This window comes from Cuculus canorus, chromosome 11, assembly GCF_017976375.1.
Source record: "Cuculus canorus isolate bCucCan1 chromosome 11, bCucCan1.pri, whole genome shotgun sequence".
NCBI classification, from domain to species: domain Eukaryota; kingdom Metazoa; phylum Chordata; class Aves; order Cuculiformes; family Cuculidae; genus Cuculus; species Cuculus canorus.
Genome location: NC_071411.1, coordinates 18076251 through 18512782, shown reverse-complemented (window position 1 = coordinate 18512782; position 436532 = coordinate 18076251). Strand labels below are relative to the sequence as shown.

The 436532-nt window shown below is 42.6% G+C and overlaps 1 protein-coding gene across 2 annotated transcripts; it reads left to right on the top strand.

The window, feature by feature from the left end:
* Positions 1-427: 427 nt before the first annotated feature.
* On the top strand, positions 428-417181 carry PTPRG (protein tyrosine phosphatase receptor type G). 2 transcript variants are annotated; one of them, XM_054076618.1, is made up of 29 exons: positions 428-582; positions 93396-93500; positions 223183-223362; positions 228243-228391; positions 273483-273578; positions 299069-299135; positions 311612-311769; positions 316443-316635; positions 330261-330445; positions 332462-332570; positions 334228-334277; positions 336640-337435; positions 346038-346170; positions 373274-373365; positions 386184-386275; positions 396211-396307; positions 397980-398062; positions 398289-398423; positions 398602-398736; positions 399139-399311; positions 400359-400494; positions 400838-400984; positions 402793-402886; positions 404166-404242; positions 404670-404798; positions 407014-407160; positions 407947-408089; positions 411198-411333; positions 412165-417181. In XM_054076618.1, the coding sequence occupies exons 1-29, from the start codon at positions 498-500 to the stop codon at positions 412309-412311; spliced, it is 4269 nt and encodes a 1422-aa protein (XP_053932593.1). In that variant the 5' UTR covers positions 428-497; the 3' UTR covers positions 412312-417181. The 2 variants fall into 2 exon arrangements, with proteins under 2 accessions (XP_053932593.1, XP_053932594.1); XM_054076619.1 differs by lacking the exon at positions 428-582 and adding an exon at positions 46758-46818.
* The last annotated feature ends 19351 nt before the right edge of the window (positions 417182-436532 follow it).

The window sequence follows — 436532 nt, the reverse complement described above, 5'->3', positions numbered from 1 at the left end:
CCGCAGAGCCGAGCCGAGCCGAGCTGATCTGAACCGAGCCGAGCTGACCTCCGCCGTGCAGAGCCGAGCCGAGCTGATCTGAACCGAGCCGAGCTGACCTCCGCCGTGCAGAGCCGAGCCGAGCCGAGCTGATCTGAACCGAGCCGAGCTGACCTCCGCCGTGCAGAGCCGAGCTCCCCCGCTCAGCGCCGTGCAGAGCCCCGCTGAGCTCGCCGTGCCGAGCCGCGCCGCGCCGCGCCGTGCAGAGCTGAACCGAGCCGTCTCTTTCGTCTCCTGCCCCGCTCGCGGGATTCCCCCGCATTGAGGAGGCGAGCGGGAGCCCCCGCTTTCTCCCGCAGGAAGAGGGGTGCGGGGAGAAACTTATTTTCAACAAGTTTTTTGAGGTTTTGGTTGGTTTTTTTTTTTTCCTTTTCCTTTTTTTTTTTTTTTAAAATTTTTTTTTTTCCGGTGCGTTAATTATTTTAGTCCCTCTCCCCTTTCGATGTGCGGCTTTGGACATGCGGAGGCTACTGCAACCGTGTTGGTGGATCTTTTTCTTGAAAATCACCAGCTCCGTGCTCCATGACGTGGTGTGCTTCCCCGGTGAGTGAGCGGCGCGGGTCCCGAACCTCCGCCACGCGGCACCGCCACCCCCGCCGGGACCCCCGGCAAGCCCGGCTGCGGGGCTCGGAGACCCCCTTCTCCGCGGGTGTGTGTGTGTGTGTGTGTGTGTGCAAAGTGGTGCCCCTTTCTCCCTTCGGGGCGCTGCGGGGCTGGGTGCCCCCCTTCTCTCCATGGGGCGCTGCGGGGCTGGGTGCCCCCCGTCTTCCCGCTGCGGGGCTGGGAGACATCTCCCGTTTCTTCCTGCGGGGCACTGCGGGGCTCGGAACCCCCCCTTTTCCAGGCGCGCTGCAGGGCTGCGTGGCCCCCCTAATTCTGGGGGGAGCCTTCTTTCTCTCTGCAAGGCTCGGAGTCCCCCCTAATTCCCGGGGTACTGCGGGGTTGCTTCCCTCCTTTCTCTCGCCTTCTCCCCGCGAGGCTCGGAGCCCCCTCTTTCTCCCTGCGGGAAGCTGCGGGGCCGGGTGCCCCCCTAATTGCCGGGGCTCTGCGGGGCCGGGTGCCCTCCGCACCCCCCGGGGCTCTGCGCGGTGCCCGCTCGCTGCGGCGCTGTCGGTGCTGCCCGTGGACTCCCTCCGTGCCGTGTCTCCGCTCCCGCAGCCCCGCGGCGACCCCCGCAGCCCCCGTCCGACCCTTCAGCCGTGCGCGGGTCCCGCTGACCTTGGCGGGGCTGCGGGCGGGGGGCGCCCGCCCTGCCTTCTACCCCCCCTTCGTGCCCGTGGCTCGTGTCTGTTTGCGGGGACCCCGGGAGACCCCCGCCCGCCCGCCGGGGGCGCTGCCGCCCGCAGCCCCGGGAGCGCGGGGGCTCGGGGGTCCCGGAAACCTCCACCGCAGCCCCTGGAGCCCAGCAGGCTCGGGATCCCCCGTCCCTTCAGCCCCTGCTGCCCTCCGAGCTCGGGGGTCCCGTTCCCCTCTGCCCCACAGCCCAGCCCCATTAACCCTGCGGGCTCGGGGGTCCCCGTCCCGCCAGCCCCCTTTAGCACGGCGGGATCTGCCCCCCCCTACCACCCCCAGCCCCTTCTAACGCCTTTATCCCGGCGGGATCTCCCCCCCGCCCTCATCCCCTTTATCCCGGCGGGCTCTGTACCCCCCCAGCCCCTTTTAGCCCCTTTATCTTAGTATCCCAGCGGGCTCTGTGCCCCCCCAGCCCCTTTTAGCCCCTTTATCCCAGTATCCCAGCGGGCTCTATGCCCCTCCAGCCCCTTTTAGCCCCTTTATCCCAGTATCCCAGCGGGCTCTATGCCCCTCCAGCCCCTTTTAGCCCCTTTATCCCAGTATCCCAGCGGGCTCTATGCCCCCCCCCCAGCCCCTTTTAGCCCCTTTATCCCAGTATCCCAGCGGGCTCTATGCCCCCCCCCAGCCCCTTTTAGCCCCTTTATCCCAGTATCCCAGCGGGCTCTATGCCCCCCCAGCCCCTTATAGCCCCTTTATCCCAGTATCCCAGCGGGCTCTATGCCCCCCCCAGCCCCTTTTAGCCCCTTTATCCCAGTATCCCAGCGGGCTCTATGCCCCCCCAGCCCCTTTTAGCCCCTTTATCCCAGTATCCCAGCGGGCTCTATGCCCCCCCCAGCCCCTTTTAGCCCCTTTATCCCAGTATCCCAGCGGGCTCTATGCCCCCCCCAGCCCCTTTTAGCCCCTTTATCCCAGTATCCCAGCGGGCTCTATGCCCCCCCAGCCCCTTTTAGCCCCTTTATCCCAGTATCCCAGCGGGCTCTATGCCCCCCCAGCCCCTTTTAGCCCCTTTATCCCAGTATCCCAGCGGGCTCTATGCCCCCCCAGCCCCTTTTAGCCCCTTTATCCCAGTATCCCAGCGGGCTCTATGCCCCCCCAGCCCCTTATAGCCCCTTTATCCCGGCAGGCTCTGTCCCCCCCGCCCCGGTGGGTTTCATCCCCCCCTGCCCGCGGGTGGGACTCGCCTCCCGCATCCTCCCATCCCTCCCGAGGGTCCCGCACACCCGGCCCTTGGCTGTGTGCGGGTGTGACAAGAAGGCAGCAAATTCTGGAAGCTTTATAGGAACTTCCACTTCTGATTCTTTTTTTCTCCTCCCTCCCCGTTTTGTTTTTTTTCCTAAAATTCACTTTTTCTCTAACCCTAGCCAGGGAGATAAGCAGAAAGACGCGTCACATCCCTCTCTCCCGGCCGCTTCTTGCATGGTAAAATGATTTGAAGCAAAAAGAAAAGAAGTTGGAGAGAGGGTTATTGCCTCTGCAGCTCTTGAAGAAACATTTATCTTCTTTGTATTGATTTCTTCTCAATTTCAGCCCTGGGAGTGAAGCCTTTCTCCCTCGTTCTGATATATATTGTACAGTAATTACATCGGGAAGGCAGGCACTGGGAATGCTCCCGGAAAACAAGCTGTGATGGAGGTTTGATACGACGGTAATGTCCGAGTTACTGATTTAGATGAGCAGTGTTTGAACCAGACGGTGTTTGCATTATGGCTCAGACAGAAAGGCGAATGCGAGCGGAGAGCGGCGGATCTGTGGGGGTTTGCCGTGTGTAGGTGAACTCTGCAGTGCTGGAAGCTGTAATCCAGCTGTGTAATACTTGGGAATGGTTCAGGGCTCTTCATTGCTAGAGATCTGCTTGGAGAGCAAACTGTTTTCCAGAAGGGCTTTTGTGTGTTTAGTTTTGGTACCGAGTAACCACGTTAGTGCCTCACTGGCTCTTCTCCGCCTTCTGCTGGGAAGCGTGTGTGCCAGGGCTGGGAACTGACTGCACCCGGGGCTGAGGCTGAGCCCAGGAGGCTGCAGGGAGGGTCTCGGGGACTATAACAGGACACTGGTGCTGACAGCATCCAATGGCAAACCATCGGAATTCGTGTTGGCGGGGAATCCCGGACAGATGTTAACCGTTTAGTATCTACCATAGAGGTCTCGGTACCTTCTCATAGCGTTTTCCAGAGAGGATTAGGGAATTAAGGCATCCGTTATTTTATGTGTTAAGTTAGAAGCATCTCTCTCCCCTCTGCTTCATATTGAGCTCTCTTTAAATGGAAGAGACATCCCTATTTGTTTTCTGCCCTGCAAATCACTTTACTGTGTGAAGAAACATAAAGGCTATTTTTTTCTTTGTTCAGGAACAATAAACGAACCATGTAGAAAATAAGTCTTCATAGTATTCCTTTGTTAGGAGGATTGTAATAGCTTTTCACTGTATAAGTAGAGATTTTTGTAGCTATTCCTTTGGTTGCAATAAGATGAAGGAGTCATTCTTGCACAAAAATAAGTGGGGAAAGTTTTGCTCTTTCTGAAGTGTTAACTTCAGTGCATTTCTCTGTAGGCTTGTCACCCGTAATTGCATTGCTTAATAAATCAAAGCAGGACAAGGTAAGAGAGGTTGTTTCCATGGGGTCTGTTTGGGCATTAATCTAAATTCACAGTACCAAAAATCAGTAAGACGTAACTATTAACATTACTGCGATATCCATACTAGGTAGTTCCCCAGTGCTTTGCCAAGACAGGATAAGTATTTTTTTGTAAAGGAGGAAGTGCATATTTGTGTGGTCCTTAGCTATTGCTGTGATAATTCTGACATCCAAGGAGTGACAATTGTTACCGTTTTCTTAGGTCAGATGCCTAAATGGAAGTAATTTTCTTAAATCTAGATTGACTCTGGTAATGGATCAAAATGTTGCTGACCTGGTAACTGCTTGTAAATGGGTTTTGGATTTTGAGTCTTTGTAGATCTGAGTTGAGAGGTAATTTTGCATGTAACTATCTTCTGCTTGGGGGAAAAATATGCGAGCAGCTTTTCCTGGTGAATTAATCAAATGCTACTTCAAGTATTTTAGATGTGTGGAGAAGACCGGCTCTTTTATTAAAGATTTTACAGAGGAAGGTGTGTTGTGCACGTAGAGAAATACAAAACGTACAGGAGAGGGCCCTCCAAGACTTTATTTAGTCCTGTGGCTTTTATGAAGATGACACTTCTTACATTTTAATTATCTCTTATTTTCTGTGCCTTTTTAAAAATATGCTTGGCGTTATAGAAAGTTGCTAATGGAGTCCTTGCAGATAAAGAGCGTCGGGTGAGCCTCCTAGGTCTGTAAAAGCCGAGCTTGCCAGTGTGCTTCTAGGAGGGAAACTCCTGGAAGAGCTTTGCTGTCTGTTGGCAGGTTTGTTGGATCTGGTTCTTGGTTAACACAGCCAGGACAAAGGTTTCCAAAGTCTTCAAGTAGTCACAGAAGCTGTTGGCACCAGCAGCCAGAGTTAGAGGAGTCCTAATCCGGAGAGGGAGGAAGCGGCGTTATGGGAGGGAGTGATTTTGGTATATTCAGAAAATAAGGGAACGCACTTTACGGGTAACTGGAATTCCCTCAGTCAAACTGGGGTGTTTGCAGTCTGTGAAGCCTGTATTCAGGCTGGGGACGTTGCTCTGCTGGGGAGAGTGAGGGTTTCTGCCCGGGTGTATAAATTAGGATTTCTGTTTCTTCTCTCTCATCTCTCTCCTCTCCCTTTTGTCTAGGAAGTGGGGATGAAAGGGCATTTTGGTCTTGTTCAGAAAATGGATGTCTTAGTCAAAGCAGGGAGGAACTTCTGTGAGTCCAGCACAGAGGTGTCACATCGCTCACCTGTCCCTCCCACATCAGGAAGCTCTGCTAAACACGTCAGTCCTGCCTGGTACCACGAAAGTCACTGAAAACACCTACTGATTCCATAGGGTTCTGGTTCGCTCCCAGTTCCTGGGTCTTTGCAGGGCCAAGCATTCTCTGATGTTCTGTGTGCTCGGTTGAAGCTGTGCTGTTATCAAGTTGTGCAAGTTTAATCATTGGGGTTTGTTTCCAATTACAGACAAGACTGATAACAGTGAGGACCCTATCCGTCTTATGATCAGTGCTCAAGGACTGACATCCTCAGAGTTTTTCTGAAATAAAATGTTATTAATGTTGACTTTAATTTCAATGTTCAAGTTTCATGGTTAAATTAAAGAAATTACTTCAAACTGTTAATCTCAAGTGTCCTTGGAAAAAATGCTAATCATTTGGTTGCTGCTTTTTAGCAGCCAAATGAACATGTGGTACGATGCGCTCTGAAGCCTAAGGGTATAGTAATAATGCTGTACTTTAGCTAATATAGAACTTTAATCTGAGATATTACGAAAAAATTAGACTAATTTCTGTTTGCCTAAGTTACTCTGCTTCCGTTTTTAAAGACCAGAGTTGCTTCTGTGTGTTGACAAAATTGTAATTATTTATATTTACATGCCATGCTACTTAAAGATTAATTCTAAACAGCAATTTTCAAGTATTTTAGGAAGCAGAATTGCATGTGATGAATGTTCTTAAAAGATACGGAGTCATCTGAGGGTGCAGATATGCTCCAAATGGGTTAATTTATGGTTTTATATATCCCTTTTTGGGGACTGCTTGCTGCTTTAGGCACCTAAATATCTTTACAATTTTTTCCTTTCTTCATGAGATAACTCTGGTCAATGTTTCTTCCAAGTGAAAATTGTGGGCCTGAATCTTCTTGTACCGTTTGATGAGAATGAGACTTCATCGATGGCCAGAGTCGCTCCCAGGCAGACTCGGCCTGTATCAGCTTTGTAGAGACATGCAGAGGTTGGAGCAAAGCAGAGATGGAAGATGTGAATTAATGTGCACTCTCACGCTAAGCAGAGGAGCCTGGGGTGTGGCCAACTGGAAGTGCCCAACTGGAGAATAACATTTGGTGAAAGCAGGTAGTTTTTACATTTGTGTGTCAATAAACTTTTAGAGGAAAAAAAAAATCATACAAAAATGATCTTTGGTTGCTGGTAATTTTTCCATTACTCAATATTTTGCGGTAGTGCTGCTGATGGTGGTGTCAGTGTTGTAGGTTGCAGATGCCCATCAACGTTGCTGGCCCCAGGGCAAGGCAAACTGGTGTCTTGGAATGCTGCTAGCACTTAGTACACCTCTCTGCAGTGATCCTGCCCTGCTTCTGTGGGGACAGGACAGGTGAATTCTTGGATGAATCGGGGCTACATTGGTCCTGTCTTCAAATGCTTGCCTTTTGATGTACAGTCATCTTGTTGAGGCCCAGCTGCCAGGATGCAGTGGGTTCCTGGTTTATGCCACACTGGTAGCCTCGGCAGAGGCTCTTCCCACCCAGGAGGTGAACAGATGAACGAGGGTGCTGATTGCAAGCACAGCAGTGAAGACACTGCGGCGTGGCATGGGTATTGCCGAGCTTATCTCGGATTGCTCGCAGCGTAATGGGAGGCCAAAGGAAAGAGTTGTGGTGGATAAACTCCCCAGCTGACTGGAGGAGGAGGGAAGACACAGGGTAGTAAGGAAATGAAGTTTGTGCAATCACTGTAAGATATGTTTTTATTACACTAAATGGGCTCACCTTAAAGCAATTTGAATTAGTTTTCAAGTGAACTATGGTTAGAGTAAAATCGGTTACTACATGGCCTTGTTTTTTTTAATGTGGTTTTCTTACGCATCTCTGAGTTTGCTTGGGAGTTGGAATATTAGCGGTCTTAATTATCAAGTCATTTGAATAATGATAAACCATTTTCTAGAACTTAAAACTTGACCGTGCTCTGCACCTGCCTGCAGTACTGACACATAAAATCTCAGTTGGCGTGGGTGTTGCAGTTTTTCTGTGCATAAATGCTGCAGTGATGCCTGAATGTGTTTATCCTGTGTCAGTGCTTGTTTGAGGGACTTTGCCTTCACACCATGCAGGCCTTTCTACGGAAAATCTAGGTGCTTTGATACTTGGGTGCTTAGCTTAGGAAAACTGCTTTGAAAAATCCATTTCTCTGCTTGCAGGTATGTAATGAACGAGACCTTGAGACCTTGAGAGCTGCGTTGGTATTTAGGAGCAAAATGTGGGATGTTATTTGGTCTTGTGGCAGCCGTCCTGTTCTCTTTTTTTTTTTTGAAATAAAATGTGCCTGTCTGCTTGACAGAATGCTGTTAAAGTTCTTCTGTTGGGAGTCAGTTTATTCTGCTGACAGTAAAGGAAAGCTGTCTGCGAACTCCCCACAGGCAAAGCGGACGGGCAGTTGTTCAGTTTTCCCACGCTTCACTCTTTCCATCTTCTGTCCTTGCACGAGGCTGGTAAGAGACATGTAAAATGCTATAATACATGCTTTAATCAAAGCAGTGCTTTGCCCTTTCTGTACTCCTGTAAAAGCATCTACAGTCTGGATTGTTGTTTTTTAGCAGTTTGAAGTGCTAGGCTGGGGTTCCAGGGCTGGTTTTTAGGCTGCCTGAGGAGCAGCGTTAGTTTTCCCAGCGTGGAAGGGAACTTCACTGGAACAAGTGGTGACACTCAATGAGCAGATTATGAAGGTGAAATCCCATGTGCCAGTGGATTGGATAAACCATTATTCTACTGAAGAGGTAAATAGAAGCAATTCTGTGCTGGCCATTGCTGATCCTAAACAGGAAGCAAGTTACTTTTTGGGCCTCGATCCGTTTCTTTAAATCGAGGATGTCTGTGAAGTAACCCCTGCACCGGTGCCTGCGTTTGGGTTGGCTTTGTGTGCCTAGCAATGCTCTCCTGATAAATCTTATTTCTTTCTTTTTCTTTTTTCTTTCTTTTTTTCCTTTCCTTTTCTGAATTTTAAAATAACTCCTTTTTTATCTTATGAGGTAGTGAAGTTGGTGATGGACATCTCAAAATAAAGAAGTCTTGGCTAAGAGTTTTTGAGAGCAAGTTTAGTGATTTTCTTTTTTTGGTGGATGTATGCTTCTGTAAGCCTCAGCATGAGACTGTGTCCTTGTACCCCCTCCTTCCCTGAAACTCCAAGTAGAGACAATAAAAATACCTGGGAGCTTTCAAATAATCAAGTACAGGTCTACATTGCTCTCACAAGTGAGTTTAGGGATTAAATTTTCGATAGACTCTCATTGGTATTTTAATTCCTAAGGTACTTTCAGACTTCTGGAGATTGTGGTATAGATTTACTGCAGTCAAAGCAGAAATGAAGCTTTGTGCAGCGTGACCAACTCTTAGACGTTGCATCTGCATGGTAGGTAGGCAGGCAGAACCAGTCAAATGTTTCTTCTTGTTGACCTCCATGCTACATGTAACTAATGTGCTTATTATTCTGACTGCAGTAGCTCGTCTATTCTGTATTTAAATCCATGCTTAAAACACAACTAAAATTTGCCTGTTGACAGCAGTTGCATCATATTTTAATTGGTGAGAATTGCTAATGGAGTGTTCAGGTTCTAAAATTAGTTGTTTATTTTTCCTTTCTTCTTTGCCCAAGGGTTTTGCATCAGATTATATGGCTTCTGTATAACTGTTTGCGCTCCAAAGCAACACCTTTGTGCAGTTTTAGCTATTTAAGTAGGTTAAAAGTATGGGTTCGGTGACAGCAGTTTCAGAAACTGTGACTTTTAAAATTGTTTCTTACTACATTGTTTATGCATTGTAAAGTGCTTCTCTTCTGTTTACTGCCTATTAATTCATTGTTAGCTTTGTAAACCTGGGGTGCAAAATGTGCAAGCTTCTAAATGTTTTATCTTGGCACAACCGCAGGTCCTCAGCTGCTGAGAGTTGTCACAGCACGACTGATGCTGCGGTCGCTGTGGCAGCTTTCGTCAGGCGAGGATTTGCACCGTAACCCTCATCGTGGTGTTATTTTGAAGAACGACTGTGTTTTCAATATTTCTGTAGGCTGGCTTTGTGTCTGAGGCGCACGTTTGCGATACCATCTTTATGCTTCGTTCTTCCTTTACTGTGTGGTGAAATGTGGATCCACCTCTGTGGTTCTGCTGGCTGTGAAGCAGAGGTGTCCCTCCCTTCTGTTAAAACTCTGGCTTTGTCTTGTGTATCAGTGCTTGGAATCGTTCTGTTGGGTTCTACCTCTCTCTCTGACCAAAGCTGTGGCTGTTGCAAAGGAATTTGTGAGATTTTTTTTGTCAACAGCTGTATTTGTAGGTTGGTTTTTTTTTTAAATCTATTATTTGTTTGATGCCATTTTTGATGTGATACTCTTTTCTGAGAACAAAGTAGTTGCCAACATGAATAAACCACAAAAAAAGTAGTGGGTTGAATTATTCACTGTAGCCATGTTTGAACAGCCAATATATGAACACTTTAACAGCATCTTGTATCTGTTTCACTTTCCTGCTAGTTTAAAGAGTTCTCTGATAGTTTGTTACCGTGAAAGTACTTACATATTACAATAAACCCCCTCACTATATCCTGATTAACTCAGTGACCTGAACTGCACAAGCTTTTTTTTTATCAGATTTTATCCAGTCCTTGAATATTTTTTTGCCTTTTCTCCTATGTCTTTCAACTTATTTTTAGAACGGTGCACACCAGAACCAAACACTGCTCTTGCTCATATCACATATGTACGATGCTAATGCCCTTTCTGTTTGTCCAAGGATTCTCATGGCCTATTTTTCTGCCACAGCAAGAAAGCTCATGTTGATTGTTTGCCTGGTATGACTTCTAGATCATTACTGGAGTCAGTGCTGAACAAAACAGTCTGCTGTTCTGTGGATGTGGCCTGGTTCACTAATTCTTAGAGCTTTTAGCATCATTAAAATAAACTCTTTGGCTGGAACTCCTTTTTTTTAACGTGACTTGTAGCTATAATGGCAATTCTAGTAACAGAAGGAAAGGCAGCTCTCTTTGCATTAAGTCCTCTGCAGTTTTAGTGCCTTAGATACGTCTTTAGGTGTGGTTTTGTTTGTTTCCTTCCGTAGCCCTAGAGTATTTAAGGGAGTAGCAGTCAATGCATCCCATAGTAGTCCAGGTGCCTGCTGTTGGACTTATCTGAAATGAGTATCTTGGGATTTGGCTTCTGTTAAGCATTGTAAACTGAAAGCTTCATGTAGCTCCGGAACATGACCGTAGCCTTTACATGGTAATGCTGATGTGGCTGGCAGTTCACTGGAAGCTTGGAGTTGGTTTATGATTTGGATGTAATACCAAGGAGGCAATAGATTTCTTAGGAATGTGTGTTTTCTCTATCTATTCCCTCATCCTGTTACCGTTACTCATGCTGCTCTTGCTAGAAAGTGTTTCTTGTACTGTCCTCATTTTCTCCTGCTGTGGGATACAGGCTAGGGGTCTGAATACTGAAGGAATTGGAAGATTTCAGATCAGCTCTGTTACTGTCACCCCGTTTCCATTACGGTGGCTTCCCGTGGTTGCTTTTAGCCTTCCACCTCTATTTTGATTGTTTTGGCCAAAGTTGTACCATGCACCAAATGAGGAAACCCAGTCTCTTGTGCTCCAGCTAATGCTGTCCTGTCTGGGAAGGGGCTGCTGCCTGGGAAGGTAGCTGAGAAGGTAGAGAGATTGACTAGAGAAGGAGTCCAGTCTTCCAAATCTGGGAGCCTTTACCAGAAGCCATTGAGAAGACCTGATCCATACCTATCATCTTATATTGGATGAAATTCTGGCATGCTGAAAGGACCATAAACTTAATCGTGCTTGATGGATACTTGTACTTCTCCTGTGCTTCAGGAGGACGGAGCGCAGGATGAGCCAGACAGGCCCTGGCAGTGTGTGCAGCCTGGAGAGCTGGTATTCTGCCAGGAAGGTTTTAATTAGCTTTTAAAACGATGGGCTAGATGGCCTTCACAAGAAGTCCCTTCCAGCATTGTGCTGTGCTGCGCATAACCTCACCGTGCACCTGAACCACTTGGCTGTCTGCTCCGAGTCCGTGCTTGCCCTCAGACTGGAGGAGTGAAGCATGTCTGCGGCTGCGGTGGCCTCAGAGACTCGTGGTCCAGGAGCCTCCGCTGTGCATGGAAGGGGAGCGTGGTGGCCGCTGTTATTACTCGCTAGAGCGTGAAGCCTGCGAGTGGTGGCAATACAACTGTATTTCAATTTGTAACCTGGCCTTCTGTATCCAGACTGGACTGTGCCTATTCTAGTGCACATGTGCATCACGTGCTGATAATATTTAACATTTAATTGCTTCCCTTGATTTTATTTGTAAATTAGAATCTAGAGGATCTGTTAGGGAAAAAAAAAAACCAGTAGAGCTTAATTGGACAACATTTTAGCGTAACTGAAAAAAAAAAACCATGTAGCTTTCTAGCTTTTGGAGCTGAGACAGATGCAAACTTACTCATTGATCCATACATATGATAGAACATTTTAACTACTGTCTAAACCGGAGGTCATCTCTATGCTAGATTGCTTAAGAATCTGTCTATCTTATCACATCTTGTACTCATTTATAGTTGCTTCCATTTCTGGCTTTGTTTGAGAGACAGCTAACGTTTCAACCTAAATTAAAATCAATAAGAAGCAATTTCGTTTGTTTTTTAACTACTAGAGCAGGCTTTTTTTTTTCTTTTTTTTTTTTTTTTAAGTAAACCTCTGTGTGTTCAACTAACTCACTTGGTTCATTCCATCAAGGTAATTGCTAGACCTCATTAATTCCTAATTTTTGCGTATGTAGGAATGGGTTTATTTTCCAATGTACCTAACAAAATGTCAAATATGATTTTAAAATAAGCATTTATTTTAAGTCATCACTGAGAAATAAATGTTGTAAGGAATACTTGGCGGTTAAAAGCAGTTAAGTAACATTTTGAGAGGAAGTATATGCTTGGGAGCTGCAGTGAATGCTCTTGACCCAGGAGTCCTGCACTGGCAGGGTAGCACAGGCTTTCCCTGGCACGTTTGGGCAATGTTCTGCAGGGATGGCTTCCAGTGGAAAAAGTGAACTCTGGGTCTCTATGCCTTCAGTCCTTGGCATGGGTATATCTACATCACACCAATTCATGTAAGAAGCTGTTGTCATGTTGTCAGCTGGCTTTTAGCACACAGCCAGCAGATTGCCAGCAATAACAATTAACCTGGGTCAAATTCAACATGGAATTCAGACTGAAGCAATATTGGTGCTTTCTAGAGAAGGCAGTGGTGAACCATAAAGTAATATTGGAGTAAATACCTGAAGGCAATGCTCTGATGAGGTGTCTGAAGAGGATGTATTGCTGCTCTGGCGAGTTGGTCACAGGATGCAGGAAATTGTCCTCTTCAGTTTGCAGGCTGCCCAAATGGACAGAGATTGACATGTTACTGTGCAGTGGTTGCCCTCTGTCTTTTGTAATGATTATGAAGATTCAGTTTTCCCTGACAAGTCGTCCTGTCCCTGGTGCAGTTATCCAGCTGGAAGAAATAGTTTGTGTCTTAAGAAACAGCATTTCCAGGAAGGGTGGAACAGACACTGTGGTGGGCACCTGGCTTTTGTGTGGAAGCTTTTGTTGAAGTGTTTGCTCTACCCCCTCTTCTGGGGGAAGTTTGACATCTTGCAGTGTTGGTCCAGTGCATGCCTAAGCGTTTGTCATCTTCTGCATCTTATCCTAAACTGTGCAAGGGACTAAACTTTAGTCCCTGGAAAAGTGAATGCCAGTATTTTTCTCAGGTGGTTCTGTGGGTTGCTATGATCTTGCACAGTGCTTCTTGTACTTTCAGAAGTGTTAAAGAATTCCTGGAATTCTTTATTCTGAATACAAGAACCTTTTGGAAGGTCTGAATCTCGTTTCCTGTTTAAGTTTCCTTTGAAGATCCTGAGTGTTATGAAATACCTGTTACTTTAATCTCTTGGGTTCAGCTTTCTCTCGCCTGTTCTTTTGCTTCCACTCGCTTTGATTCCAATGTGTTAATGAATCAAGGATGAGGGCAGACCGAGGGCAAAAAGAGGCAGATCTGGCTACCCTGGTAATCAAAGCAAGAGTCTATTCCCTTAAGTAAATTGCCAAAGCAGTGTTTTGTAGGAACAAAACATGATTAGTAACTAGATGACACTGATGAATAGCACATTTCCTTCATCCGTGAAGGCAACTTAAGAGTTGTGCATGAATTTCTTGAATTTGATCTCAAACCAGCAAACTACTTTTTAACTAATCACTTAAAACCACACAGGAATTTCTTTATGTGCCAAGAACCGAGCTGTGTTTAAAAATTCTATGAGCAGACCTGGTACACAGCGTCCCAGGAACGTAAGGTAGAAGTTCATCTATATGCCTGTGACACCTCTCATGAGTGGATCCCAAGCTGTAGTTCAGTGCAAGGAGCAATACGTTACAGCAAAGATTCCCTGTCAAAAAGGTAATTGATACCTCTTGTCAAACACTGTCTGCATGTAGTAGTTTCTCTATTTCATGTTATTAAGCAGTGTGACCTCTTCCAACAATTAGCTTTCAAGGTGAAAACCAACTTAGGAAGAAATGAACTTTTTGTTTTCATTAGCCCTGAGGAGTCTTACAGTATCACAGTAGTCTTGGTCACACATCCACGCTTTACAGTTATGAATGCTATCTTGATCAATGACTCTTAATTTCTGTAATTTGAGATTGCATTTCTCTGTTTGTTTCTGTATTTGGGAGACATCGCCGGGCATTCTGGCTGCAGACTGTGTCTGCAGAGCCAGATGAAGCTTGCAAGATGCATGCTGTAAACGGCTAACAAGTCTAGCTTGTCTCATTTGCGCTCTATTAGTAACAAGTTCACTTGCTAAATAATTCTGTTCTGATCCTCCATTTTTAATTTACCTGGCAGCTGGGCTTTGTGTTGAACTGAGGGTATGAGCACCCCCTGCAGTAAGGCAGTGCTTTCTTTCTTCGCAAAACCAGATGTTTCTGAACTGCTTAGAGTTTGATTTGCCTTTTTGCTTCTATTCGTAAAATAGAAGCCATCCTAGAGCTTGTTACATTTGGTTGCATTCCTTGGAAATAACGTTGAAGCACGTGGGCCTTACTGAATGAAATCTTTCTTGATGAGCTGGGAATAAAATACATCGTTTTGGTGAACACTGTTTCTGTTAGCACTGACTGTCTGGGCCATGCAATACTGAGCAAAATAAAGAATCAAAGCAAGCAGCGCTGTCCTGTCTGCCCTGGAAAGCTGATGGATTGTTCAGTGCTTCCCTCAGTGCCTTTCAGAGAATTCTGCTGTGATCGATACAAGGAGCATCGACAAAAAATGAACCCTTCTGCTCGCTCTTGTGCTTGCAAGAAGAGTGAAGAAAGCTTGATTTGTTTTTCTGCTTAAGCCCTCGCTGTCCTCACGTATGTGCTGTGTGAGAGGCCTGCTTACCTGTTTGGATGTTGTTGTGTGACTCTGCTGTCCTGCCGTCCAGGAGGACACTTCAGTGGTGCCAAGCTGCTTGTGAAAGAGCTCATGCTGTGGTTTGGGATCTATCAAAAAAAAAGAGCTCCGGAGATCTTTCAGCTGGTCTGTAGGGATAATACTCTGTTACTGTCTTATGTATTCGCAGCCTCTCTCAGAAATGGCTTAGACTGGAGAACTGTCTGTTGCTCAGGACTATCAGTATCTTTAGAAAGCTGCTTTAACATTGCTTTGCTCTGTCATCTGGACTGTCTTCCACTGATTAATTGTTCCCATGGTCACTGCCCTTCGCAATTATTCTGGTAGTCTTTGCCATGGGGATTCCTGAGCCGTTCTTGCTGCAGAACCAAAATCCAGCAAGAGGTGCAGTGCTGCCTTACCGGGGACTGTACTGTCTTTGCTGTAGGTGTTGTCTGTCACCTGCACAAGTGCTCCCATTTGGACTGGGAGCTCCTTTCTTTGCCCCATCCCCGTCCGGTTCAGCTGGGCCCTTACGCTCATGCAGCGTTTGCTCTCCATGCCTTACGTAGGCTTCAATCGGGGATTGCTGCTGCCTGAATATAGAAGCTGAGGCTTGCTGTGCCAGTCGTCATCTTGTTGCTGAGTGGCTGGAGCAGTCTTCCAGACATTGGGACCTGATTTCTGAGCTATTTTATACTTCCCCTGTACCAGTAAGGAGGATGCTCTGATAGTATCAGTCTTCTGGTCTGTGTGGTCTGTTGAGCGCTTCGGAGGTGCTATTTTGCATTCAGGTTGCTGCGTGTTGCTATATATATCTATATATGTTTATGTATGAATAGTACTGCTTTTAAAACCTGGCATAATAATAATAATAATAATAATGAAGCTTAGGAGTTATATGCCTGAATAGATTTCTTCCATTAGCAAAGCAGTTAGTGGGTGGATGAGAAGGAATATTCAGCAGATGTTGTAGTAGTAGAGTAGAACTGACTTCACGTTGGGGGATTCATAATGTGTGTCTGAACCCATGCTTATAGACAAAACTGCGAAATGAGGGGTTTTTTTGAAGAATAGTCTTACTCAGAGAACAGATGAGGCTGCTTTATAGAGTAGGAAGGTTGTTTGGTAGGTGATGCTGAAGTCAGATGGCCTTGTAATTCCTTTGGCTGCAGTGTGTTTAGCTAATGTTTTTTTTGTAGGCTCTGAAGTCAGAGCTCTATGTAGGCGTACAAAAACTGATAGCGCCTGTTAATTTTGCACGAAGTTGAAGTGATGTGGAAAAAGGCTACATTACAGAGTAATGGGTAATTAGTTGTACAGGACTTCGGTTTTGGTCTGGAAAAAAACCCAGCCCATTCAGTTCAGTGGAGATTTCCACCTTGAGTGTGATGGCAGGACGTCATATGAAATCTGATTAGCGAGTGATTTATTGCAATGCTGACAAGAAAAAAAACTGTCTACTACAGGGTACACTGATGGAGGACAATGATACTTCATTGCTGTTTCTTCCCTGAAAAGCTACAGGGGCATTGATGTTTCACTGTTTTCAAGTTGCTTCATCAGTTGGACAATTTCAAGTTGCTTCAGTTGGACAATTTGTGTCATGGAGGAGAAACGCAGGGAGATTGCTTGTTTTCAAACCCTAATGCCTATAGACACATTTTTTCTATGAGTAAAACCAGTGAAGAAGCAGCTATTTGTACACTTGTGTTTACAGTCACGTTGCTCCCTTCACCTGTCTATGATCCGTTTTACCAACTATGTATGTTCTTCAGTGTTTCAAGAAAAAGACCGAAAAAGCAATAGAAACTGTGGCAACTGAGTTGGTGTAAAATACATATTGGTGTTCTAAAAATCAGTTTAATTTTAGCACATATTTTAACATAAACTTCAGCTATATTTTGATTTGCCACTTCTTCCCCAGTTCAGCTGTTTTCCATTTCATGCCAGGAGTATTTGTGGAGCCCATAATTCTCACCATGCAACACCTAAGAGTTCCGCAAGTGACAATTATAAGGACATTGCTTGGTGTAATATACCAGATCATAGATGATTTGCTCAAGGCATAAAATAATTGAAGGGATCTGATGATAAATTTTTTGGGGGGAGAACCCCAAACCTGATTCTGGAGGACTGTTTATTCTAGAATTTTAAACTCGATAGCTTCTAGTGTCCTGGTTTCAACCTTACTGTGAAGAAGTGTAGGCGCTTGAAGAGCTACGGGGTATGTTGCCCCTCGAGACCTCAGTGTCTCCTGATGTTCCTGTATCCCTGAGAAGGGCAGCAATGGACTGGGCTGCAGCCTCTTTTGAAATGATGAAGCTGGACAAACATACTAAAAATACCTTCTTAAGTTGGCTTGTGTGTAACCAGCGCTTCTCAGATGACAGTTTGCATCTTCATCACTTCCAGGATGTTGAACCAGGTTGAACTGCTTTTGTTACTGGAGTCGGATCCGACAGGTACAGAAAAGCTGAATCTGATACCCGGTCTTCCTTGCAATGAGGCCAGTATGAACGCATTGCAGCCGAGACTGGCAAACTGAACTCCTTTGTTCTTAGTCCGAAGTCGCTCCTGATTGAGATGCATTTAAATTTAATTAGACTTGAACAATTTGGACTGTGCTCATCACAATATATTGTGGATTAGATTGTTTAGGTCAGAGGACCTCATTCCTAGCTGTGTGAATATGGCTTGAGGGTTCTGGTTTGGTTAATGGAGGAGCTTGGATAACTGCAGATGTGTGTGTGGCTGTGGCTGTAGTTTCTCCCTGGTGCTGGCGAGGTTATTGATGGTGCTTTCAAGACTTGCTGCCCGAGGACAAGTAGGTGCATGCCCAGGCACATGCAGTCAAGGCTGACTGAACCAGCTTGCTGAAGCCAGGATGGCTTCTCTCACTGTTGTGGCAAAGGAGAAGGTGGGCTCCTCTGCTGCAGTTTGTTGGGCTCAGCTGAACTGAGGCATCAAATGGCAAGATTTCCTCCTGCTGTAAGCCCTGCGGAGACAAAGAGCGAGAGAGCACCCAGGGTACTGGACCTCTGTGTGTATTGGGAGAGAGGAGTGCCTTTCTGGTGGGGAACTCAGAGTCTTGGTGCATTGCCATGCCATCAGCAAAGTCAGGCTGCCCGTCAGCCTTCTTGGCCTGGGAATTATACATACAGGTATCGACCTAGCTGATTTCTCTCCTTGGGATCCAAGGCAAGGAGAAGTGTATGTTGCATAGCAATAGACTGATACATTTGAATGAATCCAAGATGCTTATGAGGATTCTAACTCTGTGGGCACTGTTTATCGGTCTAGGAGACATCCTTAAGGGTCCTCATGTCTGACAGTGCTGAGTGTACCTTGACAAAGAGGGAGAGATGGTGTACATTGCCCAGACAAACTGTTTTTTTCCTTTAATGGCTTTACCTTTTGGATGCTCCTGTTTATCAGACTACTCTATACTATAGAAAGTAGCAACCTTTCCTCAGTGTTACCTGAGTGTCTCTGGCCTAGAGGTCATTACAGCTGCACCCTCACCCTTTCAGCTTCTGTAAGGCTGTTTTCAGGATAAATCTGGTTTGCTCTGGAGCTTTGTCATCATGAAGTCGGTGTTGATACTGAGCTGGTGGAATTTTTCAAAGAGGACAAATAGCAGTAGTCTCTCCATTTCTCTTTAATTAGACAGCTCTCTCTGAGAGAGGCTAGGAGCTGGTAATCTGATTTGCAGTGGCTGAGACAGATCAAAAATGATACATCCACTAATTACCGAACAGTTTCTGAAAAAGCAGTTCTTTTTGGTGTGTAAAATGAATTGGCTCTGGGTGATGATATTGGTATGCTGCTGATCATGCAACAAGCGTCTTTGCAAGCCTCAGTTTTCATTTAAAAAGGCATCATTGTCTGTAAAATATTTGGGCATTCATACTCCCCCTGGGTTGATCAACTATTTGAAATGAATTATCTCAGAGTGCTGTCACAATTAAAGAACAGTGTGCTCAGGTGGAAGGGTTTGTCTGTTTCAGAGATTGGAGAGATATGCTCCATGAAAATGAACATCCTCCCAAGGTTAAATTATATATTTAAAGCTCCTCCAATTACGATGTTGGATAGCGGATTTTTTTTTTTTTTTTGTAATGTGTATAAGAGTTAGCAGAGGACAAATGACATAATTGGAGGGGGAGAGAGAGACTTTATACGTGCTCGCTTCTAAGAAAGCGAGAGGGATAGGCAAAAGACAATGCCAGGGACCTGCCTTGAGATATCTTAGTCCTTTCTGGTCGCCTTAATCTCAAGCAGTCTTTGCAGGCTGGGAAGGAATGAGGACAAGAATTAGTATTTGTATAAAAGCTTACCATGACTGCTCCCAGGTGTGTCGTGTGGGGCTAGATGCCATCTGCCTTTTGGAATGAAAAAGTACAAAAAGCAGCCCTCATGATGGGATATATAAATAGTCGTCTTTTTGCGCTCACATAGCACAGAAAAACGTATTAGCTGGTGAGTGGAATTGACATATTCCTTTGTGCACAAGTTATAGCAACTTAAATGAGAATTACACTCATAGCAAGAGAATGCACTCTGTTTAAATTAGATAAGGAGATTATGACAGGAAAAGATCATCGAATAAAGGGGTTTTTAAACTAGCCAGTGAAATAAATGTATGCCTTCAAACTTTGTCTTGCCAGAATTTATTAATAAAACGCAATGAGTTTTTTGGAATACAATGAAGACCTCTTCCTTTGAAGGTTACAGTGTAATTTGTGTAATTGTGTTTGTGCAATTTGACTTCAAGATATGTCCTTGTAATTTGGTAAACTGCAGATCTTGCTCTGATATATTGCATTTTTCTCGTGCCTCATATTGACACATCTAATTGCCTCATAAGTATATACTCAGTTTAAAGCCATTGCACTGCCCTCTGGACCTTGAGAAATTCACTTTCTGTTCTGTAATGATAATCTCTGTATGGATCTTATCTGTGAAGCAGCTGGCCACCTTTGCCTGCCTCCTTACTAAGTATAGACACCTAATTGCTGTTCTGCACGGCCTCATGTTGCAGTCAAACAGCTGAAGAAGACTTAGTGTGATACCTGAGTTTTTTAGTGTGATGCCTGAATTTTTCCCAGCTGCAGGATGCCCTCTTTTGGCAGGGAAGCCAGGCCCCAGCGGTCACAGGCAGCCTTGTTGGGAGCTGGTTGATCCTCACTGAGAACATCCCCTGGATGTGTACGTGTATGGCACCATTTCAGCTGGTCCTTTAGTGGAAGTGAGTTTCCTGCTGGAATGGGAGAGAAGAGTAGCTTTGGGCAGGGCAGTGGTTGGTGTTGGTAGGATGTGTATGTAGTTATGAATATATTAGTCTAATGGCACCCTTTTAGTAAATGGGGTTTAGACTCAAAGTGTTTTCTCAGTACAGAAGGGGTGCTGGAACATCTAGACGGATTTGGGAAAAAGTTACTGTTTTAGTGATGCTTTGCTGAACTCCTTTGAAATCAACAGAAAATCATGGAATCACAGAATCATAGCATGGTTTGGGCTGGAAGGGACCTTCGTCCAGTTCCAACCCCTGTACCATGTGCTGAGACACCTTCTGCTCGATGACATTGCTGAAAGCTTCATCCTACCTGGCCTTGAACACCTCCAGGGATGGGGCATCCACGACTTCTCTGGGCAACCTGTTCCTCTTTCACCACTCTCATGGTATGGGGGCAAGTGATTTATATTCTAAGGCTTCTTGCTTTGTGTTGAGTTTATTTACCTAGAGAATTTGGGATGTGATTGCTCTTGGCTGATGACGCAAGGCGAAACTTTAAATCTGGGTTGGAAGCTCAGAACACTGCAGAGGGTGGTAAAAACAAACTAAGTAATAGAGACCTGTGGGAGGGTTGACGGCAGAGTAGCGTTGAGGAATGGAGTTGTTGGAACTCTAGATGTAGGGGAAGCTGATTTGAAGATGGGTTTTTTTTTTTTGTGTTGCAGAAATTTCTCCATTGGCTTTACATAGTAGGGCCTGAGGAAATGTAAAGTGTCTTTAAATCTTAAATATGCACAGATACCTCTTCACGTATATATTGATTCTTAAATGAATGGTGTGAGACTTGAAAAGAAGTTGCACCATTTACAACTTATTTCTATGTCCTTGGATTGAAATATTATGTATAGAGTTCAGAGCAGAAGACGTTGAGTGAAGTTATACAAGCTTAATAAAAATAAACCTACACATGACTTTGCATAAAAGGGGGGAAAAATCAAAGGACTCACAAATTTGCATAGATAACATTTGAATTGTTAATTCATATTGCACTTCATTGCAAGGATGTAATTTTTAATTAAGAATAAAATCTGGTAGATATTTTAAATGGGAAATGATTATAATTGCAGATGGAAATTGAGGTAATGAGAACTGGTTTAATTAATTGTTAGAACTTAACATTTTTCTTTTTTTGTTGTTTTTTTTTTTTTGTGGGTTTTTTTTTTTAATAAGCTTGTGGTCTGCGGACATGATGTTGTGTAGATGTGTATATTTAAACATTCCATGATTAAGGCATGAAATGTCGTCAGCAAACACTATTTCGGTCCAAGTTGTATCAGTTACGTGAAAGGGTCTGTACATCTGTAGTTTGAACATCTTTGGTAGACAGACTTCGCCGTTTCCAGGATTGATGTGAAATTGCATTGTAGAAACTCTAATCTCCAAATGTCCTTTTTAATCCGTTTGCCTTTCACTGTGGGTTTTGCAGGTGGTGGAGATACGTCACTGGAGAAAAGTGACGTTTTGTTTGTACCAAACAACTCCTGCCTTTGAAGTTCTCCGTTGATGGATATGACAGTACCTTACTGACCAGAATTTTACTCTGCAGGGTTTTGTTGATCTGTCGTGCTCTGGCTGTGGTTAACCGACTCGGCCATTTGGGAAGCTGTGGCCAGCTCTTCATACAGCTGAGAAGGAAGCAAGGAGAACCTGGGGTGTTCAGCTCCTATCATCAAAAACCCTGCATGGGACTGGGAGCGTTCCTGTTGCTCCACAGAGCAGCCCATCCAGCAAAAGTCCGTCACGGAAGAAGGTGGTGACTCTGGAGGAAAAGAAACCCCTTCTGTTCAGAAGCAGCCCTGCTATCTTGCTGTGCCCTGAGGGTATTTTGGACACAGGCTGCTCCGGGCAGTGCTGGATGCTGCTGCAGTTGGAGAAGGTCCTTTGGGGTTTATGGGGCAGCAGTGGGGTGGCACACACTGTTCAATATGCACCTTTTTGGTCTTGTTACAAATTTCTCAAGGTCTCTTAAGGCTTACAACCAGGTGTTTAGGGAAATGCAGCATGAAAGCCTACACAACAAACCATTTCCTAGTCAGATAGCTGTGACACTTGAGGTAAAGAAAAATATTTGTGTGGAAACCTTACGATAGAGGGTACTTCTGCCATTTGAAAGCTTGGTAAACCTATTTACCAAGCTTAGAGCTTTGCGTCCAGAAATGATTTTGAAGTGAACAAAATTAGTGTTGCCACTTATGTTAAGAACCATGTATGAAGTCTCTGTCATCTCTGGTTGCACAGGGACTTGGAGAGAAGTACAATTAGCACTAATTGGAGATGCGTCTGAATCATCTGTCTGTTGGTGTGGGAGCGGACCCTTGAAGTGATTGGCAGGAGCTACCTGCCTGCCCCAGTTCCCTCAAGAGCTGTGCTGTTGCATCGCAGGCATCTCAAATGAAATGAGTGTTTGCCAGAAGCCACCAGCGAGCACGCCTGAATTATCCACGCAGGACAAATGCAGAAATTCAGAGCGGGTTGCACAGTGTGCTGGATTCTCATAGCTGTAATAAAGATGCACTATATTTTTTTTTTCAGAGAAGTCTAGCGTTTTGATTCCTGCAGATTTCATTGCTCTGTGATGCTCTGTAAAATGGGTGGAGAAGAAAGCTTGGCATACCAAAGAGTTGTCTAACCTTTTCAATGTGTGTGTGGGGTTTTTTGTTTTGGATTTTTGCCTTGTCACTTGGAAGGCAGCGCTTCACCTGAAAGCCAGCTTGCGTTACCCATGTTGGTCATGAAAAAAAAATTTGCCAAGGTAAATAGAAACTATATATGCAGAAAGACACATTTCTGCTTGGTTTTGTTGCTGCTGGGAAAATAAAATAGAAACCTGAAAAGTAAACTAATATTCAGTAAAATGATAAAAGAATTTAGTTGAATGACAACGTAGTGTTTTTTTTCCTGTGAAGTACGCAACCAGAGATATGAAGTATGGTAATGTCGCTAGGGTAATATACAGTTGATAGCAGTGCATTCATTTGCATTTCTTCCCCTTACCTTGTGTTTCTTTTTTTCCCTGAAGCACATGTGTTGGGAATTGAAAATGCAGTTTGCCTATTACACACTGGCAGTAATCTTTCAGTTTTTTTAATGTAAAAAATGAGGCCACAAACATGAGCAGCCACTGATGTATGGGGCTATTGATGGGAATTGAATTTGCAAAGGGAAAATGGGATTTGGTTGTAGTCTGAAATGATAATGATGTAGCCCAAATGGATTTGTAATGGTCATTTATTCATTTTTTTTCCTGTGATTTTGTGGTTTGACAAAACATATTTATGCAGGTGACTATGAAAGTAGCATAGGTTCACTCTGAGTGGGAGTTAATAGCTAATGGCAAATAATAAGTATGCAAAGTCTGAGCTTGAGCCTGTTCCCACAGACTTCATTAGGTGAGGGAAAGGATGCTGAGGTTTATTTTCCTAGGAAGGGGAAAAGAGGGCCAGGGCAGTACCTCTTTGAGATTTAAAAAGAATAAACAGAAAATGTACCTTGACATGAATTCTTAAAAATGTATGGATTTTTATTATCAACCTAGAGAATGTTTTATGCAGCACAACAAATATGAGATGCTTTGCGTACTGTCTACATAAACAAAGACTTTGCCCTGAAGAGTTTCCAGTCTAACTGTGGTCCAACCACCATGTGTTGCATTGTGGTGCCGTGTCAGATGCTTATGTTCCGGTGAGCTGTCGCTGTACCTGCATGACGGTCACTGCAGTCGGAATGTGTAATCTGGGCTGCTGGGGATCTAGAGCTGTTCCGTCTGTCCTGCGTGTGCTTCCATCTGCCTTGTGCTAACTTCCACGTGGGGCTGAGTGCAGTGGAGCTCTATCACCCCTCCTGTGAGGGTGAGGGGAGGATGCCATCCTGGTGCTCACGGGGTCAGGTCAAGCTGGTGGTGACAGGAAAATGGTAATTTAACCATCTAGATAGATTTTCTTCCTTTGTTTTCTTCTTGTTTTTATTTCTTTTTAACATTTCTTTTTTTTTGGACTAGCAAACGTCACGTTTGTAAACTGCCTTCCTTTTAACTGTAATCCTGTTAAACGCCATATAATTTAAAAGTATGAATAGGAGTAATTACAGAGTATAGGAAGAAAACTTCTAGTTTTATAAATATACCCCTTATTATGAATTTTTCCATTTAAAATCAATACGGCCGGTGGTGCAGATGCAAAGGCTGAAACGTGCCTGTGTAGAGGAACCTGCTCTCAAGCTGTCGAAGACAAGAAGGGAGCATTTGGAGAAGCGGTGCCGGTTTACCTGTTGTTAACATTGCCTGTTTCCCGCATGCCCACAGCGCTGCAAGGTGCGGTTGGAAGCAGCCTTTGGTCGATGCAGCACTGTGGTAGTGCCAGCCATGGAACTCCAGCTGCTCCGGCCACAGCCCTCACTGCTCTTAGGTTGGGATATTTAAGCATTCCGTGGATGGTCCTGCTGCAGAAAGGCTGTGAGCATCATAAGTCTGTTTATTTTAATTGGCTTTGCTGTCCTGATAAGCTCCAGGCAGAACGAGCAAGGCAGCTCAGAGGACAGTGGTGAGGTTTCTTTGTTTAAATACAGGCACTTGGGAACTGCTGGTTTCTTTTATAACCGCACGAGGTGAACATGGGCTGGTCTCCCCTGCCATCCCGCCCGTGGCACCGCTGGGACAGAGGTTGTTCCCTGCCTCTACAGCACGTGGCATGCTGCAGACCCTGTCAGAGCTTGCAGTGCTAGAAACAGCATTCCAGGGCGGCACTGTCACCCCCTTCCCTTGGGAAGGCTGGCAGTTCCTCTCCTGCTCCGTTGTTCTGGTCTGTTTTGTGCACAGATACAGAAAAAGCTGCAAGCACCAAGACATGCCTGCTGGTCCCCTTGGGTCCAGGAGAACTGCCCTGCATTTGCCCCTGTGCGAGTGCTTAAAGGACTGGTGCTGGAAGAATCAAGAGTCCAAGGATGCTATTTTCACTATAAAATTGTTAAACATTTCCCCTTGAAATTTTCAAGTGTTAAAGTAAAACTAGATTTGCCAGTGGTTACTTTGAGCTGCTGCACCATTTTACTCTCTTGGGTGGGTTCTAATGGAGTATATATTCTGTGAGAGATTTAATCGTATTTTTTTGTCCAGTTAGGATTGGCTGCTAAACAAGCACATTCTTCCTTGTCGTACAGTAGTTGATGTTTGTGAAGCAGTGGTCTAGAACCATCTGGACTGTGATGTAAGTAGCACTTCTAACGAACATAATCTTGGGGGGAAGCGAACTCCTAAAAAGTAAAATGGAAGTTTCACCCTTGTGCAATGAATGTTGGAAGGGTCAAGTGCCAGCAGCTCTAAAGCTGGTCTGACACGTGGTTCATGGCCATCTCCTCAGGAGTTGGCAGAGCTACAGCCACGAGGGCTCACAGTAACACAAGCCTACAGATCGCCTATGTGACAGTTTGGCTTTGTGCTCAAGACACAGCCAAATCATGGATGGAACAGTTAAGTTGCTGACCGCTGGACCACAAGCTCTTAGCTTATGTAGGAAAGGCTTGTACTTGATGATTTTCAGTTGCAGAATCTGTGCCTGCCCAGCTAGGGGTGTTATGCTGCAGCCATCAGTACCCTTGGTTTAATGCTGTATTCCTTCTACATTAGCTTAACAGCCCATTTTCACCTCTTGGCTTTAACTCAGGAACATACTTAAACATGAACTTCACTCTTGAATCTAAGTGTGCTATTGAATTAGAGCCAAAATGCTGAAAGTGAGAAGTTTCTCACTAAACAAGTAAATTATTGTTCTTTGACATTTTCTTGCAAAAACTATAAGTAACTTATTTCTGAAGCTGTGTAGGTGATTGGACTTCTTGATTGCACTTTCTATGCTGGAAAAATCCCTATCTGTTGCTATAATAATTTGCTGCATGTGCACCTCAAATGCCCTTCTGCACACTGCAAAGCAAAGACAATTGATGTGTCATTGCAACCAAATTTGCTCAGACAGAACTCGTGTGATGTCTCTGTTTTGTTCTGAGGTGGGTTGTGTTCTGTCTCCTGTGATTCAGTAGAGGTTTGCCCTACTGCAGCTCCGTTATAAAATGTTTTAGCGATGCTGTATTAATAAGGTGGAATTCTCAAGTGTAAACCAACAATGTTCTGGTTGATCAGGGGAAGTGTTTTTTATAGCGTGTCTATGTATATGCAGACATTTGTTACAGATACTTTTCTTCAATGGCTCAAGGTTCAGTTATTTTACTGGAAGTAGCAAGTATTTTTTGTCTTTCCCTTACTTAGCACCCGCATAAAACATTATGCTCATGAAACATTTATGGTAGCAATCCATTAACAGGAAGACAAAGGTTTGCCTCTAAAGAGGATCTCCAAAATGTCTTGTTGAAATGAAACCTGTTCTCCAGCTGTTTTGTATGCATTATTGCTGCCTCTTACTGAAAGTTTAAAAGGTCCGTGTGATGTAATGCAATGATACCTTTGTGTGCAAAGCTGCTTGGAAGCAATCTGAGTCAACAGGAAAGCAATATCTTCTTAAAGCTTGTGACTTATATTAGTTTGTGATCTCAGGTATGAAGGAGATAAAAAGGGCAAAGGTTTACTGTAGATTCTCTTGAAGGCGTGTAGAGTTCTTGAAGTAGTAATAAATGGCAGATTAAAATTGATCTTGGTGAGACTTCCAATGTTAACCAGTGTTATGGAAGTAAACGACTTCAGCTTTTTGTCTGCTTCATCAAAAGGATCATGTTCTATTGTGCTGTCAAGAAACTGCTTTACCTGGAAATACCAGCTACGCAAAGAGCCTTTCTGGAGTATCTCTAGAATACTAAGCTTAAAACTACAATGAATGATTGGATGCCTGTTTGTGTATAAATACACACTCATCATTGTAATGGAAGAGATAATGTTCTTGAAGACAAGATTAAGGATTCAGAGGAGCATTAAAAGCAGAACTATTATTTTGAAGTGAAGGGGAGATGAGGATTTAGTATTAAAATGTTGAAATAATAATTAACGTTGCTAGGAAATGGTAGAAGAAAAACTATCTGGTGTAGATGAGTAGTTTTGAAACTACGGGTCGCCATGAATTGCTTCCTCAAGGTGATGGGATCGCTTCGTGTGTTGTTCCCGTGATGATTCTGCTGGCTTGGGTGCTTTTCGGTGGAAGAAGGAAATGTGTCTATATTTGCTCTTTTACTGTGGAGGGCAACTGACTTGACAGCTGCTAGGTGAACGTGATGATAGGCCTAAAATAAGCAGCTGTTTGAAGACAGAGCCTGCAAACAGAGCCTCGATCAAACTTACCATCAGCCAAAATAAGTGTATTTCTGCTGGAGTCAGGGAGGTGTGCCTGTTTTCACCACTTAAGAAACTGGCAGGTGATTGCTTTTGATGCCCAGGTGTGAACTGTACCGGGTGCCTGGCCATGCGGGGAAACTGGGGGACATTCTTGGTTTTCTCTGCTGCTGAAATACCACTTTTTTTCACCATAGGCTTCCATGAACCCATGCACATTAAAATAGTTACATGGAGAAAGGATATTAAGAAATAAACATGGAGGATTTTTAGAAACATTTTTTTCTGTTTATTTTGGTTTTAATTTCTTATGGATGCATGAACCATAGGAGATGGTCAAATAGTCATGCCTGGCACTATTATTACCTCAAGATACGTTTCCAACACTTTTGTCCTTCACAGAAACACTCAAAGATTTAAACTTATTGTCCTGACAATTGCTCAGAGAACCCCGAATGAAAGTTCTTTTGTAAGAGCTATGATGTATTAAGTCAGTTATGTGTTTTGCTAGGCTCTATACTTTCCAGAGAAAAAAATCACAATTTTCTGAGTTCCCAAGTGCTTAAAATGTCCAAAATCTGATAGAGAAGTGATTCGTTTTCTAGTGAGGGTTGAAGCTTAGTATATTATCTTCCATGGATGACTAAAGCTGTTCTATTTTTGTTCTGCCACACTAGTGTTAAATTCATGAAATGCAAATCTGAAGTGTATGTACTGTGCATATTTGCCCTAACCCTGGAAAGGAATAGAAGTTTATTACTAAGCACAGAACCATTTTTCAAGGTGTTGGTTTACATTCCTTTTGCTTACTAATGAACTATGGAAATTGCTTACTAATGAGCTATAGAAATGGAGATTCTGCCTTCTCCCAAGTATGAAAGTGTTCTCTATGTAGTAAGTAAAATGCCTTGTTAGAGGTTGTGGAGAATACATCTGTTTCAGAATACATCTTTTATGTTCTGTGGGGCCAAAGCTTCACCAGCTCCCAACTTTGCTGTTGCTGCCTACAGTTTTCTTCTAATAGTTCTGAAAATAAACATTTGTTTTTCATCAGTGCATAAATCTGCAGCACTTGATTAAGCAGATTCCAGCATATAGAAATAATAAGCCGAGAGATACAGCATCAGGACTGAACTTTGGGGATTTAGGTTTGCTTGGAAATTCTACATATCAAAACATCCAGTGCTGTATATTGATCCTTGTGTGCTGTACAGTGTTCAAGAAGGTGCTGAGGTGCTCTAGTGTCTTTTTTTTCAGTGCTTGAGCACAAAAACTAGGGAGATGGGATCTGTGAAATCTCTAGAAGGAGGAGGCAGAATGCATTTTTTTCCCAGCCATTTGCAAATCTGCTGGAGATAGAGAAGACCTTGGAAAAGAATTTAAGTAATAGCACTTCCAGTTCTGTATATGAATTTCAAGTCTCATGACCCTGAAGCCAGTAAGTTTATATGCAAATAAAACATTAACCTGAGTTAGAGATGTTGTGTGTGTGTTCATATACATACATTCATCAGTAATAAGCAAAGGCTTTAGAAAGGTTGTTATTTCTATTCTTAAAAAGAGTCATGAAGAATTTACTGATTGCGAAGAAAATAAATGTAAACTGAAATAGCTGGAGGCCATTTAAAAATGCTTTGTTGTACACCCTTGAAACAGCAAGGTTCTCTTTGGAGAAAAAATAACATATGTTTGGGAAATGAAAGTCCTGGTTAGAGGGACTAGAAAGTACAAATAATAAAAAAGGGAAACATGCAGGGAAAGAAATATAAACAAGGCAGTGAGAGTAAAAGTGGCTGATAGAGGAAGGTAAGTGTCAATGAAGAGTTATTGGTCAATTGATCTGTGTTTAACGAGTAGGATTTTTTTTGAATGAAGTAAGACAAACCCAGAGATGAAATTTTATGAATAAGGATGGTACATTTTGCCAATATTTGCTTCTGTAGATGGTGCTACGTGAAGGTGTGTCTTGTAGTAAGAGGGAAGCCAGATGCTGTGTTCCCATATAGCAAGAATAATTACTAAACTTTTCTCCAGTAAGTAAAGAGAATGTTAAATGATCACTATTAACATTTTTAAGATAGCAGTTTACCTCCCCAAAAATAGTAAAGACTGCTGGTACGTTCTAAGACACCAAGAAGCATGAGGGGATTAGAGAACAACCATTGTTTTCAGGTAGCTAAAATATGGAGTAACCAGGAATAAGTGTGTTGGCGTGAGATCAGTTCCAGGAAAAAACAAAACAAAATGAAAAGTGGATGTGGGAAGCGATGAATAGCGTGAATAAAAGATAGCAGTGTAATTCATGCTGACCATTACTGGTTTATGGGAACCAGTCAGGCTTTCTGCAGTGGAGCTCTGAGTTTAACTGAAAGATGATGATGTACACTTTGATTTCTGTAAGGCATTTGGTTTAGTTCCACGTGACAGCTTAACTTGAAGAGGAAGATGGAGTGGAAGGGGAGCAAGAGCTAAAATTGGGCAAATTCGGTCTTGAAATAAAGCAAAACCACTTTAGTCTGTGTATCCCTACTGGCTTGTAACTGAGTTTGGGTGCTGGCCCAGCAGCATTCTGCTGCAGTGTTGCTGTCATAGTAGGATTACATTCTTTCTCTAGAAATGGCAATTAACAGATGCTTTTTTCCCCCCCTCCTTAGATGAGTAGAAAGAGCTAGTGCCACAGGAAGCAATGTCCGATGTGAATACCATCGGTTTGTTTGTTTTGCCAGTGTAATACTGTCAAAGCTTTATTGAATGAGCTGACTTCAAGCTGTTGATATAGTTCAGACCTTGGCAGCTTTCTAATCTCCTTGAAGCTTTAGTGTTTGATTGCATTCGTTTGCCCTGCAAATAGTCAACTGTGTAAGTTCCCTTAAAGCAAGAATTTATCGAAAGCCTGTGTTTTTAATGGACAAGGGTCACAGGAGTGCAGAGACTTTGTAACGTTCACATGAGCTCTTTTTTTGAATATGAACTGAAAACTTGACCTCTGCTTCCTGAAACCTGTCAAACCGTGTGGTCACGAGAATAGTTGGACACTTCGCTTTAATTATTTAATGGTATGTGGAATCACTGTCTGCCTTCTTGTTGGCAGGTTACTGCTGTTGTTTTATGTGGATATTGTACGGTAGTTCCCTGTCTGCTCTATATACATAGAACAACAGCTTTTGTCATTATTGGAGGAGGAGTGATAAGATACATGAAGTGGTTTTGTCTATTTATTTTATTTCGTTATGGTTGGTTGAATTTTATTGTGATTTTCATGTTATTATCAGTATCTTCGCAGATTTTGGTAGAGTAATGGGTTCAGGGAAATATATGCATGTATTCTGTTCCTCATTGATTACCTGTTTGCGTTCAAATACATGATAGCCCACGTACTATGTGACTACTGCAGCTGAGGTTCTGTAAATACTTTCATTCTAAATGACCCCTCGTAGGGCATTATATCTTCCTTTGGGTACCAACTTGACAAATCTGTGCTTAGTGTAGAATAACACTGGTGAGAATTTGAGTAAAAATCCATTGGCTGCTTTTTGAAACTGTAGAAAAAGTGTATGTTTTAAGAACTGCAAACTTTACATGTTTTTTCTCATGAATACGTAAGCTGCTTAGTGGGTTCTTTATTTAAAAAATTAAGAAAGCTGCTTTAGAGGAGGGAGGAAATGGTTGGAAGGACTTTTTTTCTACTTAATGGGAAATTATTTAAGCATGAGTGTTTGTCCTCCCTTTCCTACCCACAGTTCCTTCTGTGGGAGTTGTTATTTTTAACTGCTGTTGTTCTGGAGGTAGTGGGTGAGCACTGCTCTCTTGAAAGCTTTCTGTTCTTGAACCCGTGGCGATAGTAGCAGTCTATAACCAGAAAATAAAGCGATCATTCAGTCCTCTGCCTATGCCTTGGGTAACAAGAAAACAATGAAAACCAACCAACCAAACCCCTGTAGATGCTGATTGTCCAGAAGTCTTCAGGTTGATCTGATCAGCACAGACTCCAGTAGTCGTTACTGCAAGTTTACGGGTTTGTGTCTCGAAGCTTTGAGATGGATGGATGACGATCTGCCTGCAGTGTTTGTCAACCCTTTGCTGCTCTTACTAGTGCTGGCTATTTACTCTTAGCTCTGTGTGAAGTCTTCTGTGTTGTGTTGGCACAAGTGTTCTCCATGTCAGGGTAGTGATTGGATTGTAGGAGGAAACCCCCAAACTTCCAGAAACGCATCCTTTTTTGGATGAGTCTGCTTCTATCTGATGTGTTGTACAGCTGTTGAAACTGCTGTGCTAAAATAGTGGGGAAATTAACCACTGGAAAGTCATGGGAGGATGTCTACTGCCAAAAGTCTAAATGCATCTGTAGTTGTTTTTTATTCAGCTGTAGTAGGTCATAAAAGCTGCTGATCAATAGTACAAGCAGGTGATTAGCAGTTTGAGTTCTGAATGTTTCTTTTAATTTAGTTGATGCAGTGTGCTGAAATTTGAAGGATGCAGTAAAAGGCCGGTGATGGAATGAGTGGGGGAAGGAAAGAAGAATTTGGAGTGGTTTTGTGAACTGAAGGTAAAGCCAAGGGCTCCTGAGTTGTCAAATTGGAACTTCCTACATGTTTGAGAGCCAAAAAAAAAAAACACCTGGTTACTCAGGATCATTGGATGAGCCAAGATCACTCTGTGCCATTGAAGCAAACGTTCAGTGTTCGAAGAGAACAGTTCACTGCATCGGATTGTGCAGAGGAACTGTTTTCCCATTGATAACGTTTTCATCAAATGCTGAGGCTTTAAGTGCCTCCTTCATGCTGCCTGATAGCACATAGCGCCTTTAGAAATTTCTTCAAGCAATATGTAAGTGTGTCAAAATTCAACTGATAAGGTCATAAAACTAATTGAAAAGAAGCAGAAACGTGAGGTCTGTCAAGGCTGAGCTTTCTGAAATGCAGCATGACTTGAAACAGGATTGGAGTGCTCTGCTATTTGGTATGTGCCGGTATAAAACCCATGGGTAGGTTAGGGTTTGGTGGTGTGTTCTTCAATGCTCCTGTGCCACTTGCATGCTGATTTTGGAATAAATCTTTTGAAGATCTATCGTTTGATAATTCAGCTAAAGACCATAGTAGCATGCAAATATAGCAGGCTAAAAAAATCTCTTTTGTCCAAGTTGCTTTGCTGTGCCACTTGAACATTTTAATCTGCAGCCTTAAAATAGCTTTCAAACACAGCTTTCTGAATGGAATATATAAATAAATGCACTCTTCCTTTCCCATAGAGGCAGGAAGGGTGTTCATGGGTTTAACTGTTTCACAACCCTTCCTCAGATGAGTTACTACACAATGCTTCTCCCTGCCCTCAGCCCCCTACCACATTTGAAACACTAATTCCTTGGTGGGACCTGTGGTTGTATCCTGATAGGATTCAAGACTTATTTAAAAATTCATTGGTTTTACCCACGTAGGAGTTCATATCAACACTAGGAGTTGGAAATGGCAGGTACAGAATGCAGAGAGCCCCGAGGAGAGTTGTGGATATTAACCTAGTTCAGAACTGCTGTCCTGCCCTTCCCTCAGCCAGCCCCTCGTGAGGGATACCTGCAGGTCCTCCGCTGCACGGCTTCTGTTCTCTCACTGCTTCCTCAGGATACAAATCTACTGGAGTGAATTGGTTTCAGAACATGTGAATTTCTACTGCTTAAAAATAAACTAAGCAAACAGGAAACACTTATTTTCGTTTTGCAACTCCGATTTATTTGGTAACTTTCTCCTTTCTTCCTTTCTCTCTTCTTACTGAATGTTCAAGGTTTGTTATTATAGATAATTTAAATTCCTTTCTCTCCTAATAATCTCTTACTGGCACATACAGGATAAGTCACATATATGGCTTGGCCGGATTATTACATTGACAAAGCACCAGAATAAACAGCAATGTGTTGTGAGTAGAATTAGCTGGTGTTTAACCTCCTTTTTAATTTATTCGGGTTCTATAACCCAGCTTGGCTCTAGTAAAAGCAGCCCGGTTGGTTGCTTCAGATCATTCTGTGGCATGCAAACTGATTACCCTAACCTGTCAAGATGAGTGCTGGGTGTAACTGGGAGAGCCTAAAGCCAGAATATTTTCAGGATTTTCTTGGCAGATGTCCAGGAAGAACCCACTCAGTAATCTGTAAATGTGTAATCCTTTTAATGCATCAACTTTGTTACAACGCATTAGTGTCAAATGTTAAGTGTAATATTTTAGTCTGTGAAGCATATTGTTGAACAAAAATTAAGCTGGAAGTTCAAAGTGATAGTGGGGGGAAAAAAAAACAGTGAAACCTTTTAGAGATGAATCTGGATCAGCTTCATTAGGTGTTCTCCACCATCATCCAAACGCTGCTGGCATTACATTTGCACAGGCTTACAGTGCAGGTGTTTGACCTTGAACTTAATGATGGCTGCAGGGGACCTCATCTGGTTTGAACTAACTGAAGATGAGACGTCGCCATCTAAGTTACTGCATTGGATTTTCTTGTTAATCTGTTAATCCATATTTGCAGTGTATCCTGATGTATTTCTAGTGAAAAATCGACCAGTTTATGGAGGTGATTGTTGCTAAAGGCTATGGTTAAAGGAATGTTCCTTTCCAGTGCGGCACAAGGAAGCTTGTGGAATTCAAGCTGTTATGAAACTTCTGAACTGTATACTTCCAGCTTTGTGTGTTTTTTGGAAGGTAGAGAGGAAGTTCTTCTAGTCTGCAGACCTTTCCTTCCTCTGTAATTTTAAACTCATTTCCTCCTCTTTTCTTCGTGAACAATTTAAGGTGCAGCACTTTTTTTGTTCAGGTTACAGGGTGGGGTGGGAGCCTGTGGTAAGCATTGATGCAAACCTGGTGCAGCCAGGGGCCACAGCCACCTGCGTACTCATTGTTCTGTATTTCTGTGATAGTCGGTTTGTTTTACCCTTTTGTTGTTTGACTTGGTAGTACCCAGCCTGAATCTGGGCTGGATTACTGACAGGGTTCCCAAGCTTTATGCGGGTTGAGGATAACTGTCCCCACCAGGACAGCCTCCCAGCAGGCAAGTTAGTCAGTGTCCTGATGGGCACAGAATCTTTAAAACCAAAAGGAATTGATACAATTCAAAGCTTTCTTGGATTAAAGCAGCACATTGGATTGAGCCTCTTCATCCTTAATACTACATCCCCTGGCTCTGGCCAGACGCTAAATCTGCAGCTTGCTCCAACTGCCTTATGCAGATACTGAACCATCCCAGCCTCTTCTTTTAAATTTATCAGTGCTTTGACATTAAATATTTCAAGTGGGTTTTGTTGAATAGAGTGTAGCTTTTTTTTTTGTGTGTGTGTTCTTCTTAAAGGTTACTTCTGGTTAGAACAAAATCGAAGGTTGGGAGTTCTTAGCAGATGTTATGATTAAATGTGACTGGTTGTAGGCTCCTTCCTCCCCCAGCTCCCAAATGTAACATTTGGGATGATGAATAGCAGAATTTCTAAGTGATGCTGGTAGCTCTAATTGTTCGGATTTTCGGGTATGTGTATCTGCATCTGAATAAATTCTTCTAGGAGCAAAAGCTGCGCTGCAAAACAGATGGTTCTTATCTGGTTTTCCTGTGTCGGGAAGCCCCCTTCATGTGGGATCACCCTGATAATTGTGAGTGTGTGGTTTGACACGGGACTTCAGTAGCCTCAACTGGAGATATATCACATAAAGGACTCGATGTGTGTTATGTCTTTTCTAATGTCTGGTGGACAAATTTTATATGCTTACACATTTCAGATGGATTTGGTTCTTTATAAGTGCAGGAACTAAGTGTTACTAAATCTTACCTCCAAAACAGTTCTCCTTATTTCTTTTTCTTCTTACAGTGAAATTGCCTGCTATCAGGCTAGTGTTGACCCAGTCGTCTAATATGTGCTGGTTTTGCCTCTGGCTCTTCAGCTTTCGATTTGTAGGAGTATTGTTAAATGGAGCTCATGCTGTTCATTCAGTTTCTCTCATTGTGCAGTTTGTCAGTTCTGTGCGCGCTGCCCTCGTGTAAGGACCTTTCTCAGCTTACCCCGAGGGAGGGTGCGTGTTTTCCACAGATGCCTTTTGGGAATCGTGTTGGGATTGTCTAGCAGCGAAAGGCCAGGCGGAGGAGTCTCTCTCAATCAGTGCAGCAGAATTGAGAGTGCTGTTGTGGAGCACCTGGAGTACAAAGCCCTTGTTTTCACAGAGTTTTGTTATTCAGTGGCTGAATGGCAGCTCTGCTGCCAGCAGTGAAGGGATGCACCTTTAGCATCTGAGCCGACAGAGAAAGTGCCTCACCGGAGTTAGCTTTTCTGCATGAGCTGGGTAAAATAAGCCATATATGGTATTTAGAACACTTTCTGATGCCTGCTAATGACTTAATATCTTTTATTTGTGTTTTTATCGGTGAATACAATACTACTGTAGTGAATTCAAACAGTTGCTGTATTTCCATAGCAAAGAGCTGCCTGGGAACCGAGCAAAATCCCATCCTGCTTTAATTTTTCTTTCCTCACTCAAATGTTATCTGGATCGTGCCAGCACTGGAACAAGGGCAATGGAAGTGGGTTGTTGTGGTAGTGCTGGTATTGAGGAGTAAGTGTTCAACACCAGGAATTAGCTGCTGGAGGCGAATAGAGGAAGAGTAGCTAAGGACAGCCCAAAACCCAGCTGTTCCTCAGCTTGATGCTGACAGTATTTCAGGTTTCTACTAGTCCACAGTTCAGGAATGGGTATTTGAGGGACTGACTTCCAGTTTCTTTGTACCACGCTTCATAGATATTTCATGAAAGCCTGAGTTAGTCCACCACCTGCTAATAAATTTGATCATCGTCCGAGTAGAAAACCATGTCTAAAATCTGCAAGATATTGTGCAAAAATATCTTATTTCCTTCTCTGATATAATACTTTAGGTTTTAGTAGCAGTGCTGTGTAATGAGAATGAATTCAATGCCCCTGTGTCTGAGACCCAGAAATAAACTGCTTTAATATACTTTAAAAAGACTTCATGCACTTACACGCATGTGTACGGAAGCTTAAACAGAAAACTGGGTTGCTCTTCCAAGGAAAACCCACAATTCCAAATCCAAAATCTCAAAATTGAGTCAGACTCTGCCCTGTTAGACCTTTTAAGATTTGGTTTCAATGATAATTGCACTTCTTTCCTCATGTGATACGGGAGCCTACCAGTACCGTGCGAGCGTGGGGTTCTGAGTGGTATGAAGCGATCACAGCGGAGAGGGAGTTGTTTCTTCATGCGATCCCTGACCGCCTCCTGTCATACACGTCGGGGAGGTGAGCAGGACAACAAGTATAATTATTGTACCACCTCACACTTTTTTATTGGTTTTGTTTTATGTAGAACCAGCTCAAGATGTTTGCAGCCACTGCAATGAGTTTCTAACGCCAGCAGCGATTTCTTGGGTAATCTCTGTAAAGAAGAAACCTTTGGTTATGTTGAAGATACAGTACTACTCCCTCACAGTGAAAGGAATTGTTCGGGGCAGGAGTCCATTATTTCTGGACCGGCTTCATTTCAAGTTCATTGTTCACCTTTGAACTGCTGTTCATTGTCTGGTGGCTTTACAAAGAGGCAGCTAAGCCTCATTGAAACTTAAAAATCAATTAAAAAAAGAAAATCCTGCATCTCTATATATCCATTTGTGACCTCGAAGTGGAGGAGGCACACAAATGTCAGATTGATTCCATTTTCATCCTGGATAAATATTGATACTGAAGTATGTTTTACAAAGATCTGCTGAACTTCCTGGAAATAATATCTGCCTACAAGAGACTGTTAGTGCCCCGACCTAGCTGAAGTATATTAAAATATTATTAACATAGAAAAAAGTTAACTGGCTGAGTACAGTGGGTTCCAATGTCATTTCCTTGTCTGGAGGAGCACTGAGAAGGCTGCTAATGCGACTGAAGTCCTACTGCCGCTCCGGCTGTGGGTCTGACAGCCCCAGCCAAGCAGGATGTTTTCAGTTGTTGCACTGACAGTAGACTCAACAATTCACTGTCTCTGTTTATACAGCAATAGTCTATATTTAGTGATCTTGAATCCTGGTTAACAAACAGTAGTGTTTAAAAGAGAAAGGGGGGGAAAAAAAAAAAGCCCAAACAACCTCCGTGTTTGACAAATGCCATAGTCCCCATGGGCCTTGGTGACCTCTAGGATGGGGCAGGTGCTGCTGGAGCCCGGTCACACCTCCAGATCCCTCTGCTCTATCAGGCAGAGGTGAGGTAGCACCCAAAGGATCCTGAATTATAAAGCAGGGCTCCTATGATCATACTCTTATTTATCACTTAAGTATTTGTCTAGCTGCTAATTTTCATTGTTCTAGGAAAGCAGTATATCACGTTTAGTCATAAAGCATTTATTAGATGGAAAAATATGATACAGAGGAGCTTTTGTTATTGCCTTCTACGAATCCAGAATCTCATTTTTTTTTCTTGGTGCTTTGTTAAAAAGCTGTAAAAAATAAAAAGAGAATAGTCTGTACTGATAGACACGACTCTCCCGTGTGCTGCTGCACGTGCAGCCACAAAGCACGATGCCATTTTAGTGAGACAAACCCGTTCGATTCTTGGTAAAAACATGACCAGAACCTTTCCGTGTTAATGCTTCAGTGGGTGCTGCATAAAATGGTGCTGTTCTTTGGGATGCAAAGGACATGTGCTTCTGGGAACATCTGGCCGGCTGTTTAGAAGATGCAAGTGTTCTAAGAGTTTGAATGAGGTGTCCTTTTGGGTAAATCTGTACTCGTTATTTCTTTAATATTAATAGAATGAGATAATGCATGAAATCCTGGCTCCAGCACACTGGATGGCAGAAATCCCACTGATTTCAATATGCCTGGGCTTTTTCCTTCTGTGTCTTGGTTGCTATGACTTTTTTTTTATCCTATCGATGTTGCAGTGAAGTGTTCAAGGAAAGGAGAAGAGCAAAGAAACTCTATGTAATTTAAACTGTCAGTCGGCAATCACCCTGCGTAGCAGCTGAAGGAATGTGACACTCTGGTGGTCATACGCCTTGACGGTGAACCTGGACCCATGGAGACCTCTCCGAGAGTACACTTAATCAGTGTTCCTCTAGAGACTTCTGTCATTCTTGCTTGCCTCTTGCTTATGCCACTGTAAATTAGAAGTTGCTCTACTGAAGGTGAAGTATCTAAATCAGTGTTAAGTGAGAAGAGAATAAGGCTTCTGCCTCTTGATTTTAGATAAATGAAAATAACAAAACCTTATGCTTTTTTTTTTTTTTTTTTTTTTTTACGCAGTGCTTTGGAAAAGAACAGGTCTGGTAATTTGCATCTGAGAATAGACATTTTCCCGTTAAACTGGATGACAGGTTTAACTTCACGTCCCTCAGGCTACAAAGTACCATCAAAAGTTGAGGTCAAAGACCAGTGACATTTACTGGCATAGGGATTTTGGGGTTTGTTTGGGGGGTTTTGTTTTTGTTGCTCTACACTTTCTGCTGAACCTGTTAAAAAAAATAAATCTGGATTCAATCATCTTCAGGGTCATCTTCAGGAAAAGGCCATGTCAGTGAGCATCCTTACTCCACTGTTGGCTTTGTTAAACGTACTGCGAATGGGTGTTGACCTGCTGTCTCCTTTACTCCTTTAGACCTCTCTTTCCTTACCTCTGGGGAGCCTAACAAGAGTTTGTGACAACAGGATGTACGTAGAGGCTGTACTAATAACAAAATATGCTCAGTGTTTGGGGTTTTTTTTTGTGGTGGCTCCATGTGAAGTATCTGGCCACACCTAAGAATTACTGCTGGGGATACAAAGCTAAGTAGTTTGAAGTCTTTGGTTTCATCTGTTATGCCATTGAGTTAATGTACTCTTGGCTAGACCCGCTGGGCTTTCTACTGTTGTGCGATTTACAGAACTGCTTATCGCTGCGAGTAAATATAAGCTGGCTGAAAGAAGGAATAAATCTTATATTAACTTAGTGCTGTTAAAAATAATGCAAGGTGCAAAGATAATTTGACCTGTGATTTCTGTTGGAGCATAAATTCAGGAACCTGTACTGTCTGCTGCTTTGCTCTTTGCGTTAATGTCAGGACTTTGCACATCCAAGCTTCTAATCTTTGCTGTAAACTGTATTAAAATACCAGTACAAATGTTGAAAAAGAACTGTTTGCTTAAGAACGGTGATTCAGCAGTCGAAAGTTTCTGTCTGTGTGTGAGGAACATGGTGGCAGTCACTCGATGGTAGCACTTACTCTAATGATGCAGATAAATTGTGCTTGCTCTTCTCTCTGTATATACATTTATATTTCTTCCCTGCTGTGCACAATTTTAGCGCCTGATTTATCAACCTCAATTACAGGGGCAGAGCTTGATCTCTTTTCTTCCATCCCTTCTCTGTGCAGCCAGATGGGTGCATTGGCTGCCATATTTTTTAAAAACCAAAAACACTCCGCAGCCCATCTGGAATCTCGGTTGGCGTTGGCTAAAGCCAGCATCGAGCAGAGATTCCAGATAAGTGCCAGCAGCAACACATTTCTCACTTTCAAAAAAAAAAACCAAAAACCCACGTAATTTTCTTTCAGCTCTTGAGTTGAAACTTAAGATGGAATCAAAAACTGTGTTAATTCCAAAACCACAGAAGCAGCGCTGTGTTAATACAGATGCTTCCTGAAATATTCAAGGAGTGTTCTGCAAATGTGCTGAGAATCCTGCGTCTATTTGGACGCTGTGGTTACGCTGCACTTGAAAACTGGATTGCAGTATATGTCGGCTTTTCCTTTGCAGAGCTCATGTAGCCAACACCCACGTACCACTGAGCATGAACTTTGGTAGTACAGCCTTCCACAAGGGATATATTAGCCCACCATGGAATCGGTTTACAGTTTGGGTAGCTTTTCCCAGAGTAAAAATGATTATTTTCAAGTGAGATGGAGCATGTTTGAAGAAGCTGACCTTCCCATTTAGCTCTATATGCAAGTTGTTCAATGTGGAATTAGAAATCTTTCAGCTCCCCAAGTCACTGATAGCGCATACACAGATTTTTAAGTCGATATAATAAACAGTGTGTGCATGGGAAGTAAGAATGTAGGGGAAAAACAAAGACAACAAATCCCCCCGTTATCTTGTGTTTAGAGCAGATAGAAGTGTTTATTTTGGACTCTGCCTGTGTGAATGAGAAAAAAAAAATTCCACGTCCCAGATTTTTGATATTTTTTTACAGAGATAATATTTAGTTTTGGTAATTTACTGCAAAAAGACACGTTGCAAAAGTAGAGAACACTCCAGAATCTAGGTTTGATTTTTTTTCCCCCTGCACTTTTTACTCTTATTTTTAATATGAAGTAAAATGGGAAGCTTTATTTTGTGACTCAGTGGAGCAAAACTGACCCATCTGAGAGGGAACTCGGCCTAGCAGCAGAGGGAATGCAAGGAAATTCTGTCCCATCTAGAGCGCAGTTACTGCTGGAATTACTGCTATTACTGTAATTCTGCTTTTGGACCTCAATGGACTACCTCAGCATGATTTTGGGAGGAAAGAGATAGTAGGGCAATTTAGATTAGTAAACAGCTGTATCAGTGTGAATTCAGATTCTTTAGTATTTAGTAGTACCTTTAAAAAACAGTTTTTCTTCCTCTGAACTTAAACCTTTGCTTTTGGACACTAGTACTTATTTCAAAAACAGAAAAAATAACCCCAATATCATCAATAAAAAAATAACAAAAAGCCAAAGCAAACCAAACCCCAGCCCAAACTGGACAAACCCCCTACGCTAGAATGATGGTCTTCTTTCCTCCTTAAAACTTGATGCTTAATTCTGAGTTGTTCTAGCTTTATATGAATTTCTTCAACAAGGAGTTTAAATATGTATGTATATTTTGAGTACATTGCAAAGCCTTGTTATCACGTGCATGGGATTTTTAAGTTGTTTCCATTTTCATCCATGATATATTCAGAGGCTGTATGCTAACATGAAAGCCATAATGAAGTTAGCTTTATTTACATGCAAGTTACGGGTTATAAAATCCAAATTAATTCATACTGTTTTGCTGTATTAACTTCTTTACATCCTCCTTAGGATGCAAGAGTATTTTTGTTTCTTTAGACTGGAGATGTACTCCTGTCTTTCAGATGGTAGAGAATAGATGGCACTGGAGACAAGCGCTTAGTATGGCACAATGCTGAAACGAGTACTTTACACCTCTCTTATGTTAACAATTCTGATTTTTTAGGCAATGACATCCGTTATATCAACTCTGAGTTCGCCCCGGGCTGGCCTTTTACATACTTTTGATTGGAAATGCATGGATCTAGATGAAATGCAATAACCAGCACTTTGTAACTCGGTTCTGTAGACTGGACTGTGATATTTAGTGGAGTGGCTGATGAAGATGAACCAAGGAAGCCTTGCTCTGGCATAGGACTCACTGGCCTCAGACTGGGGAGCAGTGTGTCCTTGGCAGGCCAAGGAATATGCCTCTTATGAGTGCTCCTACCTTCTTTCCCATCCCCGTGCAAAGATAGCACAGTGCTTTTATCGAGTCCTTAAGAGAGGCACTGGTTAAGGGTGGAGGGCTTAGATTTTTCAATGGGAAGAGGAATTCGGTACACCTAGATGTTGTGGAAAGGCTTGGATCTTCTTGTTCGCAGTCACTGCGTGCTTTTCAAAGTGCTGTGCTTTGGTAGACTGGTGTGAGATGTGATCCTGAGAAGTTGTGGTGTCCTGTCATCTGTGAAATAGGCTGGGCTGCTGGGTCGCTTTGTAGTACAAGCGGTTGCTGCCTGGTTATTGCAAATGAAGTTAAGCTCGGAGGATTATGGGCTGAGCTTTTGGAAGTTGTCTGACTTGTGACTGAAGGGTGCCACTAACTCTAGGTGGTTCCTTAGGTACAAAGTTTTGTCATAATTGTCAATATTATAGTTTAAAAAGAGTACTACTAAATGAGATAAGCTGATATCTATTTACAGTTCAGATACTCCGTTTCATTTATTCTGTTAATGTTCTTTGTAGTCAGTCATTTGGAGTGGTATTTCTGTTTTGTACAGCAGTGGAGAAAGACCTTTGAAATTAGAGTGACATAACGACAAAGCCTGAGAACTGGCTGGGGCTGTGGGAGCACTAATAGTGCCAGAATCTTCCAACTTGGGTGCTGAATTTTCCAGGTTGTGTTTCTTTAAAACTTGAATGATTTTGAGCAGCCAGAAAATGCTAAAGCTTCAGCATAATGATGTGTGGGTGTGGTGTCAGGAACTGTTATTTCCCTTGAGAATATTTGTCATCCTTTGAATAAGATCAGAAATAGATTTGAGCGCTCACTACTATGAGTTTTTTCTTCTTAGTATTTATTTTATTCTTTTATTAGATGCTGTTCGTCTTATTGTTTCCTCCTCCTCCCAATAGCTCTTAGCCCTTCTGCATGTTTAGTCTCCAGCTTGTCCTGTCTGCCTTGTGGGTTATGACCTGTCTTGGCTGGGAACCAGCAACTCCCTGGAAGAGAAGTGGGGTGGTTTGTTGTTCTCCCACACCTTGCACAGCAGGGCTCTGAGCCTGCCAGTGCACTCTGAGGCGTTGCTCTAATGCAATGGTGAATATTCCTGCCTACTCTTCTGCTGTATTTCTCAGCTTCTAAAGATGATTTGAGCTTAAAAGAAAAGCAAATTAAAAAAAGTGCCTACCTAGAAACAGCTCCATACATTGAAAGTAGGAAATACCTCGCCCCCACGCTCCTTGCTGAGCACTGATCGAGCCAGCTCAGTTGAGAAACTTCCTGCAGAGCGATGCTGGAGTTCACGCTGGCTTCAGCATCCAGAGAGATGTGGAGGGGACAGCCTCAGCTGAGAGTTGGAAACCTTCCCATCACCTGGGCTCTCTGAGGTGCTGGTACCAGGGGAAGAATTTGGCTCCCAACTTCTTTTGGCTGGATGAAAAAAAGGAAAGGAGCTGCTCTCAGTTTTTATTTCAATCTGCTCTGGAAGGCTGGTCTTAAACCTGGTGTACACTGTTTACTCAGTGTTCTGGACACAGTTGCTGCACAAGCATAGCTATGCATATAGCAACTTTCAAAATGTGTTGGAGATAACGCCACAGGGCCAGCACCCCTGGCACAGGACCTAGAGGATACCCAGGTTTTTCTGGAGCTGCTTCTAGAGCCCTGGCAAGTTATCCTGGAGCATCTAGGATGGTGTGTGAATGAGAAACTGCGTAGTTTTGTGTGTTTTCTGCCCGCGCTAGACATGCAGCTTCTCGATCGTGTGCTGATGGAGACAGGCAATCTCTTCGTCTGTGTATTAGAATGAACCTGGCACAGCTTGGGTACCACATAAGCAAAATTGGATCTCATCATCCATAGCTCATTTTTATTAACTTTGGTACTGATATCAGCATTTCATAAATGAGAACAGCGTCTCGTGTCAAGCCAGCTTTCTTTTCTGCTGCTCAGTTAATGGAATCTGAGTGGCAACAGGCCACTAACTCAAGGCATAATTTGGGTAAATACTCCAGATTCGTTTTCCCCTGTTCAGGAAGTACTGTCAATATATACATGTTTTTACTGGCCTTTTCTGTTTACGTGGGCGCTTGTTTCTTGCCCATGGCAGGTTGCTCAAAGAACTTTCTCAAGTACCTATACTTGCAGTGTCTCTTTTAACTTTCTGTTTATTTGTTTCCTTTCTGTAACAGGGAAACAATATTTTTTTGTGCTTTAATTGTAGGGGGACTGTTGAAATGGGTCTGTCAGCTTAATTTTTTGCTGGTAGGGAGCTTGTTCTCTGCCAAAGTAGAATTCCTTTTTCTTACATATATATATCTCTTAGGAATTTTTTCAGTGTCCCCACGGAAGTTGGACTATGCAGTGGTTAACCATGTCCTATTTTTCTATGCAATTGCAACTTTGCAGCTTATCTACTATCTTGCAGCAGAGAGAGAGAGAAAGTGTGTATGTATTTGACTGTAGGAGCTTAAGAGGGCTGTGAGAAGCTATTTTGCATATCTGGAATTGGAATGATTCCTGTTGGAATGATTTCTTGCATTAGTAAGGTTCTTCACCTGTAGAAAACCAGGAGTGGTGGTGACAGCTGCCATCCTGTGTGGACAGGATAATGGGCCTTTGTTTAGAATTGTTTTCTGTTGTCTGCTCAATAATTCAGAGATGGAAGAACACTTCTAAGCCATGTTTATTTAAATGTAAAAGCTTGCAACAATCGATAGACACTTCAGCACAAGTCAGATCTGCAGTACCCAGCAGATGTAGCCATCTCCCAAGTAGCATAAGGATGCCTAATAAATAAACTCAAATCCCTGAGAAAATTCTGCTGTGTTTGAGGGGATGTGTGTTATCTCTTTTTATCAGCCTCTGAGCTGCTGTTGTTGTGCTCTCTACATGGGATTAGTAATAGCAGGATTAGTACAACATACTATAACTGGCAAAGGGGAGGGTGATGCCACGTTCTAAAGGTGCCTTATGGCTGCGGGAGGAAGGGCACTTTGGGTGTTCAGACATCAGCTGTTGGTGCTGTGGTTGGTGGGGGCATTTTTAGGGGACAGAGGGGACAGCTGTAGTCCGATGTTCTGTTGCTGTTGACGGTACCATCCATCTAATTTTGCTGGTTAAATGTGCTGTAATAAGAATCATGATAGGCTTATTTTAAATGGCCAAGTGTTTGGTCCTTGACACCCTTTTCTATGAGATGCTACAGTTTTCAGTTGCTACTTTTCCCAGTGATTTTGTGAGGGAAGAGGTTGTTCCTTAAGGCTTTGTTCTTGGCCTCTTTGCTCTTCATGTTGGTCTCCAGGTAATTTCCTCAGTTTGTAGGTGAATCAATAATAGCCGGGGCTATCATAGCTCCCTGCAGATGATTTGTCAGAGTGTCTCTGTGTCCTGTGCTAAGCTTCTGCTTTCCCATCTCTGCACTGACTTGTCAGCGTAAAATGCCTTATGGAGTCTTCTCAGAGCAAATAGTGGTACAGAAACTTCAGTATCAGTGAGGAGCACACCAGGTAGGGTATTCTGAATTTCCTCCATCTCTCCAGTTTATTTTCTTTTCCAAGCATTTCTCTGCTAACCTGTTCTGATTAATATATATTAAGTAAATCTGTCTTCTCAGTCATACTCATTACTCCCGTTGGTCCAGCCAAAACACTTTTAGTAACCTACTTGTCCTTGAAATTCCGTTCTTAGAAATCCCTTCTCATCTAGTTATTGCATCTGATGGATACTTTTTGTCAGTCTTGAAAGCTATACATAACTGTGTCCCTCTCCATTTAGCTTCGCTTGCTAGGCTTTCCAAGGTCTCCTGTCACTTCTGCTCTGCTACTTGCTTGTCAGATGTTTCGTGATCCATCTTTGTGCTGCCTTCTCTGTGGATCCCTATATGTTAATTTGTGACCTCCCTGCATTCATCTGAACAGGTCTCTACCCTGTCTGCTTTCTAAGTCTCTCTGGAAGACCTATGTGTACCGTGCTGCTCAGTGAACCGCGCTGACAGATGTACAAATTGCTGACTGTTCCCTGAATCAAGGTTCAGAAGAGTGTTTGGAAAATGCCTCACATCTATATTTGCTGGCAGCACCCGCAAAGCAATAATACTTGAAGTGGAAATCAGTCTGACTTCTTGGTACAACTTCTCCACTTGTAACTCCTGGCATGGACGGCTGAATCATGTTCGTCTAAATAGACAGTGCTGTGAACAGATGGTAAATAATTTACGAAAAGTGAAGCTATGAGCAGGCCTAAGATTGAACTTTGTGTCATATCTTTCTTACTGTCATAGATGTAGACTCGCAGCTCTGAATCACAGCAGACTATACTCCATTTATAAGATGAATTTTGAGTCATTTAAAAGTAAATGAGACAAAGCTGAATTTCTTGAATTAGGCTAATAACAGGCAGTAATCCCCCGGAATACAAGGCTGTGAAGAGACTGAAAAGCATTGCCAGAAATTCATCTTCTGCCTCTACCCAGAAGCCCTGGTCCAAAGTAATGCTGAAGCCACTTGTCGTTTTCACTTCAGCTGTTCCACTGACATGTTCAAACCCTGTACTAGGTGCTGTGTCAGAAAGTTTCTTGACGATTGAAGAAACAACATTAACTGTGAATTTGGGAAGGTAGTGCAGGAGGAATAAATTCAATATTTTAGAAGTAAGGGGCCATCCTGGTTGCTAGGTGCTTTGGGAATGTTCACCAACAGTGATACCTCTGTAAACTTAGAGTGACTTTCATCGTGATCCCCACTGTACAACACCACAGCAAGTGCTAGTATTTGAGAGAGAAATGCCGGGGTCTGCAGTCCCCGGGGAGGTTACAGACCTGTTCCTGGTTGTAATACGGGGCTGAAAGTACTACAGGATGTTATTCCTCAATTTATTGCAGTTAACTTTGTAGGCATGCTTTTGTTTATTTGTTGGTTCCCCCCTCCTCTCCGCTTTGCAGAACTGTGGTTCTCTCTAAACTGTTTTAGGGGAAACACAGAGTTTTAGCGCTGATTTGACGTCACGCTCCACTGTACAAAGCAGTAATTATCTTTCTGTCTTCCTGTGATTGCGTTGAAAGCAGAACCAAGTTAAAAATGAAGGGATGCTTTGACAGTCAGCGGTGTGCGTTTGCAAATCACCAGCTGAAGGCTGCATTGTCTCGATGCTGTATTTTCAGCATGCAGAACTGATTCCAGGAGACCAAAGAGGTACAGTATGTTTTCTCCTGTCTTTTTGATCAGTCCAGTCTTTCCAGATGTTTTACATCTTCCACAGCAGTTGGGGTATTGGCTGGGAGCAGCTGCCTGTTTGCTACCTGCAGCAGCTGCCTGCCAGAGGCCGTGTTGGCTGAGGACTTTTCATGTAAAAGCGAGTGTTATCACTGCTGAAGTCAGCAAGCTGAATATTGACTTTCATGGCTTGAATTAGCCACCCGTATTCGAAATAACTTCCTGTTCTAGAAGAAACTGTTATCGATCTTTGGAGGATTCAGCCACTGCTTTTCTCCTGATGTAGCCACTTTTTCCAGCTAAGATCTCGTTTTTGGCAGTGCCTGTGGATCTGTTGACAAGACTTAGGGGAACCATAGCTTGATGGAGTTGCTTGTAGCACAGCCCGCCCAGATTAGCCATACTGTGTGCCCACACCTGCGGCTGCCCAAAATAATTGCAGTTTTGCTGGCCTTTAGGTGTATCTGCAGTAGGGACTGTGTAACCCCCTGAACAAGTGCTTGCTTTCTTACACAGCCTCCAACACTCCAGAGGAGAGGTAGTTGGTAATGTTCACTAGAAGCAAACTCAGTCCAAATGGTATCTGAGATACTATAGTCAACTCTTAGCCCTAAGATGTAATACAGAAGGGAGTTTCATGGCAATTGATGTGTGAAAAGTCTTAGATTTGGTTGTGGATTATACACTTTTAAGATTCTTTTCTAAGTGTTCTTTGAACTTGCACCCTTTAATCAAAAACTTCAGTGGTAAGGCTGTTCTGCAGTAGTACATAACAGTGCTCCTCATTAGTCATGAAGACAGACTGGGATTTCAGTCAAACTGATGACCAGAAATTTTGTTTGGAATACTGAAGTAGTGATAATGTTGAAGTTTTACCCCAGCAATGGGTGGTTTTTTTTTTTTCTCCTTTCTAGTCAGCCTTGTGGCTAATGGTAGAACTTAGATGATGGTTCCTGCACAAAGAGAAAAAGAACGTAATTCTGCCAAATGAGAAGTTACATGATTCATTACAAGGACCCTTAATTTCCCTTATTAATTTTTTAGGAGTAATTTGTGAAATCTATTAAGCATGGTAGTCTTGCTGAAAACCGAGTGTGATCTCAAAATTACAAAAAATCTCAGAATTATTTTTGAGATGAGTGCTATCCTGAGCTGAAAATATGTTGCACTGCTGCAATCATTTCGTAGCTGGATTCACTCCATCACGCAAGCTCTTTATCTAAAATTGCTATAAGCCATAACATAAAGCTTTTTACTTGCACACATCTAATTGAGGGAATATTTATTTGGTGCATATTAAATTCAAACTGGCCTACTTCTGAAGGAATATTTATTACTTTAAATCTCAGTGCTTTGAAGAGAGAAGTTTTAGAACAACTCTTATTCATATGACAAAGTTAATTAGGAACTTGTATTTTAGTTCCTGTAATATTTGAAAGGGAGTAGTGTAGTGCTTGACAGATAGGTATAGTCAATCATGATTTGTTGACAAAATTAAAGTGTAAATGAAAATTTAACTTTTATTAGGCACATTTTGAAACAGTTTACAGGATACGTGTGGAACTTCATAGTCAAATCTGGTGTGTTAGAGCTTAGAGCTTATAATGCAGCAACGTCTATTCTGGCTTTTACAGCTTGATCATGCATTATGGATAGGTTGTAAAATGGGGACATGTTCCCTGCTCTTGGCTTGGGGAAGCAGTGTGGCTAGCAATCCCAGTGTCTTTTTATAAACTCATGTTTCTTATGCATATGGAACGACTTTAAGAACCACACTTTAAGAACTAAAGCTCTGTCTCAATATTTATTCAATGCAAACTAACCTGTTAGCTCTCACTGTAGCCATGAAGCTATGCTTGTGCTTTATGAGCAGAGGCTTTGCACAAGAGCCGTCTTCCAGTACAGTGTGCTCTGACACTTGTGATAAAGAGCAAACTGATGTGCTGGAATCAGCAGTGATGAGCAGCTCTTGTTGGGCTGAGGCAGTCATATCTGTGTGCAACACCTTTAAAAATAGGTGAGAGAAGTAATCCATTGGCCGTTAGCACGATACAGCAAAAGCTTTGATCTTGCACATCCTGTGTGCCTGTGTATTCACAGAATCACAGAATCACAAGGTTGGAAAGGACCCACTGGATCATCGAGTCCAACCACTCCTAGCACTCCCTAAACCATGTCCCTCAGCACTTCATCCACCCGTTCCTTAAACACCTCCAGGGAAGGCGACTCAACCACCTCCCTGGGCAGCTGTTCCAGTACCCAATGACTCTTACTGTGAAGAATTTTTTTTCTGATATCCAACCTGAACCTCCCCTGACGGAGCTTCAGGCCATTCCCCCTTGTCCTGTCCCCTGTCACTTGGGAGAAGAGCCCAGCTCCATCCTCTCCACAACCTCCTTTCAGGCAGTCGTAGAGAGTAATAAGGTCTCCCCTCAGCCTCCTCTTCTCCAGGCTAAACAACCCCAGCTCTCTCAGCCGCTCCTCGTAAGACTTGTTCTCCAGCCCCTCACCAGCTTCGTTGCTCTTCTCTGGACACACTCCAGAGCCTCAACATCCTTCTTGTGGTGAGGGGCCCAGAACTGAACACAGTATTCGAGGTGCGGTCTCACCAGTGCTGAGTACAGAGGGAGAATAACCTCCCTGGACCTGCTGGTGACCCCATTTCTGATACAAGCCAAGATGCCGTTGGCCTTCTTGGCCACCCAGGCACGCTGCTGGCTCATGTTCAGTCGGCTGTCAACCAGCACCCCCAGGTCCTTCTCTTCCCTGCAGCTCTCCAGCCATTCTTCCGCCAGTCTGTAGCGCTGCATAGGGTTGTTGTGCCCCAAGTGCAGGACCCGGCATTTGGCCTTGTTAAACCTCATGCCATTGGCCTCAGCCCAGCAGTCCAGCCTGTTCAGATCCCTTTGCAGAGCCTCCCTACCCTCCAGCAGATCCACACTTCCTCCCAGCTTAGTGTCATCTGCAAACTTGCTGACGGTGCACTCAATGCCTTCATCCAGGTCATTGATAAAGACATTGAACAGAGCTGGACCCAGTACTGAGCCCTGAGGAACCCCACTTGTAACTGGCCTCCAGCTGGAGTTAACTCCGTTGACCACCACTCTCTGGGCCATCCAACCAGTTTTCAACCCAGGAGAGTGTGCGCCTGTCCAGGCCAGAGGCTGACAGTTTCTGAAGCAGAATGCTGTGAGAAACTGTGTCAAAGGCTTTACCGAAGTCCAAGAAGACTACATCCACAGCCTTTCCCCCATCCAGTAGTTGAGTGATTTTGTCATAGAAGGTGATCAGGTTAGTTTGGCAAGATCTGCCTTTTGTAAACCCATGTTGACTGGGCCTGATCACCCGGTTCTCTTGCATGTGCTTCATGATAGCACTCAAGATTACCTGTTCCATGACTTTCCCTGGCACTGAGGTGAGACTGACAGGCCTGTAGTTCCCCGGATCCTCTCTGCAACCCTTCTTATATATGGGCACAACATCAGCCAGCCTCCAGTCCCATGGAACTTCCCCAGTCAGCCAGGACCTCTGGAAGATGATGGATAGGGGTTTGGAAAGGACATCCGCCAGCTCCTTCAATACTCTTGGGTGGATCCCGTCCGGCCCCATAGACTTGTGGGCGTCTGGCTGGGCAAGCAAGTCTCTAACCGCCTCCTCTTGGATCACGGGAGCCTCAATCTGCCCCTCTAACTCTTGGATTTGTAAACAGAAGGAACAACTTTCTTTGCTATTAAAGACTGAGGCGAAGAAGGCATTAAGTACCTCAGCCTTGTCCTTATCCCCTGTCACTGTTATTCCTTCTGCATCCACTAGAGACTGGATATTCTCCCTCGTCCTCCTTTTCCTGTTAATGTACTTGTAGAAAGACTTTTTGTTGTCTTTCACAGACTTAGCGAGTTTTATTTCTAGTTGGGCCTTGGCCCTCCTGATTTTTTCCCTGCACGATCTCACTTCGTCCCTGTAGTCCACCCAAGATGCCTGTCCTTTCCTCCAGAGCACATAGAGCTTCTTCTTCTTATTATTGACACATGTTGAGATCTCCCTGCTCCACCAAGCTGGCTTTTCCCCCCGCCGGCTCCTTTTCCGGAACACAGGGATGGTTTGCTCTTGAGCTGCTAGGATTTCATTTTTCAAGAGCGCCCAACCCTCGTGGGCTCCCTTGCCCTGAAGGACTGTTTCCCACGGGACTTTGCTAATCAACCTTCTGAACAGGCCAAAGTCTGCTCTCTCATTCGCGTTGCAATGAGCTATTTGTACCCAAGACAGGGTTATGCTTAGGACTTGGAGCTGTTTGCTCTACAACTGCAGCTCCCTGCCACCAAGCGAAGAGCTTCTAGTGTGCTAAATCCCATACAGTGTCCTCAGGGTGTTACACATTCATGGCGGGATGGCTTGGCTGAAGGTTTGGTGCAGCTCGTGTGAGGAGTTGTGTTTCAGAAAAAAAAAATTGTTAATATTTTCCCTAATCTATTAACTTATTTTGCTTGTATTGTCCCCAAGTCTAAAATACTTTGCTACTCTTGGAGTTCCTAAAGAAAAAAGTCTTTTCACAGAGCTCAGACTTCAGTATGAACACTGAAAGGATTCGACTTTCTCTAAGCGTGTATAGACATATATGTGCAAATGTATGTTTTTCAAAGATGACTCTCTTTGTACTTTGCATTTCTGTGACGTGTGCGTAACGTCCGAGATGCTGTGTGAAGTCCAAGCAAGTTACAGATAGACAGGATCAGCTAACAGCTTGAAACGGGATGTTATGTTTTTGAGTCCGCCCCAGGGTTGCTGAGCAAATAACAATACCCTCAACTCCTTTTGTTCAAAATTATATGAAAGCTATTTCATATTATATAAGAGTACAAAACCAAAGACGAATCTTGACCCACTTCTGAACTGACACAGGCCAAGGAGAAGAAAATGTCGGGATAGTATCTGCTTAGACCATCCAAAGTCTTGACCTTCTATCAGAGAGTTCTGAAGTACCTGGTAGAGGTGCACTTTATGTTCCGACTGCCTCTTAAATTATTAAGAGGTCATTAATATATGTTGGAAGTATTTGAAACTGATTTTAAATATAAATGCAACGATTCAAAATGTAATGGGAAATAAGACATGAAACCAAAGTGAAGGTTATAGTATATGAAAGGCATTTTGGGGAAGAAGGGGTACAACAGAAGCACCAGGAAAACTGCGCACATGTGAGAGTCTGTAGCAGTTTTTGTGCTGGACTCTGTATAGACTTTTTGTTCCTGGGATTTCCTATATATTATTCTTACTCTGGCTTCGTATTCTCAAATTGTACGGTGTAGTAGTGCAGCTTATAGGCTGCCAAAACACAGATTCCCATCTTGTGACCTACCATCAAGAATAATTTTCTAAAAAGGTAAATTTTCTACAAGCCGTATGTTTAGGGAGGTAGCCTATCACAGAGTAACTGGAAGGTGGATGCCATACAATGTTCTGCATCTTTAACTTCGTACTCATAGCAGAAATGGATCTGCTGGCGAAACTGATATCCCAACCACAAATTCAAGGTGCCATTGGCTTTTGGCTATCTATCATGTCATAGTTGAATTCAACCTCAGAATATTAAGGAAAAGGACCAGTAATGTGGCTCTGCGATCTCTGCAGGTGAAGGGAATAAGTGAAGGTAGCCAGAGAAATACTAGTGAATCTGCTTTAGCAGATCAGTAAGTGAATCAAGAATCACTCATGGAATTGTGCCAGTATCAGTGTTTTTGGTACAGGCTTTTGTATAGTTTGCTGGAAGAGAGGATGGATATTTCTTCTCTGAGTAAACATTGGCCATTATCTAGAAGGAAGCAAGCACAGGAAGAGTAGACCTACTGTGAAAATACAGAAATAACATCTGGTTGCCAGGCTTAAGCAAAAAAACCCCACTGATAGTCCTGAGAAAGTTAGAGACTTAAGATGCTGAATGCGTGGAGTTCACTGACCTTGTGCTTTAACTACTTATTAGCTTTAGCCCTATCAGTAGTTACAGCCTAGTGCGCTCCAGGTGCTCACTTTTAAGTAAATTGTCCTCAGCTCTTGTGGCATCCTGCCTGTTGAGGAGACTTGTTTTCACTTTGCCGGAACATTACCAGCTGTCTGTGTAACTGGGTCCTTAGAGTTCACTGCGAAGTCAAAAGTTTCATTAAAAAAAATAGCAAAAACACTTATTGTGGTAAACGTAAGTCACTGCTGGAGACAGCATGGGATGCAGAGACATAGCTGTGTTACTGGGGCGCTGTGAGATGTAACGTGACTGGGGATCTGAAGTCACTCCTGTGGGAACTGTTGAATATTCTGCCAACAGTGCCATATTGGTTTTCAGTCTGTTTTTTAACGTAGTGTCACTTGCACAGAAGTTCCTTCTCTACCAGGTTGTGGAAGGTATTTGAGGGGATAACACCTCATGATTTTAAGCTCTTTTTATTTTTTGCAGTAGCAGATCTGCTCAGGGCATTGTTCAGTCATCCTCTTCAGAAAAAGAGGAGATTAAAAAAGCCCAGTATGTGTCTTGCATCTCGTGGAGCAGCTCTGTTCCTCAAAATGACTTCAGTCAGGGACCCAGAGTGTGTTTTCAGGCAGATGGGAACTCGTGCTCTGCTTCAGGCAGCTGTGGACGCACTCGGCCTCTTGCAGGCGGCTGTGGTCCTGCAGTTAACGCAGCGGATCATTACGCAGGGCCAAAGACGGTAAAGCAGCTTTGGCGAACGTAACTGCACAGAGCCTGGTCCAGGCAAGCTTATGCCTGCCTGCAAAAGGCTGTGAACAACCTGTGGGGAAGAGCAGGCTTCCCTGCTGCTTCTTCATCTCCCTGTCTGAGAACGACCGCCTGTACCACGCGTTGGCGTGGTGGAACCCAGCACCAACACAGCAGATCTTCCCAGGACTGCACGCTTCTTGTTTGTGCAAAGAGAAGAAGAGCTCAGAAGGCTCCATACTGGTACCTCTTAAGATTCAGAGGTCGTCTGCTGTAGCAATAGTCAGGCTGTGAGATCTTGGCCCTCCTAGGAATATATGGTGCTCTAGAAATCTTGCCGTCTTCAGTGGGATTATTTGTGGTGTAAGGTAGTATGTAACACAAGGAAGGGACATCACAATCTGTCTCTCTAAATTAGCAATCTGTTACAAAGATCAAATTAAAATTAAGGTCAGCTTTCCATTCTCCCATGCACGTATTTGGCTGACATGCAAGTCAACAAGAGTTCTGTGTGCGATTCAAGATGCAATTTGGCCCTAAATTAATTTCATTAGTAAAACTGAAACTCAAACATGGTGTGAATGAGACATCTGTTAGTCTGCTGATTCATGTCTAAAGAGAAATGTCATAAGGATTTTTAGAATGCAGTGCTGCATCTGAGGCAGCTGCACTGACGTCGCGGATCAGTCTGTTTCAAATGAAGTCTTAAATAACAAACCCTTCTGTGATTCTTCTCATTGTGAATGTATGTCTTTGAAAATGCAGAAAATTAACGTGTGACAGTGCAAATGAGATAGGAATGCAATGGAAGAAGCATGGAAGCTTAGCATCAGTGCCAACCCATCAAGCTTAGGTAAATTTTCTGTCATGGTAACTTAACTCCCCTTAAATCTTCTTGGTGCTTTCCTTCTCCCTCCACCCCCATAAAGAGAAGGACTTTAGGTGTTAGAGCGGTAAAGAAATCATGTACATGGGAAATATTAGCTTTAAATGACAGCCTGTTACCCTCTTGTCTGAGCTGGCATTTCATCTGCACTTTTCATTTAGTTTCATTGGATTAACCACCATTTGCATTGATGCTTTTTTCTTGTTTGAAATGCATTTGCTCCTATTGAATTCTCACATAATCACAAACCTTCACTAATGGTGACAAAATGTTATTTATTTATGTTTATTTGGGTTTTTTTATTGGCTTTTATAGCATCTGTTTCCTTTGGCATATGAGCTTCCCTGCTACTAAAAGTAGGATTTTTGGAACATGAGCTGAATCTGCACTGGGATTGCACTTAGAACTCCCTGTAATGTTTTTTTGGTGGGAGCCTGGGTATGTGGGGTTGCAGGGTAGACAGCATGCCTCTTCCAGTCAGAAATAAGCAGTAGGAACACAAGAATGTCAGAGCAATATCAATCCTGTTTTCATGCAAATTTCCCAGGAGTAAGAGAGGCATATTGTAGATGACACATTAACAGCCTTGTCTGTAAATAGAATGTTTTTTCAAAGTCTTCCTTGGGGCACCCATGACTGTTCAATGCAACGTTAATGGATGCATCCTACTGATAGGATAACAAGAATTTGGAGACTGAGAGACTCAGCTTGCCTCCTGCCAGATTTTGCATGTCTTTGTTTTTCTTCTAAATACGTACCTGGATTTGAGGGCTTGCTGTCTCACAGCAAGGGAAAATCCACCCTCATGTCTGCAGTGCCAATCATCTGTCTTAGAGGAAAATCTGCTACTGTGTAAGTTTTGGAGATTGTGAGTAACCAGAGCAGTAGGTGCCGCTGCCCCCGGTGATGTGAGTCCAGGAGATGTATCCGCCAGCATCTGCAGCCCTGTGGGCATGTGGGGGGTCTTGTTAACATGGCTCTGATAATGGAAAGATAATAAAGCACTTGGATGTTAATTCAGGTCCTAGTACCAGCCAGGTTCTGTCCATGGGATCAGTTCTGCTTCCTCATGCAGAAGCCTCGTAGCTGCTTGCAAGTTCACGGGGCAGCGAACAGCTGCGCCACAAGCAGTGACGGAAGGGAAAAGTGAATGCAAAATACCATTTGACCTTACTTTGAAGAGTGAAGTGTTTTTCCTCTCTTTCTTGGTCCCCAAGGAAGTTGCCTTCCTCTCCCATATGGTTTGGTAAGTCAAATAATTTAGCTCTTTTTCAAAATATTTGACTATTTGAGTAGTCATCTTTGTCTTTCTCTTTGTTCTTTCTTTCTTTATGCCTCTTGTCAAAATCAGGAGTTCTGATGGGTGTCTCTTTTATTATTCAAGAGGACACTCTTTCATTTTGGGCACTAAAGCTCCCCCTGACACTCATCTCTTGGTCATTCCCTGATGTCATTGTGGCACCGTTATAGGGGTGATCTCTGATCAGTTTGTGGAAAGGCAATACCAAGTAGCATTTAGGCTTCAGCAGATTTCACTGGTTGTAATGATTTGGCACAATTTCCATCTGGGTCACGCGTGATTCCGAGGTGTTGCTATGTCAGAGGGACAGGAGATCGTTTCGTATTTTGATGGGTGTCTGGTTTTTTATTTACTTATTGGGATGAAGTCATCAACTTGTCTGGATGAAGGTGGTGTAAATTAGTGCATCCGTAGAAAACCTTGATTGCTACTGAAGTGTTCCAGGGACATGAAGTATTTCAAGCCTGCCATATGTGTCTTCTGCTCTTCTAGGTTAGGCCTTTTGTTACTTTCCTCTGAAGCTGTTCTACTCTTCTTTATTTAAATATTCATGTTAGCACACCTTGAACTTGAGTTCTTTCCTCTTTTGTTTTTTTTTTTCTCTTGCCTCTGGCAGATTCTCTAAGTGCCGGGCAATTGAGCCTTTTTCTGACCCAATGAATATTCAAATATTTGCTGTGTATTAATTGAGGACAAGAGAGCAAACAAGAATAACTCCATAGGTTGGTGCTTGCTATAGTTTACTGGTAGCAAGGAAACAGAATGGTAGTAGTGCTCCAACACATGCTTTTACAAGTACTAGTTAGGCAGTGTGAGTAGCTTTAATGTGACTATCTGCCCTTGGAATATTCCGTAGCTCAGCAGTGTAAGAGCGCTTGGAAGGAGGCGATCCAGATCTGCCAGAAAGGAGGATTTAGTGTGCAAGTCGCCAGGTGAATGTTATAATTGCTTATTTAAATTTGAGTTAAGTTCATGCACCATTTCTGTTCCTTGAAATTGCATATTTGTCTCTTTAATTCTTGGACAGATGAGTAAGAGTGACTTCAGTGCTGGAAGGGGCCATTTTGGACCTCATCAGCTTAAGCTACAAGAGTCACCTGTACTTCTAAGGCCTTCCTTACTCCTACAGAAGCCTGGAAGAGCAGAGAAGTGCTGACGTAAAGACCTGTCAAAAGCAAATGCTCAAATAAGCTCTAAGCACTTCTTTTTAAGAACATGAAAATTAGAATGCACCCTGTATGATAACTTAAATTATATCGTTTAATTCATGACTTGGCATCTCTGGAAGAACCTGTACAGAGTCAAATGCCATTGTAGCCGTTAATGTCTTTGTCATAAATCCCTTTCTTTATGAAGTATAAGTAGTAAGAGGCAAATAAAAGAAACTAGATTGAAAAGGAGCGGCTGATCTTTTCCTGTTGTTTTATAATCTTAGCTGATGCAAGAGGAATAATTAATTAATGTTACTGCTTTATGCTCCAGTATGTTTAAATGTCAGTCTCTTGTCAAGCAAGCACTTCTGGCTAATACCAAGCTATTAACTTCAAGAGTGAACAAAAAGACTTCTGAGGAAAAACCAGTGGAGTGAAGTTTTTGTTTGTGTGGGATTTTGTTGTACTTGGTTCCTTTGTAAAGCCCTGAGATACCTGACAAAGCGAGTGCATGGCAGAGCACACTGCAGTAGGCTACGGGGCTTTCTGTCCTGGAAAACATCTTGGTTATATAAGAAAATTGCTTGTCTTTGTTGCCAACCATAATTATTCTTCAGTGAAAGACAGGGTAGTGTTTTCTAATGTTTTTCACTCTAGTCTTGGACTTTCAGGATTGAAACTTGTTATTTTACTGTCTATTAATTAGTCCTGTTAATAGGGGTGAATAGAGATGTTTCTCAGCAAATAAGCACTTACCTCCACGAACAAGCAAGTCTGGCAGTCATTTTGCCGGCGATGCTGCAGGAAACAATAAAACATACCAGTAAGCATATTACTCTTTCTGCATGCCCTTGAATCGAAATCAGTGGCTCAGACTCATCAATCACTGAAAGAAGATGCTGATACAATGCATGTATCTTCTGTTAGATCAAAAAGACACGAAGAAAACTTCTTCTGGAGACCATCTATTGATCTTGGATGAAACTTTTGCCAAGGTGGGGGTGGGAAAAGATGGGCACAACAAAAACCTTTCCCAGACAAAATCTCTTAATTCACTAGATTTGGTTAAGCTGGAAGAGAGGTCAGAGCTGGCAGGTTTTGAAACATTGTCTTTCAAAGTTTAACCAAGCATTTTCTTTTAAAGGTAACTACTCCCAACCCAAAGTAAACCTTGCCTTCAGCCAAAACCAGATTTCCAATGATGCACTTGTACGCAGCCCAAGCAGCTGTTCTTATAAAGCAGTGGGGATTTTGTCCTTCGTCTTATCCTCTGACCATCCTTCAGAAAACTAACCCACAACATTCATCGTATCTTACCACTTTAGCTCAATTGTTACGAACCAAGACTCTCCAATAAATAGTCAGTTGTATGTTGGTAACACGGTAGTTCAAAGGATAATCAGCAGGACCCTCAGTGGAAGCAGGAAGCATTGGATTTCTGTTTTCAGCACTTTTTCTGGATCTTTAGTAGAGTTGGTTGGCATTAATGAGTTTGTTAAAGGGAGCTTAGTCAAGATTTTTGAGCGTCTGTAAAGGTGGAGAAACTTAGATTCAGGTGCTAGAGCTTCTTCATTTGAATTAAAAAAGTGCAAAACTACTTTTTAACAAAAGTCTGAAGAATTTTTAGGTCAGTGCTTGTCAGAAATCTTGTTTGGCACAGAGTGCTAGTTGAGTGATAAGAACAGTTCGCTGAGGCTGCTTTTGAAAGCCCTCAGCACTCTGTTATACCACAGATGAGAATATTACAGAGATGGTTTTGAGGTATTGTATTAATATTCAGCAGTATATGACGAAATCTCACAAATCAATTGATAAAATGGCTCTGCAAATAAGAAAGCTTAACTTTCTTATCTCTGGTGAAAGCCTTGAAGCTGCTGGCTCAAATCCATGTCAGTGTGGGAATTGGGCTACAAAAGGTCTAGGGATACAGAGCAAGGATGGAGTATTTCACACTGCAGCTTGGTTTTGTCCTGGTTTTGTGTTAACGTTTGATAGTCTCGTTCATCAGCAGCCGCTTTCTAGAGCCAACAGTGAGTTCTGATGCTCCGTGCAGTACTGTTTTGAGAGGACTCCATCTAACAGGAGAAAGCATCTGTGTTTGCACGTTGTTCTGATGCTTTGGAGGTTGGTATGGAAAAAGTAGTTACTGAGAAGCTCGGTGCATCTGGAAGGTGAGGATTCAGCTTTGTTCAGGATCTTGCCTGGTACACAGACCTGGTGCCTCGGACCGAAGGCTTTGCCCATCCTGTGGCACAGACAGCTCAGAGCTGCTTCAGTTGCTAATTCATCCCTGAGCCGGCAGCTTTAGTGGGTTTGTGCCGCTGGTCGATAGTGCTCTTTGCTGCTGGGTAGAATTAGCCCAGAAAACCATGACACCGAGGGGGCTTTTTGAAGGGAATTTAAATGTAATGTTGAGTTTGACTAAGGCAAGCGTTCGCTGAAGTGTTTACAGAGCCTACACTCAGCAGATAGCCTTTGTACAGCTTACGGCTGATCCTCTCGCCAAACTGGGGGCAAAAAGCAGCAGCGCCTTTGTGCAGCAGGAGAGCATAGTTTATTACCCAGTAGGTGCAATTTAGAAAGATCTGAGGGAGTGATGACAGATGTGAGAAGAACTTCTGTCCAAGTAGGGTCAGTTTTATTTAGATACCCTGGTATACTTGTGTTTTGAAATGGCTTTTTGAGAATAGCAGTCTTAAAAGGAAGACCAAAGCTTAGCCAAACAATATGCTGTTTGATTTTTACATCAAACCATCAAGACAGGTTAATATTCACTCCAGGGAGAAAGACTGGCTGAATAAATATGTAGAAACTTAAAGATACTGAGGTTTTGAGTAATCAGTGTCCGGTGATATCTACTGAAATGTTATGGAACAACTCTGTAAATTTAGTCAGAGTGGAATTTAACCTGCACTGTAATAATGGAGCTGGGTATTTTTTGTTTTGTTTTTTTTTTTACAGAGGCTGTCACCTCTCACAGGTTTGTACCAGCGTTTGTTGAGCCTGGTGTGGGGTTTTTTTAATGGCCTATGAGATGGCTCTTCCAAATCCATCAGCTGAGGAATCTTAACCTCCAGCCAATATCGGCAAATGCTTTCAGCAAGTCCATCAAGTCTTTACCTTGTCCCCCACTTTGGTGATCTAAACTGAGCACTTACACGTCTGCATGATGAGCTCCTCTGTTCCTGCTTCCTTCTGGCATTGCCACCTGTTACCTGTCCTTTTAGAGGGAGGGCACCTGCTGGTCTCTGCAGCCATGCGAAGTTGAGCCTGGTGGATTTCTTGTCTTGCAAGATGGCTGTGAGCTTTGTTTTTTAAGAATGTATTTTATTCACTCATGAAATAACTAGTAGGAAGAAAACCGATGGAACAAAAACAAGTGGCAAAATGTTGAAAAAGTACTACTAGGAGAGAAAACCGGATAATTCTTCTGGGGTTTTCCTTGCCAATTTAATATTCCAATATAGACAGTTTTGCTTTTGTCCCCATAATGAGGAATACTTGGCAGCTGTATAACCAAGTGTTATTTTCTTAACAGTGTTTTTTTCTTTATTCGTTCATTTTAATGTAGGATTAGCCTGTTTGTTGTAGGGGTTTTGGGTTTTTTGTTATTGTTTGGTTTTTTTTCCTTTTTAATTCATACGCAAACCTAAGTTCGGTTGTGTGAGACTCTCTGGTTTAAAGAACCTTGCCCTCCTTTCTCAGCACATCTTTTGTAAGTACATCTTTGTTTGCTGCCTTATGTAGAGACAAGCTATTACTGTTGGGTTTGCCTCTCTCCTTTTGTCCATCCAGTTAGTGCTCCCGCGACTGCCTCACTGTCCATGTGAAGAAAGGCCTGGCATGTAAGCAGCCAGCTGTGTGCAGCACCAAGCGAAGCTTTCCTCTTTTTTGGTATAAGCTGCCAGTAGGGATTTGACACATTTCTATTCTCTCTGCACCCCCATATGTCCAAGTAATTTTCTACTGGTTCTGTGTTGAGTTTTATTTACCGCATGTTGCTGCTGCTGCTGCGTGTTTCTACATCATGGAGACAAGTTTGGGCCACCCTTGGAGCCAGAATTGTTGCTTGTTCTCGTGGGAAGTCCCCAGCGTGGTGTTTATGACACTCCACAACCCTTTTCCTGTCTGTTAATGCAGAACGATTCAGCGTAGATGAACAGGACAGAGGGACGTGTTCCAGGGTTTAATGACCTGCTGGAGTTTGACTCCTTTGTTCTGGTAGACCCAATTCCGGTGGTGTTTAGTGAGAAACCTGCAGTACTGCTTCCCTGGAAGCCCTGGTTCTGGAGACATGGGATTATACGAGAAGCATGTCTGGGTTTTTTATGTTTTGTTTGTGAGTTGTTTGCTTTCTAGTAGAAATAGATCCCTTGGTCCTTAGAGCTTTAATGAAAAGCTTAAAAAATGTCACCCAGTAAGGTTCAAAACCTGAAGGGGGACATTAAAAAGTCATTTATTATTTCTGTAGAAAGCCACACAACAAGGCAAAAAATCCTCTTGCCGCCTGTTTTATGCTGTGTTTGTGAAAGGTCTGGGCTGTAGTGTGCACTGGGAGGTAAGAGTGGAGCAGACCCTGCAGATTTGTATCCTCTTGTATTGCTCTGCCCCTTTTCCAAAGAGAAAAAAGAGGGGAAAAATAACAAAGAAGCCTTTGAGGAGAAGTGTTGTCAGGGGGAGTATTGTGCACATCTTAACAAACAGTTCCTCTGCAAACAGCTGCTGCACCTCTTTTTGTTTTTAAGGAGCTTTAAAATCATGAGTTAGATAGGGTGGAAGGCAGAATCTTTGCCTGTTTCTAGCAGAGAAATGAATATTTAGTCATGTAGAAGGGGTTTATGAAAGCAGATTCCCTTTACAAAGATGATTGTCACAGTAGCTTAAATTGTCTGCCAAGCATCATAATAGAGTTTTACTACTACAGGAAAACAAAAGCAAAAGATAAGCTTAACTCACTGCAACAAAAGAGAACAAAGGGGAAAGAACAGCAGAGTCTTATTGATGACAAGAGAGCACAGTAATTTCCATGCAAGTAACAGCTTGAAAGGGGCTCCTAAAGTATGGTTAATACATCAAACCCATTCAGAGGTGTTTCCCTTCTGGACTAGAGCTCAGAGGCTGCCAGCGAGCATGGGGGAATGGGTTTGTGAGCTCTGGAGCAAAGTCTCACTCTTGTTTTCCAAGGAGGGGCTCTGAAAGCAGCATCTGGGGCCACATGCCCATCCGGAAGACTTTTTGGGCTGAGAAGGAAAGAGATTCCTAAGTGGGAGGAATTGCTAAGTGATGCAGGCATGGCCCAAATCAATTTTTGACCACTTCATTTCTTGCCATCTGTGTTCCTCTGCTGGAAACTGGATCTGTTATCTAATCTTGCCCTTTCCCTGCTTTCAGTTGGTACTAAAGGCATGGCTTAAGCCAAAAGATGACACAATAGAAGGTGTCGAGGTATGGTATTAGAAACTGTCTTCCTTTCAAGAAGAAAGGAGATATTTGCCTTTGAGATGAGCAGTTACAAGATGCGAGTGCTGTCAGGAAGCCAGAGCTCACTACCAGCCTTAAAATGTCACACGGTTTCTGTTTAGTCCTTGCAGTCTCTGAGGCTTCCTATTTTTGTTTTCATTTCTTAAATTGTTTATAAATATTCATTATTGGATATGAAATGAATGAGTGAATATCAACCGGGTGAATAGTTCCTAGGACTGTAAGACTATTGGGGCATAGCAAGCTATCTCTGTTTCCAGAAATTCAGCCCTGATCCTGCATACACTTAAGACATTTAGGCTTCCTGTAGTGAATATTTGTCTAGACTTGAACACGGGACGTGAATCTGAGTGTTATGCTGAAGAATGGAAAGACTTGCCAGGACCTCGCAGAAGTGCTCACAGAAACGCCCTGTGAGCTGCACTTTCCCTATGAAAGTGGGAAAGCATATATTGTACAAAGCCTTAAAAGTAGCTTGACCACACAACTTTTCCTCTTAAAATATTGTGGTTTTGATGTTATGTTTTGTTGTTGCTTTATTTTTAAGTTTGCCATCTACACATAGAAAGAAATGACAAGCAGGATGACAAATGCGTGACTGAGGCCGGCACCGAGCTTTGCTGCCTGCACTGCCCCTCGGAGTCAGTTGTGATGCTGCTGGCGGGGGGATTGGATGGTTGAACCTCATGCTTAGACTCGTATAGTCAATTCATCTCTTCACTTGAAAAGGTGTCCCCGACATAGGCTGCAGAGGGGTGATAGCAAGCCTGCTGACACTGCCCTCCTCCACGGGCTGCACGAAGGGCTGAGATCAAGGGACTGCTCAGGAGCACCTCCATGCAGTGTGGCAGTGGGGTGAGCTGTGTGCCCCAGGCTGCTGTGGGAGGCTTCTGCGACCTGCCTTGCTTTGGCTCTTTGTCATCTGAATTTTCCTTGTAACTTGATAACCAGCTTATATCTGTGGCTTGCTAGCGCAAATGTATGTCAAGCCAATTAAATATTTTCTACAGTAGGATGATACCCTTTGCAGATGAAGGAGAAGCGGCTCTTACACATCTTGACTTTAATGTCTTGCTGTGGAACTACTGCTGGGTGTTGGATGCAAACCTGGATTGATAATGGTGATGAGAGTTTACTTAGCGGTGTTTCATTTTCAGAAATATATGGGATAAAGTACTGAGCGCACTTGGGAAAGGTCTGTCCTGGCACCAGTTGTCTTCAGCACTTCTGTTTTCCTAATGCTTTGGGTGATGCAGTAGGGAGTGTGCTTATTAAGCTTGCAGATGACGTGAAGCTGGGATGGGTTACGAGTACATCACATGAATAATCTTAAAAAAAATAAATGTTTATGTAATTCATTGAAGGCAAATGTAGGAAGAATCACTTGGATTTGTGCAGAAGGCTTGCAAAAAAAATCTGGAGCTGTGGTATGTCACAAGCTGAACATGAGTCAGCAATGCCATTGCTGTGAGAACATTTTTCACAGAAATCAGAACTCCTTGTTGTGAGAAACGCAGCAGTCACGTTGGCTGTGCTGCCTGCCAGTCACCAGGCATCATCCTTTTGCTTCGCGCTGTTCCTGAGACCCATGTTAAGTTGTTGGGGCTGGTTTGGGGCACTGAGCTTCAAGGGAAAAGGCGGGGTGACTGAATTGACCTGATTTAGGCTCCTTGCCCTGGAAAAGTTTGCCAGGAGGTGAAACAGCCTTCAAGAGAGAAATCTGTACTCTATCTTCCTGGTGCAAGAAGCTTAAATTTGATCAAGTTTGGGTACAAAGAGAAGTCAAATAGTAAGGCTGGAAAGATATCTGGGCTGGATAGTTGGAGCGTGCATGGAATCTGTTTGACACTCATTAACAAAAGGCAGGTGAGGTCTGTGAGGTTTATGGTGAGCTCGGTGCCTTTTGACTGTTTCCCATGAACTGCAGTTGATGGTAAAGCCTTGGGGAAGCGCTGCCTTTCTGTCAATGAAAGCTGCCCCTGAGTAGTGCTTGGTGAGTCTTGTGCCTCCGGACACGCGCTCACTGAGCCCACTCTCTTGGGAGGTCAAGGAGCGATGCTGTGAGTGCTGGGTAAACTGAGGTGAGGGGCATGTATTTTATTTATCTCTATCCATACTTTTGTCCAATCCCAATACAAACAGTTGTGTTGAAAGATTTTATAAAATACATTTGTCTGCTCCTGCCATGGCGCCCATCCGAGGATGTCACAGTGAGTGTGCACCTATGAGCTGGAGTACTGAGAAGGGTGTGCTCGTCTCTGTGTGATTTGAGAGACCTCTTGTGAACTCGTCATGTCTGGGATTGGTGTTGCAAAGGTGTCTAAGGGGACTCTTGTCCACTCCAAGGAAGCATGCCAAGAGGAGATGTGGGAGTTGATTACCTACCTGCTCAGGGCAGGGTTTGCTGCCTCTCGGATCTGGTGGCAGCACGTGTTCACTTCTGCTGCTTTCTCCTCATCAGCTGGGTTGGCACTGCTTGAGGCACTACTTTATAGCCCCACGTAGTGACCCGAGTCAATGAAGTGCCCTAAACTAGATGTAACCATCAAAGAAGCTGTTCCTTTGCCAAAGGCTCTTTTTGGCCTAAGTGTGGTTCCTCGCTTGAACCCACAGACAACTGTACCAGCCCAAGTGGATTTTTTTGAGCCAGGAGAAGAATGAATGGAATGGCAAGGCTTGCAGGATGTCTGAACTTTTACCTGTGCCTGAAAAAGCATGCCTCACTGCAGCCCAAAGGCTCCTACACCCGGAGCAAACGGCTCAAATACAACAGCTTTGGAAGCTGTTGACTACTCGTGCAGCCCAGGCTGGGTGTAGCATACAGGCAGACTGTCTGACGGGTAGGAAAAACATGTAATTGGTATGCTGTCACCGCTGTAAGCATTAAAGTATATGCTGTTATAGTCTTGAAGGAAGATATTTAAAGCCATCTAAACTTTAATGGAAACAAGTATTAAATTATTCTTGTAATGATAAGCATGAAAGTTTTCTATTTTATCTAGAAAAAGCCCTGTTCTTTATTAGACCTGGTAATCAGAAATGCACTAGTGTGTAACTGAATTTCTAAGGAATAATCTATAGATTTAGTAGCTTCTGTCTTCTTTCCCTATGTCCTTTATAAAAAATTCCCTGTCAGCGATGTATTTCCCACTGTGCGCTCACAGAGCACGCTACTGTCTTGCCATATGGTGGCTTTCCTCTAGCAATTAATAGGATTGTATGCAAAGGCCACGGAATCTTTGGGGACTGTATATTTGCTTGTGGTCTTGTCAGAACATGCAGCATTCTGATAGGCAATTTCTCACTTTGTGTCCACTGAATAACAAGTTGCCCAAAAGACAGTGTAGTAACATTATTGTGCGGAACTTAAACTGAGGAATTTGGATTATACGATTGGAAAAAACCCACACAAAACCAGAGTGGATATAACTTTCCAAGCTTCTTGGGTCATTTTCTAGAGCTAGATTTTATGGCTGGATGCACGTAATCAGTTTCTTGGCAAGTGTGTTTACAAGAACATTATTTACAGTCATTTTTCCCTCTGCATTATTTAAACATTAATATGGCCCCAAATAAGTAAACCTGAAGGAATCAACTAACATTGATAGACCTGTAGTAAGGGAAGGAGGAGAAAGATTATGGAATTAGTAGTCAAAAGTCTCTATTTAAAAAAGGGGAAAAGTGATTAAATAGGGGTGTCTTGATGTTGCTGAGCAGTGCTCCTTTACCCCCTTTACATGAGCACTGAAGCACTTGGAGAGTGCTTTAGATCATTTCCAAATGGTTTTTATTTCAGAGGTTGTAACTATAGGCACCATTTTAGAACAAATTTTGCCTGAATTCTCTCGCCTTTTTGCTGCCAGAGCCTACTTGCATGACATTTGAAAGTGGTTGCGCATGATTTCCCCTTCCTCGTAGCTCTCATGATGCATCGCGGCAGATGCGTTCTGCACCCAGAGACCCGCAGCGCTCAGGGCCTTGAGCTGCTCTGTGCTGGAGCATCACCTCTGCGGCATTTGCACCACTGCCATGCCCATGTCACAGGCATTTTCCTTTTTGTAGGGGTGTCTTGGAGGGCACTGTTAGGCTTAGCAAGCGTTTTGTGTTCTTGTGCCTGTGGAGCATGGGCTGCTCTTGAGGAAGGAGGAGTTTCGAGGGTGAAAATATGACTTGGTTGCTTTAATGGCAATGGAAGAGCCTGGGCCAGTTCCTGGATGTTGGGCATCTCTGAACAAGCCTCTCGCTTTAGAAATGTTTAGATTACACTTGTGACAGGTGGAGCGTGTCCCCTTCTGGTTACGTGACAGTCTAGTAAAAAAGGAGCTTTTCCCATGCATCTCTGAGATAATATTAAGGATATTTAATGGCTGTAAATTGAAGAGGGGCAGATTTAGACTGGACATAAGGAGGAAATTCTTCACCATGAGGGTGGTGAGGCCCTGGCCCAGGTTGCCCAGGGAAGCTGTGGCTGCCCCATCCCTGGAGGTGTTCAAGGCCAGGTTGGATGGGCCTTGGGCAGCCTGAGCCAGTGGGAGGTGTCCCTGCCCATGGCAGGGGGATTGGAACCAGATGGGCTTTAAGGTCCCTTCCAACTCAAACCATTCTATGATATCTTTTTTGGGTGGCATTTAGTCCTGCCAAAAGAAATGAGGTATGAAAAATATGCATTGCGTCTTCTGCACTGAAATCTTAACAGCACTGGGGACATGGTGGGTTAAGAAAACCGACACTGAGGAAGTCAGTAAGGTTTTCAGTGTACCAGTACCATGGTGACTTGAGGGCTTGCTTGCCTGCTGGGGAATTCAGGAGGCTGTTCAAACCTTGTTTTCTTTCAGTATATCAGGAAGGGGAGGCAGAGAGAGGATGATAGCAACTAATCCTCTTGTGATGCTGGAGATGATGATTTTGCTAAATCTGTTAAGTTTCTGTGGGTCTGCCTGGAAACTGGCTTAGGGCAAGGGATTACAGAGCTTGTAACAACTATTAGATGCAGAGCTGCAGTGGACTGCCACTGGGTCCTCGCCTTAGCTGCTTCTGAGGTCATGTCAGCACGTGTCTGCTCTGTGTGCATCCCTTGATTCCAGGATATCTCCTATGCACCTTGGGGAAAAGTTCTCCCTGCACCTCCAGCTTAACTTTGAAAGGTCAGTATCTGTATTTTTTTCTCTTCTCCCTGCTGCCCTCACTGTTTCACCCTGGCATGGAAATATGAGTATGTCACCCTCAGCCATGCCCCATGAACATCAGATAGTTTTGAGCAGATACGAAGGATGGCAGGTTCATTTCTGTCTACAAACCTGTTGAATCTACTTAGAAAATTTGGCCAGAGGTTTTAATACAGAAAATGTAGCTGTCATTCTGTTGTTGCTGTTAAAGATGCTTATATGATCTGACAGCGTTAATGAGTGAGTAACATCAGCTAAGTCTAAGATGCTATTGCACAGAAAGAGTCCGTTAAATTTCATGGCCATGGATGCATTTTGCCATTTTAGCTACCCTGATGAGGAAACCTTATTGTAGAGAAACCAAACAAACTTGGAACGATTGATCAGCTTGTGTCCCTTTCCCATTAGGTTGAGTGTCTTTCAGTAAAATGAACAGACTGCGCTTGGACTGGAAGTAATTGGAATGCTGCGGTGCTCCAAGAAAAGTTGATATGTTTATAAATGTATCTGCTACACAAATATTAAAGAGCGAATGACTGAATAGGAGCTGTACTAATAAAGTTTGGGCTTTTCTGTTTGGCCTGTGAGTAGGTGGGGAGATGTCAGCCCCCCTTCTGTAGTGGTTAATTACATTTCCCACATGACATTTCTCTCTCCTTGACATATCCCATCATTCGCATCAGTGATGATTGTCACCAGCCCCGCCGGCATCTCCTGTGCTTGTTTGAAAGATGAAGCCATTTGTTTAGGGAAAAAAAATCCCAGCGTTTTTTTACCGCTGTCCTAATTTTCTCGCCAACTTAGTTGAGATACTCTGTGAGGTTTTCATTCTCATAAACAAGTTTATTCTCCAGACAGGCTTTTCCCAGATGTCCCAGCCCTATTAGATACCTTGCTTTCCATGTGTTTGTTACCTGTGAGAGGAGTGTATTTGACATGGTATATTCCTAACTAGAAAAACATATTTATATTCCATACTTAATAGAATACGGCTGTTCTGTTTGTGCTGGTGCTGCTTTTTTCAAGTAGGCATTCTCTCCATGTCTAAGTGTCCAAACAGAAATATTCTGTGTACATAATGTATTAAAAAATGACACCAGCTTCTTGTCTTCTGGAGGACAAGGCAGCTTTTATCATTTTAAAGGCCTCTCAAGGAAATGAAACAATAGAATTGTACTGTTTTATTTATGTCACCAGTATCCCACTTAAATGATTTTATTCCAGAATAAGAATCCACATTGAGATAAGAGCAGCCCCAATAGCTATTCCAGGTGCTGTTCAAACAGAAATGAATGCAGTGCAGCTTCCTGGGAAGACGCTGACCTTCAGGTCTGGTGCAGCTTAGCCCTCCTGCTTAGTCTTCCTCCATGGAAAGTCTGGTAGGAATGGGATCAGTGCCAGGACTTAGAGAGTGCTGCCTACTTTCTGTGAATTCAACATGAATGTTGCTGAAAGCTGCCCAGATAAAGAGTCTCTGACTTTGTTTTTAATGAAAATAATTTTCGCTGTGATGTTGCCAAACTGTGCTGAAAAGTTGTTCCACCTTTACTTTGGCACGCGTCTGCCAACAGATGTCCAGTTTCTGCCTCTCTAATTGCCTTTTAAACTCTTCCCCAATAACTAACTCCTACCTTGTTAAATATTCCAGGAGATTTGAAGCTTCACTGTGATTTTACCTTGCTGCTCAGGGCTGAATCTGGCCAAGCAACAGAAAATTAGATTTAGATCTGGATAAAGGCTAATAGCAGGGGTGCTTGGACTCCTTACGACAGTGCACTCAGGTTTTGTGTGAGCTGAAAAAGAGGAAAGAAAATGATGCGGAATTATTTAGGTTGAGATAGCGGAGCAGTGGAAGGAGTGTCAGGGAGAGCTGGGAGGGAGGGCAGCGGGGTGGTGGGTACAGCGTGGGGCACTTGCACAGGAGGAATTAGACCTGTAGCTGAACCTGACTGCCGTCTGAATTAGCAGTAGTCTCGAGGGGACAGAAGACGTGGGCGTTGAGGTGAGCTGCCTGGTGCAACATGGTGGTGAATGCTTGATGGCAATTATTGATTCAGGTCTCAGAAAGCGGTGTATATATTGGATTTCAGAGGTGATGTGTGGGGCTGTCGGCGAGGAGCGGACAGTGTTGGCTCTCCCCCTGACAATGGATTCAGTCATAAGACCAGCAATTGCAAGGCATTAAGATTGAACGGATCTGATTGCCTGGGGCGATTAGCGTGGTGCTTTCCTAGAGGGTCTGTTGGGCTGAGCAGGGAAAAAAACTCTACTGCTTAAAGAAACAAAACAAAGCAGAACTTAAACTCATTCAAGTTTTGCCCTTCGCCAAAGACACTGCTGAACAGTATAATAAAGGAAGATGAGGGGATGTCATGTATTGTCATGTATGTATGAAAACATAAGATATATTTCTGTCTGGGTGGCAGAGGGGAATTTGGAAAGGTTGCTACTCTAGGAGGGTGGTAACAGATCGTGTCTCTTGGATAGGTAAACTGATACCAGGTGAGCTCCCAGCATGAGACTGAAGAACATGCTCCTGAAAAAGTCTGTCAACATTCTCTTGTACTGGAGTGTAAGATATGACATGCTGCATATCCGTCTTCACCTTTCTTATTCTTACCTAAATAGAGATGTTCCAAGAGCTTTTAGTCTGTCTGACCTCGGGCTTGGGTTCCCAAAGGGTCTGTGCCGCTAGTCAAAACCATGTTGGACCTATGGGGTTGTAAGTGGCTGATACTGTTTCAGGGTAGAATACTCCGAATGTGTTCTAAAAATGAATTATGGTTAATCTGGAACTTTGCAAGCAAGTACTGGGATAGCACTGCTGCCCTTGGCTGTAATATATCGGAGGCCTCAGGGACTCAAGATTTAGTTAATGAGCAGCTCTGTTGTTGCCCTCCCTCATTTCCTCAACTGGTATTGAATGCAAAATTTTCCAAGATTTTTGAAAAGAAGACTGCAAAGTCTGGGAGATGCAAAGCCAGAGGCGCCAGAGGTATGAAAGGAACCCCCAGTTGTGCTTGCAGTCTGTGTCATTTTACGTAATAAGAAGGCACAGCAGTGAAATATCATTCAGCTGTAACGCAATAAGCTTTAACTGAATTATAACAGTGGTTTGGGGGATTCTACTCTTATTGGTCTAAATCTGTGGGTTCAGTGGGGTTATTCTGATTCAAAACTCTGCAGTTTAGAAAAGCTGTGGGCCTCTATTTCTTTAAAGCTCTGCTTAGCAGAGCACTTAGGACAAAATCACGTTGTTGAAGTCAATGGCAAAGCTCCCACTTATTTTGACGGTGTCAGGTTTCATCCATATAAAATTGCCTAACATTATAGAATTCAGTCAGATGTAATCAAAATATAAATGCAAATTAGTATCATCCCATAATGTAGCAAATACAGGGGGAGTACCTTGCTGGTGATGGTGTGAAAGACACATCTGTGCATATTTTTAATGCACCTACACTGTGATGAACAGATTTAGATACTATGTCATTATGATCACAGGGGAGATACATTTGCACTGTCATTGACTGATTGCTTCTGCTTATTCCGTATTCTTTCATAGTAAGAAATCTAGAGATTATGATGGACAAGGCAGAAAAAATAATCTTGCTGGTTTCAGATTCTGGTGACCTTCTCCCCACTGCATGGATGGCAGATGCACCGCTGCGTGGTGAGAGGCAGTGGAGATTCGTGCTTGGAGAAACCGAGGGAGGGGAGACAAAGCACCTATCCATTATCAGGGCGTTACAGTGATGGTAAAATTGATGAGTGCTGATTAAATACTGCCTGTTTCAAAGCCCCGTGTAGATCTTATCAAATCAGTGTTATATTGGATAGTGTTTTGAGGTAATTTCTTAAAATATAGGAAATACTTCTCAGAAGCTTTTGAAAACCCAATCTGATTTTTCACCATGCTTTCCAGAGAAAAATTTCTCAGGACAACAAGAGTGCTGATGATGGGGTTTAGGTGATTTACCTGGCACAGTCAGTCAATTCACTGATTAAACTGTTCTAGAGCCTTTAAGATAATCATAAGTTAAAAAACAGAACTGCTATTTTAAAATTCAGCCTTTAAAAACATTGAGTGGGAAGACTACCTCTTCCAAGTTATCTGAGTCAGCCTGGGAACCTTTGTTAACCACCGTGATTCATTTCAGGGAATGCAGCTTGTGAATCGGAATGGGTCTAGAGTGTTGAAGAGGGGGAGAAGTATCCTAATTTATCTTCCAAGCAACAATTTTAAACCTGATATCCAGTTCTTTCCTCTCCTTCCTTGCTAATTTAATGGGACATAGCAGCAGATGTTAAGTATGAATAAGCCAGAAACAAGTTGGACAGTGATGAGAGAGTTTTGGAATGGTTGTGTGGAGTTGCCTGACTGTCAGGTGTGGTAAGGGAATGGGATTGGTGCATTTATTCAGTGTGACCCAGTAGGGTTAGGGGAGCACATGGGATCTGCAGGCAGGTCTGGGTAGAGTGGGCTATAGCTGTGAGGTCTGTTGTTTAGGAAGCTTTGATAAACAGCTCTCCATGAAGTTTCGGAGTCTGTGCGGCATTTCTGTCACCAAGTATTGTGGGAATGAGGAGAAGGCTCCTGCTGTTAAGGCAAATAAAAGCATATGTACAGTAAGTATTTCTGGTAGCGTGGTGAGCCTCCTCCCCATGGGTTCTGAATTAAAATTCCTTCATGAACGTGTACTGTGGTCAAAGGAGAAATGTCTGTCAGCCTTTGGAGAAAGAGCTAATATATCATGCTGATGCCTGTTAGAAGTGTGACATGAGATTCCTTTTATGCTCTATCACCGTGACTAGAGGTGTTCCCTGCCTTTGTAATGGTGGTTGGAAGCTAACCAGGAGATACGAGCTTATGTCTCATTTCTGTAATGTAAAACCTAAGTGCTACTCTGGGGCTTTTAATAGTTAACTGCCTCAGTGTCAACATACTTAGCTGCGGGGTTTCCCCTAGGTATTGTAAATTATCTTAATAATAAATTTAAAAGTATTTCATAGGAATGTACCTACACTGGCAGGATGGAGAGCAGGGAGGAGGAGGGAAAGGAAGGCAGTAGGTTTTTGCCTGGACTTCTAATAAAACTTGTATAATTGAATATGTACTAAATGAGAGCAGCCTCTTAACGAGAGCAGAGGAGCGGAATGACAATTGAGGCCATGCACTTGAAGCTTAAAGCCGGGAATGAGAGTGGTAAACATACCTGGTATTAGGTAGCCAGGTAACAGAAAGTTTAAGACTTAATAAAAATGAGTGATGTTCTTTCTTTGGGAACACAAAACAAAGAACAGTCTTGATTCCTGTAGCATTGTATCATGTCCTTTCTTTGTCCTTAATCAGCTGCAGCAGAGGCTTGGAGTTCAATACATATTGACTTAGAGCATATGCTGAAGTCTGAACTACTTGAGTTTCAAAACTTCGGTTGTCAGGAGCAGCATACAGATCTGCGTTAAGCTATCTGTCCTTTTAAAGCTACTTCTGCAGTGTAGTTGCCCTTCTAATTCTAACATATTAAACTTTGAGGTGTTTAAAAATCCATGCATCCCTGCCACTGAGCAGCTTGTGGGAAGAGCGAGCGGATAACTTATTGCAGAACTCTGCCTTTGGAACGGCATTGCCCACATCCATTAATCTCAGTAACGTTATATACACATAATATATTGATAAAATGTTAATGACCTAGCTTAATGCCAATAAAAGCAGGAAATGAGGGTGTAGGAGTTCAAAGTGTAGCACTCTGCCTTCAGTCTTTCTGGTTGGTTTATTTGTTTGCTTACAGATTATTTCTTTTAAATCCCCCCCGCATTGCACCAGCCTGTACGAAAAAGCAGACATTGTGCCCAGGTTGTAAACGAGCTATTCACACATCAGGGGATGAGAAATATCCTGAGACTGACCAGTGCATGAATCTTTCGATATTCTGATCTCCTTTGCCAATTTGTGCTGTTCTTTGGGCACCTTCTGTGCGCATTGCTTGTGGCACCACTGCTTCAGGCAGCAGCTGGTGCCTGCCCTGCTCCTGGGGGCAACCAGGGACTGAGTTACCTCCCAGCGCGCCGGTCGCTTAGTCCTTTATTTAAAAGGCAGCTGGTAGTGGAAGAGGTTTTCCACTGGGAGTAAGAGCACGCCAGGTTGAATGGTCTTATTTGGAGCCTCTCAGAATACCTATACTTATGAACAGTAAAAAACAACTGCAAACACCTCTAAATCGCTGAGCCCAACTTTGCTGCTGGTATCTACCCAGCACCGTGAAACCAATGGATTTCTGTAGCTGGAACTCCGAGAAAAATGCAGCTGGTTAAGATATTAAAGCTTCCAAGTATTTCAATTAAAACTTAAATGTGAACTCTGCAACGCATCAAATGGACAGAGGAGAAATAGAGCAACAAAAATCAATATAAAAAATAGTTCATGCTAATGACATTTAACAGTCCTGCCCTGCAGAGTGTTCTCAGTCAAGGAGGAGGCGAGTGTATTGGCTCTTGAAGTCTTACATAAAGTGTGAAATGAAGAATGTCTGCTGGAGGGCATCAATATAAATCTCCTAATATATTTTAAATTTTCCCCCTCCTAATTAAACCAAATGAAGCTTATGGTGATCCTCATGGGATATTTCATGAGAAGAGGGAAAAATGAACTGAATCTAGATTCTGCATGTGGAAGGTTAATTCTAATAAATCAGAAAGCAAAGATCTGGTAATGGGAAAGTATTTTCTGCACTCACCCAATTAAGTGTTAGAAGCTGGATAATGGAATAATTGTAGTTAGTCAATTGCTACAAAGTCATAATAGCTTGAGTACAACTAAGACTCCAAGGCAGTAAAATGCCGGTGGTAAAATAATAAAACCATTATTTCAATAATAATCTCCTGTTAATTAGAAGAAGGCAGTGCAGCATTTTTTTAGTACTAGACAAAAACAATTAGCATACTACTTAGTAACAACAATATCCTTATTATCTGAAGGACAAAATAGGCTTAATACAGCAGTGAAGCATTGAAACCATATGTCAACAAAAGAACACAGAGGAAAAATCACTTTGTCAATAGCCCAAGCCCCAGCACAAGCGATGGAAACTTCCACCTCCAAGGAAAGGAAAAGTTGGTTGTAGCAGATGTATGGTTGAGTTTAATATGAATGTGGTCTTTTCTCTGTGCCAAATGTTTATTTGTGTGGATTCATTCTTCACAAAATGTCTTGAGTCTGTTCTGATTATTCCTCCCTCTATTTTTCTTGGCAAGATTGAGACATGATATATCCCCACATGCCTGCCTGAGTACAAAGTAACTGAAAGTTAAGGCTAGAGGGATTATTTAAATGATGGTCTGACCACCTGCAAAGCACAGACCAGAGAATTCTGCCCCGCTACTCCGTGTTATCAGGCTGACATTTGGAACAGATATGTGTCGTTGATGCCTTAAGTTTCAGGACTACTTTACAGCATGGGGTAGTCGGTTTTCTGACCCCATCACTTCTTAATGATAGGGCAAAAAATTGCAGTATGTTTTCTTGCAGTTGCCCTGGTAGAGATCAGGAAGGCTGAGAACACATTTAGCATTCAAGCCTAGCCTCATCCTGCGGCTAAAGCAAGCTTTCCGCGGGGATGTGTGAACACGGTCTTTATACTGGCAGAGAACAGTCAAGAACAAAATGTTGATTTTTGTTCTTGTAATCTTTATCATTGTTTTTAAGAGGATCCACTGAATGTTATGGCATTTTCACTTGGGTTCTGTTGTCCCCCTGTGGGCTCTTGGGCATTCCTAACCTTTTCAGGGTCTGAGGTGGAGCTATCTCCTGCTCACCCTTCCTGCACAGTTGTGCAGGAGGACCATGAGGCACTCCTCCTCCAAAGGAAAACAGTAGGTTTTCTGTTAGTTCAAGTTCTCTGGCTTCACTGCCTCTGCTTTGCACTTAGTTTCAGGTGAATCTCAGATTGAGAGGCTGATCAGCTTGTTGTCTCATCTGCCTTTTGAAGTTTTTGGAAGAATTTGAAGCATGTGCTTCATTATGTCCAAGCCCTTGCAGGGTAGAATGGTTTGCAATGCATTTTGGTTTTTCCATTTTCTGCTGAATTCTGCTACTTGGTTATTCTGGAAAGGCTCAAAGGAAGGCTTTATGCTTGTGCTGCCTGCCCCTGCGCTCAGCAAAGACAGCAGCGAAGGTCCTGTGGGTGCTCAGAGGTGGGAGGTGCGCTTGGCGTCGCTGCCGAGGCACCCAACAAATGCTAACCACCACTTCTCGTTGCCAAACGCTGTAATACAGCCGTATCCTGGTAAAGGCAGCTGGGTGGACCTGGGCTGAGTCAGAAATGGTGACCTAAATGGGAAAAGCCTTGAAGAGTTGTGATGTAGACGAGGAATGGGGAAGGGAAACTGAGAACATGTAGATCTTCTAACTTACAACTGCTACTTGTCATGGAATAGATCGGGGCTTGGATATCTGTACGCTGGCTACGGTTCTTTTGAAAATTAGTTCTTTCTTGGAAATCTTGGTCTTTTTGCTTTCTGTGTACATTTTACAGAGAAATATGCATGTTTGCATACTAGCAGATTTGCTCATGAATATCGGTAGAAGAAAGGCAGAGGTTTTGGAGAAACTTGGCTATTCGGAGAAGTACCAGGCATTCCTGCATAGCTACCAGTATCTGAATTATAATATCTGCCGCGTTGCAATAATATTTTGCAATTTAAGCCCCAAGACATAAATTCAGCAACTGCAGCATAGTCAATAAACTAAAAAAATTGCTTGGTGTGGATAATTATGGCACTGATCTTGCATTACAGTTTAACCTACATGAAACCCTGCTGACTTGACAATGTTAGTTATTTCCTTTTCTTGTAATGCATGTTACACTGCTTTGGTACTGGCCAAAAAGTAAAGGGCAGTGGATCTGTTCCACTCTTGTCAATCCCCGTTTTACACTAGGGCTATGTGATAACCACCTACTAGTTTGTGTTTTGAAAAATCTAGGAGATGCACTGTAGGAGGAAGTGCTCTAAAAGCAGAACTTCGGTTTATTGGAATAGGACTCTCGCATTTTATTCCTTTTTAATATCATTTATGGTTTTGCTGTGATCTGTGCATCCCCCTCGGGTTCTGTCACTGGGGAGAACAGCTGACATTTGGTTAGGGAGCGTGGGGTACTGGAGAAGGTTAGGAAACTTCCCCACTCTGTCATGACAGTTTCCTGTTTAATCCAGATAAAATAAGAATCCTAATGAGATGTGTCCTGTGATTAATTTGTAGCATTTTGCCTCCTTTTAATTAAAACCTGCTGTCTGAGGAATCAGTAAGAGAGGGCAAAGCCTTGCATACAAGCAAAGCATTTGAAAGAATCAAAATATATACGCTAATTCCCACAAACCTCTCTGGAAGAAAGAGGCATCTCCCAAAGGCCCTTTACACGATGGGAAAGCTCTTATTTTCAGCAACATCCTAATGTCTGTGTGTTGCTTGAGATTTTCATGATGCTGTCAGCCGCTGCAGACATATGGCTCCAATTGATTTGTCCTGACAATAACAGTTACCAGCACTCATTTCTCCACACTCAGAATGAGGCACATCTGTTATAAATTTGTTGACTGTCAAGGACCAGTAAAGACCTCTCTGAAAAACATCCTTTTTTGTCTTGTATTCCCCATCCTCCCCACCCCCTCTTAAGTGTGGCTGTGGCTTGATGTCCGAGACCGCGGCTATTTAAAGGTCATCCCCATGGTATGGTGTATATCATGGGCATTGATTTTTATCCAGAATATATTGCTGTGACTAAATAATTCTTGAGCACGCTTGCTCATTTTATTCTGGGAATTCTCAGTTGTTCAGAAGAAGGCTTGAGAGCTGCTCTGGTTTCTACTCGCAGTCAGTCATTCTGCCTTTAGTCCCATTTCAGGCTATGGGTGATGATTTTAGTGTGTGTTTTTGCCTTTTTATGGCTAACATAGGTTTATTTTGAGTCTGGGCTAGAAGATTTGTGCAAGCTATAGTGGGCCCTTATAGAAGGAAAAAGGGCATCATATTTTACAATGGCTAACATACATAGAAGTGCTTCTGCTTGCAGGCAGGTGCGACACAAGCACGTGCAGCATAAGGTTGTCCCTCTGTCCCCGAAGCTCCCTTTGTTTCATGTGCATCTCCTCTCCGTTTCTTCTGCAGCGGAATATCTGGATGCACTTTCTGAACTAGTGCAGTCTTTGAAGTTCTGTCATCACCCTGTGCTTAACTTGGAAGGACAAATCTGTGCAACTGCCTGGATGGAATATTCCTGTGGCGTTCAGGTCTGATCCTGCGTTTTAGTCCTTGGCTGATAGCCATCAGGTGATACTGAGTAATGATTTCTCTTTCCCGCACCTCTTTTTCCAATGCTTAGCACCTTTGCGGAATGCTGTGGTATCTAACGCTGCACAGGACTATGCGAGAGCAGTTTTAGCCGGCTGTGATAGAAAACCTCCGTGACTGAGCGGGAGCAAGGAATTGAGGCTTTGCGCTCTGTGAGAGGTGTGAGCTGCGTGGAATACAGCGATGCCAGATCGTGCCGTACTGCTTTTGGTGTTCTGTGCTACTGACCAGGCAGTAGAGAGTAAAACGAACTCTGTGAGCTAGTAGCTCCCAGTCTGGAAGCTCCGATGCATTCCCGTTGCTCTCTTCCAGCAGAGTCGGAGCACACAAGTGTCTGACGGGCAGGGGAAGCTCACCTCGGCTGGCACTGCAGCAAGGCGTGTCTGCCTTCCAGGTGGAAGAGGGAGCAAGATGGACAGGCTGCAGGTATTCTGCTTCTCCTTTGACCAGCGTGCATCCTTTGAGGATGACTTGTGTTCCCTTGCTCTGCACCGCACCTGGTGTGAGGATGCCTGTAGTAACACCCTCTCATCCTCCACTTCAGCGGGAGGAACGTGCATCTTGGCTTAGGACCTTTGCCCTTAGATGATTCAAAGATGCAAGTTTTGCTTTATGGTGTGCGTGAGGCTTTGACGAAGTTTAGTTTTGCATTTTCTTTGAGTTTGCATAACACCAGTGAAGTTTCTTTTGTTGCTTCTCATTGAATAACTGGAGCTGGGATTCATAACGCTGCAAGGGAAATATTAATGTAAGAGAAAAATCCTTTTCCTCCACTTTAAATTAAATTTAAAATTAAGGAAGACATCTCTATTCCTCCCATGGTAATCTTTCTTTTGTTTTTAATACAATGTATTATAACATCATAAATATAAATGTAATCTTAATAAAAGACATGCAGCAAGTGATACTTTATTAGAAACTTTTTTAAAAGAATAATTTACCAAGTTGAAAAATTAATGCAGCTAACTGGAAATTACAGATTTTTACTAAGGCATAGTCATTTTTTAAAAAGCAAATTAAGGTAGACATATTTCAAAGAAGTCCGATTTCTGATAGCACCCAGTTTTTACTGGCATATTCTGGCACCACTATATATCTATTTTTAAAACAAGCTTTTAATTTAAAATTTATTCAAATATAAATGAAAAAAAATTAGAAGTTTGGGGTTTTCCTTCCTTTCCCCTCGTAACTGTAGTCTGTATTGTTTATAAGTGTGGAACAGAAACAAATTTATCTTTGAAAGTCTCTATTTGACTGTGACTTGACTTTTATACAGTACAAATAGAGTTACAGCAGCCCAAGGCCCTTGCCTGTGAATGACAGTATAACGCCTTCTCACTTATCTAATTCCAAGGGGCACGAGCGCAGAGCGTGCTCAGTCTCCGCCACGTTAGACCTTGGTGGCAATTAACAACTTGCAGCTCTTTCAAGGATTTCTTTCCTCCTGACTTGACATACTCCTTACTATGAGCTGAGGAGCACCTTTTTCCTTTCCTTACCCATACAGAAAATAACAAATAGTTATTGATTCCGTGGTGCTCAATGGGCTCTAATAAATGTACCCTTACGATAACATTTTGTAGGTGTTTCCTGATGACTCGGGGTCTGGCGTGCTTGCAGTTAACGCTGTTCTGCTGCAGCGGAGTGCCTAAACGTTGCAAACGCAGCCTCCTGCGCCCAGCTGGCGTTTGTTATTGGAATATTTAGACTTCCGTGAGTGGGTTAATGATAGGGAAGCTATTGGTGCTATTCGTGAAAGGTGCTCAGGGATAACTTTGGCACCCTGACCCCGAGCAGGATCCCAGCCTCTGCGATGTTTCCGTTGCTCTTTGGTTTGTCCCATGTTGGATGCTCTCCTCCCTGCCCTGTCTCCTGTCTGCTCCAGGAGTGCTTAGCTTTCATGTCACCTACCCTTCGACTGCGTTTGCCCAGGGTCAGAGCAGGCTGTTGTGTTCCTGTCCTGAGGCATTTTGGTTTTCCAGCTGCTGTGGGCAGTGCTGTTGTCCTGCTGGTCCAGCAGCTGTGCCACCAGCCAGACCTCTCTTGGAGTCGCTGCCCTTTGTCTGAGCACTGTGGTTTCTTTCTGCATGGTGTCTCTGAGAAACAGTCCTCCTCCATCCACCCTGAGCAGGGATTTGTCCGTGCCTCCCAGGGATTTGTCCCTGAGCAGTCAGAGTGATCTTTGCTGGTCTGGTGTCTGGTTAGGAAGCTGCTGGGCAGGCTGGTGTTCCAGCCTGTCTCTCCGAGTCTGGAACCTCTTCCTCCATGGCACTGACCTCCTTCCCGTTCCCTGTGGCTCAGCGTGTCCCACCCATGCCGAGTCCAGCTGAGGCTGCCTCTGGCCTCTTGCTGCTGCTCAGTTTTAAAGCCAGAGCCTCTGCGTCCCTATTCTGTGGCTTTGGGGGTTAAAATGAGGCTTGTTTGCTGGGATTTTTGTGGGTTGGGTGGTTGTGTTTTGGACTTCCAAAATCCTAGCAAGCCCTAGTATCCATCTTAATAGGATATTGGCTAGAGCCAGCTCTGCTGGAAGCTAAGCTTCTTGCTGCTTCTTGGTATTTCAGCAGATCTTCTTAAAGGAGCTTCTTATCTCGTGTTTACATCTTTTGCTTCTGCTCAGAGCAGTGCAGTAATAAGGGGTCTACGCTGTGGGTATTCTTGTATACGCTGTGTTAACATGGGTACTATCAGTTGCCATATGTGCTCTACATCAGTCTTTATTTTCCTGCACCTTTATATCCATCACACGCAGTAGATGATATTTTACCGATCATTGTTAACTTTTTAATAGCTATTTAAAGTCCTGTGCTCAAATCGGATTTGGTTGTCAGCTGGCAAGTAGCTTGAGTAGGTAGATGCCTCTTTGTAATATATCAGTTTGTTCATCAGAGAAAACTGCGATGTCAAGAGTCCTCTTCCCGGCTTCCTGAAATTTTGATGCATGTTTTCTGAAGAAGTCATGAAAGGATTTAAATCCAAAGCTGAAAAGCCTGACTGGAACTGATTGCTTTGAGCTTCTTGTTTACAACATATGAATTGGGGGTTAAAAAAAGAAAGACGACAACATGAGGTTTTCTTATGAGTAGTCTTACTTTTGATTTCCCTAGCAAAGACTGTGGTGTATGGAGAATGTAAAAAAGAATAACAATAAAAGCATATTCAATGGTGAACAACTTTTTGGAGGAAACTAATTTTTGATGGTCTGTGCAGTATTGATAGAAGCTCTTTGTAGTTGTAAGATTCAGCTTTGCAGATCCCTGTCGTGGGTAGGATGAATGCTGTCACGGAAGAAGCACTGATGTGCTGTCAATGTTTAATGCATTTGATATTTTAAAAGTAATTTCCTTATTATCGTGTATTTTTAAATTGTTTAGAGTGAGAAAGTGTATCTGTTGTGATATTATCTCCTTTGTGTGGCCGTAGTAGAACACAGGATATTGCCATGAAGAAATCTTTTAAGCATTGCATAAAAAATAAATCTGTTTTTTAAAAGATTTTTTTTAACATTGACACCAGATATACAGGAGATGGAATATTGTTACAGTTCACAGTAAAAGCATGAAAGAAGCATAAAATGTGGACTTAAAAACTGCCGAATGCATACACACACTCTGGAATTAGCTCATCTGGAGGGAGTTATTTTCTTGAGTAATTAAACTTTCTGTGGGTATTGAAGACCATTCTGGGGCTTCCTGAGTCAAGTGGGGATGAAGTACTAAGCTGTAATGTAATTAAATAGCCAAGCCACTCTGCTTGGAAAGTGAGAAACCCGCGGCAGTCAACAACTCTGCTTTCTGCAGGTGGGCTGAAATCTTGGTGAGGGTTCTTATGATCCTGCAGAAAACAATTACATTTGTCAGGCTGCGCTATACACTAGATCTGTCTTCCACAGCACAGTGCTTTTGTTGTGCTTTTGACTAATTTAAGTGCTTAGAACTGCAGGATAAGTAACACTGGACACTGAGGGATGTTGCAGAGTGGTTGAGGCTGGAATAGGGAAGGAGGGAGCTGCTGTGCCTGAGCCTTCCCAAGAAGATGCGCTCTGGGGAGGCGAATTCTTGGGCATTGGGTGCGCTGCTGTCTAGCGCTCTTCTACTCTTGCCGGAGCTGGGTTCTCTCTTGCTGGCCTGGCAATGTGCGACCTGTTTGAAGTGGTTGGGAAGGCTGTATGTCTGTCTGCTGCCGATCACTTATGCTATGGTGTCAGCCAGAGCCCATCTGCAGTGGGGCTCCGTCAAAGCATGTGTTGTTCACAGCACTTGTGTGCACTAAGCGTCTCCTCTCAACCTGCCCCTTGCTTAAGAGATGGTGTGCGTTTGAGCTCCCACTGTGCTCGCTGCAAGGTGAGAGTATCCCTTTGTTCCTTATGGAGCTCTTCATCTTCATCTCCTCCTCTTTCGCTCTTGTGCTGTGAGAGCACTTCTTATCTGAAGATCAACACTTCTGAGTGCTCTAAAATCTAACTCTTTATGAAGCTTGTTATGAAAATTGATGTATGAAACAAGAAGGTAGAGAGTGGAGTGGAGCGTTTGAGACCTGAGAGGATACAGGCATGAGCGCACCAAGGCGAGGCCAGTCAGGGCTGGGTAGCCTGTGCTTGGGCTGTCCAGCCAAGCAAAGAGTAAGGCACAAGGTTGGTGTTATAGATGCTTTGATTCATTCCACATGTCATATGTCATCATACTAGTCTTTCCCTCCCCCACACCAGGTCTTAGATTTTTGGTTAAAAATGAATTTCCTTTTTTTTTTTTTTTTGAGTAATAGGTCTCAAACAGCATGTGGCACTGCAGTGACAGTCTTGCCAAAGACTGTCTAAAACTGAGTTATTGCTTCCAGTCTCTCTGTGCATGTGCCCCAGGATAGCAATTGCCTTTTTCTGCAGTGGTATTGCAGCATGAACTTTCATCTAATTCATTATCCACCCTAATGCTCAAGTCTTTCTGCATTACTGCTTTCTAAACAGCAGTCTCTCACTTCATTCCTGCACTGATTATTATTTCTCCCCAACTGCATTGCCTTACATCTATCTTCAGTGGAATGTCTCACTTATATCAGCCCATTTTGCTGAGCTTGCCAGGCAGATGAATATTTTTGAGGCACTCTTGCTTGCTTCTCCTCCTCTTGGTTTAGTCTCATTTACATTTGCTGAATGTGGCATTAGCTTTGTCCTCCAGATGGTTAAGTTGGTTGTATAGGGAAGAACGGTGACCGTGTGCCTTCTCGGATGGTGCTGCATCCCATCGCTGTAGGGTTACAAAGTGTGTGCCGTTGCTGGTGATCTTTATCTGTTTATTTCATCTGAGCTCTGTTACTTTTTTTTTCTTATTCTTTCTACCAAAGGCCTTAGTGCTCAGCTCTTGGTATGAGGTTTTGTGTTGTGATCTTTGTTGCATTCTCTGGAGACAAATGACCAAGGAGGTATTTGTCTTGGACCCTAAACAGCACCAGACCCTCCTGCTTGGGGTGTTTCCAGAAAAAATCTTGCCTGTTTGAAAAATTAATGATGAGCTGTTAAGCAAAGATGGAAGTTTGATTCATTTTACAGATCAGCTCTGTAGTATTTATAGTGTCATTTCCCTTTGAAGAATGCAACTTACTTGGAAAGAAAGGAGAGAGTTCGCTAAATGGTAGGTCACGTTTTTGGGGCATATATCCCTGAATAACATCTTGTTCAGTCAGCACAAAAGGCCTCTATTTATCTAAGTTTCCACGTTGGATTTATATTTTGGGAAATAAATGTGGATGAAACCCTTTGCTACAAACTCTGTATGTAACACAAGCTGTCAGCATAAAAAAAAAAAGATGAAAAAAGCCCCCGTTTTATAGATCAGAAGCCAAATTAAATACATTTTTACACAAATAAAAATGAATGCTTGTTTGCTTGGTTCCACTCTGCTTTTAAGTTGGGTCCTAAAATAATTTTGGCAGATCTGGCTGGAATCGCCGTCGCATTGCTGAAGGCAGTAAATCTGGTTACCTGAGCACTGCTGGTCTTTTTCAGTGCAGAGTGATACAAATCTCAAGTTATTTCTGCTGGAGCCATGCGAGCGTGCTGGTTTATGCCCTTCTATCCTTCCTCCAGGAGACTGTGCAGTGGTAGATGGTGAGACCTGGCGGCACGCTGAGAGGAAGATATCTCACAGTGGGACTAGAGTATTTCTCCTTTTTTTTCTTAAATAGTTCCTTATTGAGCTTTCCACCTTCTGCATTAATTTGAGAGCCTGAACCAAATAACCAGGAAGAGATTGATGTGGCCTTACTTTATTTCCCACAGTCAATAAATTGTTAAATGGGCCAAAGGACACGGGTTAAAAAAATCCTTTTGTATAAAGAATGAGAGATTTTTATTAGCTGACAGATCCCCTGTCTCTGAAGACTTTATAATGGGGCAAGTTTGATCCCGTGCCACGCAGTGGGAGCAGCTCTGTTGGCTTCATAAAGTGCCTCGCCATTGTCCATGTGAATGAAATCAGCCCTGCAATTCCTGCTGAATGAAAGCTGGGCTGCCTGCGCCGTCGGTGTTAGAGGCAGGTGAGTTTTAGGGCTGCCTTGGCCCGAGGACTGCGTGCAGCATCGATGCCGAACTCTTCCCCAGGAGAGATGTGGTGTGTTCTGCAAAACCCATCTCCCTTGGGAACTCTGCATACGTTTCACAGCGAAGGCTCTGCTTTGTAGATCCAAGCTTCTCTTTACTGGTGTAGCACAAAGGTAGCTTTAATGAGATGATGACACGAGTAAATGAAGTTGCAGGTTACCTAAGGGGGAGCGTGACTGTGTCTGGCAAGGTGGGCAGAGCAGGTCTATGTCAAAACATCTGTGCTATGGTTATTTGAATAAGTCTAGTAAATACTTTTTTTTTTTTCCAAGATATTTCTTGCTATGGGACTTAAGGGAATCCATTTTGAAAAAATTACAAGACTAGTGCAACAAATGCTGGCAGTGGATACATGCAAATTATTTCCAGAGCAAGAGGAGGAACTGGTGATTTTGCATGAGTTTGTGTGATTTTGTGAGTATTGCTGGGTTTAGTGGAATGAAAATGGTGTGATTCTGCATTAAACAAGAAATTGAAGGTACAAAATAGTCCATTAAGGTCACAGTTACTTGCTGTTCAGTGGCTGCTCTTCTAAGACTGAGCATGCGGCAGCAGCTCATTATGTGGGAATTGGAAGTGAGAAAGGTGGTTCCAGCTGCCGTGTTTTCTGTTGTAAAACCCTTAAGGTTTAGTTACTTGCAGAAAGTGCAATAAAGCCCCCTTTTGCCGTTGTTAATTTATCGTACAAACACGTCTCCGTTACACATTTGTGTTTATGTGTTTCCTTGATAACCCACGCCATAAACAAAGAGGCCAGGGTGGCCCCTTCTCAGTGTGCCCGTGCTGATGGATTCACCTCCATCTGTACAAATATACTCTGCTGCCTCTGGATCCTGGCTTGTTCCAAGCTTGACTTCAGGCTTGCCCTTGGAGAAATAGTGCAAAGACGTTCGAGCTGGCTGTGTGAGCAGCCCTTTTGCCCTGAGACTGGGTTTTCTTTGCCTTGGCTTGCTCCAACCAGGCTATCCTCGATATCAGAGAGCCGAGTTTGTCTGTTTTCTCTAATATCCGCTGCGATTCTGTCAGCACCGGCTGAGAGAACATCAGCTTTCCTGTGGAGGTCAGCCTTGCTTGTGAACCTGTGCTCTGAAGTTTTATTTCTGTGTTTGCATCACACATTGCTATGAATAAAATTCAGAGGTGACGTGACCCCTCTGAAGTGCAGCACGGAGAGGCGATGAACAAGGATGAAGATTCCTCCTTTTAGGAAATGCAGATAATGATGGTTAACAGAAGTCTGAGGAACTGTGAAGGATGCACGAGAGCAAGAGTTTTCCAAGTTACAGAGTTTTTAGGTGCTCCCAATTATTTTTCTGCCTGACTGCCCTAATCAGAAGTGTCTAAAATAAGATGAGTTTTCAGGATGTAATGTACATTAGTTGTCTTTGAAGAATCTTGAATTCGATGCCTAGAAAACCAGTCTGTTTGAAACCTTTCTCTTAAAGGCGTTTTTTTTGGCATGCAGGGAAGTGTCAGGGAACCGTCCAGTGGTTTTACACTGGCTTTGGACAAGATGTGTCTGCAGTTCTCCATGATGGGGCGTGAGTGATTCCGAAGGTGGGGTCCTTAGGCCATTTCTGTGGCTGTTGCCATTGCATGCTGCCTGCAGTGTGAGACACTCCATCCTAGAGGAGGAGTGCTGTTGTTCAGGCAGTGTTTTCTCCTTGCATTTCTGCGTTTTCTCAGGGTAAAAGGCAACAAACTGGTTTTTTTTAATGACGTGTTGCTCACACACTGGTAGGTTTGAGCTCATGTACTACAGTCTGAGAGCCCTGAGAACCCAGGTGTGCTCCAAGTCCTCTGACAGAAGCTTTGCTGCAGGACGTCGTCCTCCTGGAAAGGGTGATATTGCAGTTGGGTTAATTTGTGTGGTTTTATCTTGAAATGGAAATTGTTGGCGCTGTTGGTTATCTGGCTGACTTGCTTATTCCTAGCAGAAGTGCTGCAGGTGATGCCAGTTAACATCAGTGGTCCAAATTCACCGGCTATGTCATATGTTGCACAACTGATGCCAACAGAGCGTAAGCTGTGAAAATGCAGAATGAAACCCTTTCTAATCATCCGGCAGCATCTGTCTGTTCCTGGCCTTCCAGGCTTCTTTTCCTGAGTCCCCTTAATGGGGCATCATTAATGCAACTTGAAGTTGCCTTACTGTCCTGCTAATGAGCTTTGCGCATTCTGCTTATGAAGCCAGGCAGGCTGAGGGAAGGCTCCGTGGGAACTCGTGACCGAGGAGACTGGTTTGCTTTTCTGTGGGAGGGTGTCTGCTCTTCTGGAGAGTGGCTGAGCGCACTGAGTGTTGCTGTGCACATGAGTGTCCTTGTTCTGGCATAAGTAGGAGACTTTCCTGTCACCCTTAAGCTCCATCCCTTGTAATGTAAGGAAACGACTGCACTGGAAATCTCTCTTCTGTTGTCTACAGCAGCACTACTGCTTTGGGACTTGCCTTGGAGTAAATACACAATTGCATTGTGCTTACCTCGCTGGCTTTGAACAGGTTACCAAGGGTTAATGCACCTAGTGGCTGGGGTATTCATATTTGGGATAAGGGCTTTTAATTCTGGTAGTTAATTCAATCCCCCCAGTCTGGCAGCGCGTTCCCTGGACTATTTTTCATCTTAAGATTGCAGCCTGCTGGTTCATTCTTGTAAAGACCTGCTGTGCTCTGCGTTTATGTTCTTCTTCTTCTTAGGTGATGTGATAACAACACAAATCCTATCAGACACGTGAGCAGCGGAGCAGGAATGGGGTGAAAAGTCCCGATGTCGTTCTTCGGTGTAGACCTGTGGATTGTGTTTGTACAGGAATTAAGGAGCTGCCTGTCTTCTGGGAAAGGGATATTCCTCTCTTGGCAGGTGGAGCATCCGGGTAGCTGTTATTTCATTTAGTCATGAGAAAGTTTAAGCTTTGTAACCCCCATATTTCATTAAGGGAATATTCATAGGAGAGTAGATTTTGTCTTTTATCTGATAATCAGAAGAAATCTCTGCAGTGTAATCAAAAGAAGACGCCTCATTCAGAGTATAATTCGTTGATGCTGTCTGACCACCATATGTTGTTTTAACTTCTGTCCTTCTTTGGCAAGATATAAAATAATCTGCAAAATATGGGAATCCATGGTTGAAGAGTCTGTTTAAAAGTAATGCACTATCAAAATGGATTAGCTGTGCCTGAAATATTTCTAGATTTATTTGCTGTCAAAGGGTGGTAAAATATTTAAGGCAAATAGCCTAGTTGTATTTAGGAAGTTGTCCGTGAAAGAGCCTAGAGAGATGAATTTAACCATTATTTATTTTAATTGTACAGAAATATTTTAATTGTTTAACGTATAAATTTATTTCCTTTCAGGTTTTTTTTTTCCTCTCTTTTTCCCTTCTGGCCCATTTGACAACATTTATTTTATGAAATTGCCCAGAAGCCTAAACTCTTTCCAGCAGAGCGTGTGTTACAGTGCATAGCATGGCAGTGAATTCAGCTTACCTGCATCTCTTCAGCACAGTCCAATTAAAACTACAGTAAATGCACCTAGAGAAAGATGCTGCTTTTTTCAACGAGGCTTTCTTGACGCTTTAGGCTTGCAGATGGCTGAGTGTCTTGGCTCACTGATCTCTTAAATGCCATTTAAGAGATGATACAAAAGCCCTTCAGGTAAAATTTTTGTGCCCTTTTACCCTTTTAAAATGGGTTGTTGGGCAGTCTTCAAGAAAATTGTGGTTTTCTTGTTTTTGACAAGTTTGAGTTTGAGACAGAACTGATTGCTGCATTCCTTGTGATTTAGTGCTTTTTTGCGACACGAGATTTTATTTCCCCCGCTCCCCAGACTTTAAGAGTTTTCTTAGTGTGGTGCTACTCCATATTCCAGTAGCTGAGTCTTGTCTGCAGAGGCTGGTTTGTTTTCCAGCAGAAGCATCAGGCTGAACTACATCAGGTGAGGAGTGTGCCCACATTGGGGACGAGGACTAAACCGATTCAGCTGCTCATGTAGTCCAGAGTGGCAAGTCACAGAATGACTGGGAGCTGAGCAGTGCCTGTAACTTTGTGCCATTTAATCAGAACAGCTGAAAACAGATCAGCGTGCAACCCTCATCTTCAGAGAAGCCTTAAAAGAATCCGAGTTTGGCACACAATCTAGTTAATCTACCATCATAACTAATGATTTCACCCTTCAGACATAAAGTTTCAACCTTAAAGGATTTTTCTTACACAGCTGATGGCTCGATACCTTTTAAACACTAATGCCGAGGGTATAATCTCTCTGAATAGTATAATAGCTTTATATTTAAGGTAGATTGGGGATAAAATTTTGTGTTTTCATGTGAACTATGAATATTGGTGAAGTATTCAGGCAGGAATTGCCTTATCATACCTTTGAGGGCACTTATCAAATAATTTTTATTGGAAAGTTAATACATTGAGACAGAGTGAATGGAAAGCTGATCAGAATGCTAAGGCATATCCCGGCATTGCATTGCCGTTGCTGTCTGCAGATAATGCGGCACGGGTTGATTCATTTAGCACATCATCTAAAATCATGTAGCGTTCAGTACCGATTAAAATTATATGAAATTGTGTGTAAGAGATTTCTCCATGTTAGCTCTGAAGGATCCTCTGTTCCTTGCACAAGGAGTTCTGGTGGGCACAGCACAACCCGACTGGCTGCAGGTGTTCCGCTTCGTGGACCCCAGCACTGCACCGGCAACCAGAGGAGTTGCTCAGGATTTAATTTCACGCTTGTGTATCTGAGTGTAAGATCGGTCCCCTGCTCTTTTAATCGTGTATCTGCAAGTCTCGAACCATACATTACGGCGTTCATTACTCCTCTGCCATCAGCACTGGTGTGATGTATCAAATGAAACCGTGCAGGGCAAGGGTTTCTGCTGTCCCTTCTCCTGCTCTCTGCCTGCGCCTGTATTCCACCTCACCCCTCTATACTGGCTGCACCATTGTGAGCCTTCCTGGTGCAAGTTCCTGCCCCTCCTATTGTCCCCGTTTCCGCTTCCCCACCTTTTCCAGGGTTCCCAGAAGAGAGCAGCCTCCCTGTGTTTGCTCCGTGCTGGTCCAGCCACCTAATCGCTGGCTGTGCTCCACCATCCAGTTTTGCAGGAGTAGAGCAGGAAACCAGTTGGCTGCTCTCTGTTCTTGAGCGGTTAACTGTCTCCCAGCTGAAAAAGACTCGTGGAAACCTGTGGCGATTGGTGTGAATATAACTTTACTTTTTTAAATGTTTTCTCCAAAGCTTGTTCTGATGTTAGAAACATGGGAGGATGTTAGTTGAGTTTGAGTCCCTTCTTTGCACATATAGCTTCTGAAACTCTGGAATTGGAGGTTTTCACAAGAATGAATAAATGTAGTCTTGTGGCTGGAGCTGAACAAAATACTTCAGCTATATGTATTTTCAGTGAAAAAAGTGGATTCAGCAACACTGAGATGCCTTTTAAATTTTTGTTGGTGGTGTGGAGTCGTTTTGGTAGAAAAGTACATCCCCAGCACCCCCAAAATACGGAAGAAGTAACGATTCTGCCTGAAACATAAGATAGTTGGATATATGGAGCACTTCCTTTTTTGAAATTACTTGAATTCTTTGGCTCTTCCAAACTTTTATCTGAAAGCCACTGTATGCTCTCTCCTGTACCTTGCTCCTCCTCAGGATGGGAGAGCCCGCTGACCCCAGTTGACCCTGGAGAACAAAAGCAGCATGACGTTGAGTCTGTGGTTTCCTGATGACTTTAGGAGTACAAGACATTGCCAACAGTAGCTGTTTGTTCCCACAGTGTTTTCTTGTAGTGTTTGTGTGCATCCATGCAGAAATCCATGGCTGTACAGGACCGGAGCCAGCCTAGGGAACATCGTGGTGGCGTGGCTTTTGATGGAGACAGACCATTACCTTTCCAGTTCACAGCATGGCCAGAGACCTTGACCTGCCATCGCTTTCCCAGGGTTTCTGCAGTTATCCAGTAAACATATATCTTCTCTAAATTGCTAATGACTGCTGAATTACTGCACCTTTGTAAAGGATCTATTGACATTCATGTTGGGCTGCCTAGCAGGGATGCAGGTTCTCTAGAACAGGATGTTCCAATTTGTTTCTTTTTCAGTCCTGCAGAAGATATTTAGTGGTGTAACCAGCAAGTTCCTTCCCACAATTCGCTTGACAAATACTTGAGCTCTCCTCTTGGTTTGTAACATCCTTTTCAGTGGATATAAGTTTGTGTACAGCATGGCTCTCACCATTTATAAGTATAGGTAAATGTACGAATCTATTAAGGCTTTATGCAGGAAACTAATAAAACTGCTTATTTTCACAAGAATGTCAGGTTTTTAATTGCGTAAATAAGATGCTGACTGAAGCAAATGTTCAATTTCACATTAAAGTTAGGCATTCATAAAGGCTTGGCTTTGCATAATTTAATTTTCTGCACAGAGGATACTGGAAATCACTGGTATGCTTCACAGCCGTGCAGGGGTTGCCGGCTGGCTTTCTGACTGTTCAGACTAGGAGTACAAAGGGTTTTACAACTTCTGATGTTTCGCACTGACTCTGAGCCTTTTTACCTTCAACAAATATGGACTATTTAGACATAGTTTCTTTATTCTGTTGGCGAGGTGCACATAAAGGCTCCCCGAGCAGGTACCTGCAGGAGTGCCTTAGTCCTCAGGGGAGCCAGGGTGAAATCTTCCTTCGGCCTGCAGCAATCAATTTTTCTGGGCAACAAAACCCCCGCAACGATTTGCCTCCTCTGTGCAGAGGATGCTCAGAGTAAAACTGCCGTCGTCTTTCATTTTGTAGTAAGGAGGGACTTGAGGTTTATTTCTCAGCATGTGTGATTTTTAAGTGAATAATCGGGCTGGTTTTTCTGACAGCTTGTTCAGCCATCCACCTGGGTTATTTCTGTGTTCTTTCTGATTTTCATGATCTTTGCTGAGGTTTGGGTTGGTTTTTTTTGCCAAGTATCCTTACCTGTTCTTTCCTGTTGAAATAAGTGCCTGTTGCTTCCCAACCAGGTACATACTTATTAGGGTAAATCAGAAGAGGAAAATAAGGTATGTGTTATAGTGTTGCCTACAAATCCTGGTAGCATGATGTGTTCCAGTGTTTCTAGTTCACAGCCTGGAGTGATTTAGCATTTAGGATGTTGCCAAGAAATCTGGAAAACTCATTCAAATCAGAGGCTCATAATAAATTGCACAATTAGTACCTTTGCTCACACAAGAGAAAATTTGGCAGGGGCAAACCTGTAATGCCTTTCCTGAGAGTACGTGACTTTTCCTACTGATACAAGATTCCAAAATCTGCAGAAATGAGTGATCCGTGTTGCAGAGTGAGGGCTGTAGAACTGTTTAGCATCCTGGTACCGGCACAGCCCTCAGGCGGCGGTACAAAGGGCTGTCACCCAGAAGTTTTTCTGTAGGGAAGGAAAGACACATTATGAGTTATTGGTCCTCAGTGTTCAGTCCAAGACCTGTTAGAGTCTTTGTTTCAACTGAGCTGTAATTAGCTTGGAAACAGAAGGGAATACAGGGCTTGATGACTGCATACAGGTAGCAGTGCTTTGCATGGCTTTCTAAGGTTTTAATTTGGGTTATTCAGCTAGTTTCCTGCTGGTCAAATAAGTGGTTTGGGATCAGTTGGACTTAAATTTCCACAGAGCCAGGCGGTGCATACTTGTTCTTCACATTCTGTGTCTGCAGATCTGAGGGCCTTTTATTTGTGTGTGTCTATTGTAGAAGGAAAGCTTTTGGCTGTGGTGCTCTGAGAAAGGCAGTTGAATTTATTAAAGACCTTTTATTGACATTTGTGAATTCACACACCTCCACTTTGGTTCAGTCCATGCGTAGAAACAATAAACAAAATTTGCACATAAAAAACCCAAACAACCCACTTCATCATGGGAGCTATGCGTTCCTTTACAGGGAAAGAAATATATTATTTGGGGTATAAAAGAAAAATCCTGGGATGTAATGTAGGATGCATTCTTTCCTTGTTTGGTTCATCGGGCACTGGCAGAGGCTGCCCAGGGAGGGGGTTGAGTCACCTTCCCTGGAGGTGTTTAAGGAATGGGTTGATGAAGTGCTTAGGGACATGGTTTAAGGGAGTGTTAGGAGTGGTTGGACTCGATGATCCAATGGGTCCTTTCCAACCTGGTGATTGTATGATTCTATGAATTTAATTCTTTCTGGCTTGTGAAGCTTTACAAGGATTTCTTCATTACTGGCCTCTCCTCTTCATGTCATAAGGAATTGGTACTGCAGACTGGATATTTGTCCGACATACGCAGCCTTCCTCTGGCTGAAAGGCAGTGCCTCATGTTGGCCTTACTCAAGTGAGTTGTGTGAGCCAAGATTACTCGAACTTTGCTCGTGTTGAGGCTGTTACCCAGTGCCTGTGGGCTCAGATCCACAGGCTGTACCTGCAGGAGATTCACTTGATCCCGAGTAACTGTGCTACATGGAAATTTCAGGTGTGGTTTAAAATAGATGCGTTTATGATAACTGGGATAACACTGCGCCAGCATGTTCCACGTCCTTGCTTCTGTGTTCTTTTAAGGATCTTGGTTATTTTTGTTGGGAATTACAATTATTAGTTTGGTAGTCACTAGCAAAACAAACTATCTCTTGCGTCTAGACAGAGGAGGTTTGGTCATATGTCATAGCTCATGTCTGTTTGCTTGCGTATATCAGAATTGCCTTATGGAAATGACTGGATTTAGGCAGGGATATGGCAGGTCAGAATAATGGCATCAGTGAGTCTGGTTTGTGAGGATCATCTTTGCATGGTGGGTTTTCATGGGTGAGGAACATGCCTATGAAATTTATTTTAAGCAGTGCCAAGTTCATAGTGTCTGCCTAGCAGAGATTTAAGCTTCACAGTGTAAACTCCAGGGAGTCAATACCCCTTTCCTAATGATTCCTGCTTCTTCTCTTCCCAGCTCTGACCGAAGGTTATGTTGGCTCTCTGCATGAAAACAGACATGGGAGTTCTGTGCAGATACGGAGGCGAAAGGCTTCAGGGGATCCTTACTGGGCATACTCGGGTGAGTTGGCTTCTTCAGAGGACTGAAATATCTCCAAAATAAAATTGTTTTCTTGCTTTTTTTGTTGCTACTGCACTCAGAAATAGTTAAAATTAGTTTTACGGTGTATCTTCTTCTACCTATTCCCCTGCAAACTCCCTCTACACACATTCTCCCTGTTCTTGTGTTAATGCTATTTACCTGCAGGGTTTCCATTATTTCTCTGCTTCTTTTCTCGGTCATCTTTTGCTTTCTTAACCCACCCTTAAGAAGGCACACTCCCACAAACTTCTCTTTACTCTCCCTCTCCAATCATTACATTCCCAAACTCAGCTTTGCTTACCCTGTCGAGCCTTCTAGGAAGACTTTAAGCTTCTATAGATACATCTAGATTAAAAAAACCCCACCCTATCAATTATACAGTGATTTCTTTGAATGCTTCTATTTTTAATAGCATATAGTGAGAACTATGAGACCTGTCAGGGCAGCGTTACACCAGGATGTGCGATGCTGAGAAGGTGGAATCTTGGGAGGGTATTAATTATTATTTGTCCCACTGCTCTTAAGTCTTACGGAAAACCTGATGTATCTGCACAGTTTTGAAATGCCACAAATCAAAACATATTTCAGAATGATGTCTTTGATGTATGGTTTGATGGTTGTTTCAGGTCTAGAAAATTCCGGGTCTGTTATTTGAAGTTGTTAAGAAAACAGCAAATTGAAACTGTGTTAATAGCTGTGTTGACTCTGTGGAAAAATGTCTAATATCTGGAAAGGTTTTATGAAGATTTCAAGCATCTTAATGAACTTCTGGAAGATCTGAGATGCGTTTCAAACATTTGGTTCTCATCCAAAAGGAATGTTGTGCAGGCCTAGTTTTAGCTGAAGGAAAAATATCACTTCCTAAGAAGTCTGAATACTGATACCAGATAAACAGGCAAATGTCAGCTTTTGACTGCCAACTCCTCTCTTTTGTACAGACCATAAGTTTTATTGGGAATGAATGATTGTAGGTAAGCTTAGAGGTTTTTACACAAAATAGCAGATATCACAAGTTTTCTCTATTAGATCTCAAATAGAAGCTATCTCATTTGCAAATGAGGTCACGCAAGTAGAAGAAATCTAAGCATTTGAGTAATGTAACAGAAATGGCCACTTTTTGTTATTTTTGCCACAAGATACACCTCTACCTTGCAGCTTAAAATAACTTTTTTAGATTTTAAGCCTTCAAAATCATAAAGAGCAGAAATAAGCAAACAGAGGAAAAATGTGTGTGTTGGAATGAATGTTCTGTTCCTGTCGGTTGCCTTGTGTAAATTATTACAAGTTGAGTGCCACTTGGCAGGTTTATTTTGTTTCTGTTACTGAAAAATGTATTCTGACTATTCATTGCAGGTAGTTAAATGAAAATAATTTTAAAAGATAAAGCACTAGTGGAATTATTCTGTTGTCGTATGAGTCAAAACTCTTTGTGTGAGTTACTTTAAAAAAGCCCAAAAGTCCTAGTTTAAAAAAAAAGGAGGGGGGAGGGGAAGGAACCCCCTCCCTCCACAACAGAACCCCCCAAAAATGCCCAAACAAACAAAGCAACAAACCCCCGCAAAGCCGCCACACATGTTTACGCATGGACAGTTTTCCTAATTCTATTTTTTGTGATGTTTCTTCCTTTATGAATAGTATCACTTGTTCAGCCCTCCAAAAAAAAAAGCTTTTACCACCCACAAATCCTTTTAGATCTATGTCAAAATAAAATGTGTAGTCCTGATGTGTAATTACACCTTACCTTTTGGGATTTTGCATCCTTTTGTCTATTGATAAATCTGCTTCCATGAGGAGAATAGCCAATCTGTTTTCCAGAGAATGGGTGGTGACACCTCAGCTGTCAATCACAAGCCATTCTACCTGAATTGTGCTGTCTAATTAGAACCTTTTTGTCACTATTGCTGATAAAAGGAGTAAATCAGGAGATGGAAATGGTTGAAATGATATATTTACCAGCACTTCCAAAGAAACCAGAAGCGGATATGATATCATTTTCTGATGCTTTTGTCAGGTTACTGTTTTAACAGAGTGAGTTGCAATGCCATTCCAGCGGAATGTGGTTTGGGACGAGGAATTTCAACTGCAGAACCTTGGTCTTTGCCAAAGGTTTTGTGATGTGAATAGAGGTGTGAGCACCAGGTGCCAGCATCTCCCCGAGAAAGGGAGGAAATTAAGATGAGCAATTCAATGGGAAAGGAGCCCGTGCTCTGTCAGAAATGGGATGTTTCTACAGGCTGCTGCTTTGCCACGGCTTTCATGATGTAGGAATTTCTCTCTCTTCCCTCACTTGGTTTCTTCCTGCTTCATGCAGGATTTTCAGCCAGTTCAGCCTTCCTTTTTGGATGTCTTTTGTCCGTATTTGCTCACTGAGGAGGTCAGAGGTAACGAAAATGCCTAGCTTCTCTGTTTAGGTTGAAGATGCGAATAAATGGTAGGTGGCAAAGCCCAGATGCCAGACAGATGTTTGTTTCTAGCTGAGCACAGCGAGGACGATGATCGTGTAATCTCTTTCTTTCTCCTTGCTTCCTCATTCCCCAGAATATTTCCCAGGAACCCTGGGCAAGGCTCGGCAAAGCAGTTTATGCGCTAACAATGTTTGGCCTGCGGGTAGAGTTTTGGACATGACTAGGAAGTTTACATCAAATGAGCCTACAGAGAGTGGAAACTCACTGTGCAGTAAGCAATTAGCCTGTGTCAATGGTTTCCAAGCTCTTTTGCAGACACTGTCTGGTAGGCTGCTTCCCTTCCCTGCCCTCAGATGGCTAGACCAGCTCCCCTCCGGTTAGTTGCACAACTTCTGCTGGCCCAGCCACAACAGTTATGGGCAAGAAAGAAAGTTATTCTAGACTGTGTGTTGGGGAATATGAAGTTTCTTCTAAGGGAGTTTGCCAGCTGGAGTAAATAAAACCAGGACAGCTTCTGCCGGCTTTCATGAGTGAGCTACGGCATTACCAGGTACCGCCAGGTAATATTGCTCCTCTCAGGCAGAAAAGTTCAGAGAGGGTACTTCAGTTATTGATCAGGAGTCAGACTACCTGAGGGTCTGTAACACTTGTATGAGGCCCCTGTGTACTGAAATGGCTTTGCAACAGGACCCTGTGAACTGCGGTGCCCTGTGCTCGTACTGCGTGGTGCCCTGGACGAAGCTCCGGAGCCTGCACTGCAGAGCTCTCCCTTCTCTGATTGTAAAGGAAAGGGGTTTTAAGCCTTATAAAATAAGCCTGTTGTCTACAGACGCAATTCTGACTATAACATTCCAGTTCAGATATAAAACTCGCAAAAATAAAGACTGGATAATTAAATGAAGAAGGCCCGTTTTAAATGGGCTCTGTCAAAAAGACAGAAGCAAATACAATCAGCCTTTCAGAAGAAACTTCATTAAGTCAGTGCTAGCAGCTCTTTAAACCAAATTCAGAAGTGAGCAAACACTGAAAACAGAAGACCAACTTGTCTTTAAATAGGAACTGCAAGACTGAATGAGATTTCCTGGATGCTCTTTTTAGGAGTTCTCAGGACGGTCAGACTGCATTTCTAGGGGGATTTCTCTGCTCATGTGTTTGTGTGTACTTTGGCAAAGTATTTACTCCATGATCGTGTCTTACGGTTTTCCTGAATTTCAGATAGCCACATTACTTGCACTGTAACAGGAATGTAGAATAGGAGCTGCACAGTCAAAGCAAGAAGTAGGCGTGGATCCAGAATGTGCTTCAGTGCAGTCTTATCTCTCCGCCTAATCTTTTCTGTTAGGTTGACCACTGAACGGACACATTAGAAATGATTTTTAGCACATCCTTATAATTGCCACAGAACTCGCTATGTTTCCAATACCCACAATAGTCACAGGTAGTAGCTCAGGTGCTTTGTCATCAGTGTGGAAATACTTTTGTAAATACATAACCTGTTTATAAAAAAGAAAAACCAACAACAACGAAGAAACCTAACCTTGGAAAGAAATCCTATAGAGAGATGCAATTGAAACATCTGCCAGATCCAGGGCTTTCCGACTGGCCTTCCCTTGTGTGATGTGTGCTGCTTCCCAGAGCATAATACTCCAGACATTTAAAGATGCCTCTGTGTCAAATGTTGTGTTTGTCGGTGCTGAGAACACTTTGCTGGTGGCCTGAGCAGACCCTGTTTTGCTTTTCAGTAGCCCAAAAAGCGGGTAGTGAGAGGGTCAGGGCTTCAAGAGATTACGGTATGAGATACTGACACAGAAGCTGGTGTCTTAAGTCGTAGTGGTTCTGAAGGGCCTACGCCTGCTCGTATCTGTTTTTTTCTGAAAAACTATTATGTAAAATTAGTGTGGTGAACATTGCATGCGATTGGGGAAAACCAGAAATGGCTGTGGGGAAATATTACTCCTTACTCTGTTACTGAAATCAGGAAACTCCTCTTGGAGTCTTCAGATATAAGACATGATATCTAATTATTCTCACTATTAAGAGGTATGATCAGTGGAGTGGGATGGGAGGCTGCCCTGGCCTGGGGCAGGATGGCGTGTGTTTTTGTTCCTGGAGTTTCCCGGTTGAGCTGTGATGCTGGTGGGGCCGGTGTACCCTGCGCTCTTGAGGGCTGTTTCTCCGAGCAGCCTCCCTGTTGCATGCTGACTCATTCAAGGAATACTCTCTTTTAAGTAATCAAAACCATTTGGGCTTCTTGGAGACCAAAAAAGCGGACTCTGGCCAAAGATGTGCGTGTGTTCTTTTCACTTGTTTATTTAGCTGTGGCTTTTGGAAAGAGAACCCTATGTAGAAAAAGCATAGGGTTGTTTTTTCTCTTTAATCTTACGGTGTATTCAAGGTGTCTCTTTCCTCTTTGTACCTTTGTTCTCTCGATTTCTGTGTGAAAATGTTAGCAGTACTTATGATCCTTCTGTTCTTTATGTATGTCCTTACTGATGTTTTTTTCTGTCTAAAATGTTGGCACCTTTCTCTCCAGCTTCCTGTGCGACTACCATGAACATTAGCAGAAGTTAATAGAAGAAAAATAGGCTTCACAAGAGGAGGGACGACCCTGTGAGTGGGGAAAAGTATCCATTAAGAATAGGAACTGTGGCCATGCTGTCATGCTAGTGGACACTATCAGTGTGTGAATGCTTTGTCCTATGACACTTGAGCAGTTATCACTGTCCTTTAAGATGCTATTATTTAAAGTATAACCGGTGCTGAATAGAAGAATTGAGTGTTCTTCTCAAAAGCAATTGCTGGCATTAAACCAGGAAAGATCAGTAAAGGTTATTTCCTGAAAGAATAGCAAATGGTGTTAACTGTGATGAAATGTAACTTGGTGAAGTCCTCTGTAAATGTGTGAATTTCTTTCTCTTTGCTTAGATTGTTCTCATTAAATAAGCTGCTAATGTGAATTGGACAGGAAAGAATCAGCACATAGTAAGGAAGGCATCAAGACTTATTGAACTGAGAGGTAACTAATGGCCTATTTGCCACGGTCAGTATTTCACGCTTTCTGTCCCTCAGAATAATAAATCTTGGTATTGACCACAGCTCTGGCATACCAGGTGCGCGGTTATCATTCCACTGTAAGCGGGCTTGTCTCCGTTAAATACAGGATGGTCAAAATGAGCAGGGTCTGGCTCTCTCCCTTCCTCACTCTTTTAAGCTGACTTTCTAAAGAGGAGCTAAGCTGAGAGAGCTGGGAAATGTATTCTCGTTAATATCTGATCTGATCAGTAAACTGAGCTGTGAACATTTTATCTGTGTTCATCAGAGATGAATGGTAGTCTTCAGTGAACCCTGCTGAAACCAGCTGTGATGCATTCCTTTCCATCTGCAATCTTATTAGAGTAACGGTGCTTACAGAAATCAGCACTACGCTCTTTCATAAGAGAAACATGAAAAAAAACAGAGCTTGAGAGTTTGCTGTTACTGTCTAAGCGTGAACCCTGTTTTTTCACGTGCACAGCTGAAGCAAGTGGTGTACTGCTGTGTGTTTTCTCAGCTAAACAGGAAATATCATCTATATATTTTGATTGTATTCTGACGGTACTGGGTCACGAGCCTGTGTGTCTAAGAGCGAGGCACTGCACCAGCGTGCGCGAGCCATGTCCTTCCTTTCAGCATCTGTATCAAAACGTGTACTTACTGAGAAGATGCCAAGGTTTTTAATCTTTCTTTAGCTATTCTGCCTTGTGCAGTAACAGATACAAAATCCATTCTTCGGTTTTCAGTACAAGAATGAAGAAATAAGTTTTCAAGTTCCTGTCTCTGAGAAGAGGATATATCTTCCTAACCATAAGCCAGTGTGCATAAGGAATTCGCGGTCATGTATTTCTGTTGGGTATTCATCATTATCAGCCCTCTAAGGAGAGCCAGCCTTGCCAGAAGCAGGCCAAGTAGTCTGTATCATTTTTACTAAGCCATATTGGTGGGGAACACAGCTCTGATTGAGAGTCATCATTTACTTTGTTTGTCTGTTGGCAAGTTTCTAAGTAATCTGTTAAGAAAACCTCAGATAGTAATTTACTTTCCACTTAGACACAGACATGATTTCTGTATTGAATACCATTAATACTGTTTTCTCTCTCTTTTTGCCACCTTTTCTTGTGTGCCACGCTTACAGTTTATTCCAAGTTCTGTCACAGTCAATCCTGGTATCCAGTCAGTTGCGAAATGGTCGACTGAATTTTTAAACGTTGGATGGACATAGTTATGGTTAAACTGCCTATTTTTTTTTTCTTTCTTTTGGCAAGGTTCTTTCTGGAAATTCATTGTTTTTCAAGACTTAGATATATTAAAGGAAATCTCTGATATTTGAACGCACTCTGAATTTTTTCTTTTCTGTGTTGGAGTAGGTAGGCCACTGGCACCTTGGAGGAGCTTCAGTGGGAGGTGCAGAGAACCAGGCATTCCCTTGGATTTCATTCTTTCATAAAGCTTTTGCCTATCACAGCTCAAAATATAAAATAACTGTAATAGATGCCAGATGACGCCTTCAGAGCTTCAGATACCATTGTTCCAATACGACATCAAAGTAGTTTTACTTTGACTGCTGTGGCTATCTATGCTGAAATGAGGAAGCACAAAGAGCTGCTTTTGCTGGGGAGGGGGGTGCCTCACTTCTTTTAACACATACTGTGCTTTTCGTTGCATTTTCTTTCAAGGTGAACACTGGGATATTTGTAGAAAACTTTTGGAATGACAACAACCTGTGCATTGGTTCATAAAACCAGAAGTATGGTGAAGAGCAACAAGTTTTCAGTTTAGCTGCTTTCTAGTCACTGAGGTAGGGAACTGTATAAAACATTTCAAGCCCTTCTTTAGACGTAACACTTATTTTAAACATACAAAAGAAAGATGGAGTATTTGGGTAGCAGCTGTGATACAAGCTCAGCAAATGGACTGCAGAATACACAGAAGTTTGGAGTCTTCTGTTGGCTTGAGGTTCTTGAATGATTGCAGTAATACGTGGAACTTCCAATCTTGATTTCATGTGTAACTGAACGCATACAGAAGAGTGACAATGGGGAAAAAGTATGTAATCGGCAAGGATGCTGCAGTGAGAAACAAAGCGAGTAGGGAAGCTCTGAATAGCCTTATAGTGTGTGGGTAAAAAAAGCAGCTTGGCACAAACATTATTGCAATAGTCCAAGCATGAAATAGTCATGGAATGAATCAGAGTTCTAGTTGCAGGATATAAGTAGGGCCTTTGTATGGAAAGGCCAAGCAAGGACTGTACTGCTCTTGATGCAGTAGATGTAGGGTTACGTCTATTATCTTTGCAATGTGAGATGGTGGCTTTGTGTCGTTCCAGTTACTGTTCAGAAGACAACCTTCTTTTCAGTATCTCTGCCCTGGGAATTGCCCCATCCCTCCCCTTTCCCAGAAAGTGTCTCCATCTTGCAAAATGTGGCATCAAAGACTTGTAGTTTTTAATCATTAGGATCCTTGACGGAGCAGCCCCTGCCTGCAGGAGGAGCACGGCTGCTGGGCTGGGTGCCCTTGAGAGGACGAGCAGAAGCAGCTGTGGTGGGCTGCTGGTGCGGCTTTCCCACCAGCACCAGAGCGGCAGGGGCTGCCACAGGTGGGTAGAGGGGCCATGCATTCCTTCTGTGTTGAACATCACATGCCTATAGGAGAAAGGCAGAATTAGGGAGTCTCATCCATGTCTGTTCGGAGGTGTCCTTTGGTACGGCAGTTGAGAAAGTTCTGACTCTTGTAATAGCGCTGAGATATTAGTGCTCACCTGGTGAAACTGAAGGACAGGGCAGTTGAAGGTATGCTTTTGATAGACCCCATTCAGCGTGCAGCAGAGTCGGAAACGCAGCCCAAGTGCCAGTGATGTGCATGTTTCTTAGGCCACACACCCAAACTGATCAGATGCTAATTGAAGGGATTTTGGTTGCCGTGGAGACTGCCTCTTCCTGGGGGAGACCTTGTTAGTAGCACAGGTGCTGTGGAGCTCCTGAGCTATCAGGAGGCCTTCGTGGAGCTGATCCAGCCACGGAGCTTAATTCTTCCTTCAGCAGCAAACTGAGCTTCTCCCTGTGCCGGCTCCTTTGTTGAAGCTCTTGCTCTGTTTGGTGCTTTCACATTTTTTCCAGTGGGGTTGGGACAATGCTGGGCTGGAGTGAGAAGACATTTTCTTCCTATTCATTACACTGAACATTTGACTCTATATTACAAAGTTTTTTATTAAAGACTGCGTGTGCCCAAAGAGTTGGGTGGGCACACTTTTAACCATCAAATTAAATAAATATGAAATCCTGCGATGGAGCGCGGAGCTGTGCATATAAATTACATCTTTAAACAGCACTTGAATGATTTTCTGGAAATGTTTTTAACTCTCCTCTGAACTCTTAAGGGTCATCTCTGAAGCCTTCCTATCTGAGGGAGGCTATTGGCACTGGAATGATTTATTGAAGAGGTATGTTCCTCTGCGGTGCAAAAGTAATGTCAAGCCTTACTGAGAACCTGAGTATCAAGCTTCTGTTTTGGAATAGCTGAGAAAGCAAGTGGGTTTAATTTGATGGAACCCTGAATCAATGTTTCCTAAGTACGTGTTCTCACATACTCTTAACATTGCCCAGTTGCGAGATCAGTGGGCTGTGGGGTGGCAGTGTTTTCAGGACAGTTCATGGGATGACATTTCATTCATGAAGAATTAGAAGCCCTGTGTCCCTGTTGTGGCGATGAAGACTGCAGCTTGAGCTGACATAGTAAGGGCTGATGGGCATTGCTCACTCAGAGGCCCTCAGGAGGGTGTGATACTGTTGAGATATACAAATGCTTAAAAAATTCTCAAGTGGACTGACCTGACCAGGAAGCAGCTCTTCCACCAAAGGAGTCTTTGTTGCCTTGACTATTAGGATTTCTTTCTCCATCTCAAAGAAAATCCTGCCTATTGTCTTCTGAACAGTACTGCCGAGTTTCACCTAAGCCAGTCTGTTCTCCCTGTGGCTGAAGTAAACCCTCTCTCCCCCTACATTTCTCTTTGAATGCAGTTTTACTTCTTGCCCGTTCACTCCACACTGTTAAAGGATTATTGGCTTGGGGGCCTGTACACAGATTCCCATCTATCCCAGCGTCGCTGCTCTAAGGTGAGGTCATGCTGTGATCACCACTGTAAAGACCAGGAGGGCACAGAGAGGCTGGGTACCGTGTCTCAGGTGACCCACGCCTGGCTGAGCAGAGGGCTGATCCGAGGGCTCTGAAGCTGGCCCGTGCTGCCTTTTTTTTAACTTGCTGTCATTAGAGCGTTCAGGGCAACGTCTAAGTTGTCCAGCTGCCAGAAGGCTCAGGAGGAGCTGTTTCACATGGGGGTTCTTTATTTCTGACTCTCTGCCAAGACTTTCTCAACTGTCTTAGTGTATAAATTTCCCCGGAAATGAACAAAAGAGGAAACATCCCTGCAATTGAATGCTTGACAGTAATCGGTATTGGCATGTGGACTGCAGTTTCTGCTGCTTTTCCTATGTGGAATTGTAAAACAAATGTCTGCTGTCTGCTTCCCAACTCACCCATAACGCTCACAGCTGGAACTGAGGTGACGAAGGTCCCTTAAATGTTGACCGCATGCTTTTGTGCTGGGCTGGATCCGGACCTCAAGAGAACTCCTTTGCTCTATTTCATATCATCTGGTCCTTGAGCACTGGGGTCAGTCCTGCAGAGCTCCTGTGTGAAGAAACCGGTGAGTGGATGCACTCAGAATGAAGAATTGAATGTTATGTGATTTGCTTTGTGTTTGTGTGAATATATTTTTCAACTACAGAAATACAATTTACCCTGAGGTAACGACAGCAGTGAAGTCACGGAGAGTTTAGATCACTTCATGTTCAGTTTTACATGCTGTCTCTTGCTCCCGAGGTGTGGTGCTGTGTCTGGGGCTGCTGGGCTCAGGCTGCTGCAGAAGCCTTCTCGCCCCTTGGGGTATGCAAAGCCATATCCGTGCCAGATGCTAGGCTGCTTCTAACCAGAGGTGACATGAACTTTTCAGATAGATTCCAACTTGGAAGCTTCTGTGGCACTTCAGAGCATGTTTTTAATTTATATTTCTGTTGCTGGAGACTTGAAATTGAGACGCTTATCTGCATGATACAGTATTATCGTATGTTGATCTCTGAGGAAGGGGATTTGCTGTGTGGAGATAAGTTTGTAGAGAGAACTGGGTGTGACTTTTGTAAGGAAGGCTTCTGTGTATGTAGTTCAGTTACTGTTTATATTGCATAAGGGTCTCTGGATGTCCGCAGGACTTAATTGCTCTCAGTGGAAGCACAGAAAAGTTACATCTACCTTAAATTTGTACAAGCTATCTAAGAGATGGCTTGGTGTGAATGCATGAATGGTTGAAGAAGGGTGTAATGAGGTGAGGGCTGTGAGCTGAAGAAGGTGCTGAAAGTCTTCCCTTTTTCTGCTTTAAAAAAAACCCCAGAACTGTAGCTCTGTGAGCAGCTAAGTGCTTCACGTTCCTGTGAAAAGTTTCCAGTGCCTAACAAGCTTTGGGCTTCTTTCATGGCCTTCAGTAGCGTTCCCTGCTATCCTTCCCTCGGTTGACGCTTGCACTCCACAAAACCAGTGGCTGTGCTGTGCCAGTGAGCTCACCTGCTGCGCTCAGCTGCGGTCAGGGATAGCCAGCGGGTTCAAAAGGGTGAGGAGGGGAGGGAACTGGTGGAACACATGCAATAGAAGGCTCAAATGCATAAGCCTGGTTCTATAGGAAACTGGGCAAATCCATTACGGGTCACTATTCAAAACTGCAGGCTCTCAGGGGCAGCTTTTCAAAGAATGTGCTGCTTAATGAAGTCCCTGCAATTTGAGCAGATGGGTTCTTGAAACTGGAGAATGTCTGGGTAGCTCAGGTGATGAAAACATTACTGACAATTGTGTCCTGTTGTGCTAAGTGAAGTATGACTATTCAGAGGAAACAGTCCAAGTTCCTTGCAGCCTTTCCATTGAGGCCATCCATGGTCTTATTCCTACGTGCCAATGAAGGAGGTCTGCACAGAAGCCCTTGGAAGAGCTCATGGTAGACAACCATCTGTTTGGCATTAACAGAAGATCTTAAATTAGGAAAGGTGGTTGTGGTGTGGTGCCTGGACATGTGATTCAACATTGCATCTTCTGATTTCGGTATGAACTGGGGTGTGGAGTACGGTAAACATTTTTCAGGTTTTTTTCCCCAAAGTACTATTGGAAACTGTAATAAAAAGTAACTGCTGGGAAAGTAGTTTTGCTGAGTTATGCTGGTTTTGAAAATGCATAATACTCCATAGGCTTTTAAGTGATACTGGGCATATTTAACATTCTTTGATGTTAATTTCCTGGCATACGGACATCTCAACTTATTAAAATAAATAAGTACTTTCAAATTTAATGAAATGATGGAGGAAATGGCCTTTTTTCACATTCACGTCCGCTTCGCTGGATAATTTAATGTTTTAAAATGTAAGTTCATATTAAAGTTTAAAATTCAAGTATTGGTTTTTGAAAATCTGTAATAAAAAGGTTTTGCTGTAGGAGAGATGTATGAATTAGTGCGCATGATAACACGATTAACAAAGTCTATCTGGTAATTTCTTCTTTATGGAACGCTGGCTGTAAATCCTTCCAGTGGAACCTACAGCAACGGTCTTGGTGGTACGGTCCTTGTGGTACTGATAACTGTTCCTTTCTTGGGGCATTCTCGGTAGCCTGTCAGCCTTGCCAATTCCTGGTATTCCAGAGTGAAGGTACATATGTGGAAAAGTCTCCTACTTCCTTCACCTTTTCTTTTTTCCCCACATTTTTCTGGTTTTTGGTGCTACCCTGTAGGCTCCTGGCGGCAGAGATGGCATTTGTTTATGTTGACCAGCAGTAAGATCTAAATATCTTCTTTAATACGAGATGTGTATGTTTGCTTCCAAGGCTTTTGCATGGAGCAGGAAGGATTCCTTTATAGCCTTAGGTGTTTACTGTGTTATTAGTAAGTATAGGAAATGCACTTTGGTCTTTTCTTCTGTGCTGAGGGAGGGTAAGAATTCCCTGGAGGATAAGTAATGCTCAATTTAATTGACTGGGTATAAATATTTGAGTCCTAAATATTTAATAGAAATCATTGTGTTTGAAGGTAGGGATGTGCAGATGATGGAAGTTTGCTCTGTGTCTTGCATTTCTTGAGAGACTGCGTATGTGCTGTATTGAAGCCAAGGATGGCTTTATTGCATTTCAAGGCAGACTGGAAACTGAAGAACTTATTTTCAGGGAGAAAAATGGCAAGGGACCCGAATGAAAAACCTACTCAGCTGAAGCAGAGGTGACAAAGTTCACTGTGATTATATTGATTTTAAATTACTGTGTAGAGCTGGGACTAGCCTGTGTCTAGTCCTGCTCATGATGAGAAGAAGAAAGGAAGAAGGCAAGAATAATACTCTTTCCTCTGCTTCCAGATATTTTGATACCAGTGTGATAAGCAACAGCCTTTCCCTCCTGACATTCTGGACATGCAAAGGCAAGGGCTTTCTGGCACCCTCAGTGGAGCTGAAAGAAAATAAGAGGCAGAGTGAGAAGGAAATGTTTTTTTTTCCTCGGCAGCAGCCTACCCCTGCGTGCCGGCTGCCTGAACCAGAGAAGCATGCAGTGCCCTGTTCGGTGGGTAACAGATGCCGGCAGTCTCTGCGTGCCTCGGCTCCTCCAGAGATGACATTAATAGGAAACAGAGCATGTCTGAGCTGGATGCGTTTTTGGTGAAAAGTACTACAATTGCCTATACAACAAATTATAACTAAGCTAGAATTAACAGCAATTAACAGCACCCATACTCATTTACTAGAAGTTTTACGGAGAAGTCATTACTGCTCAACTTTATGTAGTTTGCATTTGTTTCACTGTCAATGAGAAAATTATTCAGTCAGTAAGTGTTAATGTTTTATTTTAGACCAGTCCTATCTATTTTAGTATCTAGTGTGCCTTTTGGGAACAAGAACTGAGCAAATAAAGCTAATTGCGATAGAAAGTTGATACTGTAATGAAACTCTTAGTTGCTGCATGACTGAAAGAGCACAGAAAAATGTCTTGTACCTGCACTAAATCCAGCAAAGTTGTGATGGGAGATGTTGTGTTCCTTGTTTGGTGTGATGGAGAGAATGCCTGAGGCACTTGGGCAGGGAAGATGACTATTTCTGTTTCTTCCCTGTGGTTTTTCAGCAAGCTGACATAGTGTGCATGCCTGGGCCTATGCCAAGCAGAGATGCAGCCTCCAAGCGAGACTTTATTACTGGAGTCCGAGATGATTAATTTTGTACCAAATTGTATGGGCCTGATTAGCCCAGAACACAGCAATAATGCTCTTTTAAAGCCCTTTAGCGCATCCTTTGCTTCTTTTTCCAATGTGCTGCTTTGTAAGGAAAATATTTGTTTCTTACCTTTGAATCTTCAGGTAGAGTCTGAGCCATACAAATCACGCTGAGCTCACAGTGCCTTGTGCATTTGTTATGTTTAATTTTGACTTCATTGTGGGAATGCCTAAGACATCCTTTCCCTGTAGCACTTTTGTAAGGCAAGAGATTATTCCCTCCCCCATCGTTGTAAGGGGTGAAAGGATGCCATTATCTGTCTTGAGCCATCCAGAAGGCTGGGAAAGCTAAGACTAGAATTGAAATTGAGGTTTGTAGATGCGCTCCATCCCCTTCAAGGCGCAGGCTGCTTGTGTGTGTGGTAGCACACTCCTCTGATCCACCCAGGGTGGCGGGCGCTTTGTGTGTTTTCTAATCGGCAAGGCTTCGGCTGGCTGGAGCAGAACTGTTATTCTCTCCATGTAGTATTTATTGAAGCTGCTGAGCAGGCAGGAGGACGGTACCTCCCTGTTACTGTTGGATCTATGGAAGTGGGAAGAGTTGGGGTGGTTCTGTAGGCAGGGCAGCTCTGCTTCTGCATTCACAGCTCTCTTAGCTTTTTTATAAGACATTGCAATAGCTTTGGGGGTGAGGAGGTGTTGCGGATTTTTGTGTTTAATTTTAAGCTCCAAAATACTTCGTAGCTCTGTTGTAGAAGCAAGTTAGAATGATCTATCCATCTTTTGCAAATCCCTGAATTTTAATACCATTATCTAAAAGCATTTTTTAGGCTCTGCTTGGCCTCAGAAACCTTCTGTTTGTTAAATCACTTTTGAGGTTTCGCATAGTTCAAGTCTTTAAAAAATTAAACCCCACAATCTTCCTATTCTCCTTGGAAAAGCCTCGTGCCCTTATCAACATCTTCTGGCTTGTATGGGGGAAGCAAATACACCCCCTCATGCCAGTGGCCGCATACGGGCACAGCCTCTTGTTAATCTGTAGGTTCATGACTTCTGTGCCCCCTTGCAGAGGAGTGTTTGCATGAATAATTAATAGATAATGTGCTGCTGGCTGGGTTTTCTGTGCTGGGAGAGCAGGGGTGGTGTGAAGCAGGCAGCACCCATTGGGATGCCTGTGGAAGGAAGCACGTTTGCTTCCCTTGCTTTGGGAATCCTTCCCGGGTGGCCCATCAGAAGGCTCTTGCCCTCATCAGAGGTCTCGTATCCATGGGAGAGACAGGCCAGATATCTTGGCCTCCCAGGCCCCATGGATGGCTTTGGAGATGAGGATGCCCAGCAGTGTCAGCTGCGGTGAGCTCTGTTTCCTGGTCCCGCTGGCTCTGCTCTCTGCTTCCTTTCAGCTTGGGTCAGAGTTTGCCTAGAGGTGATGTGCTCAGGTCTCATTATTGGTTCTTGTCAGCCCTCGCTTTCCTTGCCACACGCATCTTTCTGCCTTGAACATCCATACCAAGGCAGGGATCTCCAGCCAGTTGCGCTCTCCAGTCTCTCCTGCAAATGCTTTTATGAATAATTGTGACCTTTCTCCCTAAGACTTGTTTTCATAGGAGGATGTTTTGCCGATTTTTCAGACACTAGACTCCTTTATCTTGATGTGAAGACATTGTCTCCATAAATGAAAGGCAAATTATTTTTAATCGATGAAACTATGAATGCCGTTCCTGAATGGTTTTAAAGCAAAGTACTGGAAACAGACCGACAGCGTCCTGCCCCTGCGAGGTGTTCCGTGACTGAGCTGCGTTCCTGGAGGCAGGCGGACAGGGACAGCTTACTTCTTAAAAGTTTCAAAAAGTCAGGGTTTGGCTCCCTGGAAGCTTATATTTTTGCAGCCACCTGTCCTAACTGCTTCCTGCTGTGATTTAAACCTGTGCAGCCTGCCGGTGCGCGCTGACGGTGATTGTTTTATGGTAGGCTGGGCTGTGGGACCACGGCAAGGTGTGCTCTGAGAGGCTTCCCTTTCCTCTGCTACGCGGAGGTGGGCAAACGCCCAAAATCCTAAGCTGAAACTCCGCATGGTTTGTTTGAAACTGTTTGACTGCAGACTTGAATGGCAGATGGATTGAACCATCAGGAACCGAGTCTGTCTTCATTTACAGAAAGGACAGATAAGGGAGGAAGCGTCTCCCACAGGCAACCCCTACGAGTGGAATTTTATTACATACAGACCTTCACGACAATCAGATGAGGATTTTGATTTATGAGATAACGGTTATTTTTAAAATGCTGAAGGGAGGATTCAGGAGAAGGTTACTGTTGGATTAATTGTTGTTGATAGAATTGACACAGATCTACTGTAACGCTGCCGCCATGGATGGAAGTCACCGAATAGACAGCCAGGGAAAGGGTGTTGGTTCAGTTTGACGCTCAGTTTCTCTTTCTTCTTGCTGTACAGGTGACTCCTGAACAAACCTGTGTGAATGTGAAACGAGGTTTAATGCTCTGATAAAGAATTCAATATTGAAGTTTTATATAGGAAAGGCATAAATGAATTTAAATGAAATTTCTCCTTTGAAAGTCAGTTTGTCTCCTAATATTCAGTGATGCCTGTTGTTTGGGTTTTTTTAACTGAATATGGATATTAAAGCCAAGACAACTGTTGGAAAAGAGGAATATGTATTCCACAGTGCTAAAATAAATTGAGAGTTTTGTCTTCAGTGGCTTAAGAAGATGCTTTCAAGACCTTATGGTATAAATAAATTCTGCAGGCTTAAAGCTTTTCTGCTTGTTTAATCCAAAATGATACCAGTATCTCCTACAGAAATTGATGATACAGAGAAACTGTAGGACTTCATTTTCAGAGAGATGAATTTGGATGAATAAATGCTATTGGAATGGAGAATTTAGGAGAAATCTTAATAGAAATCTCCAATTAGTTGAATGGCTGGTTATCTGTGACAAGACATAATATTTACTAGAAGCTGGAAGCTGCACGAGTGCTTAGAAAGAAAAAGGTAAAATAAGATTAAAGTTTGTGTACTGTGTATTGTAAAACGTGGGCAATCTTTATGGCTCATATAAGTTTTTCAGAAAATATTGAGTGAAAGGTATTAGTGGAGCGTAATATTATGAAAATGACTGTGTTTGGGTGCCTTGTTAAAATCTTTATCCAACAGTCATTTTATTGCACCTGACTTTAATTTGTTAAGCAAGGCTGGCGGAATTGGGATCTTCTATTTTTGTTCATAAAGACAGTTCTAGGAAAATAAGGAGGAAGAAAATCTGTCCCTTTCAGTGCATAAATAAAACCAAATTGAAACAGACCGGAAGCTGCGTGGTCAATGATATGAAGTGACCACTGAACTCCTCTCCTTATATACTTGAAGTCTTAAAAAAATAAATATTGAAATCCCATATGAAGTAATTCTATGAATATTACTAGTTCTATTCTTAGTCCTAGAGATGGCTTGAATCTTGCATTGATTAGTCATAGGCGTGAGGATCAGGTGAAGCGGCATTTGTAATTGCAGAGGGAATTCTATAGTGTTAAAATTTCCACGTGGCTGAAAATGTAAAAGTAAAACACAAGATAGCTCTTGAAACCAAGTGCTACATGTGAATTATAGAATTGTAGAATGGTTTGGATTGAAGGGACTGTGAAGCTCATCTAGTCCAATACCCCTGTGGTGAGCAGGGACGTTTTCAACTAGACCAGGTTGCTTAGAGCCCCATCCAACCTGACCTTGAACGTTTCCAGGGATGGGGTGTCCCCCACCTCTCTGGGCAACCTATACCAGTGTTTTACCACCTCAATGAAAAAAATTTCTTCCTAATATCTAGTCTAGACTTCTCCTCTTTTAGTTTAAAACCACTCCCTCTTGTCGTGTTGCTACATACAGGCCATGCTAAAAAGTTTTTCCCCATCTTTCTTATAAGCCCCCTTTCAGTATTAAGTGAAATACAGTTCTTTATTCATCACTGACAGTTTTCCAGGTAATCTGCCGAGCACTGTCAGTCCCTGAGCAGTGACATTTCCTCCTGTTCATGCTGTAGTGCAAGATTAATTTGGGGTTTCATCACCTCTTCTGGAACCAGTTATCTGCAGACAGAAGCACACACATGAGTGTAGCACGTCCTCCTGCTTTTGCATCTTGGGGTTTGTTTTTCAGCAGGAGGTGGAAACCTGTGGTGATTTCTGTTCTACAGTCTGGATGATATTTTCACCTGATGAAAATAGAGGACATCCAGACTTCTATAGTACTTTGGCTTGTCTGGGAACTGAAGCAGCAAAGGAGCGTATGACGCAAGTGAATGAAGTGCTGTATCATAGAATCACAGAATCACAAGGTTGGAAAGGACCCACTGGATCATCGAGTCCAACCATTCCTAACACTCCCTTAATCCATGTCCCTAAGCACTTCATCCACCCGTTCCTTAAACACCTCCAGGGGAGGTGACTCGACCCCCTCCCTGGGCAGCCTCTGCCAGTGCCGATGACTCTTTCCATGAAGAATTTTTTTCTGATATCCAGCCTGACCTTCCCCTGGCGGAGCTTCAGGCCATTCTCCCTGTCCTGTCCTCAGTCACTTGGGAGAAGAGCCCACCTCCCTCCTCTCCACAACCTCCTTTCAGGTAGTTGTCGAGAGCAATAGGGCTGTAGGGCTAGAGGTGTGAGATAAAGGGCCACTGGAGCAAAACTGGGGCGTGGAAGTAAACCAGAGCCGCATCTTCTTTTACCGTATTTGGCTTAATTCACCGCTGAATTGTGAATGTTCCTTCTTCACATGGCAGCTGGGAAGTGTCCTTGGGAGATGCTTCTGGCAAAGGCCTCAAGTGCCTGCTGTCTGTACCGTTGTGCACAAACCCAGACAGGGAGGGGAACAAGAGGAGATCATTTTTTATTATTTTCTTTTTTTTTTCCCTTGTCTGGAAGAGTTAGAGAAGAAAATGAGAGGCTGTTGACTTAGTGGCCAATGACTCATCATCACCTGCTGCTCCCACAAGAGCAGAACAGGGGACGAGTAGCTCCCCCAGCTACTCCTGACCTCAATCTGAATTCTTTTCAACCCCTGTTTGTGATGAAAATGCGAGAGTCTGGCATGAATGAATACTGATACAGATCTTTCTAAGCTCCCTTCTTGCTTCAAGCTCGGTGATAGTTAAGACAGGATTATAAAGAAGCAAGAAAATTCAGCTCAAAAGTCTTGAAATCAAAGCAGTTCGGTAAAACTAAGGTATTCTCAAACCTTTGTGCCAATTAACGCTGGGCTGTGACAGCAGTGTCTCTTTTACCTCATAAAAATTCTAACGTGCTTATTCGGGTGGGTGGATTTAAGTAGGGGAACCTATAAAACTTCCTTTTGATTAGCTTTCCCCAGGCATTACGTCAGATCAAGCAATGCTTGACAGTTGGATTTTTATCACTTCAAAGAAGAAAATATTTAGCATGATACAGAGATTAGATGCCCATGCTGATGCTGTTAACTGTGCTGAGGACACCTTTTTTTCAGCCAAATATATGTCTCGAGGGAGGTGTTTCTTGCTACAGAACAGAAGCATTTAAATTTGGAAAAATTTCTGCAGATTTTGATTCAAATCCTACTTACATGGAATAAATCGATGAGCTCAAATTTTGCAGATGCTTGAGCAATCATGAAATTGAATTCATATAAATAATTCTGTAAAACTATTTGTGTGAATTACACTGCATATATGTGCTTAATAATGTCAGGGCACTGGCATCCAACTGTGCATGAAATATATGAGAATACTGTTGTAATCCTCTTCAAGGTTGTTTAAAAATTATTGATTCAACCCAAGTGCCATCATTACTGATACAGTAGGTGTTTTTTTCAGTGGACATTTTCCATTTTAAAATTCAATTAAATACTGCCCGGCATAATTAATTTTTTATTGTATTCCTTCCAGGGAGAGAAATAATTGGCTGCTCTTCCAAAATGCAGTTGCTTCGAAGAAAAAAACAAATCAAATGACAATATTTTCCAACTACCTAGGATCCTCTGGGAGTAATGATGCTGCAACACACAGAGTTCACTCCATGTGCAGCTGAAATTTGGTCAGCCAGCTCCACAGTGAAATGAAACAACCATTTAACAACACTTAGGAACAGCACAAAACAGATCAGGACGTCAAGTGAAGAATATTAAACTTCACTAAAAGTTTTAGGTGGACAGAATGTCATTACTGAAATTGAAATTGTCAGGCTCCTGGGATTAATATCCCTGTACTTACAAAAATTGCTGTAACGTCAATGACCACAAGTAGTCATGACCTCAGTTCCATTCGGAGAGCTTTTAAAGGTCTCCTACTGACCTTAAAAACCCAATTTCCAGCATTTTAGATAAGCCTATTATTACAAACATAGGAACACGAAAGGATCCATACTGGAGCAAGGATTGGGTGCCATAGTTCAAGGTTACATTTCCAGCCAGTGGTTTGTGCTTGTGAATTTTCTATTAAATAGAAGTAGTGCTACCTGACTGCGGGCTTCGAATCCCCTCCATGTGCCGCTCCTTCGTGCGGCGCTCAGGCTGCTGGGGGAATCGGGATTTGCAGAGACAAGGAGCTGTTGCTATGGGGAAGTTGAACGCTGCCATTGCTTCACCCTTTTCTAGCAACCGTGGAGAAACGTGACTGTCTGGAGCAAATCCTTCCCGGGGTGTAACTCTGCTTGGCCATGCCAAGGTGCCTGGCAGATGGGGTACCGGGATAGCTGAAGAGGTGAGAGAGAAGGAGATGACTTGCTTTTCTCCTGCTGAAATCACAGTTAGCAAGTAACAAGGTGATTTGGAAATTCATGACTATCAGGGTGATTAGGCCATCGTATTTTTTTCCCAGGGTGTGTGTTTCTCCAGCAGTCTCCGGGCAGAGGTTCTCAAGAGAGTTCTCGGTTCCTAGAGAAAATGGTTGTGCACGTGAATCACTCTTGTAAAGGTCAGCCTGAGCGGGGTGCTGAATTGACATTTATGCCTTTCGGAATTTCCTCCCAGTTGCTGCTTTGCTTTGCATGAGGAACAAACTTACAGGGCACTAAATAGTTGCAGTTTATTGTTTCAGTTCCACGTCTGTCTTTCAGTTATAGCACCTGTTTGATACCTCTCTGGGCAGCACTTTTAGAACCAGCTGCTCTTGTGCTTCAAACTCAGATTTTCCTGGCAAAATTCTCCTTCAGTCTGACACTTCGCAAGCTTTTCCCAAGCCAGAGATGGATGAATGAATGCTGTTGGAAAGTCTGCGAAGATTCTTTAGCCTGCTATTTTCTGTGCTGTCTAAGAATTTAATCCAATAACCATTTCTAGTGGCTGTGTCAGGCTTTTGGATTAGACCCAAAGCATGCCAAAAAAAAGAAGAAAGTTTAGATGTTTGTGAGAAACATCTTTCTTTGGCAGCAGAACACTGCGGAGAAGTTTGGGTCTGTCCCACTCATTTCTTGTATTCCCTTGTGCTCAAGAGAGGTAAGCTGTGAAGGGAGGCCGTCACAAGGCTATTTGCTGGGTGTCTCATACCTGGCTGTCATTGTTTTCTGTGACTTTGAGGCTGGATGGAGGTTTTAGGCTTGCTGTCAACACATCCTACATCTGAATATAGAAACCGCAAGAAACGCGAATCTGCGTTACCTCATTCTGATGCCGCTTTATTGATCTATGTTGTGTTGAAAATATGAAATAAAGCAGGTGAAGAGCCTTATCCTGCATTAATCTGTGAGAGCTCTTCTTGTGAAAACATCTCCTTGGATATCCACCTTTGGACCATGCGCACTTTGGTGAAGAAGTTGGTGCCTGATCTGCTGCTTTTATTCGTGTACTCTTTACTTGCCCATTTACTTTCCCCCAGGCAAAGGATGACTTCTTCATTGAGGGCTGTTTTTCCTCAGTTATCAGAGCACAAAATAAAGCAGCTGTTTATACCAATTCCTTTCGTACTGTAAGGATCATTTAGCATGCAGGAAACCAAAAACTTCACATGCACCACGAGAAATCATGTGAGTCTAATGATGCCATTTAACAGACAGTGTTTTTCTTGGCATAAATTAAGACCCTTTAGAAAAAGGTCATAAAAATCAGAAGAAGCGGTCTTGTCTGAGGAAGACGCTGAAAAAGAGCGGACTGGATTAAGGAAGACAGTTTTGTAGTTTTAAGAGCTGATAAATCTTCAGCTGAGCAAGAAATTTACGTTGCTATACACTAAAGTTCAAGAATCGCTATTTTCTGTGTTGAGATGAAGGTCCTGTGCATATGGAAAGACATTAAGTAGAAGTGTTTATGTTTCAGCCTAGATTCCAGTAATGCTAGAGCATTGACTTTTGACTCTTTAGAGAAGACACTGCAGAGGAGACAGTGTCTCAATTAAAAGAGCCTTTCAGAAAAGGCTTAGGAAGAACTTGTATTTCTAATATAGACGTGGAAGATGTATGCTAAACACATTGATTAAAATGACCACCCACCTACACCTTACAGAGAAATCCCTCTCTTGAGTAGATGTTCTCTATTTTTAGAATTAAAATAGACTGACATTTCTATTGGTTTTGGTTCCCTTTTTCATTGGGCTGCCTAGGATTTAATTTCCCGTTGCTGTCATATGTGGTACCTTCCTTAGAAGGCAAGCCTGAAAATGTCTTTTCTTCTGCTGTTATTCAGAAAAAAGTCAGGCTGATTGACTGATTTGTTTTTAATAGTAGCATCCCAGAATCCCATGGCCTATCTGTCTTGCATCAATTAGCTCTCTGTTAACCAGGGGATGCTAGTAGTTTCACTATGTCTGCAGAACTTCTAAAAAGATAATTGTTAACCTAGATGCCAATAGGACGTTAGTGAAAACTTGTTTAGAGCTCAAAGGTTTCAGCAGTAATCGATTTGATAAAATAATGGCTTCTGTTCCCACGTGGCTATATTTCTGTCTTTCCAGGCACTGTTTGACTGGAGGGAAATGGTCGTCAGATCTATGGTCCTTAGTAGAAAGCTGATGAAAGCAGTTGTGGCGTGTTCGCTGTAACTTGCATCTTTGAATCCTTTTGATTCTGGAAGTGAAACAGCAGCAAAAATTTTGTGTTATTTTGTCAGTACTGCTCTGATGCTTGTCAGAGTGTTTTATGCCACACCTTCCTACCCAGTGCCTTGTATTTTCCCATGAAATTATTGGAGTTTTTTGATAGGCTTTCACTGTTTAAACTTCTAATGGATGTGGGTGCTGGTTGGCTTAAGCATGTTTAACAACCTGGCAAAAAAAAATCTAATTGGCATCTAAACGTTGGTGCGAATCTCCTGCGTAGCCTTTGAGGGATGTCTGTGTCCTGCTCTTACGAGACAGTACTACTCTACGATGCTCCCTGCACAGGGAGGAGAAGCCAAGGGGAGTGCAGCTGTATTTAAGTGCCCTATTGGCAAATCCCCTGTTACCAAGCAGTGATGCTGCTCCTTTCCTTTAACTCGTTGGCTGCTGATGGCAGTTGAATGTTTCCCTGCTGCTTCATTGCAAGCAGTTGGTACTGTCCTGATGGAGGTCTTGCATTGGTTAGGCTTTTTCATTTTAAATGCATGCATTGAATTTCAGAAAGCTAAAATAGCCGCTTCTAGAAAATGCCGGAAGGCCATATCAGTTTCTGTAAGAAAGAACTTCTTTGCCTTTTACTTTGACCTAGCAGAAAAGTAAGTATGTTTAGGCATATTACCAGGTTGGGAACTTGCTAGGAGATTTGGGGGCAGCAAAGAGAGGAAGGTGGCTTTTCTCAGTTCCCTCATCCTCTCTGTGTTTGTTGGTAACGTGTTGGGGAAAAGTTCCATTTAACCTTTCCCCTTTGCTTTCTCCTCAGGCTGTATTGTTCTGTTATCCGGGACTGACTCCTAGGAACACGACATACCCTCGCTTTAGATGTTTTTTAGTGAGGAGCACGGAGCGGGAATGGTGCCTAGATTTCTGTTCTGGGCAGAACAGCTGAGCTTCCTGATCCCCAGTGAGGTGTGGGGTAGGAAAAAAGAGTCACTCACTGGGCACTGCTGGCTACATGGTGTCAAGATGACCACAGGCTACAGAGCCCTTCCAGATTTTTAGTAACACAAACATATTTTTACAAATTCTACTAATATGTCATAGTTTGTTTTGACTCAACCATTGTCAGGAAAACTTACCATCATAGTGTTGATTTCTGTGATTTGATAAAGGTTAGTAGTTTGAAAATGCATTCAAAATTGGGTAGTTGAAGGTCAGAACCCTTTAGTGATAATTCAGCTAATGTAATATTCATACCTTGGTCTAAAGTAGTGCTGTATATCAATACGTTGTCCCAGCCTGCCACGATTATATAGGGTAGAAATGCATTTGTGCACTGACAGATATCAAAGGGAGAAAGAGCACGGTATTATGCAGACAGTGTACGGGAAAATTCAGGAGTGAGGCCCCTGAAAGAATTGATAGGTCATGAACCATTATTTTCTTCTGAGTAAAGCAAACTATATTGTTTAAGCATTAACCGCTGTCAATAATTGCCGCAGTAGAACTGCTTGGACCATCCTTCAGCTGGCTCTGTGCTCCGGATTAATGTCTCATTTTTTTTGAGAAGCACTGAAGTAGGAAGGGGGAAAATACCTGATTTGTTTCTAGTAAGCTTAGTTCTCAAATCAAGAATGTGTCTGAAAATTATCGCCCCCTCTCCAATAGGGATGGACCAAAACACACAATGCATGAGATACAGTACACTAACACCAAATTCTAGCGTAGCACAGGTCAGCAGACAATCTGTTCCAAATGTGAGATGCAAACATTCATGTGTGGATGATTTACAAGACAGAGGTCTGGTTTGTGCTGGCAAGGATGTCTTGGACACTGGTTCATTGGCTGGTATCTCTCCCTGTCTTCTCTGAGCTATGTTGCCTGGTTAGGGAAATGAAATTTCAAGTCAGCATTCAAATTCTTGATTATCCTTTGACATCGTGAAAGAACAGATGCGGTAAGATCTGTGAATTCTTATCCAATCAGTTAAATGAAAAGGCTGTTTCCCCTTGATTTTGAGAAAGGAGCATGCCTTGCCGGAAAGAGGTGTAAGATGAGACAGTAGGACAAGTTTGCATCCTATGAGTACTATAAAGAATGAGAAGGGGCTGCAGCTGTATGTGTAAACATTTACTTGGGGAAAACCACACAAAAGATAGCATTTATCTACAAACTCCAGTGAATTGCTCACCAAGCAAATTTAGCAGTTGAATAAACGCTCAACCTGTAGCTGGCTGGATGAACCTTCTGCATGCATTTACACTATCCTGCTCCAAAAAAGAGCTTTGTCCTTTGCTCTGTATCACAAGCAAAGGCCCAAACTGTAGAGTTGAAATCTCTTGAGAGCGGAACTGTAGTGATTAGCTGAGTTGCACGTGGTGGGGTCAGGATTTGGTATTCCCTTCTTGGTGTCCTTCTGTTATAAGGGCAAAAGGTGAGTTCGTGTGGATGGTGATTTATGGTTTGGGTTTGGGTTTTTTTAAATTAAAATCTTGGGAATTCGGCAGTGAGCTTGGGAGGTGTCTGTGTACCATTCCCACAGATATATTGCAAATCACATTGATGTGGTCATTGCCAGGCAAAAAATGTGACACCTCTCTGCTATCTTGACAATAAAGGGTAGTTTGTAAGAGCTAATCCACTGCTTGAATAGGAGATGAGTTATTTTTTCTGGCTTCCAAAAGAGCACCTTTTACGGGAACATATGGCAGAGGATCTTCTGCAAAGGAGGAGGAGCACTTAAATGTCGAATGATAGCTGGAAAAAAAGAAATTCTTAAAACTTGTTAGACAAATCAATTTATAAATACAAGTGTTCTTGCTCTGTTCCTGTTACCAGATTTCTCAAGAGTCAAGAAAATTAATCAAAAGTAAGCTTCCTTATGAGGATATCTAAATAGTTATTGATATTTTTTCCATGCGCTTTGTATTTTGCACAGTTTTGTAACTTATAAGCCTTTTTCACTCATTAAATGGGGGAAAACTCATTGTGGTATTTGACGGGTGGTTACAATGATAATCAAATGCCTGTCACTTGTAATTGTGCGGCAGTAAGTGAGGGGAGGAAGTCTTTACGCTCTCATGCCACTACTGAAACTGGTATAGAATTGCATTATTTGTATGAGTATGTTGAAAAAAATATTTCAATATCCTCTACTTTGTGTACAGGTAGAGTTGTGTTGGTGTTCTCCTTTAATAAAGGATACAGTCATCTACCTTAAAAACCAACATTTGAAATTATAATACTCTCTGGGAGTTTATCTTCTGTGTTTGTATAAACAGACCTCTCTTAAAAAAGTTATTTTCTTTACAGCAAAGACAGAATTAATATAAAAACAACAAATCTCTTCTTCTTAAAATGTCCTTTTCAGATTCTGGGGACCAGAGTAGAAGGAAGAAATGAGAAGCTTTGCCCCAGGCTCCTGGGTTTGCCATTCTAGCCTATCCATGACATAGATGCTTTTGCTTCAAGCCACGGCGAAGTTGTTTACGTGATTTTGGAGAGCTTGATGTTTTGGTTGCCTTGGTGGATGCCTAGTTGTAAGGTGTTGTCATCTTCCTGTTCATCCATTTGGTTTTAAGTACTTAACAGAAGTCTCTGGTGGGCTTAGGCAAGTTGAATCACTGAACACGTGAGGTTCATCATAGCCACGGTGCAGAAGAAAGATGGGTGCCAGTGGGTGGCAGCTGTGTGCCCTGTGACAGCAGGAGATGCTGGTTCCAGCCAAAGGGGTGGACGTTCACTGAAAGTAAGAAACCTTCACAATGAAGGAATTCCTCTTCCCACTTACTGTGAGGAATGATAGTTCAAGGTCCAGCCTCCGGTGGAATCTATCATATGTGGCTATGGTAGGTGGAGATCAGTAGTGTTCTATCTTTGACTTCTCTGTTTTCACTTTGTCTGTAAACAAAACTAACCTGTGATTGCAGCACAGGGAGAAAACTGATGAGGAGGCAGCAGTGGGCTGTTGGTATGTCCGGGCTGGTGTGCTTTCCCAACTCCTCTTAGACAGTCTGGCGAGGATCCCCAGCAGTGCTGGAGAATTGCTCTCAGCGGTAGGGGACTCGTGTCCCACCCATCATTGCAATCTTCCCGTCTTAGACACCATCCTCCTCACTCTAGTGAGGCTGAGTGTAAAGGTGGGGCAGCTGTGAACTCCTGCATGTTGACGTTGCGTATGAGACAGTAAAAACACCAAGTATGGTCGATGCTTTTTGTCTCTGCCATCAACACAGAGAGAAGAAAAATAGGCAACCCCCAAAATATCTTGTGAATGTCTTGTTGGCACTATTTAAAATGCGAGCATAGCAGTAGTAGGTAATACTTTAAGTTCTTAATGGATTTTTCAAAAAAGAGGTTTTGGAGGAGGGGTGTGGTTTTTTTTTGCAAATGCGAACTGAAAAGTCACTGCTGTATATGTATTTGAGAGACATGAGAGATAACTGATGATTTACTTTCACATACAGCTTTAATATTTTCTTTTTCCTTAAGTAAATAACACCTTGGTGAGCCATATTTAAGTGTGCCAACTTCTCCCTGGTAAGTAGATTGCAAAGGTGTTAATTACAGTGAGCAAACTAGTTATTAATGGTATTTTTACATCCTTGTCATCTATTGGTGGATAAAGGAGGAGGGGGGGTGAAGGGGTTTTTCATTTGTAATATGGATTCCTTTCTACCAGCAGAAGGATAGCAAGAACAGGGAGGATTTAAATTTTTTTCGGTAAGGGTTAAAAGAGCTGGCATTTGTGCATGGATGGCTGGTTGACAGAAGTTCTGAAGAGTTGCCTTTACTGCCTTTCAATTAAGTGATCCGTGAACTAAAGTGTCCCCAAGTAGGATATGACACAACAACCTGTGACTTACTCATTAAAGGCTCATATTAAGGCCTGTCTGGGAACTCTCCAAAGCCAGATCACCGAGACCGTGGACCGGAACAGTGCCTTTACAGCTCCGATGTTCCTTAATGGCCACGCTTCAATATCTGGCTCATGGGCAGAATATACAGCATCGCTCACCTGTGGGACCGTTCAAGACTGTTCTCAGAGACCCCTTAAGATGAAGATGACTGATGAAATGGGCTTAAAGCAGTTACTGTTCTTTGTGCCAGTCATCTTCATCAGGTGGCAGTAGAGTTGTGAGTTGATAGACATTATTGTAGCATAGTGATGCTATATACATAATTGTCTCCTGTCAGTGAAGGATGGCCAGCCTAAGAGGTGTCTGAAAGACCTATCCGTATGTTTGCTTCATGTTGCTGCTACATAAAACCTTGGTGTGCCTGTATCTTTAGTGCTCTGTGCAGGTCTGGTGTTTGCACCTCAAGAAAGGTATGGTACTAAAGTAAAAAATATAGATCTGTGAACAAGAATTAATGGGAATTGTCAGAGATGCACCTTTTGCTATTCCTGATCCAATACACTTGTCATGCGCTTCCTAAATAGCTCCTTCTGTTGCTACTGCTGGAGAGATAACAGTGGGCTGTCCCGGCATTGGTCTGAGCCACCAGAATTTCTCTATCCATACAATCCATTAAACAGTGTCATGTTGAGAAGAAAGCTGGTTCTGTCCCTGCTGAAACCAGGAAAGTGCTGGAAGCCAGTCACAGTAAAATTTGGCAAAAGAAGAAATGATAGGGAGTAACTTACGTTTGAACGTTGGGCTACTTTGATCGTAGAATCATAGAATTGGTTAGGTTGGAAAGACTGAAGATCTTTGAGGCCAACCCTTAACCTAGCACTGCCAACTTCACCACTGTACCATGTGTCTAAGGACCATGTCTATACCTTTTATTAACATCTCCAGGGATAGTGACTCCACTGCTTCCCTGGGCAGCCTGTTCCAATGATTCACAACTCTTTTTGTGAAGAAATCTTTTTTAATATCCAGTCTGAACCTCCCCTGGCACAACTTGAAGCCATTTCCTCTCATCCTATCACTTGTTACTTGGGAGAAGAGACCAGCACCAACCTTCTTCCAGCTGCATTTCAGGGAGCTGCAGAGAGCGATGAGGTCTCCCCTCAGCCTCCTCTTCTCCAGACTAAACAGCCCCAGTTTCCCCAGCTTCTCCTCATAACCGCTGTGCTCCAGCCCCTTCCCCAGCTTCGTTGCCCTTCTCTGGATGTGCTCCAGCCCCTCCATGTCTTTCTTGTACTGAGACCCGGATTGAACTGAACACCAGATCTGAGGTGTGGCCTCACCAGTGCAGAGTATGGGGGAACAATCGCTTCTCTGGTCCTGCTGGCCACACCATTGCTGAGACAAGCCAGGATACTATTGGATCGCGTTCAGCTGCTGTTGACCAGCATCCCCAGGTCCTTTTCTGCTGGGCAGCTTTCCAGCTGCTTTTCCCAAAGCCTGTGGCGCTGCATGGGGGTGTTGTGGGCCAAGTTCAGGACTTGGCCTTGATGGACCCTGTCCCTTTGGCCTTGGCCCATCAATCCAGCCTGTCCAGCTCCCTTTGCAGAGCCTCTCTGCCCTTAAGCAGATCAACACTCCGAGCCAACTTGGTGTTGTCTGCTAACTGGCTGAGAGCACAGTCGATCCCTCATCCAGCTCATTGATAAAGACATTGTCAATCAGTTGATCATCTATTTCATCTCGGTATTTTTGAAAATATATTGGTATGGTCACCAAATGCCTGGTAGCATCCCTTCATGCTGACAGAGCAGAGAATGCAGACTGAGTTTACTGTTGAGCCTTTTTCTGTGAAGAGATGTGACAATTTGAGTATAACCAGTTATTCAGCTCAGAACGAAGATACGTGGCACTGTCTTAATAGAAAATGTTTTTGTATACTGATCTGTTTTAAGGAATTCTATTGCAGAACGGAGAGATTAAATGGAATAGAGTATAGAGAGTGAGCTGGGGTGGAGGGTTGAGGGAAGGTGCTTGGGGTTTTGATTTTCTGTTTTTTTGGGGTTTTTTAGTTTTTGTAGGATAACAGCGTGGATTATAGCATTTATGTGTTAGCAGGAGCAAATATGATGCTTTACATGCACATGTAAGGCTGCATTCCCATCACACCTACGCTGTCGGTGTATGTATAAGGAAAATCCCTCCAAATAGGTTCGTATTTAAGAGCTCCTTAGGCCACAGTTAGGCACTAGGAGAGAAGTAACAGCAAAGCTAAAAGCTGTTGTCGCAGAGTACTGGGAGTCTTCAGCTTGTCTTGGACAAGGGTGAACTTGGCATGGACTGGGTGAACTCCTGGAGGAATAAGCTGTGTTTGGGACTGCAGTAGACACAGGCGGTGCTGCTCCTTAGGCTAAAGCCCTAAAAGGATATGGACATACCTATAAACTGTGAGGGCTGATGCTCATGCAGGCAGAAAGTCTGATAGATGGAAAATAATTTGGAGGTTTAAAATATGTATCGAAAGGGATTTGGAACACTGTGGTCCTTAGTCTTGATTTCCTGGATTGAATTAGAAACATAATGAAGATATATGTTGTAGTTCAGTGTTAGATGAAATTGTGTTGGTTCAGGATCAGTGTTAGACCACCAGTCGCTTCTCTTCACCTTTTTTTTTTTTCCTTCCTCCTAGTCCCACAGAATTTTCTGGCACTTTCTCAGCGTGTTGTCTTTTCTGCCCACTTTGAGCTTTTTCTGCTTTGAGTCTGTGTGGGTTAGGCCTGTAACGACTTTATTCCTCTGCTGCTTTTAATGTGTGGTCATTGGTTTTGAGCCCTGTTATTATCCTAAAGATAGTTATTCCTTCAATAGTTATTGTTCGGTTTTAGTTAGTTAGAGGTTGTTTAGCCTAGCTCTTGCTTAGAGGCTGGGGGTTAAACCTTTAGCTGGGTAAAATCAATGTAATCGATAGAGCACTGCTGATACACATCAGCACAGATGAGCCCCTGTGTAACATTAGCTCAGCAGAATCCTACTCGAATCTTTACTTTATTTCCCAGTTCAGCTTTTGGAAGGCATTTATGGTCACAAAACACTTGTTTTCTTTCTGCAGACCCTGTGGTTTTCAAAGGACGGAGCAAACAGAACTCAATTAAGAATGATAGCTTCCCATTAGGCATGTCAGAAATGTACCCTTTTTTTCTGTACAAACAAATTGAAGCTTGGAATATTTTAAAGAATTGCAATCTTTTCTCTGATGACTGAATACATTAGTTCACAAGTCCCATATTCCAGGCGTTAGCCATTTGCCATTTTGTGACGCTCTTTCAGACAACAATAGTAGCTGTTTATGTGGAGTATAATTAGGAAAATATCTGATGCCTTTTTGCCTTTGCCTTGGCAATAAATCCTGCATAGATGTGTGGGAACAAGGAGAGCCAGCAGTACTTGGCCAGCCAATTTCTCAGAACATCAACCAGCAAATGTTCCTTCTGCAATTGGTGTTCCACCAACCACAATTTAAACCCACTGCTTTAAATACCTGACCCAGCTGCCACTAAAGAGGCAGCAAGAAAGCTACGGTTTGAGCCCAGCGGTGGGAACTCTGTCTCCTTCCCTAACCTTTATATGTGCTGCCTCTGTGTGTCAAGAGACAGTAATACATCTTCCTAAAATAGATGGCTGCAGGATGTGCTGGTAAATTGGTTGCCTGACAAGATGAGCAAAATCTTCAAGAGCTCTGTGGTAACAAGCGGTGTCGTGCACCCTATCCCGGAGCGTGTGCATGAGCGGTTACAACTCTGGCAATTTTCAATGAATTTGAGAGATGTGTCTACTTTTTAAAATGTGCATTGTCTGCAGAGGAAGCTGTTAGGGTGGAAAGGGAGGATCTTTCAAAATATGACAGTAATTATGATTTGTTCTTGATGAAAAGCCCCTTCGCTAATGGGTGGATATCCCACATGGTTCCTATGCATGGCACACCCACTACCTGTCCCCATTTCAGATAGGAAAGGCTTAAAACAAAGGAAGGAAGAACGCTGATTGCCAGGAAATACCAATACAAAATAAAGGAACAGCGGATGAGAGTTAAGTTACAAATAAGCCTCTCTTTCTGACCTGAGCTGCGATGATTTGCGCGTCATAGTGCAGAATCAAGTCCTTCATCTACAGGTGCTGCTGTGGTGGTCTGGAGGGGAGTTCAGTGGGTTTCTTCTGGTAGATGTCATGTGCTAGATGAGGTGAACTTGGCATGAAGAAGTGAAAAAGCTAAGTTTGAGGGATGTAAAAAAATAAAGACATTATCATACTATGTATTTGGTTTGCCTCGGTAAACTCTTGTTTGCCCCTTGCTATATTCTCCAAAGTCCTTGCAATGAGCAGGGCCATTATTTTCCCAAAATACTCATGTCTTTCTGAGCACCTCCTGATACACTTTTCACACGCAGATGGAAATCTGGACAGGAAAATTGCATCTCCTTTACATGACCTCCCCTTCTGTCTCAGCTGGTCTGCTGTCAAGTTTCCACAACAATTTTTAGAAATACTGTATTTTCTCTTGTCTTTTTTTTCATGACCAATAATCAATCAAGGCCACGTGGTCCCAGTGAAGGAGCACAGTTACAACACTTACTTGATAGCTTAAGAAATTAGGATATGTTCATGAGTTAGGATTTATAAAGAGCAGCCAACTAATTCATGGCTCTACAAAACTCAGTGGAACGTTTCCTTGAATGTTCATAAGTGTTGTATTTGGTGGAGGCTGCTGGGAGCCCTTTCCCAGGTGGTCCCTGAAATCTGAATCCTTTGTGTATTTCAGGTAGTACCGTGTAAATAAGAATTCGGTGCTTAAATACCTTCATGGATGCAAGCCGGGGTCTTTTGCCATTTGGAACATCTTTATTTTGCTTTCTTCAACTCCTAGCTTTGGTTTTAAGTAGTGCTACACATTAAAGACATTTTTCAGCTTCAGAGAAACCATGCCATTTATTCTGAAAAACAGTATCCTAGTTTATATCTCAGACCAGTCTTTGAAGACACTCTTAGTTTAATCAATACCCTTAAGGAAATGAAAAGGAGGCTGCTCTCAGTAAATTCCAGAAAAAAAATCATTACCAACTCATGCACATAGGACAATATGAGAACATTCAGGATGATTAACAGTATAATGTATAATACCTGGCAGTTAGTGTAGATGTAGAGACTTGACATTAAGGAGTTTTATGTTGCAATTTTTAGGCAAAAAAAAAAAAAAAGAGTAAAAATATATAGTTTTTTAAAAAGTCTTACCTAAAGATAAATAGATTTGTATATTAAAAGAAACTCTTTAGACCTCTTTTTAGTGACTGAGCGTGCATTTCAGACCTGCCAAGCTTCCTCCTGCAGTTACACGTTCACTTGTTAATGACTTTGTCTTAATCAATACTTTCTCAAATGGAGATGCTCGGATATTCCAAGAGTCACCTTAAAAGACCTCTGGCAGATAAATAATTAAATGACCCGCTGGCTGCCTTCCTGCCTGCAAAGAACTTCTGGTAGAAACCTAATTGTTTGATTTCAAAAACCAAAACCTGCCAACCTCTTGAAAAAAAAGGCAGTTTTAGCTGTTTGAAGAATCTCATTGCTTATAACAGGTCATTGCAGTGATGGGCTGTTGAGTGAAAGGAGAGATACTTTTATTCTTTAAATATTGTAGCTTACGGAAGAGAAATGGAACGGAAGGGGGAAATGTTGAAAACTAGTACATAAAATCTCATCTCGTCAGGTTCCTAACTAGGAGCTCTACCCCGGAATTGCTCAAGTGTTTGTACAACCGTGCTGGTGTCAGGTGGGTTGGCAGCATTATGCATGTGCGTACCTGTTTGACAGGTAAGACACGTGAAATCTGAATCCGTTTGCTTTATTGCCCTGACATCAGCTTCAGTGGCAATAGTGTAGTCTAATTGTGTTTCTCCTGTACATCCTTCTGACCAGTGGATCTTCTGCTCTGACTATTCTGAACTTGCCAGAAATAGCTGGGTCATTGTGATAGGATGCGTGGTAAGCTTCACAAATGCACGTATTAATTTGATAATGAAACAAGTTAATATTTGTCATTGTTGCTTATTAGATCAATGTAATATCTATCTAGACAGAAGTCTGCATCTTTCAGAGGCAGCGCTCGAGGATGGCAGCTGCCAGCACAGAGGAGGGATGGAAACTGGGGTCTCAAACTCCTTATCTCCATGAAAAAGACCATTGCCAGAACTGCTCTGTTAGTAGCCTTCCCACATTCAGTATGTCCTGTCGTTTGTAAATCACAGCGGGCTTCAGCAGACGAGCTTAGTCACCCCAGAGAGTAGACTGGGAATTTCATTGCTATGTATATGACATTGAATATTAAGGTTGACTGTCAGATCATTTGGAAAATGTGGCGGCCGGTTCCTCAAGGAAGCAAGGTGTGCCAGTCCAACGTATTAGATTTTAGGCAACATCTGACACAACTTTTGACTTGAGAATTATGTGAATATATTTTCCTGCTGCTCTGAGACTGTTCTGAACACCAAAGGGCTGCGCTGTCACAGTCTGGATTGCAGGGACCTCCATAAGCTGGTGGAATCTCTTAACTCTCTGTAACTCGTGGTGATGGTCAGATGTTTAGTACCCTGCTGGTGACTTCCTTCCTGTGAAGGGTGCTTGTGAGGAGTCAGGTAATCAGCTGTGCTGGAATGAAAATAAGCCATGTTTAGGATTCGCTGGCGAGTGGTGGCTGTGTGTGGTGTGGCTGTGGAGCTGGGTGGCGTATAGTAATAAAAATAAAAAATAGTAATACCTGGGAATGAATAAAGGATTATGTCACTGTGAGGTTTGAGGTTAAGTGTGGTTGACGACAAACTTTTCTAAAGTTTATCAGGATTCTAAGATTGGGAGGAATTCATTCAACTCCTGTACTTTTTGTATTTTTTAATCACAGTTCATGTATTATAAGACAGTGTGTGGTCCTCTCTCTGACCTATCCTCTTTTCTATCCATCTCAAAAAAGGGGTGTGAGATTGCTTTCTCTGTTCAGCTGCCAAGTACTACGTTTCTCAAATAAACTGTAATTTTATTTAACTAGTCTAGACCTTGCTGTGGTTAGTTCCCTGCAGTTATCAGATGAGTGTCTTGGTTATAGCAGCTGAATATGTAACTTGATATTTATAAACTTACGGAGGTTGGAGAAGCCTGAAGTCCAGCCGTGCTCAAGATCTGCAGAATTCTCTGTTCAAGACGGCAGTTGTATCAGACTTTCCTTCTTCCCTAACTAAGAGTTCTACTTCAGATAGACCTGGCACTTGAAAAGGGAGAAGTTCCTTCATAGTCTCCTGTCCATTTGCCTGCAGCAGTTTTGTTCTGTGGAAGAGCTTGCAAGTCCTACAGTGAGGAGCTGCAGTAGGAAAGCTGCTGATAGGGATAGGTAAATAAATGTTCCTTTGTTCTGCTGCTTTTAACCAAGAGGAATGGTGTTCAATCTTTAAATCACAAAGGTTCACTTTGTATGAACTTGATCTTGAATCGTGCCATCTACATTGTGCAGCAAAGTCGTTGCTGTTCAATGAGGTTTGTGTATAAGTTGCATTCAGTGCACCCTCTAAAGCTTTCCAGAGCAGTACTTTGATTCCAAATTCAGCAAATAAAACTCAAAAGATGCCACAGAATATGCCTTAGTGAACTTCATACTTAAAGCTGATGTCAGATTTGTGTTTCACACTCTTTGAATCTGACATTTGAGCCTCATGAGCATGTTCGTTACTTGGTGGCTGCTCGTCATTGCTTGTAGGAGTAAATGTTCTCTGCCAGACCGTGGCCAAAGCACCAAACTTTGTCCCACTCGCCTCTGATGTGCCTGCAGGTGAATGTTTTCCCCTAAACCCTGCAATTCTGGCTTCAAAAGACGTGCAGTTTGAGGCTGTGAGGTAGCCAGGTGCAATCAGTGCTTCATACCCTAGAGGATGAGTAGTAGCAGAGGCACAGGTATGAGCCCTCACTGCTGCTTTAGGAATAGGTTCCTTATCTTTTCTTCTGAGACAATTCAGGTAGCACAACATTCTCCTGCCCTATCCTTAGATTCTTTATTCTCTTAGGTACTCATGGGAGTAGAGGAATCTTTGTAGACCTGATAATTCCCATAATAAATGTGAAATATGCCTGAAAACTCTCCCTCTTCCTTCTGTTATCTTGCCCATCTCTCCAGTGAGGCTGGAAGTGTTCAGATTCTGGGAGTTTCTCAGCCCTAATCCTTGAAGGGCCCAATCTTTTGGGAGGCTGCTATTAAAAAACACTCTGTTGAGAGGACAGAAGAAAATAATCCTCTTTTTTTTCTTTTCCTTTTGAGTTTTTCTCTATTTTTGGGTGATATTCCTTTAACTTCTCTGTGAAACCTGAAAGGATTGACTTTTATTTCTCCCACCGCATTCTCTGGCTGGAAGTCGATAGGATCCTCCCATAGCCACAAAACTTCAGAAGATGGCACATACATGCCAACTGCATTTCCAAAATGTGGTACAAAATACCATTTCCATTAGTTTCATTTGACTAATGAAACAAGCTTGAAGAGGGGTTAAGTCCTCACCTCTCTGAGGTGGTCAGCTCATGGCCACGACTGCTGTCTGTCTGTCATGCATTTGGACAAATGGTGGCCTTCGGGCAACGTCTCATTGGGAAGCACCACTGTGTAATACTCTTGGAGGAATCCTCCATGGATGCATCCCCAGGAGGGAGAGAGTTGGGAGTTCTGAGAGTATGAGCGCGCTAGCAGCCTGCTCTACTCCCTCCAGGGCTGTGAGGGGCCTGGGTGGACCTGATGTCATTGCATGTGCTCTGCTGGTTGGGATCATCTGCCTGTGTTGGGTGATGTGCTCATGGAAACAGTCAGAAGCACAGTTTGTGGCATGGAAGGAGAATTTAGGTCTATCAGGCTCCTGTTAATGTCATTTTCTGTTGCTTGTCCCCCTCACGGTATGTTCGGGGCATTTTGCCTCTTCCTAAGCAGCTTTTCCTCTTTCCTTGGAAGCCTTCCAGGAAAAAAAAAAATGCAAATAGAGCAGTGTGACGGAGTGCATGGGATCACTGATCAGTTTTATTCTGGAAATGCCATACACACACTCTCGACTCATCATGCTGTATCAAGAGCAGCCTGGCCAGCAGGTGGAGGGACGTGATTCTGTCCCTCTGCTCTCGTGAGACCCCACCTGGAGCACTGCATTCAGCTCTGGAGTCTTCAGCACAGGAAGGACATGGAGTTGTTAGAGTGAATCCAGAGGAGGCCACAAAGATGATGAGAGCTCTGGAGGTGCTGTATTGTACCTCCCGTATGAGGACTGGCTGAGAGAGTTGGGGTGGTTCAGCCTGGACAAGAGAAGAGGAGGCTCTGGGGAGACCTTAGAGCAGCCTCCCAGCACAGAAAGAGGCTCCAGGAAAGCTGGGAAAGGACTTTTGATCAGGGAGTGCAGGGAGAGGATGAGGGGGAAGGGTTTTCAGCTGAAAGAGGAGAGTTTTAGATGAGATATTAGGAAGAAATTTCTTACTGTGAGGGTGGTGAGGCCCTGGCCCAGGTTGCCCAGGGAAGTTGTGGCTGCCCCATCCCTGGAGGTGTTCAAGGCCAGGTTGGATGGGCCTTGGAGCAACCTGATCCAGTGGGAGGTGTCCCTGCCCATGGCAGGGGGTTGTAACTGGGTGAGCTTTGAGGTTGCTTCCAACCTAAGCTGTTCTATGATTCTATAATATATATTATAAAAAAAGATACTGTTTGTCTGCAAGGAGAAGAGGTTCTTCCTCCAGAAAATTAATTTTTAATTACTTATTCTTACTGAAAAAGCTGGTGTACAGTCGCAGATTTAATTAAAGCTATAGCAGGCTTTGTCAATCAAGGGAGGCAGAATTATACTTTGGCTACCTTCCAAGATGACAGAGGCTTAAAATAAAAAAACTAAAAGCCTTTTCCAAGGTGTGTTTACACAGCTCGAGCATTATTACAGGTCACATTTGTTTGTTTCGATTCTTTTTCTTGTGCCAGTAAGACAATATCATTGTACTGAAAATCAGACCTAAGAGTTTCTAGTCATCACTGGCTTGGATCTTTAGATCTCTCTCTGATGCTCTGTGTAGCTTTAATTAAGCATTAGGTCAGTCTTGGAGAGGAGAAAGCCTTTCATAAAGTAATATCTATGGAACAATATTATAATATTTCTTTCATTTCAGTAGAGATTGTATTTGTTCTCGGGGCAAGAGATGCGGCAACTCTGCAAGGAAGGATGTCTCTGGTTACTATGTTAATGGCGCTTTGTTTACCTGACCTTCCAATTAGTCCAATGTGGCTTCTTGCTTGTCTCCTGATTATCCGATCTCAGTAGGTTCAGCTGCTGCAAGTACAGAGGCAGTTTAAAACCAGACAAGCGAGCCCCTCAAAGTTGATTTCCTGCACCCACTCCCCCAGGCTGTAAAAGCAAATAAGATTTCAGCGTGCTGTTAATGAACGGTAACAGAGAGTTAGAATAATTGGTACCTTCCTGGCTGTGATTAGGTTTCAGAGGACTTACTTAACCACCACTGTTTCTTAAATATGAATTCTGATTAATAACAGAGACCTTTTCCCCCTCATCCTCTGTTATTGCCACTTTGCAGTTGCAGCACTTTGAAATTCCATAGTTCCTTTTATGCGCTGTCATGTCTGGAACAGTAATAATCTCAGTGGGAAGTTTTGAGCTGTACGTGGCAGCGTAACCCTTGATTTTTATTCTTTTATTATTTTCATTTCTTTATTTGCTTTTGCCTTTATGATAATGGATGACACTGGTGCTGTTTAAATCTGCTGCCGCTTGTTGTAAGAGATGCCGAGATAAAGGTTCTTGGTTACCTCTGGCACTAAACATGCTTTGACTGCTATGTAAACACATGGATGCTGTCAGTGATTTCATCGTACTCAGTGAGTCATTGTACATAAACTGATAATGTCACAAAAGTAACTTATGAAATAAACTTTATTTGGATTTTTTGCTTTGCTTGTTTTTTTTTGTTTGCTTGTTTTAGTTTTATGGAGGTCGTATAGCTCAGGAAAAGTGTTGGAGGTTTGACAGCAGTCTTGGACACTTGCAACGCGTTAATCCCACACTAGCTGCCATATTCCCTGCTCCTCTCGCTGTTAGACTTCGGTGCATGTCAATCTGCATTAACCGACTATTTTAGGAATCTCCAGCCATTCCCAGGCTGCAGCTAATTAAGAGCATTCCAGTGGTGGGAGTGCAGGAGGTCAGATGCTGTTTATGCGGTGCAGTTATGCGTCCAGCAGCCCTCCAGCTGCTGCTCAAATGTCTTGTGCTCTTCTGGAAATGTGCGTGAAGTGAGGGGAACGAAAGGCTCTATCGGTGAGCTTCAGCTGCCGTTTTATTCCTGGGACATCACGGAGCACTGGACAGAGCGAGGAGTGCCAACAGCCTGGGCTGCTCCTGAGATTTGGCAGTGCTCTGAAGGGCCAGAACTGGTTCTGCATCGTGGGGTTTTAGAATTAGGTTTGAGAGTGTTTGAGAAAAAGTGCAGTGTGGAAAATGGATGTTTCTGGGCTTTGTGTCAGCATAGTAAAAATTGCTGTAAAAAGAGCGAAGCGGCTGATTTTTCATACCTTTTGAACTTGCTAACAGGTTTTCATATGAATTTAAAAATTTCCCCACTGATGTCAGCAGCAGATATTTCAGAACTTACTAGGTCAGTTACAAGCAAGAAGTACTTACTTAATAATAAAGCATTAATATTTATGAGAATTGCATATTTATTCAGGGATCTCAAATCATATTACAGATTAAATGAATTACTGCATACAACACAGGCTGAGGTACGGAGAAGTTAAATCAAATGCAAGTCATCCAGGCTTGGAGGTGGTGCGGTTCTTCAGGGATTGCAATAATTCTACCCACATCCGGAGCGTTTGCAAGCGCTTTGTGGAATCGGGTGTATGAGTCACGGGAACTGAGCGCTGCCAGCCTGTCTCCCAGGCTGTGCCTTAACCAGACCTCACTTCGTCACCTTACTTCAGCTTCCCTCAGTGCTCCTTTGAACTTTGAGTAACCTCAAGCAGAAAGTCAGTTTGCCATTGTCAGTCCTCCCTATTCTACATCTCCAGTTGATCAAACGGCAAATTCTACTCCAGATGTAACCACGTTCCATTAGGAAGTTTTCATTTCTAAAAGGACTGGAAATGAAAGACTCACTCACCAAAATCATGTAGAGATGACTCAGATAGCAAACTTAAAATCTTTGGGCTTCTTTATATATATATATATATATATATATATATCTTTCTTTCTTTAAAGAAATCTGTGAACAAACTCCAGAAGGAGTATCAGGAATCTTGGGCTGGAAGGGGAGTGTGTGAGCCATTCAGGCTACCATTAGAAGCTGGTGCTGTGCCAGGTTGTGATCAGGCACTGTTCTACAGAGCGTAATTTATGTTGCTCCTAAAACAAACCCAACTCCACTAATGGCAAACAAAAAACCTTCTTTCTTCCAGATTTTGATTGTTAAATGAAAAGGGGGGTGGGAATAGACAAACCTAGTCCACTTAAATTTCATGGCATGCAGCTTCCTTGGAGGAAATTGCTTTCTGGTTTTGGGTGGCCCAGGGTTATTTTTTTTGTGTATGTCTCTGTTAACTTTTCCACAACACATTTGTATGGCTGCAACTGTGTCGTTAAGATCAGACTAATGACCCAGAACTGAAGTCCAGTGTATTACCTGTGCCTCACCTGTGCATTCTGGCCCTGATATTTGAAGCAGGTAAATGAACTCATCCTCAGCCACGTGTGAGTAACCAAGTGTTTGTGGTGATGATCCCCTGGAATTAAGGGGGCTGCTCATACACCTACCATCGAAGCGCATACTTGAGGGATTTCTCCGAATCAAGGAGCCAGACGAATCAGTCCTCCCAGCTTTGCTTATGTTGCAAAGTAAAAACTGAGCTAACAGAATCAATTAATTTAATTAGCATTTAGGTTTAGCAGTTTATTTTAAAGCAGAGCGTGGCTGAGCTGTTCAAGGTCTTGAAAATACAGATTTGTAAAACAAGTGCAAAAGCTTGGAAACTGTGCTAGAGTTGGAGTATGTTGAACTTGAGTATGAAATTAGTATCTTGGAGTTTATAAACATGCCTCTGGCTGTGTTGCCCAGTAATATCCTGAACAGCAATTGAACTGAGGTTTTCTAGAACAGTATTGTTTTGAGCAAGAGAACCCTCAGAAACTTCTATGGATGTTTCAGCTCCCCTCTTCTAACAAAGATTTGAAAACCAAGTGAATACGCTCACTAAATAAGGTTTTGTATGAAAGTATGTCTTAAAAAAAACCCAAAAAACGAAGAGGCCCATTATAAGGAATTTTAAGGAAGGCTCAGATTAAAGTATTTTTAAATTCTGAATAAGGAGCATCTCACTTCGTATGCATAGTGTTGGCATTGTTTTGATCCTTTGTACACATGTAATTTACTCCCACATAGAAGCCATTTACACTGCTCTTTGCCCTTTGGGAGTGGTTTAAAGGGACCTTAATGTAAATGAGAGCCCTGCTCTAAGGACTCCTTCGCCAGCCTGCTCCCTGCCTTGCCCTGCCTGAGGCATCCTGCAGTCCCTGTGGGTGCAGAGGGCGTGTGGATCCGACCCCTGCTGCTGAACCTCTTTTTTCCAAAAAAAAACTCTCAGAAGTGCATCTCATTCCTCTGTAAATTACTTTTTTAAGCAAATGAAAGGAGGTTTCTTTATAGCTTCCAAGGAATCTTTCCATGAACCAACCAGACAAGAATTACAAATCCAGGGAGATAACGCAGGTGAGAGGTCCTTAAAGATATTCTCCATTGTACGGTGCCATTGGAGCTAATGGTCCAGAAATTTGTCACTGTTAACTTATGTGGGAGAGTATCTTCCAAACCTTGGAAGTTTTTTGATTGTTAACTTGCCTGCAGCTTCCAGATATCAAGGAGATTTGATGGTTCCCCCTCCCTTTTTTTGTGTCCCTAAATCTGCAGCCAGGTCAAGCATTTTCTGGCCAGCCTGCCCCATGAAAATAATTTGGCCCCTGCACTTGTTGCTTTTCCACTGGTATTTTGAGAGCTTGTGCTTTTACTGCAGTACTACATTTGTCCCCAGAATGCCATGGTTTTGCTGTAGTTCGCAGTGGATGCAGAGCTGGGATCCTCAGTTGTGGGTCGGAACTAGTGAACAACACACTGCTATGACTGCCTGGAACTGGTGAGACTGTTGGATCTTTTTGCCTGGAAAAACAAAGCTTCCTAAAATTTAGTTCTTGAAGGAATCAGAGTTTCAATGAAAGAATTGTCAATGTACCAGTTAGATTTTTTTCTTTTCAGCCCCTGGGGGAGCTAGGGTTGGTTTTGGGTAGAAGCTAATGAGATTGTCACCATGACCCCTCCATTGAATACCGAATCAGTGGAGCTGCTCACAGCTTCTCCTCCTGCCTGTACGATTTGGCTCTTGAAAAGAGATGGCCGCATTGGCAACAGCTTCTCTTTTAGCCATATCCAGCCTTTTTCTTCTGACTTCCAGTTTATCCGGCTGGATGCTCTAGGGCAAGCGCCACGTGCTTCGTACAGGGAAGCGCGGAGAGGTGTTGGGGCTAAGGTTTTCGGTAAGAGGTGCCAAGCCCGTGGGATGATGAGGTGGGGTTTGCCTTCGGGCCCTGCAAAAGGCACTGGGAATGGTGAGCTGTGGGAGTACCTGGAGCATCTGGGCTGCGGCCCGGCCGGAGCTGCTACAGCAGAGGCTGCTCCCAATGCAGCCATCCCTTTTTGCAGGACAAATCATGTTGGAAAGCAAGACACAGCCCTGAAGGTCTGGTACTTCAAAGTTGGGTATTCTGATAGCTTCCTTCTTGGCAGAGAGGCCAGGCTGCAGGAGCTGAATATGGACCTGGATATCTCCAGGTTTGGGCAGGTGTTTCTATTCCTTTGGACCTACTCTGACACCACGCTTTGGAGGGAGAAGCAGAAGGAAACCCCAAAACAAAAAAAAAAATTGAAAGCCTTTCCATCAGTTACATGAAAAACATGTTCTTTGCTATGAAAAGGAAAAAAGTCATATGCCTGACCCAGCTGTGTACCCGAGTGTGTGTACACGCATCTGCGGAGATGCTCTGCGTGTAGTGTTTCGAACATGTATAGTCTGCATATAGATAGAATGTGTTATATAAGTTTTGTAATTGAATATTGTTATTTGAGGTTTAGTACCATTTCTAGAAAAGCATATACCTCAGAAAGTAATCAGCTCTCATTTTCTTTGTTAGGAATTTTTTTATAGAGCTTGCTTTGCCTTTAGCTGTAAAGCCTAAAATTTAAATTGCTGCAGGCTTCCTTGATTTCCATGGTTGAAATAAATGCTCTGTATCATTTTGCTATTCATGTCATTACTCCCAGTAATCACCACACTCATCCTAGCACACTGTGTAGTATGCTCAGCTGAATATCTCTGACTTTCAGGAGGCTTCGTCGCTGGCTGTTGTTTGTTTCTGGAGCTGCACAATGACATACTCTATTGGGCTAATTTGATAGTTCGCACTCCAGTTGCTGTGAGTTACGACCTGTGTTTTCTGTTTGCCATGTAAATGAAGAATTGAAACTTACAGGGAATCATTTGCTTCTCTGGTCTCTTCATCTGAATTTAGAGATTGTGATTAATGGTGCAAGTTTGGTGAAAATTCAAAACTTTCACCCTTTTCTCCTCCCTCCCTCCTTCCCTCTGTAAAAGTTAATTGCTGCTGCTGCATATTCAGCAGAGACCTGAGATGGAAATGCAGGAGAGTTAATTTCCTGCTGAATATTGGAGTGCATTGCTGCTTGGGCTCTCTTCCTGTGATCAGATCCATGCACTCAAGCGTTCATGTCCTTGCATTCATGCGGTGACCAGTTAATTTCCCTCGCACGCGTGGGGCTGGAGATGCTCCTCAGGAGCAGGGCAAATCGTCCTCGACCGAAACCAAACAGAAGTGCAGGGCTAAAAAGCCAGCGGAGATTGCATGATTATACTTGATGCTGCATTAAGTACAAGTGGTATTGTGAGATTGAACATTTGCAGCTAGATATATTGGTGAGAGAAAACAATTTGATCCTAAACACTTCTAAAAATCCTTCCGGATTTTTAATTTGATTTGGAAAAATTAGTTGCTCAGCTCCCCTATAACCCTGCATTGCTACAAAACACTCAAATGGTGGCACAAGCCGCAGGAACCCAGCAAGGCAGGGTGTTCAGGGAGCCCGTACAGCTCGCGGATGGGTAAAGGAGATGGGTGGGATTTCTGGGGAGTCTCCCTCTCTGTGGCCCGGCAGGGGAAGCGCACAGTGCACCGCAAAGCCTTCTGCTTACCGCGTGCTGCACAGAGGTTGATAACTAGAAAATACATTAACTTCTGTGGCAGTGATTTACTTCACAAAAAGGTCTCAAATAATTCCTATATTTTATTAGGAACACAATGTTTCTCAGTGTGATGAGACATCTTAGAGGATGGCTTTGGCAGTTGCTTATATTGTGAGAGCTCGGACAAACTGTCCATTCTCCGTGTCAGAATGACTCTCTGCACGTTGCCGTGCTTTCCAGGTTAGAACTGATATTAAAGCCTTTCACACTCCTAAAAAATGATGGTTTAGCAGATTGACCAGCAAGCGAAAACTGAAAAGGCATAACCTGCCCTTCTGGTCGTAGTGGCAGGGAAAAGAAACCTTGTGGAGGTTGTTTGCTTGCTTGGTGCAGTTTTTAAAGGAATCACTGAGAACTGTCATCCTCGGAGTTTCTTGACCAGGGGCTGGCTTACTAATTACTGTTCCTGTTACAGTCCTGAGATCTACATCATGACTGATGAGGGCAGTGAAAATAAAAGCAAATATGCCACTTGTTTCCTGTTTGTTTTGTAGTAGATGAGACAAATGCCTTTGTGCCCTGTTTACCATAACCAAACAAATGGTTTTAAAAATATATCTAAAAATAAAAATATATTAAAAATAGTGTGTAGATGCACACACATATATTCATACTTAGGTTTATGAGTTTAATCCATAGAGGAATGGGGGTCTTTATCAAGGAAGCCGATTTTAAATAATTATGTTAGAAGAGTAATACAGGGGAAGTCATGCACAGCTATGGAGCAGAAAGCCTCAGTGTGTTTTGTAGCTCTGTAATAGCTATTATTTATCACAAATGTGCCGTCTGTTTGTTCACACTGAGTAATGAATGACCTTTCTGTTTCTACAGCTAGATCTGTGCAGACTTCGGCTGATGGGGGTGTCGTGCAGTAGCTATTTATCATGCTTCACTTATACTGATCACTGGTTTAAGCTGCACCACCAGGGAAATATCTTGGACTTACATTATGGTTTAAAAAAAGGAGCTTTTATGGGGTTAACAGCTAAGAAAAGCAGCTATTTTCTGTCCCTGGCTGCTATAATTCAAAATTGACTTTGCTGGAATTTGAATCAAATTACTGCCAATATTGTCATAAGCAAATTTATCAGCCAAGCACTTGTTTACTGTGTCTTAGCAATGCAGGGCCTCTTTTGTTGTCTCTTTTTTTTGGTGATTCCTTTGTAAAGCTTCGATTTCTTACATTGATAAATGAGATCAAATATACGAATGAGAACGAGGTAGCTCAGAAGTAGTAATGCACATACGTTTTAGCACAGGAGAGGTATATGAAGGAGGCACAGTTGGAGCTCCTCATACTGCTCAGAAAGGAGTAATGTAAAGAACAAAAAATTTTGTGTTCAGGAGGGCAGGGTAGAGGTTCGAATAGGGTGGGAAATAAAGGGAACTGAATAGTTCTTAAGAACAATTAAGGTCTCCTATTTTTTTCTTGCAGATTGCACCAATTAGTTATGTTTTACTGGTGCAATCCCTGGATGTCAGAAGTCTGTCTTTTCCCTTACGGCATGTTAAAAAGCAAAATGCATTATTAATGCTTGAGATGGGACCTCTGGAACTGTGGTATAAAGCGTTAAATGACATTAATTTAGACAATAATACTATCATCACACTGTTTTACAAGCCAATAACCCAGCTCTTGTTCCCCCTAGTAGTTTATCTGAAGGAGGGAAGTGGATTATTGCCTTATAAAATAGGCACAGTGGTGTTGGTGTCGTTATGCTGCTGTTATTACAAGTCTTTCAGAACTACTAAACAAGAGAAGTAGCTGAACATAAGTAGAGAGAGATGGAAGACTGCAGCAGAGCAGCATTCACCCTGTGTCATGTAAGTGAACTGAAGACTGCAGAAACATTTCACGTGTGTGGAGGCGTGGATGGGAATATCTTCTCCGCTGTAAGAGCATGACCTAGGAGGCACTCGCACTTCTTTCAAGACAGACCATCGGATTGGAAAGATGGATGAGAGAAGTTTAGTCTTGAGAGAAGTTTAGTTTGCAGTTGCAGCAGCATGCGTGGGCCAGGCTGAGTTTGTGAAGGGTGAGGGCCAGTTATAGGGAAACTTTTTACGACCTCCCTGTTGGTCGAGGAGTATCATCAGCTTGTTCCTGGAAAGCCTTTGTTGTTGTAAATAACATTTACAGCCTTAGACCAGCAAATCAAGATTCTGCAGGGTGTTCCTGAAGGACATCGAGACCAGCAAGTTCAGTACTTGCAGTCGAGGTGATGCAGGGAGTCCTGGTTTTGGAGATGAAAAGGGAAGCTGGTAGGCTCTTATCCTCAGACCTTGCTCTGGAACTTGGGGAGCCAGGCTGATGCTGCGGGAGCTCCTGCCGCTGAAGAGATGAGGTGCGTGCTTCTTCAGCAGGAGGAATTCACTTTTCAAGGTACAAACCACTTCTCTGTTTTCTGGCAGACAAGCAGTATGTGGTTTGGCACAAAATACCTTGTAGCAGTGCTTTTCGCATGTGAAATTAATGGTCTCTGTGTTCATTTGATCTTGAACTCCTTTTTAGTAAAAAGCTTTCCAATAAAAACCTTTACAGTATTCAGCAAGATAAGTGGTAAGACAGCAGCATTCGATTATCTAACCTTCCCTGTTATTTGGAACACGGTCATGTCCCCTGACATTAGTTAATTACTCTGAAAATTACCTCGGTTATCCAAAACCTCAACTCTCCACGCACATCCTGTGTCACTGTGACATTCAGATACCCAAGGTTGTTCTATATTAGCATAAATATCTGACCAACTCCCAGGAACTAAACAGTCAGATTTTGGCTCTTACTTCATCTGTGTACATTTCTGCCAACCTCAACAAGTCTGCTGTTTTATATTCATTAGTTTAAACTGGTGATTTTTGAGTTATTCTTAAAGCCTTTCTGGGCTGCATATTGCAAAAACCCATAGTATTGTACTGTCTTCACCTCAATTTCTGTAACATCTACTACAGAGCCCTTTTTATTTGTCAAAAAAAAAACCCAATATTTTATTTTGCGTGCATTTAAAGATAAATTGTATTTCTGCTTCTGCTGCAAAAATATCCAGCAGAGCTGGTTCAAGACAGAGAAACTTCAATGTACTTGGTATTCTAAGTGTGTATCTTTTTATCTCTTAAGCATATCTTTAGATTTAGATAGTTTAGATTGGATGTTAAAAAAAAAATCTTTAGTGAAAGAGTGGTGAAGCATTGGGAGAGGTTCCCCAGGGCAGTGGTGGAGTCACCATCCCTGGAGGGGTTCACCTATGGTTTAGTAGACATGGTGGTGTTGGGCTGGTGGTTGGTTGATGATCTTAAAGGTCTTTTCCAACTTCAGCGATTCTGTGCTTCTATGATTTAATGTTTCCCTTATTTCTCCTTTGAGTAACTGTTACTTGGAATTAGTTTTTCTTGTTTTTCAGTAAACACATAGGATAATGTGACTAATCTCTATTTTCAGCATTTTGTATGTGTTTGTGTATTCACGAACACTACAAAAAAGTTAAATGGCATTATGGATTTGACGTTTCGGAGGCATTTCTCTTACTACGCCTTTCCCTCTACTCCTGAGTCAGAAGAAACGATCAATTAAAAAGAAGCAGGGATATTTCCTATTACTGGATTTTGTCTCGGGACAGTTGTATGTGTTGCAGTTTACTAAAACATTACTCGGGGTATGTGAGGTAGTTTGCATGAAGCAAAATACTCTGCTATGTATTTTATGTTTCACCAGAAATTACTCAAGAGAAAGTAGCATGCAAGATTTGTGGGAGAACACAAAGCATCGTATTGATATATCTGGGGCTGTGAGGGGATGGAGAGAGGATTTGCAGTGATACAGATTAAATATGTATTTTCAAATCTCTGCATGATCTGAGTGAAAGCTTTTTTTCTTTCCTCATAAGTGACTGCAACAGGAAAAATACTTATTTGCTAGAGGGGAGTCATGCTGCTGGTGGCTTGGTGTATTGGGGTGTTTTGGTTTTATTTATTCTGTTCTCTGCTCACACCCAAACCACTTGGAGTTAGAGGAGCCTCTTATTGTGAAGGTCACACCCTATGTGTGCAATTATGCTTTGAATAAATGCATCTTGATTGTTAAATGCGTCTTGATTGTTATTTTTCTCCTACTGGAATAAATAATGAACTGGTAATCTATAAATCTGTTGACTTAACAGCAGTTAATAAGTGTTTTATGTGGATGAACTGGGTTGTCCTACGAGCGATGCTTAAATATGTAACTCTAGAAGTGGTTTTGTTTCAAATGAATGAAAGGAAGCGGGGCTGCCATGTCCCTGCTTGTCTGGATTCTTTGTAGTGTCTCAGTAAAAGAACTGAATTCTCTGGAAAGATGCATGCCTTGAAAGAGGGGCAAGCATCTAATTAGGTTCAGAAATGTGCTTTCGTGTTCTTGATCGTAGTTATTTTAAAAATTGTTTGAAGTCAAGGGAGCTTGTAAATAAGTGAATGTACTGATACTTATACTGTAATTTGGGAAACAGGGCGGTGTTACCATCCATGTCAGAATACAGAGTATATGTGTACCACTGGATCTTGTCTCCAGAAAATTGTTCCCTGCTGACACGCTGCTCACTGCTGCATACCTCTGTCACCTTTCTTACAGCTGGATGTGCAGAGCGTGGAACTCACAGCTCTCGCTGCTCTGGCTTGTGGGCTGTTGCACGGATAGTTGCCCTACACGTGGAGATGGCAGCTGAAGGAGTGGCTGTCCCTTCAGCTCTCTTGGTAACTGCCAGTGGTGTCCTAGGGCTGGTAGAAGGGGATGGAACCCGTCCTTTGCTGCTCCATGGCTCGAGGGCTTTGGCTGGCAGCAATAGTGCATGTTTGTACTGACAAGCCAAGTCACGAACCACAGTACTGCAGCCTGGGCTCCTGTCCCATCTTGCCATTTCTTCTTACATCCAGCTAAGGGCCAGTGCAATAACGTCTTGAACCTTGCAGAAGGACAACGGTCTTGAGCACAGCTCTGTTTTGTGCATTGCAGTGATTGATAGCAAGAATGTTCTAGTCCCCTGCCTGCTGCAGAGCAAAGGACCTCCACCTCGCTCGTTCCAGAGCTGAGCTCACGAGTCTATTCGGTTGTTGCTTAACAGGAGGGCAGGACATGAACCATGTTGTGTTTTCAGCTGCTCCCGCTTGGTCTGTACAGTGAAAGCTGAGAAGGTGGTAGGGATTGGAAGTTATTTCGCAGAGCTATCAGAATAGATGAGGCACCAAGTGAATTCCTGCTGTGGTTCTCTGGGAAATATCAGTCATAAGCAGCTTAGTCTTGGTCATAGCACCATAGAATGGGATCTGTTACCATAGTAGAACCCAAAAGGATTGTCTTACCAAAAGCAATGAAAAAAGACAGTACCTGTCTTGTATCTGAGAGCAATGCGATGAAGCTTCTCTATAAGTATTCAAATAACAAAATATGATATTTTCTACCTAGTAGAACCACCATGGCAAAAGGTACTCTCCTAAGAGGGGTGATGTATTATGTTTTGAGTTTCTGTTTTTTCCCCCAAAAGCAACTATGTAATTTTTGAAACTATCTTTCTGGGTAGGTGGTTTCTGTTAATATCTTAATTGGAGTAAGTTTTTAAGTGATCAACAATGTTGTCAATAGCTAAAACATGCATGACTGAATAGGTAAAGTCCAGGAAGACAAGTTATATTCCCTCAGCCTCCATGTTTTTCTTTACATTGACTTCAGGACACCCACACACAAGCTTGCAGATGAGAAGCCGTTAGATGGGCTAATGGGGCATTGAACTAACCCGAGGCAATGTATGTAGGGAAGTGCTTCTCTCTTAACATCTTATTAGAACTCTCTCAAGTATAACAGGAGGCTAGAGGTAATTAAGCTAAAAATGCAAATAAACATGGTGTGATTATTTTTATGCCAAGTGACCAGCTAAAAATAAGTATGTGCTTGGCATACACTGTTTCCGTGGAGCAGGGTAAATGCAAGCTTGCTGCTTGTGGCAGGGTCATGGTCTCCTGCTGTGGCACAGATTAAAAGGTGAAGATTTGCAATATTTATCCTTTCAGCAAGTGCTTGGGGTCCAGTTGGAGGAAAGGGAAAAAGGTGGGTGATTCGGTGAGTTGTTGAAGTACTCTTCCCATGTCGGGCCACTAATTTACCTGCAGCAGAAGACAGACGGCCGTTCTCAATGCTGGCTTTGTGGGGACAGTAAAAATGAATGGATGGCTCAACTCCAGCTCTTAACAGAGCAACTTTCTCTAATTTTGCCTCTCTTGAAGACTGTATAGAGAAGAAATGTTTGGCAGAACACAGAGGATAAACTATTCTTCTGCCACAGGAAGTGACTGACTCTGAGGAGAGCGTGAGCATGTTGGTGCAACAGCTTGTATTGCAAGCCCAGCGTGAGTTGAGAGTGAAATCAACCCATCAGTTTTCACAGGCAATATAGCACTTTCTTGAAAGGCTTTTCTCATAGCCTCTGGTCCTCCATATTCCAGTGGAAGCTTTGCCACTGACATCCGTGGATATGAAGTTCAAGATTGTTCTTTTGAGTCATGCAGCAGCTGTTGATGGAGCTGAATGAATCTCACCTTGTGAGCCCCTTTTGGCAGTGACGGAACGCACCACGCATGTTCACGAGACCCATGTCTTCTCAGTGGGTCTCTAAGGGTTCCAGTGCAAAGCCAACGGTGGGCTAGATTCTTACTGCATCAGTTTTGAAGAGGAGCAGTCTTCCTGGTAACGTGGACATTTCCTGAGCATTTGAAAGATCTGTGCAATTTTTTCTGAACGCAAGCTTTCTCTCGAGCCTGCCGACTTGTGATTCGGGCAAGCTGTGTTTACATTAATTTTTGGTCTCTTGGGAGGTTTTCCATTCAGCCATTGACTAGCAGAAGTTCATGGTGGAAATTTGCTTGATGCTGAATGCCCTTTACTCCTGTTGTCTTTAAAATGACTTATGGGTATTAAGCTTCTCGCAGGATCGTGCACCATCATTTATTTTACACAACAGTCTGTTTTACATAATAAGATTTACAACATCAAAGACAGCAAGAATGTTCTTTTTAAGGAAGAAAGTGTGAACCCTTTACACGCTTAGGAAAAACATTCATATCCTGTATGTATTTTTCACATGCTGGAATGCCTGCTATTTAACAGTTCTAGGGATTTAAATGAAAGCTGACAACAGAAATATCTCAGACATACCTCTTTTGTAAATACCTTTAACTTCTTTTAGCTGCCTGTCTTCTGGCTTTGCCTTGTCACAATAAAAGCCAGAATGTTAGAACTACTTTGTTTACAGGATTTCCAGAATACTCCACATCATTTCTGTGCGTGGTGGAAACCCAAGAAAGATGCACGAGAGCACTGTCAAAAATGCACGGAGGAGGAGGTATCTGGCGCTGTGCTTTTTCCCTGTCAGTGAAGCAGTTGTATTCCTCTCGACTCAAATTCAGGCAGGACTGGACCCTCTGCTTTACAGCTTTTGCCTGAGGAAGGAGCTGTGGAGTACAAACCATGTTTCATTAATCTAATGGGTCCTGCTCAAAGGTCAGGGGCACCCCACGCCCCAGAGAGGTGTTTGGAGAGCGAGGGGGGAGCATCTGCTGTGTGTTGCCCTCATGAACGGAGACCTTGTCCAGTCCATTTGTTGCATGTTCTCTTGCATAGCAGTGCAGGGGAGGTTGGAACAGTACAAAGATGATTAAGATGCTTCCAGATGAAGTGATTAAATCCACATAGTGTTAGATCCTTTTCTTATTCCCACAAAGAGAGGTGACGTACAAAGGGTGGAAGAGGTGGACTTGTATCTTCTGTGGTCTGGGAGGTCAAGAAGGGCCCCAGCACAAAGCAGGTTGTTTAAAGATTCTTAGGTAGAATACATACCAGGAGTAATGGGTTGAAGTTCAGTGTAGAAGTCTGACCAGCTGTTTAAAGCAAATAATTTTCAATATATTGCTCTCCAAAAATTTTAGGCTTCCCATTCGTGGAGTCCTTGAAAGTCCTTTGCTGTTTCAGTGTCCTCTGTCATGCTTTTTATAACCTTGTGAATTGGGCTGGCTCTGCAACCTGAACAGACTTTCTGGCAGCTGCGGTATCCCAGAACTGTGCATTTGGGGACTTCATAGCAGAAAGAGATTCATGGCAAGCAAAATCTTTACTTTTTAATATTTCCTTAACATTTAGACCATTTCTGTGCAAGAAGCCACTTATTCTTGCTATGTCACACACATAGTCGCAGGGTTAACTAATTTCGCTGAGATCTAAAATGTGCCTTTAAATATACTCTAGAGAAGAATTTTGCCATAGCAGGAAATGAAGAAGATGAACTAATTGGTTGTCTTTGTCACCGGTTTTACAATTCAATTTTATGGTGCTGTGTCTTTATGAAATCATATGAAATGTATGAAATTGTCCTTGTTTGCAAGAATCTTTTTTGAAGTTTCGGAATTCTTATTTGCAAGCCATGTCTCAGCTATAAATACATCAGCAGATTAGAATTTCATTGCTGCGGTTTTTCATAACTGCTCCAAGCACAATCTTCATGCAAATGGAGTAATCCCTTTGCTTTGCAGTCTCTAGGTCAAAACTGGAGGAATGTTTGCAGGGGCCTGACTGCCTTTTTTAGCTGGCTGCTGTAGAAGAACAGACAGACAGTCATTGGAACAGCTCGTGACATATGTTTGGCAGCAAAAGTACCCCTGATTCCAAGTTCCAGATTATACTTCTCGGCTATGGCTGGCCCTCTTCCTGGGCACTCATTAGCTTTTCTTTTAGTCATTTTACACCCTATAGAGGTAGTCTGCTACTGCTGCTGAGATTTGTCTGTTATTTTTTTTATTGCAGAAGACCTCATCTCTCCTCTGTAGTGGTATGAATGTGTGTGTTGGCGTTTCCTTTGGGTGAAAGAGTAGATGCCAGAAAACATAGACATTTTTTTCTTAACGAAGAGGGAAGCGTGAACTGGGGAGAACAGTTCATAGTGCCTCCTGAGTCTTATCTTGCACCTTGTAGCCCTCACTTACGCATGCTTCTCATCTCCTTGTCTCAGATACCCGTGTACATGGTCCGATTCGTCTGTGCGCAAGCAGGAGGTTTTTCCAGGACCATGGGTGGTGGCCACTTCTCAGATTTAAGGTCATCTTCCATTCCTGGCTGCAGCACCCTGTGTTTCTGAAGGCAGCACTGGAATGATAAAAGCCACCTACAGCATTTCAAACAAGAGAATGAATAGCAACAAGAGAAACCTCAGAATGCAGAGAGGTGACTGGCTGGGGTAATTTAAAATAAAAAATAGCTCTTGTCTAGCAGCTCCTTTATAACACATAGTTACTGTCCAGAATATCTCAGGAAGCCATTTTATATTCTGCTAGCGTAAACCTAGATAGCAGTTTTATCTTTAAAGATTAGGAGTTATTTGGGAAAGTTTCATTTCATTGTTGTATTTAAAAAGGAGCGTTCCTGCTGCTTTGTCATGTAACTGTGCTTTATATTAATCTAATTACTTTAGTGAAGCCAAGTTAAACAAATATTAGTCAGACTGCGTGTTTAAGTCTACTTATGGTATCGAGATAAAAATCCAGTCATCCCATGTTATAAGCACTTCCCTTCTCTTCCCTTGACTCCCCCAAAAAAGGTTTAAGTTGTTTGGTTGTTTGTATTCTTTGAAGAATATGAAGCTTTTGCACTTCAGACAAGCCCATTTCCTTTTCTTAATGGGAAACGCTCCAAGCATTTCTTTTCGTACAGAACTAGAAAGATTATTTTTGCAGACTTCTGTTGAACAGTTTTGGACAACACCCTATAACAGGAAACCGTGGTTTCTCCTAAATTTCTTCAAGATGAAAATAGATGATGTTCCTGTTTTTAAATTACTAGCCACAATTAATGATTTGAGACTATGATAGTAATTTATAAGTTGTTTTACCCTTTTACCCTTTTTATATGAATGAGTTTAGTCCATTGTCCAACTTGAAGTTCATTATTGAACGTATGGTATTTGAACTTGGACATTTTCTGTTACAAAGAAGGACTAAGACAACCAACTCCTTACGTAAAAAACAGCATTCCTAAGAAGTGGGGCTGGGAGTAGTGTTTAGTCAGTGTGGAGAGTGATGGTTTTAAGCACAGATCAGAAAGAAGGTAAGAGCTTCAGTTAGAGGTGATAGTATGGGCCCTTAAGGAAAGAAATGATGGAATAAAAGGAACAAATATTCACGTGTTGCACAAAAACATTTTGAACTTTCTCTTGAGTCTTTTCCTTTTATATCTGCTGATGAGTGTAGGTCAAAAATATTTCAGGAATACAAGTTAAAACGTAACAGCAACTTAACAAACTAAATACAACCACAACTTTAGAAATTACCAAAGCATGTTTGTGCATGGAATCATTCGGTGTTGTCTGAGAAAGGATATAAACGCCTATCTAATATCTAAAAACTTTAGTTTTTATCTGAGAAGTCATTTTAAGTCCACATAATGCATACTGATACATACAGACTTCCAAGCAGTATTGCAACAGCAGACGACTTCATATTTCTTCTTGCTGTTCTGGGTGTTTAAGTCTGTGGGTGACTAGACGGGGACCAAGACTGAAACTTCATCTTTATTCAGTAGGATGACAAATAGTTTTGTGATGCCTTTTTTTCTTAGCTCATCCAGCAGTATAACATGGTTCAGCACTCGAGCCAACTTCCTCCTATCTGCCAAGTTTGGACGAGCAGTTTTAGTCAAAGTGGGTACCCTTGACGATGAAATGTGAGGTCAAGATTGCAGGACGTTCAGTGGATGATTTGAAGTGTTATTTTTTAAAATCTTCAGGATTGCAGAGTTAGAAGAAACTGTACAGTTTCATTAAAAATAGACTGTTGGCTATATCCAACAGGCTCAAGAAAGCCAGAAGCTTCACACTAAGAGCCAGTTCTGGGGGAAGTGGAGAGTAATTTGTTGAACTTTGCCTGCAGTATGTTCTTGGTTCATCGTATTCCACCAAAGACTCATCGAGGAGAGTTCCCGCTTTCTGTTAGTTTAAAAAAAAAAAAAAAAGGAAACACACACCCACCCCCCACTAAAATGTGTTATATGATTTTTACCTAAGTATATTTTGAAAAGCAGTGGGTTTTGGGTTTTTTTGCTGGTTTCTGGAGTTCCAGAGCCTGATGTAAACTTCTTTTTCCTTTTCTTCTTCTCTTATTTATTTGAACAATGAGTACAAAGGAGAAAGTAGTTTTCTGGAAGTAAATTTTCTCTGGCATTGGAAAGTATTTGATGGTTAAGTTAAAAATGAAAAATAAGGGGTTTGAATATGCGCTTGGTTGAGCTGCTGTGTTGGCTGAGCTCCTTCCCGGATGGCCAGACGTGTCTTGCTGCCATAGATTTACACTGTGGCATTTCTGCAGAAGGGGGAAGAAAAGACTATTTCTGAATGGGGATGGGAAAGGCTTTGAAACTGGGCAGCTGTTTTCACTTTGGTTTTTATATGCTTTCTAAAGTCATCATTCATTTCTTGCCGTCTTAAAGACAAAACCACTGAATAAAGGAGCAATACCTTATAGATCACCTCATATTTGCCCTTCCTTCTTCAGAGTTCCATGCTGCACTGGAGTTTTCCTCTTGCACGTTTGTAGAGCGTCTAGTCCATGGAAGCTCAGTGCTAATGGAGGTATATAGGCCACAGTATATTAATAATATTAATGCTATACTACCACATCTATTATGTTTTCCGAACTATGGAATTACCCTCTTAGCCAGCTAACTGACTAAAGTGCCTGCTTTCCTCTCTGCATTCCCTGCAAAAGTGAGACTCGTTTCACTGCTCACTAGCTCAGGAAGAGGGCTTTGAACATGAATTTCTTTTGCAATTGCCACAGTGGGACAGCGCTCACATACTAGCGTAATTTGCATGGCTGTCTGAGGACACTTCCGTGGTTTAAGCACTTCAGGAGCTACCAAAGCAATTTGTGCACTGGGCAGCCAAATGCATTCTTCCCTGCACCCTGCTGTCTAGCAGGTCTCCCAGCAAAACACCAATCCTATGTATTGCCTCGCTTTCCCCTCCACTATCTCCTCCCCAGCTACATTTGTTCTTTATGAAATCAGCTTTCTAGCCAGAGGTGCCTGCAGAGGTGACCTGTGTTCCTGAAGGAGCCTCCCTGCCCCACCACGGCTCCAGCGGCAGGGTGGCACCGGACGCCGTGCGCAAAGCGGGTAGGGAGAGACCGTTCGGTTCCCTCACCGTTGCAATTCATCTGATGTGCCTCGGGAGCTGTAAAACAGTGATGGTGATGATCTCGCACTCCTAATCAGGCAGCCTGACCCAGGAAAGAAACTCCTACCTGATTACAAGTGTCAACTTAGAAAAGCCCTTCTGTTTATTTGTTACTAAATACATAGTTTAATTGCCATTGTAAACTGGTTACGTGTCCTGATGGTGAAGTGCAGCTTATTTTTGAACTGAAACAAATTTTTATGAATAAAATCCTTCTTACAGCCTGTCTGCAGTGCTGTGGCTGAGCAGCTGGAGGGGAAAAAATGGACAATTTCCCATAAAGAGCTGCTCTGCCAGCAGTTCCTTTGATAGGAACCACGATACAGTGGGGCAGATGATAGTACAGATGCTTACACATTGATTTTTTTTTTTTTTGTTTGATAGGAAGAAAATAACAAGGACATTATAAGATTTACCAAAAAGAAAATAAACATTGAGGTAGCAATTGGTTTACGGGGAAATAGTGTCTTCTTATCACATGGAAAGTTGATATTTTATAACAATAGATGCCAAGCTAGTACTTAAAGCATGTATAATGTGATTTATACTCAGGGACCTCCTGACTGGTACTGTTTTAGGAAGAAAAGGCACGTGGTTTTGATATGTTAAAATTTGTCTTCAGCAGCAGAATGGTTTTTAATGCTATTGCCTTCCCCTCTCTGCACGATTCTCTCATTTCTCATTTCCCAAATTCCACAAGATCCAGCCATCTGGCTTTCTCATTGTATATTGTTAGTCTACCTTTCTCTAAGCACGAAGAGACAAAGAAATTCCATATTTAATCTTACATAATTACTCATTCCCTCTTCCGAGTCGGGTTTTAGTTTAGCTTCTGTTTCTGTACGTGTTCCTCGGTCCTGCCTGTGCTGTGTGAGCACCTGTGGATGGATGGATGGTCTCTGGCTCAGTGCGGAGGGGGCACTTGTGCTGTATGAGGTATCTTTTTTCCTTGTTGGCTACACTCTGGCGTTTTTAACCCTTTGTGCAGCAAGGAGGGAGATGCTTTTTTTTATTTCTATTCCTTGAGCGCGGGTTCAGCAGCAGCAGCTTGGCAGCCTTGGGGTGGGTCTTTGTGCAGAGCTGCTTGCTCATCACAGGAGCACTGGTCCCAGAAATTCTCCTGACTGAGAGATTTCCGTGTGAATCCCCTCTGCAGGGACAAAGCAATGACAGCAATTGCCCGCGCCAAAGGTGGTTCAACTCCTTCAGTCCCCTGTAGTGCAGGGGGCTGGATCGGGGGTGGTACAGCGCATAGGAGGGGCACAGCGATTTCTGTCTGTGCGTATCCGAGCTCTGTTCCACAGGAACTAGACAGACCTCTCTGGCCTCAAAGAAGTACAGGAGTCAAGGACTGGGACAAGTTAGCAAAATCCACTGACATTAATCCAAATTAACCTTTGAACACCTCACGTTTTTTGAATGCAGGTTTTAAAATGGCAGCAGACAGCGGTAAATGATCTTGTTTAATATCTCTGGGCTTCAGTGGATGTGAAACATTAGTATGAAGACTCCTTATTGTTATAATAAATATCTGGTTTAGCCTGATAAGAGGTGAGATGGTTCATAAAATGCTGGATGAGTAATCCTAAAGAATCTGTTTAATTGAATCTTCTTTCTTACAACATCACAGCCGTGGAAAATAGAGGCCTGGGGAATTGTGGTAAAATGCTGCTTTGGCATTTTCTCCGTGGCGGGCTGGGCTGGGGATGATCCTGCTTTGGGTCCCCGTGAAACCAATTGCAGGCAAGTTGCTCGTAACAACGGAGGCATTTTCATATAAACCTTGACTGTATGAAAATGTGCTTGTGTGGCTTGGGAGGCACACAGCTTAATTTCGTAGGTCAAATAAGGAAGCAAAGATGAATTAAACTGTGGTGTTTGAAGTAGCAGGAAATGTGTTTCTTAATGCCACCATTTTTCCTTTTCTTTTAGAAGCTCTACGTGTTATATTGCATAGGGGACACTTAACAGTTGTGTCTCTGAGTCCCTGTTGTTTACTGATGTGACCTTTTATATAGCTCTCAAAGGCTGTGGTTTTTTTTCCCCCCATGTAAAATGAAGCTTCAATTTAAATTTCCTCTACCGCTCGCATTGGCATGTCTTGCTTTTACACCAGCTGAACAAGTATTCCTGCCTCGAGTGAGTAATGTGCTGGAGCTCCGGTGTAGGAGAAGAGGCTCTAAAAAGGTTAGCATATGCGACTTTGAAATATCCATATTGCATACATGAGACCTTTGCTTTGGGTGACGAAAGAAAATAAAGGCACAAAAAAAGTTATTAGCTGTCACATCATTTATACAACCTAAGCACTTCAAAGCAACTAACGAGTAGTTAAGGGGATCATAAGTCTTATGCTTAAGTAGTAAATACCCCCATTATACTTGCCAAATAAAAAGAAATGCTTGTTTCTTCACATGTAGGTCTGAGTTCTGACCTATAGATTGCTGAGACTTCCTAGAAGTTACTCCTCGTTTTATGTCGTGATCTCATTATTTCCTGCCGTGCTGCAGCCTGCTCATCATCTGGGAAAAATCATGTCAAGTTGTCAAACGGACTAATTGGTTTAATATTTTGCAATTCTTCCACTTGAAACCTGATTCTTAGCCGGTGATAAAATCACTTTTGTTTTAAATGTTAGTGTCTTTGGCAGAGAGAAGCATTAGATACTTTGATAGGATTTTCAGAATCGCCCATGGGTTTTGGACGTTTAATTCCCATTAATTTCTGAGAGGTTCTTTGCTTCCCTCAGGACACTTTCAAAATCTCAGCCTTTGTAAACCTTCTGCTGATGGCTCGTTTTAAAATCTTTTCAATTTCAACTTAACGGCAAATCTGTTTCTCACTCAGTTCCTACAACTGTAGAAGGAACGGAGACTTTCCTTGGAGTTCTGTGCACAGGAGGCAGCCAAAACAAGCACAGATAGGATCACAGCGACGACTTTGCTGGGATCTTGACGCCTCTTAGGGAGGGAGCTGTGTTTGCTTTTGCAGCATTGTGGGCAGAGCACACATCCTCTTCTCTAAATGACCTGCTTCCCACCGGGAGTGACGGGAGCGAGGGAGAGGATTTGCAGGCACAGAAGGAACCTGGGACTCGTGAACCAGCGAGAGCGCCCATGGCTCCCACCGGCGTGCTCCCCGTGCAGCGTGCCACGCCGGAATGCTGGGTGGTGTTGCTAAAATATGGTGGTTAGGAACTGGGGTAGATCTCTTCCCCTTTGACTTGTTATGTTTCGTATCTTGGAGCATGAGCCTATGGTAGAAGGATGCTCGGCTGGAAGCTCTGAAGAGATTAGAGAAAGGCTGGTATTAGCTGCAAAGCCTTTCTTGTGGTTTTGTTCGGAAACATACAGCTTATGAAGCTTAGGAAATTCTGTGTTAAAACTAGTAAGTAAATTCAGAGGCAGACAATATGGCCTGTGAAATCTGGGCTGAGGGCTGTGAGAAAGCAGAATGTGTAAAACAATGAGGCTGGAAGCCGGCTGGGAAGCAGGAGCAGAGCTGTGCAGCCTTAGGCTAGCCCAGGAGTTGCGATACACGTGATGAAAGCAGCCTGGGCCAGGAGGGAAATTCTGCCTGAAAACTGCACTTCTGCCCTGAAATCATCAGCCTTCATCTCTGTGTTGCTGACATTTCTTGGCTCAACGATTTGACTTGTCAGTAGCGAAAGACAACGTGAGAAAAAACATTTTGCAATTCATGTTGTTCCTTTGCGTTCGTTCAAAATGGCTGCTGGGCAGGGAGAGAGTTTTTCCAGAGTTTGAGAAAGGGAACGCGGCACGGCGGCCCTGGGTCGTGCTGCGTACGTCAAGCCGCAGCGGTGATCCTCCCGGAGTTACTCTGGAATGCCTGAAGCTCCTGAATGGTTTCCTAAACAAGCCTTTTTCCTCAACACAAGGAAGGGTGGGGAGACAAAAAGCAACCTTTGAAGTGATCTTGTTAAACCAGGGGTTGCAAGAAATATGTCGCTGTTGATCAGAGACACCACTCTAAAAATAAAGGGCATCCAGTGTGCCGTCTTAATTTTTCTGACTTGCATTTGTCTGCTGTTAGTGAAGTCCCGTCTTTTGTCTTCAGAAGCACGGGAGAGATGTGCGACATAAAAGGAAGGATCTTGGGGCCACCAAGAGTCCCGTCGTTGTTGTTGTTTATACCAAAGTATTATGTTATGCTATTGGCAAAGTAATTTTCAGCTCCAAGTGAGACAAGATCAGTCACAGTGGTTTTCACAAGATTGATGTGAAGAGCTAGAGTGGTGCTAATTAATCAGAGATGGAGAGAGCGTGTGCCTGCATACTCAATTAGTGTAACATTTCCTAAATTGGAAAGGAGCTGTGCCGTACAGTAATACTATAGCAAAGCCTGAAGGGTGCAGAGATACAATTCATGATGCATTACTTGAACACTTGCACCCTGAGACACTATTAAATGTTGAGCCCAGAGTCATTTTCTATTGTAGGTGCTGCAGCGCTGGGAATCGCCAAAAATGCTTGAAAGGCAGCATTTCCTTTTATTTAGAAGATATTCTATAACTAAGCTCCTTAATTATATTTTTACTTAAACAGAAGGAGGAATGGGTGTTTGTTATAGTAAATCATCTTTGACAGAAACAATACTTAGTTACAGCTGCTTTTCACTGTTCTTTGAAATGCAGTTTCTTTTAAGAAAAGCTGCAGGTTGTGATAGCTGCTGTGACACTAGAAATAATAAGAAAATGGTAGTTCTGGGCTTGTTCCCGTGTTGCACATGGAAGCCTAAACATGAAACTGATCTCCACCTAAAAAAGGGCAGATGGTAGGATAGAATGCTTTCTCTACTTGATATCTAACAATTTCACTGTTAAACTTTGCTGTTTGTGCTTGTTTGTTGTTACGTTACAGCAAAGCTACTTTTTCTTGCCTATACGTAGAATAACCTGTAAGCCATTGTGATCTGACATAGCAGAAGATTTTTGTTAAGTCTTTGAAAATAAAGTGATTTAGGGGTATAGCAGCTTTAATTTTATCCAGATTTGTAGTTTACATCACGCACAGCTGTTGAGTAAACCTGCAGAATGAATTAGAAATGGATTAATGAAGCTCTAAGACAAATACATCAGAATATTTCAAAGAACTCTTGAGGAAGCTGTTTTATTTAATTTTAGTCATGTAATGGCTTTATACTCTGAGCAGAATAAAGTAAAACAATAGACCCAAATTCTAAATTGACAGCTAACATATAATTTTTTCCACAGGCTTTTGAAGTTTGCAAACCCATCTAATTATTTTCTGACTAGTGAAATTGGTTCATATGGTTTATGAGGGAAAGAAATCCTCCCTGACAAATACTGTCTGTGGCAGCTGGCCCAATACCTGCTATGCCATTCCAATGGCTATAAAACCAGAGATAACGGTCCAATTCCATTTGTAGTTATGCTGCTATAAATCTGGAATAAGTTCATTGGTCCGATTCCAGCATGAGAAACCTAAGTTAGTTTTCCTCTCCCAGTCTCTGTCATTTCAGACCATGTTCCATGCTATATAGCGTGGATGAAATGTGTCTAGTATCTTTGATGTCTTAAGTCAGAAATAGGTCACTGATGTTGGATTCTCCAAGGGAAAAATACTCAGTTCAGCAGCCAGATAGGGGAGGGGAGAGATGATAGCTTCTGATGGACTCGCTCAGTGTAAGAAACCCTCAAGCTTATTAGATGCCTTGTTCTTGTATCTGCCTGCTGGAGGAACCTAGGAACTAGTTGCTGTCTTAGTTCTTGGGTCATCGTTGTCATCCTAGGAGTACACGTTACTCCTGCAGCATGGCTGACATTCCAGGAGCTGCCTAGCAAACTCCAGAACATGCCAGCAGGTTTACTTCTCTTAATCATACTGCTATAGTTGAGCTGCTGCGAATCTCTTATTATTCAGAATAGCCTGCTTTTGACAGTTCAGCTGAAGTGTTACTAGCCGAGAATTTAATTTGGCAGAGGAAGACTACCTATATGGAGGGAGTGCTGGGCTCCCACTGATAGACACATTCTCGCTGTGTTGCTTGGTAGCTGTTTGCTTGGAGTTTGACCAGTGAAGCTGGCTAGAGATGGATTTATTCCTCCTTATTTGTGGTGTTTTCTTGCTTTACAATTAAAATTGTTCCTGTAAGAAGTTGAGAAGGGATCAGGAATGCTTAACAACAGCACAGGTACTTGGGAACCTGGATAGAACAGTGTGTGCAAGAAATAATTATCTTTGCCCCATGCTCCAGGCAGATGAATTATGCTCTTCACTTGGCCAAGCACAGGTCAAACTGAGCTTAGCCCACTCTTGAGAGAATTGAAAAGCCCATGCATGTAGTTAAATTATCATACCATTCTTTGGCTATTGAGCATGGCTGATCTGCCAAAGAGTGACCTCCTCTACACCCTGCAGAATCACCTGGAGAGGCATTTATATTTTTTTCTCACTGCAGTGACTTAAATGTGCTTAAAGTCTGTGTAAGTAAAAATAAACAAAAATCAAGTCAATAAAATACAATAAACAGTATACTTATTGCAGGTACGAACTGATAGTGCTGTACATGCATCCTGCAGTTTTACAGTGGAAGATGCTTCTTAGATAAAAATGGGATCTTTCACAATCCTGAATATATTTTTACCACTTTTGCGTGATTCCATAGTCTCACCAGAAAAAGCTCATTTTTTTCCTTTTGGACCATAATTTGTCTGTCTTTGTTCCTACTTTGTTGAGTGCTGTAATCAATCCAAATTATCTCCATTTCTCTGCATCAGATTTCAGAGGATGTTATCACGCCATACCCAAAAACATAGGGGTCACCAATTAAATAAAATATTGCACAGTGGGTAAACGTATTAGCAACCTTTATTCAGGGTATTTTTGCAAAGATAATCTGAGTTATTAACTAGCTGAGCAGGGACACGAGTTTTGTCATTAAATGCAGCTGACTGAAAATTGAGTTAAGTCTTCTAATTATATGGACAAACAGCCCTGGAAGCTGCTTCTGTTCAGGCCATTGTTCTCTGATCAAAAGGGGTTTGTTGTGGGGTTGTCTTATTTTATGAGGTGGGAAATGCGAGTTGTATGGAATGTGCTGCCTTAACATCATCTGTTAGGTGTTGATAAGATGTTTTCAAACTTCCAACAATATGGTGGTCCTATAGTAGGCTGTGATAATAGTATATTTGTTTTGCTTTGTATGGAAATCACGTATTTCTTGTCTTTTTGTTGCTGGTTTAGTTTTGGCCTTGCTGTTAGCTGTGCCATTCTGGCATTTTCAGTGCCTTGTGTGAAATGGGGTGATGTTTCACCAGTAGTAAAGGAGTAGATGATAACTTTCCATGAGGGCAACTCTTCAGGGAGAAAATGCCACAGGCCTTTGAATCTGTGAGAGAGGAATAAAAAGTAGCGCTCAGACACTGCAGTCTCACAAATGAAAAAGATGCAGAGTTGTGGACCCTTGATCTGAGCATTTGTGTTCCTGAGTTCTTACGTCACCTTTGCAAGAGCAGCTGTGTGGGGACTGTGCCGGCGGAACCGTCTGCTTGGTGTGGAGGAACTGGTGAAGAGTTTGCAGAGTTACTTCAGCTAATTCGATGCAGAACAGAGCTGAGTATCTCTTCCCAGCTCTTTTCAGTCCTAGCGAGTGTGTTCCTGTTGAGGACCATTTGTTTGTGAAGCCTTTGAGCTCCTAAGCCTCCTTACTAACCAGGAGCTCTGGGTTGTCCAACCCGGCCATGCCAGCAGGCTGCCTGGTGGGACCACTTGGGTCCTGAACCAGCGGCAGTGTCTGGGATTTCCTTTGTCCGTTTGCCAGCTGGTGAGGAGCTTGACTGAAAGGCATGAATTAAAATCTAAAGAGAGTCTTAATGCTGATGGAGACTGGCGTGGAGATTGGTAAGTGGACGGTAAGAAGTAAGACACAACTTCTACGGTTGCCCTCAGGCTGCTTCTGTTACTGGAAATAACACTTGGGGTGTTATTATTTTAACTTTCCAAATATTTATGAGCTGCAAAAAGCAATTCTTATGTCTGAAAGCATTTTCATTATAAGGCGTCTTATGTTCCTGCGCTAGGAAACAACCCGGTTGCTGCAACTTCACCTCATAGCGCAGACCCAGAGGACAGGAAGGAATCACGTCCGTCCACACCCTTTTTCAACAGCGTCCATGTGGTGTTCATCACTGATAAAGTGTATGCTGGGCCAGCTCTGTGCTTTAATTTCTGCCCTCTGTTTGCAAATAACATGATTGCGCATATTGAGTCATGTTCCACATACCTTATTGACAGTAACTTTTTATAACCTTGTACCCATGGCTGTGTTTAAGCAGTTTATCATTGGCTGTATTGCTACGAAATAAATTAAACACAGTTATTTATAACAAAATGGCTCTAAGTAAAGCTGTGAAGTGATTATGGTATTTTTAATAAGCAAAGGATTTGGAAACCACTGTGGTTTCCATTTTTGCAAGTGAATTAGTATAATTATGTATTTTAGGGACTAAAATAAAAAAACAAATTGCGAAGCATGTTTTTATTCTATTAATAAACTTGGCTAAAATGCTGATTCTTCAAATGCATTCTACTAGGTAGGAAGGGATGAGTTTAATAATAAGACAGCAGCCTTTTATCACCTCTGTACTTTGAAAGCATTGATTTAACTTTTTTCATTTATTTCCTGGGCAGTTTTTTGTTAGGTTTTTTAGGGGTTGGGGTTTTTTAGCTTTTTGGAATAGACAATTGAAGATCATGTTGAGAATATACCACATAGCTATAACCGTGCAAGTATAGTCCTGGTTTTGAACTGAATAAAAGTTTCTAAATTGATTGCCTTAAGCTACAGGTTATCCCTATTTATTCCTTGTAGCACAGAGTGCAGATCACGTCTACAGCATTTTAGACTTTTAGCTGTAGGATCTATAATTTGAAAATATTTTTCCCCATCTACTTAAATGAACATTTTTGCTTATGCATTTTATTTTGGAAAAGTATGATAGAGGAGTTTTTAACATGAGTCACTTGTCAAAGATGATGTTTTAGTGCTGTGTGAAGGTGTTTCACTGCAGGCATGCTTGCTAGGAGGTTCCTGCACCGGGACCTTGACCTTGAGCCTATTCTCTGCTCCCTGCCCTGGTTCTCGGATTGATAAAATGGATTCTCGCTTATCTCTGAAGTCCTCTAAGCTTGTCAGGGGGAAAGCGGTGGGTATTTTATGAGTGAAGTATGTCGGTATGTAAGGATATGACACATGGGAGGTGGTGTAGTGTCCACTGGAACTGGTGGAAGGCTTCCCTCCTAAACAGGCTGAATGGGAAGCTAAGACACGCAGTGGTCCGTGGGTGGGAGTTCAGCGTGGTACAGCGTGTGTGTATGCATCTGTACTGGCACTCTAATTGTGAACGTGTTTAAAATGGCTTTTTGTTTGAGCTATGATGTACAGAATGTTTCTAATAATTAGATTTTTATGACCTAACTAACCTTTTGATTAGTGTCTTAGCGTAAAGACTTGATATGTCCTTTTATAATTTTATATAGGAACAGTCAAATCCTGAAAGGATTCTGCATTGTGAGTTAAATCAGCCCTGATGGTCTCAATCTCATCAGTAATTAAAAAAAAAAAGTTAACTTTGCACTTGATTGAGATGTAAGGATGTTAGTAATTCAGCTTGTCCCTCTCTAGTAAAGTTTGGAGGTTTGGTTTACACCAGGGTTTTACAGTCATTCCAAGAAGCTGAATCTGACATCCATGGGGGTTTTTTAAAGTTTTTTTTTTTCCTTTGGATAAACTGATTTTGACGTGGGCATACAGGTGTCAAGGTCCACATAGGTCTGCCTGTGTTTACTCTCTGCCATGCAATATTCTGTGTAACGCTTATTTAAGGTTTTTGGGGCGTTGGCACCCTGAAGTAGATGGTTGCACTTGGTTTTGTGAACTGTAGAGAACCGCATCATTCCATAAGGATACCTATATCATCCAATTCATATAAATTCTAGGAGTACTGGAAGTGTTGCGTAGTCTGAGTCTCTGAGAAGGATAGGCATAAAAATATATCCAGTACTTTCAAAGCCAAGAAGTCCTTGCTAATGTTTGTCCTTTGCTTAAACCTAGTTTGTGTGTAGAGACTGACTTTGCAGTAGCTTGGTTAATTCCCCTTGGTGCTGGGTTAAGCTGATTTCTGCCCCAGCCACTCTGGGGTAGGATAAAACTGGATGTCTTCCAGGAGCTGTTGCTCAAGGAGCCTGTATGGCTGGCAAATCAATTCCTGCCCTATTGAAATTAAAAACAAATAAATAATTGCTACAGGATGATGGTGGATCCTAATATCAGTAATAAATTCATGGGAAATCATATTTATACTGAAACAGGGAGGCACCATGTATCTTTGGTGATTTATACACACAATCTGCCAAGTTACTGAGCTAATATTAATTTGTGGGAGACATCAACCTTGCTCTGCAAGATAATTTAGATTATTCTTCGTATGATTCCAGTGCATTCACATGAAGCTATGGCAACAATAAAAATATTAATAAAGGACTTAAAAATGGGAACGCTTGTGAGAAAGGAAACCCCCTATACATCCTTGAATAAATCTTATTCCTTCCATGCTGATTTATTTCTTAATTCTCACTCTATTCTAGTATATTTTCTATCCTTTTCTAGCCTGTGTTCATCACCATGGTATTTGAATACTTTCAGGTAGTCCATTAAAGTAGCATGTTCATCAGATCATTATACCCTGTCACCCAGAAGAGGATTAAATAGTGATATTGTATCTATTAATCTGAGAAACTGTGCTTCAATTACAGCAGACTGGAAAATGGATGAAGAGATGAGTTTTATTGGCGTATGGCTTTGATAGAATATGGGTGTTTTACTTAATTTGATATTTTTCTTAATGTATTTGTCTTTTTAAAAAAAATAAAATAATTTTTAAATCCACATATTCATCTAGGAGAATTGCTTGTCTCTTACTGGGTAGTTATCAAATGACATATAATAGTCATATAAAGACAAGCATGTTAGAACCTGTCTGTCTGTCCAAGGAGAAAAAATAAAACATTACTGTTTAGAAGCTACCGTGGAAGTAAGCAGCCAGTCTCCAAGGAAGGGGAGGGGAATAGAAAAATTACTGAAATGCATTTAGGTAAGAATACATCCGCCATAGAGGAAAACAAACCAGAAAATTGCCTCTCCTGGTAGTTAAAAGGAAGCAAATTCCACGTGGCGACACCTGGGATCGGAGGGGACACAAAGTTTAGCATCAGCCAAAGTTTATCATCAACCAAAGTTATGCTAAAATATTAAAGAGCTTGTTTAAACTATTCCCATGCAGCATTCACACTTCACTGCGAGTACGTGCGCAGGGACCTAGAAGACAGTGTGTTTGGATCCCATTAGCTCGCTGGAGCTAGATGGAAAAAAATCAGAAGTTATGTAAAGGTTTTCAAATGCAGATACTGCATCCTGGCAGGAAAAACAACTGTCGGGAATGGTGAGATGTAAGGGTTCTGTAAATTTTTAATTAACCACATTTGCTCCTTGTTTGAAATCTTTTGACTACATATTTGAGAGGAAAGTTTTCCGGAGTGTTCTTCTTTTGCAGTCTTTGCCTTTTTCACACATAGCAATGATTTTGTGAAACTAACCTGTTAAGATAGTCGTCTTCATCAAGTTATGCATTTTTCATTTATCTTTATTGTAAAGCAATCTTTTAAAACCTTGGAGGGGAGAAAGTAGCAGAACTTGTATATTCAGCTGAGGCAGTTTTGTGGGCAGCCTTTTCCAGGTGCTGTTAATAAGGTCATGATTATAACAGCAACCAAAGGGCTGAAATGGGCTTTCTGGCAGCAACTCTGCACCCGCTTGGATGTGGCTCTTCCAGCATTACAAAGGTACAGGTTTAACACAGGAGATTGTAGGATAATGCTGTCTCTGTTGTTGTGGATTCCTTTAGGATGGAGCCCCAGGTTGGCATGGAAAGCGGTACCACATCCAGGGTTCTGCTACCTGCATTCAGTCGGGCCCTCTTCTTTCCCAGCACTTTGGTCATCGGAAATTCAGCAACCGGGGAGTGAGCAGGAGGCAGTGTGAGGGAAAGTAAGCGTAAATATGAGATGTCCTTTGAGGATATCACAGTAGGGAAAATGCAGAGATCTCTTCCTGACTGCTTCTGAGTGTGTTTCTCATTACTGGAATGAGATTGAGTGAGCGTGTTTATGTGTCCCTGCTTTACAATAGAAACAAGTCTATTTAGAGAACAGAGCAAAGTGCAAGCTTAGGAAATGCATTCATTCGGTGTACCGCTGTATTAGCTGTTTCTTGACACTTGCAGTTTGTTTGTCTTCTGTTTTTGCTGAAACAATTAGCTCACTCACACTATTCTCTCTGAAAGTGCTGGTGATGAGCAGTTAATTATGAAATCACTTTATCACAGTTTCTTAAATGCAGCTTGTTGATTGACCAATGACAACATACTGATAATTACCTGTAACTCTTTCTGATTTATCTTGTTTTACAGTAAGCTGCATTTAATAATAGCAACCTTGCTTGCCTCCAACCCTCTAGAGACTTGCTTAAGTAATAATTAGTTGCAGATGCAGCTCATTTGTGCCCTGCCTCACACCCAGGCAGCCCCAGTGAGGTCGGGCCTTTCACATTGGTGCTTTCTGCCTTTAAGGAAAACAATATGTCATTAGAGAACAGAATATGGAAAAGAGTTACTGGAGGAGTTGTGTATGAATGCCCCAGCCAAGAACAAGGGCTTTGCCTCGCTCCTTCTGGAGAGGCTTCCTCAGGGGATCCCTGCTGGCTCAAGGTAATGGGATCTGCCTCCCTTCCCTGAGAGGATCACTTTTGGCTGAAAACTTGAGAAATTGCTTTCAAGCAGTATCACAACCTGAAGTGCCGATCAGGTGGCTTAATTTCTCAGGCTGATGTTTCTATGCACCTGTCTGTCTTCCACAAAAACCTTTGCATCTGCTGGCAAGGTTCCTAAGCGTGATGGGACGGGAGAAGAGGGGTTAGGAGTGTTAAATACATTGCAGTTTGGCGAGTTCATGAAAACGAAAGCCAGAGTAGAGAAACGTGGCTCCGTTACTGCCTCTTCCTGAAAGGAATGGTGCTGCAGGGACTGTGCTTTCAGCAGACATAGGTGAATCCCCTGGGGAAACAGCTGTTGCAATTGCCTTGACTCGGGGATGGGGAACCTTAAATCAGATTGCATGCACTGTTAGGTGCTGGCGAAGCTAACTGCAAGACACAAAATCCATTGGAAATCCCACTTCTATTTGGTTTTGCTACCCAGCTTCCTGCTGTGTGTGCAAGGGTCTGTTCCCATGAACACCTTCAGCTGAAATAGGGGTCTGATCATTGCTGTTCGCTTGCCTTTGGCCTCTCCTGGCCCTTTAGGGGACTCACAGGGTTTTATATTTCACAATCGAACCTCTTCTGGGTGAGCATTAGTGAAAAGGACATGGGAAATCATCCTCTGACAGATTTTACTCACGAAATTTCAGAAGTGCTTTTGCATGCGTGTGCCAAGTAAGGAAAGCTCCATATATTTGCATGCATTGTCTTTAGGGAGCAATAAAAAAAGACCACTTGGTTTTCTGGGAAAGAAAGGGGCATTGTCAGGGAAGATACTGGAAAAGTTAATTAGAATACTAAATGAGCAAATATTTTACTGTCATTACTTAAGCTTTCCTAGGAAAAGAGATAACTTAACATTAATTGCCTATCAGAGAAATAGTGGAGCATTATAACAAATGAGCGTGTGGGATAGAGGATGAACATTCAGATACAGGAGAAATAGGGCAAAACAAATAATATTAATAATCTGTGAATGTATATGTGTCAGGAGTAGCTGAAAAATGTTTTAAAAATTTAATTAATCTTGTATCTATGTGCATGCCCATGCCATTTTTTTATTGGATTAGTGGGGACATCTTTCAAAATTATGAAATACAAGCTGTATTCTCCAATACTGAGAGCTCTTATAATTGCCAGAAGTACAGTAAATGTCCCTATCATTCTCTGGGTTTAATCTCAGCATAATTAGCTCCTTGCACAATAGAGTGTTTAATTTGAATGGTTGCCAAGGCTCATTATGTTAGAGAAGTAGTTCCTGAGATCTCTGTTGTTAAAATTAGGATTCTTGTTTGAGAGAATTTTCACTGGAGGTGTCACAGGGTTCTTTTTGATATTCCAGTATGGATTCTAGGCAGGAAACTAAATATTTAAAGAGATACTGATGCATCTTTCTACCAGACAGTAGAAGTGGGACTTCACACCTTGCTCAGAAATGTATCTATAATCTACCCTATCTTCAGAGGAAACTGAGACAAAACCAGTGCGCAATTAGTACTGCCTTGAGAAAGGCAAGAGAATATTTTCTTAAAGAGTTGTGTGTATTTTGCTGGTGATAGTTGCAAAATAATTACTCTTCCTAATTTGGAGAATATGAACCCTCACAGAGAATAATATTGTGATTTATTTGAAATAATTAAATCCTTTCATCAAATATTTTCACTTATCAGTTTAATATGAATTCTTGACTTTTATCTCTGTTCTGCTTCTCAATTTAATATGAATTCTTGACTCTGTCTCCATTCTGCTTCTCTGAGTTTTTTTTCCTACTGCAGAAGACATTCCGATGCTTGTAGCTGGGAGTGGGACTACAGTGCTGACTGAAGGCAGTCGTGTTCCTTGTGTTACCTGGCAATTACCTGTGACTCATTCACATTGTCACCTAAATTAAATCAATGCTAGGCTGCATCATCTTGTTGGATCTCCTGTTTCTCCGTGTTCAGCTTGGAATGCTAACAGCGCTCCTTCATGTCACTTCTAGACTGTTTGAAACTAGATGTCAAAGGCTGTACCAAAAACATTTGAAAAATATCAAAAACCAACCTTCATTTTTGCAGAGTTTGATGCTGAATCTGTGCAGAACCGCATGCTGCTTCGCACCATCGGGACCTTGGCTGTGTTGCTCCTTGCTTAAGGTGCAAGGTAGCTACGTATACGAGCCGATGGGAAGGAAAAATGCCCTTCAAAAACCAGCCACTGATGTGTCTACGGACCCTATTATTTTTTATCTGAGTTTGAATGTTTTATTCCTTTCTGAAGTCTGATATTTTTTGATTTATAGAGCAGGTGGTGTGCGTTCCTTTATCATGTGCTTTGTGATGGTCTCGGGACAGTCAAAATTATATGATAAAAAACCAGTGAAGAATCAGACCCCTCAAGAAAAGAAACTTGCTGTGCTCATTGCTGTCAGTGCTGACATCTGAAATTCAAGGAAGCTGTACCAAATGTCTTTACATACACATCTTGTACTTCCTCATACTGACTCATGTTCCCTATCTCTTTAGATTTCGCAGTGCTTGCCCAAGACTAATGGCTATGGTTTCCACTTAAATTGCCTGAAGCAAACTGGAGGGTTAGTGCGGTGTCTGTCGCGGTTTATGCATACCTGAAATAAAGAGAAAAAAAAAAATTTCTGTGGATAACATTTCTTAAGATGTGGCACATTTGCTGCATGAGAGTCTCAGACGCTTCTCTTCTGTCGTTAGAATGCCCGTGTGGAAAAATCCCAGTTTGTTTCTTTTTTTTTAAGCAGCCTGGGAGAAGTGTACAGGCATCAGCTTAAAAAGTCCTGAATTTGCTTCCCAGCGCTCTGGTTTGGAGGAGGAAGAGCTGCTTCATCTCTGGTCTCCCTATGATACTTCTACTGTATTTTTTTAATATTACTAGCTGTAGTTAGAAGCTTACTGGTTTTAATAGGGCTCTGTGAGGCAAGAACTGTCTCATTTGTTTGTACAGGACACAATGGGACCCCGGGCTCAGCTGGACCTCTAACTTCTACCAGAATATCAACATAATTACTACTCGCTTCCCACTGCAGAAGGATGTGGAGGATGAATTATTTGTTTATTTAAAATAATCCTAAAGAGCTTAGATGGCAAAATTTGCATGAATTATACATTCCCTCAAAGTGACTCTTTACATTTTCTGTTTATTCCAGTGCAGGTGATGGAGCTGAGGATATTGGAATTTCTAATGTGTACTCCCATTGCACCTCAATTAAATGTGTCCCAGCTTCATCTTTGGAAAAGATGAAGCCACAGAGGTCAAACTAGAGTTCTGTTTAGCCCAGTGGTTTTTGTCTTTTGGTAACTGAACACAATGAGCTCCTGCTTAGGGACAGTCTGTGGTCGAGGCATTTCTTCAGCCAGACCTGGGATCTGCCTGATTGTTTTTAATAGCCTTTGTTTGGACTTTCTCCCAAGGATTTGTCTAATTGGCTTTTTGCACCATTTTAATGTTTTTGGCCTCTTCAGTGTCCCGTGACAATGTGTGCAGTAGGCAAAGGGAAGAAGCCCTTGTTTGTTTTAAACCTTCTGCCTCATGATTCCATCTGATGCTCTGGAGCTCTTGTGTTGGCACAAAGCGTGCACAGCAGCTCTGTTCATCCACTCCACACGATTTCTGATTTTTAAAGACTGCTAGTGTGTTACTTTCTCTCCACCCTGAATCATCTCTTTTTTGGGACCAGATATCGTCAAGGCCAGGTTAGATGGGATCTTGGGCAGCCTGATCCAGTGGGAGGTGTCCCTGCCCATCGCAGGGGTGTTGGAACTGGATGATCTTTAAAGTCCCTTCCAACCCAAAATATTTTATGATTCTATGATCTTTTTCTTTCTTTTTTCCTTTTTGAAACAGAAGCCGCTGCATACCTCTGCTTGTCCATCATGCCTTTCCTGATAAGCCTTGAGAAGGGTTTGTAAGATGGTTTGCAATGGTATTTCCCTCTTCTCTAATTCTTTCCTAGTAGCTCCTTGGGTTCTGTTTGCTTTCAGACCGCTGCGGAGCATGGTGGTGACACAAGAGAGAACTGCCAGCCTAAGTGATTACTTCGAATTCTTCCCTGAATATTAACAGCTAATTTCAAGTCCATCATTGTATATATAATTAGGGTTGATTCTGCATTGATTGTCATTGAATTTTGTCTGCTATTTATTGTGCAGTGTTGTGAGCTGTTTGTGCAACTCTTTGCAGTCATTTTTGGTGCGAGAGCCATTTGGCAATATCTGCTGATCACTAGACTTATTTATTTTTAAATTATCCACAGATAACTTTTAGTTTAACTGAGAAAACGGTTTTAAGATTTGAGTGTTTGTATTGAGTGGAAATCTCTTCAGTGTCAACTTCCTTTTGTGGAAAAAAAAAAAATGATAATATTTTACCACTCTTCATTTTCTACTTTTAACCAGGGTTGCATCAACCTAACATGCTTCACAAACATGTATTTATTTTGGTACAGTAGTGCTGCCTCACCCGGGGTATGCTTACTTTAGGTAAAAGTAGGTTGTGTTATGGCAAATTAAGTTAAGTGGGAACATGTTGGGGTCCATTCATCCTCATACTTTCTCTACCAGGATGTGTACCGGTTTAATGTGAACAGATTAGAATTTAATTTAAGTTGGTATCGTAATAAATGAGAAACCTTTACAGAGAGGAGCATATGTGGAGCTGACAGTAACATTTAATTCCGAGATCTTGGGGATGGGGGAGAGGAATCAATAAAATCTACTTTTAAATAAACTGAGACCTTAAGGCAGCTGTTCAGTGTATAAAGTTACTGCTCTGAATTTATATTCTCTAGATTTGCCTGAGTCACTGAATTCAGCTAAATATTTCAACATTTAATAAACCCCTCCCATATATTATTTTTTAAGGATCTCGGAAGGTGTCATTTAGAGAACTCTTTCTCCTCAACAGCTAATTAAGAGCAGTAAACTCTAGCAGCCATATTAAAAGTCAGGATAATGCTGGTCATCCTCTGTTGTTATTCAAAAAACAAATACAAATAATCAGTGACACGTGAATGCTTAAAATGTTCAGCTCTGCCTGCTTGCAGACTCTCGTTTAGCCAGTGAAGCAGACTGGATCTAGGAAGGCTGGGGAAGGAAATGAACGGTCCTCAGAGAAATCACAGAAGAAAATTGCAAAGTTAGAAATCTCTGCAGGTTGAGGAGCTGTGAAGAAGATACAGCCTTCATCCAAAGTGGGTACTTAAAACGGGGTATTGTCTCACAGTTTGTAGAAGTGAAAAACTTGAGTTTCCCTGCCTTGGTTCAGCTCAGTACACATGGTCCACTTTGCAGTTGTTAGAGAAGCAAAGGCCAAAGGTGAGGGGAAAAGAGCGTATAACTGCAAGAAGTGATTGTCCCATGGGACTTTCCACCTACAGTGGACATCCTGGTGAGGAAGCCCCATTTAAATGGGGAAGGAAATGTTTCTGTAGTTGGCCTGCATTTAGACAAATTTATAATGACCACCTGAAAGTTGTTGGGAAACATGGGAAGGTAAATGTGGTTCTGGGAGGAAATTATTGAAGGTGGGTTTGTAGGCTTTTTGCTCCACGTGTCAAGCATGGAAGTGCTGTGGAAATGGCTCCTTGTGGGAAAAATGTAGGTCTGGCTGCCTGCAGGCAAGTAAAAAATTGCAGGATCATGTGATAAATTGCACCTGTGCCACAAATGTCATTATATTATATGGCAGTAGGGCTTATTTGGGGTTATAGTATTTTATTTTTGATATTTCTTGTGTTATGCGAAGGTGCCTGCAGCACTGCAGAGGTAGGAAAGCCCCAAGGCATTGGTAGAGCTGTGCTTGCCAACACCAATTTTTTTTTTTTTTAAATGAATTGTGCGTGCCTTTTTTTAATTATTATTATTTTTGTAGAAGAAAAGACAGGGTTTAACGTGACCAAGAGATTCTAGCAGAAGAACAAAAGTGGGACATAGTTTGTGACTACTGATACAATCTTGTCTTTGCCTTTTGCTGGAGTTGTTCTTCAAACCAGTGCTGCAGCTGTTCTTCCAGTCCAGCCCAGCCAGACAACTGCGAAGTGTAATATTGATTAGACATAAAAGGGAGAGTATGGCCCATAGTTCTGCAGTTCTGGTAGATGAATCCTGCCGGTTTTAGTGCTAATGGCTAAATTATGACCTCAGCCCTGTCAGCCCGAATCTGGCCCTGCTGGAATCAATAATGCAGTTGGAGCTGAGCTATGTTTTGCCTTTCATCTCCACTAGGTCTGGGGGTTGACAAAAGAGAGAAGGAATTGGCGGTTTGCCTTGGACTACAGAGATGGCCAAAAGTATGAAAATACAATCTTGTTGTTCACTCACGCAAGCGTCTGCCACAGGCTACTGAATCTTATCACACTTGTTTTGCTTGTGCAATATTGTTTGAACTGCAGTGATTACTCAGCCACTCTTTTATTTTCATCCATATTTTATCAACTTCAGTCCCAGAGGGGGAGGGGAGTTATTTTATCCTTAATTAAGTGTAAATAAGTGATTGTTTGTTTCTTTTTTCTTGAGTTTTCTGGGCTTTTATTTGTTTATTTATATGCCTACTTTTGGTCTGTGCTGGAAAACTGATCTATGGAGGGAATGGCCTCGTTTAAATAAGTGAAAGCTTGATCAAAGCACGGATCGATACGCGCACACAGTTCCTGGGTGCTAAGTAAACTAATGAAGTGCAATGCGTACCCTGCCAATAAAAGGTAAAATATGGTTCCTATTTTCCTAATATTACTCTTGGAGCTTTGCAGCTGGAACTGAACTGCTACTTTTCTTGTAAATTGAGTTGTTAAGTGCTCGTGCCAAAATGACAGGAGGTTGTTTGAGAAGTTGGATGAATACAAGCCTTCCTTTGGCCAAATCACTAGGAGCCCAAGTTTAAGTGTATTGTGAGGCTGAAGAATGTATCTGTTATGTCCGCTGGGTAATGTGGACTGTGTTGGCCACGAGCCATGGAACTCCAAAAGGGATTACACGGGCTTGAGATTTATACAGGAACTGTAGTCTGCGGAGAGGTTGATGGAGAAGGTACAGCAGAAATTGGAGACCTCTTCACTGCTCTTTTCTGACACTTTTTAATCATTTCGTTTCCGGCAAAGAGATTGTGAATTCGTAAGGTTGCGGTCTTAGAGAAACATGGAAAGCAGCCGCAGACTGTCCTGTAAGAACTAATATGATATTAAATACAAAGCCTTTTTTTAGCCTTTTACTGATTATCCAAGATAATATTAAAATGGGGGAAAAAAAGTACCATTTACAAAGGCCTTTAAATTTTTATGCTCTGCTTAGTTATTCTCAAATTCTTCGGTGTCTTTTAGGGGTTTTGTTCTGTATCTGAAGTCCAGGAGATGACCCCCCTCTTGCCCTTGTCTGAATTTAGTGGATAAGCATGCTCACTTCTCACTAGAAGTAGTTCACTTACATGAAGATTTTGATCCTTGTTTTTTGCAGCCTCTCAATTCTGTAGAGTCAAGTGACTGCACAGGAGTGTCAGCTTTCATTTTTATTATGGAAGAAGTAATTTTCTGGCCTTCCGCTTGTAAATAAACTGCAGTGCACTTCTGAAATATATCCTTTGATGATCTCATTGATATATTTGTTCTTATTTTAGCTTTGATGAGAAGTCTGTATAGTTCTACAGGCATTAGACTATTGCTATAGTTGTGGTGAAAATGTAACAGTAATGCTTCAACATTTAAAAACGTTCATTTCTGCTTTTGAGAGTTTTCAGAAAAGTAACTGAAGGCTAACAAAAATGGCTTTCATTTTTTACTATTAATAATAGCTGGTGTGTGTAGATTCATGATATTTCATACTTGTAATGCTATGGCAGCTCATGGCTGATCCTTTGGGTCGCTGTGGGCTCCGAGTAGCAATCCTTTCAGCAGCTCTTGTGAGAGATGGTTCCTTTGTGCTGGCATGTAGTGATGGTGGAATGTGGCCAATTTTTCTTGTGGAATCATTGGGGAATTAGCTGCTTGGAGTATGTTTTAGGAGTTATGGTGTCCTGTGCGTTTTGCCAAGCAGCAAGGCGCTGTCAATAGATAGAATTGCTGCGCATGGAGAGAAGATTACTAACAATATTATCACCACTTGTTAAAAAAAGATTATCAATGACATAAATTTTTATTTTTGGTCTTCCTATGCGTCCAAAGCCTTAGCCCTGATGAAGGTTAAAACTGCCCAGTGACAGGTCTTTGGCATCTTAAGAGTTTGAAATAGCCAACTACAGTTGAGTGGAGCCAACTGCAGTTTGGCTAAATGTTACCGTATTAGCAGAAAAATATGGAGGTGCCTTTTTTCCCTAAGGATTTAGATACTCTTTCTAGTTCTGGGTTCTGTCTGCTGGCTTGGGAACGAGCCTAGATGACTGATATAGATGTTTCTCCTGGGCGGCTTAGGTGAGACTGGACCCCAGTTTGCTGTCTGCAAGACAAGGCTGAGGCACTTGCTGTTGGCCACGGAATACCTAAACTACAGCACTAACGTGACTGCGAGTAGCTGGCACTGCAACATGGCAGATGTTACCTTTGTGAACTATTTGTTGCTGTAATTTCTTTTACTTGAACATTTTTGTCCCTTAAATATAAACATTATTTTGCCTCTCTGGTCCAAACGGGTAATTTGGTATCTATCTATGTATTTGTATCAAAAAGATGATTGCATATGGTGATGTGATGAAAAAATAAGTTGTATTACACCATTTCCCAGGATGAGCGGATGTGTTCTGGGTAACGGCGAGCCTGAGTCATGAGTTCATGGTGGAGTCACATTGTTTGGGCGATGTAAGAATAGGACTGAGCAGAGTGGTAGCAGGGAGGCTGCAGGAATGGTTCTGTCCTGGCAGGCAGGTGAAGCAAATGGCATGGCAAGTCTTTTTTCTCTTACTGCTGTAAGACATCATATTGTTGAAATCGCATTTGTGTGTTTAAACTTAGTTTTTAAAGCATTGCATTTTCTTGACTTGTTTGTGAAACATTAATCTGTGCAAGCAGGTGTTGGAAAGTGTTTTGCGTAGTTGTCTGTCTGCTATCACTATGGTTATGAATGGAGAACTCAGCCCAAGTAAAAATGAAATTAATAACATGGACCGTGATTGCAGCATACATCACTCTTTGTGTACTAAATTGTTAAGTTATCCTGTGCTATTTATGTTACTGGGATATGCTGCTTCTTAACATATGTCAATTAAAATTTAGTACAATATTTTTTGTCCATTTGCTTTTATCTGTTTTACCTAAGTCAGCGCAATTTACTATTGTCCAACCCAAAAGCAGAAGTTATGACTTCGTTAAAAAAACTACAAAATAGATATTAATTTTATATTAATTTTTTTCTGGTTTGTTCATATGGAAACATTGTAGGACTTTATAATTTTGATGCGTTAAGTGGCCTTATGGGTTAATACTGGTTAATAACTGAACAGAAGGTGTAAGAGAGTAATTAAAAGTCAAATTTTATGTGTTCAAAAACTGTTTCCCAGTTTCCTAACAAAGGAATGTAGCAGATGTTTTTGCATTCAGACTTTTATCTTGATAGGTGACACATCATTATCAACAACTGTTGATTAAGAGCATTTAATGCCCTAGGGACACGATGTTGTAGAGGTGACAAAGCCTTTCATTGGAACACACTTAGATCTGTGTGTGTTTAAAATTTAAAAGATGTTATCTGAGTTATTAGGGCTCCCCCTTCCCCCCCCCTTTTATTTTTCTTTGCTTTTTTCTCCCCAGAAGAAGCATATGTATTCATTTGCATGAAATACCAGCGCTGGAAAATGTTACATAAAGTGATCTGCTCTTGGCAAGTTCGGTAAAATTAAATGTCCCATTTAACTTCCCACATCCAGCCTTTTATGTTTGCAAGTACATCATAACTTGGAAAATAATCAAAAGTTTGTCATAGTTTTGTTCCTTTTTGTAGTTGTAAGTAGTTTCTATAACTTTCTCTTGCTTTCAGATGTGAGTTGTCACATGTTGTATCAATTTTGATACCATGCAAAGCAATAACGATCAGTAGCTGGGTTTGTAAATCGAGCTACAGTGCGTGACCTTGCATTTTCTTGATGAAAGCCCAAAGCCTGGAAGATGTAGAGGGTATTTCAAGGGTTGGCTTCACTTTGGTAGAGCCTTTGCATGTTGCCTTGTTGTGGGAAAATCCCACACAGTACGTTTGTTACAGTTTAAGTTCTGGACTCTGTGGCCTTTGAGTCCTTTGTAAGGGCAGATCTGCAGTGGGTGTTGGGTTGTAGAGCAAGTTGGAAGGGGTAGCCCAGCAGTGCTTTGCGAGAAATACTGCAGCTCAGGGAATTCATTAGATTGGCTTCGATCATCTGCAGTTATTGAAGAAAAAAAGTGCATTTTATTTTAAAAGCTTCTTTTTAAAAAGCTGCTTTATAAAATTGCTGCTTTTTATGAAGCATTGGTTTGCTGTTACGCTGAGCTCCTCGTGTCTCCGTTATGTGTTTTTGCTTATATAAGGCATTTAAGAATGCAATGTATGAATTGGTTGCTACCTATAAATTCAAATAAATCCTCAGCTGAACTATTTAGGCGCAATAGACACAGACTTTCGGGGGAAGCGGGACTTCATTACATTCCTGAGTGCATTTAGATACATTCAAACAATGCTAAAAGTTTTGTTTATCTGACAAATGCTGGAATATCTTTGAGTCAAAGCAGCAATTAGGGCAAATAGACTGTGCAGATAAAGCTGTGAATCCTTGCAGATTCAGATAAAATCCACTTTTATCACCCTCTATACTGCTGTACAACTTTTTGACCTCATGCAGCTGGAAAATGATGCTGGAAGATGCTTTCTGCTATTGTGGCGCCCGTTCCCACACCCACTGGATATGGGATGTGGGAAACTGCAAACAGCCAGGGAAAAGCCAGGGAAGCACCGAGACGTGCCTGGGGACGATGTGTACCTGTGAGCTGCCATGGGACCCTGACATGCTGCTCGGCAGTGGCTGCAAAGAGGCTTTTGCAGGCAGGGATGTTTGGGAATGTTTTATGCGATGGATGCAAGCCTTTTAGCTGGGTGGCTTTGTTGGGATTCATAATGGAAGATAACCAGCTGAACAGCGATAAGACTGTCTGTGGTTTTTCTCTCCTTTCGATGCTGGAGTACAGGGTGCCGTGCGTGCTTATCTACCTAAGAAATCGGAGGGGACAAAACTTGGTAATAGCAGTATTGAATTAGTTTTGGGTGTGATTTGAGAAGCTGGTAGGAAATGGTTCTCTTGAAGGGCAAGAGCAGATGGGCAGTGAGGACAGGAGACGTTCCGTTTTTCACTCACCTAACACCTACAATTTCTAACCCCTTATAACCTTTGAGGTTGCCTCTCGTGGAGGCACTATACGGGTGAACCACCGCTCTATTCACACTGCAGATTTTCAGGTGAAATGGTAAAATCTGTGTTTTGGTTAAAAGCGAAGTGTATGTGCAGATGTATAGGATGTTCATGCAGTTGGCTGAGTCTGGAGGGCGTGAATGCAGATACCTGTGCTTATCTCACATGAGTGATTCAGCATCCAAACTGAAGTGAGTGCCCTTGTGCCCTATAGCCCTCGTGCCCTATAGCAGCAGTGACTGCAGCAGTGAAAGGGCGCTGCGGAGTGCTGTTTCTCATTCTGTAAAGTGAATATGAAATTCATCGTCTGGAGACATCAAGCTGATCTTCGCATCCTGCTAGAGTAACTCTCATTTCCCAATTTAGGAGAATGGGTCCTGCCCAGGCGTTTCACAGCAGCAGGATTTGTTGTGAATTCCCTGCCCGTAGCCCTGGAGAAATGGAGTGAAGGTTTGCTGAGGGGTGTGCAGGCACTGTCGTGGTGTGAGTGGACCGATAGTCTCTAGACCTTGCCCGGGCGCCCCTCTTGAAGATCCGCTGGCCAGCTGCATCTACTTATTTGTGCCTTAGTTGCCAAATGCTGCTCATGGGGTGATTGGCATGTCGCATTTGCCCAGAACAGACAGTTCTTTAATCCTGACCTAAGGGACTGTTGGAGTCCCTAATCAAGGGAAATTGCCTCTGCCTTAGTGGAGAGGGAGCTAAAAGCTTTTGGGTCTGGCATCATCTCACAGCACGGATTCTTCAGAAATCCTGCTTCAGCATCCCTTAATTGTGCCTTTAGACATTCCCCTGAAGTGCTTACCTGGAAGAGTTAAATTAATCACCGCAGCCCACTGCCGTAGCTGTTTCCCTGTTGTTTTTCTTGCGCTGTGAGATGATCAGCTGTCGGGCCAAGCTGGGCAGCTTGAAATCTGAAACCGTCTCTTGGCATTTTTTTTATTGCTTTGAAATGTTGGTGAACAGCATGTAGCATTACATGGTACCATACCCTTGGTGTTCTAAAAAGTGATAAACCCGTTAGGAGAAACGCCGGGCATTTGAACTTTCAAATGATGGTTTCTCAGAAACGTTAAGTGTGTTTGTATACTGGAAACCCATTTTTTTCACATGATAAACCTGACTGAAAGCTTTGGTTCACATACCTGTTTAACTGCAAGTCTTTATAAGCGGTGCGTCTTCATGTAAGTTTGAGTTAGAAATTATTTCAGATTTTAATTAAGTGGATTTTAACTGACCTAAAGGGCAAACATCTACTCCAAATGTTGGTAGAAGAAATAAACCTCCTCTTCTCTTTCCATAATTGAGAGATTATAGAAAGCAACAGTTGGAAATACATTTCTGAAATTCTCCTTTTATATCTCTATTTGTTCATTTTGGTCCCGTCTGTCACACTAAAACTCTGTGCATCGAATAGTAAATCAGCTGGCTCCATTAAATATTATTACTTCCTAAAAATATTGAATAGTCTTCTTTCACAGTTAAATATGAATGTTAAGAACTTGGCTATGAATTATTTACCTACTACTAAGAGCATTATATTAATATCTTTGAGGTTTTTTAAAAAAGTTGATTTTCATCTCAAACTCTAAATTTCTGCTTGATTTTTATTTTTTTTTTAAGTGAGCTGAATATCCACGTAGCTTCAGTGATGTGAAGTTAATGTCTTGTGCCTTTATAGTGAAATATTTTTGGAAGATCCTGCTTCCAGCAGGTAACGTTACTATACATTACAGCTACATTATTTACTAGTACTTACAGAAATGTTAAATTCTATAGGTGGTCTTGAGTAATTGAAGAATCAAAGGGATATGCCATGGTCCTATACTTTCTGCAAAAGCACTTAAATTTTATACGTGTTTCCATATATTTCTTTATAGCAGATCAAAGTCAGACTGTTCTCCTAGTAGTGCAAATAATATATTATTTTCTTTTTCCCAAATCAGAGCAGTTTTCCTATCTACCAGCTCCTACATTGCTCGCCTTGTGACACGGAGTGCATTTCCCAGAATCTAAACTCCTGTTCAGAAAATCCCAAATGTGGAAGGAAGGACTTCAGTACTGCAGCCTGCGTGAATCCTGTCCCCTACTTCCTTCATTCACATGATTCTTCCCATCGCTTTTCAATGCAGGTCTGTGCCTCCGGGTCCATGCGAGGCTGTGAGTGCTGTTCTTTTATGCATAAATTACATTTGGAGCTTTTTGGTTACCACAGTCCGTAGCAAGGACCACGGTGCAGTCGGATGAAATACGTACCTTCCTCTCCCTTTCCCGTCTTGCATTTTGTGATGTATGCTGGAGACTTGAAAGCTTACACCTCCTTTTAGAGCAGTCTTCCCAAACACTATGAGAAATGTGAGCCAAAGGAGGGAGCTCTTTAGGCCAAGTCTTGTATGAATATTCCTTTTCTGTATGTAGCACGGGCAGTCCAGTTCTAGTGCTTATGCCTCGAAGATGGAAGCTAGTAAATACTAAAGACTTATGAATTATAGGTGTCTTGGATGTGATTTTTGAGTTAATAAAGCATCAGTATTAATTTCTGTGTTCTTTTTAAGTGCGTACATGTATATTTATGCAGACAATTGGAGCTACGTTGGATGTCAGCTGTGCTGTTTATCTTACAGAGAGAGAGCCCTTTTCTGCCGTGTCTTTTTTACTAACACAGTTCAGCAATGAGCCCTAAGCATCGATCAGATCGAGCAAATAGGAATCAATTATGTTTTATGAGGTTAAATGGGCCATAATGAAAAGTCTGTTGATATAGCACATATATATTATAATTATTCTACCTAAAAATGAATGACGCCGATATAAAAATAATGTCAGCAATATCAGTTTGACCTGAATTCTAAACTCCTTTTGAGGTCACGCTGTTGTATCTGTTCATCTTGGAGAAGGAAAGCAGGGATGGGGTAGTCGTATGCTGTGCTCACACGGTCTGATTTGGAATGTTCATATTTATGCAGTGATTCATTAGAGAACTCTGAAGGAACTGCCCCAAGTTTTTGTAGTAAGGGCTCTGTGAGTTCTCCAAGGTTTCTATACTCAAGATGGTAATATGCAAAGAAAGCTCATCAGGAAATGTGCCAGATCATTTCATTGCTCTGCTAAGTAAGAGCTGCTCATTCTGTAATGGTTTCGATGCTTTGAATCCATTTCCTTTTGTCATCCGACAGTAACTTTACAGTTTCAGGTTTCTTGGGTAGCAGTAGCTTAATTTTAAAATATGTTGAGCTATTCTCCCTTTCACTCTTTTCAATTGGATTTATAGGTGATAGGAGCCTCTGGAAATAAGACACACGTTTGCCAAATTCCAGGTTCTTTCTGACCTGTAAGTCACACTAATGGCCACCAGGAACTGTGCACTTAGCAGAAGAGCAAACTAATTTGATTTCATACACTGTAAAAATGCAAACCAAGCAGAGCTGTAACGATAATAATGCAAAATGTAACAATAATATTCTGTTACACTAACCCTTCGACCCAGTGGCATTTAAATCTTAAATATTTATGTATTAATGTTCTTCGAGAGGTTTCCTTCAGTATTGGAAAGCAAAGATTCAGTGGAGGAATTTGGGGATGTTTTCATCTTAAGTGACGAGGAATATTTACTGCAGAATTTCGTGCTGCTTCTAACTACCTGCCAGCTAGTGATGATATGTAAGCGTTGATGCTGCTGTATTACTGTTTAATTTGGCTGATTTGGTTTTTTTTTAAATATTTAACTATAAAGCAAACAGGTACTTTAGGGTTTTTTTCTTGCTTCCTCTTTTTAATTAAAATTTAATTACAGATCCACATTCCACATTTTGTCATCTTTTAGCATTAGTTTTTCCCTTTACAAACTATAACCCGAAATTTCACACAAGGACAAAACAATTGCCCTTTTATTTCAGATTACTGATTTTTGTCGTTGTAATTGACTTGTATGTACTAAAAACCAGTGAAATTTGAAGGCACTGATGTTTATTTTTTCTCTTAGTCTTTATTGTTTTATGCACCATTCTGTTTTCATCCTTTTGTTCATATCCTTAACGTGAAATCAAGACTAAAAGCCTAAAGACAAATAAGCGTTTGTAATCATTCTTTTTCTCTGTTGAACAAGTCATCGTGGATCCGTACGGTCGTGAGTCATTTCAGAAGCTGGCAGACCGTGCAGTCAGAGTGACTTCTGCAGTGCAGAACATAATGGAGATTCTTAAGCAAAATGCATAAAGATGTGGGAGTCCCGTATTGGTCTGATTTTTCCTAGAATTGTGTTTAGCTAAGTCCTCGGTCACATTATCAGTTATTCAATAACTGCTGTTGATTAGCATTGTTTTTTTCAGTCGCTCTGACTCCATATGCTGCTACAGTTTCTCTTGGTTAGAGTTTTCTTAGCATCTGCATAATCATCTTGATGACAGGGATCCTTAGCACATTTGGTCCCCACCAGTCTGGACCAGAAGGGCTTCTTGGGAATCTGAGCAGGAACGCCTGAGGAACTGCCCAGGAAAGCCCTCTGCACTATCATTTTGTTACGTTACAGCCTTTGCAGTAACGCAAGGTGTGTTTAGGAGGCGGCAAAGGGGGCACTGTTTGCTTCACCCTTTGCCTCTGGTGAGATTGTAGGCACTGGCAGCTGATGTTTTTGAAGTCCACACCTTCACTCACCCTTTGGTAGCGTTTTGTGTGTCCCTGCTTGCGATTTACTTTGGGTAGGCTCCTCTTTGACCTGTTGCTGCTTGTATGCTCTTCCTTTTACTCCCTGCTCCTTACAGCCTGGCTTTGGTTATCCCAGAGCTGATTCGTGCACAGGCTGCCTAGTAATCGCCTACGCCACCAGAGGAGGGGGTGGCATCTTCTCCCAAGTGACAGGGGATGGGACAAGGGGGAATGGCCTCAAGCTGTGCCAGGGGAGGGATGGACTGGACATCAGGAAAAAAATGTTTCGTATAAAGGGTCATCGGGCACTGTCAGAGGCTGCCCAGCGACGGGGTAGAGTCCCCATCCCTGGAGGTGTTGAAAAGACGGGTAGACGAGGTGCTCAGACGTGGTTTAGTGGCAGGTAGGAATGCTTGGACTCGATGATCTAAGAGGTCTTTTTTAACCTGGTGATTCTATGATTCTGTGAAGCACTGCTCTTGCTTTGCTAGATTCTTGTGCTGATGCCTGGTGAACACTTTCTTTTGGAGACTTAATAAATCAATAAACAAATGAAAACCCCACGTAGCATACGGGGAGGAAGGTCACGGGGCAGCTTCTAACCAACGTTTTTTTGTTATTGCCTGCTGAATGTCCTGCTGGAATGGAATGCGTTGCATGCAAAAAAATGACTCTCCTCTAATAGTCTGATAATAAGCAGACTCTTAAGACGTAGCTTATTCATGTAGTGTAATAAGTTAATCTTGTTAGCATGAGCTTTATCTAGCTTCATAATTGCTGAATTTGGTGATTTCCTCTTGGATGCTCCTCTTCCTCCAGTTCTGTGTATAGGCTGCAATAACTTTCCCTGTGTGTAGGCTTGAGTCAAAAGATACCCATCAGTTACAGTCTCTTTCTGCACAGCGCAGAGCTGCAGAAGTATGTATGGGTAGTTTGGGGCTCTGGTCCTGAAATGGGCTGTTACTGGTCAGTTTTTGATGACACGAAAGATGAGTAATTAATTTCTTGTGGTATCGAGGTGACTTTATAGCTGAATGGTGTCATAAGTTTATGGTGTCATACGTTTATGGTGGTATCTTGCATCTGTCCTAGGATGCTGTGCGCATAGAGCAACCGTGGTGCTCCTCCAGGGGAAGAGGCTCCATGTGGCTTGGAGCCTTCCCTTCTGCCTGGACTGCAGCTGCTTTCAAGCCCCAGTTTGATGAGGTTTTTTTTTAAAGTTTAAGTAAAAAGCAGCAATGAAATTTTATTGAAAGCATTAGCTTTCTCTGCATTACTGCAGCAGAAAATAACTACGAAGAAGATCGGACCAGGCAGCCAGGCTATGATTTGCAGTCGCAATGCATGGCTTTTCATCTTCATTTTAAAAAGCTAGAGTGATCCATTAAAATGTATATTTTAATTTTATCAAGAGTGCTAGTCGCAATTAAAGAGCCACTGAAGGTCAGTAGTAAAAGGCTAGGAGGCGTGGGAGCAGACACCTGAGAACATCAAGATTATAGCTTCCTGCAGTAAAAATGTGGGCATTTGAAATGAGTGTAAATAAAAACTTATTCTTGTCAGACCTTTTTCAAGCTAGGATGTTCACTTGCTCCCTGGGGAGCTCATTATCTCTTGAGTGTGCTCATCTTTACATGGGCTTCTTTTTGACGTTGGGGATGTATCTTGGGCTGTTCACAGCTCCTTGCAGTGCTCAGCCGGTGTGTGAAGGGTTGTACGTAGAGTGTGCTGTACTCAATTTTGTCAGTCTTTTCCTACTCCTGCTAATCTGGAGAAACCTGTGGCTGTGACAACCTTCAGAAGGTGGTGAAGAGTGAGCTCCCAGCTGGGAACTATAATAACTGTTGTTGTGAGCATAGAATCATAGAATGATTTGGGTTGGAAGGGGCCTCAGAGGTCATCCAGTTCCAACATCCCTGTGATAGGCAGGGACATCTCCTATTGGATTAGGTTGCTCATAGCCTCATCCAAACTGGCCTTGAACACCTCCAGGGATGGGGCAACCACCACTGCTCTGGGCAACCTCTCCCAGTGTCTCACCAGTGAAGAATTTCTTCCTTATATCTGATGTAAATCTCTCTCAGTTTAAAGCCATAACCCTCTGTCCTATCACCATGTGCCCTTCTAACAAGTCTCTCTCCAGCTTCCTTTTAGACCCCTTTCAGGTGCTGGAAGGCTGCTGTAATGTCTCCCTGGAGCCTTCTCTTCTCCAGGCTTGACTACCCCAACTCTTTTACCCTGTCTTTATTGGAGAGGTGCTTCAGCTCTCTGATCGTCTTTGTGGCCTCCTCTGGATCTGCCCCAGTGCTCCCTGATCTTTTTATATTGGGCCTTGTTGGACTTCATGAGGACCCACCTCTCCAGCCTATCAGCATTCCTCTGGATGTCATTCTTTGCCTCGAGCTTGTCAGCTGCACCACACAGCTTGGTGTTGTCAGTAAACTTGCTGAGGGTGCACTTCATCCCACTGTCCGTGTCTACAACAAAGATGTCGAACGCCACCAGTCCCAATACCAACCCCTGTGGAATGCTACTCGTCACTGGTCTCCACTTTGATGTCAAGCCATTTACGGTAACTCTTTGAGTGCAACCATCCAGCCAATTCCTTATCCACCAAGTTGTCCATCCATCAAATCCAAGAGTCTCCAATTTAGAGAAAAGGATGCTGTGCAGTACAATGTCAGCTGCTTTGCACGAGCCTGGGTAGGTGATGTCAGTTACTCTTCCCTTACCACCAATGCTGTAACTCCATGAGGCCACCAAATTTGGCAAGTGTGATTTGCCCTTAGTAAAGCCATGTTGGCTGTCACCAATTGCCACCTTGCTTTCCATGTGCTTCAGCAGAGCTTCCAGAAAGATCTGCCCCGTGATCTTGCCAGGCATAGAGGTGAGACTGACTGGCCTGTAGTTCCCCAGGCCGTCTTTTTTTTTTTCTCTTTTTAAAACTGGGACTTATGTTTCCCTTATTCCAGTCAGTGGGATCTTCACTGGACTGCCATGACTTCTCAAATGATGGGTAATGGCTTAGCAGCTTCACCCACTAGTTCCCTCAGGGACCCACACATGCATCTCTTCGGGTCCTATGGCCTTGTACACCTTCAGGTGCCTTAGATGGCCTTGCACTTGACCTCCCCTAGAGTGGGTGGTTCTTTGTTCTCCCAGTCCCTTCTTTTGCTTTCTGTGACTTGGGTGGTGTGGCTTAAGCTTTTGACGGTGAAGACTGAGGCAAAAAAGTCACTGAGTACCTCGCCCTCTCCAGATCCTTGGCAACCAGGTCTCCTGTTTCTTTCCGATGAGGGCCCATGTTTTCCTTAGCCTTCCTTTTTATCACCAAGGTATCTATAGAGGCTTTTCTTGTTACCCTTGACGTCCCTGGCCAGATGTAATTCTATTTGGGCTTTAGCTTTCCTAACACTATGCCTGGCTGCTTGGATAATTGCTCGGTATTCCTCCCAGGCTACCTGCCCTTGCTTCCACTCTCTGTAGGCTTCCTTTTTTGTGTTAAACTTTGTCCAGGAGTTCCTTGTTCATCCATGCAGGTCCCCTGGTGTTTTTGCCTAAATTCTTCTTTGTTGGGGATGCATCATTCCTGAGCTTGGAGGAGGTGATCCTTGAATATTGACGAGCTTTTTGGGCCCCTCTTCCCTCTAGGGCTTTATCCTGTGGTCCCCTACCAAGCAGATCCCTGGAGTAGTGAGTTTGTTGCACGCCTTCCTCCCTGCTGTAAGGATCTTGAACTCCACCGTGTCATGGTCACTGCAGCCAAGGCTGCCCTTGATCTTCACATTCTCCACCAGCCCTTCCTTGTTGATGAGAACAAGGTCCAGCATAGAACCTCTCCTCATTGTCTCTTCTATCACTTGGAGAAGGAAGTTATCATCAATGCATTCCAGGAACCTCCTGGATTGCTTATGCCCTGCTGTCTTGTCCCTGTAACAGAATTCAGAGTGGCTAAAGTCCTCCATCATGAGCATCCCAGAAGAGAGAAGACAGGTGGGTTTTGTTTGTTTGTGTCTATTTCTGTGGGGAGGACCAAGCAGTGAAAGCATTTTTTTAATCTCCTCATTTTCTCCTTTAATTTTTCTCCAGCATTTAAAAAAGCGAACAGAAATGAATAGAAAGATGGCAGGCTGTCCTCAGGGGTGTTGTGCTGATGTCCCACTTTGGGGTCCTGCAGCTCCAGAGAAGCTTTGTTTGGAAAGATAATTGCTATTTCCAATAGTGGTTACATCTAGAGCAGTGAGGACCTGTAATATCTGTTCCGTCCCTGTGCTGTCCTACACAGCTTGCCCTTTGGAGAAGAGGCTTTTGTGTGATAAACGGCAATAATATTGATCTGCAGATAATCTACCCCCCCAAAGAAAGAAGAAAGCAGCAGTAGCAGTGTGTCATCTGCATTTCTTTTAAAAGACGAAACAATGATCTTGAACAAACAGGGCAGAAATGGAGAGGCCGCCTCCGCTTGGGTTTTGTTGCCCTCAGCGTTTCCAGTGAGAGAATTTCTTGATGATTGGTTTGAGAACCTGGAGAATTGTTCTGAAATCCCGATTAACACACGAGTTTTTCAAGCCTCTCCAGTGCTTTCAGCGTGAAAGGAATTGGCATTTGCAAGAGAAAGAATCATTGTTCAAATTGCGGTGTGAAATACCTTATTTATCTTATCATTTTCTCTGCCTTCCTGACGAAGGTGAATGCATGAAGCTTGCAGTCTTCGTTTTGCAGTGCACCCTGAGCTTTGTATGAAAAATGAACAGCTGAGGCTTTCTTTCCTTTTCAGATTTTGGTGATGGAAGAAATGCTCTTAATTCTGTAATTCTGTTATTGTTTTTAGGTAAAAGGAAACTAATTTTCCGGCAAGAAAACTGAACCTACTGGGAACCCATTAGAAAGTGCATAGGATGACACTGCCACTATTTTGATTTAGCATTATATACCCTAACATCTGCATCTAAGGGAACAATAGAGCAAGTCTTATTCAATGACATTGAACTGCAGCCAATTCTGTTTGCATTTACTGCCCCTAGCTGAATAGCAAAAAATAATTGCAGCCAATTCCTGAATTAATGTTCCTGTGCCTCTGCGGATTAGAAAATATGTGGGAAAATAAAATACAGTAAACTGCTCATCTACTGGAGTTAATTCTAATAAATCCAGAAGCCAAGAAGCAAAGTCAAGTTAGGGCAGAAATTTTTAATAAATATTTCTGTTCAGTAAATCAGATGATGTATTCATATTAGAGGCTGGTGATTAACTGCGTACCATCACACTGACAAGTAGGCATGATATTGGACAGGAGGTATTAAAATCCATCATTTTTATATCAGTGGGGACAGATAACTTGTATCCAAGAGTTCTGGCAGAGCTGAGGAGTTGATTTCCACTAAGGATGAGTGCTGCTAAATTGTTTTGAAGGAGATGCATACCCAGCTGAGAGGCAAGATGTGAGTCTACTCGTGCCTGTTCTGAGGCTCTTGTCTCTCCAGCTCTGTGGGACTGGAGGTCCTGCGTTTCAGGTTTAAAGACCAGGAATTAGGTGTAAAACAACATACCTTGTAAGTGCAGTAGTGCAGGCATTGTTCTTTGAGCCTGAGCTTTATGCAACTAAACTCAAGCCCTATAAAACTCTAAGGTCTCGGGGGAATTCTGGATGGCCTCCTGCAGTGGTTGTTCAGGAGAACGGTAGTGTTGCATTAAAATCTAGGAGTATGATTAATGAATTGTTTATTTTTTCCTTTCCATTTTGTGAATCATTAGTATAACCTGAAATGTTAAATCTGAAGAAAACCTTCTACTTCCTATTCCCTTCCTACCTAACGCAACAACAGTTTTTAATACATCTTACAGGGAAACTATTTGTTGAAAACCATTTTACACATAATTACTAAAAATAATTGCCTTTTGAACTGTGTGCTATGCGCAGGACTAAGCAGTAACATGAGTCCTTCATTTGCATTTGTGATTCATGCTGCTGTAATTGCACCAGAATAAAATATAAAGCTTTAAATGTCTATCTCTTCCTGTCCCTTAAATCTTTGCGAATAAATGTGACATTCTTACCCCAACGAGGAAGGTACAGTCTCAGTTGGTTAAATATTTTAAAGCTTGTGGTTAGATCAATATTTCACAACCCTTTGTAGTGTACATAGGATGTCACAGGTACTTAGTCTCGTTGAAAGCCGGCAATTAGAGTGATACGGACTTAAAGGTGTGTTCAGAAAAATCATCCTCTAATCAGGTGTGCAGGCTGACAGTGGTTGAGTTCTAGGTCAAAGCATTAGTTAATGCTTCGTGGCCGCGCTGCAGCTGTTGAAACAATATGAGTTTGGTTGGTGGAGACACGCCAAGTAAGACTTGCAGCTCCTTATTATGCTTCAGGAACTGTAGCTTTCAACGAGCCTCGTGCCCTGCAGTGACTCAGATCATTGCATTGCTATGTCATGCTGAATAATTCGCAGCATTTAGCACTTAAATTGGCTCATTGCAGACAATCCAATTAGAATAAAGTCTATTATCATTTTGGAACCTTGGGATGAAGTAGTGTCTAAGCGATGAGCATGCATGCGGCCGCCTGCACTCCCTGTAGCTTCTCTCCAGCCTTGCAGGTCTCGTGTGCTGTGCTGAGATGGTGCCCGATGCTCACAGATGGAAGCTCCCGCTCAGCCCTTGGTTGCGAGCTGCGTTTTCATCTGAAGGAGAACGAGGAAACCCACAGACTGGAGAGAGACTTGAGGTGCTTCAGCTTTTTGTCTGTTCACGTGTAGAACTTCCTAAGCGTTTTTCAGTCTGTGAGGCAGAGAAGTGCCAATAGCTGGCGCTGCCGTGTGAGCACTAGAGCTGGTGACATTCAGAGGGGCTCTGCTGAGCTGCGCTGTTTCCCATCCCAGCTTCAGAAAGCCATGCGCTCTGCTGTGAATTTTGCTCTTGACCTTTTGCTCAGACTCTGAAAATCATGGGCTAGGTTTGAAAGAGACGCAGCGAGGTATGTAGGCGAATTCACAAACCACCTGAATGATTTAGGCATCTAAATCCCAGGGACTTGTTGGAAATGGTGTCTGAGCTGCGGGGATGTACTGGAAATCCCAACTAGATGCGCGTCTACCGTTGGCTGTCTGTGGTGGGCCTATTGCTTCTCTCTGCTTTTTTAGGACATGAGCTTTTTGTTGCATTTTAGGTGACAAATTGAGTACAAGTGTTTTTATCCCTTCCCCCCAGCTTTTACCCAGCCATGTGTGTTCCTCCTGTGCCAGTTTTTGAGCTATACAATGAATTCACTGGGGAACTGTCCCAGGTTAAAAATCACTCTTTTGTTCAGCAAACTTCAGCAGATGACTTAGGTAACGCATTTGTATATTTTTGCTTGTATTTAGTAGGAAGAAGCGTAATAAGATGGATGAGAAAGCTATAATGTGAGCAGGTACCTACATTGGAGTGCTGTATGTAAGCTAAAACATGGACAAGAGAATAATAGATGAATATTACATTATAATATTAATATTGATTCTTAATGCTTAGATAAGTCTCTTGGCACTTGCTTCAGCAAGAGAGATAAGGGCCAACTCCATTAGCTGTGCTGAGATTTGGATCTGCTTACCTTTGGATTTCATCAAGTCAGGCACTTGCATCCCGAGCAGCCGTTGTGCTGGGTCTGACGCTGCTGGGCAGAGATGGGGCGTGAGGAGCTCGAAACAGAGCAGGGAGTTCGGCAGCGAGAGCGTTCTTCAAGCAGGGAGCTCAGATGTGTGTTCTGTGTATCGTTCATCTTGTTGAAGGGTTTTTCTTTACATACTGTAGATCCAACTGTGTGTCTAAACATACACGCGTGTAATAACATTTTCTCAACCCTGAAAAATGCAGACTGGGATGGATTTTTGTGCTGCTTTGTATTTAAGTATTTGCCTTGTTCCTTGGTGACGTTAAAGAAATTCTCCCCAGAATAACAGTAAGAACATTAATCTTCCTATCCAAGAAGGCATTTCACGCACAGGGTTTGGCATGCAGTAGCCACGTATTACTGAAGCCACTTGGATAATAAAATCCTTTTTATTTTTATAAAAAAAAAAAAGAAAGTCAAGTGTATGTATTTACTGGGTGACTTTTATACACTGTAACATATATATATTATATATTAATTAGAAAGGTGTCATCTACATGTTAGACTACCCCTGAACTTGTCTTTTAAGCAGCTCAAGATTTGTGACTGGAGGTATCTGTTTAATATGGACAAACTGATTTTGCTGCAGCAGTTGGACTGGTTTCGGTGCCCAGTCTCATGGTACCTGGGATTAAATGCTTTTGCTTTTAAGCCTTAACCAGCTAAGTGTAGATGAAACATGCCTCCTATCCTCTGTTGGCTCATCACTTGCAGAGGAGCATTCCCTTACATGCAAAAGCTTTTTTTATTCTGCAGGAAAAACTTTAAAATGTAATTACCTCAGAGTCTCAATTTTATGTTGCACCGGAGGCAGTTCAAGCCCACGTGGCCCCAGGACAGTGTGGTCCTGTCCTTCACCCCAGCACTGCCAGCTGGGCTCGGCTGACCACCTTGTAGTGTCTTGAGGAAGAATGCACCTTAGGCAAAAAAGTGAGTAGTTTCATGCTCCTGTGGGATCAGCTGCACAGCCAGAGCCAGGGGGAGGGTGGTCGGTACACAGGAGAGGAAGATCTAGTCCTGTTAGCAGTGGTCCGTGGTCAGGACAGCTCAGCCACACATTTGGGTCCTGCCCTTGGGTACCACTGCTTGTGCCACCTCAGTATTTCGTTGTGCTTGGTCACTGTGCCAGGAACCCTGCAGAGCTGAAAGAAAGACGAGTTCTTACAGTGTAGATACCCGCTTTGCGTTTGGGTGGGAATAGTGCTTTGAGGGGAGTGGGTGGCACCAAGGAGCAGCATTTCTGTAGCACGATCTTGTCTTTGCTACTGCCCTCGGTGCAGGTCAGGGGAGGGTGGTGAAGGGACTGCCAGGTGGAGTGAACACTGGTTGGAAAAGGATCTTGGCACCTGCTTCTTTCTTCCCTGCTCCTCCTCATGCTGGGCAGGCAGTGTCTGTTGGATGCAGTGCTGGATCCATCATACAAACTGAAGCAGGCACCGGTCTTCTGCGGTGGTGTTTTTATGGTTCCATTTCATGCACCTGTTGGTGAGAACTGAGGAGGATGCTACAAGTCTGCTGGGTATTATTCATTGCTCTAAAATGTGGGAAAGAAGTGACTTTTGCTTGATTAGAAAGCCTCTTTGTTCATTCGACGGTGATTAGCTTCAGAGCAGTTGGTTGGGTTTTGTTTTTAATTTGTACGTTTGGAGTCTCTCATAGAATAGTCAATTAAAGAAAACCTGCATAAAGAACACGTACTTTTAACTGTCCTAAAAATAGAGGTTTAGATTGAAAGTGTTATCTCAACTTTAACTACACAGTAGCATAAGCTGTAACAATGTGGTGATAGCTTGGGTGACGCGGCAGGTAATGAATCTTCAGTTGGATATGAACTTTATTATCCAATGTATGGTTTCAGCTTGAGTCTCTCTCTTCTTGTCACAAGAGTAGCATTTGCATAATTAAATAAATGATCTTAAAACTGTCTGCTCCTGTGTGGCTGTGAAATACAACGCTGCTTTCTGTCAGTGCTCGAGCTCATCCTCATGGATTATTGGAAAATGCATCACAGAAAATTAACATCAAACCTTTGGTCTCCATGAAATATACAGTAAGCAGAGGAATTACTGAACCAACAGCCTGGGCTTTGTTTCTCATCTCACTTAATTGATTTTATCAGCAATTTTTCATTGAAGAGAAGAACTGAAAAGGCTGTTTTGAGGGCCTTCTCGCTCTAGCTACAAGAAAAAAAAACCCACGCAGTGGTATAGGCAGACTGAAGGCATTAGGTATTCTTGAAAAGAGGGGGGAGGTGAGCTTGCGTTCCTGGTTTTTATTTACTTTCAGTATTTCATGGAGCAGATTATGCTAAGACTCATTGCAATGTATTAACATCAAAAGGCATTTCAAGGGTGTAGTTTCCACTCTTTTTCCTGTGTGGTTTTTTTTTATTATTATTTATTTTTATCCTGTGTCTGTCGTTGCTAAGGCTACACTTTCTGGTTTTAATTGAAAAATTCAGTGCAGCTCAAGCACTGGTGTGTTCCCATTGACACGGCCTGGAGAACACTGGCCATCCATAGATATGCTCCAGAAGTAGTAGATCTTTAACTTGGGATATACACCTGTAATTGTTTTAACTCTGGAATTCATTCATTCAGTCCCTTGTTGTGGCCAAACCAGGTTTAGAAGTAAAGTAGCCTAATAGCGTCATTTATTTTTCCAGTTCGTTTTTGTGTTGCAGGAGTGACTGTATGCAGTTGCAGCAAAGTGTAATCCCAGAGCCTTCACCTCCGAGACATTCTCCTCACTCAGGAGATCCCTGCAGCTGAAGGAGAACGGTGCTGGGTGGCTTTAGCTGTTAGTAAAGCTGGCAAAGTACAGGGCACAGCACTAAGAACAAAGAGGGTATGTGACCCAGAATGGTTTAGAAAATAGGGGAAGACTTTGCCTCTTTGAGGTACTTCTGTGGCTGGGAAGGAGGCTGGGATTAGGTTTCGTACTTCGCTTGGAGGTACAAAATGAATAAACAAATTCACGCTGAATTTCACAAATGAGTTTTCCTAATGGAGAGAAGCAGCTATTTGGTGCACTGAGCACAGGAAAATAAAGGACGAGCAAAGGAATGTCTGTGGCATTGATATTCTCCTTCTGTCCTCATCCAGCACCCGATTAAGCCCATGGGAGAGGTTCAGCAGGATGTATATCGGGCACTTACGCCACTTGTGACCTGTGACACAGGCATTGGCACTTCTCAGGGAGGAAAAAAGGGAAGGAAACACTGCTAAAATGCCATATATGTTTCCAAACTTTCTGTTTCTGTAAAGGTGTCAATCGTACCATGATATTTTCCAGACATAATAGAATGTCACAGTTCTCCCAAAAATCTGTGATTGATTGCCACTATAATGAAAGCCAGTGTACATTGATGTACACATTTTAAACTATTTTTGCCTTTATGCTTTTCTTGTTTAACCTGACATTTCTGATTACTGTATCTGGGTGCCTAAATATGTCAAATGCTTACAGTGCGTAAAGAGCTTTTTTTTATAAAAATAACGCTAATCCTGTTTGAACCTGCAATTTCTTGGAGGTTTTTCTCCACTGTTGGACTTGATATTCTATTTAAAAGAAGAATATAAAATATTTCTATGTGACTTGTGAAAAGAGCGTGGCTGATCTACAACAGTAGTCGGATCCTTTTTTTTTTTCGAATCTGTTGACTGAATTCAGCTTGTTCATCCTAAATCTATTCCCTAAGACATAGAATAAACATTTAGTTGAAAAGTGAATAGCTTATTCAATTTCCATATGTTTTTAATTGTCCGATGCCTCTGAGAAAAGACCATTAACTGAACCAAATTACAGTTTGGATGTGAATTTTTCAGCATGGATCTCTGCCCAAAAGGTGATAAATTAGATGCTAAACTGTCTTTGATAGTGACCTCCGAGATTAACACAAAACAATTTTGAAAACAGAAGGCAAGATTTGTTAGCCAGTCAGTGACTGTCAGGTTTGGGCATCATAAATTCCTGCAGTACTTGCCTCATTTGAAGTGAACGACAATAAATAGGAGAATTTGAAGCAAAGTTAACCCTTTGGCATCTCTATAAATCTTGGAATTAAACTTGAGCAGCAGTAATGCTGAAATTGTGAGGAAACTTAGAACCTTCTGTGGTCTACTGTTTGCTGTTTAGATTTTTGGTACCTTTGACTGGTGCAGGAGCACGTAGAGGGCTGGTAGGAATCTATAAAGAATACAATAGCTGTAACCCTGGAGGGGCTTCAGGTTACAAATAAAGCAATAACAAAATACAACTGAACAATTAAATCTCAAGTCCTCTGTGGCTTTTGTTCTCGTGTTTTGATTTTATGCATCAACACAAGTAATAGAGAGGTATGTTTTTCCTCCAGCCCGTTTAACAGCCCTCAAGTTAAATGAGAAGCATTCAGGGTGTTTTGTGCAGCTGCATTTGATATATTAAATGCACGGGCACGCTGGCTGTATTGACTTGAAAAAGAAGAAGATATGCGTTCCTCTAATTTTAGCTTCTTTGTGGTCATTAGGAAAATGTCATCGTTATTATGCTTACATCTGCTATTTGATGATGACCTTTGGTGAATGCTCCCGGTACCTCCCAGCCCATTAACGTGTGCTGCTGTGTGATGCGTGGCTTTACTGCAGCGTGGCCCGGGCACGGCCCATCTCGGTGGCAGCGGTAGAGTCTTGATGCGGCCAATGTAGGACTCTAATTGATATACTTAGCGAGCCTTGAAGAGATGCTTGCAGCTGGATCTTGCTTCCAGGATAAAACTGGGAAGAAACTCCTTTCTGAAGGACAGTCATTCTCTGTTAAACATTTTCCCCTTCGGAGAAAATGTCTCCTCCTTCAAGGGATTTGAAGAGAGCCTAGGCACGACATTCGAGTGGATAATCTTTGCAGCTGCCTTTTTTCAGCAAACCTCTGGGGAGAAGGGGGTGAAGCAAGCGTCTGGGAAGCCAGAAGACAGGATATTTCTTCAGACAAGTTGAGAAATAATCAGGGGCTGTGGGAGGCTTCTCAGGATGAGAATGAAAAGGAACAGATGGATCCTGGAGATTACACAGTGGGATTTAGTGACCACGTCAACATGTGGGGTTGTGGGAAGGATATTCAGTTTTAAGAAGTGCTCCAATTGCTTTTATTTAAGGCAAAGATGAGGCTGGTGCTGCCGATACTTGGGTGCTGCTGATAGTTTGCACGGGTTTGTCTAGGTCAGCCTCAAATAAATGTGCAAGTAATAAAGAGAGGGAACCTGCTGACAAGGAAATAGTACCTCTTACTTTTAAGAAAAACATTGGACTTGAGATTATCGTGGGGCACCTGGAAACTCACATTTGTTGAATTAAAAAAGAATTATGTTTTGTTTCCGTTGGGAGATCCTAGGTTGCCCAAAGCAGTGGTCGATGCCTCAGCCTGGAAACCTTCAAGGCCAGGTTGGACAGAGCTCTGAACAACCTGATCTGGTTGAAGATGTCCATGCGTATTGCAGGGGGCTTGGAACAGGATGACCTTTAGTGGTCCCTTCCATCCCAAAGCATTCTAGGATTCTGCGATTCCAAGCTTAAGCTGTAGTGTAGAGCCATACCTATCAGACATTGAACAGCACTATTTTTGGACATGAAGGACATAAGGAGACACATTTATCCCCTGCTCTCTTCCTGATGATCCTATTCTAGATAGTTGTGGGATTCCTATTATTTTTCCAACCTATTTTTAGACACAGTTATTCTTTTGTTTCTTGTTGCTTGGCAAAGCCACTTGAATGAAGAAAATCTCTGCAGAAAAGTGATTATAATTACATAGAAGCAAGTGCCTACAGGGTGATGCTAAGAAATGACTTGAAAGGCTTATGAAATAGTTTGGATTGATTGTCTGGATTGGTAAGCCACTCTAAAAGCATAATGAAGAGCAAACATAAATGAAATAGGAAACACCGTTCTCAAAGATGGGTAGCACTGGTGTCCATTCTGCTCAAAATGGACTGGAAAAGGCTTGGAGCTCTTTGCATAAATCATGCTCCCTTCAGCTTTGTGAAAGCTTTCAGTAGAGCTTTTGAATCTTAAACAGGCAAAGCAATTGTCATATGGTTTTTTTTTCCCCTTCTCTTCCATGCGGCACACACCAGTCACCAGGTGTAGCAGCAGAGGCTGAACAGCTGGAGTCTCCACTGCCTGGGTCACTGCTATTGAGCCATTTTATGATGTAGTTCATTCTTGGACATTTTGCAGTTGTAATGACCGACCTTCTCTCTTGCTGAATGTCATTTCTAATCTGCAAGAGCCTCGTTAGGGTGTTCTGTGTGTATTTCCACTTCAAGCTTTGGTGGGAGTGGAGCACAATAGATACAACTCATAAACATCTGAGTTACAGCTCCTCTTCAGACTACAACTGGATTTAGTGCTGACTGTGTTTATCAGGTTGACTTTTGTAGTGGTAACGGCCAAAATTTTGTGCTACTGTAATGCATAAGCAACGAAATGTTTATGTTTGAGACTGAAATCCCACTTGAGGCTCTCACCTTGCAAGTCTCCATTTGTAGTTAGATTTTTATCAGAATTTCAGTGGACGGCATTTTCTTTGTAATTGATTTGGGACAAATCCGTTTGGTGATATAGCTGATGTCTACATTTGGAATTGACTTTTGTAGCACTAGTGGCTTTGAATGAGTGAGTGTTCCTTTCCAAACTTCCTTGTGTATTTATTAGCACTCCCTAAACCCATTGCAATTACTGACTAAACACATTTTTTCATCTTTACAAACTGCCGGTGCTACTAAGAAGCTTTCAGGCGATGTAAAGGAAGAAAAAGGAATCCTTGATCTTAATTTTGAGGGAGAACAGATTCTTTGTAGCAAGTCCTTAATGATAACCCGGAGGACACTAGCATTTCATCCTATTTGCTATCCCATATTGGTTTCCTGTTGAAATCAAGATTAATTTTGATGTGATGTCTATTGCAGTGTTCCGGTTCCTTCCCTAGAGAGTTTATATCAACTGTTGCCCATGTCCTTACAGTACTGTTGGGTTCTTATGTTTTAAATCTGACTGTTTTTTTGCGGTGAATTTGCAAACAGCTGTGACTTTCACTGGAAGTGTCACCAGAATTCTTGTTTTGCAAATGTTGAGAAGACACGAGCATCACTGGTGGACAGATTATAAAAATCTGATTTGGGGCAAATGAAAACTTCTGGCTGCAGTTTTGCTTTATGCTTTTCTTACGCTTTTGTAACCGGTGCATAATTTTGACCTGAAGTGTTGAAATATCTTAATTTGGAAAGCTAAAATCAGCTAATTCTACTTGTGGAGAAAGGGAGAAGCGTTATTCCACTCCAGCCTCCCCTTGTCTGCCTGCAGTCAAAGTATCTGCCAAATTTGTCTCGCACTGCAAATGTGTGACCCTGCGCTTTGGCGATGGGGTGGTCCCACAGAAGGCAGCCATTCGTAGCTGTGCTAAGCCTGTCCTGGTGGTGGTGTGGACACCAGCCTGGCTTCCATCATATCTCTAGAGACGAGTCCCAATATAAGTAGTGATCTGTAGTGGTGGTCTTTGGAGTTTGAGGCAGCTCCTGGGGCCAAGAGCTGTCAGGAAGGAGGAGGACAACGGGAAGCCTGTTTGCTCTGTGTCAGGAGAAGGGTCTGTTCACTCAAGCAACCTTAGCTTGGAATTGCCTTCCCGCGGCGGATTGTCACTTGGTATCCGCCAGCATTCGAGACCGTGGCAGGCTCATCTATCACCTGTGCTTTTGCTCACTGGGCTGATTGCAGAGATTGTGATAAACTTAATCTAGGGTGGGAAGTCTATTTTCCTGACACTGGTCAATAAGCTGTATATATTCTTGTACACAGGCCTGCAGACCATGAGATGATGCATTAACAAATCCCTAAATACGTGGCTTGCCTTAAACTTAATGAGCACTTTTTATGTACATGGGGAACATAGCCACAGGCTTCTTTCAATACAGTCAGCTTCAGCTTTTTTTTCTGTAAAACTCATCACTTGATGCATTTCTCACATCTGCTCTGGCATGGTACAGTCAGAAGCACGTAGCCCAAAAAGACGTTGACTCAAAACTTGCCTCCGTCCTGCTTTACTGCTTCTCCCTTTGATTCCGCAGTTGTGTGGACCGACTTGCTGACCGCTCTGTGTGTCCGCTTCAACAGACACATCTCTAGCAGCAGCCCAGGCGCCAGGTCACTGTGGGGTGAGGACAGGAGACTCACCTGTGGTCTTATCTGCTGGCACCACCCCTCCTGGGATCCAACCTTCCAGCAAGGCTGGAGGCAGACTGCAGAGGTTTCCCACATCTTGTCTTGCTGGAAAACCTTGGTGGTGTTCAATTCCTGCTTCTGTAGAAAGAGTGGTGGCGGTGGAGGAGGGGGAAGTGGTGGTAGTTTGGAGGGAGAGCCAGAACAGGTTGACTGCAGCCCAAGGAAGCAAAGCATGCAAGGGAGAAGGGATGAGGTACTGTGAGATGTTTGTGTATTGAGGGATTGCCTTAATATATGAGCTGTCTGCCGTGTTGCATGACTTTGTTTCAGAAGCCTTTCCTTTCACTAGCTGGTTTGTAAATGCATAAAACAGAAATGTTTGCAAACCAAGTGCTTGCAGTTTGCGCAGATCCATATCACACATTAAGCATTCGCCAGGACCGCTGACACATGGCTCTCCAAGCAGCCAGCTGGCCACTGCCATATATGAAAGTTTTGGCAAAATCGTAGAAACAGATTTCACTTGGGAGAGAAAGATGCACTGGCTTGAATGTGTCTGATGAACAAGGTGGAGTCACAGAAACAAAACCCAGCTTTCCTGTCCTTAGCTCTCCCTCCTGTCCTGCATCTCAAGCGCTTTGGAAGGTGCTATAGTTGTTCTAGTAAGTCCAAGCATACAAAGACATTCACAAACAGGTTTGGGGCATATCTGCTTTCTAGCACAAAGGCTATGAGGTTTTTTGAAGGTCTGAGCCTTAATATTACATGGTGCTCTGTACATACACACTTTTGGTCTCGTAAGACCTTGAAAGTAGGTCAGAAATGACTTGCAATGAGAAACAGACTAGCTCTCAAAGGGCCTGCTGGTGTGAATTGGTGTGGATGTTTTGTGTGAGCCTTTGAACCTATAAAATATGAAGTGCTATTGCAAGATATTGGACTGTGTGCTTTTCTTCTGCTGTGAGTCTGCCCTGGTGGAAGCAGCTGCTGCTCATACCAGTATGTACTGGTATTGTTGGCATGCACAGTTATCACTTGGAGAATTGTAACCCACAAATAGATATTGCTTGTGTCTGGATAGGGATCTCTTTCCCTTTTCCTACCGATGAGTGCAAATACCAGCTGTATTGTTGTATTGGACCATAGAGGGAGACTTCATCTCAGCAGCTTCCCAGGGAAAATTCTTCATGGCATATGTTTGGTGAAAATGGGTCTTATCTGTGATCTTCAAAGCCAAACTTGACAGTATTGTGCCACCTATGCAAGACGGAAATATATAAGCACTAGAAAATAGTGTGAGTCAGATTATAATTGCTGGAGAATAAGCAGGATGAGAAGGTTGCAGAGCCCAGATGATAATGCAGTTCCCAAGGGAACAACAGACGCTATATGTCATCTCCTAGGCTTCTCATTTGGGCGCAGATGTGTTTGGGGGTAGAGGAGGGAAGCAGAAGCAGATCTAGGTGTGTTGTGTTTTACTCCATGTATCTCGAAGAGCAAAGAAGAATCCCCTTAGGGTCACAGAATCATTCCTCCCAAACTTCAGCATCCCCCCCTGCATTCTTGGTGGTGTCCCTTTCCTCCCAAAGCAGACCTCATCCCATCAGACCTCTGTTCTGGAATTACCCATCATCATCTGCCTCCTAGTGTCGTGTTTCCAAGTGCTGTCTCCCAACTATAAAAAGGATCCCTTTCTGCAACAGTCTTCTGCTTCTCTTCCTAGTTGTCTCCTAGCTGTGCCACCTGCTGTTGCTGGTCTGCACCCCAGATGTTTTTGGTTTTTCTCTTTAAAGAGGACACCAAGGTCATGGTTGCCCTAAGAGCTGCACTGCACTCGCGGCCTCTCTTGATGGGGAATCTGCAATAGAAGCCTTCAGCCAAGTTGGAGACCTTGGCTGACCGCCGGTGGGAAGCTCAGCTGCGCTGGCTTGATGGCAAACTGCCACGTGAAGTACCTGGGCTTAAATTGTCAGGGAAATTTATTCAGTTTCAATTAATCTGTGAAAATACTTTAGAAGCTTATGTGAGAATCAGACTCTGATGTAAAAGGATTTCACATGATGAGACTCCTGATGCAATAGAATGCCAGAAATCTTCCCTGTGGCTGGAGAATGCGGATGCCTCTGTGACACTGGAAGGGCAGGAGTCACGTACAGGGTTTCTGTCATTACAGGACCAAATGTCCAGGGACTGGGAGGAGAGAGAAATGGGGCAGCCTCTTTTGACAGTACCCAGGTGTCGGATGAGCTCTGGGTCATTTAACTGCCCTCAGAGTGTGTTTCTGAGAACTTGGAACCCTGATTTGGATGTAATAGAGTTTAGGATTATTTAAGGACAGGAAGCCGAACGGGGTGTGGGATCAGCTCCGTCTCATTTCCCCCTCATGCGTTAATATTTTCCTCTAGTTAATATTTAAATAGTCTGGTGATTATGTCTAAGGAAATGAGATTGAACTATTGGTAGTTTTGCTGAGGAACAGAAAGACTCGGAGTGAGTGAGAATAACAACTTTTAGTTGGTTGCGGGGTGGAACGTGTTTGGATGTTTTATTATTCTGACTTCTTATTTTTATTGGAAATCATAGTTTCCACTGAAGTTTCACCAGAAAGCCAGCATACAGGGAACTCTGCAGCTAGTGGCAATTTTGCAGTTGTTAATTACTGCAGTCCTGGTTTGTTGCTTGATAGCATCCTCAGCTATTGAGTTGCCGTACCAGAAACCTGTTCATTTTTGGTGCAGGAACTTATGTATTGGGATGAGGAGGGAGGGCTCTGGCTGTCATGTAACTGGCAGAAGGCTGAGGTCTACTCAGTGAGGAGGAGAAGGACAGGACCATGGCAGCTGTGTCCTCAGAATGCAACAAAGGGTTGTCTCCTACTCTGCTTTCCTTCCATAATCTCTGACTTTAATGGATGTTTTCCCTATGATTTATTTTTCTTTTATTAAACACTAAGGCTGTTGAAAATGAATCTGTTGTAATCCATGTAGCAAAGCTGCGTGAGTTCCTTGTGATGCCTGTTGGGTTGGGTTTTTTGAATGAAGATCGCTAATCTTTTATCTGTCTGTGTCTTCCGACTAAATTTTTACAGCTGGGATTATCTCTTCTCTGGGTATCTGTGTCAATAGTTCATTTCTTGAGACAGTGGCCAAACAGAAAAATGAAGGAGAGGAGATTGGAGATGGGAAACGAATGGAGCCTAGAAGAAAAACAGTTAATTAATGCTGAAATGTAGAACAAACCAATAACTTCTCAGCTGAACAAAATATTCCTTTAAAGAATGTTCTTAATCCTTATTCAAAATCTAGCTCCACTGCAAAAATACATATTTCTTCAAAACAAAAAATAATACTTAAGGCTGGTCTAAATGAGAATATAGCTTTTCACATTTGTTTCAGCGGAAAGTTCTCACCAAATTAGACCAGTTTGAATCAGATTGGTGGAGTCCAGTTCTAACTGGCCTTTCGCAGTGAGTAAATTCTGTATGTGAACAAACCTCACAGACCAACTCATGTGCATCCATGGCAAATCCTACTGCCTTTGTCTTCTGCTGAGAATAAAGTAACATTTAGAAAGGAAGAAAGGAGTTCCAAGTGAATGAATGGTACTGGGTGGGTTCAGCAATCCCATCTTTCTAATTGCAGATCAGGTGGAGGTGGGGTTGGTAGCAGGGTGAGAATACTACAGTTAAAGGGAACCATCTGTTCCTCTCTTAGGAGGAGGGTGGCAGGAAATACCTGAAATCACGCATCAGTCACTGTCTGCTGGTGGCTTAACGGAGGCAGTGGACGGTGATGAGAGGCAGCCGTGGCGAAGAAGCCCTGCAGAATTTGTTGGCATTTCATCCATCTATGAATCTGCCCATTCACACTGAGGTTGGAGAATAACAGCACCGTGTTTAGGAAAGGCTCGTGTATCAGAGGAAATTGTTCTATGAATTGCTATTGAGGCTTTAAAAAACTTGTATCACCTTGATCCAGGAAACTGAGTAGTATTCAATAATCTTAGACTATGCCCTGGAGAGATGTCTCCAAGAACAGAAGCCAGGAATAATTAAATTTATGGATGACTTCTTTCTTTTTGGTTATGCTGCAGGAACAGTAAAAGTTTTATGGGCTTCATAAACCTGACTGGCACCTACCTTTCTCCAGACCTGAAGGATCACTATATATTACAGTTCTGGGCAGTGATCAATAGTACAATAACAGTGGTTATGAAAGGCTTAAGACCCAAAAGATGCACTAATGAGAAAGCACATTTTGCATCTTAATTACGCTTCAGCAGCCTGAGGGCTGGTGAAGGGGAATGCTTTTCTCTTCATTTGATCTCACATCCTGTCAGACACTAGAGTTGAAGACCAAAGCTATGACCTTAAGCGAAAGACTGCTGAAAAAAACAGGATTTAGGATGCTTTGAGTGCAGTGGGGCTGCACAGTCAGTGTGTGGATTGGGGTCAGGCCACGTTTGGTCCCCACCTTTCACAAGTTAACTCTGCAAGAAATCCCTCCACTATAGGTATTTGAAGGCATGAACATCTCTCATCATTTAACAGAGCTGTCCCGGTGGCTAAGTCCAAGCTCTTGGTGTATACAAACAGTGCAGACCCTTTTTGTAGGACTTGCACCTCTGCTGAACAATAGGTTTAAAGAATGACGTTGATTGAATTACAGGAAATTTCTTCCAAGATGTCAAGTTCTGTGCCAGGAATAACCCAACCGCTGGGAGTGGTACACGAACTACTGTCATAGTCATCAGTACTGTCTTGGGCTGGAAGAGTTATTTGCAACTTTAATGGAATATTCTTACCAGAACAGTGTTATTGAAGAATTAAAATGCTGTGGGAATGTTTTAGTAATTGTCAAGATAAGAATTTGCTTTGTTGCAAGCAAACTGTTCTGTAAAACATCCAAAAAAAAAGATTTGGAAAACCTTAGGTAGGTTGTTTCAGCCTTATCTTATTCCATACCAGAGGGACAGTTTCAGAGACGTCTTGGGGTGTTGTTTTGTTTTGATTTGTTTCTTTTTAATTGAACTGCTACGTTCTGCTTCTTTTTTTTTTCCTTTCCTTGCTAAAAAATATTAAACTGAATGATAAGAATAACACACAAGCTGCTCATTTCACAAAACTCTGTGGCTGAAAAAACAGTTCTCAGAAGTGAGCTTATTTCTGTTCATGAATAATACCAATTTTCTTTTGGTATTTGAATGTAAAACCTGAAGGAAGCTTATAGGCTTGCTTTCAGCATATTGCTGTCTTCTGGTCAGCAAACTGTTACCGGCACAGGTATTTCCTCTTTAGATATTTTGGTCTTGTGTGTTCTTAGTGAGCACAGTGAGGAGTTAGCAGAAAGGTATGTGGTGCCTCTATGATCTGCTATAATTTTCACTTTTCTATTTCTTTTCTGTTGTTATGTTGTTATTTCCCCCTCCTTCCCCTCCCCCTTCTTTTTTCTCTACTATTTATGTTTTAAAACTTCAACCAAGGGGGGAAAAAAGTTCTTACTGGGTAGTTCCAAATAGAGATTTCTCCCTGCTTCTAACTCTGGAGCATGTATGGCCCAGACTGAAATGTATCAGCTCCTCCTGGTTTTGTCCATGTTAAACTGTGCATCATCTTCACTTTGCTGGTGAACTCTTCCTTGTAAAGCTTCTCAGTTTAGATTGACCGTCCAGCCCATCCTGAGGTTCACGGGAGATATTGTGCAGGTTTTATGGCAGCTGAAGATGGATTCTCTGCTAAAAGGGGAAGGTGTAGAGTAATTGGCTTCCTGTGTAGCTCTACTTTCCATGTATTCCAAGCAGCGTTGTTAGTACGGGTGGCATACAAGAAATACATCTGAGAATACTAACAGGCGGGATGGATATCTAGGATTTAAACAATTTCTTAAAGATGCGCTAGGAAAGGAAGTGAAGACACCAAATTTGTGTGGGTCCTTCACAGAGCTGTTAAGAAAACACTTTGTCTCTGAAAACAGAATTAAATGGGTTCTTGTCGTCTTAGCCCTATTTGGCTTATGTGATATACAGATGGATATAGATGTAAAATGGGCCTATATAATGCATGCATACATGCACAATAGATACACATGCACATAAACATTTACAGTGTGCATTAAACTTCTGATTGATTTAGGCTTCAGAGAGAAGCCTGGGATATGGATTTTTCAGTGCTTCTCACAGTAGTATTTCTCTTTTTGTGTGGAGCAAATAGCTGCTGTAAAAGCAGACTCTGCTGGAATAATTAAAAGCAATTAGGTCAGTATGTTTGTAAGTAGTCTAACAAAGTGTCTACTGAAAAATAATCAGTGAAATCATGGTAGTCCTGCAGGGGAACCTGTAAAGAGAAAGAATACACAGGGGAGCAGCAGTCAGCGAGACGTGCAGTCCTCTAGCACTTAGCAAATCAGCTGACAAAGGGAGCTTTGAAAAGAAAATCGATTTAGGTGAAAAGAATGCATTTATCAGAGTTTGATTAAACGATGCAAATTTCTCACAGGGAAAACAAAGGTTTTCACCCAGCTGTGTAAAAGTTGTGGTCATCCTAAGGGCAGTGGTGCGTGCTGGTGTCCTTGCTCCAGCGGTGCGGGACAGGCATGGATGTTCCCTGCTGGAATCTCTCCCAGCCTGGGGGTCTGTGACTCCCATCGGGCTTTTGAGGGGTCCGTGAAGGCTATCTAAGAAAAGCAAACTGATTATCAATGGGCTTAAATCCACAATTACAAGGATCTGCGCCCCTTTGGGAGGTGGTTTGCAGTGTGCAAATCAAAAAGGTTGAAAACCCCAGGCCTTACAGTGTTTGCAGCAGTAGGAAAATTAGTAGCTGCAGGATTAGGCACATAGCCCGTGTAAGAGCTCCTCTGAATATTTACATCCTTCCTTCAGTACCTTATTAGTCTCCAAAAGTGTGGGGTTTTTTTTTAAACCTGGTTCTCATGAGTTTTGTGACCCCAAGAGTTTGGTATTGTAGCAAGGAAATGATGCTCTCTTTTTGTTTTATGAGAAGTAAATGTTAAATAAATTGAATTTTAATGTGTAATATGGTCCCAAAGGAAGATAAAACCATTAGCTAATGACCATAATGATGAACAGATTTTATTTAAATTTGGAATAATACTTGATCTGCTATGCTATTAATGGTGATTCTGCTAAAAAAGCTCTATAAATATAAAGAAATATATGTGATTTATTCAAGCAATATGAAGTTGAAAGCAGCGTAAAGAATCTGTTTGGTCTGGAATTTATTTATATGCAAGTTTGGATGTTGAATATAGCTAGAAAAAATTCATACTTTGTAAAGGCTGAATAGCAAATCACCCTGCACTTACCTATTCCTTTGGAATATTCTTCCCTTAAGTTTACCTAAGCAGTAGAAAAGGATTAGTAATTATCACAGAACGATCTTCCAGGAATTAAAATTCATACTTCTCCACATCAGAGCTTTGGTTTTGGTTGGTTTTTTTTAATTGGTGGGATTGCAAAGTCTACATTAGAAGTATTTTGATGATGTTTAAGGTGTATCATAGTTATGCATTCACATATATCATCACAGAGGAAATCTCCAGCATTTCATTTTTCTCAAACATTGTTTTCAATTGATAAAAAGATGTGAAAGGTTTAAAAAAAACCAATACCAGGCTCTGTGTGGTGTCAGTACCAAAAGCTGCTCAGAGAGGGATTGTTCATGTGAGTTCCAGACCTCCAAAAAGACACATTTATATACTGCCATGTAGAGGAAGCCTTGGGCCATGTCTGTGAAGTTATTCTGGTTACACTTGCTGAAGAAAAGCAGTGCTGTAGGTCTGATCTTGGTGCTCCAGCGCTTGGAAGATCCTGCCCTGTCCCTTGGGTTCAGAAGAATGCTGCTGATCTGTTGTGGCTGCCCCATCCCTGGAGGTGTTCCAGGCCAGGTTGGATGGGCCTTGGGCAGCCTGAGCCAGTGGGAGGTGTCCCTGCTCAGGGCAGCGGGGTTGGAACTGGATGATCTTTAAGGTCCCTTCCAACCCAAACTATTCTGTGGTCTCATCTGCTCACACCAAACCAAAATTGGCAGAATACCCTCTGTGCTGCTAAAATCTCATTTAAATATTCAGTGTGGTGCTTGGGGCTTGATGCATCTTCAAGATCACTGTTGTGGGCTTCCCCTGTGCTGTTGAGGGAGCAACAACAAGGAAGCTGGGTCACAGGGGCCTTTTGGGGTCCCAGTTAACATCTGGAATTGCACATGGAAGGAAATTGCAAACCCATAGAGGTTCCGGAGAACAGATGGAGCATGTTTCCCATAGTTAAAAGGGTATCATTTTCTTGAAATACAATCAAATGAAATAAAAACTGGCCTAAAAGACATTTTGTTTCTAACCTTGTCTGTCCTGCCAGTATTTGTTTCATAACCATGACTTAGAATGAGGTGATGCTTATACTACCACTCTCGTTGTACTTCATCGTGGTGCTGCTGATCCCAGCCAGGTACTGATGATAAATCTAAGGAAATTTTCCCTTTTTTTTCTTTTTTTAGCATTAGTGGACTAGGATGCTGGTTGGAACAGTCATGGATAGGGGTGTGCTCTTTAAGCTTTGTGTCCTTGTAACATCTGCAGACCTGAAGGTGATTGATTGAGTCTGCCGCGCTTACCCAAACCCTTGCGCGTCTGGAAGGGAAGGCAGACCAGTGCAGAGCACTAGGTTATTCATGCCTTGAAGACATGTTGCACCACATGAATCTGCCATAAAAGCCCTGTTAGCACGGGAATGATGGACCCCTTGTCCTGAGCTTTGTTGGAGCTGCTCGTGGAAGCATGGTAGGGTGACGCCTTTCCTAGCTCAGCACTTGTGTGCAGATTTAATTGTGTATCAATTAAGAAGCTACCTTTTCAGTGACTCTATAATCCCCTGTATAGAATTACCGACTGCTTTTAGGGGTTGAAAATGTTGCTGTCACCGGTTTCTTCTGCAGCATCACCAAAATGTCCCAGACAGTTGGCTCTCCAACAGGAGCAGGTGACCCATCGCAGGGATCCCCACGTGGTGCTCTGAGCCGGGTCAGATGGGCGGCCACGTGAGCAGGGAAACTGCTTTCTTGCAAATCTTTGCTCGCGTGACCTGGCTGGGAGAGCTCAGGATGTTCAGCTGTGAGGACTCGTGCATTAAAGCTGAATTAAAATATTGTCATACAGATTAGAATGGGAAAACGCACAGCCAGATCTCTAATGTTTTCTCTTTACTGTGCACATTGAATAATAATTATTTTATGAAGATAGTGCATGGTAAATATTTATAAACAAACCAGGCAAACAGTGAGACCACAGTGAATAAATAACTATAAATGTATTGAAGTCCTGTTTCAGAATAAACTACAATTACATTCCTTGCCCTAATCAATACTTATTTTTTGTCTTTTCTCTGAGAGTCCCACGGTCCGTGTTCAGGTCCAGTGGTATGACTCTGGAAATGTTCTGGCTACATTTTGGTTTAATATTAAAAGATTATTGTTTTTCCATGCATAAAAACAAATAATCTCTAAATATAGATCTTTTTTGGTATAGTAATTACTGCTTCTTCACCAACTATAAGCAATTAAGCTCCAACTAATGAGCAGTTTTCTACATTATCGTTATTCTGCTCTATCTTAATAACACTTATCTCATTAAATAGCTTTCTTCCTTCCGAAAAGGAATGTCTAAATTCATTACACGTTTTACAGCTACTGGTCAGAAGAGCTTAATCCTTTTATCTTCTAAGGCAATTTTAGTTTCTTTTTTCTCTCAGGTGCATCTGGTTCTGTTTACCTTTTTTTACCCATTTTAATTCATCTTCTCCAGGCAGCTTGGACCTTAAACCTGCTTTACCTGCAGGATGGGGCAGGGGCTGCCGTGTGAGACGTTGGGGCCAGGCGGGCAGGGGAGCCGTTCTGCTCTGTAGCACGGGGATTTCATTCTTTGACTTTTATTTTAACTAACAGATTTCAAGAGATGGCTCTTTAGAAAAGTTGTGCTTTTGGCAGCCCTTATTTTTATTTTTTTTTTAAATTGCCATGCCGCTTTCTAATAATTTAAGGCCGATATTTTGAGACATCTGACGCAGTAGCTGAATGACAGGTAAGGGGTCCTGCGTGGTGTGGTTTGCTGGGGAGCTGCTCAGGGTGGATATGGCCCAAAGGAATAAGGCAGTACTGCCACATCTGGTAGTTTTATTATTAGTCTCACAGTATTTGGTATTTGTCTTAAAGCCACAGCTGCCGTGTACAAATAGGAGCAGTGGTTATGGGAGAGGAATTTAGGAGTCTGTCCCAAAGGTGTAAGACTCCCCCCTTCCCCGCCTCAAACGCTCTGTTCATATTTTGGTAATCAAATATCATTATTTGGAGACTGAAATGTGTGGTGGGACTGGGGATCCTGTTTAAATCAAGAGTCAGGCTCTCCAAAGAGGCCCCTTCTTCCTGATGTAGCACTGCCCGCAGCCCCGCACGGGAGCGTGGCTCTGCCTGTGGGCTGAGGGAAAAGCCTCTGTAGGGGTAGTTTTGACATGGGATTATCTTTTTCAATTTTTCTTGTTTTAATTTCATAGTTTCAGGAGAAAACACATCTCCTAAAATGGATGGAGAAAAGATAATCCTAATACTTCATTGAACTGTGTTGCCACAGGTTGTTGCCACAGTGCCAAATCAAGGTGTAGATATGAAAGAAGTTGCAGTAAATCCTATGGTTATTTAGTTTTTCTTTTTTAAAATGCTTGTCAGTTTAGAACTGAATTTGTAGAAGCGTTATTAAATAAACTCTGACTGTGGCATATTTGCTTTAGGACCTTGTTTAGCAAAGCACTTAAATACGTAATGTGAAGCCCATGAATAACATTATATTTATGCAATGAATAGAAGACATAAGTGAGCGCTCAGTGTCCAAGATACGAGGAGTCCTTGAACTGGAACTATTCACACAATTAAAGTCAAACATTTGCTGAAAAGACATTGGGTTATTCAGCTATTTAAAATAAAGCATGTGCCTTAAGTACCTTGCTGAATCAGAGCCTATAAAAAGAAATGTTCACAAAAACATGCAAATGCTGAAAATGGAAATTAATTACTAGCTGACACTGTGTCGCAAACACCATGAGGTTGGGTACGAGCCCATTGCCAGCTGAGTTAGTGCCGTGTGGCTCGCAGCAAAGCTCCAGACTGTGAGCTGTGCTCTTACGCGGTTGTGCTGGCTGCCCTGGGCGAGGGAAGCTGAAGTCCCTTCTGGGGTGATAAATCCCCTGCTTAGTTTGCAAGACGTCATAGCAGGAGCGTTATGCTACACGATGTGCATACTATAAAATGCAAGGCGTCTCTGAAGCACTTAATCGAGGCTTAAACTGGAGCTGGGAGGTAAACTCTAGAGGCTGAGTGCGAGTAAAGAAGATCAATAAGATCTGTCTCAGTAACTACTAAATTAATAAACTTCTATTACTGATTTACTAGGTTCTCTGTATTAGCAAAGGTATAGGTGGTTAAATCCAGAATTTACTTCAGAATAAGCCCCGCTTACGTTTTTTGCTTCTGTGAAAACCTAACAAAACCAGTGAGACCAGCAGGTGTATTCTGTGGGCAGAAGGCAGTTAGCATCAGTCACGGGTGCTTAAAAACAAAAAAATTGGTGCAGACGCTCTCATGAAATCTTACTGTTTGTATGAGCTTCTGTCCCTCTGAAAATCTCTTTTCCACCCACAGATGTGCCTGGGGTTTCTGAGAGCAGGCACTTTACAGGACACATCACAATCAAAGAAGGAACAAGAGTGCTCTATGTGCTTCTAAAATATTTCTTAAAAAAAGGCTTGGGAAAGATCCAGATAAATCCAATCTTACCAAGCCCCTCCACTTCTCTTCTTGCTGGATGATATGGAGTAGATAAGTGTCAGCTAGAATAAAGGCATCTTGGATTTAACAGCAGTCTAGTTTTTCATCCTGTTGCTTATAAAGATGATAGAAGTGGCTGTGAGCAGAGCACTGACGGGTGAGTGGCATTTGGGCACTTGTGTGGATCACATGTATTGGCCCAGCGCTTGGTATTGATGGTTCTGGGTTCTTTCTGTTATTTTCGCTGGCATTAGATCTGTTTGGTGTTTGTCAGTAAGCTCAGGTATGCTGGAGTACTGCCAGGATCAGTGGCTGAAAAGTAATGAGGTGGACCAAAGCAAGTCAGGGAAGACTGAAAAAAAGGTAGTGATTTTAAGGTTCTTGTTTGCCTTCTGGCTCCTGGACCTTTCTTCTTTTGTGTTTTCATATTTTTCTCCATAGCCACAGAGCCTGGAAACGTTCTGGTTTGAAAAGGAGGACATAATTCATTCTCATGAGACCAAGGCTGCAGTCTCTCAAGTCCGCCAGCTACAGCTTTATTAAAGACATTGAATTACTTAAGACATACTCTATAATCAGGAAGGTTATGTTTAATTATTTATTTTGGTCTATGTTCCCAAACATTACTGTGATTACCTTAGAGTGCTCAGAATACTCGAATTCATTCCTGTAGGTTTATACTGGCAAGATATTGTAGTTGTGGTGTTTATGTTTTACGCTGAACAAAACAAGAACAGAAAGTCTGCTCCTCAACAGGCTCTTGGCTTCATTCGAGGATGACCAATAACTTGGGAATACAGACAAGTGCAGCAGTGCAATGGGACAGGATTGCTTAGTGTAGGTGGTGGTCTCGTCCCCTTAGTGAACTTAACTGGCATCTGCATTTTTGCAGATGAAACTGTTAAGGATTGACCTAAAGGAAAAAAAGAATTTTTGTGAGTATTTGTAAGTGGTGCTCAATCTGGATCTGTTTATCTGTTTTCTGCCCCCCATTGTCCTTTGGCTGCTGCAGATCCTTTGGTAGGTTCCATCAGAGCCAGAAGAGGTGGTTTGGGCTTTTGGAGGATATCTGTGATTTAGGGGGGGATGGGATTTCTTTATTCATCTTTGATCCAAGGAGCATCCTCTTAACTAAGGCAGTGGAGGGCTCTGCTTAGAGCCATTCAGTGTTTTGTCAGCCTGGCCGACTTCCTCCCAGGACGATAGCTCTGGGCAGTGTGTGACCTTCCCCTAGGAGGAAAGTTGTCCAGCGCCAACTGCATTCACTAATCAAAACTCTGCAAGTGTATGGGTGAGCCCCTTGAGAAGTGTGCATCTCTGAAGGGAAGTTGCTGTCTCCAGAAGATTTCTTGCAATCTGGAGCACCTCCCGTCCAAGGCTGAGAGAGTTGGGGTTGTTCCGCCTGGAGAAGAGAAGACTGTGGGGAGACCTTCTAGTGACCTTCCAGTATCTGAAGGGGCTTCAAGAAAGCTGAGGAGGGGCTGTTCGTAAAGGCTTGTGGTGATAGGTTGAGGGGCAATGGGGATAAACTGGAGAGGGGCAGATTTAGACTGGACAGAAGGAGGAATTTCTTCCCCATGAGAGTGGTGAGGCCCTGGCCCAGGTTGCCCAGGGAAGCTGTGGCTGCCCCATCCCTGGAGGTGTTCCAGGCCAGGTTGGATGGGCCTTGGGCAGCCTGAGCCAGTGGGAGGTGTCCCTGCCCATGGCAGGGGGGTTGGAACTGGATGATCTTTAGGTTCCCTTCCAACTCAAACTCCTCAATGATTGTATGAATCTACGACTAGAAGACAAAGAAAGACTGGGCTGGAAAGCTGATGATCTGGCACTAGAAGGGAGTTGCAGGTGGAAACTTGGAGAGCAGTTAAACCCTGAAACAATCTTGGGGGGGGAGAGGGGCGGAACCCAAAACCAAACCAAAAACCCCCAAACTGATTTCTCAACTCTTGATTTCTTCAATGCTGATACCTTTCTGAATGAGGTGAAAACTGCTTTTAAGGCTCTGTAGAGAGGTAACTTTATGAGGCGTAATGACTCGTGCTCATCATGTCAGTACGAGTTATCCAACTGCTTCTTCTGGCGTGAAAATCTGTTTGTTTTTACTGATACTTTAAGGGTGGAAAACCAAACAAAACCTGAATTTCTGTCCCTTGGAAAACAGGAAGTTTAAACAGCCTTATAGAGATGTAATAACCTTTTAGAGATATAACAAGATTTTCCTTGATATTGTGAACTGTTTACACACCTGAGAAGCTACCAAGGATTCCAGTGGCTTTTAAGTGAGGTGGTTCATTTTTTTGTTGAAAATTAGAAATTAAACCCCCCTGATTTCTGTTCCGTGCATTAATATGCCTGTCAAACAAATGGAAATATTATGTAAGGAATATCTAGCTTTGTAAACAATAAGGATTTTGGGCCTGGAGTAGAAAATCTGTATAAACTGTGCAGCCAAGGTGAAAACTGGCTCTGTTGAAGGTGGAGTGTGTGGTTCTGCATTACATGTGAACTGAAAATGAAGGGTATGACAGGAGCTATATTTAAAAGAGCCAAGTTGAAAGCAGTGCAAGAATAGAGAAAAATTATATACACAGATCATGGTGAATTCTGTCCTCCGCAGATCTGTTTCTTTTGTCACAAGCAAAAATTGCTGCAGTGGAACACGAGGAACTAATGACTGTGGCTGAATGTGTCAAAACAACAGTCTGAGTTTGGCAAAGGTATGTGCCTTGTGGCACATGAAAGAAAGAAGAACAAATGTCTTGTGGACAAAACTAAGCAAAAGAAAAAACAAGTTTCTTTCCTCGGGACTTCAGAAGGATTTTTCCTTGAGGAGAAGGAAACTTGAAGATCACAATTTCCACTGGTTTTTAGGTCAACGCAGTCATAGAAGCAAGAATTTGTCATGAAAGATCAAAGTTGAAATTAGTAATACTGTGAATGGGTCTTTATGCTAGCCAATTGTCTGCTTTTTTTCAAGTATTTTTACATACGTTTTGGAGTTTCAACTACTTTTGGTTTAAAGGAAGGACCAGGACAGTGTAGAGTAAGTGACATGTTTTGTATGACACCAGCCAGACTATGCCAGCTTGACATGAAGATCATGTGCTTCCTGGTCTTGTGCTTTCCTTGGTCTCTGGTACCAAGCAAATCATTAAGGTAATTAATGTCATAGTTCAGAGCATGTTCTGGTCAGAGGGGCATTCTCCAAAGGCTCTTGTTTCTTTGCAATCTCAAGGGAAAGTCCTGATGCTGTCAGTCGGTGCCAGCCCTGCGACTTCAGACAAAGACTGCCTTTCGTTCTTCTCTTTGGCATTGGGGTCAGCCCAATCAATGTCCATGCACTGCTTCTGCCCTGGATAATTTGCCATCGGATTGTGCAATAACCTTTCATCCTACAGACCAATAAGTGCAGAAGTAACTTTACTCCAGTTCTACCTGTTGACCTTGCTGAGATGACTCGAATATTTCAGGTTGTATTCCTGGGTGGAGTCTATCGTAAACGGGGATGGGATCTGTAATAATGGTTTTATTTAGGGAGTTTGGGCTGTCATTGACCTATAGACTTAAAAGCACTCTGTGCTTAGAATAGCAAATTACCTTTTTTATTTGATATAGAAGTTGAAATGCACTTTACTTCCAGACACCAGTAATATCAGTAATGCTCTGTTGAAGTGAATCTCCTCTTTGCTTTGGGACTTTTCCCCATTTTTCTTCTATACTGTATGGATTTTGTGTCTGTACTTGTTAAATCAGATTTTCACAAGGGCTGCTGAGGTTGATCTACATGCTCATCCTTTCAACGATCATCTTTGCTCCTTGCCAGTTTGTCCCCCTAAAAAAAACTTGAGCACAAGTGATAAAAATTGTGTCTTTTTCCTGCTGCTTGAGACTCTCCTGTTGGTACAGGAGGCATGGTGTGTGTTAGCGTTGTATCAGAATAAGCCTCATTTCGCCTAAGTAGCGCTTTGTTATGAAGCTCATTTGACTGAAAATATTTTGCATGCTTAACTACCTGCTGGTGAATTTTTCTATGCCAAGTAATGTGTCAGGAGCTAGCAGAGCATAGGAAGTTAATCACTTGTGTGCACACTGTGAAGGAAAAGCAAACAGCAAGGCACCAGTGATAGGAAGAATGAGACTTCATTTCGGTCGCCAGAGATTGTGTTGTTAATGAATCCGCTCCATCAGCGGGGAATTGGTAATGTAGATAAGACCAGGTATGGCTGCGCACTGGTAGGAAGATCAGTCCCTCACCCAAAGCTTTGTTTTTACTGAGGGTTTGCTAATATCAAATAGTTTTTCAAAAGCATTGATGAGATAGTATAACAGCCTGAATAATTATGGCTGTCTTAAAAAGACGCGATGATGATGATCTTCTAATGTGCTCTGCAGACACCATATAAATGCGATATCTTACAGATTTCATGGTTAGTTGATACATTCCAGGTTCTGTTTTATGGTATATGGCACCATGGGCTGCCTAGACGCTGCCGTGTCTAAAAGCAGAGATGTGTGTTGAAAGCTGGCTGCTGCCTTCCTCGCGTTGGGCCACGAGGGGCAGGTCGCTGAGCTAAAGCCCCTGCCTTGCTCCCAGGCATCCTCAGCGGTGGTCCATGAAGGCGCTTCCATCAGCGGGAGCGGCCGCTGGGTGGGCTGCAGGCAGGGACCTGGAGGGACAGGTGATGCTCTTACCGTGCAGTGTTGCTCCCAGCGAGGAGCTGTGGCCCGAAGCCTGCAAGCTGCACTCAGGGATGACTGTCCCTAAAGGAAATGTTCCCTCGGTGCTGGAAGAAAGAGTATTTATCCCAGCCTTTTTTGCTTCCTTTTTGTTTAACTCTGTGTTTGAATGTGCACCCCTCGCCCTGTGGGAGTGACTCTCCTGCAGCGCTTGCCCTGGCTCCATCCAACACAGCAGTGGCTTTGCTGCCGGCTCTCATCAGCAGCTCCTTTTTCCGCACAGCAGCTGCTCAGCAGTGTTCCTGCAGGTTCCCGGCCGCAGGATCACACCGGCAGGATGAAAGGGGCTCTGCCTGTCCTGGCCGGGCAGGAGCAGGGCTGCTGCTGGTGCTCAGCTCCAGTGCTAACATGCACCTAAAACTCCTCTGGGCAGGAGGGTTGCAGTGGGCTGGGATCCACCTGACAAACCTCAAGTTCCAAACTTTGGTTTGTTTGGAGGTTTGGGTTTTTTCCTTCTGTTTTTGCTTTTTTTAAAAAAAAAAACAAACTGGACTTTACTAATCACAAAGCTGAAGCCAATTTTGAATAGTTTAAGCCTTTCAATATAACATATTGGAAATGGCAGATAAACAAAAATGAGAAAACGCGTCCAAAGTGTTCTCTGCCTCAGCTACAGAAGTACTGCTGTGTGCTGGCGCGCCTCAGGCTGGACACTATGGCCATGTATCGTCTTCCTATTTATTCCTACTCCTGATGCTCTTAGATTAATACTAGAAACACAGACTGAATATTAATGGCCGTTGAGGCTAGGGTTCATGATGTGTTGTTAAGTAAAAGCTGGCAGTCTCCCAGGGACTCTCCCAGGAGCTGTTTTGCCGGTGCCCATTAGTGGAAGGGACAGCTGGATTGAGAGGGCTGTTGTTAACAGGGGTGTCATTAGGAACTTAGTTGGGCAAAAGTTGTTTTTCACCTAAAAAAGAGATATCAAAGCAAAGCCAGTGTCTGTCAAGGTTTGAGAAGTGGTTTCAGCGACTGCAGTGTTGCCTTTGAGATGATTAAACAAGATCCTAGTATGGTGTCCATCTCTTGGTCAGGTCAGGATCAACAAGGGCTTCTGGAGAGCTGAAGATGATGTGTTTCAGCAACAGATGATTTTACCTTCCTGACTTTAGCCTTTAAGCCACCCTCTGCTCAGGACACTTCTGTTTTCTTTAAATTTTAAACCTGAGCCAAAGCAACAAGTGAAAATCTTTTCTGTAGCAGGTTCTTTTGAAACCATGAGTACTTTCACTCCACCAGTGCCTCTGGACAGGCTTTATTGATATCAGCCCTTCCTCCCTTTATTCCCTTTCTATATTGCTCTGTGCTGTCTGTGGGTGTTTTATTAACCTGCATCCTGCAAAAATTCAATAAAAATACACAATTTTTTCCTTTCTTTCCTCCTCCTTTTCTCTTTTTTTCATGCTGGCTTTCTGAGACAGACCTCTGGGGAAGGCTCCTTTTGGTTGGTTACGAGGAACAGATGGGAATCAAGCAAAGGTACTTTCTGTTCCCGTACCCACCTAAATTGGAGGTAATTAAGTTACAGTGAGGCATCATTTACGTTAGCAGTTTCTTTGGTGAGATCAAGGCTATTAAGGGTACATGTGAGAAGAAGTTGGATTCAGGTCTGCAGTGCTTTGAGAAATAATTGGAACTGTTTTTTTCCTAAATGCGTTTGCAGGCAGCCTGGCACCGAGGTCCATCGTGGGACAGTTGAGTCACACAGTTACGGTGCTTTTTATCTCTGCAGCTCTTCTCAGGTTTTGAGCAATCCTTGCAGATGCTCTGATGAGACCGGTGAACTTCTCCCTTTATAAAGGAAGGGAGTGAGATGGAGTGTGTTGCTCCTGGTGGTAGGAAGGAGACAGAGAAGGAAGATGGGAATTTGAGATTTCCTGGCTCAAACGTCACTGCTTATTACTGTCGCTGTCATTCAACATTCGTCTCTGAGTCACTGGGCAGGTTCAACACCACGGGAGCTCTCATGCTTCAGCAAAGTTTCAGCCAAGCCCCCAGACAAGGCAAGGTCTATAGTTTAAAGACAAAACTCCCATAACAAAATTCCTTAGCCCACCATGGCTGCTCGTGCAGGTTTTCCTTTCTCCTCTTGCAGCCTGAGGTCTCTTAATCACAGTTTTAGCTCCGTAGCCGCTCCCAGGCTGCTGCCCAGTTTCAGTCAGGCTGGGTCCTGCAGGGGCCATCACCAGCAGTCTGGTGGTAAGTTCACAGCCACAGAGAGGCAAGTGGTCTGCTCGGTCCTCTTGCTTCTATCTGCTCTTGGTGCTGTAATTAGCACCAAGCCAAATTCAAGTCCTCTTCCATCCCCTTCTTTCAACAAAGTCTTCTGGAAGCCTTCTAAATCTCCATCTGCATCAAATAACTCTGACTGGGAAAGTTTCCTGCCCAACTTCTTCCTCTTGTTTCCTCCTGAATTTCCTCAAAGCTTTTTTCACGCTGTACTTTCTCCTTGGAGTGGCCCAGGTGGGACCATGGTTTACATCAGCATTATGTGTGCTTGTGCACCTTCTTCATTTGTTTAATTCCACGAAACACCAGACTAATTTCTTCTTTTATCATTGCTCTTTGGAAGAATGGGTGTTTCTTTTCTCTTCTATTTCAGGGGAAGATTGATCATCTTTGTGGTGTCCTAGTGGGTTATCCAACTTGGGGAGATGGTTTTGGAGAAGTGAATGTGAAGCAAAGTTGTTACAGAATAGAGGAGCTTAGCCCTGGAGGGCTCCATCTTTCCAGATCTGAGGCGCTTCGTGTTGGGTTGCTTGCAGCTCTTCTACAGTGGTTGATTGTAAGCTGTTGGAGGCAGAGGCTGTTTGCTGCTGTGTGCATGGTGGGATGGAGCCTCTCTTCCATCTGCTGTCTTGAGAACTGTAGCAGTATACACATTTCTGCTGTCAAGGTCCATCTTTCCACAGCTATTACCGTGTAAAAGGAAACAATAATGAGGGAGAGCCTCTTCCGCAGACAGAGTTGTCCCAGACAAGACCCGTCTATGGCAGCTGTGACTGTTCGAGGCACCCACTACTGAAATGTATATCTTCCTCCCAGAAACGCAAAGTGCTGTCATGGAGCTACTGCATCGATTCATAATACATCTTCATTCAGTAATTTCCATTAGGATTTATACTTTTTAAAATTATATTTAGGAGAAAATCTATTTTTATGTCTGTCCTTAGCCTTCATGGAGCTCTACTCAGCTAGTAAGGAATAGAAGAAAGTTAATTTACAATGTCTTCATATAAATTAATCTCCTGTTTTCTCTTTATAATGTGAGTTATCACCTCCTTTATTATATGCAGCTCAGGGTGAGCAGTTTTTAAAAGGCCTCAGATGGTTATGAAACGAACGGTGTGAGATGTCAGATACATTTATTAAAAATGCAGAAAATTATACAAAAACAGAGCATGTAGATGTATATTGACTCAGTCACTTGCCACCAGCAGGCAGCTTCTCTACCCCAGCTTCTCCTCCCACTCAGTGAGTTCTGCATAATAATTTCATTGATAACGTTGTGCTCTGTGCTCAATATAAATATTTTTGACTTTAGAGTTACAAAACTCAACGGCTCGTGAGTTGTGCCCATCTAGAGTTTATTGGGTGAGATATCTCTTAAAACCCCTCAAACTATTTTGCCAGCACAACTAAACTTGGTACTGTTTTCACTTTTGTGTGGTGGTAAATTATTCAGCTCACAAAAGCTAAAACTTAAAATGTTTATGGAAAAAGCTTGTTTTAGTAATTACACATACTCCGCTTTATTGTCAGCTTCCTGCAGGATTTGTCTTAAGGTCCTGGTGTTTCCTGGTGTTGGGTATTTATCATACATTTGTGCCACTGGCAGGTCGATGGGTACAGCGGGAGCTTCATACGAGATTCACAGCAGCTTCTTTGGAGGAACAAAACCAGGATGTAGAATGTATGTCTGTGTGTGTGTGTGTGTGTGGATATTAAACAACTACTATTTGTGTGACGTGTATACAGGTGAGCGATATGTTCACTCAGTATATAGATATTCACCTGTATACTAAGGAATACAAAGGTTTTGAAAACATACAATAAAACTTTTGGCACAGATAATCGAAGGTTAGAAGGTTTAATTAAAGAACCGAGCAATAATTTAAGCATATATGGATACGGAGAATATGCACCTTACTCTGTTTTCTGGTTAAAAAGCTGCAGAGTTTTATAGTGTAGTTTATGTTGAGGAGTGTGGTTTAAAAGCTTTTTGTCTCTCACGTTTTGTCAGTGAGATGGTATCCCTAGCAGAATAATTCTTGAGGATCAGCTTTGCTTTTGCAGCCCATGACTGGGCATCTCTGGAGGTGTGGTGGCATTGGGGTGGAAAGGAGGCATCGGTGCTGCCGATCTTGCTGCTAGCAGTTGCTCAAAGGTTATCTAAATCCAAACCCATTTTGTTCCGTCTTCCTGTGTTTGTGTTTGTTCTAACAACTGCCGGCTAAGATATCCCTTATCGGAGATTGTTCTTGGGGAAAATTTCTGTCAGTTCTCCATAAACCTCTCGGCTGTTTACAACTCTCGTGTCTTCTGCACGTTCTTTTCTGTACCGAGCTTGCAGGCTGGGTGATGCTTAGACGTGTTTGGGTCTCAGCAAGCTCTTTAGGATCTTGCTTTTCGTATTCAGTCTCATTTTTCAAGCGATAATTGGAATTTTCTGCAAGCATGCATGGGTGTCTCATGTTAAACAGAGTGATGATAGAGTATCATAAAACAAAAAGCCCTTTTCTGTCAGGGTAAGAAATCCTGAAGTCTTTGTTCAAAACAGTGCTGTGAACTCTAACTATGGCCCCCTCTTCTCCAGCTCTTTGATTTTGGTTTGCCATCATTTTAGAGCAAGACAATATAACTTCATCAGCTTTTCCCCTTAGTATAATGATTCAGTGGCTTGATTGCTTTCTCTGCAATGGGAAGGACCCTGAAATATGCCCCTGATTTCTATCTAGGTTTTCAGGGATTTTTTTATAACTTCACCCCTGTGGTCTCACGGTAAATCGCTCAAAAGATGTGTCATTCAAATCGTTCTTTTCTGCCTTATATCTAAATGCAGTCTTTGGGATTCACTTCATTTCTCCTTTGTAGAAGGGAACTGGGGGTGAGAGGAGAGGGAGAAGGGAGGCTGGTTTTTCAGCTGGTCTGAATCTGTGGTTCTTGCCTTGACTGCTGTCATAACTCACATGGCATAAGCACCTTCCTCTGGTGTCTTCCAGGAGTTGGTGATACAGTTGCTTTTAAATGGCAAAAAGTGATGCTAAAATCTTGGTTTACAACATCAAGGAACAATTTTCATTTTTTTTTTTTTTTTTGTCTCCGAGAGAAACCCCAGATGGAGATTTTTGAACGATCTTAAAATGCATTCAGTTCCGTGGTGAATTTCGCTGATATTTGATTGTTTTAACAATGTTGATTTTTTTCCTGTTTGAAAATCCAGCCTGCTGTTGAAGCTCATTGCTTTGTAGCTGAGCAAGGGCACCACTTCTTTGCTCTTTCTCGGTGTGAAAAAAGGAACCGGTTTTGTTTACTGGTGGTGACATTTCTTTTCAGTGTTTCATGAGATTTAGGTCGTGTTGGAGCTGTTCAAGTGTGAGAGAGACTCAGAGACAGAGATTCACATCTTTAATGTTGCTGACAGGAATGCAGAGGTGGATGGGCAGGCCATAGCTGCCAGCCTGTGCAGAGGAAAGCATCCCTATGTATCCAGAGCCTGTAAAACTCTCAGGACCACTGCGAGTTACGAACCTCTGCAAGTCTAAAGCCATTCATCCAGAGTGGGGCAAGCAAAGGCTGGGAGGCTTTTGGATGAAGAGGAAATGCTATTTCATCCCTTTATTGGTTGTAAGTGATTGGATTTTGCCATAGGCCTGGAATTTTCACTAATTTGGGGGAATTCTTTGTCTATCTATCTCCTCTACCTTTGAAGGGAGATCTGTTTTTTAAGTGCTTGAGCCCTTTCTGATTTTGTTTCTTGTGCTTTAAGCAGAAAGGCAGCCCACAGTAGATGCTAGGGGTGACTTGCTTGGTCAGCATCACTAACGTATCAACCAAATGCCGCTGCCGTCCAAGAAGATACGAGGCCGCTGCTTAGCAGGTCTTCTACTCTGTTTTGGGTGAGCTCATCCCATGTCCATCCAACCAAGACAAAAAGAGCCTTTTCTGCTCTGTGTGAACTCTGGGCGTGCTGCGTCTAGCGTAGATCACACCTCTGCACGAGAGCAGCTTCGGTTGGCATTACAGACCCGACCGTGGAAGTCAGCCGCGAGAGCTGTCTGCGTGTGGGGCAGTGAGGACAAAGTAGGGCTTGGAAAGGGTGAGGGATCGGAGCTTTTCTGCAGTGCCCTTTTGCTTAGGGCTCTTTAATTATCTGCCTGGCATGTGATCACGGGTGAAAGATCTCCCCTATTAAGATAGGATGTTCCCATGAAGCGACCAAGCTAATTTTCTATAATCACTGCCATGAGGAATTTTGGTTGCTTTGCAATCATTACTACTATTTTCATTCAAAAATGAAAAGCTAAGAGGCATCAAATACAAAGATTTGTCTGAGATAATTTTGTTAAAATAAAAAACCAAAACAGCAATAAGAACAAATAAACCCCTCCAAACTTAACCCCCCTAAGCTAATTTGTTGCATGCCAGGCTTGGGTTTTAAATTCAGATTTTTGAGAAATTGTCAAAACCAAGTGGAATTTTTCTTAAAAAAAAAAAAAAAGCAAAAAAGCAGTGTTGGTATTTCTACCCTTTCCCGCCTTGGAAATGAATTGTCAAAATCATATTACTAAAAAATTGCTACTGTCTGTTAAACTATATCTCAGTGCTGTTCAGAGGCTGGTGTTACACGCCAGTCTGTATCAGAGCATCTGATCCATTAACTGGAAAATGAGTTAAACAAGGAATGCCAGTGGTTTTAATGAGATGTTTTAAACAAAAGATTAGAGAAGAAAGATAGATAGATAGATGGATAGAGAGAGAGAGAGATCTGTATGTATTTTTTTTAAGTGGAAGTTTTTCTACAAGCTTTAATTAGATTTTGGCAGAATACATTATTTTAATAGTTTTTCATTAATGAAGACTGCTCATTGTTTTGGTGGTACAGTAAAAAGAAGAAAAAAGTCATCTTGGATTCTATTTAAAGAGCAGCCTGCATATTAAAAAACTATTAAAGATACTGCAGTCATTGATGGAGAGATTTTGCATGAGAAAAGAATGCTGAATCCATTTAGGAAGCATCAAGGAGTTTCAGATAAGGATGGGTGATTACATCTCAGGCGTTATGTGTTGTTGAAGATATTGCATGCAAGAAGCTGCGGTGTTGCTGAGATTCCTTTTACAGCTCAGATGCCCGTGGTCCCTTTGCCCCCAGTTTCAGCAGAGAGAAGGTCAAGTGCCTGGAGATCTGCCTGCAGACTTGAAGTGACCTGGTGGGTCAGGAGATGGGTTGGCTGTGCTCTCCCCGCAGCACGGGTGGATGCGTGGCAGGGTGTCAGTGGGGCTGGATTAGTGGGGGCAGTGGGGAAACGGTTGCAGCTCTTTGTGAGTCTCAGAGGTCCCTGTGGTCAACCTCCTTTTCCTCACTGCTTTCCTTAGCCCCATCCCAACCCTCCAGTGTTCCCCAGCTGCCATCTCCTCTTGCCGCCAAGCATTGGTCTGCCTGGGGGTGGGTGCAGCCTCCTTCCCTGAGAACATCCAGCTGTTGGACCCCAGCGCTGAGGTTCCTGGGGGCAGGACGTCGATTGCGGTGTGTGGAGGTGGCAAACGTTCCAGCCTGTTCTGTGTCCGTGCTGCTCTTGCACCGAACGCTCCATCTCCAGTTTGTAGGTGCTCCCCTTCACTTGCAGGTCAATCCCTCACCTCTGTTATTTACTAATACAGGTGAGGGCTCTTAACTTGTTTGGGTTTCTCAAAACTCAGTTATTTGTTAGCCTTTAAAAGGCCGATTCAAATTCTTCACAAATTTTATGTGATTAAAGCCACAGAGCTTACTGTTGGAAAAATGGAATACAAATAGCCGTGAGTTACTCTTGTTTCAGATGGGTAAATGTCACACACTGAATGAAGGGATTTTTTTACTAGGCTTAAGCGAAACAGAATCCTTATTTAGTGTCATGTTTTTATTTAAAAGCATTTATTTAAAGTTCTAAAAAACAAAGAATTCAATAAAGCAAGACAGGTGCAACTGCAAGTGATTAATGATATAATTCTCTGTACTTTATAAAGTGTCTGCCTCCGAAGAGATTTATACAGTGCGGAATGGCAATTGTGCTTTGATGGAAGGAATAGGTAATCAATACCTGCAAGCTTAGAAAAAGCATTCTATTTCCTCCTCTAATGATATAGGGGTTTTTGCAAGGCAAGGATGTCTGGAGCATGAGACACTTGGAAGAAGAATTAATTTGAAATCTGTAGCGGAAGATCAGTTTCAATTAAAACTGCACTTGAATGTCCATGGAAAAATTCAGGCAGTTAGACCTAAACCTTCTGATGGCTACCAACGAATAAATGGATCCCCCTGCTCTACTCTGGATTCCATTTTATAGACAGTTGGGCTTATTTTTTTTAGGGTAGGGGATTAAATTTATTTACTTTGGTCTCAAATTTTCTTCCCCCCTCCCTGCCTTTTCTCAGTGATTCTTAGAGCTGGGATGGATGGCCCTAATCCTGCACAGCTGGGCATGGAGACGTTGGGATCACGGCCTCTATTTCTGTCTAGAATTAATGCCATAATGGTGCAGGTCATATCGCATGTAATGAGTTGCGTATCAAAAACTCCTGGAAGAAATTAATGGCAGCCCTAGTAGTTTATAAAATCCTGTGCCGATTTGAACTAGCGGGTCTTGAACCACTAAATCAGAGCTTTAGCCTTACGACCGTCATTTGGGATGTCAGGACTTGGAATCTCAGCGCCAGTGCTAAGCTGGGGGTTTGAATTCCTGAGAGACTGTCATTGCCTTAGGTTTTTTGTTAATAATTCAGCACCAATATGGAAACATTTTTTGCATGAAAACTAACGCTATCCCATGAAGTGAGCAGATGCTGCTAGGCTTCTTGTAGTTAGTTAGAAACAAGTGAAGCTACTGTATTTGTAGAAAGAGGTGTATTGCTATTAAATTAACCCAAGCAAGTAAGATTAATTAACAAAAAAGTAGTCAGTGTTTTTTTCAATATATACAAAGCTATACAAGCCTTTAAAGGTCGTGGAAAACTGCATTTAAGCGGGAGTAAGTCCAGGTACCTAAGTCACTTAATATTTTAATTCAGCACAGTGGTGGTTGGTTTGTTTACTCTTATGGCTTATTTTATTCATTTTGACAAGAAATTTTTCACAGCAAATTGGTTAAGAGCTGGCTATACATTTTTATTTTTGAAAAAAGGTCTTTGTGACAAGATGCATGGAAGAAACCCTACAGTCCTGCTAAAATAAATCCGCCTACTCAAAAAAAAAAAATCTCCCCGATGACTAAAGGGTCACCAAAATACTTAAAAAAAAGAAAAATTGGAGTGCACAGCTCCGTTTGAATGCACAGCTGAAACCACTGAGATAGCCTCTGTGAGCAGAGTGCTTCTGAAAACCTCACCCCCTGTTTATAACAAAGCCAAAAAAAAGCAAGAGCTGGCAGGTTTGATGATTATGTGTAGTACTAGACATTTTAAAGCAACTTCCCAAATTTCATGGAGTCAGTGCGTGGTTATATGAAAAGTAAATCGGAATTGCCAATTAATTCAAGACAATCCAGTTACTAAAAGCATCCTGGTTCAGGAAAAATATCTGCATGCGAGTGGAACATTTTGGGTTTTCCCCTTGCAGGGCTTTTAATAATTCTGTTCTCCTTGATTGTGGTACATCGGGAAATTAATTGGAAGTGGCTTTTGCTGACAATACAATTTGAATCATGAGGTAAACAGAACTGATTTTTAGCCTGGGCAGATGATGTAAATGATTTTTAAAGGACATTGCAATTTTGCTTAATTGTAGTTGAAAGTAAAACGCCTTCTTGTTGGTTTTGTGACTGTCTAGCATTTGTGTGCGATGAGGATAGCACAAAATCTTACTATTGATTAAGTGTCCCACATTAGCCCATGGGAAGATGGGAAGAATGTCCTTTGCAACTAGACAGATTAAAACCCAGGGGCCAAAGACAGTGGCCTTCACAGCTGCTGGGTTTGGATGGCGCTAATTGAACTTCCATACGCTTCTCAGGTGAAGGGGTAATAAATGCATATTGGTGCATCATTTAGTGCTGTGCACCTGTCCAACAGGTGTGTTAACTGCATCCTTCAGAGGTGTGAAACAAGTATGACGTTGGGATCTCAGGAGAGTAGAGTGCAACTCTGGGTTGGAAGTTGGGTCTGGGAGATGAGCTTGGGCAAATTGCTTCCCTTGTCAAGCCATCCCTTTCTGTGTCTTTCCGTGAGGATAGCGGTGCTGATCCCTGCTATAAAGCACTTCAAGAGCTGTGAGCAAGAAGTGCTTTGTAAGAACTTTGTGCTGTTTTCAGGAGCTTAAACTTGTACTTTAGGAAGATAAGTCTCTGTTAATATAAATCAGGAGTTGGAGAGGAGGTCATAAGAAAAAGTGAAATTCGCTGGAGCCCCTGCTGAGGGTCCCTGGTGCCATCCTGCTCTAGAGCCGGCGTGTGCTGGGGATGGAAAAGTCCTTTCCAAAAACCTTTTGTTTTTACAGATTTTTTCTGTTGACTCTACTGGAGGACCTGGCAGAGTGGGCAGAGGGCGTGTTAGGGCTGTGGCAGACAGTGGGGTCTGCGATCCTGCCTCTCGCAGCTCCACAACATAAGACACGGCTGCACTGAGGTGGAGTTGAACTGCAGGTTGGACTGGATGATCTTGGGGGTCTTCTCCAGTCTTAGTGATTCTATCGTTCTATGAGTCCTTCTCCCAGTGGCAGTGCTGATGCAATCCCATCATGAAATTCAGTTGAACAGTTGGGGAGTTAAGGACTTGTTATCAACCAAAAAGTGAGCTGGAGCTGGGGAAAGCTCTGGAGTAGGAACAGGATGCGGTCCTGGTCCTGTGCCTTGTGAAGTGAGTGGGCAGCTGGGATAACGGTGATAGCTTCAACTGCTGAGAAATACTTCAGAGCATTACGCTGAGCCTCTGAGGACCATGGCGTGCTGGGGACAGGGCTGTTGGTGTCATTTCCCGTCACAGCTGTGGCATGCTTCTCTCTTGCTGACCTTGCATCATGGGTAGTGGTGGGCTCACAAAGTGCAGAAGCTTCTGTTGCTTCCCAGAACTTGACTCCTCCCTGTAATTTTTTTTTTTAAATCAAAAATGAGAGTAGAGGTGTGGAAGGGAGGCGAGATGACAGGGTTTGGCTCTCTGATTTTGGGTAGCTGTCATCTACTGTGGGTGGCTCTGATGTGCCCAGGTACAGCCACGTACGCGAGCCACTGCCCATCAGTCCTTGGAGCTTCTCATTGACTTGTAGTGCTTGACTTGTTCTGAGGGAGTCATTTACATGAGGTGAGAACAGACTGTGCTAATAAGGAAAACAGAAGACTCAATGTAAGTAGAGCAGGAAAACGAAAGTTACAGTATTTTCCTGGCAGGTCATTGTCCTCTTTCCTTCATCTATCCAGAGTCGTGAGGTTTTTTCCTTTGTTGTTTTCTTCAAATTTACTTATTTACATTTAATTTAATCTTTTCTTTTCATCTTTTCTGGCTTTAAAACCTCTAAAAGAAATTAGGTCATTAATAAATTTCATATTATCTAAGCAGAGCATTACACAAACACGAGTTGGTGGATGGTGGGTACATTATTTTTCTCATGTGAAAAGGTAAACTGTATACTAATATATTAAGGCTGAAGCTTTAGGCAAGTTCCTGTAACACCATGCTAATTCATAACATACTCACAAGAGGAGCTTGGGAATTGCAGATAGTTTTATGGAATAGTAATTAAAAAAAAAGAAAAGGCTGTTGTTCATTACTGCTAGAGGCAAAGTTGAAGTGCTGTGGAAAGCTGATGGATTTTAATCTCCTCATAAGTTTCCAAGTCTTAACCTCTTTCAAATGCGAGAGATGTAACTGTGGTGGAGTTGTCTGGGGAGGTTAAGCGCTTCAACCTCTTATTTAAGAGTTATCCATAACTGTTGAGACAGTGGGATGTTAATTGGCATTGGTAATTTTTCAACAGGTGCCTATGGTCCCGAGCACTGGGTTACTTCCAGCGAGAAGTGCAGAGGGTCTCAGCAGTCTCCCATAGACATCGTAGACCATCAGGCCCATGTTGGAGATGAGTATCAAGAACTGCAGCTTGATGGGTTTGACAATGAATCTTCAAACAAGACTTGGATGAAAAACACAGGAAAAACGGGTATGTTCTTTGCTCTTTGCCTCCACAGCCTGCCTGCAGTCAATTAAAAATTCAAGCCATGTTCCACCCTCCTCCTTTTTCATTGTTCTGTTGTTTGAGTTTTGCTGCTTTTTTTTTCTTTTTAAATATAATTTTCCAACCGCAGCCACCTATCTCTGCGTCTGCATTCTGTGCAAAGCGAGTTCTGCAGATTGATTTTTAAGGGTTTTTTTATAAAGCTTTTTTTTTAGGTTCTCAATATAAAATAATTCTCTTGGTAGTCAGTTGTTCCTCAGAATAAAAAGCTGTATAAGAGTTTCAAGGTGTAACCTTGAATTATCAGCTTTGGGAGGCTGTAACATCTAATCCAAAAGAATGCTGAGATGCAAGGCTCCAGACTTTTGTAGGAAAGGGGAAGTCTTAGAAATTTGAAGGTTTTAGAGAAGAAAGAGCAGTAACTGCTCAAAGTAGTGGGGGCTTATTAATGTGTTTCTGATATGATTATAGCGCTGTGTTCTTCACTGAACTGAATCCTCTTCTTCTCTGTCTGTTCTGGCTTTTAGAGAAAAGAACAGTCAGAGTACTGCTTATTTTTACCAAAACAGTTCACTGAAAGGTCAAGGTTGATTTATATGCAAAGCTGCATGCATTTGATTACTCTTTAATTCTAAAAATGTAAAAAGTAGAAATTATAAGGCCACCCTCTTCATTTGACAAGGTCAAATATTTTTAAGGAATTGGATTAAACCACTAATTAATTCAATTTTATTTATTGGAAGTGTATTTTTATCTTTATTAACATTCGACATGCGTCTCCGTAGGGCTTTATGTAACGTCTCCGTAGCCAGCGGTCTGCCAGCAAACCCCAGGGTGGGGGGTACCTGCTCTGGGGGTTCACAGCACAGCTGTGCACGCAGCGTGGCCCGGAATACACCCGCTGCTTCCAGGGAACTTTGGATCTGAGCTGCAACCTGGAGCCCAGCAAGTGCTTCAGATCCAGTTCCAGCGATTTCAGGTCTTTGCAGGAGTTGAGTTAGCCCCTCAGCTCTGGTGGAGTGACAGGCTGTGATCCTTTCTCCTTTCACTGCAAAGCAAATCCAGTTAAAGGAAACCACCAGGCGTTGCTTGGGTTTCTACTGCATTGCTGAGGGTTTTTTCCAGCTTCACTAAGAAATACTCCGGTTTGCTTTCACGTCCTGACTTCTTTGCCCTTTGTAGCAACGTAAGGTTCAGGCAAGGCTGAATGGTATGGAAATGTGGTGCTTAATTAATCTATTCATGTTCTGTACCCTGCCCTTTTGGTCACAGAGGGGTGTTTGTAGTAACCAGCAATAAATGTAATTAGAAGCACTACGAAAAAGGGATTCTTCTAAGAAAGATGCTAATGCGTATTGCTGCATGTATAGTAGGAAACCATGCTGAACTGAAACGTGCCAGCAAATTTTCCAGTCTCCTCACCTGGCGATGGAAGCCGTATCTTCACCCTCCTCTGGTGATTTTAGCACTGTGCTGTGTTTGATTCCCTCACCCATTGGGGTATGGATTTTTGCTGACAAGTTATTGCTTCACAGAGCAACAGTAACTGTCAGTGTTCCTGGTAACTTACGGCCTTTTACTGGTAAGGTGAAGACTCTTTTTGCCTTGCTGTCATTCCTGATTTCTTCTGCTGAGCTTTTAACTCCTCCCTTATTTAATCAAGTCCCATTCCTCTCCTTGATTTTCTGACCTTTGGAAGAAACTTGTCCAGGATTAATTTTTAAGGTGGCGAGCGGTAGAGCAGCCAACCAAGTAGGATGTTTTGGCTTGTGGGTAGAACGTAGAGGAGGTTGTGCCATAAATTGTGATACATTTTGGCAGCAGAGTCTTGGAGCAGATGGCCACATGAGACCTTCGTATTGCAGACTGACAGAGACGGTAAACTAAATATCTGTTTAAGCAACAGTGACGGATGTAGAGGGCATTTCTCAGCAATTAATGACTGGTTAAAAGAGACAGGGGTCCAAGGGAAAGCCAAAGGCCCTCAACCTTGATGCTCATTAACTGGCAGGGAACATGTTGCTTGGGTTATTGTTATCGCTATTGGACCTAGGATTTTTTCTTTAGGATAAAACAATTAGTTATTTTTTATGCTCTGAAATGTTAAAAGGCAAAGAGGTTATTGCTTTGAAGTGCTCTTTCTTGGTTCCCCTCCCGCCCCCATACCAGGTAAAAGGCAGACAATGTACAGAAAATGGTGTTTCATTCAGATATAGAAATGGATTCATTAAGCCCCTGTCTTGACTAGAAATGCTTTTGTGCATGATTACACTGGCAAAGGCAGTAGTGTGGGTTCTGTTTCATCGCCGTAGTAGCTGTTTCCAAGTGGTAAAGATCACTTGGAGAGTATGGGCGCATTTCATAGTTACATTTGCATGAGTTGTTTTTTTCCGTGCCACCTTATAATTAAGTGTTTGCTGGTGTCAACTGGCCTGAGGCTGACAAGGCTTCTTCGTGCCCGACCTGCCCTGTGGGAAGAGCGCCCATGGGAGCAAGTGCCTCTGCCACCATTACACGGGCATTGCCACTTTACCCCTTTTTAGGTCACTGAGAACTTCTAAAAACTCCTTCCATTTAAAGAAACCTACTACAATTTCTGCCAGAGGTGTGGTTTTGTTAAATACTTTTCCTACATGATGTGCATCTCTCTGACTGATCCGGACCATCAGAGCTGCTCTGCTAAAGCAGGGAAGAAGAGCTGCTTTGTTATCCAGGTTTATTTTTGATCTCAAGAAGGTGTCAGCACACAGCTCCAACCCTGCTTCTGCATATAGCCCCACACCACTGTGATCTTGGTAGCTGTGGAACACCTCCTTTAGATTTGTAATCTCAATTAGGTAGTATTTTAAATTAGTGCGCTTTGGGAACCGATTCCTTGCTGTGCACTCTACAGAAACCATTGGATAAAAGCAGTGGCTCGCTTAGCCCGATGAGGTGATGTTTCCTTCTTCCAGTCTGGAATACTGGAAATCACGTGGAGGGGAGAGAAGCCCCCAAATCACTGGCAGAAGGAGATGCTGCTGAGATAGGAAGGTGGTGGGAACATGTGTTGTACAGCTCAGCAGGGTAAGAAATACTGTAAAATGAACAATTAGATGAACATTTCAGATTGTACATGCTCCTAATTATCCTTTTAATTATTCATCTAAAACAAGTAAAATGACCCCTGACAGAGCCATAAATGATTTAGGAACTATCAAATATTTATTAGATGCAACTGAATCCCCACAGAGGTTTTTAACAGATGCACACGAATCTGCTTTCCTGTATTCCTCATCTCCTACAATTTTATCTATGGAATTTATAACCAATTGAGCGAGACTTTCAGTATTTAGAATACTGCTGTGCTCATTGAGAATTTTTTAAGGGATGAGGGGAGCAGCGGTGTTTGTAGTCAGTTGTTTCCTGTGTTTGGTGTAAGGAGATGGTGGCCACCAGCAGTGCCCTGGCTGGCACACGCAGTGTCCCGTAGCCAGACCTGCACCCTAGCCTCACGCACACGCTGTGCTACCAAGGGAGCGCTGAAGGAACCAGGCTCATAGGAGAAAATAGCCCCGTGATGGCACTGATGCAGTTTGGGAACATCCAAACATCTCATGCAGTTTAACATTTAAGGGTTTTAATACAAACAATGTAAAGTCGAGATGTTTTTCTGCTGCACAGTTGCAGCCCAGCCCAGCCTGCAGCGGAGCCTGCCCTGCTTCACCAGCAGAGGAGTAACTTGGATTTCACAACGAGCCCTTTTTGGTTTTTCAACAGTGAATAAAATCCCCTCTCTTACATAATAAAATTGGATTTATATTACTGTTCCCATTCTGATGACACAGTTGGCTTGAGAACACAGAGAAATCCTTGTGGGTTATGCTGTTCCCATTTAAAAAAAAATAAATTAAAAAAACAACCCCAAAACGTTAATCACAGGATTCTGAGCACAGCGAGATGGGTCTGCGGTGGCTTTGGGGGGGGGGGGGGAGGAATCTCATTTTAGTTCTGTTTTTTAAGCAATGGTTTTGTAAAGGATGAGAAGAAAGCATTTTGTAAGGAGTAATTTTTAGGAATCATACGTATTAAAAATGGGAGATGCTAGAAAGGCAAGTGGAAAGCTGAGTTCGGTTCTTAGCTGGACCACAGACCTCCCCAGTACCACATACCTGCTTCCACCCTACGATTTTGCCCTCTGTCCAGAACTACAGCTTTTATTGTTACCTAAAATGCAAAGGCTTTTGGAAAGGTAAAGAAAATACAAAGAAGATCCTTTGACCCTTATTGAATCACATCATAATAAAGTCAGTTACTGTAATAAATGCTAAGTTCTTAGGAGGACTTCTCATGCATGGGTCTTAAAAAAGTGTTATTGTCACTCTCCCCATTTTACAGAAAGGAGAGCGGGAAAGTACGTGTGGTGTCCAACACTTAAGGTGAGACAGGGCACAGGGGTCCATTCCCTTTCCCCCAAACACAACAGAGGAAGTCCAACAAGGCCAGGATCCGTTCTTTTCCTAACTCATGAACTGCAGACCTCCCGTGGTTTACAGGGCCAAGGAATGTGGTCAGCCACTGGTCCCTGGAACCACATCAAACAGATTTTGATGGAGTTTACCATTTCAATGTTAATCAAAGTCCAATGAGGAGAGCAAAAAGTCCTTGAGAAATTTGTGAGTTTTTGTGGTCTATGCAGCTTCATAATTACTTCCATAATTGGCCAGCATTACTTTTAGACTTTTTTTGTTGAGTTCCTGTAAAGAGGAAAATGATGACCCAACATTTTACTTGCATTAGAAGTAGTATTCTAATATCATGAAAAAAACTAAGTGCTTCAGAAAAACTGTACTAAGAACATCTTTCTCCTTGTTCTGTGTGTGCAGTTGCTATCCTGCTAAAGGACGATTACTTTGTCAGCGGTGCCGGATTGCCGGGCAGATTCAAGGCAGAGAAAGTGGAGTTTCACTGGGGTCAAAGCAACGGATCAGCTGGCTCTGAGCACAGCATCAATGGCAAGAGGTTCCCCGTTGAGGTGAGTGGAAAGGCACGCGCTTGTGTTCTTAAAAAAAATAAAATCAGAATGGTAGTGCTGTAGTTTGAGACGGCTGTGAAATAGGACAATGTTTCCTTCAGCGAACATATCACTTGCGAGGCCCTTCTGGCCCTCACAGTGCTCCATCTATCATCTCTTATGTGCTTTTTCTATGTCAGCTCTGAGCTCCGCTTCCCTAGCATTGCCAGCTCTCCTATCCCATGGGTTAAGTGGCGAACAGCCGCTCTTCTGGTTTCTACCATAAACTTTTCATGTGTGGGAGGAACTCCTTGCAAATATCTGCAAAGTGACCTCGTTGTCCTCCAGATCTTTTCTTTCCCATGACACTTACAAACAAATAGCAGCGGTTTGGGAGCTGCCGTGCCGAGATTGCTGTCTTTTATCAGTATTGCTTCCTTGCACACACACAGCCCTCTCTTTACCTGTATTCAGCTGCAGTCCCTTGCCTTGTACTACCAGGACGTCTCCTTAGATGTGTGCAAACAGCCGTGCGTTTGCTCTGCGTGTGCTGGAGCCAGCTGGAGCTCAGCCAGCCGCCGAGATGCTGTAGAGTTGCCGAGATACTCTGCCGCAACAGGAGAAAGGCATCGGCTTGGGCACAGCATCCTGCAAGCGCGGCCGTGTTCAGAGCACGAGGCTGGGTAACCAGCTGTAGCTGACCACGAGGACGTGCCTTTGGGTGGCAGGGAGAGTCCTGGCGCCATGGGCTGCCGTGGTGGTTGGGTCTTGGCTTGTGACCAATAGTCCTGGGTCACTCTGTCGGCAGTGCAATGATTGCTGTGTCAGTAGAGCTTGTTGATACTTTTCACTTTATGTCCAAGGTTTTGCATGGTGAGATAAAACAGATGTTCTCGGGGATGACCTTTGCCTGTCGGTAAGCAGATAAGCACTTTTAGAGCATGGACGTGAGCGGGTGTGGAGCTGAGGAGCTGTGCTTGCCCAAAGATCTTGCATATCGAGTGAAGTGGTTGTCTCATGAACTGGCTCTTGCAGGAGTTTGATTCAGCCCCAGCTTGCCACGTGTGGCTTCAGCCAAGTCATTTTTCAGTAGGTAAGAAGGGGCTTCCAGAGTACAAAGGGAGGTTGTAATGTACTCTGGTGCGTGGCCGAAACATCGGCTTTTCATGTCTCTGCTCCAACTGCCTTATCATGTGAGCGTTAGAGCCATTTTTTGTCTCCAATTCTGAACCTCTACCTTGGATGCTCTGTGAGGCAGAGAGTTTTTGTTTTCTTACTTTTGAAAGAGCTTTTCCAACAGCTTCTGATTTAACGTAGCTGTGATTTCTTTCTCCCTGAACACCCGGAGCAAAGACCCAGCTGCTGTCATGCCACCCAGTCTCAGTTGGCCATAGTGGTATTTGTAACCCTTGTTTGGGGGGGCAGAAGGGAACACTTAGGAAGTTTCCAGAGCCAGTCAACTCCTCTTTTGAAGTTTTGGGGAGTGGAAATGGTAAAGAATCTTGGGTGGGCCTTCTTGTTTGTTTCAGAAATGGTATTTCCACTTCACAAATCCTTTCTTATGATGCCAAGGCAATTTGGTGCTGGCTTGATGAATGGAAGCTATTTTACTTTGGAAAAAAGCAAATTCCTAAGAAATATTTTTCCTTTGGTTTAAATATTCTTCATTTTCTCCTTAAGTAGTTGAAATACCAACTTTTCCGCTTTGATTTCTTTTTTTTTCAAGACTGCTTTTCTGAATTTAGGTCGTTTATAAATGCTGTGCAAAATAAATTGCTGTACCTAATAGGTTTAGTGTTAATCCAAGTAATGAAGATATAATTTTCCAAGTAGTTTGTATTCACTGCGATGACATGAACCACTGTTCTGACCTTTCTGGGAATGGTGACATTAGCAGAATTCCAGCAGCCTTTCCTTTACTACTTCTTAAAAGAAGAGAAGGTTCCAAACCAAATCTTTCCGTGTTGTGATGCTATCTGTCTCCTGCCCAAGAATTCCAAATTTCAGTCATGCTGGAAAGGATTTTCATGGGTGGATATTGAAAGGTCAAAATAGACCTAAGGCGATGAAACTGAGCCCTTCTTGCCAATACATGCAAAAGTAGTCCTCATGGTTTGGATTAGATCTCTCAACCAGTAACTGCACACGTATACATAGTGGAGCTTTTAATTTGTAATACTAATTGTAGTTCAGCGTGCAACTGTGATGCAGACCTAATTGGCTGATGCTGGGAGGTCCATCCCAGCAATACTCTACTTCATTTGAGAAGTGGCATTGCTAGAAAGGCTGTAGAAAGGGAAAAAACCAAAATCCTGTCCTACAGAAAGCAAATTATTCTCATTATTCTGAGCCCACGGAGGTAGGTAAAGCTTTGAAGGAGCAATCAGGTTATTGGCATTCCAGGTCTGCAGCAGTTTCAGTGGTGATGCAGCTGAACAGAAATGTTTTCTGAGTCTAATTGTGCAACCAGATGTAGACTATGCAAAACCCATTAGTTCCAAAGCACATCCCAAGGGAACGCAGATAGATCAGCTTCATCTATAGACTATGCACATGAAGTTTAGATGTTTTTTCCTCTGGGAAACAAAGTGCTTGCTGGTAGTCTTTCTTCTTGAAGAGGATGCAGAAACTAATTAGAAATGTCAGATATAATACAGACCATCATTGTTTGACCATGTTGTTTGGTTTTTATTATTGCAACTAATGTGTCAGATGGTAAGGCTGTCTACATTAATTGGTTTCATTCATTGAAGCCCATCTGGATCATATTTTTTTGATTTATATGTTAAATTAGCTGGTAAGATATATGAGAACATCCTTTTGTTTCCTGCTTTAAAGGCATGTTGGATCAAAGGCGTATTATCTTGCAGTACTTTTATGCATATGCAGCATATTGTGATTCCTTTTCAAACCAAGGCCTGTGTAATGGTATTTTTTCATTATGTGCTCTTGATGGCTTATTTATTGATTAGATTTTCCTTGGTGATACTTGAGCCTTATGAAGCCGTTATGAGCTTGGCATCTCTCAAGTAGCATTTATGAACGGCGATGTCCACATGACTCAGACTCTCATCCGCAGCCAGGTTCCAGTTGATGATACCAGGTCTGGGCAGCATTGCCTTGAAGCTTCTTTTTTCCTCTCCTTTGTGCCGTTTTAGCACTGTTGTCTGGGTGAGGCCAGGCACAAGCGCTGTGATGCTGTAGGTTAAAGCAATACCGTTAGTGTACGGCTGTGAGTGTGGAGCACAAATCCTAATGAGGACGTGGGCTCTGTGCCAGCTTAGAAGAAGTCTTTCTCCTTTTTTCTGCAAGTTAAGAAAAGTTTTTAACATTGCATTCTCTAAATTTTAATGAATTGCTGACTCCTTTGTATTTTGTTATTGTTCTTCCCTGCTATAATTACTCAGGTTTTTCTTTCTGAAGTTGAAGCACTATAAATGAACACGCAAACACTAGAAACCATTTAAATGGTGAAGTGAAAAAATTAAAATAAAGATGATGAGCTTCCCTCAGGCCAGGAGAGAACCCAGGTTCCCCTCGTTAGAGCCGAGAGGAGTAATTGCAGGGCTTTTAATCTCCAATGTTCTCGCACCGGTTGGCAGCCCTGGCTGCTCAGTGCTTGCGGCAGGCAGGGAACGCCGTGCAGGCTCCCTTCTAGGAGGGAAGCCCAGTGCTTAATATTTCATGGGCAAGCGAGCAGGTGACGTGGCACTGCTGTGCTGGTGGAGTTCGGTACCACCCAGCATAACTCAGTTTGGCTTTTTGAGCTGCTTCCTACTCATTTTTATGCAAAATGCTGATTATTTCTGAGAAGAGCAGAAATCAGAAGAGTGATTTTAATCATGACTGTGTTAATTTGATGTGAGCTTTGGCTGTTTATGAGCTTTCTCTTTAATGGCGCTAATTGTCAGTTATAATGTGAACGCCATTATACAGTAATGTACAGTAATTTATTTAGTAAATGAGAATCTTATTCCAAGGACCATACTGCAGCATGCCATGGAGACCTCATGCCTTTAATCCTACATGAACAAACTTGCACTGTCTAGGCCAAATTGGTAACAGGAACATCAGCTTGGCTTCTGAAAGAGCAATGCAATTTTGTGCCCACAAGTGCCAACGTGTGTCTTTTTGGAGATCTTGAGTTTGCCATTAAAAAAAAAAAATCAAATAAAAACCCTTAACAAAACCCCACAAACCATCCCAGAAGAAAATTAAGAGCTAGCACCCTTTCATGTTGATTAGCAAGTGTTATGTTATGTTGATAGATTCATTTTAGTAAATTATTATTACAAAACAATTCTTTGCATTAACAATCCTTGCTGTTCTTTAAGCGTATTTCTTAGAAGACTTTCCAGGTCCTAATGGTGTCTTTGTTCTTGCTACTTCTTTGATTTTCTTCATTTTCCCTTTGAATATACATAACTTCAGCATGATCTCGATCCACAGCTCATTGCTCTAATTTGAATGCTCAGATCTCCTTGCCAAAGTTGTTTATCACTCTATGCTTTCCTACTTCTCATTATATATCACTTAAATTCTGATGTTTTACATTATCACAGGCAGAAGACAATCAATATCATTAATGTAGAAGGAACGTGTGGAGTTCAGTGCACCAACCCTTTTACTACAGGGAATAAACTGAGACCTGTTAAGGTTTTTTGGTTTTATCCTGAATGTGAAGTCCTTCTGGCACTCCTGGAGTCATCAGCGGTGTATGTCCAGCTTTGTGTCTACCTGTGGGTGGCAGGGGATTTTACTTTTTAATGTTAGAACTGGGGCCTTTTCTGTGCTTTAGGTTCACGCTTGGTGCATTCGTTAGTCTGTTTGGATTTGTGTGCGCTTTTTAACATATTAGAAGCTGAACATATCGCAGTATGTTTTCCTGACGTGCAGGAGAGAACTAACACCCTACGTTGCTGGGTTGCAGCTGGGTTTATTATTTCTGGCATCCAGCGTATCTGGTAATTGGAATTTTGCAAAGATCTCTGGTGTTGGCTTCAAGCACAAGTAAAGACTAATTGTGAAACAGGGAGCCAGCGCTGGTTTTATTTCCTTATATTTCATTTACTAGTTGCTCTTCAAATTTCCTTGCCTCCATCTGGCAGGATGTAGCAAAGTAGAAGTCAATAAATGATGGAGGGACCTAAAGAGAGCCATTGGGAATATATCACAGTGAGAGACTTCGACTGTCTGAAGTAATTTTACTGTAATGTTCTCCCTTAGGACTAAATCCACACTTATGGGGGATACTTAGAGCTCCCAGTGACTTTGATGGGAGATGTGCTGGTGAAACTCTGAGTGAGGATTTGGCTCCATACCCATGCTGTCTGTTCTGTAGAGCGCCCAGGGAATTTAGCATGCACTGTTTATTCCATCTACATCTCATACAGCACCCCTGACTTAATCATTCAGACAAGGAGATGGCTTGGGGATTTTCACATTTAATTTTTTTTTTCTTATTTTCAAACTGACAATTAGAGTGGGTTGTTTTGGTCTGCTTTCTTACAGTCTTCTATCTGCCCTTTCCCCGCAGTCTTCAGGGGTCCAGATAGCCATAAAATACTCTGAAAACGCAAGATGCTGAAAAGCCAAATAAGCTGCTGTGTCTCATCTCCAGTAAAGAAAAATTTTCCTCCAGGAGTCTGCAGACTTTACTCTCCTCTGCTCTTCACTGCTTTTAAAACCTGTTCAGGTTTCTCATCATCACGAAATCAGTGTGTCATAATTTTAAAATATAAAATGGATAGATATATTGAGCACATGGCTGAGTTCCATCCCGTCGCACTATAAAGATGGAGAGCAGTGCAAGTTAAACATCACCTTATAACTCTCTGGTTTACTGTTTTATTTTCCTTAGTGTAGCTGATGCACGGTCTCCTCACAGTTGTCTTTAGTGCCTCCCATATACTGACAGGAGAATCAGTTGAGACTTTAATTAATTACTTTATTGCAATCAAGGTTCCATTTTAATGCAGAATGCTTCATCTTGTAGTAGTGAAATATTTAGCCTCCATCTGGCTGATCTTTTCTCTGAATGCCCCGTGATAATTAAGAAGAAACATGAGAGGATGGTCTGAAATTAAAATATGTTTAGTGGAGGGGTTAGCGTATCTTGGGACTGTTCGTGTAGAGACCCAGACAAAATTTAGGGACATAACAGCCATTTGGTTTTATGGCAGCATCTTTCTCCTGCCTGCCAGGCCCCAGTAATTTCTAGAGTGAGCTGCAAATGTTACAGCGCATCCAGAGTTTTATTTTGATATAACCACCCCGTAACACGAACCAGATATAACTCTTTTCATATTGGATGGGAATGTCCTGCTTTCCCCAGAGGATTTCCACTGACGTGTTGAAAAGGTCTGAGGCAGTAGCACGGCACCGCAATTACAGTATGTTAATGATGAGCTAGGAGTTGTACATTCCTCTTAACATAAATCCCTGATTTTCTACATGATTAATTGGAATCTGGAAAGACTGACAAGGAGAAGGAGGATCAGATGGGGTGAAAATAAGAGATAAGAGGCTGACAGCCAGCTCTTGTTGTAAAGGAGAGTTATTTTGAATAGGAGAAAAAATCAATACAGAGGTTGGAGAATTTGACAGAGTTATAAGAGCTACTTTAATGAAAGGTAGCAGATTCAATAGGATTGTTACTTGAAATGTGTGGTTGTCTGAGTTAGAAAAATGGGACTGTCTCTCCACAGCTGTAAAGGTGAGCTTTACGTGCTGAGCTTGCTGGTACTTCAGCCACTGGATTCATGGACATTCACTCTGGGCGCTGAGTGTGGCAAGAGAAAGGGGAAAAAGAAGTATGTATGGCTGCCTTCTAAATTCTATTCTTCTGGAATAGTTACTTGGTTACGGGAGGAGAAGAAATTGCTCAGCAGGTCCCAGCAAGGCTCTGCAAGGGGAAGAGTTTCATTGTGAGGAGGTGGGAAGAATTTCATTGTGAGGAGGTGGCTTCATCAGGCCTGAGCTGCAAGGAACCGGCTAGGTCTCCGATGGACTCACGGAGACATTCAGCGGGAGCTATTCTCTGACGTGTCCATGTTAGTGCTGATGGGAGGATTGGGAAGTTGTCTAACCCAGTGCAGAGTGGAAGTGAAGTCAAGTGCATCTCATGTCCCTCTGTGCAAATACATCTTGAGCAAAAGCGCCACCTCGTTCAGTGTGGCTGAGCATGGGGGCTTTGGTGATGCTGCGAAAAGAAACTTGCTCCGGCAGCTGTTAAGAGGGGTGGTTTCTTGCTCACAGTGGGAACGGTAGCATCAGTATTAAACAGAGCCACGTTTTCTGTAATTGCTCATAGCTTTCCAAGTGTGGGAACTTGGGCGCAGTGAGGCGGTTCTTGCCTAGTCGGGTGCCCGGCCATGAAGCGTGTGAGGCTGACAGCGAGGCGAGCTGCGGGTTGGTCGAGTGTCTCTGGACTGCAGGCGCTGAGCACACCCATGGGTGCATCGGGTTCACAGGTTGGTTGTGTTTGCACGCTGTACTGTGCCAAGTTGCTGCTCACAACGGGGCTGGACGCTGGCTACAAAGGCGTGAGGTCTCATCTCGGTGCTCTGCACTGCCTCTTTCCTTTGAGCAGCTCTTGACTGTCCTGGGACTCAGGGATGTCTTCCCCCGAGATGTATGACCCGTTGAATATATTTCAATAGGTCTTCTGGAAATAACAAAGATAGATAACACTTGCTGGAAAAAAAAAAAGAAAGAAACATTGCAGAAATGTGTTAAGAAGTGATAATGCTTCCTTGGCACACAAAAAAATCAAAACAAAACCTTAATGTGGTTACTGGGTTTGTTGGTAGCTTGCCTACCAGTATTTCCCATGGAAGTCATTTCACTGGATCTCAAACAGTGGGAATAGATTGCACCAGTGTTGATCGTGATTTAAGGCAGCAGGCAGGAAATGATTTAAATTGTCTGTTATACTGGTGCTTTACTGATTGCGTTTTTGTATTTTTTTTCTGAGGAATTCTAAACAGTTATACATAATTTCCTGCCAGGAGAATAAATTACGTCAGCCGTGGTTTTCACAGTTAGGAAACTCAGTACATTTGTTCAGGTTTAACTTTTTTTTTTTCTATTTTACCACGTTAAAGAACTGTTTTCTGGGGGACGATGACTGAAAGCTTGCATAAACCAGAAAGGAAGGTGCATCTTGCTGTCTGGTTATTCATATGCCTAAAAAGGTTTTCATTACAATTTATTTTACAGTCTATGTCACCAAAAGGTTTTTTCATTCTGGGGGGAGGCAGGCTGGGAAGTGCATTCACCATGGGCTGTTCTAATCAGTAGTATTGTATTTACATTCTTGCCCTCCCACCTGGATCCCTCTACTGCCTCCTATCTTGCATTTAAAAGCTCTTTGGGCAGAGGGTCTCTTGCTGGGTTCGTGCAGTAGAATTCACACTATGGGATGCAGCAGTACTGCTGTGATAACCGTAGGCTTTACAGGGATGAATTGCTTTGTTTTTATTGTGATAAATCTTCACACGATGTAAGAGATCAGGCAGCAATATGAGTGTAGTCCCTTTTATTTCCCCAGTTCACAGGCATTGTATTTCCAGACAGGATGGGAAGGTTAACTAAAGTTGAAAAAGGATCTAAAACAGCAAGAGTTTACTGTCTGGTAGAAATGAAATAACAATCAAGTGATTGCAAACGAGAAAAAAGGTATGTGTCTGCTCATGCTTTGAGGCACACAACACTCATCTTTCTGCAAAGAACAAACAATTGAGGGGAAATAGGCATATCCCTGAGTATGTGTCCCCTCTGGCTCCCTATTTTAATTCCCAGCTTCATAAGTAAAATTCTCTTTTCTCTTAATTAGTTGGGCTTTTCAGCACACGCCTCGAAAGGCCAGTAACATCCTTCTCCATCACTATGACACCTAGGCTGGCTGTCCGCTGAGGGGGCTTTCCTTTATCCTCTGGCTTCAGAGCACAGGCAGCGCAGGCTCCTGTTTCCAGGAAATGTGCAGCCGCCCCAGCGCGCACTGCCTGGGCAGGAAAGCCTCTGTCACAGTATCCCTTAACGAGGGCTTAGCTATCCTTGTCCATTGACTGTTCAGGATGGTTTGTTATAAAACATAGCTCCTGATCTACAAGAAATACTAACTTTGGCTTCCCACCAGAATTAGAACTAACATTACCAGGTGGGAAAGAACTTTTCTCCCTGCAGTGGGCTAACAGTTTGTTAATAGTTTATTCAGGCACAGAAAACGGCACCTGGTCTGCCAAAAGCTTTAGTTTCTCCAGAGAGGACTGTTAATATTCCAGGAAAAGACAACTGAAAGAGTCCCCCTAAGAAGTTAAGGATGAATCCTTCTTGTCTGGGACAAGGGCCAAATTTCATTTTTGAACAGACTCTCAGACACTAAATGAGGGCACAGAGGCAACCTTGCTCACCCCCCGTGGGGAATGGAACTTGAGAAGGAAAAATATGCAGTACTGTAAGACATATCCCACTTTCACTATGTAAGGGAGAGAGAGATCGTTGGGATTTGGTCGGGGACAGATTAAATTTCAATTTTGTCATTTTTGTCTTCATAGTGCTTTTAACTACATTCTGTGTTTTGAAGCCCATGCCTGCATCACTGCTTGTGTTTATTCTTTAGCTTAACTGGATTGCTGGAAGGGTGATTTTAGTTGGTTTTTATTCCTACATCAAGCCCTTCCTTTCCTTCAGATACTGTGCACAACTAAAGGTAACAAACTCAGTGCTCGATGCCTGCATGCAGCACCTGAGGAGGTCAGGGAGTAGCAGATTTAACTTTTTAAAATGCAAAACTGCACACAGATGAGTAGGCAAAATTACAAAATTCAGTACAGAAGAAGAGGAAACCTTTAGTTTCTCATCATCCTGGTTGAGCAGGAAATTCTATTGTCCTTTCTTTGAGGTCTAGATCCTCTTAGGGCATGCTGATGCTCTTGAGGAGAAGGTAGCTTTCTGAGAGTTGAGTGACACTTTTAATCTTGCAGTGGCATGTACCAGGCAGGACCATAATATCCCTTAAGAAAAAGAAATGTCATTACATCCAGTTCGAAATAGGAGACTGGAGATAACAGGAAAGTTTTTTTTAAAAAAGATTCATTTCAAATTCTTTGCTTGAGAGGTCTCATTCTGTTTGGGAGGCAGGAATGTGAGCGCTCTCTTAATGAGCTATATTCAAAAGATGAAATTTCAAGAGAGTAAAGGTAAAACCCATTATTTCCAGAACATAAATGCAGTCACACATCCTCAAAGCCATAATCGTGTCTTTCTCCTCAACCTCATCTAATATTCCCTTTGCTCCCTGTTTAACTAGGAAAAATTTGGGGGGCCTTTGCCTCCTGGAAATACCCAAAGTATGTACCTTCAATCATATCAGCCACGGATGTTAAGCCACATGCTGTTTACTAAGTAATGCTGAAAGCTCCATGCTGTTGTTGCTGACGTACCATTTATGAAACGCCTGTTTGCCTTCCCTCTGAACAATATAACAATATGGTGATTTAGGAGATGGTTTAGTAGCAGCAAGCCCCAAACCCATATCGGTCCAAACTAAAAATGGATATTCCTTATGTTCCTATTCCTGTTCCCTTTGTAGCGTAGGGGATGTGCGTGCTGAGCTGCGTCAGTAGCCTGGAAGGGAGTTGCTGTATTTCCAGGGTACAGAATTACAGTCTTACAAGTTAGTCTTTCCAGAAACCGAAAACAGCAGTTTCTGGATGCTTGCAGCTCAAACAGCTGTTGCGTTGGTCCATTTTAAAGAAAAGAAGTAAGAAATAGGTATGAAACATCTGAAAACTCGAGTACTCTTGAGGAGTTTGAAGGTGAAACTATGTAAGAGGAAACTCATGTTTTCTGCAGTAGAAAAGCAAGCTCTGGTTTCAAAGGAAGCTTCTTAGCAAACCATTTTGGCCTCCTTAACACCTGAGGCAGCAAAACATCCACACATTATCTGTCATAATATGGCTGTATTATTAGTAGAGTTAGGTCAGATGTTTTCTCATCGTGATCAAGTAATGTGGAAGTGGAAAACGTTTGGTAACTCTGTAATGAAGCGGTCAGAAGCTGGAACTGGAAAAGGGCAGTAGGAGAGAAATAATTAGCAAGGATAATTTTCAGGCCTTGACAACCTGGCATGTCTTTCTAGCAGTGAATGGATTCACCTAACACCCGGTGATAGCCATCTGATAATAGCACTCATAAGATCAATACGTCGATACTTTATCCTTGAAACAGTATTTGAAGTCTGTTCTTGGGTTCATTTCTTCTGTAAAGTTATAGCAATCTGGGATTTGAGATAATGCATTCATTGCAGTCTTATCGGCCTTTCTTCATTTGCTGTGTTTTAATGCATCTCCCGTGATTGCCGAAGGAGGATGCTCAGTGAGCTTAATCTGCTTATGCTTTAAAAAGAAAGGATGCTCAAAAGATGAAAATGGGGCCTCATACAGAACAGGTTTGAGAGTTTGCAGTGCTTACAATGGCCGGGTGTTTTGGGCAAGAAGAATTTTGAACATAAAGCTTCTGTGGTGCTGTCTCTGCAGCCCTTATGGCGCGGAGAGGAAGGGGAGCGGGGCACGGCTGAGATCGTGCTTTTGTAGCTTGGAGTTCTGCCCGGGCTCTCACATGGCTAATAATGGTAAAACGTCTCTGGGTTGAACCTCGTGCTTCTACTTTATGTTAATGGATCTTGGTGGTCCACATCTCTTCACGTTGCGGGGAATTACTTGTGGGATTGTGATGCACACCCCAGGACACAGAAATGGAGTGTGCGTGCTTGATGATGCTCATGCACACAGGTACCCTGTGCGTAAGTGCAGTGAAAGATTTAGAGCTGTTTCCTCTGTGTAGACATTAGCAGATTCTCCCAAGTGCAAGTGTTTGGAAGAATTTGAATGGAACTGGAGATCTTCTTTTTAGTGAGTGCTGCTGTGAGGGACAGTAGGCGTACAGCAGGCAGTATGGTTCCCGTGATTGCACCATGTATGTGTTCTGTCTCAAGCTAGGGAGATGGTCATGTTGCAAAAAACCTATGCTTTATCTAGCAACATCGACAACAAAAAACCCTCTCTTTTCTGATAAAGACTGGAAAGATCAGTGGCTGTCCTCAGAGTGCCCAGGAGGCATTATTCTTACCTCTGTCTCTTGGTGCTGACGGACGCTCTACTGCGGCAGCCGGAGGGGCCGGTGTCACCCCTGCCGAGCCACCACCGGCCTCACTGGCGGGTGGAAAGTTCAGCATTTTCAAAACCAGTCGTTTTTGTCTGTTTTAAGCAGATTATAGTGTGAAAGATGGAAGAGGAGATCAGGACTGGCAGGAAGCTGTGATTTGAAAAGGACCTTCAGTCTGACACATGTTATGTCCTTAAGAGAGAAGCCGGCGCCTGGTTTTTGTTGACAGGTATGGCAACGGCCAGGAGGGATGACAGGCACACTGCTGAATCGTTGAATTGATTTGATAGTCAGTAAGTGAATTTGCTAAACGCAGGTACTACGCACCCTTCTTTGAGGCTTGATTAACCTAGTGACAGCTTACTTTAAATGTACTGGGAGGTTTTAGTTTAGTTTTTCTTCTTTTTCCTGATGAGATCTCTGGGCAGAGTTGCTGCCAAATAAAAGAAGCCATTTCTCCCCTTTGATTGTAAAACAAGCCTGAAGATCACTAGACCTCACTTGTGCAAATAAGCTGCTGTCCTGCTTTAGATTCTCTCAGTTTTCTCCAGATACGCCCAGCTAGCATTGATCGTCACCATCAGGGTTGTAGTATTTTACCACCCATGCTCTCACTGGGTGGAGCGCGTTGGTGTTGCAGGCAGCACTTTGACTAAGCTGCTTCGCTCCAGTTTCCAGCTGTTCTTCCCCCCAACTGCTCCTGTAACCCTTGGACTTCTCTCCTACTTTGAGCACAAAGGGGAGATGTTTCCGTTCCCTGGTGGCATGGCCAGCCAGTGCTGCAGGATGGGAAGGGCAGGCTGGCAGCTGGCTGGGATTGGAGTGTTTTGTGGAACCTTCAAGTCACGCAGCTGCTCCTGGTTGGATTTGCAGTTATTTCCCCAGTAGCCCTGCTATTTACTGTGGAAACTTGGCACAGGAGAAGTCTGTCAAATTAAAACACACTGCCTCCAGCATCAGGCGTCGTTATTAGAGTTTATGTTGGTTTATGTTGGAGCTATTCAGAAGGGGGATTTTGCTTCAGGCATTTCCGAAAGGCGATACAATTTGTGGAAGTTTAATATTTATGTATTTTCTGGTTCCCCAGCAATGTCTGAATTGTTTGCTTGGCTTCAGATTGCAAACGTTTGTGTTCTAGGTAACTCATCTGCCCAGCTCTTACAAATAAGAGATATTTTTTTTTTCTTATGTGCATTCGTAATTGTCTTCTGTTCTTAAGACATAAATTGAAACTGCGTCCTTCGTATCATGATGCTCAAATGATTTCCTTTTCAACAAAGAGTGTGTAATAAAGGTTGAAAGTTGTTTTTGCTATCCATGCATTTAAGTATACATTACTATCTGTTTTAAGGATGGATAATCAATGTAAAAAATCATACTTCCGTGTATTCCTAATAGGTCACTGTGTAAATATCCATAATGGAATCGATCCCTTAGGTTATGGCAACCATTAGTACAGAAAGAGGTTTCACCATTAATGCATCAGACATTTCCCTTTCATACTTACACACAAAATGATTATTTATTGATCATTTTCAAGCCAGGTTAATGATGTTGAAGGGGTTTCGGTATCTCAATTTAAAATACTTAGTGTGGTTTGAACAGGAATACCATATACCTTTCAAGAAGTTGCGATTAGTAACTATCTGATAAGTGATTTTGCTCTACATTCTCTCTCAATTGTACATGCATATATATATATAGATAAGGATGTTTGTGCACCTAGAAAGTCTTGGTGACGCATTCAGTGTCAGCCTAAGGTGGTAAGTTTTACTGGGCTTGTAGGTGTGTATTAATGTACAGCAGTAAGGTATTGCTGGAGCCAAGCTCTTTGGGGTTCACCCTTCTCAAAGCGTGGGTGACTTTGTTGGGGTTAATGGCAGTTGAGCATTTGCCACAACAGGGAGGAAGATTTTCTTGCCAAGTATAATTATTATTTTTTTTTTTGAAGCTGAGCTGCATGTGTTTTCACAATGGATTTGCTTATTCCTGATAGAAATATCCACGTAACCTGTTCATTATTATCTCAGGTAACCAGCTGGGGGAGCAGGAGCAGAGATGGGGACAGGCTGGTTCCTCCAACATCTGCCAGGCACCGTTCCTTGCGGAGCTGTGCTGAATGCAGGGGCCATGGGGCAGGAGAGGAGGACCCTGCTGTGCCCACTAGAACTGGCACCGCTGTGTGTGCCGGTTTGGGAATACATAGCCTGGACAGAAAGCCCCTGAGGGTCTTCAGGGTCTCCACTGATAGTGGGAGAAGCAAGGCAGGTGGGCACAGTTGCTTACTGCTGCAAAATGAAGAGAGAATGCTTATCCACACTGTAGTTGCCTCGGTGATGATTTACCACCGTGCTAGGAAACTGCACTGAGCGAGTGCGAGGGTCACGGGCTGGCCTGGCTCCGCAGCGGCACACGGGCTGTGAGCACGTGGCAGGATTAAGCTATGACCGAAGGAGTGCTTCACTCTGGAAATGTAATTGTAGGGAAGGAAAACTACTGCATTTCATCCCAGTTCCCAAGCTGTCAGCTGAACTGATTTTCTTTAGCGATCAGCTTTTGGGTCAGGAAAAATTATTGTATTTTTACTGTTATCTGCTATTTTATCTTTAACAAACTAATTGCTGCTTAGAGCTGTTAAACGCGATGAGCATGAAGAACCAAACTGTATGCTGAAAGACTTGCTGGTTTATCGTAGAACATTCTGCTTTTGTAGAGCTTTCCAACTGGAATATCATAGAGCTCTCTGGCAATATTAGTGAGCAGTGGGAAGAACATAAAGAAGTGTACAAGTGGCTTAGGTCCCATTTGCAAACTGACTTGGCACATGGCGTGGAATGCTTTCAGGTTAATCCATGGTGGCTTCTTCAGTTCCTGAAAGTCAAGCCTAGAAGCATCAACGCAACTGTTAGTTCAGAAAGAGCCTTATCTCGGCTTCTGGCTCGGTGTACCCCTTTGGGTATGTGTTTGTGTTCATAGATGAGCTCTCCTAGGCAAAGAAATATCTAAAAAGAGAAAGATGTCTCCCAGGCGTCCTATCCCACTATGGTCCAACGTGACAAAGGGTGGGTGAGATGAGACAAAGACAGTGTCTGGTTTTTTTTTAAAAGTAGAGGGCATTTTTTCCCTCTGTTATGCAGCTCTGAAGCCAACTGAGTTCAGACGGTAACTCCGTTCGGGGCATTACGCTGATGTGTTTACCTCCCCTTGATGGCATGGCCATGCAGGAGGTGTGACAGCTTGGTGAAGTGGTGGCCTTGGCAGCGTGGCTATGGTGCAGATGCAGCGATCCTTTCGGAGGCAAAGCTGGCATTTGAAGGCTGCTGGCATGTGCTGCTGCGAATGCTGTATGTAAGCTCTGAGCCTATAAGGCTGACATCTGCTTTTGAATAAAATTCTCTGTACTAGAAGCTAACATCAACCCTCTCTGCTGCTTTAAATTCAAGTTCTCCTTGGAAAAAAATAACCTAGTATTTCAGGATAGGTTTGACAACCTTTTTTTTTTTTTTTTTTTTTTTTTGTGTGTGAGTCTCCTAAACATTTTTCTGCTGAAATGTAGACCCTTTCTGAGTGAGTTTAAGTCTACTGACAGTAGACTGACTTTTCTTAATTGTCTTCTCCAGACCCCTTTAAATCATTCCCCCAGGGCTCTGTGAACCTCATTGAAAATGACAGCTTTAATATTTCCTTACTAAATACTCACAGAGAGTTGTCCAGGGATGCTGACTCACTTAAGATTGCTAATTCTCACTGAAAAACAAAAGAATCTGATTTTAAGCAATAATACATCTGAGGGATTGGGGCACAGTATGGAGGAAGAGGAGAATGGCCATCATATGTGACCATGGCTTTGTGCACAGTCAAAAATCGAGTGTGGGAGGGAAAAAATCATTTGAAACCATTGAAATCATGCATAAATGTATAGCTTTCAAATAGCTAATTTTTTTATGTCATAAAAGAAAACTGGCTGGAGCTGGTTCCTTTTTTATAGCCCTGTCATAAACTCTGAAAAATGAGGTTTATAATTTATGGTCTGAAACCACCTTAACTGTTGCAATACAAACAGCATCACTGTACTGCAGTTTATTTCTAAACTGCCTCCGGTGAAAATATTGCAGTGCCATAATTAACTAATATCAAGATCCTGTTTGTGGCGCTTTGTGCTGCTTCCTCCAGAAATATGCAGTTAGTATAAATCCTCCAGGCTCGGAAAATGGTGGTGTTTCAGAATAATCTCACATCACTGTGTCAGTTAAGACCATCACTTCTATTGTTTCTGTGGCTCACAGGCTCCATCCCATCACTGGTGGGATATATAAGGAAGAGGTTATGTAGCTTATATATATGTGTGTGTGTGTGTAAGAAAAGTGCAGAGGAGAACAGCGTGCATGCTGTCTCCTAATTACTTTGTTTTCTGATATCTCAGCAACATTGATCTTTCAAAATGATCTCTTGCTGGTGGCATCAGTTTTATGTCGGAAAATATTCCTGCAATTCTGGCAATGATAAACTAATTACAGACTATACATTTTTAATGATTTAATCTCTTGTCATGTTCCTAGAGAGAAGTGATCCTGATTCCAAACAAATCTGCCATGCATGACCAAACACTCATCACGAAATGTATGGTTTTCATTAAACCCTGTTGTTAATACAGGCTTAGGATTGTTTTGTTAAGATGGGGAGAGGTTGGGGAGTAAAAGCATGCTGAAAGATTACTGTAATAATGCTGCAGTAAGCGTTTTGAATCACACAGAGCTCCCAGCAACATTCCACTGACATGTGCCTCCCATTACGGAGGGCTCTTGACAAGCCATATGGAAACCCGGAGCCACGTGTGTCAAAGGCTTTCAATATTGGAACAGGCTGCCCAGGGCAGCGGTGGAGTCGCCGTCTCCGAAGGATTTAAACCATGTGGAAATGTGGCACTTAGGGACGTGGTTTAATGGTGGAGTTGGCAGCGATAGGCTTACGTTTGGACTCGGTTTTTAAGGTATATTCTCATCTAAATGTTTCTGTGATTCTGTGCTAGAAATCCAAATTTGTGTCAGTCACCGCATCTACGTTATTCTTTAGGTTTAGGAATAATGATTGGGCAAGCGGTGGCTCACAAAACCAGCTTCTAATGATGTCCTTTTTGCTTCCATGCTGTGTTTCTGCCCCCTGAACTGCTGTCACACCAGCGCAGTTTGCACCTCCTTGCCTGGCGAGGCTCTGCTTTTCCATCTTGTACAGACTGCAGCAGCATGCCTCGGCCTCTGAGAGAGGGGCTGCGGCGGGGAGACACCGAACAATCGTCTCCTTTGCATTTTCTGGAGGGACTTGGAGCTGTTGTCCTCGTCAGTAGCAGCTCCTAGTAATTGTGCATCAGATCCAGAAATGGAAGAGGGACTTGGCTCTCTTGAGAGCGCAGATGTGAGAGCTGTTGGAAAGATGACAAGGAAAAACAATTGTTAGAAATTTCTTTTACTTAGGGGAGAAATTTCAAGTAATTTCAGCAAGCTGTAAACATTCTTGCCATTTTGCTTGCTTTCAGGTGCCTTTGCCCCTTTCCCAGAGAGCTGTTTTGTTGTTTGTGATGCCTGCAATCTTCAGGAAGTCTGGAGATAAGAACAGCATTTAGAGGAGACGTTTAAAGCAAATCGCAGTGTATCTGGCCCGACTGTGTGCATGCTGATACGCTGTTAAGAATTTGAGTTAGATGCACACGCGTTCACATAGCTAATAAAAATCAGGGCCTGTAGTTGCTTCACCTGGAGAAGTGCGTGTGGAGGGTGAAATAAAGTTCCTGTGAACTTCTTGTGGTTTTCCTGGCAGAGTGAGGATGAAACTGTTATTATGAACCAGAACTCTAATTTTATTAATGTTCTGAAGTGTGGAAGGAAGCAACAAATCTGATTTAAGGGAAGACATTTGTCTTGGCAGTGTGATTTACTCCAGGGCTGTAAATTTGACATGATGGAGACTAAAATGTACTGAAACCTAAATTTCTCCCATATCTCACTCAAAGTCAAATGATTTAAATAGCAGGATATGAGGAATGACATGTATCCTTGGATGCAAATGTATTTTTGGTGCTGAAGAGTTTTAATTTCACATCTGAGGATATTTATCAGTTTGAGGACTAAACTTTTGGGAAAACAAGGGTCAAAGTCTTGTGGCAAAGCGTTGAGGATACAGTTATAGTGACTGTATCACCATATGCTGCAGTGAAGGTTTCCTGACTGGTAGCCTCCTGCCCAAGAGCCAGTAACAATAAAATGGGTATTATCAAAGGTGAAATCTGCTTTGCTGACACAGATCCTGACAGTGCTTCTGTCCTGCAGTGCTCACCGTGCTCCTTTCTGGCACTGTGCCTCCTCCATCTCCTGCACTGTAAAAATCTGTTCAGGACAAAACATTAAAACATGTTTAAAGGTGCAGAAGTATTAACAAATCCGAATGGAGCACGGGCTGGGGACTGAGTTATCCTTGCAGGCAGAAGGCTGCTAACGCGACACAGCACTGAGCATCCTGCCTGCTCCCCATCTCGGGGAGATTTTGTTCCTGCCTTTTCATCCACTTCAGATCAACTCAGGTAAGTGGACTAAATGGAAGTCCCTAAATTAGGACCCTTCACCCTGGATTTCCTCTTCGTTCAGTGATGACTTGTGCCTTGCTAAGGGTCACCGAGCCCTTGGGACTATTTGCCTTCTGAGGGGACCCTCTCCTTCCACTGTAGATTAAAGGAATTTATGGGAACTCCACTCCTCGCTTTCATATGCATCAAAGTTGCCTGAGGTTAATTTTGGGGCTTTGACTTTCTGGTAATCAGCAGGGAAACTTTATTTTTTTATTTTTTTTTTGATGAATGTGAATTTAGCCCAGTGGCTCTGTGGCTGATTTGGCATAGCTCTGATTCTCCTGTTCGTTTCCCGAGTAGTGCCTTTTAAAAATCCCCATATTCTGCAAGTAAAAATCAGAGCTCGAGTTTAATTTTTTTTATTATTTTTTAAGATAAACCAGTAACTTTTATAGCTCTACTCTGTGCTTCCGTGAAATAGGATTAATTTCTTAGCAGCGCTGGACCTGCTCTGTCAGTTCAATAAAAGTAATGTGGACAATTTCAGTCTATTACTTTTAAATTAACTCAGCCCATACGACTCTTCCTAATACACTGCCACCTTGTGAAAAACAGGGTTGCGTTTTATTGATTCATGTGATAGATGAGAATATTAAGTGTTCTCTGGCAAACAGCACCCCAAACAAAACGAGGCTCTTAGGCATGCCAGGACTGGGGAACTAATTATGCTGAGACAGAAGAGGTTATTTTACTCATGTGTTGTCGAATGGAAGAAAATATTAAAGTAACTTTATAACTTAAAAAAAAACCCCACACTACCTCTCCTTCATCTTCTTACAGCCTGGCTGATACATTTTGTCTTGCCGTATTTTAAGTCAGTTTCTGAAAATGCAGAATTTAAGAAGGTCATTGGGGAGTGAATAAGAAAGAAATCGAAGCAGGGAAAACCTCAAACCAGTGAAAATATAAGGAAATGAAAAGAGGCCCTTGTAAAATAACACACTTGGTATTTCAGTGCATGTAGTAGCCCTGCTTCCCACAAAGGGAGAGGGATGAACGGGTATCACCCCTTCAGAGATAAAAACTTTCCAGAAAGATTGCTTGTTAAGATTTCACTTGGTGAAAAATGAAGTCTGAAAAAGCTGGCGTGATGATCCTTTGAGGACATTTTAGAATAATTGTAACAATAATGCATTAAAATGTCACGAGGGGGAATGATTAATTGGAATTGCCTTCATTTTTCTCCTCCACTTGCTTGCATTCCTGTCCTTCGTTCCCCATATAAAAAATAAAAATGGTAACATCCAGTCCTAGCACTATATATGAAGCCTTTTATTACTGCAAAGTGACATACGTGAAACTTTGCTACTGACATTCATGAACTTATATGCCTACTACTTCAATTGCTTTATTAATGGTTTGGCTTTCAGCATAAAAGCTAAAACACTGAAAACCACTGAAAAATTCTGACCATGGCAGGGATATTTATCACTCTGTAAGAGGAAGCGTGGTGGCTTGTGTGCTGGCTATTGGTTTGCTCTTTCCAAGTCTTTCCAAACGTAATTCTCAGTTACTTTTCTTTCACTTCTTGTCCTCATTTAACAAGGACTTCTCCAAGCCAGCTCGCTGTACAAAACAAAGATCAGTGGTAGAGGTGATTTTTGTTCTTGAGGCTCTAAAACATGCGTGAAGCGGGAGTAAATGACAGACAGATGTAATGGGAACAAGGCATATGGGGAGCGGAAAGTTGATTTTCATGAACTCTTGCCCATGCTTGCTGGTTAACTCCTCCAGATGAGCTCTACAATAGGCTGGGGGACCAGCATCCAAAACCTCACCTCGTGTGAGTGCGTCCTCCCCTTGTGCATTTTCCTTTACAGAAGCTATATGGTGTTCAGGATTAAAAACTCATGCCAGTGTTTAAAAAAAAATTCGGTCCTGTATTTCATCAGAGGAAAGGAAAAAAAAAAAGAAAGCAACGTTACAAATAAGTTAAATAAGTAATCTGCTTGTTGCTTTAGGCATGTTTCTGCTCATTTTAGTTTGTTGTCATTCAGTTTGATTCACTGAACTGATTCAATTTTAATGGTTCACTTATGCATGCAACTACCTGGAAAAAAAGATGAAAAAATGCCCCTAAAGCAAATCTTGCTGAGATTTTGGTCAAAAAAGGATCATAAATAAGCAGAAGTAAGAGCAAAAGCTAAAACAATATGGTACACATCAAGTAAAAAGAAAGTACAATATGTGAACTGAAGAGCAGAAAACAAACACGAGCTACAAAATAGAAGTTAAAAAATAGTACCTAAGGTAAAAAAATCAAATTCAATGTTTTACAATTACACAGGAGAATGAGTTTCTTCAACCTTTAGATATCTTTATTCAGTTAATTTAAAGACAGCAAGGCTGTAAGGGTATCTTTTCCAAGGCACCAGCCTTTTCTTAGAGCCCTTGCTGAACACTGGAAAATTTAGCAAAGGGGAAAATTGCATATACTAAGAATATAACATGATGAATATGTTGTGTCACATACACACCATCTGTGAGTTATTCTGATAGACAGAACAGCCTGTCTGCCAAATCCTAAAGCATGGCTTTGATTAGTGTGTACGTTGTAGAATAGTCATCCTGGGGACTTTGGGTGAATTACAGTATCACCTTGAACTTGTACTTTAAAGGTCATGCCATCTAGGTCTGGAGGAATAACTCCCTGCTCCTGTAATTAGGTCTTTCTGTAATGAGAGATGTAGAACAGAAGTTTTCACAAATGAGGCTGCCAGCAGTTACCAAGGAGAGGAGAACAACGACATCAGAACATAACTCTTGGAGACTACGGGTGCTGGGAGTTTTTCTTGTGGACTTTATGGTGGTTGTAAAACAAGATGTGTCATACCCAGTGCTGGATACTGGGGGAGAGCAGTGGAGAGGGGAGTTCTGAACTTGCCAGGGTTGCCGCCTCTCAAAGAGAGGTGTCCTGTCATTTGTTAATTGGCCACAGAGCTGTGTAAATCATCTGCTTTGGTGGTGATCACAGCATTCCCCTACTTCTTGGCCCTACTGCAGACATGCAACGTAGGAAATGATCAGCGTTTCACAAATTTGGTCCTTGGTATTCTGTTTTTAATACTGTTGGAAGTTAATCTCATATGTTATCATTTACTTAAAGCTGTTAAATGTTAGCCTGAGTTTAAAAAAACCTCATTTTTGTGCAATAAAATGATTCAGCTGCAATGGCTGCTGCAGTGCATGTCTTATAAAAGAGGTCCCTTCCAGAGCTATAGTGCCCATAAATATTACCTTTATTTTTATAAGTAGTTGCTTTTTCAGCAACAGAGTAGCTGTAACCATAAAAATGCTTGATAAGAAATGCTTTCTCAGTTGCTGTTTATATGGTTAAACAATTTAAACAAAACATTTTGCATTTCCTGAATAGCCCTTAACTTTAAATGTAAGTTCGAAGCAATTGTTTTTCTGTGGTTTGGGGATTTTCTGCAGGATTACTAAATTACTCTGAGCATGGAAGGCTTGGTTGATTGGGGTTTTTTTTTTTTCCCCTTTTGAAACTTCTGAGAAGCTCTGTGTTGAAGATTTAGATTTCGAGAGTGAAGAAACTTAAAAGAGGCTTTGCACCCATCCTCTCTCGGCAGCCTGTTTTAAAACCCACATAGCCAAGCGGAATCGAGGCAGTTTCAAAGCGTGAACTTGCTGTGTCTAATTGGTACCTGTTCTTAATCACCCTGACTCACTTCTGTGGTTTGAAAATCACGTATTGCTGTCTTTCCCCCTTTCCAGTGTTGCATGAAAATAATAAACAGTTTTGATAGGTGGACTGTTCAGGGGGTAAGGAATTGGTTGGATGGTCGCATTCAGAGAGTAGTGGTCAAAGGCTCCATGTCCAGATGGAGATCCGTGATAGGTGGAGTCCCTCAGGGGTCTGTACTGGGACTGGTGCTGTTTTCATCAATTATATAGACAGTGGGATCGAGTTTGCAGGTAACACCAAGCTGTGAGTGCTGCAGTTGTCACACCAGAAGGACAGGATGTCATCCAGAGGGACCTGGATAAGCTGGAGAAGTGGGGCTGTGTGAAACTCATGAAGTTCAACAAGGCCAAGTGCAAGGTCCTATATCTGGGTCAGAGCAACCTGTGGTTTCAATACAGAATGGTGGACAAGACGATTGAGAGCAGCCCCGTGGAGAAGGAATTAGGGGTGCTTATTGATGAGAAGCTCAACATGAGTCAGCAATGTGTGCTCACAGCCCAGAAGGCCAACCGTGTCCTGGGCTGAATGGAAGCATGGCCAGCAGGGAGGGAGGGGATTCTGCACCTCTACTCTGCTCTTGTGAGACCCCACTTGGAGTATTGTGTCCAGTTGTGGAATCCCCAACCTAAGAAGGATGTGGAACTGTAGGAAAGGGTTCAGAGGAGGGGTATGAAGATGGTCAGAGGGCTGGAGGGCCTCTGCTCTGAGGACAGGCTGAGAGAGTTGGGGTTGTTCAGCCTGGAGAAGAGAAGGCTCAGAGCAGACCTTATAGTGGCCTCCCAGTAGCTGAAGAGGGCCTACAAGAAGGCTGGGGAGGGACTTTTTACAAGGGCATATTGTGATAGGACGAAGGGAGATGACTCTAAATTGGAAGGGGGAAGATTTAGATTAGAAATAAATTCTTCACGCTGAGAGTGGTGAGGCCCTGGCCCAGGTTGCCCAGGGAAGCTGTGGCTGCCCCATCCCTGGAGGTGTTCCAGGCCAGGTTGGATGGGCCTTGGGCAGCCTGAGCCAGTGGGAGGTGTCCCTGCCCATGGCAGGGGGTGGAACTGAATGGGCTTTAAGGTCCCTTCCAACCCAAACCATTCTATGATTCTATGAAATTACTTCAGGCTGCCTTTTGCTAATTACATGGAGTGACGTGGGAAGCGTTCAGGTGGTTTAGGTGCCTTACTCCATGGGCTTCAGTGGGAGCAAGCAACCAGAGGTCGTGGTGTGTCAAATCCCTGTTGACTTTCTTAGTCCTTCCATGGGTGCAGAGTCTCAACACCTTTCTGATGCCCTTTGATAGGTCTAAAAAGCTGCGAGTGTTGCTCACAACTCTCTGGAAGCAGAGCAGAATCCTGTTAAATATTTGTGACTCGTCTAGTGGGATTTCCCTGTTTTCAAGGGTTTAAGAGCTACCTAAACCTGCAGAAACCTTTCAAGCATAGCAGACTTCAGAGCGGGCAGGGACAGCCTTGGTAACTGCAATTTGAGTCCAGTCCCAGGGTATGTTGTACTTTGCTATGGGGAAAGGAAACTATCCAGCTGAATCCGCTACAAAAATTATATCCTACCCTGTTCTGTAAATGGGATCATTTGTAAGCTTTTGCAGAGAGAATGAAGAAAACCCATTTTTAAAAGTTTGTCTCTGTGTTGGAATTGTTTGGTTTGGAGTCTGCATTAAAAGAGAAAAAAATTTGGTCATCAGCTAGGAACTTATCACTTGGTAACCAGAAGGCATAGTGAAACTGCAAAACTCATTTCCATTGTCTGTTTGATTTGATCCTGTAAAAATCATGACAACGAACACAAGTGAACATAATATATTCTTTCATTATGCTTCCATATTTATTTTGCATAATAGGCGGGGGGGGAGAGGAGTAAGTCTCGAGCAGTTTTCCCTATTTAGAATATTATTGTTGTTTTAAAAACATGTATATACTTGAAGTCCTGTATATATAGCATATCCTTCCTTTGGACAGTTTTGTTTGAGACATTCATGTTTGAAATCAATACTGTTTTCCTCAGAGGTTGTGATCTTCCTTTAATAACACCTTTAAAGCAAAACTTAACTTCTAGTGGCTTGCACAAATGTCTGAATTTCCTTCAGACACGCAGGGAAAGTCAGAGTCTGTCCTGTAAAAAGAGATGCAGTCAGAACAAAATCAGTTGTGATATGCTATTAGCTTTCACTTGCGGAACACCCAGATCACCGCATAGAAGCAATGGCTGCTTGTGTTCTCCATGGTGAATTTTATAGCATCAAATCAAGGAGCGTAAATGAGTTTTGTAGTTTCACTGCTTCCATGTTCCTCCCCTCGTTTTTGCGCAGGGTGCAGTAATTGCCACATATTCTGCAGAGAATTTGCAATCAGATGTATTTTCTGTTATATCAAGGGGAGGGGGGCACTTTGAGTGCCTTTGCCAGCAACAGATCTCGGCAGCAAGTCCTTAGGTGAAGGGTTGTTCCTGAAGCCATTCGTGGGCAGGAGACCGACTCTTAAAAAGGATTAGCAGTAGGTGCAGATGCAAGAGCATTAAGGTCATCATATACCATAATCCACTAAGAAAAATACTACAGCTTATATCTCTAAATGTCTTTTAGATGCTGCCTTGACCACAGCATGGCATAAATGGAAAGAAAGGAAAAAAGCTTGCATATTCTGGTTGGGACAACATCAGAAGTATGAATTTCCACAGATAGGTGATGGTCATGAAGATAGATTACAGTTACAGTGGAGACCAGTTCTGTGTAAGACCATGTGTTAGGGGAAAATGTTCATGTTCTAGTCCAGAATCTAAAACTATGTCTTAAAATATGCACTCAACTCCAGAATAGCAGATGCTCTCCGCTTCAGATACGGAATATTGGAAGAAGTCTGCATTTTTTTAAGTTGCTGCTAAAATAATGTATATTGCATTTCAGATTGAAGACACTTTGCAATTCAGGAAGAAGTTCCCCAGATGGAAGGATGTGAATTATTTATGCAATGTTTATCTCAGGGTTTACTTCCCATCACAACCAATTAAGGCTATTTCATTTCATTAAAACTAATGTTTTTGCATTGGGGAAATCATTTATCTAAGAAAACCTTTATAGTATCCTCTACTTAAGAGCCTGGAAGCTTCTATCAATTGTATAGTCTCACATTCTTCTAAAAACTTACAAGATGGGAAAGGAAAGACATTTTCCTCTATTAGGGCTTGCCAAATTGAATTATAATTAATTGGGATTTAACAAATCAAGATATTCATTCTTGTCTTCCTACTTACTAGGAAATGATGGGGTTCAGAAGTGATGCCCTGTGACCTTAGTCTCGCAGTCTTCATTTTTATCTGTATATGTAGAGCTTTAAAGGAGCCTTTGCTCCCACTGAATTGTCTTGAGACTTTTTTGCATAAGCAAAGAGTGAGTTCCAGCCTCACACAAACAGAACGCAATGCGAAATAGAACTGACTGCGTGGTGTAACTCTGCATTTAAAGTGTCACTGTTTGTGTGTCAGGGAGGAATCTTACTGTAATTCTCGTCTTGGTTCCTCTCCTTCTGCCGGCGTCTGAGTGTGATTTGTGTAAAGTGCCCCATTGGGTGTCTCTGATAGCCAAGACATTAAACTGAAAGATCGTCTTTATTATTCATTTCAGAACTGTTTTCCAGTTGAGATACTGACGGGTCTCACAGAGGTTTCAGCGGGTTAGATTAGGTAGTCTTGTGTATAGACCTGCTCTAAATGAATACTATTAGTCTTGGGGAAGAGGCGAGGTGAGAAAGAGAGCCCATTGCTGTCACCTGACAACTTCATTTCAGTTCTTGCCCCTGATAATTATTGCTGCTAGAAAAGCCAAATTTTGGAACCTGGGGACTTAAGGTCTGGTCAAACAAATCACTGCCTGTCACTGCTTTTTTAAAAGCTTAGGGTGACAAGGATGCCGATCTGTCAGATATGCTAGAAAAATACAGGCAAAAATAACCAAAATAACAACGTACGTCTTTGTCCTGGTTTGAGATGGGTTTAAAATGACAGGATATGCTGTAGCTAGCTTCAGTGGCAGCTCTTTGTGAGGTCTGGATCAACAGTATTGTGGTAAGAATGTTAAAATATCGATTTGTTCTGACGGTGGGTGGGATTCCTGCATTATTCCCATCCTCTCTGGGGACAGGCATTAACAAAGGCCTTCAGAAGTCGTTCAAGACTAGTTTGCAAACACCTAAAATTTCTCAGAGTTTTATAAGTAGGCTGTAGTGGTCTGACAATCAGTTATTGTAATTTCATGCATTTAAGGGGAAATAAACATTGCTTTTCACAGTATCCTGCTGAAAAATAATCTTTTGTTTCCCTCAGCTTGTGGGTGTATATGTACGTGTTTATGTGGAATCTCTGAGTCTTTTAAAACCGTGTGCATAAAACTACTATTTCTTGGTGAGATGGGAAAAAATTCTGCGTGTGATAAAGAGGATCTAACAGTGGGTGAAATTTTTTTATATTATAGATTTAGTACAATGCTTGACATTATTACTGTGGAGGAAAGTTCATCCTTATTTATGCCTTGCTGCTGTTAACATGGAGAAGAGCAAGATGATAGTGATTACAGACTTAGATTTCTATGCGCCTGTAATCGGGTTGTGATGTGGGAGGAAGGAGGAGAGGTTCTCACTTAAGTCAGCTGCAGGAGTTTGTTTTGTTGTGCATTAGGTCTTCTTTAAACCATCTTCCCCCAGAACTGTTTGCGTGTCTGGTTAGGCCAGCGAAAATCCAAGTAGTTCTTGCCTCTCTTTTAAAGTTTCTTTTATCTGAGCTGAACATACTGTGCACGAGTCCTGTGGTTTGCTGGCTTCTGCGTTTTGAACCCGTCTGTCAGGCTGGATCCCGTGCAAACACCAAGCGAGGAGTCTGCTCCCCCGTTAAAAAATGGATGGCTTCGAAGTGAGCCTCCTGTGAGGAGCCTTCATTCTGCCTGACTGATGCTATTTTTTGTCAGCATCCAACTTCTAAGATATAATCCCTGTCTAGCATAACACTGTCTTAATGTTTTTGTCTATGTGTGGTTAAAAGAGGAATATCTAAGGGATACAGTTAAGACAATGTACCAAAACCTGTATATTGTGCTGTGATAGTCTGCTTGTAACATACTGCATTCATCTGGCACGAGTCAGGTTGCACCGGTCAAATGCTTTACCTTCTGAAAAGTGGATTTGATAGAGGTAGGACTCAGTATCTGTGTCTGTGAACACTCCTGAATTTATGTATGTTATGATTCCACGTAGCGTAACTAGCATGATTTTTTTGATGTGCAGACTGTTAGCGTTAGGGGCTTTCAAACACTTTCAGATGGGAGAGTGGCTTTCTGAGGAATGACCTGTAGCTACAGAAATGCCAGGTCTGAAACCTCGCAGGGTGGGTCCAGGCATCAGGATAGTAAGGTAACTATTAATTGAGGGTGCAGTCTTCTTTTATGTCCTCTCAGACTGGACCATCATTAACTGAAATTGTAAGGTAGAATTTGAAGGAAGTTTAAAGTGTACACACTTACATCTGAATACACTGGAGCTTCCTTCCAGCGTGTGCAGCTTCTTCTCTGTAAGACCTTGAAAATTATCTTGGTGTTTATTGAATGTGAATCAATTTTAGCGTGGGAAGGACACAGGGAGTTGCTGCTTGTGTTTCTCTTGGTGATTCACCAACCCAGAAAAACCACAGCTAAGTGTGCGATGCAGTGGTTCAGAGAGGAACCCTTCACAGGTCAAAGTGAAGGTCACATTTGAGTTCAGGTTGTGTGATTATATTATGTGGGGAAAGTGCCCTCTTGGGAGGCCATAGAGGAAGAGTTTGTGATGTTAACTCACACACAGGCCATTCTTCCTATGTTTTTTCAGACCTGCCTTCTTTCACACAACAGCTTAGTAGAACAACCATGCAACTTTATTTAGTATTCAGCTGGGCTTCAATTGTCAGTGAGATACTAATGGAAATTTATCACATGCTGAACCCAAAGTGACATATATATATATATGTTAAAATGCTGTGTTTTATTGCAAAACTAAAAATACTTCACTGTCCTTACTTTTTGAGCCTTTTTATGTAAAGTCCTCAATCATTGCTTAAAATCTGGCACTTCTGTATTAATCTTTCTCTTTTTTTTTAAATGTAACTTTTTATAACGAGGAAGAAAGTACAATGGAAATTTTTGATCACCCCGTTATCAAATCATTCATCTTATTTTCATTCATCATTCAAAGCAGAATTAGGGACAGAAGCATTTCATGATGCACTGTCAAATGGTGATTGAAACAACTTGATACTAGGGGTCAGACAGCCAGCTGCCTGAAACAGGCTTTATTGCAGTAATTTTACTTTCTACATTCTCCGTACAAGGAGGTGGCCTCTTCTGGGTGTCACTGATGGCTGCTTTTGAAATGAAGCTGGAACATTGAGTGAACTAGCATGAAGGTAAACACAATCTTGACATGGTTTGCTTTGGAGAATTCGTCGTCTCTAACGGCTTCTGAATGCCCCCAGGAGGTAAAGTGGTGTCAGGATGAGGAGAAAAGTATTTTTTTATGCCTTTTGCTTCCATCTTTTGGCTCTTGACTGTGAAAAGGCAGCCACCTTCTCCATGGAGTGACATGCTGAATTGCTCTATTCACAGACCTCTGGTGACCAAAGAATGGAAATTTCTTTCCCCAGACTCTTCTATTAGCAATAAGTAATATGCAAGCAGGGAGAGTTTTGGGAAAAACGTCTTCAGGGAGCATGAATAAAGGCCAACATTTTATAGGAACAAGAGGTCTGCATCATTCTCCTGATATTCTAGCGCTTTGTGTTACATAAAAGCAGGTTAATCTGAAAACTCTGTCCCCGGTAATGCCTTGATTCACTGGCATGAGTTTGGATTGAATACTCTTTCTGTTCCCTGTGTTTTTCTGCTCAGCAATTCTCCCCTTGAATGACAGAGGGATATTCTGGAGGGGCGGACCAATTATTCCTGGCCCAGTTAATCGTAACGATTACGGCATTTTCAGGAGTTTCCGCTCAGCTATCCCATGCAGTTATTCTCTCTCTGGTATGTTTTGCTAAGACAGCTTTCCCTGTGAGTCAGTGTGCTAATTTTGCTCATAAGGAATCTTTGCTGATGTGTGGAAGAACAAATTTGCATACTATGCACTATTAGAGGACGTAGGAGGGGCTACCCGCTAATTTTCTAAGGAGTTGTCTTTGACGTCCAGCTAACAGGTGAGAAAAAAGTGGCCTATTCGTCATCCACAGGAGGACTAAAATGGAGTGTAAGGTATTTATCACCACCTTTGTTAGATTTCTGAGAGATTTAATAGTCCCCAGAATTGTTCCCTTCTTAAGAGCTATGTGCTATTAAACTGAGGCATTATTTAGCAATTGGTGCTGTCTCAAGAGGATAATTACTCAGAAGTATCTATTTGAAAATTCATCTACTGCTAGTTGTATAAATGTCTACAGTGCCTGAAGTATTTAAATACTGAGAGACTTTATGATTAAAGTTAGCATATTACAATATTTAACTGAATGGTGGATTTCCATTAATACTGTGTGTGCTTAGATCCAAATGCTCGTATTTTCTCAGTGACTCATGGGAATCTGCATCAACTGATGTCAATCCCACTGAATAACAGACAGTAGGTACGTTGTGTGTCCTGGTACATCCTCGGGTGCAGAAATGAAAGCACAAAAACCCTGAGGTCAAAGAAGCCCTAGGTTAGCTGGGTACATCTCTGCTGAGTTCAGAGAGAAGGTGGCAGCTGCTGAAGTGGCTGCTGCCTACGCTGATGCTTTGTGAAGGAGGACAGGGAAGAATCTTCAATATTTGATCTGTACCGCTGAAAGTAATAGAGTCTTTCTTTAACTTTGCCGTTTAATTGCTAAGGAACTTGTATGGGTATAAAGTCCTTGAGAAACTCAATGAGAATTCAGGTCTTGATGAAATTGGTCAGTGCACTCTAAAGCTATTACAAGGGACTGATATGTCTTATGAAGAGACACACAAAGCAAGATTGCAGAAATCCCATTTTCTAGTTTAACTAGGTTAAAAAGAAGACACCAAATATGCACATACGGTAGTGAACATTAAATTAGTTATTACCACTGAAGGAAGTGTTCCCAGAGTCCTTACTGAGATCTCTCTGGACAGGTGAGCTCAGTGCTCTGCAGCAGCAAAAAGGCAAGTGGAAAGATTAGAAATTATTAGGAAGTGAGTACAATCAACAGGAAAAATCTTTTCTTCATGGTACGTATGATTTAGGCAGTTCTTATTGCCCAACCTCAAAAATGCTTTGCACATCCCAAAAACGTAAAGAATCCTCCATGAAACAAAACACCTTCCATGAGACAAGAGTCTAAATAGTTGTTGAGATCTCAGCTTGGAAAAGGTGACACAGCGCACTTGATTACCAGGGTCCATGAAATCCCAAAGAAGTTAAATAGATGCTACTTGTTATGTTCGCTGTATCATGAGGTGTCTGAGCGCAGAGAGACAGAAGGTGCACATTCAACAGAAAGGAAGGTTTCTCGTGCAGTGCGTCAAAATGCATGAATTATGGAACCCCTTATGAAATTATTTTCTAGTCGTCAGCAGAAAATACAGGTTGGAAAGAGTATTTAACAGTGTTTTGGACAAACCAGTCAAAGGATGGTCCTTCCGCAGCTTCCAGCTCAGAAAGGCCTGAGGCTGGCTGGAAGCTGCAAGGGTGTGGCTAAGGGGACAATTGCTGTTTGTCCCTGTCAACACCACTGTCTTGGTTTTACCTTCCCTTAGTGCTTGGTACTTGAGACGGGATATGGGGCTGGATGTACCTGGGGCCTCAAACCAGGTGGTTTTACGAGGGCTCTTCAGGGCTGTAGTAACGCAGCCTTGAGTATCGGACAACATCCACAGCAACACTGCTCTACACAAGATCCGCGTGTGGCATTGTTCAGACAGAGGGCAGATTGAAATAATCTGATAATTGTTAAGATACCTTTTGAGGTACGTACTTAAATGGGAAGGGAACTGGAAAGTAGCAGATCAAAACGGGTGTTTTGTAAATCATTAGTGGATGTAATTAATGGATACACTGGTGCCATCTGCAGCCCTTGGCTGGCACTCTGTGTAAAGGAAGCTCTTGTGAGCGAAAGGGCCAGATGATATATTGGTGAAGGGAAGGAGATAAAAGTACAATGCTTGCAATTTCACCATCTTTTGGGAGCTCAAGACCCTGCAATGCCAACACGCCAACCATCACGTCACTGGGTGTTCTGGGAAGACAGTCATGATCCTGACCGTGTTTTGACCTGCTCCGAGCAGCATTGTGGGAAGCTGCCAGACCTGCCCGTGACTTCACCTAAATCTTCAACAGTGCTTCGGCTTGAGAGATAAGGGTACCGTCTCTTCTTTCTTTGTCCTATTCTTCCCCCATCTCACTTCTTTTCCTTCCTGTATTGTTCTTCCTCCTGTTTAATGCGAGCCTGGCACAGTGAAGCCAGGCACACTCCTTTTCACAGCACTGCTGCAATCCCAGAGTGGCGAGGCAGGGAAAAGCTGTGCCTCCTGCCCCTGACAGGACCTGCCAGGCATTGGAGAGGCTGATAACAGCCGCTTCCATTGCCTGTTTTCTGCCCTAATGAAGTTGCAAGTATCAGTCACAGAAGCTGTGTTATCTGTCAGTGCACTTCTTTTCTTTTTGCTGTTACAGTTTTGTCTGCAGAAATGAGGACCAGGCTCCAGAACTACCTCTAGGCTATCTCACCTGTTTTTCTGAAGAAGAATATTTGTCACCACATTTAATGCCATCCAAAGATTGTCCTTGTAAGAAAAATCCATTTGCTTAACAGAGATGGGTATAAGGCATATGGCAAAGCTTGAAGGCTTAATTCTTTGTATTTGGAATTCTTTGTTTTCCTGTAGTGTTCTTAAGTAGTAAAAAGTTATGAAGATGTTTAAATCGTTAATATTGCCATGGAGCTGAGCAGCCTGGTCTGTTTAACTGTTTGGCGTTGCAGACAGGGTCATGCTGACACTGTAGCCCACGACTCTTTGTATGCCATATTATTAACATGAGCGAGCCAAGATGTTGGATGCTTTTCCCCCTGGAGTCAGAGGCTCTTCGTCACTGGGGAATACTTTTATGTGAACAGTGTAGTTCAACACTCTCAAGATCAAGCAGATGACATTGCAGCTGTTAGATTCAGGTCACATCCACCACGTTTTCTCTACAGCTATCAGAGTGAGATGTGTGCTTTTATTAAATGAATATGGGGATTATTGAGTAAACACGAGACTTTCTTATCTAAGGCTCTGATTACAAACCTGCAATATTTCTGTCATAAATTGACCTGGAAGCCTTCTCTTAGTGAAGCATTAGCATTAGATGCTGACAGCCTTTGGAGGGGTGGTGTTTGACGGGAGATGCTGTGGAAGGAAACCAGGCATGCTGGATTAAACGATGAATCCAGCCAGGGTGGAAGAGGAAAGCTAAGTAAAAAACAGAAAGAGGACAGAAACCACGTATGAGAGACAGAGACCCTCACCCTCTGCAGCAAGCGCTGCTGTACCTGCGGTGTCAGCACGGCAGTCAGGAGGTGGTGCCTGGACCTAGTTTCAGAGAAAAAATACTGCCACATGAGTATGACCTTTAAAACACGCTGGGGCGTGATTGTTTTGTGCATCTGGTGAGGAGCACCCTGTTGTTCTTTTTCTGAAATGCCCCCAGTAACAAACAGCGGCGTATTAGTGACATTTGCTCCTTCAGTGGCGAAATGGTTGTTTTCTTGAAACTGGACATTTTGGAATATCCTCTGGCTATGGGCTCTTGGATGGCTGGTTATGATCAAGGGTGTGTGATTAAAGTGCTATTTGCACCATGTCGTGTTACTCTGCAGCACATTAACTTTAAAATTCTCTTTGAGATACAATTCTGGGCTTAATCTCCTTTCAATATTTGAGTGTAGCATATGCTCACCTTTATCTAAACCTTCATTACAATAATAGGAAAGTTTAAAATTTAAATCAAGGCTTTAACTTTAATTCTGTTCCTTGAGCCATGATGTGTTTCAAACGCGCTGTAGTATATTTGAACAATGTTTGGCAATACCTTGCTGACTAAGACTGAGGTTTGTGCAAGTATTTTTATCTCATATTTATGATTCATAATACGTCTTGTTGTAAAAAGGTTAAATAAAAGAAATACAACTTTTATAGAACATATGCTACAAACAGACTCTTAAATTAATCAGCGATTTGTAGGTTAATATTTGAATTTTTAACTTCAGTGACACGCTTTTAATATATTTCAGGCTTCTTCACCCAAAGCTTACTTTATATTCTGAAGGTGTGCAATTGCTCGCTGTAATCTCAAGAGAAGATAAGCATGACATCTGGTTCACACCTGTGGTTTTAGGGATAAGAGCCTAACTGCTTTATGTATTATTCAGGGCACTCCATTGAAACTGCAAGGAATTTGACTCTTCGAGGGCCTTTGTCCCTAGGTTTTTATGCTCGCTTAAAGTAAACATGAAACATAGGACTCTTCTCTCAGTAGGCATTGAATAGACTATTTATTCCAACCTATGCCTGCTGCCAGAAGGGAAATTAGTTATGCAGGTTAATTATCAGATTTATGATAAAGACTTTACTTGTGTGACTCCCGTATTTCAAAAGTTCCGTTGAGCATTTTGTGCTGAGCCAGAACAACGCCAGAAGAGGCAAACGTCCTGGTAAGACATACAGTGGTGTGGTTTGGTGTAACAGATGCCCCTGGCAGCCCCAGCCCTGGCCCCTGGCAGTGCGGGACATGCTCTCTGTCTGGTGTGAGAGGGAGAGGCTGCAGCATTTTGCAGCATTTCCAGTTTCCATTCATGGTTCCAGGCACAACGCAAGCGTCTGGGACTGGTGGAGACTGCAGTGGTATGAGCAAGAATTAATTTGGTTGGGCACTTCTAGAGCCAGGGACTCCCACAGTCCAGAGAAGAGCTGGCAGCTGTCATACCGACAACCAGAATGCGCACGGTGTCCCGTTACTCAGGTGAATTGGTCAAATGTGAGATGCTGAGACAGAAGAGGTGCTTTCGGCAACGCACAGATGTGAGCCAGGGTGGAAATGTGACTCTGGCTTGAGACTCGTTTTTATTATTAGAATGCAGAGTAGAGGGAAGAGAGAAAGCTGGCACAGAGCCTGGCGGCACAGAGACACAACTGTGTGTGCTTCCCACAAGCAGCGTGTCCTGAAACCTGTGCTGAACCAAAGCCTGGAAAATACAGACTCAAATGCCAATCTGTTTGCACTGTTGTGTTCATCAGGACTCCAACACATTTTGACATGATTTTCTTTCAACATCGGTGGGCCATTAAAAAATTGGAAGTGTTAAAGCTGTGAGCTTGTTCTATTCGTGTTCTATAAGGTGATGCCATGAGCAAGCAGCAGTCAGAGGCACCAGGGGAGTCTCGACACGGCATCCGCAGGCAGGTACCGGCATGGAAGGGGGGCAGAGTTAGATTTGTGTTTCTGTTCCACCGGTATGGAAGAATAACTTTGACATTTAGCAAAGGACCACTGCAGAGTGGGTTTGCAAATAGGTTTGCAGATGTGACAGCGGACAAGGTTTTAGCTTTAAATGGCTACACAATTTCTAGCACTTTAACCTTTCCGTCAGTTTTGCTGCTGACTTGAATATTTTGCTTCTTGCTGCACTGAAGTCCAGTTCTTTTTGGTTTGGTACTGCTAATACAGAACCATGTCCTTAGCAAGCTGGTGCCATTAGGGCAGGGTGCTCAGCTGCTCTGTCTCTGTGCCTGTACACAATGTCACTGAGACAAGAAGTTTACAAATCTCTTAGCACTGCATTTGAGATGTGTGCAGACTTCATGGTCCACTCCAGTGAAACAGTCAGAGATAAGGGTGAAGAAAGCTAGAAAATTAGAGACGGAGCACAGAGATCTTACATGTAAGGCTTTCCAAGGGACTGGGGAATTTAGGTAGCACCCCGTGGTAGGGAAGGGTTTCAATTTGAGGTATTTTCAAGAGATCAGAAAGGATGAAGTGTACTTGCTCCTTGCATATTAAGCCCTTTTGAGAAACCTAAAGTGAAACATCCACACGAAGCAGTTGCAATGCAAAAACCCTCTTGTGTTCAGACGAGTAATCTGTGGCAGAACTAGAGCTGGCCCTGTCCCACCTCCCTCCAGTGATCTGCAGGTGGCTACCGAGACCTGTGGTGCTGAGTACCCTGTTTACTTTATCTTTGGGATTACAATGCTGCCTTAGATAGATGTGTATTCTGCAAAATATGGGAAAGCCCATATTATTTTTACCCTCTGTTATGGAGCCCTCCAAGTAAGCTATTTTCATGGACTGGTTCTGCTGTAATTGCCCATATACTTCACAGTTCATATATAAAAATAACTCTGCAAGTGTACAGCCTGGAGGATTTCGCATCCCCTCAGAGATAGGCATGGCCTTTCGCCCAGCAAAATGCTTCTGAAAATGTGCCCCATCTGCTGCACGGCTTTAAATCCAGAGATGCAACAAAACTATAAATATCTCAAAATTTGCTCTGAGGCGTTTTGAAGATCATTGAATCTCATGGAAGAGTTTGCCTTCTCCTGTTTAAAAAAAAAACCAAACCACAAAATCCCAAATAAACCACTTGGGACCTTCTGGATTCCACAGTACAAAAAGAATAATTTGTGCTAAGATGTGAGCTATCAGAGGAATAAATGCTTGTGCATCTTTAAAGTGTATGAAATTGTGCTAATCACACATGCTAGAAAAAGTGTGCTTTTGTAGGGTTTATTTTAAAGTGCCGCTCCTCTATTTTCCCTGAAGAGCACTGGAGTGTTTTTGCTAGGAAATCCCAGCAGTCTTCTCCATTCTGGCAGCACTTCTTGATGTTTATGAAAGTAAATGGATTCTTGAAAGATAAGCTGAAGTGTGGACCGTTTAGGTATTTTGAAGTTTAAAACTCTATTCAGTAGTTTAGTTCTCCTTGTAGGAAGGCCATGGGAAACAGATGAAGATAACATCTGGAACGGTCACTTTTGGGTTGAGTTCAGAGCTATTCTGCTCCTACAGTCCATCCGGCTTATTTTCACTTGCTGTGGCATTTGGTGCTTAGCCACTTCCTAAATTGCCTGTTTCAGGTTTTCACCCCCGCCGGCGGCTAAGTATGGCTTCTCATTTTTCCATTTGGACAGTTGGAGAAAGCAATGTTTGCCTTTCGCTGAAACGGGAGTCTCAGCATTGCATGTTCCCACACGCGTGCATTTGCTATATTTTCGAATATGCCACATTTAGAGAAAGCCACTGAGTGAGACTGAGAACTACTTGATAAATAAACCAAAGGGTCAGAATCGGAGTCTGGTAGCAGAGTTAACGGCCCCCACTGAGCCCCGGGAGCCTGGGAAGGTGCCCTTGGGTAGGTGGTGCAGCACCTTGCACTGAGTGTCCGCACTGGAACTCCTGCAGCACCAGCTCTGTGTCAGGTACGCGCTGTTTAGGAGTTGGTACCAGTGTTAAGTGGCAACATACCATCTCAGTGAGGTGCTTGTGTGACTCTGCTTACTGTGATATCAAGCAAAGGAACAGCAACCTCAAAGTTTTTTTCTCCAACACCACTCTAATGGTAGTTTATTTGACGTGGTTTTCCTTTCTTCCTATTTATTTCCAGTGTTTCCTATTTTTCTTCACAAAACTTCCAGTTAAAAAGGGGACAGGCAATAACCATGCTTTACACATGAGGAAACGAGGCCCAGAAGTGGGCAGTGATTTATGAAAGGCAGCAGGAACTCTAGTATTTTGGGAAGATGAGCCTCTGCAATCCAAGGACTAGTAGGCTACTTCTTTTCAAGTTACCAAAAGACCTGGTTTGTGAGAAATACTTCTACCCAACAATCAGCCCACTGAGCTATCTGTCTCTCATTTGGTTTTATGGGCTTCTTAATCTTGTCAGGAGGGAAGGAGTTTTGAATTTTCAAAGTTCGTCTCACAGGCAGGAAGACAACAGCCACAGTGATTTTTAAATTGCATGAAGATCCTCTTGGGATCCCTTCATTCCAGGTCCTCGGGCTTTAAGTGAAATACCATATGTCAGGAATCCTCTCATGGAGGGGTAGGAATGAGCAAAACTGTGTGGTGTAATCTTTTTATCCTCCTTTTTTTTTATTTTTTTTTTTTACCTCCTCCTCCTCCCCCCTTTGGATTCCTTCCAGCCTTTGGACATGTGGTTCACATCCTTTTTATGAGCTGTCTGAGCACCCTATTGTACACTTACCACCCACATTTCCAGAAAAAGAGCATCCTAAATTTGCGAGTGTAACAAGATGCTGTGATATCTCTGGATACGCAGGTATAATTACCACAGGGTGAAGATATTTAAACAGTTGTGGAAGATGAGAAAAGGAGGAAGGGTTCAAAAAGCCTTCTGCTCATTATGCTTCAGTTCTTGTTTACATCTCGATATTAAAGTTGTTAGTATTATAATTTCCTGTGTTTGGAAGGAGGTCAGATATGAAACAAGTTTTGTAACAAGAAAGAGGATCAGAAATGAGGCGCTGCATGGAGAGGTAATAACCACAACTCCATAATTCAGGGATCTTGTGTGTTGTGAAAGAGAAGACTTACTGCTGATTTTTTTGTTGGTTTTGAATGATTTATAACATTTTACTTGTGGCAGAGTGTTGCAATCTATGTTGTCATGGAAATTCTATTGAATTTATAGTTCCATTTATCCAAAACGATTTTCCAGACTTCATTTCATGGTGAATCATATGGCTGTTACTTGGAGTACAAAGCAATTGCAAAAAAGTTTCATGTTATGGAAAGCATAAACACTGAAACTGTTATTTTCGTATTATGGAAATACAAATGAATGCAACATACAGCTTTTTAGCATCAAATATACCTTCATTGTGTAATGACTGTGTGTACATCCATGAGATGGATTTTCTTCTTTGGGATGGGAAGCATGCCTAAGGATATATTTCAGGCAGTAGCAATCAGGGAGGTGTCTGGCTTGCCCAAGGTACTTTCTCTCTTTGCATTTGGGACTTAACACTCAACATACTTAGTGATATGGTTGCGATCCAGCAATACACTGAAGCCCGAGGCAGTCCTACAAGCATCGCGTTGCCTCCCTGTTCCTGCTGGGCTGCTATTGGACCACTCACAGACTGAAACGCTGTTCAGTGTTAGGGGCAGAACATGCAACAACCACCAGTTTTCAGGTTGAAAGCAACTATGAAAGCACTTAGTCGTGACTTTTAACATAGATACACCTCCTGTGGCGTTTGTAGACAACAAAGCAATAAGTAATGCTTACTATTAAAAAAAATTAAAGGGAAATTTATCATACTTCTGAGGCATGTGAATGTTTAAATTGAGTTAAATTCTGTTATTTCACTTGTATGATCTTTGCTCTTCCTGTTGTTTCAACTCGTTTCATTTTTTTTCAGCCTTGCATTGTATTCATTATCAAGTTGCAATTACTTTAGGGCAAAGACCCTGTCTGACTCTTTGTTTTGCAGTTTACGCGGCACGATTTTAGACACTGTAAAATATTAAGTTATGACATGCAAAATACATCTCTGTACCTGCCTAACTATGCTTAAAAATTCACTGATGAATAATAGACTAGGCAGGAAAAACATGCCATTATCTGCTCTTGTTCAACTTTGTCTTTTAAAAAGGATGCTGTATACTCTCTGTTATTACATCAAGCTCTAGTAGGAGAACTGGAAAATATCACGATTCTCTCTTCCCCCCCTCCTCCCCCCCCTGCTTTTTCTGAGCAGATTTAGAACATGTTATAAATGATAAGTTTCATGAGTTTTTTAAAGAGAATATAATGAGAAGTCAAACTTCAGACTTTATTGCCCCGGTGTACATCACACGCCAGTAAACACACAGACCACAGGACGGTTATTTTGAATGTTCCGTGCTGCAGTGAAGATTACATTATGTCTGTAGAAAATTTTTATTCCAGCTAAACAGATCACATCATCCAGCTCGCTAGAAATCTATGCACGTATTTACGGCCAAAGTAACTTACATACAGGCTTCCAATTAAGAGAAACTGTGTATGATTCATAATCCTAGCACAGCATTTGGGGTTTGTGCGAGAGGTTTTAAATCCAGCTGTAAAAGTGACTGAGAATAAGTTATTCTTACAAAATAAGCAGCAAAGGTGCTAATTAAGAATTAGTCTTTTCAGCGATTAACTCCATCGTTTAAAACAAACATTTCAAGATTTCTGTTTCCCCAGTCTGCAAAGATTTGCCATCTACCTGCGATGCTTGTGTGTTTTGCTCTTCTGAAAACACTCTCAGTCTCTAAAGCAGCACATAATAAACCACATAGCTGTTGCCTCTGCGTCTTGCTGCCTGATTCATCAGAAAATTGGCTGGCCTATAAAACCTTTCTTTTGCTTTAAATTGCATGGTAGTCCTTGGATTGCTGGAAGGAAATGAGTGGAAAGCTAATTCTGATGATCTTTTCCCTTCCACTAGAATTCCTGATACTATTGAGTATTCTGCACTCCACATCTGTGACAGCACAATGAGCCTTTGTTCATTTTTTTAATCTAAAGAGAAATCTGCTGTAGGAGGTTGCACAGGGTGATAGCAGCCCAATTTAAAAGTCTCAATTATTTATTTTTAAAATACTTGGCATCTATCTATGGAAAATGTACTCGCTTGGTTTCCAGTCTCTTAGAATTGCTTTGAACTCGCTCACATCTTCTGGGATCTATCAAATGCTCATTGTGGCTTTTCTCTCATAAGTGTTGAATGAGTTTAGCCATTATAGTCTGCATTGGATATAAACTTTCTGTCTTTGTAGTGGGGTAATACGAGCGAAAAAATGTCATGCATAGGAATGGTGATTTCTGTCTGGGTGTCTGTCTTGCCAAGCAGAGAAGGATCATCCGCGCAGAGCGCCAGAGCCTTTTGTTTGTGGATGGATGGCGGGGAGAAGTCATTCATTTGAAGCAGGCTCCGTTTTTGCAAGCCAGTGACATGTCATAAGGGGTTTAGTCATTCAGAGGCAATTGTACTTAATAAAATTGGAACTGCTCTCTGGTGGGCAGTATTTCTCCATAACACACACGCACATTTTGGCCAGCCTGGCCTTACAACATCAGCATGGTGGCAGCCCAGTTTTGAGTCAAAGTCTCTTAAGCACAGAGCGGGGCCTGACATTTTGCCAGCTCTGAAGAGGTTTCTGTAGAGGCTGGTAGAACACAGTTGAAGAAAGATGTTTCTGCAAAGAGCGGGTTGACCCCAAGGAGGAGGGCCTGCCCCGTGGTGTGGTGGAGGGTGGTCATGGTCACAGTAGGAGAGCGTGGAGGAAAAGCACTTTCCAGGCTGGGGCATTACTCAGGGGGGCATTACTCAGGAGTTGGACGCATGTGGTGTATTCATTTGTGTAAGCATTGTCAGCTGGAAAAAGGCCTGGAGGGCTTGGAAACTGTAATGGTTGGGCACTGGATCTTCCTGGACAGAAGAGACTAGAAAACACAACATGATTTTATAGGGTGACTGGCAATTATCTCCTGGGTTATGGCACAGAGAGGGTTTTCTCTCTAATCCCCTGTTTTAAGGCACTTGTAACGTTCTGAAGATTTTCCCCTTCAGTGAGAATTTTTCAGGCTTAATCTGTGCTGTACAGCAAATCTCTCTCAAGTTTGAGTGAAAACAATTCTACTCTTTCAGAGTGTGAAGAGAGTCCAAAGCATAAAGTTTTTCCATTAAAAGTGAGCACTTGCCCTTTCCCTGCCTTGGTAAAGCTCTGTAGCTGTAGTAGTCGGTAGCATTTTAGGATGGACACAGTCTTCCTGCAAGAAAAGTGCCTTTGTGTCACTAGGGATGGTTTGTTTCAGCTTAGCCTTATCAAAATACTGAAAATTTCAAGTTGCTTGGACACTGCATGTTTTTTTCTAATAGATCTTTACAAGGTACACGCGAGCCTACTGCCGTGTTGTACATTGGAGATTAAGGAAGTCAATGTAAGCCTTTCCCAGCCTTGTTAGTGGTAATGGGGGTAGATGTGTACTACATAAACCTAGTGCACTGTGCCACGGAGAACAGGGATCTCCTGCCCTCTGGGACCTGTGCCGCTGGGAAGGCTATTTGGAGTACTATCAGCAGGGATGTGTGTGGAACAGAGTGTTCTGACTGCAGACAGCGTTACGCTATAGAAACTACGAAGGGTATTCCAGGCTTTCCCATTGCTAAGGGATTCAAAGCCTTTTAAAATATACTTTTTTTGAAAAAAATTTGGAAAATAGAAGCTATTTTGAAGTTGGGTGCAACAGTGTATGAGACAGTGATGGTGCTGAAGTCAAGCAGTGCCAGAATTCAGGTCGGATGTGCAAGCTTGGGTGAGGCTCCATTCTGCATTTCACAAATAGTATCTCATAAGATGATCCAAATTTTCGTGTTGCATTCTGTGCTGCTGCTTTGTATGTACCAGGTAGAGACAGTAGATGTCATTTCTATGCAAAATGTGCCATATACTGTATATACTAATTGTATAACAAGGAGTAATAATGTAACTTCTCTGGCATGTTTAGGCTACTTAAGTGTGCGGTGAAATTAATTTTATGGTTAACTGTCTTATTCCTGATTGTACATAAAGAGCATTATAGCATCCATAGAAAATATTACACTAAATGTCTACTGATAAAAGCGTTCAAGATTAAGTATATTATCTATAAAAGAACAAATTGTTAGATACATTTACCATTGTCTTGTAAACTGGGGGAAAACAGATGAAACTATTATGGAAGAGAACAATATATGTTCACCTAATTAGAAAATTGTCATAATACATGTGCTTAGTGGTGTCCAGGTGTGGTTTTATGAGCAGCCTGAACGATGCAGCTTCGAGGAGGTAACTTTACCATCTTCTTAACATTGATTTTGCAGTATATGCATGTGTAAATTATATAATAGCAATTCCTGGGAGATTCTACTGCTAAAATGTTCCTTCTAGCTGTATGAACGCATAAGAAAGCTACTGTATGACAGATGACGATAATTTTTCATACAAGACAGTTCCCCTTGACTTGATGGATGCAAAGCGAAGAACCACGCTCTCTGGAAAAACACCAGGGAGCAGTGGGAATATGTTTCAATGTGTATGGCAATCAAGGCAGAGTGTGGTTCTTGATTAGTCTGTGAAATTGCACTGCTGAGACGAGAGATCTGAATTAAACACTTTTTTACCAAAGCCCTTTGCTCTGCTATCCAAAAGTGTATTGTAAAAATTAATTTCCTTAAAATGCCGTGAGCAAAATTGATCCAAAATGATTTTGGCATATGCTGAGCTCACTCAGTGATACTTTTCTTCATAAAATCCTATGAGGACTTCATAGTGAAGTGTTTTATATAAGGTACACGTAATTTTAGGCTTTATGTTAAAGGGGAGTAAAATGTAATTTGTGAGTGTTTTGTGAGCTTTTGTCTGTGCTGGCTAAATTGAAGTTTAAGTAATTCTACCTGAAACAGACTGTTTCTAATTTCTACACCAATGATTCGCTGTACCTCAGTCTGCATTTGTTCAAAGCAGGAGTTGTCAAAACCTGGAGGCGCAACCAACTTTGGAGATATTGCCGGCATCTCTGTGTGTGCTGTGAATACACTGGGAATGGGAAGGCCAAAACAGGGGAAGAAAATTGCTTTCAAATTTTATGAAGCTGGAGTCGGTGCCAGATAATTTCCTTTTTTGTTTTTTTGTGAGCCATTTGGAGTGTGGTTTTATTTTATCCTCTGGCTGAAAAAAACAAGTATCTCTACCTCTGAAAAGGCTGATCTTTGTCTTGGCCTCTTGGCCTTTTCTCTGTATGCTGATGTTTTATTAGATGTATAGGTATTTTGCCAGCGTTATGCATTATAACAGATATATACAGAGCCTGGGGATCAGTAAATATGACTTGGAAATGTATCTGAGTAAGATAAAAGGGTGTAATCTCATTTAGCAATATACAACATTTCAGAATATGGGGAAAAAGACTTGCATTTGTGAATACAGTAGGATTTGTCATGTAGTATGATGTTGGAAAAACCCAGACATCCCCAAACCAGTTATTGGTGCCAGCAGAGCATTTGCCTCAGGCAGACTTAAGGGAAGGAGCTGGCAGTGTGTCGGGAGGCACGGGCAGTCTGAGCTGGACCTCACATCTCCATTTAGCTCTGTACTTGCGGCTGTTTCCTCTCACCTAGCAATGCTGTGAAAAGCCTGACCGGGTCAGGTAATGGGTGGTGAACGGTGGAGAAGCAGGAGTGAATGTGCTGGTTCAGGCAAGACAGAGAAGCCAATGAGCCCATTTCTGTTTCAGAGCCAGGAACAGGGTTTTTTTTTCTGGAGTCAACGTGCATGAGTGAACATATATGTTGAGCACCTCTCCTCCAGCAGTGTTGTCCCCACAGATGTGCTAGTGCTGGTTCAGATTGTGAAATCCATCAGGAGGATCCCTGAATGGCCCCAAGAGCAACCACTACAAGGTCCAGTTCTTGTGCTTGGCTGTTACCCTCGGGCACGTGTTTGTAATTAATAACGCATAGAGCACACGCGCAGCGAATGTTACCAACACTGAGCTGATTCTGTGAAAATGTACACACCTGGAGTGATGGAGTAATGTTGAGAGGGGAGCGTTGTGTGTTTTGGATGCAAACCAGGTCCTTTGGAGAAGGTCATGGCTGATACAGGTGGGCTAACGCTAGGGGCTTCTTTGGGAATGTGAAGAGGTTGAAGAACTGCTGGAGAAGCGGCAGTGTGTTAGGATGGCTGGCGGAAGCTCAGCTAATGCTGTAAATGGAACAAGAACCACAGAAGGAATTAAGAGCAATTGTGCCCATGGGCCTCTGAGTTGCCCTTATTCATGGCACGTGTCTAGAAAAGCAGGATTATTCAGCAGCAGGGTGCGCGAAAGAAGTTTTTCCTTGGTCCTGCCATGTTTGCGTAACTCAGGCATCTGCTGGTTTAGGGCAGTCATTGTTCTCACCTGCTTTCACTTTGGGTTTGCTAATTATTAATATTTATTATTTGTCCTAAGATGTCCTCAAAATATCTGGGTTTGTCTCGCTTATAGTTTTTGCAGAGTATTAATGCTTTGGAAATGATAAGTCATGGAATTTAACTGAAGTCAGGGAGAAGTCTGACCCTAACTGATAGTCAGAGGCTCTTAAAAATGCATTGCTGCAGACACAGACTTTTATCTTACAAATTGCTTTAAGAGTAAAGGAATAACTTGAAACACTGAAAACCTTTTCAAAAATTCTCTGTTGTTTTTGAGCTAAATATGTTTAGCACTTTTAACAGAGCAGGAGATGAGCCTACAATGAGCAAAGAAATGAAGAGATCCTGGAAGAAAGCGCAGAGTTTACCATCTAAACAGACTGGCCGTACTGTTTATCCTTGGGTTTGTTATTAAAATGCATTGCATTGACTCTGTTCCCTGGTTACTGTCCCAGTAGGGCAGTCATGCTATTAATCAAGATGCTAGTTAAACAATATCGTTCAGCAGAATTCCTTTATCTCAGGTTCATAACTGTGGGTTTACGTCCGACGTGTATGCATTACCTCATTTGAAAGCTGTATGAATCAACGCTAATGTGATTTTGTTGTTTTTAATTTTAACAGATGCAGATTTACTTCTACAATCCTGATGACTTTGACAGTTTTGGAACAGCAGTTCTAGAAAACAGGGAAGTAGGAGCCATGGCTGTGTTTTTTCAAGTAAGTTTAAGCAACGGCTCTATCCATAAACCAAAGCGTTCACCAAGTACTATTTAATTCATTGAATTGTTTCAAGCTTAATGGATGCATCTGTTTTCTTGTTCCCACCTGTCTAAGTGAAAGATATTTCATATTGTCTGTGTGTGATTTAAAATGTAAATAAGTATATTTAGAAACGTAATGAAAAATTTTGCATGAATTGTTCTGATTTTATAGCTACTTTACAGATGCAGATTGGAGAACCCATTTATCATGGAACTTCCTTTACTGCTGCAGCACATCGCTGGGGTCCCTGGAATACTAAAAAAACCAACGTGAACTGGTTCTATATAGAGAAGACTTAAAATTCAAACATAGCTTGAGGGAAAATTAATCAATAAGTTTCATCAATCTTCTCTGTAGCAGCTTCTTCTAAATTGTCATAGTAACAAGTTCTTGAACAGAGCAGGTTTCCGAATGAGTGAATTTATGCATCCGCTTTTTTAAAAAGCATCCTCAGGAGCGTGACTGCTTGGTTTGCTCATTTGTTGGTTCGACACGCTCTCGAGAGCTGCGGTGCGGGGTAGAGATGGCTTTGCTTGCAGTGCTGGCAGGTCAAGGCACGTGGCAGTGGCATTCAGCAATGTGGGCTTTTTGTCTTATGGCATCAGAAATGGAGCTTTTCCTTTGACTCGAGGGTGTGTTGTACAGAGTGAGTTGGAGCCACTCCATACCGCCACGCTGTCACAAGCAGAGAAGTGGCTAATGAAGATTCTGTGGTATCTCAAGGTGTTGCTTTTTGGAAAGAGAGGAAAGGGAGGAGGGGAGAGCAAGGGAAAATGGTGTTCCTCTGTGAGGTTTCACACTGGTTTTTATTGCGGAAGAAAATGATCTTACCGTTATCTTTGTGAAGCCACATAAAAAAGAATATGCAAGAACCCATATGTAAATAGCTCTCTTTTTCTTATGATGTTAGAGTGACAAGCCTGACTCTCCTGCTCAAATTAAGTAAGGTTGTCTTCTTCCATGTCACTGGCAAATGCTTTGAAAAGGAGAAAAGGACAGATCCTTGTATTGCATAAATTGCTGTAACTCTGCTGACATCAGGCTAGTGGACGTAGCCATGTTAAATTCATCACTGTGGATTTCTGAGCACTTCTGTGGCATTTCATGTTAGGGTAAAGTTGGTGGTGCTGTGATAATTTACAGTGGCATAGCAGGATGATTCCCCAGACTTCTTAATCTTGATATGCTGTTGGGAAGCTTTGGGCAAATGGAATTTGGCCTTACAAGACAGAAGTTTAGAAACGGAACAACTAAAGGCACTGTCACTTGATTTATACCCCAGTGCAGAGCCACACATTACGTGTGTGTGCCGTGGCACCGGAGCATGTGTTCTGCCATGGTGCGCATTACATGTTGCGGCATTGTGCATCTGGAATTTAATTGCTAAATTACCCCACTGTGCTTCACAAGAGCCGTGTGAAGCACTGCCTCATATCGTACCATTTCCTAGTCCGTATGTGATACTTACATCATAAACCCTGGTTTTAGAGGATCTTAAAATTGTAGAGGGACTGCTCTGTATTCCCCACCTGCAAAGCCAGATGCTGCCCATACTGCAGGCCCCGCTTTGCATGATTCCAAGGGAGCCATTGTACTCCCTAAAAATAACCTAAAATAGTCAGTAATGGTGTTAAAAAAAAAACATCTTTGATTGTAAGAGACCTCAGGCTCTTTAAGACCACAACTAAGCATTGAAGTCCCCTCAGGGAAGCAGAAACCTATACTTTTCATCATTTCTAGCCCTGCAGGCCGCAGGACATTAGGCTGTAAAGTACATGGATGATGGTACAGCTGAGGTCCTCTGCTCCAGGAGCCATGAAATCTCAAGCCATTGCTGAAAAAAAGGTCTCTGATCTCTTCCAGAGAGTGGGGGGTAAGGTAATACTCAGGCAAAATGACACAGGGACAAGCTGTTTTGCGGCCGCAAAGAGATGGTTTTCTTTTTTTTCTTTTTGTATTTTTTAACTTGCCTTTGAGTTGAATTGATAAATCAGCAGTGTGCCGTTAAATGTGTGAGCATATCAGGTCTTCCTTCTGGATAGCTCTGCTCCAAGACGGAAAGCTACCAAGGAAGATTTGTAGAGCCCAAAGTCCCCATTCTGGAAGAGCGTGTGCTGAATTCTGACCCGTGTAAGTAAACTCGAAGGGATCCTGTGTGGCAACTGCTGATTTGGCCATCATGAGGATTTTCAAGAGTTTGTTGCATAGATCTTGAGTTCTTGTACGTAGGGTTATTAACTGATGGTGATAATCCTTTGCAGACCCAAGCTGTGTTTGACCAAGGTGCCGTTTTGGTTCCCTCAGCTGTTTACCACGTGCTGGAGCTGGGAAACCACAACTTGGAAAAACCTTTACAGTTTTGTTCAGAAATACTTGGTGTTCCTTTAGCCTTCTTCCCCAGGGATGCATGCGAATAAGCGTACTGTGGCAGGTATTTCATGAACTAATTGAAAAGCTGTCTTTTAAAATTGATTCTCAGTAAATTTTGAATGAAATGTCCCTTAGATGTCCATGGCCACATTTTGATGGGCAGCTTTGACTCTTCAAATACCAATTTTGTAATTTGCTGTTTTCCAGAGCTGTAGTCCCATCTCTGCCTTGTGTATTTAGAACACAGCTTTAAACCATTGCAGCAATAGAGGTCACAGTGTTTTTTACAATTACGTTATAAAACTGAACTGTGCATCCTTTTCTATGTAAATATTTTAACACATAAATTATTGGATAGGTTTGCCATTAAGTCAAGACTTGGAGTTTTGCTAATGCGTTAATGCTGTGTTGGAATGGATGTGTACTGCTCTGACTGAATTTATAGTCTGGCAGGTGTTTTTTGTTTGACTGATGTTCCCAAATGTTCCTTTGAAAATCAGGTTCTCCAGTGAGTGAACATTATACTGAACTATATAATTATTGGTGAAACATTAAATAATTAAGAACCCTCTTTTCTCCTTTTTAAATAATTTAACTTGGTCTATGTAAGAATTTTCCTTATTGAATTCACTGTTTCAGGGGCAATTTCCAGGTAAAGTATATTGGTTCTGAACTTGGATAATTGAAGCGCTTGGAACTTTGTTGTAATTGCTAATTAAATCTGTGCTTTTCTCATTGTAAACTCCGTTGATAAATTCAAGTTCTGTTTGCATGCCGCAGGTCAGTTGACCTGACAAATAAAAAAAAATACTAGTTAAATCCAGGAAACAGTTCTTGCATACACCAACTGCTATAATTGCTCATCCCTGTTTCCTTATGGATAGACACTCGGAGGGTCTCACATAGAATAGCACTGTGGGGACTCTATAGCAGGTATTCTCAATTTGCAAATGAGATGAGCTGCCCTGAAATCTCTTAATTGGGTCTGAAAGGTGATTTTTGCTTTGGAATACAAGTTGTAAAGCGAGCAGGTATGTTAAGTAGAAGGGTCCCATGATACTCGATGCCTTTTCTGACGGTGGCATCACTTCAGGCATCGTGCTGGGGCCTCTTGTACCTACCGGGGAGCACACCAAATAATGAAGTGACAGATGATTTGGCTCTGCTGAAAATTCCTGCAGAAGTTTGTTCTGTAGCTGCATATTTGGGGCAGAATGAGGTGCCTTGCTGTGCAAAACCATACAGCAAACAAAACCTTGAACCCGTGGTCTTTCCTTCCAGATCCCCTCTCACTGAGGCCACAGTTTGTGACGGAGGAGTAAAGTTACTTAGGAACTTCTGATCTTTTTACTTCAAATTATTTTAAAAGCTATTCAAGCTGGCACAAGCTGAAAAGGGGAGAAGGGAACTCCAGTCGGCTGGTGCCAGGTATAACGGTTGTTAAAGCCCATAAACATGCTTTGCTGACGGTAGGGGAATCAGTGGGAAGAATGGCTTTTTTCTTCAAGTGGGAATGTCTGTGGAAAAAAGTCAGTATGTTTCAAGAGGGAGAGGGAATTGGAGTATTAAGCGGCAGTGTGAGTCAAAAAGCTCTTGTTCTTTTGTTATTAAAGAGAACTCACTTGTTCTTTTAGCAAAAATCCACGTCTTCTGAGGACAAATGAGGTAGAACCGATGATTTCTCTTTGCTTCCTGACAAGTGTTTTGCAAGAAAACAACATGACCGTTGTTGTCAGTATTGGGGTTACTTGGTGTGTCTCAAAGTGAAACTAGCGCTAGTGGAAGATGTTTAACTTCATATCTCCATTACCTCCCGCCGACGTGTCCTGGTCTGCAGTGAAGGCTTCAGGGTTTGTGGAGATGCTGCTGTGGCGGTGGTAGGACCATCGGCAGGGCTCACTGGTCATGGACCTGTGGCTGCACATTGACACCTGCCAATCTGCCCAGAAATATAGCAGCCGCGCACTTCCATCTCTGTTTAAATGATCCTCGTGAGAATATTTGGTGCATGTGCCCTATTTCAGCCTGCATAAGGTTGAACCCATAGTTAATGATGTCCTGGCTCCAGGCCTTGGTTAATTATCAGGCTGAGCCGACTATGAAGCAGGCCAGGAATGGAAGGGAAGGCCTGGCTCTCTCACTGGTTCTTGAGTCATCCATTGGTATATATACACGTAATGCATATTTACAAGTTGCATTTAAAATGAGTAGTTACTTGGATTAAATGTGTTCAGACATATTGCGCAGCTCTGTTTTACCCATCTAACAATGTAATTCATTGCACACTTCACTACTTGCTTTATTAAAGCCAAACTTAAATGTGTTCAAAACAAACATATTGCTTTTGCATTTGAAATATTCATCTTTTGGGCCCGCGGTAGATTCATTACAGCAGAGAATACTTCATTCCTTGATTACTGCTGTGAAAAGACACAATACTGATTCCCTAAGCGCTCATCAAATATTCGATAGCTCAGAAATTCAGGAGGAGGTGATGGAATTCTTGTTCCTACCGGGAGGGCATATAAATCTATTTTATTATTTGCAAAGAAAACCGTCAGTGATTAGTTACTGTATCTCAGGTGCTCAAACAAATCATCTCTAAAGAAGTTAAAGTAAAAATGAATTTTAAAATAACTTTTAGCAATGCTTTCATCATTAAAATTATCTTCATAATGATGAGTGATGTTGATAACTCCGTCACTCAAGAGCTTTAGTAGTGCAGGGCTAGATTTTTAAAGGTAATTAGGTACTTGGCAGCGAATATGCAACTAATGGTATTTTCAAAAGTAAGATAAAAATCAAAGGTTCTCTTTTTTTGGGGGGGGGGGATGCCATTCTTAATTTTATTTTCTGATGCTAATGTTTCTGTAAGGCTGTTGAAAAAAAATACTGAGTAGCACTTCTAACTTTTAGATCTAAGCGTACGTTATTTGTGTGCAAATGTCTTTATGTTTACTCCTAACTCGTGTATGCCAAGATTACTGATTGTGGCCTGGCTTTTTTGTAAGATTTTTTTGGTAGCAGGTCTTGGTGTGCTTTGTGAAGGCGGTCAATACCTTACTTTTCACAGGCACCTAAATGAACTGAACACAGGGCAAATCAGTGGAACACCATCAAAGCCATTGCATATTTGGAACAAATATGTGCTTTTTTTTTAACGTGTATTTCTCAAGTAACAGAATCCAGCTTTTAACTGCCCTAGAAGCCTTTTCCCCATTCTTTCCTTTCATTAACTGTTCCATGTGTTTTCTGTCATAACCAAATAAATGTGGTGAATAAGCGCTTTAAATGCGGTAGCTATTGAGAAAGCCATATCTGGTAGGAGACCAGGTTCCCATGTCCTCGTCTCGATTCCTGGCAATTCCCTAATTGCATCTCTCCGTTGCTGCAATGGTTTTTGAAAGTCTGAGCAAAACAAGCTTGATTTTGAAAATGAGAACAGAGAAGAAGGTGTGCGCTTCTCCTGAAACATTATATCCACCTACATGAAGCATAAGCAGCGCATCAATGTTTAGGCAATATCTTAAAGGTGATTTACGGCAGTGCAAATAACATGTAGCATCATTAGCATGTAGGGCATCATCCAGAGTCATTGAGAGGCTTTTCATTTATTTTAATAGACTTCAGATACATGTAAAGACCTTAAAATTAAATTACGGTATTAATTATTTTAATGGTTACATTAGAACCATGGTGGTTTATTAATAGGAGCTTATGAATAATAAAACTATTATTGTTATTGATTAGCAGCATTATTTAGTAATTAGTACAGGTATTTTTTAATTATCTTCATAACATGAAAATGTGTGCAGGCTATAGCTACTTTATTCAGTGCCTTTGAAAGTATAATTTATATTTGTCAAATCATATGCGTATTTACTAGTAACTCTCCATGCAACAGAAAATAAGCAAAACAATGTGAAACGTGTCCTTACTCGCTGATGTCCAGCTTCCTAGCGTTTTGAAACTCTCACAGCTATCTAAAACCACTAGTTGTTACCAAGAAAATCAGAACTAGGGCCTTTAAGTAGCTGAAGAATAATAGAGAGATACAAAGCAGTTACTCTGACACATAAGGGAAGAGCAAATCAGAGATGATAGATATGGTAAATGCAGCCCCGAGAGTACCTTTTTCTGAGAAACAACTTGTCCAGTACATGTAGCGATGTGCAGTAGTATGAAGCATCTCTGCAACACCAAAGGATTCTCCTGGTTTTCCAGTAAATGGAGATACAGTTATGAAAAGGCAAAGGTGATATTGAGTCATGGAGAATTTAAATATAAAATTACGAGAACTTCTTGAAGTCTCTTAGATTTGGGTTGAGTTCAGTATCTGAATGGCACTGAACAGCCTCCAAAGTGTTCTCTTTAGCCAAAAGGTGCAAGTTTGGGTGCCTAGCAATAACTATTTGTGCTGATCAAAAACTTGTACTGAACCCTTTTGACTAGAAGTTGAGTTTGAATAGAAAACAAAAGTTCATGGAAAGTGTCTATTTCTAGAAAATGTTCTAACGTTCTATTAAAGAAAACAAAAAGAATTTTTAAAATTAAACCCAAAATTAGCTTTTTATTTCATTTTTTTGTTGAAAGTTTCTTTGGGAAAAATGAATATTTTTGAATATTTTATGTAAAAGAAGAAAGAAAAGAGAGAACAGATGGGGAATAGCTCTGCAAGTTAAAAAATATGTGTATATATAGTTTCAATTTTGATGATTATTGAGATTCAAGTGCTTAACGATGAGATTTTAACTATATTCTGATCCATACTAGATACAGTGCCAGTCAGGGCTGTGGGCCCAGTGATGTTCAGCACTCGCATGCTGCTGGGCACAAAAAACACAGACTTTGTTAGTGAGGTGGATTGTACTGAATAAGTGCTGCCCTTTCACCTGTGGGACTGTTTTACCAGATAATCTTCAGTACTCGCGCTTGGCTGTCCGCTGACAACAGCATCCTGGACTGCTTTGCTGCTGTGCCTGGGCACTGGCTAAGCCCCCAGCTGACATCCATGCAAACACGAGCAAGGTTTCTCTTAATTTGCAAGTTACCACGGGTTCACGCGTTCTCCTTCACGCAGCTTTATGTTTGTCATGGATTCTCCGTGAGAAGGAACCCGTGTGGCTAAGTCAAGGGCTGCTAAGAGCAGAGGTGTTCCCACAGCAGCCGGAGCATCCGCAGCCCCGTGGGCTTGGAGGAAGGAGGTACAAATGCATGAGCAAAAGGGGGGCTGGATTTGGAGGCAGACAGGCTGACAGGGCAGCTGAAACAGATCGTTCTTGGAAGCAAACACATCGTTCTGCTTCTGCTTGCCTGTGTTCTGCCAAGAGGCATTTGCAGTCTCCAGATCATGATGGCTGCAACCTGCTGTGTTGAAACTTTTCTATCCACAGGCTGACTGCGCAGTGTAGAAAGATAATCTACATTATGTGCACTTATCATCTTCAGTGCCCAAGCACCCGTCTTCCTTTCCCTTCTTCTCTTCAACTCTATGAACTCATTCATGATATTTTCCAGTAAGGCAAAAGAGCAACAAGCCTGATTTTGTCAAATGACCTTCAAAATGCAATACTTCCATCAAAGCCTTTTTGTTAGGTCGAGTTTTAAAGGATATGGGCTGTACAGCAAACATGCAGGTTTTTTTACACTGTAGAGAGAAATACCAGAATGCTTAGGGAATCTTTGACTTTTATTTTGTTTTTAATCTCAGATCTATCTAGAGAAATGTAACTTGCAAGTGTCTGAAAAAAACTCTTAACTGAAGGTTAAAATTAAATCTTTTTTTTTTCTTTCAAATGCATTGTAAATGCTTTCTTAACTGCAGATTCTGAGATCATAACTCATAACTTGTGCTGTCGCTTCTCTGGTTTGGATGCAGTAGCAATGGTGAAAGGTTATCAAGTGACTTTTGTATTTTGTGATAAATCAAGGTCCTTTGCTCCCATTTATTTAATGGGCACATCACAATTATTGATGATAGGAAGGAACTGTAAACTTTCTTGCTGTTGGACTTCAAAGTTGTGCAACACTACAAATTTGAAAACCACTTTCTGTATATTTTATGGTGTTTCTCTTCAATATCTTGAGCTATCTGTCGTAACCATTAATGACAGCTGGATGCGTGCATCGCATGGGGAATGGCTCTCTGCATTCTTCTAGTTTAATGTTCATTTGAATGTCAGGATCCCTGTCTTACAGTTTACAGCCTTGTAAATGTTTTTGACGTGCAACTTTTTTTGCTGTCTCAATTCTTCTTAGTTGATTAGTGTATCAGAATTAATCCCAAGTGGGATGCCATTATCAACTTGCTTCATTAAGTTATGTACCAATTTGTTAGCCTTATTTCTCATAATTGTCCCTTTATATCTTAATATTTTTATTTTAAAAACTTGTCTTAAGAACTTGATCAGCATGCATTTGTGTATTCTTTTGCCTCTCTTTCCTTCCCCTCACCCTTGGTATTCAAAAGTTGAGTCAATTTAGGAATATTTATAGTGTCAGCATCTTAAACACAGTTATTTACTTCTCTGTGATCTCAAAATGTCCTGTCTAAAAAAAATAAATAATAACTTCTGTAGCCATGCTGTAAAAGTCTCAAATTGATAGAAAAATATCTTGTGGAGTTTTCATTACCAAACTCCTGAAAATGATATTTAGATGTCTAATATGTATAAATTACAGTTGTCAGTCTATAATCTCACCCCCTCTGTGGTTCAGGAAGATTGATACTCAGGAAGTCTGCTGATTATAACCATTAGACTAAAAAACAAATTAGTTCCCTAACTACAGTAACGCTTTTTGCATTTTACTCTCTGGTGTGCTTTGTCGATGCATTACTTTGTCACTTCATCAAACGTCACAAAGCAGACCTGGAGGTGGGTCAAAGTGAAGGGACCCCCAGCCTTCCCGCAGGCTCCATCGCACGCCTGTTGTCTGCTTTAGGGACAGGACAACAGCCCCTTGCAGAGTCCCCCTTTGTGTCTTTGAGCGTTGAGGAGCCATTGAGCACGGCTTGTTTTCTTCGCTGCCAGTACCTTTGCTCCTGTCTGTGATAGCGCTGATTGCTTCATCCCCTTTCTTCTTACATGTTTCAAATCTGATGCATTTTGAATTGACCTTTTTTGTTTAAGAAAAAGAGAGAGAGAGAGAGAGAGAGAGAGAGAGAGAGAGAGAAGCTGGAAATAAAGCATTTATTTTTTGCTCTCCTAGTCTGCAGAGAGTTTTGCTAGAATCGGTCTTAATTACAGAATCAAAGGAGACGTAAAGCTTTACATTCATCTCCTTTCCTTTCTCCGCTCTCCCAAACACAGCAGCTGCCTCTGATAAGTCCCTGTTTTCTCCCTGTTGTTAAACATCAAGCCTGGATTCCAGGAAGATCATTTTTTTGCTTGTCTGCCTATCTCTTCTTTATATTTAGCTCGATCTCTTTTTCTGCAAAACCCGTCCTCTGAAGCCGTCCGAGACTCATACCCTATTTGTCTCTCTGAGACAACCTGTGGTTTACACTCCTGGGACATAGATGGAGAAATCGACCATTTCAATCAGGAATATCCAGTTCTCCAGTCCACATGTTGCCCAGTTCTGCAGGATGTTACGAATGATTTCTGTACCCCGTATAAAAATTACACTTGTTTTCATCTTCTATATCTTCCACAGAACTGTAGAATCTTCCTCTGTCTCTGGTTACCAGTTAGTGTTATGATACATTTCAAGTTAAGGTAAGCTTGGGATCTATTGATAAATAAGTGCCTCATTTCAGTTTGTGCCACAGAAGAGAGATTGGTTGTAAAGTCTGAATATAGAAAATAGATGGGTAAAATTGGGGTTTCCTTTGCCTTTAGATCTTCTGGCCCAGATGAAAAAGTTATTCTTATAAAATTTAAGCTGTTCTGCCCGAAGAATTATTACTGTAGTTCTCAGATATAACAGTGCCAAGTTTCTCCTAGTATTGGCAATAATAAACAATGCAAGCTTCAGACAGAACGTCCTGGGTAGCATACCAAATGTTCCAGAAAACCTTCTTGGACAGCAGCTAATACATTTTTAATGCAAATAAAACATAATTCTTTAGTCTCGTTTCAGTTTGATCCCTAAGGTAGAAGAAGTATACTGACTATGCATAATTTATGTATTTGTTTGAAGTGTTTACCCAGATACTCCATTCACAAAGTCTCTTTTTGTTAATAGGTTGCTGTGAGATGTAAGAATCACTTAGGACCCGCGTTGTACAAATAAATGGAACGTGGCATTTTTGTATAATCAGTGAGGTGATTGTGCAGTCATCTTCATTCTGCCTCCAGCTGCACTGCCCACCCTATCCGTCCTTAGCTTAGTCACAGAACAGGTCCGGCTGAAATGTCAGCGTGGCTTTCCCACATCATATATGATGTGAAAGCGTGGAAGAGTGTGAGAGAGGGAAATGGAGCGGTTGGGAGCAGAGTGCTGCCCACCACATTGGGGACAGCATGGCTTGGTGTCAGGTTGACGTGTCCCTGTAAGCACCAGCCTCATTTATTGCCAACGATATGTATGGTTTCCTGTGTAATTCCTAAATGTTACACTTGAATCAGAGCAAGCGAGCAGGATAATATCCCTCGGAAATTTAATTACAATCTATCCTAAATTACTGTAACTCCAGTGTTACAGGTTACTGCCGGAGGGTCAGGTTGGTGCTGGATTTTGTCATCGGTAGTTTCTTTGCTGCAGGACAGCTCTGAGAGGGATGATTATCGAGGGTTTTCTGAGCTGGTGGTTTTCTTTTCAGGGGTCAGAGAAAGGCAATGGAAGTAGATCAGAGTGTAGCTGGTTCCTTTATTTATGCCTTTGTATAGTGGTAGACATTGGTATGTATGGCTGATGGCCTAACAGATAATGCTGATGGAATATCACCCCCAAAATAATTCTGCGGCCGAGATGGCGGCTTGCCCAGAGCAGTCCTTGTATCTGATGTTTTACCTCCTGTGAATCTAAATCAGAAATTTTCAAGTTCATAGGGTGGAGATGAGAGTGTGTAAACCTGAGAACCCTTTTACAGCAGAAGTTTAGTGGCTTTCAGATGCATCTTCCACACTGGAGATTCACTGAAAAACACACTGATCCGACTGGAGTGGTGAGTCTGAAATGAGCTAAATGGTCCTGGTTTGAGTAATATTGAACCCCCCCTTTGTTTTAAGTTCAGGTGTGCTTGTATCGGAGTTCCCAGAACAAAACCAGTAAAGAAGCTGGGATGTGTTTTTATGCACAGTAAGCTCTCCCGGAGACAGATGAAAGTCAAGAATGCCAGTCACCATCTTATCCATCTTATGCTGAAAATTGAAATATGTGTTAAATAAAGATTGCTTAAATCTGTTCACAGCACCTCTGAACAACGAGTTTTCAGAGGCTTGGGAGATGCAGCAGGATTTTTCCTAGGAGCTTACAGTGTTTATAACTGTTTCACAGCTCTGGAAGCCAAAGAAGAGCTGCCTGGCCAATACCAGCAGAAGAGTATTTAGCTGCTGATTGCAACCATACCATTTCTGTGTATCAGAAATGCGTTGTAATGCAGTCATTATCAAGAATAAAGAGACTTTCTGAAAGAAGGTATTGGTTTTGCAACATCTGTAGTGTATCAAATGAAGCCTGACTGGAAATTTGGCAGACTGTTCCTTATGAGAGAAGTAAAATGATGTACCACGTTAGAAAGTAGCTTGGTTATTAGAAAGCTCGGTCTTGCTCCTGATAAAATGGATTTTTTTCAGCGTAAAATTCATCTTTTCTTGCTGCAAGAATATTGCTGAAACAGATTAACTTTGGATCTCAGTGTATTTTATAGTGTGTCTCATGTTATTTTAAGGCTGTAAATATATTAGCTGATCTGTAAGCTTCACTTAAGTTACTGCTTTCTGGATTTATGAAGAAATAGGATCATGTTGTGCAGGAATCAGGATGATTGAATTAAATCACCCTTTTTGATACTTATTTTCCCTCAGGATCATGCTACCAGATCAATATTTTAAAACTGCTCTATGGGTAAGCACAGATTAGAAAGCAAAGCTCCATAACCCTAACAGCTAAGCCAGTAAATTTTTTGTGTGTGGTTTGTATGGCATTGTGCACGTGCCTGTGAATTAGGAGCAGTCAATGTAAAACTATTTTCTGACCCCTTCCTCCCCCCTGCCTACCTTGCCACCTGGCAAACCCTCTTTATTGTATCTAGATCCTATAAAAACATCTAATGTAATTTGAAATGCTTTTGTGTGAAACATTAATCAGTTTTCAAAGATTTTATTTTTTTTTCTTGTTCATTTTGTATTCTAAACCGCTGGAATCACATGCTTTTATATCCCGCTGTGTTTCGTGGGAGACGTGAGCAGACAGATAGCTCCCTATCTTGGGTGAACCAGTCTTGTGAAGGGCATACCACTCAAATTAGGCTGCAGGTTAACATTTTGGAATGCTCTCCTCTTGCCAACTCATTACCGGTGGTATGGCTAAGCAAACTGTGGCCTTCTGCTATTCCAGATATCTACAGAGATTTATGATACTTCAGCTAATAAGCGTACCTTCTCTAATAGCACGCGGCCCACCCCACCTTATGGCTAGACTTGGGTCTTCTCATAACTCGGGCAGCGAATTAGAGGCCAGAATTAAAACTGGCTTTTAAACGTGTCTGGGTAGAGCTATTTGGTTGTCCCTGCGTTGTGGATGGAAGCATCCATCATTTTTGAGCCTGAACTCACTCAACTGTCTAGGCCTGCTCTGCGCTAGCCCTAAAGCCGATGCCGATCCCTCTCTGCGGACAGATGGTGGTGGGAGAGGGGGCGAAGCCCGGGCGGGCAGCACCACCTTCCTGTGCTGCGGGGCCAGATGGGCACTCGGCTTGTAGAGACACTTGGTGTGTGCGTGCGGTACAGCTGGCTGCTACCACACCTGTCGAACAGAGTTGTTGAAGGGCTATATAAATTCATGCTGAGCTGTGGAGATTATCTGTCAGCTGTTAGTTGTGTCAGAAGCAATTGTTTTTAATGCTGCGTTTATGTCCTAAGCACCCAGCCTATGCCTGCCTTTTGGGAAATATCCTCTTTCTTCCTTCATTACCGCTTGCGTTGCGTTTGAGGCATGTAACTAGTGTCTTATCCTTAAAATAGAGGCTTTTTTTATACCTTCGTTATCATGCCATATATTAAAATGTTTGCTGCTCCCCTTAAATCTGAGCATAGACAGCGCTGCAGATGTGTCCTGCCCGTGTGCTGGTGTTACACACCAGTCTGCAGAGAACATGGGGTGCTACAGCATCAAGCTTTCAAGCGTTGATGCTTGCTGCCATTAGCTCAGGAAATCCTCTCATCCTCATAGCTGCCATTGGCATTGACAGTGCTCCTCGTGTACATGTTACAGCTAGGCTGGAATTCAAACTGTGTTGGGTCTCGGGCATTTTGGGGAGAGTTGCCTGTGCAGCCTGGCAGTGAACATGTCCCTCTGTGCCAGCCGTCTGAGGATTGCCCTTACAGAGCATTGGGTTTTTAGTTTGCTCCGCACCACCTCAAGCATTTGATAGGGGAACGTCTAGTGTCGGTTGCGGTGTCAGTCACAGGTGGTCCTATGAGGGTGGTGGCATCAAAGGACCACACAGCCTGACAGCTTTTGAGAAGAGAGATGAGAAACTTTTCTAGAGGTGGATACTAAAACTGTGGTCCTGGCAAACCATGTGCCAGGAGCTTGGATGCTCCAGCTGACCGACGACAGCGTTGGTGATGGGTTCATGACCAGTGTGCATGATCTGTAGACACCCAGGAGTTAAAGTGCTGGGGTGTGAACAGAAGAGGCTAAAAAGAAGGACATAAACACCTCAAATTAATAGGCAGGTTCTCTGGCAAGCAGATTCAGAGAGTGTGTGAAAGGGGACGGAAAACTCTTTGTGAGAGCATTCCTGTGTGCACCCACCTGCAGGAAGCACCCTCACTGCTCCAGGTCAGACTAGACTTGTTCAAAGAGCACCTTTTGTTCTAGCCATGTTTTAAGTTTTGTTTTAAATCATATTCTGTTGCGTTTTATTTGTTCTTTTGTACCTTTCCCTGAGATTTTGAGATTCTGGCAATTTTGAAGTTATATCCTGTGTAGGAGGAGGGCTTCCTGACCAGAGACAGAGCTTGAAAACCCTCTCCATAGATGGGTCACGCTCCACAGGAGGACCGGAAAGCTGTAAGAAGCCCGTGGAGCAGAGGCATGAAGGCTCCAGCATCCTGAGGAGTTCTGTGGCTTTAAGACTATCACCTGCTCACAGTGATTGAATAGCATTCACTTTGCTACTGCTGAAATGTAGAACATCTTGAAACAAGCATACGTGTCATGTTAGTTTCTGTGTTTCTTTGTATTTCAAGAGGAAGAGACTGCTGCCACAAACAGAATGTTTCCCAGGCTTTTAATGCACTTAGAATATAAGTGCTTTTTTTTCTGCACAATAATTTCCCCATTTCGTCTAAACACAACGCGTGGTACTTGTTGAAATGTTTTTGTACAGAACTGACTGAGGAGTTGGGTCATTCTCCACAAGTGAAAAATAAGCATCTTGACATATGATCCTCAGTGTTGTGTGTAGTGTTACACCAGGTGAAACGTGGGGGGGTGGGGAGGAAGCTGTACTTTTGTGCTGCAAGAACTTGAGTAGCTTAGAAGCAGCTGAGAAGAAGATTGCAGGCCACATCCTGCCACTCTTAATTCAGTGGCTAGAAGGAGACTGGGGTGAGGACTACCTCATCTCACCTGCTGCTCGGAGCTCCACTGTTGGGGTTGTTTTGCTGCTGGTACCCACGCTGCCTTGAGGATGTGGCTCGTGGTGCACCTGCATTTCATGCCACTGACTATGGAGTCCTTGGTAGTTCTGCAGTTGGTGTCCTTGGCACCGTCTGCTGGCATCCAAGCCTCGCTTGCACAAGCCCCCTGTTCACCCGGAGTAGCAGAGGCTAATCTCTTTGTCTCCATGAGGGACGTCTGGGTGGGAGTGGAAGGGCAAAGGAACTTCCTTGGTGATGCAGGACGCAGGGGGTGGAGAGGAGAAGGCGGCAGAGTCGTGCAAGGGTGCTCAAGAGGTATGTGGAGTGGTTTGGGAAGAGAGGATGCTGTAGCGTTGGAGGAGACAGAAACAGCTCACTGGGTGGGAAGAGCGAGTGAGGAGGATGTGACAGGCGGGCGGTGAAAGAGGGAGGCAACTCAGAAATGAGAGCGGAGGCAAATGTGAGGAAACTGAGGATTAGCTGATGCTTTCTGCCTTAGGTGCCGCAAGCACTGAACTGTGCAAGTTCATGGCATTTTGCAAAGCTGCACACATCTGCAAGAACTTAAATGAGACTGAAAATTTGCAGAAGATACATAAAAATGAAAAAACTTGCTTGAAAGAGAATTGCAAATCCAGAAATGTATCATAGTTGACAGACTCGTCTTGTTGTGCCAGAAAGCTATTAATAAACATCACTGGTCTAATGTTGGGTTCTTGTACCACAAAGATGCCCGGAAGCCCAAGAGCCCTTCCAGCCCGTGGCAGCTGCGTTAGGAATTTGCTGGAGCAAATATTCCTGCACTTTCAGGAGATTACTTAATGCCAACCTCCTTAAAAGCAAAGTAAGAGGAATGTCAAGTGAACGATGTTGGAGTTTGATGTTTCAGAGCAGGAAATAACAAAAAACTGCCCTGCAACAATTTGTTTTCACTGGATTTCTAATTTAATTGTGAACTGAGGTGTGGTTGTTGGGGAAGTGGCTGAGTAACTTAATTGACATTTCTGCATCCTTTGTGTTTGTGACTCATAGATGCCGGCCTGAGTCATCTCGTACTGGCGGGCTGGAGGGAGCCGCTGCTGTTGTAGGGAAGTGAGCCGAGGGCAGTGCTGGGAGAGAAAAAGATCAAGACTTTTCATGTAGAATGAATGAAAGATGTTGGGAAGCTGAGACAACTCCTTTTCCTCATTTTGAAGAGGTGATTGCTGTGACCTCTCTCACCAAAATCCTTTGTGTTGGCTGGAAGAGAGAGAAAAGGCTGGAAATCTCTGCTGCATCCTAGGCAAGCGTAACTGGAGCAATTAAATTACAACTCCCTGCAAAATGCTGGGGTTCCAGATGCCCATCTGAGCTGCTCTCTTCCCCCTTTTGTATTTTGCCCGGCACATTTTCTTGTTTATCCACCAGATTCTATTGTTTTATTTTCCAAAGAAAAAGCTGAAGATATTTTTTTCTCAGTTGCATGCGTTTGTACCGAATTCAAGCCAGGAGCAGAAGAAAATGAAAGCTAACTTCCATTCTTGGTTTCACAGTTTTGAGTTTAGCCTCTCCAAATGTGTGAAGCTGTATAGTGAAGAGTGAGTGCTGTAGGATGATCTGGCTGTAGTGCTCGTTATATTTTTTTCATTGCACCATTTCATTTTTCTCCCTGCTTAGGTCAAAGTGGTTATTTTTACCTAAAAAAATCCCATAAATTGAGCAGATTGTGGTAACTCTAAAAAAGACCCAACTCTTTTTTTTTTTTTTTTGTATTTTTCTTTTTTTTAACTCAGATGGTGGGAACAGTTTATAACTGATGGCAGTTTTTATAAAATAGCCTCCATCCTGATAAAATGTTACCCCCTGGTGTGTCGTTTTTCCAGCTGAACTGCTGGTAGGATTGAGAGATCTCGCACACTGCTGCTTAAATAAGTAGACTACATGCTCTATGAAGAAATCATATTATTTTCTCAAAGGAGAACAAGTAGGCTCAGTGCACCAAAATTGCTTTAAATAAACTTGCAGCCGCTCTAGCCTTCTTTGCGCAGCTGCAGATGGTACAGTCTATCAATCAAGCTTCCCCAGCTTGGAGAATCTGCCACTGAAGCTGTCTCTCCTCTGTGCTGCAATTACATTTTCGTCTTTTACAGAGCTTTGTATCTTAGCTATGCTATTGATACTAATCAGATTGTGCTTTTGGGCTGCAGATGTAATAGCTTTTGTTTTTCCTCAGAAATATGTTGTATTAAGATCTTTCAATAATTTGTTAATTGAATGTGCTGTTCACTTGCAGTAAATTAGCTGCATCATGCTTTCGAAGCGTGAGAATGCTTTGGGGAAATTAATGCCTGCCTAATCAATGGAGTAAGTCAAAGTTTGGGCAAAAGAGTGGTTTACACAAAGAAAGGAAAATATATTGCGGGCTGGTTTTTACTATCCTGGTGATTGCAAATCTTGTGATAGTGAATGGAGGGGAGGCTGTGAATTCTTCCTCAGCCCGGTGGCCTGCCAGTGTGTGCACAATACACGATCAATGTTTCTATCTGCTAACAAAGAGACTCGGTGTGCACAAACAGAACGTACTCGGAGCTGAGTTATTAAGCAGTGTTAACTCTACCTTTTGAGTTTCATGCTCTTGCCTTTTTTTGAGACAGTCTCTTGTATTAGCACGTTGCCTTGCATGCCAGTGCAAATTCTGTTGTATGTTCTTCTGAGGAAGCCTGTGCCATCCCTCTGCTCTTTTTATGACACTGATACTTCAGCCGCCCTTTGGTGTAAAAGTGACTATATATGATTCTTGTATTTTCAAGCATCCCTGCTGGACATAATGAAAGTGGAAGTCGCTGATCTATAACCTGGTTTGCCCTGTCCTTGTCCCAGAACATCCATAAGAAACTCAGCTCCGGAGGCATGAGATGAAGGAAGGGGTGAGCTGAGGCTGAGAGGAGCTGTGGTTGTGAGCAGCTGTGTTGTCCTCTGCCAAAGATGAGGGGCAGCCAGAACACCTGACCCCAAAGTCAGTTCAATAGCTTTTAAAACCATTTTGGACTTTAAAGAAGAAAGAAAAAAAAAAAAAAGGAAAAAGTTCCTCTTTGGCACTGCTAGTTAATATCTCATTGTAGATACCCTCCAAAGACGTGATGAAATATGAAGTTAATACATCACTAGCAGGCTTTCAGTCAGAATGATATATTATTCAAAGTGGAATTAGCTAGAAGGATCAATGCACACCCATTACTCTATTTAAAATAATCATTGGAAGACTCATTAACTTCCCCCCCCCCCTTTTCAAACAACGTAGTGAATGAGACATCTAGGAACATCCCCTCCGCCAGCATATGCACCTCTGTGACTTCAGTATATTTTCATTCATAGCAGGATTATTAACACCTGAAGGCCAAAACCCAGGTTTAACTCAATGGAATTTGCCTTCAAATCACTGAACCTGAAACCAGTCACCACAGGCAAAGGCGAACTTGGCTCTAATGCACACTTTTGAAAAATCAAAGGTTGTGACAGTATCTGTGTGAAATAGCGCATGTGGCAGCGTAAGGTTCGGTGTCACATCTTGCCTGGTTACCTGTTATTCTCTCTGATTTTACACCAACAGCAATTTGAAGTATTAAGGGGGCTGTTGCCATTTCTTGTTTTCCCTTGCAAATATGTTCTGCAGGATACTTACTCTGGGCAGTCCATTTGTTACACAGCAAATGCCTTCCATCTCCCAGCTCACCTCTGTCAGGCTGCAGGCTCCTGGCCAGATTTGTCCTTTTGCATCAACTTCTGTGGGAGATGTGCAATTATAGAATATACGGGGGAGATAGAAGAAAATATCATCTGTGGAGGAGCAGGAATATACCATTCTTGGATCATGTAGTGCTTATGAAGGTGAAAACCCTAGAGCACCAAATCTATCTAATCATTGAGTTTGGCACTCTAGGCATTTCCTTGCCTTCACAGATAGCTCCTTGTACTGTAGTGTCAACCACTATCCCTTCTCACCCAGCGGTTCTCCTGAAAAGGTCCAAATAAACATTTCCTGCTGTATTTCAAAGCAAAGCACATGTAAACTTTTCATATCTTTTCATCCACATTCCAGATCTGGCTAAAATCTCTCCCTTCCATTTATTCAGAAACGTTTAAGAAATGAGATATTGATCCACAACTGCTTTTACAACGTGGACATCAAAAGGGAGAAGAGAGAGAGGTGAGACAATAGACTTTGTGCAGACCAAAAGAGTGCATAGCACGAAGCCAGGATGTGTATCCTTTCTCAGCGCTGCAGACCAATGCAGGTTTAAAACATTGTTCAGAAGGGTTAGGGGTAGGAGTTACCTAAGCTGAATGCTAGCGCTAAAATAGTCTGGCCCCAAAGACATGAATTTGAAGAGTTTCACAAGCAATATGCCAAGGACCTTCCCTTTGCGGAGAAAAGTACGCTTCTTTTGGCTGTGATAATCTTGGATTCTTTGAAATGCTGTTGCTGTGATGTTAAAATACATACTGTGTGGCATAATGTTCGCATTAATGGGATTCTTCTCATTTCTGTTCTAAAACAGTGAAAATCAGGTCCTTTCCCATAGAGACTGAGGACTGGCATCTGTCCAACACTGCTGAGCTGATAAGAGAATAAATTGTTTAACCATGTTGATTGTCCTGAAACCCTACAGGACAGTTTAATCTCTGCAACCAAGTTAATTTAGAATAGTTTTCTTTTTCTTCTCAGTTGTTTGTACAGAGTGTTTGGAGACTTGAGTATTTGGCTAGCGAGCTGTATATCTTAACTGCAAGCTGAAGGCGTGCAGTTGGGGGAATATTACCCCTGCTTTTCACCGCTGTAATTGAAAGTGGAGTTTGACACATTGGCATCTCTCTGTGTCAGCCATTGTCAGTGGCTTCAGCTGCCACGGTTAAGTATGTAGTCATTCATCCCTGGCAGACACCGTCCTTTACAGCACGAGAGGATGGTCTCTGGATGTTAATGCCACAGCGCTCTGGGAGCAGCTGGCTGTATCGAATTCAAGGCATGCAGATCGTCTTGGCCATTTTACTTAGCAGATGGGTAAGGCTTGATAGATTGAAGATTTAGTTTCCAAGTCAAGGGCCAAATGTTGCAGCGGGAGAGAAAAGTAAATTATATCACTATTTGGAGGGGAAAGGCTCAGGTACTGTATCACAAAATTGTTGCCATTCATTTTCCTCTGACTTGCACAAAATGCATGTCATTTCACCTTTCAATATAGCCAACTGTGGCATTCTCCTTCGTTTTGAGGTGCTTTGCAATACTGTCTGTGAGCCCATTTAATGAGTTTGAAAGCAGGCGCTGCAGATTTATGACAGTTTAATAAGTCCAAATGCTGGAATTTTTTTTTTTAAGGTGGAAAGGAGAGAGAAATTTGTGTTTTGGATCACTCCAAATAGCTGGAGGTTGTCTATTCTTTTTTCCCCACACTCTCTTCTTCAGTACAATAGATCTATTTAAATGTGTACTTAAAAAGAAAGTGTATTCCTTACTCCTAAGCCGCTCAAGCTGTTAATATTCACCTGCTTCTCACAAGGTGACTGGTACCAGGGATCATTAGCGAGGTTTGAGGTGCTTCTCCCAGCCCTTCTTGTGTTGGTCGGTGGGAGGATAACCAGCCTTTCAGAGATGCTGCCCAGAGCCGTGGGAGATGGGGGGCCTGGCCCTTTGGGCAGGGGTGCCAGAGGTAAGATCTGGTGTTGCTGTGTGACTTTTCTGACTGCCTCAATGTTTATTTGGGGATTCCCCTGTTTTTCTGGTTCTATTTGTTATTTTTCCTGAAAAGGTCATCATAAGCTCAAAATCTTTGCCTGAGACTTTTTCCTGGTTTATAAAACTGTTTCCAGCAGGAAGATAGGTCACAATTTACTTATATGACTTTATCCTATGGTTTAAACTATATAGCACGTCGTATAAATTTTAACACTTTACAACTCCACTGATTTTTGTAAAATCAGAGACTTCAGGAGGTTCTGGGTTTGTCCTATAAAATAATGAGACAAACAGAATGAATGATGGAGAACGAGAAACTGCTTGGTTTTTTTTTTAACTCACTGGGGTGTGCTAAGCTTAGTACTGCTGTAACACACAGGCTTTCCATAGAGTAGTATCTTGCCAAGTAAAGTCTGTTTTTACAGGCGTGGTGCCTGTACTAGCATGATCAGCTCGGCTGTGGTGGGGTCTGTTCTCTCATCCCATTCCTGCCCTGATCCTTTGCTGGAAGTTTCCTTGTTGGAGTGTTAATAACCTTGCTGTGAGATGGTGCTTAGCTCCGTGGTCTGCCTTCTTCCCTGCCAGCTCTGAGGGTAAGGCTGTAGGAACAGGACTTTCAAGCAAGAGGACAAGTTGTGCTGTTGAAAGGTGTTAACGCTGTTGTCAATAGAGTTCAGGACTGATCAGCCTTGTTTTTCACTGACCAATGAATCATTTCTCAGCCCCCACATTAGAAGCGGGAGCTGTAAGTATAGATGCAGCCTGTCTAAGGTAATGATTTCCACCATGGCTTCACTTGAAGAACGTCTCTGACTGCAGAATGGAGTCACTTGTGCTTTACCTTTTCCTGCATTGCAAATGCTCCTTTTATTCATTTGCAGTTACATCAAGCCATTCGTTCTACTCGGAATGGCATGTGCTACAGGTATTGAAGTCACCCGAAGGGTATGATAAACAAAGAGATTTTACTTCCGTGTGTCCTGTTCATCCCATGTTTACCCTATAGTGAGTGCTCTGTTAGCACAGGAAACTGCTTAATGATATCTCTGTGTTTATTCTTCCCCTGTGCCTAGCAGGATAGTTACCTATTTATTTCTGCTGAAAAGGATTACAGGCATTTTTCAATTATAAATGATGCACGCAAGCATCATTTATCCTGTTTACTGCAGACCTATAGAGTGTTATGCAGTCTTGAGCAAAAGCATCTTGTTCAGGAAACAAAATTTGTCGTAGTAGTACTGTGGGTATTTTAGGGCAATTTCCGGATGGTTTTCCATCTGTCCCGTTATTACTTGCTGTGCAATGCGCTCCTGACCAGGAGCATAGCAGGTTTGTGTTTGTGCGTGAAATCCCTGTGCTTGAGAAATTGCGTGATGTTTCTTCTGTGTTGGCCTCTTCAACGAGGAAGGGGAATCTCATTGCGCCAACTTCGGCAGTTGGGTGTTGGGTGAAACCTATGTGCTGAATTCTGGCTATAGATGCTCGGTTTTTCTCTAACTCTGCAGCCAAGAGCCAAGGCAGGATGAGAATCATGGTACGTGAAGTCAACCTGAAGAATTCCTTGCTGTTTTCCTTCAGGATATATTCATAAGATAATAGAAAATACACTGCTGTAATACAGATTATATAACAGAGAACAGGTCTGTAGTAGGGTATAAGCTCAAGCTTCACAACATGGAATCATAAACGAGGTCAGAAGGACGCTTCTTATTCTAAAGATTTTTGTCCTTTTTGTTTCCTTCTGCTTTTTTTGCCCTTCTTTTAAGTATCAGCTGTTGTAAGAGAGAGGGTTCTTCTGTGGGTGAATCTCTGATCTCAACCAGCATGGTACCTCCAGGCCAGCTAAACCAGATGTGTATGGCAGTAGGGATAGAACTTGACATTTTGGGTTTCAGAAACCTCCTTTTTTCCTATGAACACAGGCAGAAAAGGGATGCAGAGAAGTGAAGGGGGGAAAAAAAAAAAAAAAAAAAAAAAAAAAGAGAGAGGAAGAGGGTTTTCTTCAGAACTTGAAGAAAAAAAAAAGATGTAAGAAAAGTTCTGCTCTGAAGCCTGAGCCATTCCACAAAATGAGGAAACTTTTGGGCACTTTTCTAACGGTCTTACTAGAATCCTGAAACAGTTGTAGTGAGGTGTGGGAGACGGTGTTTGAGTATATGGAAAAACAAGGGAAAGCATCTGGAAGGAGAATAAGACGGTATCCCATACAGGTCTGAATTGACATCTCCACAAATGGTACTTGTTGGCATGTGATTTCTAAAAACAAACTGAGATCCCACTCTCTATATGCTTGGAAAAAAACATGATTACAGACGCACAGAGAATTTGCTTTCCAGCCCCCAAAGCAATAATGTGGCTGTTGATTTTGTGCTATTGAAGACCACAGCACTTGCAGAATATGCTATCAAAAAGGTTGTGGCGCTGGATCTATAGATGTGTGCCACCTCAGCAGATTAAAGGGCCACTGCCAAGGCTGAGGGTAGGAATTGATCTACTTTGACAGAAAATCCCAAAAGGAAGAGTTTTAACCTTTAGGATTCTTCCCATCTATTTGCTTTCTTCAAACTGATTGCAGCTGTCACAAGAAATAAAAACAAAGCAAACAAAATAAAACTCATTACAACTTACAGTTAAGCAGCAATAGATAAAACATTCTTCAAGTCCGGCGCAAGTTTTTCTTGCAGTCTTGTACAAAATTGCTGGTAGCTTTTTAATGATTTTTTTTTTTTTAGTGGTAACCATGGCTTGGAAAAACCTGAATAAACAGAAAAGGTGCAGGAACATGTCTTGCAACAGCTCTGCATTTTTTAGTGTTTACTGTTGGTTTGCCAGAAGGCAGACAGAACCTACAAAGTGGGTCATTGGGTTCAGTGTGCTGTGATTATTATTTATACGAAATCCAAATTGTACAGAGCACCCCTTTGGGCATATAAAAGTTCATGCTTCAAAGAGCTTACAGCCTTCAGGGCTAATAATATTATTGCCAGTAACATCTAAGCCGTATGTATTTCAAAGCTGCTTTTGCTGCTTTCATAGTTTTATTGCATATCTTGCCCTTACCTGGTCGTTGCAAGTTCTGGAGTATTGTGATGAGAAAAGGATCTTCAGTTTCCATTTAGAACACTAAAACAAAACAAGATGTTTTAGAGTTCTCTAGACAAGAGCATGAAAATGTGTCCTGAACACAACAGAGTAGTTCAAAGGCCAAATAAACAGAAAAAAGAAAGGTGGTTTGTTGTGGGTCTTTTCAGTGCACTTGGCAAAGAAGGTAATGAGGTTTCTAAGACTCCTAATTAGTCATGGAGAGGAAAGATGAGAAGAGATGTGCTTGTGCTTGTGAAACCTGGGCCACTGGATTCCAGTTCTCTCCTCAAGACATTAGAATTTCTGCTTTTTTGACAAGAACGCATTTTGCTTTTTCTGGGGTCAATGGTATCTTCTGAAGAGGGCACTCCAAGCTGGTTCTGCACTTCATACGGTGTTGTGTTCCTGTTGGACACAAGGTCCTCTCTCAGGAATTTCTTCTTTCACCCCCACTCCTTTTCTCATGTGTTAATACATGGCCATAAAGTGATTAAACTCTGGTTTTCCTAATGACATTGAGATTATGGGTGAGCAGCAAATTACAAGGGCTCTTTTGCATTCATTGTGTTTGCCCATGAGAAGCAGTCCATCCAAAAATGATCAGCGCTGCTCAGGCTTCTGAAACTGGTGAGTGGCAAAAAGCAGACAGATGTCACATGTAAATGAGCTATGTGGCAGTCTTTATTTCCCCAAAAATAAATTGGCAAGTATCTTGATGGAACACCTTCACAGAAATTGTTACTCCTTCAATACCTCTGAAGAGGTTGAAAAAATATTGGCATTGCTGGTTGTAGATGCCTTGGCTGTGTCACATGTAAGCGATGGAAGGGATGGTTTTAATTTGGAAGTTGTGGAGCTCAGCAGGGTTAATCTTCCCTGCTGCCTTCCCCTCCTCTGTCTGGTGCTGGGTCTCAGGGCTGGGGAGGACAGAGGTGGTCGCTGGGTGATAGCATTGTGGGACACAGGAGTTTGATCTGTGCAGGCAATTGCATTGTCAAAAATCAGAGATTTCTTCTAGATTCTCTCACAAAGGTTTTTTTCTCTCCCTTATCCAAGTGACACTCAATTAATTAAATATAAAAACTGAATAGCAATGGGATGCCAAGGCGCAGCTCCGTTATGGCTGAAAGGGGTCCAGCCTTACTGATTCCAGTGACAGCACCAGATTTATTCCCGTATCAGTGAAGGATGGACTGGTGTGAGATAACTTCTGTTTATCACAGCAGCTTTCCTATGGAAGTGGAAGTAGCTGGAGAAAAAATGTGTCTCTGGTGTTGGGCTTCGCTGGGGGGAGAATCTGGCTAACGTTTCAATGAATTCAGAGGATGCTTTCTTTTGATTTAACCTTCCTTACTTTATTATGCCGTGTATCTTTGGCATTTGGTGAAGAGCCGTTGTTAATGTGAGAACTAAGGAGCTTGTTAGATAACATCCTTTTTTTTCCCCTCTTTAAAAGATTAAACTGAGACCGTTCTGCCTGATGCCAGAATAGATGTAACCAATGCTGTATCCTTTGCATGTAGGTCAGTCAGAGGGACAATCCCGCACTGGATCCCATTATCCATGGGTTGAAGGGCGTCGTACATCATGGTAAGTAGCTGCTTAAACTTTCAACTTGCCGGGAAGGGGAGAAGGGCAGGAATATTGTCCTTGAGGGATCAGGTCACCCCTGGAAGGATGCAGTGAGCCTGCACATTGCTCATTCACTGATGTTTAAGGGCATCGCACTATTTGATTGGTAAAGATCGGAGTCATTTGTTACCTGAAAATGGTTGGGGTTAACAGTAAACAATTTGTTTCTTTTCAGTCAGTGCTCTAGAATGCGTAAGTTATCAATCAAAACCTACTACAATATATCATTCATATTAGTACTTCGAAGGCAGCGTTGATGCTTCACTCCTGCTATTTATCTTCTGTTCGCTCTAAAAATACTCTGCACTGAAGTTTCTATTTGTTTATAAATTATTTGTCTTTCAAATTTAGGGAGCTGATAATGAAACAGAAAATTAACTATCTGTGAAAATTAATTAAACTTTGCAGCAGATGAACATCTTTCTAATGCTGACATCAATACGATCATTTGGCTGTTCTGATGCATATAAACCTATTATCCTTGAACTTATAGCAGGTACTGAAATAAATATTAATATATTTTATACTTTCATAACCAGATTTTGCTTAAGAATTTTCCTGAAACCTTATCACAGGTAATGCATCATTAGCAATGACAACGAGATATTCCAGTTCCCAAAGTACTCTTGTCAGGTTTTAATATAATGATTTGTAAAGTTTTAACAATCTCATTGTAATTCAAAAGGCATCTGTTGGAATGGTGCTCGGTACTATAATAAATCTCCGTCCCATCTATAGTGCTGTGATAAAACATATTTGCACCTTTTCCGAGGATTGTCTTTAGACATTAGCTCAGGCTGTAGAGCTTAACAAACATTTTTTTTTTCTCTTGACTGCAAACCTAAAACTAGTTGACAGTTTTAGATTAAAACAAATAGGATTTTGGATTAATTGCTCTACTTTCAGAGTCATTTAACATTTGCAGCTGGGAACACCAATAAATCCAATGAAAGTGAAAAATAGGGGTTAAATGATAATATACCAAAAAGTCCTTAATTTAGAGAATTTTCCATAGGTTTTGCTGTTTATAAATTGCAGTGTTCTGCTGTGAAATAAGAACAACACACTGAGCTGAAAACCTGCGGTGTTTTCCACAGAAATAGGTGTTATTATCTAGCTCCCACTGGGTAAGGAAACAGGCTAGCACAAATAAAGTGGGGATGAGTTGGGCTGCAAGGATTTTTCAGTGGCTGAGTAATTTGACACTGAAGTCAAGCTGCCATTTAACCGGACCAAGATCTCTTTTTAGCTCTGTTTTCTACCTGACTTTATTTCAAGACTCTCTACCCCCTGCAAGCACGACGGTGTTGTAGCAATCTCATTGGTTTTTTTCTGCTCCCTTTCTTGCTCCTCGCTGCAGCAGCCGAAATAGCCACTAGTGGATAATCATACCGGTGTCTCCTGAGAGTATTATTCCATTCCCAAAAATAATTGTTTGGGTAGGATGTGGCATGGCCCCGAGGTTGTAAGTCCCTGACCACATAATGATTAGTCCGTCTTGGTGCTGCCTACCCGCAGCACAAGCAGGGTGGATAAAAGGCGTTTATTTTTGTTTTGCTCACAATGCACAGAAGGCAGCTAGCATTTCAAGTAAAGGAAACCGCTTGATGTATTTCAATAGCTTGTTTCCTTTTCAAAACATTAAGGAAGAAAAAGAGGAAAATCTTACTTTCCTTCCTGTTTCAAAGGCCCTGATTAAAGGCCTTTTCTAAGGCACTTTTGGTGGCTAGAGTAAGGGAATTTCCTCTTACAAAGTAGTTGTTCAAAAAAAAAATTGTTCTCTTTAAGTTAGATATTGATGGAACGCTTCAGTGAAGAATTCTCATATCGTATCTCTCTTTTAATGTTATTACATAGCATAATAGTAAGGATGTGAGCTTTTATTTCAGACACACTCTTTTCTTGATGTAATTTACTTACGTCTTTCATGAGCAGATTTCATGACTTTACCTGGAAATGTTCTTTCTGCCTTCCATTTGGCTGCATTCAACTGGGACCCTAAGGCAACATGGGCTTTTGGGCTGAAATGTGGTGGAAAACTCATGTGGTTTTGGATAGAGGGGTTGCATCAAGCAGGGATCCAACAAAAGGAACTGGAGAAAGGCAAAAGCGGGACCTTACGTTTCTTTGTATTTTATAACATTTCCGAGCCTACGTTATGTGGATCATCACAATGCAGAGGCACGTGCCTGTAACGTAGAAATGAAGAATACGTATGAATATCAAGATAACCATTTTGCTTTTAAATTAGACCACGTTCATATACCCTCTGCTGGCTGGATCACCAGCTCCTCTGCTTTGCTCCTCCCACGTGGCTCATCTCAACATGCCTATTTAAGTGAGATTCCCGTGGTTTCCCATATCCCTCTTCCTCCAACTGGCAGAGCATCCTTCCTGAGTTGTGCTGGGCAGTCACTTCTTCCTCGCAAGCAGTCAGTTTTCAAAGAGAGAATCGCACACCCACAGAAACACTCATCCTCACTTCTTCATTTGCCTTTAGTGGTACTGAAGGGCCTGATCTTTTGTGGGACTCTGCACCACGGTGTGTAGGGCACCCACGCCGACCTGTCCCCATGATGGTGACAGTTCCAATGACGCGTAGGTGGGTGTAGGGATGGTACTGATGACTGGGGACCTGGTTTTTTATTTTTCTCACATAGCCTGTGGGCTTTTTCTGTGAAGTTCTTGTAACCTTACAATGTCCTTCCAGGGGTAAGTGAAGAATTTAAGTGTCAGAAAGACTTTCTGTGGAAGTGAAAACAATTTTTGCTTGAGATTTCGTCAGGGATTTGAATTACTTTACTAATTTGGTGGAACATAAATAATTGTGCCCTTCACAGTGTCACCAGCTTAGTAACAATGATGGAGAAACACACGCATAAAAATCAATACAGGCTTAGTCGCTACTCAGAGTTCACTTTGTTTCCTTATCTTCAGGCATAATTTTGTAGAATCTTAATGCCACATTAAGCTTAGTTTTACATGAGCAACCGTATAAAGTTTCTTAGCTGGGAGGAAAACCAGTGATGTACCAAACAGCCTAACGATGTTTGGATCAATGAGAATGCTTTCGGGTTTGCTCCACATCTTCCCACCAAACTGTACATTCCCATCACGTTGATGCTCCCCAACTCCTGCATCTGCCCTCCCAGAGCACTGTAAAGGCAGACAAGCACCGAGGAGGCACTTTTCAGAGCTGTCAGATGCCTGTTGCTGATTTTAAAATTGCTTTCAGTTTTGTGCTCTGCCAAGGATTTGTCACACCTCCCACCGGCGAGGTGCCTGCTATTCTCACTCCTGCTTTCCCTGCCGCGAAGCACACGGCGAGTGTCTGCCACAGAGCCCACCGGGGACTGCCAGCTGGGAGCCTGCAGCCCTCTCTGCAGAAGGGATGGAGTAAGAGCAGGCGAGATAGGAATTTCCTGATGCTGCCTTGGCAGTATCTTTCAGCTGTGACCACTGGGGGTCTTTTTTAGTACCTTTTCAAATGTTCTTATTATGATAACTGATGGGAAATGTCTCCAGCACTGCTGGTGCCGGTGGGATGATGCACATCTTTAGTTGAAGTTGGGTCATTAGGTAAGGTAATAAAGTTCCTAGTGCCTGGCTGTTCTTGCACCACACGTGGCCCAGTCACAGTGCTGCAAATCACATTTTTCTGCCTGTGTTTCACTGCTGATGTGCTCAGCTGAATGTCTTGTCCCAAGCCCTTTCTGCTCCTCATCCTTCCCTGAGATGCTGAGGAGCTTGGGCAGGACAGCACTGCCCTTGTGCAAGGGCTGAGGCAGCTCCCGAGGCCTCAGAGAGAGGGGCTGTGCCCTTGTGGAAATAGGGGACCGTGAAATACCGGGCTATGTCTTATACAGCTGATTTGCATTAAAATGGCTACTAAAGATTTTGTCTGCTTCAGCAATATCTCAGAGGAGCACCTAGCAGGATGGAGCACGTTCTTTTTCCCGCCTCTGCTGTCTTTGACTTGCCCTTATTAATACCATTTTGTATGTAAGCCTCTTAGAGATACCTTTTCCTTGTTCTTACCTGCTGCCTGCAAGGCATTAAAACGAGTCTCCTTCCACAGTGGCGATCCTGAGGGCAGGACCTGGTTCTGGAGGCACTTGCCATCTCCCAGCCTGGTCAGGGGGCTCTGCAGGGTCCTGGTTCACTGTGCAAGCACTCGGCTTTCACAGGGAGCACCAGCCCATGCTCCCCCCGGCCCCTGGGAAGTCTTTCACCGTGATGGAAACCGTGTTCTGTCGCTCTGTCCTGTTCTCTGTGTCTGTCACCAAGAATCTACATGGATCAGCAGAAAATTATTAGCAGAGCACAAATAAATTACCACAGCAGAAAAGCCTCTATTAGTGTCAGAAAAATGGGGCTCTTATTCCCTTCCTTGTCAAAAGTGAGCACAGAAAATCAAAGTGCAGCCAGATCAAAAGCTTAGGTACAAAGTGAATAGATGGCATCTGTTGCTTGTTTGCGAACATGGAGTTGGGGGAGGGGAAGAGAGGAACCGTTGTTTATTTAAAAGGGAGTTTGGGAAAAAATTTTGATTTTTTTCTTCTGCCTTTTGGTTATTAAAATGCCGTAACTTAAGCTCAGCATGGAGCATAGTGTGATCTTGAGTCTCCGTCGAGATCATGGAATAGTTTGGGTTGGAAGGGACCTTAAAGATCATCCAGTTCCAACCCCCGTGTAAGAGGCAGGGACACCTCCCGCTGGCTCAGGCTGCCCAAGGCCCATCCAACCTGGCCTGGAACACCTCCAGGGATGGGGCAGCCACAGCTTCCCTGGGCAACCTGGACCAGGGCCTCTCCACCCTCATGGTGAAGAAATTCCTCCTTATGTCCAGTCTAAACCAGAAATACTGTTTATAAGGACATGGTTTAGTGGCAGATAGGAATGGTTGGACTCAATGATCTAAGAGGTCTTTTCCAACCTAGTGTTTCTGTGATTCTAAGAGGATGGGTAAGGCAAGTTGGTGGTGACCACCAAAGTTTCAGAGGTTGCTGGGGAAACCATACCAAAATACAGAATGACCAAACTAGAATTACTTTAATATTGAAAAAGGCTAGAGAAGAAATATGTTGCACATCCCTCCAGTGTCCTAAGAAAAAAGGCAGGCAATAACCTGTTAAAATAAATCAGCACTAGAAAGGAAGCAATCCAGACAGTGTTAGTTACCCTGTGGATCTGTCACACCAGAAGGCATAATAACAAGAAAACACCATTAGCAGCATGACAGTTTTTTTCTTTTGTTTTTAACTTTAACCATAACACCGCCTGACAAGCTGTTTGCTTTCTGCACCAAATATCCAGGGGTTGTAGAGAAGAAAGGTGTGGGAGAGGAGTGAGGGTGAGATGTGATACCATGGGACCTCGTCTTTTAAAGTAAAACTCTGAAGGAAGCAGCAGCCCGATTTGGAACAAGGAAGGCCATCAAAGGGAGAGCAGCACGAGGTGTTAACCTGAGAAGGAAATATGGAGGAGCATTTCTTTTTCCTCAGGGATGATCTGTATATATTCTTTTGTTTTCTGATCTGTTCTTGTGTTCACAGTCGGAGTAACCATGTGAAAGGGGCCAGGACACGGCTGCTGTGAAGCAAAGGGCAGGCAGAGGGAAGTGGGAAATGGAGATGAGAGCAGAGGTGATAAGTTCACACCTTTATATAGGGCAGCTCTGTGCATAGCTGCAGGGGTCTGTATCATTGAAAAGAATAAATGGTGGAAGTGTTGGAAATCTCTGGTCCTTCTCCTGTCTGCCCTGCAGAAAGCAGTGCTGGTCATGGCTGAGTAAAGACCCAGCAAACTGCCATAGAATTAATATATTGCACAGAAAAACTAATTCAAACTAACAAGAAGATTGCAGTTGTTCCAAGTTCAGGATTAAGGCTGAACGTGAACAAAGCACCGGCAGGGGGAAAGAGCTCAATTCTTTGCTGGTGAGTTTTAAGGACATTTGCTGGGAAGAGAGGGGCGATGAAGTCTGAGAACATGCAGTTTTGCTCTGACTCTGCTGCAGCAGACGTGAACAGCCCATGCTTCTCTGGCCAATTCCGCCTCGCTTCACCAGCCTCTGCTGGGCTCTGGCTTACTCCTGGAATCCTCTTCTCCTCTGAGTTACTCGTCACAGTTTCTTTTTCCTCGCACCACTGCTTACCAGTCTGTATTTTGTAGCTTCTGTGTGCCTCCGGCCCTGTCTCTACAAGTACTTCTGCCTCAAGAGGTGTTGCGAAACCTGAAGAAGCCTCATCCCTATCCAGAATGGCCACAGCCACTCTGCCAAGCTCAGCATCAGCAATGCTTAAGCATTACAGGTTCAGAATTATTTTTTACTTCTTTAAGGACTTAAGACCTCTTCCCCCCAGGTGAACCTTTTCCTCCTGAGCTGTTTTAAGAGAGGGAGTGAGAAAAATGAAGTGTAAGACCAGCACCTGGTGTGGAAATGTTCAACTTCAATTTCTTTGGCGTAGGAGACTTGCCTATTTTCTTTCCTCCTGTTTTTTTGTACCGCTCGCTGGTTGTCTCAGATTAAATTAGTCTGCAGGACTGTGTTATTATCTCATTCCCTTCCTCCCTGCCATGCTGTGCTTTCTGTGTCTTTATGGTTCCTTACAGTGTTCAGCGGAGGCTCTGTTTTCTCAAAAACTGAATAAAAGTAAGGAAAATAATTGCACAATAAATGACAAGAATTACCCTGAGTAGAGAGGATGAACAGAAACTGCTCATCCTGCTGGATTTACACAGCAAGTACTCATCAGCTGACCTTTTCTGTTAAAGGAACATATAGTATTTGTAATCCCATCTTTAAAACCACCACCGTGAGTCTGGTCCCAGGCTCTGATGTGCAGCCTGCTTTATCTGGGACGTTCTGCCTCAGTGGGTGTGCGGCACGGTGTCCTTTTGATTATTTTTGTGTGTTTGCTTTTTAAATGTTTGAATGCAGGAGCTTTAGAATGAGTTGGCTCATTGTGGAAATAAAATTGGCAGTAACGTTGTTTAACAAATTTGGGAGGCTTTCAAAGCTCTTCACGTTGGTATTGCAGATTTCAGTTATTCAAAGTGGAGCTGGGTAACGTTTCCACCTATCAGGCATTGCACATACGTTAATTCTGGAAATAAGCTCATTTTAAGATATTGTTTTCAATGCAGCCAAGTTCCTGTTTTCTTACAGAAAAACATGATGAAAGCCCCAAAACATTCCGTGAGATATAAATGGACTTGGCATATAGTTATTTGCTTGTGATCTCCAATCCAAGTTCCTGTTAGATTTAAATAAGGTTTTCATCACAGATAGTTGTCTGCTATTTACCTGCGTATCTCAAGAAGCCTCTTACTCTACAGTGATTTGGTTAAAATTCAGGTCTATCTTTATAAAGCATTTCATAGAATATATTTTTAGCAAGTCAGGTTTTGAACTCAAAATTGATGACACTTGCAATGTAATATTTGTTGGGAGCAGCTTGTGAAAATGGCGGTGGTTGGTTGGACATCCGCTACTGGTATGTTTTAAGGTCTGATTTTTCTCTTTGCTTAGAATCACAGAATAGTTTGGGTTGGAAGGGACCTTAAACATCATCTAGTTCCAACCCCCCTGCCATGGGCAGGGACACCTCCCACTGGCTCAGGCTGCCCAAGGTCCCATCCAACCTGGCCTGGAACACCTCCAGGGATGGGGCAGCCACAGCTTCCCTGGGCAACCTGGGCCACTGTCTCACCACTCTCATGGTGAAGAAATTCTTCCTTATGTCAAGCCTAAATCTGCCCCTCTCCAGTTTATACCCGTTCCCCGTTGTCATATCACCACAAGAATTTACAAATAGCCCCTCTCCAGCTTTCTTGTAGCCCCTTCAGGCACTGGAAGGTCACTATAAGATCTCCTCAGAGCCTTCTCTTCTCCAAGCTGAAGAACCCCAACTCTCTCAGCCTGTCCTCCTATGGAAGGTGCTCCAGCCCTTGGATCATCCTTGTAGCCTCCTCTGGACCTATATCCAACAGTTCCATATCCTTCTTATGTTGAGGATTCCAGAACTGGTCGCAGCACTCCAGATGAGATCTCACAAGATAGGAATAGAAGGGCAGAATCCCCTCCCTCGACCTGCTGGCCACGCTGCTTTTGATGCAGCCCAGGATACGATTGGTCTTCTGGGCTGCGAGCGCACATTGCCGGCTCATGTCAAGCTTCTTACAATGAGCCAACTCATTCTCTTTGAAAACTATTATGCGCATTTCAGTATTAGTTCACATCTAATGGTGATGCCTTGATAAATAAAGAGTGTAACTAGATCAGCTTTTCAAAGCATGCCTGCAGTTGCTTTGTCGTTGGGTTATACAAGAAACGGCGCTTGGTTCTGTGCAAAACCATGGGGCGATTTACCAGCCCAAACAGAGAATATTAACTGGGTGCTGCTTTTACATTGCTGTTGTAGGAGGTAGACGTGAATGTTGTATCAGAAGGTGAAATCTACTATCAGCTGGCTCTGTTAATTCTTTTTTCTGAAAGTAAGTGTTAAAGTACAGTAGTGCCCTTTCATGCTGTGGAACACTCAGCAGTTTAAATGTCACATTCATTGTCTTAATTGTCAACAATGAATCTGTGGTACTTTTGCTAATCTTTCTTTGGGAAATATTAGAGCCAACGCTTTTTTGCAAGCCTTACTGCTGTAAACAAGGAACTGCTGTTTGTGAACAGCTGAAGTGGGGCATCTCCACAGACGTTTCAGGTGCTGCTCTCTGTCGTGCTGCCTGGTGGGGTGGCCGCAGCGGCGTGGTTGTTGTCGCTTTCCCACAGGGATGCTCTAGTACAAGGGCCTGTCGTTAGGGTGATGGTCTCTGGAGCTCCCATTGCCCGGTTGGTCATTTTTCTGCTTGGGTGCTCGTCTGCATTTGGGTGCTTAGATGAGAGCAGGACAAGGAGCAGCAGCAGAGACCACTTTGATGTGGGCTGTAGCTTACGTGTAGAAGGAATGAGTTGGTGGCTCGTGGATTCGGTTTGCGGCATTGATAGCAGTGGTTCACAGGTGTTTGTAGGTGAACAAAGATGTTTTCACTGACGCGTTATATTGCTTATGTCTGGCAGTTATTTCTGTAGTACCTGTCAGCAAATGCTGCCTTGTAGATCTTGCAGTTCCCAGCCTCATCCACTTTCCTCTCCCTCTGAACGTCTCACCCTCTCAGTCTGTTCCCAGCATTGAGGGCACAACTCATGCGCATCCCAGGCGCTGAAAATGGGAAATAGGTGCTGGTCATAAAAGGCAGTGAAGAAGGGTTTTTTTGTTATTTCCTGCCTTGTTCTTTGCCGTTTAGTAGGAATTGTAGGTACACAATATGTATATATGTACATATATATGAAGTATTATAGCCCATTCAGTGAATGCTGTTGCTTAGCTTGCAAATGATTCCTCTTGGAGTTTTACCATCAATAATAACTGATATAAGGTTGAAATTTCAAAAGCAACATGTCTTCAAAATCCCGGTTTCAAAAAGATCTTAAGCTCATAGGGACGTAGCTCCATCACATTTGCTGTTTCTATGGGCTCTTGAAGGATATAGGAGTCCTGAATATCTGAGTCCTTTTCGTTAAGCTTCACGTGAAGATCTGTTTGTGACTGTGGTTTCTAAAACTCTGCACCGTGCATCTAGATGGAAGTGATACAAATGAATTATCTGTTTTCAAAAGTATTAGGTTATTAAAGCATAATCAATTGATTATCATCTATTTTAGTTGTCATTTTAATCCAATTATATATACTTTTTTAATTTAATCTTTGGAATTCGTTAATGAAAACTTAGAGCATTGCTTGTAGCCATGAAAAATTACTTCGAGTACACCCTGCCCTACTTAAACTGTGTATTAGCAAAGCTACGTTTTCCTCAAGAAGTATTCTTTTTTGCAGCTGACTGTGACTTTCCAAATGCTCAGGAAAAAAACCCTCCCTAATTGATAACCAAAATTTAATCATAGTCGGATACATCCAGTTTGCATTCAAATAAGGTATTTCTCTGTCTAAATAAGCTTCCCTTGGTTGATTATTCATATTGTAGTTCAAAATGTTTAAAAATGAAAGACAGAGTTGGATGAAATGTAGACTACTTAATACAGTGTGTATTTAATATAAAAGTCATGCATTATTCATTTTTGAAATCTGAATAACTTTGAATTTAGCATCCCTGTTCCTCATCTTTTCCTTTGATGAACAATTAATTATTAAAATACAATATTGTCAGCATATGGCACAAAAACCCTTGAAAGTGTAAAATGAGCTTGGCTCTCCTGACATCCTTTGATAAACGGATACTCCATATTCTCCGTTTCTCACAGAATGTTTGTCCAGAATCTTAAGTGATTCCATCCTTCTAAATAAAAGATTGTAAAAGTTAAAAATAGTTCAATTGATAATTTTAACTGAAACAAGAGGAAAGCTCTTCTCAAAATGTGTGTTTGCCTCCTATTTATTTCATCTATAGTCACTGGCTGTTAAGGCAGAGAGAGCATTTGCGTGTTGGAATATTCCTTCGGATTCATAGCTGTCTGCTGTGTGCTCAGCTTAAATAGAGAGGCAGAACCCATGTAAATAAATGGAGAACCCATGTAAATGCGCTGTGAAGATGTTTGTGTGCTGAATTTGGAAATCAAATCTTGTGGCTGTGTTTGCAGGTTTTCTAACCAATTTTTCCCGCATAAAAATGAGGCAATCAAATTAAATACGACCTTTTGCTGTGATTATGACTTCTTGATTAGAATCTCTTTGAACTTTGTCCAATCATATATATTTTACTATTTATTATCTAAGCACGCTTTTTTTTTTTCCCAGAGGTATGCTTTGAAGAGGAAAAAATCTGTTTTATTATTTGTTTCCTCTTTGGGGATGCAGAAGTGGTTGATATCTGCTTGGATTAAAGGGAAAAAATGTTAACGAAGAGACTGCAGTATTCTGTTGCAATGTATACTTTAACTTTAATAGAATGACTCATATTTTGGAATGCTGACGGCTATGAAGACATTGCACACCCGTTGATATTGTGCAGAATAGAAGGTGTCTGAAGTGCATTGTGTATTTGCACCTTGCAGCAGCAGTGGAGGAAAAAGAATCCCCCTGATGATCAGGCTGCTGCTCAGAGGTACAGGCAATTCTCGATTTGATCAAGACTTTATCTAGAAAACTGTGGGATTCTGTGGAAGTGAATTCCACAGACTTCATCCTTTTTCTTTTCCTTCTGATTTTGGGAGAGGTGTGTGTCAGTCACCAGCCTGCCTGCTTCGCTGCTCTGCTGCGGGGAGCGCGGGCTTGCTCGGCAGCTCTGATGAGACAGAGAAAGAAGAGCTCTCGCTTCCCACACGTGGACTCTTGTTTGAGGCACGAAGAATATAGAAAGTGAGGAATAGAGATGTATGCGTGTTGCGAGCCCTGAGGCAGGGAACACCTTTGTGCAGACTGAGAGGGAGCTTTGGCCAGTGAGTCAACATAAATTGCAGAGAATAAATGCTCGGGGATGGCAGGAAAATTGTCTCGCCTGCAGCTGTTCCCTCCTTTCATTTATTTTTCTTCACAGTGTTAAATATTACTGGCTTGTCACTGTTACTTGAAGCTAAATGCTTCCAGTGCTTAGGTTGTGTTTCAGACTGCCCGAGCTGTTCGGAGGAGTTTGTCCCCAGATGTTGGACCCTGGGAAGGAGTTTCTTGAACTGGGGAGAAGAGGTTTTGTCTCTGAAAAGTGGTTCTGGTGCTGTGCTGGCTGCACCCAGCAGCACCCTGGCTGTGCTTGCATGGCTGGGTGCCGCTGACGCCAAACGAGCGCTGGCTGGATGCTGCTTTGAGCACTGCATTGAGCTGGAGCTCGGCGTCAGCGGAGTCGTGCTGCCTTGCAGCCCTGCTCCTCAGCTCATCCCCCTGGCAGCTCCCGGAGAGGTTTGGCCTGAACAGGGGGGCTCTGCCTCCTCCAGCTCCGCCACCCACGAGGGACCGAAGCCACTGCAACATCCCTTTCCCCATCCAGTAGGGATGGAGCAGATCTGCTGCCTGATGCTCTTTGGTCAGGCAGCAGCAAGCGGGACCACTGGATCCTGGTGAACCCACGCTGCCGTCAAGCTGAAGAGCCATTTACTGAGTGGTGAAACCACTGAATACAGTGTGATTTCTACATGAACTTAAACCAGGGGGATAGCAAGGGCATTTCACACCTGCGCACATTCAAAACAGGAGCATGCACGTTCACTATAGGATTGACTAGCATTTTGGCTGCTCTTTTAATAATCAACACATCAACTCTTACACTGCCTTCCTGATAGGGTGTTTTCATCTTTCATTTTATATATACATATATATAATAAAACATGTTGTTGCTATTACACCTTGTTAGGCTGCCTATCAATGTGATGTCTGCTTTAAAGACACGTAAAAAAAAAGTGTAATTCTGCTTGTCAATCTTCCCTGCAGAGAAGGAGACCTTTCTGGATCCCTTTGTGCTGAGGGACCTGCTGCCGACGTCGCTGGGGAGTTACTACCGCTACACAGGTTCTCTGACTACTCCTCCATGTAGCGAGATCGTGGAGTGGATCGTTTTTCGGAAGCCTGTTCCCATTTCTTACCATCAGGTGGGTTATTTTGTGAGTGAAGTCCATCTCCTGATTTGCCCTCTTAAAGACGGTGTTTTCAAAACCCGCTGTTTTAATTTTGAGAACAAGAATGTTTCTGTTGACAAAAAAGGAAGCGTCAGTGATTTTTTTTTCCTTTTAAGTAATATTGTTTCTGAACATGAGCCATCGGTCTTAAGAAGACAGTACAACACGAAACCCAGTTTCCTTTCAATGATTTATTTGGTATTGTTTTCGTTAAGATTAAATTAAGCTATGATGTAAATATTTACTTGGAGTTCCTTTTTATTCTTTTTAAATGAAACTCTTTTCAAAGTAAACTGAGTGATTTCAGTTCTGCTCAGATTTAGTAATTTGAACTAATTACATTAGAAGAGACATCTTTCCATTAATTCTCCATGCTTAGCTGTTTTTATAACACAGTAAAGCTGCCATTATGTGCTTTGAGAGCTGGTGCACAAATCTTTAAAATTAGCGCATAGCAGTTTTAATGCAAATAGACCCAATGTCTGGGAATTGTCTGGAGAAGAATGCTCCCAATAAAGCAGTGGCGAGTTGTAGTCAGATGCTTACCAATGAAGTATTTTGCTTACCACGTATTTTGACGTGGTAAGATTCTCGCCTTTAGGAAGCCATCGTGCTGAAGTGAGTCTTTCCTTTTATTCATCTGCCTTAAGCCACTGAAAACAAACTTTTAAAACACGCTGATTCTCTACAGTGTAAGTGAATAGTTCACTGGGTGATTGTGCCTGCCATGCTGGTTCTCAGAGATTTCGAAAGGGTAGTAGGCAACTGCCATGCCCCTGCTTCAAGCTTTTTTTCATGTTTTTTAGATCCCGTTGCTTCTCCCGTAGACTCTTTCATCTTTTTTTTGAAGTGCTGTGTTCAAAACCGTTGGCAGCGCTTCAGCGGGGGCCCTCCGGAGACTGAGGGGTGTGACAGGATTCATGTGTCCAGCCACTCATGCTGGTGCTGTTTTGCCCTTTCCCAAAAGCATGACGTTGTTGCCCACGTTCAGCTCCTGTTCAGCAGGAACGCCTTTGCTGGAGAGCACTGTTTCCCCAGAGCGCTCTCTAGCAGTGCTGAGCACATCATGCCTTCGTACAGCCCACCGTGCTGGCCAAAGCGTGGGACTCCGCACATGGTCCCGGTTGAATCGGAGCCTTTGTTTTTTCAGGGTATTTCTCTGATTGTCGAGATCATTTTGAATTCTGTCCTTGCCTGCAGGATACTTGCAATCCCTTGTAGCTTTTCATTACATCAATAAGTTTATTGTTTATTATTTGGTGGCTGCGAAGCCTGGCCCAATCTCAGTTTTATACCCTGTATACGCATCAGGTGGGTCATGACTTCTTTTTTCTTTTTCTTTTTTAACAAAAGCAAATAAACTGGTAAACACCAATTACGGCCGTCCCTATAATGATATAACGGCACTTTGTCATGGCATAGCTTCTTTCCTGTGTCGTACAATGGTGACCGTGCCAAGTCAAGCCTTTAAAATTTGGCGTTGTGCTGCTTTATGTGTGCATGTGTGGTTGAGGGGCTGGGAATTCTGTGTGTAGACAGACTTTCATTGATCCTATAACACGTGGAATAAATAATAGTGTTCTTCCCCTTGGCAGCTCTAGATGGATGTATTTTAAGAGCCTGCCACCCTGCCATTGCTGTGATTATTAGTTGCTCCTCTAACAGAAACAGTGCAATATAATCCATTGCCATAGTTTAACCTTCTTTATCACAAACCCCGTGAAGCACTCTGTAATCCCAGAGGAGGAAAGTGATACCGTTTAAGCTTTGTTGCTGTTCCAATTAAATCCTTGCTTTTGTGCAAAATACCTTGCTGTGAAAAGGACAGTACTGAAGTGGTCCATTTGTGGAGGTTTCTCTATTTTATTCTCTCCATCATCGTCGTCTTTCCCGATAATTAGACAACAAAACAGGACAAGCCGTGTCACCCTGCAGATGCATTGTAAAGCTAAGTGCATTCAATGACCCAAAGCGTGGCATTATCGCTCATAATGCATACCTCAGAGTAGCTCATTGTGCTTTATAACTTTTTCAGTATTTTTAATTGCCATTTGTATATCCAGCCCTTAGAAAACTGTACATCAAGCTTTAATGGTTTGTAATTACATGACTAGGAGTTTTAGATCAGGTTTCCTTGTATCTACAATAGTCTTACAGCAGCTTTTCATTTCTTCTTCTGAACGGGAGCTCTTATACTCCTTGAAGACATGAATGTAGGTCTTTGACTGCAGCTTTTATAATATTTTTTTTTTTTCTGGCAGCTATTGATAAATTAATTTCTCATTTGTGCAGGATAATATTTTTATAGTAAAAATGAAGTTGAAATGACTTATATGTACTTCAACACATAAAAAGGGGAAGGTTAAAAATCATATTTGAATTGGCAGTTGTTAAAATGCAATTATACCTCCCTGAGGTAGCATGGCAGAAGAAAATATTTTAAAAGTTCTCTCTGAAAGTTTAAAAATTCAATTAATGTCATGAATGTATAAGCCTAGAGACTTGACTTCAGAGAAGCAGTTGCTACCCAAGTTCTTGAGCTTTTATAGAATGATCTTAAGCCATATTCACTGGCTTTGTCAAAACTGTTTCCAGTGCATGAAATGCAAAAGATATGTAAATATTCACAGGAGTTTTGGTCTGTGCCTTCATAGAAGGCCACAGCAGCATCATGTTGGGTTTTCTTCTTAAGGCAAAAGTGTACAATAATTGTCCCTTTACCCCCTTTTTAACCCGTCTGTTGATACTTCTGAGGGGCTCCTGCTAATAATTAGGAAATGGTTTTCAAGACTTTTCAATGTTTCTCCGAAGAATCAGAGAGAAAATGGCAGTTGAGAGCCAGGGGATAGGGCATTAATCTAAGATGCAAAAAAATTACAACCCAAATCCCACCATCAGTGCCTGCAGGGCTGGAAGCAGTACCTGGGTGCGCTGCCTGCAGTGGGAGCAGGTCACTAGCATCCCCTTCTCCCTCCTGGTCACCAGTCGTCCCTCTGCCTCAGGTTCGCTGCTCGTACTGAAACAGTAGTTGTGGTTGGGAGGAAGCTGCTGCTGCTACAAATGCACGAGCCTGAGTTGTGCTGTTGCCTTGAAGGTGATTACCTGTAGCAGGACTCGGTTCCTGTGGTTTTGTGTTTTGGTGCAGAGCTGCCAAACTCAGGATCAGAGCTATGTGTTCTTTCCTTTTCCCTTCCTGCTATGCATGTGCTGCTCCCAGTGCTAACGTTCCTATACGTATCTCCATTAGCCAGCTCAACGCACCACCAAGGGGACTTAATTTTGAAAGGAAATGTGTAAAAATGGACTGTCTTCTGCCCTAGGGAGAAGGATTACTGAGCCCAGAAGACTGGGCGAGCTGGAGGGCAAGAGCAAAAGGGGGTTCAGACTACTGGTTTGAAAGGAAATGAAGTAATGGTAGTGAGTGCCTCTTGGTAGAGCGAAGGGGATTTAACTGCTCTGTTACACCTTCCTTTGATGGAGGCCACAATGATAATTGTTCTCAGCTGCAAGACTCTCACACGTTTCTCCGTAGCTTTTAGAGCAGATACGCTTAATTAAAAGGCTGTAGCTTTCCGAGCTGTGAGTTTAGTTCTAGTCTGGTTTTAAAATCTTGGGCCAGGTTCTATACTCCCCAAATCCGTGCTGTCAGTCTCTGTAATTGATGTTGATGTAAACAATATCGGGACTGAATCCTTCTCCGCTCCGTCTTGCTCAGTCTTTCCAGCAGCAGCCTAACCGATTCTAGTTTTTGACCTGAATGATAATAAGCTATTAGTAAATGCCATACTGAACTTGATAGCTGTGAGAAAAACATTAGCTGAAAATATTTTCACTTTAATTTGCTAGAAATTTCCTTCTAAGAAATACTAAGGTACGGAGCAACAGAAAAGTTTTCCAATTACAGTTCTTTCTCATGGATTAATACATTAAAAATAGCTCAGATCTGAACCAACATCGGAAGCTTATTCCCAGAGGAGTATATTCTAACTGTGCCTAAATACATTTATTCTGTGTTATTCTTTTCTCGCCCCGTAGTGAGGTATCAGAGGGAATAACAGTTGGTAGGGAGGTCAGGGCACTGGGACCTGGTAGTCCAGAGGTTCTCCATGTGCTCATGGGCAAGCCAGTTCATGGGTTTGGGTGTCCGTCACAGAAGGGTGTGCCAACTGCAGCCATCTTCCTGCTGAAATGCCACAAGAGCTGTCTGGAAGCTTAGCCTGGCAGCTGCACTTCGTAAGACATTGGGAGGTGAGGTAGTGTTGCCCTGTCTTGGAGGAGGCTCTTGGAGTGGAATGAGTTGGAAGCATTTTTTGACACGATACTGTTTGGCACAGCTGTGTCACACACAAAATCCTTCCAGACAAGGAGCTTAAGGGCGAATGTTTCCTTGTCCATGACAGACTTCCATCAGTTGCTAAAAGGCCTTCTCCCTTGTTGAGTAAGATAAGCCCTGTGCCGAGATAAGACAGTTGGCAGTGATTTCAGTGGGCAGCCTGACTTCCCCTGTGGTTTATCAGTCTTGGATCAGTCTTGGCATCAACATTTTACTTCCTTCCATTTTACTTTCTTATCAACCACCCAGATTTGACCACATTGTTTTTCTAATTAACGTCCTTTCTCTTCCCTGCCACGATGGCTGCAATCAGCTGGAGGCATTCTACTCCATATTCACCACTGAACAGCAAGACCACGTCAAGTCTGTGGAATACCTGAGGAATAACTTCCGACCACAGCAAAGCCTGAACAACAGGAAGGTGTCTAAGTCTGCTGTGAAGGATGCTTGGAACCAAGATATGACAGACATCTTGGACAATCCGCTTGGCACAGAAGCTTCCAAAGGTAGGTTACACTTATCAATTTTGCGCTTAACTAGTAGGGGAAATGGTTTTGTCTACTTTGTCGTCAAATGGTGTTGAGGGTGGCTGTGGGCTACCTAAGAAACATTGCAGGTTATGCCTGCAATTCCCTGGGAAACTCACTGTCACAAACTGATGTGGCAATAAAGACCCAGAACGTGTGCGTCTCACAGTGGTGATGTCCCTGTTTCTCCCGAGTGGTTATAGGGGCTTAGAGATGCCTGACAAAAGGGAAACATGAAGGGACAAGGTCAGAGGTGAAATTTTGGCCCCATTAGCACTGACTCATTGTGTGTCTAAATGGGACTAGAGTATCCAGGTGTGGTTATCGGTTTCATTTTTACAGTGACGAAACTTTTGAAGAACGATCGATCTTTGAATTCAACTTTTGTATCAATCTATTGTTAATAGTGACAGGGGAAAAAGAAGCTCTTCCTTTACAGGCAGGTGATTTTCTAATGCCTTGCTGAAGCATTTCATGTGCCTTTATTGCAGAGCAACTGGCGCTCGCTTCTGGCAGACACTGGATAATGAGCTGGATGGAGGCGGGTGGGAGGGAGGTTGCAGTCGTTGCGTTGGCACAGACAGCCTGGGCTAGAGGAGCCCATCAAAAATTTTGAGAGAAATGTGAACTGGATAAAATAAGACTAGAAATAAATATCATTTACTACCTTTATTTGCCTTTATTTTATTGAATGCTGTTATTTATAGGTAGGAGGAATGACATGTATTTCCCAGTCTCCAGTCTTGAGAAGTGCTTGGTGCTTAACCAGTTCTGGATAGAGGTGAAGAAGAGGGGAGGAAGTTTGCCAGAAGGAAACAGCCAGGCAGATTTACAGGCTTCCCTTTTGTACCTGGCATTTTCACCTGGCCAGGCACAGAGAAGTGTAGCTTTTAGAGGACGTGAATCATGAAAACAGCTGCGTTCAGCAGCCTCACCCTCCCAAGAGAGTGCTGGAGGAGTGTATTTCTCAGGGCTCATTATTCTGTGAGTGTGCTTATTTTTATATATGTAATATACACGTACACAAACCTCATGTACATTAAAGGCAGCCTTGGGACAGGGAATTTACATCAGAAGTGAGAAGGAGATCTTGGGAGTGAAGAAACAGGGCTACGCTCTGATGCTCTGGCCTGCAGTTTTCAATTGGTGTTTTAACAGCAACATGTGTCAATATTTATTTCTTCAGTTATATCTTGTGTACACATTACTTACCCAGAACAGTGATGAAACTTAATAGGTTATGTTATGTTAAAAGTGACAAAACAGACTGGTTTTCATTTTGAGCGCAGCCAAGGTACCTCTGGTAAATGTGGTATAACATTCAAGAAGATTTTACTGCTTTGGCCACATGCCTGCATATTCCTTACCTCGCTGGATGGTTTTTAAGATTATAGTAATGCTTTAGGTGATTTTCACCGTGATAGTAAATAGCTGAAACCCACAATTTTGACGGAGCAGTACAGGTGCTAAGGTCTGTAGCTAACAGGCTGATCTTGAAGTTGGAAGTGTTGGAAATACCAAAGGAGCACTTGAATCACTGCAAAGATTCGCTTTGGCTTTGATCTTTAAGAACTCTTAAAGCCTGGATTCAACAAAGAGCACATGGCTTGGTTAAAATGATGTGAGCCGGTCTACAGGAGCAAGGTTGCAGTCCATGTTTAGATGGCTTGGCGCCTGGGTGCTTGACACCTCACATGCTTGCTGGCGAGTTTCCTGACAAAAATTCTCTCTGGGTCCTCTCCCAACATGTCCAGGTACCGTAACGCTCTGTAGTTGTGCCTATGTGGGGCTTTGAGCATACGAGGTACTCGGCAGAGACCTGTGGTGGGAGTATGTATTCCCCGGTTTCACATGATCTGATGACATTCAGCATGCCATCTAATGGCAGGGGTGATGCTAGATAGAGCCAGTGATTTCTTCTCCCTTGAGCTTTGCTATAGGAGGCTAATGGCTGGGCAGCCGGTCTTTTTGTGCCAGCTCTGTCAACTTGTCACTTTTTGGGTTGTGTGCACACCAGGGGACACTGAAAATAGGTGCATTTTTTTCATGAACTTAAAAATAAATAGGTTGCTGCACTGTTGCTAACACAAAATGGATTGTAGCATATCCTCCAAAGGTTACAGGGATGAGTTATAGCTATTCCAGAGATACAACAATGTGGATGTTTCTGGCCCTTCTTTGACAAAGGTGAGCAGTGATGATGTGCCTGGTCCACTGCACATTCTGAACTACTGACATATAAATAAAATGAGTTGAAGTTCTAATACTTGAGTGAAAGCAAAACCTAGTGTTTATTCAGCTAGTAAATACAGTACCTTTTTATATAGTGTCATTCATGCAAAAGTACTGAGACACTGAGTGCATGGAGGCACTTCTCAGCCAGGCAGCCTAGCATACAAATATAAGAGTGTAGAGTTAGTGGAACAGATTTGTTTTATGCAGGTTCTTCTGTGCACCTCATGGTTGCATCTCAATGCTTTCCAGATTGCACTAAGCGATGCGACCAATGGCTGTCAGATGCCGGCTCCTCTCTGCCCTCCCCATGCTTAGCTTTATGTGTTGTAGAAAAAGGCAAGGTCAGGAAAATGTGTCTTTTCCTTGCTGCAAGGTGATATGGTTTGTGATGGTCTTCAGCTCTGGAGGGGAAGTTTGAATTTGTTTGTCGGTGTGAATTTTTGCCGTTTGTTTCCTTTGTCACACTCTATTAAGTCTGTGGGCAGTATTGCTAATCTGGAAAACAGTGTAGCATTTGTTATGTAAGCCTTTCTTATTTTGGAGGAAAATGTGCCCAGAACAATTTGCATAATGTTCAGAATAATTTTCAGAATTCCCTGGTGAACGGGGAATTTCAGATCAGCGCGAAGCGATGCAGCAATGCAGTTGTCCATTGATAAACGCGCTGTCCTCAACAGCTTGGCACCAAACTGGAATGTCTTTTCTCCCAGCTATCAAAGCTATCTCAGGTCACAGAACTATGACCAGTAGCATAACCTGCGGATAGACTGGAGGGAAACTATTTCTCGCTTTATGCCAGTCCTCTGAGTATTTCCTTAGCAGAGCCCTGTAACTGGTGGCATTTGGTAAATAAAATGTCTTCTGGGAAAGGTTGTTTTAGGTCACCCAAAACTGTCACTGCGTTTGGATCCAGTTTGTTAGCCAATATGAATGTTACTAGCCTTTTGTTTTGCAGTTACGCGCCTCTCCCTCCTCTTTTGTAATTTTAAAGAGGCAATGATGGGAGTGGCGGTGTTTGCAATCCTCAGAATACAGGATAGTGAAAATATTTTAACTAATATGAAATAATGTAGAGGGCTCGTTTTTCAGTTGGGGATAAAAACTCCACTTTTCCTTTTGTGTTAGTATTTAGCAAGGAGAGTTTTCTCTGGTTCCATTGTCTCATTCTTTCCTCCCTTTGGCAAAGGCTGATTTAAAACAGTTGTCCTGAGGGCTGTGCATATGCCTGGAATGAAAGTGTACCTGTAAGACCTTTGATGAATCAGAGCCCATGAGTTGACCTTCATCCGTAAGTTGACCTAGGAGCTGTCTCAAGAAACCCTACAGATCATCTTGAAATATCTTATTTCTGAATATAACGTTCAGGATAAATACTTTTCAGCTATGTAACTGTAGCAACTAGTGGATTGATAATAAGCCGTCATACAGCGATATTTTTTAAGAAGATGGAACTCTCGGAGATTCAAGACATACAGTGGATCATGCTGCTAAATCATGCAGATCATCAGGCCTGTAAAATTTAACAACAGGGCTCGCCTGTGTTACAGTATTGATTTATGTATAGTTTTGCAAAGTTAGACATTCTCTATCCCCACATATTCAACTGAGAATGTACCTGTGAACTATTCACCAGGTACTGTGGGGACCAGTGACAGTGGCCGGGTGTGATTTTTTGCACGTGACCGTCTCTGTTAAAATTGCCCCCTTCCTTCTCGGGTCTGTCCTCTGTGGTTCGTGACTCTGCTGCTCTGTCACATCACATACTGTGCTCCTGCCTTTTTGTGGGCTGCTTTCAAGCAGCTGTGCCAGAGGGATTGCTAATTATTTATCAGTTTAATAGTGTAGATTGCACTGCAGGGCTGAATAGACAGAATGCTTAACATCAGAGTCCATCCAGTTCAAGGACCTAAACCTGCGCATTCCTTACTATTTTCCCATGTTGTACCATCAAGCAGAGACGTATTTACAAGGCATTACCTGCTTCAGTAAAGGTGTAGGCATGGGAGCTTAGGAGGAAAAGGTGTTTCATTTTGTTTCAGCAATGTGCCTCATTGCAACAATATTTGCCCGTTTTATTTTGCTGCTGATTAGGACCATCAAATGTTGTTTTTTTCTCTTCACGTCTTTTAATGCTGGGGAAAAAAAAACACCTTTAACCTTTCTGTCTCATTAAACGTGCTGCAAGTCTCACAACACTTAAACAAGCATCCCATGTGAGAGGCTCTTGACATCAGAGTTTTCTTTCACAGATGCCTGATTACTTCCCCAAAGGTGTCTGATTACTCTTTGCTGGAGTCTCAAATGATGCTGTTTCCCATCAGTGGGAATTCGCCTTAGAGTACCATCTTTAATTATGATCCTAGACTAAGTTAAATAACGAGTAGTCATAAATTCACCCTAGTAAAACTTACTTAGCTTTGGACTCTAAAGCTGGGACATTTGTCTACTTGTTTACAGGTCATCTTTGTCCTTACTGTTCTTAGTTCAGTGATGCCAATAAACAGTTTGAAAGTCATCATAACTTAATGCCACTAAAACATGGGTAGGAGATATTTGAATCTTCCATCCCGCACGCTTCACACTAGAGGTATGGTTCCAGCTACCAACCTGCAATAAAAGCAAAGCTCAAGCAAAACACTTTAATTTATACTCACTGTTTCACACTCCTGATGTCAGGAGTGAAATTAAGGCCCCTACAAAGGTAGTGCCTGTTCTGCGTGACGTGGCATCCGTGCGTTAGAGTGCATCTCCACTGCAGCACCCAAAGGCTGAGTTCCAGTGATTATGTGTAGTGACATCATCATTTGAAGGCAGAGAGTTTAAAGCATTGGCAGAAGTGTTTCTGAACGACAACAAGTTATTTGGCTCATTTATAGGCTCCATTATTACTCCCAGTGATTTGGTTTTGCTTTCTAAATGCCCATGTTTTATGAGAACTCTCTCAAAGCAACTTTGCAGTCCCTTCATGCCTTCAAATTCTCTCTGGGAGGCCAAAAAGCGTGTTAGGCAGAGAAGTTATGCTCTTGCAGAATGTCATTTATATATACTATTTTAGTCAGACCTAAATAATTACAAAATATTCTACAGCAACAAGTGTAGTTTATCCAAAACAACAACATGGTAAATGTAAATATAAAATCTTATATTATTGAAATCTTAACTTGGAATTGCTAAAGCAAAGTGATAACTACTTGTTTTCTTTAGATATCTTAGTTAGGGGAAACAAAAATAAACAGGAGGCTTTTTTAATTTATGTTTATCATTACAGTTGATTGTTCTCATCCTTTTCTTTTGGAAGAATCTGTTTTACATGTTGATTTCTTCATAGATTAACAACTCCTCCCTTTTTTCATTGGATAAATGGACTTTTCCTACTTTCTTTGCATTTTGTTGTGAAGATTATCCTTTCCAATTTTGTTGCTTGTGTACTTTAATCAGGTCAGTGCCTTACTACAGCGAGACGGTGCAGATGAATCTGTGTATCATGATTAGGATTTCTGCTGGTGCAGCAGTCTGGCACAGTGCAAAAGGTTGCACCTGAGGGTGGTAACATTGTGCTGCTAATTGCTTGCCCTGCATCATCTTTGCGCTGTAGATCTGCCCGGCTGCGCTGTGCCCCGCTGCATCAAGTAAATGTACTCGCCTGTTGCTGCACACACCTCAAGTACCTGCTGTAATCACATTTGAGGCAGAAATCAGCATGCTCTTTCTGCATATCCATTCCCTTCCACCTTATCCATGTCCTGTTCTGCAATGTTGCATCCTTGTATATGCAGTTGTCTCGGAGCATATCGTGCTAAAGCAGGAAAGGACAGGCTGCTGCCTTCCAGAGAGTGGAAGAGGTGGTAGATCGCAAAGTGCTTCAGAAAAAAAACCCCTCATTTAGAGAATTGGGTACAAAATGCTGTGAATACACCCGACATAGGTCTGTGCTTCTCCTCCAGTGGCTCTGCAGAACAGAGCCACTGGAGGCTTCTATTTTCACCCGTAGTAACTTACATGTGCTTGTTATGGGAGCAGTGCATGTCTCTGTGCCTGAATGTAGCGGATGTCTTACTTGTAGGTTTATTAATATACTGTAAGTAACTGCTCCAGCTTGTTTAGAGATTATAGAGAGCCCAGTCCAAAAAAGCAATAGGATTTCAGTGTGAAAGTTTTAAGTACGGTTTGGTTTCATAGCTGCCACTAAACCTGGAAGAGCTGAGTACTTGTAAGGGAGCTTTATGATTTATTCCATTAACACCTGCAGGGAATTCCTTTCTGCACTGCCTACCTACTGGTCCAGCTGTTTGGCCTGCAGAAGTACTGATTTCAATTTCAGTCTTGACAGTATTTTGGACTGTGAGTGCCGGCAGCTTGTGCTTTGTGTTGGAAAAAGCCTCCAGAAGCTATGAAAGGGAAGCGGCTTTCCCGGTCTGATTTTGAGCATCCTTTAGGCAGAGAGCAGGATGCTCTACCTGTTCTATTGGCTTGTTTTTTCCTGTGCTCTCTGTTCCAAGCGACCGTCACTAGGAAATTGGGAAGCCTAGCTTGATTACTATGGCAAATACATATCCTTCTGGCAGGAAATCCTCCTTTCCCCGCTGTTGATGCAGTACATGCTGCTGAATGTGGTCACACGTTTCGTCAGATACACTGTATATTTAAATAAGAACACGTATGTACATTTGAAACACGAATTGCCCTCTGTGTGTGCAATATAAACACCAAAGTTGTGGGGCAGATCCTTGGCAGACGTCAGCCTTGGCATCTGCACCCGCTGAGGATTCAGACCACGGCTGTAGAAATGGTATTTATGAAATATGGGAAATATTTGGGCTCGAACACAACATAGGATAACGCACAGCTCATGCTTTTCAGTAAAATAGGGTCGGTTGCTGGGATGCCAGGGAAACTCAGATGCTACCGAGACAGCCGTTCAGTAGTGAATCCAAATGCTGGTTGTGTGTTCCCCTCAGGAAATGGGCCGGCAGTGGAGGGGCAGAACGCAGCTTGCCCAGAGCCCCTCCGTCACTGCCCCTTGTGCTGCTTTGCCCATCAGGTTATTTCACAGGGGTGGTAAAGCGAGTGTGGGGTCTGTCAGTGTTCCTCACACCTTAAGAAACAGCCCTGTCTGTTTGAAGCATAGTGAAAGGTAAGAGGAGGGAAGATAAATAGGCTGTCTCCTAGCTACATTCTGCCTGTGGATCGAAGTAGATCAACACAAATATTTGTGTGTACTGCATGCTCCGGAGCTTGCAAGTGCCTGCTGGCTCAGTGCAGGCGAAAGGTAAAGGAAAAATGTGTGCTTCTCCTTAAAACAATTACCGTTCTATATTAATAACGTTGTTTATAAGCACTGCGAGAATTTAACAATGTACGTCGAAGGAAAGCAAAAAATTGCAAACATTTACTAAAAGAGGAAGGGGGAAATGTTGTAAGTGTGCCTCTTAGCACTTTTTTATGTATCAAAGCCTGTGTTGTCTCTGCGTATGATCCTTGTAGTCTATTTGTTATCCTTTGGGAGCACAGCCCTCGCTGAACTCTGAGATTGAATCCAACAGCCCAAAGAATGCTGCTGTTTGTTATGGATTGGAGTCTCTTCCCAGGCATCTACATTGAGTCACACCAATGCGAGGCAGCTGACTCTGGCACTGTATCACTTCCCCTCCCATGGTGCTGATGGCACAGCACTGAACTGTGAGTTTTCTGATTGCAGTATAACCTGTATAGCTGCATTTCAGGGATTGTTTGAAGTTTTGGGGGTCTAATAAGGAGAAGGCAGCCAGCAGTCCATATATCCTGAGGGACTGGCCCTTCCAGCTCTATCACGGTGCTGGGGCAGAGGGGAAAGAGGCACACTTCCCTCCCAACAAGAGCTTGACTGCCAACTTGTTTGCCCTTGTTGGGAGGAAAGGCATGAAACCCCCATATTGAGCTCTCCGTTTCTCTCCTGCTGAGGATGTGGAGAGAAATGCTCTGTCTGCCATCCGCTGTGCTCTTTCTCTCTAAGGGAGCAGCACTGTTCCCACCAGTCCCACGCATACCCAGAGCAGGGGGGAAAGGAGGAGAAGCAAAGCCTCTCACCTCAGGACCAGGAGCTCCCAGAGCAAGGCAAGACCCCTACCGCTGTCTTTTAGCTACCATTGAGCCATCCTGATCCAGTCATGGTCAGTGGCCGCGTCCTGATGCTGCTGTTTCCTCCCTCCACCTATGAATTGCCTCAGAAAATCTCTGTCCATCTCACACGAGGGATTCAGGGCTTCACTGGCACATTGCTTTTCTGTGCTGGAAGTTGTCAGGGTTTCATCACACAACGTGTGTCCCTTGGTACTGAGGAGAGGAATGGCAATTTTGCATTGCTGAGACATGCAGGAGAGAGAGTGGGATTTTCCAAAAGAGGGCATAGCACAGCTAGAAATAACTGCTTTTAAAGTAGTGACATTTTTATGTGTGGAGGAGCTAACTTAGAACATTTTTTTAGAGGATTTTATAAATCCCTCAGAGCCTGGTGCCATTGGATTCATCGTATGAGGCACCTGTTTTACAGGGAGAAGGTATACGAGAAGTAACCAAATATATGGTCCTTATGCTCTCTCTAACTTTCCCTAAATAGCTCTCTGTGTAACTGCAGGTAGCATATGCAAAAAGCGTGATGAAACCCAGAAAGTTTGGCTGGTTTTGCATTTCTGTCTTTGAAAGAGAAATGTAGGCTGCTCTTAGGGAAAAAAAAAAAAAGTCTGTAACATTCTCACACTCCCCTTCTGCATTCATGGGTGCACCTTAATAGCAGTGGTTAATTTTTGCGAAACAATAAGCCCTCTTTTTGTCTTTCAGCTCTCTGGAGTGGAGCTGCCAGAAGCTTTTGGATTAAGCTTTATCAGGCTTCGGTTAGGAAAGCCTTGTGGAGGTTACGTGGCCAAATACAACATACAAATCAAATTATGGGAGAGATGAATGTAGAGTTGTTAAATTAATTTTGTTTGTTCCAGCCCATTGGAATGTTTTTAACAAGAAGAAAATAATTCTCCGCTGTACGGCTGGCCTGGTCTGTATTAGCGCGCTCCATTTGTCTGCGAGTGGCAAGCAGGTTTTCTCCAGGCTTGAGCGAGCCCTGGATGACCAGGCTAGCCAGGATGCTCCTTGCCCCTTTCTCCAGGCTTGAGCAAGCCCTGGATGGCCAGGCTAGCCAGGATGTTCCTTGCCCCTTTCTCTAGGCTTGAGCAAGCCCTGGATGGCCAGGCTAGCCAGGATGTTCCTTGCCCCTTTCTCTAGGCTTGAGCAAGCCCTGGATGACCAGGCTAGCCGGGATGCTCCTTGCCCCTTTCTCCAGGCTTGAGGGAGCCCTGGATGACCAGGCTAGCCGGGATGCTCCTTGCCCCTTTCTCCAGGCTTGAGGGAGCCCTGGATGACCAGGCTAGCCGGGATGCTCCTTGCCCCTTTCTCCAGGCTTGAGCAAGCCCTGGATGACCAGGCTAGCCGGGATGCTCCTTGCCCCTTTCTCCAGGCTTGAGCAAGCCCTGGATGACCAGGCTAGCTGGGATGTTCCTTGCCCCTTTCTCCAAGGCTTGAGCGAGCCCTGGATGACCAGGCTAGCCGGGATGCTCCTTGCCCCTTTCTCCAAGGCTTGAGCGAGCCCTGGATGACCAGGCTAGCCGGGATGCTCCTTGCCCCTGCCCTCCCAGCGGGTTGATCTCAGAGACAGGGCTGTGTCCGGCTCTTGGACAGCCCCACACATGGCCAACAGCTGGAAACGCTGGTGGTGTCAGTTCCTCCCGATGTACCCGCACAACCTCCCTCTTCTGCAAGACTTCTCCATAAGGCAGGACCCAGCTTCTTCACCAGCTTCCCAGTTCAGGTCATTCCTGACAGGAAGGTGAGGTGGGATTTCCCTCCAAGAGGTCGCTGCCTGCTGCAAGGCATACCCCGGTGCTGCCAGCCTTCGCAGGGCCGATTCAGGGATCTGCTTAGTATTGCACTACACCACAGAAAGACAGCCTGAAAGACACTTCAATATTTTTATTATCCCTTAGGATCTGAATTTAAAAGAGAGCATTAGTAATATTTTATCTAAAAATAGCTGAGATCTGCTATTTCAGTGGGGAATGATGCTGGCTGTTGGTTTCAGTTCTTATTTTTTTCTCAGGCAATCATGAATTCACAGGCTTTTTTTGCTTATTTAGCCTGGTTTAAAAGAAAGAAATAATAAAAGCTTGTGTTTCTCTGTAGTGTGTCCTTATTCGATTCAGAGGAAGATGCAAACATCTCCCTCCCTGTCCCAACCTCTTTCTGCATTTCTCTTTGCCCTTCAGCTGCACGTTTTGCAAAATCAGTAGAGGTTCTTTAGCATCCACAAAAAAGAAAGCGAGGCGCCTGCGATTCTTTTAATCTTCCTTCAAAAATCCAAGGCACACAGAGTATTGAAAGGAAAATTAGGTCTCTGGAAAATGCCAGTTGTTTTATAGATGGCCAAATCATTACACTTTTTTTTTCTTGCCTTTCAGACATTTGCTACATTATTAAGTATCATTTTAATTAAATCATCAAATTGAATTATTGGATGAAATGTTTTTTTATTCCATTGTGTCCTGAGCAGGTTTGGTTAAATTAATAAAAGCATATGTTTCATTTTATTAAAAAGATTTCTTTTTTGCCCATTCATAAGCTGTTTGAAAAAAAAAAGAAAGAAAAGGTTGGTTATTGCTTAATTACATCAGGTACTGCCATTTGCCATGGAGTAACTGAAACAAAGTCATGCTAAGTCATGAAAATGTTGTAATGTTTACTGTGAAACAGCAGTATAGTAAATCCAGTCTCCTTTTAGCGTGCTGCGAGTGCAGTTTATCTTAGTCAAAACTTGCTGTGGTGTAGTCCTGGGGTCATTCAGCTGCTGAAAGGTGCTGATGTCATCTTTGGATGGGGGCGCAGGGTCTTGGAGGAAGAGTCACCTCACCTGGAACCTGTGAGTCTCCAGCTTAGCCTTGGGAAATACCTGCTGCTTCCCTCTGGCTGGTTGGAGCAGTTCTCAGCTGCTCGGAAGCTGGCAGCAGAGAGCAGCATGGAATAGAGGACGGGATTGTCCCTTCTCGTAGGGTGGTGGCTTGGGGTCATTGTCTGGAAACAGCTGGCCATCCATGCTTCCGAGGCGTATTGTGATTAAGGTAGATCTCATTAAGTTTATCTGGGAGAATTATTTCTTAAACTATTTGATGCATGATTACTTCAGATATACAACTCTCTGCACATTCTCCTGGAAGAGGAGAACTGGATGGGACTTGTAGGTCTGGGCAGTCTTTCACCCTGTGATGCTGTCTCTGATAGCGTTTGATTAGGTGGAGCGGTAAAGGCTGACCTGGCATTTTGAAGCACAATTCTCTGATGACAAAGGGCTTCAAAGGGGGCAGTTATGATTTATCGGTGCAGTTATCAATAAACAGTGATGTCAGTGAGAATTGATCTGACTATCTCAGTGGGAAGAGAGTGAGCATGGAGAGGCATACCAAGGATCGTGAAGCTCTGTAAGTACTGACAACAGCGACTGCTTTCAGCTGGGTCCTGGCCACCTTCATGCCATGCTCTGGCTCTGGGGGCTCCCTGCAGAGACCAGGAGGCAGCAGACCAAGGTGCTGCTTCTGGCTTTGTGGCATTGCCAGCAGAATGCCATTTTGGTCCCTTCAACTCAGTCTTAAATAGAAATTCATATCTGTTTTGTCATTGCTTTGAGGTATTGCAGGGTTGGTTTGCTTTGCTGGATCATCCTTCTGGGTTGAGCAAAAGGGTCTGCTGCAAAACTGCAGGATTGTCACAACTTATGGCAGGAGCAAAGATCTTTCCTGCCCAAGGGTATTTCTGCAATATATGTTCTCTTGTTCAGGCTAGCTACAAAATGTGAGTTATAACTTCACAAATGCCTTTGACAGGTATTTTTCTATTGTACTGGCAATATTGGTGTTTACAGCATTTAATCATCTTTATTTCAGAACTGTAGCTATTTCAGTAATGTAACAGCAGAGCTACATGACCAACCTCCAGGTCCAGGCATAGGAATAGACATTTCTCCCCTTCAGTGCTGCCAGGCCCCTGTAGAAGTGAAATAGTGGCCAAATATACATGCAGTCCCATACCTGCAGAGTGCAAACAAGCTGAATGTGTTGGCTTTAACTGGAAAAGTCATACTGTGAAGAAATTCTGCAAACAGCATCAGCTTGATGGGCTGGGTGACACTTTGACTTTCCCTGGCAGAAGCGAGCAGCTCCTTTGCCACAGAACATGTGTTTAGGTATCGTTGCAAGTGATTCTTCTTGGTCCAGAGTTTATATTGGGAGAGAGAATGTGAGAATCTGTCCTGAATTGTGTATTTTAAACGTGATTTTTAGAGCTTGGAAACAATCTGAATTGAGTATCACTGGGAAGCGCACTGTTCTTTTTCTCTTTTTCCATAGCATCTGAGTGCCATCTAGTGCTCTCTGTCAGTTCTGGAGCTTTACGTTTCGGTGGTTTGAGGTTTCCGCGGCGTCTCTGAGTGTGCTGTGCGTACTCCACTCCTGAAGTGTGAGGACTGGGTTTGCAGCCCAGTTGGGTCTTCCCTGGAAAGGTTTGGGGTTGGTGTCTGCAGCAAGAAGCAGCCCTGGTTTTGCCCGCTCGTTAGGCTGTTCCGATGTTACTGCCCCAGCCAGTTAGGCTTGGGTGAAAAGTAGGTTGTGCCTCCCTGCTGCAGGCAGGGTTAGGAAGGCATGGCTTTCAGAGGCTGGCTGGGGAGTTCCCCTGCCTGCAATGAGGAGGAGATGGCCAAGGGCCATCAGTACCACTCCTCCCTGTGCTGGTTATACACTGCTGACAAACAATTCAGAATCTATGAAAGAAGGTAATATACAGAAAGAGGAGTGTAAAGTCACTTCTGCTCATGTGCAAAAATGTACTGGGTTAAGAACAAAACACTTACCGACCCAATAATGTCCCATTTTCAGAGGTTCTAACTGTTTGCAGGGCTTGCAGATCGCACTGGAATAGTTACCCCCTTCACACATTAGGAGACCGAGGGCTGGGGAAGCTGGGGCTCCAGGGGGGTGAACTTCTTCATGTTCCCATGGAGAGCTCTTAAGTGGCTGAGTTAAAGCATATTTGCAAGTGCTAGGGCTGAAACTAAGTCAAGAATGAAGAAACCTCCCTGCAGAGAATGGATTCTCTTGCTCCATTCCCTCTGGAGAGCAGAAAGCAGCTGCAGGTGGTATTAAATCCCACTGGTCTCAGTGGATTGCAGTCTAAGCTGTTACTGTAGGCAAGGGCATTAAAGAAAAAAACTGGCTTCTAGAGTGAGGCACAGTTCTTCCTGTTTGTTTTCTCTTAGTTATTTAGGAGAGGTTCATATTTTTTCCCCCTCTGTTTTTCAGCTTGCAGCACGCCTCCAGTCAACATGAAAGTGCAGCCTGTGAACAGGACAGCATTGCTGGTAACCTGGAACCAACCAGAAACCATCTACCATCCTCCGATCATGAACTACATGATCTCCTATAGCTGGACTAAAAATGAAGATGAAAAGGAGAAGACGTTCACCAAGGACAGTGACAAGGACCTGGTAAAACTACAACATCACCCCAAGACATATGTATCAAGCTATCCTTATATTATTTTCTCAGTAGAAGGAAGTGGAGGGGGAATGCAGTTGTTACCTGGCAGACAGGCTGGCATTTGCCTCACAATGAATTGCTAGGAAAATGTTCAGCGTGAGCTGAACGTTGCCTAACAGACTGCCCAAAACACTGGAGTGTGAATTTATAGTTTGTGGGAGTGCATAAAAGACTAAATCTGCAGACACTTTTTCATATACTGTGCTGAGGAGCAGCTGGCTCGGGAGCTACTCAGGCTCTGAATACCTTTTGGCTTGTGTTCAGCTCACGCAGATTTTCACATGAAAAGCCCGATCCCCCAAAATCTGTTCCTGGGCCCAGGCTCTTCACTGAGCATAGCCCCTTGCAGACTTTGTGGAAGGTTTCTGACCAGTAAGTGCTGCCAGGAGCAGGAGTTGCATGGTCAGGGCTAGAAGATCATTGCAGAGTGGCCCTGTACAGCCACTGCCTGTGTCTGGCAGTGGCAGAAAAAAAGGGAAGAGCAATACAGTTCAGCACAGATGGAAACACCAATCTATCTCCTCCATTTAGGATTTGATCTGCTTGTCATTCTTGTCTAAGTGGAGGCAAGCATTGTACTGGTCTTTAACATTCTCTGCATATAAAATCAAAGTGACATATTCAGGTTTGAAAGGCCTCCGTTTATTGTTAATCAAAGAAAGCCTCTAGAATAATGAAATCAGTAATTGTATATGCACATGAAAAATGCAGCAGCACAGAGTGTTATTCCTAATGACTGTTATCGTATTTTTTTTTTTTAAATACACAGTCCTCTGGGCCTATTCAATCAGTTATACAATAATACTTCTCTTATTCCCTTAGATGAAGATTCCTTTACTTCATTTCCATTTATATTTTCAATTTCCCCACTAGACATTGTTATCTGGGTCACATTAGGGAGTGATGTGCCTCACAAAATCAGAAAGGAATCTATTGAAAGGCACCCAAGGTTATGATGTATTGTAACCCCTCTCTTGTCATAACTCTACACTCTTAAGGAAGGGGGTTTTTTAATCAGATGTAAAGAGAGCCTTAATCAGCAAAAAAGAGGTGGGCACAGTGACAGCATCCTGTTTTATGAAAAAGAAATAATTAAAAGTGCAGGGGATGTGATAGAGTGATAGCTTGGAAATAAATTGCAGTGAGACCCTGTGCTGTGCAGCAGAGCTTGGAGGTTAAGAAAGCAATGACAACTTAGTCTATTTTAGGGGCAAAAAAAAAAAGAAGGAAACTTTTCAGAGGAAAGTGCAATTTGCTTTCAGTGCTCTGGCAGAGGCAGCGCGGCTGTCCCGTCTTAAAACTGAGCTAGACACTGTTTTGCTAAAGAGATCACGAGTTGATTTCAGTTGACCCACAAAGCTGCTGCTGGTGTCTACTGCAGTCATGAACTGGTGTGGTCATGGACTAAGGCAGCACTAAAGAGGAACTGGGAGGCAGCAAGGCAGTTTCTCAGGTGTCGAGGTACTTGGGGACATCCCGGTCCAGGGCGCTGAGCCATCGCGTTACACAGGCCGCCAGCATAAGATCGCCGTAGCATGTTCATTGCAAAGTAAATAGTCCGTTTGAACAGACAGTGACTTTTCCGGGCTCATCTCAGGTCTGGGACTTGGCTCTCCACCTGTAAAAATGTCATTTTAATAACTGTAAGGTCAAATGATTTGGGATCTAAGTTTTTCTAAGGGGAGTAGAGGCTCAAGCAGTGATGACTGTCATGAGGGTAGATGTGGGACATGTTCATTTGTTTCTCATGGGCAGAGTCAGCAGTCTTGGTGCATCACTTTTATCCCAGGGAAGCTCTTTGGCCTTGGCCTTGCCCTCTTCCAGTGAATATTTCCATTTAGAAATAAGTTTGTCTTACATGGCAGAAATGTCCTGTGTTAGCGTAATGCTTTATATATTTCAAACTGATCGTGGACAGTACTGTGGGGGTAAAAAACTGAATAATATCTATTTTTTTTAAACAGAAGGCCATCATTAGCCATGTCTCACCTGACATCCTTTATCTGTTCAGAGTTCAAGCAGTTTGCCGAAATGAAATGCGTAGTGACTTTAGCCAGACTATGCTCTTTCAAGGTAAAAAAACCCACATACATATTTTTACATTATGACTGTTTGTGTGTTTAACATTTTCTTTGCAGAGTTCAATATGGTGTGGAATGATTTCACCAAGTGTTTGAATGCATTTAGGCAATGCCAACTTCAAATTGTGACCAGTGGCTTTTTCAGAGCCCTGTTTCTAGTGGTGGGGGTTTGCCTGCACCTCTGTGCTACAGCCTGCTCAGGTTTTTAGGGGAATTCAGCGCTTTTCTTCATACGGGTTTTCTAAAACAAATTCATCAGAGACTGCTTATGCATCAGAGGCACAGCTATAGCAGAATGTGAGTCTGATCAGTGCCTGTTTTATGTCAGGAAGAAAGGAGATCAGTCCTACCTTGACAACGACACGGGGAGATGCTCAGGTTTTACCATGCACACAACCTCAATGATATCCAGAACATACATATTTAAATGAAAGCTAAAGAACTGGATGCTAAGCTGTCCTTTGTCATGGATTTCTTTTTAAGTTCACTGGAGAAATCTGGTAGAGCTGAGATTTGGTAGAACTTGATGCTTTTTGAGGGGTTTTTTTAAGTGCTAAAGTTTTGCTCCTTCCTAGGCATTTATTAGTGCTTTTTTTAATAAGTATGGCAAAATTCACCTCTGCTGAGAGCACTCCCTCCCACTCCTGTTGTATATAAACCTCAGAATGGATCATAGAAAAACAAAACAAGCAAAGAGTTAAAAAAAATTAAAACTCTAAGGTGAAGCAGAGTTAAATCACTTGGGTATAAAACAAAATGAGAGGCATTTTTAAGTGTGGGTTTTGGAACATGTGGAGGTTTTAATCCTGCTCTATTAGCACTTGGCATCTGAAGGCAATCAAGCTGTGGGAACAATTTGGTTCTGTTCCGGTGTCGTGCCATGGTGTCAGCAGCATTGCAGAGAGAGCAGGAGTTGGACAAGAAACGCCCTCTCATATGGAGTGCTGCTTCTTACTGTCTCAGCAGAGGAGTTTGGACTTCACTTTAAGCGCCAGGCAGAAGCCACAAACTTGTGTATTACTGATTATAGTCCTTTTTGGCAGGTAATAGAATGGAAAAATTCTTTCAAACTTGGCCAGGATGCCTGTTTAACTATGGTGACAAGTAAATCATTAATGACAGTTTCGCTGGATGCTCTTTGGGTACTTCCAACCTGGTGATTTGACAATTCTAGCCCAGCATTTAAAACAATGGAAGTGACACACACATCTGCAGTTGGAGTAGATGTGTTTCCTTCCATGTCTCCCCAAAGAAGAGCTGATTTTGTAATCTTTGGCCGCACCCAAGATCTAACCTAAAAAAAAGAGTCTGCTTGAGCTTTTGAAACATTCTTCAGTGTCCGACTATAGTTGTAGTTGAGATAAGTAGCAATAATGAGATTATAAGGGCAGAAAAAAAGTCTCTTATCAGCTTCTCTGGGTCCCTGTGTAAGTTGGGAAGTCTTTTCCAGCTTGGGTGTGAAGGAGCAGAGTTAGGGGAGGCAGAAGGATGTGTCTCTAGTGCGAGGTGCGGTGGGTGAGGATGGAGAAGCAGCAGAGCTGCCTGTGCTAAGGATGGAGAAGCAGCGCGGGGTTGGCAGCAGCGATGCTGGGGGACTGTGGGGCTGTTCCTGGTGGCCCTGACACGCTGTCTCGCTCCTTGTCCCGCAGCTAACACCACTCGGATTTTCGAGGGCACCAGGATTGTGAAGACGGGCGCGGTGAGTGGCGGCAGGGGGCAGCGCGGCACCGGGCAGGCGGGGGGACGAGCGATGGGGACGCGATTTCTTTCCTCACCTGAGTGTGCAGAAGCACAAGGAACACAGAGAAGGCTTCACACGCAGCATCCCCGCTCCCCCAGTGCCCTAGGGATACCTGCCTAGGCTGAATAAAGCCTTAACGAGCTCTTTGTTTTAATTGCAGTTCAGGTGAGCCAGCTGAAGCTGGCTTTTGTATTCCAGAATCAGAAATGTCGATACAGTAAAACCAGAATACACCGTTTCAGTTTTGAAAGCACCTTATTAGGTTGTTTAACATAAACTATCCATAACCTAAATTTCTTGGCACTCGATATGTTGAATTGTTCAGTCAAATTTATGGACTGAATTTGTACTATTGAATTTACTCTAAGCACATTGCTTTTGGTTTGATTCTGTTCCAGTTTGATCTACTCCCTAGTAAGCAAGTAACACACACAAAGCTTGAATTTGAATGATTAACGTTTGTTTAATGATGTATAGAGGCATTCTAGACGTACAAAGCCTGCTGTCAAGTTTTAACATTCAGTCCAGCTTTGAGACTGCACACGCCAGCAAAAAAGCGAATCTCGCACTGCCTCAGGGATTCACACTGATAAGTACCCGAAAGTTTAGATGCTTATTTAAAGCTTTGGCTTGAAATTTCTAAAAATCAGGTTTTATTCTGAGATCTCAGGTTCTCTGTGATTGCAGCTGGTCAAAAATAACGTGAGAAAGCAGCCTTTCTTGGTTTGCTGCAGCATTTCATCTACAAGGCCTGACTGAAACCGGGAAGTGCAGAGAGGTGCAGAAATACTCTTCAGTTATAAACTTCAATTCCAGGAATAAATATTTTCCAGTTCTGTTCAATGTTTGGTAGCACCTTTTTAGCCCTTGCTTATCCTTGTCTGATGTGTACCTTTCCAGCCAGTGTTCCTCTGCTGTCTAATTCAGTAAAGTGAGGTGTTTTTCAGTAAGTAATGATTTTAAACTAAAAGAGGAGATGTTTAGACTAGATAATAGGAAGAAATTTTTTACATTGAGGGTGGTGAAACCCTCGCACAGGTTGCCCAGAGCGGTGGTGGATGCCCCATCCCTGGAAATATTCAAGGTGAGGTTGGATGAGGCTCTGAGCAACCTGAGCTGTTTGAAGATGTCCCTGGTCACTGCAGGGGGTTGGACTGGATGACCTTCATGGTCTCTTCTGATCCAAACCATTCTATGAAATCAGAGAGAGAGTGTGGTCAGGTTGTTTCTGGCTTTTCTACAAAATTACTCCTAGTCCTTAGCCAGCTCACTTAACTTCAGCCCTTTTCCACATGTAATTTAGGAAGGTGAATTATTCGTCTTGTTCTTTAAGTATACACAGCAAGGATTTTTCTTTCCAGTAGAGCATATGCATGTGTGCACAGAGCCCCACGTGTGAGCATGCTTGCACCGAGCTGACCCCGTTAGAATAACAGTGACAGGTAGCAGAGGCTGCAAAGTGTCGTGAACCACGATTCAGTCCCCGTTTCCTCTCAGCTCCCTGAGAGAAGTGGCTCTGGGTTGCTGGCGGTGGCTGGGGACTTGTACAGGGAAAGCTGAGTCTCTACATGGGTTCTGCGGCAGGGTGGTCCTGCTATACGTTGTGGTGACTTCCCAAAGGGCTCCTGGTGCCCTCCAGGTCCCTCATGAGTGCCCAGCTGCATGCGCTGCAGGTCTTTTCTAATGAGAGTGATGCCTCACTGCAGCACCAGCCCTCAGGAGAATAATGCTCATGGATAAATTAAGGAAATACAAATAGTACCGGTGGAGGACCTCACAATGTGTGTGGGAAGAGCCAGTTCCCTGTCAGAGCAGACCCACCAGCCGCGATGCTTACATTGGTAGCACAACTCTTATTTTAGGACAGCCCTTATGTAATGCTGTATTTTTAAACTTCTGTATTCTGAGGATTAAAGTGCTGTCAGTAATGCAGCTAAACTCATTAAACTCCTTTACATCCTCCTCACTCCTGAGAGGAAACGTTACTCACAAGTCGCCAGTGATGTGGGTGGAGAAGGTCCCGCTGTAAAATAAAGATGAGGATAAAGAGATTTTTGATGATAATGGCTGTTTGGAAGCAGCAAACGCAGAAAGGTTTCCTCCCTTCGTGGTTTGCTGTGTAGCTGGGACGTCCCGTTCCTGGCTTGACCTTGTGTCCAGCTGCTGTAAGTCTCGTTTTAAGAGGACAGCAACCAGAGCGGCATGTGTATGGAAAGGGAGGGAAAAGCAAAAGCGAAATGACCTCAGGTGTCATGTCAGGGCCCCAGCTGATGCTTTCTGCTGTCTTTTCTTCCCCTCTGCTGCCCGTGACCTCCTCAAGCCCACAGCCTCTCCTGCCTCCTCCGCTGACATGGCTCCCATCAGCTCCGGCTCTTCCACCTGGACCTCCTCAGGGCTCCCCTTCTCCTTCGTGTCCATGGCCACAGGGATGGGGCCGTCCTCCAGCGGCAGCCAGGCCACCGTGGCCTCGGTGGTGACCAGCACCTTATTGGCAGGGCTGGGCTTCAGCGGCAGCGGCATCTCCTCCTTCCCCAGCAGCGTGTGGCCAACCCGGCTCCCTGCGGCGGCCGCTCCCAGCAAGCAGGCAGGACGGCCGGTGGTGGCGGCCACCGAAGCTGCCACCACCTCCCCAGGGCCAGAGCGGGACTCGGCACTGACGAAGGACAGCGAGGGAGCTGAGGAGGGGGAGAAGGATGAGAAGAGTGAAAGTGAGGATGGGGAGCGGGAGCACGAGGAAGAAGAAGAAAAGGATGCTGAGAAGAAGGAGAAAAACAGGGCGGCAGCAGCCGCGGAGTCACACAATAGGACGGAGTCCAGCGTGGCCACGGCTTCCCCCAACAGGACTGCTGAGGAGGAAAGAAATAAAACTATATCGGGTGAAGAGCCAAACCAAAACGTTGCCCCCACGGCTGGAGGTTCTGAGGAGGAGAGCTTTGCCAAAGCGGACACTCAGCCCCAGCCACTCCCTTCCACCCAAGTGCCGCCAGCGTTCACCGACGAACTTTACCTGGGAAAGATCCCAAGACGACCAGAGACAACACGAAAACCTCCTCCAAAGGAGGACAGATTTCCAGAGGAATACCCCTCAGATAATAAATTCATCACCATTAACCCAGGTGAGTGACCTCCAGGGAGGCTGGTTTTACCAGCATCAAACTGTTGGAAAATTTCACCAATCCGACGTCCTTACTGATTTCCAGTAGATACAACACTTGTGTGGTGCCTGGCTTCACGCTTCATCACAGGACCCAGCCCACAAGTTGTTATTCGGGGGAGGATAAGGGAAAGGATCATCCTTTTATTTTATTGGGACAGATCATGCTCCTTGTACTGCTTATTAGAAACGAAAGTTTGAAAAAATGTGAAACCCCAGCATGCTGCTTTAAGAATTTTGTTTTTTAGAAAAAGAGGGCAATGCAGTGAACTATAGCTGTGAAATTAATTTGAAAGAGTGGTTGCTGTGCTGAGCTGGTGCTTCATGGGAAGGTTGCTGTATATGCTGTAAGCTAATTCAGTTTATCTGCAGGATTCTCCCTGATCTCCCTGACTGGGCTTTGAGGTATTCTCCCAAATACTGGATCATCGCTGGTTTAGTTCTTGCTACAAAACCTACATGTTCTGACCGTCCCAGATAAGGCACCTTTGCCCTGGGGTTGCCTTATTTTTCTTCTGTGAAAAAATAATAAAAATTCTTATGCAGGCAGAGTTTGGGCAATTTCTGTGTTTCTCCCGATTACCGATGTGCCTATACTCACGAGCTCTGGAAGTATGTACCAACCACATACGACCTTTTTGAAGCGTGCCTGGACGACCTGCACATGCACCAAGCCCCGTGTGGTCAGGATCTGCTGCACGGGCCTGTGCAAACAGGGATGTCGTGGTGCTCCCAGCACACTGTGCAGAAAGTCCATGCGTATCCACATATTTCTTCATGGGGAGCTCCAGGCACTGGTGGGGAAAATAGCTCTTAGAACTGCAAGGAGCAAATGGAGTGCATTCTTATTGATTTATTTGCAGAGTAAGGACTGAGATTTAGATACTGCGACGAGTTTATCTGAGTGATTATGTGTATTACTGTGGCATTTATAATATTGTGTGTGGTTTTTTGCTTGGTTTTTGGGGGAGGTTATTGTTATTGTTTGTTTTGCTAATCTATAGACTGTTTTGTAATTTTGTTTTTCCATCAAAGCTGGTCTAGAGTTAGAGTACTGTGAAAAAAAAAAACCTTTCATATTTATTTTTCCCTACATTTATAAACACAAAATGCAAACACGGTGCACTCAGTTATAGCTCAGAACCAATTTAAAAAACAAAGCTAAATCCAATCTTTAATAACATTTGTTACAGAAATGCTGACCTGACTCTAATGCTGTGAATCATAACTGTTCTCTAAGAGAACAGATTAATGCAAAAGCCAGGAAACCTGTACCAGGTTGTGCTGTTTTTTTTTAAAATACACTGCTGTTTTTCTTACTCCTCAACTGGAAGTCTTCCAATTCCAGTGCTCCTACTGAATATGGTCTGAGATGCCTGTCGGGCAGCTTTCAGCATGCCGCTTGCCCTAATCACCTTTTTTTTTCAACAAGGAGGGGGCTTTGTCCTTGCTTTGCAATTTTTTTTGAGTAAGCATTCAGCACCATTTAGGTTCAAACAGAAACAATTTGAACTGCCCGAGTAAACCTGCCTCTGGGATAGCTGTCTTCAGTTCTTCCTGCCTTCTGCTTCCCTGTTTCTCATGTGCCACTTTCTTGGATGGCCTAAGTATAACGTCCGTTCTGCAACACTTGGAAAGGACTTTGTGGCTTATTCTCAGCCTAAAAAATTGGAGGAAAGATGGGTAGCTGGTCTTGTTTCTTAGCTCATGACGAAGGGATTGTTATTATACTGTTTTTTATTCCATGGTGAAGTTAAGATGAAAAGGAGAAAAATCAGTGAGGTGGGGAAATACTGTTAATATTGCTAAGAAGTACTGGTTATTGTGAATTGTATCCCTTTAGTCTGTATTAGCATGCAGAGAACTATCACAGAAAGTGGTTCTGTACAGCTTTGCCTCCTACTAGACAGCCTCTTCTAAGAGCTCTGCACTTGCAGGCTTGGAGGCTTGAAGTGACCCTGCGTGAGGGCTGCACACAAAGACCTGAAAGGACTCCGCAAATTAGGTTTTCCATGCTTATATACAGAGGGAGGGCATCTTCCTGAGATCACTGTCTTTTACAAAAGTGGTGTCCATGTGTAGGAAAGGATATCTGAAGAAGACACTCAGTAGCACAGGGACTAGGAGTGACTGTACAGAGATGAAGAAGGGCTCATCCGTGCCATTTTCCTTGGAGCAGAGGTTCTTTCTGAGTCCTTGACCCCCCCAGTGGAAGAAGTTAGGCTGTTCACAAACCTGGTAACTCCCTGTCCAGTCATTAGGAAGGGTATTTTTCACCTCCGAGAATATTTTGTGATGTTTCTTCTTGCCTTTGAGACAGTCTGGCTCTTTGTACCTGGTGTGAGGACCTAGTCCTTCAGAGTCTTTTCAGGCAACTCCTTTTCTTTGCATCTTTTGTCCCCAGGCTCCTGCAGCAGATAGCTGAGGTCTGCCTAACCTGGAATTTGTCCAGATACTTTACTAATACTTACTGATACTTTACTTACCGCGTAAGGCCTGTTGGGGGGTTACCCCCTGTGAGAAGACTGCTGGGAATGCAGAATTAGAATCATAGAATCACCAGGTTGGAAGGGACCCACTGGGTCATTGAGTCCAACCATTCCTAACAGTCCCTAACCCATGCCCCTCAGCACCTTGTCCACGCATCTCTGAAACACCTCCAGGGAAGGTGACTCGACCCCCTCCCTGGGCAGCCTCTGCCAGTGCCCAATGACCCTTTCTGTGAAAAATTTTTTCCTGATGTCTAGCCTGACCCTCTCCTGGTGGAGCTTCAGGCCATTCCCCCTTGTCCTGTCCTCAGTTCCTTGGGAGAAGAGGCCAGCTCCCTCCTCTCCACAACCTCCTTTCAGGTAGTTGTAGAGAGCAATAAGGTCTCCCCTCAGCCTCCTCTTCTCCGGGCTAAACAACCCCAGCTCTCTCAGCCACTCCTCGTCAGACTTGTTCTCCAGCCCCTTCACCAGCTTTGTTGCTCTTCTCTGGACACGCTCCAGAGCTTCAAGATCCTTCTTGTGGTGAGGGGCCCAGAACTGAACACAGTACTCAAGGTGCGGTCTCACCAGTGCTGAGTACAGAGGGAGAATCCCCTCCCTGGCCCTGCTGGTGACCCCATTTCTGATCCAAGCCAAGATGCCGTTGGCCTTCTTGGCCCCCTGGGCACACTGCTGGCTCATGTTCAGTTGGCTGTCAACCAACAATTAGGAGCTTTCCTCCAGGCTGGATCGAGGTTACCAGAGATACATGCCAGCAAAACCCACAGCTGGTGAACTGGCCCACCAGTGAAACACCAGCACGAAGCCTAAACCTGCTTGCTTCAGCTTAATTGTTTTCCACAGTAATATGGAAATTTTCAGTTCATACAAAGAGACGTGTCCTAGCTCACACAAGGAGCTGAGTTCAGTTAAACTCCAGACATTAGAGAGACCTCTTCCTATGAGAAAGAACTTTAAAGGTTTTGCATAGTGAGGTAAACCTGAAATTTAGTCCAGGACCAGTGAAGCTAAGAGGACGTTGCCAGCAGTGCCTGAAAGCATTCCTGAGCATCATGGCAGTTAAAAGAAAGCAAAGGCCACTTCCAGAGTGAGGAGGTAGAACCCTTTCTCTGTTCTCCAGAGGGCAGAGACTTTTCTGGATGCATTTTTTTCTCCAGGAAAGCAGTTTTTAAAAAGCTGTCAAGGTTTCAGAAATGTTTTTGTGAGTAGAAATTGTAATCATTTTAAAGAGTAGAAAATTGTTTCATAACAATATGCACTTGTAAAATTAATTATATAGCATCAAATTAGCAGTTGTAAGGAGATAACTGAATGGGAAAGTACTCATGAGTGTGGATGATTAGAGGAGAACAGGGAACACATGAGAAATTACAGGGAAAGTGCAAGACCAATTAGTACAGCAAGGCTCATTTTCTTTTAGTGCTTATTTCACACGCACATACACACACACCTCTCCTGAGGCCATGTCATTATTTTCCGAATGGCACTGGCCTCTTCTTGTCTGGTGATATCGGCCAACGCTAATGATTTTCTTCTGTCACTGAACACTTGCTTGCATTCTCCTCTTTCATTTTCCTGATCATCCTTTTCTCTGTTTTGGTGCCCACATTAGATTAATTGTACCTTTGATCTGCGACTGTTACACACACAGCTGCTCAGCATTGTCCACAACTCCGAAACCTGAAAATTAGAAAAACAGCAATTAGAATGATGCTTTACCAAAAAAAAAGGGGAGGGGGAATAAAGGAAACCCACTTAAATTCAGTTTATTTGGCTTAGAGCAGATCTTATCCCACAGAGTAGTGGTTTGTTGTGCCAGAAGTTAAACAGATCCTTTGTATTTGACAGGAGATAACGAGCGGGCTGTTGTGAGCGAAGTAATAGATGTACGATTGGGGGTTTTGCCCGAGTCAAGAGCTGGGACTGAGAACAGAGAGGTGGGTTTGGCCCTTGATCCAGCCTACAGCCTGGTCCTCCCATCCCTCAGCGCTTGCCCACAAGAGGGCTTTGAAGAGACATCCTGAATTTCGAGTCTGGTGTATGCTTTTAGCAGACACTGGGTTTTGGTTTTTAGAAGAGTCTATGCCAGGTCTGAGGTTACAAAAGCCTTTTGGGGATAACCTCATTAAGATAATTAAACATCTGTGTAATTATTTCTTTCTCCATACATGGCAGGAGTTATTAAGCTGTGTTTTCGTGTGGCTCTTGAGCCATTTTGCATGGCAACTCACAGGAACAAACAGCAGAATGGCTTGAAAATAAAAGGACTGAGTTATTTGATGTTTGCTAACAGCATGAACTTGGGATATCTGACATCAGGATTAAATAGGATAGGCATCTGCTTACGAAACAGCAAAAAGCCATGCTTTGTTGTGCACTGCCTGTGAACATGACTACTGCAAGAATGCTTTAAAAGAAATAGGGAGAAAATAGCTGTACAACAACATGAGCTTGTATCAAAGATCATACTCTTTTTACAAGCATACAGGGTTTGCCTTTTCATAGTTGAATGATATGACCAGTACTATTTTCCGGAATTAAGTGATACCTTTGAATAAGTCGATTGTTTCATTTACTCAAAGGAGAGGTGAGCAGGTGGCTTTCTCTTGAGAGGCGTGATGGTCTGAGGCAGTTTGGCAGCAGAGGTTTTCTTTTGGGCTGCCAAACGTGGGTATTGTCATAGTTAATGGTATCTGTGCCAGTATGTAAATCGTGGGCAGCTGAGGTTCAGCAGTTCCATTGGGTTTTGCCCCTCAGTAGACTCTGCTGCAGTCCAGGGCTTTGAGCTCACGGCCGCCTCCAGCTCACTTGACAGTTGGACTTGATAATCTTAGAGGTATTTTCCAGCCTTAATGATTCTGTGATTCTATAGAACAAATGGAACTTTGTCCTGGTGGTTTGTGCGATGGATAATAAAGGTGGACGGGTTATATATTACAGCTATTATAGTTGCTTATTACAGCAAGCAGTGTTACTTAAGGAAAATGAACATGTTTCTCTTCTCAGGAACCAATTACCAAGAATACACAGGAAAACAGTATATTTCACAAATTTTAGAATGCCTTTTCTGTGCCTTGACCTTTGTACAGGAGTCGCCCTGCCAAAGCCACCCTCGCTGCTCTCTAATACTCATCCGTGCAGGGCCTGGATGGAGCTGCTGAATGGGTTATTCACAGGAGTTATAGATTTTTCCAGACACAGGACTGGATTTAGCAGTGCTGGGACTTGCATCACGTGGGACCTCCTGAAACAGATATGCTGTAATAATTTTTATTCCTTCCTACTGGGATGAATTCCAAGCCAGTAAAAGGCAAACTGAATTAATTCAACCAAGGCATATGCCACTGGAAACTGTTTACATTTCTTAGCAAAAATGGAGTTTCCTGGTCCATTTCTTAAGCTCTCTCCCCCCCTAAATGTACGGCGTATGGTGGGCACTGTTACAAGGATATGCTGTTGACACTAGCAAGGCTCAGCATTCTTGGAAATGAGTGAAATGCTGACTGGTTTTTATAATATTTTGTTGTGTAGGAGAACAGGAAACTATCGGGGCCCAGATCGGGGAGGTGTAGGGGGTGTATTTTCTTCAACTCTTTTTCCAAATCACCCAGTGTGCCACCTTTTTGTAGGCTTTTCTGCCGTGACTTTCAAGAGACAGGCACCAGGACTGCTGGACTGCTGGCCACAGCCTGTATTCTAGTATAATTTTTGTTGACATTGGTTTGTTTAAGTTCTCTCGACTCTTTATTTAAGCAGTGAAAAACACCTAAGACTTTTTCTTTGAAGCCAGCGTAGGAACAGTCTCTTTTTTTCTGAATCGCATTACTGCTTCGGCATTCCCAACTGGAATTTCAGGGCCAGGCATCAGCATGCGGGAATGGCATTTGCGATTATGGCACTGAACAAACTGAACACTTTTTAATCCTCACATCTGTGGTACAGGGAGTTGGCAGGGTCAGATAAGTGTGTTCTCCACAGTAGACTGAGTAAGAGGAGCATCGTGAGCACTGCAGAATTTAATAGTGTGCACTGGGACTCCAGCCCATGCTGTGCTTACAATGGAATTTAATTTTCTTCCCGTGCAAACAGAAACATATGGGTTTGTGTTGAAATATGTGGAGGTGAAACTAAACAGAATACTGTCCTTGGAGAGAAATGAAGCAACACCCTAATGGATGTAAGGTGGTGGGACTGTTTGTCTCTCTTACGAAGCTTATTACATTGCATGGGTTTCGCTTTGTCTCTTTTACCATTCTGATTAGTAACACTTACCTCACAGGCATAATTTTTTCATGCTGTTAAATGATTTGAAATGCACTGATAAAAACCTGTGCCTCAGGGCTTATGATTTTTGCAAGTTTGGCAAATACAGAGAGTAAGCCTTTGCTCTAGTTTTGGGGTTGTTCTTTTCCTTATTCTGTGCTCATCAAGGAAATCAAAGACCTGTCTTAAAAAACGGTGTGTTGTATATTATCAGTGTGCTGTGAAGATGAAAGCTCAATGCATGCTCGAGCTACAGCATCGTGTGCCTGTTCTGCAAAGTGGCTCTGTTGGTAACCTCGGTAGCCTTTCTTACTGAAGTTGGAGGCAACTGGCTACTCATCTCTCTTTTGATCGGTGCTGTACTCGTGCACGTTCACTTCCCCCAAACATCCCTCTGATTAGCACCTCATTTAGGCTGCTGCTAAAGGGCATTACCTCCATCAGCCTAGTTCTTAAAACTAGAAAGATTTCTTGCTGGGCTTGCAGCAGCCTGCAGCCCTGCTCTGTTTTCAGCAGTCAGGCAAAAGCATTTACAATTAACCTTTACTTCCATGTTAGTTGAATTTTACTCCTGCCTATGGAGGAGCATAATCTAAATGCTATTAAAATAGAGTATGACTTCATATTATGTGACATCTGGTGACTTCCAATTATCTGTGTTTTGCCTGCCTACGGTGAAAAGGCAATTACATTCTTCTGGTAGGATTTGCAGCAGTTTCAGAAGATATGATAATACAATACTGAACGAGGGCAAGGAAGTACATTGGTAAGGAAAGACTCACGTAGGCTAAAAAGTAGAAGTCAAGTGCGTACGTTTCAATCCTCGTTCAAATCTGAAGCTGTTACACTAATCCTTTCCCATTACATACTGTTGACAGGTATTGATCAACTGCTGCCTGTTTGTTGGGAAACATGAATAAGATACGGAATCCACTTCTGTATTTTTCTTTTATCATAGTGTCTAAAACAATTTATTCATCAAGTCTACATGAATTTGCACGAATTAGGTGTCCTTTGAAATACTTTAATACAGTATCTGTGCACATTGGCTCTGGTACTTGCAGAACCTCTAGACATTCGTCTTATATATGATACAGTAATTTTAAGGAGATGTCATGCGAAAAGTGAAAGGGAGTTACTCGGCCAGATCTCGAGATATTGACCAACTTTAATTTTGTTCAAAAGCTGTGGCATAATGATTTCTTCTGTCACTTACCACACATCCTCTCCATTCATTCATCCATCCATCTTGACAATCCATATGCTAAAAAATGCTTTCGTGTGCAGTAACTCACCAGATTGTGACAATTCCGCAAATGATGTGACATGACACCCAACATGTTGAGGATTTTTTATTTTAAGATGGTTACCAAGAAATTTATTTCTGAAGCAAAGTATTACACTGAGCTTTGCAAACAGGGCTGTCCTGTAGTGTTGAGAAACAAGAGTGTGTTGGTCTGCAAATGCTGGTGACCGAGCAAAGTGTTTCCTTTGTTATCGTGCTGAAATGACTCAGTGGGGTGCTCCACAACTGATAATAGGTGCTTGCACGATGGAGTCCTAAAATTGCCTATGAGACTGTAATTACAGGCAGTAGTAAAATCCAAGCCATATGTGGCAATAAACACCATACTTCTGTGCTCTCATGTCTCAGACTGAAGACAAATGGAGTCCCACCCTGCAGTGAGATCTTTGCTGTATTTACTTATACCATGTAAAATGGACAGGTTATTTGTTTTGCTTACATATTTTTTTCATACAGTAATTCTCTTACCATTTACTGATTGTTTTTGTTATGTGTTTAACAAACAGCTGACAAGAACAGCTCCAGCATGGCCACGAGACCTTCTCCTGGTAAAATGGAATGGATCATCCCACTTATTGTGGTCTCAGCACTGACCTTCGTGTGCCTCATTCTTCTCATTGCTGTGCTTGTCTACTGGAGGTGAGCCTGTTCACTTTTGATTGGTAACCAACTATGATTTAAACATATCTCAGGTGGTGGGTTTTAATGTGCTCCTGTGGGGTTTGTTGTGTTAAATGTTATGGTGATAGATGCGTGAGATGCACCCACTCTCTGGCTGCTAGAACAGCTCTGTTGGTTAACTATTTAGCTGTCCTAAATATTGATTTTTGTGTTGTGAAAATGAGCTTGGTAGATCCAGCTGTATTACCAACGATTTTTTTCACAATTAATCCCTCTAATTTATCTATATAAAGGTATCTTTATCTTGGCCTTCCAGAAAGTTGGTTGTGGGAGAAGAGCCCAGTGAGACTGGACTTGTTTCTGTGTGTGGCTTTGCCCCAGAGCTCCTGTGTGATCTTAAGCAGTTCTTTTCTTCCTTTGACTGTACGTCAAGAAAAGGGGATAAGCCTGTTTCTGGCTGGAGTGTTCAGAAGTACAACTTGCAAGGTCTTGAAAGTAAAGATTGCTTTTTGCGAAGAGATACTGTCCTTTGCGCCAGTGGGCATTGGGTCAGTGGTGGAGACTAGGATTAGCATCAACAATTCCACCTCCATTTGATTTAGAGTGAATTAAAATGTGCAGCACCTTGTGCCAGAACAGAACCTGAAGACACCTCATCTATCTGGTAGTGAAAGTTAACCGGGAATTAGCCTCATAGAAGGTATCCAGGAATTATTTCAAAATCTGATTAGGTGGGACATAGAAAAGTAGCTTTGGTAAGAAATAGCAGTCCATTGATCGTTATATTTGGAGAATCAATTGGAAAAATTACGATGTTGGTACACCCACTTCGCTGACAGTTAATTGGCCAAATTGTTGAGGCTGGGAACACTTGAAAGAAAATAAACAGTTGACAATAGTCTTGTGAAAATAATTTCTATTAACGTTTGCAAGTAATTAACATCATTGCAGTAAGACGGTGAATAAAATTGCAGTGATATGTGCACAAAAGCTGAAACTGGAAAGATTCTGAAGAACCCTTTGTAGTGTCCTGTACTTCAATATATATTTTCTTCATTTGAAAGACTAAACTTGGCCACATTCACATCAGGCAAGCCCTTGCAGGGTGTGGTTTATCCTGAAGCACCGTAGTGAGGGGTTAATAATATTTATCCTGCCTTGATACAAAATGCTCTTCTAAGTAGGAAAGGTTTTGAAATGAAATTCTAGAGCTATTATCAGGAAGAATGTTGATACCTGTCATTGTTTAGAAAACATTTCCATTTCCTGCCATTTCACTAAAGGATTTTGAGAAATAATTGCAAAATTGGTATTTCATTTGCTCAAAGAGAAACAGTACCACCCCTGAGAAGATATTAAAATTGAAAAGTACTGGCTTAGTGGCCAATAGTTAGAGACTAATTTTTGATAAATTTTGGTTCATAAGAATACTCTAGTCTAAAATTAAGGTGCGTTAATTCAATTCAAATACTTTTTATCTTCAAATTCCCAACCAGCCACCTCATAAAATTTTTATTTGCTTAGTAATAGCAAACATGCACATAAATCAAGGAAGATACACAAAGACTTTAACTGAAACTACTGAAACTGAATTACTTTTCCAGTAATGTTTGTTATTTTGTAAAGGAACAGCAATTGTTTCTTATCTGTTCTCCATAATATGCATGAGTAGTTAACGTTCAGCAGTGGCTTTGGTAATACGAGCATTGTCATTAATACCCCTGACAGCAGCAGACCAATTTTTTCTGTATAACTGGTACTAAAAAAAAAAATAAAGAAAGATGGATGTGAAAAATTAATAGAGACATGAAAAGTGTGTCACACAGAAGTCAGAAGATTTTAAAAAATACAAAGCAACAAATTGAGGAACAATAAACAAACGAGAGCACATGAGCGTGCTCTCGGCATGATTACCTTTCCTTAGGAAAAATAAAATGTTTATATCTGTGAGTATTTTAAAGGAAGGAAAAAACTGATCACAGAGTCCAATTTACAAGTTTGAAAGGAACAGTGATCTGGGTTTTCAGGAAGAAATACTTAGCTTAAAATGTAATGGGCAACATATGGAATAATTTGCTAAATAACACCATCAAAGCAAATGGGATGAAAGCGAACTTGAGACAGATTTTTCAGTAAGGGAAACATGGTATTGAAGTGCACAGCAGAGAAACACTTGTTATGAAAGGATAACCCTCAAGGGGACAGGCGTGCTGGACCAAGGCGTCTTCTCTTGCAGAGCAGTTCTTTGTTTTGGTGTGAGAAAAAGCATTACAAAACAAAACTCAGAGAGCTAGAAAGTGCAGAAGAGACGTGGTTACCCTGTGGCGATATATTTTGAGGGTAAAACAAATGATATTTTCACTTTTGCAGTTTTGAGCATTTGTGGGATTAGATGATTTGAGACCAGAGGTGACATAAGTAGAACAATGAAGCAGAGCGAAGCCTTCTGCTTGTTTGCGTTGCATCGATGCCCAATTATCCAAGGACCAAAATAAGGAGTTAGGGAGGTTGCTTGTGAGGGTTTGGCAAAGCATTTGTCTCTGTTCGTATCCTTCGTAATTCATTCCACAATGCAGCAATGGAATAAGTTTTGTGGTGATGTCGTGTTGTAAGGAAGGTCCATTTTCTGTTTCCTTTATTTGAAAAGGAGAGTGATAGGAAGCAGTCACTGTTTGATGAAGCTTTTCCTTTCTTTATCTCTTGAGCTTCCATGCTGAGTTCATTAGAGACTTCTTGTAATTGAATGGATTTGGAAATTATCTGTGTCATTTCTGAATGAGACTGCCTTGTTTGCAGAGGTAACTTGCTGTTCTCGGTTCCTTTTCCATGTGAATCCTGGACAAATGGCAAAAGAATATGATTGATTTTGAAGAGAAAGGGTGATTTGGTCTTTTTAGTGTGATGACCATCTCAGTAATGAAAAGGGATGGGAACTCGCAGGAAAGCATCAGCCCCGAATTACCTTTCTACTGAAGTTGCCTGAATTCAGTATTTTTAATGGTACTGCTGTGCAATGAGGGCTCTGTGGTTTTAAGTTGGTAGAGTGGAAAATAAACTAGGTCAGCACAATGAAGCTGCAAAAATTGTACTACCTCTTATCCCAGAACAATGAGGAGAGCACCATCGCAGTTTGACCAGGAGCCACAAAGTTTGCTGGGGCTGGTTGGCAGTTGGGCTTCCTGGGCAGGAGGGACAATGGCTTTAATTTAAGTTAGCTTCTGTGCATCTTTGATTCCTCTTGAGGAAAAGCTGGCCTGGCTGATCCCCGAGCTGTTGTGGGCACAATGAACAGGACTGTTGATGCTCGAAACTGATTTCATTTAGCACCGAGTTGAGAATTTGAGTCATAGCAGACAGAAAAAGTAAGGAGACCAGGTGCTTGTTTTACTCCACATGTAGATTCACCATACACTTCCGCAGTGGCACAGTGGTATTTCTTTTTCTCCTTTCGTTCCTTTCATACTGGTTCCTGAAATTATGTGCTAGAGGGACAACCAACTGAGTGTTTCTGAGGACTGTTCACTGGGATTTTAGGATCTTTCATTGGAGCACTCCTAGCTCATCTAGAGCTTGTTAAAACATGTGCGCTCTTAAGGTGCAGATTCCCGAGTATGTTATTTTTGCATTTCTGGGCGTTTGTTTTGCATCTGTGATTTTATACCCTGACACAGTATCATGAGAAGCTTCTGCAGTTCTTCAAGGTCAGTTTAAAATTTGACTTGAATTGTCTGTAGTCTTTGCCACTGTTATTCTCGCAGCCTTTTCTACAAGCTCTGAGAATTGCAGAGTGTGTTTGGTAGTGACCTCCAAACTATTTAGGGATTGAGTGTGACTTCAAGTTTTTTTTTGCAGCAAGGCGAGTTCCTATTGCGTGCTGAGATAATATGGCTTGAAACATGTCTTTTCTAGCACTTCAACTGTATTCCATGGCAAATTGAACAAGTCCTGAGTATTGACACTGTAAGGAAACCCAGGGTCAGTGCCACTTTCTTTCTCACAGAGGTGCAGCAACTTAAATACTTTGATACGCAGAAAGTTCTGTCACCTTAGAAAGAAACATATTTTAGGGGGTGACTGGTGACCTTCCACTGTTTGTTTCCCATTCTGATTTTTAATCTAAACGCTACAATGCTATAGACTGTGGTTTCAAAGGGAAAAATAAGCAGAGAATATTAAGAAGCAATTAAGATTTTAGAGTTTAGCCAACAGCAACTTTTAAATGGGAACTAAATTATAGCCATTTCTCATTTCCAGCCAAGAGGAAGAAATTAATTCACAACTATAGCTGGAGAGTTTTCTTTTTCTTTCTTTTGAGCAGATATCATAATTCACCTCTGAATTATTGCTGCCATCAACATCATGATCCCAAAGACAAAGCAGGAATATTGCATTGCATTTCTTATTAAATCAAGCTGTTTATACAGTGCTAATATGTTTACATTCAGGAGGGATTTTTGGAACAACACAGCTGCTGCCTTTCAAAGAGCAAGCAAGCTTACATTGCTTGTTTATAGTCATGTGTGTATATGAGACAGCTTGGGAAAAAAAAAGTGCTTTAAATTTCCTTAGGCAAAACTCTATAGAATTTAGTAGACAATAAGACTTCTCTTAGGTTTTTGTGGAGCATCCTGTTGAATTGAACAGGATCCTTGGGACAGGTCCCGTGGCAGAGCCTTGTACTTTTCCAGCAGTGCATTTCTGTGCAGAAGAAATGGCATTGTGCACCAGGAGATGTGGGTTCTTTCTCTGACGCGGTCATTGATTTTCTGTGTGACCCCGGGCCAAGTCACTTACGGTTTGACAGTATTTTGTTGAACTCGGTGGCAAAGACCTCACTGGGAGCAAGCTCAGGTGCTCTATATTTCCACATCTGAGTCTTGTCACTGATAAAATAGCACTGAAGAAAGCTGGTCAGCTGTATTAGTAAATCAGTTTGTAATATAGAAATGAAAACTGCGCTGTAAGACCAAAGACTGTTGTGGTTACCACGTCTATTAACCACAACTTGGAAAACTGCCTTTTGGTATTAAATTCTGGGGAACTTGCACTGCTCCATAGCTTTGACAGTGTTAAAACTTCACTTTGGGAAAAAAAAAACCTTCTGCCTGCAGCAGGTTGTAAAAAGTGCTGGAATTGTTATTTGAACCTATCTCTAGGTTTTATTTTATGAGTACACAATGTGTTGTTCATCTACTGTACTGATTGAAAAAGGAACATTGCAAATTTACAGACCATTGTAAAATTGCTTGCTTACAATGATAAAAGCTGCTTTCAGCTTACTCTAAAATATTCCCGATTCTGCTCATTTTCTCACTCGTGGAGGATGCTAGGTGTTGATTTTAAGAATGCCTCGGGCACGGTTGTGTATTTATTTCAGCAGCAGCAGTTCAAGCAGCTTCCTCTGTTCCTGCCCTCGTTCTGCCCTCATGATACCAATGCAGATGTTTGTATAACCGTGTGAGGAGCTGGATGGAGAAATAATCCACGTTTAAAAAAAAAAAAAAAAAGGGAAGAGGAGAGGAGCTTTTGATTTAAAGCAGATTAGCTTCCACTCTGGTCCGTGCAGTAACCAGAGTTGTACCAGCATAACTGAGGGACCAGGATGAGGCAGGAGAGATGAGGATGCTCGCACTGACACAGCCCCCAGGCACTTGTGCTCAGCTTGAGGATGGCAGTGCTCCAGAGCAAAACCCATCTGACCACAGATAGTGAGGAGAATTAGCTGAAAAGGGCAAGAGATTTCCTAAACCGAGAGACAGGTAACACCACAGGAAGACAAAGGGAAACATGGAGGTGAGTGGTAGGCCTGAAACCTCTTGCAGCTTCCATCTCCTTTTTAGTGACCAGGTGTGCCCTGCTCATACTGAACAGGGCATGCCTTTGTTTTCTTCTGGAAATAGCCACGTCTAGGCTCGGATGATGACAAACAGCCTCAGAGCCATGGGCAGATTGCTGCCTGGCAAGCGAGGTGCAGCCCAGCCTGATTCAGAGCCCTCTGATCTCCCTGCCTCAACCCAGGCCATGCAGGAAGAGTACTTGAGTTTTATTGCAGAAAGTCCAGGTTTTACTTGATTTTGCCAGTGCCAGAGGTAAAGGTACTGAAATATTGGGGGCTTTTGTGTGCTGCATCTCAGAGTGCTGCTCGTTTTCATTAAAGGGGAGCTGACCTGTGATCAGGTACCTCTTATCCCATGTGGGGAACAGAGCTCATCCTTTGTGCCAACAGCAGGCAACTTGCTTTCAAGCCTGAAGCTTAGGGCAACTGCCCACTGCTTGTTCTAGCTATTGGGATCGTTCTTTGAGTGCTCGTCATTCTCCCATTATGAGGAAAATCAATATGAAAACTTCTCTGAGAGCATCTCTTGCTCTTTCATCCAGCAGTGCACAGCCTGGGGCAAGGCGGAGAGAGCCCGCAAGGAGATCCATTAACGCCAAAGCTTAGCGTTGCCGCTGCTGTTCCTCCCATTGTTGCCTTATGGGCTTTTATCATCTCCTCTTGCAGGGAGCTAGAGAGGATCCAGCCCAGCTGTTCGCAGGGGTGGCTGGGTGCCAGGGGTCTATCTCTCTGCGCAGGAAGGGCTGAGGTAGGTGAGCACGGTTGTGCGCAGAGGAGGCCAGGACACGGCACACCCCGCACAGCCATTCCTTCGTAACTCCTTCCTCAATAACCATTTCCCAATTGGCTACTTTAGGGCCTTTCAGAAATCACAAGAGTTGTCAGTTGTTATAGTAACGGACCCCCTGCTGCTGAATTGGCCCTGAGATGCCCATTTGGGCTTTTGAACAGACTAACTCATGCTCATTAGACAAAAAAGAGAGAGAGACAGATTCGCAGATGGAAAGTTGCCTTTTAAGCATGCTGTGTGATCCGTTAAGAGCTAGGCTGTGGAAAGGGGCATGTTCTCTCATTATATGCCTGTTACTTTTACTCTTCTTTAATTAACACTAGTTTTATTTTTTCTTGCAAACCAGAATTCTGCAAGATTTCTGTTTCCTCACTGGTGAGGCCAGTAGTATGCTGCCACTTCACAAACCAACCGTTTTCTGTCTAGAGAAAGGAAAGACATCGGAGAGAGATTTGCCAAACTTATATGCAGATGAGTGATGCTTTCCAGAACTATCAGAATATCTTCAAAGCTCAGAAAACGGTATTTTCAGTCCTAATTATACAGCATCAGGAGCAACATCACAAATCATGAAGCACATTTTGACCCAGGAATATCCCATTTCAAGGAAATAACACAATCTACGTTTTACTTCAAGTTTAAACCTGATCAGTCCCATTGATGTTAACAGAGTGACTCCTGAATAAACGGTTGTTCTGGTCAGAGCTAAAGCACAACCAGTTTTCTAACTTTTCAGCTAATCCTCATCTAAGTTACTTCATTTTCTGAATGTTAATGACATGTTTTTCAGACGCTGTCTGTTTCTAGAAATGATAACACTTAATATTTATAGTCATCACCAAAATAACAGGGCACTAGGATGCAGAAAGGCCAGTGCTTTTGCTCATTCCCAGAGTGACCAAAGCCATCCTTGAGCTGATGGAATGCCATAAATAAAAAGGGTAGAAAAGAGTTGCAACTTCAGGGAGGAGTGGGCAGGACAGGGGCCCCAAAGCTGACCAACAGAGGATTCCATCCCATATATGTCATACTCTGTATAAAACTGAGGGATTGTGAGGATTAGGCCCTCTTTTTCGATGGCGAGTGTCCAGTGAGGACTTTTTGTGTTTGTCTGCTCCTTATCCCGATCTCTGCATTCCTGAATCCAGTTCCTAAATCCAGCTCCCATCTGCCACAGGGTCCAGTCTAGGACTTCCCCTGTACCTGTCCTGCACTGTCTGTGGTGACATAGTCATGGGCATTAGATTTTGTGTATTTGCATAGACTTGAGTATTTTCTTATTAATATTATTTTCCTTTTTATTATTATTGTTTCTTAAAGCTGTTTCAGTCTCTGTCTTCCCATTCTCCCAGTAGCGAGGAGGGGAAATGGGACACAAATGCCCGTGTTGAGCTGCCAGCTAGGCTGGGGGATGCTAACGCAGGACACTGAATGAGCTGAATCAGGACACTATATCAGCTAAATCAAACCTCGCCTTCGTAAATTTAAGTTCACATGACTGAAGAACCTGTATCACCTTAGATGTGTTCTCAAGAGCATGTAATTGCACTGACAAGTTACTTCTTGGAGGTGCTTGAAGCCAGGCTTTTCCTATGTCATGCATGTCCAGCCTTCATCTGAATTTCATGAAACAATGTTCTCCTCTCATTTGTTCTGTAAATGAAAAGCAAATATGAATTTGTAGCAGGCTGGTGTTTCTCCAGGTGTAAATAAGAGAAGACTGTGGTGGTTGTTGTGTGATCCACCTTTTGTAGGAAGAAATTGGTTAGAGCAGATGGGCAAACAGGGTTCTAGTGGAGAGAGGAGACGAGTGCTCTGTTACACAAATGGGCTCTGCAAAAAGTGATCTTCTGCACCCATTGTGCTGAGGATGAGGAGTCTTTGGCTTAAACTGCAGCAAGGGAAAAATGTAGGTTTGACGTTAGAAAAAGCTTCATGACAGGAAAGACAATAAAACGGTGACCTACAGAATTTCCATGGCTTTTAGGTTCCAAAACAAGGTTATGCAGCCATTCGTCAGGAGCACCGCAGGAGTCATTGATCCTGCATGGGAGCTTCGAGGCCTATTCACCATCACTCTGCGGTGTGAGCTTTAAAGCACCCGGGCGAGCATGGGAGGAGGAATGGTGTAGTGTCATAAATTCTCCTGTAAATCACAGAGTAGAAGCCTGAAAAAGCATTTGGAAGACACAGTTTAAATGCATCACGTTTAAAGTAAATAACATGAAGCAGATAAAAGAGCACATCTGAAAATTGGAGGAAGGAGAGAAGGAGGGCTCTACCTTTGGAGATAGAGGGAAAAGATGATACAAATAGGCAGGAAAGAAACTGCAAAGGCAGCTTGCAGAGGACAACTGTGTCAGGAGACCCACAGGTTGGTGGAAGAAAATCTGTTTGGAGTTTTGTTCCATCTGTTCTCCTGCAGCAGGGAGCCTAAAGTAGGGGAGAGTTAAGAGTACAACAATGATTTGACATTTAAAAACAAAACTGAAAAGAAGGAGCTGGTATAGCTGCAATTTGTTGCCCCCATTATGTGTTATCTAAGGCACCATCCCTACAGCACATGGCAATGCTGCCCTGTTATGAGCAGTAAGTGCCCATGAGGCCACTCCTGGTGCCAAGGGCAAAGCCCTCTGCAAGGTAGACATCCCTGGAGAGGCTGTTGTGTGAAGTATCTTCTTGCAAAGGAGAGCGGGAATGGCAATTGCTTGAAGGACCAAGATTTCACAACTGTGAAGCCACCCACTCCGGCAATCCCGATTCCTGCTGGACTGTGATTGTTTATAACAGTACCTTTAAATGAGAACCCTCCCTCTGAAACATGCATGTTCTTTGACTCCTTGGGTGTTTGTACCATGCAGGTCAGTTGTGCGAGCATCTTTTCTGCGTCTTATGGATGTGACCATTGAACTCGGTTGGAGCCCACATCTGTATCACCTTTGTTTTAAAAGATACTGTCAAGCATGAACTCATAAGTCAAACAACAGGAGAATACGTGCTTGAGTTGTGGAAGGCTGAGATCTCATGCTGGTGGTCCTGAAATCTCCCAAACAAACAAAGTATAGGTTTTTTCTTTTCAGTTCGCTGTAGGATGTGTGCTGTAAGGGCTGAGATATTAGGCTGTGCTTCACCCTCAGGCCCACACTGGCCATCCCGTTCATTAAAGAGGATGAAGTTTATGCAAAAGTCTTGGCAGCAAGTTGGGAAACTGCTGTGGACACACTCCTCGCTGCGTCGGTTAGAGGTGGAACAGCATTTTCCCAGCATTCCCAGGAATATTTTCTTCTGCAGAGAGAGCAAAAGGGAGCAGTAAGAGCAGCTGAGGTCAGGCAAGGAGAGATCTGTGGTGTGCTGTGATTGATCTTTTCGCTTCTGTTTCTGTGGAACTAATTAAATGGATTAATTGCAGCCATTTTTTTTCTAGAAATGCCCTCCCCAGTGTTGCTGTAATGGTGAGGTCTTGGAAAGAAAGTGAGATTTTATCTGAGCAGGATTAAAAGTGGTAGTTCACAAGGCGTAATTTTGAACCGACAGTTTTTAAATGTTCAAATGTTCTCGTTAAACTTCATGAAGAACCATTTTTCTGGTGCTGAGAAATAGCATGCCATGAGAGAGATGTGTTTTCTGATGAGCACAGCGGTGGAGGATGTCAGGTACCACTGCCTTCTCCTACTTACCCGTTAGGTCTTTTGTAAGGGAGGAAATTTCTATACGACTTAAAAATTTTTGAACTCTGTCTTTTAAAGGTATAACCAGTGTTTTTAAGGAGAAACAAATTTCAGAGATGCCTTTTGTGAAATTAATTCACTTTTTAAAAAAGACTATTTCTTAAGAAGATGGATGAATTCTCTTTCTCTTCTTCTCTGCTCAAAGAAACCATTCATTAACCCATTGTTTTTGATATGTTGCAAGTTTGTTTTCTATTGATCTGTGGCCAGTTTATATATTTTCTATAATTTTCTTAGTATGTAAGATTATGTGTTAAAGTCTATACAGGTATCTCTGGAGTAGATTCCCTCTCATAAATTGGTAGGTTCAGAGCTAGAGGAATGTCTTGGACAGACAAGGAATGAAATATCCTATAATACAAGTCGATGTACCCGGAGGGAACGGTATACCTCTGCTGTGAAACTGTGAATTAACTGCAGCAACCAGATATATTATATTTTTTTCTCTCTCCTTGTAACTATAAAATATAGCTATTGAAGGGCCCTGCGCTGTCCTGAGTCCCATAGCAGCATTTGGACTAACATTAGTGCTGGCTGTTTCACAGCAGGATGTGGTCTGAGTGTAAAATCATGGGGTAAGAATATTAAATCAATTCAGCAGTCTTAACTGGTTGGGTAAATGCTAGGGATCAGCAGCTGAATGAAACAATAACAAGCAGGGGTGGACTTAATTTTTACTTTTCTTAAAACGTCTGCAATTTGGGGCAAAAACCACCACCTTGGAATGCCCAATACATGTTTGTCTGCGATCATGAATGTTGCGAATATGTAAATGCATTCACTTTATGTAGAATACTTGAGTTTGTTTAAAAGAAAACGTTTCTTCTGTCACTACAAAGAGCGTGTATTTCACTCTACTGACTTCCACATTAAAATCTGTCTGAACTCTGACATTCAAGTTGAAACAGGCACAGGTGCCATGCCTAGTTCTCCGCTGAGGATTTGTTCCATGTGTTGGAAATCTTCTCCTTTCCGTACCAGAACAAAAATGTTTTGGAATATACTACAAAGTGACATTCATAAAGTAATAGAAATAAGCCCAATTTGAATTTGAAAATTATTATTAATCTTAAAAAAAAGAAATCATAGAATCACTAGGTTGGAAAGGCACCATTGGATCACTGAGTGCAACCAAAATCAAAACATTCTGTTGTGACGTCAAATGGTCTATTCCCTGAAGGTCTAAATTTGTTTTTCATTTTCCTTCTGACCAAATTGTCATTTAAATGGATATATTTCTGTACAGTGATTCACTGTCTAAAACCATTTTGAACCACTATGAGAAAGTTTCCAGTGAGTGCTGGTAAAATGCCTCACGTTTCGTAGCAGCATGAGCTTATCTCGTTGACTCCTGTGACAGGTAAGTTTTAAGCCGTTGTGGATCAAAGCGTGTTCTGTCGTACCACAGGGTGGATTTGGGACTACGATGCTGAATCAGTGCAGGTGGGGCGCATATCCAAGTCATGGGTAAAGGGAGATCTTTCCCTTGGTACAGGCATGCGGCTGGGGCTCTAGGGGCTCCTCAGCTGGAGCAAATCCCTCAGCAGCAGTGGACGGAGGTGAGGGATGGAGCTTATCCCTGCTGATGGATATTTGGCATCAGTGTGGGGTTTGAACAGGAGTGAGAGAATATCGGTCTGCAAGGCAAGCGGCAGGAGTGCATCTCCTAAAATTGCCTTGGGAAGGGACATCTGCCAGCCCCACAGTTTATTAGGAGCCAAGCGGTTCATCAGCGGAGAGGATTTTATGCTGTTAAAGAAGGGATCAAAGTAAACTGGCCTGTGAGCTTTCCAGCTGCTTTCGAGCTTTTCTTACGGTATTTATTTCCCCAAGGCGGTTCCAGTAGTGCTGAGAGAAGGTTTGTGGAGCAGTGCAGCAGCAGGCGTGCAGGTGAGGATTGCAGCGGTTGTGCAGTGCGAGCACTACAGAGGGCACAGAGGACTTCCAGCCACAGCGTAACTCGAAACAGTCATAATTTACTCTGATCAGAGTCTTATAAGTTTCCTAAATTTCAGTGTTCAGTGGTCATAGTAACTGGTATTACAGACATGAAAGGAAAGCTGTGAAGATGCAGTCCTCATTCCTGTCTTTCTTTGGATTATATATATATATATTTTTAATAGAAGCCTAGGACATAGATGTACCAAAATGGTTAATCTCTTTCCATTCATACCGCTCCTCATTTTTTAAGCATTCAGAGTGCTATTTCAATCAGAGTAAATGGGTTTGCTTTGCAGTTTGCTTTCCAAAGCCTGCAAATGCTCTGTGAGTTTTGTGAGATGAGGTTGAATCTACACTTCTTTAGTCACATAACTGACATTTGCAACAAGGTTCTCCTGGCCCTGATATCATTACAGGCTTCAGGTGCGTTTGAATGAACTGTTGTTTACCACTTCCCTTACGGTTATGGGTACAAACAAGCCTTTTAACTTAAAAAGGCTTTTCCTGCAGTGTTTGTTCTTCAACAGGCTTTTCTGTAGGCTTTGCGTGACAGAAGTTGTAGTCATATTTTTCTGCTAACGCCTTGTCTCCCCACACTTGTCCTGTGCCCTTGTTCTGTCTAATTTTGGGAAGCAGGAGGAAGAAGGGAGAAAGAGATTACCAGCTTGTCAAATAGGACATCTACTTGGTTCACATCTGCCAGAGCTACCCTAAATATGCTTGGTGGTGTTGAGGGGTGTGTACACCTTGTATTTATCGACAATAATTCTTTATTAGAGAAAAATCTAATAATAATTGATAATTAATAGCACCATTTGCATGCACAAATTGCCATACTTTGACTTGGATGGCATTTAATACTGAATCTAGATAAAGCAATTGTATTTTTGTGGAGATCAATGCCAACAAATAAAAAAGTTGAAAATGTTTTTACAAGAATTTGAGCAAAGAAAATATTCCCTTTTCTTTCTGAGACTGTGGAAATAAAGTTTCTGCTTTCTAAAGGAAAATGCAGTAATTAGGAAGTTTGCAAATGGAAATTAGCCCGTGTTGGTCTTCGTCTTTATTTATGTCATTAAATGGACTCTTTAATTAGCATATATATTATTCATGTTTCAATATAATCTATTTTATAAGTCTAAGTTCAAATACAAAAATCAAAATGGGCTTGATGCACCTTATTGTTCATATGCAAAGCAGCTAACATAGATGTAAAGATATGAGGTGAATTGAAACATTCATATTTCATGAGGATGCAGTCTACATTTTCTGAAATTATGGCTTGAACTCTTATTTGTAACTTTTTCTCATTTGCATACATATTAGTCCCTCTTTAAATGATGTGTTAATTCTATTCATTAGACTTCAGTGAATGCTTCTAACTCTCCTGATAATCAAGCGTAGGTCCCTGGAAAGCAAATTATGGACTTTCATGTTGCAAAACCCATTGTAAACGTGACATTTATCACTGCAAAGCCAACTCATGTAAAGCACTGGGCTGCAGACAGGAGGGCAGAACCCTTTTTCTTACGCTTACAGTAATGATTGTCATCTGTGAATAAGGATCTGGCACCAAGTCCCTGATGTCTCTTCAGAAATGATTGGGCACTTCACAACCACGGCACCCTCTCGATGGTAAAAATGCCAGTTAGCTCTTCAGGAGAGAGGGAGTAACTTGACTCAGGTCTTCACACAAACGGCTTCAAGAAAATGAGTGATCAAGAATCTTCAGTTCCCAATAACGTGGTGGTGGAGATGAGAGTTTGGGGACCTACCAGTGCTCTGGAGTGTATTTGGCTGTCCAAGCAGGAGCCTGCAGGCTCGCTTTGCTGCTGTCCAAAATGCATTTGTGCTTCCACATCTCCAAAACTGTGATCCTGAAAGCAAAAGCACGAAGGTTATAACAGTGCCATAGGAGCCCTTTCTCTGAGTCTCTGAGCCAAATCCTGTACCAAACATTGGAACAGTCTGTGGGAAGAAAAGGGGTAACAAAATCACATTTGAGTTAGGTGTCTGCTGCTGCATTTTGATTTGCCAGGCTGTGACAATTCATCTTTTTAATTCTAGGTATAAAAGCATTGTTATCCCGGTGGTAAACCCGAGGTGATAATTTTGCAAGGGTTTATGTTGATGGGGTGAGCCCTGAGCGGTGCCACACGGGGAGTTGCCATGTGTGCTCTGATTAATAAAAAAATTGATGGGAAGAGGAAAGATTCTTATTGCCATCACTGCGAGGAAATGCTTGACATCTTTAAAAGCCCATAAGTTTAGTTTCCATCTGGTTTTTGCAGAGTCTGGGCCTTTTCAAACACAGTGCTGATGTGCTGTAGGGAATTAATTTAGCTCTTTGTGGTAGCAGAAGGTTAGAGTTCAACATCACTGTTTTTGTTATCCACAGAGCTACATGGAACAAGTTCCCTGTTGTATAGTTTAAAGGAATAGATGGAGACTACTAGAAAGAGACCTGTTGTCCCTGCAGCTTAGTTTTATTCGAAATGCAAGGAATGAGAGAGCAGAAGAGCAGAAATCACAGCATTTGATATACATTGCCAGCAGCTGCTCCATCTCTCCGTGTCTGAGCGTGTAATCTCGCTCTCAGGAGCATTCTGCTTGAGAAGCAGCTGGGCGCTTCTGAACGTACAAGAAATGCTGCCATTTCACCAGCGTTTGTGATAATGCAGGCTGCAGCTAGGCCTGCAGGCAAATGAACCGCCTCTGGTTTATTGTAACTGTGAGATTTTGGTGCGTTGTCTATAGGATTTGAGCTTGCATTTGGATTTCCTTTCCTTCCCTAACAATGCTTCCTTGTACCGAAAGTGTGCAAGAGAATCCCTGAGCTTTACACCAGCTTTTTTGAAACTCTTAAACCATTGGCAGCCCTCTGCTCCTTCACTCCTTGGATGGTGAGCGTGAGGTCCCATTGACTTCCACGCTGTCAAACTGGGACAGTCTGTGCTAATTTCCTGTATGCTGAGCACTGAAAAGGATGCTGAAGATAAAGGGCTTTAAACCAACTCTAGCCCAGAGTTTAAGGTTATCCACAGCTCTCTGTGCTTTTTGAAGCCTGGAAAGCAAACAGCAGACAGGGGAATGAGGCAGCAGATAAGTGTCTCCTTCTGTGCCTCCTTCCAGCATCTTTTTCCCTTGGTGCACCAGACAGCATCTCCCCATCCCAGAGAGAGACGGGCTGACAACCTCACACCTCCTTTTTCTCTGGTGACTGAATTTGTCATTGCTGTCCACTAGCTTTATTGTATTTACTCTGCTTTCTGTGAAGAAGGAGTTAAATCCATATGAGTTGGATGATTTGTGTAACAGCTCATGTTCTGTTTTGACCTTCTTGGCTTCACATATTTTCGCCTTTTAAAGTTACTAGCTGTATCTGAGATCTTAACATCATTGGGCTGCTTTGTGGAAATAAATATTAATGAGATGGCTGCTGATAGCATCATTTGGGTAGAAACAAATGCTTTTATAATAAATGGAATTTAATATTAATTGAGTGGTTTGGAGTTAAAGCGGGATATAAAGTGACAAGCTCGTGGCACAGCAAACTGCCCTTTGCAGGAATCCAATTAGAAATGTGAGCGGCAAGTTGTAAGCAAACTTGCTATAATCACACGGGGGCAATACAAGAGCGGAGCATAATTTGGAGCCTGGGACGTGTCCCCTTGAATGTCTCATAATTTCCATTAATCAACATTTAGTTACTATGTGGTGCCAAGTTTGCATTCATCAGCTCTTGCCTGGCTATGCCGCATCCCATTGCTCTGGTCAAACTGGAGGGAGACAGTCTGTTTCGCAATAAAAGGGCACATCAGTTAAATGCACTGTGTTCTGCTACACGTCTTCGGAGAGAAGTGACTCATTTGTTAGCCTGCTGAAATGACTTTGCATTGGAAATCTTGTGCTGATGTTACAGGGGTTTGCTTGATGACTGGAAGCTGTTGCCTTTGACATTTCCTCAATACAAATCATCAAGAGTTGTTCCCTTTCCAAAGTGCAGCATTTGTTGATGACTTGGACAAATAGGTGATTTGCTGAGATGTGTCGCACATAAATGGTTAATTGCTGCCTGGAGCAACCAAGTACGATTGTCACAGATGTATCTTACGTCCTAAAGAGTGATGGAAAGTGTTCATTTGATTTGAAGTATTCTAAAGTAGTTTTTCTAAATTTTCTGTATCATTTTCATCTGGCGGATGGAGTCACAGGAGCTGCTATAGTGAGAGTTTTCGGCATTTCAGCCTGAGTATTGCGTGAAATCAGCTTAGCGAGCCTCTAAAAGGAGGGTGCAGGATGTGAAGCAGGGGTGCGAGATGTAAAGTAGGGGTGCAGGAGTGATAAAGGCCTAAGCACGGCGTCTGGCAATTGGGACAGTGCTTCCAGGCTGATGGAGAAGCATGTGGAAAAAACACAAGAAGGAGCAAGTCAATTTATCCATTCTGTCAAAATGGCTACGATCAGCCAGGAGGCAAATGAATAAACGGATCAACAAGTATTTCACACTTGGGTGTTCTCGACAGGAAATCACAGATCTGAAACCAAATGTCTGGGACAAAACTACCAGAAATAGTGGCAAAATACTCTGCTGTTTAGTCTGCATTTTAAACATATTTAGCTCACAAAACTTCTTGAAATAAAATACTGGAATAAAACAGGAACTTGTTACTACAGTTCCCGTTTTCCAGCAGAAATGGAAATAGTTGGAGTGGGTCTCGCAGCAGGACCCCGGGCCCACGCTAGAATCTCTCTTTGCCAGCACAGCCAGATGTGTACTGTTGGCCATGGTGATTGCTGCCGTCTTTTCCCTTCCCAAGCTCACTAATTGCTGGGTAATGGCAGCAGAAGCACCACCACAGCAGAACGTAGAAATGAAATGCATAAATACAGTAAGAGGAAAATGAGTCTGGATGGTGAAAGAGACATCAAGACTGAGCGGTTCACCAAGGAGCAGGCATTGCTTGTGTTCCTCCAGGACAGAGTATCAGCCTTTGCAGCCGTGTCATGAGCTCTAAAAGAAAAGGAAATACTGAGCCAAGAGCTTGTATTTAACTTATGCGTCCACTTCTGAGCAAACGCCTGATGGATCCAGGCGTGTTTCTCCATACATTAGGAAGCATTTGTATGCTTTTGCTAAGATGCGGCCTGCAGTTCTTGTGGGCTTTTTTCTCCTTTTCCCCGGTCTCACATTTATCAACAGTGAAAGGTTATAAAGAGCTTAATAAAAGGTAGATAAAAGCTTTGGAAATAGTGCAAATAAAGAAAACAGCCTATAAATAGAAAATATATTAAACTGTATCTGGTGTTAACAGATCTAATAATTAACACAGGTTGACTGAATTTCTCCTATTTGACTTATCTGCAGTGAACTTCTGTCTTGAATCAAAATGTTCTCCTCCTGTGATTAGTTTTGTTATTAGGTGTTTCCACACTCTGATCAAGGCAATGGGAAAGCGATGGTTTATCTGCTTGGGTGCAGAAAAGGAGTTTGTCATGAGGATGAAAGCAGTTTCTAATTTTCAGAATGATTTTGACTGATTTTTTTAAAGGTAAAGTCTCTTCTACTTAAAGATTTTTTAGTTCTTGACTCTTCTGTGCAATTGAGGGCCTGCTAATGGACTTCATGGTAACTTTTCTGGTATGCCTCATACTTTGAGTCCCTTCAAATGTAATGAATATCTGTTTCCTTGACGCTAAAATTCAATGAGATTTGAATGGGTTATAGGCCTGAGACTTCAAATATGTCCTTAATAAATGTTTTGAAAAGGGAACTCTTCCTTGCTTCATTTCATGCTCACTTCATCTCAGGATCATCCTTCTAATACTCTCTGCCTCTCGGGGTAGGGGGTTCTACCTCCATGACATGCCTGTAATATTTCTAGAATTTTTATTATGGCTTAAATGGTCTGTGGAAATGGCAATTCAAAAAATAGATTGTTTTTATTTTCTGTGTCTCTTGATTATGTCTAAGCATGCTTAATACCACTTACTGCTTTTTGGTGTTAATTAGTTTTTTCTTATAGGATGAATGATCTTGGGATTTGTTTGGTGTTACTGCTGTCGTTGATTCTATTTATTTTTTAGAAACGTTCCCCCAAAATACTGCTACTGGAAGGATGCTACTGACACAAGGACTTTTTATTCTGATATATTAATTGATGTGGGTCTGCTGTGTTTAGCAAAGGGAGCCCCGTGGATACGTTCACACCACACTGCTCATCCGATTTAAGCAGAACACCACTTCAGTGAATACAACCCAGCTCTCTGTGGTCCAGCTCGATTAGTGCAGAGCTAGCCCAAGGCACTTAGCCCAGCAGATAAGGAGTGTTGGAGCAGGCAGAGCTCCCACGAACATGCCTGCCTCTCTCCTGGCATCTGAGATAGGTCACTGCGGTCTGACAGGGGCATTTTTACTGAGCTAGTTAGAGATGTACTCAGCATACACAGCAGAATACGCAGCGTGGTATTTCTCAGTGGTTTGGTTCAGTGGATGGTAGTTTATTGTCTCTGATATTTGTGTTTCCTTGTCACATTTGTTAACCTTTGAATGCAAGAAACTCATTAAAGCAATTCCTCAGACACACATACTCCAGGACTTCCCCAGAGCTCTCGAGTCACTGCCGCATTAGTATCAGCGACAGCAAGAAGTGAATCTCCAAATGGGTTGATTGATAGCGAGATTAATGATCCCCAAGACTTCTGTCCAGGTTTATTATGTGGCAGCTTACAAATCTTTGCTTTCAGGGAGATGGGTGGGGAAGGAGGACCAGCTGGCTGCCACCCCGTCTGTCTGTATTAGCGAGATGAGGTGACGTACGCAGCCCTATCAGAGCTCTAGCGTTAAGTAGTGTATTTTCAGTGTTCTCATTATCTGCCAGGTACTAAATAATTTGCTTCTCTGCTCTTGGTGCCAGCTGCTCTTTTCTTTTCCTTTGTGCTGTGTTTCCAAAGGTATCTTTTTGTGCCATTTCTAATTGCATTCTAAACAGAGTTAATGGAGAGACCATAAAAAATTCGAAGTAGCTCTTTCTTTTTGAAATGGCCAGTGGAAAAAAGCCCACCCTCAAAATACACTGTGATGAAAAGAGAATGGAAATAATCACACCTTAAGTATTTTACCCTGGCTCCAAATAAGCTACACATGAAATAAGTCCAGCAGTGCTGGGAAATCTTCCTAGTTCTCCCATGCAGTTTTATCCAGGTGCACGTGGACATGTCTGATGAAAAGAGGGAGCTTCCCATTGAGTATTCCATTATATTTAACAAACTGCATTTCTGCCTGAAGGTGGTCAAGTCCCTCAAAACAGAGGAAAAAACTGTGTCTAAATTTTTAGCATGCTTTTGTGTTGTGTTTAGGTCCCAGCCTGTGGCTTGGGATACCTGAAATAAATGTCAGCTCAATGTCCTCATGTCCCATTCAGCGGAAGAAAAGGATATTTTTGCAAAGGGAAGAGCAGGGCTCTTTAATTTTGAAAGTATTTAGGTAGGAGTAATTAGGGACATTGAGGTGAATATTCCGAAGAGAGACCCAGTTGCTGTCCTCTGTTAGGTGGGATCATTTCTGTACTGTTTTTTCTTATAACAATTACAATCCAGATGAATTACACTTTGTGTTTAAAAATACCTGTGTTTTAACCTCCTGGTGTGTCACCCTGTCTTTATTCTTTCCTTGCCTGAGATTCATCCCAATGGGAGCTCATGTCCTGAAATGATAATATCAGGAATGAGTTCTTGGAGGTGCTACTAAAAGCTCCTCTCTAGTAAGAGGCAATCTTCATTGATTGCTGCAGCTCTTGTGATTACAGAACAACTCTTCACTTGGTGAAATTCATCTTCCTTCTGTGAGAAAGTTTTAGGCTCCTTTTTAATATTACATGATGTTTAGGGCAATGGAAGTACACGTTTTGTGGGAACTGCCTATGGTATTGTTTGATTGGAAAAGGCATCTCTTTGTTTTCCTCTATGAATTCCTAGTCTTTCTGATGAATATTGCATTAAATAAATAGTTGGCTGAGGGAGAGGAGAGTGAATACATCAGGCATCCCTTTGGTTTTGAAAACCGTGCCTAATTTTTAAACCATTTTAAGATAGCACCCATAGGTTTCTCTACCCTGTTTTTTGCTTGAAGGCATTAAAGTTTTGAGTGGTAATACATACAACCAGGGTCTTGCAGCAGAAAATACTGATGAGTAAAACCTGGTCAGTCATCTGTAAAATTAATGAGGGTGTCCACCACAGCTGTTGGGAGGATTGATTAAAGCAGGAGGGGAAGGTCTGATGCTGCCAGCCCTGTCAGAGGTCACTGGGAGAGTAACTGGCTACCAGGCGCGACAGGGACAAGTGTCCTCACAAACAAGGTTTCACCATTGCCTTTGCTGCTCTCTAGAGACACCAGGAAAATTGGGACAAGGAAGCGTGGAAAATGTTTGTGCCGAGTTCAACCAAAATTTATGCACTTAGAATTTGCAGTTAAAGAGCTTTCTAAGTGCATTTCTGCATTGGCCACCTGGGCACTTCCTGGTCACGCAGCTGATGAAGGGAGAAGGACCTGGAAAGCAGCTCATCCTGGTGTGTGCTGTCATTTCTTAATTGCTTAATTATTTGAATACCCTTCTAAAAATTATTATTTCTTGTATAATGTCTCAGTTCAATACCATATGTGATGTAAATGGGCGTCTAGTCTCTGGTGCAGGATAGAATCTCAGAGGATCAGAAGAGTAGTTTTAATTTTGTGGAGAGCTGTGTAGTCAGCTGGCAAATTTAAGCCATAAATATTAAATTAGCTGTCTTTCTGTGTCAAAAAATCCCTGATCTTGTTTGCAGATTAGTTTTTCAGATGGACAGTTTTACTAGTGGTGTGTTCTTCATCACAAATACCATCTCAAAGTTTTGTCCACCTTCTTGGGTTTTTTTTTCCATTTGCCTTTTCCCCATCTTTGTTTCTCTGTGATACTGCAGAATGTGTGGTTGAAAGTACACGTAGTTGGACCGGTGATTAAGCGCTTGGATTCTTTTTGCTTTTGCTTTTGGAGACTGTGGGAGTGTGTAACAACTCAGTAGTGTGAAAAGGCATTTTTCCTTGCCCAGAGGAAGGCCCATCAAAGGGACAGTCTGCTTTTCGCCATTTTGACTAGGAAAGGATGCCGAGGACCTGGCACACTGTGAACTTCTGAAACCTATCCATGTACCGTCCAGACCGCTCCAGTTATTATATCCGTGCAATGCTTAGCAGTGCTCAAGAAGATTACAGGCAGAAATTGCTTTGTGGGGAGAAGGTGAATTGTCTCCGGGGGGGATATGCAGAAGAATCAGCATTATTGTAGGGAAATTCTCCTCCTTTTTCAGCTTTCCTTTATTCTCTTGGTTTTAATGCATTCCTGCTTTGTGTATCCTCCCATAACTGAAGTTCAGTCAGCCTTCACTGCCTTACCACTCCAGCGTAGCATAGGTTCTTTTATAACTCAGCTTTTGAATTCTGATCATTTATCGTTAAGACTTGGGAAGGAAAATAATTCAAGAAAAATTGGGCAATATAAGCCATTTTCTGGCCAAAAAAAGCGTAAATGCAGATGCCCCTCTGATATACTGAATGTCCTATCACTGCTCCATGCTGGTCACTTATTCATATTCATAAGATCAGATTTTTTTCATGTGGTTTTCTCTTCTCTTTTTCTTCTTAACGCTTGAGTCAGTTTTATTGCTCATAAAAATCAGTGACTGATGACCCCGGCTCAAGCAGTGCAGACTGGGGACAGCTGTTGTCCAGGCTCCCATCCGCTGCTCTGCTGGTGACATGGTCATGATTTGCAGCACTTCTGTTGTTCGGAAGTCTGCAGCTCTTTTCTGAGGAGTCATTGCCAATTCTGACAGTGACAAATGCTTGCCAAGGAGTAGTGAAGCTAGTTTAAAGTGCAGAGCCATGTGTTACTAGTATACTTGACTGCATACGTACTCTGGTTTTGGTGCCAGCAGAGACCAATCTTAATTGTATTTCCTGGAAAACATACAAAACAGTTCAATGAGAATCTGAAGTATCTTTTCTTCTATTGAAAGTGAGAATGAATGTGCGGAAGTAGTGAAAAGCGCCATTTCCTTGTCTTTGGATCCTTGTTTGAGGGTTATTCGCAGAGCCAGGTTGCATTTGATAAAGAGTATACCCTGTCCTGTGCAGCCGGCTTTAAAGGGCTGCCGCAGATTTTGGGTTGATCTCGACTGTTCTGCCCACCAGCTAAGGACTGGGAGGTAGTGACCCGAGGAGAGAGTAGCTGCAAGGAACCAGGAGCCTAGAGGTCCTAGGTGCTATTACAAAAATAAAGTACTGTAATTCTGGCTAGCCTTGGAGAGGAAATACAGAACAGAAATGCCTGGGAGAAGGAGTGGATCCCCAGTGAAGAAGGGAGCAATGGATGTGCCAGTCGCTTCAGTGTGTGAGGCACAACATGGCTCTTGGGTATCCCCAGAAAGCGAGGCATTCCCTTTTGATTCTTCCTGTGCTCCAGCACTGTCCTGGTGGTTTCACCCATTGTGGAAGCAGTCGCTTCCCTCTGCAGTATCCCCTTGCTCCTTCTCTCCCTGCCTCAGCTGCTCTGGAGCAGTGCTGATCCCTCTCCTGGCAGCACAGATCAGGGGATGCTGGATGGAGTGCAGAGGAGGAAAGGCCAAATGCTGCCCTCAGAGCTGTTCCCAGCACTCCCATGGATGCCATGTGCACTGTGTGTTTGTTTTGGAGGCAATATTAGCTAAACACCATGGCAGTATCTTCCACACAAAAATGAAATGCTTCCATGCTTTCAGGCCGTTATGTGATCCGGTTCTCCCTCTTGCTTTTAGATGAGTATAAAGGGAAAGCGGCTTGAGGTTTATTAGCTAATAACCAAGGAAACCTGTTCTGAGTGTCAAAATCTCACAGGGCATCTCTTCTACAGAAGCTAATCTGATATTTTGCTCAGTGGACATGGAACAAGCGTTTAACCCAGCTAATCGGGACCATCTCTTGGCATATTTTTATGCCTGCAGCTTGATAATAAGGTGCTCCTGCTCTGGACTTTGCATCCTGTTAGTTTGCTTTAATAATCCGCTGCTGGTATCTCTGTAAAAAAGATTGTGGGCAGGGGGGTGCTCTCCCTTGCTTCAGCTTTGCATTCCAGACCTTGCCTCTGCTCCTTCTCCGGGGAGATGCTAATCTTGCAGTGGTTTACTTTCTGCATTTTGGTCCATATGTGACAACCGTGTGTCTGATCACCACAATCTCGCACAGTTATTGTACCCGAGGGAAAAGGAGCCGAAAAAACATATGGGGCTAGAGAAAACGGTGTGCTTCACTGCACACAGGCGTATTTCAGAGACAACAGCCTTTCTGGTATATTGCAGAGAAGATGCGGGCTCTCTGAAATATTCTGGAAGTAAAATCAAGGCTGTGATTTGCTTTTCCTCAGTCTGTGCTGCAGAAATACAAGAATTTATCAAAAATTAGTGTTTTGATTGTAAAGATTTTAATGATTGTTCAGGCTGTCAACAATTCCTGATCACTCATTCACTAAGGACTGCTTCTGTCAGAAAATAATCTGAGTTTTTTCCTGCAGACAGCGTTGGTTTCCTGGGAAAATGGGCACACAGGTGCAAACACCAGTCTGTGTATACACACTGGGGTTAAAAGTTACAGGCTAAAGTGCTCACATGAAAACAGTTGTAGACTTGCACCTTGTCTAGCCCTGCATCTACTCCGACCTCACTCCGTGGCTGCTTCTCCAGTGACTCGAAACAAGCAATTTTCTACTCTCATCCTTTTCCTTTATCCAGCCTTCCCCATATACACACACAGATTTACTGCAGCCTCTCGTAGCCTTAGCAACTGCTGCCACTTAAGGTTCATATACTGAGGGAAAGGTAACCGGTAGGGGAAATGTCGAGGGATGGAAAGGTGCATCCTAAACTGGGGGAGAAAGCAGATAGTAACTTGTCTGAAATGCCTTTCAGTAGCCATGAATCCCAGTTCGTAGTATTTATTATTACAGACTAGACACGAATTTGCAAAAAAGCTTTTCTTGGACCTCGGCGTTTCCTCACCACGTCAGTCTCGGGCTGAAAAATGGACATTCTCCAAACTAGGGACCTCAGGTGTCTGCCTAGTGCCCACTCCTGGAGCTGCACGGAGGAGAAGGTGGAAGGGTGGGAAACAGATGCAGTCAGCAGAACTTGCTGTAAAATTCATCCAGCAAGTTTGTGAAACCTGTCATAAAAGGTCTTTTAAAGATCAGTCTACTTAATCTTGGTCTCGATTTTGAGTCTGTGTAGTCCCATCAGCGATGCCTTCTGCTGTCACTGGGAGCCCCTGAGATGTGGAGGCGGGTACCAGGTCAGAGAGGAGATGGCCTGTGCACAGCAAGCTCAGCTATAGAGGCAAAACTTGGAATATTTAGAGCTATTATGAGCAAGGGAAGAGAAAAAAAAGAGTTTTCAAGCATCTCTTCACCTGATGCACCAGTTTCCAGCATTGTGAAGTAAGGCGCATGCTGCATTATATATGTGTATACGAAAGGCAAGAGTGTATTGTGGCGTGATGTTTGTGACTTTAGAAAAACTTCAGTCGCATTCCGTGGTGACTGCCTTTTTAAAACAGCTACAGATTTCTTCCGGAAATAAAATACAGAATTGCTAATGACATTAATGATTGCAGAAAACTTACTGTGTGAAATATTCATTTAATACATTGTTATTCCAACATGGTGCTCAGCAGAGATATGCTGGACTGGGTATTCCACCACTGCCATCGTGGGCCATACAGTATCACACAATGTGATTATCCAACACAATTACTTGTTTTGAGGCTATTAAGAAGCTGTCTTATGGCTGCATAAAAAAAACATCATGCCAGCCTATCAGAGCCTCTCAGAGTATAAAATAACAAATTACAAAAAATAATTGCTTTTCATAAGTATCATCAGCTTTAAAAAAACCCTGTAAATCCCTACGTAAAGGTCTGTCTTTTTATCAAACACCTTCATAAGGCCTTCATTACTGGGAGAAGCCGTTGAAGGATTTTTGTAGTACTGACTCAAGGGAAAGAGCCCCAAATACATCAAAATCAGGAACATTTTGCCTGTTTCATATTCATAGTTTCTTCTTTATGTGTGACTGATTTATTCTGCTGCTTGCCCCCAGGGTGTGCATTGTCCAAAATAAAAGCTGCTAAAAAAAATGAGAACAGGGAGCAAGTAGGGTGGGGGGAGTTAAACCAATGTTTTTAGATACTGTGAGACTATTGCACATCTTGCATCCTCGTGTGTGAATTCACCTTATGGTGTTTCTTAACAAAAGCATACTCACTAAATAAATAACTTGAGCACAATGCAAGACATTGTGCCTGAAAATAGAAAGCTGCTCCGAGACAGTTACTCCATGCTGTGAAATCTGCTCTCTTCTGCTTTCTATTGTCTTAAGTTGTACTTGTGCTGCCGTAGCATGTGCTTGCGTTATAAAGCACTGTGCGCGGTAGAAAAGCATAGAAAGCAAGAGCGCGAAGATTATTTTAGTTTCTGGTTTTGCAAAGAGAGTGGTTTGGTTTGCAGTGACTTTTTTTTTTTGCTGTCTGGCATGTATGGATGTTGAAAACAAAAGGAGCACAAATTGCTTTGTCAAAGTCAGCAAAGCTGGCTCTGCAGGGTGGGCTCTGTGGAGAGCGCAGTGCCCGAGCTACAGAGCAGCACGCTGCAAGGCAGAAACTTAGAAGCCACTACGTACAGAGATGTTTGAGCAAGGGAACCAGTGACTTGACAAAAGGCTCAGCTCAGAAGGGCGCCCGTACACTTTGCTCAGGTGCTGGGGCTCAGTTCATTAAGGGCTGAAGTGAGGGGGATCTTTCTGCAATGGGAAGCTATTGTTAAGCGCCCCGACAGATGAGAGCAGACCCTTCTCCTGCCACAATAGCTGCTCACACCAAGCAAGACTCATTAAATATTCAGTTCCAGCCTCAAGCAGCTCATTAAGTGAGCAATGAGCAGTGACGCTGGTGTTGGAAAACCCTGCCTCAGTTAACATCACCATGCAGAGTCTTCTCGGATCTCTTGATGGTATTCTGCTCAGTACCTTTTCTGTGATGACCAGCCTGTGCTCTCTGCTTTGCATTAAATACAGGTAAAAAAAAAACAGTCAAGAGGATTTAAGTTCTCCTATTCTTTACAGGCCTCTACAGAGATGAGTCCTGGGGCCCAAGCTAAGTGTCTATGGCATTTTTCTGTTGCGGCATGTTAATACAAATTTGGAGGAGAATGGGGCGAGGGTTGTATGGCTTTAGTGTTAAAAAACAGACAAAAAACTGTAATGTTTGAAGGATAACTTTCAGAGGAGAACATCATTTTGTGCAGCAGTTACAGATGCTGTTGGCTGTCAGACAGCTGAAACTTTTACAGTAAGTGTATTTTCCCTGGAAATGCTAGTGTTTTAAGTAGACTTTGACTTGAATTGCATGCTGAGTATGTTTCTTGTGTGCAGAAGTTTTTTTCTGAATGATGTATTTGAAACCTGCCTGACTTTTGTGACTATAATTTCACTTTCAGTACTACTTAGCGATAATGTACAGAGGTGTTTATGATGGGTAGATGTCAGATGTCAACGAATTAGAGCACACCAGAATCCAGAGTTAGGACAGTAACTGTAGAAAATGCATGTATGTTTTCATGCATCAGTGTTTTAAAACTATAATGTCTGGAAGTATGGAACGGAAATGGAGAAGCAGAACATGTGCAAAAGTTTTTGGCTGTTTTTTTCAGAGGGCAGTTTTTCTTGCACTGAATCTGTTTGGTTTTTTTCCTTCTCCTTTAACAGAAAGTGTTTTCAGACTGCCCATTTCTATGTGGAGGACAGCAGTTCCCCCCGTGTGGTCCCCAATGAAAGCATTCCCATTATACCTATTCCAGGTAAGACGTGCTTAATCTGTTTCAGTTGTACTACTTGGAGTCTGTTTTAATTACATACAGAAGAGAAGGTTATGCTTGTGATAAATCATGGGGTTTTGGTGGAAATTTGTTGCATCAGTGCTGCTTCATTTAATTTAATGTGCTGTTCACTGGGGCTCTGAGTACCAATGCTGTATTTTTCCATAGGCACCTCTCCCATGTTATTTTCATATAAATTTCAGCGTAACCTTTGTAAAATGTCAAAAACATGAGCAACGCTTCTTAAAAACAGGCATTGCATCCAGGATGAAACCAGCTACTCCATTGGGGCAGGTTGTGGACCATGGATACGCAGCTCCACTGCTCTCTGAAGACTTTCAGTGTGTGCAGAGGTGGTGTTTGCTGGGTCTCAGGGAGGAAAGCAAGACACGGGGATAAGCAAACGATCTGAAGTAAAGTCCAAAGCCATCTGTTAATTTGCTATTAATCAAGTTGCCAAAGGTCGCATTCTCCTCTTAGCTGCACTGAGAGTGAAGCTGGAAGCAGAGGTTAGTGCTATACTCTCTTTATGAGGTATTTCCCCAGGGGATTATTAAGTGCAGGATCTGGCTCCCTTTAAGCAGTGGTGACAAAGATCGAGTTGATGTTACAGTGGCCTTTGCAGCCACTGATTTGTTTGATGCCACTTAGTTTCACCAGCAGGATTAAGATACCCAAAATGTTGTCTTGACCTCACTCTGCGAAATCCTTGTACGTGTTGCTTCAAGGTGTTTGAAATGTTCTTATTGTATTCTGTAATTTGTGTTATTGGTCAGGGATCCGATGTGCAGCTAGTTCAATTCATTTTACCAGAAAGCATTAAAAGCTGTCTCTGAGAAAATGTGTCCTAGAAAAATGGAAGAATCCAGCTGCATTTTCCTTGAGTTTGTTCAGTAGATGTGCGACTATCTTTTCTAGAAAGAGTCTTTCAAAGCACCTGTGGGAACTAGTATGAAATGTTAGGTATTACATTCCTACAGAAAATATTAGGCCTTGTAGTCCAATGCTGTGGCACTGAAAAGAAAAGAAAACACGCTATCGTCTCCTCTGCATTCTGTGGCAGACTAAGATGCACGTCCTGGCCAATTCACTTCCTTAGCCTGAAGCCACCCATCTTCTCCTTCTCGTTTCGGGTAACTCAAGGCAGGAGGTTTTAGTCTTAGACTGCCTGCAATGAGTTTTCAAAGAAAAACCTAGGTAGCTGGAGAACTCTCTTCTTCCTACTCTAAATCCTGGAGGCTCGCTTTCCTGTTGGGGCTGCTTTTGGCAGGCAGTTTAATGGTCCCACCGTGTCAGCTCCTGTGATACCTCCTTAGAGCCTGTGAGGATGGGCTAACCTGAACTCTGCAAAGCAGTGTCAAAACCCAGGGAATTATGAGCACAGGGCAGAGGGAGGAGAGGAATTCTCCCCTCTAGAGAAGCCTTTTTAGCCAACTTATAAGGCCTTTTACTGTGGTTGAGACAAATTTTTCTTAGATAAAGAATCTCACAGAAAGCTCCATCTTTTCACACTGTAGTCTGTGTTGCTGAGGCGGGGGTTCTTCCCTGTTTCACAGGGATATTTTGGTGGCCAGTCCATTAAAGACTGGAAAGTATTCATATAAATTGTAATACAGGCTGAAGAAGCTCCGTGAAAACTGTTCCGGGGGTAGGTACCATAAGGCCAGCACAAACACTAATGCTTCTTCAGCATTATGTATATATACTGCCGTTGTAGCAGTATATATCTGCCGTTGTAGCATATAACAAGAACAGAGAACAGAACAACTGTTCTGGCTGAGGATAGAACAACACTGTCTTTCGTGGACACTCCCAAGACTAGAGCAAGCCAAGCTGTTGCACCATTGCAGCTTTCGGATTGACATGGTGCGACCATCACTGTGGTCTGCTCGGGTTCAGTAACGCCAGGAAAGAGGTGCTCAGCCCTAATAACGGGCACTGCAAATTAAGGCACCTGCTGAGCAAGTGCTGCAGGACACCTTGAGAAGCTTCGTAATTAAAAAGCTGCAAGGAGTGCTGGTGAGCTCTAAGGCACATGAAGAACTGGGCCTTAGGCAGAGGTTTAGTCTAGTTGGGTGCAAAGTGAATCCAGCCCTCAAATTCCCAATCTAATGACAAGATTTTTCTCAATATAATGGACATATAGAGATCTGCATGCAGACATCCAAATGGAGGTGCCTTAATCTGAAGCTGAATTGTGCCCAGAGGTCTTAAGAGAGAATGAACTGATGAACTCAAAGATCTTGGCACTGACAGTAAAGCTATCTATCCAGGCCATCAAAAGCCAAATCACCCTTTGGAAGTACCTCTCTCTGTTTGTGTTAAGTATTAGCTGTATAGAGAGCCTATAATAAAGCTCAGAACTAGTAGAGAAAAACTCCTCCAAAGATGGGAGACGTTGCCTGAAAAGATCTTGAAGCTCTCCTAAACATTTTTCTTGTTTGGAGATGTAGAAGTGCCTGTTCCCCCCATATAGCAGTTGCTAAATGACATTTCTCTGATGTCAGCTGCTGCTCTCACATAGGCAACCCACTGGAAAACCTTAAAAGCATTAAATGGCAAAATTCTCCTTTGAACTGATTGCAACTGATGAAATGATAAGCCTCTAAACTTTTCCACTGGAAGCTGCCGGAGGGTGTGAGACAGTCTTACTTGCCGTGTTGATCCTAGAAGCAAAAATATGAGCGACATTTTCACAAAAGCAAGTTTTTCAGAGTAACCTTGTTAACTTGTGAAACCCCATCGTCACAGAGGATATTTGAATAGATCCCTCTGGAACCATCCACCTACCTCCTACAGTTCAATAGACCAACTTCTGCTCTACAGCTTCTGCTTCTACAGTTGCATGCAAGCAGCCACGCTGATGGCAATTTAGAGTAGTGCGTCTGAAGACTTTTAGTAGATTTGCCAGAGCCTCTGTAGCGTGCAGTGAGCTGCCGGTCGCAGGAAGCTGAGCGGCTTCGAGTTGGCTGTTGCACTCCAGGTGTGGAGTGGCTCTGTCGGGTGCCTGGGGCCAGGCACAGCGACATCCTCACGCGGCTTGAGGGGTTTTAGAAGCAGGTTCTGGTGTCCCTGCACGTTACTGCTTTGCTCTGTGACTGGTCAGCGTGCTCAGAAGTAGCATTTGTGTTTATTTCTGCACCGTATTCTGCTCTCATGTAGGCAAACCCTCTGGGCTGTGAACTCTTAAAATCAATCTGCCAGCTACCTGCGAACAGGCACACAGTACAGCTTTTCAGGTCCAAAATCTTAAAAAAAATTCTTGTAAAGGAACAGTTTTACCTATTTTCTATATCATTTCCCATGGCGTATGTGCTTAATTATTGTGTATGAGGCCACATCACCCATAGGCATGTGCTTATCTGTGCAAATTTGCTCTGAGACCCAAACCATTATCATTATTCATAATGATCTGCTCCGCTTGATCTAGAGAAACATGGGACAAAGGAGATATCATTAACTGAGTCACCACTGGATATTATAACTGAGGTATAAATCTAAGCTCACATAAGCCTTGCACGTGACAGTAATGCATCTGTAATCAATGTCAGATTTCTGAAACTCCCTTGCCATTTAGCCCAATAGAATTATATCTCCTTATCTTCTCTCTTTGCCTCCACATTCAGTTAATTTTGGCCACATCCATAACATCTTTGCCTGTATCTCTTCACTATAACATTTGGTCTTGGCAAGATCACTCTTAACAAAGTAGCTCATGTTTATGTTTGGTGTTTTTTTCCAATAGCTGGGTCAGTACCTGGTTAAAACGTTTCTGGACTTGTTCCTTTTCGGTAGAGTTGGAGAAGAATAACAGCAGTGCCATAGCTGCAGACCTGTATGTCTTCAAGACTAACAAAATGCACCCTCCTCAGTTTTCCTTTGTTCTCATCGCAAGACCTGCTACAAGACAGCAGTGAAGAAGTACACCTCTGTGCAACTTGGATATCATCAAATAGCGGAACTAGCACAAATCCCACTTCTACCTTCCTTCTCCTGTGCTTTGTTTCAGAGCTTTCCTGCTCGTGGATGGTGCATTGTCCTTGCTGCAGCTTTACTGGTTCTTTGCCCAGCCCGCAGGCACAACGGATGCTGTGGCACTGATGTCAGCAGGACTTGTTCTGAGATCGGTACAGAGACAGCCGAGGTTTGACCCTGTGGCAAAACTCAAAACTCAGTGTAGTCTTGACCACAGTCCAGAGAAACACGTAAAGAACACAATGGCCAATGCAGCTGGTTTGTTTAGCTTATTATTCCAGACGTCTTTCACCATTTTTAGTATAAGTAAAACGTCTCAGATGTAATGCCAACCATTTCAGCTGTGTCTAGACTACAAGACTAAGGAGCATTTCCCAGTTCTTGGATCAAGTTCGTGCAGTTTTAGGTTTAAATGGCAGTAAAATATTTTTTTAACTAGAACTGGAGTTTGACTAGGGCATTTAAGCTAACTAGTGGCAGAATCTGATGGAGAAACATTCTCGTGCTTCTTCAAGAATGACTCAAAATGTGTGCATGAGCCCAGGAAATAATGGAGTGGTCGAGTACATTGCAGGGAAGAGGTGTCTGGACCACGTCATGCAGTTATGGGAGGGTGTGAAGTCCTGTGCAGCCATGACCCTCCTTCATTTCTCTCTGTTTTCTCATGGTTGCAAGAAGGAGTCCCATCAGAAGTCCATCTTATCATTGTTAAATCTCTACAGAATATTGAGGCTTTTTCCTTATTCATTTAATAACCGTGGTTGCCTTGAACTTTTACTGACAAACATCAGTGGTTAGACTTGATGTGTTTTTCACAACCTCAGTTCTTGCTGATATCTTGTGGTGGCAAATTATTTCTGTTAAGAGACTGGAATAACAGGTATCTCTTTGACAAGGAAACTGCCGGTTCCCAAGAGAGAATTGGTATCTTACTGTTTTCTGCTAAGATGTAGCTGTCTCAGCTTGCATCCCCAGAACTAAAGAGCACAGCGCCAGGACACATCTGTGGCCACTTCAGTGGCAGTGTGCTGAGCACAGTGATCCTCTGTGCTGGAGACAGGCGAGGTACAAGGAAAAGTGTTAACTACAGCTGAGGACTCATTTCTGAAGGGCATGAAGCTCTTCACTGAGCAGTTTCAGACTTTATTTCTGCTTTCTGCTCCCTGCGGATTTATGTTCCAGCACCATATTGTGAATTGTACCTGTCTTCAGCTTCAATTAAATTCATGGATGCAGTATTGCAAACACAGCCATACTCTGAAGCCAAGGAAATATCAAGGTATTTTAGGAAGTTTCTACCTTCCTTTTTCTGTGCTACCAGCCCTGCTCCTGCCGTAAACTGAAGAATTTGTGGTATGATACCGAGCCGTGTTACTTGCAATGGAAGCTTTGGGAGTTGGCTAAATCGCCCAAACCCATATTTTCTTGGTGGCCATGTGAAATGCAGATAGATCCTTTTCTGAGGGCTGTCGCACTGGGATGTGGAGCCCTGGAGTTGAACTTCCATGTGCTTAAATATAAGGCATGTATGTAATTAATGGCACGACTGGGACCCGGGGATGGAAACGATGGAGATTAAAATAGTGTTCCTTAGCAGGCAATGCCAAATAAGATCATGTGTAATGTCTGTGCTAAGGGAAAATTCATATTATTTCATTCTCTTGGACTGAAATTGGTTTTTTGCTTAAAGGGAAGAAGCGTATTGCTATTACTTTTATAATTAATGATAACCTAATCTAAGATTTGTACAAGAAGATTTAAACTGAGCTCTTATTTTGACACATATAAAATTTTATCATTAACATCTTTATCTTCCTGACTGACACATGGCTAATAGCATTGTAGTAGATTAAATCTTGAAGCAAGAGAGATGAATGTAGCTACAATATTACACAGGTGATTTTTCTCATTCTGCTTTTTCACATGATTCGCCTTTATCAGAAACCTGCCCTTGTCTTCCTTTTACTTGATTATAACAAACAGATAATAATTGTCTTCTGTGGTTTTCTTTCAACATGCCCACCTACCCAGGACTTTCAAATGTATTCAAAGTGTTTTCTTCACCTTTTCGCTTTGAAAGAGATTTTTTATTAAAAACAGTTTTTCATAAACACGTCACTGCAAAAATGTGAGCATTAATGAGGAATAGTGTCCCCAATAATCAACTCTTGGTAATTTATTATTCATTTTAATTTGTAATTTGACTTAATTATGAGGTCAGTGACTTCAGGAGGATGCTAGCCTTAAAGGGCTTCAGCAGGTAGCTTGGTCTCCTAGAATAAAACTGCCTGCATCGCCTTTTTCTTATTTATGCAAGTATGATCTCCATCGAAAGCAGTCACCTGCTCAGTATTAATGATTTTTTAATGACTTTGTACTATCATGAATTAATTGATACTCATTTTATACAAATAAAACTGTCCTTATATTTCTGGCCATTTTTTATACAGCAAGCAATGTGATCAGACAGAAAAATTAATTGTACTGAATGGAATATAATGCCTTCAGTTGCATTCTTATTTTATACAATCAGGCAAGGAAAGCCAATATACTCCAGAATTAAAAGCTCTGACTATATAAACATGTATAATTCAAATGTATTAAATCTGCAGTGGTCTGATGAAATCTGGGCACTGCCCTTTTTATGTGTGGAATTAATTGTGGAGTCCAAAGCTTGCATGAGTTAGGGTAGAATCTGCTCTGCAGTTGCCTGCTCAAACATTTCAGGTTCAATCAGTGCCGAAATTTGAGCGGCATGTGAAGTTCCTGATCCCTATAAGCGTATGCACATTGGAGTGCGCGCTCAGTCCATAGCTGTAGAAGAGTTTGCCTAAGCTTGTCTGGAGAGGGGAACACCAGATCTTAGTGGAGTGATAGGTGTTTTCCAATGACCTCTACTGGGCAGAATTTTACCCAAGGATGTGCTATTAATCCTTGCCATATTCTTTACGGTCAGCTGCTCTTCTAGAGACAGGCCAGATACAGCTGTGTTTGGGCTTTACATCTCCATTTCCTACGGTGTGTTGTGTGCTCTCTCATATGATGTGAGACAGCTACAGAGGTCCTCTTTAAATCTGGGCTACAAGGACTCCATTGCTCCTTGTGGAAATGAATTTGTTGGAATGGTTACTTCTGCTACAGTGCTGTGCGTGAAGGCAAGCTTTTACAGCCTTCGCTCTGATACAAGTTGTAGCTTATTAAAAGGCTGTAAGACTCAGTTTTGAGTAATATGCATCCTAAATATTGATGCTAGGGATTCCCTCTGCTTGCAGATTTTTTCCATCTCTCTTTTTTAAAAGATAAAAACCCGTCCCGGGGTTGCATTCAACGTTCTCACCAGCACTGAAGAATAAAAGGGTGGAAGATGAATCAACATCTTCGGGTTGAGTGCTGCTGGGAACAGAAAGGTGCTTGTTTGCTATGAATATGGGACAATATTTGTCAGATACATTATTTTTCAGTGGGTTAAGAGGTCAAATCCAGTCCTGCTGTGAGCCTGGTGGTAGCTATTTCTTTCTAATCAGGAAAACCTTTTTGCAGAAATAGAGAACTGTGAGAATACACTATCGAGAGTGGATTCTCCAGGATTAATGTCGCTAACGATGTCACTGATTTCACTGTTGTACTAAGGTAGGTTAGAGTTGTGCTGCCTTCAGAAAGGGCTTTTTCCCTGCCCTTTCACCATTCCTCATTGTAGCATCAACCCACCTACCCCACTTACAACTAATCCTTTCTTCCCTTTCCCCACAGCCCTATTAATCCCTTCTCACGTTCATTAGCTAGATCAGCAGGCTGATTCAGTTCACTGCTCAGGCCCACAAATAGGGAGTGGGAGAATCCCTTTGTCCTTTGGCTGAAGCCAGCTGTGAAGAGGATGCTGAGAATTGATGGAGGGGATTCTGAGCTGCCCAGGGCTGCTGAGCAGAGCAGTAAAGTGGCTGCTGGTGGAGCAGATGGAGCTACGTGAATCCAGGTGGCTGCACAAATGAGAGACGGAAGTCAAGTCACTAACAAACGAAGAGAATAAGCTCGCACCTTAAAAGTAAGGCATAAGATACAATGGATTTAGTAGACTGGGCAATATAATAGCTGAAAAAAAAAAACCAGAAAGCATTTGCAAACAGAATGAAAGACATGGGAGGTTTTACTTACCTATACTTTTTCATGTGCATCAAACATCTAGTCTTCAGGAACACCAAAACTCCAAACTAGACAAAAATAATATGGGGAAGCATGTTGGGTTTGACCCCCTGGATTTATTCCTGACCCAAACCCATCTATTCCAATGCAATGCCACTGAAATATCCAGTGAGCTCTCATGCTGTAAATGAATCAAAATGAATCTGAGATCTTATTATGTGGAAATGCCATCTCTGATACGACATCCCATTTTTCTTTTGAAATTGGCCCCTATTGCTTTAGCATTACACAGGAACCTTATTAAGTGAGAGATAGGGAAAAATCCTTCCTGGTAGGATTACTAACTATCCAAATGGAACCCTGTTCTAACTTTATTGCTTCTATACATTTGGGGCTCCCTTTGAAAGTGGCTGTCATCTGAAGAAATGTGTTAAGTGTTCTTCATTGTCAATTGCCATTTCTTAGAAAATGAGGTGGAAGTGAAGGTTTTCCTCTTCTATCTTTTTTCTTTTAAACAAACTTGAATTTCTTCTTGGGATTCTTCCTTCATGTCAGGAAATGAGCTCTATCGTGGTCCTGTTTGGTTTTGTGGTTTTGATAGTCCTCAGAGGCTTGTTGTGGAACGGCAATTGAAGAGGGGAACGCCACCAAAGCGTTAAATATTTAGCATAGTAATTAAGCGTAGTTTCACCTGTCAACTTGAGTGGTGTCTGTTTATATAGAATATTATTATAAATCATATTATTTGTAAAAAAAAATAAATAAATAACGAAAATTATTGTAAAGTTCTGGAGACCATTTCCCAGTCCATCTAAGATTACTTCTTTCTCTGCGTAACGCAGAGGGTGAGTACACTAGTATGATGCCAGATTCACCTCATGTTTTGTGGTGACGTAAATCCAGAATCACTTTATTGACACTGATAAAACAGATGGCTAAACCCGGGCTAGTCAGAATTGTAATTATATCTGCAGTGTTGGAGGTAAAGGTGTGTTATTGAAACATTTTCCTCTTCTCTTGGAATACTGTTTAGGTCTTGCAAAATGTAAGCAACTTATAGACAGTATCTAGTGTGACTCTATGCTTCCGGAGGGGAAAAAGTATATGATGCAAAAGGGAATATGCGCAGAACGACAATGAGAGCTCCTAATTAGCCATTATAGGATTTCATTAATCTCTTCAATCGACTAAAAGAATTATAGTCCTTGAAGTCCATTTGTCTTAAGATGGAAGGAAGACTTAACCAAAGCCTTTGGACTGGTGCTAGTGCATGAAAGAGCATATTCTGTGCATCGAGCTACATCTGTTGGTTTCCTTAGAGAAGGCCGTGGCCATCATCGGATAACATCAGCGCGGATACCACTCAGGAGTGCTGAATCTATCAGTACCTATTTTAGCAGAGGCTGGCAAGCTGCCCACGGCTAAGCGTGCACATACCCCAGCTAAAGTAATTTGTGTTCATGGGCGGGAGCTTAGAGTTGGAGGACATGAAGAGAAAAATGCAGGCCCAAATTGCTTTAGCACTTTTCTGTTCCATCAGCGAGCATACTAGACGCTATCCTACATACAGCTCCTTTCAGGGGAGCATGGCAGGTCCTGCCCTGCGGCGGGTTGCCTGTTCCCCGGGGGCTTCGTGTGTCCTTCAGGAGCCTCTTCCAGGCTGCCAGATCTTGCCTGGTCAGTTGGACCATGATACCCCAGCAGTTTGAAAGCTGGAAACCACATTTGTGGTTCCGATTTTAATCTTCCTAATATGAAACAGTTACATTTGCTCCTTGATGGTTTTCCTGAGTTTATGGGCAGCTTTAGCAGCGAAAGCTCCCTCTCACCCAGTGAGCTCATATGTCAACAATATTTCCTATTTAATTTATTTAATGTCTAATTGTTGCCCATGTTATCAAATAGGGTAAGAAACTGCATTAAGTTAAGGCTTCTGGAGGGAATCGGAAGTGAAAATGCAGAAGAGGAAAAAGAAAGGAGAAACAGTAAAAGGCAGTGAACAACTGAGAGGTGACTGGAGTGTGTCCAGAGAAGAGCAATAAAGCTGGTGAAGGGGCTGGAGAACAAGTCTTACAAGGGGTGGCTGAGGGGTTGTTTAGCCTGGAGATGAGGAGGCTGAGGGGAGACCTTATTGCTCTTTACAACCACCTGAAAGGAGGTTGTGGAGAGATGGGTGTTGGGCTCTTCTCCCAAGTGACTGAGGACAGGAGAAGGGGGAATGGCCTCAAGCTGCATCAGGGAAGGGTCAGACTGAACATCAGAAAAAAAATTTTCACAGAAGGGGTCATTGGGCACTGGCAGAGGCTGCCCAGGGACGTGATTGAGTCCCCATCTCTGGAGGTATTTAAAAGACGGGGGGATGAGATGCTCAGACACATGGTTTAGTGGTTGATAGGAGTGGTTGGTCTCGATGACCCTTGAGGTCTTTTCCAGCCTAGTGATTCTGTGACTTAGCAGTGGCTACAAAGGTGAAGGCATACTGCCACCGTGCAGTGATGATGATGAAAAGAAACCTAACCATATTTTGCCATGGATCTCTGGTGCAGATCCATCCTTGAAATTGGTGGGAATTCGATGGACTGAAAAGCAAGTTATCTCTAATGTATTTTTTGGCTCACAGATCACAATTAAAATTAAATTCTGCCTTCTGCAAAATTAAATTGGACACACTGGTCTGCTGCAGTGAATCCTTGATCTCGGTTGGGCTCCGCTCAGCTTGACTACTCAAGAAAAAACCCAAATGATAGCTATGGAACTTTTCTCTTGAGAGTATGTGAAATTGCTATCATTGCACGTGTTATATTCAGGGAAATCTAGGATGTATGGGCTACTTCTCAGGAGAGGAAAGATTGCTTTGCAGGCTCTTGCTGTTGACTGCTGTTCCTATAGATCATTCCATTCAAGTGTCTTGGCTGCAAAAATATTAATACAAATGTTGTTATGAGATGATGATGTTCTCAATATTATATAGAATAAATGTTATCACTTAAATCTTGTAAAGTGCCAGCATTTCTGCACGCTGCAGCTTTTTGCTAAGTTGAACATACATTTGTCAAATGTTTTCAATTATGTATTATTCAGTAAATGAGCATGTGGTTAATTAAAGAGGCATTACTATACTGGGAGGCGATCAGTTTGCATGCATATCTTTAACAATTGGCCTTTGTAAATAAAAAAGAAGAGACCTGATTGAGATCCGAAAATGTCAATAGATGCAAAAAGCCACCTTAGAGCATTGCCTAATGAAATAAGAGTAGAGAAGTAATGACATGGTCAATATTAACTGCCATCAGCCAGAAAGAAATCAGATTGTCAGGGATCTATAAAATTCTTGCCAAAGTAGAACCTCATTTACACATACAGATCTTCATACCCTTTGCTAAGAAAAGCATATGTGACAGCTTAGAGGTTTTAGCTGCCAAAGATCTTTCACTCTGAATACAGTAAATGTCACATCTATTTATTTATCGTTAAATTTTGCTAAGTATCTGTAGAAATATTTGGATTTTTTCTATCATAATGTAGATGTTTAAAAGGAAAAGAATCCAGATTATAATGCAGCTGTAGCACCAAACCATATGGCTGCTAAATGGGAGCAAAAATACACCACTGAATTACTGGGAGTAAACATAAACTGGATACAATCTCCAGAAGAATATTAAATGGGATATATAAATACCAGAGTATGCCATAAAATCATGCAATCAGACAATAGTAGCCATCAGGCAATAGATTATTTCACATGCTGAAAGTAATCACCGTTGTATAGCAATTTACATTTTCTAAATGTCAGTCTGAAAATATTAACTAATGAATCTTGGCAAGCACGGTGTTTCTACCAACTGCAGTGGTGGTTGTGACAACATCTAGGCCTTTTTGGAGAGAGCAAGAGAGAGAAATAAGGCAGCTGTCCTGCACCCCAGCTTTATCAGAATCTGTCCGGAGTCCCGGGTGCTCAAAACAGTCTTGTTTGCCTTTAATTCAGTTGAAGCCTTTGACTTCTTTCTTTTAAGGAAATGTCTGTGGGTGATTTATTGGTATATCGGGTGGAATTTGCACTGTGCTGAGCAAGAGCAAATGGTCTTGTGGAGTACATATTCAATGTTATGAATCGTGTCTAGCATGAGAGAGAACTCAGATTAGTGTGGATGCTGTGTTGCCTGTTTTGCTAGGATGACGGTTTCATGATAAGTCTGTTAGGATTATACACTGTTGTGCAAAAAGGAAAAATGTAATAAATTTCAGTAGAAGAGCCCCTGTCTGTGCTTAGTCTGTTAAAAACTTACTGGGCACAATTGCCAATTGTACTTTCTTTATATCTCTTCTGTTATTTTATACAATATGGAAGGAGAGGAGGCTTCTTCATCCCAGCCACAGCCATCGTCAAACTGCAAACAAGAGCTAACAATCCTTGAACTTCAGTTGGACTTTGTGAATTACCATCATAGGGAATAGACTCTCAGTATAAATGACTACAGTGCTTAGAGTTAGAAATGTAGTAGGTAGAGTTTACCTCAACATTGGCCACATTCATGAAGATTTCTTATTATCACGTACCGAAGTAGCTGTGCCGCTGGGAATTCAGATCTAAGCCATATTGAGTGAAGACTTTCTCTCCCGAGTTTGTAGCTGAAGTGCTTTGTATAAGACAAATGGCAATTCTGAATATCTCTTTCTTTCTACAGATGATATGGAGGCGATCCCAGTCAAGCAGTTCATTAAACACATCAGTGAGCTGTATTCTAATAACCAGCATGGATTCTCGGAAGACTTTGAGGTACGATTTAATGATCCACCGGTAAAATGATGTTTTCCTAAAGTTAATTGTGTATTAATACATAGGGAGCGTGCAACATCTGTGTGATGCTGTCATATCAAGTAAATACAATGCTCAAATGTATCAGAAGAAATTGGGAAATACCAGTTTGCTACCAGGTATGAGCAATGTGGGACTGAACGCTTACAGATGCTTTCTAGCCACCAGAGATTTGGTGGGGCGACCTAGGACCCTCCTGGGTTTCTGCTGTATATGAAAAGCTGCCTGCGGTCTCCCTGGAATGACATGAAGATACAAGCAGTTGTTTTTAACTCCAGACTTTTCTTACAGTCATGTTGGCCCGAATTTACTCCTCTTCATCACACTGAGAAGTCACATACCTCTTGTGAGTATCACAAAAGGAGTAAAATAGTGCTCAGTATGGGTAAGAGTAGTAGAATTTGGTCTTTTATGAAAGCATAAACTGTGGGTCAGTTCCTGGAGTCCTTGTTCATCCTCTGTTCAGCCAGGAAAGATTGCTGTTGAAGTCAGGTTATTTCGTTCCAGTAAGACCAAGGAAAAAAGCTTCAGGATTCATTTGGTAGGATTTGCCTAATGTGACTATTTTAAAGTTTGCATCTTGTTACCTGTTTGGGACAAATTCAAACTTACAAATCTGCTATAAACGTGAGGTGATTCCAATGAAAGGAAAGTAGTTTACCACCTCTGGGTTACCAAACTCATATCGTGCAAGCATGGAAATATCACCCAGAATGAAGATCGGCTGCAGAGTTAGGCCTTTATAAGCTCCAGTCAGTTTGCCTAGTTCTTGGGCACTTATTTCAGTCAGTCTAATCACACTCACTGCTGAACTTTTGGAAGTATTGAGAAGCCCAAGGAGCCCCAGGAAGCTGCACGGAGCTGTGCTCTTGGCTTCCCCACCAGCAAAAGGAGGTGTGATTGTATAATGCGTGTGAACCTGAGAGGCAGCTCTGCTCTACAAACAAGGCAATGAAACTAAATAGGTAGCCTAATATCTACAGCTTCTTCACTTACTGCAGTAAAGACAAGACTGTATGCAGGAATTGTTTTTAATGGGCTCATTTAAAACATTTATTGTTGCTGTTTGGTTACTGTCTATAAAGAGCAGTTGCTTTGTCTGATGCCCACAAGCCGTTGTGTAAGTTAGAAACGTTTTGTATTCATGAGGAAGGCAAATGTGTAAGGTGTTAAAGTGATTTAGTTCAATTGACTGCTGGCTGGATGGCTGAGCAGGAATATTGAGGCATTTAACAATGTTGATGGTATTCAGAACAAACATTTATTCTCCGGAGAGTAGAATTTGATCAGGATGATCAAATGCAACTCACTCTTCTCAATTATTTATGAATTGCAGCCCCAGTGCTATTCATCACAGCTGGGTTTTACACCATTTAATTATTCAAAATAATCAGCAACACATCTGTAAACTTGGTCTGGCTTTAAGCAGGCTTTGCTTCAGCTGTCGCAAAATCGTTGCTATTAACAAATGTTGGACACCTTCCGCCCATGTTTTAGCAAAGAAAAACACTGCTTTAATAGTCCTATTTTCCCCCTTCTTCCTGGAGCTCCTTGCTGCGAGTGCCACGCCACGGCAGCCAGTCAGGAAGATGGCTCTGGCCCATCAGTCCTGTTCTGGGGAGCACAGGGTACCCTGTGAAAGGAAACTAAACTCCACAAGCTGCACGTGCCAAATTCTGTCCTCCGTGCTGGCTTAAAATTCGGAGCGTCTCCTTTGAAGTTAGTATAGCTACTCCAGATGCATTTCTCCATAGCTGGGATCTTGCCTTCGTAAAGAGTAAATGAAATATCTTCCTAGAGTAAGGAGAAGGAATAAGAACAAGGTGATCACTGTCTGGGGTGAACCATCCAGCTCCCTTTCATTGCTTACATTCTGCCCTGCTGACACCTCGTGGGTCTGATTTTCTTCCTTATGGTTCATGGTGATGGGACAGAAGAGTGAAACCTGGGATTTCTCACAGTGCTTGTGGGTAAAAGAGATCACAATCCCAGTTTTGAAAATGGCTGAGGGATAGAGGAGCCTGAGGTTACACAGTAGCTATTGGGAATGGTTAGCAACGTAACTTCTCCTGTCCCGCAGATCCGGCTATGGTTCTGTTCCAGCTGGAACAGAAAATCCAGTGTCACAGGACTGCTTGCGTTGGGTGGAAAATACCACAACTGTATCGTGTTTTCATGTCCAGAGAGCTTCTGAAAGAGGCATTGGCTTCTGCAGTCATATGGATTTTTACAAAAAAATCTACTTTTTACGTCTGTTAAAGGAAGAGAGAAGAGGATAGCAAGGAGATGCTGAAAAAGTGTGATCAATATTATAAAAAACATGAATCTTCCCAAAGATAGGATTGTTCTAAAGGGATGAAAATATTTCTTCAGAAGTTTCCGTGGCAGGAGTTTTTATGGTGGAACCTGTGGAAGAAAAGACTGTAAGTTAGGCACACCACATACTCTGCAGAGTGTAGAAAGTAAATGTTCTCCATTTGTTCATAGCTAGTTCTTGGTGTAAGTCTGTTCCTGTGTTTTTGGCAGGGTGTTGTGGATTGTATTGAGTTGCATGAAGAAGATTCCTTTCGAAGTGAGTTGTGTGAATACTCCCTACACCTCTTCAAGTGAGCTGTAATTACAGCTAAATATTTTGTGGATATGCTTAGGAAGCGTTTTATGTGCAGAGGAAGAAAGAATTTTTGAACTCAGAAATCTTTCCTTGGAAAGTACATCCAAAATGAATTCTTATTCCCTTTGGGTACTCATAGTGCAAGTAGCCAGCTTTATTGTCTGGTGATAGCTGGGCTTTCTGGTGTATACAGAATTGTTAAGTTTTCCTTTGAGTCCTATGAATTTTCAATTTTTGATATAAACTAGAAATACAAGGCTCAATTCAATACTGAACAACAAATAGCTTTTTAAAATAAAATCCAGGATCCTGCATCGCCACTGCTGATCTCTGACATAACTCTCTGTATTCCGTCTTGGAATCTGTTCAACCTAATACTGAAAAACGTCCAAGGAGGGGTTTGGGCTTGCTCTCGGGCAGCTCCAGCATCCTCCTGCTGTAGCACATGGGGCAAGGTTCCATGTTTTACAGGGCAGCGATGAAATAGGACTTAGTGGCAAGACTGAGCAGAGTCTGAGAGGCTTCCCGAGACAGAGATTATATCTACTCCTTGAATGGGCAGAGATTTTCTTGGCATCATTATGTTTAAAAGTCTTTGATAGATCTTTCTTCGGCAAATTTCTAATTGCCTCTTGAACCCTTTTAGACTCCACAGCATCCTCTGGCAATGAGTTCTACAATTTGTTCCACAAGAACGGGCTTCCTTTTGCTTTTAACTCGTGCCTACCAACTTCTCTCAGTGCCTCCTGGGTTTTGCGTTACAAAGTACCTCCTTGTTCACTTAAATGCCTCACGTGATTCTGTCTACCTCCCTCGTATTTCCCCATAATCATCTGTTCTCAAACCTGAAGAAGTCTGAACTATCTAATTTGTTTGTCTGTGGAAGCTATCCTAGACTCATAACTTGTTCCCTCTGTACCTTTTTCCTTCCTTTAGCATATCCTTTCCAGGATGGGAAGCCAAAACTGTGCACAGTATTTAATGAGTGGGTTTACCACAGAGTTCTGCGGGAGCTCAGCAATGTTTTCTGTTTGGTTTTCTATTACTTTCCTCCTTCCTAACATAGTATTTGTTTTTTAACAACTACTGAGCACGCAGCTGACACCTCCAGAAAACCATCAGCGGTGACCCCAAGGTCTCCTCGCTGAATGGCAATAGCAAATTGGGAACCTGTCAGTATGTATGTATACTTAGGGTTGTTTTTCCCAAGTACATCACTTTGCATTTATCAACGTTGAATTTCATTTGCCATTTTATCACTCAGTCACTCAGGATTGCGAGATTGTTCTGCTTCCCTTCACAAACAGCTTTTGTTCTAATTATCCTGAATAATTTTGTATCATACACACACTTTGTCTTCTCTGCAGTCCATTTATGAGTCCCACTGGTGACATCTGCATCCTGACAGTTCCTGGGCTGTGTCCCACCTTTGACCTGTTGGTATACAAGGTGAATTTTCCTTTTGCTCCAAGACAGATAAGGCTTTTAAGTAATGTTTTCAGGGAGGCCTTTTCACAAACATTTTGGATGCTATTCTCTTCCTGACTCTTCTTACCTACAGACTTCCTCAGGGACCTCTCTGCGGTCTGTTAGAAGCATTCTCTGGATCTGTTTATCACAGCCTCTAGCAGTTTGCCCCACAGACAAGCCAGATTTAGTGGGCTGTAGTGCCTGAAATCCCTTCTGGATCTCATTTTAAAAACTGTTGTCACATTTGTCATCATCTGTTTCCCTGAGAGCCTGACCATGTAGGGTTTGTGCCCTCCAAATTCTTATTTCAGAAAGTGTGAAGTGCCACCTCCCACGGTAAAGCTTTTCACTCCCTCCTCCTGACCGGGCACTGGAATAACAACACAATCAGTTTTTTAAGTTGTCATGTCTTTTTGCTTTAAGAAAGGAACACTAAGCCAAGAAATCACCCTCCGTCCCCACAGCTAACTGTGATTTTTTTATAGTCTGATGCAGTATTTGGATTTCTGAGATCAGACAATTTTTTTTCCCGCCTCCCTAATTCTGCAGTGGGTTGGTCGGTGCTGCCGCGGGAGCGATTAGAGTGGGTGAATGCAGTCTCCGCAGACCTCTCCTGCCTGTGGCCGTGCGAGTGTAATGATTCATTGCCAATTTGGAGTCTGAACAGGCTCGCTGAACTTGGAGGCAGGCTGTCTAGCTCCCTCATCACATAAATTGAAAATATCTTTATACTCCAGTGGCACTTTCTTATAAATGTCCTGAAATGTAAGAAAATAACATAAATCTATATCTTCAGTGATGTGACAGTGATTTGCTAACATTATTCTCATGGTTGCTGCTGCTTGGGGCAAGGGGTCACTAGCTCTTTTTAACCGGTGACCTCTGAATGTTATTCTCTTGCAAAGGGCTGCATTGAAGACAGATAATGCCACCCTTTGCACATTTCTTGAGACACTAAAAACACTGTGTAGTTATACTGGCATCCCTTACAGATTAGACGCTGCTTACACCAGACGCAGGCTTATAACTGCATCTACACCAAGGAATTTGGCAGCAGAAAGATGCCATTTCAAAAGCGTGCTGCTAGCAGACATTACTGCACTGGGAAATGCTTTAGAACCCTGGCCCAAAGCTGCCATAATTAGAAATATTCTCAGCCTGTGCCTTGCTGTACAAAGGGAAGCAGCGCTGTGAAGGTGGAGGAGGAATTCTTGTTGCAGAAGAAGGGTCTTCCTGGAGTCCTTGGTTGATATCTCACCACTTGACCTACCGCAAGAAACTGGCATTGTGAATTAAGAGGTAAACTTGAAGAGAAGCAATAAAAGTTCAGATGTCTGGGCTTTCCATTGCCGACTACAGTACTGCAACCATACCCAGGGTTTCTGCCTGGCAGGCTGCTCAGAGGAGCCGGAGCCCCACACAGGCAGTGCAGGGTTTCAGTCAGGCTCCAACACAGGCTCCCTTGAAAAGGGCAGAATTCCACAAGGAAATGGCCCTCCACCATCCTCTCATCTTGCATTCATTGACATGAATTTTTAGCTATCTATTTATGATTCCGCCACTGTTATTCCTGTGTCGAGTCCTTTTGGTTTGTTTATTTTCCCTTCTTTCTAGGCTGTTCCCAGCTCACCTCTCTCTTGAGTGCCATCAGAGAGTTTATACTGGTGCTAAATTATCACAAAAATCTACACTACTCCTGTGGGACATCTTCAAGTACTATCCGCTCTCTCTGTCGGTACACCATCTTCATGTTTGCTGTGATAAAACAAACAGCCAATGCGTTATCACAGAACTCTCTAATTTGGGATTGAAATAATAAGTCAAAAATTATTTTAGAGGTGGATGAGCTACCTGCTTTTGTTCTGAAAAATATCACAATAATATCAAAACAGAGCTATGGATCTTCTCTAATTTAGTCCTTCAGATTAGGTTCTTTCCTTTGGTCACGATTCCTCCTCATTGCTATTCATAGGCTTTCACAGTTCAGACCCTGCTAGGACTCCAGACTGAAGTAATAGGAAACAATAGCAGCGCTGCGTAAGGCCAAATCAAGAGACCGAGTTCCTGCTCAGTCACTGTAGAAAAAAGTCTTGCTCAGAACCTTATATTGCCAGCAAGACACTGGAGCAGTTTGATTTTACACTTAAATGGAAAGTCTTTGAAGTTGAGAAGAAACTAATCTGTAACTTGTTTCAGGAAGGCAATGAAAATGGGTCGTTAAACCTGGGTGTATCAAATTCCAATTAGCATTAGCATGGACAATATAATTAAAAGGTAAATTAGCCATAATAGCATAGACTAGAACACTTTTTACAGTAACTAACGGTCAATTGGAACCATGTACTCTGGTTTCTTGGGTTGTCAATGATAAGTTGAAAGGACAGAATAAAAGCCTGTATCCATTCATCTCTGGACAGTAATGTGTTCTGCAAAGTTGAACATGAAAAGCAGCAACGTGCTAGCCAGCCGCCATTCAAATCAGTGGAAGAGACTCAGTGGGATTAAGAAAAGCCAAAGAAATACTGTAGAGCTGAAAAGTTCGTGGATGAATTATGGATGTGGTGATATGGACACGATCTGTCCCACTCCAAGGTGCCAGTAGCAGGTTTGTGCCAACTGGGAAAGGAGTGTGTTTGGGCTGCGGTGCACAGCCCGAGGATCAGACCTGACCTGGTGGCCTACCTGCAAACTTAACTTCTAATAATTATATAATCGTGGTGATGTTTTAAATGCAAATGAAGAACTTGGTAGCCAGTAAGATTTAGAAATCATAGTAAATGCTGGGAAGGTAAATGTGTAATATGCACAAACGTGGTAAAATGGCATCATTGAGATGGTGACTTTTTAGTACTTTCTCCGGGGTCATATTTGTTAACGCTGGGCTGTCCTCTTCTACCAAGGGGAAAGAATGCTCTGACTAGAGGCACAGATAAAAGGCTGCAACTAGTCTTGTCTTCTTGCAGTATATTGCGCATTGATGAAAGACAACCACCTCGATTTTACTAACAGAGGAATGTTAACTTACGCCTCACTCCCTGGTTGGGGGAGCCTGTGATTTAGTCATTTGCCATTAAATTTTGGAGAGGTGAACTCAGGGCAATAAAGCGGCCTAGAGTACCACCCTTTACTCTCAACCCAGTCTGTCCATGCTGCACAACCAAACACTGTCAGTGGCCAGCATGGAGCTGGAGGATGCCCTTGGGCTCCTTCCTGTTGGCCAGCTTCACTGTCCCAAAGGGTTGGCTGTGTCCTGGAGGGAAGGCTGAAGGCAAAATGGGCTTTTGTTGTGCTACATGGGTTTTTAAAAAGACAAAACTAGTTCTTAGAATCACCATAGAATAACCAGATTGGAAAGGACCTCGTGGATCATCGAGTCCAACCAATGTGCCTGGCACATTGGCAAGAGGGAAGCTTTTCCTGAACAGTCTTCCTTTTGCTATGCTTTTGCACTGTGCAGACACGGGAATCCACCATTATAGCAGCTTTACAGAGTATTAAAATAATTTAGAATGCTGTGTGTTAAGAAATGCCATTTTCAGATGATCAGCTCTCACAGCATCAGACCTTCTTTTCCCTTGCTGTGTTTTTCACCATCTTAGCTTAATCTTCCTCTTCTATTAACTTTATATTGGCCAGCTGGGAACATGTACAGTTGAGAAAACAGTCAGCATCAACATAAAAAGGTTAATTAAAATGATTAACCTCACCAGCAATTCCCTTATGGAAAAAATCCTATAGAATTTAACAGAAAGTGATACATTTACTATGTAGTATTTAAACTGTCAGAGAAAATTCCTTACCAGGAAGGTAATTCCCTATTAAATTCTGTAACTTTTTAGAGTATTCTCCACAGAACCTTATTGGATTCATCTGTATTAAATTCTACAGCACTTAGCATAAATGTTTCAATGCTAATAACTTGTAAAAAGAGTTCGGTAGTGAGGCAGAGATGTAGGCTTTAGTGTGAGGCTTTTCAGGAGCGGTGGGGATATTTTTTTAGGAGTGACCTACAGTGGTACAGCAGTGATGTTATATAATTTCTGAAGGCAAAAAAAGGTAAAATGAAATTACATTAAATCAACCTAATATCTAAGTAATGCTGCTTTTCCAGTTATGACTTAGACTGAACTGATCCTGCCTGTCGTGTAACCAGAAGTCCCTTGCTTACTGGAGCTGACAGGCGGAATTAGGGGAAGCACACAGTCTAATATGGTTTTTTTTTTATTTCTGTGATAGAAATTGAACTATGAAAATTCTATCAAGGCCATCTGAGAGTTTTGCTTGATTTCTCTTTGTCTTTGCTCAGCTCCTTGAACGTAGTATGTTTCCCTATGGAGAGAGGGGAGAGAGGCAATTGTTATTGGGGAATGTCGTGTGGATATAAAAGCTGTAAAATGTTCAAGGTTTTAGTGTACTTTGCACTTTTAAAATGTAAATGCTGGGAGAGATATCAAAATTGCTATGCAAGTCCTTTGTGAAATGTCTGCATAATGCTGAACTCTGTTACATCTGCTATTTGTGTAACGTTTCTCTTGATAATTTTTCTCTGTCACTTAGCACATGATCTTTGTAGCAGCTGTGAGCTCCTAATGACTTTCCCTTTTAGGCAGGTTCTATACTGTTATTTTTAAAGCCTGAAGTACAAAGTAATTTGGCACTTCCCCATATATCCTTGGGGAAAATTGGTTCTGTTTGATGCAACTTCTGGGACTTGCAAAAGATTTGAATAAATGTATTTTTTTCCACAACTTCATAAATGCCAAATATTGATATATTTTAAAAAATGTGTTTTTAAACTAAGAATATTTATGCTAGTGATGAAAAGAGTTTAGCTTTTTCAGGAAGATCATGCTTAAATAGATATCAAAAAAATATCTTGGAGGTCTTATCACACATGAGTTTTAGTGGTTCAGTTTGCAAGAAAGTCTCTGAAGTGTGTGACTGTCTAGGACAGCCAGGGCAAGGGGAATAGCTGCTTTTCTCTAGGGTCCTTCGCCCCATTTCAGTAGCCCTGTATTTTGCTGTCGGGAAGTGCAAGTAAGGGGTTGGATAAGAACTACAAAAATCAATGGGAATTAGGTATCTAACCTACAGCCTCTAGAACTAGACAGAAATCTGCATCTCGAGCTTCACGAACACTTGGCAAGCCTGGCTGCTTTCTGCTTTGTGAATGTATTTATAGACGGACACAACCTTTTATCTTTTTCGCTATATTGTGGGCTGTTAATCAGTGTCCCAGCAGTGGTATTTAAAGCACTCGCTGTTATCTTCAGAGATCTATTTTATTTATATTTTATAAAAGGCATCTCTCTGCAGAGAGCTAACCAAAGGTCAGTGCCAAACTTAAATGTCAGAAACCCTGTTTCAAGAGGTTGTAAGCAGATAAGTTGCCCAGCGGTCAACGGCTTCTGTTGAAGTGGGGTTTGTGCTTATTTCTTACACTGCGCTGATCCTGGTTCCTTTGAGGGGCTCTGTCATCCCTTCCCAGGAGGGGACAGAGTGGGGCATCACAGGAGATGCTGTTCAGAAGGTGGATGGTCTGCAGATCAGAGGCAAGAGTTGGCCCTGGGGGTGCCCAAAGTGCCTCTGTCACCGCATCTGTGGAGAGGAGCACGGCTGCGCACCGGGGAGCAGCTACCACTGCTCAGTTTAAACAGACTGTGTTCTACGGAACAATACTAAAGGACTTTGTGTTCAATCCAGCAATTGAGATATCGGTATTTTAGATGTGTTTTCTGTGAGCTGTTGCAAAAGGAGATGAAGCTTACATTTTTTGGACTGACGCATTTTCCATTTGAATAATTTTTCTGCCTAGGAAGTGCAGCGCTGTACGGCCGACATGAACATCAGTGCAGAGCATTCCAACCATCCCGACAACAAGCACAAGAACAGATACATCAACATCCTGGCCTGTAAGCACTGCCCAAAAGCACAGTGAATCAACCCAAAAAGGCACTGTCCTCTCCCAGTATGTCTGTGTGTGACTGGAAAAGGCAGGCAGCCTCAAGTTACATTATTGCACAGTAATTAATGCACTTGTGAAAGTGTGGCTGGGAGATCATTTCGCTACTAAAGGCAGTGGACGTTGTGACCTCCGAAGCCAGGATTTCAGTCCAGCTTTTGCTTTGAAATATTTTGCAGGTTGATGTTCCAAGTGTAGTTTTAGAAGTATCGGCTTGGTATGACTTTTTGTGGAGGAATAACTGGGATAAATTGATGATCAGAGCTCTTCTGCCCGCTAACATCTGAAAACTAGCCTAAGGGAAGTGCATGGTGGAGCAAAGAGTTTTATTGATGATCCCTGGGATTCCCTTATAATCCCAAAAGTGCTAAATCATACAGAAGGTGTCTGCTATATTTCAGACTGCTTCAGCTGTGTGTGCAACTTGCACAAACGGTGATCCTTGTAGCACAGTGCAGGCTTTGCTTGTATTCCTCTGAGAACTGCAAATCTGGACTCTGCTCTAGAGTGCAAATTATTGCAGATCTGGGATGGAAACTTTTTCCATATTCTTCTCTGATGTGGAACAAATGGCAGATGCAGCAGCAACTGTGGTTTAGGAACAAAGGTGGGAAGCAACTGATAAAAGATACACAGTGTTGGTAAAAATTGCAATTAATCTTGAATGGATTTGATAGCATAGGGAGGAAATGCGTGTCTCTGACAGATTCCCAGAAGTCATCAAGGTGCTGGCCGAGGACCAGTTCCCAGGCCTGCAAAAGACTGGCTGTGTGGCCTTGGGCAAGGGGGATTCATTGTGGTTATCCCAACTCTGATTGTAGACATAGATGTCTGGTTCCTCTAGGCGTATGAGAGAGGTACCATGGGAGAACTGGAGCAGACACTTCAGTCCTCCAGATTGCCCCTGAAGGAACCTCTCTTTCCCTTGGTGTTCAAGGAAGGCAACTGAAACCAGACTCTTCATGACTAAAGTTAGTCTGCGTGTCTCATCTCTGCATGTGTTGGAAGTGCTACCCAGCCCAATGCTGATGCCTAGAAGCAGGAGAAGGATTGCAATTTTGTTCTGATGTAATCTAGAAGTCAATCGTTTGGGTGGAAGGAAAAAGAGCTAAACAGCGTGACCTGAAGTTTGTCCTGCTGGTGGTGAAGGAGCGAGGACATTCGCTCAGCTCCCAGAGGCAGCATCACTGTGAGCCCAACACCAAGTGGCGGATAATGAGCTCAGACACTGAGCCGAGCAAGGGCAGCTTTGCTGCCTGCGAGAGCAGAGCCGATGTCTCCGCATGGTGTTACCCAGGCCTGCAGGGTGCCCTGGCCCTTTGAATCACACTGCACTGTGTGACGTGGATGATGTTGGAGAGCTTGCTCCTGAAGCTCCAGCATCCTTTAAAGAGGTGTCCCAGCATGAACCACTTACTTTAAGGGATGTGGAGCCTGAGGACCTGCTACCATGAGCAGTTGACCAAGAACAGATACTCCCATGTACCCCTCGACACTAATCCAAGACCCATTTCCTCCATGGATTAATGGGGGTTACTCGAATACCTAGAAAATGGGATGTTTACCTGCAGTTCTGCGCTGTTTCTCCTTAATGCTTCTCCGCTCTCTTTTTCATCCTGCAGATGATCACAGCAGGGTGAAGCTAAGGCCTTTACCAGGAAAAGATTCTAAGCACAGTGACTACATTAATGCTAATTATGTCGATGTAAGTTGTTTAAATTGTTTTATCTTCTCTAACTCTGATTCCTTCCACAAGGAGGAAATGTTGCCGCTTGAGAATGGTCATGTTTTCCAACTTCATCTGGTAATTTTGCTACAAATTCCTTGCTATTCTGAATGAGAAAGGCACCTTTCTTTGTTACCTTTCAAATATTAATATGTCTGCCATGATATTGCTTTCATCTCACTTGGCATTATGGTTTTCTTTGAAGGGTTACAACAAAGCAAAAGCCTACATTGCTACCCAGGGACCTTTAAAGTCTACCTTTGAAGATTTCTGGAGGATGATTTGGGAACAAAATACTGGAATCATTGTCATGATCACAAACCTTGTTGAAAAAGGAAGAGTAAGAGATTTTCTAGTTTTAAATGATCTGGGACGATATATTGATGTATAATACGTAACAAACATAACGAAGGGATACATCGCTTGCCATGATTTTACCTTTTATAAATTCTTTAAACACAAATGTAATGCAGCAGCTCAAAACCTCAGCCAACTCACCCAACTATGTCTTTGTTCAGAGAAAATGCGATCAGTACTGGCCAACAGAGAACAGTGAGGAGTATGGTAACATAATCGTCACGCTGAAGAGCACAAACATTCACGCCTGCTATACTGTGCGCCGCTTCACAGTCAGGAACACAAAGATGAAAAAGGTGAGTAAAGCCCTCACTATTCCTATCCAGATGCCTTTTTTGTGTACGATGCGAGGCGCAGAGGAGTAAAATTCAGCATTTGCATGGCCCACCTGAGGTAGCAGGTGGATAGGAAATGAGCAAGCCAAGCCAGGATTGCAAGGAACTTGTGAAAGATTTAGCCTGTATTTCTTTTTCTCGATTTCACTGCCGCTTTGGTGTCATGGTTGTTACTGTTGTTACCTGTTCCCACATGTGTTGTTCCTTGAACTCTGTCTCCACCTAGCAGGAGGCAGAACTGCAGAGGATTTCTTCTGTTGAGTCACACACCTTTTCAACTGAGCAAGCCAGTAGGATTACATATCTTTCCATGCTTCTCTTCCCCTAATCTTTCTCTTCTTTCTGTGCACACTTTGCACACAGGGTCAGAAAGGAAACCCCAAAGGGCGTCAGAACGAGAGAACGGTTATTCAGTATCACTACACTCAGTGGCCCGACATGGGTGTGCCGGAGTACGCTCTGCCGGTGCTAACCTTTGTTAGGAGATCCTCCGCAGCAAGAACGCTGGACATGGGACCAGTGGTGGTGCACTGCAGGTATGATGGGTGAGATTAACTACTTCATGGGAAGCATATCTAGCGCACAGATTGTGATTTTACCTGCCAGCTAAGACAAATGCCAGAAGTTATTAACACAAAAGGAGTGTGCCAGCCCCAGGGAGTGCAGGTAGACTATGAGCTTACTTTGCCAGCATCTTAAGACACCTCCAGTGCAAAAGCTTCCTAGGTGCATTAGCAAAACCCTTTGTCATGATCCAGAGCTGCTGAGCGTTGCACTGATGTGGTTACGCAGTTCCTTGTTTGAAGCTTGTTTGTAGCCTGCCCATTTGGAGAGCAGGAAGGTCAGGATCACCTCTGCTGGCAGGCAACCACGTGGATGCACGGAAACCTGGGCACACGGTTGCCTCTGAACCACACTCACATTCACCGGCACTTGCAGTCAACAGAAGATCTCCCTTACATGAGTTAAGGGGTGTGGTCTTCTTCACTATGTGTGAGGGGGCTCTACAGCACCCTGAGTGAAAAGGAGAGGATGGTGGGGGTTAGAGCTCATTCCTGAGCAGAAACTGAAAAGTTCTGAACAGTTTTCCTCTTCTCTCTCTGTGCTGGGCCCAGGAACACCCTCCTCCTCTTCAAGGAGTCCTGCCTCCACAGGGTTGATCCACTCTTATACCTTTCTGTAGTTCTGGTACCACTTGCATTTCCGGAGCAGGATTACAGCTCCCCTCTGAAACTGAAGCCTTACTTCAAGTCTGAAGCCAATCAGGGCAGCCTCACATCCTGGAACAACCGTGATGGGCCAGGATCGCAACAGTTTGGCAATAGGGTGGATCTCTATTTGGCTTCTTCTAGCCAGCACCAGTAACAACAGCAGTGGAGACAGGACAGCCAAGTGTCAGATCCTGAAATATACGCATGGGAAAGTTCCCAGAAAACCAAAATATTGTTTAGAAACTTCCATGGTTGGGGCTAACAGCGGATGAAGGTCTGTGAACAGGAATAATTGCTTAGTTCTTTTCTGCTGTGGTGAACATGTACTTCCATCTAGTTGTGTTACATGGGTTTCTCTTATGTCTTCTACAGTGCTGGCGTTGGCAGAACTGGTACCTACATTGTGATAGACAGTATGCTGCAACAGATAAAAGACAAAAGCACAGTTAATGTCCTGGGTTTCCTGAAACATATCAGGACACAGCGCAACTACCTCGTCCAGACAGAGGTAAGGATTGCAGTGGGGTTGAATTGAAAGCCATGCTCATTTTTATGTTGTAATCAAAAAGGAAATGGGTGTTTCGGTTACATCCCTGTAAAAACTGAATACGTCACTGGGCAGTTTTTGCACTGGAATATCTCTCTTTTTCTTCATCAGAAACTTCAGATTTTGCTTTTGACTTACTCAGAGTTGTACGTACTTCTCTTGTAAATGTTTATTCTGGATTTAGCAGTATTTGCATGGGTGGCTTGTTTTGCACCCCCTTTCCTTTAGTGTGCTCTGCCCCTCAGTTAGAGCCAGCTGTTTAGTTTATTCCAAGTGCCTACGTGACATGCTGTTGTTTTTCTAGGAGCAGTACATTTTTATTCATGATGCCTTGTTGGAAGCCATCCTTGGGAAGGAGACTGAAGTATCTGCAAACCAGCTGCATAGTTATGTTAACAGCATCCTCATACCTGGCATAGGAGGGAAGACGCGACTAGAAAAACAGTTCAAGGTAAGGCTTATCACTGCCATCCAGAGGGACTTAATTTCCCTACTCTCTTTTGCATGGCCCGTCTTCACTGTCAGTTGTCATAGATAAGGAACTAAATCAGAACACTGTATTAGCACAGCATCCTGAGAAGTTTGGTCCTCAATAGTCTTAGCTGTGCTGCTGGATATCAGCGCTGACTCTTGGAAGTCAGAGGTGAGAAGAGGGACATGGACACTTGTTTGGAGTGTGCTGCTCGTCTCCCTCTTCCCATGGAGGCTTGGATGTTCCTGAGTCTGTGGTTAGCTTGGCTGGAAGTCTTCCTCCAAACTGTGGCTCTCATGCATATATATGGAGAAAGACATGAGATGAGATTCTTAACACCACCTACTATTTCAGCACTATAGATAAAGAATTAAAAATGTTTTAAGGCCAGAAAACACAATATGCCTTTCTCCTTGCTAATACTATGCTCGCTGCTTTTCCCTGCTGTGTCACAGCTGCTTTCATCCTGGCCAAAGTCAATTTTTTTGCCCAGATCTCCTATTTGAAAGGCAAGATTTTCTGAATGCGTTTTATTTGACTGCATTTAAAAATATTTTGTGAAACTTTGTATCATAAGAAGATTATACCTGACATCTGTTTTCACAACTAAACTCACTCTGTTAATAACTACCCAAGGAACTGAAACTGTTAAATTGTACCAGATGCCGAGCTATTCAAAAAGTGAACAGGCGCTTCTCAGAATTCACTTGTAGAAATCTCAGTACTTCTCCATTAGTCAAGACATTCCAGATGTTTAATCACTGACTTAAAGAAATAAGTGCACATGCACAAAATGCAGCAGGCGAAAGATTTCTTATTTTAAGAAGTGTTGCACTTTTACAAACAATACTAATTTATTTGTCTAAAGATGTTTTCTGTTGACATGTGGCAATATTTCAAAACCATTTTCAGAAATTACTTGCTCCGCCAAGGATGCACAGGTATTTAGCAACCCCATAACTTCTAACGAGGCTTCTGCCAGTACATAGATGAGTTGAGTGCTGTCTTGTTTAAAGTGCATTTGAAACTGGGATGTGACCAGCAGCAATCATTAAATCTTTCTCTCGTTTCTGCTGCTACTACAGAGGCGGCAGAAAATAACTTATGCTCATACCCAAGTGCATTAGTTTACATTCAACAATCTTACAGTAAAATTATGCTGAGTAACGAGTTGGTAGTGCAGGAGATTAAAAAGCCACCTTCACCCTTTGTGCTCTGGTAGAGTTTCCCCATACACTGAGGGAACACTCAAATACAAATGTGCCTCCCTTATTTTCCTTTGTGCCTCATAAGCAGCCCAGAATGAACTTGGCAAGCAGGAGAACGTAACCCACGGCCTCAAATGCCAGCCTGGTGGGTTGCACTAAGGCCTAGCAGGACAAGACAAGCTGCAAGAATGACCTGGCTTTTATTTTAGAGGAAAACATAAAAGTTTTGTTGTTTTATTTTGCTAGCTTTTATTCCTTGAGACCTGCTTCTGACTGAACATATCTGCAAGTCTTTGAAATATATTCTCAAAGATAACTAAATGTAGTGTTCTGTGAAAATACATTTTGGTGGAACTTCATTTTCAGGATGTTTTGAAGCTGAGCGCTGCAGAGATCTTTTTATCCATTAAACATGTTGTGTGAAAAGGATGATTTCCATTGGCATCTTGAGTACTTTAAGCAAGTTTAACAAAGCAGTTTATTCTTCTACTGATGCATCTTCGCAGGAGTTGGCAACGAAACCTCCTCTCTTCATTTAGAGCACTGTGAGGACTGACTTACTACTTTATTCTCTTTCAGCTGGTTACACAGTGTAATGCAAAATATGTGGAATGCTTCAGTGCTCAGAAGGACTGTAACAAAGAGAAGAACAGGAACTCATCAGTTGTGCCGTGTAAGATCACATCTTCGGTTTGATTACTGCCTAGCGTAACTTTTTGTAGTGAATTCTCCCAGTGTTATGCATGAAAAGGCATAGCCACTAGGAAGGAGAAATGTTATCTTTTGTTCAGACCAAGCTGTCTTGTCTTTCCAAATTACCCTGATGAAACTGAACAAAAGAGAATAGTCACAGTGTCAGCCAGATATACTGTCCAAGTGAAATGTTAATTTGAAGTGCTTAAGAATTTGAATAATTAGCTAGAGGATAAATCTATGGAATACTGAGAGAACTACTTTGATACTGCTCCCAGCTTAGGTGAGATCTCCCAGTGTGATTGGCACAAGTTGAATGTAATTCAGTCACTACACTCGGTTTCTTCATGAGCTTTCCCAAGATTTGAGGGTTTTTAGTGCCTGAGGCCAGAGTTTCACAGTCATTAATATGGAATCTGTGCATGGCTGCTGCCTGAGTGGTATGAATTTGCAGCAGACCAAGCACGGGCACAATGTCATGCCCGTCACAGTTCCCAGAGCACAGGACATACAGGACAGGGGATAGCCAAGCTTGCGCAAAATAATAATGGCACAGGTAGGGCCCATCATGAAGTTTATTAATAAAAAAAAAAGGAAAGTCACCAGAATATATCTTAAAAACAAATGTGAATGGGGCAGAAACAGTCTGTGCAACTTTGCACTCTGCAGTGATTTTGGTTTGGCACTGGGAGCCTGTCCGTTGGTTTGAGGGTGTTGTTGAACCCAGCCCTCAAACACCGAGAAGTATAGATCTGCAGGAGAACACACACAGGTTTGTGGGTGCTTACCTGCTCGGGGAGGGGTTTGTCTCTGGGGGTTATCTCACCCTCCAACCAGGAGGAGTAAGTGGTGGTAGTGCTACAGCATGGTTGGGGAAACAAAATGCATCGGCTGGGTTTGTGTGCTGCTGGAGACAAATGGAACACTACAGTCAAGAATTACCTGAAATCCCCTGTTATCACTGCATATACTGTTATTTGGTAATTCAGCCTGCTGTGAAAATCTTTGCTATAGTAAAATTTGATTCCTGAAATTACTTTGTCCTTGTGGGAATATTGTGCAACATTCTCTTTTATATCCTGTGTTAGCAGGCAATGCTTTAACGCAGTTAAAGTGCTGGCCTGCTCCTGCGGGAGGTGGGAGCTGCACACTGTTTGGTTTGTTAACGTCTGAGAAATTCTTACTTTCTGCATTGTGCCATGACCAGACTTTGATCTGGGGTTTTTTATTCGTGGTTTTTTTTTTTTTCCATCTTATAGCTGAGCGTGCTAGAGTGGGCCTGGCACCGCTGCCTGGAATGAAGGGAACAGATTACATTAATGCCTCTTATATCATGGTGAGGAAGCCAACACCTAATTACAAAGTAAAATCAATTCTAAGGTGCTAAATACCAGACGCTTATAATTGTCTTAATTCTGTATGTAATGGTTGTGTATTAGCAGATGAGATTTTAACACCTTCCCCATAATGTAAAGCTATTAACTGTGTTTTATTAAAGATTGTTGCCTAAAAAAATTAAATACAGGATGCGTTTAGATGGAATGTGTATTTCCATGAGATGCAGTCGAATAAAAACAGGGATTTAGAGTAAATGAAAACAACAGGGACTCTGCAGAATGAAACAGAGTTATAAAATTAGAGTCTGTGTGAAAATATTGTGGAATAAAATGAAATAGGGTCATTACACGTCCCTAAGGAAGAAATTAATGCTTTAAAAGTATTGAAGGCAGTAAGTAACTGTGTGGTTTGTTTTGCTGCAAAAGGGCTACTACAGGAGTAACGAGTTCATCATAACCCAACATCCGCTGCCACATACGACTAAAGATTTCTGGCGAATGATCTGGGATCACAACGCGCAGATCATCGTCATGCTGCCAGACAATCAGAGCCTGGTGAGTGCACGCCTCCCTCCCTGCGTGGTGCCGCAGCCACTCAGCCAAGCAGGGCACCACTGCAGGGACACTTAGTGACATCCTGTGGCTCTTCCCTGCTTGAGCCACCATCAATTTTCAAGCCACTGTCTCAAACTTTGCTGTGAGGTTGTTAGAAAAGACAAATTCCAAGATGTGGGGCTGTTCTTTGCTCTCCCCTTTTGCTCACTGCCGTGGGAAAGGTGCTGGATGGACCTCAGTGCTCACAAGCAGCACAATATTGATGGTGACCTCTGTGAAGGTCCTGAGGGCTGCCTGGCTGGCAGGATGCAAGGCATTGAGGGGACTGGGTGGCCACAAGGGGCCACAAGGAAGGACTTCAAGAGGAGCAGAAATATGAAGCAGGAACAGTGGGATAGTTATTTATTTGCCCAGGGGCTTAAGACTCAGGCCATGCAAGACTCTGGCTGTGCGAGGTTACAAATGATATTTTCAATGAAAGGAAAAAGTAAATATGTATGTTAATTTAAGTGGAAATAATGAGACGGAGAGAGAGAATAAGGAGACACAGGTGAAGTGCTAATCACTACTTCCAGATTTACTAGCACATCTCAAGAGGGCACGCTGAAAAGGATTAAGAACTAAACGGCTCGTTTTTTCGTGAATGCATCATTGAGGTGTATAGGCGATTGTAGCTGAGAGTGGAAGAGAAAGCACCTTCATTACAGCAGGAAAATAGCAGTCATGAGGGGCTACTAAAGAGGCAGCAGTCAATATGCTTCCTGCGTGCGGCGCGATGAAAGGGATTGCAGGCACTGCAAGGCAAATGGCGTTCAGAGAAATCCGATCGAATCAGAAAGCACTAATGAAATGAAAGTGTGTCAGGTGGAAATGAAGAGGCTGATCTTGTCGTTACAAGTACATGAAATTGCTCTGCAGAACAATAATGATGAAAGGGTAAGGGAGGAATGCTGGACTCAGCCACATCCCTTGCAAGGATTCCTGGTCCCTTCTCTCACCTTCAGCATTCCCAGTGGGTAGGTTGGCCAGCAGGGCAGTAGCATCCGCTCATTGCTCCGTGTTCGGTGTGGTTCGTGTGTCGGCTGGCAAGGAAGGGTGGCCTGGGGCTGAGGCAGTGTCACGGTGATGGATATGCAGTGGCAGAGGATGAGATGATAATGCAAGCCACCTGCTGCATGAGGGTGGCAAGACAGGTCACTTCCCGGCGGGCAGCGATGCTGCACTGCTTGCTGGGGCCTCTGCAGAATTGTCAAGGCACTCAGAGGACTTAGGACCCTAAGTCCCGTTTTCAGAATAAACATTTAAGGCCCAAATCTCAACAGTATCCTACATATTATGTGCATCAAGGCTCCAGGCCCACAGAAATAAGCCTGGTTTCAGACATGCTCATGGGATGAAGTGGGTTTGTAGCTCATCTTTTCTCAGGAGTAAAACGTGGGTTGTTCAGAGAGGCAGGTGCACAGCGCAGAGCATGCTGCCAGAGTAGCTGCTGTGCTTACGCTACGGGGCCAGTAGAGCCCCGAAGCCAGGAGGAGAAACAAGCTTTACATGTATGCGATGGCAGAGACTCATTTCCTTTCTCTGCAGTAAATTAGGAAGTCACAGTTATTTTTCAAAGAAGAGAAAGGAGTTTCACTGGAGAACTTGCATTAAGTTAAGGCAGTGTTTATTTCAAGGCTAAGAATATTTGGATTTCTTCCTTCCTCCGCTCCTCTCACTCCTAAAAATTCAAGCCCTATGTAAGTACCCATCAGTCCTCTACCTAGACATAATCCACAGACCTTGAGTTTTGGATTAGACAACAATAAACACAAATTAAAAATAATAAGCAATTACTTTTTAAAGGTCAATGAGTTTTTTCTAAACAGATATCTGTTTTTCATGCAAAACTTTGTAGGCAGGAGGTAATAAAGCCTGGGATGCAGTACGAAGGTTAAGTATGAGTGAGCTAAGATAACCATTTCCCTATGAAACCAATTAAAAAGCAGATGTTACCTGTTTGGACACACAAGGGGAGGATATGGCAGGCTTACTGCCTACTGTAATAGTAAGTATGTTTTAGACAGAAATAGTAAATCTGTGTTAGACAGAAATGTTTTTTAAAGGTCAGCTTCTGATCATCTGTATTTATCAAACCAATTTTTTGATCCACTGGATTTTTCAGTCACACACAAGGTACCTGAAAGGCTGCAGTAGTGTTGTTTCATTCCTCCAGGCAGAAGATGAGTTTGTGTACTGGCCAAGTCGCGAAGAATCCATGAACTGTGAGGCCTTTACTGTGACCCTTATCAGCAAAGACAGACTGTGCCTCTCTAACGAAGAGCAAATTATCATCCATGACTTTATCCTTGAAGCTACCCAGGTACAATAAACCTCCAAGTGTGGGTCTTGGCTTTTCACCAAAATGTTGTTAATGTTATTTAAATGTGGAAGATGAAGAGTTCAGAAAGAGTTTTGAAACCCATTTTCTTGTAAATGCATGTGCATGCATGTTGCTCACAAGGGAAAGGTATTCTCCTTGGCTCCTTCTCCCGCTCACATCCTCTGCTTCCAGGTAGATTTTTCTAGCTAGTGAGACCATAGTGTTAACTATTTGTCTGATTTGAAAGTGAAGACATTGGATTTTTATCTTCAAATCACACAAGTAGATTGAATTACTCTTTGTAAAGTACACCAAGGTTTATTGTCTTATTTCTGCTTATAAAATTGTTTGGGGGTCTTAATGAAGGGGTTTTATGTAAGCACATTTCTTTTGAGCTATAAACCTGCCTCTAGTTTGCTGTCCAGATTGCAGCTGGAATTTGCTGCAAAATATCAGTTTGCAAGCCCTTTTAAATTCAAATTCCTTGTTTGCTCTTCTCGTGTTTGACTTTTGAGCTATAAGGGCTCTGAGAGAGGTTTATATGGCTGTAAGCCCTGAACTGAAATTCAAATACTTTCATAAGATAAGCATTTTGTTAAAGTTGCATTATTTCGGGGTGTTCACTGTTACAGAGAATGTCGTGTGTCTCTCTTCTTCATTCTATATAAACTGTTTGGAAGAAGAAGGTCTCTCTTCAGTTTGTAGTGAGGCTCTTCCTGCTTTCTACCTGGAGTGGATAAATGTGAAACTAAAGTAGCTAATGCCCAGGCTGGTTTTTCATTGCAGGATGACTACGTTCTGGAAGTCCGCCACTTTCAGTGTCCTAAATGGCCAAACCCCGATGCTCCCATAAGCAGTACCTTTGAACTTATCAATGTAATCAAGGAAGAGGCCTTAACAAGGGATGGCCCCACCATAGTTCATGATGAGTATGTCAACTCTTTTCTCCCATTTATGTGCAGCTTGTACAAGGAGTTTCTCAGCTACAGGACACTTACTAGAGCTGATGTCCATTCTTGCAAGAAGCAGATGGGATTTAGTGGTCTGGGGAACAGGATCGGAATATTTCAACTTCCAAAGATGTGTTTTCAGTTGCCATCTGGGGACAAAGACTTTTTGCTTAGTGTATTTTTTATGTTGGTCATAATCGTAGGTGGACTCAAAAAGTGAGGCTGTTTGCTTTGTAAGCAGTTTGCGTTCTTCTGCACCTGGAAGTATCCCAAAAAATCCTACCACCTGTTTTGGAACCCAGCAGAGCCCTGGTTTAGCTGGGGCTCTAAGGCACCTAATATGGGCTTATGGAAACTGGTTTCAAAACAACCCAAGCTCCTGTCTAACAGCTTAGGTTTAATGTGCCATTTAAGATAGAACAAGCTTGGCTCAGCTGTCTCTCGGGATGAGCAGCAGAAGTATCTTCTGATGAAGGGCCTGGGTTTTCTGAGAGCAGATTTATTTTTCCTCTTTCCGCTTCCCCAAAATCACTCCAGGGGGCCCATATGGTGCCAAGTAGGAGGGAGGGAGCCCGCTAACGCAGGGCCGGCATGCCCCAACACTTGTCTCTTTTGTAGTGTGGTGGTGAGCATTGTCTTGCCAGCTATGCTTGAATGCCCAGTTATAAAAGGTGCTAAATATTGCATTGCATATTATTGCTTTGTGCACAACATGAAGCTGCAGAATAGATTATAGTGAAGCTGGAGCCTGCATCTAAAAGGATCTCTTTGGAGGGACTGTTTCCTGGTGGGCAGAGCTCTTCCTGGAGTCCTTCTGCCATTAAAATGCCCAGGAAGCCCAGTTTCTAACAGCGCTTCAGTTGCCCTTATAGCAAACACCAAGGCAGCATAAACGCTCCTGTACCTGCATCCCCCCACACTCAGGGGGTCGAGGGGGGGCATTATACCTTTTGTCACTGCTACAAAACAGAATTTGGGGGGAGTTCTTGGAAATCTTCACCTTTTGTGCAAAAACACACCCCCCCTGGTATTTCCGTGGTCAGATCAGCCCGTGTGCTGGTGTGCCACCACGTGCAGGTATCTGCCACTGCCAGAAGAGCTTTCGCTTCACACAGGTGTATTGCTGCTGCAACAGGTTTTCCCCAACAGACTCCTGCGCGTGGCGCCTCGGGCTGCAGCAAGTCGTTTTTCTCCCACCATCTCCCGCTTTGCTAATGCGCAGTGTAAGCTCTGTTGCCTTTTGCCAGCACTGATTAATTCCAGGCTAGTTTTAATATTCATGCTTTGGGTAGTCTGAAGTGAGGTTTTGCTACTCTTGCAGTATTTAAGATTATGTTTTACAAAATTAGAGCCATTATTGATTTGGGCATTTCATGCTAAACCAAAAGAAAAAGAAAAATCAAAATCGCATTCCTCACAGTGCTGAGTCATTCTTTCTGTAAATTGCTTTTTTGGTTTATTTGTCATATTCAATGATTTTATTTTTAGGCCTAATACATAATGTGGATTCTGCTTTTCATTGGAGCCTAAGCAAATGTAGCTGAAAATGAAAATTTCCCTTTACTACGTGCAAGAACTATATCACATAATCCTCTAATAATTACAACTGCAAATTAATTCCAAATATATGAATTTGCAGATAGTAAATGCATGTGGTATTTAGGAAGTACACGGTGGGATGAACTTGATAACGACATTTCAAAGAAGTTCAGAAATTCCAACTCAAGGCAGTAGTCAAAGTTTTTAACTATAACTGCCCATATGTAGGCGACTACGTAAAGATTTGGTGCATTATTCTCTGTGAGAAAAGCCTTTGGATCGTTGGGAGCTGGAGTTCATCAGTCCAAGTGAAAATGAGGCCTTCAGACCCTTAGAGGCATTTAGTTGTGTCCCATCGGGGACAAGCATTGGCCAATTTGTCCACTCTCCCTGTGGCTGATCAGTCACTGCCATCTGTAGAGTTCTGCACAAGTTCTGCTGCTTCTTCTGTAGACTTTCCATCAAATATAGCAAACTATTGTCATCGAATTTCTGTTTCCCTTTTCTAGGCAAATTGAGTTTGCAAAAATCACATGAAATTAAGTCAGCGTATGTCTTGATTTTCACAGGAATGCTGTAAAAAGTCCTGACGGTAATCTTCTGATTCCAGGTGGCTTTGCAGTATTTGTCCTTTATTTAAGTTTTCATGTCTAGCTCTCCAAACAGGTTTACAGAGCAAGTCAGCACCAATTTCGCCTTTTAAAAGTGAGGACATTTAGACAAGGACTTTCTCAAAGTCACAGAGCAAAGCCATGGCAAAGCCAGGACAGAGTACTGGGAGACAGGAGGATGGTTGAGGCTGCTCAGAAGCAGTTACAAGGCCCTGTTGCGTAGGATGCTCTGTCCCATGCTCCACAACTGCACTCCTGATTCACACATGCCCACAGATGTAGCAGCAGCGAGACTTCTGCCTGACCACTTCTCAAGGAGGCGTTGAGTCATGCTCCTCACGATGAACCGTTGCTCCGTTCTTACTAAATGGCAGCACAGTTCAACTCTTCAGAATCCGTAATGTCTCTTGGGTGCCCAGCTCAGGGATGTTGCCTTTTGCCGATGAATCAGACCTAAGGAAGACTTTGAGATATGCCCCATTTATTTGTGAGCACCTCGTATCCGTGTTAGTTTTGTATAATTGTCAGGTGTGGAGGAAGAGGCAAAGTCTCATTTCTTTCTAATCGTTTGTGTTTTGCTTGAGCTCCCACTAATGAATTTAAAATACGCTCAGCTGTAATGCAGATGCTTTCAGTACGTGTGGCATGTGAGAACTGATCTCAGTGTTATACTCTCCAGACTGGGTATTTTTAAATGGCTCACGTTCTTCTGCTGATACAGTTCTTTGTATTGAACGCTGCAGATACCTTGAGATGACTGGTGTACCATCCGATGTCTCCTATAAATTAGAATAACTAAAAATTAGCCAGTAGGAAGCAAGCATTTGACAGATACAAAGATGAACTATGAGATAAGACAATACTGACTTTTTCATGTCTCTGTGTTGATGCCCAGGTGTGTTTCTGAGTATCTTACCATTTTGGTGTGGTTTTTCAGGTATGGAGCTGTGTCAGCGGGAACGCTATGTGCCCTTACCACTCTGTCCCAGCAGCTGGAGAATGAAAATGCTGTCGATGTTTTCCAGGTGGCAAAGATGATAAATCTTATGCGGCCTGGAGTATTTACAGACATTGTAAGTCTTTAAATGAAATATAAATGGGTAGTTTACAAGGTTTTCATCTGAGACCAAAAGCATGAACTAAAGCACACATTGTGTGTGTTATCAAGCCCTACTGCACCTGCTAGCAAGCAGAATTGGCATTTGGGCTTTCTTTGTATATTTGTCGGTTTTTATAAACCTGAAACCCTCACTGTCAGACTCTGATTTACAGTTAAGCTTATTTCTCATCCAGCTGGGAGGGACGCTGCAGAGAAGGACCTTCCAGCTTGCCACCCACGTGCCAGCCCTGCGAGTTAAGCTGTGCTATTTAAACCTGGCACATTGTGCTCTGAAGGGTGTAGCGGGGCAGGCAGAGCTGCAGGGACATAAAGCTTCGACAGAGGGGCTGTTTCTTCACTGTACAGCAAGAGCAGCACCCTTGCTATTGTCTGCCTAGCGCTGCCGATACGAGGGAACAGCCCGGGGCTGAGCTGTGGGCTTGTCCTGCCCTCCTGTCATGTTTCATAGTAGAACAGAAATAATACCATCTACCCAAAACTGGAATTTTGGGTTGACCAGGTTAACTGGGTTATCAGAGCTAATTGCTCTCTGTTTCTTTGCTGTAAAATCACAGAATCATTTAGGTTGGAAAAAATCTTTAAATTCATCGAGTCCAGCTGTAAACCCAACACTGCCAACTCCACTGCTAAACCGTGTCCCTGAGTGCCACATCTACAACCATCCACATCTGCACAGATACTTCTAGTAATAAATATCCGTGACCTTCCCTGGAAATGCCAGATTGAAGTGCCAGTCACTTACTTACACAAAATGTGTTGAAATAACTTCTCTTTTCTTTTCCAGGAACAGTACCAGTTTCTTTATAAGGCAATGCTAAGCTTGGTCAGCACTAAGGAGAACGGAAATGGTCCCATGACACTGGACAAAAATGGTGCTGTGATGGCCAGTGACGAATCTGATCCCGCAGAAAGCATGGAGTCTCTTGTCTAATTGGAAACCTGAAAAGGCACTTAATTTGTAGAACTTCTGAAGACTGAGTGAACTTTTTTGAGGCCTTTTTTGCCAGACTCTAGGTTATACAATAACCCAATTACTTTTTTACACTGATAAAAGTTTTGATATTTATTTTTTGCCATTTTATGTCTTAATGGTATCCTACTGAGCATTTGCACCTCTGTTTATTTCACACAGTGAAACACAATTTTACCTAGTTTGCACTATATGATCAGTGTTACTGCCTATAATATTCTAATACAAGACAAGCCCTGATGTGACATTCCATGACAACAAGCATTCGCTTTCTCTGTTTTGTTTAATGCAGTGAAGTTTTGCTAACTACAGTGACCCTCGAATCTTAAATCTTGAATGCTAGGCCAGATGGGTTCTTTCTACGACAGATACTGTACCCCTCCATACCATATTTATTATTTTAATGATCACGTCACAGCTTTGGTAACGGCATTCTGCATTCCAGAGGAGCGGGTGAGCAGTGTTCATCCTTTCCTGACAAAACATGGCAGGCGATTATTAGCTACAGTGAAGGTGTAGTAGCCTTGTGGAGCCGAAACAATTATTTCTGTATTGTTTCCAATCGCTGTTTTGTACATTCACAGGCCTAAGACTTGCTTCACATGGAATACATAAATCACATACGATGTAAATCTAAATTAGATGCAATTCATATGTGGGACACAGTGATAGGTTTTGAAGTTATGATTTCCAAGTTTCCCCAGGTGTTCAGAAAAATAATCATTTTAGTTTTTAACCAGCCCTGTGATGGGAAAGTATTTGGATTTTATTCTCATCAGAGCCAGTACAGTGAGAAATCTACTACAACCCCAAGTCAGACCTGTTTTCAGATATATTGAAGGTAGCAATATTTTACATTACTAAGCTATTCAATATTTTAAACACATTAATTTCCTTACTATTTCTTGAATATGACCTCACACCTAATGGTATGTTACATGGTGACAGGCGTTTCTTAATTTCATAACTGTTAGATGCCATTTTTACAGGTGTGTAATTTTCATACTTTAGTGCTAAAACATAAAGTACTGATCCATATTTACTGGTGAAGCAAACTAATAAAAAAAACTACCTATAAAGTTACATTCTCCCTCTTTTTTTTGCCAGACTAATTCTTTAGCACAAACCTAGCTTCTTGTGTTTTCCTTCCCACACCAATAAAATGTTTTCCCCCAGATTATAGAAATAATTGAATTACTATTTGGAGCATTTAAGTTTACATCCTCACTGGCTCCCTTCTCCTCTGTATTTGGTCACAAATCAACAAGGTCCATCTGTATTTAACAGAAGAAGTAAGCACATACTTAATTCTCCTGAAAATTAAAGCTCCTTCGTAGCTCGGCTGAGTAGGGAGAGGTCATTGAATCTGCCTTGAAAAGGAAATATGGCATTGCAACCATCCTGACGTTCAGTATCCAGTTAAAGGCACTATCCCGTTTATACGGCATTTTTTTCTTTATTTTTAAATTTCTGCTGCACTGTATTTTTTTTCAGGACTTGTCAAAATGTTACAGCATACTTTTCATTTAACTGTAAACCTATTCAGTTCTGCCAGTCGGATCTTGCTGAAATTGAGACATCTGGCAAGGCAAAACCCACTTCTTTTGTTGCAGGGAAGGGCAGGGAGGAAGGTTAGCGAAGAGGAAAGGTCTGTGTACTTTCACACGCAGGGAAGCCAAAAGCAGCTGCTTAGAAGGATACTGAGAGTAGGCATTTCGGTGCAGAACCTCCTGAGGTATGAAGCTGAGACGGCCTCGCTGAGAGCAGAGGAGCCGTGCAGACTGGTATGTGCTAACAGTGGCCTTTTATTTGTAGTATGGGGAAGATAGATGTGGATGCGCTTAATTCCAGCACCAAATTATTTAAGGATTCATCAGCAACCTTTTCCATAGTTACTTTTTCCTTCTCAATTTGTTGATTCCCTCTGTACAAGTGATCCAAACAACTGGTGATGCTGACAGCGTAACATGTCCGTGGTTTTAGTGAGGAAATCCCGTGTCCAGCCCCAGCTAGTCCGAAAAATGTGCAACGTACTTCAAAAGATGTTTCGTAGTTTGCATCCCCTTCGCACTGGGACAAGCCAGCGCCGGGGAAGGAATCAGTTAACTCTGGTAGGAGTTAAGACCGGCTCTCCAGTTGCTATAACTCCATAATGAGGATTGTTTAAGCAAGGATTCGAGTCCTCCCGCCTGCGAGGGCTGGCAGGTTTTGCTGAGTGGTCCGCTGGCCAGTGTGCACCCACGAGAGAGGCTGTGGAGCTCCCATGCCCCTAGAGCTTATCCTGGCCCCAGGCAACTGCCGCTGGTAGCGTAAAGGGACTCTGGTGAGTTGGATCAGTTCAATCTGAAGTATTTCAGTTCCTGAGAGGTGTAGGGAGAAGTTACGAATTCAAAGCCTGACAAGAGCTAAGTGACACAAAGATTACTGCAGGCATCAAGAGGGCTGGATTTGTTCAGTACTTTCGGCTGATTACTTTTCATTTCAGTGGCATGATGGAAGATAACTGTGGTTCGTGACACACTGCCTGAATACCCTTGGTTTAATCCCTTCCCTTCTCACAAGTTTCAAAATTCTCTGAAAGAAAGCTGTGGGGGTTGAACTTCTTCAGGTGCTTTGGAAATCCATGCATTTGCATTGGCATTTTCACACACCTGAAATACTTTTGGGGTTTAATCCATGGGGAAATAATTTACGCTGGTGTTCTTTGAGTTCTCCACAGATTTTTTTCTTGGCGGGGGCGGGGGGGGCTCAAGCTGTGGGTTAAGTGCTATGCTGACAGTCGGAGAGCCAGAAGATGGTAGTGATGCGTTAGGCTTGGAGTGGATGAAGCTAGGAATTATTTGTGAAGGTCAGGATTAAGAGTCCCTAGGAGCCAAGTCTGTCCTGTAAGCAACTGCAGTTCTGCTCTCTCACATGGATTTGCATCTCTTTCCCTGGGACTGAGCGAGACTGGCAGAAGGCGTGTGTGTGTGTCTCTGTGTGTGTGTGTGTGTGTGTGTGTACAGAGATTTACAACCGTAGAGCTCCTCTGAGATGCTCTCGTGTGTCTCTCTGACCAAAGTCCCACTCTGAGCTCCCCTCACCTTAACCAGCTTTCGGCATTTGGTTGGGATGTCTTTCAAGCATCAGAAGTTGCCAGATAACGTGCAAGCCCGCAAATTAAAAGAACCCAAGTATATCCCATCACTATAAAATGTGGTCCTTAGCAGCAGCCCTGAGAAATAAGGACATAAAGGACTGAAGCACACATGCCTATTTGTATCTACATTTAGAGAATGTTATTTTTCTGTGTCTTGCATGTGCACTGCGCCCACAGACCACGTGAAAGACATAAAAGATTCATGTGTTGAGCCCATAAAAGCAGCCAAGCTTTCCAAGAGGGAATGCTTGGGAAGCTGCTGTGTCATCGTAACATCTCAAACTGGCGACCGTCTCAGCCAAATGCCCCTTCCTCCCAACCCTTGCTGGCCGGGACCTTGGCACCGGCAGGCAGGGCTGGAGGAGCCGGCAGGGCTGCTCAGGTGGGCAGGCCAAGAGCCAGGTCTGAAGAACCTTCGCTCTAAACAGCGTTTGTCTTTAGTATTTCACAGGGTCTGTTTCCAAATGTGAATTTAGAAACAGGGAAAAAGAAAAATCCCAAACCTTTCGACTACTTCTTGTGTGTGACTCTTTCTGTGCTGTGGGTCTTCTCGGTTAGTGCAATCATTTACAGGATCTGCAAGATTTCAGTTGTTTTTCCAGTTTCTGACTCCTTGAATTGCTTGAACCCAGAGTGAAATAGTGGAACATTAGGAGAAGAGTCTTTATGACACAGCACAACTGCCTTCTTAATCTTTTTTTTTTTGTTTGAGCTGATATATTTTATTTAAAAGCTGAAAAGTATAGCTATCGATTCTACCAAAGATACACGCTACTAATTCTCAGCAAAACAAAACCAACTTAAAAAAAAATTAAAACATAGTTGTCTTAAAGACTTCACAGTCTCTCTCAAACTCATGTCTCTTGACATCACATCTTGTGTTCTGATGTTTATGTTCAAATGGTGCCAGTGAATATTTATATGAAGGGAAAATGCCTATTTCTTAATCCACTGCATTGCTTTGCTGCTTTTTCTTTTCCTTTTTTAACAGAAGTAATTCAGCTCTTGCTGTTACCCCTTTGCTCTTCTCTCTGTTGCCATTCTAACAATGTGAACTGCATTGGCTTTACTTATCAAAGGAGAAGGAATGCAAAAATAAAGAGAGAAGGAACTGTAATGAAGAGATTTGGCCTCTACTTTGTCTTAGCTGTTAAACTGTTTTTAGTGTTTTTGTTAACTCTTTGCAAAGGGAAGCATTTTCTACAGAGGATAATTAATTTCAAGAAAAATGTCTTGAGTTTTAAGAATAAACGTGTCTCCAAAAGAGGAGATAATCAATTTTATACAATGTCACAACTCTCCAACATTTGGGGTAGTGACTCTTTTTGTTTTCTTAGAACATTTGAAACTAGAAAGCAGCCGTTGTTTGTAAAGACCGAAGCATTCGTGTGTACTCCTGTTTTCTTTTCCTTCATTTTTAAAATAGCAAAGTCATTAAAACTGTAAATATTTTGTTGCTTGAATAAGCATCTTCTGGGAACTTTGTATCTATGGTATATAATCATAGAATTTTATATTTTCATATAAAGCTAATTTTTTTCTAGTTTCACCTCCTTCCTAGTTCTGTGGTGGCTATGTGACTACAAACCTTCTGTGTACCGAGGTAGTGAGACACCGTCATCCCACTCCACAACAGATTTCCCCACACGTCATTTCTTTGGGGCAGTGATTGTGAAAGTTGAAATTCTTCTTTTTTTTTTTCTTTTTTGGATTCCATTGTCAGTGTGTGCAATAGGAATTAGACTTAGCCAGTCACTGGATACGTTTGTCTCATTGATCCATTCGGAAAACAAAAAAAATGTGGTGTTTGGTTTGGGGAGAGGGTGGGAGGGAGCACTTCGAGGGAGATCTTTTGTTCGGTTTGGTTTGGTTTTTGTTTGGGGGTTTTTGTAACTTGAAGAATCCTTTTTTTTTGTTATGTTAAACTATATCAAATCATTCTATTATAGTGTTATTTAATATGTAAATTGTATTGCTATACATAAAATAAAGTATGGTTTTTGATGTATTTACAGACTCCGTCCTTATTTGCATCAAATACACACACAGAACAGATGCGCGAGTCAGTATTTCATTGTCCCGGGTGTGCAGGAAGAATGATGAGATCCAAGGCCTGCTTTGATAACGTCTCAGATTCCCAAGCAGCGTTGAGCTGGGAGCTGCCTCTCAGACATTGGAGATCACTGTTCTTCTGTCATTGTCTCCTATGATTAGAGAGCTGCTGTAACCCCTTCCCTCTCCACCACGGCTCCTCCACAGGCTGCTGTGACCCCTCACGACCCTTTTGGAAGGGGGATTGTCTCCATTCGGAACGGGACCTCAGAGCCCTGGTGTTCTTGCCAGCTCCTTTGGGGTGCTCATCCTTAGGTCTGACTCTGGTTTATCAGAGTGTCGCTGCCAGGTGGAATGAGGGCTTCCACCTCCCACCATCGCCTGAGTTACTGGGATAACCGGCATCTACTTGCCACTCAGCTAACCCAGTGCTGTGGTAGGAAAAGGTAAAGTACTTATCCCCATCTTGGGTAGACTGGGAGGGAGGGATAGTTCCAAATCCTGGAGATAAAGCAGCAGTTACTCCCCCCGGAGTGCATTAGTCGCTCTACCTCCCTGATCCATCCGAACGAAGGGCTGTCATTGAAACAGGCACATGTTATGCTGTCAGTGCCCCGTGGTTTGCAACAAAACCTCAGCAGGCCCATGTGCCGCCTCACCTGTGGATTCTGTTACATTTTCTGTTGTTCTTGGGGGAAAACCTTTCGGGTTTGTGGATGCATCCTCGTTGGGATCTGCTTGCCCTCAGTCTGGGGGGGCAGCACACAGCCTCCAGCACTGCACCTGCGCGTGGACAGACACTGTCGGTGAGTGAAAAGGCTTGTTGGTGTAAAATTGCTGGTTAAAGTCAATGTGCTATGTCTTCTTTCTTGTGTGTTGCTGCATTCTCACCTGTAAGGTCCACATTCTGTTTGACTGGGAGAAAGAGAGAGCCTTGGAGTGTGACTGGTGTGACACCGCAGTGCTAGCGGTCACAGGCTGCTGACTCCTGCAAAGCCTCTGGCTTCATAGGATGCTTCCTCCAGCCCTTGCTCGGGGGCACTGCCTCATGTTGTACCCCAGTACCAGCCCAGCACTTGGGAGCCAACATGGGAGGTCTATGGCAGAGGATGCTGCAGCAGTGAGAAGAGCCCAGAGCCCTCTGTGCCTGGAAGAGGGAGCCGATGGCAAGCTGAACCAGAGCAAACTCTGCAGCAAGAGAAAGATGAGTGCAGGTCTGGCAGGTCTCCCCTGGGACCTGGTGAGGGAACCCTCCCACCCCACTCACAGCAGGTTCAAAACAGCCTCCTGTAGGGAGGGAGAACCGCACAGAGAAAGATAGAACCCCACTACAGAGAGGCAAAACGCTAGTGGCACAGCAAAGCTTTGTCTGCAGCAGCTACAGAAATCAGTACAACCCAAGGCAGCCCCTTAAACAAAAAACTGTTTCCATTAGACAGCAGCAGGTTGAGCCCCCACCCGCTGCTGGCCTGATCATCAGGAATCCGCGCAGATAACACAGGACAGAGCTCGCTGCAGGAGGCAGGGTGGCTGCGTTTCTCTAACCCACCCTCCCCTTGAGCCAAGCTCAGCAGCAACAGCTAGGCTGCAAACCTTGTCACGGAACCGGCAACGCAGCGTCTGAGTCCCTGATCTCCTGAGCCGCCTTAGTGAGCAACACAGGCGGGTGTGGAGGGCAGGAGGAAAGGCAAAGCCTTCGAGAACGTGCATGGAGTCTGTGCTTATGCTGGGGAAGAGGCCCAATATCCAGGACCAATATCCAGTGGAAACCTATAATAAGTAGTCCATTAATACTTTGGCAACGAGGGGAGGATTTACCAGCACTTCCCACTACTAACAATACGCTTGAATTAATTGATGGCATCAAGAGATCCCAACTTCTACTGTAATAAATAGCTAATGAGTTTAGCCTTTAAGGCTTCCAGAGGCTGCCAGCAGTCATGCTAAGCAGGCACAAATAATAGCAGCATTTTCACTAAATGGATTCAAATGCCAGAAGGTGTGATTTCAAGACATTTAGCAACATAAAAATAATTCTGATCAATGGTCTGGTCTCAGTCCTATTACTCAGCCACTTGAAGCTCCCCCAAGCGCTTCACATGCTGACGTGTCACCCCCACCTGCTGGCAGCCGCCTCATTGATCACGAGGGTTTCTGTTTCCCCTTTGCTGCCAATCAATGGGTTTGATGTCTTTCTGACTTGGTAATGCTTTAAGAAGCAACACTTCACAAAGCAATCTTTCCTGACACTGTATTCAATTAATCTGACAGTCACTGGGCTCGCTTTTCTTTTCTGAAGTTATCATCTTCCTTCTGTCTTGAAATCCTTGTTTAGGAGTTGACGCCTGCTTTGCTGGTGTTTTATGTTATGTTTTTGAATTTTGAAAAGATTCTGTATTTCAGTTCCATGTCTTCTATGAGAGCAGTTTCCAATATTTCATATTTCACTTTCTTTGTCTCTATGAGCTTTCAGAATGGCTCCTATCTGTCACTTCTAAATTCAAACCGTGTTGGTCCTGTGTCCCATATCACAGGATATTCTTGCACAATATCTAATCATAAATACTTTGTTCTTTATCTAAGGAGCTGCTGAAAGAAGGCGTTTCTAAGTCAACAACAGAAGAAAGCCAGAAGGTATGTGTGTTTTGTCTTGGAAGGATAGTGTTATTGGCTGGAAGCCCAAGGCTTGATAGAAGGGAATGTGGCACAACCCTCCACCAGCTGTTTTGCTGGGTTTTTGTGATCTAAAATGATGCCCCATCTGAAAGACAAGGGCCAGCAGGCGCTGATTTTATTTTCCTATGTAAGGAAGATGTTTTTCTGCACCATTTAGGCTCTATGGGTCCCAGCTTTCTCCGGGTCCATCAGGGTGTGATGCCTGCAGCCAGGAATGAGCAGAGCACTTATAATTTTTCCTGTAGATGAATCTGGCCTAGGATGGGTTTGAGGCAGCTGATGGGTACTTTTGTTGCTGCTCCATAAAATGCATTGCTGCTCTGTCGCAGATACTGTATGTGCAGAGAAGGTAACATGCGATCTTGTTAGCTGGTGTCACACCAGCCCACACGAGCTGGGCCTGGGGTAATGAGACACTAAGGCAACAGAGAGAACCCCCAAGTACAAACCAGACACAGTAAGAAATCTAGTGCAGACTCTTGAAACCTATTTTCACATCCTAATTGAGAACTGTGGCTTCTCAGTCACGCATCACACAGACCCAAAGTCCCCCTCTCCCCCACCCATTGCCCAACCACTGATATGGAGCGGGTGATGGCTCCAGCAGCTGCCGACCAGCCCAGTTTCTACTGATTTACACTGACTTCCCACTGAGTCATCAGTAGGCTGTGGAACATAGATGAAGGCTTGAGAGTCCACTACAATAAGAAATGAGTAAGTTCCACAGTCACCTATGGTGGTCAACATGTTCTCATCCATTGGCTGAGGTATTTCCTTCACACAGTGAGGCAGGAAATACTGGTGACTATTACAATTGCCATGAATTTTGTAGAATGAAACTTGGGAATGCTATTTCAAGCAATATCCATTTGGCATACAGCACAGCACGGTTTGTAGTCCAGAGCTCCGAGATGCTGCATGCCCCTTCTTTCTGCGAGAGGGGAAGGCTGCAATCCTCTTCAGTTCCTTGCTGAGAAGGAAAAGGAAGGGGAGAGCTGATCAGCTTGATTGCAGGCTAAAATGAGATCTCTACTGTTCTCTCAGCCAAGGCATGGGAGGAAAATTATCATCCCTTAAAGCAAGCCTGTCTCTTTTCTCTCTGCAAAGAGGGTCCTACGTGGTGCACAAGAGGGATGGAACAGGGTTGTCTGCATATAGCAGATAGATGAACAATTTTCTGTAACAAGGTGCTTATCAGGTTTTGTCAGCAGATGATCAGAAAGAATAGAAAACCATGGAAAAACAATGAACTGAGGCTTTCATTACATGCAGCCTAATGAGACCATGCTCAAATCATTACCAGTAGTGGCTGCGTCAGAACTCTGAGTCCGTCATCAGATGAACATTCTGATTCAAAGCTGTAGTTTTGATTTAAAATACCACTTGATGTCAGTTAAATTGCACATTGTTTCATTCATGACATCGTGAACTGACATTCACAGAGAACATCAGGTTGCAGAATGTCCCGTGTGTTCAAATGCCATGGATGTGACTGTGACCCAAACAAGCTGATGGCTATTGTAGCTGTAACAGAGCAAGCTGTACAAAAGTAAGTGACACAGAATAAAAGAGGTAAGCTATTTAACGTATTGTTTAGCTAGGTACAGAAAGGTTATCACACTTTACAACTAGCCAATAATGTCCTTAGTTTTGCTTGATAGTAGCCTTCCAGCTGAAAAACACCATTAGTGGAGGGGAAAAAAATCATAAAACTCTTAAAAGTTCAGTAACTTAGGTTATGAGAGCCTCAGCCTTCAGAAATTTAGTGCTTTAAATAATCTTCCTTATTACTTAAATCCAATTTTCTAGATAGCCTCTTCCTTTGAGCCTGTTAGACGTATGTTATGCCTTTGTCTGAAAGTCTCCTAGTGACCCATAAATTGATTGCAGCCTGTGAAATTGGCCATAAGTAAATCTTTGCTCTTTTTTCCCTCCTATTTTCTTTTCTTTCTCTGAAATAAAAAGGAGGCAGGTGGCTTGTCTTCTATCAGTGTACAGACCTTGTATGCACTTGAGAAATGCTATTGACCTCCTAGCAATGATGTAGTTCCTGAAATCTGTAGCAGCAGGCTCTTATATTATAAAGCTAAGATGACTGCATTCCCGATAATGCCACTATATGACAAAAAAAACTTCAATTCTCAATCTTTGTTCTTTGTCATCACAAGTACATTTGCAATAGGCAGGGTTTTATTCATCTGATAGCTTTATGTATCTCATCGTAGTCCACTATCTAATGTATTTGTAAAGAATGAGGTGCACCACAAACATACTTGATAGGTTTCATGTAGGATATCCGTAAAAAGAGTTTAACAACATTTGTTTAGCTCATTATTTGTGTTCGTGATTCATGCACGCTAAAAAATGTCCTGCATCTTTCTTGCGTCACAACAGTGGAGCGCCAGAGCCAGCTCGTGTGCCGTTAAAGCTTCGTAACGCTCACCCAGTGAACTAGGAGACCATTTTATGTCTGGGTAAGAAAGAAAAACTGATTCAGCCGAAGCTGGTCAGAGAAGCAGAGTCCTGCCACAATAGTTTTCTCTGTTTGCCGAACTTTTCTTCTGAATTCTGTAGCTTGAGTCATGGGCACCTGATCAGCCGGGGCTCAGCACCTCCCAGTGCCCAGCAAAGATCAATGACTGCTCTCTGATTTATCAGCTTTAATAGTTTCTGAAGCACATTGTTGTGCCTGTATCCACAGGAAATGGGAAGATTAAGTATGCAACTGCCAAAAAAAAATATATTAAGCTACGTTTGTCACATAAAAGGTATGAAAAAAAAAGAAAGAAAAAGAACAAGCCCTAAAATGACAAGTGAAAAGAACATGGTGATTTAATATAAATGACATGAAGTTCTTCAACTTGCACCAAGGTTCACATATAAGGGCTATTAGTATGTGACCCCCACTGCTTTCTATGCCCTTGTTTTTTTCAGATGCTCCCTGTTCTTGTGCTCCTGCCGCTGCACGTAACTGGGAGGCAGACCATGTTCCACAATGTGACAAAGCTGGTTTTGGAAATGATCACAAAGTCACGGACACGTGGCACAAAATGTCAACCCTGGCCAATGCTCTCCTGGTGGTTTCCAGTTTGTTAAAAAACCTGTTTGGGGGAAGCTGTATCCTCACAGACTTTACACCAGATGGGGGAACTGTCACAAAGCCCAGCCCGCTGGGTGCTTTGCCCAGATATTCATTATTAACAGGCATTTAATCACAGCCTCAGCAACGAACAGCCCTGAGCAGGGCTGATGTCTTCTTGAGTACACGGCAACCCCCACCCGAATTTTCTGCCTTAATCATCACTCAGCCTCTTTTCTTCTTCAGACTACACAGTGGTCCCTTTCCAAACTAGAGAACAAAGCTCCATTATGTTATTTTAAGTCCAAAAAGCGTATCCGAAAAAGGTAATATTAACTTTGACAACTGGATTCTTTGCTTTTGGAGCTCTTGTTCTATATTCTGCCTGCACTTACAAAGACTTCAATCTGTATTGATTTTTCCTGTGCCACCTCTCAGAATCCTTCCTAGGCAGCATGATGCATTAACTTTCCATATAATGAATATTCCTGTTTGGTTCTGTACTCTGAAATACACCCATCTCTGAATGAGATTTCAACGCTCTGCATTGCTGATTTTCAGCTGCATGTCACAGCCTTGTTTTTCACAGGCTGGGAACAGCAAAAGAGCCCTCTAGGCCCAGAGGTCTGGCTTTTAACAAAATCACTGTTGTACTGGGGGGAGGAGAGCCTTCATATATTTCAGACTAGCTCCAACAATAAAGTTATTAAAGCTATTTTCCACCTTACAAGAAAGCTACCTGATGATGATATTGTTCCTGCCTTTAAACTAATTTTATTTCAATATGGTACATTTGCAGTCATCATAATCCTATTGTTGCATGTTATTCCCAGTATAATGACTGAAAATGCTATTGCTTGGGGGAAGGGGTTTGTTCTGTTTTTTGTGGGATCAGGTTTTTTTCTGACTAATTTTATCTACTGCTACAATATCAGAAGATAAGCCAATTTATTCACTGTAAGCCTTCCTATCCATTCCTTAGTTGGCTTCAGTTTCCAGTGAAGGATACAAGGTGCTTCTGCAAAGCAATATGAAGAAAGACCTAGTTATTCCACTAAAGCTGCACCCACACTGCTGTCTGTCCCAGCCATAGTGCAGAGCAGGTAGCATCCTTGCAGCTCAGCTTCTCACACGAGATAAGAACATCTGTTTACTTGTAAAGCTATAACAGTCAGTTGCTCCTGGGTTTGGGAAACAGTGGCATTAAATCCATAGCCTCTCTAGGGTGGCACCTCCACAGCATAGGGGACATCTGTGATTTCTGTGAACTGAAGGGCAGCAGACTTCCAAAAGAATTCCAGATATTTTATTTTTACTCTTAACTTCTTGCTGAATTTTAGAAATTCATTTTCAACTTGTGTAAAACAAACGGTGATTGGTTTCACACCATGTCATTACAACTATTATAGCTTACAGCCTGCTTTCCCAAAACCATTATTTTGAGTCCCGGACTAGAGGAAATTTAAAGATAATGAGCTTCAGTAGAGTGAAATTTTAGCCTTCCTGCAATTACAGTTTTTGTGTTAAGCACCAAAATGCCAAAGTCTTTCTTAGATACCCGAGTGAACCTGAGAGGCCAGGTGGGTATGAAGTACTTAGTGACCTGGCTGGCACAGAAGGCCCCCACGCTGCTTAGATACCAACCCTTCCACCCACAATAAGGGCATAAAATTTGATTGCTATGGAATAGTTGTTTCAAGAAGGAGGCTTCCAGAGAATGGAACTTCTACAGAACCCAACTTACCTGCACTGCTGTTCTATGCAGTGCTGTAATAAGCTGGGTTTTTCATGAAACCATTACTGCCTCTGCCCAACTCAAAACCTGAGCTGCCTCACAATGCAACGGCAGAAGAAAAACAAATATCTCTCTCTCCTCACACCCGAGTTCCACCTGACACATCCCCCGTTTAACAGAAGGATCTTGCCAAGCATAAGCAAGTGCTGAAAGACAAACCAGTATTAAGAAAGTGCTCTCATATTATATGCCCATTACTGTTATGTTTTGTGTTAAACTTCCTTTTATAATAGTAAGAATTAATATTTTTACAAATAGTTCAGTTGTTGTAGGTGATTACAGAGTGCAGCAGGTTGATTATTGCTGCAATAGAGCATTATCTGCTGATGAGCTTGTAACCCATGTTATTCTTATCTATTAGGTGCTCATACTATCTATTACTAATTTACAAACCAACTTTATTATAAGGTTGTCATACGGACTGTGACAGACTACGGCACTAACAGGCAGCTCTCAAGCACTAAGAAGTTCTTCTGTGCATCTAATCCCAGCTTCATTATGCATCCCTCGTTTAGATTTTATCACACATGGTTGATATTCTGGAGGGCTCTGCTTCTTCCTAAGGTGTGGTTATCAATAATCCACGTCCTGCCTTTCCCCATGTGGCAGCTGATGCGGGAAGCAGAAGTTTAGTTCTTGCGGTGGTGTTGCTCTGGACAGGTTTGGGGGGCAAAACCAAGAGTTTGCTAACAGCCTGCACAGGCAGCAGAGCTCTGCCCCGGTTTCTGGGCCTGAGTACAGCAGTGGGGTCCCAGAAATGGCCATCTCTGCTCTCATCCCCATCTCTGGGACGGTGCTTTCCGTCCTCCTTTCACAGGAGGTCTGTCTAATGCCTGAAGATACAGCTTCACTGGCACACTAAACCACGCATCCTGTCCCTGTCAGCCGTGCTCTCAATAGAGGTATTTCACTAAAACGGCCACAACATAAAATGCTAAACCTACAAGCAGAAGCACTTGCTGTAAAATGGCCAGAGAAATTGCCAAAGGAGGACTCTTAGTGGTTCTTTCCCTGATTTGTATGTACAGAAGAAAGAAAGCTTGGGAAAAAAAAAAAAGCAGTTTATGCTCAAGTCTTTCAGTTTCACAACAGTCGCTTCCCAGTGCTATCTAAATAGCAAGCCAACACGTTTTATACAAAATACACTGCACCTGGATGGTTTTTGCCAGTTTTCACTCACAGGGTAGAATGCAAACACTGACAACCATGAGTATTCAGCCACAGTTCCCGACTGTGAAAATTAACAGCAAAGCTGGAAAGAAGAAGTTGTTCACAGAAAGCGTAGAATAGCCATTCATGGTGCACATATGCTTGTTAAAATCCATTTTACTGGATTCATGACAGCACACCTCTCCTTGGAGCTCCATCAGGCAGGAGACCCTCTCAGAACACCCAGGAAGAGCAGCTGCTCTGGGCAGATTCTCAAGGCAAAAATTTGGGCTTTACTGAAACCACTGGCAAAGTTCATTTTGACTTTAGCAGAGCCAAGATTTTACTGTCACCTTTTCACTAAATCTCTTGGCTATCAGCATTACTGCATATTTTCCTGAGCAATTTTAGGTTATATCTACTTCAGTCTTCTGACAAAGATATTTATGATGAAGAGTAATGATTCTGTTGTAGTCATTTGCTGGAACCTTAGCTGGAGACCAACACACAGCATCCAGTGTGTGGATGCATATCAAAGCCACAGGTTTGCTCTTCATTTATCCAGGGTGTTCTTTACCTCCTTCTCAGACATTATGCAAAGGAGTTTGAAGTGATGAGTAAACGTGAAGATGTGGATATGATGTCTGGTTCAGGATGTGCCAAATCTACAGACTGTCAGAGCCTGGTAAGAATTAACGTGTGTTGCATTTCACCACTTTCCCAGGATATCCTCTATTGTTCCTTCTTAGAAACAGGATACAGTATGACTACTCCGACACTCTCAGTAATACAGGTTTTACTACCAACGTTACCTTGGGAAGATCTGTCTGGAACTTCAGTTGTGTCATAGCAAACAGATCTCTCAATAAACTATGGAGGGGGGAGGGGGAAGAACTTGTTTGGGCTTTGCAAATACGCAGTTCATTAGAAGATAAATCTTTATACGGGCTTATTTACCAGTTTGAGACAGAAGCACTTAGGTTCTATACCTCAGCTTTAAAGAACTGGGCGAGGGGTCGAAACAAGTTGGAGGGCTCATCCTTAGGTCGATATTTTTGCCCTATTCTAAACACTAGCAATTAATGTGCTGTTAGCTGAGAGGAATGGATTCTGTGGTAGCTGCTGGTTCCAGTGAACGGTGAGAGTTGCCCCTGATGCTGCCACACAGCCTGGGGCCACACGCTTAGCTCTGCAGACTCCCAAGAAGGAAGAGGAATTTCCTGGCCAGGGGCTGCTTAAGTTGTAGTTCCAAGTACATCCCGCTGCACGTGGTATCAGTGTTTGGTAGCCTTTAAAGTTTCCCTTGGTTTGGGTACTACACAGAGCACAAAACAGGATAAAGATGCGCAGACATGTGTGAGATGGTGTGGAATGACAAATTGGATCAAGAGCTGTAGACAGTGGTCAGCACGGGCCGTGGATGTTGGTGTGAGTGTCTGGTTTGGTGTGTGTGCTCCTCTCCACTCCTGCCAGCCCGCTGCCTAAGACTGAAGGCACATGGAAAAGAGCAGTTAGCTGAAGAACCAGAAGTAATGGAGTGGAGCTGAAGTCCTTTAAAATTTCTTTTTCCTGATACCTTTGTTTCATAGTGCATCTTGAGAAAGACTCAGTGACTGCACAGTTCCTGACTTGTAGAATTCCAACTTTCCTGTCCCAAATGAATTGGCTCTTTATGTTTTTAAAAGCACTCAGTTCCCTTTCAGAATCAATTCCTATAGTTTCTTTTCTTCATCTGGTTTCTGATTTTAAATGAATGTTACTCCTAATTCTATGCTGCATCCATAGTGGTGCCCCAGAAGTCACCCCTCTAAAGCGCTTGATAAATGATAATCAGGTTACACTGAAAAAGCTCCTTTACTGCCGGAGATCACAATTCTGGGAGGCACCTTCAGCACCCTGTGGTGGTGTATCTTGCTACCTTCATCACACTGTGCAGGAATTAGGCCATGGATCCCAACATGAGTTTCACGATCTTTCCTACAGCTAACGCCTACTGCCTCTCGTACCTGAACAGAGATGAAGAACCACTTCTTCACTTGGCTATGCATCTTCTAGTGCAGCGACAACAGTCCCTTCTCAGAGTCAATATCAGCCTAAGCCAATATAAAGTATATAAAAGTTATGAACTACATTTTTTAAATAGGACTCAGGAAGTATAATTTTAATCAGCCCTGTTTGATTATTCCAGTTGGCACAATGTGTAAAAAGCTATCACAAATTATTTTGAGAGATTAGCCAATTACAGAGAGCCATTTCCAGAGAGGAAATTTAGGGCATCTCGCTAACGGCTTGATTTATACAGCAGTCCATATTTTAGCAAGAGATCACTTGACTGCTTATATAAACTAGTTTCATTTCTCTGGCTTTAAATACAGAAAAATTGTAAGCAGAGACGCGGCTCTAAGAATAACAGAACCAAGAAGCCTGGTTTCCTATGGATTTGAGTTGGTAGGGGAAAATCCTACATGGACCCTCTGACATCTAGCAAGGGATAATGTCTCCTGATAGCCTTTCTTTCTCTCTGAATAGCCATCTATTTTCACAAAACCTTTTGAACAGCAATGTCTTTGGGACCAGTAACCTTGATGTTGAATTTGGCTGCAACTGGTCAACTTCAAAAATTACTGAAAAAAAGACATGAAAGCGGCGTGCCTGCAGGCGTGCATGGCTGCGTGTACACACACCGAGCATGATCACATATGCCTCATTTAATTAGAATAACGTGCTCTTTAAAACACTGATACAACTGCTTTAACTCTGCAGCTTTTGCCAGAGTCGTGTCCATTTTCAGAAAATGAAGAGCTTACCATTAACTGATATCCTTCTGCAACATGGTTTAATGAAGAAAATAAACTGTACTCCCTAAGGAAAGTCATTCTCTCATTCCTTGGAATGTAATCCTTTTCTGATATCTCTTACTGAACTTACTGCTTCATTTTTCCAAAGAATACCTCCTTTGCTACATTATTGCTAAGCTGAAAAATGAATGACAGAAAACTAAGCTTTGACCCTTTTCATGTCAGTGACAGCACTGACATTTCTACCCGGTTATTTTAAAGCCTGGACTCTATAATGCTCTCCATAACTCTGATCGCAAATACAGCCCTGTTCAGTAAAGCAAAGACAGTCAGTTGGGCAGGAAAAATCTGAGAATGTTGTTAGAACCTGCTGTTGTTTTAATATTTTAAACTGATGGCATTTGAAAACCAACTTGAAAGCTAAAATTTAAATTCACCTGCCTTTCTGTGCCTTAGGCTACAAAACAGGTTCAGACAAAGAGCCAACTACAAATAATGTCATGTAGGACTTCATAATGTAAAGCTCATAGTGAGATCACAGCAAATAGAAGTTTGCATTAGGAAGCCGATGCAGACCGAAAGATCTTCAAAACACGGAGCTATTTTGTTAAAAACACTCTCCCCCGATACCAGAATGGTGGAGCAGCACTCCGCACACCTACACAGCGTTGGTGTCAGCTGCCGGCAGAGCCAAGCAGGCTGCCCAAGTTCTGCGTGATGCGCTTTATTGCCGATTCCTCTTCTGTGGTGCTACTCATAGCCAGAGGCACAGAGCAGCAGGTCACCTAGAGTTTTTGCAAGTGACTTGCAGCCGATTACGACATTGACGCTGGTGATGTGATCCTGGAATTTCACCAGCACTGCTCAGCAGAACGTGGCTGCTACAAAAGACTTGCCATTGGGAAGGCTCTGCAAGTTAGCCTTCCCTCCGAGGGCGATGCGGACAGGCATATTGCAGACTAGCAGTCACAGAATCACAGAATCACAGAGTCACAGAATCACAAGGTTGGAAAAGACCCATTGGATCATCGAGTCCAACCATTCCCAACACTCCCTAAACCATGTCCCTCAGCACTTCATCCACCCGTTCCTTAAACACCTCCAGGGAAGGTGTTTAAGGAACGGGTGTCTGCGACTGATGAAGCTCTGTGGTAAAATGACTGTTTTCTTGCTCTCCCTACCCTTCTACTCTTTCCAGGAGGCTGTCCTAGAAATTCACTAATCAGATGCTCAAGCACTTTCCTCAAATTTCTCTGTTCAAGAGAAGGTTTGTTAATAACATCCATTTCTGCTAACTCTATCTTTTTGCTTAAAAAGCTTTTTTTTCTCTGATGTTAACACTACTCATGTATTAGTAGAAAACAATCAGATACTCCTCCTGCTTTTGTTTTGATAAATAAGACAAACATTTTAACCTCTACTCAGAAAACAAGCTCGCTCCACTATCTTGATTATCCTAAAAGCCTTTTCTATAGCTCTTCATTTTCTTGAACCCAGATGACCAGAAACACACCGTAATCATCACAACTGGTCCAATAAGTAGAATGACTCATAGCAAGGAGCTCAGCTGAACAACTCTCTCCTACAGTTGCTGATAACAGGTAAACGGGAGAAGCACAGTAAAAGTGAAGGATAGGGTATGTGCTCTAATTTGGGATTAGTGCAGACTATTTGTGTCCCTGGGAAATATCCATTAATTAAGCTTTTATACTGCTTAGATAACCCTTGCCTCTTCCTGCTCCCCATTCATCCACACAAAGCGAATATGATGCATTGCTATTTATTCTTTACACAGTGTTATAAAGCAAAGTTGATTCATTTTATGATACGGGGCTTGAGATATCTAGATGCTGTTTGCTTTTCTTAGATTTATGTGGCCATGCTGCTTGCTGCTCTGCTTTTAGGGCAGTTATTGATGTTCTAAAGGTTTTGTTACATTTTGTTTACATTCATTCATTCAAACTTTAAAACATGGCCTGAGAAGGATTATTTATCAAAACAATTTTTTGTGTTTCTAAAAAAATGTGACTTCTCTCCTAAAAGAAAAAAAACAAAACCAACAACCAAGTTTCATAGAAGCAAAATACAGGAAAAGGTTGGTAAAAAAATAAAATAAAAGAATATTTGCATATCTCTTAGAATCTGCTATGAAAGCTGCTTTTGAGAGTCTTCATTTCTGGTTACCTAACAAGATGCCATTAGAATTTTTTTAGCAGTGCTTATGGCACCACTTAAAATGACTTAAATTGCAGTTGTGAGCATTCGGCTCCTCTGAAAATCAGGCCCTATATGGGTCAAGTTGGTCATTTCCTCGGAATGAGCACTTGAGAAAACATTAGCTTTAAGCGAGTTGGTTCAGACTGTGAATCCATCCCAGCAGAGACGGGATCAGGACTGGGGGTTTCTGACTGACTGATCAAATGACTCCCCTGTGCTGTCACCAAGAAAGAGAGTTTAAAGAATGACTCTGAAAGGTTATTTTCACTGAATTGCTGAGTATATAAAATGCGTTGAAAGAAAGGGTAAAACTTCTTGAAAGGGTTTAGAAATGGTTATATTTATAATCTGTGGTGGTAGGATTTTCAAGTCCAGTGTTCAGTGAAGCTAGACTGACAAATTTATTATAGTTATAAGGCTGAGAAACCTATTAGAAGAAATATAATAGAAAGTACATTTTTCTGAAGCTTTAATAGGAACTGAAACAATTCAACAAAAGACTAAATTTGGTAAGGGGGAAAAAGTCATTTATTAAATCTTTCTAAAAAGATTGACTGACCTTTCTTTAAAAAGAGTGAGGGTTTTGTAAAAAATGAAAAGCTCAACCTCCATAACAACAACCTAGTAAAAGGTTTTATTAGAAACTGGCTTCTTGTGCAAGTTCAGTTATTTTTATTGTCAATAGATGTTGGTGTTATGCAATAAGAGAAGCATTGTTGCCTCTCTAATTTCTCTGAGGGACTGAAGAAACTCATAATAAAAGAATTCCCAATCTAAACCGAAATAAAAAATAGACGACTCCTGCTCAGGTTTGTATGGCAAAAAAAAAAAAAAACAGAGACAGAAACTATAGGCTGGGAATTCAGCTCATAAGGGAACCAAGCCAGAACTGTGAAGGTGGTGTAATTTCTTCTACCTCTGCTTACAGTAAAAGTCAAGTTATTAATATCAGGCATCCTGACAGTCAAATAAGTGCATATATTAAAATTCAAAGTACTTCTTGCTCCTGTAGATGTATCATCATTACAGAATAAGACAATTTTAATCTAAGACCAGCTGGCAACAGCATTATTTACTCACACTGGATGAAAGTGACAAGCTGACTTGTATATTCACTGCAGACAGACTACAACTGAAGATTGCCTCTATCGTCACCCCAGACCCAAGAGTGGACATAAGGTTAAATAGTCCACTCCATTCAAAACAGTGTGAGGAGTTGGAAGATGGTTTAACTACTCATCAGTTCCTGCATGGGATTGGATTCGTATGAACATGAGCAAGAACATTGTGCCTCAGTAACCTTGCTAGGGTTTCAAATCAGAACCTCAAACCAGGCACAACTTATGGGTTTTATGTCCACCAGGCAGGCATGGGTCGGCTCAGGGCAGCCCAGTGAACCTCCACAAGGCTGTGACAGACAGCAGACAATCAGCTACCGAGCAGGTACATCATTACGGGCACCAACCTGAGGAAGGCAGTTTCCTGAAGCTCCCCAGACAGCCCATACAGAAAGGTACCACTGGTCCTTCAGAGCATCTCCAAATGATCAGCCTCATGCTCAGCGTCACTGTCGAGAGCTTCTGTGCACTGATTAAGGAGGGACTCTAGGAAAATCAGAGTTCACATGTATAAATCATCCAACGTGACTCTCTTCCTGAACAGCATGAAGGTGTTTCTGGCCCTCTTGTTTGCATCCATCCTCTTGTTGCTTGCAGGAGGAGTGCACTCTCAGTGCACAAGGGGGTAAAGGTGTCCACTACATGGGTAAGCAAAGCGCTGATTGGCAGATCAGAGCTAACATCCCCGCTCGACATACTTCAAATAGGGACTGAGAAGGGTGGTTCTTAGTGTTTGGTTTTCTTTGGTTTCCTGTGTTCAGTTTAGGGAAAACAAACAGGAGTTGTTGGAAATAAAGCTGTAATTTACTATCCTAACATGCTGAGAAGCAATTACATTCAAGCTAATTACTGTAAATAGTTTTTATAATTACGTGTAAAACATCCTACTACCTGTACATCTGTTAAAGTCAGCTGAGGCCTGTAGATAATTTTTTTTTTTTAAGAGGAGGTTTAATTATTCAAAAGCCAATCTATTTTTTCGGGGACCTTCAAAAAGAAGTAGCTATGCCGCAGAAATTACCAATGGAAAACACCTGTTGGGGCACCCCTGGAAAATACTGAATGGGTCTATCACTAAACTGCCTCAAGAATTGTCTAGGTTAGTTTATATTTCACAGCTATATCTGCTGCTACCTGGGTTGTTCCAGAACCTGAAGGATTCTCAAAAGTGAATAAGACCCAAACAACAAATAATTTGCAGATGAATACTGATGTTCTTAGCTTTATCCCATTCAGCAGTTTTTTATCTCTACTTGAAGCACAAAGGAAATATTCTCCTTACATCCTTCTACCACAATTACTTTGCCATGGACAGAGTCTGGCCTGACCTGATCCACAGTTTCACACCACACTTCCACAGGCACGCAAACCAGCTGGAGATCCACCATCTTTGTCAGTTCTTCTTCCCACAGGAGTTCTTGTTCTGAACTTAACTGTCTCTTAACTTGGACAATGATTTTTGCACCAGCTGATGGGCCCACCCAGATCTCTTGTTCGGGTCTGGTTCACCTGAAAGAGGTTTCCTGGTGTCTGGGGACAATTCCAAGTAGCACACATGGATTGTTTGCATGCAGTAACAAACACACTGCCAATTTTCTTTTGAACAAAGTGTGACCTTTACAGGTGTACCAGTCTTTCCCATACCAAATACACATCTTCAGCTGCCAAATAACAAAATGCAAATACAGAACCGTGTCACTGGATTGTCCTAGCCTTTACGAGCTTCATCTTGGCTCTGATCTTACTACCATGGAGAAGCCAAATACTTGAAATCCTAAACAGAGAATTATATGGGACCTGCCGTGAGTAAGGTTGAGAGCAACTCCTTGAATACTGGAATGTGAGGGGAAAGACAAGCTAAAAGTTGGTGTCTGCACTTTCTGGGTTTGGTGCTTTATCACCTTGCTTCTGCACTAGGAGGACATTACTTTGCATGCCTTTGCCTTTTTAGCTGCTTGTATCTTTAAGCAGCTTCACACAGGGCTCGCACAGCCGTTGACCTCTGCAGTTGATAGGAAAAACTGCCAGGAGCCAAGGTGATGACCACCAGCTGCTCTGATGGAACTTCATGGCTCCGAGGTTGTCCCACAGGCCTGGTATATTTTACCAATGGCATCACTTAAGAAATGTTGATGAACAGATAGATTTTGGCCCTCCAAGTGAATCTTAAGCTACTATAGCAACAGAGGTGCACCTCCAAAAGGCAAGTAAAGAAAGTAGAGGAAAGCAAAGCAATTAGAATATATGCGCTTTTTAAAAAACTTTTGGATTGGTCTTATGTAAAAACAACCTTTCTTATGGTTTTCCCTTTGAAATACTCCTGTTTTAAAATATCAATACATAAAATCATTCCATTTTTTAAAGGCTGACATATGGCAAAAAATGGTACCAGTAAATAAAAGCATATAAATCTAAATCATGTCATTCTAAACGTTAGTAAAAATGACAAAATAAAATACTAGCGATATAAACTACGCACAGGTGTGTAGCATATTACAAGCAAAAAGCATATCTTGCAATTAAAAGCCCACAGTATTTATTTCACTTGTCTGTAATTACATTTTATACATGTTTGTTTAGTAATATCAATCCAAGACATCATTTTGAGGATATAATTAACTGCATGTTAGAACAGAATGTGCTTGATTGGTTTTGTGTGTTGCAAGGTGTAAAAGTCTCCGTTAGCTGTGTTTAAGTGCCACCTAGTGTTACAATTCACCAGTTTCACCCCAAAAACACTTTTCCCCTAAATTTTCAGAGTAAAACCAAATTGTAAATTGTAGGGTTAAGAAAAACCTAGGGTCATAAGGCACACATTTCATTGCTAACAGCAAGTCCCCAATCCATATGTAGATACTAATGGAGTATGAGATCTCATGCATAACACCTCTACCGCAGCCTACGACCAAAGCCATGGAAACTGCTCCGGGCTTACACCGAACACAGTCATATCGGAACAACCAGGCAGTAAATGCAGTTCTCAGGGTTTCACGTGCACCTATCCAGTTTTTCAGATTTTTATAACCATGATCCAGCAGTAAATTCCCACAGGGGCAGAAGTACCTAATGGAGACACACACATATAAAAAAACTTTTAGATATTTTTTCCTGTAAGATGCACAGTGTAAATGGAAACCGGGGAAGACAACACAACAGAGAACAAAACAATCTACAGCATGCTACAACTGGATGCCAGGGCATTAAGATGTGCAAGAAAACGCCTTCGCCCCACGGAAGTGACTCTTATCAATAAAGCCCTGTTTCTGCAGTGACCCTCACAGCCTTCACTGGGGATGCTTCGCAGAGACATGGAACTCCCCATTCAGAACAGACAGCGATTGGGGATTTCTGGCCCTCACTAGTAGTCGCCTTCTTTTTAAAATAAGTTTAAATACTCCTGACAAGTTGGGAACGGATCTACGTTATTTTGTTCTTCTAATGAAAAAAAGAGCATTAATACTGAAAAAATGCAGTTTATAGCTCACACAAAGCAGTCGTTAAGCAATTATGATTTCCATCCTCTCTCTAATTCTGCAATGCCCAACAACTGATGCTACCTGTAGCTTAACTAAAAATGTTCTTTGCATTCTCTTCACAAATGGCATATATAATGGTTTGTGTAAACCAAACTTCAGTTTGTCTCTATACTTTCTGAAATTCATTAAATCATAGAATGATCACTGCCATTAATGAGAGCCGGTGTAGAACAAAATAGAATATGCAAAACACTTAGGTTTTCCGTTAAATTTAGTGAGACCATAATCATTAGCTTTTCGTACCATTAGAAATGAGGATGGGCTCCTATTTCTCTATATCATTTATTAGAAAGTCTTGTCTCTAAAACACAATGGTAAAAAAAGGAAAAAAAAAAACAATAGAAGTTTTTAAGTACTGTTTATCCTAACTGCTGCAATAAGTTGACAAGTACATTAAAGAATTTCTACTTAACTATACATCATAAAGGGAATTAATATGAGTTTGTTGTAGAAATATAAAATCACAGAATGGAAAAAAAATGGAGACAATAAAGAGCTGAAGAATCATAAGAAAAAACTCATGCTCAGCAATGAGAAAAGCTGGTGGTGAGGTCTCATAAAATGCCAGGATCAGAGAACATTTAGGAAGGAAATGGGGTAGATTAACTCTTCCAAAGCAGCTT

Bases quoted from the DNA above. Each gene is read 5' to 3' on its own strand.
- PTPRG (XM_054076618.1), top strand. From the start codon at position 498: ATGCGGAGGCTACTGCAACCGTGTTGGTGGATCTTTTTCTTGAAAATC. The intron at 311,770-316,442 runs GTGGGTTATTTT...GGCTGCAATCAG, and splicing joins TTCCCATTTCTTACCATCAG to CTGGAGGCATTCTACTCCAT. The intron at 373,366-386,183 runs GTAAGACGTGCT...TTCTTTCTACAG, and splicing joins TCCCATTATACCTATTCCAG to ATGATATGGAGGCGATCCCA.